This window comes from Typopeltis vanoorti, chromosome 1 (assembly GCF_054136105.1).
Source record: "Typopeltis vanoorti isolate ZY-2024b chromosome 1, IOZ_Tvanoo_1.0, whole genome shotgun sequence".
Classification (NCBI taxonomy): domain Eukaryota; kingdom Metazoa; phylum Arthropoda; class Arachnida; order Uropygi; family Thelyphonidae; genus Typopeltis; species Typopeltis vanoorti.
The window spans coordinates 75,356,491-75,777,354 of record NC_143549.1 but is presented as its reverse complement, the minus strand read 5'-3'; the positions used below and the strand labels follow the sequence as shown (position 1 = coordinate 75,777,354).

Below are 420,864 nucleotides of genomic sequence, written 5' to 3'. Positions count from 1 at the left end.
GAAATACGTGTGCATTAAGTTAAAGATGGCCAAACTTCAAATGAAGATAACCATCACTTTAGACTACCATCATATCGCACCAACGATTTTGGTGGCTCATATTCATGAAGAGGTCACCAGCAATCAGCAAATTACTGTTTGAGAGTTAGCCTGTTAAGCAGGCTAGCTCTCACACAGTAATTGGATCCTGCCTCCGAATTCTGATGCAAGATTTGGAGATGAGAAGGACTGCTGCAAATTTCAGCTCTTTCAACTTGCTAGTTTGTAGCTCAAAAGAACATCACAGTCATGCCTCACTCACCCTATTCACCAGATTTAGCCCACTGTGCCCCAAGCTGAAATCTGTACTTAAAGAATAAAGGTTTCAAGACATAAATGAAATTAAACAGAGTAAACTCAAACCCATTCCTTTAGAACAGCCAGAGATGCTTCCAAAAGTATGAAAAATACTGGGAACACTGTATTATGACAGTAGGAAAATATTAAAATATTTCAGAGATATACAAGCTTGTCCAGAGCAGGATTCTAACATCCATGCCCATGGTGGGATTCAACCAGATACGAGGGTGGTCTGAAAAGTTCTCGGCTTTGGCTATAGATGGCAACACTATTGGCAAGATTTTTTTTTTTTTCCTAAGTTAGTACATCTGTCATAAGTGTCCATGCGAAATTGCAAGTCATTCTATCAAGTAGTTGTTTTATACAGCTGTCTGAATCTAAAGTGTTGTCTGTATCCCTTGAAATGGATAAAATTGAGTATCGTGCAGTTATAAAATTCTTTGTAAAAGAAGGTTTAATGCCAAAAGAAATTCATTCGAAGTTCATAAAAGTTTATGGGCACTCTTCTCCTTCATTTTCCACAATTAAGAAATAGGCTGCCGAGTTTAAACATGGCCATACTAACCTTGAGGATGATCCACGTGAAGGACGTCCAAAAAGTATAACACCACCAGAAATCATTGATTGAGTGCATGATATGGTATTGGATTAGCGGCAAGTCAAAGTGTGTGAAACTGCCGAGACTATAGGCATTTCAAAAGAACATATAGGATATATTATGATTGAAGAATTGCATATGAAAAAGCTTTGCACAAGATGGGTACTGCACTTCCTCACAGCAGATCAAAAACGCACTTGCATGAAAATCTCTAAATAATGCTTGGAGTGTTTTAACAAGAATAAAAACTGACTTTGTGCGTCGATTTATTACTATGGATGAGACTTAGATTCACCATTACACACCAGAATCAAAACAGTGGACAGAAGCTGGTTGTTCAGTGCCAAAGAAGACAAAGTCAGCTCCATCAGCAGGGAAGGTCATAGCATCAGTATTTTGGGATGCTAAAGGCATTTTGTTTATTAATTATCTTGAAAAGGATAAAACAATAACCGGGGAATATTATTCCGATCTTTTAACTAGACTAGATGAAAAAATTCGTTAGAAAAGACCTGGTTTGCAGAAGAAAAAAATCATCTTTCATCAGGACAATGCACCTGCCGACAAAGGTGCTTTGGCAATGGGAAAATTAAGGGATCTGCACTATGAATTGTTAGAGCATCTATCCTATTCCCCAGTTCTAGCTCCCTCTGACTTCTATCTCTTCCCAAAACTAAAACTCTTCCTCACTGGTCAGCGTTTTTCTTCGAATCAAGAGGGATTGCAGCTGTAGAGGGGTATTTTGCAGATCTTACCGAGAACCACTACAGTGACAGGATAATGGCGCTGGAATAAATGTATTAGTCTTAAGGGAGAAAATAATTTTGAAATTATAAATTTGTTTTTTCATTGTAAGGGGCTAAGAACTTTTCAGACCACCCTCCTACAACCTGTTGGTTGGAGAGCAGGTATTCTACCAACTCAGCTATCAGAATTCTATGTTCCAACATAGAATGCCCATGGCAATATATACATAAATCATCTGCAAGAGAGAGACATAAGTGAGATATAGGTCATTAATTAATTGTACTATTAGCAGGATTGAAGATTTTTAATGTTTAAGAAGCAATGTTACAAATATGGAAAGTGTTCTGAAAGCAGGGCAGATTGGAATTCACGTGTATCTTTAACACACCTAGATCTTGGTCTACTTTCAGGTTTTCTTGGCAATGGAGGGGGGGGGACAGTGTTTGAAAAAGAGATCTACTCTTTTCTCCCACAGTTCCTGCACATTCACAATCTTATTTACTTAGGTGATCACTTTTTTTTTATTATACACATTAATTTGCACCATAGCCCAAGGTTATATAAATGATCCAAAAATTTTAGTCAATCTTAATATTTTTTAAAAAAATAGCAATGCACCACTGTATCTCAATGTATAATGCAGCATTTTTCCCCAATAAATTATTTGGTAACGGATGCATGTGTGTTTCAAAAAGTTATGTTCTCATCTACGTAGGCTGTTCAATAAGTAATAAGACTATATTTATACAGAAAACAGATTACCTTTAATCGTCATCATTTACATGGTCTTTTTCGACCTAACTACCGTGAGACGCGATGCATTTGTCCCAACGTTGCATCCACTTCTTAAACACATGTGAGAGTCCGTTTTTTGAGAGTTCTTTCAAAACCGCCTCTGCAGCTTTTACACATGCTTTGTTGCTTTCGAAATGGCGGACTCTTAATGGTTTCTTGAGCTGAGGAAACAGCCAGAAATCACACAGTGCGAGATCAGGACTGTATGGAGGATGTGGCAGGATATCTGTGTTGTTCTTCTGCAAAACGTCCACTACACAACCAGCAATATGTGGCCTTACATTATCGTGGTGCAATAAAAAGCCATTCTTCAGCAATGGACGCTTCCTTTTGACGTGCTTGATGATAATCGCTGCTGTGTTGATCATTGTCTCTGTGATGGATGTTGAAGGTCTTATCTCACGTTCAAGATCTTCCACATTTTGCCTTCCTTCCTTCCTTAAAAGTTTTATGCCAGCGAAAAACACTTGCCCTCGACATTGCTTCATCGTGGAAAGCTTCGCATATCATGTTAAAAGTGTCCGATGCCGATTTTTGCAAACACGCACAAAATTTAATCGCATAACGGTGTTCCAAGGATGCTTCCATTTCTAAGACTGGTCACGCCTCGTAGGTGCGCCGATGAGCAGTTGTGTTTAGTCACGTGACACTCTGGCACATCAGCCCATATACGCCATCTATCAACCTCTTTTGTTAATACATACAGCAACATTTCTTTATTCCACAGAAATTAATATTGTGATGAGTGGTTTCGCCACAGTAAAATTAGTCTTATTACTTATTGAACAGCCCACGTATTTCTTCTAATCAGAGGAAATATGCCAATGAATAAAATAAAAACCATATGAGTAGAGATGACATTTTTATACCAATGTTCTTACAAAATTTGGCAGCTCTTGAAGGACAACGCTAAAAAGACAACAAGTATATAGTTTTCTAAACTTTGTTTATTGCAGCAGCTATTCACAAAACAGTTGCCTAGCTTGTCAACATGTCACAAAATCTGCTAACCACAGTCTTAAAGAACAGTAGTTGTTTTACAAGCTACGTTACATGGCAAGAAAACATTTGCTATGGGCAAGATATGAAGGTCAATTGATCTTATGATGGGCAATTATACATATTTAATTATATATATTTATATATATAGATAGATAGATAGATAGACAGATCTTTAAAAAAAATGTACTCTCAAATCTTGCTGAATTCAATATCAACTACAACAGAAAATGCAATTAAACTTGTAAAGTTAATCTCCAGTCAAATCTTTAGATCTACACAATCATACAAAGCAATCATCTGTGTTCACATTAGGAATTTTTAAATCAAGGTTTGATTTTAATTTTCCTTTGGTTAAACAAAACATTTCTTAGATAAGAAGTTTACCTAAATGCTAACTTTACAATAATTAATATTTGGCTATAATTAGGCAAAAATGCTTAATTTCATGAACAATTATTAACACATCAGACAACATACACCTTGTATAGAAAGAAATCTAATATGCTGCCTAGGAACTTTAGGATTTAGTCAAAATACAATTGAAATGCTGTGTGAGAAAGTAATTCAATTTGTAAAATGTCCAATTGGAATGTATGTAAAATGTAATCTTGGCAACCAGAAAATCTCAAATTTATTTTCTCCAAAAAAGGAATAACAATTTATTTATTATTATTTTATTATTTTTTTTTTTGAAGGTGCAAAATTTCTTGCCTACCTAATCTGAAAAGGAATGGGAAAAAAATATTTATTGCAAAAATGAAAAACTGACTAAACTACTTTTACTATTCCTGGGAAAAATCCATTAGAAAAAAAAAGTTTTTTATAATGGATCAAAGTAAATAAAAGTATTCACTCATTTTATATAATTTGTAAATGATGTTAAGTAAAAAACTATACATTGATTTTGCAGATAAACACTGAAAAGGTCTCCAGTGATTTGTGAAATTTATTTGAAATATCTTTTAAAAAAAGAAGAAAAAAAGACCACTGCAGGTATCCCTCGATTAACGCAGTTAATTAATCCCTTGATGTTACCACGTATATCAAAATCTAATAATCAATGGTAAAAATTACAATTTGTCCATGATCGATTACTGTATTAATAATTCGTTTTATATGGTACTCTTTTAGGAAAGATAAAAATTGAATGCAAAGTAAATGTTTAATAAATACTTGTACCTACATTATTTACTGCAATTTTTTTTTATCAAAAGAAGTTATCAAGAGTCGTTTGAACAGTTTTAGTTTTTCACTCTCCAGATCTTGGCAAACAAGCAATGAAACATAAAGAAAAAACACTGCAAATATAATACATGATGGTACAAATTAAGTTAATATTGAATCCAACATTATTTCATAGCCGAATATAGAAACTACAAGAGTTTCGTGCCGAATATATAGAAACTAAAAGTTTTGGCAGATGCAAGCATAAGCAACCTTATGGGCAACTTGTAGTAAAGGTGGAGTAAGCTCCAGATCACTTTACTTAGTATTTTCCATAATGTAAAGCACATCTCCTAGAGGACATGTATGATAAATAAGCCTTTGGCTCTCTATTTCGTAATACATGATGGTTTATTTATTTTCAGTTACAATCTATAAATTATTGAACAAAGAATTAAAAAAAAAAAAAAAAAATGAAACCATACTATAGTGACATTGGAGGTCACGGTATCTCTCAGATACAATTTACTGTCAAATATCACAAACCTTTCCATAACATGTGTTAAACCAAACTGACAGCAAAAACAGCGCAGAATATCACTCATAACATGAATACACAGCTACTCATCACCTCCACGCTATACACTGAATTGTGTAAGACTATTTATATTAAACATGTTGCATGTGTCAGATCAGCTGTGAGCTCCACAGGAATAAGGCGTGTTAATCAAAACTCTTGCCACATATATCAAGGGATTGCAATTAATTTCGGCACGTTAATCAAATCCGTGTTAAGCAAGGGATACCCTGTACTCCCAGAAAGAACATGACAAGAATTTATTACTCAAACAGCTTTCTAAATAATAAGTGCAACATTAATTTTGCAACAAACTACAGAAAGAAAAAACCTTGACATGCCAATCCTCAAATATTACTATCGAAAGAATATATTAGCATCAGTCCAAATGAAGTTGAAATAACAATTCTAGAGTAAAAATCCAACAATTATCACTCACCCATAAAAATCAAAAACTCTTCTGTACCCAGTAAATATTATAATAAAGTCTAAAGTGCAAAGAAGGAGGAGAGTCCCCATTTAAAAATAATAATAATAAATATAGGCATCTCCCCTCATATCATGCTATGAAATTAGGACAGTCAGCCTCATTTATAAGTGCATTCACTGAAGCAACTTTTACAATTATGGCATATAAATAGATAAAAAATGCTGGATGACAATTTTCATGTAACACAAACTATTTGACTGTTGAACTACTTTTTCCAATGAAAGCAGTTCAAGTGCATTTGTAAATGTGTAACTTACACATGCTATCTTAGAGAAAATAAAAGCAAGAAATTATTAACACTAGTGTTCTTAGCAGCAATAAAGTATGTAAAGATTCAAAACATATTTTTTCATTCAAAGTTAGATGTGTTGAAACAATGTGACATAGGTAAAAAAGAAGAGATGAAATCACGTGCACCTGATTTTTTCCTCACAAGAATAGAGTAGCTCATTCATAATGTGAAGATCTTTCCTCTTTCACATTCTCAAAGTTAAAGGTGTGCGTGCAGGTGGGGGATGCAAGGACAAAAGAAAAACAAAACAAAACAAAACTAAACCTTGATTACATTTCTAGTAATAAAGGCATTGGCCTTAAGTATAAAAGTATTGACATAAACAATCAATTGAATTCTATACAGAACAGCCATTCTGTCGTACTTAAAAGTCCTTTGAAACTTCAACTGAAATGCATTAATAAACATGAAATACACACTTTTCTTAAATGTTATCTGATTAATGAGATTCAGAGAATGAATAAGTTTCTTGAAATAAGAACAATACAATTAATAATAACAATAGCATAAAAAATGCTGCAAACCAGGGAACCTTAAGTCAGTTGAGCACAGAAAAAGCCACACAGTATGCCTCACTGGCTACAAAAAAACAGGTGTTCCTTATCCACACCTGTCTTCTTTGCACCTATTTCTGCCATGGGAAGGGAGAACTTTAGCTGTTCACAATTATATCCAACAGAAACATTATGTAAATTGAGAGAAATTGTATTTTAAGTGCCCCCCATCTCACAAAATCTTCAAATAATTCACTATATTAAGTTTATATATATTTTTTTGAACTAAATACAAAATTTATCCACTCTAAATTTCAATATAACATATATTCATCATAGAATAAGAAATTCTGCAAGTATAAAGATGGAATTTTTAGTTATTTCACAACAAAAGCCAGTCTCTGGACACACCCTTCAATGTTTTTCTCTCTCTGCAGGTGCATTTAATATGTATATGATATCATTTACTTTTTTCTTTAACATTTTCACTAACTGATAAAGTGCTAAAGAGTACTTTAGAACAGCAGAATGAGATATTTGAGATATTGAAAATGTAGAATTTCTAAGATCAAGATTTTAATTCTTCACTGTATTTATAATATCTTAAACTTAGAATATTTTTTATGAAATTATCCAGAGAATTTAAGACTTTAAATTAAGATAATTATAAAATCTCAAATTATACACCATATTTGCAAAAGGCAAGTCAATGACATAGGAGAAAAAATAACATGTACACATGCTAATGGATGGTGTGTGTGTGAGAGAGAGACATTTACTTGCTTTGTTTCCATATCTATATATATATGCATATGTATCCACTCTTGTTAACATTAACAGCAATTTTCTCCCACAGTATCTGTTGAATTAAATTAAATACTCCATTCTGTATATTTAATTTTTTTTAACTGTAATACTCACTGGCAATGTGGGAACTTTTTTGTGAGAGCTATGTGCACTATATTTCTCTCATGATTTTATTTTTACTATCTATTTTAGTCTTAGATTTTTATGGCTGAATGAATGATTTGAGCATAATTTAATTTCATTGAATACAGAATACATCTAGAGTTAAACAAAGATGGCTCAAAGATGCAGTGTCTATTAATATTCCACCAAAATCAAAAATATATCAAAAAAAAAAAAAGGAGAGGAAAGACACATAAGACTGGAAATATATTAATTGTAAAAATAATCTGACAGTGAATATTTGTACACCAGTGCAAGAAAAAATCACTGGATAAAAACAAAAATCTAAATAGGCTTTATTTCATTTAAAAAACAACACTGTAAAGAATAAGTCAGTAGAAGATAGGACAGTAACTGTCAGTAAATGTTCACATGTGCACCAAATAATAATCAAGTTATATATAGATATATATATTTTTGTTTTAAGCTTTATATACAAACACACAAAGCAAACAAGTGTGACAGATAACATTTCTATTATTTCTTATTGATAAACTGTGGGCATGTGTAACAATGATTTATTCACAAATGAAGTTTGAAAAAATAGGAGGTCAGATGTGACCTGGGTGGGTAAAGGCTTGTGAGGTTTGTGGTCACTTACCAATTACCTGTCATGATCCTACACACTGCTTACAACGCAAGGACCTACCCGTATGTAGGACGGGGCCTTAGTGCGTATTAATATAGCTTTCTCTATACAAACTTTAGTCAATTTATTTATTCACACCAAACAATATATTGTGGCAGGAAGAGAGAAATATTTTCTATTTAACGTTTCAGAAGACTGTTTTAAAAATAGATATCTGACTACTACATCAAGTAAGATATTTACACAAGACATTATAATAAAATAAAAATCAAAGCAAAATTGGGAAAGAACAGCTAGATTTGACAGTACATTCAGAAATGACGAAGTTTACAATAAATGAACTTATTGAATGTCTAAAAATATAAAACTGTAGTTCAGCATAAATACAAACAGATAAAGAAATAACAAAAATAAACAATAGTCTTTGATTTATTATAATACTTATAAATACACAAATTTTCTACAACAAAACAATGAGTTCTCTTCTATTCACAGGTAAAAATGACTCAAAAATATTAAAAATTGAATACTAATGAGAAGAGAAAGAATTACTAATGCATCTACGAAAAATACATTTTAAATGACTTTAAAACAGTCACGAGAGAGGAAGAGATAAATACAGGATTACCAAGGCATCAAGTTTAAATTAATGTTGTTCATGCATTAAATAGAAGTTCAAATACAAATCACCTCTAGGATGCACATCATTTACAAACTACATACCCATATATTTATTCAGTTAACCACATAATTTTTCCCCCAACTGAATAAATCTTACCCTTTCACAGTACAGCTATACTACAGTATATACACAAAGTGACTGTAGAGGTCAGGTCAAAAAAGAATTTTTTTTTTAAATATATAACTCCATTGATAACCTCTATTGATAGCAACAAAATTAGAAATAAACCTTTCTGAATGTCATTACCTGTGTATATCAAATGTCATAGCATCCCCAAAATTAAAATAGTAAATAAATGCTAACTGAAAAAAAGTGGTCAATTTTACTTTTTTTTTATAGATTTTTTTTTGTTTTGTTTTACAGAACTTTTCTCTGTGTTTTTATACAAAGAGAATGACAGAACAATGCATTAATAAAATGGAATATATTATACAGTAGCCTCTAGATATTATCCTATATGTAGCACCTTGTTGCATGTGAAATTCCAAGGAACTGTAGAAGACTCGTCATTTATCTTGTTTTAATATGACCAAAGGCCATTTTTTTTTTTTGGCTCTTAAGCCATAAAAAAAGTTCTAGTAAACTAACAGTGAACTCTGTAATAAAATCAGTCTAAGAATAACTTTGGTCTGAAATGTTTCAATCCAGTTTCAACTAAGGATAGAAAAGGTAGAAAAATAGTAAGCAACAAGAATTTAATTAATTTTTTTATGTAAACAATGTATCTTTCATACAAGAAAAAATTAAATAAAAAAGAGAATAAAATATATTTAAAAAAATAATGTCTTAACAAAGGTAAATGAATTTATAACACCTAACCTTAAAAATGACATCTTTTACTAAAACTAGATTTCAACATAAAAATTAAAAGAAAAATTTCACTCCTTCAATTTTTCTTCAGATTACAATAGTTATTTGCATTTTCTGTCAATAATGATATCACAGAGGTTGTACAACATACAATTTTTTAACATGTCTGCAAGATGAACAAACTTGAAAATGGAAATTATCAGTTTTTATTCATTAGTGTTTTTATATAGGTTTCTTAATTTTAAATTAAACTGAATAAAGTGAATGAAAGAATAGATCAAAATAAAATGGTAAAGTTCAAGTTATGATAGAAACCATTGTAAACTGTGAAAATGGTTAGTTATGAAAGAAAATTATTCATTAATTTTACACTTACATTTCAAATTATTGTTTTTTTCAAAATCTCAGTTACAGAAAGGATAAGATATGAATAAGGCACATGGAATCATATAGCACAGTAAAAGAGAGCAGTACATTTAATTATCTTTTATTCTCTTAGTAATTTAGGTATCCTCCAGGGCTAGTGGCCAAAACACACGCATTTTGATGATAAAGTCTAAAATCTAGCCAATACCAAAAGCAAGACCATTCAAGTTCATGGCAAGATGGTTTATCAGACAACATCAAGCTCCCTTAGCTACTAAACCTAAAAAAAGCTAAAGTTCTCCCTTCCCACACCAGAGACAGGCACATAGGAACAGGTATGGATAAGGCAACCTGTTTCTGTAGCTAAATGCTGTACAAGGAGGCAGTGTGGCTAGTACTATGCTCATCTGACTTTAGTCTCTCTGGAAAGCATAAAAGACCTCTATTCAACCAACATGAATAAATACATACTTTCAAATCAATTACTAATCAAAATGGAACTTGATCTGTTGAATCACTTTGCATATGCCCACCAGCCCTGACAGCAATCTAATTATATATTGCATGTGTGTGCATGCACGTGCACACACACACACAAAAAAAAAAAACCTAAAAGCCAAACTAAAAATTGTATAGTGAGATTCATACTGGGAGTCATACAGATTTTTGTATAGCTTGAAACCACAATTGCACATATGAATATGTATACACAAACAAACAAACATAAAAGGGATCTAAGAGAACAGGTGCATATTACCAGTAGAAGGTAAAGAAGATGCTTAAACATAACTAGGCTATAAGTAAAATAGGTTATTAGTTGATTAGACTGTGCATTAAAAAAAAAATCTTTAGGAGTTCAAATAACTCTTTACTGTCAATTAAAAACTAACTTATAAAATGTCACATACCCCTACAAATTCTGAAAATGGAACAGTTAAGAAGAAAATTTCATGCAATATACATTAACGTCAACATGAAATATTATTAATACTACTAATAAGTGCCAATAATACAAATAGATAAAGAGTAAATAACAGATAAAACTATTTTTATTGAAATTTCATGTTTAAATTTCCATAGCTGTTACTGAATATGAGTGGAAGGAAAAAAAATATGTAAGAAAGTGAAATTTAAAATTGAATTTGAACAAGGTCTATAAATAATTTGATGAAAGAACAATGACTATTAGAATGAAAATTAAACTGAACACTGGTAACAGAAAGTATATGAAGGTTGATGAGTTGGTTATCAGTTCACCTTTACTAGGCTCAATTTCAGCTAGTGGCATGCAGTTTATAGTTAACTGTAATTTAACAGTTATATTTTTAGTGCCATAATATAAATATATCTTTGATTAATACTCTCATACTCATGTTTTTTACTCTAATGTGCTATATTAAAAGTCATATGCATAACATTATCATCATATATTCCAATTCCAATTTGTTTAAACCTGTTGGACAGTTTTGGAGTACTGCATCAACAAGATTCAAAATTCAATTAAAGTTAAGGGAATGATAAAACCTTAATTAAAAGGTAATAGCAGGTAGACAGCAAAAGAAATTCCAAAATAGCAAAAAAGAAGTATGAAATTGCAAGTAACTAAAATTTTTTGTGGTAATAAACTACCACAACAATTTATACATAATAACAAATATGCAAACAGATAGACATAAATGAAGAAAACTTAATTTTTGATTTCTTATATTCTCTGAAATAATAGATTATATGGAATATTATATAATAAATAAAAGCAAATAAGAACCATCAGTCATGACTGTTTGTTACATTAAATAAGGTAACTCTTAGTTTTAATATGAATCACTCCAAATAAACTTTTCAACAGAAAAGCAGTATAAAAAAAATAAATAAATAAAAAAAATTCAGTAGTAATCAAAATTCAATAAAAATGATCAAGCAAGAAAAGGATGATTTTGAAAAATTTAAGAAAATTCCTTGGGAAGAAAATAATTCTGAATTTTATCATTCTTGGAACACCTAACTTGTATTGAAAAAAAAAATGTAATTATATGGTTTGCTATTATTATTTTAACAATAGACTTATTTTGAACTCAGCACATTAGATGCTAATGCCTTTTCTCTTTCTTTTGTAAGAACAACATCGATATTTATAAATACAACAACATGACATGAATCCATAATAACAGTTCTAACAGTAATGTATAAACTCTATTTAAGAAAAAAGTTTTCAGAAAGGTTTACTTTCTTTGTTGCAAATAAAACTGTTCATTAGAAAATAAGTAAAAAAACAATAATACTGGAATGTTGAGATGAGTAGATTGACTTCCATTTATCAGAAGACATTTAAATTAATTTACCAATATGACTGTGCCACATAATGATATGCTATGTTTCTCACCTTATCTTTTGTTACATAGTATATACATAATGAAATAATAAAATGCATAATGGAACAAATGTTTTAAATAGTTCTTCCTGCTGTAAAATAATTTCTCTATTTTAAACATTCTTTTAAAATACATTGACCTTCTTTGTCAAGGGTGTACACTAAGCTTTGAAAAATATACATTGCACAAAGAAGAATGCAGATATTCAGTTCAGCAGCAGTACATAATTCCTAAAATATCTTGAAAAACTGTCTTGAAAGCAGTCAGAATTTATATCGTTATTTCGAAAATAATGAAGTTTTTGATCAAAAATAATCACAAAACATTTTGTAAAGAGAGCCACAGTAAAAAAATAAAAATGAATTACTGAAAAAAGAGAGCCAAAAATCTTCACTTCGGCAATGCAAAATTATTCAAATTAAGTCCGCCGAAACTTTTATAGTTTCTATATTTGGCACGAAACTCTCGTAGTTTCTCTATTTGGCTTTGAAATAATGTTGGATTCAATATCCACTTAATTTGAATAAAAATGAATTATCGTGCTCAACCATGATTTATTTAAAAAAATCTTCATCCAGTAAAATTTTAAACATTACATAAAACATTATACAGTAATAAGTTTAAATACTGAAGTTTTTCTATAATTTCTTTATTATTATTATTATTAACAGACCTCCATGATGTTAAGAGACTTATCATGGGATGAGTCTCTTGATATGTTAACAGCAACATAAATAAAGAAATTATAGAAACACTTAAGTAATCTATTGATAATATACTGATTTATCCTATAAGTAGAATGTGCTATTTATTTCACAGGCAAAAATTAAAAACACTGCTATGGATCCTATCTTTGCTTTCAATAAAGGTATTCTTAAGCTGCACTATTAGAACAGACATTATGCCTCTGATTATTTTTTTAGTTGAAGATTATATTATATACTAGGATATTTCACTACTTCCATTTTTTCCTAACAATTAACTTCTGAAATAAGAATTTGGCTGAAGCATTTTTATGGCCCTTTTTCATTTCTTTTAGCATATGATATCTGATATATATACACATATATATATATAGGTGATACTATATATCTATTGAAAAAATAAAAACTTGTCCATACCCATGTTTACTGAATTACTTAAATACATTACTAATATTGTTAATTAAGTTTTATAATTAATTATTGTGTACCATGTTTCTTGCTACAGAATATTAAAAATAACATATCTAAATATCAATGATATTTCTATCATATCCAAAAAAAAAAAAACTGAACAAAATTTACCAGATGATAATATTCTGACTGCTTTAAATTATTTTTTTTTTTTTTAATCATCAAAAAGGAAGATATTTGAGAGTTGACTTATGTCCACTCTGAAAGCACATTTAAAACATGGTGCAATTCACTGTTACAGTTTAGAATGAAAGTCAAAATTTTAAATACTTGCTAAACTTATCTAAATCTCTGACCTCTACTAATTCTAACACAATATAATTGAACATGGAATGACAAATCCTTAAAGGGTTATATGTGTGTGTGTGTGTGTGTGAGAGAGAGAGAGAGAGAGTTCAAATAAGAAAAAAAAAAAAAAAGAGCTTTGAAACTTTACACCACGTTCCTTTTACATAAAAGTAAAATGGAAAAATTCTACAAAGGAAATGAAATAATGATACAAAGAGATTCTCTATATCCTTGAGCAATATGGCAGTGTCTAGAGTCAGAAGCCTATCTAACATCAAACAAGCAATGTTTACTGTACACCGAAAAGCCTTGAAATATACAAACACCACCTGAAGAAGCTCTGAATGGGTCATCTTTGTTACAATAAGAATGATGACTTTTGTGTTTTATTATTATTATTATTTTTTTGACTTCCTCTCTTTCATGTGAAACAATTTGATTCAGATCATCTTCTATGGCAATGGCTTTGCAGATCAAAACCATAGAGAGATAGGCAAACCGGAAATAATCAGTTTGTACCCGACTTCAAGTTCACTTAAAATACAATTACAACACAAGTTCATGGAAAACTACAATGATTTACAATTATAATTTACAATAAAATTAAAGAAACCACTGTTGACATGTGGGTTGTCTTGACAACCGACACATATGCTTGTGTACAAAAACATTTCCATGGGATGCTACTGTGCTTAATAATTTAATCTACCAACACTAATTAGTAACAGTTCAAATGTCATGTATCAAAAATGACAAAAGCAAAATATTTAATTATTACTTTGTCACAATCAAAATTCTAAACTGCCATCATTCCAATAATATATATAAACTATATCTGGGTCTACTTGATTTTACTTCCTGTACACTATATAAAGGCTTGAAGATTTCTTGAAAAATTTGAATACATATAATAATAAGTGTTGCTGTTATTAGACCTAAAAATTATCCAGGAAAACATTAGAGTATTATGAAAAATTTGCAGCAATTTTAATCAGAAATATTGCTTTGTAACCAATGGTGACATTATTATACAAGAGAGAGTAGGAAACGAAGAAGTTACCCAAAAAATGGGCAACTACCAACATACTGCTGGTAGGAAGACTAGGTTAGTTTCCTTCTGGTTGAAGGTAAAGGAGGAAGTATGGGAATGAATAATTTGCTTTCCTATGGTCATTGGTTAATTAATGGTGAGATGATTTTCTACTGGTAGATTAGCTATTACACAAATAATGATAACTGGTAATTAAATATCGCAAAACAAATACCACTGCAAAACAGTTTTTTTCTAAAGTTAACACACTTTTTTTTTTTTTGTTAAACAAGAAATTAAGAAAGCGAAGCAGTCCCACAGAAATATTACCTTACACAGCATTATTTCAAAGAGTGCGTGATGATAGAGGCACAGTTATGCTTTTGGCTCTGGAATGTGCCAGCACGGTGTTTAAAGCACATCTAGTAAAATGGAGATTCCATAACAATAAGTGGTTAGACTTTTTTTTTTTTTAAGTTCCTGTGGCAACAGAGTAGAGATCAACAGTCTAAACCTTGGGTCTTGAAGAGAAACAGTGACTTGAGCAACCAGGAAAAGTCTTTTCTTTTGACAGGCAAGCTCTTGACTAGTGGTCAGCTTTAACGACTCTGACACTCGCAAAGAATTTATCAACATGCATGGCTGCACATTATACAAAGATGAACACAGAGTTTGCCAATACATGCGATAGCAGTTATACACTTTCAAAATCTTTAAGCTGAACTAAATAATTTCACTACTTTGTGCTAAGGTTAAATAACTATGGAACTCCAACTTGTCAGAGTCTATGAAGATGGAGTACCATCTTAATGGAGCATTTGTGAATACCACCCCCCACCCCAACAATTTTCTCCATAACTTTAACCATCCTGAAGAATGTAATAAGTCACATATTTTCCAGATAGATGTTGATTTGTATTTAGGCATATTCTTCAGAAAAAAAAGAACTTCCTGTTAATTGTAGTTTATTAAATCAAAACAAAGTGATTTTTATTCCTTAGAAATTGTATCAAAATCAAGTTCTTGGGAACTGCAAGGTCAAATGCATTCTGACTCCAATCCATGGCAGAGAACTGTAGGTTTCAGGATGATGAACAATAACATTTCTTTGAGATTTCTGCATTACTTACACACTTTACAGCTTTTCTTCAAACAGTTTTTGTCAGTTTCTATACCAGTTATATACATATTAACCTCTTTATCATCATGCCACTGCTTCTTCTTTCATTGCTGATGAAATCTTTACTGCATGTCCATTACTGTTCACATGTCCATTAGTGGCACTCTGACTGCCAAATGAAGTATCTACATCAGCAGATCCACAGGCAGTACTTATACTCTCTAAGGCTTGATAAAGAAACAGGTAATCATCCTATATACACAAAATAAAAAAAAAATAATCAGGAGCTTAATAGCTAAAAATTCACTAAAAGTGATTTATTATTAGTTCTAAAAGTTATTATACATATTTTCATTTATTAATATTAATTTTTTCTCTATTAAATAATATACTTAGAACTTATATCTGAAACTCAATTTTTATTATGGAAATTTTTCTTAACTTATTTTAATATTAAATCACAGATGCCAAGAAATTATATCTTAGTTTAATCCTTTATCGAAGTGTATGCAAAACAAAGTTTATGCAAACAAAGTTGCACAATAAATACATATCTTTACGACTAGGCTACTTGTATATAGTGGCTAATGACTTCACATTAATTGCCTTACTAGTCCATAATATAACTGGTAATTAGTTTATGGAATTAACAACGCATATAAAGTATATTAATTAATGGTAACTTTAATGAATAACTTCTATATTTCGGCAATGTCACATTGCCATCTTCGGGAACATAAAGATATGGTATGTGCACTCAGGAACTAACACAAAGCAAATGAGGAAGAAAGCAAGAAACTAATATGGTTCCTAAAGTCCTAATGGTGCCCTCTTGTGGGCTAATTTGGTAGTCTTGGCAGTTGGGCTGAAGTTCTCATAATGAAAGTCTCCCAAATTTGGGGCAGTTTCATGCACCCAAATTTGTTGAGGTTAGGAACGTTTTTTAGAGCTGCTGAAGATTCTTTGAATAATCTTTCGTATTTGAAAGATTATTCAAAAAATCTTCAGCAGCTCTAAAAAACGTTCCTAACCTCAACAAATTTGGGTGCATGAAACTGCCCCAAATTTGGGAGACTTTCATTATGAGAACTTCAGCCCAACTGCCAAGACTAACAAATTAGCCCGCAAGAGGGCACCATTAGGACTTTAGGAACGATATTAGTTTCTTGCTTTCTTCCTCATTTGCTTTGTGTTAGTTCCTGAGTGCACATACCATATCTTTATGTTCCCGAAGATGGCAATGTGACATTGCCGAAATATAGAAGTTATTCATTAAAGTTACCTTTAATTAATATACTTTATATGCGTTGTTAATTCCGTAAACTAATTACCAGTTATGTCTAACCAACGTATAAGTCTTACTACTAGTCCATAATATAAAGCAAGGGTTGGCAACCAGCAGCCCACATCTGGCTCAAATATGCATTTTTGGTGGCCCATAAAAGGTTGATCATACTTACATGGCATGTAAGTCTGTATGCTGAATTATTTAAATAATATATTTTATAATATGAATAATAAATTAAAAATAATTTTATACCTATACTTCACAATATCCCCATGTAACTTGGCACGAGTCAACCATGTGAGTCATCATGAGTGGGGATAACAAAGGGGACTTCATCTGACGACACAATTGAGATTTTGGCACACTTTCACAGTCGCATTTCCTGGTCTGTCTTTTAACATAATTCAATAACATCAACTATTATTTTCAGAGGATATATATTTGTTAAAAATAATTTCAAAAATGGGTTCAAGAAAATGTAAAATTGCAGATGAAGGAAGAAGGTTTAATGATGAATGGAACAGCAAGTACTTCTTTATTGAAAATGGGAGTAAGCCCCTTTGTCTTGTTTGTCATAAAAGTGCTGCTGTTATGAAAGAATATAATATCAGATGTCATTATGAGAATGAACATGAAAGCCAATACAAGGATTTGAACTGTGAACTTAGAAAAAATCAAATTAATAAATTACAAGATTCTCTAACTGCTCAGCAAAACTTATTTAAGGAGCAAAGTATTCATAATGAATCGATTGTTCATGCTAGTTATGTCATAGCGAAACAGGTCGAAAAAGAAGGAAGGCCTTATACAGATTCAGAATTAAATGATGTTTATTGGCTGTAACTGAACAAATATGCCCAGAAAAGAAGATGTTATTTCAAGATATTAGTTTATCTGCCAGGATTTGTATAAGGAGAGTAGAAGAAATCGATACCAATTTATTTAAGCAGCTAAAATTTAAAGCAAAATCATTTGATTGTTACACTCTGGCAATGGATGAAAGTACTGATGTAACAGACACTATGCAGTTAATGATATTTATTTGGGGAATTGATAGTGACTAATGTTCATGAAGAATTGGCCAGTTTGTGTAGTTTAAAAGGTGCTACAACCAGCAATGATTTGTTCATAAAAGTAAAAGAAACTATTGATTCTTTAGAATTGGACTGTAAAAAATTAAAAGGTGTGACAACCAATGGTAGAAAAAATATGCGTGGCTCTAACAACGGTGTAGTAGGTCAAATTTTTGCGGAATTACAGAATTTAGGTTATGATAATCCAATAGTGTTCCATTGCATCATTCATCAGGAAGCACTTTTGATGTTGCAAAATTTTATCATTAATGAAAGAAGTTATGGACATCATGATATCAACTGTAAATCACACTCAATCCAACGGTCTGAAACATCGTCAATTTCAATAATTCTTCATAGAAATAGAATTGGTGTATAAGGACGTTATCTACTACTCAGCTGTTAGATGGTTAAGTAGAGGTGCTGTGCTAAAAAGATTTTTTAATTTACATGAAGAAATAGATATTTTCATGACAGAACACGAAAATATTGTCCCACAACTATTGGATAAAACAATGGATTATGTCTCTTGCATTTATGATAGATATTACAATGTACCTTAATGAACTTAATATGAACCTGCAGGGCCAAGGTAAATTATTAGCAGAACTGTTTTCTGACTTAAAAGCTTTTGAAGGCAAACTTCAAAGAAAGAAAATCTACATCGTTATATATGTTGCAAATCTGCATCTACAGTTGGATGGCAAACACAAAAGGAAACTTTTGTTGATATTATTGAAGATTTACAAACGGAATTTTCAACAAGATTTGTGGATTTTTATAAAAATAGCATCGAAATGTGACTATGTTTGAACACTTTTAATGTCGACATTGATGACGTACCAAACCAACTACTGATGGAAGTTTTGGAATTACAACCCAATAGAAACATTAAAGAATGCATTTTTGTTAGAAAATATCCAAAAATTTTATTGATGCTTACCAAAAAAATTTGAAGGATTAATCAGTTTCGCAAAGAAAATGATAGTCGCATTTGGAAGCACATACATTTGCAAACAAGCATTTTCTGCCATGAGTTTTAGAAAAAATAAATTTTCTTCTAGACTGACTGATGAACATTTGCATGCTTTGATTCGAATTTGCACTTCAGGTTATAAACTGGATATAGATAATTTGGCTAAGGGAAAACAATTACAAAAGTCACATTAAGCAGGGAGACACACACATATTGTGACTATATTGCTTTGTTTTTACGTGATAATTTTTCATTGAGTTTCATTTTCATGCTTGTTCATATCTGGTACTTTAAATATTTCTGTGTTTTTTTAAGATTGATATAATAAAAATTGATAACTTAACTATATTTTTCACTCACTATTTTCTCTTAATTAAACACATGCAGCCTGATTATTAAAAATAAGAGTTGAATGTGGCCAACGAGTCTGAAAAGGTTGGCGACCCCTGATGTAAAGCATACATCCTTGCAGGTATGTATACAAATTTTACTAAGGTAATTAATGTGAAGTCATTAGCAACTATATACAAGTTGCCTAGCTGTGAAGATACTTAAATGCAAACTTTGTTTTCTTACACTTGGATAAAGGATTAAACAAGAAGATATTTTCTTGACATCTTTAATTTATAATCAAATGAAAAAAATTTGCAAATAAACATCTTTATTTAATATATATATACATATATATTTTTTTCTACATTGTTAGATTCACTCAACATTTATTTTGAGGAGTAGTAAAACAAATGTTTAAGAAAACCATAATTATTTTAATACAAGTTGTAAAATAATATTTTTCAGTTGTTAAGTTATTTTAACAACTGAAAATGGTATTCCAGGTGAGAAAATGCCTCTTCCACAAACTTGATTTGTTTTTGCATTTTAACTATTACACTATTCTATTACTCAGGAAGAAGAGTGCTGCCTTGCAAATTCGATTTCTAAATAATGATTCATCATCATCATCAAATTCGTGACATATTCCCTCCAGGGGTATACAGGATATTATAATAGTACTAATGAGAAAGTTACATCATTACTAATTTCCTATTTACAATTTTCCTCCAAATCAATCTGTTATCTGTCAAGATTCCAACATTATCATTCTTATGTTTCTGTCTTCTAAGGCAGTTTTTAGCATATCCATCCACCTAGATTTTGTCTTCCTCTGTGTCTCTTTCCCTGCCATCCTGGCAAAGAACACTTGTTTTTGTTAACCTTTCTTCTCCCATTCTGTTTAAGCGGTTATACCTCCTGAATGCTAACAATGCCATGTTCTTTCCTAATATCATCACTTTTAATATCATATTGCTACTGACACCATCTGTGTATTCTCCTAATTTTCATAAGAACTCACATATCTGTGGTCTCAGTCTCTGATCAAGTGTTTTATTTCTAAAATAAACTTGATCTATACTTAACCCAGCTTTCAGTTGCATAAGTTAAAACTGGTTTGAACACCAACTTGTACACATCTAACTTAAAGTTTTGACTAATTTCTCTCTTATTCCATATTTAATTTCCATCTTTACTAAAAAAAAAGGTGCCTAAACAGCTGACATTTTTTTACTTGTTCTATGGGTTCTCCATTAATGAAGTTGATGTTTTCAATGCTTCTGAATATTTTCATTGTCTTTGTCTTTTTATTGCTGATTTTCATACCAAATTTATTGCAGTAGTTGTTCAATTTAGTCAAAGAATTTTTGAAACATGTATTGGATTTATTTAGAAGTATAACATCATCTGCATAAAGTGCTGAGATTAACATCTCAACGTTATCAACAATTTTGATATCAGATTTAATAACATTTCCTTCATAACGTGAGCAATATATATATGATGAATAACAGTAGAGATAATGCACAACCTTGTCTCACTCCTGATTTAACATCAAACCATCTTCCTCTACCTCCTTCAATTCTAGCTATTCTAGCTGCTGACTTACAGTTTAAACAGAGACTATGAATTGCTTGATATATTGTCCCATTATTATTATTATTGTTGTTATTATTAACATTTAATGTGTTGATAATAACAATAAACTGATTCAATGTGTCACAACCAGAACGCACTCATTCAATGCATTCTGCTTACCAACCATCCTCCATACAAAGAACCTGCTTCTCACTCCTTATACAGTTTCCAGCAATGGCCTCTTGTTCTACTCCCTTCTCTCATTCTATGAAAAATCTCTTCCATGTCTACCTGATAACAACCCCTGACCAATTTATATGTCTCAATCATATCTGCCTCTTCCTCCTATTCACAAGGCTCTGCAACTTACATTCTCTCAATCTGACCTTGTACTCCACATTCCAAAGACCACTGACTACCTTTGTGAATCTTCTCTGTACCCTTTCCAACATATCCTTGTCACCATGAAAACCTGGCGACCAAATCTGTACACAATAATCCATATGAGGCGTGATCAAGGCCTTATACAATGGAATCATAACCTCTCTACTTCTGCATGTCAGGGTTCTCCGCATCATTGTCATTATTCGATGTGATGTCTTCACAACTTGTACAATGTGGCCCCCTGAATTCAGGTCCTTGTGCACCATCACTCCTAGATCTCTCATCCTCTCTACTTCTGCTAAAGTTTCCCCACCAAGTGTTTACTTGGCATCCCATCGTTGCGAATCAAATCTCAAAACCTTACACTTGGCAATATTGCACTTTACATCATATAACTCTAGCGTTTTGAAGAGCTTTCCACTTTGCACCTTGTCATATGCCTTTTCCAGATAAACAAAACTTAAATATAAATTCTTGTTATATACCAAGATTTTCCAACTATTTGTCTTAAAGTGAAAATCTGATCTTGACAACCTCTATTTGGGCTTGAATCCAGCTTGTTCTCCACCAAGATTCCCTTCCACAATTGTTCTCAACCATTTCTCAAGAATACTTGAATAAATCTTACCAAGAACACTCAGTAGGGAAATGGCTCTGTAATTCTCACATTCAGTTATATTTCTCTTTTTTATAGATTGGTACTATGAGAGCTCTGCTCCACTCATCCAGAATTTAACTCTTTGACAAGGCCATTTGACTCTTCTATTCCAGCTCCCTTTCCACATTTCAGGTTCTTGATGGCTGTTTTCGACTTCAAGTATTGATATGCATGTCTTATTAATATTTTCTATCAGTACTGTCAGACATACAGAAATATTTTGGGAAAATTTGGAGAAAAGAGCAAAGCTAATAATAATGAAAATATCTGTTGAATTTCTGCTCAAGACATGGACTGGTTATTAATAACACAATGTTCCAACATTAAAATGTGCATAAATTCACATGGAGATAAGATGCGAGGAATAAGGAAAGTCTCATTGACTATGTTATTGTTGATAATGATGTTTTCTCACTGGTGCAGGATACCAGAGCGTACAGAGGATTTGAAATTGATCACCATTTAGTCTTGAGAAGGATAAAATTGAATTTAATATTGAAAGGAAGAACACGTACGAAAGTTTTAAAGCGAATAAAAGTTGGCAGCTCTCAGATGTGAACTGTACACTAAAATACACAAAGATTATTGAAGAAAAAATGAAAGAGTTTGAGAACATGAACCAAACCATGGAGATTTAATGGCAAGCGCTGAAAAAAACATCAATCGATTTAGCCACAGAGGCATATAGTGAAATTGTCTGCAAGGATAGAAAAATCAGAACCCAATGGTGAAAAAGAAAGTAAAAGAGGCAGTGAAGGAAAAGGAGAAAGCATATCAAAAGATCCTAGTGAATATCACTGGTGACAATTCTTTGCAACGCATCATGATCTTGATCAACTGCATGGATGAAATTTTGACAACATGCCACCCAGTGCTCTCTCTGTTCAGGTGTCAATGTGTGTGGCACAAACATTGAACAAATCTTCCTCTTGTGCAAATCTCTTTCTAAGATTAATCTGGCCATTTCCTTACAGACAAGAAGCTGTACAGTGAGTACCCAAGTAGTTATTTGCCTGCCACGGGCAACAATTTCCCTAGTTTTCATTACATTTAAATTTGTCTGTGCAGAAACTGGCAGTTCACTGCATGGTTCATCCTATAGAGACTCTCTCCCTGATTTAAACATTGAAAACTAGCAGAACACCTGAACATGGCTTAGACAGGCATCACTGTAAATTTTTTTTTTTGAGGTCTTGGTACAATTCTGTAGCAGCCTTTCCTAATTTACAGTAAACTTTTAACACAGATCTTTGCTCCATGATGCAAATTCTAACACGCTCTTATTTCAACAGTTGCCACATGAAAGCTGCTGTGTCACATGACTTGAAAGTTGCACATCGATTGCAACAAACTCTAGTGGTCCAAACTATAAACAAGTTTGCTACTTTTATTCAAAGGGCTGTCCTGTAAAAAAATCATCTCATTACTTAATGAGTACACTGTGTACATCAAAGGGCTTAAAAATTGGAGCTGACTTCATAGACCTTACTGTGGCTTATGACACATTATGAAGAAAGAAGATAATTTACAAGTTCCTGAAAATTACAAAATGTAACAAGATGACCCACCTACTGAACAAGACTGATAGGATCATCCAAGTTGTGATGGATAATGAGAGTAACAAACCTAGAAGCATAAATAATGGACCCTTTTATCAGGGAGATATGCTTGCCCATTCTATTTAATATGTATATAGCAGACCTCCCTCAAATGTGCTCTAGACAGTTATATATGGTTATATATACACAACAGTAAGTAAGTTTCCTGTCACATATACATGCTATGTTGTGCTCTGATGATGATGCTGATTTGAAATTCAGTGAAATATAAGTTAATAAAACATCTTTTTATAAAATAGTTTGTTTGGTATTGTTAATACCATTAAAAATAAGTCATGTATTCCTGTTGAGCGTTTTCTACCACTGTACTGTCGCTACTTGTTTCATTTTACAACCTTTCAAAGTGATTACTCAAGATATTTAATATATCTTTATCTTCAGTTTTCACATCACCTTTATTATCTCTGATTTCTTTTACAGTACTCTTTCCTCCATTTCTAAGCTTCTCAATAGCATCTGGAATATTTTGCCACCTTCTTGATATTTATTTTCTATGTTCTCACCAATGTCTTTTGTTTGGATAGTTTTATATTTTTCTCTGTTCTTGCCAGGAATATTAAATATGCTTTCTTCTTTTCCTTCACTGCCTCTTTAACTTTCCAAGTCTACCAATCCCATATCATGTCTCTCTAGCTGAATTAATCAATGTTTTCTTCAGTGTTTGCTACTGATTCTCCAAGGCTTAGTTCTTCTTTTTAAACTCTTTCATCTTTTCTTGAATAATATTTGTGTAAATGAGATATAGTTCACCTCTGAGAGCTACTCAACTCTGATTCATTTTAAAACTTTCTTACACAATTTTTTCTTGTCAATAAGATATTCAATCTTATCTTGCTGAAAACCTAACTACAAATAATAGCATATTCATGAGACTTTTCTTATTTCTTGCATCCTTTCCCCAGGTGAATTTGTGCACACTTTTATGTCAGAACATGGTAATAACTATGTTCTGAATGGAAAAGTACTTACCATTACTATTAGCTTTGTGCTTTTTTTCTTCAATTTTTTTTTCAAAAAAACATCAATTGCCTTAGCATCCCATAATACAAAGAACACATCCTTTCAGATATATAATGCTAAGCATTATGGGAATGGCCACCACCAGACTGGTTTCAACTTTTATTGAGGTCTCATCAATGGGAGCCAGACCCAGAAAAGATACCAAGGTTGAAGTAATGCAGAAGTTATATACAGTAGATGCCACTTATGTGATCACTTTGGGACAGTCGCTTTTTGATAACAATAACTGGCTGATAACATTAAGCAAATGATATAAAAAATTGTATCATTTATTTCAATTTATTGTTATGAACATTATTTAATTTATTGTTGTAAACAACTTTTTAATAAGCAACAACATAAAATTTATTTAAGAAACTTATCTAGTGTTGTCTGTTGTGTCTTTGAATATAGTAGTTCATGAATAAATTGCTCATACTCATAATGCCTTTTGAAGTTTGGTGCTCTATGTTGCACACCGTGACAAAGTATTCGTAGAGCTTCTTGCATCTGGGCATTGGAGGGAGGAGTTTCTAATATTTGTTCCTCTATAGTTGTATTAGGTTCACTTCCTTCTATTAGTTTAAAGTTCTCATTGGAAACAGCTTCACATATTTCCAACATGGTCATTGTAGCCACCACTTCAATGTTGTTATCAATATCCAACCAATTTTCAAATTCTTCTTTTGACATACCATCTGGGATATTATCAAAAATATCATTTGTAAGATATTCAAATTCTTTGAAAGGAGTTTCAGAGTTTGTCTTAAAAAAAAAATCCACCTTTTTGGAAGCAGTTTTCAATAGTCTTCTCTGAGACTTGCTTCCATGACATTGCTACTAAATGCAATGCATCAAGAAGGGAAATCTTTTTTGCAATTGCACTTGCATCAGATTGGTCTTTTATATAATCCTTTCTTGTGATAATAAGCTTTAAAATCTTGTATGATGCCTTGGTCACATGGTTGAATTAACGATGTAGTATTCGAAGGCAAGAAAATTACTTTGATGTTCTTTAACGATAAATTGTTTGTGTGTGTGTGCAGTGTAGTTGTCTACTAACAAGACAATTTTTCGCTTTAATTTAAGATCCACACTTAACTAACCAATTTGGATGACTTGGATGACTAATGTTATGGGTGACATAACATTAGTGAATGACATAACAACTTGGATGACTAATGGCATTTTCAATGTCATTAGTCATCCAAGCATTTGCACTAGAACAGTAGTCAACAGGCAAACTTTTGACACCTTTAAAACACCAAGGATTTTTACTTTTTCCAATCACTAGGAGCTCTCATTTCTCACCTTTTATATTTGCACAACAAAGAACTGTCACTTGCTCTTTTGAAGATTTAAATCCTTTAGTACTTTCATTTTTAAACATATAAGTATGCTCAGGTATTGCATGAAAATAGAGTCCTGTTTCGTCTGCATTGTAAATATCCCCGGGAGAATATTCATCAATAATTTTTGGCCACTCAGAGTTAATTCACGCATCAGCTGATAAAAAATCAGCACTTTTTTCTTCACCCTGAATATGCTTGTACACAATATTCTCTCACTTTTTCCACCTGTTAAACCATACATCAGTTGCAGTGAAAATTTCTTTGCCCATTTTTGCAAGTTCTGCTTTTTGATGTATCAAAGGCCCATTATAATCAAAGCATTCTTTTCATGAACATTACTAAACCAAATTTTTAATGCTGATTCAACTTGAGTATCCTTACCAGATCAGGCTCTCTTCCGATCCATGTTCTCATTAGTGAGAGATGAGTTTCAATGTTTGATCTTGCTTTTAAGATCTTACACAAGAGTGGTTGTGAAATTTTTAAATGTACAGCTGCACTATGTTGACTCATTTTGGACAACTTATCATAGCACTCCAACATTCTTTGCTTTTCTTGAAAAGATAAATTCTTACGTTTTTGCTTGCTTCTGTCATAATGCTAAGGGTTGTTTTAACGAGCTTTTAAAGTCAAATTCACTTACTGAAAGAGGAACTTTTGAGAGGAACTGTTATGGGGACCCATAACAGTTCCTTCTATTTGTTTGTAAATTTTGTTCCTCCAAGAAAAATAACCAGAATGGATGGCAAAGGAAAAAAAGATATATCAGAAGGAAGACCATTTTTAAGGGTGTTAAGGCATCATTCAAGGGAATATTGATAAACAGTGAGATAATGGCAAAGCTTACTATTATATCTGTATTATTTAAAGTCAGATTTTCAATCAAGGGTTTAAAATGGGTAGACTTTTTTTATATTGGATCTGGTATGACCAGTGAGAGGGGGGGGGGATGGGAGAGAGTTTGCTAGCTGCTGTTTTGACATTTTGTAATATAGAGCATCAATGGCATCTATTATAGATCTTAAAGAGAAATTGGGTTTGTGGATTGTAGGTAAACCATATATCTTAGGGGTGAGGGATGAGAACCGATGAGTTTGAGTTTTTTTGTGATGTCAGGTGGCCAGGAAGATACTTTTTTAAGTTGGCTTTTTAATTTTATAATCTGGGTTTTGGTTGGATCACAATCTAGTGGGATGTAGGTAAAGTGAGCTCAGAGAATAATATCCATTTTCTGATTATATTCAGTGTTAAAAATGACTGTGTCATTACCCTTATCCGCTCTGGTGATGAAAATGCTTTTATCTTTTCATAACTTTCTGAGAGCAGAAAGTTGGCCAGACAATAGATTACTTTTCTAAAGGCAAAAAATGGTAAAGAACATTAGTGATGTCAAGTTTGATGTTGTAGCTATTTCCGGAGCTAAGTGACAGATGACATTCTACGTTGTACATCAGGTCTAGCACCAGGACTTCTTTCAGCGTGATGGCAAATTTGTTTGATAAGGATGGTAAGGAGAGGTTGAATTTGCAGTTGTGATTTAGAATTGAACAGAATATTATATTTTGATATGCTTATTTCTTATTTTTAGGAATTCTTTTTGTGTATATGCTTCTAAAAAGGTCCGTGAGAATGGCCAAAAGCTCAGGGTTAAGGATCATAGAGAGAGCTCCGCTGTAATGAGCTGATGGCAGCATTGGTAGTGGCGAGGCCAGCATGCACTGCAGCGATCTGTTCTCATAGTTGTGCAAGACTGGCAAGTTTGTATATATGGAAAGCTTTTTTTTTTTTTTTAATGGAATTTGATTTTTAGTTTAATGCAATTAGGTATTACTCTTGTATCCTGGCATCTTTTTAGAAAGGCCAGCCAATTTAATTGCCAAGATAAATAGAGTTTCAATTTATTATGTTGTCTTGATTTACATGCCGGGAGGACAACAAGTTGGAGGTTTAATGGAGTACTGCCAGCACTAAGAAAGGATTAAAAACCTGTATTTATCTTCACATTATAATGAAGAGCCAAAGGTTTCAATTCGGGTGACATGAACATATTTATTCCTTAACTTAAAAATGTATTTATCTTGATTTACAAAGATCCTTTATCAAGGTTTTGCATTGTTTTAATTATTTACACTGATCAAAATTAGATACCTCACAAATCACAATGATTCCAACTATCAACCAGTAAGTATCTCAGGAGTGGTGGTGAAGATTTTGGAAAAATTGGTTGGAACTCACATTCAGAAATGGGTTGACAGAGAATCTCTACTTTGCAACGAACAGCATGGGTTTACTAAAGGAAGATAATATTTTAACAACTTGCTCACATTCTATAATAATATTACCATTAAGTTAGACATGGGGAATGGATATGCCAAGATACTTTTGGATTTTGCTAAGGCTTTTGAAGAATACAGCATGGAAAACAGTTGCATAAATTGGAGAATGTGGGTTTGGATTATAAAATATTAGCATGGATAAGAGGATAGCTGACTGACAGATATCAAAAAGTGGTATATGGAGAATGTGAGTCTGCAAGATTTAAGGCAACCAGTGGTGTACCACAATGAGTCCTTGGTCCACTGTTATTTGTACATTAATGACATTGGGAAGGATCTGCAGGCAACATACAGCTATTTGCTGATGATGGAAAGATAGGTAGGGTCATCAGGAATGCTGCTGATATGCAGTACTTGAAGAATGGTTTGAACAGGCTGGAATTGCAGGCACGAGAAAATGGATGTCAGTAAATGTAAAGTCAAGCACTTTGGCATGATTAGCTATCCAATGTTGTATTATATTGGTGGGATTATGTTAGAAGAACCTGGTCAGGCTAGGGATCTTGGAATGTTAGTAAATTGAAAGTTGAAGTTCAGGGACCATGTAGCAAAGACTGCAAATACAACTTAAAAGATAATTGCAATGCTGAAAGGAAATTTCACATGGTTGCCTCACTTGGACTACTGTGTGCAGGTCTAGTCTCCTGGTTTCCATTGTGATACACTGGAGAGAATGCAAAGGAGAGCATTAAAAATGATATATGGATTGTGGAATACAGATTAAGAAGACAGATCCAGAATTTGTAGACTGACACTAGTAAACAGGAGAAAGAGTGGTGATATGATTGAGACATACAAACTTCTGAATGGATCATACAGGATTTCAGTTGATGGAATTTTTATGGAGGGTGGGGAATGGACAGGAAAGCATCACTGGAAGCTGAGAATGAATGCCACTAAGAAATGGATGAGGGCTAGAATTTTTTCTCATAGAATGATGCATGATTGGAATAGATTGCCAATGGATGTTTTGTGTACAAGCAGTGTGGATGAATGACAATTGGTCCATGACTCCCTGGAGGTCATTATCATCAAATTCCTGCCATGTACCCTCAAGGGAAGTATAGGATATGATAGAGCTACATGAAAAATATACATCATTACTAACTTCCTATCAACAATTTTCCTCCAAATCAGTCTGTTACTTGCCATGACTCCAACATTATCAGATCTTATATTTCTATCATCTAAGGCATTTTGTACCGTATCAATCCACCTATATCCTGGTCTTCCTTTGGGTTGTTTACCTGCCAATATGGCACTTATTTTGCTAATCTTACCTCGCCCATTCTGTTTAAGCGATGATAACACCTGAGATTAGCTTTGCTAACGCATACCTGGCTGCTGCCAATGTCAAGTTCTTTCCTAATATCCTCATTTTTAATATGATATTGCCATTGATGCCATCTGTTCATGCCTCTAATCTTTTTCAGGACTCTCATATCTGCGGTCTCTAGTTTTTGGTCAAGTGTTTTACTTCTGACCTAGCTCTCAGATTTACAGTTAAAACTGGTTTGAACACTGCCATGTATACAGCTAATTTAGTGTTCTGACTAACTTGTCTCTTATTCCATATGAATTTATTCAATTGACTTCCTCCCATAACAGCTTTGTTGATTCTGTTGTCTATTTCCATATTTAATTTACCATCTTCACTAAAAATCATGCCTAAGTAGCTAAAATGTTTTACTTGTTCCACAGGTTCTCCGTTCACAACACAGTTGACATTCTCAACGATTCTGCCTATTTTCATTGTCTTTGGTTTTTTTTATTGCTGACCTTCATACCATATCTATTACAACAGTTATTCAATTTAGTCAGGGAATCTTGCAGACCTGTAGCGGATTTATTTAGAAGTATAACATCATCCGCATAAAGCAAGGAGCTGACATTAACATCTCCAATTTTGATATCAGGTTTAATACCAATTTCCTTCATAATGTGATCCATATAGATAATGAATAACAGAGGAGATAATGTACATCCTTGCCTGAAACCAGATTTAACATGAAACCACCTTTGTGTACTTCAGTTTTAACTATTAACTTACAATTCAAATAAAGACTAAGTATTGCTTAATATAATGCCCCATTGACACCATATAACTGTAGCGTATTGAATGGCTTCTCTCTTGGCACCTCGTCATATGCCTTTTCCAGATCAACAAAACTTAAATACAGATCTTTGTTATATTCCCATGATTTCTCAACTATTTGTCGTAAAGTGAAGATCTGAACTTGACAGCCTCTATTTGGCCTGAATCCAGCTTGTTCTTCACCAAGCTTCTCTTCCACAATCCTTCTCAACCGTTTCTCAAGTATACTGGCATAAATCTTATCAGGAACACTCAGTGGGGAAATACCTTTGTAATTCTCACATTTAGTTTTATCTCCCTTTTTATATATGGGTACTATGAGCGCTTTACTCCAATCATCGGGAATTCTTCCCTCTTTCCAGACCTTCTGAACTATGCAGTGCAGCCACTGTAAGACTTTTATACCAGCATACTTCAGATTTCTGGTCGAATATTATCTACTCCTAAGTAATAATATTTTTGGTTTACTGATCAAGTGTTGATCAATTTATTCACTTAACCAACTAGTTTCGCCACACTTTAACTGTTGGCGTCTTCAGGGCCCTTACATATAGGCTGAAACAATCTCACAATTATGTGTAACTATAAAACTGACAAGAATAACTGAACCAGGAACACTCAGTAGGGAAATACCTCTGTAATTCTCACATTCAGTTTTATCTGCCTTTTTATGTATGGGTACTATGAGAGCTTTACCCCAATCAGAGGGATGAATTCCTGATGAATAACTGACAGTTATTCTTGTCAGTTTTATAGTTACACATAATTGTGAGATTGTTTCAGCCTATATGTAAGTGCCTTGAAGACGCCAACAGTTAAAGTGAGGAGAAACTAGTTGGTTAAGTGAATAAATTGATCAACACTTGATCAGTAAACCAAAAATATTATTACTTATTCTAATGATCAAGAAAATAAACTTTCACTAATTATCTACTCCTCCTGCCTTTCCACATTTCAAGCCTTTCATGGCTTTTTCTACTTCAAGTATGGATATGTATTCCTGACTGTATGCCTGTTGAGTGTTTTTTTACCACTGTGCTATCACTGCTTGTTTCATTTAGCAATTTTTTGAATTACTCCATACTTCAAGGATATCTTTTCTCCAGTTTTCATGTCACTTTTATCATCTCTAACTCCTTTTACAGCACTCTTTCCTCCATTTCTAAGCTTCTTCAACAACCTCCAGAATATTTTGCCACCTTCTTGATATTTATTTTCTATGTTCTTGCCAAAGTCCTCCCATGAGTTTTGTTTAGCTAGTTTTACACAGTATTTAACCTTCTTACATTTGCATCTGTATTCTGTAAGAGTAAAAGCTGACTTATTTGCCAGGACCTTTTGATATGCTTTCTTCTTTTCCTTCACTGCAATTTTAACTTCCTGTGTTCACCATGGAGTTCTAATTTTTCTATCCTTGCAGACAACTTCACCACATGCCTCTCTAGCTGAATCAATCAGGGTTTTCTTCAAGGCCTGCCACTGAATCTTCAAGGTTTGGTTCCTGTTCTCAAACTCTTTTATTTTTTCTTCAATAATCTTTGTGTATTTTAGCCTACAGTTCACATTTGAGAGCAGCTCAACTTTTATTGGCCTTAAAAATTTCTTACATGTCATTCTTTTCAATATGAAATTCAATTTTATCCTGCTCAAGACTAAATAGTGATCACTACTAATTTCAAATCCTCTGTACACTCTGGTGTCCTTCACCAGGAAGAAAACATCACTATCAACAATAACATATCAATGAGACTTTTCTTATTCCTTGCCTCTTCTCTCCATGTGAATTTGTGCACATTTTTATGTTGGAACATGGTGTTAGTAATAACCAGTCCGTGTCCTGAGCAGAAATCCAACAGGTATTTGCCATTATTATTAGCTTTGCTCTTTTCTCCAAATTTTTCCAAAATATTTTTGTATGTCTGATAATCATTTCCTACTCTGCTATTTAGATCCCCAACAAGGACCAACTTTTCATTTTTCATTGTTTCAGTTGCTTTTTCTGAAGCATCAAAAAATTACTCCAATTTTACCTTAGTAGAACCTTCTGTGGGACTATAGGCACAAATAAGTCTCATTGTCCAGTTCCCCATTCTCATATTTTCCCACATCACTCTACTTGACACTGCCTGCCATTCAAGAAGATTAGCCTGGTATTTAGAGTTGAACACTATGGCCACTCCTTTTTTTCCTCGATTGTCATTGCCTGAATATAACATTGTGTATTTATTGCTCAGAAAGATTTCACCAGTTTTTGTCTTTTTTGTTTCAGTCACCCCTATTATGTCGATCTGGTACTTATCCAATTCCTCAACTAGCTCCATTTCTTTGCCATTCAGGCTTCTTATGTTGATAGTACTGATCTTTAACTCTGGTGATACTGAGTTGGGGTTTCGCTGTTGAACAGCAAAAACAACAAGCCCCCCCCATTGTTTTCGCCAGGGAACTAGGGCGAAAACAACAGGGGGAGGGCTTGTTTAACCAGGCAATGCCCCAACCAGCATGAAATTTTATCATGTTGTACCATCCCTGGAGGTCTATCTTAATAATAATAATTGATTTTATTTTTTGATGAGTATGCCTGGGGTAAAGGAAGTGGTGGGGTGGGGTTGATGTTGCTAAGTATATGCTATTTAGCAACATCAACAATAATATATTACATTTTTTTTTAATTTTAGCAAAAAAAAAAGAAAGTAAAAGTTTTAATTTTATTACATATGTAAACATTTCACTAAATGTATAATGCATTATATTTCTTTTCATTAGTAATTTATCTAGCAATGTTTTGTATGAAAGAAATATGTATAGCCTTGTCCTTTCCAATTTTTAACAGTTCTTTAATGTTTTCACACCATTAAAGAACTGTAGCTTTCTTTATAGCAAAGGATGAGTTTAATTTTCACTGCCATGTTGTTTACCATGCCAGATAGTAGTGAGCTTGTGAAGTGTATTCTTCTGAAGAGAAAGTTTGATACAGTGAGACAGAAAAAAAAAAACTGTGGATTAGAATAGAATACATTCTGGAAGGTTTTTTTAAAATTAATGGATGAAATTTGTTTCAAACAACTATACAGAAATGAAGAATATAGTTTTTTCTGAAAAGGAACTAATATCTATTAAAGGAGATATGAAAGAAGAAGCATAATCATACTCAAAAACTGGTGTTCACAATTTTTTTTTCCTTCTGGAAAATAAAAAGTATGAGTTATTTAAGTAGATTTCAATGACCACTTATTAAGTATGGAGTTAACTTTTATTTTTTTTTTCACCATACTGTGATCTTGAAGAAAAGAAATAAAAATTTTTGTGTGATGCTTATTTTTATGATTGATATAAAGTTTGTGAGGTCCTTTCTCATGCAATATTGTAATTACACTGATATTATTTGATTTGATTATAAATATAGATATTAATTTGAACTTATTTCGACTCCCACTCAATCTCTTTATAATCTTTTTAGTTAACTTATTGTCATAACAATATCCTGGACATGAATCTGTCTTATTAACTGGAAAAACTAGTTAGTAAACCATTTAATACACAACATTACAACAAAATTTGGATAGGCAGAAAGGTGGGGGGGATTACAGAATACTTTTCAATACATGATAAGAAGAGAGAGAAAGAGAACAAGGAGTCACCCTGGAGCTGCGCAAAAAATCTAGTCTTTGGCAAAAGTTCTAGCAAAGGATTTCTGCTTATACAGTGGGAAATGAGCATACTGGATTGTCAGAAAAAATGGTTATAAGTGTTTATCAGTGAATGATGAGTTTAATGAGAGGTATAACAGACAATGTACAGAGTCTGTCTGTCAAAAAAATGTATACACACTTCAGCAAAAGAAAACCCCGGCATAAAAATTGTAATACTAACTTTATACAAGTTACCTTTGACTTCTACAATTACATGAGGTGCTCAAAGTGGTTACCATTAGCGTCCAGACACTTATTATGATGACAAACTACTGCTTGGGCAACATTGGTCAAAGTGTCCAGTTGAATTGCTGTTTCAATTTCTTTCCAAAGGGCCACCAGTGATGCTGTTTTTCTACAATACACTACATTCTTTAGAGTCCCCCATAGGTAGAAGTCCAAGGTGTTAAATCAGAAGAATGTGAAGGGGAAGGGGCTCAACTGCACCTCTTCATCCTATCCATTGTTCCTGCAAACTCTCATCGAAGTAAGTTCTCACGTCTCGATGGTGCGCCATCTTGTTGGAAGAGAAATTGATCACTCCCCTAAAGTGCATGAATGGCAGGTAAAATGGATGTGCGTAGCATGTTTAGGTACACTTGACCAGTAAAAAGATAGGACGATTCTTCAAAGAAGAATGGTCCTATTAAACCCCTAGATGACACTCCACACCAGACATTGTGCCCGGTAAATTGACTGCCTTGTCCATATGAACACCTGGATTTTCTTGAGCCCAGTAAACACAATTATTCCGATTCACTGTTCCATTAAGCTTAAATTTTGCTTCTTCATACCAAACCATTTTCCTCACAAACTGCTCATCCACCATGTGCTGAAACCACTCACAATATTGCATTCTTTGATCAGGATTGTCTTCATTCATTGCATGTAATAATCTTGGGATGTAAACTTTCCCTTTAGCTGCTTTAGGAATGCGTCGTATGCTTGCACTGCTAACTCCTGTCACATGTGCACATTGTGTGATAGACTTCTGTGACAAATGTGGAAACTGTTTCAACACCGTAGCTGAGGAAGCAGGACTTGCTGTGCGAGCCTCCCAGATCTTCCCTTGTGCACATCACACATGGTACCATGGGTCTCAAACGTATCACGAATATGTGCAAATGTCAGGCATGTTGGAGGTTGTGTTGCAAACTCATGCCTCCATCGTCATTGAATTTCAACAACATTCTCAAATTTGAAATACCACTTTAAAATGGTCTTGCGTTCCTCGAATGACAATCATGCCTTGGCCATTTTGTTTAACTGTCCTACTGGTCATGTGTTGATGCAAGCATTCATGTGAGTAACAACATCTTTTGAGAGAACATCATACTACACATTGCTACCATCATTCGACCCAACTTCGAAAAAAAGTCCATAGATGACATCTGTTAAAGTGTGTATACTTTTTTTTTTTGGACTCTGTATTAACAGTTGTTAATGTGGGCCTACTACGCTAATCTTCAGACTCCATGTAGATGCCAGATAATAATAACATATATACTTTGTGTATATGTTATTTGTGTAAATGCTAAGAAATATTTTAAAAGCTTAATAGAGTGAAACAAAACTGAGAAAGGATCAAATTATTATTTAATTCTTCCAATATTTTGTCTCAGTCAATGAGACATTTTCAGGAAGTACAATATGAGACATAACACACACACAGAAAAGTAACACAAAACTAAGTGAAATATGTGGACAAAAGACTAGAGTTCTAACTAGGTGGGATGCCCTCTGCATGCACCGGGGATGTAAACTAGGATCTTGAAGTATTAGTGTTTCCTATGTTTTGGGAAGTTTTATGCAACTATATTTATTTAAATTAGGCTGATTTCTGAGAGCCGCTGCAGATTCCAAAAAATCTTTCTCTTCTAAATTACTGTGATGGAGCATGGTGGTCTTTTCCAACTGATTCTATGAGCCATATCTAAAGAATGGTCCACAAAGCCAGACTGACCATAGTCATGAATTCAGATGTATTTCATGTGTTCTTCCATATGAATGTTGACTGATCTTCCTATCTATCCATAGTAAGCCAATTTGCAGGAACAGGGCATTTCGTATACTCTGGCCACAGAGAGAAAGGAGGGAGCTGATCTTTAGTAGAATGTATAAGGTTAGCAAGCTTTTGGTGGAGCTTCAAAGTTGCAGAAATTGCATTTCTTTAAGACTGGCTATTTTTTCTGAAGTATCTCAGATTGGGGATGATGACAGCATTACTAAAATCTTAAGTTTCTAACATGAATATATATATATATATACATACACACACTTACCTGTGTCTTCCAAATGCCAGGCCTACGCATATGGTATAATTTGGCATATACATATACATCTACACAGTTTTCATGTTCTATTTGTTTGTAGAGGGTGGTCAAGCAACAGAAAATAGCTGCTTCTGTTCCTCCAAACCTATAAAAATGCACAGAAATAAAAAAATAATTTAGAAATGAAGAAAATTGTAAGTTATTTAAACATAAAATAAAGCTGTATTAAATTAACAACAGAATGATAACCAAATTTCATACAGAACAGAAAATTTTTGATTAATGGAGTTATATTCCAGGAAAATACTTCAATCGTTCTTACAGTGAAAGTTCTTGGTGAATTACTGGCTGTAACCAACCAGCTAGCACTCTTAAAAGTGTATAATTGTGGGACAAATTGTCAAAATGCCAAAATAAAGCTCAAATCACATAAGAGAAGTAGAAAAGGGTATACCTGAGAAAAGAATTTCTCACCAAAACATCAAGTAGGTAAAAACAAAATTAAAAATAAACACACAATATACATAATTTTTTACAAAATTACAACTAGGGAGAGAGAAAAGTAAATTAATTAATATAATTATTAAAAGAAAGGAGCCTCTATAGATTCATCAATAATAGCAATGCATTGTGGTGGAGGGAAAAAAATTCTTCATCTTCTGGAAATCCTTTCCAGAAGATGAAGAAACAGCCAAAGACTACATTCAACTGAAAATATTGAGGCCTATACAGACAGATATAACCAATACCAGAAGAACAAAATAATTTGTTTCAATAATGAAATACCATGAGTAAGCATATTTAAAATATAAACTTTTAAAAGCTATTTAACGATTAATATTTTCAGTATTTAATTAATAGCCTTAATATTAATTTTATTAAGGCTCTTAATTAAAAAAGAACAAAATAAATAAATAAATAATTAATTGAGTCACTATGTTACTTTGCTAGATTTCAAATCAGCATCTTCAGAGAACAAATTACAACTATGATAATAGAACACTATTATAATGATGTAGAAAAATTCAAATTGTAACTGAAAATAACTACTGTCCTATCAAAGTGCCCTTGGCCAGATAAAGAATAAAATTAATTCCTAGAGGTCATGCTAAATATTTTCTTAGAATGATTGTCTTCCAGATATTAGGTAAATTAATACAGCCATACTTACTGAGGTTAGGAGAGTGTTTTAACAGTTTATGCTTATTGTAAAATCAGTCTTGTCTCTTAAACCCTATAAATGTTTGCGAATATCTACACAGATGATACAGATGTTCGTGAATGAAGTTATGTTCTTCAAGGTCTTAGCCTTCTTCTGTTTGAAGAAAGCTAAGTTGCAAGCATAAGGAACCATATATACTCCAGGGGACATAAGAGAATGAAGCTGATCCTTTGGAGAAAGGATGAAGGTTACTAGCTGGATGCATAAAAAATGGTGTGAAGATTATATTTATGAACAGGGGTGTCAAACTGGCAGCCCGCGTGCATCCCCCATGCCTCAAGGAAAGATTTTAAAAAAAAAAGGATGGTTGCTTTTTATAATAAAACAGGAATACCGTATTTACTCGAATATAACTCGCCCTCACATATGACTCACACCCCTGTACCTTGATTTTACTTTATGAAAAAAGAAATTAAAAAGTTTTGCATATACATCGCACACGAAAATAAGGTTTAACCACTTTCATGTCGGGAAGATAACTCGCTCCCCGCGGTAAACAACACGCCTTCCCCAACTGCCACTATACTGCAGATGCAAGAAAAACAAGTAGTTTTATTGTACACTGAATAAAGTACAGAGACATATGTGGTCTGTGTAATATATTTCTTTGATGCGATTAGAGACAACTGGTATAAAAACGGCACTAACTAATGAATCACATGTCCCCTCCCACATTAACCATGCTGTTTAGACTCAAGTAGAACCATATGTTGCACTGGCAAACACAGTATCTAACTAAAATCTATTGTTTTTAGTTGGATGTGTGTGAGTGCTCCCACTAACTCAAACACAAAGCTGCAATAAAATTCGTAAACATGTTACTAAGTTATATAGAGTGAATTTTGTTATGACAGTTTCAGATATTATGGAATTTGGTTGAAGAAAATTAGCATTTCAGCTCAAAAATGTTGGCTTCACTTTGTGTTGGTAATGCAATCTTTTGTTAATACCGTACCAATCATATCCACATCTTCATAGCTGTTCTATCTCTATTGGCCTATCATTGCTGGCTATTTCACATTCTGCTTTCATTTCTTAGACATTCATGAAGGGTGTTCATTATGTATCTAAAATCTTGTAACTTACTTATAATTTTTATTTGGAATAATGGGAAAGAAGATGACGCTATTTGGATAGATGACTTTGACAATGCACACAAGGAAACCGCTTTCGAGGCCAGAAGTAGCTATAACGAAGAGGAGATTCTAGGTAAGTCATCCCAATTTTCAGTTTTTTCCCTAAAAACTTTAGTTTCTAAAAATTCCCACATATATCTAACACCATGATTTTTTAGATTTAATTTTTGGGGAAAAAAGTGCGAGTTATATTCAAGTAAATACAGTATTGATTTATTCGTTTTCATACACCATTTATAGTTACAATATGGATGCAGTGACCTGCTATAATATAATTGCAGTAATAAAAATTTATATCGCAATTTCAATGTTAGATCCGATCCTAATCAATCGTAAACTATATAGTTACAATATGGATGCAACAATCTGCTATAATATAATTCAATAATAAAATTTATGTCGCATTTTCAATGTTAGATCCCATCCTAATCAATCAAACTATATTTATACTTTCATTGTTAATTTATTGGCTACCAGCTGTTCACGTGATGCACAGCATACACACTAATGTGAATCCAGCTATGACTTTATAATTGCCTGCTACAGTCAATCAGTGATCTTTGAAGCCACTGCACTAAACATGATTCAATGACAACCTAGCAGTGAGAGAATCCCTTTTATTCTTATTTTTAATTTTTATTTGCAATAGTCTACAGTTTAGTGCATTTTTATAAAAATTGTCATCATCATCATCAAATTCCTGCCATGTACCATCAAGGGGTGTACAGGATATGATAGTACTACATGAAAAATTTACATCATTACTAACTTCCTATCTACAATTTTCCTCCAAATCAGTCTGTTACTTGTCAAGACTCCAACATTATCAGACTTTATATCTCTATCATCTAAAGCACTTTGTACAGTATCAATCCACCTATATCTTGGTCTTCATATGGGTCGTTTTTGCCAACCTGGCAGAGAACACTTGGTTTGCTAATCTTTCCTCGCCCATTCTGTTTAAGTGACCATACCACCTTAGATTAGCTCTGCTAATGCATTCCTGAATGCAGACGATATCAAGTTCTTTCCTAATATCCTCGTTTTTAATATGATATTGCCATTGATGCCATCTGTTCACGCCTCTAATCTTTCTAGGGAATCTCATATCTGCAGTCTCTAGTCTTTGGTCAAGTGTTTTACTTCTGATTCAGCTCTCAGATCCATAAGTTAAAATTGGTTTGAACACTGCCTTGTATACAGCTAATTTAGTGTTCCGACTAATTTCTCTCTTATTCCACATGAATTTATTCAATTGACTGCCAGCATACCAGCTTTGTCGATTCTGTTATCTATTTCCATATTTAATTTACCATCTTCACTAAAAATCGTGCATAACTAATTGAAATGTTTTTACTTGTTCCATAGGTTCTCCGTTCACAATGCAGATGACATTTTCAACGAATCTGCCTATTTTCATTGTCTTTGTCTTTTTATTGCTGAGCTTCATACCACATATCTATTACAACAGTTATTTAATTTAGTCAGGGAATCTTGTAAACTTGTAGAAGATTTATTTAGAAGTATAACATCGTCTGCATAAAGCAGAGAACTGACATTAACATCTCCAATTTTGATATCATGTTTAATATCACTTTCCTTCATAATGTGATCCATATAGATAATGAATAACAGAGGGGATAATGTACTTCCTTGTCTCACACCAGATTTAACATTAAACCATCTTCCTGTACTTCCTTCAATTCTAACTGCTGACTTACAACTCAAATAAAGACTAAGTATTGCTTGATATAATATACATTGACACCAAATAACCATAGCGTATTGAATAGATTCTCTCTTGGCATCTTGTCATTTTCCAGATCAACAAAACTTAAATATAGACTTAGAGAAAGATGTTGAAAGAATATAGATTTAGAGAAAGATATCTTTCTCTAAATCCAGAGTAATTTATTAAAAAGGTGGCACACCGTTTGGCAACTCCTATAGGTTGAGATGACCTTGCTAATGCTTCTGCCTGGTATCTCCACTTGGGCTTGTCTCCCCCTGAAGAGACCTCAATAAAGGTCGAAACTAGTCTGGGTAGTGGCCCTTCCCTTAATGCATAACATTATCCATATCTGCAAGGAGATGGGGGTGCTTAAGGGTCAAAGCTGTATAACTGAGAGGAGACCTCCACATAGCCTTTAAAGGAATGCGGGGAACCGACCAGGGCTTCTGACCTAATGTCGAATACTCACCTTCTCGTGGTGCACCCTGTTGGGTATCTACTTTGATACTGAACAAACGAGGATGGGCTGGCAATTTGGGATTTAGCTGACCAAATTGTATTCTTATTGGTTAAACCAAAATAAAAAATGATTGTACAACATGACAAAATTTCATGCTGGCTGCAGCATTGCCCGGTTAAACAAGGCCCCCGTTGTTTTCGCCAGGGAACCAGGGCGAACAGCAAAAAGTCAGTTACTGGAACAAATCTGAAAACAAACCCCAACTCAACATCACCAGAGTTAAAGATTGGTATTATCAACGTAAGAAGTCTGAATGGCAAAGAAATGGAGCTAGCTGAGGAATTAGATAAGTACCAGATCGACATAATAGGGGTGACTGAAACAAAAAAGACAGAAACTGGTGAGTTCTTTCTGAGCAATAAATACAAAATGTTATATTCAGGCAATGACAATCAAGGAAAAGAAGGAGTAGCCATAGTATTCAACACAAAATACGAGGCTAATCTTCTTGAATGGCAGTCAGTCTCAAGTAGAGTAATGTGGGCAAATATGAGAATGGGGAACTGGACAATGAGACTTATTTGTGCCTATGGTCCCACAGAAGGTTCTACTAAGGTAGAAGTGGAGGAATTTTTTGACGCTCTAGAAAAAGCAACTGACACAATAAAAAGGAAAAGTTGGTCCTTGTTGGGGATCTAAATAGCAGAGTAGGAAATGATTGTCAGACATACAAAAATATTTTGGGAAAATTTGGAGAAAAGAGCAAAGCTAATAATAATGGCAAATATCTGTTGGATTTCTGCTCAGGATATGGACTGGTTATTACTAACACCATGTTCCAACATAAAAATGTGCACAAATTCACATGGTGAGAAGAGGCTAGGAATAAGAAAAGTCTCATTGACTATGTTATTGTTGATAGTGATGTTTTCTCCCTAGTGCATGACACCAGAGTGTACAGAGGATTTGAAATTGGAAGTGATCACTATTTAGTCTTGAGCAGGATAAAATTGAATTTCATATTGAAAAGAATAGCATGTAAGAAAGTTTTAAAGTGAATAAAAGTTGAGCAGCTCTCAGATGTTAACTTAGACTAAAATACAGAAAGTTTATTGAAAAGAAAATGAAAGAGTTTGAGAAAAGAAATCAAACCTTGGAGATTCAGTGGCAAACTCTGAAGAAAACATTGATTGATTCTGCCAGAGAGGCATGTGCGAGGTTGTCTGAAAGGATAAAAAAATCAGAACTCCCTGGTGGACACAGGAAGTTAAAGAGGCAGTGAAAGAAAAGAAGAAAGCATATCAAAAGTTCCTGGCAAATAAGTCAGCTTTTACTCTTACAGAATACAGAGACAAATGTAAGAAAGCTAAACACTGTGTAAAACTAACTAAACAAAAGCATTGAGAAGACTTTGGCAAGAACATAGAAAATAAATATCAAGAAGGTGGCAAAATATTCTGGAGGTTGTTGTAGAAGCTTAGAAATGGAGGAAAGAGTGCTGTAAAAGGAGTTTGAGATGATAAAAGTGACATGAAAACTGGAGAAAAAGATATCCTTGAAGTATGGAGTAATTACTTTGAAAAACTGCTAAATGAAACAAGCAGTGATGACAGCACAGTGATAAAAAACACTGACCAGGCATGCAGTCAGGAATACATATCCATACTTCAAGTAGAAAAAGCCATCAAAGGCTTGAAATGTGGAAAGGCAGCAGGAGTAGATGATATTCGACCAGAAATTCTGAAGTATGGTGGTATAAGAGTCTTACAATGGCTGCACTGTATAGTTCAGAAGGCCTGGACAGAGGGACGAATTCCCGATGATTGGAGTAGAGCTCTCATAGTACCCATATATAAAAAGGGAAACAAAACTGAATGTGAGAATTACAGAGGTATTTCCCTACTGAGTGTTCCTGGCAAGATCTACGCAAGTATACTTTAGAAACGGTTGAGAAGAATTATGGAAGAAAATGATTTCATTCTAAAAGCGAAATACCAAGAAGTTGGTGTACCAAAAATATACAGTTATTTAGGTCAAAAATATCTGGAAATTAAAAAAGTTTGTAGCAAATATTCTATGTTATTTTGGAAGCACCTATATGTGTGAACAATTATTCTCATGTATGAAAGGTAACAAAACAGCCCACAGATCAAGATTAACTGACGTCAAGCTTTCTGCCATAATGTAGGTCATATGCTCAAAATCTTTGAGTCCAAATTTTGGCAGGCTGGTTAATAATAAACGTTGTCAAGTGTTGGAAAAAAAATAAAATACTGAAATTAAATTACTATAATTATTAGGTATAGTTTTTGGGAAAATTCCCATGCTACTCCTCTTAAACACTGTTATTATAATTACGGCTATTATAGCCTGTTTTTTGTTTAGGATATATATATATATATATATATATATATTATTAATACATAACCCGGGTTTCCAAATTTATTTTCCCGCATCAAAACACACCCCCATGCTCCCTTTCTCCTTCTGTCCCCCCCCTTTATAAACAACCTTCAGCATGATCATGAAATTTGAAGACATCCTGGAATCAAAACAAGGTATGTACAAAATTTTTCCACCTCTTTTATTCTGCTATAATTGCCTTCTATACTCACCACAATGCCCTAAAATAATACCCCTTTTTTGAGTAATAATAGCCAATGCATTTAAAATAAGGGACACTCCTAAACAAAAACAGTCTATAATAGCCGTAATTATAATAATACTATAATTCTATTATACAAGCATATATATTTTAATCCAAAAATATTATCATTTTTCCCCTAAATATTTTCAGTAACATTTAAAAAATTCCCCAAAATATAGACCCCCCCCCCACCTCCCAAAAAAAAATATATAGAAGTATTTTATTTCAACACAAACACAAAAAATTTCAAACTAACAGGAGGTTCTGCAAATTTTTGTGAAGGTTAATAATGAGAGTTTATACTTTTTTTTTAGAATGTATAAATATATAAATATTTGATTTATTTAAATAAAATTTAATTTCAGTTTAATTTGGATTAAATGCTGTCTATTGTAAATATTAATATAATAAAAATATTCTTTATATTATTATTTTTTTTGAGTTGTCATAATCATTATACTATTATTTTATGTCTTGTAATGACTTAGAATAAATAAAATTTTTGTTATTAATTTTCCATCAATTTATTTAGACTCATTTTTTCACTTCCCTTTGATTCTAATTGGTGCAGGATTATTTTAGTTGAAAATTTTTTGCGGCCCACCTGAGATACAGTTTTATAGCAAATGGCCTACGGTCCAATTGAGTTTGACACTCCTGTTTATTCAGAGGTACCACAGATATACAGGAGATAGGATATAGTTTTATTGTGATCTTGTATGATGTCAAATGATGCATTCTGATTGACTTTTCTGAATTAATTTTGTTTTTTATCTAGCCTCTAAAGGCTGCCTTCACATGACATTAATTCCTTTTCAGTTGCAATCTGAAATATTTCTGCAACAATCTAATTGAGTGCTGTGTGTCTTACCACAATTCTAATGTCTGCTCTGAAGATGCTGGTTTGAAATCTAGCAAAATATTAGTAACTCACTAAATTTATTTATTTATTTTGTTCTTCTAGTGTTGTTTATACTATAAAGCACTATTATGAAAAATCACCAAGACCTCAGCCTACCATTATATATTTTGTAAACAGGATTAATCACCTACCTTTAATTAAGCCAAGTTACTTAGTCATGATAGGCCACTGGCCCACACAAAACATGTAAGGGGAAAATGAAAATAATGAAAGGAAAAGATAATAAACAATGCTCACCTTCATTTATATTAATTGTTTGCATTAATCATTATATTAATTTATGTTAATCATTTGTATGACACTACTTAAAAGACAAACTTTACTCAAGACCTGTATGATGTCCTTTATTAAGGTTTTTGATTAAGGTTTCATTGGTGTGATACTTCACACAGTTGGTTCTTGTTAGGTACAGAGGGAGAGAGAAAGCCTACAATTTCTTCTTAATACCATGGAACCTAATGTTTGAAATTTATATTTGCCTGGTCTCTGAGATTGAAAAAACTCTCAGGACAGAAAAATCATCATCAAATTCCTGACATGTACCCTCAAGGGGTGTACAGGTTATGATAGTACAACATGAAATATTTACGTCATTACTAACTTCCTATCTATAATTTTCCTCTAAATCAATCTGTTACTCGTCAAGACTCCAACATTATCAGATCTTATATTTCTATCATCTAAGGCACTTTGTACCATATCAATCCACCTATATCTTGGTCTTCCTCTCGGTCGTTTTCCTGCCAACCTGGCAGAGAACACTTGTTTTGCTAATCTTTCCTCTCCCATTCTGTTTAAGCGATGATACCACCTGAGATTAGCTTTGCTAACGAATTCCTGGATGATGACGATGTCAAGTTCTTTCCTAATATCCTCGTTTTTAATATGATATTGCCATTGATGCCATCTGTTCACCAGGACTCTCATATCTGCGGTCTCTAGTTTTTGGTTAAGTGTTTTACTTCTGACCCAGCTCTCAGATCCACAGGTTAAAACTGGATTGAACACTGTCTTGTATACAGCTAATTTAGTGTTCCGACTAATTTCTCCCTTATTCCACATGAATTTATTCAATTGACTGCCAGCATACCAGCTTTGTCGATTCTGTTATCTATTTCCATATTTAATATACCATCTTCAGTAAAAATCGTGCCTAAGTAACTGAAATGTTTTACTTGTTCCACATGTTCCATGTTCACAACACAGTTGACATTTTCAACAATTCTACTTATTTTCATTGTCTTTATCTTTTTAATGATGACCTTCATACCATATCTATTACAACAGTTATTCAATTTAGTCAGGGAATCTTGCAAACTTGTAGTGGATTTATTTAGAAGTATAACATCATCCGCATAAAGCAAAGAGCAGACATTAACATCTCCAATTTTAATATCATGTTTAATACCACTTTCCTTCATAATGTGATCGATATAGATAATGAATAACAGAGGGGATAATGAATTCTTGTCTCGCTTTTCTTCCACAAATTTAACATTAACCCATCTTCCTACAATTCTAACTGCTGACTTACAACTTAAATAAAGACTAAGTATTGCGTGATATAATGCCCCATTGACATCATAAAACTGTAGCGTATTGAATAGCTTCTCTCTTGGCACCTTGTCATATGCTTTTTCCAGATCGACAAAACTTAAATACAGATCTTTGTTATATTCCCATGCTTTCTCAAATATTTGTCGTAAAGTGAAGATCTGATCCTGACAGCCTCTATTTGGCCTGAATCCAGCTTGTTCTTTACCAAGCTTTTCTTCCACAATTCATCTCCACCATTTCTCAAGTATACTTGCATAGATCTTGCCAGGAACACTCAGTAGGGAAATACCTCTGTAATTCTCACATTCAGTTTTATTTCCCTTTTTATATATGGGTACTATGAGAGCTCTACTCCAATCATCGGGAATTCGTCCCTCTGTCCAGGCCTTCTGAACTATACAGTGCAGCCATTGTAAGACTTTTATACCACCATACTTCAGATTTCTGGTCGAATATTATCTACTCCCGCTGCCTTTCCACATTTCAAGCCTTTGATGGCTTTTTCTACTTCAAGTATCGATATGTATTCCTGACTGTATGCCTGTCGAGTGTTTTTTACCACTGTGATATCACTGCTTGTTTCATTTAGCAATTTTTTGAATTACTCCATACTTCAAGGATATCTTTTTCTCCAGTTTTCATGTCACCTTTATCATCTCTAACTCCTTTTACAGCACTCTTTCCTCCATTTCTAAGCTTCTTCAACAACCTCCAGAATATCTTACCACCTTCTTGATATTTATTTTCTATGTTCTTGTCAAATTCCTCTCATGACTTTTGTTTAGCTAGTTTTACACACTGTTTCACTTTCTTACATTTGTCTGTATTCTCTAAGAGCACAAGCTGACTTATTTGCCAGTAAATTTCGATATGCTTTCTTCTTTTCCTTCACTGCAATTTTAACTTCCCGTATCCACCATGGAGTTCTAATTCTTCTATCCTTGCAGATAACCTCACCACATGCCTCTATGGCTGAATCAATCAGGGTTTTCTTCAAGGCTTGCCATTGAATCTCTAAGGTTTGGTTCCTGTTCTCAAACTCTTTCATTTTTTCTTCAATAATCTTTGTATATTTTAGTCTACAGTTCATATCTGAGAGCTGCTCAACTTTTATTCACTTTAAAACTTTCTTACATGTTATTCTTTTTAATATGAAATTCAATTTTATCCTGCTCAAAACTAAACAGTGATCACTACTAATTTCAAATCCTCTGTACACTCTGGTGTCCTGCACCAGGGAGAAAACATCACTATCAACAATAACATATCAATGAGACTTTCTTATTCCTTGCCTCTTCTCTCCACGTGAATTTGTGCATATTTTTATGTTGGAACATGGTGTTAGTAATAACCAGTCCATGTCCTGAGCAGAAATCCAACAGATATTTGCCATTATTATTAGCTTTGCTCTTTTCTCCAAATTTTCCCAAAATATTTTTGTATACTTGACAATCATTTCCTACTCTGCTATTTAGATCCCCAACAAGGACCAACTCTTCATTTTTCATTGTGTCAGTTGCTTTTTCTAAAGCATCAAAAAATTCCTCCAGTTTTACCTTAGTAGAACCTTCTCTGGGACCATAGGCACAAATAAGTCTCATTGTCCAGTTCCCCATTCTCATATTTACCCACATCACTGTACTTGACACCACCTACCATTCAAGAAGATTAGCTTCATATTTAGTGTTGAACACTATGGATACTCTTTCCTTTCCTTGATTATCATTGCCTGAATATAACATTTAGTATTTATAAATCTCACCAGTTTTTGTCTTTTTTGTTTGTCTTTTCTCACCAGTTTTTGTCTTTTTTCACCCCTATTATGTCGATCTGGTACTTATCTAATTCTTCAGCTGGCTCCATTTCTTTGCCATTCAGGCTTCTTATGTTGGTAGCATCGATCTTTAACTCTGATGACGTTGAGTTGGGGTGTGCTTTCAGATTTGTTCCAGTAGCTGACTTTTCGCTGTTTGCCCTGGTTCCCTGACGAAAACAATGGGGGCCCTTGTTTAACCGGGCGATGCCTCAGCCGGCATGAAATTTTGTCATGTTGTACCATCATTTTCTATATTAGTTTAAGCCAATAAGAATACAATTTGCTTGGCGAAATCCCAAATTGCCAGCCCGTCCTCGTTCGTTCAGTATCCAGGTATATACCCAACAGGGTGCACCACGAGAAGGTGAGGAGTGGACATTAGGTCAGAAGTCCTGGTCGGTTCTCCACATTCCTTTAAAGGCTATGTGGAGGTCTCCTCTCAGTTATACAGCTTTGACCCTTAACAGAAGACCCTTTGACAGAAAAAGCTTATATGCATAATATAGCTGCCTCTGACAGCATCAAACTTGCAGGAACACAGAAGTAGTTTGTTACAATGAATGTCATTTAGCATATAACATTGTACCTAAGGAGCTTTGGTTGGCACTTTTAATAATTTGCTATGGTGAGTGAGAGTTTGTTATTATGTTAGCTACAGTGAACGTCAACTGTAGAAGACAATCATTTTTGCTCCTGGGCAGAGTTTAGCATCTCTTAATGCTGAAAGTTGTATTCTTAGAAACTCTCGGTTATTTTGAAACTTGTTAAGTTTCAAAAGGCAAACACTTTTTTAGCTACTTGTCTATAAAACAATACCAAATATTTGTTATCCTTTAATAGTATTCGATGTCAAATGAATTCTTCCAAAATTTTCATCTGTAAGTAATTATTTATATATATATTAAAAAAAAATTAAAAAAAATCAGCTAATGCCTTTTATTCCCGTATAGGGAGTAGGTGAGACCATTTTAGTCCTATCTAAATTTTGGAGATGAGTGGACAGTTCAATCTCCACTGGTACCCAAACAGAGATAGCTGGCCCAAGGGTATCACTAATTAAGCGGTGTTCAATGAAGAGAGATGGCTCAACAAGTGCCGCCATCTCATGGTTCCTAACCCAATATATATATTTTTCCTAACATAAGTTTATTCCATTACTCCACAATAATTTTACTAAATATAAGTAATAAAACATTTGCTCAAATAATAGTACCTATCAATAACAACCATTGGGCCATTCTGATATTCCAAATGCCACTCTTGTATTACATGAAGCAGATCAAACACACTACTCAGTGGGGAACATGATTCAGGCCAACCAGGATACTGAATAATTCGACAAGTTACTTCATACTCATCCTGGTTGGCCTGCATCATAAAATCTCTAGTAGCAAAGTTATTTTGATAGGATTCTTCCACCATCTTCAATTTGAAACTGCCATGATCAACTTCTTCTCCCTTTTGGGGCCAAAATGAAGGATATTCCTGTAAAATAAATAAATAAATAAATTATTAAATTACTAAAGATTGATATATATTATAACCGTATATAAAATTATCAACAGACAATATGGGGGAGGGGAGAGAGAAAGTCTGAAATTTGTTTTCTATTTTTTTACATATTTATTTCATATTTCTTGAGTCATCAAATACAGCCAAAGAGATTATAGACTGCCCCAAGATAACTCAAAAAAGGGTGAAAATTCTGCAGTACAATTTCATGCTATTCAGAAGGTTAAAACACTAATGAACTAAGGTCATATTCATCTAAATCAGGCCTGCACAACATACAGCCCACAATGCTATTTATTTTGGCCCGTCTGCCTGACTGAATTATTCAATCATATGGGGTGATATGAAATTGGACGAATTTTTCCTAGCGTTGAATTAAATTTTTACTAAGACTCTGCATGTTTACATTCATGCAATTAATGTCACAATCATGTTTCTTTCAATTCGACAATAAATTGCATTTGGAGTTATTCCCACTATCGTATTTAATAACAAATTATTACAATCGCTTCGAGGTTTTGTTTGCGCTAGTGTCACTGCAGGGAAATTCAAAGTTACATCTCCGTGATAACGACTTGATGTCTACGAATGAGAATGAATCGTATTACACAAAGTTGGTACTGCCAACTTTGTATAATGTCTCTTATAAAGGCATTCAATATGAAATGAAGTTTGTTTGAAAGTCAACTTGCTATGGGGGATATGTCACATTTCTTAACTCGACAGAATATTCCATCATAATATCATTCAATGGTGGGTGGAAAATATAAGAAGCACATATCACTTCTAAGTGAGGAGTTTCAGAAAAGAATGTCATTTAGTAATGAAGACGAAGTCCGCATAAAAGTGACTGAGGATCCATTTTCTGTCGAAGGAAGAAATCTACCTGTCGAACTCCAAATGGAAGTTATTGATCTCCAGTGTTCCGAGATCAAATAAATTTGATCTCAGATTTATCTAAGTATTTTCAGATTTATAAAGTACTTTCCCTGAGATCAAATAAATTTGATCTCAGGGAAAGTACTTTACAAGAATAAAACTCTTGTAAAGTACTTTCCCTATCGGGTCAAGCATAGGGAAAGTACTTTACAAGAGTTTTATTCTATTCTGGATCCGGATAAATTTAAAAGTTTGTTGGATACTGTCTACCAGGTATTTTGTATGTTTGGAAGCACATATACTTGTGAACAAACATTTTTGGCCATGAACTTACAAAATCAAACAGCGTTCGTCTTTAAGGGATATCAATTTAGAGGCCATATTAAGAACGGCCACTTCAAACATGACACCAAACTTTGATAAAATAGTGCAGTGGCGTAGCTAGAGCTGTTACCGCCCGGGGGCGGTCCCTGAGTTTGCCACCCCTCTCAATACACACCAAAATATTACAAAAGTCAAAACGACGTATAGGGAAATAATTAAAACGTGTTTATTTTTGAAGTAAAACTTAAATTTCAACATTCTAAAATGTTATTTTTCTTGCTTTTCTGTTAGCAAAATCGTCAATGACATTGGCAAAGTCTATTTCATATAGGAAATTCTTAATAAATTTTATTTAGAAAAACTCCTCTCACAACCAGCAACACTTACAGCAATTGTGAAGAAAATTTGCAGTAGTATTACAATATTTGGAAATGAGTTCTCGAGACTGTATTTTAGAATTAACTGCAAAAGTTCAAAAAGGTTCAAAGTGCCACCCGCAGAACATCTCTTACCAGAGTTCATAGCCCAACTATGAAATGCAGAAGTGGAGGTGTGATGGTATGGTCCTGGTTTGGCCTTGGACCTCTGTTTGTGGTGCTGTAGTGCCACAAACATTGAGCTCCGAGAGGTATCTGAACATTATGGACAATGCAATACTTCCTACTTTGTGGTGTTTCTGTGGAACTGATCATTGTCTTGTTCAGCAAGACAATGCACTGTATCATAAAACTGCTGTTGAAACTGTGTAGTTTGTGGACATGAATGTCACCATACTTTTCTGGCCTCCACAGAGCACTAATCTCAACCCTATTAAACATCTGTGGGATAAATTAGAGCATAGGGTGAGGTCAAGGGACGTCCGCCCCCACATCCAGGACCTCATGACATGCCTACAAGAAGAATGGTCCAAAATTCCCATTGATTACTATCATACACTTGTGAAAGTATGCTCCATAGGATTGCTGCAGTTTTTGCGTTGAAAGGAGGTCTGACATCTTATTAAGGTGGTGCCATGGCTGTTTGTTCCTCACACTGCAGTGCTGGTTGACTTCTTTCCAAGCATTGCATGTGTGTGTGTGTGTGTGTGTGTGTGTGTGTGTGTGTGTGTATACACACACACACACACACACACACACCAAACATCCTTCAACAGAAATATATTTCAGCAGTTGATCAAGTGGAATAATATCTCCACTTTCAACCTTTGAGTTGTGAATTTCATTCCCACATGGTGTGAGACCACTGCCCTGTCTTGCTTATTGAAGAGACCTGAAGTTACCTAATAAAGTTTCGTGCATGGTCTTGTTTCTGCTAAGACACTCAGACTGGACTACAAATTAAAAATTTGATTTAAGGATAGAAGACCTGGTAGAGAGAGACCAAGCACCCAATACATGAGTGACATCAAAAATGGATAAAGCTACCAAACAGATCACTATCAACAGCCCATGCTACCAACCAATCAATAGGTTGAGGAGAGAGAGAGAAAAGAAGCATAGAGCAGAGTGATAGTACTGAGATCTACTTCGGACAGATATTGAAAGAAAAATAACATGGTGTTTCATAATCTCATCTGGATGCTTTCTAAAATATTACTGTTAAGTTAGATGCTGTCCACTATTATGTACCTGGGTTGATCATTTCTTTTGATCTATTTTTAAAATTCAAGCATGATTTTTGTCATATTCTTAAAAATATCACTCATACTTTGTAATAGAAGGGATACGAAATAGAAGAGCAAAGCTGAAACTGTTTTGCTGTCCAAACATGGGTTCATTTATAAGCATCATATTCAATAGTTACCTAACAGTTTCACAAGTGTGAATTTGTAAAAAAAAGATTTATTTACTGCACTCATCAATGTGATCAATATTCCATGCACATAAAAAAGTTCATACAGATCAGGCCTGCACAACTTCATTGTCTTTGAGGGCCAAACCCAACTTGGACCACCTAACCAAAGGCCAGATCACTTCGGACCTAGAATCTTAGACCAGTCCACTGCAGCTAAATTTAAGTAGATTTGTTACTAGGTCTACAGTAAATACTAATTAATATGCATATTTAATTTTTTTAGAGAGTTACAATTAAAATTATAATCAAAATTATTTACAAACAGATATAGCTGCAAAATTTCTCAATAAAAATCACTTAAACATAAACATAAAGTTTACTAATAATTTCACTGAGAATATCACACTTATTCTCAGTGAAATATCAGTGACACATTGCATTTCTTTGTTGCCACTATTTCAGTGGCGTAGCTAGGGGGGGGGGGGTGAGATTTGTCCATCTGCTCAGTAGAGGATGTAGCATGATTTGTTTCTCCACAACACAGCTTTCCAAGCTACCATGTCCTGGTGTACATGCTATTTGTACTTGATGATGATGACGCTGTATGTAGGTTATGGTTAATGTGGGACTTGCATATTGTGGTCCTACCATGGAAACCCATGTTGAGCCTTAGTTCTGAATGTTTTGTGCAGATTTGTGTTCCAGTCAATACTTGGAACTCTAAATTGGCTGATGAATGGCAGTTTTAACATATTATCCTTCACAGCACCCTATGGTCACATTTGCTGAGTGTGGTGGGTCACCCACTGCAGGTAAACTTGCAACTGACTCCCTACAATTCTATCTCTGTATGTTACCATTGATTGCAGGGATGACCCAATTTGTCAACAATTTGCAAACAGATGGGCCAGCAACATGACATCCTATCACAATGCCTCTTTGAAACACTGTCAGTTTCTTTCTCACAGCCATTTCACCCAGACAGTTGCAATGACTTGGAAGCATCATATTCCTCCAATTTATACCAGCTACAAACACATGACTCGTTACATGGCACGAGTCACCTTTACTCATGATGGGGTATCTATTGACTTCCTTCCAAGCAGTGTGCGTGTGTTATGTGTATATATATATATATATATATATATATATATAGGTATTACTAGAAATGTCATTAAAAAAAAACTTTTAGCAATTCCTTAAAGCTTATATTTATCTTTAGATAAATATTTATCTAAATGTACAGCAGTTTGTCCTAGCTATTTGTACAATGGGTATAGCTGACTTCACTACAAGTTGCTCACTAGTATCATTATATGATGCAGATCACACTTTTGGATGGCTGCTCATTCTAACTCTCACTCTAATATGAAAGGCATTAATATGGAATTGGTCTATCCTTTGCTGCTATAACAGTCTTCAATCTTCTGGGAAGGCTTCCCATTAGAATATGGTTATATTGCTGCAGTAATTTCATTCCATTCTTTAAAAGTGCGTTAGTGAAGTTGGTTGCTGATGTTGAGCAATTCAGCTTGGTTTGCAATAAGTGTTCCAATTCATCCCAAAGGTGTCTAATGGGAGTTGAGATCGGAGCTCTATGCAGTCCAGTCGAGTTCTTTAATACCCATCTCATCAAACCATTCCTGCACAGATCTCATTTGTCAATGGAGGCACTGTCATGTTGATAAAGGAAATGGCCTTTACCAAACTTTTGCCATAAAGTTGGAAATACAGAATTGTCTAGATTGTCATTAGAGGTTACAGTGTTAAGATTTTCCATCACCAGAATTAAGGGGGCCCAACTCAAGCCATGATGCCTCCTTCACCAAACTTCACTGTTGACACAACACATTCAGACAAGTAGAATTCTACTGACATATGCCAAACTCAGACTCATCTGTCAGACTTTCAGATGGTGAAGCATGATTTATCACTCCAGAAAACGTTTTTTCGCTGCCAGATTCCAACAATGGTGAGCTTTACACCACCATTGCATGCTTGGCATTGATGAGTGGCCATGGAAATCCATATTCTTCAGCTTCCACTGATCAGTTTGGTGCTGGCATTGTTTACAAAGACATTTTGGAATTCAGTAGTGAGCGTTTCAAATGAAGAGAGGCAATTTATTTTATTTTAATTTATTATTATTATTTTTTTTTTGCATCACATGCTTCCGCACTTGGGAGTCCTGCTCTGTGTCACGATTGTGCTGTTGTTGGTCCTGGGCATTTTCACTTCACAATAACTGAAAGTCTGAGCTCTTTAGTACAGCCCATGTTACTGTTAATGTGTGCCTGCCTTCTATACATGTATGAGCCATGATTGTGATGTGCACAGCTATAAGTAAGAAATCTAACTACTACTACTACTACAAAGGGGTGTCGTGTCTGGATATTTTTGATCAGATAGTGTATTATACAAGCAGATAGCTGAAGATACATCAACGAACTTTTACTGTTTGCTCTGATGAAGTGAAAACAGATCTGCTTATGGAAATTCTTTTAATGTAGCACTGATATTTCAAAGCGAGTTTTGCAATCATTATAAAGATAAAAATTATGATTATAGCAGGTAAAATAAGGTTTAATCATTAATCAAAATTTAAAAAAACTAACAGTGTGCATAGGATGTTAACATGTGAAATGTAACTGCATGCCACAAAGTTCAAAACCCATAGTCTTTTGGTCCTATAATTAATTTTAAAAAATTAAATTATCAGCAATGAACAATATTCATGGAAGGCACTATTTCTACAAAAAAAAGTAGGAAAATAAGAGATCATCTACATTTATAAAGGTAAACAACTTACATTAACAAGGAAACCTATTGTGAATAATATCTTCAAAACTTAATTTGACTTACTTGATAAGACAATAAAGCAAAATTGTCCATTTTTGTTGATGTTTATATTACTTAAATTATAACTTCAAATACAACAATGCTGAAGATTTCTCATAAAGAAGCAGAGTATCAAAATATTAAAATAGAAAGTGTTAAATTACTACAATTTAATATTCTACAAGAATTCTTAGAGCCAAAATAGTATAAAATTCATCAACTGCATTTCCTAAGTTTCAGATGGCTAGTGAAAGATTTCTGAATTAACAGCTTATTTTCACCATTTAAAAAATTAAACAGAATTTTTTTTGATGATGTGACGGTAGTTCAGTAAAAAACGTTAACAAAAGAACATGCATTGGTCCAAAATGAAATGGGAGAGAATGATACTGTTTATACCTCAGTCCTGCATCTGAGAAATAATAATAAATTTAGTTTAATCCTTTATCCAAGTGAGAGCAAACAAAGTTTGCACCTGAAATTATCTTCAGGACTGAATACAGTGTTGTACTATCTTACCTGGGTAAGTAGTACAATACTGTATTCAGTGTTGTACTACTTACCCGTTTTTTACTATCTTACCTGGGTAAGTAGTACAACACTATATTCAGTCCTGAAGATATTTTCAGGTGCAAACTTTGTTTGCTCTCACTTGGATAAAGGATTAAACTAAATTTATTATAGTCTAACCAAGTGAAAAATAAACTTTCAACATCTGCATCTGAGAAAATTTATCACTTAAAAAATTTTTTTTTAAAAAAAGTTGTTTTCAGAGACTTTTTCTCAACTTATATGTCTCATGCCAAATCTTTAAATCCGAATCAAATTTTGCTTTTTCAGTTTCAACAGCCAACTCCTAAACACAACAAATTGATAGGGACCTCACAAGTAGTCTGCTATAGTGGATCGTTTTTCTATAGTGAGTTTCCGTAGAACAGATGTGCCTACAGGGATTTTGTTGGGACTTTTTTCGTATGCTGTAATGTTGAGTAGGTTTGCTATAGTAAAAAAAAAAAAAAAAAAAACTATATGATAGTTTCTATTGTCAATTGTATTATCACTGGCTTTTATGACTTGAGGTTTAGACTATTCATATTTGGTCTTTATACTTAAATAAACACAAAAAAAAAACTTATTCTGATTATAAGACCATCGGTTTAATACACATATGTACAAGAACGTCGACTAGTTTCACTAGCATACCATCTAGCTTTGCCAAGACTAAAAAGGTGAAAGAAAATAATAAATGCAAAAAAACGAAAGAATACAGTAAACTGTTAACGGTTAGGCAACCAAATTTGACAGCTCGCATGACAATGTATGCATGAAGAGAGATGCTTCAGTCATTATTGTGAATACGCGTTACATTGTTTTTGGCGTACTGTAGTTCCGCTATACTTAATGAATTAATCAGATTTTTCCATGTATCTTTCAATACTGATCCTTGATTTCTGTTCAGGTTTATTACCTGTTCGTAGGACCACTGCTGCTTCTTTGAAAATTCAGCATCTGTAATCGTCCTCTATATATGGCATTGAGCTGTTTTCCCAATCTATTGCATGGTTAGAAGTTGAGAAGTGATGCGCCAAACCTGAGGTATCTGACCTGTTGTGATTTACATCTCCAACATGTTCTTTCTGTCTAATTTCCAGGCTTCTTGAAGTTTGGCCTATGTAGAAAAGTCCACAAGTGCATGGTATTCTATAAACCCCTGCATATTTGAAAAAAGGACGCTGTCTTTAGGCGATCTTAAAAACTTTCTCATGGTTGCAGCCGGTCTAAACACAACTCTGATGTTGTAAGGCTTCAACATTCTAGCAATTTTAGTGGAGACTGAACCAACACAGGGGATGACAACGTATGAAACGTACTGAGTTGCTATCCTTTGTTGTTGGAGATTATTTTTATAAAGCAATTTGTTGATTATTTTTAGAGGATACCATTTTGAGAAAGCGATTTCGATATTTGAGAAAGTTCTGTACATACATCTTGTTCGTCTGTGACTATGTTTTGGGCTCTATTTCATAACATATGGATGATGCTGTATTTTTGTGTACGATGATGATGATGATTGGAAGTAAAATGCAGATATCATCCAGTATCTGTTGGTTTTCTATATATAGTAAGTTTAATATTATCATTCTCTTGTCTTTTGACCAGTATATCTAAAAAAGGAAGTTGTTGATTGTTTTCCAATTCTAAAGTGAATTTGATTTTGTTATGAAACGAGTTGATTTTATTTAGGAACACATGTAAGCTTTTTCTTTCCAAATGATAAAAACATCATCTACGTATCTCCACAAGACTGATGGTTTTAGAACAACGTTGGTTAGAATTTCCTTTTCTAATTTCTCCATGAACAAGTCTGCACATGGTGGTGACAGGGGGACTGCCCATGGATAGACCTTCCAGTTGTTGATAAATGATGTTGTTCACTTTAAAGAAATTGGAATTCAGGAAGTGTTGGAAAAGTTGTGTGATATCCCTAGGAAAGAGCTCTTTTATAATGTCTATGACCTTCTCAACTGGAACGTTTGTGAATAAGGAGACCACATCCAGACTGGCCATTATGTCTGTTTTTGACAGGTTAACATTCTTGAGTTTCTCAACAAAGTGTTGAGAGTTCCTTAAATAAGACTCTCTGATTGTTTGATTTTTCCTTTTAGTAGGTTGGCAAGATGTTTGGCTAGTATATATCTGGGGGAGGATCTGCCATCAACTATGGGACGAAGTGGAACTTCTTCTCTATGCACTTTGGGTGCACCATAAAGGCAAGGTGTTATTGAATGTGAAGATAGTAGTTTTCTTTTTAACTCTTCAGGCCAACTATTCATATTACGAATTAGGAGGTTTGTCTCGTTATGGTTAGTCATGGTTGGATTCCTGTTAAGCATTTTGTACGTGGAATGGTCCGATAGTAAATTGTTGATTTTACAAATATAATCTCTGGAGTTCAAGGTGACTGTGGAGTTCACTTTGTCCGATTTAGTAATTATTATATCTTTGCTCCTTTGTAAATTCCGAATAGCCTTTCTATCATAGCACGTGGTACTTAGTTTGGGTGGTTTTGCTGTGGCAAGGATGATTGTGCTTTGGAATCTAATAACATCAGCTATAGTCTCCGGGAGAGGATAAAGACCTTTTTTCAATACCACATACGAAGTCCATTTTTGGTATGTAGCTAGAAGCAATTGAAAATTTGAAAATTTTCTTTAAAATTTCGGATTCTTGTTTAGAAAGGCAGTAATCTAACATGTTAAAAATCACTTTATCATCTTGAAGATAGTTATTAGAATTGTATTTTTTCTTATAAAGTTCTTCAAATTTTTTATTTCAGTAACTTTGCTAGACTGAAAAGTTTTTTCGTAGCTATTTTGTATCATGTGGTCTATAATGTTCCATGTTGAGTAGTCTAAACCGTTGGAAATATCATCATTGCTTTGGAATCTAATAACATTAGCTATAGTCTCCGGGAGAGGATAAAGACCTTTTTCAATACCACATACGAAGTCCATTTTCGGTATGTAGCTAGAAGCAATTGAAAAGTTGAAAATTTTCTTTAAAATTTCGGATTCTTGTTTAGAAAGGCAGTAATCTAACATGTTAAAAATCACTTTATCATCTTGAAGATAGTTATTAGAATTGTATTTTTTCTTATAAAGTTCTTCAAATTTTTTATTTCAGTAACTTTGCTAGACTGAAAAGTTTTTTCGTAGCTATTTTGTATCATGTGGTCTATAATGTTCCATGTTGAGTAGTCTAAACCGTTGGAAATATCATCATTGCTTTGGAATCTAATAACATTAGCTATAGTCTCCGGGAGAGGATAAAGACCTTTTTCAATACCACATACGAAGTCCATTTTCGGTATGTAGCTAGAAGCAATTGAAAAGTTGAAAATTTTCTTTAAAATTTCGGATTCTTGTTTAGAAAGGCAGTAATCTAACATGTTAAAAATCACTTTATCATCTTGAAGATAGTTATTAGAATTGTATTTTTTCTTATAAAGTTCTTCAAATTTTTTATTTCAGTAACTTTGCTAGACTGAAAAGTTTTTTCGTAGCTATTTTGTATCATGTGGTCTATAATGTTCCATGATGAGTAGTCTAAACCGTTGGAAATATCATCAAAATTATTCCGGCATTTAAGGTCAATAACGAAAACCACCTTCCTGATATTTATTTTCTATGTTCTTGCCAAAGTCTTCTCATGGCTTTTGTTTAGCTAGTTTTACACAGTGTTTAGTTTTCTTACATTTGTCACTGTATTCCCTAAGAGCACAAGCTGACTTATTCACCAGGAACTTTCAATATGCTTTCTTCTTTCCTTCACTGCCTCTTTAACTTCCTGCGTTCATCATGGAGTTCTGATTTTTTCTATCCTTGCAGACAACCTCACCACATGTCTCTCTGGCAGAATCAATCAATGTTTTCTTCAGAGTTTGCCACTGAATCTCCAAGGTTTGATTCCTGTTCTCAAACACTTTAATTTTTTCTTGAATAATGTTTCTGTATTTTAGTCTACAGTTCACATCTGAGAGCTGCTCAACTTTTATTCCCTTTAAAACTTTCTTACACGTTATTCTTTTCAATATGAAATTCAATTTTACCCTGCTCAGGACTAAATGGTGATCACTTTCAATTTCAAATCCTCTGTACACTCTAGTGTCTTGCACCAATGAGGAAACATCACTATCAATAATAACATAGTCAATGAGACTACAGCAATCATTCGATTAATGTGCCCCCGATTGGTACATCATTTTTTTCGATACCCAAATTCGATTAGTGCACCTATATAGATCTTAAAAATAAATGTTACAGATTTTAAAAATTTTTGATCTAAAATTTTTTTATGGCTAACTATTTTAAAAAGTCACTCGCCAGGATAAAATAATTTAGTTACCGATTTGAAACATTTTACAGAGTTATTTTTTAATGGCATACTACATTATTTCCATGTACACTATGTTCCAAATTTACTGCCAAAATTCATGTCGTCTGCTTTACATAGCATTTTGCTGAAAATATCTCGTGCAATTGTAATCTAGTTATTAGAAATGTCATCGAAATAGTTGCGGCAATTAACATCTCACTTATATTCAATTCGTACCTGATGTGTTGGATTCTTTCTCTGAGTAGTGCCAATGAAGTCCTTTGGTAAATTCTTTTGGCTTGTATGGATTGAATATGTCCTTTGATGATAAGGAATTTAGGGATGATAGAGAAATCCCTACAACTTTTTAGGAATGTTAGATCAGACAGGGTCTAAGATCTCCTAAGAACAGTGTTCCATTTTATAAATATCCAGGCATGTATAATATTCCATGCACGTGCGGTCTTTCCTACATTGGACAAACTTCGAGAAGCCTGGAAATAAGATAGAAAGAACATGTTGGCAATGTAAATCACAGCAGAACGATCACCTCCGGTTTAGCACATCACTTTTCAACTTCGAACCACACTATAGACTGGGATAACAGCTCTATGCCCTACGTAGATAATGATTACAGACATCGATTATTCAAAGAAGCAGCAATAGTGCTACGTACAGGCAGCAACCTAAACAGAAATCAAGGGGCCATACTGAACAATACTTGGAAAAATCTAATTAATTCTCTCAGTTCAACAGAACTACAGTATGCGAATAATCATATTACGTGTTTGCATGTAACGCGCGTTCATGATACTTAGTAGAAAGTCACAATTCATACAGACATGTCATGCGAACGTGTTTCCTTAGCTACCTAACAGATACTAACGTTTTTTGTATTCTTAAACCTTTTTTGTATTTACCATTTTTTTGTACTGTGCAAGCCTTGAAAAAGCTAATCAGTTACTAGCGAAACCGGTAGGCAGTATTGTAAGAACATACGTACGAATTAAATATCTATGGTCAGTTTATCAATAAGGCTTATTTTTTTAACATTTCACGACCAAAAATATGTATAATTTAAATAGTCTCATGAAACACAAAGTACAGTGCCTAAAAAGGAAAAATGCAGAAAGGTCAAGCTACTGAACCACCTAACATTCCTAAAAAGGTGTAGGGATTTCTCTATCATCCCTAAATTCTTTATCATCAAAGGACATATTCAATCTATACAAGCCAAAAGAATTTACAAAAGGACTTCATTGGCACCACTCAGAAAAAGAATCCAACACATCAGGTACGAACTGAATATAAGCATTGTTAATTGCTGCAACTATTTTGATGACATTTCTAATGGTCTAGATTACACGACCTGGAATAATTTGGACCACACGATAGAACAGAGCTACGAAAAAACTTTCCAGTTAAACAAAGTCAAACAAATCAGAAAATTTGAAAAACTTTATAAGGAAAAATACCAGACACACAAAGGCCTCCCAGATAACAAAGTGATTTTCAACATGTTGAATCATTGCTTTCTAAACATGAATCAGATATGCTAAAAAAAGGTTTTAACTTTTCATTCTCTCCAAATTGCATTCCTAAAATGGACTTTATGTGTGGAACTGAAAAAAGTCTCTACCCACTACCACAAGCTGTAGCCAACGATATTAGATTTCAAAGCATGATTATCCAAGCAGCAGCAAAACAACCAAAACTTAATACTACTCCTTATGATAGGAAAGTTATTCGGAACTTGAGGAAGAACAAAGAAATAATAATAACTAAAGCAAACAAGGGGGGAATGCCACCGTCATCCTAAACTCAAAATACTATTTCAAGAAGATAAACGACCTTAGTATCAGACAGTTCTACGTACAAAATTCTCAACAAAGTCCTACCATGAAGAACCATAATGAGACAAACTTCCTGATCTGCAATATGAATACTTGGCCTGAAGAACTAAAAAGAAAGCTTAAATCCTCACATTCCAATATGCCTAGACTGTATGGGGGTGCCTAAAGTGCATAAGGAAGAAGTGCCACTTCATCCGATTGTGGATGGCAGGTCCTCCCCCACTTACCCATTGGCTAAGCACCTAGCTTGCTTACTTAAGGAAAAAATCAGACAAACCAAATCCTACATAAAAAAATTCTCAATTTGTTGACAAACTCAAAAACATGAAGATAACACAAACAGACATAATGGTCAGTCGAGACATAGTATCCTTATTTGAGAATGTACCAGTAGAAGAAGTCATGAACATTATCAAAGATCTCTTTCCTGCTGATATTACAAAGATGTTCAAGCACTGCCTACAATCAAATTTCTTCAAAGTTAACAAGATATACCAACAATTAGAAGGCCTAGCCATGGGCAGCCCTCTGTCACCACAATGTGCAGACCTTTTCATGGAGAATTTTGAAAATGAAATCTTCACTAACTTTACTCCTAAAAGACAAGGTAACAATTTCCAACTGTCCATTTACAAAAAACCAACGGACACTGGACGATATCTACATTACTCTTCAAACCATCATAGGTCACATAAACAGAACATCATCCACATATTGAGAAATCGAGTCAGAAACTTCATCTCCGACGATGAAGAAGTTCAGGCAAAAGTGTCCAAAATCGCTATAACACTATCACAAAATGGTTATCCTCGAAACATCATCAACAAATTTCTATACAAAGATAACCAACAAGAAAGAACAGTCTCCCCGCAAATTTCAACAGCAGTCATCCCCATTATGGGTTCAATTTCCACCAAAATTACGAGACTGTTAAAAGCCCATAACATCAGGGTCGTATTTAAACCGACTACTAGCATCAGACAGGTTCTAAGATTTCCTAAGGACAGTGTTCCATTTTATAAATATCAAGGTGTGTATAATATTCCATGCACGTGCGGTCTTTCCTACATTGAACAAACTTCGAGAAGTCTGGAAATAAGACAGAAAGAACATGTTGGCAATGTAAATCACAACAGAACGATCACCTCTGGTTTAGCACATCACTTTTCAACTTCGAACCACACTATATACTGGGATAACAGCGCTATGCCCTAAGTAGATAATGATTACAGACATTGATTATTCAAAGGAGCAGCAGTAGTGCTATGTACAGGCAGCAACCTAAATAGAAATCAAGGGGCCATATTGAACGATACTTAGAAAAATCTAATTAATTCTCTCAGTTCAACAGAACTACAGAACGCAAATAATCATATTATGGGTTTGCATGTAACGCTTGTTCATGATACTTAGTAGAAAGTCACAATTCATACAGACATGTCACACGAACATGTTTCCTTAGCTACCTAACAGTACTAACGTTTTTTGTATTCTTAAACCTTTTTAGCATTTACCATTTTTTTTGTACTGTGCAAGCCTTGAGAAAGCTAGTCAGTTACTAGCGAAACCAGTAGGCAATATTGTACGAACATACATACGAATTAAATATCTATGGTCAGTTTATCAATAAGTCTTATATTTTTTAACATTTCACGACCAAAAATATGTATAATTTAAATGAATCTAAGTTAATTAAATCTCATTCTGAAAAGTTGAGTGATTCTGACCTGCTAAATTTAGATGTACGTCAGGAAGATCCTGAAGAATATGAAGAAAATTTAATCACTAACGAGTCCAAAGAGGTTTCAGAGAAACAATTTGAAAATAGTTTTCGTGCAATCGAAGTTTTTAAGCAGCAATGCTTAGAGACTGATCCTGGTGAAGAGAGAACCAGTAAAATTTGCAGAAGATGCAATAGGGCCATACCGTCAGTTGTATGAAAACCCGCCAAACTATGTTAGCTCAATTCTTTGTTAAGAAGCAGAATAATAAATTTATATTCTGAATATGTTTTATTGTCTTTCAGCTTCATGGTTTTCCTTTAACTAGGTTCTGAGAAATACCCTAATTCTTTTATAAAAAAAAAATAAGGGTCAAAAAAGAAATTTGAGGAACGAATTATACATTTTCCCATAGGTTATTATATTCGATTAGTGCATTTTTGATTAATGCGCCTGTTTTAAAGAACACATTAGGAGCAATAATCGAGGGATTATTGCTCCTAATGTGTATTATTTTTACAGGCAATGAGACTATTTTTTTTATTCCTTGTCTCTTCTCTCCATGTGAATTTATGCCCATTTTTATGTTGGAACATTGTGCTAGTAATAACCAGTCCGTGTCCTGCGAAGAAATCCAACAGGTATTTGCCATTATTATTAGTTTTGCTCTTTTCTCCAAATTTTCCCAAAATATTTTCGTATGTCTGACAATGATTTCCTACTCTGCCATTTAGATCCCCAACAAGGACCTACTTTTCCTTTTTCATTGTGTCAGCTGCTTTCTCTAAAGCCTCAAAAAATTCCTCCACTTCTACTTAGTAGAACCTTCTGTGGGACCATAGGCACAAATAATTCTCATTGCCCAGTTCCCCATTCAGATATTTGCCCGCATCACTCCACTTGATATTGCCTGCCATTCAAGAAGATTAGCCTCGTATTTAATGTTGAATACTATGGCTGCAACTTCTTTTCATTTATTGTCATTACCTGAATATAACATTTTGTATTTATTGCTTAGAAAGATATCATCAGTTTTTGTCTTTTTTGTTTCAGTCACCCCTACTATATCGATCTGATACTTATCGAATTCCTCAGCCAGCTCTATTTGTTTGCCATTCAGGCTTCTTTTATGTTGATAATACTGATCTTGAACTCTGGTGATGTTGAGTTTGGGTGTGTTTCAGGATTTGTTCCAGTAGCTGACTTTTCGCTGTTTGCCTTGTTCCATGGCAAAAACAACGGGGCCCTTGTTTAACTGAGCGACGCCCAAGCAGCATGAATTTCTGTCATGTTGTACCATAATTTTATTTGTGGTTTAAGCCAATAAGAATACAATTTGGTCAGCTAAATCCCAAATTGCCAGCCCATCATCATTCGTTAGATACCTAACGGTGCACCACGAGAATGTGAAGATTAAACATTATTTCAGAAGCCCTGTCAGTTCTCTGCATTCTTTTAAAGGCTATGTAGAGGTCTCCTCTCAGTTATACAGCTTTGACCCTTAAGCACCCTGGGAATATAACAAAGATCTATATTTAAATTTTGTAGATCTGGAAAGGCATATGACAAGGTGCCAAGAGTAAAGCTGTTCAGAATGTTCCAAGTTATACGGTGCAAATGGAATTATTTTATCAAGCAATACACAATCTCCGTTAAGGTGTAAGACAGCAGTTAGAATTCAAGGAGTGACAGAAAGATGGTTTGATGTTGTTAGGTATGCAACAAGGGTGTATATTATCTCCACTGTTATTCTTCATCTATATGGATTACATTATGAAGGAAAGCAGTATTAAACCTGACATCAAAATTGGAGATGCTAATCTCAACTCTTTATGCAGATGATGCCATACTCCTAAATAAATCCAGGACAAATCTGCAGGATTCCCTGCTCAAATTGAATAACTGCTGTAATAAATTTGGTATGAAAATCAACATTAAAAAGACAATGAAAATATGCAGAAACATTGAAAACATGTATCCAGAATGTAGAACCTATAGAATAAGTAAAACATTTCAGCTATTTAGGCACAATATTTAGTGAAGATAGGCAATTAAATTTGGAAATAGACAACAGAATCAGCAAAGCTGATATGGTAGAAAGTCAGTTGAATAAATTTATATGGAATAAGAGAAAGTTTTAGTCAAAACATTAAACCAGCTTAATCCAGGACAGTGTTCAAATCAATTTTAACTTAAGACACCTCACTGAAGAATTAGATAAGTACCAGATCAACATAATAGGGGTGACTAAAACAAAAAAGACAAAAACTGATGAGATCTTTCTGAGCAATGAACATACAATGTTATATTCAGGCAATGACAATCAAGGAAAAGAAGGAGTAGCCATAGTATTCAACACTAAATACGAGCATAATTTTCTTGAATGGCAGGCAGTCTCAAGTAGAGTGGTGTAGGCAAATATCAGAATGGGAAACTTAACAATGAGAATTATTTGTGCTTATGGTCCCACAGAAGGTTTTACTAAGGTAAAAGTGGAGAAATTTTTTGAGGCTTTAGAGAAAGCAACTGAAAAAGGAAGAGTTGGTCCTTGTTGGGGATCTAAATAGCAGAGTAGGAAATGATTATCAGACATACAAAAATATTTTGGGAAAATTTGGAGAAAAGAGCAAAGCTAATAATAATGGCATATACCTGTTGGATTTCTGCTCAGCACATGGACTGGTTATTACTAACACCATGTTCCAACAAAAATGTGCACAAATTCACACGGAGAGAAGAGGCAAGGAATAAAAAAAGTCTCATTGACCATGTTATTGTTGATAGTGATGTTTTCTCCCTGGTGAAGGACACCAGAGTGTACAGAGGATTTGAAATTGGAAGTGATCACTATTTAGTCTTGAGCAGGATAAGATTGGATTTCATACTGAAAAGAATAACATGTAAGAAAGTTTTAAAGCGAATAAAAGTTGAGCAGCTCTCAGATGTGAACTGTAAACTAAAATACAGAAACATTATTCAAGAAAAAATTAAAGCATTTGAGAACAGGACTCGAACCTTGGAGATTCAGTTGCAAGTCCTGAAGAAAACATTGATTGATTCAGTCAGAGAGGCATGTAGTGAGGTTGTCTGCAAGGATAGAAAAAGCAGAACTCCATGATCAACACAGGAAGTTAAAGAGGCAGTGAAGGAAAGAAGAAAGCATATTGACAGTTCCTGGTGAATAAGTCAGCTTGTGCTCTTAGGGAATACAGAGACAAATGTAAGAAAACTAAACACTGTGTAAAACTAGCTAAACAAAAGCATTGAGAAGATTTTAGCAAGAACATAGAAAATAAATATCAAGAAGGTGGCAAAATATTCTGGAGGTTGCTGAAGAAGCTTAGAAATGGAGGAAAGAGTGCTGTAAAAGGAGTTATAGATGATAAAGGTGACATGAAAATGGGAAAAAAAGATATCCTTGAAGTATGGAGTAATTACTTCAAAAAATTGCTAAATGAAACAAGCAGTGATAGCACAGTGAAAAAAAACACTCAACAGGCATACAGTCAGGAATACATATCCATACATATCCATACTTGAAGCAGAAAAAAGCCATCAAAGGTTTGAAATGTCGAAAGGCAGCAGGAGTAGATGATATTTGACCAGAAATGCTGAAGTATGGTGGAATAAAAGTCTTACAGTGGCTGCACTGCAAAGTTCAGAAGGCCTGGACAGAGGGACGAATTCCCGTTGATTGGAGTAGAACTCTCTATGAGCGTTCTATTCAAATCAGCGGGAATTCGTACCCATATATAAAAAGGAAAATAAAACTGAATGTGAGAATTACAGAGGTATTTCCCTACTGAGTGTTCCTGGTAAGATTTATGTAAGTATACTTGAGAAAAGGTTGAGAAGAATTGTGGAAGAAAAGCTTGGTGAAGAACAAGCTAGATTCAGGCCAAATAGAAGCTGTCAGGATCAAATCTTCAGTTTACAACAAATAGTTCAGAAATCATGGGAATATAACAAAGATCTGTATTTAAGTTTTGTCGAACTGGAAAAGGCATATGACAAGGTGTCAAGAGAGAAGTTATTCAACATGCTACAGTTATATGGTGTCAATGGGGCATTATATCACACAATACTTAGTCTTTATTTGAGTTGTAAGTCAGCAGTTAGAATTGAAGGAAGTACAGGAAGATGGTTTAATGTTAAATCTGGTGTCAGACAAGGATGTACATTATCTCCTCTGTTATTCATTATCTATATGATCACATTATGAAGGAAAGTGGTATTAAACCTGATATCAAAATTGGAGATGTTAATGTCAGCTCTATGCTTTATGCAGATGATGTTATACTTCTAAATAAATCAGCTACAAGTCTGCAAGATTCCCTGGCTAAATTGAAATACTGTTGTAATATATATGATATGAAGGTCAACAATAAAAAGACAAAGACAATGAAAATAGGCAGAATCTTTGAAAATGTCAACTGTGTTGTGAATGGAGAACCTGTGGAACAAGTAAAACATTTCAGCTACCTATGCATGATTTTTAGTGAAATGGTAAATTAAATATGGAAATAGACAACAGAATCAACAAAGTTGGTATGGTAGGAAGTCAACTGAATAAATTCATATGGAATAAGAGAGAAATTAGTCAGAACACTAAATTAGCTGTATACAAGACAGTGTTCAAACCAGTTTTAACTTATGGATCTGAGAGCTGGGTCAGAAGTAAAACACTTGACCAAAGACTAGAGACCACAGATATGAGAGTGCTGAGAAAGATTAGAGGCATGAACAGATGGCATCAATGGCAATATCATATTAAAAACGAGTATATTAGGAAAGAACTTGACATTGTCGGCATCCAGGAATGCATTATCAGAGCTTATCTCAGGTGGTATGGTCACGTAAACAAATGGGAGAGGAAAGATTAGCAAAACAAGTCTTCTCTGCCAGGTTGGCAGGAAAACGACCCAGAGGAAGACCAAGATATAGGTGGATTGATACAGTACAAAGTGCCTTAGACGATAGAAATATAAGATCTGATAATCTTGGAGTCTTGACAAGTAACAGACTGATTTGGAGGAAAATTGTTGATAGGAAGTTAGTAATGATGTAAATTTTTCATGTAGTACTATCATATCCTTACACCCCTTGAGGGTACATGGCAGGAATTTGATGATGATGGTGGTGGTGGTATGGCTGTGGAGCCCACTAAATAAATTTATATGGAATAAGAGAGAGAAATTAGTGAAAACACTAAACGCTGTATACAAGACAGCGTTCACACTAATTTTAATTTATTGATCAGGGAGTGGAGTTAAAAATAAAGCACTTAATCAAAGACTAGAGACCACAGATATGAGAATTCTGAGAAAAATTAGAACAGTCAAGATCAATGACAGAGTCATATTAAGAATGCTAAAGTAATGTAATGTAGTGTTGTTGTCATTGTCAAGTCCGTTGAAGAGCTTCTAGATATGACTATGGGTCTGCAGAACTGCTTTGAAAATCAGTTGAACTTTGATGGTCTAGTCATTTTCTATAGGGTTATTGTTAATTTTTTGTAGAGCAGCAGCAATTGCTGGACAAAACTATATATGGGTAGGTGTTAATTCTACTCCTGGAGAGTTCTTGCATATTTCATAAATTCTAGTACTGTATGGCCAAATTTTCATGCCTTTAAAATGTTCCATCCTTAGTCTGGTGATGATTGTGGTTATTTCTCATTATCATCATCATCAAATTCCTGCCATGTACCCTCAAGGGGTGTAGAGGATATGACAGTACTACATGAAAAAATTACATCATTACTAACTTCCTATCTACAATTTTCCTCCAAATCAGTCTGTTACTTGTCAAGACTCCAACATTATCAAATCTTATATTTCTATCGTCTAAGGCACTTTGTACCGTATCAATCCACCTGTATCTTGGTCTTCCTCTGGGTCGTTTTCCTGCCAACCTGGCAGAGAAGACTTGTTTTGCTAATCTTTCCTCTCCCATTCTATTTAAGTGACCATACCACCTGAGATTAGCTCTGCTAACGCATTCCTGGATGCTGACAATGTCAAGTTCTTTCCTAATATCCTCATTTTTAATATGATATTGCCATTGATGCCATCTGTCCATGCCTCTAATCTTTCTCAGGACTCTCATATCTGCGGTCTCTAGTCTTTGGTCAAGTGTTTTACTTCTGACCCAGCTCTCAGATCAATAAGTTAAAATTGGTTTGAACACTGTCTTGTATACAGCTAATTTAGTATTCCAACTAATTTCTTTCTTATATTCAATTGACTTCCCACCATACCAGCTTTGCTGATTCTGTTGTCTATTTCTATATTTAATTTACCATCTTCAGTAAAAATCGTCCCTAAGTAGCTGAAATGTTTTACTTGTTCAACAAGTTCCATTCACAACACAGTTGACATTTTCAACAATTCTGCCTATTTTCGTTGTCTTTGTCTTTTTATTGCTGACCTTCATACCATATCTATTACAACAGCTATTCAATTTAGTCAGAGAATCTTGCAGACTTGTAGCGAATTTATTTAGAAGTATAACATCATCCGCATAAAGCATAGAGCTGACATTAACATCTCCAATTTTGATATCAGGTTTAATACCACATTCCTTCATAATGTGATCCATATAGATAATGAATAACAGAGGGGATAATGTACATCCCTGTCTCACACCAGATTTAACATTAAACCATCTTCCTGTACTTCCTTCAATTCTAACTGCTGACTTACAACTCAAATAAAGACTAAGTATTGCTTGATATAATGCCCCATTGACACCATATAACTGCAGCGTATTGAATAGCTTCACTCTTGGCACTTTATCATATGCCTTTTCCAAATCGACAAAACTTAAATACAGATCTTTGTTATATTCCCATGCTTTCTCGACTATTTGTCGTAAAGTGAAGATCTGATCCTGACAGCCTCTATTTGGCCTGAATCCAGCTTGTTCTTCACCAAGCTTTTCTTCCACAATTCTTCTCAACCGTTTCTCAAGTATACTTGCATAGATCTTGCCAGGAACACTCAGTAGGGAAATACCTCTGTAATTCTCACATTCAGTTTTATTTCCCTTTTTATATATGGGTACTATGAGAGCTCTACTCCAATCATCGGGAATTCGTCCCTCTGTCCAGGCCTTCTGAACTATACAGTGCAGCCATTGTAAGACTCTTATACCACCATACTTCAGAATTTCTGGTCGAATATCATCTACTCCTGCTGCCTTTCCACATTTCAAGCCTTTGATGGCTTTTTCTACTTCAAGTATGGATATGTATTCCTGACTGCATGCCTGGTCAGTGTTTTTTATCACTGTGCTGTCATCACTGCTTGTTTCATTTAGCAGTTTTTCAAAGTAATTACTGCATACTTCAAGGATATCTTTTTCTCCTGTTTTCATGTCACCTTTATCATCTCTAATTCCTTTTACAGTACTCTTTCCTCCATTCCTAAGCTTCTTCAACACCCTCCAGAATATTGCCACCTTCTTGATATTTATTTTCTATATTCTTGCCAAAGTCCTCCCATGACTTTTGTTTAGCTAGTTTTACACACTGTTTAGCTTTCTTACATTTGTCTCTGTATTCTGTAAGAGTAAAAGCTGACTTATTTGCCAGGAACTTTTGATATGCTTTCTTCTTTTCCTTCACTGCCTCTTTAACTTCCTGTGTCCACCAGGGAGTTCTGATTTTTTTATCCTTGCACACAACCACACCACATGCCTCTCTGGCAGAATCAATCAATGTTTTCTTCAGAGTTTGCCACTGAATCTCCAAGGTTTGATTCCTGTTCTCAAACTCTTTCATTTTCTTTTCAATAATCTTTCTGTATTTTAGTCTACAGTTAACATCTGAGAGCTGCTCAACTTTTATTCGCTTTAAAACTTTCTTACATGTTATTCTTTTCAATATGAAATTCAATTTTATCCTGCTCAAGACTAAATAGTGATCACTTCTAATTTCAAATCCTCTGTACAGTCTGGTGTCCTGCACCAGGGAGAAAACATCACTATCAACAATAACATAGTCAATGAGACTTTTCTTATTCCTAGCCTCTTCTCTCCATGTGAATTTGTGCACATTTTTATGTTGGAACATGGTGTTAGTAATAACCAGTCCATGTCCTGAGCAGAAATCCAACAGATATTTGCCATTATTATTAGCTTTGCTCTTTTCTCCAAATTTTCCCAAAATATTTTTGTTATGTCTCACAATCATTTCCTACTCTGCCATTTAGATCCCCAACAAGGACCAACTTTTCCTTTTTCATTGTGTCAGTTGCTTTTTCTAAAGCCTCAATAAATTCCTCCACTTCTACCTTAGTAGAACCTTCTGTGGGACCATAGGCACAAATAAGTCTCATTGTCCAGTTCCTCATTCTCATATTTGCCCACATTACTCTACTTGAGACTGACTGCCATTCAAGAAAATTAGCCTCGTATTTTGTGTTGAATACTATGGCTACTCCTTCTTTTCCTTGATTGTCATTGCCTGAATATAACATTTTGTATTTATTGCTCAGAAAGATCTCACCAGTGTTGGTCTTTTTTGTTTCAGTCACCCCTATCATGTCGATCTGGTACTTATCTAATTCCTCAGCTAGCTCCATTTGTTTGCCATTCAGACTTCTTATGTTGATAGTACCGATCTTTAACTCTGGTGATGTTGAGTTGGGATTTGTTTTCAGATTTGTTCCAGAAGCTGACTTTTTGCTGTTCGCCCTGGTTCCCTGGTGAAAACAACGGGGGCCTTGTTTAACTGGGCTACACCCCAGCCGGCATGAAATTTTGTCATGTTGTACCATCATTTTTTATTTTGGTTTAACCAATAAGAATACAATTTGGTCGGCGAAATCCCAAATTGCCAACCCATCCTCATTTGTTCAGTATCAAAGTAGATACCCAACAGGGTGCACCACGAGAAGGTGAGGATTGGACATTAGGTCAGAAGCCCTGGTTGGTTCTCCGCATTCCTTTAAAGGCTATGTGGAGGTCTCCTCTCAGTTATACAGCTTTGACCCTTAAGCACCCTGGTTATTTCTCTATTTTCATTAATTTCATTCTTCTTCTTGATGGTTTGTTTTACCAATCTCATTTTTGTGACAGAGTTTAGCATCGGTTAGTGATAGTGAGTGTAATTTTTGTGGTAAGAATCTCGCTTCTTTGGTCAGTCTCTGTCTGCTCTCTCATAGCATTCAATATTTACATGGGCTGGTATCCATTGCACCCTGGTTATTTCTCTATTTTCATTAATTTCATTCTTCTTCTTGATGGTTTGTTTTACCAATCTCATTTTTGTGACAGAGTTAGCATCGGTTAGTGATAGTGAGTGTAATTTTTGTGGTAAGAATCTCGCTTCTTTGGCCAGTCTCTGTCTGCTCTCTCATAGCATTCAATATTTACATCGGCTGGTATCCATTGCAGCATATAGTTCTTATTTTTTAAATTTAAAGTTGACTGGATTTAGTTGTTCATGAATTTCCTGTGTAAGTTTTGTAAATTATCAGATTAATTTTGAGGAAAAGTGTTGATAGGAAGTCAATAATAATGTAAGCTGAAACAAGCAGCAACACCATGGTATTATGAACAACATCCCTTGAGAGTTTATATCAAAAACACGATGACAATGAGAATAAATATGACCAGTTCATTATTTTTTTTTCTTTTAAAATTCTAAGAAACCATATAAAATCAAAGAGCATATGAGCATAATTATTTGAGAATAGTATTTAGTTTTACATATCAACTTGTTTCATTCAATGAAAGACAATAATCTCTCTCTTTCTCACACACACAAGGTTACTGTAAATAAACTAATATTCTCTATGTTACCTTTTCTTCTAATGCTGAGAGTACCACAATAGTTTGACAATTGTGGTCCCACACCATTTGCCAAAAATCTGATATAGTTTCTTCTAAAGGATGTTGAGTTATAATGAATTCACGAAGTTTATTATAACCCTAAACAAAAAAAGACAAGAAAAAAAAACTGAAATGTGCAACATTCATTTTTTAAATAAGTATGAAAAATTTCAAAATTCGTTATTATTATTTTTTTTTATTTTTAGTATTCATTATTTATAATACTGGAAAGATTTGCACAGTTGACTTTCACAATACCAGAGATACTATTAAACAAGCTTGCTATAACAAACTGCTGAAGTGTCCCAACCAAAGCACTACAGATACTATAAGGTGAAGGGCATTTATAATAATATAATAAAAAATTATCTCTATAATAAATTATAAAAAAAGTTTGCTCCTCTCCTCTCCCATACAACAGTTTGACATTATAACAGTGCCAAATGGGACAGTCTCTGTGACTTCCATGCCTCATTCCCATAGTTGGACTATTGTTTCTTGCCTTCCAATCCAAATATATGCACCAAACATATCACTTCATTGAAATAATCCTTACTGGCATGAAAACATACATTCCCCACACTACCTGAACTGCCACTCCCTAACTAAACCCTGGTTCTCCAAAAGATGTGCCAAGGCTGTACAAATAAAAAATCAAGCATACCACAACTGGCTTGCATCAAAAACTCCATCCTCCTTTAGTGCTTATACTCAAGCTCGAAATAGCTGCAAGAAACTCTGCAGGATGTTGAGGTATAATAAACTTTGGGCATTCCTCCAATCAATGCTTCCAAAACAGAGTTTGAAAGAGCAAAAAAGCAGGAAACTGTTCTTGAAAAAATTATTCTCTACCCTAACCTTTATAAAAAACCCAAATCATTAGACGAATCAAGATATTGCTATCCAGGATTCACATCCAGTTTTTCCTACTATAAAAGAACTGGCCTCATTTTCCACTCTCAGTAAGTTCACAGTCTATAAATTCAAAATTCACTAAAAGAGATCTAATTCAATTAACTAGATCTCTGATTCATTTTACTCTCTATTACATAGGTGGTCTGTTTCTACTTTTTCTAACTTCAAGGCTGCTATTCAATCAAAGTGGCATACATAATCCCTGTACACAATATCCCCCTTTTCTCCAAATCTATAAAAATACAAATGTCACCTGGCCTGCACACTTCACCCCAAACCCAATGAACCAATTCCACTTCATCTTCTTTCATTCCCCCCCCCCCAGAATAGTCCCCATAGTACTATAACATGCAGCACTTCAAAGAAAACATTAATAAATTCTTTATTTGTTCCCATTCTTCCTAATATACACATGGTGCTGGTGTACTATAATCTTTGTATGTGGGTGTGGAAAGTATTACATATATAAACAAAAAATAAATAAATAAATAAATGTACAAAATAAAAAAAAAATGCATATTCATCACACTGCACGGTTTTCTTATGTTGCTAAAAATGCTTATTAATAAATCATCATGCAATCATATATAATAGAGATATGGATATGATCAGAAGTCATGATTGTTGGCACATTACCAATGCCTAAATTCTACTTTTTTATTGTTTCTCACACTTTGTACACACACACACACACACACACACACATGAAAAAACTTGCACATTTTTATTATTTACATCCCTAATTTAAGAAAAATGGTTAGAACTTTTTTAAAAAAAAATATAGCAAATTATTTAAACTGTAAAGCTATTTGCTTGGAAAGAGCTTCATTACAAATTATCTCTATAATATAACTGAACTAATAACTTTCTTCACAATATGCAGGAAGTAGCTCTGACCAACTGACATCAATTATCAATTCAAAAGCATGCTCATTTGAATATGAATAGCAGACTAACTCACAGAAATATCAAGCACAAATTTTATCACTTTTATTTATAATGATAAATATTAAAATATAAACAGCTGAAATCTATAAAGCATATACACCACATACCTGAAGGAATGTGGCATTGATGTAGTCAGATCCATCAGTTCCAGGTTTAGGAGTGATGTGGACCCGATAGGATTCTATAGGTATAAGGTTTAAGGAGCGATTTTTACCTTTATTACATGGTTTCAGTGCAGATACCACATTGAAGTCTCGTGCCTTGAATGAGGTCAGCAGCTTCAAAGGGAAAAATGATATTACAGCAAGGAATATAATAATTATTAGATTGATATATAATTCTTATTTAACATGCTTAATTATTTATTTTATGAAATTCTTGCAGAGCTCTACTAAACTTACTATTAAAGACAGCTAAATCTTAAAATATTACCTTGAACTGCTTCTCTAGAGGAGTAGCACTCTTTTCCTCACTGCTCTCTAGAGTCTGCAGATTGTGGATATACTGGGCAAACTGATTTATTGTTACCTCTGTTTCCCCACTCTCTATAGCCTCTAGCAGAGCATCATGAATAAAGACATACTGCTCCTAAAACAAAATGCTTTAATTAGCAGAGCTCTTATTTAATTTCAAAATTTTCAAATTATAATACATTAACAAATTTTCAAATTATAACTATTATTTTTCAGGAAATAACAACACATACTAAAATATTAATTATAAAAACTTCAATTAATACTTTCTGAAAAAAAAGAAAACAAATCTGAAAATAAACCCCAACTCAACATCACCAGAGTTAAAGATCGGTACTATCAATGTAAGAAGCCTGAATGGCAAACAAATGGAGCTAGCTGAGGAATTAGATAAGTACCAGATCGACATAATAGGGGTGACTGAAACAAAAAAGACCAAAACTGGTGAGATCTTTCTGAGCAATAAATACAAAATGTTATATTCAGGCAATAACAATCAAGGAAAAGAAGGAGTAGCCATAGTATTCAACACAAAATACGAGGCTAATCTTCTTGAATGGCAGTCAGTCTCAAGTAGAGTAATGTGGGCAAATATGAGAATGGGGAACTGGACAATGAGACTTATTTGTGCCTATGGTCCCACAGAAGGTTCTACTAAGGTAGAAGTGGAGGAATTTTTTGAGGCTTTAGAAAAAGCAACTGACACAATGAAAAAGGAAAAGTTGGTCCTTGTTGGGGATCTAAATAGTACAGTAGGAAATGATTGTGAGACATACAAAAATATTTTGGGAAAATTTGGAGAAAAGAGCAAAGCTAATAATAATGGCAAATATCTGTTGGATTTCTGCTCAGGACATGGACTGGTTATTACTAACACCATGTTCCAACATAAAAATGTGCACAAATTCACATGGAGAGAAGAGGCTAGGAATAAGAAAAGTCTCATTGACTATGTTATTGTTGATAGTGATGTTTTCTCCCTGGTGCAGGACACCAGAGTGTACAGAGGATTTGAAATTGGAAGTGATCACTATTTAGTCTTGAGCAGGATAAAATTGAATTTCATATTGAAGAGAATAACATGTAAGAAAGTTTTAAAGCGAATAAAAGTTGAGCAGCTCTCAGATGTGAACTGTAGACTAAAATACAGAAATATTATTGAAAAGAAAATGAAAGAGTTTGAGAACAGGAATCAAACCTTGGAGATTCAGTGGCAAACTCTGAAGGAAACATTGATTGATTCTGCCAGAGAGGCATGTGGTGAGGTTGTGTGCAAAGATAAAAAAATCAGAACTCCCTGGTGGACACAGGAAGTTAAAGAGGCAGTGAAGGAAAAGAAGAAAGCATATCAAAAGTTCCTGGCAAATAAGTCAGCTTTTACTCTTACAGAATACAGAGACAAATGTAAGAAAGCTAAACAGTGTGTAAAACTAGCTAAACAAAAGTCTTGGGAGGACTTTGGCAAGAATATAGAAAATAAATATCAAGAAGGTGGCAAAATATTCTGGAGGTTGTTGAAGAAGCTTAGGAATGGAGGAAAGAGTGCTGTAAAAGGAATTAGAGATGATAAAGGCAAAATGAAAACAGGAGAAAAAGATATCCTTGAAGTATGGAGTAATTACTTTGAAAAACTGCTAAATGAAACAAGCAGTGATGACAGCACAGTGATAAAAAACACTGACCAGGCGTGCAGTCAGGAATACATATCCATACTTGAAGTAGAAAAAGCCATCAAAGGCTTGAAATGTGGAAAGGCAGCAGGGGTAGATGATATTCGACCAGAAATGCTGAAGTATGGTGGTATAAGAGTCTTACAGTGGCTGCACTGCATAGTTCAGAAAGCCTGGACAGAGGGACGAATTCCCGATGATTGGAGTAGAGCTCTCATAGTACCCATATATAAAAAGGGAAATAAAACTGAATGTGAGAATTACAGAGGTATTTCCCTACTGAGTGTTCCTGGCAAGATCTATGCAAGTATACTTGAGAAACGGTTGAGAAGAATTGTGGAAGAAAAGCTTGGTGAAGAACAAGCTGGATTCAGGCCAAATACAGGCTGTCAGGATCAGATCTTCACTTTACGACAAATAGTCGAGAAAGCATGGGAATATAACAAAGATCTGTATTTAAGTTTTGTCGATTTGGAAAAGGCATATGACAAGGTGCCAAGAGAGAAGCTATTCAATACGCTGCAGTTATATGGTGTCAATGGGGCATTATATCAAGCAATACTTAGTCTTTATTTGAGTTGTGAGTCAGCAGTTAGAATTGAAGGAAGTACAGGAAGATGGTTTAATGTTAAATCTGGTGTGAGACAAGGATGTACATTATCCCCTCTGTTATTCATTATCTATATGGATCACATTATGAAGGAAGGTGGTATTAAACCTGATATCAAAATTGGAGATGTTAATGTCAGCTCTTTGCTTTATGCGGATGATGTTATACTTCTAAATAAATCCGCTACAAGTCTGCAAGATTCTCTGACTAAATTGAATAGCTGTTGTTATAGATATGGTATGAAGGTCAGCAATAAAAAGACAAAGACAATGAAAATAGGCAGAATCATTGAAAATGTCAACTGTGTTGTGAATGGAGAACCTGCGGAACAAGTAAAACATTTCAGCTACTTAGGCACAATTTTTACTGAAGATGGTAAACTAAATATAGAAATAGACAACAGAATCAGCAAAGCTGGTATTGTGGGAAGTCAATTGAATAAATTCATATGGAATAAGAAAGAAATTAGTCGGAACACTAAATTAGCTGTATACAAGACTGTGTTCAAACCAATTTTAACTTATGGATCTGAGAGCTGGGTCAGAAGTAAAACACTTGACCAAAGACTAGAGACCGCAGTATGAGAGTCCTGAGAAAGATTAGAGGCGTGAACAGATGGCATCAATGGCAATATCATATTAAAAATGAGGATATTAGGAAAGAACTTGACATTGTCAGCATCCAGGAATGCGTTAGCAGAGCTAATCTCAGATGGTATGGTCACTTAAATAGAATGGGCGAGGAAAGATTAGCAAAACAAGTGTTCTCTGCCAGGTTGGCAGGAAAACGACCCAGAGGAAGACCAAGATATAGGTGGATTGATACGGTACAAAGTGCCTTAGACGATAGAAATATAAGATCTGATAATGTTGGAGTCTTGACAAGTAACAGACTGATTTGGAGGAAAATTGTAGATAGGAAGTTAGTAATGATGTAATTTTTTCATGTAGTACTGTCATATCCTGTACACCCCTTGAGGGTACATGGCAGGAATTTGATGATGATGATGATGATGATGATTAATACTTTCCTATATTTTTGCAACATTACATTGCCATCATCAGGAATCACAAAAAACAATGTTAGTGCCTGCAATGATATGTGCATATCATTGCAGGCACTAACACACCGGGAAAATGAGGCTGAAGAAAGGCAACCAAGGTTGGGCCTAGAGCCCTAAACAGCACTCCATAGTGGGCTAAATTGGGAAGTCTTTGTCATTGGGCTGAAGATCTGAGGATTAATGCTTTCCAAAGTTGGGGGGGGGGGGGGTCTCATGCACCCAAATTTCTTGAGGTTTGGAAAATCAGGGCTGAGGCAGATTCCAGGATTAGCCTTTCATATTTGTAATAGCGTGACCTTCTTCCAGTGTATCCTGTGGTGGGTGTCCAAAGCATGGTCAGTAAGTCCTGAGTGGCTGTATTGGTTCCACCAATACAGCCACTCAGAAATTCTGATACTGGCTGTCCTGCCTGTTTGGCTGTAGTAGGACAGTTTACAATTGCAAGGGACCTGGAAGATACCTGGTAAGTCTAGGAAATGTGACTGGTATTTGGTGGAGCAGATAAGGGATGCCAATTCTTTATGTGGTCTGTAAGTGGTTGTAAGGTTATATTTCCTTAGAAATTTGTCAATTTTTTGGATGTGTCCTGGGTGGTGCACCTAAAACCTCCCTAAAATTCCATGATACTATCAAAAGGAGAGCAATTCAGCTCAGAGATGAATTCATCTCTTACAGAGTCATGTCAGCCTCTATCTCACATATGCAACATTTTTGCATCATGTCTGTTCTTCCATGGTCACTGCTCTACTGAACTGGTGGTTATCATTCCTCCACTTTCTGTTGGGCCTGTTAAAAGAAGAGCAGAAGTTGCCTGGTATCCCTTTTCAGTGCAACTTTAATACATTGAACTAGTTCTTCTCTTTGATCTCTCCTCTGGAACAGCCTAGCTCATGAAATATTCCCAAATACTTAAGTATGGCAAGGAAGGCAACAGGAAACCACCGTGCTTCATAATCATCTTCCTAATATAGTAGCATATTGCTACCCCACCAATCATAAGGCTGAAGAGAAAATACAAAATCAATGACTGTTGATCTGGATAAACACATTATCCAATTTGCCGACTATTTGCAAAAAGATAGGCCAGCAAAATGGGATCCTATCGCAATGCATCTTTCAAACTCCATCATTTTACTTCTTGCAGCCATTTTATCCACAGTTGCACTGACTTGGAAGCACCATATTGCTCCAATTTATACCAGCTATAAACACGTGACTCATTACATAGCACAATGCACATTGCCCATGAAGGTGTCCATTGACCTCTTTCCAAACAGTGTATAATGGAATGAAAACATAGGAGGTCAGTTTGCATTAATGATGAATTTTATTAAGTAAATGATTTCATTCAAGATTAAATACCAAGCAAGAGTATGAATTAATCATCATCATATTTCTAATATGTACCCTCAGGGAGGATTATTATTATTATTACTATTATATATTATGAAGATAGACCTCCAGGGAGTCAGAGACTCATTCAGAGATGCCATACTATCCTGTTCTTGAATTCATTCACACTGCTTTCATGCAACTTCCATTCTAAGTCCATTCCAATCACACACACCACTCTATGGGAGAACAATCTAGATCTCAGCTCCTCACCCCCCCCCCTTCTTGGCAGCATTCATTCTTAGATTCCAAGGAAATCGTCTTGTCCTTTCCCCGCCCTCCATAAAATGAAAAATTCCATCAACTGAAATCCTCTATGACCCATTCAGAAGTTTATAAATCTTAATCATATCATTTTCTTTCTTCAGTTTGCTAGTGTCTGCAGTCTACAAATTTGGAATCTGTGTTCGTAATCAGTATTCCACAATCCTGATATCATTTTTAACACTATTCTTTGCACTCCCTCCAACGTATCAGAATAACAATGGAAACCAGAAGACTGCGCACAAGTGAGGTTTTATCAAGACCTTGTAAAGAGGCAAAATGGCTTCCTTCTCTTTACATATCCAATGTTTCAGCATTGGAATTATTCTCTGAGTTGTATTTGCAATCTTTGCTATATGGCACTTGAACTTCAACTTCCTGTGTACTAAAATTCCAAGATCTGTAGCTTTATCTGTTTCTCTAGAATAATCCCACCAATATAATATGACACTGATTATCTAATCACACACACACACACACACACACACACACACACACACACACACACACACACACACACACACACACACACTACAGTGCATGACACTTTACATTTACTGACATTGAAATGACAGCCATTTTCACATGTCCACAATTCCAGTCTATTCAAATCATTCTGCAAGTAGTGCATATCAACAGCAATTCTGATTACTCTACCTATCTTTGTATCTTCAGAAAATGGATGTATGTCTCATGTCAAATCTTTCCAAATACCATTAATGTACAGATTGAATAACAACGGTTATCTTAAATCTTGCAGACTCGAAGACTCACATCTCCCATATATCACTCTTTGATATCTCACCAGCAAAATGGGATCCTATCACAATGCCTCTTTCAAACTCCATCATTTTACTTCTTGAAGCCATTTCACCCAGACACAGTTGCACTGACTTGGAAGCATCATATTGCTCCAATTTATACCAGCTATAAACAAGTGACTCGTTACATAGCACAATGCACACTGCCCATGAAGGTGTCCATCGACCTCTTTCCAAACAGTGTATAATGGAATGAAAACATAGCAGGTCAGTTTGCATTAATGATGAATTTTATTAAGTAAATGTTAAGTAAATGATTTCATTCAAGATTAAATACCAAGCAAGAGTATGAATTAATCATCATCATATTCATAATCTAATATGTACCCTCAGGGAGGATTATTATTATTACTATTATAAGTATATTATGAAGACAGACCTCCAGGGAGTCAGTGACTGTGTCTCTCAGTCAGCCATCATCTTAGCCATGCCAATAATGTATAATCCAATTTCATATTCTCCAATTTATGCAACAGTCTTTTATCTTATATTCATTCAAAAGCCTTAGTAAAACCCAAAATTATCATGGTGTATCTGTTTCCCTTATCTAACTCAGTGCTAACATTATTATAGAATGTGAGCAAGTTGTTAAAATATGACCTTCCTTTAGTAAACACATGCTGTTCATTGTGCAGTAGAGATTCTCTGTCAATACATTTCTTATGTGAGCCCCTAAACAACTTTTCTGAAATCTTCACCATCACCACACCAGAAATGCTAATAGGTTGATAGTTGGATACATCATTCTTTACACCATCCTTGTGCAATAAAATTACTATACATTTCCACTCCTGTGGAACCTTTCCTATTATGAGACTCAAATTATATAACCTAGTCATAGGAATAGCCACTTCAGCAGAACACTCTTTTAGCATCAGTGCTGATATTCCATCAATCTCTATTGTATAATTCTTATTCAGTTTATTCAGTTCTAGTAGCCACTTCTCATACACCACAGTGAGCCCAATGTTGTACACCAGGTTGTTAACTTTTATCATTTTCATAACTGAAAATGATAAACAGCAGGACATTGTCCTTATGCACACATTAATCCTTCTACATTATCTTTCACTTTTTGCTGAAATCTCCTGCTTAATTAGATTACATATCCATTTCACTCTATCCTATTTATTCTTCAAACTCTAGAGAGACATTCTAATATTGCATCATTTAAGTATTTTTTAAACACTTCTCTTGCACTGTGAATATCCTTCCCATCCAACAACTGATACCATGGTACAGAAGCCAGTATACTCCTCAGGTGATCATAATTTCCAGCTTTGCAGTTCAGCATATAACCTTTTCTGAATGGAACATTCATACTTAACCACTTCCGAAGTGAGTACTGCATGATCACTGTCACCAATCAGAGGCAGAATAGTTGCATCTTTAAGTAAAATACCCTTTGACATTATAGTCAGATCTAACACTCTTTGACTTAGAGTTCCTTTGGTCACATTCTGCTTGAGGAAGTTGTCTTGCAACAGCTCAATAAATTCACTTTCATCTTCCCATTAGATTTCACAGCTACCCAATCAATGTTTGAATAATTAAGGTCTGTCCATTATGATTACTTGATTCTCACCATTTTTTGTTCGGTAATGGATTTCTTCGTTACTAGCAATCAATTCACTAGGTCTGTAACAACGCCCCACTATGTATTTGATTTTGTTAAAGAACTGTTACTAATATTGAAGTCAAACACAAAATTATTTCCATAACAATACTCATTCCCATCATTAACACAGTTATATAACATCGTCAGTCTCAACTATAATTGGATTCAAATCTAATATCATTAGCAGCACACACACACACACACATCCCCCCCCTCCTCTCCTGTATACCCTTCCTAAAAAAACTGTACCCTTTACGCTCGATACCAGTTAGTATGTGTGCTTCTGGTAGCTAGGTCTCACCAATGACTACAGTATGAGATCTCAACATATTGACCAAGGCAACAAACCCTAACCCTCAATTTCTGATACTTCTAGCATTCATGTAGACATACTAAATACAAGACATACAAGATGTCTGATTACAGACATCTTGTCTGTAATCAAACTGATTACAGACAAGAATGACATACAACCTGCAGATCTCTATTCTTATTTAGTGCCTTACTTATACAGACATGTTTACACATGCTTGATAGGTCTGAACCAGACAAATACAAAATCGTTTCCATCACAATACTCATTCCCATCATTAACACAGCTACATAACATTGTTGCTCTTACACACAAATTCTCACTATTCCTCTCATCATAATTCAGTTTCTCTGACTCTCTATGCTAGGTCTTATACCAATTAATAATATTTTAAGACTCCCAATGCTAAGCACATTCAATTCATTAACTATTACTACCTAATTTTGCTGATGCAAAATTAGGTAGAGTAATAGTTAATCAAGGAGATGTGGAGAGCTTGCAGGAAGATTTAAATAGGCTGTCAGTATGGGCAAAAGTTAATGGTTCTCAGTTTAATGTTGAGAAATGTAAAATTATGCATTTTGGGATAAATAGATTACAAGCTATGTATCATATTGATGACACTGTCCTCTAGGAAATAGATGAAACTAGAGATTTAAGAGTGGTCGTAGACAGAGAGTTAAAGTTTAGAGAACATATTGCTAAGGTTGCTAAATTAGCCCATAAGATTACTTGGATATTGAAGAACACATTAACAAGTAGAGATAAGGAAGTTGTTATTCCTCTTTATAAGGTCTTGATATGCCCACATCTGTCCCCTGGGTTTCTTGGGGATGAGGAAGTGGTGGAGAGGATTCAGAGGTTATGAGAATAGATTGAAGGTATGCAGATTGCAGAAGCTGGTTGATAGGAGAAAAAGAGGTGATATGAAAGAAATATTTAAGTTGCTTAAAGGATTTTATAGGATAGATGCAGGGTGAAATGCTTCAGCACTTGTCTAGAGAGATCAGAGGGTGTGAGGGTTAGTGGGGATATCATAGGGGTGCGAGGACTAGATTTTTTGCTTGGAGAGTTGTGAATGAATGGAATGGGTTGCCAGAGTCAGTTGTAAGTGCTTTGTTTGTTAATGAGTTCAAGGAGAGGTATGATAAATTGTGTGGATAGATTGGATCTCCCACGATGAGTCTTTGGACTCCATGGAGGTGCATGTATAATAATAATAATATATTCAAACTGAAGATAAGGATATCCTAGAAGTCTAGAGTAATTACTTTGAAAGACTGTTAAATGAACCAAGCAGTGACAGAATCATACTAGAAAATTTTCAATAGGAATACAAAGAGGAGTATGTTATAATTATTACAATTGCAATAGATTATAACAGATCTAAATTATATGAAGTAAATGACACATGATACAGAGCAATACGTAGTCTATATTTAAGTTCTATGTCAGCAGATGGATATGGGTTGATGTAAAATCAAGTGTAAGTTAAGGGTGAACACTATCTTTGCTCTTATTTATGATCTATATGGATTTCATTAAAAAAGACAGTGACATTAAACTGATATTAAAATTGAAGATAACAAAATTAGCTCTATGTTTTATGCAGATCATGCTGTACTACTAAACTTATCTTGTGCAAGTCTCCAGGATTCTCTAACTAAATTAGATAACAGCTATAACAAATTAGTCATGAAAATCAGCAATAAAAAGGCCAAAACTATGAAAGTATGAAGGAACATTGAAAATTTCAGCTGCATTTTCAATGGAGAATCTATAGAACAAGTAAAATATTTTAACTATTTAGGCAGTTTTTAGTGAAGATGGTGAATTAAATATAGAAATACAAAAAAAAATAAACAAAATTGGTATAAAAACTGAATAAATTTATATGGAATAAGAGAGAAATTAGCCAAAATTAGCAGTATACAAGAGTGTATTCAAACCAGTTTTAAGTTATGAATCTGAGAATTGGGTCTACTGAGAGAGAGAGAAAGACAAATCTAGTTAAAAGTAAAGTAACTGCAGATGATGGCAAAAAGAACAGCATTAAAACATCTAGAGAGAGAGATCTAGTTAAAAACAAAGGATATACAAAAAGTATATCCTTTTGATGATGACAAAACTTGTCATCAAATAACCATTTAACCAACCACAGAGTTTAATTCAACGATGTCATCAGCACCTAAAACAAGTGAATAATCTTCCAAACAATAAATCATGGACCACTGTATGAACCACAAATCTCAAGCACTTATTGAAACAGAAAGTTGTTAACTAATAGGAGCACAAGAGTTAGTGTAAAAGTCTTCTAAAAATTTCATATTAGAGGAAAGCCATGTGGGACTGATCCAATAACTTGCTGTTATAATCTTTTGTACAGATGGAGAATAAACCATGGAGCAGTATTTACTTGAATTATACTAAAAGTGTGAAAAATGAGAAAAACGAATGTGTTTTATGCATGATTTGTTGACAGCATGTTAATCAAGATCAAATATTAAGAATTTTATCTAAGCATCATGCCATCTCACCTCTGTTTGCACTAAGTAGTTCCTCTGCTGCCTTATATGCTTCAAGAATCCATAGACGTTAATACTTTGTCTATGCTGGATCTGCTTCAACATGGCATCAAGAACAATATATGTCCCTGTTCTGCCTACACCAGCACTGAAATAAAAATATATAATTTTTGTTCTAATGCATACACAGAATCAATAAATATAGCATTTTCATACAAGACAAAATGAATTGAATACATGATTAATGAATAATAAACATAAAAATTTTAAATAGCTGATAGAAATACAGAATATCTTAAATCCATCATTATTTCATAGCCAAATAATTGAGATTTGCCTGGTCTTTGATAAGAACCAACAGTTCAGAACAGCCATCAGCTTAGCAAAACCTTAATTAACAGTATAATAAGAGGCTCCTGGATAAAATTCATATCTTTTAAGAAGTGCAAGCCAAGGCAACTCTGATGCAAGGTTATATTCTATTAAGCTTTCTGGTAAATTTCAAAATGTTTTAAGTTTCACTTCAACTGTTTGGCTATGAAATAACAATGAACATCCTCCATTTTCAGTACTTCACAGTGCCAGTTTGAGGGACGAAGTGAGCTGTATGGGAGCGATGGACTGCATTTGAGTGGTTATGGTGTGAGTCGCTTGGAGAGACTGCTGCTGGAAGGTAGAGAAGTGAATAGAGAGAATGAATCAGATCGAGAGGGGAGTGATGTGGAAGAGCAGGAGAGTAAGACAGGAGAGATTGAAGGAGTGGAAATGAATGTGGAAGTGAGTGGTATGAGTATAGATAATGAGAGAATGGGTGTGCAAGAGGAACAGGGAAACGGGGAGGCTCAGGGTGGACAGGGATACACAGCGTGAGAAAGGTGGATGCTCCAAGAGGAGGTGAGAGAATGTGTAGGCAGGAAAGTAGTGGGATGATCAGGGATCAAAAGGAAACAGATGGAATTGCAAAGGGTTCTAAAATGAAGAAGCAGAAAGGGAAATGGCCCCAGTCCAGCATGGAGAGATCACATCGAGTGAGTGGTATCAGTGGAACTAGCTGTAGATCCAGAAATGAGTTGTTGTGTTTGTATACCAATGCTAGAAGTATAAGAAACAAGGCGGATGAAATGGTTGCACTAATTGCGTCTGTGCACCCAGAGATTGTCGGAATAAGTGAGACATGGTTAGATGAGGATGACATCCTGACAGGAATAGAGATGGAAAGGTATGATGTGTTTCGTGAGGATAGAAGGGGTAAAAAGGGAGTGGGAGTGCTATTGATGATAGAGAAAGAGTTATGTCCATACAAGGTAGAGATGCAAGGGGGAAATGGGGCCAGTGGTTTTGAGGCAGTATGGTGTGAGATAGAGGTGAATAGATTCAAATACTTGGTGGGATGTTGTTATAGACCTGGTAATGTGGATGGTGGTGATAGTGAAATGTATAGTCAAATAAGCCAAGCAAATAAGAAAAGGATGATCATTATGGGTGATTTTAATTATGGCAATATAGATTGGAATGAAGAGATAGCAACTGGAAGTAAAGAAAATGAGTTTCTTGAGTTTTTGAGGGATAACTACCTCAGACAGTATGTAACAGAGGGCACAAGAGGATTAAGGATCTTGGATTTGGTCATCTCATCGGAGGATGTAATTATCAATGAGGTATCAAATCATCCACCAATTGGCGAAAGTGACCATGAGGTGATTACTTGGGTGGTTGCCACCAGTGCAAGGACCCCTGTGAAAAAAGGGTATATTTGGAACTACAAGGGGGGTGATTATGAAGAGCTCAGGAGACAGCTTGCAGGTGTAGCATGGAATGAGGAGTTAGCTGGAAAAGAGATCAATGCAGCTTGGGGGATTTTCAAAAAATATTTAGTGGATGCAATGTCTAAATGTATACCACGGGTGAGAAGGTTAAATAAGTTAGGTGTGAGATGGATGAATAAAGAGATTAAGCATGCAATACAGAGAAAAAGGGCATTGTGGAGGCAGCATAAGAGAAGTGGAAGTAACCAATTTCATGAGTTCTACAAAGACCAGGCAAGGAGAGTGACTTGGTTGGTGAGAGTAGCTAAAGAGAGGTATGAACAGCAGTTAGCTAATGAAGCTAAAAAGAATCCTAGGGAGTTCTTTCGATATGTAGCCAGCAAAAGAAAGAATGATTATGGAAGGATGACATTGATTGGAGGAAATGGTATAAAGACAGCTGTTGCAGAATGTGTGGTGGAGATACTTAATGAGCAGTTCATAAAGATCTTTCAATCTTGTGAATGTGACTTCATGGAGAGATTAAGAGCAGTTGATGATGGGGAGGAGAGACTGACTGTAAGTGAGCAAGAGGTGTTTGGGGAGTTGAGTAAACTAGATGTAAATAAGGCTGTGGGACTTGATAATATATCACCGCGTATTCTGAAGGAATGTGCCAGAGAGTTGACACCTGCCTTGACATATTTTTTTAATACGAGTCTTGCACTTGGTCAAGTCCCTAAAGAGTGGAAGGAGGGCAAGATTGTGCCACTTCATAAAGGAGGTGATCGAACTCAAGCATCAAACTATAGGCCTATCTGTGTGTCAGGTGTTGTGGTTAAGTTGTTGGAGAAGCTTGTGAGAACTAGGATCCAGAGTTGGGTTGACAACAATGGTATAATCTTTGATGGACAGCATGGATTTGCTAAAGGGAGGTCGTGTTTTAGTAATCTACTTACTTATTACAATAAAGTGACTGCTTCCTTGGACAGAGGAGAAGGATACACAGTAATATACTTGGATTTCGCAAAAGCTTTTGATAGAGTGCCTCATGATAAGTTGACAGTCAAACTAGAGCAGATGGGGTTGGATATTAGATTAGTGCATTGGATTGGAGACTGGCTATCTGATAGGTATCAACAAGTTGTGTATGGGGGTGCAATATCCAGGAAAAGGAAAGTCACTAGTGGAGTGCCTCAGGGATCTGTTTTAGGGCCATTACTATTTAACTTGTATATTAATGATATTGGCGAAGATTTGGATGGAGATATTCAGTTGTTTGCAGATGATGCAAAGTTGGGACGAACCATAAAGAGTAGTGAAGATGTTGTGGCCTTGCAAGAAGACTTGAATAAATTGAGTGATTGGGCAAGCAAATGGGGATGTGAGTTCAATGTTGCAAAATGTAAGGTTTTAAAATTTGGAAAACAAAGATGGGATGCAGAATTTATGCTTGGTGAAAATATATTGTTGGAAGTAGAGGAAATAAGAGATCTGGGAGTGATAGTGGATAAGGATCTAAAATTTAGGGGTCACATCGCCAAAATTGTGAAGACAACACAAAGACTTCTGGGAATGATGAGGAGGACACTGACATGTAGAAGTAGGGAGATTCTTGTTCCATTGTATAAGGCTTTGATTAGGCCACACATGGACTATTGTGCCCAGATTTGGTCACCTGGTTTTCAGAAGGATGAAGAGATGTTGGAAAGGGTCCAAAGGCGACTGACTAAGGTAGTTTCTGACCTCTGGAATGTCGAGTATGAGGAAAGATTGAAAAGATGTAATTTGCAGAGACTAGTGGAGAGAAGGAAGAGGGGAGATATGATAGAGACCTACAAGTTGGTAAGGGGTTGCTATAGGATCAATGGTGGAGAAGTTCTACAGCGAATAGTGGGAGATCAGGGGAGAACCAGAGGTCATCCCTGGAAACTGTATAAAGAGGGTGTGAGTAGGGGAGTGAGAGGCAGGTTTTTTTTCGTGCAGAGTTGTGAATGATTGGAATGCCTTGCCTGAGAGTGTGGTGTCTGCAGGGAGTTTGAATGTGTTTAAGACCCGGTATGATGAGATGTGTGTGAGATAAAAGGACCTCCTAGATGAGTCTTTGACTCCATGAGGTCTTGTTTAATAATAATAATAATAATAATAATAATAATAAATCTTTAAAGGTTTTACTCATCACTCATCTTTAAAGGTTTTACTAACTAATTTTGTGACAAACTTTTTCAAATTTAATGCCCTTAAGAAATATTAGACTATTACTAATTTCAAACTATATTCTCTCTTCTGGAGAAATTCTCATTTGTATTATGATTATTTTATACCTGCAATGAACTATGATGGGGCCAGCATTGGGTGGATTAGCTGCGGAAGACTTACGAACAAAGCTCAATACAGGTAAGGCATGATCTGGAACTCCATGATCTGGCCAGTTTGTGTAATGATACTGCTGTACAGTTCTTTCAGCACCTTGTTTCTAATAAAATTTTATAAAATTAAATTTTAGTTACATGTTTTGAAGACATCAATATATATACACAATTCAGCATAATTAATATCTTAAATTTCTCTTAAAAAATGTTTTTTTTCCTAAGTTAAGGTAAACCAGTGCTGCATAATTAATGTTTTTATAGTTAAACTATAATTACATTAAAACACATTTATTCATAAGAACTATGCCATTAAATCCCAGAAAGGAGGTAATTTTAAATCAACAATTTAAGAAACATTTTGAATTTCATCCCATAAACTTTATTTCTTGGTTGCAATTATTGAGTTTAACTAATAAAGTGTATTAATGATAACATTTACCTTTTTTACTTTAACATTACGGATTGCAAATGTGCGTACAGTATAAGTCGCCATGTTAACCTCTTGCACAACTCTGACTTGAATTATTCCATATGTTTCAGCTCCTTCCTTTGGCCAGTACATATCACATTTTCTCTACAGAAGAAATTTTATTTACTTTGATGTTTCCTATTACTGCAGTAAATTTCAAATTTAGCATTATACACATGCTTTAGCAGGCAAAGCAAAAATAAAATTATTAAAAGGATATACACAAATAACTGGATCCTGCCAAACATCAAGCATTTTTCAGTTTTTGATAAATAAAATTTGATGTTTGGCAGGATTATTATTATTATGACAGTTTATTATCATTCCTGATGCCACATGAATTTCCAATTTTGATTTGCCTAATATATGACAAGATTAATTTTAACCAAATGATTTAATATTAATTTTTTTGATAGGAAAAAGAAAAAAATTCCAATCACAAATGTGACCATGAAGATTATAGATTCATATTTTTTTTCTTCACTGTTTAAATTATTATGATGACATACAATTCCTTTAACTGTGTTTTTTAAATAGTTTAGCCTTGCTAATAATATGATAATATACATTTATGGTTACATAAATTCAAGAAATCACATGTGGAGCCAAAACTTTTTGAAATTACTAACCATCCTCAATCTTAGTAAACTATAACTACAATCAAAAACTGTAGAAACTAATTTTACATGGGAGAAGAATGGCATAACTAGTAATCTGGAGGTATACAGTAGAAATAAAATAAAAAACATGAAAACAAATAAGATGCTGCATATAACTGTGTTTGCTCTGTAGTGTCCAAGTAGGTTTTTTTGCAACATTTCTTCTTAGGATGATTCAGTCTCCCATTTTATATGAAGTTTGCATTTATATTTATATATATATTAAAGATACCAAGAAATTTTATACATTGCTTTTAATCCTATTTTCCCAAGTAAGCAAAAAAGCAAGTAAGCTAAGTTTGTGCCGTATTTTCAGGTCTGAGGCAACTTGTGGTAAAGGTTGACTAAGCTCTGATCACTTGCCTTAGTATCTCCCATAATGCAAAGCACATCTCCTTGCAGATATGTATGATGCTATGCATTAAGGGAAGGGTCACTACCCAGACCAGTTTCAACCTTTATTGAGGTCTCTTCAGTGGGAGCCAGACCCTGAGCATTGGGAGATACTAAGGCAAGTGATCAGGGCTTAGTCCACCTTTACCAAGAGTTGCCTCAGACCTAAAAATACTTCAAGTGCAAACTTAGCTTACTTGCTTTTTTGTTGGAAGTTTTTTCCCACTTGGTTAGACTATAATAAATTTAGTTTAATCCTTTATCCAAGTGTAAACAAACAAAGTTTGTGCCTGAAGTATCTTGTTCTTAATGCTTAATTTTAATTCCCTTAGAAATAAGGGAATTCTTCCCTTAATGCTAAGGGAAGCTTACACTTAGCTAAAGGATTTATCTAAGTTTGCACTTTGTTTGCTTACACTTAGATAAAGGATTAAACTAAATTTATTATAGTCTAACCAAATGGGAAAAAACTTCCAACATCTTTCTCTAAATCCAGACTAATTTAATAATAAGGTGAGACACCTTTTGGCAACTCGTAAAGGTAAATATGACTTCTCCATTGCTTCTGCCTTAGTATCACTACCTCTAGGCCTGGCTCCCACTGACGAGACCTCAATAAAGGTTGAAACCGGTTGGAAGCTTGGGTGATGAATGGCAATGCGGTATCCCATGAAGTTTTAACTGAGGCTCAGCTGTTGCTGTCACCAAGGTCCTGGGTGTGTGTGGGAGGGGTAATGAATGGCAATGCTGTAGCCCATGAAGTTAACTGAGGCACAGCTATTGCTGTTACCCCCTCAGATGACATATGAGGAAATGAGCGGCTCTGTTCAGTGGTGGGGTGAGCTTGCCACGGTGTAGAGCCAACCGGTTCTGAGAGTTCTCAGTGGCAGGGTGAGCCTGTTACTGAGGGGAACAAAGCTGAATTTTTGGAGTTTGACCTGTACTTGAACATTCGATAAGGTCGAAACCGGTCTGGGTAATGGCCCTTCCCTTAATGCATAACATTATACATATCTGCAAGGAGATGTGCTTTGCATTATGGGAGATGCTAAGACAAGGAGTGATGAGAGCTTGGTCCACCTTTACCATGAGTTGCCTCAGTCCAGAAGATACTTCAGGCACAACCTTTGTTTGCTTACTTGGGAAAATAGGATTAAAACTAAGTTTATAAAATTTCTTGGTATCTTTAACGTATAGTATACCCAAGATAAAAAACTTTCTACATCTTTCTCTTATCCTGATCTCATCCATTTTTATTTAATACGGTCAAAGGCAACTCGTATAGGTAAATATAAGTTCTTGGTATCCATTTTCTCAGGGTCTGGCTTCCACTGAAGAGACCTCAATAAAGGTCAAAACTAGTGGTCCTTCCCTTAATGCATAGCATCATACATATCCATAAGGAGATGTGCTTTGCATTATGGGAGATACTAAAGCAAATGATCAGAGCTTAGTCCACCTTTACCACGAGTTGCCTCAGACCTGAAAATACTTCAGGCGCAAACTTAGCATACTTGGGAAAATAGGATTAAAACCAAATTTATAAAATTTCTTGATATCTTTAACATATAGTATATGCAAGGTAAAAAACTTTTTACATTTATATATATATATATATATATATATATAATCCATTCTGTATTTATAACGAAACTTCATAATCAAGTTTCTTTACAAATACAAGTGGCTAGAAAAAATTTCCATGCTTGGTCTCTAGAGCAAGGTTTCTGGAGTACTTAATCTGTAGTTCACCATGGTACTAATATACTATAGGTTTGCAACTTTTCATGAGCGGGATTCACATTGAAAAAAAAATATATATATACAATAATAAAAAAAAAAAAAAACCTTGCCTTTCTACCTGTTTGGCCAACGAGGCTGGCATAATATGGTTTACTATACTGTAATTTAAAAGGAAGGATCTTTTTGTAAATTCAAGGAACTAAAAGCCAGCTTGGTTGGCCGAGTGGTTAGCGTATCTTGGTATCTTTAACGTAGCGTATCCGCTCTCCAGCCAAAAGGCTGAAGGTTCGAATCCCACCGTGGGCATGGATGTTTGTGATTGTCCGTGAAAATACTAGTGGTGGTAGGCAGTAGATGATGTTGGTGTAGATCATAATGGTAGTTGCGATTTGTTGTAGTTGGCAGATTGAGCATGGAGACAGATAGGTTGTAGAGCAGATACTCTCCCTCTATGAGTTTTTTTGGACTCCCCGGAGGTGTCACGTAATAATAATGATAATCAAAAATAAACTTACCCAGAACTTTACACATAACCCTGCCTTTTCAGGATTTGGCCGTATAAAAATATATGCACAACAGTTTAAATCAAGATGTTATTTGCAGATTTCTCACAAAAAATTCACATTTTTTTACCACTCAAGATGTTGCCTCTATACACCCAATTCTGCCCAACCTGGAATGCTGTTCTCACATTAGGGTGTTGCAACAAAAACCACTCTAATATTCTTGATATTGCTCAGAAGAGGGTGGTTTGCCTGATGATCCCTCTCTGACTCGCTCCAACCACTGTCTCACAGGTGATTACTTTCCACATGCCTCCTCTGCAGATATTTCCATAGGTGTCTTCAGCAGAACTAACACCCATTATCTTGACATTTCCTGTTAAACTTACAATAACATGAGTAATAGCTGCCTTACATTCTTTGAAGTTTTACACTCCCTTTTACATTCTTTCGAGTGTATAGAATGCTATGTATTATGGGAAAGCTCAGAATGATTTAAACCCTTACTGAGGTCTCATCAGTGGGAGTCAGACCCAGAAGAGATATCAAGGTTGAAGTAATGCAGAAGTCATATATGTCCCATATACAAATAATAAAAAGGAGTAACACCTTATTATTAAGATGCTGAAAGTTTTTTCACTTGGTTATACTATAAATTAAAGACATCAAGTTATTAGCCTCTATATAAGTAGCTCAGTTGAAGTTTCTTCACGTGCAAACTTTGAGGATGAAATCAAGAATATAATTTAATGGCATCTTTAATTTACCTTATTATTAAAGTAGTCTGGATTCAAGTAGCTAGTAGCTATTAAAGCAGCTAGTTGTAGTTGTATATTATAAATGAAATTAAAAATGCCAAGAAATTATATTCTTGTTTAATCCTTTATCCAAGTGTGAACAAAAGTTTGCACATGAAGTTTCTTAACAACTATGCCACTTATATACACAGTGCACAATGGGTTGAGGTATCCATTAAGTAATACACTCAACAGACAAAACATTATAGACACCTACCTAATAGCATGTCAGTCCTCCTCTAGCAAAAATAAAAGTCTGTACTCTGTGAGGCATTGATTCCACCAGATGCTAAAGGGTTGTCAGAAGTAATTCCACCCATGCCTATTGCAGCATTGTCCACAACTGCACCTTGGACATTGGTCCTAGATACATGGATCTGATGTCTCACTCTATGGCATCCCAAAGAGATTCAATCTGATTTAAATCTGCAGACTTCGGGGGGGGGGGAGCCTTATTTGACTTTTGGACCACTGGATGGTCCCAAACTCAAATAAGTGTTCCTCAAACCATGCCTGGGTGGTTGCAGCCTGGTGAGGGTGGCGCACTGTCCTGCTGAAACAGACCATCATGCTGTAGGATGCATAAAACTGTGTGTAGTGATAATCCAGCACATTCTAGTAAACTTGCAGCATTTAAGGATCTCTCTAGGCACAGTAAGTGACCTAATGTGCCACATGAGAAGGCTCACCAAACCATCACAGAGCCACCACCTCCTTGAACAGAGCCGACCTGGCACAACAGGGTTATTTCCTCATGCTGTCGACACCCACCCACCCACCCTTCCGTCAGCACAGTACAACTGATGATGGGATTCATTAGACCACACGACTTAGGTTGACTCTGAAGAGGTCCAGTTTTGATGGTCCCAACACTAGGTGAGGCACAATGCCTGATGATGAGCCATTAACAGTGGTACACGATTAGGGCATCAATTCCCATAGAACATGGTAAGCCATACTGTTCACTCGCTGACACTGCTTGGACCTCTGACATTGAAACTGGAAGTGATTTGTGTTATTGTTGCCCCGCAATTGATCTGTATGAGCTTGGACAGTCTACACTGACCATGGTCCTCAATGGGGGTGTGTGTTGTCAGCCACCACTTGCTTGCTGGGGGCTGGTACATCCATTGATGGTATACTCATGTTAGACCCTTGATATTGTTTGCCTTGAGAACCCTAGCATTCTTACCACTTGGACAATAGAATGATCCCTCTGTCTTGTGCCAACAGTATGTCAACGATCAAAGTTGTTAAGATTGCCACATTTACTCATGTTCATCAATTGTGATACACTGTTAGGAAGCCCCGATGTCTGCCTATTTACCGTCTGCATTTAGTTTGGGTACACATATATATATCCACCATCTTCATAAAAAATAGGTATTATCAAAAGCCTTGTACATCAAGCACTCAATTTGTTCTTCTGAGTCTCTTCTATTAGAAGAATTAAATAAAATAAAACTTACTCTATTACCTAATGGATACAGTGAGACCTTGATACAGAAAATATTTGATAATTATCATCTCTCTTCCAGATTGCAATCTTATGTTAAAAGGATCAGCATACCCTATCTTAAAGGACCATCTAAACAAATAGCAAGAATCATTCACAGATATAAATAATTTGCACACCACCTTCAAGCCAGCCCAGAAATTGCTATCTTTCTTACCACTTATTAAAGATACATTAGCACCCTTATCCTTGCCTGGTGTTTATCAAATACTCTGTTCTTTTAATTTTTCTACTTTGGACAAACTGGCCACACTACTACTACTAGTACTATTAGAATTGAAGAACCTCAAGATTATATAAGATTTTTGGATTCTGAAGGTTCAGGCCTTGCTTCTCATGTCATCAATACTAGATACAGAGTTCATTGGAACCATACCAAGATACTACACATTACAATAAGTTAAAATTTGTCTATTTTTTGAATTGTGTGAAGTCCTACACCACCACCATCCTAATCTTAATCGGACAGACTGTATGCCTATTTTTAAGTTTTGGGAAAAAGTGTTTCCTCTTATTGGACAGCGGTGACTGAGCCTCATCCTACGATGAGTCTCTGACTCCATGGAGGTCAGATGTCAATAATAATTAATAATAATATGCATGCTGTATGACTCATCTTATATTCAGAATTTAAATGTTATTATCAGTTTTTCTGTCTTCTCCCCAAAAGAAGCTCATGATATATTGAGAAAAATATATAGATGTAATAAATTATATTTAGTTTTCCTCTTACATGTGTGAAGCCATTTTATTCAAAAAATATAGTATGTCTAATTAACATATCTCTATTAAATAATTAGTAACACATGAATATGTGTAAATGAAAATTCTGACATCAATTAATTTCATCAGGTAAAATTGCTTTCTCTAGATAGAAAACATTTCTAAATAGAATTCATACAATATGAACAAAAGGGACAAAAATGCAGCATATATTAAAGCTTCAGGTAGTAAGTATCTGAACGTGTTAAAGTCGAGCAAGTGTTTATTTTTCATCAAATAATATGAAAAAGTTTTGAGTTTCAACATCCTAAACCTTTCTCCAAGCTTGTATAATGACGCTTCTAGCTTATTTCTGATGAGTTATAACTTATTAATGCAGATTTCTTAGTTCAGGCTTTTTACAGATGACTATTAGGATATAAAAATATTATACATTTTCCTAAAATAATGTAAGTAGTTTAAAAATACCATCTCCATACATGAATGGATCCCTGGAAAAGAAAACTAAGCTATTCAAGAAGTATTTTATAAGGTCCCAACAGGGCTAAGTGAGCCAGTGTTAATGGAGAAAGCAGAGTTTTGCAAAAAAAGGTTAACTACCTAATAATAATAAAAAAAAAAAAAAAATAAATACAAACTACGAGGATGCCTAATCTGAATGAAATTTGGTTTATGAAAACCAATATTTTTTTACTTGGCTGTAAAAATTACTGGGACTAATATATGAATGAAGATAGAATGCAACTGTTAAGTCTAACTATGGCAAAAAAAAAAAAAAAAAAAAAATGGTAGAAGGGGTGCAGGAAGTGAGACTACAAGAATAAGAGTAGTAATAGTACTAGATGCTGCAAAGTTATTTTTCCATCTCAGTATTTTTTAAATGAATATTGTCTTTTTAGAAGCAGTATGTTAAAATTTACATTCTTTATCAATTTTAGATTTTAAAGTCACAGTGACATGTTTCTTAAATAAACTGTATGAAGAATTTTACAGAGCTGAATTATAATCTCAAAACACCACAGAGGAAACCAACTAATACTGCAAATAACAAACAACATATTTACAGTACATGGAGCATCTGCGTGACTTAGCTGATTGGTAGTATACAAACAAGTTGTTGCACAGTCTGTAAATAAACTATTTCAAAAAGAACAAGTCCTAATTACAATGGAATCAAAACATAATAACGTAATAGTAAACCTGTATGTTATATTGAAAGTGAATAAATATGTATACTACTCAACTAACAAAGCCATTTGTACTTGAAAAATCAATGTATCAAAAATTTCAAGTGATAAGAACATCATACACACATGAAATATCTACTAAATATATTGTATAACAAATACAATATACTGATATTTACCATATTTTCAACCTATATCACTGGAGCCGTACACAAATTACCATGCTAATTTATAATTTAAAAAAATATATAATGCTACAATTATTTACTTAAAATCTTTTAAGTCCCAGATTAAGATAAAATAATTATGTATTTCTTAAGTAATTTCATTATTAAATTTATATTAGACATAAAAAATACAAATTATAAAAAATATAAAGAGAAGTAAAAGTGTGAGAAGAAAAGAAATAAGTGATAAAGAAAAGAGAAGGAAAGTGAAAGACGAAGTACTTACGCTGTCATCCAAATCAGAAGTGCTAGGTTCGTGCTGGCATGCAAGAGAGCAAGATATGTGCTCTATGAGTGAATAATATTTGTACAGAGAAGTTTCTCTTGCCAATCAGAGGATCACAAAATACTTTAAGTCCCATTAATTTAAACAGTGCTGCCAACTGTTTATAATACTGTGTCTGGATTTTATGATTACATAAAAAACTTTAAAGAAAAATTGATGACTTAAATAACATAACTTTTAGTATATTTTTTAAAAGGTAAAATTAATAATATTCTAATTACTGAAGATGATTATTTTCAATGATAAAAAACCTGCATATAGTAATTAGTTATTTTCACTTCTCAGTTTCACTTCTTTAACCTCTCAGAGAAGATGTGGTAATATTACAAAGTAGCTGTAATATAATTATTTAATAACATAAATATTTATTTCAATATAAAACACAAATAGTTTGACATAATGCTCTAAATATCAATGTCTAGTTTACTTTATATTAAAAAGTTAAAATATTGGTAAAAGTTGAGAAATTTAATTTTGCACATGTGCAAAATAAGAATAACAGCAGCAATATTCTTCATTCTTTACAATATGAATTGCAAATGAATCCGAAATAAAAATAAAAGGTACATATTAGATATAAAATTTGGGATGGTTGCCATATACTGTCATTGCTATCAAAATTCTGTAGCTGTTTCACAGAATGATAAACAGACTGAACCTGATAAATTAAAAATAAATGTAAAAATAAATTACAGGTATCGATCAATTCTTTTCCAAAATGATATGGATAAAACCATACAAATGATAAATTATGATAAACAACATCAACAAAACTTTCTCCATCTTGTTGGGGGGGGGGTAAATTGCCTTATTAAGGTCTGTGGCTGAGTTCAAATCCACAGCTTTTAATTTCCAATTAACATCAGAGTTGGCAATATAAGCAATTAAAGAAACAAATTACATTTTGCTCATACTGTATTGAACATACACATATGGAAGCTGAATTATCTAAAACACAGGCTTCTGAAATTTTATATTTGGAACCTAGTATTAAATATTAAAGAGGACTACTACCAAGGTAGAGAAGACATGGAATTTGCATGGAGAGGATGATAGCTATTCAAAAGAAAAATAACATGAAGAGTGAAAAATAACCAACTTTTCAATTATTACTGAAATGTGGATATGTTTATACCAAAATGACTGAACCTGATAAATTAAAAATAAATGTAAAAATAAATTACAGGTATCAATCAATTCTTTTCCAAAATGATATGGATAAAACCATACCAATGATAAATTAATAAATAAATAAAAATAAATTATAAAAAATGGGAACATATGAAGAGATTTATTAAATTATTTTTTTATTTTCTTTTATTTATTTGTTGAGAAACAAGATGGGATCTGCAGGCAGTTTAAAGTGATCACTGATATACCATAGGAAAAGAGTGAATGAGTGAAAGAAAACTGAAGAATAATTGAAAAAAGAGAAAAAAAAAAATAAGAAACAGGATGAGAGGAACTTTATGTTGAAGTTTATTGAGGACTTACACTGAATCTTGTGAAATATCAGTAACAAATTATGTTAAGAGTCTCTAGCCTTTTAATATGCTAACAGATAAGCTTAGGTGTTGACGGTTATTCATGACTTATTTTTTAACGGTATTAACAACACCAAACAATTTTATCAAAGAGATGTTTTATTAACTGCTTATATTTCACTGAATTTCAACTTGGCATCATCAGAGCACAACACACTTGTACACGTAACAGTGAGTGAATGAAACAATACAATTGCAATGGACAAAAGATCTAAAGTCCTATTTTGGCACTCTCTAAGGGGAAAAAAAAAAAAACAGCTATGCGGAAGTTTCTCTTAGGATAACAGTCTCCCAAATTTTTGGCAAATTAATGCAACCATATTTGTTAAGGTTGGGAGAATTCTTCAAAGCCATTGCTGACTCAAAAAATAATCTTTCAGATCTGTAACGACTCCTAAATAGCACATTCGTTTTCTTCCATCTAATCCTGTGTGAAGGAGTGTCCAAAGAGTGGTCTGCCAGTCCTGACTTGCCATAGTAATAGCAGTGAATGTATTTTTCATGTTCTTTCAGGTGGATGTTAACTGATCTTCATGTTTATCCATAATAGGCCAAGTCACAGGGAACTTCGTACACTCCTGGGTGTGCTAAAGCATGAAGTTTATCCTTAGGTGAGCAGATCAGAGTTGGTAGTCTAACATGAGGTTTGAAAGTGGTGCGAAGGCCATGTTTCATCAATACTTTGGCTATCTTTTCTGATGTACCTCTGACATAGAGAATAGAAATGGTCATGTTGTGTTCTTGTGTATTAGGGGAGGGCAGAGTAATGGGACTATGTAGTATTTTATCTATTTTGTAGAGATTATAGCCATTGGCCAAGAACGTATGGCGCAGATATTTGAGTTCTGTGGTCAGAGCTGTATCATTAGAAGAAATGGCTCTGGCTCTGTGTGTAAGTGTTTTTAAAATGCCATACTGTTGGACTGGATGATGATGTGATTGTTTATGTAGGTATCTTCCTGTGTGTGTATGTGTATGTGTGTGTAGGCATTCTGTAAATGGAAAAAGATAGTGATCCATCTGAAAGGCAGGTGACTAATGTGTCAAGAAATGGTAAACAGTTGTTCGATTCTTTTTCTACTGTGAAGTGGATTTTTTTGGGGATGTTGGCTGTTTAGGTAGGTGACAAACACATCATCTACACAGCATAACCACACTAGTGGCTTGTATGTAGCTGGGGTAAGTACTTTGTTTTCAAAGTGTTCCATGTAAAAAATTTTGCTAATGGGGGGATCCATAGCAGTACCATTAATCTGTTTGTAGATTTTTCCTCCCCACGTAAAGTAACCTGCATTCATAGTAAATTTAAATAATTCAAATATATCAGGGGGAAATTTAGACTCGATCAAATCAAGAGTGTCTATAAGTGGTACATTGGTAAATAAAGAGGTGACATCAAAACTAAATTGTCTGAATTTTTTAGGATAAGAATGTTAACTAGTGTTTTGAAATGGACTGAATTTTTTACAAAAGTAGAGGAGTTGCCAGTAAGGAGAGCAAGCGACTTATATGTGGGACTATCTATGCTATCGACTATGGGGGGGGGGTATTAGTTTTGTGGATTTTTGGTAATCCATAAATATGGGGTGGTTTAACATCAATTGGTTTATTGGTTTTATTTTCCTGATGATTTCTTTGGGCCATGATGTCACTTTTTTCAGTAATTTTCGGACTTTTTCTTTTGAGAATTAGTGGGGGCTCAATGTATAATTTGATACGTGGACCCGTCACATATGAGATCTTGCATTTTTCTGTTATAATCTTCTTGATTCATGATAACTTTTACATTTCCTTTATTGGCTTTTGTAATAATAATATTTTTATTCTTATATAACTTTTTTAAGGTTATTTGATTACATGACATATTGCTTTTTGGAGGTTTAGCCTTGTTTAGAATACTTACTATATCTAGTTGCACGTTATTGGCCATTGCCGGCGGAAGATCGTGGATGTCCCGTTCTACTTTCATCATAATTTCTAATTAAGGAATTTGTTTGGGCATGATGGCAAAGTTATGCCCTAGACTAAGAGCGTTCTTAGCGTCTTCAGTGAGTGTTTCAGAAGATAGGTTTATGACCATGTGGTCTCGTTGAAGTTGCGGTCGGGACTTCGTATGTTGGGCTGTTGTAGGAGTTCATATTTCTTCAGGTGTCTGCTTTTTACTTTTGTAAATTCTTTTTTTGCTGCAACTTCGGAGATGTGATGTAGGACAGTCCATATTTAAGGATTTAACACGTTAATTAGTTCTTGTTGTAGACCTGTGATAGAGCTGTTTAACTTACTAAGCTCTATGTGAGAAGCGGCGATTTGTTCTCGGAGAAGCACTTTTAATATGCTATTCAATGAATTGTGGATAACTAAAATTTCCTCCAAACTTGTCAATAACAAAATCCATACTGGTAATAATTAATTAGACAAGAGAACTCTGCATAGCATAGCAGTTTATGGATTTCTCCATTACTGTAGAAAAGAATAATGGAATCTACATTATACATGACAAGAAATGATATTATTTTCCTTCCATATTTTATCCTAGTGTCAACAATTAATAAAAAGTCAACACATAAAGTATCTTCACATACAAAGTCATTCAAGACTACTAATAAAGGTCGAAACTGGCCCTTCCCAAAATGCATAGCATTATACACACTCTAAAGAATGTGTGCTTTGCATTATGGAATACTAAGGCAATTAACATGAAGTTGTTAACCTCTATATACAATGGCCTAGTTGTGAAAAAAATTCACATGCAAATTGCTTACACTTGGATAAAGGTTAAAAATGCCAAGAATATATTTCTTGGCATTTTTAATTTATAGCCAAGTGAAAAAAATTTTCATAATCCTTATACAAATGCTAGTCATGAAACTACTTCATGCACAGTATTGTTTACTTATGCAAGAATAAAATATGTATGAAAATGAGAATATAAATCTTGTTAAATATACTATTTAATCCAGAGAAAAAACTTGCTATAACTTTTGTGGTACAGGGCTAATTTCCATGCTACATAATAAATAGGAATGGAATGAGGGAGGAAGAGAGAGTCTTTTTAGACTATTTTTTAATAACCTTATTTTTTAATAAAATGAACAGATGTCAATCTGAGTATTACTTTTTAGAACAATTGGAGAGATGTTATTAAGATTATTCTAATATCTTTCTAGGGAAATTTTAAAGGTGATACCGAGACTGATGTGTTTAGTATGGATGTCTAGATCATGCAGATTAATGTTAGAATAGAAGTGGATATCAAACTGTCAGCTTGAGATTTTAAGCAATATTATAGCCTTAATTCTGGATGCAAATAATGTAGGAAAATACAGCTGAACAGAAGTTGTAGCATATGATTAGCAATAGACTAAAAAAAAGTATAACTACTATTTAGATATAAGGCAAGGTTTCTACTATGGTCACTTCTTGAAACTGGATTTGGATTCATTTCCAAGTATTATAAGCCTCACTATATACAGTGAAGAAAGAATTTTGATGCATTCTAGTTATAATATGTTTTCATTTTATCTCCAATTATTTTTATATATTTGTTGGGCAAGGAGACAATTTGCCCCTCGATCTTGTGAGACTACATGAAGTCTGGAAAAAATTTGTTCAACATGCAAAATCACTTTTAATGCTGTGACATTTTTAAGAACAGCAGATTTGCAGAATTCTTTTGAGTATAATAAATTTATATACAGGTAGTCCTTGACTTATGATGGGGTTCCATTCCAACATCTCCGTTGTATGTCGATTCTGACGTAAGTCGAGGACTTTTTTTAATTCTTGATTTGTTTGATTTCTGTTATAATATTTTCATAAATTAGGTTTCTATTTAACTTAAAACGGTTAAAAATGTATAAACTTACATAAACATTTATAAATTATTTATTAGCACATACAAATACATAAATACAAAATTAAGAAAGAAAAATTTAAGAAAAAATACATAAACACATATCAAAAATGGTGCACTTACTTTAATTTCAAATTCCTTTAAATATTAGTTAACATAAACATAAACAAAAAACTTATTAACGGTGTCTATAATTAAACAGGTGAATAACTGTCACTCATCTGACTATATGGTTATTTCTTGTGATCGGGAGTAGCTTTTTAAATCAGAAAATTGGTTAATGTTGTCTGTTGGTTTTTTTTCTTTTTTTCTTCATATATTTTGCAATAACATCTGACTGCTTCTCGAATTTGCTTTTCGACTTTGGCGAAGCGATCGGTGTCTTGATCCATATTTTCGAGTAGCTGAAGTCCTTGATCTAGTTTAGAAAATACTTCAGCTAATCCTTTTACAGTAAATTTTTTTGACGATTTCTCTTCATCTTCCTCATTATTCCTACCTTCTACAACTCTTTCGTTTTGGAAAATCAAGTCTTGATCAATCAGTTCATGTTCTTCGTGATCTGCTAATTTTTCTATATTAGTAATATTGATTTCTAAATCCAGTTTTCTTACAATTTCAACGATTTCTTCACCAATTTGTTCTAAAATACTATCCTCGTTGTACTCTTCGATATCTCCTGCGGTAGTAACTTCTTCCAAATTCTTTGCATACATTGTTCCGATACTTCCTTCCATGAAGTTACAATGTTCTGGATACATTGGTTAATATTGTAATTTTTCCAAAAAATCACGTAATGTTATAGCATCGTTGTCCATTGCTGTTATTGCTTGAGAAAATGTCTTGAATGTAGCAATCGAACCTTGATCCATAGGTTGAATCACAGCTGTTGTATCGGGCAGTAGATACATCACATTTATATTTTCATTCAAATCACCAATGTGAAGAGGATGTCCTCGAGCATTGTCAAGCAGCAATAGAATTTTAAAAGGAATGTTTTTTTCAAGACAGAAGGCGCGTACTTCTGGAATAAAACAATTTAAGAACCAGTCTTCGAATAAAACAATTTAAGAATCAGTCTTCGGATAAAGCAATTGTCTTCCATCCTTAGGATTACTCCAGTAGTAAACCAGCAACTTATTCTTGTCAATGTTTTTCAAAGCTCTGGGGTTTTGTGAAATGGTTAACAAGAAATGGTTTTGTTTAAAACCAGCAGCATTTCCTCCAAGAAGAAGCATAATCATATCATTAAATGCCTTAAAACCAGACACCGATATAGCTTCTCTGTGAATGTAAGTTTGTTTTGGCATTTTTTTCCAGAACAGTCCAGTTTCATCTACGTTAAAAATCTGCTCTAGCAAATAGCCTTCATCTTTTATCATCTCTTTCAGATTTTTCTTGAAAATTTCGGCACTTTCAAAATCGGAAATAGCAGCTTCTTCCGTTAATCGATAAAACCAACCTTTACTAGCGTTAAATGTATGCTTGCATTTTAATCTTCTTGTTGTTTCCTTAAATTGTCAAATAGGCTGCATGCTTTTGTTTGAATCGTAAACAAACTGAGAGGAATATTTTTGTTGATTTGATCATCTATCATATCATTAAAAGCTTCTCCATTTCATGAATTGGCTTTTCTCTATTTTTTGTTAAAATTGCACATTTCATATTAACTGTCCCTTTAGCTGCCTCCATTATTCTTGATTTATCTTTTATGATTGTTGAAACAGTTGAATGCTATAGTTTTTCTTCTCGTGCTATTTCATTGACTTTCTTTCCATTGTCATATGCTTTAATGATCTTCATTTTAACATCTAAACAAAGCTTTCCTCGCCTTCTTTTTTATGTTGGAATTTTAATCAGTAGTTTTACTTCTCTTACTGGACATGATAGGGTTACGACGAGATATAAAAATTGCAATGAGAGAAACGAACACTTCGAACGTGCCAAAGGCTGTGATAAGTTAGAAGTGGGTGAATCATAGCAGCAGCTATTGCATATTGGTGATAGGCTTTGCTTGTCGACTAATGGCGATGCTGCAATGTGTATACAAAAACAATGCAATATATGTATGTATATGCTGGTGGCAAAGTTAAATTAGAGAATTTTTAATAATAATAATTTTGGCCATCGTAAGTGCGAATCGTCGTAAGTCGAGGACTACCTGTATATATTTTAATAATAATTCTGCTCTTCCTAAAGAATGTAGAGCTACTGATTTGAACCTCTACCAAGTTTAATTGGTCTCCAAAAATATGTAATATAATTGCTAAATGAAACTCTTAATCAAATGCATTAATCAAAAGAAAATATATAGCCTCTGGGAAAAATGTGTCTTTCAAACAAGGCAACTCAAGGCAGAAGAACATTGCACCCTTCGATTGGAAATGGCCTTGATTTGATTCTTGCTGTAATGAGAGGAATCCTTATATGGGCTTTTTTCAACTGAAGGTGAATTTAGCCGGTGTCATAAGGAGGTAGCAGGATTTTTTATCTCAGAAATGCAGGTTTTTCATCCCCTGCATACAGACAAATCGGCCTTCAGAACACATGCAATTTACAGACAAAAAATACCGTTGCTGGTGATGATGTGCAGTAGATGTCATTGATGATAGTGTTGTAGTAGGAGAATTAAATAGTAGTAATAGTGGAAAAGTGTATTTAGCGAAGTAGAGTAGAGTACCCTCCCACGATGAGTACTTGGACTCCCTTGAGGTATCACATAATAATAATAATAAATCAAGCCAAAGGTTGTATTTTCTCATAAGTTTTAGATCAGTTTGAAAACTTTCAAGTTTCAAAAGTTAAGCTGTTTGTCTACCTGGCTATCAAATAACAATGGACATTTATTATCCTTCTTTTAAGAACTTTGATGCAAAGTGCATCGAAGATCCACAGCAATCAAGATTTCATTTAAGGAAAATACATTTTTTAAACATGAACTAGCATGACAAGTACTGTGCCTTGTGAGAACCAACAGTTCACAAATCTATCAAACCAATGAAATCCTTATTCAAAAATATTATTAAAAGGCAAATATGCAAACACTTGAACACAGTCTGACTTTTTCCAGTAATTGTACATTTGATATTGTAGTTAGATAAGACCTAGGAATTATGGCTGAAGCAACAAAGGCTATGACACCAATATATTATGTCCATTATATTAACTGTGTGCACTCTCTGGACAGTGCTGTTTTTCAAGATAAAGTCTGAGTTTCGTGGAGAAAACATTGTCACTTCTATAGAAGACTAGCTAACTCACCGGGTTGAAAAGCTTTACAAAGGTTACTCATGGGATTTAGATCCAGGTATTTCACCTAAACAATAAATGTGTTATTATTCTGAACTACAAAAGTGTGTAACATTAAGGCAACTTACGTGAAAGGTTATATTTACAAAGGCTCTCTCTCTCTCTGTCAGTTTCAAAAGGTAAGCATTGTTTGCTTACCTGTTAATAACATAATTTAGATTTATTATCCTTTTTCCTCACCTTCAATTATGGAAGTGGGCTTGGGAGGGGTAGAGAATAATATTCCACTGAGAAAGAGAGGGAGAGAGAGAGGTCTGTTTGAATCAACAGTTCTCTCTCACACACACACACATCTACCAGAGTAGATGAAGGACAAGAAATGGTACATTTCCTTTCTCAGTGAATAAATTACTGAAATTAGTTCTAGGAGAGATGAAATAAATACAGAGTAACCACTAAGTAGAAAGTAATTAAATAAATAATTTTCTGTCATTCCAAAATGTTTTTTATTTTGGCCAGCTCCATCTGAGACAAGAAAAACAGCCTAAAAAATTTCTTGCATCCTTGATTTATGACATTAGAGGTTTCCTAAAATCTTCATCGAAAAATTTTTAACCTGGAACAATGCTCTGCTACAAGAAATTCGGTTAAATTGAAATGATCAATACCAAGTCATTGCATATCTCTCAGGAAAGATTTTTTTTTTTTTTAATTCACAACAGTTTTGAACATCATTAATGAAGGGAAGCAAATCACATGTGAAGTCATTAAGCATCTGGATGCAGTATCTGTACTTGAAATCTGCCTCCTAGCATAATAAAATTCAAGAAAGACTGCAAACAGTGTTATTTGCTATTTTTTTTTAAGTTTTGAGCTATAAGTAACCATTTATTTTTAATGCTTCTTTCAAAATAACTTTTTTTTAAAGATTTTAAGCATAATTAGTTTGGGATGAATGTTTGCATAAATTATGAAAGAGAACTCTTTTTATATTTCTGTCTCAATAAATATTACATATGAAAACTATGTAAAAGTAAAAATGATGTTTTGTGAAAACTTTGTATATGATAAAATATATGATAGTTAAAAACTATCACCCTGGTGTATGCAACAATGAACTCACTGCTACTTCTCCACTGGATGAAGAAACTCAGGTGTATGAGGAGGTGGTATTAGAGCTGTTGCACAAACTGAATAAGAAGTCAGCAATATGGACTGATGGATTATCAGCATGGATGCTAAAAGTGTATTCAACTGAACACACTTTTAGTATCCTTTGACCAGGCTATATAATCTGAGCCTCAGAACAGGGAAGATTCTGCAGGAGTGGAAAGAATGTATGATAGTCTCACTGCACAAGGGTGGTGATCAGTTGACCAGGCTATATAATCTGAGCCTCAGAACAGGGAAGATTCTGCAGGAGTGGAAAGAATGTATGATGGTCTCACTGCACAAGGGTGGTCACGTTCATATTCTATAATAATGTTACCACTGAGCTAGACAAGGGGAATGGATACACCATGATACTTTTGGATTTTGCTAAAGCTTTTGACAGAATACAGAATGGAAGACTGTTGCATAAATTGGAGAATATGGGTTTGGATTATAAAATATTAGCATTGATAAGAGGATGGCTGACTGACAGATATCAAAAAGTGGAATATTGGGGATGTGAGTCTGCAAGATTTATAGCAACCAGTGGTATATTACAAGGATCAGCCCTTGGTCCACTGTTAATCAATTTGTACATTAATGACATTGGGAAGGATATGACAGGCGACATACAGCTATTTGCTGATGATGTATGGATGTCAGTTCAATATCAGTAAATGTAAAGTCATGCACTTTGGCATGATTTAATATCCAATATCATATCATATTAGCAGGATTATGCTAGAAGAAACTGATCAGGCTAAGGATCTTGGAATGTTAATAGATAGCAAGTTGAAGTCCAAGGGCCATGTAGCAATGAACATAAACACAACTCAAAAGATAATTGCAATAATGAAATGAACTTTGACATGCAAAGATAAGGATGTCATTTTGCTTCTTTATAAGGTCTTAATAAGACCTTACTTGGACTACTTTGTGCAGGTCTGGTTTTCCACTGTGATTCTGATACAGTGGAAAGTGTTAAAAATGATATCAAGATTGTGGAACACTGATTATGAAAAGAGATTGAGAATTTGCAGACTGCAGGCACTAGTAAACAGGAGAAAGAGAGATGATATGATTGAGACTTACAAACTTCTGAAAGGATCATACAAGATTTCAGTTGATGGAATTTTTCATTTTATGGAGTGTGGGGAAAAGGACAAGAGGACATCCTTGAAAGCTGAGAATGAATGCCACGAAGAAGAAGAATGTCGATAAGATCTACATTTTTCTCCCATAGAGTGATGCATGATTGGAATGGATTGCCATTGGATGTTGTGTGTGAAAGCAGTGCGAATTCAAAAACAAGTATGACAGCTGATGCATTTAGTATATAGCCTCCCTTGATGAGTCCCTGACTGCTTGGAAGTCTCTCTTAATAATAATAATGATGATGATGATGATAAATAAAGTTGTAATTTTGGAACCAACATGCAAGAGTTACTATAAAATATTCAAAATAATAAAACCATTAAAGGTATTGTAATTGTAATGATGCTCCTCATTGCTTTTTAAAAGGTGAACTTTCAATATTTCTACCCAGTTTTTTTATTATAACAGCATAAATATCAAATAATTATTATACAAAACAGCAGTAACAGCAACAACAGAGAAGATGAAGCATTTCTCAAAAATGAAATGTCTTGTTAGATCACCTCTCTGCAATCATGGCTAACAGGAACAAATCTAGCTGCTGCTCCTTCAAAATCAGAATAGTATTTTAATGAATTAATCAAACAGGCAATAACAATATTTCATTACAAACATCCAGTTACATATGTCTTTGCAATAAAAGACCTAATTATTTTATCATACAGATAGCAACAAAAGTGTAACTCATTTTTTGCATACAAGAAAGGTCACAGAAAGCTGTATATTGAAATTCAAGATAACAGTATTTATTGACTGCCAATTCCTGAAAATCCTATTATTTTTCAAGATAGTAATGAGTATACATAAAATTTCATTCATATAATCCAAGGAATGGAACTATATAGATTGATATTTGAAGGAAGAATAATTTCCTAAAGGAAAATATTGAAAATAGTTGCAATTTTCAGACATTATCAGTTAACTCCAGAAAGATAAACAATCATTATTTCTTTCTCTCTCAAAAATATTATTCTGAATGTTACACACAAACACATTAAACTCTTACTAGTTCAATAAATTACAATCCAGGCTCAGGTAATGTTTACTTTTTTTAAGTTTTTTTTTTTTTCACTTCATTTTTTATCCAAATCAACAATTGATAGTTGCCAAACAATGGGTGTCTATAATTTTTCAAGTCAAAAATTTAATTTGTGCTTGCAAAATGGTTTAATCATGAATAATGGCCTCAACTAGAAGTGCAGTGAAAAGGTAACATGTCGCCTGAATTATTTTAAATAAATTACTAAACATGAACATCAAAAATTGTCAAACAAAAATTCCACACACCATAAATCAATCATTTTCTGACAATGAAGTATGAGCTACTGAGAAGAATAAAAAGTCGGTGAGTAGAAGAGTTCTGCAAATATCTCACCTCAAATACAAACATAATTTTTCTATATGAGAATGCCACTAGAAAAATCTAATGATGAAAACTTTACAAACGCTATTTACATCCAACAAGAATAACAGCCAAGCTGAAGTGTAGAGTGGATATACAATAGACTGAAAAAAGATTTGCAAAACATTGAAAGATTCTTCATTTTAGTGCAAGTAATAATTAGCTGGATATGGATTTCATAGGAGACACTACTGGTATCTTTCTTTTTTAATTAGCATATGCATTTGGGCATACTAATCCATACTGCTGTTAAAACTAGATTACGTTTCCTGCTGCAGAGTCCAAACTAATGAGAGTTTACTGTGCAACCACAGTAAACTGTGGGCATACACATACACAAAAGAAATCAAATTTAATGCATATAATTGAACTCTTAGTTTAATTTTTTGGGGGAAAATGGTTGCAAATTAATCACTTTAAAAGAAAGGAAATGAAAAAAAAAAAAAAGTTCCATTTAAAAATATTAATGGGCATTAATATTAAATTTAATGAATTTAACAATTGGTTTTCTTCCCCAAAATTATATTATCTATAATTATTCACTGTTGCATCCTAAAAAAAAAAGATAAATAAATAAATAATAATAATAATTCCACAATATTAATAAATGTCCACATGAAACTAACATAAATCTAATGTTTAAGTTATTGTTAAAGTGTTCTCTTATTTACAGCTGGCAACACTGCTTTTTGGGATGATTTATTACGGTTAAAAAAAATGAAAAGACAAGAAGAAACAGAAAGCAAACAAGCAAATAAAAGCATAGAAGTTTCCAACACAACACAAATTTGCAAAATTTATTTTCAGCAAATCACCATGTTTGTATTTACATGTATATATTCTCAAGTTCTTAAACTTCCTCTCCCATTACAAACAGTTTCTTAGCTCTACTATTTTGTAAATGCTTCTAAATGTTAAGGTGAAAGCTGTAAAGTTTAGGTGAAACAAATGCCAAGCCAATTTTATATGAATGAATGACAAAGATTTACCCAAAGCAAGAAGCACAGAGGTATACAGTATAGAAAAATATGAGATAATGTGCCATGTCAAATGTGTATGTAAGTTGCTAAAAATGTAATATTTGCATTTGATTTTTGCAATATTCGTTGTGTATGTTTTGTATTGAATATAAATATAAAAAATACAATAATATATGTCTATATTACGATTTTTTTATTGAGGGGGGGGGGCATGAAACATTTTAATTTTTCCAAAGGGGACCCTGGACATCCAGAAGTTTGGGAAGCACTGCCTAGAGGACATGTATGATAAATAAGCCTTTGGCTCTCTATTTCAGTAATACATGATGGCTTATTTATTTTCAGTTACAATCTAGAAATTATTGAACAAAGAATAAAAAAAAAATAAAAAAAAAAAATAAACCACACTATACTGACATCGGAGGTCGCGGTATCTCTCAGATACAATTTACTGTCAAATATCACAAACCTTTACATAATGTGTTAAACCAAACTGACAGCAAAAAACAGTGCGAAATATCACTCGTAACATATGAATGCACAGCTACTCATAACCTCCAAGCTATACACTGAATTGTGTAAGAATATTTATATTAAACATTTTGCATGTATCTGTCAGATCAGCTGCGAGTTCGGAGGGTTAAAGGCACGTTAATCAAAACTTTGGCTGCGTATATCAAGGGATTGCAGCAATTAATTTCGCATGTTAATCAAATCCCGCATTAAGCAAAACCGCAGGAAGAGGGATACCTGTATATACAGATATATGAGAGTTAACCAATTGATGACACTATTTGAGAGTAAGTGACAAAATAAGTCAAGTTCCCGAGGCCTCCAGGGATGGAGCATGTGGAAAGTGATCAGTGCTATGCATAGTCTATACAGCACTACATACAAAAGGGTGACTATAAAATTTCCCACAGATTTAGCAAGTGGACACAGAGGCCATGTTTGATCCTAACATGCTAAATCTGTTAAGCTGGCTTCAGAGGTGTCGAGGTAGATTGAATCCTGGATCTGACAGGTGGATCCGAGATCAGGTACTTGTTTGTAGCTTGTACTTCATCCCTGAGTCTTCTCCACCAGTCCCAGGAGATCTGGATGGAGGTAAGGTAGCAAGTGGAGGGGGAGAGATCTCTTAATATAATTATTATTACATGACACCTTCAGGGAGTCCAAAGACTCATCGAGGGGGGCACCTACTCTATAATTCTTGGTCTCCACCACTCAATCCACCAATTACAATGAACCGTAACTACACCGATGCCATCTGCCGCCCACCACCACCACTAGCATTTTCATAGACAATCACAAACATTCATGCCCATGGCAGGATTCGAACCCACAGCCTTTTGGCTGGAGAGTGGATATGCTAACCACTTGGCCAACCAGGCCAGCTAATATGGGAAGGATGATGTTATTTCTGATTTTATTTCTTTCTGTCAAGGCAGCTTCTTCTTCTTCTCTTCTGAAGCATGGAGGAGTGATGTGGGAAAAAACAGACAACTATGGAAGAGGAGTAGACCTTAAGTTGCCAGAGACGGTTCTTGTTGTTATGTTAAGCTATGTGTCCATGAGAGTAGTGTGGTGACTTTGGCTTGAAACTGGTGAGAGCAGTATCTGACAGTGAGAAGACCAGAGTCAGGGCTACCCTTCTAAGGGTTGAAGCATTACAATCCCAAGTTGTGCCTGTGAGCTCTTGTTTATGATGTTGTTCCTGACAGATATCTCTAATTTATTTTTTTTTTCCCAAATGTTGTATCAGTGTGTGAGAATGCAATCAAGCATGACACCAAAGTAGCAAGGATTACTTTCATGGATTAGAGTCCTGTTGCAGAAGTTTATTTTTAGTTTTCTAAGAGTCTTGTGGTTATTTAGGTGGAAAGCAGAAAAAGCAGTTTTGCTGGAATTAGGGGATAATACCTAGGTTGCAAAGCAGTTCTGCAGTGAGCTCAGTGTTTCCTCAAGGCCTTGAAAGGTATTGGCTTGGATGGTGATTGCTATATCATCAGCACAGATAAACTTTCAACTAGTTATAGGAGGGATGACACATGTACAGGTTGAACAGATATGGGGACAAGTTTATCCTAGGGCTGCCACAGATCATTGTGGCAGCTCATAGGATAAACATTCTGTTTTTTTGAGAATTCAGATGAACCTTTATTTTCCTATTGGAGAACATTTATTTTAGTAGTTTTTTGGCAGTTTATTATTTTGGCTGTTTTATACAGTAAGCCTTTCTTTCATATAGTGTCATAAGCTGATGTTAGGTCTATGATAGCAGTACCTGATTCTAAACCCTTTTGGTATTCCACTTCTGTGGACTGTGAGGGTCAGGACCAAGTTGCAGCAGCTTCTGCCAGGTCTAAATCCAGCCTGTTCATTGAGTAAGATAGCTTCTTTTTTGGAGAAATCCTAGAAAGGATAATCCTCTCAAAAAGTTTGTAAGTGGTGCAGTTGTTGTTCGGGTCATCAGTTGACTCATTGGGTTTTGGCAAGGCTATTATTCCTTGATTCATTCCAGAGTTTCAGAAGTTATTCATATTATTATTGAGAGAAGTTAGATAGCCAAGTTTTTGCTCTCAAGCCAAGGTGAGTAAGAAAACTTGGAAGGATGCCATGAATGCCAGGAGCTTTACCTGTTTTAGTTAGTTTAAGGGCAGAATCAATTTCATCTTGAGTTAATGATTTGGAGTTTGCTGTAGATGTAGATGATTAAAAAGTTTTTTTGTAAAGTTAATGGATCTCTTTTTTGGTATCTGTGGGAATTCTGGATTTAACTTTTTGTGCTAAAATTTTTTCAATACGGTTTGGTTTTACTTTTTTATTTAGTTCTGTTTGGAGTGCTGGTGCCTCACAGTCAATAGAGTAGTGACCATACCTTACATCTTTATCTAACGAAGGTGAGGTTGAAAGTTTTTTCAATTGGTTATACTAGAAATTAAAGATGCCAAAGAAATTATATTTTCGGTTTCATCCTTTATCCAAGTGTAAGTAAACAAAGTTTGCATGTGAAGTAACTTAACGACTGGGCTACTTGTATCTCTCTCTCTCTCGAATCTCCTCATGTCTGCAGACTCGTGACCTTCCTGATGATGCTTCGCCATTTCTTTCTCTCCTGTGCCTCTCTTTATTGCTTGTTCTAGTTTAAGTTCAGTGATTCTTGATATTTGGTCAATCCACCTGTTGGAGGGTTTTCCTCTTTTTCTTTTCCCACACGGTCTACCTTGGATGATTACTTTTTCTATGCAGTTGTTTTCCCTTCTACATATGTGTCCAAAATATTGCAGTATTCTCTTTTCGATTATGTTTATCAGTCTTGTGTGGATATTCAGTTCTTCTAAAATACTTTTGTTTGTTCTCTTTTCTGTCCAAGACACTCTTCGCCCCAATTCTTCTTCTGTCATCTTTTGTCATAGTCCAAGAATCAGAAGCATAGAGAAAGATCAGAAAAAATAAGGTTTCTACAAGCTTAATTTTTGTCTTTTTGGAGATGTGCCTGTCTTTCAGATCTTGGTTAAATCAGTCATTGCTTTTTTAGCTAGTGCTATTCTTCTTCTTATCTCTTTTTTTTACATCCATCTTTTTTTGTTATCATCACTCCAAGGCAGTTGAAATGGTCGACAATTTCAATTCCTTCTACATCTATCTCTTCTGCATTGTTAAAATCATTATTTTCATTTTATCTTGATTTATTCTTAAACCGTGGCTTAGGCTTTCCCATTCTAATTGATTCAGGATAAATTTTAATTCCTGTTCGCTTGTTGCTATTATCACTGTGTCATCTGCATATCGTAGGTTAGTGATTGTTCGGTCACCTAATTTAATGCCTCCATTCCACTTTTCTAGAGATCTTTTCATTATAATTTTGCTGTAAAGGTTGAATAGTAATGGTGAGAGTATGCATCCTTGTCTTGATCCTTTTTCAAATTGGAATGCAGAGGACAGTGAGTTTTCAATTCTTACTATGGCTTGATTTCCTTGATATAAGTTCTTTATGAGGGTTATTAGATGGTATGGTATTCCTGATTCTTGCATGATATCATATAATATCCCACCTCATGCAGTCAAAGGCCTTGGAGTAATGTATAAAGCATAGATAAAGGCTCAAGTTGAATTCCCTTGCTTTTTCAATTATTTGTCTGATGTTAGATATATGATCTCTAGTCCCTCGACCTTTTCTGAATCCTGCTTGTTCTTCTGAGATCTGAGATCTATAAAACTTTGTAATCTCTCCTTAGTAATGTGTAGTAAAATCTTGCTGGTATGTGAGATAAGGGCAATGGTGCGGTAGTTTTCACAGTTGTTGTGATTGCCTTTTTTTGTAGACTGGGATAATGGTGGAATTGGTCCAGTCATTCGGCCATCTTCCAGTCTTCCAGATTTTGTTGCATAAATCGTGTATCCAGTTGACTGCATTCTCTCCAAGGTTTTTCAACAATTCAGCTGGTATTGAATCAAGACCTGGGGCTTTGTTTTTCCTTAATTTTTTGATTGCTTGTTCTACTTCACTTATGAGGATTTCCGGCTCTGTTTCCATGTTTTCCGTAGCTCCTTCGTCTTGTTGAATAGCTGGATCCTTGTAAAGCTCGGTGTAATACTCCTTCCATCTTCTGGCTGTCATTAGTGTCATTTAAGATATTGCCATTTTCCTCTGCAATTATATTAAGTTTTGGCTTGAATTTTTTGGTTATATCCTTAACCTTCTCGAATAAATCTGCTGTTTCATTCGAGTTGGAGTGTCTTTCTATTTCTTTACAGATGTTTTGGATATAGCTATTTGTTTTTCCTTAATTTTTTGATTGCTTGTTCTACTTCACTTATGAGGATTTCTGGCTCTGTTTCCATGTTTTCCATAGCTCCTTCGTCTTCTTGTTGAACAGCTGGATCCTTGTAAAGCTCGGTGCAATACTCCTTCCATCTTCTGGCTATGTCATTAGTGTCATTTAAGATCTTGCCATTTTCCTCTGCAATTATATTAAGTTTTGGCTTGAATTTTTTGGTTATATCCTTTGGTTATATCCTTCTCGAATAAATCTGCTGTTTCATTCGAGTTGGAATGTCTTTCTATTTCTTTACAGATGTTTTGGATATAGCTATTTGTATCATTTTGACAAGATTTCTTAATAGCTTTATTCAGGTTCAGGTAATTTGGGTTTTGCCAATTTGTTATTTTAATTTGTTTCCTATTTTCAATTAGTTCTAGGGTTTCCTTTGTAATCCATGGACTGCCATTCTTCTTTTTTATTGGATGTGTTTGGCTGCAGATTTTACAATGGTTTGTTTTAGGTGTGTCCAATATGATTCAATGCTTTGTTCCTGAGGTGTGCTTTTTTTTTTTTGTTTCTCGAGCTCTGATTAATGTCCATTGTAAATTTGTTGTCTATTTGTGAAAAGTCATATCTTTTGTTGCTGTTATTCATATTTGCTTTCAGATGGATCTTTAAATTAGAGGTTAATAATTGATGGTCTGATCCACAATCTGCTCCTGGCAATGTTTTGGTGTTATTGATTAATGTCCTCCATCTTCTGTCAATTAAAATGTAGTCAATTTGATTCTTACATTGATTCCCAGGTGCTACCCATGTGTATAGTCTCCTCTTGTGCTGTTTGTACATTCTGTTAGTGATTACTAATTCCCTTTCAATGCAGAACTCCATTAGTTTTTCTCCTCGTTCGTTTCTAATTCCTAGTCCGTATCTTCCAACGATTCCATATAAGTGATCATCACATGCATTGAATCCCACCTTAGCATTGAAGTCTCCTAGAACTATTCAATTAGTTATTGGACTACTTGTATATAGAGGCTATAATGACTTCACATCAATTGCCTTAGTATCCCATAATGCTATGCATTATTGGAAGGGCCACTACAATAATAAGGTGTGACACCTTTTGACTACTAATATATGGAAATATATGGCTTCTGCATTACTTCAACCTTGGTATCTCTTCTGGGTCTGGCTCTCCTGATGAGACCTAAAAAAGGTTGAAACTAGTCTGGGTAGTGGCCCTTACCATAATGCTGTGCATTATGGTATACTAAAGCAATTGATGTGAAGTCATTAGCCTCTATATACAAATAGACCAGTCATGACTTCACGTGCAAACTTTGTTTGCTTGGATAAAAAGTTTGCACGTGAAGTAACTTCACGACTGGGCTACTTGTATACAGAGGCTATAATGACTTCACATCAATTGATTTAGTATACCATAATGTAAGGCACATGTCCTTACAAACATGAATAATGCTATGCATTATGGGAAGGGCCACTACCCAGATTAGTTTCAACCTTTATTGAGATCTCATCAGTGGGAGCCAGACCCAGAAGAGACACCAAGTTGATAACTTTAACTGTTATCAACTGTAGGTGGAATTATGTTGATGCTGTTTTCAATGAATTCAGTGAATTTTGGCCAAGTTACTTTCCTGAAATTCCATCAGAGCATTGAGAAGCTGTTAATTCTGGGGATTGCAAGTCTTATAGTAATTAGTCAGCACAGACCCTTCCTAATTACTATAGTAATTAGGAAGTGCAAAGCTTGGCCATTCGAGTAGAGGAGACTTATATACATCACAGATTCAGCGGTTGTGCAGATGGATACCAACAAAAAAGTTTTTGAATGTCCCAGAGATGCATTCCAGATTTGCTTTTGTGTAGATGTCAGACTATATCTTTCATCATGTTTATCAGTGAGAAGGATGTAGCCAGGAATGGTAGTGTTTTCTTGTGAGGTGTGGAGAGTTTCCTGTAGAGCAGGGGTGTCAAACTGGTGGCCCACAGGCCGCATGAGGCCCACAAAGCAATTTCCTGCAACCCACAATGCCTCAAGGAAAGATTAAAAAAAGGATGAATGCTTTTTATAATAAAACAAAAATACCATATTTACTCGAATATAACTCGCTCTCGCATATGACTCGCACCCCTGATTTTACTTTACAAAACAAGAAATGAAAAAGTTTCGTATATATACCTTGCACATGAAAAAAAAGTTTAAACACGTTCAAGTCGGGGCTATAGTAACTCCCTCCCCGGGATAAACAATATGCCCCGCCCCCAACTGCCACTGTTTTTTCCAAAAATAAGTAGTTTCATTGTACCACTGAATAAAGTACAGACACATTTGCTGTCTGTGTAATATATTTGTTTGGTGCAATTAGAGACAATGGGATAAAAAGGGTACTAACTAATGAATCACATGTCCTCCTCCCACATTAAACATGCTGTGTAGACTCAAGCAAAACCATACGTTGCATAGGCAAACACAGTATCTAACCGAAAACTACTATTTTTAGTTAGATGTGTGCGAGTGCACCCACTAACTCAAACTCAACGCAGCAATAAATTAATTTCGGTTTAATTTGGTTTAAATGCTATCTATTGTAAATATTAATATAACAAAAATATTCTTTGTTTTTTTTTGCGTTGTCATAATCATTATATTATTATTTTATATGTCTTCTAATGACTTAGAATAAATAAAATTTTTGTTATTAATTTTCCAATTTATTTATACCTATTCTTTCACTTACCTTCGATTCTAATTTGTGCAGGTTTTTTTAGTCAAAATTCTTTTGCGACCCAATTGAGATACAGTTTTATGGCAAATGGCCCATGGCCCAATTGAGTTTGATACTCCTGCTGTAGAGCAACAATGTCTGCTTTGTGCCTGTTAAGGATATTCTTTAGTACCTTTGATTTTGTTCCAGTAAATCCTTCAATGTTCAGTGGGATAGTCAGGCAATCCTGATATTGTTGTTTGGTTGTATTCATTCGTTTTAAGGTGATTGCAAGTGGAAGTTGAGATTTAACAGGACACATATAACTATTTGTTGATGATGCAAAGATAGGCAGAGTAATCAGAAACAACTGACATGCATACTTTCAGAATTATTTAAATAAGCTGGAATTGTGGGTATGTGAAAATGGCTATCAGTTCACTGTTAATAGGTGTAAAGTTATACACCTTGGGTGTAATGAGAAACATAATGGCATATTTGATTGGCAAGATTATACTAGAAGAAACTGACCAGGCTAGGGATCTTGGAGTTTTAGTAGACAGGAAATTGAAGTTCAGGGACCATATAGAAAAAATTACAAATACAACTCAAAGGAGAATTACAATGCTGAAATGAACATGGAAGGATAAGGAAGCCATTTTGTCTTTTATGTGTAGTTCCCACTCACAATATATTCCCACTATGTTTGTATGTGAGGGCCAAGTTTTTTTTTGCCATGTTTATCAATTTTAAACTATTTTTTGTCATTTTTATTTATTTTTACATAGTCTGGAAACTGTACTCTAGAGACCAAGCTTCAAACTTTTTCAAGCCACTTCAGGCCTCCAATACGTGGGGTAGTGATGGTCTCATACCAGGTGATGAAATTCATCTCCCACCTAAAGACAATCATAAACATCCATGCACATAACTATACATAATAAATAACGGAAAAACTCACGTAGAAATATTATTTAATGGTATAATACCATTAAATAATATTTCTACGTGAGTTTTTCCGTTATTTATTATGTATAGTTATGTCTACTCACGGTTTACCTCTTTTAAAACTTATCCATGCACATAGCAAGATTCAAACCCACTACCTGCTGGTTGAAGAGTGTATACTCTAACCACTTGGCTAACCAGGTCAGCCTCTTCACAAGACTTTGATATGACCTCACCTAAACAAATGTGCACATGCAGATTAGTCTCCAAGGTAACAGATGCAGCAGAGAGAATGAAAAAGAGTGTGTTAAAAATGATACTGGGACTGTGGAATGCAGGTTATGAGGAAAGAATGAGAAGTCATGAACGGAAAATACAAAATACACACAAACAAAAGTTATATAATGAATCAAGACATAGCTTCAGAGAATTATCATGATATATCATCATATAAATGAAATTTATTATTATTCTATTAGTTTCCTTGGTATGCATATTCCTGAAGAAGCTACTCACTGTACAATATGATTGAATCTGACATTAAAACTAGCAGGAAAAAAAAAAGTATTATCTTATCTATAACATTTAGGAAATATCAAACGTAGGTGATTTGCTGATTTTTTTCCCCATAAATAAAATTAAATTAGCTGAGTAAAAATAATATCCTATAAACAAAACATACTGCCCAGGGAAACTGACATAGAAAGAATTAATTATCTGAATCCTTCTGAACTAGAGGAAACTTACTGTACAGAACTAGGAGCCTGCAACAAAAGTAAATACCATGCCTTAAACAGCTACAGTTATAACATGCTATGGCAGTAATTATTTTGGGACTTAAAGGATTTTAAGGATGACTAAGCATGAAAATAATCAACCAAATTTCACATAATATGGTGCTTCTCTTTTGGCAGGAGATACATAAATAAAACAAGTCATTATTACTAAAAACAGTTTTTAAAATATGATGGAAACATACAAATATGTTAACTGAACACTTTTCAAAATTAATTATTTATTACAAACACCAATGATAATAAAATCAAGACTACATAGTTCTATAAATAATCACAGTATAAATAAGCTTACTATATGATAGTTAGCATATAGATAAGTATACAGTGATTATATATTAAACTAAAAAGAACATATTGCCTTTAAATTTCAAAAAATAAAATGAAGTTATATCTTAATGTGATAAATAAAGCTTATTAAGACGAAAGTGCAGACTGTTTAAAAAATAACATAATAAAAAATATCTCATATAACAGATATTTTAAACTTTACTGTTCACTTAATTCATCTCAAAAAATTTAGCTTAATTACTATTACATCTCAACTACTTCTTTTAAATCAACAACTAATTAAAAATGTAAACCAACATAAAATGAAAAAAATAAAATAAGTTCATAATACGTTTGGTTTTTCTTCTCTGAGGACTTCAATTCTCAGAGAAGAAAAATTGCATAAAACCTTTCATATTTGAATAATAATTACCAAATAATAAAAAGATAGAAAAAAAATTACATACAACACTGTATATTATATACTGTACATAAACATAAATGTTTAAATGACTAAATAACCCAAAGGAGGAGCATTTAAGGTACCTCAGATGTTGCATCAGAGGAGGAGGAGGACTGTAGATACTAGCTTTAAGAATTCAGTGGAGCAAGCTGCCTTTCTTAATAGCAGTATAGCTTCAATGTTTCTCTTGACAGTATAGTTCCAATTCTATGAAACAATCACTCTCATTCACTTTGGTTACCTTGTTATTCACTATGATAACATCTTGAATATTAAAGGTATTTATTCTGTAGAAAAAGTTGCTGCAGTTCCACCAACCAGAATTTGTAAGATTTCTCGAATTCATCATCAAGAATAATATTAATAATAAATAATTTCAGGCTCAGCAAGCATTTATGGGCATTGCTATCTATGGCCACTACAGATATATCGAAATATTTTAATGCTCAGCTTATGCCAATATTTAATAATTAAAAAAGAGTTAGTCAATTGTTTGCAGGACACAGCTGAAGCTAATGCAGTTATTATCTGCAGTTTTGGCAAAGAAACTATGGTATGAGAGCTATCAGTTAAGTCATTATAGCTGTTAACCATGTTTTCTAGCCAGTCGATAATAACCATCATCTTTTTATATCTGTAGGATTATGCTAAACTTCAATACACTGAATTTTATTATATAATAAAATTAAACAACACTGAATTAGAAAAAAAAAAACACTCACATTTAAGGAGCTTTGAATATAGTATTTGAAAGTTAGCACTAGCTATTATTTCAGAGTAGCCAAGTAATTCATTATTAAAGGATGATAAAAAGAAGAATCCTATCTTGGATTGGGTGGTTCATAATATTGGCTGATAAAAGAAGGGACTGAGCAAGAGAGGGGTTATACATTACCTGGAAAGAAATTTCAAAATGAGATGTTTATAGAGAGAGAGAGAGGAAGAAGAGAATGCAAGATGAAACAAAGAGACAGAGTCTATATATATTAAGAAGTTAGGCTAAAATTGATGAAATTGAATCCATAGCCAACATGCTATGGGTTCAAATTTCAGTGAGATTGGATGCTTTTATGAATGTCTTTAGGTGAGAAATTAATTTCATTGCCCACTATGAGACTATCACTCTGTTTACTGGAGGTTTGAAGAAGCTTGAAAAATTTCCATTCATCTCTAGAGCAGAACTTCCAGATCATATGACCAACATAATACTGATATACTGTAGGTGACCCTTACCTTATTTTCTGAGATTCGGTCTCATATGGAAGTGGTCAAGTTTTTACCTTTCTAGAATCCTGGATTTTTTCCTTAAACAAACAGACCAGAAATCATATGCAATTAACACATGAAATATATATTTGTAAGGCTAGATAAGAGCAGTGTGGAGGGGCTTCCTGTGATGAGTTCTGGAATTGCATGAAGATACCATGTGATAATAACTGTCTTGAATGATTTAAGTTTTAATCTCTACTAGTTTTGTGTGCATCATAATTAGAGATGCACCAAATATTTGGTTTAGTCACTGCTCCAGTGAATTAGCAACCATCATTCCTCCACTTTCTGTTGCACATATTAACACAAGAGCAGCAGCTATACACACAAAACTGTGTCATGTGACATCATTCACCGGCAGAACACTTGTAACCAGTTCACGGAACACAAGTGTCCAGGAAACACTGGTTAAGAACCACTGCTCTAGAATATACCTTCTCCAGAGGGGGGGGGGGGAGTTGGTTGACTGATTATGGGATTATCAGTGCAAGGACAGCAAAAGTTATAGTGCACCACACCAAAGGTGACAGCAATACTTCAGGTAATAACAAAAACAGTAGAAAGAAATAAATCGGTAAATATCATGTTACATACAAAAAGCAAATTTTTTAAAAAAGCTTAAAAAAAAACAGTATCTACATATAAATAGAATTTTTAATCAAATGTGTAAAAGTTAATTCCTTTAAGTGACAATACCATCTGAGATTAGCTCTGTTGACCCATTCCTGGATGCTAACAATGTCTTTCCGAATATCCTCATTTTTAATATGATATTGCCATTGATGCCATCTGTTCATGCCCCTAGTCTTTCTCAGGACTCTCATATCTGTGGTGTCTCTAGTCTTTGGTACAATACCATCTGAGATTAGCTCTGTTAACACATTCCTGGATGCTAACAATGGTTTTTAATACAATATTGCCATTGATGCCATCTGTTCATCCCTAATCTTTCTCAGGACTCTCATATCTGTGGTCTCTAGTCTTTGGTCAAGGTTTTATTTCTAACCCAGCTCTCAGATCCATAAGTTAAAATTGGTTTGAACACTGTCTTGTATACAGCTAATTTAGTATTTTGACTAATTTCTCTCTTATTCCATATAAATTTATTAAGTTGACTTCCTACCAGCTCTGTTGATTATGTTGTCTATTTCCATATTTAATTTACCATCTTCACAAAAAATTGTGCCCAAGTTGAGAGTTTATTTTTCACTTGGTTAGACTATAATAAGTTTAGTTTAATTCTTTATCCAAGTGTGAAATTAATAATGATGTAATTTTTTTTTCATGTAGTACTATCATATCCTGTACACCCCCTTGAGGGTACATAGCAGGAATTTGATGATGATGATGATGATGAAGTGTGAGCAAACAAAGTTTGCACCTGAAAGTATCTTCAGGACTGGGGTAAGGTGGTACAACACTGGGAAACTCGTTGCAAAGGTGGAGAAAGCTCTCATCACTCCTATCTCAGTATCTCCCATAATGCAAAGCACATCTCCTTGCAGATATGTGTAATGCTATGCATTAAGGCAAGGGCCACTACCCATACCGGTTTCGACCTTTATTGAGGTCTCGTCAGCCTTAATGCATAGCATTACACATATCCGCAAAACCTTATACTGAGTAGGCAACAGTTAAGAAAATATCAACAGCAACTCAAACTTGTATGTCTATTCCACCATTGATAATTTCACCACTTTGTGATTGTGAGTGCTTCACTGTGGAGATTATCAGTCACATTACCTGAGGTCTCACTCCTGAAACAAGTTCAAAAATGATCCTATTCAATGAGAACCCACTTGTCAAGAATATTATGGAAAGGATATCACTGAAATATAAACCACCAGACACCCCAGTAGAAAAAATGGATACTTCTGTATACACTGAATGTAAACTAAACTCACAAAATGATCCTGATACATCAGATGACGCATTAAATATTTTTCCCAAGGAAGACATTGCTGGCCACACATGCTTCCCTAAATCAATAGACAAATATAAGCTTGAGAAAAGTAAGCCCTCCACATCTTGAAAATCAGACAAATCTACAAAGACAAAAGAATAGGAACATTTTTACAATGAAACCGTCTTGGGTTTTGCCAGAATATCGATGATATCAAGACTCTACTGCATAAACACAAACCTTTCTGTTTCCGTCTGAAGGAAACATATTTAAAACCCAGTGACCACACCTTAAGTAATTTCACTGTTGTTTGGAAGGATCAGAACTCTTGATGGTCCTGCCCATGTTGGAGTAGTTATACTAGGAGGCAGTCATATGCCTTTCCATCATGTCCAGCTTAATACTGCTCTGAAAGCAGTAGCAGTTTGCCTATCTATGAGATTTTCTTATAAATGGGTTCTGAAATCAGTCTTGATAACCTTATCTTGCCACTGCCTGAAGTCATACTTCTTATGAGAGACTTCACTGAACATAACATTTTGTGAGGTAGCACCAACACAAATAAACAAGGACCTCTCCCTTCTGAATAATAGACTCAGTACCTTCATCCATATGCCTACTTGCTCATATTCTCAATAGATCTTATAATCTGCTCGAATGTCTTTTTCCATTGCTCATATGAGATGTTAAAGAGAACATATATGAAAGCAATCATTTTTCTGTTATTTGCACTGTGTTCTGACAGGAATCATGCTCTCCTACACAAATGCCCCTGTGGAAATGGACCATGCTGACTGGAATGCATTTTCCCATCTTGCAAAATTTAATTCTAAAGCAGGTAGTTAGTAAGGATGATGTTCCTGGTTGGAACCAGGTGACCATCTCTACATATGATATGCATGGAAGTAGGCTGGATGATCTCCCCAACAATTGACACATCTAGCTTTCTTTGCAGAACAAGATTTATTATCATGCTCTTTACTACCACATCAGGCACAGGTGGTACAGCCATACCATGCAGTTGGGGCATACCCATATTTCTGATATTTAAAGCATCTCAGTGGATTAGGAATGTACACTCTAACAGGATAGTTGAGATACCCTGCTTTTACGGATGTTAGAGATTTAGGTGTATCAAAAGTAAGGAGGATGTTCCTGGTTGGAACCAGGTGACCATCTCTACATATCAGGATGCACCTCATGCTCGTCATTCCCTGATCTTTAAGCTCTGAACATATCTCCTCATCTGGAACATCAAGGTGATTTCATTTATTCTGATATCGCTCCTCTTAGAAGAGTTTACAGTTTTATGAGATGTTACTGTAAATGGTATGCCACCCATTGTTGCTTTCAGTAGTTTTTCTGAGTGATGCTGACTTGATGTATCCACAAGGATATCACCAGAATATGGTTTCTTGACTGTTTTGGGAGATCCAACAAGTCCTAAACCATTTTGAATAAAGAAGGATGGCATTTTACTTATTGGCTTTTCACCTGTTGTATGAATAATGAGAAATTTACCAGAGAAACGCTGGTAAATTTATACTGAAGTTGTGTCTGTTGTTTCTTACTTCTGTTATCAAAATATGTATCTATGGTATCAGTACCTGGTTGGAACCTTGTGAGGGATCCTGAAAAATTTGAGGATGAAGAATTCATGGAAGTAATAAATGGGCTCAGAAATAGAATGCATCACAGCAAACCATGAATCATATCCCTGGGCTATGGAGTAGGAGACTTACTGTAACACTCTTGACCCTTACAGGCAAGTCCATTAGCCAACTTATCCTGGCTGAGTCATTCAGGACTGCCTATCTTGCCAAAGCAGAGGTCAAAGTAGTTCAAGTCTACCAGGACTTCCCCCTTTCCAGATATCAACAAGTTGCACTGCACAGCAAACATGGCAGCAGTGCACTGGTCTGGAATGGAAAACTGGAGATAGTAAAAAAAAACTCAGGAGAAGTAGAGCAAATAATATGAGAAGAAGAAAAGAAAAAAAAAAAAAAGGAAGAATAAAAAGGGCCATCACTGGGAAGTCCTCTCCATGATGAACAGGTGTCCCCATGGGGAGGGCTTCAAGAGGTGCAAGGTGCCCCCCCCCCCCCCTCCACACACACACATCAGGATCTTGGGGGAATAAAAGAGTAGGAAAAACATAATATATAATATTCGTATGGAAAACAGGTAGAACAAGAAAAAAAATAATACATCACATTTTCGAAAGTGACTTCTTTTATGCCTCTATCTTCCACTCTGACCAGAATCCAAAAGATTACAAGCAGCTTTGAAGTGCATATATACTGTTAACAACTGAAGCATATAATGTATTGTATATATAAATAATAAATAAATATAAAAAACAAAGACCAAATATATATTTCTTATATATATTCCCATGTAAAGTCATCGATAAAGAATGAATAGTTATCTTACTTTTCTTTGGAAAGGACTGAGATCAACTGACACATTCCTAAGTCCAAAGACATTACATATGAAACATATAATCCACTTTTATTGAGTTTTCTATAACCATAACTTTTCCCTTTTCTAACTTCCCATCATCTTCTCTTATAAAAATTTAATTATTTTCACCTTTCTACTATCAACTAACAATGACCCCCTCCCCCATAATCAAGTCACTTTCATATGAACAGAGAAATCAAAACCACAGATGAGTACCATTCATTCATTTAATTCCAACACCAACCCTTTGTTCTGACAGACTACACCAAAATTAATTATATTTGTTACTATAATAATTAATCTAATCAGCATATATTGATTCAGCAAGGACCTGACATTTTTATGAATATGTTATTGTAGAGTGAAAGTAATAATAAGAATTTAAATTTCACTCTCTATATGCATTCAAATAATAAAATACTCCAGCTTACAAACTGAAAATAAACTTAGCTATGTATCAATTTAAAGTTCTTAAATTTAGTTTAACATGAGAAAGCACATAATCAGATGATTAAAATTTTTATCTGAGTATTAATTTAAGTTTTCTTATTTTTATATTCATCCCACACATGAAGCATAGACTAATGGTATGTAAGTGTGGGAACAAAGTAGTTGAGATGTAATCTAAATCAAAATAAACACAAGTTTCTGTATACATTTCCAAGATACTCACCCGTCCTCGTTCAACAAGATTAGTTATCATGACAATGATGTGTACTCTTTGTTCCCAAATCATGCGCCAATAATCATCAAATGTTGAAGGAAGTGGTCCCTGAGTGCCTATATATGCCCCAGGTTTATTGTATCCCTGTAAGAGGTGGAATATATGTATATATATATATTTTTTTTTAATATTTTTTTTGCAATGCAGACATTTCATTAATATTTAACTTAGAAATGTTTATATGATAAGATAATTATAAAAGTATATTCTAGATCATATTCCAATCTTTTTATTTAAAGATTTTTTTTTATTCCAAGTATTTTTGTCATAAGAACCTTCTGTTGTCATTATTTTTATCACACTATTTGTCAGGCCTTTTCATCACCTTTTTATTGCACATTTATTTTATAAGTAATCTTTTTTTTTCTTTTTTTTTAAATCCAGAGCCATTTTATTGCAGTCAATTTAGTTAGCACTTCTCAGCATTGTATCATCATGATCAATTAGAGTTATCATAATAAATGCCATTATTGAAAAATAGGAGAAAAGATATAACTGAGACATATAAACTGGTGAGAGAGGCTTAACAGATAGATGTAAAGAAGCTATTGCACAAAGTAATGGGAGTACAAGTCATTTCTGTAAGATGCAAATAGTATTGTGAGCAAGGGAGTTATGTAGATTCCTTTCATAAACCATGGTGGATGAATGGAATAAATCACCAGTGCTGTGCTGTACTGCAGATACCAAAAGAATTCAAAGGTTTGGTAAGAACCTCCTGTAGTAAGACAAATATTGATATGGAAGTCATGAAATTATTAATCAAACATTAATATTTCACGACTTAAACACACACATCTGGGGATACTCTCAGCATGAACATGGACAGTCAATTTTAAAGCAATAAAAGAATGAAAGAACAAAACATAGTCAACCATTCAGCTACTGCTGAAGCAATGCATGATGCTATTAAGATGCATGGAACAGCAATTACAAGAAAAAAACAAGCAGATAGCTGATGTAGAGCTTCAAACATATTAACTTTTTACATTATCTTTTAAGCCTCCATAGCTCAGTTAGTATCTAAAATGGCCTTCAGATGGAAAAACCTCGGTTCAAATCTTGTCCAGTTAGATCTAGTCAGAAGGTCAGTTAGTCAGTCTTATAAGGAAGGAGCAGAGTTTCCACCTTCTGGAAACTTGGGTTTTTTTCACTCCACAAACTAGGCAAACCACTAGAAGAAATATGCAATTTCTTTTTTGTGTGTGTAGAATAGCAGACAAGGCTTATGACAGGGAGGAGTAAATAAAAACTAAAAATAAAAATAAACATGAGGACTGAAACTTTTCTTTAACCAGTGTCTTAAATACTATCTCCATGCAATTCTCAAGAGGGATGAGAATAACCTGGTGAATTTTAATGTCAATAAAAAGGTGCCAAGAGAGAAGCTATTCAACATGATACAGTTATATGGTATCAATGGGGCATTATATCAAGCAATACTCAGTCTTTATTTCAGTTGTAAGTCAGCAGTTAGAATTGAAGGAAGTACAGGAAGATGGTTTAATGTTAAATCTGGTGTGAGACGAGGATGTACGTTATCCCCGCTGTTATTCATTATCTATATGGATCACATTATGAAGGAAAGTGGTATTAAACATGATATCAAAATTGGAGATGTTAATGTCAGCTCTTTGCTTTATGCGGACAATGTTATACTTATCAATAAATCCACTACGAATCTGCAAGATTCCTTGACTGAATTGAATAACTGTTGTAATAGACATGGTATAAAGCTCAGCAATAAAAATACAAAGACAAAAAAATAGGCAGAATCGTTGAAAATGTGAACGGAGAACCTGTGGAACAAGTAAAACATTTCATGTACTTAGGCACGATTTTTAGTGAAGATGGTAAATTAAATATGGAAATAGACAACAGAATCAATAAAGATGGTATAGTAGGAAGTCAATTGAATAAATTCATATGGAATAAGAGAGAAATTAGTCGGAACACTAAATATTAGCTGTAGACAAGAGAGTGTTCAAACCAGTTTTAACTTATGGATCTGAGAGCTGGATCAGAAGTAAAACACTTGACCAAAGACTAGAGACCACAGATATGAGAATCCTGAGAAAGATTAGAGGGGTGAATAGATGGCATCAATGCCAATATCATATTAAAAACGAGGATATTAGGAAAGAACTTGACATTGTCAGCATCCAGGAATGCGTTAGCAGAGCTAATCTTAGGTGGTATGGTCATTTAAACAGAATGGGCAAGGAAAGATTGGCAAAACAAGTGTTCTCTGCCAGGTTGGCAGGAAAATGACCCAGAGGAAGACCAAGATATAGGTGGATCGATACGGTACAAAGTGCCTTAGACGACAGAAATATAAGATCTGATAATATCGGAGTCTTGACAACAGACTGATCTGGAGGAAAATTGTAGATAGGAAGTTAGTAATAATGTAAATTTTTCATTTAGTACTATCATATCTTGTACACCCCTTGAGGGTACATGGCAGGAATTTGATGATGATGAAAATGCAATCCTCATTTCCTGGAAGAAAGACTCCTCACTTTCCCTTACTTTTAACAATATATGGCTCATCAACCACATTTAACCTATCCTGATGCAAGCATATCAGATCGAAGCCTATTCCAATCTCCAAAGAGCTTGGTGTTCCTTTTCATTCCAAACAGTACTTCTCTCTTGATCAACTACTGACACTTTAAAAGCTCAAAATCTTCCTGACTTTAGAATACCGTTCCAGCATTGGGGGTGATGACCTAAAATTACCCTCAAAATGCTTGAATGTATTCAGAAGAGAGCAATTCATTTAACTTATGACATTCTCTCTCTCACACACTGACTCCTTCCTGTCACATTTTCACAGATGCTCTGTAGCTGCATTATGTCTTTTATGGGTGCTGCTTCACTGAACTAATAACGACCATCCCTTCACTTTCCTCTAATCATACATGAACACAAGCAGCTTCTAGCCAACACTCATATACAGTTCAGTTCAGCTCTAAACTTATTGAATCATTCTATTCTCATCCTCTTTCTTCATTCCCTCACCTCTGTGGCACTCATGCACAAGTGCCACAAAAACAAAATAAACATGATAACTTTATTAAGCTGTTGATAGTGAAATGAACTTAAACTAGATCACTAGAGCAAAAGAAATATTTACTATAAAAAAAATACAAGGCAAACAATCCAAACTGTAATGGACGAAAACACTCTGTAGGACTGAAATGTTGTCTTTTTCTTTTTTTTTTTTGAGACTTTTGTGGATGGGAAACATGTTGAACAATTAAGTTCTGTATATATATTTCACATGAGACTGTTGGGCAACAAACTCAATAAATTACTTGTTTAGCAGTGTCATGCAGAATATATATGACCCCCCATCACTCCTTCCCTCCCTCCCACCCACACACTGAGTTTCAAAACCTATATCAAATTGATTATGTATGTGAGCAATAACTGTCTTCCAAATTTTTGAGTAAATTAGTGCTGCCATATTTGTTGAAGTTCAGTTCAAGGAGTATTTCACAGTTGACACTGACTCAAAAAATAGTCTTGCAGATTTGCAATGAGTTCTATGTAATACTGCAGTTTTATTCTATTTCATTTCTGTTTAAATAAATGTCCAGTGCATGGCGAACTAGTCCTGACTTATGAGAATGATGGCAGATATGTATTTCATAGGTTCTGCAAGACAGATGTTAACAGTTCTGTCACACTCCTTTTCACATGAGATTAAGGGGAAGAGACTTACAGCATTACATAAAAATCATTAAAAAACTGAGACTATTTTTGGAGTCAGCCAAGTATTCTACAAATTTCAACAAATAATGATTGCATTAATTTACTCAAAATTTGGAAGCAGATCATTTTAAGATGAGCATCAGTCCAAAGACTATAAATAACTTTCATTCCAGCACTAGAGGAAGGTATGACATGGTAATAGTTCTTTGTGTCCATTAAAATCTTAACTCCCCCCCAGTCATCTGATTGCTAGTACCTTGGGTACTGACTGTGACAGGTGTTTATTTTTATTTATTTATTTTATTATTATTATTTTGTGTGTGTGCACTAAGGCTCCCATTTGAAATCTAGCAAAGTACCAATTAACAGCTTACTGGATTATAATATTTATTTTGTTCTTGTAGCTTTGTGAATCAATACTATTTTAAACAATAATAACAAAGTTGATTATTTCCCATAATTTAAACACTTAAAGCCATAATTTCAGGGTTTATATGTATATATCGATCCCATACACCAGAGGTCAAGGGACCTATAGGCACATCAAATGCCATGTGTGGGGGTGCAGATGGGGACTGAAATAGAAGTTTATTGATATGTCTGTTGAAGAGTTGCAGGTGGTAGTTGTTTGGGAATACTTCTTGAGAAAGGCTGTTCCAGAGAACAGAGGTGAATGGGATAAAACAAGATGAATACAATCAGGTTTGGTGTGATGAAGTTGCACAGTAAAGGGGTGCTGTGTAACTACAGTTCTTGTATTAACAAGTACACCAGAAAGTGGAGGAATGATGGTGACCAATTCACTGGAGAAGTCACCATGGAAGTACCTGTAGAATAGACGCAGTGCTGAAACACTGTACCTGTGAGATGGGGGTTGAAGTGACTCTGTAAGAGAGTAAGAGAAAGATCATTTATAAGACTAACTGCATGCATCTGGATGGCATCAAGGATTTTAAGGGAAGTTTAATATGCACCACCAAAACATATGATTAGTATGTACACATTAGTATCTCCCCATGTTTTACATACTTAGTATGTAAAACATGGGGAGATTTGGGATTTGTATATAGTTAAAAGTTGGTTGAAAGTAAAATAGGTTCTTAAACGAAAGTGAATGCTAAGTTTCTTGGATGCTGAGGAGGCTACTGATGTGATGTGATGTGTTTATGCCAGGAAAGATTGGAGGTAAACATTAGTGCGAGCAAAGAGGTCTGGTAATTTATGTATTACCGAGGATAATGCTAGGTGCGCTGGGATCTTTTTTGCACGAGAAAAGGCAAGATTGTGTTGGCATTGAATATGCCAAGGTTGTCCACACCTCTATTGAAGGATAGTATGTAGATCAATGTTTAAGGCACTAGTTGTAGATGATCTTGTAGTCTGGGATGTCAAAGTACTACATGATTTGTCAAATAAGTAAGTTGAGTGGAGAGTACTAACATCTGCAAAGCTGTGGATGGGATTAGTGGTTAATATATTAATTAGTGTTTATCTAATATGGTAATTTATGTATGAGAGAAAGAGAGTAGGTGAGGCACTTGAGGCAGCAGGGAGATATTTACCATGACTCATAAAGAACGACCAGAGAGTAGGCTGGGTACCCAATTACAGAGAGTGGTAGGGAGATCAAAGGATGGCAATTTGTTTAGTAGGCCTTGATGCCACACACACACACACAGTCAAAAGCTATGGAATTGTCAAGGGCAACAGCACAAATATCTTTGAATCTTTCCATGGTACATGTCCAGTGGTGGATGATGCAAGCTACAAGGTCAGCTGTGGATCTTGAATGACAGAATTCATACTGGTGATTGCTGATTAACTTGTGGAACTCTAAGCTGTGGAAGAGTTGCTATTGATGATTTTTTCTTATTTTGGAGAGGAAAAAGGTGATGCCAATTGGTTGGTAGTTTCCTGGTAGACTTCTATCAGCCGTTTTTGGAATAGCATGGATATGAGATTGCCTTACATGTATTGGGATAAGTACCAGTATGTATAATAAATTATAGAGACGATGCAGGATGGGTGTTAGATCTGGAGCACAACGTTTGAGAACAATTGGGGAGATACCATCAAGACCAGAACACATTTTTAGTATCCAAGTTATTTGGTAGTTTTCTGACGACTTTTCTGCCGAGAAACTATAGGAGGCATCGAGTGCTTGGATTTTGGTATGGTAGGAGTATGTAGCTGCAAGATTATGCACCAGTTGATTGGGAAGCCTCGTGGCCTGTAGCACCACTGTTTTAACTGTTGTATCCTCGAAATGGAGGGGTTTCTAGGTCTCTGTTTGTCATGACCTCAAAGGGTATCATTGACATTGTCCCCCCCCCTCTCTTCACTCACTCGCTCGCTCACAAGGACAACACAATACTAAATGAAATACGTGGATGAATCTAAAGTCCTATCTAGGTGGTGTGTCCTCTATGGGCATTTGTAGGTGGCCTAGGATGTAAAGTAAGACCTCTGACAATTATTGTTTCCTAAATTTTGGAGAGTTTCATGCATCTGTGTTTATTTCCGAGTGTCACCGCACATTCTAAAAACAGCCTTTCCTTTTTAAATTTATTATGGTGGTTTTCTTCAAGAAGATCATGTGGGTCGTATCCAATACATCATCTAAACTGATGGTCTGTCTGAAGTAAGCCAGCTTGCAGGAACAGGATACTTTATACACTCCAGGCATTGAGAGAGAAAGAGGAAGGAGCTGATCTTTGGTAGAATGGATAAGAGTAACAAGTTTCCAGTGGGGCTTAAAAGCTGTGTAAAGATTGTACTTTTTTTTAAAGACCTGGCTATTTTTTTCTGACGCACCACAGATGAAGGGGATGGTGATGGCATTTCTGAAATCCTTCTGAAGCGAGCCTGATTATTTTTTTTAAATTCTGTAATCACTGTAGCCATTGGAAAGGAAGGTGTTGTGTATGTGGCTGAGTTTGGTTGAAAGAGAGGTTCCACTGGTGCAAAGATTATAGGCTTTATTGGTTAGAGTTTTAATAATGCCATATTGTTGAGAGGAGTGGTGGAAAAAGTTTGTGAATGTATATGCCTGTGTGAGTGGGTTTTCTATATATACAGTGAAGAAAAGGTTACCATTAGGAAGGCACATTACTAAGATGTCTACAAAGGGTAAACTATTGTTATTTTCCTTTTCCATTGTAAACCAGATTCTTGGATGCAGACCATTGAGGTAACTGAGGAAGGAGTCTAATGTGTCTTGAGCCATGAGGCCAAATAGAAAACATATCTTAGCCAGACACATGGTTTGAGAGGTGCGCTGAGTATATATGACTCGTTTTTCAAAAGTTTCCATGTAAAAATTGGCAGGCGAAGGGACCCATGATTCCCTGTATCTGTTTGTAAATTTTATTTTTCCAAGAAAAATAATCAGAACTGATGGCAAAGGAAAAGAGATCTAAGATATTTGTGTGCTGTAAACTGAAAACTAGTAATGACACAAACTTAATTATATATCATGGTGTCCTGTACTTTTCATGAGATCAGGAATTAGATGATAATGATGTTATTTTCTTGATGAGGTTATTTATTTGAAGAAGATGTTACTAGTTAATTACACAAGTTCTGTGAGTTTTAATTTGTTTTGTCTAACAAATACATTAATTTGAGAGGAAAAAAACACCTCAAGACAAAGACAATGAAAATAGGCAGAAGCATTGAAAATATCAACTGCATTGAGAACCAGTGGAACAAGTAAAACATTTCACCTACTTAGGCACGATTTTTAGTGAAGATGGTAAATTAAATATGGAAATAGACAACAGAATCAATAAAGCTGATATAGTAGGAAGTCAACTGAATAAATTCATATGGAATAAGAGAGAAATTAGTTGAAATACTAAATTAGTTGTATACAAGACAGTGTTCAAACCAGTTTTAACTTATGGATCTGAGAGCTGGGCCAGAAGTAAAACACTTGACCAAAGACTAGAGACCACAGATATGAGAATCCAGAGAAAGATTATAGGCATGAATAGATGGCATTAATGGCAATATCATATTAAAAACGAGGATATTAGGAAAGAACTTGACATTGTCAGCATCCAGGAATGCGTTAGCAGAGCTAATCTTAGGTGGTATGGTCACTTAAACAGAATGGGCGAGGAAAGATTAGCAAAACAAGTGTTCTCTGCCAGGTTGGCAGGAAAAAGACCCAAAGGAAGACCAAGATATAAGTGGATTGATACGGTAAAAAGTGCCTTAGAAGATAGAAATATAAGATCTGATAATGTTGGAGTCTTGACAGATAACAGATTGATTTGGAGGAAAATTGTAGATAAGAAGTTAGTAATGATGTAAATTTTTCATTAGTACTATCATATCCTGTATACCAGGATATGATAGTACTACAGGGATCTTTCCTTGATGGGTACATGGCAGGAATTTGATGATGAAAAAACACCTCAATTATTTAATCATTCAAAAAAGAAAATTATAAAAGCAATCTGAAATTTAAGACAGATAATTTATGTAGTTTGCATAACATAGTACTGTTCACTTACATCAATGTAATTTGCATTAATATAATCATGCAACCGCTTCTGGCCTGGAATAGGCTTTAGAACTACTCTTGTATGATCATCTAAAAAAAAGAGGGGTGGGGGAGAAAATATTAATATACAGAACCTTTTTTTAGTAGACTCTTCCAAGAATGAAATTAAAAGGGTATTTCTTTTCTCTTTGAGAATGGCTTATATTTTAAATTTATGCTTACATAAAATGACTGACAAGTGTAGCCGACATATCATCTAATAAATAATATAAATATGAAGTAAAATATTACTTTATTATTAAGCTGATATTTTACTTCTGTATCAGTCAATATCATAAGAGCTGCAAAACAGAAACATATGTTGAGTTGAAAACATGACAATATAAAGTCTTATATTGTCATGTTTTCAACATTATGTACTTTGTGTATCACATTGTGATGCACAAAATATTACATATATTTATAAAATAGTATATTTTACATATTAGTACATAATACACACAAGAAGTTACTGAAAATTAAGTGTTTTTTTTGGAGTCCCCTACCAGATGAAAAATATCACTGACATAGCATAGTCATATTTTAGCTTAGTGTGTTTTTTTTTTTATTTTTCGATAGCAATCTTTTCAAAAGATTCGATTTAGATATCAGCTAGGAGAGGTCAAATTGAGATGCCTATGGTTAAACGTTCTTTCCATTCACAGTAAACATCTTCAAATTAAAAAAAAAAAAAAAAGGTGTTAGCTAATAAATAATATAAATATGAATTAAAATATTACTTTATTATTAAGATGATATTTTACTTCTGTATCAGTCAGAAGTCTGAAAGAGACAATGTCTGAAATGGTTGATGGTGTCTGGTAGAAACAGTTTTTCTAGTAGCAATATCATTTCTTCTCTGGGCATATTAGTAAAAACAGCTCATTATATTATGTCCAAACTCATTAATATATCTGTAGGATCCAAACCCTATCTTACTGATGAAAACGCTTTTGAGTTTTTAAGAAGTTCTGTCTAATATTTAGCAATTTTAATTAAATAAAAACCAATGACTAAAAATATCATTAAATAGAAATTATAGTGGTGGGTATCTGCTGAATTTCTGCTCAGGATATGGACTAGTCACTGCTGGCACTGGGTTCCAACATAAAGATGTACACATTTAATGTAGAGAGGAGATGCAAGAAGTAGAAGGGGACCCCATTGACTGTATCGTTGCTAATAATGATATCTTCATGGTGGCTCGAGACACAGGAGTGTACAGAAAGTTTGAAACTGGAAGCAATCATCATTTAGTTTCAAGTAGGATAAAAATGAATATCACACTGAAAGAACAGTACATAAAAAAGTTTTTAAAATAATTAAAGTTGAGCAGCTTTACAGGTAAACTGTACTCAACTATATAAACATTATTCAGGAACAAAAGAACAAAAACCTTGGAGTTTCAATGGCAAACTCTGCAAAAAAACATTAATTCAGAGAGGCATATATTTAAGTTTCTGTAAGAATAGGAAAATTAGAACACTATGGTAGAAACAAGAAGTTAAAGACGTAGTCAAGGAAAAAGAAAAAAGTTCCTAACATACTGAAAGTTCCTAGCAAATAAGTTGGCAGATGACCTAAAATACAGAGAAAAATGCAAGAGAATTAAGCTATGTGTAAAAGTAGTTAAACAAAAGTCATGGGAAGACTTCAGTAAGAATATAAAAGATAAATATTACTGAAGGTTTACAATGACTTCAGTAATAACATTTTGTCACTTCAGGAAAGTAACAAATTGTTCAGGAAGCTATTGAAAAGCTTACAAATGGAAGAAAAAACTATTGTAAAAGGAAACAAAGACGATGAGTGACATGAAAACTGAAGGTAAGGAGATCCTACATATCAATACTTGAGGTAAAAATACCGTCAAAAACTTGAAATGTGGAAAGGTAGCTGGAAGTAGATGATATTTGATCAGAAATACTCAAATATGGAGATATAAAAGTTTTACAGTGGGTTACATTGTATAATTCAGAGGGCCTGGTCAGAAAGTCGAATTCTAGATGATTGGAGTAGAACTCTCTCATAGAACCCATCTATAAAAAAAGAATAATAAAGCTGAATGTGAGAATTATAGAGGAATTTCCTTACTGAGTGTTCCTGGAAAGGTAAGATTTATACAAGCATACTTGAGAAGAGACTAAGAAAAAATGTGGAAGGAAAAATAGCTTCAGGCCAAATAGAAGCAGTCAAGATCAGATTTTCACTTTAATACAAATAGTTAAAAAATCATGAGAATATAACAAGGATGTATATTTAAGTTTTGTAGACCTGGAAAAGGCGTATGATAAGTACCCAGAGAAAAGTTTATTCAAACACTACAATTATATGCGATAAATGAGACACTGCACACAGCAATATATATATTCTATATTTAGACTGTAATTCAGCAATTAGAATTGAAGGAAATATAGAAGATGGTTTGATGTAAAATCTAAGACAAGAATGCACATTATCTCCACTCGTATTCATCATCTATACGGATAGCATTATGAAAGAAAGAGGCATTAAAATCTGGGAGTTTAATGTCAGATTTTATATTTTTATTGCTGAAAATCAGCAATAAAAATTTTAGTGAAGATGGCAAATTAAATTTGGAAATAGACATAGACAACAGAATAAGCAAAAGTGATATGGTGAGGAGCCAGATGAATAAATTTGTATGGAATACGAGAGAAATTAACCAAATTAATAAACTAGCAATTTGGCTTAAACCAATTCTTATTGGCTTAAACCAATATACAAAACGATGGTACAACATGACAAAATTTCATACCGGCTGGGGCGTCGCCAGGTTACACAAGGCCCCCGTTGCTTTCGTCAGGGAACCAGGGCGAACAATGAAAAGTCAGCTACTGGAACAAATCTGAAAGCACACTCCAACTCAACATCATCAGAGTTCAAGATCGGTACTATCAACATAAGAAGCCTGAACGGCAAAGAAATGGAGCAAGCTGAGGAATTAGATAAGTATCAGATCGACATAATAGGGGTGACTGAAACAAAAAAGACAAAAATTGGTCTGGTGATATCTTTCTGAGCAATAAATACAAAATGTTATATTCAGGCAATGACAATCAAGGAAAAGAAAGAGTAGCCATACTATTCAACATAAATACGAGGTTAATCTTCTTGAATGGCAGGCAGTCTCAAGTAGAGTGATGTGGGCTAATATCAGAATGGGGAATTGGACAATAAGACTTATTTGTGCCTATGGTCCCACAGGTTCTACTAGGGTAGAAGTGGAGGAATTTTTTGAGGCTTTAGAAAAAGCAACTGACAGAATGAAAAATGAAAAGTTGGGCCTTGTTGGGGATCTAAATAGTAGAGTAGGAAATGATTGTCAGACATACAAAAATATTTTGGGAAAATTTGGAGAAAAGAGCAAAGCTAATAATAATGGCAAATACCTGTTGGATTTCTGTTCAGGACATGGACTGGATATTACTAACACCATGTTCCAACATAAAAATGTGCACAAATTCACTTGGAGATAAGAAGCAAGGAATAAGAAAAGTCTCATTGACTATGTTATTGTTGATAGCGACGTTTTCTCCCTGGTGCAGGACACCAGTACAGAGGATTTAAAATTGGAAGTGATCACTATTTAGTCTTGAGCAGGATAAAATTGAATTTCATATTGAAAAGAATGACATGTAAGAAAGTGAATGACATTTTAAAGTAAATAAAAGTTGAGCAGCTCTCATATGTGAACTGTTTTCTCCCTGGTGCAGGACACCAGTACAGAGGATTTGAAATTGGAAGTGATCACTATTTAGACTTGACCAGGATAAAATTGAATTTCATATCGAAAAGAATGACATGTAAGAAAGTTTTAAAGCGAATAAAAGTTGAGCAGCTCTCAGATGTGAACTGTAGACTAAAATACACAAAGATTATTGGGAAAAAAAATTAAAGAGTTTGAGAACAGGAACCAAACCGTGGAGATTCAGTGGCAAGCCTTGAAGAAAACCCTGATTGATTCGGCTAGAGAGGCATGTGGTGAAGTTGTCTGCAAGGAGAGAAAAATTAGAACTCTATGGTGGACACAGGAAGTTAAAGAGGCAGTGAAGGAAAAGAAGAAAGTATATCAAATCTTCCTGGCAAATAAGTCAGCTTGAGCTCTTAGAGAATACAGAAGCAAATGTAAGAAAGTGAAACACTGTGTAAAACTAGCTAAACAAAAGTCATGAGAGGAATTTGACAAGAACATAGAAAATAAATATCAAGAAGGTGGTAAGATATTCTGGAGGTTGTTGAAGAAGCCTAGAAATGGAGGAAAGAGTGCTGTAAAAGGAGTTAGAGATGATCAAGGTGACATGAAAATGGGAGAAAAACATATGCTTGATGTATGGAGCAATTACTTCGAAAAATTGCTAAATGAAACAAGCAGTGATAGCACAGTGAAAAAAAACACTCAACAGGCAGTCAGTCAGGAATACATATCCATACTTGAAGTAAAAAAAGCCATCAAAGGTTTGAAATGTGGAAAGGCGGCAGGAGTAGATGATATTCGACCAGAAATGCTGAAGTATGGTGGCATAAAAGTCTTACAGTGGCTGCACTGCATAGTTCAGAAAGCCTGGGCCGACGGATGAATTCTCGATGATTGGAATAGAACTCTAATAGTACCCATATATAAATATATATAGGGAAATAAAACCGAATGTGAGAATTACAGAGGTATTTCCCTACTGAGCGTTCCTGGCAAGATCTATGCAAGTATACTTGAGAAACGGTTGAGAAGAATCATAGAGAAAAGCTTGGTGAAGAACAAGCTGGATTCAGGCCAAATACAGGCTGTCAGGATCAGATCTTTACTTTAAGACAAATAGTTGAGAAAGCATGGGAATATAACAAAGATCTGTATTTAAGTTTTGTCGATCTGGAAAAGGCATATGACAAGGTGCCAAGAGAGAAGCTATTCAATATGCTACAGTTATATGGTGTCAATGGGGCATTATATCAAGCAATACTTAGTCTTTATTCGAGTTGTAAGTCAGCAGTTAGAATTGAAGGAAGTACAGGAAGATGGTTTAATGTTAAATCTTGTGTGAGACAAGGATGTACATTATCCCCTCTATTATTCATTATCTATATGGATCACATTATGAAGGAAAGTGGTATTAAGCATGATATCAGAATTGGAGATGTTAATGTCAGCTCTCTGCTTTATGCGGACGATGTTATACTTCCAAATAAATTTGCTACAAGTTTGCAAGATTCCCTGACTAAATTGAATAACTGTTGTAATAGATATGGTATGAAGGTCAGCATTAAAAAGACAAAGACAACGAAAATAGGCAGAATTGTTGAAAATGTCAACTGTGTTGTGAATGGGAACCTGTGGAACAAGTAAAAATTTCAACTACTTAGGCACGATTTTTAGTGAAGATGGTAAATTAAATATGGAAATAGACAACAGAATCAACAAAGTTGGTATGGTAGGAAGTCAATTGAATAAATTCAAAAGGAATAAAAGAGAAATTAGTCGAAATACTAAATTAGCTACACACAAGACAGTGTTCAAACCAGTTTTAACTTATGGATCTGAGAGCTGGGTCAGAAGTAAAACACTTGACCAAAGACTAGAGACTGCAGATATGAGAGTCCTGAGAAAGATTAGGGCATGAACAAATTAGGGCATCAGTGGCAATATCATATTAAAAACGAGGATATTAGGAAAAAACTTGACATTGTCAGAATCCAGGAATGTGTTAGCAGAGCTAATCTCAGGTGGTATGGTCATTTAAACAAAATGGGCAAGGAAAGATTGGCAAAACAAGTGTTCTCTGCCAGGTTGGCAGGAAAACGACTCAGAGGAAGACCAAGATATAGGTGGATCGATATGGTACAAAGTGCCTTAGACGACAGAAATATAAGATCTGATAACATTGGAGTCTTGACAAGTAACAGACTGATCTGGAGGAAAATTGTAGATAGGAAGTTAGTAATGATGTAAATTTTTCATGTAGTACTATCAGGAATTTGATGATGATGATAAACTAGTAATATACGAGACAATCTTCAAACTAGTTTTAAGTTATGGATCTGAGAGCTGAGTTAGAAATAAAGAACTTGATCAAAAATTAGAGACTACAGATACGAGAGTTCTATGGAAAATTAGGGGCCTGAACAGATGGTATCAATGTTAGAAGCATATTAAAAATGAAGATATTAGGAAGGAATGTGAGATTTTTAGCATTCAAGAAGGTGTGAACAAGTCTAATCTAAGGTGGTGGTTAATTAAACAGAAAAGGATAAGAGCAAAACAGGTGTTGGATGCTGAGATGGTAGGAAAAAAAGAATCACAGGAAGACCAAGGTCTAGGTGGAATTGAAAAATCCAGTCAAAAGTACATTAAAAGAATGAAGTATTAGATGTGATGATATTGGAGTGCTGACTGACAAGCAATAGACTAATTTGGAGGAAAATTGTTGATAGGAAATTAATAATAATGTAAATTTAATCATGTAGTGCCATCATAATAATCTGAAAACCCCTTGAGGGTACACATCAGGAAATTGACATGATGAATAATGAAATGATATGAAATAAATCTTTCCATGTATGTTTTTCATTGTTATTCTTTTTTTACTTATGAAAAAATGCCCCAAAATCATTTGCACTATGAAATTATGGAAAAAATATCATTTTTTTTTTGTTTCTTTAAGCAAAATCTTTAATCATCACATTTCTTTAAGGAAAAAAACATTTTTTTTTTGCATAAAGAAACATGATGGCATACTGCACGTGTCAAGTTGAGGTAGCAGAATGCCACATATTCTATAGGTGTTCTGGTGCCTCTATTTGAGAGGAGGCACCTCCATCTAATGCATGTCAGAGGAGTGGTTGGGGTGATAAAAATGTACAGTACAGTCCATTTAATTTTTTTAAATGCTACTTTGAAAAGAAAACTCTGGGTATATTTCAGATGAAATAATATGAGAAATTCTCACTACTTTTTTTACACATCCTTGGTAGAGTGAAACTCGGAAACTTTTATCATATTAAAAAAGAAAATGAAAAATGAAAAGTTTGATATAATGAATTTCTTTAAAAGGGAATATTGTTGCTCTGGGAGGGGGGGGTTTCTGTAAGGAACCTCAGCAATTTTTTTGTTAGAGTGAATGAGTTCACTATTATAATGGCAATGGCTATAGCAAGAGTACAATAAATACTGCATAAATACGGTGAAGTTCTCACTATATCAAACTTGCAGGGACTAGAGAAATAGTTTGCTGTAGTGGAAAGTTTGCTAAAGTATATTTCTTTTAAAACAGCACTGTTGTTATGGGATTTTGGTTGAGTTTTTGATAGTTTGCTATACTGAGAACTGAATATGAATGATGTAGTTTAAAAGTTAAACTCATAAATAACAGATACAATTTTTGAAAATAATAATAATAAAAAAATATAAGATAAAATGTTTGTCAACTACAAATATCTGCCAAATCTTAAAACTGGCTGCTTTTATTTTCTTTAACAAAATCATTTCACAATTTTTTCATAATTTCACAAATTGGATAGTGCACTCAGATATGTGAAATAAACACTACTTTATAAATCCACACTGAGGATTATAAGTAGTGTTTTGATGGGAAAAAAAGTATGCCATGTTTTTTGAGGGCTAAGGATGTAACATGTTTATTATTATTATTATTATTATTATTATTATTATTATTGTTCCGGGAAACTCCAAGGAGTCGACAGACTCATCGAGGGAGGCCCTAACATCATGTCAAGAACAACTATTCAACATTCACACAGTATCTATCATACCTTGCCTTGAACTCATTCACGGTCGTAGCACCCACAACAGACTCTGGAAGCTTATTCCACTCATTCACCACTCTCCAAGTAAAGAACCTAGCTCTAACACCCTTGTCAACCACGCTCCTGCCCAGCTTCCATGCATGGCCCCTAGTCCTTCCACCACCAGTCATATTTTCAAAAATATCTTCTGGATCAATCTTATAAAAACCCTTCAGTAATTTGAATGTCTCAATCATATCACCCCTCCTTCGCCTATCGTCCAATTTCTGCAACCCACAAATCTTCAACCTATTCTCATAAGGTTCATTCCACAGACCTGCTATCATCTTGGTCACTCGTCTCTGGACCCTCTCCACTTCCTCCCCATCACGAAGAAACCCTGGTGCCCATAACTGGGCACAGAAGTCCAGATGGGGTCTTATCAAGGCTCGATACAGAGGAACAACAACTTGTTCTTCTGCATGTTAAAGTATTTTTCAGAAGCCAAGTGATTTGGTGAGCTGTTTTAGTTACTTTTGCAATGTGCCCCCTAAACTTCAACTCCCTATCCACCAACACTCCCAAATCCCTGGCCTCATCAATCTCCTGGAGTATGGTTAAACCAATGCGATATACTGCTGCTATTCTTTTCACCCCAAAGTGCATAACCTTACACTTTGCCACATTAAATTGACATCCATTATTCCTAGCCCAGTCCTCCAAACTATCCAAATCATCCTGTAAAATTTTGACATCCTGTGCACTCACAATTGCTCTACCCAACTTTGCATCATCAGCAAACAAGTGAACACTTCCTCTCAGATCCTTTCCAATATCATTGATGAACAAATTGAAAAGCAGTGGTCCAAGAACAGAGCCCTGTGGCACTCCACTAGTCACAAGACGTCTTTTAGACTCCACTCCTGAATAAACCACTCTTTGATATCTCTCCTTCAACCACCCTCCTATCCATCTCACCAACCCTATATCTATACCCATCTGCTCCAGTTTACTGATTAGGGTTCCATGAGGTATCCTATCAAAGGCCTTGGCAAGGTCCAATAGTATCACTGTAAACCCATTACCCCTATCCAGTTCAGCCGTCACTGTGTTATAAAACGTGAGCAAGTTACTGAGGCATGATCTACCCTTCACAAAACCATGTTGTCCCCCATACAATATCCCATTTTCATCTATCCAATCCTGTATTCTTTTCTTGACTAATTTCTCTAAGACCTTGACAATGATTCCTGATATGCTAATCGGTCGGTAATTTACAACAGCAGTCTTGGAACCACCTTTATGCAGTGGAACTATTTTCCCCTCTTTCCAACCGCTCGGGACTAACCCAGACCCGAGACTCATAATTAAACAAAATGGTCAAGGGTACTGACAATTCTTTAGCTGCTTCTCGTACAATATCAACTCTCGTACAATATCGTACAATACAAACTAATTAATATCAACACTAATGAGGAATTTTGAAAGTCCTTCTGGTGAAAGACCAGATCGTGAGCAGTTCGTGACGAGTATTGTAGGTGATTTGTTTGGTCATCTATACACCTTATCTTTGGATGATGTGTGAGTGAAGTGGACAAAAGTTATGCCCAACAATCATCTTAATCAGGGACCAGAAGCCTCATCTACTAATTGAGCAGGAGGCAAGCTTATTACATTTCATTCTAGCATGCATATAGTTTCACAAATAACTTTCTGTATGCTATAAGAGGAGCTTGCTGCTAAGCTGAATGCTGAAATCTGGAAGATTCTCTTAGGCATTTCCGATGCATCATTAGTTCAATTACTTCAACATTTGGTTCTGTCCTCTGAATACTGGATGTTTTGTTTTTTTTAATCAAAATTTGTTAATAATGAATGAAACTAAATAATGAAACTAGGACAATTCAAAGATGTGGCAAGACACAGACTATTGTTATATACGAAGCAGAAAAGTGAAGTATAACAGACCAAGATGCAAAAGCTTTCCAGGTCTTTGAAAATAAAATCCTCAGAAAGGATTTTATTTTCAATGAATTTTGAATGGAGAAGAAGATAAGAACTATGCAAATTCCATAGATTTCCATTTCTATTCTATCTGATGAAATCAGAGCTTGCAGATTGAGATGGTTTGGACATGTGTAAAGAATGGGTAAGGAGAGAATCGTTAAATAAGCAATCAAGATGAAGCCTGATGGACAGTGATCTAGAGGAAGGCCGAAGCAGGGAGAGGATAACATTCAAAAAGATTTAGCTGAGATGCAAATCCTGGACTGAATTGAGAGCTCAAGACAGAAAGGAATGAAAGAAGTTGGCTGTAGTTACAGCAAAGAATCTTAGAAGTTCAGCAAGCTAAAGAAGACGGCAAGATTATAAGCAAAAGAAATGCATACTTAGGCGTTGTCCATTATCCATTATAAAGCTTAATGGTATACCTAACACGAAGAAGAAAAAATACATTTATTAAAGTCACTAATATTTCCCCTGGGTTTTCTACCCAACATCTTTAGAGCACACTGTGCTTTGAAAATGCTTGTTTAAATTCTCTCCTTACCCCTTCTTTGCACATGTCCAAAAAAAAAAAAAAAAAGTACTGAATCAACTCTGTCGAAGTTCAGTACTGTATTTTTTGTGCCATACCGCATTTTTTCCTCTTGGTTAGTTATGCTGTTAAGAATTATTATGTACAAGCAATAAAATTGGAATTATTCTGTTCACACTGGTATAGATGGTAATCATACATATATAAATATATCACAAAACAGTATCAAGCATAATATACTTACATGCTACAATATTTACATATCTGTTTTTATTTTTGTTTTCTACCATTTGGGAATGCTCTGAAGAGAGATCTAAATCCGTTGCTTGTTGGATAGCCTAGATACAATGAATTACCATAAGTAAAAGAACTATATAATTAAATGACAATTAAGTGATATAGAGATGTCACTTTTTTTTTAAATTAGAAGTTATAAAAAAAAAAATGATTTAAAACTAAGAGTTTCATCAGTTAACAAAAAAAAAAAAAAAAAGAACAAGTACTGACAAGTAAACAACATTCAAAAAAACTTGTGCTATCGCCTTTGATATTTCCAAAACTTTCGATTGTGTATGGCTTTGAGGCCTATTAAACAAATTGTCATCCTCTGGTATCATCCTTTGACATTCTGTAATTGGGTAGCCAGCTTTCTCTCTGGTCATTCCTCATGAGTCATGGTAGATGGCTTCCTTTCTTTGAGCTTAACCACCAATGCTAGAGTGCCTCATTTTTCTCTGTCCTATCATCTATTCTCTTACTCCTGTACATAAATGACAACATTAACCACTAATCCCATCCACAGCTTTGCAGATGATAGCACTTCAACTTCTGCTCATCCTATTCACCTGACAAACCATGCAGTACTCTGACATCCAAGGCTACAAGATCTTCTACAATTAGTGCCTCATTCAGCATCCAAGAAACTTGGAATTTGCTTTTGTTTGAGAACCCTATTTTACTCCCAACCAACTTTTAACTATATACAAATCCCAAATCCCGGCATGTTTAGCATGCTGATCATATGTTTGGGGTGGTGCACCTAAAACTTATTTTAAAATCCTTGATGCCATCCAGAGGCAAGCAATTAGCTCATAGATTGATGCCTTAAAAATTCACTCTTCAGCTTCTATCTCACAGGTGTAGTGTTTCAGCACTGAGTCTATTCTACAAGTACTTCCACAGTCACTGCTCCAGTGAATAAGCAACCATCATTCCTCCACTTTCTGTTGCACATATTAATACAAGAGCAGCAGTTGTCAAGCATCCCTTTACTGTGAAACTACAAACACTCCAAACCTGTTTCTATTCTTTTTTTTTTTTATTCTGTCCATCTCTGTCCTAAGGGACAGAGATGGACAGAATAAAAGCCTTCCTCATAAAGTATTCCCAAACAACTACAACCTTGCAACTCTTAAAAAAAAAAAACTTCTATCTCAGTCCTCATCTGCAACTCACACATGGCACTGATGTGCTTATAGCTCCCTTGATCCCCCCCCCTTTATATGGGATCAATATATATATATATATATAAAGGAGGTCGAAAGTTCAAAGCAAACTAAGAAAGTTAATCTGCAGATAGAAAAATTATACTCTTCTTCTCAACAAGGATTAGGCATGTTCCTGTTTCACTGGTCTTTGTATCTTGCAGCTGGTCTTCCTCTCTCTTTCTTTCTTTCTATCTCTTGCCTTTTTATCTATATTTATCCATTTCTTTTGGTAACAGATATCTTTTCACTCTAAATAAATTCTCTTTTCATTTCTCTCTATATTCCTTGATCTTTTCATTTAAGTTGTAACTATCTAACTCTCTTCTAATATCTTTTTTTTTTTTTCTATGGTCTAATTTTGTGTATCCTTTAATTGCACTTAAAAACCTCATTGCTCTACCTATATTTTACTTTGATCTTTCTTTTTAACAGTCTGTATTTCCAAACCATATAATACTGTGGGAGTGGCCATTATTTCATAAAATTTAAGTTGGGTTTTTTGTCTTTTTTTATTATTATTATTATTTTTATTCCATGTCCTTTTAATTGTTTCACAGATTTCATAAAGATGAAATTTCTTTATTTTTTCATCTATATCTCTGTCTTTTAGATATGTTATTATGCAACTTAAATAATTAAATTGTGTCACCTTTTCTATTATTTTATTGTTTATGACTATTTTTGATCTAACATGATCTCGACCTTTAAATGCCACAGCTTTTGCTTCCTTTTGTGAAATTTTTAAATTTTAATGTTAGCTTATTTTGTTTAGTTCATAAACTGATATTTGACGGTCATCTTCATTGTCTTCAATATAATAGTGTTTCCTGGGAGCAAAAATCCATGATATTAGCCACATCATCCAGATGCAAAAAAGTAAGTCAAAGGAAATGATTGTCTTGGTTGTTACCAATGATTTGAGGGGGTGAGAAGTATTCTATCAGGGAGGATGTAAAGGAGTTGTTAGAAGAGGCAAAACTAAAGAGAAAGAGCATGAAGATTGTAAGTCTCCTACCATGTTATGATAGAGGCAATCTGAGGGAGGCATTGATGACCAATGCCTCCTCAGTCTATAGGTAGATTGTGTAAAAGGAATCATGTAAAATTTGTGGATCTGTGGTCTCTTTTTGATGGAAAGAAGGATTTGTACACAGCGGATGGACTGCATCTGAATGGTTTCGGTGTTAGGTGTCTGGAGAGAGCTTTGTTCACCGAGCATGCTAATGTGCAAATTCAGGGAAACTTAAGTAATTAGGATGGAAGCAAGTGAGTTTGTGTGAAGGTACCCATGAAGCAAGTAAGTGTGAGAATGACCAAGTGAGGAATCTAGTCTCTCAAGCAAAAATAATGAATAGGGTAGTCAATTCAGAAAGTAAAGGTGTGGGAATAAAAGGATGTTGCTGTTTCTGTATACTAATGCCAGAAATATCAGGAACAAGAGGGAGGAGTTTTTGGCATTGGTTAGTGCAACCTTGCCAAAAGTGATAGTCATTAGTGAGACTTAGCTAACAGCAGGTGATGTACGTACAGGGATTGAATGTGAAGGGTTTAGTATTTTCAAGGAAGATAGGATGGGGAGAGAAGGAGGAGTACTGCTGATGGTAGCAGATGAATTGCAACCAAAAAGAATAGAAGACAGGTGGGAGAGTGGCTGTTCATTTGAAGCAATCTGGTGTGAGATTAAGACCAATAAAACAAAATATACAACTGGTTGTTGCTATAGGCCAGGGAGTTCCACAGATGATCTGGAAGACATGCATTACCAAATTAGTACAATGAGTACAGGTCGAGTGATTATTATGGGGGGCTTCAACTATGGAGATATAGACTGGGAGGAAGAAAGATCACATGGCAGAAAGGAAATAGAATTTATACACCTGGTGAGAGATAATTACTTAAGGCAGCATGTGATGGAGGAGATTGGAGGAGGTGGGAGAGTATGTCTGGTCATAGGATCAGAAGAGCTATCCATAACCAAGGTGACAAAATTGCCTCTAATTCGTGAAAGTGACCATGCGGCCTTGACTTGGGAGATTGTAAAACATGAGGAATATTCTATCAAGAAGGGGTATTTGTGAAACTACAAGGGGTGATTATGACATGCTTAGGAAGAAGCTTAAATCTATACCATGGCATAAAACACTGCAGGGTAAGGATGTTAGTAGTGCATAGGATATAGTTAAGGGTCATCCAGAGGAAGCAGTATTAAATTGTACACATAGGGTAAGGAGGATTAATCAGGTAGGCGTTAGATGGATGAGTAATATCATTAAGAAAGAGCTGCAGAAGAAGAAAATGCTGTGGAGGGTATAAAAAAAGAGAAAGGTGACCAGCATGGCATGGAAGGCAAAATCAGATTATAAGAAGAATTTAGCCGAGCAGGCCAAAGAAAATCCTAAAGAGTTCTTTTGCTATGTGACAAGTAAGAGGAAGAATAATTATAGAAGATTAACCTTAATGAGTGATGATGGTCATGAGGAGACAGAAGCGGATAAAATAGTTGAGTTACTGAGTGATCACTTTGCAAGGATATATCATCCTAATGAGGTTACTGTTTTAACCTATGTAACAGACATTAATGTGAGAACAGAGGTAGGTGAATTGGACGTTCTGAGGATATTGCAGAATCTGAATGTAAATACAGCTGTGGGATTAGATGGGATTATCAGTTAGATGGATGAGTAATATCATTAAGCAAGAGCTGCAGAAGAAGAAAATGCTGTGGAGGGTATAAAAAAAGAGAAAGGTGACCAGCATGGCAAGGCAGGCAAAATCAGATTATGAGAAGAATTTAGCCGAGCAGGCCAAAGAAAATCCTAAAGAGTTCTTTTGCTATGTGACAAGTAAGAGGAAGAATAATTATAGAAGATTAACCTTAATGAGTGATGATGGTCATGAGGAGACAGAAGCGGATAAAATAGTTGAGTTACTGAGTGACCACTTTGCAAGGATATATCATCCTAATGAGGTTACTGTTTTAACCTATGTAACAGACACTAATGTGGGAACAGAGGTAGGTGAATTGGAGGTTCTGAGGATATTGCAGAATCTGAATGTAAATATAGCTGTGGGATTAGATGGGATTATCAGCTAAGGTTTTGCGAGAATGTGAAAGGAAACTGCCAATGCCTTTGACTAAGCTGTTTCATTTGAGTCTCAGATCTGATAGAGTTCCAAAGGAGTGGAAAGAGGAAAAAATTATTCCTTTGCATAAGGAAGGTTCTAAGACTACAGTAGCATATTATAGAGCAATGAGTATCTCAGGTGTGGTGGTAGAAGTACTAGAAAAATTGGTAAAAAAGAGAATTCAAGAATGGGTAGATAAAAATATGATACTGTATGAGGGTCAACATGGATTTGTGAGGGATCGGTTATGCCTTAGTAATTTATTAACTTTTTATAATAGAGTAACAGTTGAGGTGGATAAAGGAAATGGCTACATGATGATTTTCCAAAGGCATCTGATGGAATACCACATGGAACACTGTTACACAATTTAGAACAAATGGGGGATGAATGTGACACTTGTTAAGTGGATAAAAGGGTGGCTGCTGGACAGATATCAAAAAAGTGATATATGAAGGAGCAGAATCGATGCAAAAACAGGTGAAAACAATGGTGTGCCACAAGGTTCAGTGCTGGGACCATTGCTGTTTAATTTGTACATAAATGATATAGGAAATAACCTGAAAGGAAATATTCAGTTGTCTGCTGATAATATGAAATTATGTACAGTAATAGTTAATCAAGGCGATGTGGAGAGCTTGCAGGAAGATTTAAATAGGCTGTCAGTATGGGCAAAAATTAATGTGTGTCAGTTTAATGGTGAGAAATGTAAAGTTATGCATTTTGGGATAAATAGATTACAAGCTGTGTATCACATTGATGGCACTGTCTTCCAGGAAATAGATGAAGCTAGAGATTTAGGGGGGGGGGGGATAGACAAAGAGTTAAAGTTTAGAGGACATATTGCTATGGTTGCTAAATTAGCCTATAAGATTACTTGGCTATTGAAGAACACATTAATTCCTCTCTGGATTACTGTGCTCAAGCCTGGTCTCCCTGGGGATGAGGAAGCGGTGGAGAGGATTCAGAGGCAAGCGACCGAGATGGTGAGTGGCCTGTGGAATATTCCCTATGAGCATAGATTGAAAATGTATGAATTGCAGAAGTTTGTTGATAGGAAAAAAAGAGAGGATATAATAGAAACAATTAAGTTGCTTAAAGTAATTTATACGATTGTGAAGATGGTAAATTAAATATGGAAATAGACAACAGAATCAACAAAGCTGGTATGGTAGGAAGTCAATTGAATAAATTCATATGGAATAAGCAAGAAATTAGTCGGGCAGGTATAGAAGAGGATCTTTGGAAGAATATTTTAATTTTGTCAGGGGTTTGAAGGTAGTTTTGATGTTGTATTTATGTAGTGTTCTGTCTATTTTTTCTGAAATGCCTCTAACATAGGATATGGCTATGGCATTTATGTAGTCTTTATTGTTTTCAGTGGTACTTTTGTGGAGGATCTTGTGAACTGTGTTTTTTTATTGTAGTGATTTTTTTCAAATGTATGGTTAATGATTTTGAATTCTTGGTTCAGAGCTTGTTCATTTGAGCAAGTTGTTAATGCTCTGTTTTTGAGGGTGCTTATGACTCCTAGTTTTTGTGTTTGGGTGGTAGTATGAATTTTTGTGTATGTATTGGCTCATGTGTGTGTGTGTGTGTGTGTGTAGGTTTGCGGAATCAACAGCCCTAATTAGCACTTAGCTAAGAAATTAGCAGCCACTCTCAAGGAGTTGGTAGGTCATTCCCCCTCCTACATAAAAAATACACATTTTATAAACAAAATGAAAAACATCTCTCAATGACCAAGATTTATTAGTCAGCTTTGACATAACTGCCCTTTTCACTAATGTCTCTGTCAATGATATTATTCTTCTACAGAACATATTTCTGCCCAACATCATGGCCCTCTTTGCCCATGTACTCATATCTGGTTATCTCATGTCGCAAAACAAGTCTGGCTCAGATATGTCAATGATATTTTTGCCATTTGAAACATTAAATACATTCCTTAGCCACCTGAACAAACAACACAAACGTATCCAATTCACCATTGAAATTGAAAACAACAGCTCTCTTCCTTTTCTAGACATGCTCATCACACATCTTCCCTCAGGCTGTCTCTCCTTCTCTGTCTACCGCAAACCTACATACACACACATACAGGCCAATACATACACAAAAATTCATACCACCATCCGACACCAAAACTAGGGATCATAAGCACCCTCAAACACAGAGCATTAACAATTTGCTCAAATGAACTAGCTCTAAACCAAGAATGCAAAATCATTAACCAAACATTTGTAAAAAAAATGGCTACAATAAAAAAAACAGTTCACAAGATCCTCCACAAAAATACCACTAAAAACAACAACAAAAAAAAAGACTACAAGAATGCCATAGCCATAACCTATGTTAGAGGCATTTCAGAAAAAATAGACAGAAGACTACATAAATACAACATCAAAACTAATTTCAAACTCCTGACAAAATTAAAAAATTGACTCAGTTCCTCCAAAGATCCTCTTCCATAACTGGCCCACCCAGGGGTTTACAAAATCCAATTTACATATAACCTACCCTACATACATAGGAAAAACAGAATGTATGTATGATCCTAACCAGAAAAGATGAACACAAACGACACATTAAATGCCTCCATTATGGTAAAACAAGCATATCGGACCAGGCCTATCACTCCACACAGAACCGACTGGAAATGCACTAAGTCCCTACATTGCACCAAAACCTGGTTCGAGAGAAATTCAAAGAAGCATGTGAAATGCTAAAACACCATCTAAACCTGAACAAAAATGACGAATTAATCATTCCAAGAATGTGGAGGATCCATCTGCAACCCTTATAGCAACCAGAACAAGCCCAGAAGAAAATCTCAATATGAGAGGAATTTTCAAATGTTTAATGTAGTTCTGTTTTTAATTTATTTTTTTTAATATTTTATGTTTTTTTTTTTAATTTAATTTTTTTAATCTATTTATAATTTTTTTCAAATTTAATATTATTAATTTAGTTTTTCCATAAGAGGTCAGGCTAGGTAAAAGATTAATGAACAGTTAGATTTGTTTTACCTTTGTATAGTGCAGTAGCATATAGCTTGGTTCTTATACATATGTATTTTCCTGGTGATGACCTCAATACAGAGGTTGAAACGTCCAATGTTACTTTCCTAATATTAAGTAAAGTAATGATTTTAACACGTGTGTTGTGTCTCCATATATTCCTAACTATGAATGCTGAAAGTATTACAAAGAAAAGAATTGAAAATATGGAATGATGAAATTAAATAATCAAAATAAAAAAAAGAAGCATATCACAAGTGATAAAGTAGTAAAAGTTAGTTGATATACTAGAATACAAAATGCTACAATACAAAATAACAAGTCTACTACTAGAAGGTGACAACAGAATGTAATAATATATAATTGCTCTATAATTTTCAAATATTGGTTTCAATTTCTTTTTTTATAAATTAAGGACAGGAGCTCCACTCCAATCATCTCAGGGTTTGACCTTGTGATCAAGTGCTTTGGATTGTGCAAGAATAGCTACTGAAAAATTTTCATATTAGTATATATCAGAGAGTAGTTCATTCAAGAGTAGAGTCCTAAGGAACGACTGTGACTAGTGGTGTGCTTCAGGGTTCTGTTCTTGGACTGCTGTTTAATTTGTTCATCAACAATATAGGAAAATATCTGAGAGGAACTGTTCTGTTATTTACTGATGATGCAAAGTTGGGTAAAGCAATAGTTAATACAGATGATGTCAAAATTTTGCAGGATGATTTGGATAGATTGGCAGACTGGGCAAAGGAGAATGGATGTCAGTTTAATGTGGCAAAGTGTAAGGTTATGTATTTTGAGCTGAAAAGATTACCAGCTGTATACATTGGTGGAACTGCACTCTAGGAAACTGACAAAGCTAACGACTTGGGAGTGTTAGTGGATGGGGAGCTAAAGTTTAGGGGTTACATAGCAAAAGTAGTTAAAGCAGCTCATCAGATTACTTGGTTACTGAAGAATACTTTGATGAACAGAGACAAGCAGGTTATTGTTCCTCTTTATGCAGCCTTGATAAGATTCTCTTGACTACTGTGTGCAGATCTGGGTGCCAGGGTTTCTTGGTAATGAGGAGGTGGAGAGGATCCGGAGGCAAGTAACCAAGATGGTAGCAGGCCTATGGAATGAACCTTACGAGAACAGGTTGAAGATTTGTGGGTTACAGAAACTGGTTGACAGGCAGAAAAGGGGTGATATGACTAAGACATTCAAATTACTGATGGAGGTTTTTACAAGATTAATTCAGAGGAAATTTTTCAGAACAAGTTTGGTGGTGGGAGAACTAGGGGCCGTCTATGGAAACTGTAAGAGTGTAGTTAGCAAGGGTGTTAGAGCTAGGTTTTTTTTGCTTGGAGAGTGGTGAATGAGTGGAATAGGCTGCCAGAGTCTGTTGTCCTTCTCCTCAAGCAACTCCATTAGTCTAAGGACTCCACTGAGTTGCTCATAATAATAATAATGATAAATGTTAATAAAAAATTTGCCTTGGAAATAAAAAATTTTCAAGCAGACACTATAGAAATTTGCAAATTTTGCTAACTTGTGAAAATAAAAAATAAAAAAAAAAAATTTGGAATCACTTATAATAAAATGATAAGTTAATTCCTCCTCCAGAGAAATGTCAAATATAGACTTTATTATTAAGGGAATATTTTCTTACATAACAAGCATACATTTATAAAATTTCCTATTTTAGATTCTACACATCTTCAGAATATTCATAAACTAAAAGTCAATAATTAATATTATTGATCCAAAAGCTTGAAATTAAAAGTTACCTCATATTCTCTTGAAAAACCTATATCACCATCTGCATGTAAATCAGCTACATGTTTAGCCCAGAGATGCACTGGAATGGCAGCATATTCAGAGTCATCTGTAAATCCCAAATATAAAATTTTAAAACATAATCATACATTCTTCAGACGAAAAAAAAAACTCAATACATGCATCATCATCAGAAATGTAAATCTGCCTATTTAGAGGTCTGTGTGACTTGAAAAAGTTGAGCTGGGTATCATACTAGACAGTGAAACTCACCTGCTGTTGAGTTTTTCAAACCCACCCATGACTGTAATGGAATTTTGAATCTGTGACCTACTGAGAGACATTCAGCAAACCAAGAATCAGAGTGATTGGAAATTTCTTGCCGCCACTGTAGCCTTCTGATGGGGAGGGAGGGGGAGAGAGAGAGAGAGAGAGAAACTTCACCCCACCACAATTTCGTGTTTGCCTATTGACAAATGTGCCACACATCATGGTGGGTGGTTCTTCAACTGTTACCAAATCTGCATTAACGAATATGTTTGTTTTAGGATATATTAGAAAACAACAGTTAAGGAGAATATTATCTTTGAGCCATCCAATTGAGAATGGAAAATATAAGGGAGAGAAAGAACACATATAAATAGAAATACTTTCATTATTGGAAAATGAATTATTAATAACTTACATTTGTAATATTGTATATGTATATTCTGTAAGTTGCTGGATGAAGGGAATAACGTGATCCTATAAATAGTAGACATGGATATTTGAATTTATTATGGACATAATTTAAATCAAAAAAAAAAAAAAAAAATATGAGGAGAGGGAAAGAGATTTGTTTGCATAATATAAATAACTAACCAATAATAAATAGCAGCTGTATGCATAGGTAGCAGTACCGGAACAAGATAATTTTGTGACCCAGGCAGACTCTCTTGCTTTTAAAAATTGTAAAGTTTCTAACAGCGAATTGATATTTTACGGAAGTAAACTATCATTTTTGAATTTGAAATTTGTGAATCACTCTTTTCATTATTTTTGGAAGGAGTGCAGGCTCTAAGGCCCTAGTTTTGGTGCCCCCCCCCATGTTTGGCACCTTGGGCAGGTGCCCAGTCAGCCTGCCCCCTTAATCCAGCACTGCTCAGTAGTTAACTATAAGGAGAGATTAATTGAACAAACTAATAATGTTGATGAGGTGATTCATCTAGGCATGGCAGGAATACATGTATGTTAATGGAAAACAGCAAATCATCTTGTACAATTTTTTGTGCTTATCTTGTTATGTGTATTTATTTCTATTTCGCTTTGTTTTCTAATAATTTTCTTTTATTCACTGATGATAAGTATACACTTTTTATAGTAATATATACATAAATAATTTCAGATCATCATTGAAATTATTCATCCTTTCGTGAACCGTACAGTCATTACAAACTTTTTCTTTTTATCAGCAATTCTTCAACTATCAATAATAGATATCTTGTATATTCTAGCATTTTGTTTGGAAATCAATGGATGCAACACAGCCCTTTTCATATAATACACAGAAGGATTCATTTTTATCCAGGAATAGATGATTTTTTTACCCATGTTTGTTTTTCCAAAACAAACATGGGTAAAAAAACATTTCTACAGAAAATGTTGTATTACTAAATACAGTATACACACACACACGTTTACTGTCCTATATTTAGCAACCATTAGCAAAGTGTAATTAGAAACAACTGGAATAACACTTCATAATGAAAACCACATTCTCCACCCTGTATAGACAACAAGCTATATGCATGCAAAGCCAAACAGTTTTAAGATAGCACCAAACATATTATCTAACTAAATACATTTGTTCTAACATCTTCTTTCAAATTTTCAGTTGCAGAAAATATGCAGTAACCAACTGTTTATAATAGTCACTGGGTGCAGAAAGCAAATGATTTATCTAAAGCAAATTTTCTAAAACAAATAAAGGTGTGCGTACACACACACACACACACACACACACACACACACACACACACACACACACACACACACACAATCCAATGGTAAGTAGCTGTTGGATTTTGGCTCAGGACATGGACTGGTTATTACTAAAATGATGGTCCAACATAAAAATGTGCACAAAGTCACATTGAGAAAAGAAGATGCAAGAAATAAAAAAAAAAAGGGTCACTGGCTATGTTATTGTTGACAGTGATGTTTACCCACTGGTTCAGGAAACAAGAGTGTACAAAGGATTTGAAACTGGAAGTGATCACCACCATTCAGTCTTGAGCAGGATAAAACTGAATTTCATATTGCAAAGAAGAGTATGCGAGAAAGTTTTAACCGATTCACAGAGAAAGTGAATCGGAAAAAACTTTCACAAATCATGGTGAGGTTCTTTACAAAACTCAGAAAGTTAAAGAGGGGTAAAAAGAAAAGAGGAAAGCATATCAAAAGTTCCTGGCAAATAAGTAGCTTGTGCTCTTAGAGAATACAGAGACAGGTGTAAGAAAGCAAAACAGTGTGTAAAATTAGCTAAACAAAAGTAATGGAAAGACACTGGAAAGAACATTGAAAGTAAATATCATGAAGGTGGCAAAATATTTTGGAGACTATTGAAAAACCTTAGAAATGGAGGAAAATGCTGTAAAAGGAATTAGAGATGATTAAAAGTGACATGAAAACTAGGGATAAAGACATCTTTGATGTATGGAGTAATTCCTTCGAAAAATTGCTAAATGAAACAAGCAATGACACAGTGGTAAAAAACATTCAATAGGCATGCAATCAGGAATACATATCCATATTTGAAGTAGAAAAAGCCATCAAAAGTCTGAAATGTGGAAAGGCAGGAGGAGTAGATGATATTTGACCAGAAATGCTCAAGTATGTCTTGCAGTGGCTGCACTGAGTAATTCAGAAGGCCTGGACAGATGGTCAAATTCTGGATGATTGATGTAGAGATCTCAACATAGTACCCATCTATAAAAAATGGAAATAGAACTGAATGTGAGAATTACAGAGATATTTCCCTATTGAGAGTTCCTGGTGAGATATATGCAAGTATAATTGAGAAATATGTATAACTGAGATAAGAATGGAACTACAATAAGGAACCAAGAACAAATCCTAAGCAGGCTAGAAGAATTTTATAAAGAACTCTATAATGATCTGTCAATAGATAAATCAAATATAAATAACTCGTCTCCATTGCATATGGAATTCATCCCACCATTCACTTCAGATGAAATAAAACAAGCATTAAAACAAATGAAAAATGGAAAATGTCCTGGTGAAGATCAAATTCACATAGAATTAATTAAATGGGGAGAAAACAATATAATTCACCATGTCACAAACTTACTAAATCTAAGCCTATAAGAGGAGGATAAGATACCAGAAAATTGGAAAAATGCTACTTTGATACTGTTATTTAAAAAAGGGGACAAAGAAGAAGTAAAGAACTATAGACCAATTAGCATTCTCTCTAATCTGTACAAAATTCTCACAAAAGTAATAATAAACACCTCTCTAGACTCAAATCAACCAGCAGTACAAGCAGGATTCCATAAAGGCTTTAACATGATTGATCATATTCATGCAGTAAAACAAATAATAGAAAAAGCAGAAGAAAACCAATTGCCTCTCTGTTTAGCCTTCATTGATTATGAAAAAGCATTTGATTCCATCAAAACTAATGCAATAATCAAAGCACTCCAGAATCAGTTCGAACGAGTCCATAGTCCATATATTCTCCAAAACGAGTTCCTGGAGAATATATGGACCTCCTCCAGGCAATATACCTCACTGCAACAACAACAACAATCCAACTTCACATGAGCAGCAATAAAATATCAATTGAAAGTGTCTGACAAGGAGACTCTCTATCACCCAAAATCTTTACAGCAGTCCTTCAAGAAATATTTAATAATATAAACTGGACAAACCTTGGTATAAAAATTGTTAAGCCTGAACTTAACACACCTAAGATATGCAGATGATATCATAATTTTTACAAACACTCCAGAAGACCTTAATACAATGATAGAAGACCTATATCATGAAGGCAGAAAAGTCAGTCTAAAGATAAACAGAGAAAAAACTAAAATCATGTTTAATCATTTTGTAACACCAAAAAACATAATAATAGAAAACAATTTCTTGGAAAGAGTTTCTTCATACTTAGGTCATCTCATTGATCTAAACTGTGGACTCCAAAAGGAAATAAATAGGGAAGTTCAACTTGCCTGGAGTGCATTCAGAAAATTGAAAATGCATTTTTCAAAACAATTATGTCCCACTCTGTTTAAAAAGGAAGACATTTAACCAGTGTATACTTCCAGTCATCTCATATGGTTGTGAAACTTGGTCGCTAACAAAAGCACTGGCAAATAAATTAACAACTCAAAGAAAAATGGAGAGGTTGATGCTAGGCATCACATTAAAAGATAAGAAGTGAAACACCTGGATAAGAAGCCAGACTCGCATCACTGACATCATTCTTCATCACAAGCAACTAAAATGGAAATGGGCCAGACATCTATCCAGAAGAGATGAGCAATGGACCACCATACTAACGAACTGGATTCCTAAAGATGGGAAACGAGGCCGAGGATGTCCTAAAAGAAGGTGGAGTGATGAATTGTCAAATTTTGTTGGGGAAAATTAGTCAACCATTGCCAAGAACAGAGAAAGGTGGAAAGAACTGGAGAAGACCTTTGTCCAGCAGTGGACAGAAAATGGCTGAAAAGAAGAAGAAAAATTGAGAAATGGCTAGGCAAAATTGTGGAAGGGAAGCTTGGTGAAGAACAAGCTGATTTCAGGTCAAATAGGGGTTTTCAAATTCAGATTTTTACTTTAAGACAAATAGTTGAGAAAATGTGGGAATATAACAAGGATCTGTATTTGTTTCATAGATCTGGAAAAGCATCAAGAAGAAAGCTATTCAAAATGCTACAGTTATATGATGTCAATGGACACTTGCCACAGGCACTTCATACCCTCATTACTGTACTGGCAGTTAGAACTGAAGGAGCTACAGGAAAATGGTTTGATATTAAATCAGGTGTCAGACAAGGATGTACAATATCTCATCTGTTATTCATCATCTATATGGATCACATTATGAAGTGCTATCGAACTGATGTCAAAATTGAAGATGTTAATCTCAGCCAAGCAGATGATGTGATACTTCTAAATAAATCCAGTACAAGATTCCCTGACTAAACTGAATAACTGTTGTAATCAATCTGAGATAAAAAATCAGCAATAAAAAGACAAAGACAATCAAAATAGAGAGAAACACTGAAAATATCAACAAGAACTTATGTATTTCAGCTGCATACACAGAATTTTCAGTGCAGATAGCAAATTAAATATGGAAATCAACAACAGAATTATGAAAGCTGGTATGGTAGGAAGTCAATTGAATAAATTTATATGGAATAAGAGAGGGAAAAATCAGCCAAAAGCAAATTAGCTGTATATAAGGCAGTGTTCAAACCAATTTTAACTTATCGATCTGAGAGATGGATTAGAAATAAAACTCTTGATCATTAGATTAGAGGAGTGAACAGATGGAATCAATAGCAATATCATATTAAAAATGAGGATATTAGGAAAGAACTTGACAATGTTAGCATTTGGAAATGTGTTAGCAGAGTTAATCTCAGGTTGAACAGCCACATAATGAAGGAGGGAAGAGTAGCAAAACAAGTGTTTTCTTTGTCAGGATTGGCAGGAAAAAGACCCAGACAAATACAAAGACATAGGTGGACTGATACAATAAAAAGTGTCTTAGAAGACAGAAATATAATATTAGATAATATTGGAGTATTGACAGATAACAGATTAATTTGGAGGAAAATTGTAATTTCTTTTCATAATATACTGTACACTCTCTGAAGATATGTCAGGAATTTAATGACAGAATTGAATTGTTGTGTGTGTGTAAACTTGAAATAGGATCAAAAATGAGATTTTTGATATCACTATAAGTAAAAATGCAAATTTTACAAATAAAATTCTACTGAAAAGTTTGCAACTCCCATGCTGTATAAACTTTGAGAAAATATATTTGCCTGATGTGGAAGATACATACATGCATATATACATACAGTCTTCCTCCTGGGTATTTTTCCTCTTCATCATCAAATTCCTGACATTTACCCTCAAGGGTTGTACAGGATATGATAGTACTAAATGAAAAATTTACATCATTGATAACTTCCTACCTACAATTTTCTGCCAAAATCAATCTGTTACCTGTCAAAGCTACAACATTGTCAGATCTTATATTTATATATCTATCATCTAAGGCACTTTTTACCATATCAATCTCCTATATCTGTCGTTTTCCTGCCAACCTGGCAGAGAACACTTGTCTGGCTAATTTTTCCTCGCCCATTCTGTTTAAGTGACCATACCACCTGAGATTAGCTTTGCTAATGCATTCCTGGATGCTGACAATGTCAAGTACTTTCCTAATATCCCCATTTTTAATATGATATTGCCACTGATGCCATTTGTTCATGCCCTAATCTTTCTCAGAACTCTCATATCTACGGTCTCTAGTCTTTGGTCAAGTGTTTACTTCTGACCCAGCTCTCAGATCCATAAGTTAAAATTGGTTTGAACACTGTCTTGTATACAGCAAATATACAAGATTTAGTGTTCAAAATTTAGTGTTTTTGACTAATTTCTTTCTCATTCCATATAAATTTATTCAGTTGACTTTCTACCATACCAGATTTGTTGATTCTGTTGTCTATTTCCATATATAATTTACCGACTAAAAATCATGCCTAAGTAGCTGAAATGTTTTACTTGTTCAATAGGTTCTCCATTCACAATGCAGCTGATATTTTCAATGCTTCTGCATATTTTCATTATCTTTGTCTTGTTATTGCTGACCTTCATACCATATCTATCACAACAGTTATTCAATTTAGTCAGGGAATCTTGCAGACTTGTAGCAGGTTTATTTAGAAGTATAACATCATCTGCATAAAGCAAGGAGCTGACATTAACATCTCCAATTTTGATATCAGGTTTAATACCACTTTCCTTCATAATGTAATCCATATAGATAATGAATAACAGAGGCGATAATGTACATTCTTGTCTGACACCATACTTAACATTAAACTATCTCTCTGTACTTTCTTCAATTCTAACTGCTGACTTACAACTCAAATAAAGACTAAGTATTGCTTGATATAATGATCCACTTACACCATACAATTGTAGCGTTTTGAATAGCTTCTCTCTTGGCACCTTGTCATATGCTTTTTCCAGATCTACAAAACTTAAATACAGATCTTTGTTATATTCCCATGACTTTTCAACTATTTGTCATAAATTGAATATCTGATCCTGACAGCCTCTATTTGGCCTGAATCCAGCTTATTCCTCACCAAGCTTCTCTTCCACAATCCTTCTCAACCGTTTCTCAAGTATACTGGCATAAATCTTACCAGGAACACTCAGTAGAGAAATACCTCTGTAATTCTCACAATCAGTTTTATTTCCCTTTTTATATATGGGTACTATGAGAGCTCTAATCTAATCATCTGGAATTAGTTCTTCTGTCCAGGCCATCTGAACTATGCAGTGTAGCCACTGTAAAACTTTTATACCTCCATACTTGAGCATTTCTGGTCAAATATCATCAACTCCAGCTGCCTTTCCACATTTCAGACTTTTGATGGCTTTTTCTACTTCAAGCATGGATATGTATTCCTGATTGCATGCCTGGTCAGTGTTTTTTTATCACTGTGCTGTCATCACTGCTAGTTTCATTTAGCAATTTTTCAAAGTAATTACTCCATACTTCAAGCATATCTTTTTCTACCATTTTCATATCACCTTTATCATCTCTAATTCCTTTTACAGCACTATTTCCTCCATTTCTGAGCTTCTTCAACAACCTCCAGAATATCTTGCCACCTTCTTGATATTTATTTTCTATGTTCTTACCAAAGTCTTCCCATGACTTTTGTTTAGCTTGTTTTACACAGTGTTTAGCTTTCTTACATTTGTCTCTGTATTCTCTAAGAGCACAAGCTGACTTATTTGCCAGGAACTTTTGATATACTTTCTTCTTTTCCTTCACTGCCTCTTTAATTTCCTGTGTCCACCATGGAGTTCTGATTTTTCTATCCTTGCAGACAACCATACCACATGCCTCTCTGGCAGAATCAATCAATGTTTCCTTCAGAGCTTGCCACTGAATCTTGAAGGTTTGATTCCTGTTCTCAAACTCATTCATTTTTTCTCGAATAATGTTTGCATATTTTAGTCTACAGTTCACATCTGAGAGCTGCTCAACTTTTATTCATTTTAAAACTTTCTTACATGTTCTTCTTTTCAATATGAAATTCAATTTTATCCTGCTTAAGACTAAATGGTGATCACTTCCAATTTCAAATCCTGTGTACACTCTAGTGTCCTGCACCAGAGAGAAAACATCACTATCAACAATAACATAGTCAATGAGACTTTTCTTATTCCTTTCCTCTTATCTCCATGTGAATTTGTGCACATTTTTATGTTGGAACATGGTATTAGTAATAACCAGTCCATGTCCTGAGCAGAAATCCAACACAGGTATTTGCCATTATTATTAGCTTTGCTCTTTTCTCCAAATTTTCCCAAAATATTTTTGTATGTCTGACAATCATTTCCTACTCTGCTATTTAGATCCCCAACAAGGTCCAACTTTTCATTTTTCATTGTGTCAGTTGCTTTTTCTAAAGCCTCAAAAATTTCCTCACTTCTACCTTAGGAGAACCGTCTGGGACCATAGACACAAATAAGTCTCATTGTCCAGTTCCCACTTATGATATTTGCCCACATCACTCTACTTGAGACTGCCTGCTATTCAAGAAGATTAACCTCGTATTTAGTGTTGAATACTATGGCTATTCCTTCTTTTCCTTGATTGTCATTATGTTGGAGGCTTAATGGATTGTATACAGCACTCAGAAAGGATTAAAAACAGAATTTAATTCTTCCTATATTTCATCTCAGTCAATGAGACATCTTCAGGGATTACAAAAAAAACTAATGTAACATAAAAACAAATAACAAACAATACCAAGCCCAACTATGTGGGAGACACTAAAGTCCTATCCAGGTGTAGCGCCCCTCTAAGGGCGGTTGTAAGTGGCCTATAATGTAAAGTGGGACCTCTGCTGATAAGCGTTTACCAAATTTTAGGAAGCTTAATGCAACCATATTTGTTAAGATTTGGTTGATTCCTGAGAGCTGCTGCTGATTCTAATAATAGTCACCACAGCAAATTCTCTTTTGAATTTGCTGTGGTGGAGCATGGTGGTTTTTTTCATGAAATCCTGTGAGTTGTATCCAAGACATGGATAGCCAGGCCTGACTGACCATAGTCGTGCTTGCAGATGTATGGCTTATGTTCCTCCAGGCAGATAGTAGCTGATCTCCCTATCTGTCCAAAGTACGCCAGTTTACAGGAACAGGGTACTTTATAGACTCCAGGCACTGAGAGAGGAGGGAGCTGATCTTTTGTAGAGCAGATGAGGGTAACAAGTTTGCAGTGGGGCTTAAATGCTGTTTGTAGGTTGTATTTTTTTTTAAATCTTGGCTATTTTTTCAGATGCGTCACGGATGTAGGTATGGTGACGGCATTTCTAAACTCTTTTTGAAAAGAAGACCGGGCAATCGGGGAGGAACTGATTATTTTTCTAATGCTGGGATCACTGTAGCCATTGGAGAGGAAAGTGTTGTGTATGTGGTCAAGCTCAGTTGTAAGGACGGTTCCACTGGAACAAAGATTGCGGGCTCTCTTGGTAAGAGTTTTAATAATGCCATATTGTTGAGCAGGGTGGTGGTGGGAGCATTTGTGGATGTATCTACCTATGTGCGTGGGTTTTCTATATACCGTGAAGGAAAGTGTACCATTGGGGAGGCTTGTAACTAAGGTGTCTAGGAAGGATAAGCAATTGTTCTTTTCCTTTTCCATCGTGAACTGGATTCTTGGATGGAGGCTGTTGAGGTGACTGAGGAAGGCTTCTAATGTCTGGGCCATGAGAACAAATAGAGAACACATCATCTACATATCTTAGCCAGATGGAAGGTTTGAGAGGGGCTGAGTTTATGGCTCATTTTTCAAAATCTTCCATATAAAAATAGGCAAGGGGGGGGGGGGTGAGAGTGGGGAACCCATGGTGGTTCCTTCTATCTGCTTATAGAATTTGTTCTTCCAAGAAAAATAACTAGAATAATTCCACTCCAAAAAAGCCCTCCACATTTATAACCACACTAGGCACTACTGAGGGAACAAATCGGCGCTACTCGTGCCACCCTCTCTGTGACTAATGCCGCCATTGGCTCCTTACAATCGGAGCTCTCCGCTGTACTTAACTCTGAACATTAGTCTATTCTCTCTGGCATCTCGGAAGCTTCTGCACAGAAAGAATTTCAAAAAATAAACATATCAAGAAATTTAACAACCTTTGTAAAGCCACGCTGCAACTGCAAATTCAACCGTTCCAGACAGTAGTGAACTTATCGTCCAAAAGGCTCAGCGACGATGCCGTTAGTACCCTAAGCCTCAGCCACAATTTCGTGGTCGTTCCGAAAGAAGTGCCGGTGCTTAATTTGATGTTTAATGTCGAATGCAGGATCTGTCGCTTAGCACTGGAGATAGCAAACAACATCAGACTTGACATTGCTAACATCCTCGCCCAGTCTTCGCCTCCTAAAAGTAATTTATCGTCCTCCCAATGCACTGCTCTTGTGAAATTACAAAAAGAAAAAAGTATCGTTATCATCAGAGCTGATAAGGGTAATGCCACAGTCGTTCTTAATGCCACGGAATACAATCGAAAAATGGGGATTATCCTATGAGATCGCTCTACCTAAACCCCGCTAGAACATGACCCCACAAAAACACAAGTTAAAAACTTACTTAAAAAAGTGTTCCTGGCCCCCGAAAATCACGAAGAAACTCAAACCTTCCTGTTCCCATCCTCCCCGAATATACGGTTTACCAAAAATCCACAAATCCAATTCCCCACTATGACCTACAGTAGATTCCACTAACTCACCTTGCTACAAACTGTCAAAACAGCTGGCCAACTCTCTGACCTCCCTCATTACACTTTCCACATCCTATATAAAAAAAACTCTACCCATTTCAAAACGATCATAGAAAATTTAACACCTTAAATAACACTGACATATTGGTAAGCTTTGACATCTCCTCATTGTTTACCAATATTCCCTTAATTGATACCTTAACACTCTTAAAAATCGTTTTTCCTTCTGACATCTCAGATCTCTTTTCCTTTGCCATCTATTCTGGTTATTTTTCTTGGAAGAACAAAATCTATAAGCAGATAAAAGGAACTGCCATGGGTTCCCCCCCCCTCTCACCCCCCATGCCAATTTTTATATGGAAGATTTTGAAAAACGAGCCATAGACTCAGCCCCTCTCAAACCTTCCATCTGGCTAAGATATGTAGATGATGTGTTCTCTATTTGTCCTCATGGCCCAGACACATTAGAAGCCTTCCTCAGTCACCTCAACAGCCTACATCCAAGAATCCAGTTCACGATGGAAAAGGAAAAGAACAATTGCTTACCCTCCCTACACACCTTAGTCACAAGCCTCCCCAATGGGTACACTTTCCTTCGATATATAAAAAACTCACGCACATAGGTAGATACATCCACCACCCTGCTCAACAATATGGCATTATTAAAACTCTTACCAAGAGAGGCCATAATCTTTGTTCCAGTGGAACCGTCCTTACAACTGAGCTTGACCACATACACAACACTTTCCTCTCCAATGGCTACAGTGATCACAGCATTAGAAAAATAATCAGTTCCTGCCCGATTGCCTGGTCTTCTCTTCAAAAAGAGTTTAGAAATGCCGTCACCATACCCTACATCCGTGGCACATCTGAAAAAATAGCCAAGATTTAAAAAAAATACAACCTAAAAACAGCATTTAAGCCCCACTGCAAACTTGCTACCCTCATCTGCTCTACAAAAGATCAGCTCCCTCCTCTCTCAGTGCCTGGAGTCTATAAAGTACCCTATTGCTGTAAACTGGCATACTTTGGACAGATAGGCAGATAAGCTACTATCCGCCTGGAGGAACATAAGTCATACATCTGCAAGCACGACTATGGTCAGTCAGGCCTGGCTGACCATGTCTTGAATACAACTCACAGGATCTCATGGAAAAAAACCATCATGCTCCACCACAGCAAATTCAAAAGAGAAAGACTATTCTTAGAATCAGCAGCAGCTCTCAGGAATCAACCAAATCTTAACAAATATGGTTGCATTAAGCTTCCTAAGATTTGGGAAACGCTTATCAGCAGAGGTCCCACTTTACATTCCAGGCCACCTACAACTGCCCTAGAGGGCACTACACCTAGATAGGACTTTAGTGTCTCCCACATAGTTGGGCTTAGTATTGTTTGTTATTTGTTTTTATGTTACATTAGTGTTTTTTGTAATCATTGAAGATGTCTCATTGACTGAGACGAAATATAGGAAGAATTAAATTCTGTTTTTAATCCTTTCTGAGTGCTGTATACAATCCATTAAGCCTCCAACATGATGTTCTCACGGCACTTAAGCCTCTACACACAGGCTTGATTGTCATTGCCTGAATATAACATTTTGTATTTATTGCTCAGAAGAGCTCACCAGTTTTGGTCTTTTTTGTTTCAGTCACCCCTATTATGTCGATCTGGTACTTATCCAATTCATCAGCTAGCGCCATTTCTTTGCCATTCGGGCTCCTTATGTTGATAGTACTGATCTTCAATTCTGGTGATATTGAGTTGGGATGTGTTTTAGGATTTGTTCCAGTATCTGCCTTTTCACTGTTCGCCCTGGTTCCCTGGCGAAAACAATGGGGGCCTTATTTAACTGGGCAACGCCCCAGCTGCATGAAATTCTATCATGTTGTACCATCATTTAATATTGTGGTTTAAGCCATAAGAATACAATTTGGTTGGCTAAATCCCAAATTGGCAGCCCATCCTCGTTCGTTCAGTATCCAGGTAGATACCTAACAGGGTGTAGCACAAGAAGGTGAGGATTGGACATTAGGTCAGAAGCCCTGGTCAGTTCTCCACATTCCTTTAAAGGCTATGTGGAGGTCTCCTCTCAGTTATACAGCTTTGACCCTTAAGCATCCCATAAATTAAAAGAGGTATGAATATTGTCTTGTATATATACTGCAAGTTTAGTGTCGTGACTAATTTCTTTCTTATTCTATAAATTTATTCATCTCACCCTTCACCATAATTCTATTAGGTGGATGGCCACATTAATTATTCTATTGTATTGTATGTTTCCACATAATTTTTTTTTTTTTACAACAATGATCATAATTAGCAATCTGATATTAAATTGTGAAAGTGAGACTATTAATATTATGAACTGTTTGGGCTTAGCTCTTTGGAATTATAACCAAAGAAACTAAGACTAGTAGGCTAGTGTATATTATACCTGTTAGTTGTTTTTCTGGCTAGTTTGTCTGCTTTGCAAGATAAAACACCAAAATCTCTAGGAGGAAAAATATTCCCACATCCATATGAGACTGGCTAACTCACTTCAGCTGATATGCCTTCATAAAGGTTTTTATACTAGACAGAATTCAAATCAGTCTTTTCAACCAAAAGAAATTACTATTACCAATTTAGATGAAAGCTTGTTAACATTATGAGGCAAATTCTGCATAAATTATTATTATTATGTAGGCACAAGAGTTAATAATGATAATTTTTATTATTACAAATATCAGACTATCATTAGTGTATAAGCAACTTCACAAGGTCAAAATATTTGCAATATGAAATTATTATTAACTGTTGTGCCTACATATTTTAATAATCATTACTATATCACAAGCGGCATTAAAGACATCTTGAATAATAACAGTCAGGATTATAATTTAATAAAAGGTCGTGGGTTATGAACAGAATACTATTTTAAAATATTATGAGCAAAGTTATATAGGCAAGCACAAATTAGCTTGACAGCTCAAAGTTTATTTAATTATTTTTAAATGTGAATAGCACTCGCACATGATTACAGACCTATAATACAATAGTAATAAGTATTAAGAAGAAATTATATTAAAATCCAACTTGATTGGATAGGCTTTGGAAAACATCATGAAGCACTCAAAGAAACATTCCAATCTGCCTTAAAAGAAAAATATTCAAGTCGTATACCTCCAGTCATGACATATTTAAGTGAAATATGAACTTTAACAAAAAAAAAATTGGTTGAGGATTACCCAGAGGAAAATGGAAAGATCATTACTTGGTATTTCCGTTCTAGAAAGGAGTGTGATACTTGGATCAAAGCTCAGACTAGAGTGAGAAACATTATAACAGTCATTAAGAGTTCAAAATGGCAATGGGCAGATCATACTGCAAGATGTAAAACTCAAAAATGGACACAAAGTTGATATCTAAATGGTATCCCAGAAATAGAAAGAGAGAGCTACAGAAAAACCAAAGAGATGGCTGGAATTCAATGGTACAGAAAAACTCAAGATAAAAATGAACAGAGAGCTTCTGAGGGAGGCTTTCATTCAGCAGTGAACAAATAATGGCTGCTGATGAATACAGTAATACAACAGGTAGGCTCTAAGGATTAGATAATCTGGAAACTGCTCTAGAATCCAAACACAGAACTTTTTTTCCAAGTCATTTCTTGCACTCAGTAAGCAGAGTGTGATCTCACACAGGACAATGGAATTCGTTGAGAGACATTCACAACCCTTCATGGCCACATTGAGATTCAAAAACATATCCTACACACACCCACACACACACATCATTCTCCAATATACATATTGGAGAATGATACATTATCCATTCTGCACTGCTTCAGTTTGAAAACTACAAGTTTGGTTCAAACTAACTTGATAGAATAAATGTGCAGTTTAATATTATAACCATTTATACAATTAAATTAGAGAAAGATGGAAATTTGTAACTCTAAAGTCAATCTGAAGCCATCCATATGTTTATATAATAAACTCACCAAAAGTCTCAGACAGTTGAGGAGAGGCTCTGTTCCCTGGTGGGTCATCAAGATAATAATAAGCAGCTTGGAAATATTTTCTATATGGACAAAGAGAAACTACTGTTATATTACTAAAATAATGTGAACTTTTCCCATTAAATTAATTTATTATATCTTATTAATTAAATATCAAGTGGATTCTCAGAGTATTTTTCTCAGTGACATTTGATTTTTCATTCAAATTATAGTTATTTGAAATATTAGTTATATTCAATTGCCAATTTGATGTTTTTAAGGATATTTGTGACATAAAGACTGAATAATATAAGCACATAAACACAAGAAAGATATTTAATTAACCAAATATTTTGGTCTGGAAATAGCAGACCATCTTCAGTGGCACTACAAGAACAGTTTAAAAAAAAAAAAAAATACAAGGTGGAATACTAACAATAGATCATTTAAAAATAGAACAAGCTGCATGATGTTATATCACTAAGTATTAAAGGGAATATTTTTAAGCAGAGACATGCTTGAAATAAAGATATTAATTAATAATATTAAATAACATAAAATTAATATGAATTAATGAGTTATCCTGATTAGACTTTCCCAGATTTTTGATATAGATATACAGTCATTCTGATTCAGGAATTCTTGTGATAGGTTCCATACATCTCCGGGATTTCAGAACCTATTGCAAGAATTCTGAAGAAATATGAGTTAACAGCTACATATTCACCTATTAACAAATCATCTTCCCATTTTCCTTTTCCTAAAGACAAACGCTCAACTATGTCTCTTCCTGGAGTTTATCAAATTCCCTGCAACTGTGATCTCTCCTATTTTGGACAAACTGGACGTTCTCTTGAAAAAAGAATCCAAGAACATCAATCCTCCATTCATCACAACAAACCTGAAAAATCTGGATTGGCTCAGCACGGGATTGAAACTAACCACAACATCCTTTGGTCAAAAACTCGCCTCTTACATAGATCCCATTATAAATTTGAATGTTTATTCAAAGAGAGCGTAGAGGCCTTACTCCATCGTCCTAACCTGAATCGGAATGACTGTATATCTATATAAAAAATCTGGGAAAGTCTAATCAGGATAACTCATTAATTCATATTAATTTTATGTTATTTAATATTATTAATTAATATCTTTATTTCAATCATGTCTCTGCTTAAAAATATTTCCTTTATTACTTAGTGATATAACATCACGCGGCTTGTTCTATTTTTAAATGATCTATTGTTAGTATTCCACCTTGTATTTTTATTTTATTTATTTTTTTTTTTTAACTGTCCTTGTAGTGCCACTGAAGATGGTCTGCTATTTCCAGACCAAAATATTTGGTTAATTAAATATCTTTCTTGCGTTTAGAGCTTATATTATTCATTCAATTGCCAAGAAATGATAGTAATGAATTAAGGACAAGAGCTGTGATGACAAACAATTAAAGATGCAGGCTGTGTAGAAGGAATGGTTGCAAGTTTATGGATGTGTGGAGAGTTGGATGAAAGAATGGATTTATATAAGGATAGTCTGCGCTTAAATACATTTGACATCAAGAGTCTGGAGAAATTATTTAGTGAATGAGACCTAATAAATAAATGATTACGGGAGGAATTATGAACCAAAATTATTGTGAACTGAGACAATAACCAAACCAAAACCTTCTCTGTTCCTAATAAGTTGATTAATTGGCTTAGGCATGGACTCTACTACCATAGAACACATTTTTCTTATTTCTGCATCTCAAAACCATACTTTTATAATGGATTATATTAAGTTATCCTTTGTATCACAATTTAATTTTCCAAATCTCTTTTTTCACTATGGCCCACAAATTTTCTTTTAGGTTTAATGGTAATTTTGAGTTAAACCTGGCCACTGAAGAAGGGCTGGCTGTAGATTTTGTGGGGCCTTGGGAAAAAGTTATTAGTGGGGTCCAAAAATATTTGCAAAAAATAATTTTTTATTGAAAAATCACAATTTTATTAAACATAATTTATAAACATTAAATACATATAGTTATATACTAAAATATATCCCATATCAATACATTTTTGAAACATCAAAAATTCTACTATCAAATTTTCTTAGAAATTTGAAAGTGCAGGGCCTCGGTCTGAGGCCCGAAAAACCAAGGTCTGAGCTGGCCCTGCACTGAAGCAATTGAATGTCATGATTTTTGAGGAACTCTTTCACTTTATTTTGAAGTGTGGCATGAAGGAAGCTCCTCTTGGAATATGAGTTCTTTATCTTTCTGGATCTCTGGGATTACTCTTTTCTCCAATATTTTTATGTATTGCTCACATTTCATCATACCTTCAACAAGCACAAGTGATTCTGGACCATCATGTGTAAAACAACCCCAGAATATCTTTTTAGCTGGGTGTTTAGGAGCTTGTTGAAAGTGGACAGGAGAAGTCTTCTCAGTTGCTGATATGCAAACATAGGGTACTTACTCTCCTTGGACAAAAAAAAAAAAAAATGGCTCTCATCTGAGAATATGACCTTCTTCCACTTCTCAACAGTCCAATCTTTGTACACTTGCCCACTGGAGCTTCTTTTCTGCATAGTCTTTGTCAACAGTTTTCTTTTTTGGAATGTGGTAGTCCTCCCAGCTTCCAGCAATCTCTGATTGACTGTCATGTTAGAAACATTAATCCCACTAGCTGCCAAGTCCTATTTAAGCCTACAGCAGACAATATTGCATTCATTTTGCTTTTCCTAACTAGTAAACATTCTTGATTAAATGGAGGTTTCCTTTTCGGCCCACATTTTCCTTTAATGTCAGGAGAAATGGTACCTATCCCCCTAAACCTCTTTAAAATCGCATTAACAGTATCCAAACCACCACCCCACTCATTGGCAATTTGCCTTCGAGTCATGGATGTGTGCTGAGAAAGAGTACATATTTTTTGAATCCTTTCTTGGAGATGTACCCATTTTATAGCTGCACAAAATGAATAAAACACTATGAATATCAACTTGTTTACACTATTAAAAACACACAATAGTGTTAAATAAACATCATAGAGACAGTTAAAACACACAAGCACTCAACTAAAATAGTGAACTAAAACCAAAACCAAAAAAAATAAACCCAAACCAAAATTATTGTGAGCAACTGGAACAAAAATCAAACCAAACCAAAAACTTGACAAAAATGTGGCCTTTTTTGGTTTAATTTGTTCGCTACTGTATGTGATTGTCTTTAAGTGATAGATGAATTTCTTTGCACAATGTGAGACCACTTCCCCACTTATTAGAAGTCTGAAGTGACATGAAAAAAGTTCTGGGGTTGTTTTATACATGATAGTCCAGAATCACTTGTGCTTGTTGAAGGTATGATGAAATGTGAGCAATACATAAAAATATTGAAGAAAAGAGTAATCCCAGAGATCCAGAAAGATAAAGAACTCGTATTCCAAGAGGAGCTTCCCTCATGCCACACTTCAAAATAAAGTGAAAGAGTTCCTCAAAAATTATGTCATTCAATTGCTTCAGTGCAGGGCTAGCTCAGACCTTGGTGTTTCGGGCGTCAGACCGAGGCTCTGCACTTTCAAATTTCTAAGAAAATTTGATAATAGAATTGTCTTGATATGGGAAATATTTTAGTATATAACTATATGTATTTAATGTTTGTGAATTATGTTTAATAAAATTATATGATTTTTCAATAAAAAAATTATTTTTTGCAAATATTTTTGGACCCCACTAATAACTTTTTCCCAAGGCTCCACAAAACCTACAGCCATGCTTCAGTGGCTAGGTTATACCTATAATTACCACTAATGCAAAAGAAAATTTGTGGGCCATAGTGAAAAAAGAGATTTGGAAAATTAAATTGTGATACAAAGGATAACTTAATATAATCCATTATAAAAGTATGGTTTTGAGATGCAGAAATAAGAAAAATGTGTTCTATGGTGGTAGAGTCCATGCCTAAGCCAATTAATCAACTTATTAGGAACAGAGGAGCATGTATAAATTATTAGATAAAGTTGAAGTTTAATTTTTGTACTTACGAAGTAGGGTCTGGAAAGTTCTGATAAATACCTAGACAAAAATTATATTAAAGAAACTGATAAAACCACAAGACAGAACATACTGGTAGAAGAGTTATGAAGATAACTTATGTTCTTACATTCTTATATCTGCGTATGTTCTTTCTTGTGGTTATATCAGTTGCTTTAATATCATTTTTGTTCTAAGTGTTTATCAGAACTTTCCAGACCACCCTCATATTTTCTTGCAAAATTAAAATTTTTCTTTAAAATATGAGTGTTCAGATTAATTTGTTCACTGCTGTATATCTGTGACCATGGCAGGTTTGAACTCAGAGCTTGTTGGTTGGAGATCAGATAAGCCAACCAGGCTGGCAATAGATATGCAGACTACAGAGGATGAGTATTAAAAAACCCTGGGCAACTTATTATATTTAGCATGAAAAATTCTTCCCTAATATGATGAATCATATTAGGATATTATACGGGTATAAGAAGATTTTGCTATGGCTATTGAACAGATTTTCTTTGGGTTGGATGTTTAGTTCTTGGCTTTTCGTCATGATATTTTGTAAATGGAAAGAGAAAGGTGGACAGGGAAACAGACTCTTACTTAAAATCTGTTAATGAGGAAGTAGATTTCTTCTCGAAGGTCTTCAGATTTGTCATGGAACTGATCGTGCAGGAGAGATTTTTTTAATACAGTGGGCGGTAAGAGACAGAATAAAGGTACTTTCTGGTATTGCTTCGTTATGGTGATTTCCAAAAGCAAGATTTTGTTTAGGCAATAAAGCATAAGAAGTTCACAGATTATGCAAGTTTTGTATTCCAACATGAATTTTAGAGAACTGTTTATACTGCTGGATCATATTAGGATATTGTCTATACAAAGACCATTATATTTAATAGTTAATATGTAGACAACATATGATTTTTATGTATAATTTTATGTAGGCATATAATGAGTATGTGATGTCAATGGGTTGAAGAGAACTTTAATGTGAGTCATAAAGAAGTTAGAAAGTCTTTATGATCATTTTTTGACCCAGAAATAATTCCAAATTTCATTTCAAAAATCAAAGGCTTGTTTGAATAATTGGTCACTGAAAGTGAAGTGGGCATTTATAGCTCAGTAAGTATTGAAGATGCTCCACAGCTGAAAAGATCTGGGTTCGAATCCTATCTAGGATATGAAAAAAGAAATAAGACAGGCCGCTTCACATTCTTGAAAGCTCTATACTTATCTTTACTTGTAAAGCCTTTTATCAGGGCTTTTCAAATAAAGGACTTGACTGATCTTGTGTAGAGGTGATAGGGTTTTCACTCATAGAAACTCTAGTTTTTCATCCCACAAAAACATAGGCAAACTGGCCAGAACAACACAATTTACAAACACAGCAGATAATGCAGATAGGATTAAGCAGGTTTCTACAAAGTCAAGTTAACTGTGTACGACCAGTGAGCCAAACACAAAAAAGAGGGAAGATGAGAAAGTAAACTGCTTAGAAGAGATAACTAGAGTGAATTGTATGCACTGTGTAAGGGTAATGCTGCATCATAACGTGTTGTACATGATTTGTAATGCGTCTAGAACATGCATGTTTGTATAGCATCAAAGGATAATTATAATTAAATTAATAAACCAGTTAAAATGAAAATGTGTATTATCATAAAAAGAAAAACATAAGAAATGCAAATATTTAATATTAATAGTAATTAATACTAATAATACTAGTAGCTACAAGTTAGTGATACGTTATTAAAACGTTCGCTGCCATGCTACATCGGCATAGTCTGTTCCCGTACGCCGAGCAATTTCACTTCTTCAAGGTCAGTACAGTACTCTCGTTGCCGGCGGTCAGCATCATACGAGTATACTCGTAGTTGGCTTGTGCAGAGCATATACCATCTATGAGAATACACAGTTTGATGCTAGCTCCACAAGCCAAGCATTTTCACTTCTTCAAGGTCAGTATGGTAATCTCGTTGCCGGCGGTAAGTGTCATATGAGTATACTCGTAGCTGGCATGTGTAGCTGGTTTACCAACTGCGAGTATACTCGTAGTTGGCAGTGAACGTGTTAAATTGAAAATGAGAAAACTATTTTCATGTAAATCAACTGGTTTCCATGACAATTTTTGAAAATAGGACTAGGTGGAAAATATGACTGAGGAATGTGAATTGGCAGAGCAATTAATAAACTAATTTATTATTGATTTTATTGTATGATAAAGCACATCATTAAGAGTATAGCATCAATATTAATAACACGATTTATAACAAGCGCACTTAATATAATAATCTCCAATCGTATGGCTTTCAAACTGAGAGATAAGTAGAAAAATGAAAAAATGAGCGTTTTTATTTTTTAATGTTAAATGGAAAAAATTTAATATATTAAAACTTTATATAAATTGTTATATAAAGTTTTATAAATTATAAATTTTATAATTTATAAAATTTATAATTTATATTCTTTTATAAATTATATAAAAGCTGTATTCTCTTTCAAGATTTGCCACATTACAATAATTAAAGATTTTCCAATATCCTCAAAGTAAAGATATAACATCTACTTGCTCAACTTACCTCCAAAGTATAAATGAAATGATGGCAAGCAACAAAGCAAAAGATGCACACATGACTCCAGCAATCATGCCAGCACTGATACTAGAATCTGTATATGGAATTCCATTGAAGCCTGAATTTAAAACAAAAGAATAATCCACGTTTATTAAAAATATATATATCAGTTTTACTAAATTAATACATCATTATAATTTCTACAGATTAGCTTATATACAAGGGTGGTCTGAAAAGTTCTCAGCCTAACAATGAAAAAACAAATTTATAATTTCAAAGTTATTTTTATTTTTCAACATAATCTCCCATAAGACTAACGCGTTTATTCCAGTGATGCTCCAGTGCCATTATCCCATCCCTGTAATGGTTCTCAGTAAGATCTGCAAAATACCCCCTCAATCACCTCTTGATTCGAAGAAAAAACACTGACCAACGAGGAAGAGTTTTAGTTTTGGAAAGAGATAAAGTCAGAGGGAGCCAAATCTGGGGAATAGGGTGGATGTTCCAACAATTCATTGTGCAGATCCCTTAATTTTCCCATTGCCAAAACATCTTTGTGGGCAGGTGCACTATCCTGAATGAAAGATGATTTTTTTTTTCTTCTGCAAACCAGGTCTTTCTCACGAATTTTTTCGTCTAGTCTGCTTAAAAGATCAGAATAATATTGCCTGGTTACTGTTTTACCCTTTTCAAGATAATTAATAAACAAAATGCCTTTAGCATCCCAAAGCACCGATGCCATAACCTTTTCTGCTGATGGAACTGACTGTTTTCTTAGGTGCTGAACAACTGGATTCTGTCCACTGTTTTGACTGCTGTTGGGATTCTGGTCTGTAATGGTGAATCCAAGTCTCATCCATAGTAATAAATAGATGCACAAAATCAGTTTTATTCTTGTTAAAATGCTTCAAACAACTGTTCAGAGATTTTCATGCAATGCGTTTTTGATCTACTGTGAGCAAGCGTGACACACCATCTCACACAAAGTTTTTCATTTGCAATTCTTCATGCAAAATATATCCTACACGTTCTTTTGAAATGCCTGTAGCAATTTCATGCCCTCTGACTCACCGGTCATCCAAATATCATATCGTGCACTTCATCAATGATTTCTGGTGTTGTAACACTTTTTGGACATCCTTCATGTGGATTATCTTCAAGACTGGTATGGCCACATTTAAACTCAGCAGCCCATTTCTTAATTGTCGAAAATAAAGGAGAAGAATGCCCATAAACTTTTGTGAACTTCAAATGAATTTCTTTTGGCATTAAACCTTCTTTTACAAAGAATTTTATAACTGCATGATACTCAATTTTATCCACTTCAAGGGATACAGACAACATTTTTGCTTCGGAGAGCTGTATAAAACAAACTACTTGACAGAATGACTTGCAATTTCACATGGATGCTTATGACAGATGTACTAACTTAGAAGAAAAAAAAATCTTGCTGATAGTGTTGCCATTTATGGTCAAGGCCGAGAACTTTTCAGACCACCCTCATACATTCAAGAAAACAATACAGTTAATCCCTCGTATAATGCAGTACTTATACAATTTCGATATAACGTGGTCTACAAATTGTAGTAACCCTTGTTCAATGCGGTACTTATACAATGCGGTTTCAATATAACACGGTCTACAAATTGTAGAAACCCTTTATCTTTTCATATATTTTTCACCGCGTGACTTAAAAATCAAATTCTATCTTCATTAAATTTGCGTCTGCCTGTATTGCACATGTAGTTATAAGTAGTGAATTTATGTTAGGGGGGAAATACCCTTTAGCATGCATGTACGTCAAATGTTTACAGTAAATGAAGACAATTTCAATTGTCTTCATTTTCTGCCAGGAAAGCACATTAAAAATCATAAGTGTGTTAATCTTAAGTTGAGCACTTTATTTTGTGATTAGTTACATACAACATGTAATGCTTTTTTTGTGTAAAAAATGTATTTTTATAATAATGGCCACTTCGAGGACTTTCGCGATATGGTTGAAAACGAAATTAGTAAATTAATTCATGGGGAAATAGATTTAAATGAGGAGGAACTGGTAGAATTAATAGATGATGTCGAAATAAGGAAAGTTCTGCCAAAGATTCTGATTGTGATGAATCCATTAAAGAATTCAGTTTAAAAAAATTAGCAGAAGGATTGGACTTAGCTAGAAAGTTAGGAAGTTATTTTACAGATAATGATCCCTCAATGGAGCGCTCCAGAAAATTCACAAGATAATTGGATATTTGTTTAGCTCCATATCATGAACTTAATAAAAAAAATTACAGCATAATGGTAAGTAAGGTTTTATTACTGACTTCTTGATAATTAAACCAGCCGAAGTATGCAATGAGAATTATACAAATGATGTCCAAGGGATTTCAAGTGATGACGATGTCTGGCCACTCGTAAATGAAAAACATCTACGAAATGTTAGTTTTGAAGACAAGGATGATGATTAAAATATGCACTTTATTTTATTTTGCCTAAAACATTTATGCATTATGTGCAAAAAAGTTTACGTAAACGATTTCAGAACCTAAACCAATTTTTTCTATGTGATCTGTGTCTCGCACAACGCGATTTATATAACACAGCATTTCCATAGAACCTAACATCTGCGTTATACGAGGGTTACCTGTATTTTCTTGTAAATCACAGAAATCATGTTAAATTGTGCAATAAAAAAGTTTCTTGTTTGCCTACAATTACAGTAGCACACCCCCTCATCTGTGGGTGATACGTTCCAAGACATCCCGTAGATACCTGAAACAGTGGATAGTACTGAATTCTATATATATATACACTATGTTTTTTCTTATACATACATACCTATGATAAAGTTTAATTTATAAATTAGGCACAGTAAGAGATTAACAACAATAACTAATAATAAAATAGAACAATTATAACATACTATAATAAAAGTGATCTGAATGTGAATGGAATCTCAGCAACCTCAGCATATGTTTTTTATTATTATTATTATTTATTTATTATTTTATGAAGTCAAGGACCTTCACCTTTTTCACTTAAAAGGAAGCACTTTACGGCTTCTCTTTGGTATATCCAAATTGCCAGCATCACTACTCTTGCACTTTGGGGCTATTATTACTATATTACTTGAACACAAACACTGCGATACCACCACAAGCAATCTGATAACCGAGAACTACTAAGAATGGCATGCAATTCTTGATAATCCTGATTTCCAAAAGGCTGCAATGTGCATGTAGTCCCCCCCCCCCCTTGCAAGGAGTTTCCCTGGTGTTGGACTACCTCTGGGATCAGCCAAATTGTCTATTACTAAAAGAGTCATATGGCTTCATTTTGGTGATATAAAATTACATAGGTAAAGTGGATATTAGATCCAATATTATTTCAAAACCGAATGTTTGTAGAAACTATGCAAGTTTTGTAAGTTGAGTTGAGAGCTTATGAGAATACAATCATTGGCATCCCCGAGTTGCCTTAGCTACTTAATTCAAGTAGATAGTGTAACTTGGCAATGCTGATGATTGTATTCTTGTAAGCTCTCAAGTCAACTTATGAAACTTGCATAGTTTCTACAAACATTCTGCTTTGAAATAATGTTGGATCTAATATTTACTTTGTTGATGTAACTATAAATTGTTTATTTCTGGAAGTTTTCATTTAATATTTTCATACCGCGGTCGCCGCAGATAACTGAAACATGGGATAGCAAACCCACAGATAAGGGGGGGGGGGACTACATTATTATCCAAAATATTTACATCACTATTTTGGAAAGTATGTCCTCTGGTTGAAAAGACCTTCATTTGAATCTCATCTAGAAGAAACCTAAAAGACAACTTTTTTAACTGAAGTTGAGATACTCAACTTCAATGTTTACCCTTCCTGAAAACTCAGGTTTTTCATCCCAAAAAACAGAACTGGTCATAGAACTCACGTGCATACACAATTAACAGAAACAGTAAACTAAGTAGATAGGATTTACTGGTTTGTCACAATGTTAATAAAGTTTATAAGGTTTTCTTTACTGGATCAGAAAGTATATACTTGAGTTTGAATGTAAAGTATCTTCATGACTAGGCTACTTGTATATAAAGACAGCTGACTTCAAAAATCAAATTGCCTCAGTATTCGAATAATGCATAGTATGCTTTCTTTCAGATGTGCATATTGCAATGCATTAATGGAAAAGTTACTGCTCAGACTGTTTTCAATCTTCATTAGCTGGAACTTGAGCCTGAAGATACTGAGAGCTAAATCAATGACAAAGTATATTACCATAGACAAATAGCAAAATGGTATATTACTATATTATTAAAAGAACCTGGAGTGTTTTTTCTTAATCAGTAAGTGATATTGAGATAGATGTTATCGGGATTATGGAATATAGATTACGAGGATAGATTGAGAATATGGGGACTGTAGACACTGATAGACAGGAGAAAGAGGGGGTGATACGATAGAACATCGTTTCTCAAACTGTGGTACTGCACCACTAATGGTGCATTACATTATTTTTGGTGGTACAATTTTTACACAAAATATTTAAATAAATGTTCAGAAAAATGTATTTATTACCCACCATTTACTATATTTCATTATAATGTAAAAGTTTCATTTACAAATATAAATAAATAATATAAATTTAAAATGTTTTATTCTTTGATTATAAACACTCCATTTGGGATGTATTGATTTTTAATTGGGAAATGCTTTTATGGTGGTACATATATTTTTTTATTCTTATTTACGTGGTACAAAATTTAAAAAGGTTGAGAACCCCTGCGATAGAAGTCTATAAACTTCTGAGAAGATGCTATAGGATTTTTGCTGATAAAATTTTTCATTATATGGATGGTGGGGAGAGGACAAGGGAGTAGCTGTGAAAGTTTGTACAGCTAAGAAAGAACTACTCCCTCTGTCCAAAAAGAAACCAAACTTTTTGAAAATAGAAGAAACTGGTGGTGCCACCTGTTGTATCTTTTTGTTGTTGAAAGTGGCAACCTTCATTAGTGTTGTGTCGACTGTTTATGACATTTGTTTCATTAGAAGCCGAGTTATAGTGCCAAGAGTGACAGTGTGTTTTGACGAATGGTCGGAAAATGAGTTTCAAACAGAGAGGTGCGACTGACTTTTGTGTTAAACTTGGTAAAAGTTTTACCGAAATGCACCAAATGCTTCAAAAAGTATACAGTGATGAATGCTTATCTCGTACTCAAGTTTATGAGTGGTTTAAGTGATTTCAAAGTGGTTGTGAGACACTTGAGGAAGATGAAAAGCCAGGCCGCCAAAAAACTGGACTGAGCGAAGTTAACATCCAAACAGTGCATGATTTCATCAAAGAAAACCCAAAATTGTCCATGAGATTAATTGAAGATGAATTGGAGATTCCAAAATCAACTGTGCACAAATTTTGATCAAGAGTTTGGGCCTTCATAAATTGAATTTGCGATTTGTTCCCCACAAGTTGACCGATGCCCAAAAAATGTATCAAATTGAACACTGCAAGGACCTCATTAAAACCGCTCATAAAGACTCAAACTTCCTTGAAATGATCGTTACTGGTGACGAAACATGGTGTTTTAAGTATGAGCCCGAAACAAAGCACCAGAGTGCTGAGTGGAGACCACCAGAAGAGGGGCATCTGAAAAAAAGCCGCTTTGAGAAGTAAAAAGTAAAGACAATGCTGATTTCTTTTTACAATTCCAAGGGCATTATCCACCAAGAATTTGTTCCGCCTGGCCAAATGGTCAATGGTGAGTTTTCTCCTGAAGTTTTGAAGCAATTGATAGCGAGAATTTGTCACAAATGGCATGAATATCGTGATGCAGGCAGATGGTCACTTTTGCACGATAATGCACCATCTCATCGTTTGAACATTGTGAGACAGTTTTTGAGCAAAAACCAAATTTGTGTGTTGGATCACTCGCCATATTCACCTGATTTAGCACCATGTGACTTCTTTCTCTTCCCCCAACTTCATTTGCCAATGAAAGGAAAACGATACGACACCATTGAAAACATTCAAGTGGCAGTAACCACGATCCTCAACAGTATCCCAAAAAAACTGATATAAAAAACTCATTTAAAGAATTAACTGATTGTGCCAAACGCTGTATCAAAGCTGAGGGTGAGAATATTGATTGAAATAAATTATTTGAATAATTATAATTGGCCTGTCTTTTATTTTCTATCAAAAGTTCAGTTTCTTTTTGGACAGAGGGTGTAGATTTTTTTCGCAGAAAACAATGAGTGAATTAGTTTGCCTGTTGAAATAGTGACTGTATCTAGTGTGAATGAATTTAAGAGAAGGTATGACAGCTGATGTGGGTGATGTATAGCCTCCCTTGATGAGTCCTTGGCTCTGTGGAAGTCTAATAATGATGATTATTTAATTATACTTTAATTGCTAACCAACTTGAAAAACTTACCGTCTCTCATCCAGAATATTTTAATAACATGGTGATACACTATTTTGTTACTTGCATGTGAAAATATGATTCTGCCATTGATTTAGCTCTCATTATCTCCCTTTGTATAGCTCTATGGATTGGACATTTTTGTTTCAGGGATGCACCCTTTCAGCAAAGCTGGTTCCTGCCAACCAGCTTTGCTGAAATGAACTTACTGGGATGAACTTTGTTTTTCAGGTTGATGGGCTTGGTTTACTGTTATGTAAAGCTAGGGCTAAGTATGGTGGCAAGCACTATGAGCAAGTGATCTTTTAGCTTACTTTTTTGGAAGCCTTTGAACAAACTATTCAGGTCAAAACCAGTCTAAGCAGTGACTCATCCCACCATTCATGGAAATATACTCATCTGAAAGGAAGTGTGCTTTGCATTATGGGATGCTGGGATAATCTGATGTGAAGAGAGCCGCTTTTATATACAGGTAGCCTATTTGCGAAGACATTTCACATGCAAACTTTTGCTCGTGTCCAGGTAAAATATAAAAACAAGAATATAATTTCTTCTCATGCATAACCTATTTTTTGACCCAGCAAAAACTTGCTATCCTTCATTCAGAGAAATCTTCTGATAATAAGGTGACTTTATAGAGGAGAGAAATTAGATAAAATTGCTCCTAGAGAAATAAAAGCAGATAGAGGAAGATGAGAAAGGACCACTTCTCTTAAAGTCAGAATCTGACAAGGCTCTTAAAGAACTGAAACAGTCTAAAGCACCAGGAATAAAGCAAATCCTGGGAGCAATTTTACAAGCACTAAGCAAAAAAGAAAAATGTGAACTATATAAAAAATGATCAATCAAAGGCTGTACATAACTGGAGAAATTCCAACAGATTTTGAACAAAGCATTATGTTAGCAAGTCCAAAAAATGTTCGAGCCCAGGCGTGCGAAGCTTGGTGGATGCTAAGCCTATTACACCACAGTCTTAAAATGCTAAGTAGAATTATCTATCACCATATTGAAAGAAAAATAGAAGAACATTTACCTGATGACCAATTTGGCTTCAAAAAAAATAGAGGGACAAGAGAAGCTATACAAATTCTGACTGATCATAGAAAAAGCACTTAGAACAAACATACCTGTACTCATAGCATTTATTGATATAGAAAAATGTGTTTGACAACAGTGACTGGAACATAATGTTCAAAGTACTCAAAAATCTGAAGACAGATTACAATGACAGAAGACTAATTTATCAACAATATATAAAAATCAAACTGCAGCCATACGAAAACAAGAGAAAGAAGCTAAAATAAGAAAGGGCATTAGACAAGGATATGGACTCTTGCTACTACTTTTTAATATTTATATTGAAGAGGCTCTAAAGGAATTAAAAAAAAAATCAGTACTGGAATAAAGATTAATGATATGCTTTATAATAAATAAGATTTGCAGATGACATTGCCTTAATAGCAGAAAATGGAAAAGAACTACAAGAATCTCTTGCACAGATGAAACTCCTAAATGAAAGATGCAAGATGTCAATGAGAAAAAAACAAAGTAATGAAATGCACCAGCGATGAAGAGCAAATCATAAATGTCACACAGAAGAGAAAATATTAATGCAAGTAAAAGAATTATCTACCAAGGAAGCCTAATAATATCAGATGGGAGAAGCAGAAGAGATGTGTAAATAAGAAGAGCACAAGCAAAAAGCATTTAATAAGAAAAGAATACTATTAACATCAAAGAGTATGTCATCGAGAACAAAGAAGCACTTTGTTAAAAGTTTTGTCCGGAGTGGCCCTCTACAGATCAGAGACATGGACTCTAAAAAAGAGACCTCTAGCATTCGAGATGTAGTGTTGGCACCGAATGCTGAAGATTGCATGGGAAGAAAGAGTTACAAATGAAGAAGTATTAAGAAAGGTAAAAGAAAAAATATATATATATATTACATATGTTAGAGAAAAGGAGAAATAACATGATAGGACACCTATTAAGACACTCAGATTAGACTACAAATTTGATCAAGGGAATGATGGAGGGAAGACCTAGTAGAGAGAGAGAGACCAAGAACCCAATACATGAGTGATATCAAAAATGAATGAAGTTAGTTACCAAACAGTCAAACTAACAGCACAAAACAGAAGACCATATCAAGAACCGATGCTACTCATCAACCAATAGGTTGAGGAGAAAAGAAGAGATAGTGATATGTCATTTGATTACTTGGATATGAATATAAATATGATTTATGTCACTGATTCAGCTCAGTATCTACCCAAATGTAGCTCTCCATTTTTTTTTTTTTTTTTTTTAAGTTCTTCTAGAGGGCACATACCCAGAGAGCAGAGCTCATTTTTCTGGCTGCAGTGACATGGCTCCTGCACACATATACTGATGGGGCTTAGCCTGCTATGTGGAGTATAGGTTTGGCATATAGTGGGATTTTGGCTGACACTATGTAGGGCTAAGACTAAGCACTGTTTCAGATCTTTCCTGCATCTTTATGGCACTGGCATCTGGAACAACTGCCGTATGATAGGACAAACAGACAGAGATGCTTCCTGAAGAGTTCCAGGTACATATTTATGAGAAAGTAATTAATATTAGCTCTAGGTTTACTAGAGTTAATGTTAATATATTAGAAACATTAAGAACTTACTTGGACACTTATTTTGTAAGAGCACCTTGCGTGGCTCGGAGAACTGGCCTTTGTATAACTTGGACTTTTCAATGATACTGCGAGTGGCACCCCTAACTTTTACTTCATACATAGTATTAGCAGTAAGATTTGGAATGAACATCTAAAAAGTAAAAATAAAATTAAAAAAAAGGGCCCATAACAGAGTATTTGAGATAGGCTATATATTTCTTAATACATAAAGTGGAAAATAATTATAAAATACACTATAATAATATAGTAATATTATAGTAATCTAATCCAGTGGCCTCCTCTTTAAGAGGGTTGCAGCTGATGAACAGTCTGTTTCCATGCCTCTTTATCTCTTGCTTCTGTAAGATTCTTACCCGTCCAATCTTTGATGTTTGCCTTTCCATTGCAGTCGGGGTCTTCCTCTCCTTCCCTCCACCATCCCCTGCAATACTATTCTGGTAAGCTCTCCAGAAGAACCCCCCCTCATCAAATGTCCTGTAAAAAATATTTTTCTTCTTTGGATACTAGCCATATAGTCTCTTTTCATTACTCACTCTTTCAGACCAGCTGATACAATCCATTTTTCTCAAGCACCACATTGAGTAATATTATAGTAATAGTATAATAATATTTATGCAAACTTAACAATATATTTAACACAAGTTTATCAGATAAGATAACCAAATACCATGCAATTTCTTCAGGGTGATTAAAAAAAACAAAAAATAAAAAATACAGTTGCCCTGCTTTTGACTTGCTCTGGCTCAAGCTTTCCTTGCCCCTTTAATAACATTAATTTTCTGCATTTATCAGTCTCCAAACTTTGAAAACCACTCTGACTTCTTCATTTACCTCTCCATGAAGCTCAATTCTGTAATCAAGCTATCTAAATAGTGAGGTCATCTTCCTAGGTGATCTTAATGTCCACAACTCCAACTATATCACTTTATCCAACACCACCAACCAAACTGGACAAGTTGCAGAAATCTCTGTTATAAACAATGGCCTAGTGTAAATCATGCATCTACCTCTCAGAATTCCTGATAACCCTCTCCACTCCTCTCCCAATATCCTTGATCTCTTTTTAACCAGTTCCTCTTCCACATACACCTCCCCTCTTGGTAACGCAGATCAAAATCTTATGAAAATCTCCTCTCTCACCCAGAAGCCCTTCTTCCTCCAACTAGTCCCAACCTCATATCCATTGGCACTACAAAGTACCAAGTGAGATAAATGTGAGAATTTCTATTCTTCCTTCCACAGTCTGACTTTTGCTTCTGCTCTTCAGACTTTAACACCTGTTCTGAGCGAGTCATAGAAATCATCCTCATTAGCATGAAAGCCTTCATTCCATTTAAAATTCTCAAAATTTAAAAACTCAAAATTCTCTTCTACTTTCCAAGCCATTGTTCAACAGAAAGTGTACCAAAGCAGTTGAAGGAAAAACAGCATACCATATGTGGCTCGCATCGAGATCCCAAGATTCATACTCAGCATATGCTGAAGCATGCAATAAATACAAAATAAGCATCAGCAAATTTAATGGAAGTTGTTTTCCACTTGGTTATGCTAGGAATTATATATTTAGTTTAATCCTTTATCCAAGCATAAGCAAACAAAGTTTGTGCCTGAAGTAATTTCAGGACTGGTGCAACTTGTGGCTCAGGTGCAAACTTTCTTTGCTTACACTTGGATAAAGGATTAAACCAAATATATAATTCCTAGCATAACCAAGTGGAAAACAACTTCCATCGACTAACTCTAATCCAGAGAATTTTAATAATAAGGTGTGACACCTTTTGGCAACTTGTATATGGAAATATGACCTGCATTGCTTCCACCTTGGTTTCACCACCTCTGGGCCTGGCTCCCACTGATGAGACCTCAATAAAGGTTGAAACCAGTCTGGGTAGTGACTGGTTCCCTTAATGCATAGCATTATACATGTCTGCAAGGAGATGTGCTTTGCATTATGGGATACTAAGGCAGATGTGAAGTCATACCACCTTTGCCGTGAGTTGCCCCAGTCCTGAAATTACTTCAGGTGCAAACTTTGTTTGCTTACACTTGGATAAAGGATTAAACCAAGTATATAATTCCAGCAAATTTAAATCTGATTTTATAAAGGCCAACAGCAGAAAACTTGCCTCCTGTCCAAATGGAAGCTGTGCCTTCCAGTCCCTTGATATGCCCATCAGACACAACTTCTGTTTACCTGTGCTTCTACCATCAAGATGCATCATTGTTACAGCACTCATGATAAAGCTAACCTCCTGGCATCACTCTTGTCTTCCAAATCCTACATAGATGACCATGATAAATTGCCTCCTATCATACCAGAATATGAAAACTGTATGCCTCCTATAGTTTTTCAGCAAAAAGACATGAAAAGAACAATAAACGACTTAGATGCTAAGAAGTCTTCTGGTCCTAATGGCACATCTCCAACTGTGCTCAAAAACATTGTACTCCAGAACTTCTATCATCTCAATCTTCTATAATTAGTTGAAACTTATCCCAAAATGTGGAAGCAATCATATATCCAGCCTATTCAAAAGAAGGGGGGGGGGAGAGAAGTCTACCATCAAACCAATTGCTATCACCTCAATCCTCTCCAAAATAATGCAAAAAGTCATGAATAGGAGAGAACAATGTGGTCACCTTCAATGCCATCAAAATTCTGTCTTGTCTTACATGAAGAGAATATTATTCACGTTTCTTATGATAAACCTATAACACTGTCCAGAGAAGAGCAATTTGACTCACAGATGATCCCTCTCTTACAGACTCACTTTAACCTCTATCTCACAGATACAATCTCCTAGTATCTCAAGCTATCTCACAGATAGTGTTTCAGCATTGTGTCTGTCCGTATATGTACTTCCATAGTCACTGCTCCACCAAAGTGGCAGCAATCATTCTTCCACTTTTTGTTGGACCTGTTAAAAGAAGAGCAGCAGCTACCCACCATCAAATTTAAGTGCTACTGAAAAGACAACAAACTTTCATCTCTCTGTTCTTTTATTCCATCTATTTCTGTCCTCTAGAACAGCTTTCCTCATGAATTATTTCCTATACAGTAACAACCTCCAACTCTTCAAGAAATAGTTCATCATAGAGTGCCTTAAATATATTCATCGTCTCTGCACCACTACACTCCCAAGCAATGTATTCTAATCATTCATTTCAATAATTTCATTTCATATTGTTACGTCTCCCCCTTTCTATTGTTATGTCTATTTTATGGTCAAATTATGTCTCTTTCTTCCCTTATCTCACTTCTTTTATATGCTCTAAGCTTTACTCTTAACTTGGGGCTGTATTTTACTATAAGGATATTGTTCGTGGGTTGAAAGCAAAGAGATTCCCACCAGACAATGGCAATTCCTTTGTTTCTGAGCTAATGCTGGTTCTTTCTTTGGACTCAGGGAAAATTTCTATTTTGCTGTGCCACCCTAAGTTCTAGATTTTCAAACAGGGAAGAATCAAAGAACCAGTACCAAGCTCTGAACTGTATCCTTAATTTCTGAATCTTATATAAAACAACATAAGCCTCAAATTTATCCCTATCTCGGTCTACAGTTGTGACCTCCCTTCCAAAATGCCTCCCGCTGTGGTTCGATTTTTATGGGGGGGTGCAGTAGAAAATGATTTCAGGCAAGGCAATTGTTAAATCAAAAGAAAACATTTAATTATGCACTAAACAAATTACAAGTCATGGATAACTCAGACATACATTTACTTCAATATCAATTTCAGATAAATCATAAGCACTCAATCTCTCTAATTCTATCTTAACAAGCTTAGGTATCAGTCCCATATGGCACTTGAACAAAGGTGAAACAAAGGCTAATGACTCAACACTATTAAGGTTTACTCTGTCATGCACTAACTTCAATGTTAATTTCAGATAAAATATACGTACATACTCAATTTCTTCTAATTCTATCTTAACAAGCACAGGTATCAAATCCACATAACACTCAAACAAAAGTAATACATAGAATAATGACACAATTCTACTAAGGATATGCACTTCATGGATGTTCAGGTCATGCTCTAATTTCTACATTCATGTCTTGGAATTTAGTCTGGCTTTCTAAACTAGATTTCTAGGGTCCTTACATGAAATTGCAATATTCTAGACTTAAATGTTCTATTAAAAGATACAATCATTCTTTCTGCACATTTTCACTGAACAAAGAAAAGGTTTCTACGTTATCATCCAGTTGAGAACTGCTGCAAAATCATACACATCTCGATACAGCTTCACCTTCAGATTTGTTCCTGGTTCTGTTCGACCTGCTGTTTCCTTCTTGTCAGATTCGGGCTAAGTGAATCTCGGACACTGAAAATACGTGCTTGCCGTTCACTGGTCGCCAGGTTTAAGCAAAGCTCGGCTGTCTATACTACATACCGAACCTCAGCTCTGCTGGACGAACTTTCTATCAGCAGATTCTCAAGGACTGCTCGGCATTCTTTCCTCACTTGTGGCTCGACGCTTTGCCCAAGAAACTGGGACGTACATTGGGGCACAGAAAGTATGACTCCCACAAGAGCAGACAACTGGCAGAGGATCCGACGAACGAAAGAAAAAGCCCCGGTCCGGCGGTGCATTGCCTTTTTAAATTATGCGCCCCTACACTTCCATACTACGTCATATTCTTTTCGTTCCTTGCTCACTTCAAAGTACAACTCCCTTCACTAGCACCACATTCTCCCCTAGTAATCTCTTTGGTGGTGGTGGTGGGGGGGTTAGTCGCCTGCCTTCCCTTCACGGTCAACGCGTACTCTGGCGCATATGCATTGCCTCTGGCGCATGTGCAATCGATCTTTGATCCGTTAGACCTTCACTCAGTAGTGTACAAACAGTCATGCTATTTTTAGCAAAGCTTAGGCAGTGGATTTAATCACAACAAAATACAGTATAATATTAAGGGATAAATAACAGAATTCTAAAACTACTAATTTGTCTGGCACCTTTACATTTAATTTTACCTGCTTGACATATCAGTATGCGCAAAGTTTTAAAATGCATGCTAATTTCTGAAGAAATTATAATTATAATGCATTAGGTCTTTCTCACATTTTCTCCGGGATTTTCCCATTTGGTCTTTTCTAACCTCAGTGTCTGCGAGTTTTCGACTTCTTTCTTAGGATATTGCATCCCTTGTTGATGTTTCCCTTGAGTAAAACCAAAATGCCAGTTTCTATTGTGATAAGTCGGAGGTGGTGAGCTAGTGCTTCTTTTATTATCAACGTTTAACCTTTCTCTTTCATTAGTCATACTAACACAATTTATTCCCAGTACCCCACGATATATGCTGTTCTGACTTTTACTCAATATATCATCTTCATTTGAGGGTGTTTTATCCCTCAACTCTTTGGGAAGAACCTTCCCCTCTCGCGTGGGTCTCAAGTCGTATCTAGATTGAGCAAACTCTCCATTTTCTTTGACGATCATCCTCTCACTTCCTCTTTGACTGCTCTCTGTGTGTGTGTGTGTGTGTGTGTGTGTGTTCCATCTCCTCGTTAGTATCAGAGTGTTTCCTATATCTGTTGTAGTTGGAATAAGGATTGCCAGAGGAGGAATGTTCTTCCTTCTCTTGGGTGATCCCCCCCTCCTTTTCTTTTTCTTGGGGGGGGGCTTCTGCCTGTCATCATGTCTATGGTGGTTGCCCACAACTAGTGTCCCTTTTTCTTTTCCCCACACATTTTCAAGTGAATCACCCAAGCAAACTAATCTCTCTGATCTACATTTATAAAGTTTCAGTTGGTCAGAGTGCACTACAATAGTATTCCCCTTGCATGTCCTCTCCTTGATTCTGAATGTCACAGGTGTCAACTTTTCCAGGATCTCAAACAGTCCTTCTGCACTCTTTCCAAATTTTCCTCCCTTCTTTTTGTTAGAGGCATATTCTAGGAGGACAAGATTCTTTGGTCTCATGTCTTTATACTTCCTTAACCTGTTGGCGTAATCTCTTGCCCTCTGTGAGCTATTGTAGCTAGATTCTGCCATGTGCCACTCTGTTTTCCATTATTAAGTTGTTTAAGTATTCCTCAATGTCAGGAAATCCCGTATTGACTTGAGAGTTGGTAAATTCGCTTGGAAACAGAGGCTCAAAACCATAAAGCACAACAGCAGGAGCTTCCTTAATGGCAGCATAAAGTGCGGTTCTGCAAGCAAACAGGGTGTGGGATAGGTGGGCATCCCAGTTGCATATCTGCCTATCTGCCAGTTTAGATAAAGTGAGCTTCAACGTTCTGTTTAATCTTTCACACATTCCATTTCCTTGGGGTGATAGGGGGTAGTGAACAACTTCTTTATTTTAAGAAACTTGCACAACTGTAGAGTGACCTCAGCTGTGAAGTTGGAGCCTTGGTCAGAGAGGAGAGTTTGTGGGGTCCCATACCTAGAGATAATGAACTTGAATAGTTTACCTGCCATGGTCTTTGCAGTTTGATCCTTCATAGCTATGGCCTTTGGGAATCTAGAGAACATGTATATTATTACCAGGATATATTTGTTGCCCTTTGTGATAGTGTGAAGGGGCCCAATTATATCCATGGCCACAGCTTGAAAGAGACGTGTGGGGATGGGAAAAGGTTGAAGAGGAGCCTTTCCTATAATGCTAGACTTTCGTTGGCAGAGATGGCACGAGGATACGTAAGATTCAACGTCTTCTCTCATACCCTTCCAAAAATATCGGTCTCTCACTCTCTTCCAAGTTCTGTGGAACCCCTGATGACCCGCCAAGTCTGAATCATGGAAGGTGTGGAGTACCCACGGAATCATGACCTTGGGGGGCCAGAATCTTGTCCTTCCACCTTCCAGTGACATCATGTTGGGACAATAAAAGGCCTTCTTTGTCCAAGTGCAATGTGCTTGAGAATTGATGCCCTTCTGAGGGTCTCTCTCCATTCACAACTTTCTGATATATTTCTCCCCATAAAGGGTCTGCTTTCTGCGCCTCTACAATCAGAGTCTTCTCCCAGACTTGCAGGTGGGGAGGAGTATTCTTGATCCCTTCTAATTCTCCTACCCGTTGTATGGAATTGATTGGCTCCTCCCTTTGACATGTGTTCTCCTCTGGGTCATTACTCAACGATCTAGATAGGTAATCGGCCACTACATTGGCCTTCCCAGGAACATATTCTATTTCTAGGTTAAATTCTTGCATTTCTAGAGTCCAGCAGATTATCCTTTGGTTCTTGTCTTTCATTGATGAGATAAACTACAATGGTTTATGGTCCAACTGTAGGATGATCTGCTGCCCTAGTAACATGTATCTAAACTTTCTTAAGGCATTGACAATAGCTAATGCCTCTTTTTCTATCACCGAATAATTTTTTTCAGAAGGGGATAGTTTCCTGCTGATAAAGGCAATGGGCCTAAAACACTCTCCTTCCTGTTGTTCCAATACTGAGGGGTGAATGTGTCATTGCGGGCATCAGCAGAAATAAAGAATTTCTGTCTGAGCCTAGGGTAAGTGAGGACAGGCGATTTGGTTAAAGCCAGGTTGAGTGACTAGTGTGCCTCCTGCTGTTCCCTTCCCCCACATGAATTTCACCCCCTTCTTTGTTAGGTTCACGATGGGTTGCATTAGTCTCGAGCACTCAGAAATGAATTTCCTACAGAAATTGATCATTCCTAAGTACCTCCGGACTTGTTTAACAGTGGTGGGGGCCCTAGCTTTTAGAATTGCAGTAATATTGTCTTGGGTGCGGACTATTCCTGCCTCACTTACAACATGCCCCAAGTATTCCACCTTCCTTAAAAAAAATTCACATCTGGAACATTTTAGGGAGAGTTGGGCCTCACTCAGTCTGTTTAAGACGGCCAGAAGAATTGCCCTGTGCTCAATTAGATCAGAAGAGTATATTAATAGATCATCTTGGAAGCATATGACTCCCTTCCCCAACATATCTGATAGGATGGAATTCATCAGACTTTGAAAACTCATGGCTGAGTTTCTGGCTCCCTGAGGAAGTCGACACAGTTGATACTTTTACCACCTTGTGGTGAAAGCAAAGTATTTCCTGTCCTCCTTCCTAAGGGGAATCTGGAAATAGTCTGAGTTTAAGTCTATATATATATATTGGCAAGAGACTGTAATTTGCTGGCTGGTTAACCAAGATATATGTTTTCCAACCATAAGGCTGTATATTCAACTTCCACTGTGGTGTCTGAGGGTGATATATGAATTTATATGAATATCAATACTCGGTATGAGACTCTCATCCTGCTTATTGAAGACCTGAGCTTTGAAAAGATCATCCATGTTAGGTCACCTAGGCAGGATTTCCATACTATCTAAGCCTCAGCCTACTCACCATACTAATATGAATAAATAAATAAAATTAGCCATAAATTCAGTGTCATCAGGGGGGTGAATGCCTTGCTCATTTGTAATGGAGTCTAATGACTATGCTTCTTATCACTAGGATTTTTTTTTTTCGTTGAATCTTTTTTTTTGTTGTATTTTTTATTTAGAGGCCAAACATATTACTTTTCAAGCCACTTCAGGTCTCAAAAAAAAAGGCAGTCTCTCACTGCGCAATAAAATTTAAATTCTTCTCTCACCTAAAAACAGTCACAATCTGTGGGCCTAAATGCACACAGCAGGATTCAAACCTACAGCTCATGTTAGAGGCTTAATGGAGTGAAAAAGCACTGAGAAAGGATTAGAAATATTATTTAATGCTTTCAATATTTTGTCTCAGTCACTGAGACATCATCAGGGAGTACAAATGAGACGTAACACACACACACACACACACACACACACACACACACACACACACACACACACACACACACACACAAAGGCAATACAAAACTAAGTGTCAATGAAAGAATAGTCCAAACTAGGTGGGATGCTCTCTGTGGTCACCTGTTGTGGCCTAGGATGTAAACTGGGATGCAGACTTATACAACGTGATTTCAATATAACACGGTCTACAAATTGTAGAAACCCCTTTATCGTTTCATATTTTTTCACCGCGCAACTTAAAAATCAAATTCTATCTTCATTAAATTTGCGTCTGCCTGTATTGTGCATGTAGTTATAAGTAGCGAATTTATGTTAGGGGGAAATACCCTTCAGCACACATGTATGGCAAATGTTTATTTGACTCCACTATTATTCATCCTCTATATGGATCACATTATGAAGAAAAGTGGCAATAAGCCTGATAACAAAACTGAAGATATTAATCTTAACTCTTTACACTATTACACAATGTTATTTTTTAAATAAATACAATACAATTCTGAAGAATTCGTTATTGTAAATTTAATAACTGCTGTAACAAATTTGGCATGAAAATCTGAAATAAAAAGACTATAAAATTAACAGGAACACAACACTGGAAAAACATCAGCTGCATAGAAGAACATAGAGAACACGTAAAACATTTCAACTATTAAGGCACAATTTGTAGTGAAGGTAGCAAATTGAATAATAAACAGGATAACAGCTGGTATGGTAAAATAAAATTATATGGAATAAAGAGAGAAATTAGTCAAAAGACTAAATCAGCTATATACGAGATGGCATTCAAGCCAGTTTAACTTAAGGATCACAGAGCTGGGATTAGAAGCAAAACAGTTCATTAAAATACAGACTTCTAAGAATTTGAGAAAAATTAGGAGAGTAAATAACTGGAATTATTGACAAAATCATATTAAAAAAAGATATCAGAAAGGAATTGACATTGTTAACATTCAACATATGGTCAAATGAAGAAAATGAGGAAAGGAAAAGTTACAAAACAGGTATCTGATGCCAGGATTGTAAGGAAAAGACCAAGAGGAACAAAAGTCTGAGTGGATTGATTCAGGAGTGCTTTAGAAGACTAAAATATAAGACCTGGCAAAATTGGAATTCTGAGATGACAGATTAATCTGGAGAAAAAGTTCAATATCAAGTGAATAATAATATAATCTTTTCATGTAGTGATATCATATTATTCTGTAAACCCCTTAAGGGTACATATAAGGAATTTGATGTTCCTCTTTTACTCCAAGAAGGAAAAGAAATATCAAGTGAATCAAAAACTTCCTTTGATTTTTCGGAGTATATTTCCAAGAAAACAGTTACTGATCATTAAACTCTTATTTTTTGGAAATTATCTAGAGCAGTGGTCACCAAAGTGGTCGACATCGACCCCCCAGGGATCGATATACCATTGTTAGGGGTCGATAGAAAAATATAAGACATCATTGTACGGGTAATATTTAATTCGGTTAACTTGAATTACCTCCATCCTGAATGACAATGCAATTAAGAGTGAATCGTGGGAACTGTGACATGAATAGGACCTGTGAGATGGAGCAAGGTCATGAAAATAGTTACGGAGGCCAATCAAGTAGGCCAAAATGACGTATTTACCAATAAATGGATGTCGGTGGTTACCGCCCGACTGGCATAGGGGAGGGGGGGGAACGAAATTGCAACACGTGCGCGGTTGCTTATTTACTTATACTTACACGTATTCGATCCCAGTCTCATTTTTGTGCATCGATATACAAGTGAGCATTAATGTTCTAAAATTCATCAACATACATATTATAATTCAATCGTTATTCATTCACAAACTAAACTTCTCTATGTTGAAGAGTTGAGCAGGGCTGGTAGTAATACCAGTACTTTATTAATACCAGTATATTAATATCACTAGTAATACCAGTGATATTACTAGTGATAGTAATAGTAATATAATAATATATACTATATTATACATATAATAAACACTGTAACTATAAAATAAATAATCTAAAAACTCACATAAGCATCTTTTTTGTTTTTCCTATTATAATTACGTAATAGTAAAATAGAGGGGATCGATAAAATGTCAAGAAACTCTTGAAGGGGTCGACGCTCAAAAGAAGTTTGGCGACCCCTGATCTAGAGTAAAAAAAAAAAAAAAAGTGGAAATAAGAAATCACAGTTTTGTGCAAAATCTGCATCCCAAAACCAATAACTATTTGATACAGAATTTATGTGATATGGCACATTATAGGATTTAGATGTTTATCTTATAAAGAATAAACTGAGTTTGATAAGTTCAACAACGCACACTCAGTACTTATTCTGCCTGAGCTGGAATAAAGAACAATAAGAAGTTCAACATTATTAATGTATACAAATACAGTAATACTAACTTGTGACAATATTCCTTTCTTTAAATTTACTCCTGAACTTCAAACATCAAAAGTCCAGGTGGAGGGGTGAGGGAAAATTAATATTATGTGGTGTTCAGAATTTCTAATAAAATTTACTGAGTAACAGTTATAATTGAAAAGAAACATACTGCATGGTCTTGGGTCCTTTCACGTGAAGTGGCTATGGCTAATTCTTCAAAATCCCATGACTTCTCAGAACGATAATAAACAAAATAATAATCAATTTTATTGTAGAAGATTTGTGGTCTTTCCCATTGCAGAAACAAGCTATCTAAAGACTGACAAGTCAAATTAACAATGTATGGTGCACTGGGACCTAAGAATTACAGGGTTGGGAGATGGGGGGAAAAAAAAAAAGTATTAGTATATTTATTAACCAATTAAATCATGAAACAACAATGCTATTTCAGAAGATGCTGATCATTATGTAATATCAGGTATTTATTTATTTATTCCTTTCATTTTTATACAATAGAAATACATTACACAACTCGATTTTTACACGAGTTAAATTTACCCCCCCCCCCCCGCCACACACACAAAAAAAAAATCTGGTAATCACAATATTGCTTATGCCTTTACAGTAAAGGTTATTTCTGTTAATTTCATTTACAAGATGCACACACAAATAGATTTCAGTTTGTAATTATTAATGCAAAGTAATATAATAAAATATATAGTATAAGAAAAGAGAAAAAAAAAGTTTCATTTGGCCATTCAACTTTTATGAAATTAAGAAGAGATGATTGAACAGTGACATCTTTTTTCTCTTCATAAAGCTCTTGATAACAGGCTTTATACATTTGCTATGGAATTGTTAATGTTATATAAGTATCACATTCAAGAGCGTTGTGCAAGCACACAGAAAAGGGAACTTAGAGTAAAGACATTTTAAAGCTTGCTGGACCCAAAAATTTACTTTAAAAACTTCTAAATATGCAGCAGAACACATTACTGTATGTGCCTGTACAGAATTTTTTTAAAAGATAACATCAGATAAGTAACAGCATTTTTTCCCCCCTCTATATATGGATTCACTTTTCCACTTCGATTCCTTTTTTTTCCAGTCATGACTGTACTGTAATGGAGTACAATCATGACTGATTAGAGGAACTCAAAAATATGTTGATTCTTCAAAGAAGAAAGGGCCTATAATTATAATTCAAGATTACAGTGTGATAAACCAAAAAAATCCATCCATCTATTCATTGGACATCATCAGGTGTCCAATCTGATGCCAGGTGGTCCTGTACTGCCAATTTTCAAGCTGATTTTTAAAATATCACAAATTTATATGCATTAATATTTAAGAGGATCCTAAGTGTCAGCATCGATATCAAAGTATAGATATGTACTCCTCTTTGCATTCCCCTTGAAAATGCTCTAGTATCATTCTGTCGATGCTTGTTTCATTTTACAGTCTTTCAAAGTAATTACTCTACATATCTAGGATTTCCTTATCTTCAGATACTTACACATTATAAAAAATATAATAAAGAAACAATGTTCATTTAATTATATTAAAAAAAAGACACTTTCCATGAAAGTGATGAAATCAAAGGATTTATATATGTATAGACAGATAGATTTTTTTCATTCTTACCTTGAACATCTGTATCGAATTCTAAAGTTCCACTAGGATCACCCTCATATTTCCAAGTATATGCATTCACCCAGATCTTGTAGTGACTAAAGGGTTCTGAAATAAACATACTCTAATTTCAATTATATATAAAACATATGAATAGAGAGTAAATTTATATTTATTTAACCTGACTGACTTGGATATGCAGGTACTATATGTTATATTCAGCATTCAAGTTTAATTTATATTATATTCAAAATTGGTTACCTAACAAATATGGAGATCTTATTATTTGGCAGATCTCCCTCTCAAATGGAATGTAGCTTGAGCACTCATGTGCATTAACAATCTCTGCATTGTAACTATTTGTTCTCTTTTAGATAATAATTTATTTTAATATTAAACATGGTTTAAAACCCATTATCATCATCATTATCAATTTCCTGATATGTACCCTCAAAGGATGTACAGGATACAATGACAGTACTACATGATTAAGTTAATGTTATAGTTTCCTGTCAACAACTTTCCTCCAAATTAGTTTATCACTTCTCAGCACTCAAATATGTCATATATTTCTGCCTTCTAGGGCACCACTTCTGACTGAATCAATCCACCCAGATCTCTGTCTTACTCTGGCTCTTTTTCATGTCATCAAATACCTGTTTAGCTAACCTTTCCTCTCATTCTGTTCACATGACCATACCATCCTTAGATTAGCTCTGCTCACACATTTCTGAATGCTAACAATACCAAGTTCCTTCCAAATAACCTAGTTTTAGTACGATTTTGCAATTGTTGTCGTCTACTCACTATCTCAATTTTTCTCAGAATTTTCATATCTGTAGTCTCTAGACATTGATCAACTGCTTTGTTACTGTACATAGTTTATATTTAAGTTGTGAGTCACCAATTAGAATTGAAGGAAATACAATACAGAAGGATGGTTTGATGTAAATAATGATGTAAAAATCAAGGGTAAGACAATGATGCACATTATCTCCACTCTTATTCATCATCTATATGGATTCCATTATGAAAGAAAGTGGCATTAGGCCTGATATGAATTGGAGATGTCAAATTTAGCTCTTTGCTTTATGCAGATGATGTTGTACTCCAAAACACCTCAAACGTGACTCTCTAGGATTCACGAACTAAATTGAATAATAACTATAACAAATTTGTCACAAAAATCAGCAATAAAAAGACTAAAACTATGAAAGTAGGTTGGAAAACTTCAGTTGCTTTCTCAATAGAGAACTTATAAAATATAGAACAAGTAAAATATTTCAGTTGTTTAGACACAGTTATTAGTGAAGATGGCAAATTAAATCTGGGAATAGACAACAGAATAAGCAAAGCTGGTATGGTGGGGAGCCAGTTGAATAATTTATATGGAATAAGAGAGAAATTAACCAAAACACGGAACTAGCAATGTACAAGACAGTGTTCAAACCAGTTTTGAGTTATGGATCTGAGAGTTGGTTACAAATATAGCACTTGATCAAAGAATAGAGACCACACATGTGAAAGTTATGAGAAAAATTAGGGGCCTGAAGATACGGCATCAATGACAGAATCATATTAAAAATGAAGACATTCAGAAGGAACTTGACATTGTTGGTGTTCAAGAATCTGTAAGCAGGGCTAATTTAAGATGGTATAGTCACTTAAACAGATGTAATTAGTAAAACAGGTGTTTGATGCCAAGATCATAGGGAAAAAAAGACCCAAAGGAGATGGATTGATTCAGTCAGAAGTGCCTTAGAAGAACAAAATGCTATGACAATATTATATTGTTGACAAGTAATAGAGTAATTTGGAGAAAAATTGTTGATAGGAGATTAATAATAATAATGTAAATTTTCATATTTGTTAAATTAGGGAAACAAAACACACGTGTTAAAAAGATTATTTTACTGATTAATAATAAAATAATAACTTTACATTTCAACCCCTGTATTGAGGTCATCTTCAGAAGGATACATTCAGAAGTATAAGAACAAGCTACATGCTGTTGCACTCTATACAAGTAAATTACATCTATGTTGTTAACTAATCTTTTTTCTTAGCCTACCCTCTAGTGAGAGAAAAAAAATTAAATAAATAAAGTAAAATAAAATAAACAAAAATAAAATAAAACTACAATAAACTCTGCTAAAGTCCTCATGTACTAGGATTCTTCTGGAATTATACAGTTATATTACGATTATCTTCTGGATTTGTACAGGTTGCTATTGAATGTTCAAGGGAAAAAAAAAAAAACACTTCACTAGGTCTTGTATTGAGATTTTTCCAGAAGATAATCCACAAATCCAGAAGATAATAGTAAAATTCGGACTTGTGATGAGTGGTAAAGCTGGTGAAAGTCTTGATCATTACGCAGAATGAATGCTCGCTTATACGTATACTTTTAGAACACATTCATACGCATTTCACTGATGTAACTCTAGTGATGTTATTTATTTCTGAAAAACTTGACACAAACTTGCTTTACAAGATTCTTGAAACTGCAAAAACATTATAATTTGCCTTCAAACACTAATGTTGTACTTATTCTTTCACTTCGGGCACATTTAAAAAAAATGGATACCACACACAGCGGAAACTTTGCTAATCAAGTCTAAGCGTCGTCTGCTTCTGTCACGACTGCAGCGCCTCCTCGCCAAAGTACACAGTTTTAAAGAGAATTCGCAAGTCTTTGTGACAAAAATCTTTACAGCTCCCTTTGGGGGAAGCACATCCGTCACAGGAGTGTCGATGTTGCATCTAAAAAAAAAACTCAGGCGAGTAATTGACTCTAAAATACAAGAAATGAGGTGAGAGCTTTATGGTGCGATGCAGCTCCCACACACACAAAAAAAAAAAACTATATAATTATCATTAACTAAACATCAAGAAAATATATAATCATTATTAAGAAACAAGCCAATAGCATTAATTAATTATATCAGTTTTTAATCTGGAAAGGGCATCAGCGTTACCGTGACGACTACCCTTTCTATATGTAACAGTCAGATTATAACGTTGTAGGGCTAAAGCCCATCAGGACAACTTGGCACCATGAGGGGCACTTTTAGTTAGATAGGTCAGAGGGTTATGATCTGAAATTACCTGTATTTCAGCACCAAATACCCATGTGTCAAACTTTTTCAACGCCTCCAAGACGCAAAAAGCTTCCCTTTCAATGGTTGACCATTTCATTTGACAGGAATTTAGTTTCTTACTGAAGAAAGCAATGGGCAATTCTTTTCCTTGTTCGTTGTTTTGAGCTAAACATGCGCCAATTGCTGTTGCTGATGCATCCGTATACAACTGGAACGGCTTGTCGAGATCTGGAGTATGCAAAGAAGGCATTTTTATAAGCTCTTCCTTGAGTTTCGTAAAAGCTTCATCAGCATCAGTAGTCCAAGGAATGTTGTTTGGGACACTTTTCTTAGTCAGATTTGTCAGTGGTAATACAATTTGGGAGAATCGTGGTATGTAGTCATGGTAGTAGCTAGCCAGTCCAAGTAGACTTCTTACTTCCTTCTTTGTTGCTGGTGTCGCTAAACCTTTTATAACCTCGACCTTCTCTGGGTCTGGAGAATGTTGACCGGATCCAATCAAATGACCTAGGAACTTCACTTGATTTTTCCCGAATTCGCATTTTTCTAGGTTTACTGTTAAACCCACCTCTCTTAATGTTTTGAAGACTTCATCTATATGGGTGAGATGTTCAGACCATGTTTTAAAAAATATAGCCAAATCGTCGATATAAGATCGGCAGTATGCCTTATGAGGAGCTAGTGCTTTATCTAATGATTTCTGGAATGTGCTTCCAGCGTTCTTCATTCCAAACGGTAAGACATTCCATTGATAGTGACCAGAATGCGTCACGAATGCGGTGAAGGGCTTTGCTTCCTTTTCCATAGGGATTTTCCAATATCCCTTGGTGAGGTCAACTACAGTGATAAATCTTGCTTGTCCTACCTCAAATAATAAATCTCTAGCTATTTTCATTGGATAAGCATCTGGAATTGTAAAACTATTCAGCAATCTAAAGTCAATGCATAGTCTGACACTTCCATTTTTCTTAGCCACACAAACCACGGGATGAGCCCATTCACTGACACTTGGCTCAATGAGACCCATATCTAACAGTTCTTTGACTTGTCGATCTACTTCCTTTTGTAGAGTGATTGGCACCCTATAGGGTTTGAGTCTCTTAGGGGAACAGTTCTCTGTAACTTTGATGGAGTGTCCATCAACTTTGGCATGACCAGGTTTGGAACTAAAAACATCTGCATATTTCCGGAGGATGTCAAAAAGTTCTTGTTTTTGTTCTTCCGTCAAGAGAGCTTTCATATCCTCAAGGTGTTTCCTAATATCTTCAACTGATTTATTCATCTTGTCAGCAGGTGCATAGTGGAGTGTTCCGAAATCTTCATCTAGTTCGAAAACTAGACCGACATGATTAATTCTTTGAATATATGGTCGAAGCTTATTTATGTGGAGCTCCCTGATACTTCCATCCTTCATCTCAACCTTCGCAGAATGTGGTCTAGTAAGTTGGACGACTGTAGCAGGTCCTGTCCAAGTATTTAGAAGCTTATGAGAGGATGAAGGTAACAATACTAAAACCTTTTCACCAACCATGAAGGATTTTTCTTTGGAACGAAGATTATATCTGGAGGAGTATTGTTCTTGAGACCCTTTGGCATTCTCGGATGCAATTTCATGAGCTTTTCTTAGATTTTCAAGAAGCTCTTGTAAATAATTTTCAACCGAGCGAGAGGCAGCAGTTGGGATGACTCGTCCACCAGTCCAAATTTCTTTTAACAAAGATAAGGGGCCTGGAGGTAATCTTCCATATACCAACTGGAAAGGTGATAACCCAGTAGTGCTATGTGGTACTTCTCGGTATGTGAATAGAAGATAGGGAAGATGTAAATCCCAGTTTCTTCCATGTTCCTGTATATTCTTATTCATCATCTCTTTTAAAGTTCTGTTCCAACGTTCAACAGCGCCCATACTCTCAGGATGTCCTGGAGTGGAAAAACGTGGAGCTATGCCTAGCAGATCTTCAAAAGCTTGAGTGAGTTTAGATGTGAAATTCGTACCTTGGTCGGTACAGACCATTTTAGGAAATCCAGTCTGAGTAAAAATCCTCATTAGAACGTTACATGTAGTTTTAGCACTTATTTCCTTGACAGGTATGGCTTCGGCCCATTTAGTGCATAAATCAACAGCACATATTATGAATCGATGTCCTCTTCTCGATGGGGGTTCTAACGGTCCGATACAATCCACGCTCCATACCTCAAACGGAGCTTCTGGTCTGACGATAGGTCGTATGGGGATTCTATCTCTATATGTAGCAGTCCTTCTCATTTGACATTCCTTGCAGCTTTCGCAATATTTTTTCACGTCTTGTTTAATGGTAGGCCAAAAGAATGAGTACTTGATTCGCTGACGGGTTTTCTTTTCGCCGAGATGGCCAGCAAGAGGGATTTCATGTGCCATCTTTAAGACATTCTCTCGTTTCACACGCGGTAGCACTACTTGTCTAATATTCTCGCCACAAATATGTTCATTATGAAGCAGAACCCCATTGTCAAACGCATAGGAATTTTTCTGTCTTTTTGCCCATTCAAAACACCTTCGAAGCGTCTCATCATCCTTTTGAAGTTTGCCGAATTTGAATTTTGTTTTTTCTGGTATACACTCATTTTCTTCACCTGGTGGGGACTCTATCGTACTTACTGCCAATGCTGTACTGGTTATTTTCGAAGGCATGTCTTCATCTTCATCATCTTCTGACCGTTTATCGCTTAAATCTTTTGATTTCAGAACCGGTGTCTCCCAATGATGACTACTCTCATGTAGCTCAACGCTTTCGACCAGCATTTCATAGGCAGAGGAGCTCAGTAGCAGATCGGTAACCAGTTTTCTTGAGACAGCACATGTGACTGGAACATTACCATGTAAATTATCATCAATTTTCATTTCAAAAATCCTTAAGGGTGTTATTTCATTTTCTCCGAAAGCAGAAGATATTTCTATCTTACTTTCTCCATCATGCCACTAAATCTTCGTGCACTACCGATATTTGCGCTCCCGTATCTATTATTCCATTTAAAACCCTACTTCCACATTTGATTTTGACCACCTTCAAATCATCTACATTTCGATCAATGTCCACTGATTTGGATACTGGAATGGAAATTTTGGCAGTCAACACACCTGATTTATCGTCATTCCCAGTGGTAGACGTTTGAACTAGGTTACTGTGTGCTGTAGTAGGAGTACCTTTTGATTGACTATTTTTCATACAAAACTTGGCAATATGACCTTCCCTTCTACAAGTAAAACAAGTTGGTTTGTAGTGAGGCTTGTATGAATCATCATTTCGCCACGGCTGGTACCATCTCGGTGGACTTTGAGAGGGAGATAACTTATTTTTGAATGTTCGCTCAGCAGGTGGAGTATAAGGTCTAAACTTTTCAGTAACCTTGTCCTTCGGAATAGCTCCGATGGGCTTCCTTGATGTACTACGAACACTGTCGTATTCGTCCAATCTGTCAGCTAACTTGGTTGGAGAAACGAATTTTGCCCAGTCGTCTAAGAGATGTTCTCTCACTTCATGTGGTACTTTCTTCTTCAGTTGATCCGTAATAATTAGATCTTTTAACCCTTCAAAATCCTTGATATCAAGGCCACCAATCCACTCTTCGAAATAATTAGTTATTTCATAACAGAAATCCCTCCAAGATTTTTCAGCAACCTTTTGGTGCATCACAAACTTTTTTCTGAAACTTTCAGGATTCAGTCTAAATCTCTTTAGTAGAATTGTTTTAATATATTCATAATCTTCGCAATTTTCTTCTGACTCTCTACCAATTAATTGGACAATCTCAAATGGTAACAAAGTCAAGAGACATGATATCCAGTCTTTAACATCTATTTTTGTTCTCTTAGCTTGTCTTTCAAACAGGGATAGGTATATCACAATGTCATCCTCTTGTAATCTAAACTTAGGCATTAGCTTAATTAGTTCAAGACAATATGGTTTATTGTCACTGGATACTGGAGTTGAGGTTGGTTGAACACGTGCTTCAATTTCCAGTTTCTTCAACTCGAACTCCATTTGTTCTCTTTTCTGTTGGGCCCCCAATTCATCTTTCCGGCATTGGGCTTCTAGTTCTTCCTTCCGCCGTTGAGCTTCTAATTCTTCTTTCTTCATCAGTTCTTCCTCGAGTCTGGTACTAATAATCGTCTCTAACATCCCTTTAACAAATTCTTCTTCATAAAATTTACTTCCCGTAATAATCATTTTAAGATCTATCACTTTCATTTCAACAGTTGGCTTCTCTCCCAATTCTTCAGCCAATTTACGTAAATCTTCCTTTCTACCTTTGGTTAAATAAGCCATGGTGCTAAACAATAACTCTCTTTACTGATAAAAAAAAAATCACCCTAAAAAAAAAGAATCAATTGCACTTTTTTTTTTTTTTTTTTTTTTAAAGCCCAAAAAGAGATGTATACATTTGGCGATTATGGGACTCATAATTAAATTCAACATATCATTTGTAAACATAGATAAATCTTACAATATTATCAGATAAAAACTTCAACTACACAATTTACTACACTTTCAAATACACAAATATATATATATATATATATATATATGTGTGTGTGTGGATATATAAAAACAAAACAAAAACAAAAAAATAGTTCCGATTTTACACCGCTACTATATAATAACTGAAATCTCGAAACAGAACTATCAAAACAGTATGCAAAAATTAACTATGATAACACTGTCGTGTTCTTTCTCTGGCGAGAAATCACAAGTTCTGACTGTTCCAAGATGGAACTAACATGCAAAACAGGACAAATCGGTAACTGCAGAACAAAATAAATTTAAAATGAAAAAAAAAAAAAAACTATTCTGAACTATCTGGGATGAAAATATAGCTTGAACACTGGCGTGTTTTTCATTTATCCAAACTGTTGTACTACTGTTCCAGGATGGAACAAAATTTGAATACTGATGTATTCTTTCTCTGGCGAGAAATCAAAACTACTACTGTTCCAGGATGGAACAAACTCCGAACACTATTTTTTTTGTTTTGTATTAAAACAGACTTTCGCCCAAATAATCAAAATAGAACTCTAAAACATGGGAGCATGCATTTACATAACGAATTGCTCTCACCTTGTAGATCCTGTCGACTGCGCCAGTAAAATTCGGACTTGTGATGAGTGGTAAAGCTGGTGAAAGTCTTGATCATTACGCAGAATGAATGCTCGCTTATACGTATACTTTTAGAACACATTCATACGCATTTCACTGATGTAACTCTAGTGATGTTATTTATTTCTGAAAAACTTGACACAAACTTGCTTTACAAGATTCTTGAAACTGCAAAAACATTATAATTTGCCTTCAAACACTAATGTTGTACTTATTCTTTCACTTCGGGCACATTTAAAAAAAATGGATACCACACACAGCGGAAACTTTGCTAATCAAGTCCTAAGCGTCGTCTGCTTCTGTCACGACTGCAGCGCCTCCTCGCCAAAGTACACAGTTTTAAAGAGAATTCGCAAGTCTTTGTGACAAAAATCTTTACAATAATCGTAATATAACTGTATAATTCCAGAAGAATCCTAGTACATGAGGACTTTAGCAGAGTTTATTGTAGTTTTATTTTATTTTATTTATTTAATTTTTTTTTCTCTCACTAGAGGACAGGCTAAGAAAAAAGATTAGTTAACAATGTAGATGTAATTTACTTGTATGGAGTGCAACAGCATGTAGCTTGTTCTTATACTTCTGAATGTATCCTTCTGAAGATGACCCCAATACAGGGGTCGAAACGTAAAGTTATTATTTTATTATTAATCAGTAAAATAATCTTTTTAACACGTGTGTTTTGTTTCCCTAATTTAACAAATATGAATGTTGATCACCGTGTAACCTTAAAAGAAAGAATAATGTAAATTTAATCATGTAGTGCAGTCATAGTAGCTCAAACACCCCTTGGGGTTACATATAATTAAATTAATGATTGATGATAATGAATCAAATGATCTGGATTTTAAAAGTTAAAAAATTAAAGAACAAGGAAACTTACAATATATACAATGCCAGCAGCATGATGGTCACTACACCATCATGTGGGAGTCACCATTTTGTGGGAGTCATCAGATTTTAAACTATTAGTTAAACATGTTATATAAGTTAAACCACTTGATTAAACATGAGCTTGAACAATGTGGTAGGCTTATAGTAAGCTCCTAGTTATATAGTTAACTTATAGAATATAAGAAGGATCTGTACTCAAGTTCTGGAAATCTGGAAAAAAAGCATATGACAAGGTGCCAAGAGAAAAGCTTTTCTGAAAAGTTTCATTTATATCATGTAAATATCATTACACAGAGCTACTGCTCTGTGTTAAGTTGTAGGTCAGTAGTTAGAATTGAAAGGAATACAGGAAGATGGTTTGATGTAAAATGAGATGCAAGACAAAAGTGCACACTATCCTCACTCCTATTCATCATCTATATGGCTCTCATTATGAAAGAAAGTGACACATTAAGCCTAATATCAGGGGAGGGATATCAAACTTAGCTCTTTGCTTTATGTGGAATAGGTACTTCTAAACAAATCCAGTGCAAGTCTTCAGAATTCTTTAGCTAAATTGAATAACAGATTCAGAAAATTTGGTATGATCATCAGCAATAAAAGGATTAAAATTATGAAAATAGGAAGGAACATGGAAGACTTCAATCCTGTTCTTAATGGAGAACCTGTAGAACAAGTAAAATATTTCAGTTAGGCACAGTTTTTTTTTATTGAAGTTAGCAAATTTAAATATGGAAATAGACAAAAGAATAAGAAAGCTTGATATTGTGGTGAGCAATGTTTATTTACATTTCCTGCTATTAACACTTTTTTCCATCAGCCCCCTGGAAAGTGTAAAAAAAGGGGTTTTACTGTATAAGTGTTATTTATTTTATTGTTGTTAATAATGGTTGATAAAATTGAAAGTAAGGGTGCTGTTTCTTCCAGTGAAAAGAAGAAGATGCATGAACCTACTGCATTAGATACTAAGATTAAAATTATTGAATTTAGTGACAATGGGTATCGAACACTGAGAGAGGCTGCAAGCTAAACTTAGCTCATACTATTGTTGTTACAGTTGTTTAAAGCAAAAAATTCTAAGGGAAGTGAAAAGCTACATTTAGTTAATACCACAGTTATCTCTATATGCGGCTATCCTATTACCAAAATGGAACTTTTAATGGTGAAAATGCAGATTGATGAACAAAGTAGTTAGTATGTTTCCTTAAGTCAAGAATAACATTTTGTTTGAGAAAATTGTTCTAAATTTTTCAGTTAGCATATCAGACATAACTAAATGCTTTATTTGTGTCATTTTAGGTGCATATACAGGGTGTTCGGGATAAATTTGACATATTTATAATTAATTATATTTTTCCGTAAGTTACATGTATTAACACACACTTCTCTTCATTTAAAAGTTTGGACCCTTCTTCATTCATATACAAGATGTCAGAAAGGATGGATAGCTGGAACCCACCTGAATCATGGAAGAGAATAACTTGTATCATGATGATTCGTGCCCGCCATCAAAATAAGGATATTACGACTGCTGCCCAATGCTCCCTGAATACAGTAAAAACAATCAGGCATGAACTAGAGACTTGCAATGGTGACTACGAGGATGTAGCAAGAAGAAAGATCCCTAGCAGACGATCTGATTGCGTTCGTACAGCAGAATTCCTCGCAAATCTGCAGGAACAGGTGTTGAAGAACCCTGGCATTGGAATTCGGGCTTTGTTCGTGGAGTTGCTAACTGTAGTCAAGCCCTGGATAACAAGGGTAGCCAATGGTAGGCCGTATGTATGGCAGCAGGATTCGGCCCCTTGCCACACCTCTGGGAAAACTCAAAAATGGTTGTCTGAAAATTTCTACGACTTCACCAGTCCAAATGTTTGGCCTCCAAACTCCCCAGACCTTAACCCCATGGATTATTTTGTATGGGGCGCAGTTGAAAAAGACACCAATCGCACTTCCAGTAATACAAAAGCCCAGTTAATGGATAAAATTAAAACAGTTTTTGCGGCCCTTCCCAGGGAGACTGTAGCATCAGCTTGTTCGAGGTTCCGAAGCAGAATTGAAGCTGTGATCGATGCTAATGGTGGTTATTTTGAGTAAATCTTGTTGATAGTATTGTAATTAACTCTGCCTGTAATGTTTTTTTGTCAATTCATTAAATTTAATAGATACAAAGAAGATTTTCTTTTTCCTTACGAAACTGTCAAATTTATCCCGAACACCCTGTATAACTGCATAAAATCTTTATTAACCCATTATGTGGGAGAAAAAAAAACCTTTATTATTAAGGCCAACAACCAAGAGGCAGACCAAAGATATGTTGGCTTGATTGCCTAACTAAAGACATGCACACAGCAAATGTCAACTGTAGAATTGCTCAAGACTGTGCAAGATTGAGAAAGCAGTGCACATGAGCAGATCCTGCCATAAAACAACATAAACACTAGGAAGAAGAGTTAGCAGCCATATAACAACTGTATCTCCTAACTGGGATTGTATCTGTAGGAAGGGCCATTAGTTTTCTGGTGTGGTGCGAGGAACCCCCTCCTCTGAGCAAAATATGAGTAATATCAATTCATTTATTGCCAGCTTTTCCCCCCCCTCCCCTCAAAAAACTTCTAAAACTTAAATAGCAAGAAAAAAAGAGCAAGATGATCTTGAGAATATTTGAATCCCCCCCCCCCCCATATTCTCAATGCTGTAAAGTTTGAGAAGCATGATTAATCAGAGCAGGAAAAAAAAGCAAGAATAAGTCGCACGACAAGATTTGGAAAAAGGCTTATTTTATGTTTGTTTTTTTAAAATTATTATTCTCTCTTTATTTATGAAAGAAAAGAAGTATTACATAACATAATGACTTAAATTACAATGAATCAGGACCTTCAAACCACAGCCTGAATAAAGATTACAAGATAAACAGGAAAAGCACATCTATAAAAGTTAGAATCAAAATATGTAAAATTAGTGATTTTCTTGGATTTACTGAACATTACATTATATAACCTATTCCCTATGATTTTTACAGTTGCAGAGAGCCTTGATAAAGACTTTTCATCCAAAGATGAGTTAGTTAGTCTAATATGGAAGTGGCAGAGTTTGTCCTCCTAGCAACTATTGAGGTTTTTCATCATGTAAACCAGCCAGCAGTATAAGTGCAATTAACAGACATAATACACTGGCCTCAGGGCCTTAACTGCTTGGCTTTAAATTCAAAATAACACCAAGCTTTACATTACTTAAATAAGCTTTACATTGCATTTTATACTATTAGTATAAAATAACTTCCTTCAGAAAGTATTTATTATACAATGATTTGCACAATACCTCTTATACTTTCCAGTCATCTGCCTTTGATCAATGCTCTGTTCTACTTTTGATCTATGGCTTCATGAGGCAGTTATAACTGAATGTCATTACATTTTTGGCTGTTGTTAAAATAAAACTAACTGAATATACTCTCTCTGTGTGTATTTTTCAACATGATTTGCTTCAATTTATTTATTTCAATTTGTAAAAGATCATCCTAGATCTGTGTAGCCCTGTGGAAATACCACTGGCATCCAGGTGCAAGGCTGTCCACAGAAAGACTGGTCTAAGTTCAATTCCAGTCACAAACTAAAGGAAGTTTTTCTAAGCTTTTTTTCAATCAGTTCCCAAGTTAATCAATCTCTGACATTCACAAGCAGGTTTTTTCATCCCATAAACTTGAGAAAATCGACTGTAGAAACTTACATTACTTAATTACTCTAATTAAATTTAATTACTTAAATACCACTTCAAATAATAATATAGTGTTAGGCAAGACTCCAGAAATCTGCTCAGCACAGGCAAGTTATCAGAGATAAGTGGCGAGTGAACTTTCAGCTCGTTCTAAATTTGATCAAAATGTATTGCCTTATGTTTTTATTTTCGCATAATTATTTTTTAAAATTTATTTTAAGATGTCTCATTCACTATCAAGTTATTTGATCATGGCAGTCTCTAATGAATGAAATAGAGAAGTTTAATTTTCAATCAAAGACAGTATCTTAATTAATTTAATAAGTTAATTCCATTGTAGACTACTTGACCCTGCCAATAGTTAGCTTGCATGAAGATACTCGCAACGATACCTTGCTGATGATTCCCAAATATGAAGTAATTCAATCTGTGACAACAGGTATCACTCCTTATCTCTCACTCTCTGTTATAACTTAAGCCTATTTTGCATTGGCAGATTAATTTTGAAATAAATAGTCAAGTATCCTCAAACATTTCATTTTTCATAAAGTCATCACCAATCTTATAAAAAATATGAGATACTCTTAAAGAAAAAAATTAATTTAACAAGACTGATCTTCATTTGTTTCACTACCAACTGTTATTCTCCTGCCACCCTGTTTCAGTAGTATACAGTTGTAATGTAGTATTACCATAAGCTTATTTTAACAATTCACAACATGAATTGGATTAGTGTAATTATATACTTGAACATATGTGATGAAAAGGCTTTTCGTAGCATCATTTAAAAACCAATTATCTTGCAAACAGGGCCGGCGGAAGCGGGCATGCAGAGCATGTGGTGCATGCAGGCACTGCTACGAAGGGGGCACCGCCACCGGGGTACAGTTCATAAGTTCATTTTTAAGAAACAAAATTTTTATCATAAAAACAAAAAATTCTTAGACTGATCAATATTAAAATAAATAAGGCCAGATACATCGAATAAAAATTAAAAAAATTGTATATTGCCGCCTCTTTGATCAGCCGGCTGTTTACAATTTTGCAGCGAGAGCAGGCTAAACGCTTGCCTGCAGAATGTTGTGTCTACTGCAGTCTATCTAAAGTGAAACGGTGAACGGTTTTTATGCGCAGAAATGAATTTTCATACAAAACATTTGATGCTAGTTAACCAGTCATATGGTACGCATCTCAGTAGGCTACTGACAGTAGCGCAGTGCAGACTATTATTTCATCTCTGTATCGTGTTGTGAAATAATTTCTTGTGGATATAAAATAGAAATGGAATCAAAAATTTAAAAAAAAAAGTTATGCAGTGCACAAAATCGTAAGTGTCATGCTGCGAAAGAAGCAGATATTAAGAAACAAACTGGGGCTCTTAATAAATTTGTTAAATATTAAAATATTCTGATGCAGATTGTAACCAACTCGACACATCAGAAATCAGAGTTGACGAGCCATGCACATCATCCTGTTTGCATGAAAGTACTACTACAACTATTGAACAAGATAACAAGACACATGATTTAAGTGAAAAACAGTTAGGAGAAGATTTAGTTGTAGTTGACCACGAAACTAACACATTGTTACTCTCTGTAAATTTAGAAGATCCAGGTGAATGGGGAAATATTGATGAAAAATTATGAGATGTTTTAATTGAAATGGAGCCTGTTCAAAAGAAAAATATACTATATCCCAGAGATACATATGGTCGTAAATTTCGCGACATGTATTATAATAGAAAAATGGAAAATGGCAAGCTCGAGTCAAGAACATGGCTCATTTATTCCGAAACTTTAAATTCTGTTTTTTGCTTTTGTTGCAAACTTTTCGCACCTACTGAATCAAGTAGTCTTGTAGAAGGTTATAACGATTGGAGAAATGTAAGTACAACTTTGCATAGACATGAGACTAGTTTAACTCACATGAAAATTTCTTAAAATGGAAGGAACTTGATAAAAATTTAATAAACAAAACTACTATTGATTGCCAGAATCAAAGCATGTATGAAAAGAAACATTAGACGGGTATTTTAGAACACTTGATTAAAATTATAAAATTCCTTGGTAGCCAAAATTTAGCTTTTTGCAGATCATCTGATAAATTATATGAAAGGAATAACAGTAATTTTTTAAAATTAGTCAAACTGTTTGCGAAGTTTGATCCCGTTATGGAATATCATGTTGAAAGGGCCCTACGAAACAACAGAGTATACTATTTGAATAAAGACAGTCAAAATGAAATATTGGAAACTTTAAGTAACGCAGTCAGGGATACAATTTTATTGTCAATTCAAAAATCTAAATATTATTCCATAATTTTTGACTGCACACCTGATGCAAGTAAAACAGAACAAATGACCATTATTATTTGCTTTGTTTCCTGTGACAATGGAATTGTCAAGATCAGGGAAAACATTTTACGTTTTGCAGATATATCAGATTCCACAGGACGTGGTCTATATGTAACAATAATGGAACAACTGGAAAAATGGAACATTCCCATTGAAGACATGCAAGGTCAAGGGTATGGCAATGGGGCAAATATGAAAGGGAAAAAATATGGGCTCCAAAATTTGGTTTCGAACAAACATCTTCGAGCTTTTTACGTACCATGTGCTGCTCATACTCTAAATTTAATCATTAACAATGCAGCCAAAGTGAATACAGATACAATTAGTTTCTTTGCAATTATTCAAGAAATATACAATTTCTTTTCATTCTCTTACAAACGTTGGGCAATCCTTTTAAAGTTTGTAAAAAATTTAACATTGAAACAGCCATCAGAAACGCGATGGGAAAGTAAAATTAATGCAACCCTCTACGATATCAGTTACGATGCACGTTTTTGAAATTTTAAATAATGAAAATTTTAATAAAAAAACTCAGCATGGAGCATAAACATTATATACTACAATAAAGGACTACAAATTTATTTGCTCTCTTATAACTTGGCATGATTTACTTAACAGAATAAACCCTGTGAGTAAAATGCTTCAAGACAAAAAGATGAACAATTACACCTGTTAGAATCTATCGAAAACTTAAAAATATTCTTACAAGAGTATCGATCAGATACAAATTCTAAAGAAGTTCTAAAGACGGCAAAAGAACTGAGTGAAGAGGTGGATGGAGAACAAGAATTTAAAACTGGTACAGAAGTTCGACGACGAAAGAAAACACTACAATTTGACTACGAGCATCATGACGAAACGGCACAATTGCCAGAAGATAAATTTAGAGTGAATGTGTTTTATACACTTCTAGACGTTGCAATGTGTTTGTTAATAGAACATTTTGAACAACTAAAAACGTATTATGATAATTTCGATTTCTTGTATAGATTACTACAAATTAATAACGAAGATTTAGGAAAAAATTGTGACAATTTAGAGATTCTCTTGAAGGAGGGCAACAATAAAGACGTAAATGCAATAGAACTATATGACAAGTTATGTGCTTTCTGGGATATTTTTCGTAAGGATAATTTAAATATTCAAAACCCTTTCGATATTCTTAATTTTATTGTGTCCAATAATTTATCTTTCCTTAACTTTTCAATTGCTTTAAGAATACTATTAACCTTACCTGTTAGTGTAGCGAGTGGTGAACATTCCTTTTCCGAGTTGAAATTGATTAAAACCTACTTAAGTATGTCACAAAAAAGCTTGTTAGTTTGGCATAATAGCTATTGAAAATGATATATGTGTGGAATTAGATGTTAAGACCATTATTTCTAATTTTGTGAATATGAAATCAAAAACTCTAAAATTTTAATTTAAAAAATTTCAAGTATATTTATGTAATTTAATTTATTTTCTGTTATTCTGTAAAGATGTTATTTTTTGAATATTTATATTAAATGTTCAAATTATTTCTGAATTATTTTCTCATCTATCTTGAGTTTCTTTTATTTTCCTAAAAGATAGTTCCACTTATAAAAATTGTTAAAAAAATTTTACAAGTTACTAAGAATTTAGTAACTTGTAAAATGCAAGAATTTTTTAAACTTTAGTTCAAATAAATTTTAACTTTAATTAAAATTCATTTTAATTTTGTTAGCGATTTGGGTCGGTGAGAAGGCTATAATCCCTATATCGTTATATTCAACAATTAAAGTGAAGTGGTTTTATCAAAATTTGCTTTAACTTTTGAGAATTTTTTGAATATTTCGGTTTTTAACGATTATCCTGCCTAGTCAACACCCTCGGTTTGTTACATTTAGCGAACCAACGTGTGGCTGTTCTGTTAAAATTTATTTAAGAAATTTCAAATAATTTAAATTTTTATTATCATAAAAGAACCACACACGCCCGGATTGTTACAGGGGCGCTTAGATAGAAATGGCATGTGGGTGGCAAAGACCCTAGTGCTGGTTCTGCTTGCAAAGACGAGGCAGTGATTCAATCAAGTTATTGACATTACATCGTGAAAAGTTAGTCTGGCTCCATTGCTAATGTTGACCATTTTCTGTTCTTTATATTACATTTCGTTACATTTAGCGAACCAACGTGTGGCTGTTCTGTCAAAATTTATTTAAGAAATTTCAAATAATTTAAATTTTTATTATCATAAAAGAACCACACATGCCCAGATTGTTACAGGGGCGCTTAGATAGAAATGGCATGTGGGCGGCAAAGACCCTAGCGCCGGTTCTGCTTGCAAAGATGAGGCAGTGATTTAATCAAGTTATTGACATTACATCGTGAAAAGTTAGTCTGGCTCCATTGCTAATGTTGACCTTTTTCTGTTCTTTTCATAAACTTTATAATTGATATAAATTCACACTTCATTGTGGGCAAATAAAAAGAAATGCAAATTACACTTTTTAATTTTGTGAAAGGCAAAACTGAAGGGGAAACAGTTAAGTAACTAGAAAATATTAAAGATAATGGAGAAAAGAGTTCTGGTGTGTCATCAACTATAAATATTCAGGACATGCTTTCGAGACAAATGTCTCAAGGAATTCAAGTGGCCATGCTGGAAAGACAAAGTTACGTTCTGTAATGTATAAAAAATATCCTGAGACTGCTGACAAAACTACAAGGTTTTTGAGACCTTTTTAAAGTAATCACATAATCACTTTCATGAAATATTAAGTTTTAATAAAAAAAATGAGGACAGAGACTTGGCCAGAAATCATCTGGGGGATATATTTCCAGTTGCTTTCTTAAGAAAGATGGATTTGAAAATGTTTGAACACCCGAAGTGCCTTTTTTAATATAGCCAATTATATAACTAAATTCGAAAAACCATTTACTGACTTCAAACAATTCATTGGCCTAATAATACAACAGTATCAAAATGACATGAAATGCAAAGAATTTGTGTCAGTTACTGTTGATGTCATTAAGCAAAATTAGTTAAAGAAATCAAAGACTCCAGCAGTGAGTTTTCTTCCAGATGATGCTACAGATATTTCAAATGAGAAGCAATCCATCATTACATAACGAAATAAAAATAAGAGGTATCTGTTTACATAACTCCTCTCCAAAACTCAGCTGCAGTGTACTATGAGAAATGAAAGAGTAAAATAAACAATTATGAACAACTGATTAATTGATTAGCAAACAGTGGAACAGAAGTAGCATGAAACAAGCTGGGAAAAAAAATACATTAGTGGCACAATTAAAGAGACATACCAGATCTTAAAAATTATTGCACATAATTTTAATATGGCTGTTTTAAATTCTATTAAAGATGTTCTTTCTGTAACAGAAATTGAAACAGTGGTGTGTTTGTACACACACAGTATATATATTTTTGAAACAGATTAAATGACTAGAAGTCAAAAGATAAAAATAGAAACATTATTTTATTTTTAAATAAACCGCAAAACTAGTTTCGTCTTTTTAGAAGACTTCATCGGGTGCATAACATGAGAAAAATACCAACAAACGTTGTGAGAGAAAATCTATACATTAAAACGTTAACATATTAATATCTGAAGGTGTTCTGTGTATCTCTTCATTGTTGGGCATGTGCACATTTTCAAGAGCTTGTGAATGCCAAAATTGGATAGTAGCGCAATAACAATCTGAGAGATTATAACCAAGGTTAGTGTTGAGATGTGCTGGACTGAAGATTTCTTTAGATTCTATAATTTTTCTTTCCAGTTCATCATAGCATCAAAAGATGTTTTACAATTTGTTCCACACACTGTTCCTTACTCAATATACCCAAAAAACATAACTTAAAATATCCCAGCATTTACCATGTTGGCGCAACTGCAACACGCCTTATTTTGTCCAGATTGAAAAATCCATTGAGTTACATCTAAAAGAGCATATGAGAGCCATCTCATATGGCGTACTAGAGCCAGCACTCTGTTTAATCACGTCCTCAATTCTGACGCTAGCAACGAAAACTTTCTCACTCGCCTAGCCATGTGAAACAAATCAGAAAACATCTTTCAATGCTATTATGAACTGGAAAGAAAAATTGTAGAATCTAAAGAAATCATCCTCAATCCAGCACATTTCAACACAAACCTCAGTTATAATCTCTTGGACTGCTATCCAACTTTGGCATTCACACACCCAACAATGAAGAGATACACAGAACGCCTTCGAATGTTAATAGGTTGGAGTTTTAATGTATAGATTTTCTCTCACAATGTTTGTTGGTATTTCTCTCATGTTATGCACCCAATGAAGTCTTCTAAAAAGACAAAACTAGTAAGTGGTTCATTTAAAAATAAAATTGTGTTTCTATTGTTATCTCTCAGCTTACTTACATATACATACACACATACCTTTTCCTATACATATAAAAAAATTACTATTGGTAAGTAACATATAAAAAATGTTACTTACCAATAGTATGAAATACTATTGGTAAGTAACATTTTTTTGTGACTAGTAGATAAGTGGTAATTCTGGAGCCACAGTGTTAGGGAAGATGGCAGCAGTTGTCTGCCATACTCTCCTTCCTGGATACCAATTAAAATTACTGATAGTCTTGGGCCAACTATTCTGTGATTAGCTAAAGGTTGACACTGGTCTTCAAAAACTTAGTCAGGACTTATTTCCTTTGGGAAATAAAAAAAAAAGTGTTAGTGGATTTATTTTTATTATAAAGATTATCCTTATGTTCACATTTAAAAAAATGGGGTCGGGGAGTAAGAGTACCTCACAGCAAAACAATTACCACTGTCACTTTTGTAGAAAGATAAACAGAATTCCTCTCACCATTTTTGGAGAAATCATGTTATGATTTTCCAAAAAATCTAAGATTGAGTTAAAAACTTTACAAAACTATGTTTAACAATCATTTCCAAATTGATGTTTCACGTAAAATGGTCTGCCAAAAAATATACTTCATTATTACCACATCATTCATCATATTATTACAGCATTCATCATAAGAGGTTTCACTCAACCAATAACATTTATTATACTGAACTTTAAAACCTTAGCACTCTCAGCATTCCCAATTCTGGTAATGTGTTCTACATGCCCACGATTCTCCATGTAAAAAGATATTCCTCATACCCTTCTTCACCACACCATTACATAGCTTCCAGGAGTAGCCTCTTGTTCTTACTCTTTTTATAATCTCCTCTGTATTAATCAGATAAAATCCTCTCACTAATTTAAAAGTCCTATCATATCATCTCTCTGCAATTTACATTCCTTGAACTTTTCTCTATAAGCAAAATTCAAGAGTTGGCTTAGTCACTCATCTCTGGACCTTCTCAATGTTCACTCAATGTTTTCACATCACAATGAAAACTAGGTGACCAAATGTAAAAGTTACATTTGGGAACAACTACCTCCTAATGTCTACATGTAAATGTACTCATCTTATCAGCAATGCAATCTGTAGGCTTTGCAAAACTAGTCATATGTCCATTGAACTCTAATCACTGTCAAATCACATCAATACAGTATTATATCTCTGCACTCCAAAATGCAATACCCTGTACTTATTAATATTAAAACTACAATCTGCACTGATTTGTCCAAACTACAAGTCTATTCAAATCATCCTGAAGGGAATTAACGTGATGGTACCAATGGTATATTTGCTGCTATCCCAAAGCCAGTTATTACTATACTCAATGGACAAAACATTAGAGATACCTATCTAATAGTATGTTGGTCCTACTCTAGTATGAATAACAGCTTATACTCTTCAAGGCATTGACTCCACCAGATGCCAGAGGTAATTCCAGCCATGCCTGTTGCAGCACTGTCCATAACTGCACCTTAGATGTCGGTCCTGGATTTGATGTCTCGCTCTACAGCATCCCAGAAAGATTCAATCAGATTTAAATCTGGGGACCTTGAGGACCACTGAATGTTACCAAACTCAGATGAGTGTTCCTCGAGCTATGCTTGGGTGGTTGTGGCCTGGTGGGGCAGCTCACTATCCTGCTGAAACAGACCATAGACTGCAAGATGTGCAAAGGACACGAAAGTGTGTAGGTGATCAGCTAGCACATTCTGGTAACTTGCAGATTTTACGGACCTCTCCAGACATGCTAAGGGACCTAATGTGTCACATGAGAAGGCTCCCCCAAACCATCACAGAGCTGACCTGGCATGATGAAGCCATGGCCTCATGCTGTTGACGCCACACCTGCAGCCTCCTGTCTGGTATAACTGATAACAGGATTCATCAGAACACTTGACTCTGGTCCACTCTGCAGAGGTCCAGTTTTGATGGTTCCAACACCAGGCGAGGTGCAATGCCCAATGAAAGCTGCCAACAGTGGATTAGGGTGTTGGCTCCTGTAGCCCATGGTATGTAGGGTGTGCCATACCACTCTCTCGTTGATGCTGCTTGAACCTTCAACATTGAAACTGAATGTTGGAAGTTTTTTCCCACTTGGTTAGACTATAATAAATTTAGTTTAATCCTTTATCCAAGTGTAAGCAAAAAGTTTGCACCTGAAATATCTTCAGGACTGAGGCAACTCGTGGTAAAGGTGGACCAAGCTCTCATCACTCCTTCTCTTAGCATCTCCCATAATGCAAAGCACATCTCCTTGCAGACATGTATAATGCTATGCATTAAGGGAAGGGCCACTACCCAGACCGGTTTCAACCTTTATTGAGGTCTCGTCACTGGGAGCCAGACCCAGAGGTGATGATACCAAGGTGGAAGCAATGGAGAAGTCATCTTTACCTATACGAGTTGCCAAAAGGTGGCTCATCTTATTATTAAATTACTCTGGCTTTAGAGCAAAATGTTGGAAGTTTTTTTCCCCACTTGGTTAAACTATGATAAATTTAGTTTAATCCTTATAACCTTTAATTCTTATTATAGTCTAACCAAGTGGAACTGATTCCATTTATCTGCCCATTCATGCAATCTATTCAAGTCTTCTTGTAAGGCATTAACATCAGCCTGACTGTGCATTGCTCTCCCCAGTTTGTATCATCTGCAAACAGCTGGATATCACTACTTAAACCCAACCCAATATCATTAACATACAAATTGAACGACAATGGCCCCGAAACTGACCCCTGCAGCACACCACTCGTGACCTTTTTATTTTGAGATACTGCACCCCATATACAACTTTCTGATACCTATCTGACAGCCAGTCACTGATCCAACACAGAAGTCTGTCATCCAATCCCATCTGTTTCAATTTATTTAAGAATCTAACGATAAGCTTAGGTGTTGATGGTTATTCATGACTTATTTTTCACGGTATTAACAACACCACAAACACTTTTATCAACAAAGATGTTTTATTAATGCTAATATTTCGCTGATTTTCAACTCAGCATCATCAGAGCACAACACCCATGTAAACGCGACAGTGAGTGAGTGAAACAATATAATTGCAAAAGACAAAAGATCTAAAGTCCTATTTTTGGAGCCCTCTAACGAAAAAAAAAAAAAACAGCAGTTATCCAGGAGTTTTTCTTAGGATAACCGTCTCCCAAATTTTTGGCAAATTAATGCAACCATATTTGTTAAAGTTGGGAGAATTCTTCAAAGCCATTGCTGACTCAAAAAATAATCTTTCAGATCTATAACGACTACTAAATAGCACATTCGTTTTCCTCCATCTAATCCTGTGTGAAGGAGTGTCCAAAGCGTGGTCTGCCAGTCCCGACTTGCCATAGTAATAGTAGCGAATGTATCTTTCATGTTCTTCCAGGCGGATGTTCACTGATCTTCCTGTTTGCCCATAATAGGCCAAGTCACAGTCACATGGAACTTCATACACTCCTGGGTGTGCTAAAGGGTGAAGTTCATCCTTTTGGGGAGCAGATCAGAGTTGCCAGCTTGAGGTTTGAAGGTGGTGCGAAGGCCATGTTTCAACAATACTTTGGCTATCTTTTCCGATGTACCTCTGATATAGGGAATAGAAATGGTCATGTTGTATTCTTGTGTATTAGGGGAGGGCAGAGTAATGGGCCTATGTAGTATTTTATCTATTTTGTAGGGATTGTAGCCGTTGGCTAAGAACGTATGGCGCAGGTACTGGAGTTCAGTGGTCAGAGCTGTATCGTTAGAACAAATGGCTCTGGCTCTGTGTGTAAGTGTTTTTAAAATGCCATACTGTTGGAATGGATGATGATGTGATTGTTTATGTAGGTATCTTCCTGTGTGTGTAGGCTTTCTGTAAATAGAAAAAGATAGTGATCCATCTGAAAGGCGGGTGACTAATGTGTCAAGAAATGGTAAACAGTTATTTGATTCTTTTTCTACTGTGAAGTGAATTTTGGGGTGTTGGCTGTTTAGGTAGGTGACAAAAGCATCCAAAGTGTCTTGTCCATGGGGCCAGATGGCAAACACATCATCTACATAGCGCAACCACACTTGTGGCTTGTATGTAGTTGTGGTAAGTACTTTGTTTTCAAAGTGTTCCATGTAAAAATTTGCTAATGGGGGAGAGAGGGGGGAACCCATCGCAGTACCATTAATCTGTTTGTAGAACTCCCCCCCCCCATGTAAAGTAACCTGCATTCATGGTAAATTGAAATAATTCAAAAATATCTGGGGGAAATTTAGACTTGATTAAATCAAGAGTGTCTATAAGTGGTACATTGGTAAATAAGGAGGTGACATCAAAACTAACCATTATGGCTGACTTTTTTAGGATTAGATTTTTAACCAGTGTTTTGAAATGGACTGAATTTTTTACAAAAGTAGAGGAGTTGCCAGTAAGAGGAAGAGTATAACAGAAAAATGCAAGATCTCATATGTGACAGTTCCACATATCAAATTTTACATCGAGACCCTACGATGTCGCAAAAGTAAAAAGTCCGAAAATTACTGAAAAAAGTGACATCATGGCCCAAAGAAATCAACAGGAAAATAAAACCAATTCATGTTAAAACACCCCGTATTTATGGATTACCAAAATTCCACAAAACTAATATTCCCCTACGCCCCATAGTTGATAGCATAGATAGTCCCACATATAAACTGGCCCGGCAATTAGCTAAGTTGCTTGCCCCTCTTACTGGCAACTCCTCTACTTTTGTAAAAAATTCAATCCATTTCAAAACACTGGTTAAAAATCTAATCCTAAAAAAAGTCAGACATAATGGTTAGTTTCGATGTCACCCCCTTATTTACCAATGTACCACTTATAGACACTCTTTGAAGTTTATCAAAGGATAAACTTCACCCTTTAGCACACCCAGGAGTGTATGAAGTTCCATGTGACTGTGACTTGGCCTATTATGGGCAAACAGGAAGATCAGTGAACATCTGCCTGGAAGAACATGAAGATACATTCGCTACTATTACTATGGCAAGTCGGGACTGGCAGACCACGCTTTGGACACTCCTTCACACAGGATTAGATGGAGGAAAACGAATGTGCTATTTAGTAGTCGTTATAGATCTGAAAGATTATTTTTTGAGTCAGCAATGGCGTTGAAGAATTCTCCCAATCTTAACAAATATGGTTGCATTAATTTGCCAAAAATTTGGGAGACAGTTATCCTAAGAAAAACTCCTGGATAACTGCTGTTTTTTTTTTTTTTTTTTTTCGTTAGAGGGCACCAAAAATAGGACTTTAGATCTTTTGTCTTTTGCAATTATATTGTTTCACTCACTCACTGTCGCGTTTACATGGGTGTTGTGCTCTGATGATGCTGAGTTGAAAATCAGCGAAATATTAGCGTTAATAAAACATCTTTGTTGATAAAAGTGTTTGTGGTGTTGTTAATACCGTGAAAAATAAGTCATGAATTTATTTAAGAGCTTGTCATGTGGCAGTCTATCAGAAGCCTTTGCAAAATCCAAATACACCACTGTATATGCATCTCCTCTGTCTAAGGTATTTGTTGCCTTATTATAGTACATAAGTAAGTTAGTGAAACATGTCTGCTCTTAACAAACCCATGCTAATAATCACAGAGAATACTGCTGTTATCAACCCATTTCTGTATCCTATTTCTCACCAATCTCTCCAGAACCTTCACCACAACTCCAGATATACAGACCAGCCTATAATTTAAAGCTACAGCCTTATCACTGCCTTTATGCAGTGGAACAATTTTACCCTCCTTCCACTCCCTTGGAACCTGTGCTGTTCCAAAACTCTTATTAAACAGGCATGCCAATGCTACTGCCAGATCCCTGAAACATTCCCTTAAGATGCGTGGTGATATATGTCATCAAATCCTATCGTCTTATTAACATCAAGGTTATTTATTTCCTCAAATACCTCCTGCTCACTCACAATTAAGCTATCCTCTCCTATGTCTTGACTTAAGTTCCTCATGATTCCACCCTGATCAGGATGAAACACACTTTTAAATTGATCATTGAATACCTCAACAATGTCTTCTGCAGCAGTTACCATACTACCACCACTTTCATCCCTTAACTTCATCTTTCGATGATCAGTCTTCCTTCTACTTGCCACATATCTAAAAAATCTCTCTAGTTTTTAGTTTTCTTAGCCTGATTTGCCAATTTCTACTCATACTCTACTTTTGTTTTCCTTACTAACTGAGTCACTCTCCTGGTTTGTTCTTTATATTCTTCATGTGACTGATTACCATTCTTCACCTTGTACTTCCTCCAAAGACTTTCTTTTTCCAGATTTCATTCTTAAGCTCCACATTCACCCATTTTACACCTACGTTATTCAGCCTTTTGGCCTTTGGGATACATTCATACATTGATGCTGTTATGTATTTCTTTGTAAGTTCCCATGCAGCATTTATTTCCTTACCGTTCAACTCCTCATTCCATGTTATAGCTCCAAGTTGTCTCCTAAGCTTGTCATAACCACCAGTCTTATAATTCCATATATATCCTTTCCTCGCAAAAACCTGCACATGACTAGCCACAACACAGGTGATTACTTCACGATCACTTTCACCAACTGGAGGAAAATGTGAACCCCCCCCCAACAATTACATCCTCTGATGAAATGATCAGATCTAGAACTCTTGATCCTCGAGTGCCTTCCTTTACGTGTTGCCTGAGATAGTTATCTCTCAAGAAATTCACTTTCCTTATTCCCAAATGCTATCTCTTTATTCCAATCTATACTGCCATAATTAAAATCATCCATAATAATTACCCTTTGTTCACTAATTCAAGTTGTTTATACATTTCTTCATCACCTTCCACATTCCTAGGCCTATCCAACTAAATATGTCTTCCTCTCAACTTCCACATTACACCACACTGCCTCATAACCATTGCCACTATTTTGCCCTTTCATGTCTACCTCCCTTATTCCAATGATTTGGGGGCGAATAAACTCAATCACTGAAACCATTTCATCCCCTTTACTTCTGATACTTCTGGCATTTGTAAACAAACACAAGAGTTCATTTTTAGGTCTATAGCCAGTCCTATCCATGCCATATGTTGGTTGTGATTTCCCCACTACACCTACCAAATCATCTTTATCACCGCTTACCACATATACCTGCTCAGTCTCCATTTCTTCACCTACATTACAATATACTCCATCTTCATACACATTCACTACCACTTTCAACATTCACTCTCTCTCTCTCTATGCCATGTCTCCCTGTCCACCCGAGCTCCCCCCATTTCCCTGTTCCTCTTGTATTCACGTTCTCTCTTCCTCTCTCATACTACTACTGTTTCCACTGCCAAGCACTGCTGTCTCTTCAGTACCACTCTCCTGATTTTTCTCTTCATTTCTTCCTTCTGATCTCTGGCATGCATCACACACTATACTTTCATCCAGCAACACTTTCTCCAGCACACTCACTCCAAAGTCATTTAAATGCAACCCATCACACCCATATAATTTCATTCTTTCTCAAACACATGCCATAAATGAGTATGAGTTGGTTTTCTATATACTGAGAACTGTAAACTACCATTTGGTTCTCATTAGTGATGTTCTCATTTTACATAAACCAAATGGATCCTCTCCAGTGTTTCCACATCACAATGAAAACCAGATGACCAAATCTGAGCACAACAGTCAAAGTCCATTTGTTTATATATTATAATCAAATAAAAAAAATTAAAGGATAATTATTGGTTATCTTTTGTGAATAATCAATAATAATATTTATTATTACTGACTTTACACCAGGAGACATAAGTCGATCTGAGAATGAGCTTTTGTCTCCTAGCAAGAATACTGCAAATTATCTAAATTCATGTTTATGCCTGAATGTACACAACTATTATCAAATGTCATCAAGGTCAACTTTATGTCTCAAAAAGTAGTGCTTCATTATAAAATAAAAAAGTTCTTAAATTTCATATAATAAATAAACTTATCGTCATCATCATCATTATAATAAATTTAGTTTAATCCTTTATCCAAGTGTGAGCAAACAAAGTTTGCACCTGAAAATATCTTCAGGACTGGGGTAAGGTAGTACAACACCGCGCAACTCGCAGCAAAGGTGGAGCAAGCTAACATCACTCCTATCTCGGTATCTCCCCTAATGCAAAACACATCTCCATGTGCAGTGGGTAGTGGCCCTTCCCTTAACGGCGAGCTCGAGTCAAGAACATGGCTCATTTATTCCGAAACTTTAAATTCTGTTTTTTGCTTTTGTTGCAAACTTTTCACCTACTGAATCAAGTAGTCTTGTAGAAGGTTATAATGAAAGCGTTCTAAAACACCTGTCTAATGTTTCTTTTCCATTTCATACATGCTTTGACTCTGGAAATCAATAATAGTTTTGTTTATGAAATTTTTATCAAGTTCCTTCAATTTTAAGAAATTTTCATGCGAGTTAAACTAGTCTTATGTCTATGCAAAGTTGTACTTACATTTCTCCAGTCGTTATAACCTTCTACAAGACTACTTGATCAGTAGGTGCGAAAAGTTTGCAACAAAAGCAAAAAACAGAATTTAAAGTTTCGGAATAAATGAGCCATGTTCTTGACTCGAGCTCGCCGTTAAGGGAAGGGCCACTACCCAGACTAGTTTTGTCTTGCTCCACCTTTGCTGCGAGTTGCCCGGTGTTGTACTACCTTACTCCAGTCCTGAGGATATTTTCAGGCGCAAACTTTGTTTGCTCACACTTGGATAAAGGATTAAACTAAATTTATTATAGTCTAACCAAGTGAAAAATAAACTATCATCATCATCATATTGTGATAGTACTACATGAAAAAGTTACACCATTGCTAACTTCTGATCAACAATTTTCCTCCAAATTAATCTGTTATCTGTCAAGACTCCAGCATTATCAGATCTTATATTTCTGTCTTCTAAGGCACTTTTTACTGTATTAATCATATAAAATAATTTATATTTTTTTTTATAAATAAAAAATAATGACATGACAAACATGGTATACTTTTTTATGTAAAATTAATGAACTTATAACAATTGTTACTTATGCTGCATTTGTTATCCCTACAAATAAAGCAGAAACAGTTTCACCTTTTGATTTTTTGGCTTTAATTCCATCTTACAATTTTTTTTATCTTATCATCCTATCATCTAATTATTCCAGACATTTGATCTATCTGGTCTACCTGTAGTAAGATGACATAACTTACCATATTAATCATGGCATACTTGTAGGCATGCATTTCATTTTTATTTTCTGTGTTCATTTTTATATTCTGTATTCAGGTTTAAATTCCAGTAATACATGAAATAAACATGTAGAAAAACTTTAAAATAAAGTTTGTCAATTACTCACTTAAATTATCTAAAACATAATCCATAACAGGTTGTGGATTGAATGCTTTACGCATCTCTGTCATATTCTGAGCTGTGTGCATGAAGTATATTCGATAACCTTGAATAGCTCCATTAGGAAATTCAGGTTCCATCCATCTTAGTCTTACAGAACTATGAGTTACCCGCACAATGGTTAAATTCAAGGGACGACTGGGGGCTAGATAAATGATAAAAATTGGTTAATTGATTGTTCTATGTACAAGAAAGATGTTTGTCAGAATTTAAGTTTAAAAAAATTAGTAAAAATGAAAGCATTTTCAATGTAGTTTTCACTATTTTTTTTTCCCAAAAAACTTGAAGGATTCAACACCATATAATTCCATTTATAGAGGAAAAATTTATAAATTTACAAATGAAAAAAACAACATTTGTATTACATAAAATAATATGCTAGAGAAGTGAACAGTCCAGTCTTGAAAACTTAAATAGTGAGCCACAATAGGAAGGGGGGGGGGGGGGGGAGCAGGAAAGTAAAGTCAAAGCTGTACAGAGTTACTATAAATGATCTTTATTCTTTGACACATATATTACTCATACAAGTATAACATATAAATAGAAACATATATTATAGTGAAACTTACACCATTAAGAAGACTAACTATCGATTGATCTTCTTAATGAATTTTAAACAATCTGCAAGAGCTGATGAGGTTGATGCTATGTTTTGGTTTAATGATCTGAATCTGTGACCATTGATTAAAGATGATGTCCAGAGAATAACGTGACATCATGAAATCTTTGTGTATTCTTCGTGTATTGATGTTATAAACAGTTTACTCCGTAAACTGTTTATAACATCAATAAATACCTAAGTATCAGATGTAAGCTCAGGAAAATATCAGGTAATGAGAATAAATACAAAAGCATCAAAATAAAACTTTTTAATCTTTATTTTTAATTAACCAATGTAATTCATAACTACAGATCAGCATGTGGTTATAAAAAGAAATATACTATGCAAAAAGTAATAATAATAATAAATAAATAAATAAAAAACTCATTATGCTGCATTGGAAAAACTGTTTCTTCTACAGAGAAGTGATGACCAAAGCAAACAAATTATTTCTTTACTATTACAGGATATGAAACATTATCTACTTCATTGTTTTTTCTACTGACAGCAATCCATTTCAAGAGCAAAAGAATTAGGAACATATCAATGTACATCTCACATAAAATACTTCTTTCAAGATATAGGTTAAAAGCCTGCTTTGATATCTAAAGGACTATACTTTCATTCTCTAGAAAGAGAATGAAAGTACAGATCTGCCTAGATCTCTTTTCCCTTTAGGTTTATACTTTATTACTTGCTTTAGCATTCTTCCTTCTTAAATTCGTTTTCTTAAATTTTTTTCTGCAATGCAAGTGTGATCCATTATTTTATTTATCAGTGATACATGAAAGTTCTGAAGAGAAACTAATTTGGAAGCAAGTGTTTGATCAAAAACTAATGGTATAATCTGAAATGTGTTAGATTATAATCCCCCATTCAAGTGCCATCTCCTATCCAGGAGGTTGACTAGCATGATGTTACTCATGGTTAAACTATGGGTGTAACGACATGTGGCAAGGATCCTATCTCTTCCACATATTGTCGTAAGTATTCATGGCTGTAAATCTGTGTGTGTGCATTCACAGGGCTGGTTTGTCTGTTCTGAGGGACGAAAAATCTTCCACCTCCGTATGAGACCGGCTAACTCACCTTTTGTCAAAAGAGACCAGATAATTGTTCCTCACATCGGATGGGAATCGAATCCAGGTCTTTGTCTATACCGATGAAGGCAAAGGGCTTCATCTATACTGAATGAGCTACAGAGGCTCCACGTTATATTATAATATCTGATATTTGAGAGAGGACTTGAAAGTATTGTTAAAGGTAGCGAAAGAAAAGAGTGACAGAGTTAGAATGGTGAGTCTGTTACAGAGAGGAGTTTAGAAGGAGGGCCATAATCACAAATGACATTATGCGCAGGTTATGCGGACGGTGTGGTGTGGAATTTGTGGACGTGTGGAATGAGTTTGATGGGCGAAAGGACTTATACAAGATGGATGGCCTGCATTTGAACGGACTTGGTGTGCGGAGACTGGAAAAAGTGTTGCTGAATGAAGTGAAAATGGATGTGCAGAACCAGGGAAACTAGAACTACCAAGGAGGGGGGAAAGTGGATATCCAGACATCAGTGAGACAGTTGAGTGTAAAAATGTATATAATGTACCTGAGCCAGCACTAAGGACAAAAAATGGAAATGGGACATTTAGAATAACGCATCAAGATAGGGGTGGGACAAAGGGATCACTGCAATTCAATACTAATGCCAGGAGTATTAGGAACAAGAAGGAAGAATTTTTGGCCTTGATTGGCTCTTCCTGGCCACAGGTTATTGGCATTAGTGAAACATGGCTGACGGAAGATGATATAGTTAGTGGGATAGAATGTGTAGGTTATAGTATGTTTAGGAAGGACAGAGAGAATAAAATTGGGGGAGGGGGGTGTTATTGATGATAGCTGATGAACTGCAGCCAAGGAGAATTGAAGTATTGCAGGATAGTGAAAGGAGCTCATTTGAGGCTATTTGGTGTGAGATTGACACTGGCAGAATAAAATATACAGTTGGGTGCTGCTATAGACCAGGTGATGGAATAGATGGTGGAGATGGTATGCATAAACAAATTGATGAAATGAGTGGAAGGAGGGTAATTATTATGGGGGATTTCAACTATGGTAACATTGATTGGAAGGAGGAGAGGACACATGTGAGGAAGGAAATGGGTTTTATTCAATTATTAAGGGATAACTATCTGAAACAGCATGTAATTGAAAATACTAGGGGTGTGAGAGTGCTTGACCTGGTAACTGCATCTCAAAATTTGACTGTAATGAATATGACCATGTTGCCACCTATTGGTGAGAGTGATCATAAGGTCTTGACCTGGGAGGTGGCTAAAGGTGTGCAATTTGTGATTAAGACAGGGTATATGTGGAATTACCGTGCTGGCAAGTATGACAAGCTTAGGAGATTGCTTGGATCAGTGCCATGGCATGTACAACTGCAAGGGCTGGACGTCGATAGAGCATGGGAAGTGGTCAAAGAGCATTTACAGGAGGTTATGGCTGATTGTATACCTAAGGTCCGAATAGTGAAACAAGTAGGGGTTAAATGGATGAATAACACCATTAAGCTTGAGCTGCAAAAAAAGAAACAACTATGGAGGGAATTTAAAGAAAGGGGTGACCTGCAGGCACACGAACGGTATAAAGTGCAGGCCAGAAGGGTAACGAGGGTGGTAAAAACAGCAAAAGCCGATTATGAAAGAAACTAGCTATGCAAGCAAAAGAGAATCCCAAACAGTTCTTTCAATATGCTGCAAGCAAGTAAACTGTACATAGCAAAATGATTTTAAGGAATGACAATGGTAAAGAGTTCACTGAACCAGTCGATATAGTGGAGTTACTGAGCGCGCACTTTGCAAAAGTATATCATCCAGGTGGTGACGTTGAAAAAATGAAGGAACCATTAGTTTATACGGGAATTGTGATGAATGAAGTGGAGGTGAATAGTCTATTACAGAACCTTAATGTGAATACATCTGTGGGATTGGATTGTATACCAGCATGGGTCTTGCATGAAGCGGCTAAGGAATTATCAGTGCCCTTGACCATGTTGTTTAATCTGAGTCTCGGGTCTGGCTTAGTCCCGAAGGCGTGGAAAGAGGGGAAAATAGTTTCACTGCATAAAGGAGGAGCCAAGACTATGGTTGCAAATTACCGACCGATCAGCATATCAGGAGTTGTTGTCAAGGTCCTTGAGAAAGTAGTCAAGGGAAAAATACAGGAATGGATTGATGAAAATGAGATACTGTACAGAGGACAGCATGGCTTTGTGAAGGGTAGATCATGCCTCAGTAACTTGCTCAAGTTTTATAACAAGGTGACGGCTGAACTGGATAAGGGAAATGGGTTTACAGTGATACTGCTGGACCTGGCAAAGGCATTTGACAGGATACCACATGGAATTCAAATCCGTAAACTACAACATATGGGAATGGATATAGGGTTGGTGAGATGGATAGCTGGGTGGTTGATGGAGAGATATCAAAGAGTAGTTTATTCAGGATTAGAGTCCAAAAGACATCTTGTGACTAGTGGTGTGCCACAGGGTTCTGTTCTTGGACCACTGCTGTTTAATCTGTTCATTAACGATATAGGGAAGGGTCTAAGTGGGACAGTTCATTTGTTCGCTGATGATGCAAAGTTGGGTAGGGCGATAGTGAACGCAGAAGATGTCAAAGTCTTGCAAGATGACTTAGATAGATTGGAGTTCTGGACTAAGGAGAATGGATGTCAATTTAATGTGACAAAATGTAAGGTTATGCATTTCGGAGTGAAAAGATTAGCAGCAGTATACCACATTGGTGGAACTGTACTCCAAGAGATTGATGAGGCCAGGGACTTGGGAGTGTTGGTGGATAGGGAGATGAAGTTTAGGGGGCACATTGCGAAAGTAGCTAAATCAGCTCATCAACTCACTTGGTTGTTGAAAAATACCTTGACGAGCAGAGACAAGCAAGTTATTTTACCTCTGTACTGAGCCCTGATAAGACCTCATCTCGACTACTGTGCCCAGATTTGGTCACCTCGGTTCCTTCTTGATGGGGAGGAGGTGGAGAGGATCCAGAGGCGAGTGACTAAGATGATAGCAGGTCTATGGAATGAACCATATGAGAACAGGTTGAAGATTTGTAGGTTGCAGAAACTAGTTGATAGGCGGAAAAGGGGAGATATGATTGAGACATTCAAATTGCTAAAAGGATTCTATACGATTAATTCAGATGATATTTTTGAGATCAGGACTGGTGGTGGGAGAACTAGGGGACACCCATGGAAGCTGGGAAAGAGCGTGGTTAGCAGGGGTGTTAGAGCTGGGTTCTTTACTTTTAGAGTGGTAAATGAGTGGAATAAGCTGCCAGAGTCTGTTGTGGGTGCTATGACAGTGAGCGAGTTCAAGGCAAGGTATGATAGATACTGTGAGAATGTTGAACAGTTGTGTGAACTTGATGTTTAGGGCCTCCCTCGATGAGTCTAAGGACTCCTGGAGTAGCCCGTAGTAATAATAATAATAATAATAATATAAATATTAATATAAGGTATGATGACTACAGTATCAAAGCTGCAATAAATCTAGTAAGACAAGTGTAGGAATTTTTACTTGGTACTAATGCTGCCTTTGCTTTGGAATCTGGGATAGTGATATTATTTTGATAGCTGTGTGATAGAGATACTGTATAAGAAATCAGCTTTACAGGAAAGTGTGCTGTCACAAAAGTATGCACTACTGAAAAATATACTGCAATTCCTTAATTATAAGTGTTGCAGGTAAATGGATGAATTCTCTTATAACCTATGACAATAAAAGATCTGTATGACAAACAGCTAATGCTGGCTAGATGTAGCAAACATTTAGATTTCCCATGTAATGAAATGTTTTTTGCTCCTTGTTCAAGCTGAAACTAGAAATTTCATTTTCTTGAAATGTCTAGTTATTCTAATAGCCTCCATAGTGACTTGGATTTGAATCCTATCTATGACATAAAGAATCTTTATAAGGACTTTCTATCTTAAGGTGAGTTAGTCAGTTTCATATAGTCAATCCTGAAGAACAGACAAAAGCAGCCAGAAGAAAACATACAATGAACAGACATAATACACTAGCATCACCTTGGCTGCATTGACAGTAAATCCAAACATTCCAATCAAACTAGCTATTATATCCACAACTCAACACTAAAATAATATTGGTACATATATATATATATATATATATATATATTACTGAAATATAGAGTCAAAAGGCTTCAATGTGGCATAAGTATTTCATAGCCAAGAAGCCTCTATAGCTCAGTCGGTATAGATGAAGCTCTTTGGTTGGAAAGACCTGGGTTCGATTCCCATCCATGACATGAGGAACTTTTATCTGGTCTCTTTCGACTAAATGTGAGTTAGCCAGACTCATATGAAAGTAGAAGGTTTTTTTTCATACAGTCACGAATACTTGCCTTTAGGGGATGCAGCGAAGGAGTGATGAGCCAGCTGCATTAATTCGTCATAAACCCCCTCAATTAGGGGACTCAACCTGTCCTACGGAACAGATGAGAAAAGGAAGGAAGGAATTTCAATGCCAATTATAGTAAAAAATTACAAAACATTTAAAATTTTACCACAGAGCTTATGAGAATAACCTTCAGCACTGGAGCTGCTTTGGTTTGTACTACATAAAAGACACAAGTTTTACATGAAAACGTAAGTTAGTTTCTGTGGCTTAACAGTTCTGTGGGAAGCTTTCAGTATTGAGACCACATTTTAAGGTAAATAATGAGTTTAATAAAAATAAACAATGATAACCCTACAAGTTTCGTAAGTCGTAAGTTTCATAAGTCATCAGACTCATATCATCATCAGGGATACCAGTAAAAAAGTTATACACAACAAAATACTAGAAATGATTATTTACACATATTAGATGTTATCATTACTTCACAATTGATACATACAAATAAGTAATCAGAATAAAAATGATAAATTCAGTACTGTATGTATGCTGAAACACTGCTAGATGTTGCTGTCACATTCTGTGGCATCATGCAGGGGTCATATTCTGGTTCCATGCTTTCTTGCACTTTCTTGTAAAACAATTATCAACATATGGCATTTTGGTTTGTTGCCAAACTACTTGATGACCTAGTGTAGTTGTGTGAGATGCCAAGCTGATTTATGCTGTCTTCTTTTTTAACATCTTTTACATGTTCAGAAATGCAGAAAAGGATAATCTTTTTTCTTTTATTTCAACAAGGATATCTCCCCTGACCTGTCTGGCCTACATAACAAATGCCACAAAAGCAATGAATCTCATAAATGCTGTTTTTTTCATGGGATGATATGCAGGTTTTGGTGGATATAGGAATCTGGAGATTTTATACATGGGTAAAAAAAGCTACTTTGTCTGTAACATCAAGAATAATTACAGAAAATGTAGCCACTTGAGGGAAGTTTTTGGTATTGAACCACATTATTATGTAATTAGAGTTTAATAAAAAATAAACAATTAAAACAATAAAAAAATTAAAACAATTAAATTAGGCTTTATTGTGTAAAACTTTTATGTACCAGTATATCCTGATGATGTAAGTCTTATGAATTATGAAACTTGTCAGGTTTTAATTTTTTTTTTATTAAACTCTTTAATATACATAATAACATGGTCTTCGCTGGCCTGGTTGGCCAAGTGGTTAGCGTATCTGCTCTCCAGTCAAGAGGCTGCAGGTTGTTTGAATCCCACATAGGCATGGATGGTTTTGATTGTCTTCCAACTTCATACATTCATTCATACAAGTGAATAAACACTCTCCCAAGATGGAGTGGGTCCATGGGAAAAGCAAACCCAACCCTCCCACAATGGGAAAGGCCTTTACCCCAGCAGTGGGGAAAAGTTACAAGCTGAGGAAAAATAAAAGGTGGTCTCAATAGCAAAAACTTCCCTCAGAATGGCTAAACCACAGAAACTTATGTTTGCATGAATGTAGCCACTTTTTCTGTAACATCTTGACATAAGGAAACGTGATTGCATTCTTAAAATCTTGTTTAAGTAAAGGAGCTGTATTAAGAATTTTGTTGATTGTCTTGGGTTCATAACCATTGAGTATGAGATTCTGTCTCAAGAAATGCAGTTCTTCATGCCTTTTAATTGACATTCTGAATAGACTGTATGCTCTATCTTGTAATGTTTTAATTGTGTGTATCTTTTGTAATGGATGGTAGTGTGAAATGGCATTTAAAAATCTTACCGTTGTCGTAAATTTTCTGTATACTGAAAAGGATAATCTTTTTTCTTTTATTTCAAAGAGGATATCAAGGAACAATGATTTTTTATGATCTTTCAGTTCAAGAGTGATTTTATATTGGGATGCAAGCTGTTCAGATAATTTTTGAAATTAATTATCTATTCATTCATTGTTCCTGACCAAATAATAAAAATACTGTTAATGTAACATAACCAAATTTTTGGTTTCTTCTGATAGTTATTGATTGCATGTGTTTCAAAATTTTCCATAAAGAGGTTGGAGAAAGGGGGGGGGGGAGAACCCACGACAAGGTTCCCAATATTTGTCCTGAAATAAGAAAAAAGTGTTTTCCATACAGTGTTTGAATGGTGGTCTTACTGTGTCCAGTTGGGAAAAGGTTTACAAGTAGATACACCATGTCATCCCCTGGGTACACTGATGAAAGTGTACCCAGGGAATGCATGCTGTGTGTGATGATGTCAGGTTCAACAAATATTTTACTAAGTTTGAGGTCAGGGAATATCTCTCATAAGAACAGCTTGTATCGCAACATAAAATTCACTCTTGAACTGGAAGATCACAAAAAAATTACCGTTCCTTGATATCCTTGTAAAAATAAATGAACAAGAAAAAAGAAAATTATCCTAATTAAATTATTAAAATTATCCAAAATCTTAAAAACCTGTGGAAAGGCAGCTGGAATAATGAAATTCAACCAGAAATGTTCAAATATTATTATTATTATTACAGGCAACTCCAAGGAGTCCTTAGACTCATCGAGGGAGGCCCTAACATCATGTCAAGAACAACTATTCAACATTCACAGAGTATCTATCATACCTCGCCTTGAACTCATTCACAGTCATGGCACCCACAACAGACTCTGGCAGCTTATTCCACTCATTCACCACTCTCCAAGTAAAAAACCTAGCTCTAACACCCTTGCTAACCACACTCTATCCCAGCTTCATGTATGGCCCCTAGTCCTCCCACCACCAGTCCTATTCTCAAAAATATCTTCTGAATTAATCTTATAGAAACCCTTCAGTAATTTGAATGTCTCAATCATATCACCCCTTTTCTGCCTATCAACCAATTTCTGCAACCCACAAATCTTCAACCTGTTCTCATAAGGTTTATTCCATAGACCTGCTATCATCTTGGTCACTCGTCTCTGGATCCTCTTTACCTCCTCCCCATCAAGAAGAAACCCTGGCGCCCAAATCTGGGCACAGTAGTACAGATGGGATCTTATCAAGACTTGATACAGTGGAACAATAACCTATTTGTCTCTGCTTGTTAAAGTATTTTTTAGCAACCAAGTGATTTGATGAGCTGATTTAGCCAATTTTGCTATATGCCACCTAAACTTCAACTTCCTATCCACCAACACTCCCAAATTCCTGGCCTCGTCAATCTCCTGGAGTATGGTTCCACCAATGTGATATACTGCTGCTAATCTTTTCACCCCAAAATGCATAACCTTACACTTTGCGACATTAAATTGACATCCATTCTCCTTAGCCCAGTCCTCCAAACTATCCAAATCATCTTGCAAAATTTTGACATCCTGTGCACTCACTATTGCTCTACCCAACTTTGCATCATTAGCAAACCAATGAACGCTTCCTCTCAGATCCTTTCCTATATCGTTAATGAACAAATTGAAAAGTAGTGGTCCAAGAACAGAATCCTGCGGCACACCACTAGTCACAGGCCATCTTTTGGACTCTACTCCTGAATGAACCACTCTCTGATATCTCTCCATCAACCACCCTCCTATCCATCTCACCAACCCTATATCCATCCCCATATGCTGCAGTTTACTGATTAGAATTCAATGTGGTATCCTGTCAAAGGCCTTAGCAAGGTCCAGTAGAATCACTGTAAACTCATTACCCTTATCCAGTTCAGCCGTCACTGTGTTATAAAATGCGAGCAAGTTACTGAGGCATGATCTACCCTTCACAAAACCATGCTGTCCCCCATACAGTATCCCATTTTCATCTATCCAATTCTGTATTTTTCTCTTGACTATTTTCTCCAAGACCTTGACAACGATTCCTGATATGCTGATCGATTGGTAATTTACAACAGCAGTCTTGGAACCTCCTTTATGAAGTGGAACTATTTTCCCCTCTTTCCACCCCCTTGGGACTAACCCAGACCAGAGACGAAATATGGGGGTAGAAAAGTTCCACAGTGGCTGCACAGCATAATTCAGAAGACCTGGTCAGAGAGTCGAATTCCGGATGATCAGATTAGAGCTTGCATAGTACCCATATTTAAAAAGAGAAATAAAACTGAATTTGAGAATTACGAGATATTTCTCTACTTAGTGTTTTTGGTAAGATTTATACAAGAATACTTGAGAAATGGCTAAGAAAAATTGTGGGAGGGAAGCTTGGTGAAGGTCAGGATCAGATTTTCACTTTAAAACAAATAGTTGAGAAATCTTAAGAATATAACAAGGATTTGTTTAAGTTTCATAGATCTGGAAAGGCATATAACATGGTGTGGTGGTGCTGAGAGGAAAGTGGTTCAAAATACTACAGTTATGTGGTGTAAATGGGGCACTGTATCAAGCAATACATTAGTCTCTATTTAAGCTGAAGTCAGCAGTTAGAATTGAAGGAGGTACAGGAAGATGGTTTGATATTAAATCAGGTGTGTGACAAGGATGCACATTATTTCCACTGCTATTCATTATCGATAAAGACCATATTATGAAGGAAAGTGGTATTAAATCTGATATCAAAATTGGTAATGTTAATCTTAACTCTCTAATTTATGCAGATGCTATACTTCTGAATAAATCCAGTACAAGTCTGCAAGATTCTCTGACTAAATTGAATACTGTTGTAATAAATTTGGTATGAAAATCAGCAATAAAAAGACAATGATAATAGGCAGAAACAATGAAAACATCAACTGTATTCTGTATGGTAAACCTACAGAACAAGTAAAACATTTCAGCTAGGCATGGTTTTTAGTGATGATGGCAAATTAAATATGGAAATAGACAACAGAATTAGTAAAGCTGGTATGGTAGGAAGTCAGCTGAATAAATTTATTTGGAATAAGAAATTAGTCAAAACACTAAATTAGCTGTTTACAAGACATTGTTCAAATCAATTTTAACTTATGGATATGAGAACTGGGTAAGAAATAAAACACTTGATCACAGATTGGAGACCACAGATATGAGAGTTCTGAGAAAGATTAGTGGAGTGAACAGATGGCATCAATAGCAGTACCATAACAAAAATGAGGATGTTAGGAAAAAACTTGCCATTGTTAGCATTCAGGAAGTGTTAGCAGAGCTATAACCTCAGATGGAATAGTCACTTAAATACAATGGGAGAGGAAAGAGTAACAAAGCATGGCTCTTTGCCAGATTGGAAGGGAAAAAATACCAAATAAAGAACTTAGGATCTATAAAATAAAGATCTTATGTTTTTGTCTTCTAAGGCACTTTTTACTGTATCTATCCACCTAGATCTTGTTTGTTACTTAGTATTAAGATCTAGGTGAATAGATACAGTAAAAAGTGCCTTAGAAGACAAAACATAGGATCTGATGATGTTGGAGTCTTGACAGATGATGATATCATTAGATTCATAATATCCTTCATTTTTAATATCTCTCATATATTTCCTAATCCAAGCTTTAGGATTAAATTTTTAAAAAAAAAAGCCAAAAGGGGAATTCTGTGTTATATAAGTTATAACACAGAAGCTATATAACATAGAAGTTGCGTTATAAGTTACTTATATGAATCATCAATTTCCTGATAAGTACTTTCAAGGGGTATAAAGGATACTATGACAGTACTATATGATTAAGTTTACATTACTATTAATCTTTACTAATCTGGATTTTTTTCCTGAGATCTTAACATTAAACACCTGCTTTGCTAAACCTTTCCTCTCTCTCAGTCAGTTTACATGCCCATACCACCTTAGATTAGCTCTGATCACACATTCATGAATGCTAACAATGTCAACCTCCTACCTATTATTTTCACTGTTAATATGATTCTGCCAATGATGCAATCTGTTCCCTCCTATAATTTTAGTCAGAACTCTCATATCTGCAGTCTCTGAACAACTGTCTTATTTTTAACCTATGTTGAACATCGTCTTGCATACTGCTAGTTTAGTGTTTTGGCTAATTTCACTCTTATTTCATATAAATTTATCCAGTTGACTTCCCACCATAGCAGCTTTGCTCATTCCATTATCTATTTCCCTATTAAATTCAACACTTCACTAAAAACTGCCTAAATAGCTGAAATATTTTACTTTTTCTACGGGTTCTCCACTGATAATATAGCTGATGTTTTCAATGTTTCTGTCCATTTTCATAGTTTTGATCTTTTTATTGTTGGTTTGCATGCCAAATTTGTTATAGCTATTATATTTTAGTTAGAAAATACTGGAGACTTGCATTGGCTATATTTAGGAGTACATTATCTCATTAATATCTCTAATTCTAATATCAAGTTGAATGTCATACTTTCCTTCATAATGCGATCCATATACATGATAAACAAGGGCGGAAATAGTGTGCACCCCTGGTATTATACCTGATTTTACTTCAAACCATCTTCCTGTATTTCCTTCAATTCTAACAGCTGACTTGCAACTTAAATATGGAATATATACTGCTCTGTATAATGTTAATGTTCAATTTACCCCATATAATTGTAGCATTTTGAACAACTTTTCTCTGGGCACTTTCTCATATGCCTTTTTCTTTCAAATCTATAAAATTTAAATACAGATTCTTGTTATATTACCATGACTTCTCCACTATTTGTCCTAAAGTGAAAATTTTATCCTGATAACTTTCATTTGGTCTAAATCCAGCTTGTTTTTCTCCAGGTCTTCCCTTCTACAATTTTTCTTACCTTTTCCTTAAGTATGCATGCATAAATCTTTACTGGAACACTCAGTAGTGAAATTCCTATATAATTCTTACATTCAGTTTTACTTCCTGTTTTATAGATGAGAACTATGAAAGGTCTACTCCAATCATTTGGGATTCAACCTTCAGATCAGGCCTTCTGAATTATGCTGAATAGCTACTGCAAAACTTTTACAACTTCATATTTGAGCATTTATGGTTGATTTTCATCTATTTATTTATCTTACATCTGACTCACAAGTAAAAGGTCACAAGGCCTCTATAGCAGCTCTGTGCCATGTGTGGACAAGAGGATAAGAAGAAAGGAGGAACCTGTTTACAAGAAAGGCAAAATCTGTTTACTCCAGCTGGCTTTCCAGATTTTCAGGCTTTTTCTAACTCAAGTACTGATATATACTCCTGTTTGCATTCCTCTTAAATATTTTTTACTACTGTTCATCACTGCTTGTTTCATTTAAGTCTTTCAAAAAATTGCTCCAGATATCTGGAATATATTTATCTTTAGTTTTCATGTCACCTTTATCATTTTTGATTCCTTTTACATTACTCTTTCCTGCATTTCTTAGTTGTTGTTTTTTTCAACAGCCTCAAGAACATTTTGCCACCTTCCTGATATTTAATAGTATTACTGCAGTAACTTCCATGGAGTCAGTAGACTCATTGTGGAAGGCCCACTCATCCAGCAACATGTGTATCACACATTGAATCTTGAAATCATTTACAGATCCCTGTAAATGATTTCGAGGGAGATATCCTCTCATTCTTCCCATCTTTCTGTATTAATTTTGTTGAATCCCTTAACCAGCTTGAAGGTCTCTCTATTATATCTTCTCTTTTCCTTCTATCCACAAAACTTTAATCCCTCAACAGCTCTGCATAATCAACACTTCAGAGTCCCGAGATCACTTTAGTCATTCACCTTTGGAGATTCTCTTTATATTCATCTATTCATCTTCTACAGTAATACCCTGCCTTATGACATTTCGCTTTACAGTGATCTGTTCACACGACCTCTCTTCAATTATGACCAGTGCCCATTTATACGACACTACATTCACTCATGCAATACTTTTAGTGACATGAAGCTGCTGTGAATTAACTGATAGGCTGTTTGTTTAAGATGTCGTTCGCTGCATCTCTCTCTCTCTCTGTCTGTGTGTTTTGGTGTTTCGCTGTGAATTATAAACTGTTTATAACTATCATTTTATTTTATTGTTGTTAATAACAGCAGATAAAATTCAAAGCAAGAATGCTGTTCCTTCTGATGAAAAGAAGAGGATGCACCCATTACATTAAATACTAAAGTTAAAATTATTAAATTTAGTGACAATAGTGTATTGAACACTGTGATAGGCGAAGTTCTTAGTGAAGTGAAAAGTGCTAAACTAGTTAATACTATAGTTATCCATAAACTTACAATCTTATTGCCGAAATGGAAAAATTTTAATGGAATAATTGATGACTAAACTGGCTGGCATGTTCCCTTAAGCCAAGCTATTCAGAATAATTTTCATGCTTATGAAAATTATTCTAAATTTTTTGTTTACGTATGCGACATAAATGAATAACTTTATTTACATCATTTATGCACATATATATGACTGCTTTAAAACATTATCAAACCATTACATGCATCTTCCCTTCTCACTTTCCACTCTATGTATAATGATATCTGCCTTAGGGCATTGCAATGAAAACCAAAAGACCAAATTTGCACACAGCAGTTTGAGTGTGTGGTCTGATCAATGGCATGTACAATGGTATAACAACATTATCTGCACTAACTATAAATTCACACGTATGCCACAGTAATTAACTTTTTAATAATATGTAAATATTTTGTCTTAAGTATCATAAGACATCATCAGTACAGTTATTAAATAACAATAGGAATTATATTAAAAAAAAACAGTGCACATGTTTACATTGGAATCCCTCTATGTATACACTAGCATGTTTAGGGATTAACATTATTGGATGTAATTAAATTAAATTAGAATATAAGTGATAAATTTATTTTATTCCAATGTAAGCATGTGCACTAATGTTTTTTTTTTTAATGTAATTCCTAGTGTTGCTTAATAATTGTACTGATGATGTCATATGATACTTAAGATGAAATATTTATATCAATGTACAATGACTTGGGGGGGGGGGACCAAGGGGAACTGGCCCCCCAAAAAAAGGGAAAAAACACTAAAAAATTTTCCAAAAATCCTTTTCCTAATTAAAATTTGTTTTTTTATTTATGCTGTGTCGTGCCTTCTATTTCTATACTACTTATGAATTAGCGGTCACATAAGGTGGGAATACTCTTGGGAATCACAGCAGCTGTGGTCAGGTGGACCGAGTGCTACTTTGTTTGCCAAGCTGGACCAGAGGAGATCATAGGTATCATGTATTGGCAATCACTGCAGATGCTCTGTCATAGGTCGTATGCAATGTGTAGTGTGTATTCTCAAATCGTCTACTCAACTCAGTTCCCCCCCCCAAGATTAAAAATTGAGTGATCCCCCCCTCAAGATTAAATCCTGAGAGCCACTGATATATATATATATATATATATATATATATAATTAAAAGGTTAATTACTGTGGCATATATGTGAATTTATAGTTATGAATATTCCACAGGTTTCTCTATATAAGAAAATTTGTACTAGTTAATGATCCCTTTAAAAAAAACAGCAATACTCTGTGCTGTCTGCAATATTTGCAATGTATACTTGGAACTTCAGGTCCTGATGACCATCATAGCTAAATCTTTTCCTAAAGCAAAATTCCACCATACAGTACTCAGTGGTGTACTCTACATTCCAATGTGCTGCACCTTAATACATAAACATATGAAGTGTGTGTGTGTGTGCGCACATGCATGTATACATATATATTTAACACGAAAACATTTAAGATATATATAGAATTTTAATTTCAGAAGAACTAAGATAATTTCTAAAAAGATTCATCAATCTATGGAGTGGGAGGATTTGGTTTGGTTTATTTGGATTTATGGCCGAATAACTCAGGCCAGTGCTAATATATCTGTTAATTGTGTGTTCTAACAGGCAGTTCTGTCTGTCTGCTGTCTGCTTTGTGGGATGAAAAACTCAAGTTTCCGGGAAGGAAAATCCCTTCCACCTCCATACGAGATGGCTAACTTATCTTCAGTTGAAAAGTCATGATTAAGGTTCTTCACGTCCTAGACAGTATTTGAACACTGGGGGGAGGGGGTGCTCAAGAAGAAAAAGGACCCTGTTGATGTATTTTTTGAACAAGTGTAAGCTGTAATCCTTAGAAAAAATGTGTAGCAAAGACTGATCTATTCCAGATCACAAAAGTCAGTATATAAGAGGAGGCTGAGAAGTTGGTTCAGTTTGTTTTGACAATGGAGTTGAACAATGAATGAATGTCAACAAGCAGCTTCTTGTGCATTTATGGACATGAGGGAATGGTGTTAGCCAATGTGTCAAGGAATGGTGTTAGCCAATCTGGTGAAACAGTACCAATGCAATATGAATAAAAGTAAAGCAAAAATGTTATACAGACAGAACAATTTCTATGAAATACAATTAACAGGTACAATAAAAATAATAATACAATAAAAATCTAATTTAGTCTTAGCTAAAATAAATAAATTCATATTCTAAATAACCATATTTTTCATTTATAACTTAGTAATTTGCTTACTTGTTTCATCAGTCATGACTAGTACAGTTGCAGGAGGACCCTGACCAGCAGGGTTGAATACCTGTACTGACACTAAATACCGTGTGTAAATCTCCAGATTACGAATGGTATATTGCTATAAAAAAAAAGAAAGAAATGTTTTAAAAATCTATAGAAAAAAAGAAAATATCTGAATGTCTTTGAAAGATATCATCATCATCATGATAAAATTCCTGATATATGTACCCTCAATGGGATACAGAATACTATAATAGTACTGCATGATAAATTTACATTACTAACTTCCTATCATAACTCCAAATTAGTCTGTGATCTGTCTCAGGAACCCAATATTGTCCAATCTTATATTTCAATCTTCTAATACAATTCTAACTGTAATCAATCCACCTACATCTTGGTCTTCCTCTAGATCTTTTTCCCTGAAATCCTGGCATCAAACAACTGTTTTTGCTAACCTTTCTTCACTTCTGTTTAAGTGACCATACCACCTTAGATCTGCTCTATTCACACATTCCTGAATGCTAACAATGCAAAGTTCCTTCTTAATATCTTCATTGTTAATATGCTTCTTACTTCTGTCTACATCATTACTGATGCCAATCTGTTCTTTCATGCAATTTTCCCCATGACTCTCCGTCTCTAGTCTGATCAACTATTTCATTTCTAACCCAATTCTCAAACTGAAAAAGTCAAAAGTTGCTTGAATACTTTCTTGTATAGAGCTAGTTTTGTATTTTGACTAATGCTCTCTCTTATTCCACATAAATTTATTTGTTTGAATTCCCCTCCACTATACAGATATGCTAATTTTGTTGCCTATTTCTAGGTTTAATTTGCATCTTCACAAGTGAGTGCCTAAATAGAGGAAATATTTTACTTGTTTCATAGGTTCTTCTTCAGGATACAGGTGATGCTTTCCTGCCTATTTTGAAAAATATATAAATAAAAATATGAATGTATACAAAAGTAACAATTTCAATATAATTTTTCATTCTAAAGAGATAAATATTAGAATCATAGCAAAATCATAATTTTATAATGGCAACTGAGTCTTATCCTTTTAACTTGAGGAATGGGGATTATAGAATTGTGACAACAAGTCCAAAAATGTCAAAAAAGAGGTTTTACTCTTGACAATTACTACCTTCATTATCATCATCGAATTCCTGATATGTATTCTTGGAGGGAGGGGGGATATAGGATAGTACTACATGAAAAATTTACATCATTACTTGACTTCCTATTGACAATTTTCCTACATTATATATATATTTTATCGCACACACACGAGAGGTACAAGAACGTATAGCACATCAGTGCATTGTGTGAGGTGTAGACGAGGGTTGAGAAAGAAGAAACATATTAGCATTCTGCTTAGAACTGTAGGTAGGTAGGTTGAAATTGTTGAGAAACATATCATGAGGAAGGCTGTTCCAGAGGACAGAGGTAAGTGGAATAAACGAGGAAGAGGTGAAGCAGGTTCGATTTGTTCACAGTTGTATTGTAAATGGATGTTGAACAGCAGCTGTTTTTGTTTTAACAGGCCTAACAGTAAGTGGAGGAAAGATGTTTGCCAATTCACTGGAGCAGTGACCATGTTAAGCGACCAGGACCATGTGTTTGTGCCAAGAGTGGTTGAAGGTAAATGTCAGTACAAGAAGAGTTCATCTTGTCTGGTGATGTGTGTATTACTTAGGATGAGGGAAGGTGAGCTGAGATCCCTTTTACAACAGAAAAGGCAGAACTGCATTTTGGTGGCATCAAAGGTGACTAGGTAATCCTTGCCCCACACTGAAGGATAGTATGGAAATCTGTGTTTAAGGCTGGATGCAGATGATCTTGATGAAAGGGATGTCCAAGAACTACATGGTTTGTCAAAAGAGTAGGATAACAAAGCTATAGATAGGATTTGTAATGATTGAGAGTATATCATTTATGTATAAGAGAAAGAGTAAGTGAGAGAACAGAGCCCTGAGGTACTCCTGAACTAGTGGCAAAGCTCAAAGAGAAGGTGACATCCACCATGACATGCAGTGAACAACTAGAAAGAAAGTTGGCTATCCAGTTATAGAGGGTAGCAGGCAGACCAAAGGAAGAAAGTTTGCAAAGCAGTCCTTGATGCCAAACATGATCAAAAGCCTTGGAAATGTCAAAGGCAACAGTACATGTTTCTCCTAACCTTTCCATGGTACATGTCAGTGGTGAGTGATGTAGGCTAAGATATCAGCTGTGGATATGGATTGGTGGAATCCATACTGGTAGTGGTTGCTGATTAACTGGTGAGCTTCTAGGTAGTGAAGAAGTTGACCACTGAGAACTTTCTGTATTATTTTGGAGAGGATTGAGATAATGGCAATTGGTTGGTAATTGAACAGTAGGCTTTTGTTTCCCTTTTTTTGGAATGGGTTGAATATATATTACTTCCCATGTGATGGGATAGGTGCCAGCTGAGTATAGAAGATTGAAAATATGATAGAGAACAGGTGTTAGCTCTGGAGCACAACATTTGAGTACAATAGGAAAGAGATGCCATCAAGACCAGACGACATAGTACTGTTCAGTGTGTTCAATATTCTTCTTATGTCTTTGATGATGAGATGATTTGCTTTTGTCATTTATGCAGGAGTTAGAGTACAAGAGTGATGCTAGATGGTTAGCTTTTTCTTTGGGTGCTATAACAGTGGTGCCATCTGAATGGGAGAGAGGCGGGAGTGCAGGTGAGCAGAAGTTACATTTGATGGCTTGTGCAAGGGACCAGAAGACACAGCTACCATTTGAAAAGACAATTTTCTTCTGGCTTTTATGTTCTTAACCAATTTGAGAAATACACCTAAACCTAGTGAACATCTGCTAGTGGCTTTTATGAAGTTGGATTTGCTGATAGTTGATTTACATTTATTTCATGCTTCTGCATAGGCTGAGTATGAAGCTTGGGTTCTTGATGCAAACCACCTGCAGTAAGCTAAGTTTTTTAATTCAACTGCTTTCATACATCTTCTGTTGAACCAGGGCTTGGAAAGTGGATGGGAATTTTTGGATCAAATGAGAGATGAATGCATTCATGCCACTGAGGGTGATTTCTGTGACTCACTCAGTGCACGTGTCTGGGTCAGGCGAATGGAAGCAATAGTCATGCCATGGAAAAGAGGAGTAACAGTTCTGGAGATCATCCCACTTTGTACCATTATAGTGCCGAGGATACAAGGTTGGGTGTGTGGTCAGAGGAGGGGGGTGTTCTGTGAGACTGGAAACTTGAACCAGATTGTGGTCTGGGCTGTCAAAAGAAGAGGAGGAACTTCTATAGTGTGTCTAGAAGGATAACTAGTTAAAATAAGATTAAGGGTATTGGAAGAGTGGGGGGGATTATCTGAAATTCGGGTAGGTAGCTGCACAATTTGCATTAGATAGTTGCTTATAGCAAAAACTTCAGTATCATGTCCAGCTTGATCTGTAGTGTTAGAGAAGGGTAGCCAACTGAGTTGTGGACATTCAGGTCACCTAGGACAATGACTTGATTGTAGATGGCAGAGTTTCATGGAGAGAAAGTTAAGAGGTCATTGCAGTTTTCAGAGTCTGGAGACCAGTAATGCAGCAAATGAATGTCATTAAGTGAGGCAAGTAAATCTTCAGCCAGAGTAGGTCAAACGTAGTGGATTCTAAATTTGGCATTTTCTGGCAGGCAATGTTAGAACATAGGTGTCACTTTTGTGGTGAAATAAATCATGAAGAATATAATTTGGGCACTAAAAGTGAGCTGTGGTTGATGTAGTTATAATTTGGGTTTTCTGTTAAGAGGAGGTCTGGTTTGGATGTTTGTTAGTGGTGACAAACATCATTTATATTGGAATTTATGCAGTGGATGTGGAAATATTTTTTTTTGATAGGGATCCTGTCTGGAAGTTTGGAATATTGTGTTTGATTTGAATTGTTTAGATGAACTGGCTGTTGAGAGAGATTTATTATGTTTGCAGTGTTGCTGTCATTGTTTGTCTGTTTCGTTTTTCATTTTTGGTTTGTCATTAGATGAGAGGAAAGAGCAAAGGGATGTAGTGGGGGGAGATAGACTCATGAACATGACACCCATATGGAGAGTAACCAATCTCCTTACCATTCCCCAAAATACTAGTACTTGGACAGTCTCACCAGGCATGAGTCTCACCCAACAGAGTATGTGACAGCAGAAGTATGCACCAGTTGACTGAGAAGCCTCCTGACTTGTTACTGCGTTCAGACCTATATACTAACTGGAGGCCAGCCTGCATTACTACCATTTTAACTGCTATACCCTCGAAATTGAGTAGGGCATGGGTCTCTTAGTATGTTAGTCATGCCCTTGAAGATATCACTCACACTGCATGGAGGGTGGGGGCAGAACCTCTGCTCTGCAGGCCAAACATAGCATTTGCCACTTCAAGTCCCCAATAAGCAAGGTGGTGGTGGTGTTTCACTGGGCGATGAAGGTCATCTACCACCTAGCGGTCTAGTTGGCATTTCCTCCAACTAGGAAGAAAATCTATTAATCTAAAAATGTAATAAAATAAATTAATCTATTACCTGTTAGGTACCAACAGTGCCAGATCTTATATTACCATCTGTACTGTATCTATCCACCTGGACTTTGGTCTTCCTCTGGGTCTTTTTCCTGACATCTTAGCATCAAAACTCATTTCTTAATTATGATGTTGCCATTGATGTCATCTGTTCATTCCCCTAATCTTTCTAAAATCTCTCATATTTGTGGTATCGAGTCTAGTCAAGTATTTTATATTTAACCCATCTCTCAGAACCTTAAAATGATTTGAGCACGATTATGTGAATATGGCATTGATTTTTAATTGTTAGTGAAGATAGCAAACTAATTTTTCCATCAAAAACCATCAAAACTCATTTCTTAATTATGATGTTGCCATTGATGTCATCTGTTCATTCCCCTAATCTTTCTAAAATCTCTCATATTTGTGGTATCGAGTCTAGTCAAGTATTTTATATTTAACCCATCTCTCAGAACCTTAAAACGATTTGAGCACGATTATGTGAATATGGCATTGATTTTTAATTGTTAGTGAAGATAGCAAACTAATTTTTCTCTTATTCCATATAAATTTATTCAGTTAACTCCTATACCATGCCAGTTTGCTAATATTGTTATCTATTTCCATATTTAATTTGCCATCTTCTTAAAAATTGTACCTAAAGAGCCAAAATATTTTACGTGTTCTGTAGGTTTCAGGATACAGTTGATATTTTCTATGTTCCTACCCATGTTCATAGTCTTTGTCTTTTAATTGCTGATTTTCATACCAAATTTATTACAGAAGTTATGCAATTTGGTTAAGGAATTCTGCAGACTTGTACCAGATTTATTTAGATAAATCTGGTACATCATCTACATAAAGTAAAGAGCTGAGATTAACATCTCCAATTTCTATACAGGGTTTAATGCCACTTTCCTTCATGTCATCCATATAGATGCTGAACAGTAGTGTAGATAATGTGCACCCTTGTATCAAATATGAATTAACATCAGACAATCTTTCTATATTTCCTTCAATTCTAACTGCTGATTTAGTCCATATTCTCTCAAATATTGACTATCTATGCTCAATATAACATCCATTTATATCACATTTTGAAAAGCTTTTCTCTTCACACCTTCTTCTATGCCCTTTTCAGATCTATAAAAATTAAATTTACAGTCTATGATTTCTCAACTATTTGTCTTAAAGTGAAAATCTAATCTTGTTAACCTTTCTTTTCAAAATTTTAATTAGCCTTTTCTGTAGTATGCTTTCATAAATTGTACTGGGAATGCTCAGTAAGGAAATTCCTCTATAATTCTTGCATTCAGTTTTATTTGCTGCTGCTTCTTCTCTTCAAGGATTAAGCATTTTCCATCTTGTAGCTGGTCTATCTCCGCCCCCTCCTTTGGTCTTTAATATAGCCGATATCTTTCCATCCTTTTATTGCTTTTATATATATATATATATATATATATATATATATATATATATGTGGTGATCAGCTTTTACTCGGTTGTTGTACATTTGAAAAAAATATAGATTTAATCACTATAAAACCGAGATAACATATAAAGATTTCAATGATAAATACTACTAGTTTCGGCATATAGCAGCCTTCTTCAGGTATTTATAAAGGAATACTAATAAACATTGAATTATCTAAACAAACTGGTATAAAAAAATTACAGGTATAAATTGCCTCACATAATCGATACATAAAAACGTTGTATTTTTTCAAGTTGTTCCAACTGGCGTGCCATTGTTTGTTGCAATTGTGCGTGCAGGTTCACGTGAACGCCAATATTGAATAACTGCAGCATGGCTATCTGGGATGTTATAACTTAAATTGTTGTTTAAGTGGACCGGGTTCAGTATGCTTTCCCTTGATTCTACGATTTTCCTTTCAAACTCATCATCACAGCGAAAGATATTTTCTGATCTATTCCAGCAGACAGAGTGGCTTTGTTGGTCATCATTAGGATTATTTGAAAAGAGAACATGACTGGATAACGCAGTTGCATGAGATCTTTTGTAAGAGATGTCTCTCTTACAAAAACTCTTATAAAACTGTCATAATATATATATATATATATATATATATTATGACAGTTCTACTCCAATCATATGGAATTCACCCCTCTAACTAGGCTTATGAATTATGCAGCAGATTGTATAAAACTTTTATAAAGCAACGACTGAAACGAATAACGTATATAAGCAGCATTTTCGTGTCCTGATTAGTGAGGGAAGTTGATGTCATATTAGGATAGGAATGAAGGAATGACTGCAACAAATAAACTATAAACGAAGATTTCTGTGTCCTGATTAGTGAGGAAAGTTGCCAGCAAAGGTTAGTCAATTGGTAGAGCCTCTGCTACTAATGGCTCAGGTAAGAGGTAAGCAAGTTTGAGTGCGGTTAGTAGTTGGAAGGGGTTCGTTCGATGCTGTTGGCACACTCTCCCTCGATGAGCCTTTGAACTCCCTGGAGGTGTCACATAATAATAATAATCTCCATATTTAAGCATTTCTGGTCAAATATCATCTATTCCAGCTGCCTTCCCACATTTTAGGTTTTTGATGGGTTTTTTTATTTATTTTCAAATAATGATATGAATTCCTGATTACATTCTTCTTGAGTATTAACTACCACCATGTTGTCACTGCTTGTTTTATTTAGCAATCTTTGAAAGTAATTACTCCAGATATCTACAATCAGTGGCGGCTGCTTGTGGTTTGAAATCGTTGGGATGCTGCAACTCTTGAAATATACATACACACTGCAAGTACAGTATATACGTGTTTGGATAAAATATCAAAATTATGGTAAATATTTTTAAAAAAATTAAACATGAAAAAATATTGTTTATTATTGATAAAATTATAGTTTAGTATAATTCAAAATTACTTAAAAATAAAATCCATTATCATAACCCCAATAATGTTCTAAAATAAAAACTATAACAAATGTTATGTCTTTAATTGATTGTAATGTCCAAATATTTAAAGACATGGTGAAGTAAACACGATAAGCACTACGAACACCCTGCTACTGGAACGAACTACATACAAACAACAGTGGAACTGCGTGATGGACCGTGCCGCATTATGCTAATAGCTCGCATCTCACTATGACATGCATATGCTTGCACACGTAGAAATATGACACTGTGGTAAACACAGTGCAGCTAGCATCCTTTGCCCTCCTAAGTGCTACAAGATAGTTTTATTATTTTTTATACAAAATAAGAGAATTGTATAGGATTGTTGATGATAAAATTAAATATTACAAGCAAATATAAATAAATATATTTATATAGTGAGAAAAATTGGGGGTGCTGCAGTTTTGCAGTGCCTATGCACGAGCCGCCCCTGTCTACAATATTATTATTATTACAGACCACTCCAGGGAGTCCTTAGACTCATCGAGGGAGGACCTAAACATCATGTCAAGCACTATCCAACATTTGTGCAGTATCTATCATACTTTGAACACATTTAATCATGCCTCCTCCCCCAACAGCCTCTGGCAACTGATTCCACTCATTCACCACTCTGCAAGCAAAAAAACCTAGTTCTAACCCTCCCTTGCTAACTACACTCTTACAAGGATAGCCCCCTAGTTCTCTCACCACCATACCTCTTCTGAAAAATTTCCTCTGAATTAATCTTGTATAAATCCTTCAGTATGTCTCAATCATATCACTCCTTTTCTGCCTATCAACCAATTTCTGTAACCTACAAATCTCCAATCTGTTCTCATAAGGTTCATTCCATAGACCTGTTACCATCTAGGTCACTTGCCTCTGAATCTTCTCCATCTCTTCCTCACTGCTAAGAAACCTTTGTGCCCAGATCTGCATGCAGAAGTCAAGATGAGGTCTTATCAAGGCTCGATAAAGAGAAACAATAACTTGCTTGTCTCTGCTTGTCCAAGTATTCTTCAGTAATCAAGTAATCTGATGAGCTGTTTTAGCCACTTTTGATATGTGCTCCTAAATTTAACTTAATATTCACTAACACTCCCAAATCTCTGGCTTCGTCAATTTCTTGGAATACAGTTCCACCAATGTGGTATACAGCTGGTAATATTTTTGTCCAAAATGCATAACCTTAGTTTGCCACATTAAACTGATATCCATTCCCCTTTGCCCAGACTGCCAGTCTATCCAAATCATCCTGCAAAATTTTAACATCATCTCTATTAATTATTGCTCTACCCAACTTTGCATCATCGGCAAACAACTGAACAATTCCTCTCAGATCCTTTCCTATATTGTTAATGAACAAATTAAACAGACAAAGAACAGAACCTTGTAGCAGACCACTAATCAGAGGCCTTCTGGACTCTACTCCTGAATAGACAACTCTCTGATATCTCTCCATCAACCACCCTCTTATCCGCCTCACCAATCCTATATTATCCTCATGTGCTGCAATTTACTGATTAGAATTCCGTGTGGTAGCTTGTCAAAGCCTATTGCCAAGTCCAGCAGTATCACTGTAAACCTGTTACCTTTATCCAACTCAGCTGTCACTATATTATAAAACGTGAGCAAGTTACTGAGACATCACCTACCCTTCACAAAACCATGTCTCCCTCCTCCCCCCCTTTCCCAATACAGTATCCCATTTCCATCTATCCATTCCCGTATTTTGCTATTGACCAACTTCTCCAATACTTTGACAACTTCCCCTTCTGATATGTCGGTAATTTGCTGCATCAGTCTTGGAGCCTCCTTTATGTAATGGAACTATTTTCTTCTCTTTCCACCTCCCCTCGGGACTAACCTAGAGCTGAGGCTTAGATTAAACAATGTGGTCAAGGGCAATGACAATTCCCTAGCAACTCCATGTAAAACTTGAGCTGGTATAAGCCTTTGCCTCTCTTATTACTGCACCTGGATGATATACTCTTGCATAGTGTTCACTTAGTAATTCTACTATTTTGACTGATTCAGTTACCTCCTTACCATCGGCATTCGTTAAAATCATTCTGCCATAAACATTCTTTCTTTTACTTGCAGCATATTGAAAGAACTCTAGTTTTGAGGGGGAAACTTGTGCCACAGTATTATAAATTATCTACATGTAAATACAAGGAAAGTATTAAATACACTGCCAAACATTTCAGTTTGAAATTAACAAACTATCATCAGTGGCTTAAACAAGTTTTTTTACAAGATAGAATGCAAACAATTGATTTATTCAAAATAGTACGAGCCATGTGATGTTAAATCACTAATAGTTTTATGCTTTCAAGAAATGGTTAATCATAAAAGTGTAAAATAAATTGCATAAATAATTATTTATTTTACACTTTTATGATTAACCTTTTCTTCAGTGAAAGCATGATGCTATTAGCTATTTAACATCACGCAGCTCGTACTATTTTGAATAAATCAATTGTTTGCATTCTACCTTGTAAAAAAACTGTTGTTTAAGCCACTGACAATAGTTTGTTCATTTCAAACTGAAATATTTGGTAGTATATTTAATAAATAATACTTTTCTTGTGTTTATGTGTAGATAATATATATATATATATATATAAAGAATTGTTTGAGATTACCTTTAGCCCGTATTGCTAATTTCCATTGATACTCTGCTTTTGCCTTTCTTACCACACTGCTTACCATTCTGGCTGGTGCTTTGTACTATTCATGTGCCTGCTGGTCACCTTTCTCCTTGAATTCCCTCCACAATTTTTTCTTTTTTGCAGCTCCAGCTTAATGATGATATTCATCCATTTAACTCCCACTTGATTTACTCTCCTGACTTTAGGTATGCAGTCTGCCATAACTTCCCTCAAATACTCCTTTACCACTTCCCATGCACTATCAATATCCAGCCATTGCAGTTTCACAAGCCATGGCATTGATCCAAACAATATCTTAAGCTTGTCATACTTACCAGCCCTGTAATTCTCCATATATACCCTGTTTTAACTAAAAATTCCATACATTTAGCCACCTCCCAGGTCAAGACCATAATCACTGTCTTCAGTTGGCAGCAATATGGTCATATTCATTACAGACAAATTCTCAGATGCAATTACTAGATCAAGCACACTCAAATCCCTAGCATATTCCATCACATGTTGCTTCAGGTAATTATTCCTTAGTAACTACATAAATTTCATTTCCTTCCTTCCTCCTATGTCCTCTCCTTCTTCCAATCTATGTTCCCATAGCCGAAATCCCCATAATAATTACCCGCCCTCCACTCATATCAATGTTATTCAATTCTTCTGGCAGTTCCATTGATGCTTCTTATGTTGTAATAAATTTAGTTTAATCCTTTACCCAAGTGTAGACAAACAAAGTTTGCACCTGAAGTAGTTCAGGACTGAGGCAACTCGTAGTAAAGGTGGACCAAGCTCTCATCACTCCTTGTCTCAGTATCTCCCATAATGCAAAACACATCTCCGTCCACCTTTACTACGAGTTGCCTCAGTCCTGAACTTCAGGTGCAAACTATGTTTGCATACACTTGGATAAAGGATTAAACTAAATTTATTATAGTCTAACCAAGTGGAAAATAAACTTCCAACATCTTTCTCTAAATCCAGAGTAAATTAATAATAAGGTGGTATACCTTTTGGCAACTCGTATAAGTAAATATGACCTCTCCATTGCTTCTGCCTTAGTATCACCACTTCTGGGTGTGCCTCTCACTGACGAGACCTTAATAAAGGTCGAAACCAGTTAGATGGTGGCCCTTCCCTTAATGCATAACTTTATACATGCCCACAAGAAGATGTGCTTTGCATTATGGGAGATACTGAGACAAGGAGTGATGAGAGCTTGGTCCATCTTTGCTAAGAGTTGCCTCAGTCCTGAACTATTTCAGGCGCAATCTTTGTTTGCCTACACTTAGGTAAAGGATTAAACTAAATTTATTATAGTCTAACCAAATGGAAAATAAACTTCCAACTTCTTATGTCGATGGAGCCAATCTTGAACTTTACTGATGTTGAGTTTGGGTTTGTTCCAGCAATTGACTTTTTATGTTTGTCCAAGTTCGCTCAAGAAAACAACATGGGTCTTGTTTAACCAAGTGACATCCCAGTGGGCATGAAATCTGAGCATGTTGTACTATTATTGGATTTTGGTTTAAGCCAATAAGAACACAATTTGGTCAGACAAATCCCAAATTGTGAGCCCATCCTCACTCATTTGGGATCCAGGCAGATATCTACTAATGGGGTGCACCACAAGAAGATGAGGATTGGACATTAGGTCAGAAGGCCTGGTCAGATTTCTGCATTTCTTAAAAGGGTACATGGAGGTTTCCTCAAGTGAACCCTTGATCACACTTGAATTTCTAATACTATATAGGAACACATAAAACTGCATGAGAGCCAAAAACCAAGTATGGTTGGCACAGTGTTCTCTTTAGTAATGATTAAACTGTTCACTGATTAAAGTTCAATTTGACAAGCATTGTTGAATTTTTTTCAAGTCTAGTCTTTCAGATCCAACTGACAGTTTAAAGATTGGAGATAAGCCAGTACTTTTGTTCTAAATAACATACCTAAAAACTAAATAAAAATTGGAGTACAAGTAAAGCAAACAAATATTTGAATAACATAATACTCTGAAATTCAGTAGTTATAGGAAACAAGTGAAACATATTTCACTTCATAAAGAAGTAAACAGAAGTAATTATGGTGACTATTGCTCATGAGAAAAATGAAGATGTGAAATGGCACACATCATCACCACATAGAACTTGACATTAATTCAATCTTTTCAGTTTATTATATTCACTGGAAAGATGAATTTATTTATACATAAAAATTAAAGGCTTGTCATCTTGGCTATATCTGCATGGAGAATGACACTTTAGTCTTGAGACCAATATCTGTTGTTACTTCACCCAGACTCCACTCGGTTCTGTGATATACTATACATCTTCCCATCCCATCAAACTAATACGACTGAATAATCTGTTTTTCTCTGTTTGTGATGCAAAACTTAGGCAATCTTGGACAACCTCATGGCACAGTCTGAAGTCAACAAAATTAATTGAGAAGTAAAATGTCTCAGAAAATTTTCCATTTTCAACAAAGAAGTAAGAATACAGCTATCCTTCACCTTCAGTGGGTAGATATTGGTGAAGATGCTTGTAGTGTAATGACAAGCAGTCTCTCCAACACCTGTAATGATAATTCAAAATGCTGATAGGCATATAACTTTTCTTCTAATCAATAAAAACAAACTGATATTTATATTACTCTGAATGAATGTTTATTATCATTTAATAATCTACTTATCTAATTATCTGCTCAATCTCCATATCTTCTGAATGTGAATTTTACCGATGAAAGGTTGTAAATTTAGAGTATGTTTAGTACTGGGGAGTCAGCTAAGGGTTAGATATATTTTTAAATGGTATACAGCCAAATATCGTACTTTTTCAAGCTAGTTCAAGACTCCAATAAGAAGAGTGGTGGTTTCATACAGATGTTGGTTTTATTGACTTTAAAAGGTCAGGTTAGCTCTCTCTAGGGTTGCAGATCAGAGGCATTTGGTTCTTGGTAACCCACATTTCTGGTTACCAAGTATCTGTTAGTTTTTTGGTATTGATGTAGCTGTTTTGGCTTTTGCAGGGATGAAATATTGTTTTCATTGACTTTAAAAGGTTAGGTTAGGTTAGGTTTCAAGAGCAACAGGGATAGTGTATATTCTTTTTTATTATTATTATTACATGACACCTCCAAAGACTCATCGAGGGAGGGCACCTACTCTACAACTTTCTGTCTCTACCATCTACCTCTATCATCTACCAATCCAACACTACAGCAAATCAGATCATCTACACCAATGCATTCTACTGCCTACTACCACCACTAGTATTTTCACAGACAATCACAAACATCCATGCCCATAGCAGGATTCAAACCCACAGCCTTTTTTTTTTGTTGTTTTGTTTTTGGCTGGAGAGCAGATATGCTAACCATTCAGCCAATCAGGCCAGCTATTCTTGGTAGTAGTGTTTGTGGTCATTTTTTATTATAAATGTTTAGTGCTTTATATTTGTTATTTTTATTTTATGTTTGTAATCTTAATTGTAATTATGTTATTACAATTTATTAATTAAATAAATTATAATAAATTATGTTCAAAATAACAGTTCAAAAATCTTATTTTATGATTTTTTGATTTTTTTTTTGTGACATCTCTGCATATCCCAAGATCCATGTTAATATTACTGTTGTTGCTGTTTTTTCCCTTGTTTTCTTTTAAATAACATCAGTGTTGGGATTCCTCTTGATGGGGATGTTTATAGTATTTGCTCACATGGATGTTTTTAAGTTCTGAATATTTCTGCATTAACTATTATTGCTTCACTTTTTTCTAGTGTTAGGGGTGATATTTATTCATGCATGTGTGACTTGCTTTAGTTATGCTGTTTTTATTATTATGCTGTGGAATTTTTCTTGTAATTTGATTTTTTTTAAAGCTTGATATAGATATAGTTTTTATATCTCATCATTTCTTATCTCTTTAGTATAGTGTCACATGATTAACATATTCCAGTGACATCAATCATGTAGTTTTGTTGATTTCTTGGTTATCACAGTAACTGATATATGAGTATATGTGTACCAGTTAAACTTCTTTCCAGCGAATTTTATAATTACAGAAAAGAAAACTAAAATACAAAATATCTATCTGGTTGAAGAGGCTACTAGTTACAGTCTAATGTAGTACATGATAGTGCTACATTAGATTTAGTCTTCTAAACCTTTGTAATTATGATTGTCATCATAATCATCAATTAAAATGACGATTACAGAGAACTAAAACACAATGTATATCATTTGGTATTCTAAAGTTAAAGGAAAAATAATATATGGAACTGAATCTTTTAATTCAAGCTATTCAAGTATTCATCCTGGATACCTTAATCATCATCTAGCCAGGGAGCCATCAGATTATAACAGATAGTTCTTCTAAGCCCTTATAATTATGAACATCACCACTGAATTCCTGATATGCACCCTCAAAGAGTGTACAGAATTCTATGATAGTACTACATAAAAAGTTTTGATTATAAACTTCCTATCGACAATTTTCCTCCAAATAAGTCTGTTAATTTGTCAAGTTTTGAATACTGTCAGATCTTATATTTCATTTTACTAAGGCACTATTAACTACATCAATCCACCCAAATCTTGATCTTCCTCTGGGTGTTTATCCTATCAGTGGCCTGTTTTGCAAATCTTTCCTCTTCCATTCTGTTTAAGAAGCCATGCCACCTAAGATTAGTTCTGCTCCTACATTTCTATTTGCTAACAATATCAAGTTTCTTCCTATTAATGTACATCTGCCATTGATGCCAACTGTTTCATTCCATTATTTTTCTCATAACTCCCAAATCTAGGTCCCTAGTCTCAACTGTTTCACCCAGCTTTCTGACTCAAATGTCAAAATTGGTTTGAATACTGTCTTGTATACAGGTAGTTTAGCCTTTTGACTAATTTCTCTCTTGTTCTATATAAATTTATTCAGTTTATGCCCCACCATACTAGCTTTGCTTATTCTCTTATCTATTTCCATATTTAAATTGCCAACTTCACTAAAAATTGCAACTGATGTTTTCACTGTCCTGCCTATTTTTGTAGTATAGGTCTTTTTATTGATGATTTTCATACCAAATCTGTTATGGTAGCTATTCAATTTAGTTAAAAGAATCCTGCAAACTTGTACTATACTTACTTAAGAGTAAAATAACATCATCTGCATAAACAACTGAGTTTAATATCGCCAATTTTGATATCAGGTTAATACCATTTTCCTTCATAATCCTTCATAATATGATCCATACAGATGATGAATAACATTTGAGATAATGTACATCCTTGTCTAATGCTTGATTAAGCATCAAGCCATCTTCCTGTACCTCCTTCAATTCTAACTGCTGACTTGCAACTTAAATACAGACTATGCATACCACTTAATACAACATTTGTTTACATTATATGACTGTAACGTTTTGAACATATTTTCTCTTGGCACCTTGTCGTATGCTTTTTTCAGATCCTTGGTATATTCCCCTGATTTCAATTATTTGTCATAATCCTTACAATCCTATTTGGCCTAAATCCAGTTGTTCTCCAAGTCTCTTTTTCTTCTCCAATTTTCTTAGCTTCATCGGAAGTATGCCTGCATAAATCATACTTGGAATACTCAGTAAGGAAATTCCTCTAATTCTTACATTCAGTTTTATTTCTCCTTTTATAGATAAGTACTATGAGAGCTCTGCTCAGAATTCAAGTTCCTGAATGCATTTTGAATTATGCAATGCAGCCACTGTAAATCTTTTATACTTTCATATTTCTGGTTGAGTGTCCTCTTCAGTATGCCACTGAGTCATCTGCAAGATTTGATTATTGTTTACAAATTCTTTCGTTGTTTTTTTTTTTTTTAATCAATCCAACAGCATTGTATTTCACTCTACACTTCACCTGTGAAAATTGCTTCTTGGATTATTTTTAAAAATCTCTTTTACACATGCAGTTATGGTTTATTTTGTTATTGCTAGTTATGATTTTTAATGTAGATAAAAATAAAAATATACATCTGAAAACTTTATATTTTATTATCAGATTTTTAATGTTTAAAACAGTAAAATGTGGCACAAAAGAATGTAATTTTTCAACCATTTTGAACCAATTAATAATCTACGAAAATAAATTCCATAGATCTATTTATGTTTGGCTTTTAAAATATTTTTCTGATTTTCTTTACAAATACCATTTAACGCCTTTCACAGTAATGAAAAACATGATACATATAATGTGATCGAGATTCTATTATTTCTTGCTTTTATGAAACTGTTTTATCTAAAAAATGTACCTGAATTTTGATGAACTAATTTACTGGAATTAGTATTCTTTCAGACTAATCACCGCATGCCTTGGAGAAAGTTTCTGAAATTGTCTACTATCACTAAATTTTCATAATAATAAATAAATCATAACGAAAACTGTGACACGATGAATTTAACAAACATAAGATAATCATCACTCATTGATACCACTGTTGCAAACATAAGTAAACAACGTACACACTTTCACATCCGAGGTCCATTGAAACATAGCTGTTGTCTCTTTAATTGCAATTTATTCCACTAGATGGCACTAATAACCTAACTTGATTTGCCAACTCTGATATGAAAAATTATAATTTGCTGTTATTTAGTTTATAACTGGGCGCGACTGTAAAACTTTTTAAAAAAATAATAATAAATAAACAAAAAGAACAGAATGAGAAAAAGAGTTTTCAAATCTTTAAAGTTATTCAAATAATGATATATATAATATATTTCCAAAATAAAAATAAAAATATTCTACGTCCTTTGTCTTAATACCTCACCAGCATCTCAGAACCCAAACTTTTTCAATTAAATCGAAAGTACTTATCAAAATGAATATTCACTAGGTTCATTAAAATAGACATACTCATAAAAAGAGAAAGATATACATATATATAAAGAGACATGAAATATAAAATACACTTCGACTTTAGAAAGTGCAAGTTAGTTGACACCCTTCAACGAACTCACCCTCAGGGCAGAGTCACGAAGGATGATTTCCCTTTCCTCCTCAGGTTTATCTCGAGGTCGATAGGTGATGCGATAACCCAAGAACTCGCCATGGATGCTACTCATAGGAGGTGCTGCCCACTGGAGACGAATTGAAGTACTACTAGTATTTTGGGCTGATATAATAGTAGGTTTTGCATCTGGTGCTAAAATAAAATATATTATTTGCTGTTAAATACAACTGATGAAAATATTCAGAATATTTTAAAAAAACAAATTTACTAAACTGATATTATTCCAATCCCATATTTTATGAAGCTAATGGAGCAATTGTATTCGCTCGTAAAGACATCCTTTTTTAGGATATTCTCCTTGTAAAAAAATTAAAAGAACATTCCATACTTCAGTATTTTAATATCATTAATATTTACTTGTTGAAGTTGAAACTTAGCACGATATCTCCTTTATATGTATTAGATATGGTTTTTTTTTTTTTGAGAGATATAAATTTCAGTTAATATATGCATTTCGTGCATTTTATGTGTGTTTTTCACAATCCGAAAAAGATATGTAAAAAATCTTTATATCGATACTTTATCGCGCGGAATCCTTATGGTCCTAATTAAAAGGCACCTATTACTACTATTACTATTAATTATTATTATTAATAGTAGGTGCATTATTTACTATTAATTATTATTAGTAGTAGTAGTGGTAGCAGTAATAATAATAATAATAATTTATTATTCTTATTCACCTCATCAACCTAATGGTTGGTGGGATAACAATGCTATATTACTAGGGAATAATTATAGAACAACATGGTTTCCTATTGTATTTCTTGTCCGATAAGTGTGTTCTGTTCTGGAAATACGTGTATTCATGGGATCGGCTTGCCTGTTTCCCGGAGCAAAATCCCTGCCATCTCTGTATGAGGCCTACTAACTCGTCTTCGGTTGAAGAGGACTGATAATAATTATTCGTGTCATAGACAGGCAAACCCAAGTCTTTCAACTAAAGGTCTTCGTTTATACCGATGAACTACGGAGGCTCCATTATTATTACTATATGACTTCCGCACGCACGCACGCACACGCGCACGCACACACACACACACACACCAGTTATATGAGATGAATTATACTCAGATCTGGTATTTGAAATTTTTACAATAATTTGTCGAACCGTTCCATTTTTCAGTTCAACTATATTAGGGACTAAAAAAGGGTCTACATGTCGAAATTATATATCACAATAACTCTCTGACTTAGTGGAATTCGAAGACGTTGTCTGCGCGGTGTTCAGTTTTAGTTCCAACTGGATCACTTTTATTCTAACATTTTCTTAAAGAAGCTTCGAAATGATATTAGTAATTCCGTTCCAGCTGGATGAAATTTAATGAAATTTTGTAATTAAGATATATGTGAAAATTTGTCAGTTTTGATTTTAATCTGACCATCATTGTGAAAAAATTAGGTAGAACGAAATTTGTCGTCTAGACATAAATCACTATGAACACAATAAAGCAGTATGTATCCTTACAGAAAATTTGTTCTAAAATACAACAAAATAATTATTACGTCTCAGTGATTAATTACACATGTTGTTTGTGTAATTAATCACTGAGAAAATTTGTTCTAAAATACAACAAAATAATTATTACGTCTCAGTGATTAATTACACATGTTGTTTGTGTAATTAATCACTGAGAAAATTTGTTCTAAAATACAACAAAATAATTATTACGTCTCAGTGATTAATTACACATGTTGTTTGTATCTTGAGTAACGTTAGATATTATTACCGAACTTTTAAACTAGTTTTAAACAATAGTTATTTTTTCGATGAATTATAAAAGAATTCATCGAAAAATTATCGGTGAATTGTTTTTTCGATCAACTGCATTTACGACGAATTGTCGTGCGATGAACTGTGGTAATTGTTTATTCGATAAATTGCCTTTTTAATGAATTATTCGTTAAATTGTTGTTCGAGGAATTGTTTATTCAAAGAATTCATTTTTCGATGAATTGTCGTTCGATGGATTGCCGTTCGGTAAACTGTCTTTCGATTAACTCTTTTCGGTGAATTTTCACGGAACCAAATTAAATGTGAATTAAGTGATTAAATGAAATACATGGGTATAAATGATGCAATGTAAGTAAACATGCCACCACTACTGTGAACTAGTCAATGTGCACACGCAAGTACATCTATCGAATTTATACCCACTTAATTAATCGGATGGTGGCGGAAATTTCAAGTACAATCTCGTAATTTTATCCGGACTCGAGGAGATGTCGGGTCAACTGTTGCCCGAAAAATTGGTGATGGACTTGCATTTTATTATATAATATTATATTAAGGTGATTGTGTATTCCTATGGAAATGGACTTGCTTCCATAGCGCTATGTTGGTTGAAAAAAGACCATCTAAGTTCGATTCTGATTAATAAAAAGAGGAACTTTTTTTAAGCCTTTTCTCAACCGTTTCCCGATTTAGTCGATCTTTGACATGAGTAAGTAGGATTTATTTTCCTGAAAAGTTGGATTGTTAGTCCTGCATCTCAAGAAATTGACCGTAGAACCCATATTATTTCAGAGCAGTAGCTGTCTGCATAACTCTTCTTCCCAATGTTTTTGATCATTGATAGCTTTGAGCCAGCTATTAGTGACTTTGGAGGTTGACTGTCCATTGATCTTCAAAAAAAAAAAAAAAAAAAAGTTAGAATAAAAAGGTTATCCATTAAAAAGTAACGTGTAAAGTGATAATATTTCTGTTGCATTGCTTTATAAATCAATAAATCTATATTTTAGTTTTTTTTTTTTTTAATTTAAAAATAAATAAATTCTCCAAAGTCTTTTCGACCCCAAAAGGAGTTGGCTAAACTCCTTTATTCCCAAAATACTTTTGGAAATCGGTTTTTAGACGGTCTCCATGCTTAGTGTTTACCAATAACTAGTTCATCGTAGTTGTGTGTAGTAGCAGTGGTTAAATTCAACTGAAGCTCTCCGGAGATCGGCCCCGGAACATTTTTCTGTTTTGTGACTTTTCTCCCTTTACGGTAATTAAGCCTAACGCGAAACAGACAGCAATGGCAGGCTATTAAGATGTGTATATGATTGGTGCGGTATTAACAAAAGATCGCGCGATCGAAAGATAAAAGCATAGCCGACAATTGAGTTGAAATGCTAACTCTCTTCAACCGAATTCTATATGTGAAACTGCGATAACAGCATTCACTATATACAGGTAACCCTCGTATAATGCGGATGTTAAGTTCTTTAGAAATTCCGCATTATATAAATCGCGTTATGCGAGTCTCTGATCACATAGAAAAAGTAGGGTTAGGTCCGGAAATCGTTTTTTTTTTTTAAATTATATAAACAACAATGACATATCCAACAAAAATATTTTTATTTAGTTCAGGTAATTCGTGTAAGTTAAGAAAACATATAAACTATGAAACAAATACATAGTCTAAAAGTATAAAAATTACAAATTGTACTTAAACTTCCTTGCACATAATGCAGAAATGTTTTAGGCAAAATAAAATAGTGCATATTTTAATCTTTCATAGCACGAGGATTTGAGGATTGGTTAATAAACACTGGTTTTGTCATGTAATCAGCTGATGCTTTACTACAAAACAGTAGAGTAATTCTATCTTTGGAAACTTTGAATCCAAGAGCTGGTCTTTGATTTTTCGAAATATAGGTGCACTTTTTTCCAATATAACCCGGATTCATCCGCATTGAACACCTGGTCTGCACTATAAATGTTTATAAACTTTGAGAGTTTTTTGTTTAATAAGATTTCCATCCAAAGGAATTTTCTTTTGAGTGCAATCTTCTATCGAAATCATTAGAGATTTCTCCATTTTTCCATTAGAATATTGCGTACACGAGCAACGCGCTTTGCACTTATCGTTGACCCAGCAATAAACACTTTCTCGGATTTCATGTTTGTTTGATTGTTCGAATTGTTGATTCATTTAAATTCAAAATCCTTGCAACAACTCCTGGTTTTTCTCCATTTTTCAACCGATCCATGATTTTAATTTTTTTCTTCGAGAGAAATGAATTTTCTTTTCAATGTTGGTTTTTCCCTTTCGTTGCAGTTTGTGGTCATTACTATAAGAATATTTTTTTACATAAAAAAAAGGATTACATATTAATTATGTATGTCACTCACTAGAAAATAAAGCGCTCAGCTTGAGATTAACACATGTTTTTTAATGCCCTTTCCTGGCAGAAAACGAAGACAATTGTCAACAATAAACGCTTTATACGCTAAACAATTGACGAACATGAAGGGTAATTCCCCTAATAGAAATGCGTGATACATGCACGATACGAGCAGATGCAAATATAACGAAGATAAAATTTGATTTTCAAGTCGCATGGTGAAAAACATACGAAATAATAAAGGGTTACTACAATTTGTAGAATATATCTTGGTTTTAATACGTTTACGAATTTTAACACGTTCAGTTGAATTTTATTGCTGGCGAGCGAACTCGCACACACATCTAATTAATAACGACAGTTTTTAGTTAGATACTGTGTTTGCTAGTGCAATATGATTTTGCTTGAGTCTATACAGCATAGTTTCTGTATGAGGGGACATGTGATTCATTAATTAGCGTCGTTTTCATCCCAGTTGTCTCTGATTGCACAATTTCTTGAGAAATATATTACACAGAGTGCTTGTACTTTATTCCTTTATTCACTGGCATAATAAAAGTACTTGTTTTTCTTGTCTCTGAGTAAAGTCAATATCAACAGTCGCCTGATTACGAACGCGTGATGAAAGGGATGGGGGGGGGGGGTTGGAGCTTCCCCGGATAGCATCCAAAGGTATATGCAATTGGTTATTTTGTATAGTGCCCCCCAGAACTTATTCGTTTAGAATTTAACCACTGTGTAGTAGTAGTGAGAGAATTTAGTAGTGGGGGAGAAGGTTAGGTGTGTATAGTGGAGTGGAGTTCAGTGCCCTCCCGCGATGAGTCCATGGACTCCTCGGAGGTGTCACATGAGAATAATAATAATCACAGTTTTTCATTCTTTAAGGTGTTCAGGCTGAAAATGATATAACTGTAATCCATGTTCTTTGATACATATTTGTCTAAACCAAGGGTCACAAACTGGCGGCCCGCGAAGGCTTCGTATCCGGCCCCTTGACCTTAATGATTTCTTTTCTAAAAATCAATATTTCTAACATCCTGCGGGCATTAAAACAGAAAAAAAAATTCAAACTTTTAAATGTTTTATGACAGCTTTAAACAAAAGTAAAACTTATTACTACAATTCTTTACCATGTTTCTATCATCAAATGTTGGCAACACTGAATGGACGTTACTTGTCACGCAGCCATTTTAAGCCACGTGATACAATGTCAATGTTACAGGTTACCAATGTAATATAATAGTGTGTTAATAAAAAGTTACCTCGATAACTTATATTTTTTTTGCCCCTAATAATGTCTGAATTTAAAGTTAAAAAAAGAAAAATAGATAAAGAAAGCAGAAATTTTCAAGAAAAATGGGAGAAGGCATATTTCTTTGCGGAAGTAAAAAAATATTCCACCATGTTTGATATGTAGACAAAGTGTCGCCGGGGTGAAAGAAAATAACCTAAAACGCCATTATGAAACAAACCGTAAGAACTGTGATAAATATAAAGAAAAGATGAGTGGTGACAAACTTAAAAGATTTAAAAAATGAACTGAAGTTTCAACAGAGGATATTTTCGAATGTTATCACAAGTGATGCCGCTGTTAAATGTAGTTACGTCATAAGTGAAAAAATTGTTTGGGCTTCGAAACCTCTTTACTCATGGAGAATTTATTAAAACTTGTATTTTAAGTGCAGTCGAAATCATATGTCCTGGAAATAAAGCAAGCATTTCCAAATATAAGACTATCAGGAAATACAGTTGCGGAGCGTGTTGAAGATGTAGCAGAGAACTTCCAAGATATATTGCGTCTTTATATATTAGATTTATATATACACTCCTGGTGTATATATAAAATAATACACTAGGAGTCACTTTGTGCTAAAAAAACTAAAGATGGAACACGTCATGAGTGTAGTAATTAAAACAGTAAACTGGATACGCTCTCACGCCTTGAATCGTCGACAATTCAATACTTTGTTGGATTAATTGGCTTCACAATACAGCAGTTTGCTATATTATATGGAAGTTAGGTGGCGCTTAGTCGTGGCGTCGTTTTTAAAAGATTTTTTGAACTCTTAAAAGAAACTGACATGTTTATTTCATCCAAAGGAAAATTGATTCCTCAGCTCACAGATGAAGATTGGTTCAAAAACTTGGCCTTTTTAGTTGACATAACAAGCTACTTTAACACTCTGAATACTGCTCTGCAAGGACGTGAACAGTTGATATGTCATATATATGATTCAATTAAGTCATTTCTGGAAAAATTCTATCTTTGGCAAACCCAGTTGGCAAAGAATAATTTAGCCCACTTTCCTACACTTAAATCGATTTCTCGAAATAATGATGATGCTGAAAAGTACATTCCTCGAATTGAAGAATTGAAAATTGAATTTGAAACAAAAATATTCTGATTTCAACCAGTTTGAAAATGAATTATTATTATTCAGTTCACCTTTTTTTTAATTAATATTGAAAATGTTGAATTCAAGTAATTGAACTCCAGTGCAATACTAAACTAAAAAATAAATATAACGAATTTGCCATAGCAAATTTTTATAAATACCTCGGCAGTAAATATCCCGAATATAACATTTATTGTGCAAAAATGTTGTCAATCTTTGGAAGCACACCTATGTATGTGAGCAATTATTTTCAAGTATGAAACTTAATAAGTCAAAGTTCCGCTCACGGATAATTTTTAAAATTTAAATGGTAGTGTAACTGTTTACGTAAGTCGTAAAGGCCCGGCAACAAAAGGGCCTTTGTTAGTCTTTCTTTTTTTAGTTTATGTTTTGGTTCACAGAATAATATGGAATACGGCTGGCGTCCGATTTACATTTAATTGAATGGCCCTTTGCTACATTTGAGTTTGAGACCCATGGTCTAAATCTTTCCAAACTATATTAGGAGCACGATAAGAATGTCGGCTATCTTCTTTGTTATTTATACTGGTGCTGGATTAAATAAAATAAAAGACAGAAACGTCACATACCAGAGAAATACCATGTACTGAAAATAAGCAAAACACTGTCTAATGTATGTCAAATTGCTCAGAGACATGTGAACCGTTGCTCAGTCGGTATCGAAGCTGCACTTTGATAATGATCAGGGTTCGAATTCGGTCTAGGATACGGGGATCCTTTATAAAGTCTTTCAATTGAAGATGAATTAGTAGGTCTCATAGAGTTTTCTTCTTCTGGAAATTGGGATTTTTCTTCCCACAAAGCAGGCAAACCGGCTGAGCAAAAATAATTTACAGACATAACATATCGGCCACATAGCCTCAGTCACGTCATTATGACTATAACTCCAAATAGCGAACAGTTACAGATATATAAATATATAAAATAAATAAACTAAACACAGTATGAGAAAAATCAATGAAAGCTAATTTTAAAATGAACGCAAATAAAATGACAGAAAGGAAAGTCAATGTGAAAAAAAAAAAAAATGTACCAGGCACAATTCAAAATGAAAAAATCTTGAAATTATTTCAAATTTGACATATCTCGGTGGATTTCTATTCGTAGATGAAACTTCAACTAGAGATGTTCATAAAAAGGATTAAAAAGTAAGAGGTGCATATGCCAAACTTCGCAGATTATGTAAAATATTCCCACAGATACAAAAATAAATATGTTTAAGACATGATTTAAATCAATTCTCTGAATGTGAAGCAGAATGTAAAACCCAAGATTACGAAAAGAAAAACTATGTCATCCTAATAATTCAGCTTTAGTTGAAAAACGCATAACTTGAATCTAAACTGCTTCAAATAAGTTTCTCTTAAATACAAATTTAAGGATTGAGTGTTTATTTATCTTTCATAAATAAATAAATAAATACATCCTCCAACTCCCGTTATTCCCCAAAGTGGAACAAATGGAGCTCCTTCCAATGAAATCATAAAATTGTTGTCTTTGTCACACTTAATTATATAATTTTTAAGTAAATATAATCCATATTTAGATCTCTCTACTTAAAGAAGTGAACACAAAATACACATTTTATCGAAGAAGATAAGAATCTAATTTTTGTTTCTTCATTTTAAAACCGCAGTGTGACTTTTCTTAAAGTTCATTTAAAATTTTCTGATTGAAATATCTCGTCTCCTTGGGACACTTCTTTGCCGTGCCTTAATGGTGAAATCAGGTTGCATCTCCTGATTTCCGCAGGGCTTATGTTCCGTGTTGTTATCAAATATTAAATAAGATTTAGTTATTTCCTTCAGTTCATATTCTTTCACAGCAATATTTTTGATTAAAACACTACAGTTCTTTGTCTCGTCGCTAAAGATATCTTTTCCCCAAGGAGGTTCCCAGTATCAGTTTCACTGACTACCACCAATAAGGTATGTTATTGTTTTAGAGCACGTCTTGGGACTTAGGTCTAACTGGACGTGTTTCTTTCCGCTTGATTGCCAACGTGCTTTCTAATATTTTACCCCTTCGGCTAGATTTCAACATACTCTGATTAGTGATATCCGTTATTTCATTACGTTATTTTTTTATTTATATTATATTTTATCTTTACTTTCTTTATTTTTCCGTACGGCGCTTTTCACTTAACAGAACGAATAAAAATTCTCAAGAGTTTACAACCATAATCTTAATAAGGAAAACGAATCCCCCTAGTGAAAAAATTAAGATAAGACTTAGAACATTTTTTTATAATAGAATATGCAAGAAATTGAATTCGAAGGCAAATGCAAAACATCAAAAAGGGGTTGTTTCCAAAACTGGAAGCAAAATATGGGCGGCATTTCGGCATAGAAGTTCCCATATTTTCATTAATTTTATCTGACTTCTTTTAACAATATTCCTCTCCTAACAACTCGGGTTTTTCGTTCTCAGAATAGATAAACCGACCCGTAAACACATATCTACCGACATAGGATACTATTGGACAAGGAAAGCAACGGGAAACCATGTTCTATAATAATTCCCTAGTAAAATAGCATTGCTATCCCTCCAACCACTGGAGGAAAATGCATAAAACAGAATAAGAACAACGTTTACACTCTGCAAAGTACTGACAAGCGTGAGAAACAACGGTTACTAAATATCATGCTCCACTAACCTCTCTCTCTCTCTCTCTCATTCGAGTAGAGTAATACCCGGTTAACGCTCAAAATCTTGGTTAATGCTCAACGTTCTTAGAGTTTAGAGCGCTAAATGAAACAACGCTAAACGGAGTCATTATTAATCTTACGTAAATAGTGAAAGGTGAAAACACAAACATAAACAGAACAGTATCAATTTTTTTTCCAACAATATTATTATTATATAAACTTATATCATGTAACCGCGTAGTTAGCCTAATGGCTATGCGCTTCGCAACCATATGCCTGGAGGAGGGTCCTGGGTTCGATTCCCGTCGATGACGTGAGGAGCTCAAGGATCTTCCTCAGCCATAGCCAAGTTAGCCGATCTTGGGCGTGGACAGCAGGGTTCCCCCAACCCCCAGTTTATATGGGATTTTTCACCCTGCAAGCAGGGAAACCGGTCCCTTGAACACACAGGCTACAGTCATAGGATACCTCCAGGAATAAGGAGTAACCAACCTATTCCGTAGAATTTCGGTTCCAAATGCCTGCACGGTAAAAATTGTTGGTCTACGCGTGAGCGTAAATTAGGGTAGGATATCATGTAAAACTAATGTAAAATTTCCGAAGCTGTGAGAGTTTGGGAAATATTACATGCCAAGCGCATCGAATTACTAAGGGAATCAGTACATTCAGCATTATCGCTTGAAGTCAGAAATCTCTCAAAGCACGTCACATTAAAAAAAAGGAAGAATAGAAAAATCAATTCATTTTGAAAACTGACTGTAGAACATTAATTCGATAGTAAAGGCTGAGCATACACAAAGAGTAAAACCAAATAATTAGTCGAAATTAATTTACTAATTTATTAAATATGATTGGTAACTAGTGCAATAAAGAACTTCAGGAACAATACGGTACAATAGACCAACAATCCATAATGCAGTTTGAAACAAGTTACCCTTCCACATTTCCAGATATATTATTTTGACAGAAAAACCACTTAAAGAACTCGCAATATATAACCAGAGCATATAAAAATCATTCAAGCCTGTGTAGCCTGATGGGAGTGCATCTGCAGCGCTAAGCAGCCCAAAGAAAGACCCCTAAGTTCGATTCTAGTAGATTTATTTATTTCAGAAGCCTTCAGTTTATCCGAACAGGAAGAATTACTTGAACCTGTCACTCAATGTCTTGGTTGGTCACTAGCCACTGGATCCTGTTCATCACCTACTCATCGCTAAGGAACCCAAGCAACCAGACCTATGTACAGTAATCCAGATATGATTATATCTGGTTTATTAGGTGATCATATCAAAGCCTTATGATAATGGATAATAATCTCCTTATCTCTGGTTGCGAGTGATTTCTTCAACATCCATGTAATCTGATTACTTGTTTTGGAAACTATTGAAATATGCTTTCTACACTGCAAACTCCCTGTCTTCCATTCCCAAATCTCCAACCTTATCAATTTCCTATAGGTCATGTTTTCTGTCAATATAGTACACGTCTTGTAATCTTGTCATCCCAAAGTATATAACCCAAAGTGGATAATGGTCACTACATTAAACTGGCAACCATTATCCTTTGTCTATACAGTTGGCACATCCACATCACACCCGCTGCAATATCCACTGTACACCACTGATATTTCCAAGCGAAGGGGGCACTCACATCCCGAGACTGCTATAGAAGCACTTTGATGTTTGTTCCCGGAAGCGAAAGCATATTCCACTTGCCATACCTCAATGAACTTAACTTTAATTACAACACTGGATAAACTCTGACTGGCAATGCAATACTGTATTTCTAAATAGGCATTTAGAAAACCTTTCGTTTATGAAAATAATTAAGAAATATTTTGATAATAATTCTCCATTTTTCAAAATTATAACAGGCATTCAAATAATATTATTATTTATTAGTTTCACTTTTATATACAAATGAATTTTCTTAGCATTTGATGAATCTCCTTCTACAATAATAGAGTCAGAAATTAATTCGCAATCTCGCCTCGTGGAATTAATTGCTCAAAGTGTACACTTTATTCGACTATTTGCATGACCATCATGTTTAATTTCCCAGCGTTCGTGACAGTGTTCACGCAAGAAGCTACGCAGACCAAAGGCATGGATTGCAATGCCAATTGTTTCTATAGAAACTTAAATAATCATTTGAACACGAAAAACGTAATACATTTTGAAATACCTTACGGATTGCTGATTTTTCTTTTTGTGTGTGTTTTTAGTGAAGTGATGAAAAATGATCAAAATAAAAGAAATACATTCTCTTCGAATAAAATAATAATGATGATAATAATAAATTAAATTAAAGAAATTAATTAAAAAAGTTATATCAACAATAGCTCTCAGCCAATGCCTCAAGCAATTACAAAAAGAAGGCCTTAAAAAAGCAACAGGCAACAAATCCGATTATAAAAAGTAACAACAAAATAACCGATATATGCGATGGAAAAATAAACCCTTGCATGGCCAATTTCTTCGGGATACTGAGGACAAAATTGACGTGAACAAGATGTGGCAATTGCTACAATATGGATATATTAAAAAAGAAACAGAAGGATTTATTCTAGCAGCTCAAGAACAGGCATTACAAACTAATGCAATGAAAGCAAAAATTTTCAACATCAATAATAACAGCAAATGCAGATTATGCGATGAGAAAGATGAGACTGTAGAACATTTAATCAGTGCCCGCAGCAAAATAGCTCAAACTGACTATAAATACCGCCTTGATCAAGTGGCCAAAATAATTCATTGGCATGTAATGTAAAATATATATATACTGTATATGGCTTTCCTACCTCCGATAACTGGTTAACTGGTGGCAGCATAAAATAGAGACAATATTGGAAAACGAAACAGCAAAAATTCTCTGGGACTTTTGAATAAAAACTGATCGACATTTGGAACAAAATAGACCTGACATCACAATTATCGAACATCGGCAGGTTTGGATTATTGACATCGCAGTACCCAGTGATAACAACGGCAACAACAAAAAACTGGAAAAAAATTACTAAATATCAAGATCTGGTAATCGAAGTTGCCGGCTGTGGTTTAAACACACCAGAGTCGTCCCAATAGTTATCGGTGCAACTTCAAAGAAGCTATCCAACTTATTTACAGTAATTAAACATCAACGAAGTGATCCCATATGATTTACAAAAAAAAAAAAAAAAAAAAAAAAAAAAAAAAAAAAAACAGCATGACTTGGAACAGTCCATATTTTACTATTTTACGACGCTATCTGGCGGATTCTTAGATTCATGGGTAGAATCTGAATTGTTCTGTATCACCAGTCAAATTGTTGTTTAAATTATATCTTGTTTTGACTGTGTATCGATTATGTGAATAATAATAATAATAATAATAATAATAATAATAATAATAATAATAAAATAGTTAGGAGTTTTGCATTTCTCAACTTCAGTATAAAGTTGAAGCCTGAACTTCTTTACCTTCGAGACTTTTCTTTGAGTGATTTGAAAATTGCTCTATAAGAAAATAATGGAAAATTACAACCAAAATGGAAAATTAAAATTACAGACAGAATGTGTCTTTAATTTAAGCTACATTCTATTTATAGTAGCAATTTCCTAAAGCCATAAGATTTCTTCTTCTTCTTCTTCTACTTCTGCCTCCCATAGTCCAGAATAAGATCGAGTAGATATCAGGAAATATTCCTCACAGAAATCTTCCACTCAGTCCTTGATTGACACTTGGCTTTCACCTCTTTAAGTGAAGTATCTGTCTAATTTGTTATAATGTTCGTCCAGTTTATTATCGGTCTGTATCTTTTTCTAATTCCTGGAGATCCTTCTAAGTCCTTCAAGGACTTGTATTGGGAGACCATTAAATCTTCTGACATGACCAATGCAGATGGGTTGTTTCATTCGAATCTTAATTACGATGTTATCTCTTGGACAGGAGAAAGAACCTTCTTTGTCTTATTTCAAAAGCTTGTGACATAATCAGTGTATAGCATCTTTAGGAGTCATTTATAGCACCTCGTTTCAAATGCTAACAATCGTCTTTCACCTTGTACGAGGATCCAAGTTTCAATTCCGTATAGAAGTACTGAATTAACTAGTGTGTCAATAAGGATTAATCTATTTGTAACTGTAAGCTTATTATCTGCCCATAGTGTTTTTCATTTTTGGAGTGCTGTTGTTGCTTTCGCAATTTTTGTTCTATCCTTTCTCGATCTTCCATCTTTAAAAAAGATTTTGCCTAGGTATTTAAACTGATCAACTTCTTCTATGGGTGTATCCTCGAGTAGAACTTTTTTCAGTTTCTGCCACAGTATTTCTTAGGGTTTTTGATTTTGGGATACTTATGGTAAGACGTATGTTTGAAGAGTATGAGCTAATTTTCTGCTGATTTCATGAAGATGTGATTTGTTTTCTGCTAGGAAATCATTAGCATCATCAGAAGAATAAAACTTTACATGTTTTATTCTTCTTCCTCCTATTATCATTCCAATATCACAGTTCTGAAGAGTTCCATTTGCAACGTCTTCGAGAAAGAGCAGTTAAATAACGTTGGTGATAATTTGCATCCCAGTCTCACTCCACGCTCCATTGGAAGGGGCGTGCTATAGTCCCCCCCCTTGATTTCAACCATCATTTCAGAAGATGAGTACAGAGATGTAATCAGTCCTATTATTTTGTTATCTGTTCCATAATACTGTAGAATTTTCCAAAGATCATAATGTAGATAGGTGAATGAAAGTATGGCTCGTTATTTTATTATATTCTATATATTTTCTTCCAGTGATATGGAGTGTGTGCGAGTAAATATATCGTCAGTTGTATTCCTTTCTAAATCCAAAGTAGAGGTCTGAAAAACTGGATTCCGTTTTTCCATTTTTGTTTCAATACGTGTGAGTAAGATGTCTAAAATTGTGCTTGGATGGTTGAGGGCCTCGTTATCCTAAAATTATTGCACTATTTGCAGTTCCTTTTTTAGGAATGGGAATAAGAAATTTCTAATTTGTTTATAGTTCAGAATTACGCTTTTTTGTTAGATTTGTTTATTGAAAAAAAAAAAGAATTTTTGAGAAAGAAGAAATAGGACAGCTATTATTACTGGAGCGTTAAAAAATAGCCAAGCACTTATTGTGGTTGTTCCTCTACACCACTTGGTATAAGGATGGAAAGGAAATAAAATTCCTCCCATTTACTTAACCTTATACCAAGTACTAGTTTAAGTCCAATCAAAATTCCTTTTTAGCTTTCATTCGATGAAGAAATTGGACGAGAATGACGAGCTCAGCCCATCCAAGAAATGATCTAATAACTTCCTTTCGCTGAGTAAGAAAAAAAAAACTTTATAGAATTCTATTTGTTATTACGACAAGTTAAATAAATCTCTCGAGGGAAGTGAAAACATAATGGAATTCTTGTGGTAACAGAACCTTATCGAGATTTCACGACTTATTGGTTCAATGACATGACCAGTCCATTTCAAGAATAGTGCTTTTAGTATTGCAAAGCATTTTAGTCGGAAGAATTCTGAGAATAAAAAAAAAAAAAAATAGATCATCGCTTGTAGGATAAGTGAAGAATCTGTAATTTCCACGAATTAGCGGTGTCTACATGTTTTATTCTTTCTTTTTTTTTCTTTATTTCCTTTTTTTTTTCTGTAATTTACTCGATTTTTAGTTTTGGAGACTTTAGTGTGCTTCTGAAATGAAATGAACAAAAATGGAATAAAAGAACGTTACATTTAAAATTTCCGTACCAGTCTATACTCATTAGAAATAAATTCTTGTATGGTAACAATTAATAATCATATTAACGATGTATTTATTTATTTATTATAGTATTTTCTTGAAAGTTTTGTGGCATCGAACGACGTGAACTTTGTGATACTTATGCCATTTTAGACGCACAAATAAATAAATAAAATTTAAAAATCACAGTATGCTAGATGTGAGCCTAAGCTGATTTAGATGAAGCCATTTGGTTGGAAATATCTGGGAAGTATCTCCCGTCTATGACGCGAGGAATCATTATAAGAGCTTTTCAATCAAAGGCGAGTTATCCAGTCTCATATGGGGGTGGTGGTGGAGGATTTTCGGCCCTCAGAACAGGCAAACCTATCCCTTAACCACACATCTACAGACAATTATGGATTACCCTGTTTAACATTTTGCTGATGCTTCGCATGAAGATGGTAGTGCTTCCATGATAATGCATACAGATATACATCTAGAGTTCCTCTTATCACTAGGCCAGGTAATCATTGGATACGTGAGCAACAACCTCGACTACAAGGCCTGGATATTGTTTCTCATCTGTAGGTTTTTCTTGATGACCGAAGTAATTACTTTGAAAGAATGCTAAATGAAACAAGAAGTGTCAGAATGGCGGTAGAAAATATTCAAGAGGGATAAGGTCAGGAGTACATATCAATACTTGAGATAGCAAAGGATTGCACGAATTACTTCATCATTCTTGAAAATCTTAGTTCACGTTACATCACCAGTATGAGGTCTGTTACATATGTTGATCACCAAAACCAACGCGAATCATCCTATAAAGCTGCATAAAAATATTAGATATTTGCCTTTTTGTAAACTTTCTGATTGGGATATTTATTTTAACAATCGCACTTCAACTTTTAGGGTTGAAATGCGATTGTGAAAAGAAATTAAATCATCATTTTCTTCAGCTCTTGGTTTACTTTCTACTAAACGGAGGAAATTCGAAGACAATAATCAGACCTTTCCTTCTAAAGACTTGGAAAGAATCAGATGTTAGTGAAGTAAGGGAAACAGCTTAGGCACCATATCATACAAAAGATGTAGTCTCTGTACCACTGGAATTGAAGAAACTTCTCAGTTTCCTCAATTCCATTGAATTAACGTCGGTGCAGAATGAGTTGGGACACCTAAAACAGGAATTGGCTGTTAAAAGTGATGGAAGGAAGACCGTAAAGAGAAGTTAAAGGTGATTGATCGACAGAATATTGGAATGCAAAATAGTGGAAGAGAAAGCAGTGTTGTGCGAGATTCAGTTGTCAACGATATAAAATCTGAACAGAATTAAAATGAGTGTTTGAGCAGAGAGACAGACCTAGAGTGACTGAGACTATGAGGAGAATATAAAAATGAATTGACTGTGCTGAATGGAACGAACGATTTGCAAGGAAATGTAGAGTTAGCACGGAATTCGTGTGTTATTAGAGACAATGAAGTGAAAAAGTGTTGGGGGTACAATGGCTAGTACTTTACCAGAATATATTAGAGAGAGATGCTGATTATATGGACTATGAATGACATGATAGAATCGATGTGTAGGAAGAGAGGAAATGATTACACAGGAGGTTCCGAGTGAGGACTCTCAAGAGAGTGTGCAGCGGATGGTGGTGAGATGTGCCATGGAGTTGGACGGATGGTTTAGAAGGGTGTAGTTAGAGGCCCGGTAGCATGACAGAATGAGAAACAGTAGTATACGGGAGGGGGGGGGTGCGTATTAAGATGACTGATAGAAATTGTGATGATAAAGTGAATGAAAGAGAAATGATATTATTGAAGGGAATTTGGAATTTGAATTTTCATCAAGCTGCTGGTTGGTTATCGTACATGTTAACTAATGCCAGAAACATGAGGAATAAACGGTAGGAATCTACAGCATTTATAATATTAGTGCGACTAGTTGAAAAGAGGATATCCTTACAGAAATGAAATGCGATGGATGATGTGTATTCAGGAAGAATACACATTATCAGGCAGAATAAGGGACTACTGACTGCGGATGAATTGAACCCATCTAGAATAAATATTCGTAATGACAGTGATTAAGCAGTTAAACCAAAGATTTCGATGTTGCTAAGAAGATGTTCACGGAATAAAATGAATAGTGAAGTGATTTTGTAGACCACTGTCAAATGAAGAGGAGTCGAAACAGTACAGCCAAAGTAACCTTTGGATACAAGAAGGCTTTCATTATGGGTTATAGACTGAAGCGAGGAGGAGGGAAAATTCTAGAGGAGAGAAAGATAATTTAGTTATTGAGGGGCAATTTACGTCCCGGAAATTCGTATTTAAACAGTATGTCATAGATGGCACACGTTGTGTCAAAAATATTGTATCTAGTAATAAGATCTGACAATCGGCCAGTAGAATTCACACAATTTACATACACATACCAGCCACTGAATTAGTAACTTTTATCTAACGTACAGGCATGCGACTACAAATATCGATCCTTTTCAATTCCCTGCACATAGTTCGGTGAGATATGAGTGGGGAACAGCCTTTATTAAATGCTTCAGTCAATTGCTGCAAACAGGACATTTTGTTTGTCTGCACAAGCCTTCTCAAACAATGGCGATCTCGTTCCTGACAGACTATCTTGGGACCACAGCATTTTGGTCAAGCAAAAGACAAGCAATTTGGGTTATTTTTCTACTGATTAAACACCGTTGATATCTTACCTTTTGAGAAACCAGTCAGCTTTGCTGTTTTCAAAATCGTGGTTCCAGCCAAACGGGCACCCACAATTCGTCCTTTATCGAACTCCGAAAGATCATTTGTTTTTCCCCATTGCGATCAACACTATTGATGATTACTGACCGGCAGCATTCTTAAATAGTTACCTAGAATACGTGGTGATGCACGTGACCAAGTATTTTTGCATATACGCTGCGTACGTGACGTTTACACACGTTTGCAGAAAGGCCTCTAATTCAGTGGCCGATACGTGGCACATATCTAGTCACCTTATCCTTTCCTTAATTATGGCTATGAGGTTGGGAGTTTAGAGGTCACGTTGATAAGGTAATTAAGAACACATCATCTGCTGCTCATGGTATGTGTGTGTTATGGAAACTCTGAATAATCTTAGGGTGTGGTCAGGAATCATATAAGGTCTTGAATCTTTCATGGTGTCTGGTGAGTGACTGGAAGAATATGCAATGTGTGTGTGTGTGTGTGTGTGTGCGCGCGCACATTTTCAGTAAATGTTTTCAAGGAAGGTATGATAGGTACCATGGAATGTCGCTTTCAAGGGCTTTCTCTCTCAAAGAGTCTCTGACTCTATGTTGGTGCCTATGCCTATATAATTTTATTATTGTTATTATTATTATTATTATTACTAATTACAAAAATAACATTGAAAGTTCTGACAAATGTTTAACTTAAATATACAAAATAAAAACTTTTAAAAAATTGTATTTATATATAGTAAAGGATTTTCTGTGATTTTTATTTTTTATTTTTTTTATTTTTTTTGCTAATAGAAGTAAGAGCTTTTCCTCCAACCATTATGCTGAGTGGTTAGTCGAGTGGATAGCGTATCTACTTTCCCACCAACAGGCTGTGGGTTCGAACTCGGAGGTGGGCATGAATATTGGGAATGTTTTTATGTAGAAGTGAATTTCATCGCATAGCGTGAGATCATATCCCATTTATTGGAAGCCTGAAGAAATGTTTAGTCATTTGAGAAGGGACTTTTTGTAATCCAGAAATCTTTAGTCCTGCTAACCATTTGAAAATGAGGTTTGCACCGATAGCGCTATGGATGAAAATCGTTGCCAAGCGAAGAAAACATTGTCAGTTTGAATATAGTCGCGAAAAACTAGGGGGAATTTTTGTAACTCTTTCTTCGGTCACTTCCAGAGCTCTTCGATCACTGGCACTGTTAAGCGGACTTTTTCTCCCGGAAACTAGGGTTTGTCGTCCAGCAGATTCAGGAAACTTGACCGTAGAACCCCCGCTATTTTAGACAATAAATATATTATATTAAGATTTGGTAGCACCAGATGGCATCTGCCGGTGGAGACTGAACTACTCCCTGAGTCTTCCCTAAGTTAGATAGGACTGAAAACGGCTTCGCCTACTCCCTATAGGGAAATAAAAGGCGTTAGCAGCTTTATTTGTTTATTTTGAAACCTTTAGTCTATCCTAAGAGGATGAATTCCTTAAACCTGTCACTCAATGTGTTGGTCACTACCTCAATACCTTTAGTCAATACCTCTCCATCATCTCCTCATCTCTAAAGAACCCAAGCAACCAGAATTATGTGCGTAATCCAGGTATGACCATATCAAAGTCTTATGAAGAGGGATAATAATCTCCTTATATCTGCTTGCCAGTGATTTCTTCAATGTCCATGTAATCTGATGAGTTATTTTGGAAACTTTGAAACATGTCTTATACACTGCAAACTCCTTGTCTTCCATTCCCAAATCCCCAGCCTTATCGGTTTCCTATGATCGTGTTCCTCATGTAGTATAGTATATGTCTTGTAGTATTGTCATCCCAAAGTGGATAATGATTACAACATTAAACTGGCAACCATTATCCTTTGTCTATGCAGTTAGTCTATTTAAACCGTCCTTCAGGATCTTGATATCCTCTTTATGAACCGTTTCTCTACCAAGTGTTCTATTATCAGCAAATAATTGGATGGATATTTCTTCTTAAATCATTTCCTATATAATTTCACCCCTCGCACACACACACAGAGTGTGGATATTCCCTTCTCAATTTATCCTTGCCTATATAATGAAGATTACTAAATAATGAAACGATCTCTCTATCAAAAAAAAAAAAAGATTCACAAACGACTACAGTAAATTATATTCAAGTTAACGAAACTACAGGGTGGCCATAAATTAACTCTCCCTCTTTGGAGGTATCTGTATATATAACTAATATACTGAATGAGACCACATTTTATATTGAGACTTTGGAAGGCATGGGGGGATGAATTCTGCGAAAAAAAGATTTAGTACCAAAAGTCGCCGATAGGGAAAATTTTGGCGCTGGTGGAGACGAAAGCAGTCAAATATTTGCAGTAAACGCAGGTAAAAAGGATTATGTCAATTTTACTGTGTGTACGTGACAGCAGCGCCACCAATTCCACTTAAAAAGGGATTGGCAACGTTCAGGCAGTTATTCGAATGACTGACGAATTGTGCTCAATATGCGTCCTACCTTGTCTCAGCATGCTTTACTTGTTAAGTTGTTTTACCCTTAAACAGTGCAATGCCGTAGCGGCCCTTCGGGAATTTAGAAGGCTTCATAACCTGTGTACAGGTCCTATGTCAGCTGTAGCACTGAGAGCTATGATTGAGAAGTTTGAAGAAACTGGATCACTGGGAGTTAGACCTGGGAGAGGACAGAAAGCAGTACAAGAAGAGACACTAACACAAGAAAGGTCAGCACATTGAAAATCGTGTATGTGGTCCAGGGGACCCTGATTCTGATGAATAAAACATTATTTCCTGTGAGTTCAATCACTACATTAATTTCTGTATCTCTCGCAAGTTGTTGTTTTAGTTTAATTATTATTATTATTATTATTATTATTATTATTATTATCATTGTAACGCGCCACATATCCAGCTGGAATGAGTGATGCGGCTGTCGCTTACACCGTCGAAATGTTATTATTCCATTTTATCTGCCTTTAATGTAATTATCAGCTTGTTTTCGACTGCGCCAGCGTAAAAATTTCCCCTACCGGCGACTTTTGGTACTAAATCTTTTTTTCGCGGAAATCATCTCCCCATGCCTTCAAAAGTTTCAATATTAAATTTGGTCTCATTCCGTTTATTGGCTTTAGCTACTGATGCCTAAAAAGAGGGAAAATTATTTTATGGTAATCCTGTATGTGTGCTTTTTAATGAAAACTTAAGCTGGGAAACTTAAAGACGCAAAATTATAGAAAGACACAAAAATTATAGAAATTAAATGAATACTCCGAACAAATGAGTAATTAAAATATCATTAGTATAGAATACTAAAGTATTTAAATGAGAATCAAAAGCCATATAAGAAGAGTTCGAAAAGTTTCAGGGTAACGCGAAAGCTGCTGACAGATGTAGTCTGTAAGAGCTTTATTCAGAAATAAAAGAGAAAGGAAGTAAGAAAAATAAATCAGCTGCTCTTTAAAAAATTTGCAAATGCGGAACAAACGCATCGACTGACGATGGTGATTCAAAGTCGTCAGCTTCACCTGGAAAACACAATCAGTGAATAATTGCTTCCATTTTCTTTTGACGTAGTATTTTTTTATTATAATGATTTGACCCGTAATAAAATAAAACAGAAATATATTCGTTCTTTCCTTATTTAATGTTTTTATTCCTTAACAGATCAAAAATAGGTGGAAAAACACATAATTTCACATAGAAAAGCGAATTTCGGCAAATGTTTGGTAAACAACCACTGTTTATATATTGTTAACGAGATAATAATTTCCAGTTGAGCTAGTTCGCCATACATCACTACCTTTTGGGACCGTATCTACCCGCTATATCGAAAGAAACTAGTTTACCGACATAGTACCAAAATAATCCGTTCGGATATGCACTTTAATGAATTATTTGATTTATAAATATGCTAAGCCCAAAAGTAGCCCAAAATTGAATATATATTGCAACTCAAATGTAATATTGAGGAAATTTAAAAACGCTCTTCAAAGCCATAATTCTCTAAAAATAAATAAATAAAATCGTCATACACCATATTCATTCCTTAATATATTAAAAATAAGTAGAAAAAAACTAATAATTTAATACAATTCCTCATTGATTCAAAATAGTATAAAAAGGATTCCAATTCCAAGGTTCAGATAGAGCACGATCATAAATTATGGTTCAGACAGAACATAACATATATCATAACTAAATATAATACTTTCGAGTTATAATAATGTACTTACAATTATTGTGGTATACTTTACAATACTCAGAATGTTACATTGAACTTTACTTGATCCAAAGAAAGCGAAGAATATAAATTTACTATATTCTGATTTATGAGCCTCCGTAGCTCAGTCAGTATAGACGAAGCCCTTTGGTCGGAAAGACCTGGGCTCGATTCACGTCCTTGGTGTGAGGAACCTTTATCTAGTCTCTTTCGCCTAAAGGTGAATTAGCCGGTCTCATACGGAGGTAGGATTTTTTTTCGCCCGGAAACTCCGGTTTTTCGTCCCCCAGAACAGGCAAACTGGCCCTCCTGAACACACATGGATTACAGTCATGAATACGTCCTGAGCCCGGATAAAATTAGGGGGAGTTGGGGAAAGCAATAGTGAACTGCCCTATAAAAATCTCACCAAAAACACTTTGTGGGCAATGCCTACAAAGTCACCTAGGGTAGGAAACGACTGAAAGGAAAAAACCACCACATTCTGATTTAAGTGATAGTTGTTTACTCTTCCTACATATCTAATACCATTTTTTTTCGAATCTGTTTATATTGCTCTATTATCAGTTGTCAGAATTTTGAACACCGTTATGGAATTAAGCAATCACTAAATTTTCTAAGGTAGAAAACTCGTAACGCCGAAAGTAGTTTCAATAAATGTTAGATGTACCCGAGTGTTTGTTTCAAACGGCATTACTTGAAATGTGCTGATAAGTACCGTCGTTGTCCTTTTATATTTCCGTACCTTGAGATGAAATGCAAAGTGGATTGGGCTTTGTTCGAGACCGTAGATGTGAAGCATTTCAGATATTTGATGTTTTTTGCCAAGAAGTGAACAGTTCGTGTGGCTGATTATTCTCTTTAATCAACCACATGATAATCAACGCATATCAAACTAGGTCGTTAAAACTTCTGCCTTACTTTAACTAATTTCATTTCTGTCAATTTTCGATTTCTAATTTATTTCTGGCTGCCGATCTGTAGTCATATTAATACAGTGGTATTGTTTCAATGAGTAAAGCTCTTCAGTAAATATTAGCTGTGAACGGCATAAAACGATATATTTCGATTATACTTCAAGTATAATGAAACAAGAAAGGGCTGAGATTATTAAACAAGAGTATAAATACAATCAAAATCCAACATTTCAAAAATTTTGAACTTAAAGCGAATGAGTGAAGAGTCAAAGAAAAATATATTTTCGTTTATATCATTAAACAGAAAAATATTTCAATTGAGAAAACTAACGCTATTGAGTGTAGAATGTTGTCTGCGTCCTTAATTATATTACCACTGTATGTGGCCTAATTTTTAAATATAAATATTTAAACAATAATAATAATAATAATAATAATAATAATAATAATAATAATATATGAAAATTATTTTACAAAGTATATCTCATACACTAAGAAGCCAAATTTTAGAAGAGTAATGAGAACGAAAATACAATGATGATATTAATTCAATTAACATTATTTTATTAAATAAATAAATCATATTCTACTTCAGTGAAATATCTAGTAGCAGGCCACTGTCACAAGACACTGTTGACATTAAAAGAAGCAAACGCTTGTGAGTAGATGAAAATCAAGTAGTAAGAAAAGATAGTTTTCAGAATTGATTTTTAAATTAAAGAACATATGCTCTCTCTCTCTCTCTCTTTCTCTCTCTCTCTGCACAATGAATAGGTACAGAGAAATGATTTTTACAATAAGGTTAGGATTCGTTTACCCCCCCCCCTAAAAAAGCAAAGTAAAAAAGCTCTTGCTCAAAACTTAGATAAGTAGTGATGATCGATTATAAATGGCTAAAGAGGCGTGAAATTAAAATGGTTTTATATTCTTTGATAAAATAGTTTTATTTATTTATTTTTCTTTCAGAATCGCTGATGTATATATAGAAAAAAAAAATAATAATAAAATGGAGAAAATGTTTTGTTTTTTTTCCTAGTGGCAATTTTTTGTCGTCCTTAGCTTTAACCAGTCATGACTGCAATCTCAGAGATGTGAATGAAGCAACAGTTGTATAGATATATAATACAAGTTAAAAATAAATAAGTATTCGGTTAATTTGTTTTACATTAGACCGAAGACCACAATACCTTACGGTAGTGGTTCTTAACTTTTCCGAAGTCACGGAACACTTTTGATTATAAGAAAAATTTGGGGAGCACCAAAAGCATTAGGGTCATAAAACTAACAATAAAAATACGCATGGACTTGTCTTTTATAAAAATGGAACTTAGTTCAATGCGATACTTGAGCGTGTCGGCTTTTGCAGATTTCAGCAATATCAGGTCTAATAGGTGACATAGCTATCCTCATCTCTTTGTCTATATTAGTAAGTCTTTCACGCTTTTTTAGTTTTTATATGGGTTAATATTGAGAAACCAAGCTCACACAAATTTGATGTTGAAAACTGTAATAAAATTTTCAGTGCTTTTGTGGAAAGAGTTGGGTATTTGGCTTGGACAAAAATCCAAATTTCTTCAAGAGTTATTTCAGCGAATTTCATTTTTAGAGTACGATCCGTTGACAAGGCAACTAATTGTTCTTCTTCTTATAACGAAAATTCACAACTCGAAGTATGAGTATTAACTGTGACAAATGGATTTCGTATCCAGTCATAATTGTGTGGTTGAAGGAAGGAAAGTAACTTGAAATCTTTTCTTCCAATATTGTTAATTGTTCTTTTATAATGGAAATAATTCCCTCGACATTTTTATTATGGGGCGAAGGAAACATATCTACTGTATTTTTTTCTGATATGCAGTTTTTCCAAAGAGATACTTTTTCTGAAAAGTTGACAGTTTGTCAGTGGATGTCAAAATATTTTCATTTTTTCCTTGGATCCTTGTATTAACGCTATTTAATAATTAAAAATATCGGCTAAATATGCCATTTTAGCATACCAAATATCATTTTGAAGACAATTTTACAAAAGCATCTGTACTTTCATTTTCAAAAAAAAAGGCCAATAACTCATTCTTAAGTTCTAAAATTCGGAATATCACTTTACCCTTGGATAACCATCCTGTTATTCAGTGTGCAAAAGCAAAGATTCGTACCTGGCTTCCATAGAAATGCAAAGTTTTTTAAAAAAAGGCGTGCTTTTAAAGGTCTCTTGACTTGATGTACAAAATTTACCATATTTACACCTTGGTCTAGTACTGGTTTTAATATTGCCTGTAATGTTTTTGAAACTAGGGATTCCCTGTGCAAAAAAAAACAGTGCATAGATATAATATTTGGGTTTATTTTCTTTGCAAGGGTAACAGATCTTTTAATAGAGCCTACCATTGATGGAGCACCGTCCGTTCAAATTCCTACACACAGCTCCCATGATATTTTAAAATTTCAAAAAACAGTCTTCAGTTGTTAGGATCAGAGCAGTCAATTACACTCAGAACTGTCATGTGACATCTTTCACCGGGGAAACACTAGTAGCCAGTTCGCGGAACACAAGTGTTCCGGGGAACACGGTTAAGGACCACTGCCTTACGGGATAGAAAAGCGACAATTGGAGCATATTCGCTGAAGATAGCTTAACTCATTATATTGGAAGGAAAACCCAAGCTATATACCCTTGACTTGGCTGTTTGCTGAAAGGAAAGAAAATGAACTTGCACCCTGTACAAACCTCGGAGATGGATCGTGCCTAGTGGCATAGAGGAAAAATCGGGGTCAATCCCCTCCCCCCACCCACACTCTCCGAACATTATGTTCGGAGTGTGTGTGTGTGTGTGTGTGTGTGTGTGTGTGTGTGTGTGTGTGTGTGTGTGTGTGTGTGTGTGTGTGTGTGTGTGTGTGTGTGTGCGTGCGTGCGCGCGCGCGATTTTGGAATCTGTCAAGATATGGCGATAACGTATTGCTTCAGATGCAATACGTTACAAGGTTTCGAATAACTATGCCATTTTAAAGATGGACATATCTCCGGAAAGGGAAGGTTGCAGACATCCTTCAACTGCTTAGAAATAAAGAATTAGTGGTTGAAGTGCAAACTCAATGAGACTTGTGGCAACACTTTCATAATGCTAGACTACCGGAAAGACCAGTACATGTTATAATCTTCTAAAAATCAGTAAGGAAATACTCTATAGACCCGACTAGAGGAAGTTTTTTTAGGCTATGTTTTTTTCCCTGCCAGATTTCGAGTTCATTTGATCTTTGATACAGACGAGTAGGATTCCTTTTTCCAGAAATTTATAGTTTTTAATCGTACAACAATGAAAAATTGACCGTAGCAGTAACGTTATTTCAGCAATGTATCAGTTAGGGAATGGAAAGATGGCGGCAGTTGTCTGCCGTACTCTCGTCACCCTTGCATGTGAATTTCATGACTCAATCAACAGACATCAAGTCAACTACCAGTGACCACAAAGGATGAAGAACCCACTATCTATCGATTTCCAACCATTAGGATTAAAAGAGTTCTGCTTATTCCTTTCAAACAATAAATAAAAGCATTAGGTGGTGTTTTAGGACAATTGTTGATTATTCAGAAGATGCCGTTAGAAAAGGCGAAAGTGGACATCCAGAAAATGAAAACTTCACTGTGTTCTCCCACACCATGGAACTTGATTAAATTGGAATTCAATCCAAATTGTTGTGCCGAAAACGTGGCAAAGGTGGTAGAACTTCTCATCACTTGCCTTAGTATCGTATAATGCAAAGCACATCTCCTTGTAGACATGTATAATGCTATGTATTAAGGGACGGGGTCACTAACCAGACCGGTTTCGATCTTTATTGAGGTCTCATCAGTGGGAGCCAGACCCAGAGGTGGCGATACTAAGGTGGAAGTAATGAAGAAGTCATATTTCCATATACCAATTGCCAAAAGGTGTCACACCTTATTATTATACAAGGAGATGTGCTTTGCATTATGGGATACTAAGGCAAGTGATGAGAAGTTATACCACCTTTGCCACGAGTTGCCCCAGTCCTAAAAATACTTCAGGCACAAACTTTGGTTGCTTACAATTAGCAATGGAATACACATAAAACTAGCATAGTGATCTGATAATCATATTTTTTAAGAAAAGCAGGCTTTTAATGATTTTTCTTTCATTCAAGTTCTACACATTTTATCTGCACCTTCTCTATAACCTGGCAAGAATAAATGTCCTTTTTTTTACCTAATATTGAACAGTGGAAAGAATTATGTAAAGTCAATATTTTTAAAGTGCAGCTGACAAAGTCTGCTGTAAGTGATGGTTTTTATATTACTGCAAATGAATTATTTTCCAATAATTTAATCAAGGATTCTGATCCCGCCTCAACTTACAAGGAATGAAATACGAATGCATGACGGTATGGTAGATTAGCTATGAAAATAAGATTCTATAAAAAAAAAATCATTTATTCTCTATGACATCCACTAAATATTACTTAAAAGGAATGTCACATTTAATTACATCATATAATAATATATAGGGGGGAGCAATATATGTTATTGTAATTGGCGACTGTAACTACAAAATCGGTAACATGCTTAAATGGCACGTATTTATCTTTCGAAGAGATTTAATGGCAATCTATTTCAGATTGACAATAATCGTATAAGTTTTATTCCTTCATTGGAATTCCTCGGAATTGAAAACTTTAAAAATAATGATGAATCGTTGCTTTCCAAAATTTTGAATGTTAAGGGGCCGGCTCTACCGACGTTGAAAAACGTGTATTTTCACGGGGGCGATCCTGATGTTAAGTATAATTATGGAAAGAATTAATTGTTTTAACTAAAAATAAGGATAACAAAACTGGCTATTAATAAAAAATTAACTAGTTTCTGTAATAATACTATTGCTTCGTGGCCTTCGTACTGATTTTCACAGATAATATTAATTTTCATCTGCCCAGTTTTATATATGAGCTCTTATCAATTTTTGAATACCTTAACAACCACAGAAGTAACACAAACTGATCTATAGTTTGATGCCTCCATTCTCCCACCACCCTACAGTGGCACTATCCTACCGTCCTTTCACTCCCTGGGGAGTTTTCTAGTTGCAAGACTTTCATTAAATAGTCAAGTCAAGGGAGAGCTGTACGTTCTTTAGCGCATTCCCTTAAGACTCGTGGGGAAATTTTATCCGGTCCCACAGTCTTGCTAACAACCAGAGTACTTATTATTGTAAATGCTTCTTCTTCACTTACTTCTAATCCGTCAACCCTATCCATCCTGTTTGGCATAAAACTTACCTCACCAGAATGAAACACTCTAATAAAAAAAAATCATTAAACAGGTCTACAATATCATTGGCTTTGGTCGTTAGACCTCCTTTTCCATCTAGTAAGACCATTCGTTATACAGTCATTCCTTCTTTTGCTAACCCTAAAATTCCTTAGGGTTGTCTTTTGAATGTAGTGCAAGCTTCTTCTCATATTCAAAATTTCCCTTCTAGTCACCTTTCTTGCTTGAACTTTGTATTTCTCATGCAACTGTTCACCACCTCGCATTCTATACTTTTTCCATAATCTCTTTTTTATCTGCAATTCTTTCTTAATCTTGCTGGTCATCCATTTTATCCCAATTTTTTTATTTTTTTTTCACTTTGCTACTGCTGTTAACAAATAGTCTAACTAGCGTTCATGCACCAGTGACCTCTTTACTTTCTAATTTCTCCGTCCATGGCACTGTTCGAAGTTGGTTTATAAGATTATTAAAATCGCTTGTCATAGTAATTCTTTATAATTTAAGACTTTTGCGTGCCTGTGCACCTCTCAGACCAATACCACACGGTCACTTTCACGAAGAGGAGGCAAATATGACATTTCAGTCACCATCAAATCCTCTGACCTATAATCAAATCCAAAACTCTTGATCCTCGTGTTCCCTCCAACACATGCTAAGACATTTATCCCTCGAGAATTCCAAAAATTGATTTTCCTTGTTACCATAGGCTACTTCCTCTATTCAATCCATCTTTCCATAATTAAAACCACTCATAATACACCCGTTCGTTCCCCTCTACATTCCCTAGCCTATACCAACATCCAACTAAATCTCTGGTCCTTCCAATCACTAATTCACATCATACACCCTCAAAGTCATGCGCATTATATCCCTCCTGCCTTTCTATCCTCAGAGGATACATCTCATCAGTTAGCATAAGCAATCCTCCACTACTCCGACACTCTCTCCTTCCTATCCTGCTGGAAAATAATATATCCTTCTACCTCTATTCCTGTCAAGGCATTCTCTGTTAACCATGTTTCACTAATACCAATGATTTTAGGAGAGGTTGAATGAATCAATACTACTGATTCATTTCCTTTATTCCTCATGCACTTTATTCCTAATTAAATTATCATATATATATATATATATATATCCAATGTACTCAACGTAATTCTTGAATCATCTTTCCCACATGAGGCCTACTTCCTGCCTAACTAGAATCTAACTAGAATCTAAACTAGAATCGACCCAATCGATTTTAGTTTCTCTGTCCAAACATTTCCACTTTCTCAAAGAACAGCAACCTTTCCAAACGTTTGTGTCTCTCTATTCAGATGCAGCCCATCTTCTGCATACAGCGTTCTTCTACCATCATATGAACTTCAAATATCAATATATTCTAGACTTCTTTTCCTACACATTCTTGCAATATCATTCATTATCACCGCTCTTCTACTTAACTGTGCATTGTCAAAGCGAGGAAGTACACTCACTGTCCTACCCCTCACACTTCTGCTGCACAGTCCCTAAAGTTGCTCTCAGATCCTTTGCCACCTGATTAACGCTGCCCCTCAATCATTAGTACCAGCCATTACTATCATCTCTTCCATATTATGTCCTCTCTCTCTCTCTCTCTCTCTCTCTCTCTCTCTCTCTCTCTCCATTTTTCCACCACGAAAGCACTCTTCAAACACGTTTATTCTGCACACCCTGAATCATTGGATCGTCATATATTATACCTGTCGTGGCTTCATTACTGCTCGCACTAGCGTCCTTCACTCGCTCTTTTCCCATACTCTCTCGTATTACTCTCGCACTTTTATTTCTTCTCATTATCACACTTTCCCTTTCTTCCGCACTTTCACAGCATCCTCTCATTACCTTTCCATTGTTCTTTCATTCTCTCGACTTCCTGTCACTTCCTCTCTCTCTCTCTCTCTCTCTCTCTCCTTGCTTTTACATTCCGCTTCCTTTCTGACTTGATCCATTTCTCTTTCCAGGCGTTGCAGTTGAGACATTGTGGGGTGAGAAATACACGGTAGGCCATTTTCACAGGACTGTAGATTCGCAGCAAAAATTTTACATTTAGCCCTATCAGTATTGGATGGATGGATAATTGAAGCAACACTCCGCTTCAGCCTAGTCGGTGGCACTGAGACTAGAATTGACTGGCTATTGAGTGTGGAGGCTGCTTTCTTTTCTTTACAAGCATCGGACTCATGCCAAACTCCTTAACAGCCACTAATTAGTTTAAACAGCTGTTTAAACTTGCTTCAGCATAATGCCTTAAAATTACCCTGTAACGGACATGACACTCAACATAATTGTGCATGTGTATGTATGTTTAAACATTCATACACATGCGACACTGTTTTAATGTGAAACAGCACATTAATTTAGATAAACGTTTTAATTAAAAATAATAAATATTTATTTTAAAAAATCAAATTAAAGTTTAAATAAAAAATTAATTTAAAAAGACAACTCTTTACAATTCTAGAAAAGCTTAGTTTGAATCCCATGAGACTAGAATGAAAAGTCCTTATAAAGGACTTTTCCTCTGAAGATGAATTCGACTGTCTCATACAGAGTGGAAGAGATTTTCCTCCCAAAAAATCGAATTTTTGATCAGCACAACAGGCAAACTGGCTGACGTATAAGTCCAAGGATGGAATACACTGCCACAATTCATAGTCCAGTTGTTTTGTCCGTAATCCCAAGAAAATCGAGCTTTATAAATATTAATAATTAAATATGCAAAGAATTACACAAATTTCTTTTTAAAATGGGATGTTTTTTCCAGGGTGCCAGAAAGTTCAGTGCAGACTTTAATGGCACAATAAATTCTTGTAAACTCCAGGTACATCGAAATTTTGAATCTCTCCCTTACAAACGTCAAGTAATTTTATCTCTCTTCCTGTCCAGATTAAAGACAATCTTTACTGCCTCGTTTCGATTCCAAGTTGCTAGTATGCAATGGTTTTCTGAATTTTGTTGATAAATTTTTATATTTCAGGTGTCACTTAAGTATTTCCCTCTTTTGAATTCAAATAATTGATCTATTTGTTCAATGTATGGTTTAAAATAAGCACATATAAGTCCTCTTCGTATGCTAATTATCTGCAATTACGAAAGATCACATTAATATTGTGATCATATTTATATCGAACTACAAATTTGGCTAATTTCTTACGCCACTCAACATTGCTAAGAATATATGTGAGTTGTATTCAACATACGGGACAACAGCCAGTATTGTAAATGAAATATTTGTGTTCATAGTGAGAATGATCCGTAGAGGAATAGTTGGTTAGATTAGAGCCGAAGCAACTAAGGCCATGAGGCCAACATATCTGTTAACTGCGTGTATTCTCAGACCGGTTTGTCTACTTGGAAAGATAAAAAGTAGCTTCAGGAAGGAAGCCGTTTCACCTCCGTATAAAATCCGTTAACTCAATTTCATTTGAAATGCCTAATAAAAGATTATTCCCTTCTCAGGCAGGATTTGAAGACAGATGTTTCCAACCAAAGAGCAAACGATGCTGGTCACGCCTTTGCAACTACTCTCCGAAGGATTACTGTATAGAAGAAATTGCAATATTCTTTGACCGTAACTATATATGGTTACCTAGTTATACAGGTTATCCGGCTTCTTTCCTCACCTCTGTAAAAACTTTCGTCTTCAATGATCTGAGGGTATTTGATTTCGGGATTTATGGTAGAACTAGTATGTAGACAGATGCAGAGAGCATTTTCTGTTTCTGACGTGAACTATCTTCCAGTTAATGCAGTGGACGTAAGGAACAAGTTCAATTATTCTCTGCTACGTGGCCAAATGATTAAAATATCATCATAATAATTTTGCTTTATGTATAATTTGGATCAAGGTCGACTTTTGAAAAGCTTTCTGTAACACATTCGGATAAATGCCACGTGTGTCCTCTAGTTGGTAAGACTTGGATTTCTTGATTTGCTTTGAGCCCTTTTCATTGCTGAGATGCTGACAATTGAGAGTTGACATTCATAGTTATTATCATTGACCTTAGACAAACTTCGTATAGTCTTCTCCAGGTTGTCTATTGAATTAACGAGTAATGAATTTTCCCCTGGAAGCTAGGGGTTCTCCCATCTCTCACAGCATACACACTGGCCAGAAAATACAGATAGTTAGCACATATCAGATACTCGTCTAATGGTCTTAATTACCTTGGCATAATAACTAACCATTCAAAAGCTTCCACACAAAACAAAAGCATATTTCATAACTAACCTTTACTTCACATCCGTGTTAAGATACAGAGCACCTTTTTTACTTAAAAGCTTAGTCCGTAGGGTTCAGAGTTCTGCTATGATGAGTGACAACTGCCTTATAACTTCAATGATTTATTCAACCAAGATATTGATGAATTCAGAAATTACATCACAGCTTGCTGAGTGCGATTTAAATTTCAGTGATACTGATGTTTTTGATTTTGCAAATAAATGTGTGAAGTTCTTAGTCAAGTATTTCAACAGGCAGTGCAGTTAAGATGAAGAGTTTTACCCTCCGCAGTTAAGGTGAAGTCGATGCCACCTCTAATGTCGCTTCTGCTTAAATTTTGTTTATCTCTTTGGATTTAATACCAATAATTGAATACAGTAGCGCACCCCCAAGATTTAATGTTGGGGGGGGGGGGAGGCAGAGATGAATAGAGGATTTGAGAATACACACTAGGCGCATCTCATGCGACCTAAGACTGAGCATCTGCAATGATCGTTAATTCATAAGTAGTATAGAAATAGAAGACAAATTAAAAAAAAAAAAAAAAAAATTTAAGTAGGAAAAGATTTTTAGAAAATTTTCTAGTGTTTTTTCCTTTCTCTTTGGGGGTACCAGGGCCTCCTATCCCTCCCCCTGGGTGCGCCACTGATTGAATATATTGTTATATGTGATATTATATTTAATATAATTTTAATGGTTTATTGAGTTTGTCTCTATAGTCTCTATACCTGGTACCAATTGTACACACTACAATTGGTACGAGGTTGTTTATTTAAATGAACTTCGGTTCAAATCGATCTAAAACATATATTGTATAAGGGATCTTGCAAATAAAGGCGAGTTAGCTGGTCCCTTAAGATGCAACAGATTTTTCTTAGATAATCTGGTTTTGCCTATTCAAAACATAAAGACCAGCAATTACACATATTGACAGGAGAAGCAGGCTATGGAAGGGGATTAACATTCTGTTATTTAAAAATAGGGGAATAGAGGCTTGTAAGAAGCTAAGTTACATAGAATGCATCTGCAGGATATAGACTGAAAAAAAAAAAAAAGCAAAAATGGCGTTTGCTTTTTTTTTTTTTTTCAGTCAGTTTCAAAGTTAATCTTTCGCGCAAGTAAAAATAATTTTTCTGCGAAAAACTCGAGTTTTTAACACTGAAATTCAAGAAAATTGACCACAGAACTCACACTATTTCAGACAATAATATATGGTGTAAGAATTATGGACCACGAGATAACTATCTACCATAATCTTCTGCTTGAATGCTATGAAATCACTGATAGCCAGCTCTGCAGCTATCCGTAACGGCTAAAGGTGCAGATTAACTTCGCGTGATCTTCAAAACGTAGGCTAAATTGCCTCATCTACTCCTGTTGGGGAATTAAAGGCATTGGCTATTGCAGCATTAGTTGTTACCAAAATACAACAGCATTCCGTTTATGTTGGTAGCCATCCGATTAGATCACTGTGTAAAGTAGTGTATAAAAAATCTGATGTTTGGAATTTATCATTATGTCCAATGTGTTAAAAATAGCTACTGCATTTCTTGTATTTGGCTTGAGTCTTTTCGGGGCTGAAATGTTGATAAATGGGAATTAGACTTTAACAACTTTTCCTGTTCCCTTGGTGACAATGTTTTCAATTTCGAAATGGGACACATAATCTCTTTCATGTCTATCTCTGGGATCTATCTTTGCTGTGAGATTTATCTTTGGTATAAACTGGGGTGCTATTGCAAAATAAAAAACCTTTTTAAAAATTAAAAGGCTATGAACTTCCCTATTGGTGATCTCATAGGCTAATGAGCAGGTTGGTAAGCACTTTTCCTTCTACAACTCTTTTTTTTTTCTTTTCCTTTTTTTTTAAAAAATACGTTTCAGAACATTTAAAAAAAGAGAACAAATGTGTTAAATTTCCAAAGGAAAGACCATGAATATCATAGCAAAAAAGGATTGAACATTCACTTATATACAGACTGAATTACTCTGTTGGCTATTGGTATGTTGAACCCTGAAGAAACACGTATTAAAATGTCAGTTTATCAGCAGCATTTGACTTATTCCTTAGGTCACATAACGCCCATCACTTATTTCAAATCTCTCTGTTGTTCATAAGCGACGAAGCTGTTGGTTATTGACCGTTAATTTTTGGCACAGAAATCTGGCACACATACTGAGCCCCTACCGAATTCCTTCCACTACCACCATCGCCATGCAACCTGGCTGAATCCATGAAATAATGGACACGTTATGAGTCAAAAACAGTTTAGCACTGAACTGTACGAGGTTAGTTTGTTTCCATTACAGATAACAAATTTTGATCTTCAGCTCAGTTATACTTAAACAGTCAGAGAATTCTGCCACTACAGTGGATTAGAACGTTAAAATTTATAACAAGTTTAGAAAATTCAAACTTCTGACTAGGTTAGAAGTTAGAGGTTAGAATTCTGATTTCTAAATTAATCGAAAATATTTGGCCACTCAATACATCGAAAATTTATATCGAGTTTCATATTAATTGTAATTACAGGCATACTTTGTAAACTAAGATGCACGCGTCAGTTTGCATGTTGTGCGGTACTTAAAATAGAATGGATAGAATTTTAATTAAATGCGTCTTTTATGTGTATCGACCGGTTGTAAATTTAAATGAATCGAAACCACCATAATCGTTAACGGGATTTTGCTTAGTTGCCTTAGGACGGAATGGTTGCATCGTCATCATTTCACGAACACACTTGCAGAGTAAACGGGAATATTAATGTTTAAATAAGAAAAATTCTTTTATGTTCAATATTTTTTTTGACTTGCTTGAATCTATAATGAAATAAGTTTAGAGCAGACGTATTCATTAGTTGGTTTTTTTAAAAAAAAGAAAGTTGCAAAAACAGAGTACTCTTAACACTAGATGTCTCTGTGATTATTTATGCAAAATTGCAAACAGCGCCGTTTCGTTTTCGACGTGTAATAATAATAATAAAAAAAAATACTCTACTATTGCTTGTTGTGTTAAACGAAAACAAATCTACAACTAGATTATATTAATCAGTGACGTATAAATGCTAAATAAGATCCAAGAAGAAATTCACGTTAATTAGATATATTTATTCTTGCGTTAGAAAGAATAAATATTGATACATGGATCATTATTATGTATGACCATAAATATATAAACATGGTAAGCAAATATAATATATGAAGTATATTTTTATTATTTGGTTTCTTTATTATATAAAGTTATTCAAATTTCATTTTTACATATTGATGAGTTGTTCCAAAATTAATCTATGATTAGTATGGCTCAGCTTTAATCATTCAATATTTTGTAAAATAAATAAATAAATAAATAAAATGAATTTCTAACTGAGTTTTTACTTTTGTTCTCTTGACCAAAGCATATTATAGTTGCATTCAAATTAAACTGAAATTGAAACCCAAATTAAGATCATCATCATCATTTAAAATTTTGTGAACTATAGCCCATATTAAATTAGTAACCTTATCTTTTGTAGACAGTGGATTTGGAGATTATTTCATCCTGTATAATCCACAAAAATGTTGATATGTTTGTGGATGAGGAACTCTACTACCGGAAATCCCAAGCGAAAAACCTTGATTCAGAAGATAACTATGATGAGTCTTCGGACTCCATGGAGGTGCCCATATAATAATAATAATAATAATAATAATAATAATAATAATAATAATAATAATTGTGGACTGTAATTATATAGACGTATATAATTTAAGTAGCAAAAAAAAAAAAAAAGTTATAGCAGATAGATGGTAAGCCAGGCTTACCTTCTCTTTAGTAAGAAAGAGAAAGGTGTTTTATTGAGTAGAACAAAAAAAATTCTTAGCTTAGGATATCTTATAATTTCCAATGCAGTCTATTAACTTTAACAGCAAGAGTTTCTGCAGGGCGTGAAAGAAAATTAAATAAACGTACTCAAATCTCTTGTTCAGTAACTAATGGATGGTATTTCACCCTCCTGAAGAGGTGAAAATACAATAAAAAAATCCTTCCCCCTTAATGATGGTGATCGAAGCCAATCGCAAGAATTTAGCATCAGAAGGTTCATCCTCGACGAATGTCGAAAATTAAATCAAGACAGGCAACTTCCGAACAGTAAAGACAAGATTAGATCGGTGCTGGAGGAGATAAGCACTATCTGCACTGACATGCGGCACACTCTTAGTCGACAGGAATGCCACATACTGTTAACCGAAACGGCTGTTGTATGAGGTTAACGACAGTAGCGAACCACTGTAAAATAAAGAAACGAATTTTCTTGGATAGTACAGGAAAATTGCACTACAGTACTGAGAAAAATGGAATACATTTATTCAGTTTTAATGAGATATCCTTGACAAGCGAGTATCAAGCTTCGTATGTCAGTTTCTAAATCGGTAGGCAATTATATATATATATATATATAATTCCATGCTCAGTATTATAGATGGAGTAGAGTTCTTCACTCATGTAAGTGACAATCTTATTGGTGAAAATATGGGAGGAAATCAGCAAGATTTCTTTATGAAGATGCTGCTCTGATGATCACTTCGAAAGATGGTACCCAAATGGTCCATTTTAGACTAGTCATTTATATTGCATGATAATAATCCTCTCACGCCTTCTATTTCCAAAGAGAATGCTCCTTCTGTCCAAACTAACATTTTGGTAGGCAACCAGCCTTTACTCTTCACACATGATGATAGTGATCACGAGTCTATCAATGAATCAAGAATTTCAGGGAAGAGATTACAGCGCACAACTACTGCCATCTCTTGCCTTTATACCGTAAGAGGTATATATGGTCTAAAATAGTTACCTTTATAGTTTCCTGGTTAAAACAAACGAGCTTCCTGAAGGAAAAGTTCTATTTGCCTGTGACGAAAATTTTTCGCGCATTATTACTTTACCTTTGCGTGTGTTGCAAAAAAATCCTGTTGGTAGCAATATGCATTTGAATTTATTCGTTTCAAATAGCATATTGAACGAATCTTTTCGATTCACTCTCAAGAACCATTCTTAAAAACAGTTTATTCAAATGACTATTTACTAAATCTGTATGCGATTTACTGTTCAAGGTAAGGTGGGTAATACTGTATAAGAGTGGAAATCTTCAAAAATATGATAAAACAAAAGTAGGGGGGGGGGTTCGTTTTGAATGCCGTAACACTATGATAACCTTGCTGTTATCTAATCAAATGTCGGCAACAAAATTCTAGATAGTATTATGATAAAGTCTTATAATCATAAAGAGTGACATTAACCCTTAAGACTACCATTCTTCTGAATGATAAATGACTTTCTGTTTCGCACAACGCCGCAATAGTCCAAGGTTAAGGAGGTGGGGAGAATGCGAAACACTTCGGGAAAAACTACACAATACGATCTGATAATCAACTTCCGGGAAGTATTTCCACTTCAAAGTTAAATTAGTTTGACTTGGAAAAAAGAAAGAAAAATCAGCTCAATTAGCAGTGGTGTGCATGGCATTGTTTATGTAGGCCATGAAGGATATTAAGGTAACGAGATATTTAAGTGGCCCAAGTCTCATTTTTAAATGACTCAAAAGGTTCACCTAACATATTTTCTTTGAGAAGATTTGAATACTAACGGACTAAATACAGTCACTTGTCTATTGGTAGGACACTTTTATTTTTTATTTTTTTAGACGAGCCTTAGAAACTCAAGGAGCTATACAAGCTCGTCCAGAGAAGGCTTTCACAAACATCCATGCTTCAATTGGGATTTGAACCCGTGTCTTGTTGGCTGGACAACACAACAGAGATTAATTAAATTGAACTGAATATAAATGACGTGCAAAATTAAAATATTGAAGTTGTTATAAGGCCAGCTTATGCACATCCAGAAGCAGGTGCTATAGCTAGATATCTCGGAGCACTTTTTTTCCCCTTTTTTTGTAGTTTTCTTTCCTTCAGATGACGTAGAGTACAATATGGGATTTCAATATATAACGTTAAGAAGGAAAGGGGGTATAATACAAGTTTTTAAAGTGTTGAAACCACCCCCTTTAAATCAAAGAATAAATTATACTCAACCATTTGGAAGAATTTTCGATATTTCTAAAGAAGACCAATATACAGATGATTTGCATCTCCCAATATGAGAACTATTGCACTCCTTACTGGAGGCTTCAAGTGATTTGGAAAAGTTCCATGTTTAATCTCCAGAGAAGAGTTTTCGGTTGTCTAACCTCAGCCTACTCACAGTTCTAACGTACTGTAGATTACAACCATTTGTGAGTGGGATTAGCATCTATATGTGTATACCATGCAAACTGTACTTATACACTAAAAATTTAGAATTATACCTCCTATTTCATGGTCAGGTAGAATTATTTACAGTTCTTACATTTAAAACATCACCTCAAGATTTATTGTACAGAAAGATTTGAAATTTGGAATACTCTTCTTCACCAATTAAGTCCGTAAAAAATATTTATCGAGTGGAAAATTTGGTTCACTGTCTGTTCTTCCAGTTATAAATGTTTGCGGTATTTTTTTTGGGGGGGGGGTTAACATTAAGGTGATGATAAATTTTGAGGATAAATAACAAAAATATAGAAACTTATAACAGCTTTATGCTTATTAAAATGTCATGTTCAAAATTATTGTGGTGGGTCATTAATTTAGAAGTGGATTTATACGGCCTGACACTAGTGGAATATTTCGAAGCTTTTATCAACTGTTAGGTTAAATGGATTTTGAGTAACTTTATGTTTCAAATGGAGTTCTTTACGAGAAGATTTTTAATTAGGAAAAAAAAAATTTTAAAAAGAACTCTAGCAAAGATAGATACAGGTAAAAATTTGCGAAACATTGACATGAATTAAAGCCAATAATGGCGTATTTAACTAGCGACTTAAGTGGTTATTCCAAACTAGACTAGATTTGTTTTTGAAGCCACTGAGAAATATCTTGAAAAACAAAACTAGTATATTACGGATTAGTTAGCAAAAAAATTCTGTGCCCTTTATAAAAAAAACATAGCAAAGAAAGCCTTGCGTTTTCTTAAAACTTGTTTTGGCTGCTTACTTTCACCATTTCAGCTTGCATCTTGTAACAATTGCCTTGGTATTGTACTATAAAAATCTCCCCCTTACCAAGAGAGAGAGAGAGAGAGAGAAAGAAAGTTTTATTTTTAGCCTCTCTCTTAAAGCTTAAAGAAAAGCAAAAGTTTCATAAGAAAAGCAGAAAATCTTTCTTTTGAGAGCTGAAGCTCATAGTGCAATACCTCTGAAATTCGTTGAGAGAATTGGGCATATGAGAAAGTCAGGTAAAAATTTAACACTTTTGTTTCAGAAGTGCAAACTTTCTTTGCCACAAAAATAGAAGATTTTATCGTCATATTATACTAACGCGCTGTGCTTTTACATTTTGCCCACTAGATGGCGCCACGTTTTCAATTTTTTTAAAATTTTTTGTATGGCTACTTGCTGTTGTCCAATACTTTAATGATACTAATTGAATTACTATACTACATCTATACATTATCATTATTTAGATATACGTTTATAATTTAAAGTTTTTATAATTTAATATTAATCATAAATCAGAATTACTTATTCTGTTGGTTAAAAATTAATTTTAAAAAATTCTAGATACATTAATTTTAGTGGTAAATTTAATTATCATTTCCATTTGTACATATTTTATATTTATTATTTTGCTATTTTGACCGGTTGACTACATAACAATATGCGTATATTAATTCAATTCAAATGACAGTGCCGCCTATCCAGTTAAATATTTATCATGCTTAGTCATATGTCTCTGTTTCGAAAGCTCTCACATAAATTCTAAATACTCTGCCATAGAAACCGTGTATGTTAGTATAATGCAATAATATTAAAGGTCTCCAATCCTGCCAGCGTGCGGCTATCACCCGACTATTTTTACCGCAGTTAGGTGTAACCTAATGACTATTTTAATCTACGTAACATCTAGAATATTTTGCAATCGAAAATTCGAGATGTTTCAGGATCAAGAAATTAATTAAAAATCTTAGTGGAGGATTATTGGTTTTAAGTCCTGCACAACGGAATAAAAGATTTCGTCCTGGGATGGAACTTTTTCAATTAAGGGAAGAGGGGAGGGGTTGCTTTTGAAAAATTAAACAAAAAAGAGAAACTTTTTAAACTTAAAAATGTTAATTTTTTTAATGCCTTTGTTTGTTGGATGGCCTATGGTAGAAAATATCCGAGTTTGAATCCAATTTAGGACTCGAACAGCCTTCAGAGAAGGGGAGGGGGCTCTTTCAACTGAAGGTGAGATAACTAGTTTTATAAAAAGGCGTCAGATGTTTTTTTTTTTTTTTTTTTTTTTTAGTATACAAGACCAAAGATTACATGAAATATATGGAATATATTATTTATAGACAGAGCAGTGAATACAGAAGGCGAATAGGCTTAACGGTCCTATAAGAGAATAATTTTCTCTGAAGCCATGTCACTTGACTGTAACTGTCCATCTAGTCTTACCACGTCAAGGGGAAGATGAGAACTGTATCTCCTTTCTCATATTACATGTTAGTCTCTATGGTCTAGCACACACTCAAATAACATTACTTATAGAAATCTAATTAATGATGTGATAGGGCGATCAAGCGAAACTATTTACGTAGTAGGCATGTCTATCAACTGAGAGTATTCGCTGGACAGCTTTTCTGTCGTGAATGAAACTTTCGATATTCTCCGCCTTCTAGATTTTGATGGATATTTTAAATGAAGTGGAAAAAAAAATCTCTACAAAAGTGAATTGAATTTTGGATTCGTGGGAATCCAGATCTTTTTAATCAAAGAACATCGTCTTTACCGACGAAGCTACGAAAGCTCTTGAAATAATAAAATTGACAAATTAAAATTTTGAAAAAAATGTTCATTATGTAATGATACAAAATATCAAAATACATTAGTAATTTATTCCCCCCCCCTCCACATTTTAAGATATGGCGGGGGAACAAACTGCAAAACTGAAACGAATAATTTTGTATCTCGAGTATTAAAAAAAAGGGGGGGGGATCGGGAATCTTTGCCTCAGCATAAATATTAATGTTAATTGTTGTCTGGAGGAGAATTTTCCCATAAATGAAATTCCCCCCACCCTTTCAATTGTCGAAGGTCATTGCTTGAAGAACACTCAAGATAACATGATTGATAAAAGCGAATAAACTAGATCAAGGTAAAAAAAATGAATCACTTTAAGATAAAAAAAACAGTTTAATGACTGGTTTGTGCTATAGTTAACGTGCAATAATTATAAACCGTATAAGGTAATATCTCCACATCTGTGTTATGGCTTAACAAGAAAGCTAATGTTTATTTTCAATGTTACATTATAGTATTTTTATGGATTTTGATTATTTAAATTTAAAATAGTCTCAGAATCAGTTTACGGGCAAGGATGACTCTGCAGATTAGGTTACAATGGGAGCTGAATAACATTCAATCCTCAATCTGACAAACTATAAACTATTGTTTATAGTTCGTGGTGATTACAACGGAAATGACGTCATGCTTCCCTAGAATATTAAAATAAAAATGTGCTTTCGTAAAATGTACCGAGTCATTAAAATACAGAAAAATCATAAAATATAGAAGAATCAAAATATGAGTCATGGAATATACAAGAACAGCTTAATTATTATTATTATTATTATTATTATTATTATTATTATTATTATTATTATTATTATTATTATTATTATTATTATTCATGACATATTGATAACGTTTGCTTATTAGGGCACTTAAGGTCTGGTTATTTTACAAAATGCAAAAAGACAGACTTTCCCCTTACCTTCTCGTAGGGTGACCATATAATACGATTCTCTGCTGGGTTTGCTTGTGCCAATTGCATTTACGGCTACCACCCGAAATGAATATACAGTGTAAGGCTGCAACCCAATCACCTGGTAGCTGGTTCGGTTATCAGATGTCATGATTCCTGTCGCCAAGTCCCATTCTCCTTGTTCGTTGACCCTGTAGGGAAATATATTACAGCAATTAATTAATGGTGACATATTATCCTTTATTTTTTAAAAAACTATTTTTAAACAATATTGATTCCTAGGTACTAAACAATATGCAGACAGGGATATATATATTCTGAAATAAGATTGGTTTACGATTAATTTTTTTTTTCATTGTACACTCAGATATAGTTATTTTGTGTACTTAATTGTACTACCACTACTGTGAATGGTATTAAGTAATCTGGAAAAGGGTCTAAAACAGTTTTAATAATCAACGACTAAAATCGATTTCTTTTCGCTGTCCAGAATTATGAGGCCAGAAACTTTTCCACCAAACTCCACATAAAAACCTTTTCTAAATATGTAGTATTTATTCAATGATTTTAAAAAAAATCATAAAAACCTTCTTCGTCCACTTATTCATATTTGAGGTACCATAACATCCTACTTGCTGGAGCCCTTAATTTTTCCACTATGCCATTGAACCGAGACCTTTAGAATTTTTGCTGGGGTTTTTCAAAAACCTTCATTTGGCCCGCCCTCCCTCACTGTAGGAATTCGTGCTTTGGTAGTTAATCACTGTCTAATATGTACACATTCTGTGTTTAAATACGGCATTGGATTGTGGTATATTTCTACCGTATTTTTCGTCATTAATCCGAAGATTATAACTGGTATTTTCAGTTATCATCCAATCCCTTGGATTTCGAGTTCCATTTGGTTGGTTAATCACAACTTTATTTATTATTATTTTTTCCAACTGTTTTGCGGATGTATACTAGAGACTAAGTACTTTAACTCATCGGCGAGATGGCTAAAAATATTTTGAACCAAATATCGAGATGTCCCCGTTTATATTAATCTGCTATAAAATATTCCACCTCCAAACCAAACCCATAAAGTATATACATGGGTATGGAGCAGATTAACAACCTTTCCCTCCCCTCTGCCAAGCTGTGACTCCCCCTTATACAATAAATTCGATAATATTAAAGAAAAAACACGAAACTAATGATGCGAAAAATTACATGAAAAAAAAATGACCAAGAGCGTTTGAAAAAAGTGCTTTTGGGGGACACATTTGACCAGCAGATCGTGTGTGACTGATCTCTATCGTTTTCCGCATTCTACATGGGAGGAAGCTTTAACATGACTACACTTCCAATGTCTCTTGTTTATCTCGAACTGTGCTCTGTGTAATTAAAACAAAGTCGATATTCTGTTGCTTGCCTCACTCTGTTGTTGAAAATCGATCTTTGTTCTAAGGAAATGTAAAGACTGCAGGAGGTGAGTGGACACGAATGGCCTCCTTTTGTTCTTAGTTTTCCATTCATGTAGATATTCGCAGCGAACACAAGCACTGGCGATTACATTAACGGAAGATCTCTTCAATTATTACTGCAAAAGCGTTGCATGAAGGAGCGCAGATGCTTCCTTTGTTGGATGAGGACTATATTGACCACTTGCTTGCATTCTTCGTCTCTCATAATTGGCGTTGTTATATGTATAATGCGTTAGACTAAGACAGTTTGCGAGACTTGAGAAGTGTCTTTGGATGGTTATTATGGTTATTATTTGTTATGGTTTACGTAATTCACTGTAAGAGCGATGTCATTCAGATATTTAATATACGTTGCTTAAATATCAATAAAATTAAACTGAACAAATAAAATAAAACAAATAAAATAATATATTATATATACTGTAGTGCATGATTTTAATTTTTAATGTCATAAAATAATAATAATAATAATAATAAAGTATTGTTTTACTTCTGTTTATTAATAAAGAAAAACAATTATTAATAGAATTAATAAAATAATTGCTTTAATAATAATAATAATAATAATAATAATAATAATAATAATAATAATAATTTTCAGTTCAATATTTTTTATTAATATAATAATAACCAGAGGATAGAATTGGAAAAAAAACAAAGAAAAACACTACGGACATTAAATGCCATACAATTGGACCACGGTCTGTGTGTGTGTGTGTTGCATATCTTTTCTAGACCTGCTGAACACCGATTAATCTCTTATCCTTCAGTGGGTGTGTCACTGCCATGAATAGTTTCTTAAAAATCGAGGTCGTTCTCCGACAGCCGCAGTAATAAAAGGACGAACAACATGCGGGAAACTATCGTGTAAAACAAGCACCAAAGCTCATGCCATGATTGTTAAAAAGAATTTGTTTCGTGTCACTTTTTTTTTATTATTATTTATCTTCATTGGCGAGTTTATTTTTACTCAGCAAAAATGTCATTATGAAGTTAAAATCTGTGAACAGACGGATTTCTCTGAATTTTTGGATAAATTGTGTTTGAGAATAATCGCTTTATACTGTATTACGAACACTTAAGCGTTAATATTGGTGGAACTAAAAAAAAACTTTTTAAAAATTAACATATTAATACACATATCACCGACGTCAGATGGCGCTTCTATCTGTTATACTAATATTATACGAATGCTAGCGTATAGTGTTTGTTATTACTATTCTATCACAAAGTGGAATTTTTAACGGCTGTAAATGCAAATAGAGTTCTTTTTTTTTTTTTTTTTATCGCATACCGGCACGCGGTAAAGAACAAGGAAGGTAAAGACATGCGTGGCACTGTAGATAACTCTGGATACCAACATGCTCTCTGCCAATGCTATCCGTTTGGCACAATTTGAATGGATTGCGTTCTTGATCGCGTGAAATAGAAAACAAAACGACTACGCTTACATTTCTGGAATATCTTCTTCAGCAATCGCAGCAGGGACTATTTTCGGAATTCAAACAGAAAATAGAATTTAAAATGCTGCATTTTGTGAAATAATATGAGATATTGCCTGTTGGGTACAATAAAATAGAATTTTCAATACAAACACGTTTATGCTTTGTAGTGTTTTCCAGACACCGATATTTTAAATAACCGTGACTGCATCTCCGCTATTTTCAACGTCGTTATATACACGTGTATGTATATATATATATATATATATATATATATATATATATATATATATATATATATATATATATATATATATATATATATATATATTTCAAAATTAGAAATTTTGGATTTGATATAATTTGCCTATTAGAATACTTTGCTGCAAAAATAATTTGATAGAACTTATACCATCATATTTTTGGCATAAAGTTTATTTCAATTTTTTTTTTTTTTTTTTTTTTAAAGTGAAATAAGTTGCATCCACAAGTTTCTTCTGAAACGTAGCGTAACATATTTCAGTCAAATATTTTTTTCTAATTTATAACATTAAGTCTAAATATGTTCAAATTATTTGTGGCGCTGCAATCGCCCGAAGCGTATTTACTGCATTATGGACTTCGAGAAATGTGGGAATCGCTAGTAAAAATTTCTTTTCTGCTTTCTGAGCTTATAAATCAAATTCTCACTAATAAATCGCAATTGTGTCATTCGCAGGCGGATCCGAACCATAAATTAACACGTTCATTAGAACCACGAGAAAATGCTGCTGTCAGAAAAATTCCTGTTGTTCAGAGTCGTTTGGCGTTTAAAAAAAAAAAAAAAAAAAAACGCTGTGAGCGATGAACTTTACAGATTGAAGAAGCAAATAGCAATCGATCATTTTGTTTTCAATGATGGAAATCGAGGTGAATAGGAAAGAATTGTCATTTATTATTTCTTCTTTCTGATCGTTTAGTCATTTTTACTCATCGTTTGCTGCCCAGATTATTTCGCGTTTTTCCTAAAATATCAAATCATAAAAATAATATCACTAATTTATCATTTATTAACTATTATTATTATTATTATTATTATTATTATTTAATTAATTAGTAAATATCGAAATAAGTAATAACTCAACATCAGTTTAGATACTATCATTTTAGAATTTATTTTAAAAATTTATATTATAAAGTAATAAATGTTTCCTATTGATTGTTATTAATAAATATAGACGCTGTCGCTCCCTTGGAAGTTATTTTAGTGTTTCCTGTCATTTCAGGAACTATTTAAAATGTTTCATTATTTAATAATTTCGATTAATTTTTAACTGAAATTTAATCAAATGAATTAAAAATAAAAATAATATTAATAATAAATAACTCGTTTTTTATTATTAATTTTATTATTAATATTATCGGAACTTTTTTAGAATAATTTAGTTCGACAGAATAAATATTTATGTTTTCTAACGAGGCATGAACATTTGTACATGGGTGTACTTCGCAATTATAAACTAATTATTAATCGAGGGATTACTATATATACGGTATGTTTAAGTCGCTTCGCCGTAATGAAAAGCGAAACATATTCTCATTGTTGATCACGTGATGTATTTTATAGGCAACTCGTGGCAAAGATGGGAAAAGCTCGTTATCTAGCACTCGAAGACCAAAGTTTCTGGAAACGATGGCCATTTTTTTTTTTTTTTTTTGACTTTGCTTAGTCATAATATACTGATTTTTATTCTTAATGGATAAAATGATTTATCGCGTATGCCAAGCCGAAATATTCACGTTTTCTTTCTTCAAAATAATTTGTTTTAAACACAGCGACTTGTCGTGTTACATTCTGTAGTTGGAGAGAAAATAGCTCGTGCTCTGTAATTTTTGCAACAAAAGCAGTTTTTGCCCACCTGCGTTTTCCGAAATGATTATTTCAGCCTTCCCTCTTCAGTGGAAAGTTATCTTATCTTCTATTAGGTGATTTTATCCCACACTTTCAAAAACAATGCTCTCTCTCAGTCAGGGTGTGTAGTATTTGTAAAAGACAACGCGATAGAGAGTAGTTAAAATCTCATTAAGGGATCGGGGATTTTCTCATTAAACCTCCATTAGCAGATCTTCTCAATTGTTAGCAGAATTTAATTAAAATTATTTTCGCAAAAATGGGGATCGTCGAAAGGTGGGAGAGATTGAAAGAGCGCTGGAGAGAGATGTTTATTAATGAAACGAAGAGGCGGAAAAATTATCATCCCACTATTATTGTATTACTAGTAGTTTTGTCTCCAACGATCTCTTGAAGCAATTTTGTACTCGCGCGCGCGCGTGTGTGTGTGTGTGTGTGTGTCAAGATAATTGCCCTTCGTTCCTGTTTAACAGCTAATATTATTGAGGGTGTCTCTGCGATTTAAAACAGAAATAAAAATACAAAAAAAAAAGCACGTGACTAGAATGGCGAAGTGTCGTCGTTTGGAATAGATTTAGACTGAATCCTGCGAAGTATTTGGGAACAAATAAACAATATGATACAAAATAAAAGCCAAAATGGTATGTAGGTTAGGTTCGATTTTAGAGAGAATCAATGTAAGTCATATGATACCTAAGATTATATATGTAATGTGAACTTGAAGAAATAATCTTTCTGCGAAATAAAACTTGAAATAAATCCATAAAACTTGAAACAGCAGATACTTAAAATCAATCCTAGTAGGCCGTAGATCCGAGGTTCCCCAAGTTTTATGATTAGCGTCCCCATTAAAATGTTTTATAAATTTTATCCATTTCAAAACAAGTACACGTAAACATTGACATGAAAATTAGCTAAATGTTGATGTAAACTTCCGAAATATAATAATGAATTGTTGCAAAGAATCATCTTCTTGTATGTTATGGGAGAATGTGAATTTTTAAAAATACGTTTGAAGTGTTGGTAAGAACATATATTGCCGTTCTTTTTAAACCCGCTGAGGCTCTATAAGTTTAAATTCTACTTATAGGAATACATTATTTTCCTAGGAAAATTGCAAAATTCTATCATAAAATAAACAGACGTTATAAAATAAGAATTATACAAGTTTATGCACCAACATCAGACCACACAGACGAAGAAATAAATACATTTTATGAAACACAAGACTAACTGGTAAAGAATGATACATTTTTTACAATCTTGATGAGAGATGTCAATGGCAAAGTAAGTGTGAGAGATGCACAGCTAGCGGCAGTTGGAAAATATGGACTGGGCCAGAAGATTGAAAATTGAGAAAGATTGACAGAATTTGCTGAAAGTAGTGAATACTTTCTTCAAAAAAAAAAAAAAAAAAAACGAAGAATTGGAAATGAACATGGCGAAGTCCAAATGGAGAGGTGTTTAATAAAATCAATTATATTTGAACCAACAGAAAATATGTTGTCCAAGACACCGAATTAATAAATCAAAAATCAAAGTAAAAGACCGTCTATCAATTTATTCAATCTGGAAAATAATAAAGAATTATTCCAGAAAGAAATAGAAGAAAAGTTGTATAATATTGATATGAATGAAGACCTGGATGGATAAAAGCTATCAAATAACCGAGACCTTACTAAATAATGCCAAAGAGGTTGGTGCAATCGACCAAAAGGAGGACGAAAGAAATTTGTCCGAAGAAAACTCTAAACCTTCTCAGAAAGAGAAGAGAAATGAAAAGAGATCTAGACATGAGAAGTGAAAGAGAATTCTCGGAGCTATCAATAAGAAAAAGAGTGGCACAAGAAATTGGAAACTTCAGAACAAGGAAAACCAGAATTACAATAGAAAACAGTCTAAAAGGGGTGAGAAGAGAGTTGGGACAAAATAAATGAATAATCCTTCAAGAATGAAAAGTTGTACGAATTAAAGACAAGGAACAGATCATAAGAAGAAGAATAGAATCCTTCCCAAGACAAACCATGAAAATCATGAAATTTGCGAAATATAATCTCGCAAATGGAATATGTTTTAAAAGAAGTTCAATGTGCAATGGGTAACATGAGTAATGGAAAGACATCGGGTAAAGATGAATTACCAATAGAAGTTCTGAAAGCAGGCGGTGAACCAGTCGCGATTATGTTAAGTAAAATTTATACGTCATGCCTAAGACAGAAGAAAATACCAAACAGTTGGAATAATGCTGTCCTTATTATAGTTTTTATAAAGGGAGACAGAGAAGATATTTAAAAAAAAAGTCTTCTTTCAGCGATATACAATTTTTTTACGAAAATCATTAGCAATAGAATACAAAATAAACTAGATTTTGGCCAACCTCCAGAACAAGCAGGATTCAGAAAAAAATTATACAACAATATTGATTTGATCATACACATAAGACAAATTATTGAAATGACAAATGAATACCAAAAACCTTTAAGTCTGGCATTTATCGATTTTGAAAAGGCATTTGATTCGATCTCAACATTAGCTATTTTAGGGGAAAAAAAAAAGACCCTACATTGATATACTTAGTCATTATATATAAAAATTCAACTGCAGTTGTAAAAATCAGAAACGGATCTAAAATTTCCTATAAAAAGGGAGTTAGGGAGATGCCATTTCACCTAAATTACTTAGAGCAGCCCTAGAAGATTTTTTTTTAAAAAAAACCTGGATTAGAAAAATAAAGGAATTATGGTGAATCGGAAAGAACTAAATCACCTACGATTCGCTGATGACATTCTTTTAGGAAACTCTGCAGAAGAACTTCAACAAACGATCAGTGAATTAAATGCAGAAAGGAAAACGAAATGATTAAATATAAATAAAGATAAAACGAAAATAATGTATAATAAATCCATCACCAAAAAAAAAGCCAATTCAAATGGAACACCAGAAAAAAATTGATATAGTAACCTCCTACGTTTACCTAGGGCAAAGTATCACAGTAAATGGTGATCGTAAAGAAGAAATTATACGTAGAATTCAAGTTGCTTGGATAGTCTTAGGAAAATACCGTGAAGCACTCAAAGGAAACATCCCAATCTGCCTTCGACAATTGGTCGTATACTTCCAGTCTTGACATATGGAAGTGAAACGTGGACTTTGACTAAAAACTTGACCAGCAAGTTGAGGATTACCCAGAGGAAAATGGAAAGATCATTACTCTATGTTATCTTCTAGATAGAAAGTGCAATACTTGGATCAGAGCTCAGACTAGGGTGAGAGACATAACAGCCACTAAAAGATCTAAATGGCAATTGGGGTCATATTGCAAGAAGTAACTCAAACATGAACAAAGTTGATATCAGAATGTTATCCTAGAGATGGAAAGAGAGCTACAGGAGGACCAAAGAGACGGCTGGAGGAAGAGATGGCAGGAACTTTTTAAATATTTAAAAGGTTTCTGATCTAAAAATTTCGATTTTTTAAAGAATACCTAACTTTTTTTTCAATTTTATGTCATTCTGTATGTCATATACAAAACGATGTCATAAAATGTATTATTCTAGTTCCCCCTCCCCACCCTTAGCAAAAATGTCGCATCACTTATTGGTGACTATCTAAATAAAAGTGACCCATTTAGGTGTTTTTGAGACTGGTTCCATGCTTTTTTACAAGATATTGTCCATCTCGATGTGCTGTTTAATTCGTTAAGATAATCGACAAGCTGAAACCATCATTTATAATTCGGGTGCTTTTACTTGAGTTATTTCGATTCTTTATAAAAGATACGAAATAATTAAAGTACTTGTAAACATTTTTTCCTTAGAATCTCAGAATCCAATAGAATAAACAGGGGTTACACAGAAACCACAGAAACTTTAAATTCGAAGAGAAAAATTAGGCGATAAAAATTGAGTTGAATGCACTCGGTAGACAGTGGAATTCACAGTTTTGTGGTTTGTTTTTTAGATTAATTTTCTTGGTAACAGGTGGCAGCACGGTAGAGGTTTTCAAGTAAATGTTCACTTTGGAAAAATGGTTCGTGTGTAGTGAATGTGACTGATTTCAAATTTTCCGAGAAGAATTTCAGGGCGATCTGAATTTCATGCCAACATTATGATAAAAATCACGCACACCCTTGAATGAGTGAATATCTGTATGCAGAACATTACCGTGGTATCCTGGGTAAAGCTTTGCAAAAGGAGTTCTCGAAGGTACAAATCAGCTATTCACGCCCTCAAGACAGCAAAAATAACGCCCTAAACAGCGCATGCGTTTGCTTTTCCATCAAGATGAATTTCAGTATAGTTGGATACAAGATCTAACGATAAAGAAATCTCAATATCGTTTTCACCGATGTGTGTGGACGACTTACTGCTTATATAGTAATTTAAAATATATATATAAATAAACAAGCTCAACCAATGTAATATCCCACCCATAATAATACGGAAATCTGTTCTAGAGACCAAAACACACTTTTTTCAAGCCACTTCAGACCTCCAATAACCAATACAATGGTCTTACATAACGCAATGAAATTAGAATTAAATCCACAGCCTGCTGGTTGGAGAGCAAGCAGCCTATCCATTTGCCCAACGAGATTGTCAGTTTTTTGCGTTGTTTTGGGCATACGTGCAAAAAATTGTTAACACAACAATCGACGCAAGTGGATTGAACGCAGATAGGTTTCTTTGATGATGTATGATGTGTGAGTGCTTCGTCTGTATTGAAGATGGATGAATGTCCTGGACTCGATTCAACACTAAGAACATTGCGTCACTGGCACCAAAAAAAAAAAAAAAAAAAGGAAAAAAGAAAAGGAGAAAGAAAATATAAATAAATAAATGCAAAAATTAAAAAAAAAGCAGGAACAAGAAACTAAAAAAAAAAAAAAGAAAAATATATGAAAAAGAAAAAAGGACAGAATAAAGAGAAAAAATATTTTCTATATAATAACTATATTTTCTTTGGTTTCTTGCGAAATTCTACAAGACGTGAGTTCTCAACCAGAAAATATTTTCTGTTTTCTTAGACCCTTCTTTTCTTAGATGCGAATATATTAAACAGATTTCTTTCTTTCCTTGTCATATTTCTAATAAAGACGCGTGATAGTCCCAATCGATCCTTTATCACTCGATACTTTTAAAATCTTAATTGTTGGAAGCCAATGCAGCGTTCACTGAACACGATAAGCTACCACCTTGCACTATCGATAAAGCTGTACCTGAGTCTTATCTGAGTGCGTATTACATAAAAGAATGATGTGAATTGGTTTCAATTTTTTATCCCACTCCCTCCCTCCCTCCCTCCCTCCCCGGAAGGAACGAAAAATAAAGATAACACGTGTAATCAAGTCTGTAATCGTTACGTCACCTAGATAGTAAACGGGGCAATAATTATCCTGACCAGCTTTGAACCTTGAAGCAAGGAGATAATCACCCGTACACAAGACGAAAAGTCTTCTTTGATCAATGCTAATTAAAGCGGGCGCGAGCACATTTTTTATAGACTCAACAATCAATTATGTGCCTAACTAGAATTAAACAACAAACTACATAACCTTGACAGCAAATACATATGTTTTATTAGTTAGAAGTGCAAAGTAATTGCTGCGGGAAAGGGGAATGAAAGAAAATTGAGATCACGAATTACAATCGATTTCGTCAAAGCATTTGTCTACTTAAGGTATGCAACATATAAGGCAGGAGATTAGATCTAGAGAGTAAATCAAAACTTAATTTATTTCCTACTATGTATAGAAAGAAAATAAAATAGTATAGTGCCTGTGTAGCCCTTTGGAAACGCCATTCTAGGCAGTCAAAAGAGGTCGTTCCAGGTTTGATTCTAATTGCTAACTAGAGGAACCCTTTCTAGGTCTTTTTTCAGTCGATTCCCCAAGGTAATAATTCTTTGGCACAAGCAGTATCGTCTAGGATTTTAACCAGAAACGCGAAAACTAGGATTTTAACCCCGCACCTCAAAATTCGACTTTAGAACTCATTATATTACAGGCAATAATACGGGTATTAGGGTACAGTGCCATGAAATGGGAGAAGTTGCTACTGCCGTTCTCTCCTCTCTCTTCCCTGAAAAGTTTTGATTCATTACTAGTTTGGGTTCACTACCAGTGAAGATCTGAAAAATTGAGATGCCTGCCTACCTGTTCTAATTAAATTTAGTCAGAACTAGAGGAGCTCCCCTACTCTCGTTTGGAGAATAAAAAAGGAATAGATTTTTTTAGTATTATTTTTTTCTTTTCATTTTTTTTTGTAAATTTAATATTCATTTAGTATTATTTATTCATTAAATCAATATTTTAATAAATAAATAAACAGTTTAATAAATAAAATTAAATTAATTATTCATTTAATCAATAAAATTAAGCATAATATTTTAGTATCTAAATAGTATTATTTAGTATTAACAGCATTATTTTCAACTCTCGTATTATTCGTAATAATAATATTATCACTATTATTTTTAATGTGTATTATTAATGCCATTAGGAAAAATATTTACGAATTTTGTATGCATTTATTATCTATTTATAACAAAGCTGAATTTTAAAAAAAAGCAGGCAACATGAAATCATATACACTGTCAAAAAATAATCTGTATATAAATAATTGAATATTTTATAATAATTATAATATATAATTAATAATTTTCGAGAGATTCTCTGTTAGTCAATCTCTGACAGGATAAGTATAGAGTTTTTCTCCTGGAAACCAGTTTTTAATCAAGTAAATCGAGAAAATCGACCATAGAACTCACGCCAGACAATAATATACAGTGTTACAGTTTGGGACAGCGAGATGATGGCAGTTGTATGCCATACTCTTCTACCGGATTTTGCCAATTAAAAATCATTGACAGAGTTGAGCCAGCCATCTGGGATTGGTTAAGGATGAAGACTAGTTTCTCATCACTCTTCAAAAGTTAGTTAGGGGCTAAAGAATTTCGCTTACTTCCTATGGGAAATTAAAGATATTCGCAGATATATATTAGTAATAATAATACTCTTACTAATAATAGTTATATTATTATATAATACTAATAATAATAAACGCTGTCCATTCCATCTGATAAAAAGTTTTTCAGCTATTGCTAAGTACGTCTCTTGCTTAACTTAACGTATATATTTTTTTAAGATGGTCAAAAAGGACTGTAAGATACGTGAGAAAAAAATTTCAAGTTCTCGAATGGCTTTCATAGTAAGAAATCCATCATTGTCAGGATTCAAAAGAGCATATTTTGACAGCAAGTCTGTGTGTAGCATTCCGCATTCGTCACTGAGTCCCTTCTTTGTCTTCACCGCGCACTTTCCCTACAGCGCTAACATTCTTTTGTAAATCTCGAAAGATAGGATAGCCTTTTGACCACAGAAATTTGATGACAGGGCTTTATTCATTAATAAGTGAAATGGTAAGAGAAGCCATCGTGTCAAAGTTCTTGAGGTCAAAGTTCCCTCCACTTTTCCGACTGTGGAAATTTCAACTTCAGGATTAAGGATGGATACTGGAATATCCAGGCGACGTTTTATTTTTTATTTTCATTTATTATTATTTTATTTATTATGTTTGAAGATCCGTAGTGAAATATTTAGATTTGGTGTTCCAAAATGTTTGCGAGCAACATCCTATGAATAACTTCCGATTAACATCCAATGTTAACACTCTTTTATTGTGTATGCGTACTAATTATATATAACCAATTTCATAGGTATGTACTGTATGTAATTGCATAAATGAGGATTCTTCAAATTTGTAGGACATTTTTGGTATCACTTGTTTGCAGTTATTGATAGCATACATTTTGGTCACCTTCAGATAGCGTCATACATTGCCATATTATTCCCATACGCAAATTGCCTCCACCTTTTTTTTATTCTCGGTTTCCCCATACGCAAACAATACATGACATATATTACACAAGAAATACAGAAGTATAACCTCATCTTCATCGAAATAAATTCAGTGTATTCACCTTCCGTGACTATTTTAGGATATCTGAATAGCATGCATTTCACATACGGTAAAACCTCTCTCTCTCTCTGCATAATGCAGTATTTTACTTAAAGAGAATAGTTACGTTGAAAGCTATTTGCAGCTTTGTTGAGCGTGTCATTACTATTACCACATAAACTCTCGTGAGCTCTGTCGACTGAAGTCTAAAATGAAATTAAAGAGGACGCGTGGGACTCACAGGAGGATCATATACTGGAACTGGAGTTTCGATTTATCCGTTAGCAACGCTAAAGAACACCTCAACTATTCCTATTGATTTAACTGAGCATCTTTTACGTTTTCCTGGTGAACGCACACAGTTAATTACCGTGGCAACGCGACATATCAACGCCGTTATGCTTTGATACACCATGTATCATAAGTCCGGGAACACAAAGAATTAAAGCGAGTTGAGTGTAACTACGTGATTTCTTGATTAATAAAGATTTGTACAGATAAATAAACGCCTCCCAAGATGGATTCTATCCACATTTCGATGTAGGTTACGTTAATACGAAGTTCAATCGGATACTGTTCTGCAATTACAATATTAAATTGAACTGGTTATAACAGAATTACCTAAAACGATCGATTCGTTTTCAAATAATAAATAAATAAATACGCTTTTGAAATCATTTTTAAAGAATCTATTAGCATATTAAAGCATCTCGAAAGTACCCGGAGATTAAAGCGAATCTGGAGGTTACATGAGAAGTCTTTTCGGGAGAAATTTATTCAGCTTCGATCTTTGATGTTCGGTTTCACAACGAAGTTATCTGTGTTGTTCTACCAAAGTTTAAAATAAATAAATAAATAAATAAAAGGATGTACGTGATTATTTGAAAAGGAATCTCCAAGTACAATCCCTAAGGGAGGTCAATATTGAATTTCATTTCTAGAAAATTGAGGGAAGAATTCAGTGATGGTTTACAATGCTATAAGATGTTGGTAGCATTCGCTTTTATTTCCCTTGATTTATCTTTAATTCGCTTTCAGTATTCAGAATTATAATTAAACTCGTTGGAAAAAGGCATTTTAATGCATTCTCGAGAGATTACGTTTTTAAAAAGAACTCGTTCGCATTATTAACTCGATTTTTTTTTGAAAAATGGACAACAAAAGAAAAAAAAAAATACGGACAGTTTTGACTTTAGAACTCCATCACTATACAAAACAAAAACCGAACATTTTCGTTGTTTTGTACTAATTATTCTTGTTTTGTCGTTATTATTATTATTATTATTATTATTATTATTATTATTATTATTATTATTATTATTATTAATTCCCATACGTATGCATTCGTGAAGTAGCATTATTATTATTACGTTACACCTCCAAAGAATCCAATTTCACTCCACACAACCCACCCTCTCCAATATTTAATCCTCCATCTACACAGAGCAGAACTATTCACTACTCCACTACCTCTCGCCTACCAATAATATTTCTTTCTGCAAATTGCGTGCAGTCTCTTGTCCCATTGATTGTATGCGGGATAAAAGACCCAAGTTTCCGAGAGGACAAAACTCCGAATACCTCCATATGAGACCAGTTGATTCACCTTCAGATAAAAAAATAAACAAATGAACATTATAAAGACTCTTGTCTCTTCGTGAAGAGAATCAGACCCAAATGCATGTGTATACTGGAGTTCACTTTTTCAAAACTTTCCGTTAATTGTAACTTCTTTGCTGTTTTATTTTACAACTAAGAGTTACGTTTTTTTTTGTTTTTTTTTTGTGACATCACTAGGCAAAGATAACATGTTTTTAATTTATTCATTCAGTGCTTCGTGGATAAAGAAAGTGTAACTGTAGGTTATTAATAGCAGCTACTTACAACAGAACGATAAGTTGCAACCACAACCTTGTTGCAACGAGGATTTAAGGTGGAAACACACACACACACACACACACACACACACACACACACACACACACACCGTATTCAGTTGCGTGTACACTATTTATTCCTATGTTTGAGAAACATATGTACAGTAGGTGTCCTCCCACGATGAGTCTTCGGACTCCTTGGAGGTGTCACGAATAATAATAATAATAATATTCATAAACTAGTAAATTGAAAATTTTCCGTACTGTCTGAATTCAAATTAGAAAAAATAAATGAATGAATATTAAATATCTTCTAATATTATTAAATATTAGAAGAAATCTAGCAACGAACCGTACAAAGTTTCAAAGTTCAGAAAAACCACACGCAATTTTGCATTGGTGTGTCTTATAAATATTACATCCCCCACATTTAAATTGGCCTGCGTATTAAAAAAAAAAGAAAAAGAAAAAAGGTTTGCAGTTGTTCAGCAGGCAGTTATTGATATGAGATGCGAATTAAAATATTTCATCGAGCAAGCATTCCTGGAAAATAATCGCGGCTTTATTCTTGATACAAAACTGCTGCTGCTGGATGCCAATGATTAGCAAACCGAAATTTAAAAATAATAATAATCGTTTATTTTATAACCGGAAGTCTATAACCGGATAGCGATTAGAAAAAAAAGTTATATAAAAATCTTTTTAATAACTCGGAACCGACATAATCAGAATGGAAAGAATTTTATTGAAGAATGAAATTAAAGTTTCAAAACGAGTAGAAGAGAAATCTCCTTTAATCCTCGATGGAAAAAATAATCTGGGAATAATTATGGAAAAATAGCGAGTAGCAGTAGCTACCCCCCCCCCCCCCAATCTCCTCTTCTACCGGCGCCTCCCGTTTCAACAAAAGCAACAAACTTCCTATCATACCTGGATTCCTAATCACTGTTCCCATGGTAACTGTTTGGAGACGGAGAAAACTGTCTTTCTCAGATTATAAAGAAACCACCTGAGAAACTAAGGCATTTCCTCCCCCGCCTCCCTCGACTTCCTTTGCCAGACATGTAATCGATGAAAATGAAAAAAAAAAAAAAAAAAAAACTTTAAAAATTCATTCCTTTATAAAAGAATGGATTATTGATGCAGTTCTTAACGTAAATATTACCTCAGCATTATCTTTTGCATTTGCTGGATGATTTATTAGAAAGTAAAATTTATTCTTGTGGCAGAAAACCTAAGAAGCTTATTCCCGGTGTGCGCACCTAATTTATGTTAAGTTCAAAGCATGAATTTGAAATTAAAACAACCCTGGCGAAGACACTAAATTATTCTGAAAAGCAATAAATGCGTTATTATGCAAGGAATCGGCCACTAGAGGGCCTAAACACCGTACGCTCGAAACGTAACAAATGGTACACGTTTATAAGTAGATCATAAAATATATAACATGTCCGCAAGATTAAAGTTGGCAAGCAATGCGATATCTAGTGTAATACACAGTGTAAGTCCTGCACAATAACAGGTAAGCGGCTGTAGTGGTAATAAATAAAATTTATCATTATGATTTGTATGGTTGTACTTGCTGTTTGAAATCTATTATTGACTTGGCTATCAAGTATCGCTTTATTATTCTTCATTATCTCGTATAGCACACGCTACATTTCCAGCAATCTGTATACTAGTGGAAAGAACACACTTGTCGTTTTTCTTACTTAGTACGTTTTGCAGTAACTTACTGTTTATTTTTTTCGTTTCACTTAATTATTTTGAGTTATTTAAGGTGAATTCAATAAAGGATGTTAGGTGTGTTTAATTTTTTTTTTTATTTACATAAATAACCATTTATCTTAGCTGCAGAAAATCACTGTGTTCGATCATTTTTGTATGCTTATGACACCGCATACCATAGCATCTGAGCAAAAGTAATAATAAAAATGTGCATAAAAAAGAAACAAATAAAAGAAAATAAAGAATAATAAAAGGATACCTGTATATCTTAGTGGCAATATATCTGGTATCATAATGTAGCCGCCTCCCCCCCCACAGACACACACCTAAGTCGCCAGCTGGAGAAAAAACGTTTTGTCTTTTTTTTCAGTCGGTCACGTGTTAGTCGATCTTTGATATAGGCAAGCAGAGTTTTTTTAAGTTTATTTTATTCCAGAAAAACTCAGATTCACTGTTTCAGACAAAACACGTATTAGGATTTGGGATCACGAGATGGCGGCAGTTGTCTGCCGTACGCTCCCCCTCCCCCAAGTGTTTCTCTCTAAAATGCCTCTCCAGCGGGCTGAACTATCAATGACACCTTGAGGTCGAGGCGGCTGCATACCGATTTCTACAAGTTAGCGCTAAAAGAATTCTGCTTATTCCCTGTGGGAAACAAAAAGCGTTAGCCGATTCTTTTTTCTTTAATTTATTTTCAGAATAATAAAGAAATGAATGATTGTCAACTAATTTATGAATTGCTGCATTATTTGGGTCTAGTTAAGAAATTTTAATATTTCATAACTGATTTGCAAACAGGAATGTAAATATTTCTGCGATTTTATACTCGTCATCATCACCATGATATCCCAATACAATTAGGATTTCATGACAAATTTCCGATCAACAACTTTCTTCATAATCTTTGAAGCTTACTCGATATCAACGAAAACTTCATTAATTTCAATCGGTTTCATTTCTAATTATGTTTTCAATAAAAATGGCTTAGTTATAACAAAAAAAATTATCAACTAGTCCTGAACCTGATACCGAAATTTTACTGTATCACGATGGTATGCATATGACTAAATATGCATCGATTTGATATTTGGAATTCTTACCAAAACAATATAAATAAATAAAATGAAATAAAATAAAAATTTATATATATATATATATAAAATTGAGAAAATTTGGAGCTATTTCAATTATTGTTTTAGTAGTTGCAGGGACTAACCATGTTCAAAACAATATGTTGTAATAACTCTATCCCGGGATATGTATAGTTTAAAATAATAATAATAATAATAATAATAATAATAATAATAATAATAATAATAATAATAATAATAATAATAATAATAATAATAAATAAGGTTATAGGGTTTAGTGACACAAAGTAACGCAAATTCATTTAACGACGTTTGGTATTTAGAATCACTATTAAAGTTTATCTGGTAATTTGAATTGTGGTTACCATCGAACCAATTGAAGTGGCAAAATTACAAAAAGCAAATTATATTTATTGTATATAAGGCAAAATATCCCACAACCCAAAAGACCTAGAAGAAATGGGTGAAAAAGTATACACAAACAGCAGTAAGATAGGCTTAGAAATGAATCTCGAAAAAACAAAATGAATCAAAAACATCTACACAAGTGACAGTCACCTATGTATTGATAACATCCCTATAGAACAAGTTGACTCATACAAGTACTTAGGACAAACAATAAAAATGAATAACGATTTATCTGAAGAACTAGCAAAAAGAAAGAAAGCTGCATGGCTATCATTCAACAGACTTACTGATCCAAATCTTGACATCTCTCCGAAGGCAAAACTATTTAATAGTGATATTCTACCATCACTCACATATGGGATAACAGATGGACATATAGAATACTCAATTGGCAACCAAGAATAAAGAGAAAACCAGGAAGACCACCTACAAGATGGGAAGATCCACTAGTGAAATCTATGGGTATAACATGGAAGAGAGAGGCTCAAGATCGAGATCGTTGGAGGCATCTTTGTGACCCTGCACTCATGGAGAAATCCTGAGTGAAACACGGGTCCATCTAGGTAATTAAGGTAATAAGGCAAAAAAATAATAATAATAATAATAATGACAATAAAAGACTTTAGATTTAACTGTTGTGATAAACGATGTATAATGTCACTGTAAGAATAGCTATTTCAAAATTCACTCTTTTATAATTACCGCAATTATAATTTTTATTTGTTGTGGTTCATATGCAATTTAGAATTTAGAGTTAAATTTTCGATTGTCGATAGATCATTATTTTAGTGAAAACTGATATGATGTCTGTGATACATTCACGGTATTATTCAAAGAACTCTATTGAGTTTTCTTGGGCTGAGATGTTTGTGATTTCGGCAAGTAAGGCAAAAGCTACGAGGCCAGTGTATTGTCTTTTAATTGCGTGTGTTCTTTCTAGCTGGTGTGCCTGTCTTGAGGAATGAAAAACTATTCCACCACCTCCACGTTTGAGACTAGCTACCTCGTTTTCAGCGGAAAAGTCCTTATAAAGGTTTCTAGCATAATAGACAGGATTCGAACCCAATCTTTTCCAGCTGGGAGGAAAATCTCATGACTTCTTCATGATTGTGTTGGAGGCAGGGGGGGGGGCGCTCGAGTGGTAGTTAGTAAAAATCCGATGCGTCAAAAGTTATAGTGCAACTCATAAAACATCGATCGATTTGGTTTAAGACCTAATATTGTTTTGCCTAATTTTGTCACTTCGCGGGCTGCGATTCAAATCAAAATTGAAATGACTCGACGGATGTGAAATAGCAAATTACATTAATTTCCATCCATCCAATGCGGAATTATTTAGAAGAATTTCCAAGTGAAAAAATTCCGATAGAAACAGGGACGAATTCTCCATGCTTGCTACGCAAGCTCATTAATTGAGAAAGACGTAATATTTATTTGTTAATAAATGCATGCATTTATAAGCATTCCATTTAGGCTTTTATTTTTGTAGACAGAAGACGTCTTAAGCTTGCGCGGCAATAATTGAGCTTTGCGTTGTGTATCGAAGGCCGATGCTTGCTCGTCTAGTCAAAGCTACCTTGATTTGCTCAGTTGTAGGAGCGTCCAGGTCCTCGCAGCGGCACTGTGATTTCATGCGTGCGCATAGCCATTTCACGTCATCTCACTCTGTTGCTTAAACACGGGCCATACGCAGTCAAAGTAGCTCTAGCCAGTGAGCTTCAGCCAGCCTTTACAAGTGTGCATGTTGCTTGGGAAAATTAAGTTACAACCAACTTTTTATGACGATGCTATTGACCAGTTCATAAAGAAGAACCGTAGGGTAGAATTTGTATTCAAGTAGCTAAATTGAAAAAGATAGAATATTATTTGTAAAATAACTGTTGTATTTGTATGATTAAATGTACATAAATTTCTAAATACTGTACATAGTTTTAAATGGTCAGTAATTCATTATTCCGCTAATCAGACTTCAATCACACCTCTCACTCCCTGAATGATAACAAGAGCAAGCGTGAATTTCAAGACTAGCATTCGCCCGTGGATAGAAAACCAAAATTGAAGTGTCGTTGCAAATACCCTTAGTTTAGTCCGCAGTACTAAATCATATTACATGCCTTCTGGGTCAAAGTGGAATTGTCGCAATTTATAATATCGATAAATCAGTCGATTGAAACACAACATCAAAATGGCTTGACAAATCCTTGTAAGGTTTCTAAATACCAAAGTTTAGTATAATCTGTTCAGCAAAAGCAGGAAAAACGTGCTTATGAACATATAAAACGAATCTTTTAAAGCGCTTTGACATTCTACGAAGCTGCACCTAAAAACGTGGATTTTTGTTGGAAAATCTTAAACGCCATCTACCGGCCAAATGGGAACATTTCGTATACTTTTCTGTTAGGTTTATATGAATACAAATTAATACAAAAAAACGATAATTAAAAAGTGGAGAGAGAGGTGAAAAAAGTAATAATAATAATATAAATTCGTGGTTTAATTACATGTCATTTCTCTTTAACATGTTAGGCTCAATGACCTGTCTCGGACAAGTAACTTAGCTCTATAATAAACGTAGTTAACACCTTGAGAGGGCATATCATACATAGGGTGTATCAATTGCGTGTATCCTCTGTCTGGCTTATCTCTCTGTCTTGCGTGATGTAAAACTCGGGTTTCCAGGAAGGGGAGAAGCTGGTCATCTTCATATTAAACCAGTTAACTGGCTTTATTTATAAATAAATAAATAAATATATATATAAAATATGTATTCTGCCTATGCGATGGATCAAAATATTCATTTGTAAATATATTTATGTGATTTTTCTTATGCCATTCGTTTGATCTGTTCATCTGAACGTTATCTGATTCTCATCCCTTGCCGGTTGAATAAAAGGAGCCATTCTCATTAATCCAATTCAAGTTTTATATTTCATGCACTTCTTACATACGATCGACAAAGGCATCACAATAGTGATATGCTTTTGTTTTTAATTTCTTCGAAATACGACACTAGCTGTTGTGTGTAATGAATAAATTCTCACTCCGTTTTGGATGTAATTAAGTAATTTTACTTACAAACTCCACTTTTCATAGCTATTACAGAATGGAGTACAAAAGCGTTCAGAAGAGCTGCGATTCAAATCTTCGCGTGAGCTGCGTGACAAGCACGCAGCTTTTTCTTATGATTTAACACATTTCACGAGGTATCTTCGCACGAAATTTCACCCAGAGGTTTTCCAAGCTTTGAATGTTCCAATCAAAAAACTGCGAAATGAAAAAGAGATCAGACTCATCCTATGCAAATGCAAACAAGGTATTTTGGCAGACCATCCGCCGCCTTCGAGGGAGGAAATCGTGCACAGCAAGGGCAATTAAGGCCTCTGATGGTGCACTTTTAACAACCGAGAAGGATATCCTCCTCAGATGGAGGGAATACTTTGAAAGTCTTCTTAACCCAGGTAGCCCGGCAGCTGTGGACATCCAAGAGGTGCAGATCGGGGCGATGACTAGTCTCACAGCAGAAGAGGTCCATTTAGCAATAAAATCGCTAAAATCGGGCAGGGCTGCTGGTGATGATGAAATTCGGCCCGAAATGCTAAAAGCCTTAAATCGAGACGGTGTTCTCTGGCTGACTCGAGTATGTCAAGGCTACTTGGATATCTGGGCGAGCACCAAAGCAGTGGCAGACAGGCATAATAATACCAGTGTTCAAGAAGGGAGAGCAGAGAGATTGCAGCAACTATCGCGGCATCTCTCTGCTCAGCCTGTCTGGAAAAGTATATGCTAGGTGCTTGGAAAGAAGTTGCAGGGGCATAGTTGAGTCAAAGTTCCAAGAAGAACAATGTGGCTTCCGTCCTGGTAGAAGCACAACTGACCAAACCTTCCGTTTAAGGCAAGTCTTTGAGAAATCTTGGGAATATGCCAAGAATGTCTACACATGTTTTGTGGACTTGGAGAAGGCATATGAACGAGTTCCTCGGGATAAGCTTTGGCAAGTAGTACAGGAGTATACAGTGGATGGCCAACTATTAGCGTCCATCAAGTTACTGTATGAATGCCCTGAGTTTCGTGGCAGGGTAAACAGCACAAAGTCTGAACCTTTCACAATCTCCGTTGGTCTCTGCCAAGGGTGTGTTCTGTGACCCTCCTTTTCGTAATATTAATGGACTGGATTGATAGGCACAGCCGAGGTAGTGAGTGTGTCAAATCTTGGAAGATGTAGCATTGGACGTCTGCTTTTTTTTGCAGATGACCTAGTTCTGTTTAGCTCTGCCACAGATGACCTCCAGCGGACCCTGGATAGATTTGTAGCTGTCTGTGCAAAAGCCGGAATGAAGATCAGTGTGACAAAACGGAAACATTTGTGGTCTCAAAACCATCCCGTGCACTCTACATGAGTGGAGTCCCACTGAGGCAGGTGGAGAAGTTTAAATACTTTGGGTCCATAATCACGATTGATGGAAAGTAGGATGTAGAGCTAGATACTCGAATTGGATCAGTAAGCGTAATATTGCGGGAGCTTGGCCGTTCGGTAGTATTGAAGCGGGAGTTAAGCCAGAAAGCAAAGCTGGCTGTCTTCAATACAGTCTATGTCCCCATCCTCACCTATGATCATGAGAGCTGAGTAATGACCAAAAGAATGCGGACACGAATCCAAGCAGCTGAAATGAGGTTCCTTCAAGGGGTTGCGGGGCTGACAAGATTCGATAGGGTCAGAAGCTCTGCAATTCGGGAACCCTCAAGAAGAACAATGTGGCTTTCGTCCTGGTAGACGCACAACTGACCAAATGTTCATTTAAGGCAAGTCTTTGAGAAATCTTGGGAATATGCCAAGAATGTCTACACATGTTTTGTGGACTCAACCGTTTTGTGGCATTCAGACTCAACGGGCACCTGGTCTGAATGCCACAAGAGAGGCTCCCCCCCTGCAGGCCCCTCTTTGCCAAGCTAGAAGGTGGAAGGACAGGCGGAAGGCCAAGGACTCGCTGGATAGACTACATCCAAAAAACCTCGGGTGGATACATCTGGTAGTCGAATCCACCCGAGTATTTTTGTATATTTATCTGTTAATAGGATGTGTTGTATGACCGGCTTACCAGTTCGGGGCAAACCGACAACAGGATGCACCGAGTTTCAGGGGAGGGGAACACAGACATTACTATATGAGACGATAATTCACCTTCATTTGAGCTAACCCATATAAAGATTCCTTGAATCATGACAAGAATCAAGCTCAGATCTTTTCCGGTCGAAGGATTTGTGTTGCGTTATTATTTCAGTTGCACTAAGATGGCGCTATTAATTTATAAGTTGATAAAGTTTTTTTGTTTTTTTTCGCGATTTCTTGAAGGGCATACGTCTCGATGGCATTTGACGACACCGATGAAAATCACTAATAAACACAAGACTTCAAATAGAAGTCGTAGCGGGCGGTCGTGCTCAGGATATATTCAGACAATATTATAACACTGTTTGTCTGGATGCCAATTCTCATGAAGAAATTGTAGTTCTGCGTGGGTTTCCATTCCTTCTAGGGATATTTTTAGACATTTTAATACGTTCGTACTCCATCGTAGTTTTCATTATGTCCAAAGAAACGTATGATGAACAGACTGGTGCACTCCGAAATGATTAAGTCCATGTTAACATGACCTTCACTCGAAGATATGCGTAAAGATTTTTTTTTTCCCACTAGCATGTTGTTAAGTTGTCACCATAGCATTTAAAGAAAAACATTATACCTCCGACACGCTATATTATTGCCTTGTCAATGCTCCACACATTTCTAGACAGACTGGCCCGTAGACAGAAAAACCTAAGCGTATTAGTAGGAGTGTTACGCGACAGGTCACATGCTTTTTTTGCTTTGCTTGTCTGTCCTGTTTTTTAGGCATCTAATAGGACCGTTTTCGCCGAACAAATGTTGACGAATTTCAGTATTGGTCTGTTTCCATTTCGATGTAGACTAAAAGCTAAATTCCACTAATATTTGTTGGCTTATTTCAATTTCTGTTTAGACTGAATATATTTTAATATCTAAATTATTCGTGATGATGCGAGTCTATCAAAATTTAAGATGATTTAGCGTGTAGTTTGTGATATAATACGGTATCATTTTTTTAATGATTTGTCAGAAAATCCTTTGATCTTAACTGCTAGATTTAGCGGAAACTTTCCATTAAAAAAAATCTTTGCACTAATTTTAAATTCAACACAAAAAAATTTAAAATTGAATTTTAAATTCAATTTTAAATTTTAAAAAATGTATCTGTCGATGTTAATTTAAAATTCCGAAAGAATTTAAGAAACATTATGTCTCTAAATAATAAGTATTATTTTTCTCCAAGAACTGTCGTTTTGATTCCAGCAGTTCTTTCTTTTTTTTTTTTAAATAATTTAATTAAATTCTAAATCCAGCTGCGCTTTATGTGTTGTTTTTACAACCTTGTCATTGTGTCCACGAGATGGCATTGTTTGCAGAAAATGTGGTATTTCTCATACCGCCGTCCTGACAGCCTTCGTTTATTGAATGGAACATAAACCGGACATCGTTGGTGCTTGTAATTAAATCACCGATTCTCAAGAGACAAATGCCAAGCATGCAACTACTGATGTCTTCCTAAATTCAATAGTCTACTTTCATACCGCGTGCTTGTTGCTAGGACTACGATACTTTTATAAATAAAGTCTTCGAGGAAATTTACTGCTGTCAAATTTGCAGAGTCTCGTTTTAAATGAATAAATCGAAAGGAAAAGAAAAATGGAATGCATGTTCTTGACCAAAAAGCGTTGCATGGGCAAGCAGTATATGAGTGTGTGTGTGTGTGTGTGTGTGTGTGTGCGCGCGCGCGTGTGTGTGTGTGTGCGCGCGCGCGTGTGCGCGTGCGTGCTAGTGCATTGTCATGGTAAAGCACCATCTCTTAGACGCTTCAGATCAACTAAGTAACACTCTTTGGTGATAGTTTAGAGTGAAATTCCTCATGTGTATCATCAGGAAAAAGTGATCACGTTCAAAGAAGGTTTGGTATTATTATGATGATTCATCACTCCATACCATGCTTTATAACCGTCTTCTTCTTACCACGAAAATCGGGGCTACGCATTCATTATGTAAAATTTTAGCAACAACCACTAAAGCTATAGATAGTACAAACTCTTGATCGAGCGATTCCCTTGATACACGATGGAAAAGAACGCATAATCCTTTTCGGCACTCTCCCGCTTGTCCCACTTTCTAGATTTATGCTTGTTTCTTTTCACCATCACGTATCTGTCCTTTTAATGAGGTCTGTCACATTTGACCTCAGATATCGTCAGTGTATTTAAGATGCACGAACTGATTAATGAATAATATATCAACCTATGGTATCACCCCCCCCCAATGAAAGTTGATTAAGTTTAAACCACGCCCTATTTCCAAAACAGATGGAAATGCATGCATGCAATGGTATTGCATGCATGCACTTCTTTGTCTTTACCTTGCTGTTGCCACGTCATGTTAAAAAAAATTCGGTGTCCACATAATTTTTGCAACATCTTCGTCATTGGTCCCTTTAGAGGCCTTCGAAGCCTTTATTTAGTTGGATAAAATGGTTAGATTTTATGCCTTTCATATATTTTGTCTGTAAATTATGTCTTCTTCTGGCTGATATTCATATTTTGTGAGATGTAAAAATCAGAGATTCCTCTCGGAAACTTCGTTTTTTTTTTTTTTTCCCATCCTACTACTATCATATGAGACCGGCTAACTCATTTTCAGTAGAGAAACCCGTATAAAAGTTATTGGCGTTGTTATCCTGAATTCAAATCCAAGTCTTTCCAACAAAGGGGAATCTCGATACCGACTTAGTCAAAAGCGCTATAAATTTTGCAACTTAGTGTACACATTCTGCAAAAAGTCCATTCTAAAATATAAAGTGCTGTTTTAGAATAAGATGTTTTAATTAAATTGTTATGGTCTCAAAAACTTTTGGTTGCGAATTACTCTGTAGTCTCTTTCCCCGATATTTATGATTTTCAAACATGAGTACTTGGAGCATTTATGTGTTAAAATCACCCCCACGAGGTCTGAACGTGAATAAGATTGCGAAAGTCAATTATTGAAAACACTTTTAAAAGGATCCTTGTAGAGCAACTCCTTTCAAGTTGAAACACTCCAAATGGATTATTTCAGATTTTCTTTTCTTTCAAGGCCATCATCCTACACGATGAAGCGTTGTAACAGATAATTTTCAGAAATTGTTTTTGGCCATTTTTAATATAAATTAATTGCTTATAATTAAAGATGGTGTTTTGGAAATGAATTATCCAGTTATCGCAGTATTAATTAACTTTTTATCGATCATAATTATTTCGGTTGAAATGCTTCAAGTTCATAATCTCTTTTAAAAACAATCTCTTCAAGGTCTTACGTGTATTCTTCAGAAAACTGCGTTTTTCTTTCTTTCTTTCTCCCCCCCCCCCTTTCAAACATTCTGTTTCATGACTTAGCTATTATAGAGTGTTTCTCAATGAAAAACTTCCGTGTAATGCATAAAACTAAAGTGAATGGTTTCCATTTAATGAAAGTCAATGCAACGGTGGAAACTTTTTCTTTACACGAAATATTTTACGCTATTAAATCAAAAACAATTAAAATCCATGCGTTTTAGACATGTTCATTTATATTTAAAGAGATAAATAGATTAATTCCATATGATTTGTAATTAAAGCATTAACCATTAATTTTAAATACCCGAATAAACTATTTACAAACATAAACGTCATCTTTGTAATCCAAATATTAAATACGATATTTTTGAATATTCCGTTAAAAAAAATTATTTGTTTAATATTCTAGGTGGCGCCATCTGACTTGGAAATCGAAATGCTGATAGCTGGCGAATCGAGGAATTGGTTTTTGATGAAATGAATCAATAAATAAAAGGAAATTAATGCATTTAGTAAGTAGCATTTAGTACAATATAGTTCTTTGTGAGGATATCTAAAAAAAGTGGAGGGTTTAAGGAAATGAGTTGCAGTTATGAATTAAATATGACTTATCATTTAACGGTTAACAATTCTACTTGATTGTAATTACATTCTTTTCGGGCTGTACTCCACGTATATATTTTTTATCTCTTCCTCTATGCGCACGTTCAGCTTTCCAAAGATAAACGCATTCATCTCACGCACGTCAACGAAAGCTCGGTGTGCGAAGTAGACACCTCTTACGTTTTGTCGTCTGGGCAATGTGTCCAGCCATACTATCAACCTTAAATATTTAATCACTTGTCTGGTGGTAATTACACCTGTGTCTCTAGCTTGACAGGAATTGCAACTTGTCATTATTTCAAAACCCTCCATGGCCTCAGGTCTAATTTTTAACTTCAGCTTGAGAGAGAGAGCTATAATCAATACCTGAAATTGCTTCATATCGACACTTTGCACCTTCCCCAATGGGACTTTATGTAGGTCACACAGGAGAGATGTTTTCTCACGAATGATTATTCTAAAAAAAAAAAATAAATAAAATAAAAAAAGTCTAATTTCTTATTTTAGATTCTTCCGGAAATACTTATTAGGCGAAAAACTTCCACTAAGTCTTTCTAATGTTTCAAGAATTTTCGCTTGAATATTCTTAAAGTAAAACGAAAATAATTTATATAAATTATAAACTTGGCAAAACCGTGAATTAAATACTATCGTAAACTTTTCTAAATTATAAAAATAATGTGGATTCCTGTTTCAGCACGTCGATTTATTTCTTTCCACATACTACAACGCAAAATAAAGTAAATGCATTCTGGCATGCATTCTTTTAGAAACCAAAAGTTTCTAAAATAAGGCGTACACAGTTAAAACAATGTAATAAAGATATGCTGACATATCTTTGGCAAGCACGTGTGCTGTTCTTTGCCAACTTGGTTGCAAATGATCACAGCATTAAGATTTGGAAACCCAAAAATGTGCCAACCAATTTGAGTGATGATGTTGTGCTTGAAATCAGTTGTGCACTGGCAAAAAAAAAAATAATAAATAAAAAAATAAAAAAATTACCACAGTACTATTTTTTATTTTTTATTTTTGAAATATTTGTACTCAGTCATCTGTATAACTTCTTAATAATGAAACGAAACCCAACTAACTGTCAAAACCAACAATACTGAACTGCTTCGCTAATGTTCTGTTCTGCTTGCTTGTATGCAGTACTGTACTAACATAACTTCGTTAAGCTAGAGTGGACTACATATTTTGCATTATTAATTAGAATGTACATAATTCAGCACAAGTAATACTAATCTGCATGCATGTTTTAGATTTTTTTTTATGTGTGAATGCATGCATTTTAGCAGTTTCGTTTAAAATTAAATGATGCATGGAAATAGTATTGTTCGCTTTGAACAACTTCTGAATTATCCAAACATTCATCGAGAGAAGGAGCGTACTTGGAGCCTTTCGCAATACAGACCGGCATGTAATTATAGCAGTCTACACTGTTTACCTTTTTCTAAGCCACCTTTCATGGACATTTTGTCACTTTTTCAAGAAACATTAAACATCTATAACTTACTGATAAACTTAATGATTGTCTACTTGATATTAAATCATAAATACTTATAAATGAAAAAAAAAAAAATCGGCCAACGCCTTTTATTCCCTAAAGGGAGTAGGCGAGGCCGTTTTAGCCCTGACTGTTTTTCGCGGATCGATGGCTAGTGAGCTCCACCTTTAGCTGTCACTGATACCTAGCCTAAGACTATCGGTGATCGAAAGGTGATCGTAGGACGAGAGTGCGGCGGACCACTGCTGCCATCTCGTGGCCTCTAGTTCTAACCAGTTAGGAAATATTGAAGTTTTTTTTAATAAAGCTTTTAAAATTACTTTAAAAATCAGGTACTGTACAGCTATCATAACACTCATTTCAGACTACTTTTAATAAAATCTCTACTGAGACGGATGTACTTTATTTATATAATTGCTTTGTTTCAACCCACAGAATATTTCTCTTTCTTGTTTTCATGATTTAATACGAATTTTTCAAAATTTATTTATGTATTAATAAAGATATGATAATACTACTAAATGAAATGTAGTGCCAAACGAAAGTCCGTAGACTTTAATGAACTTCAACTGTTTGGCTCCCCCCACCCAGATACACTTCTCCATTCCATTAACGACTATCAGTCCACAGGCCCATTCTTACTCGTTCTTCAGTCACGTTTTCATATAATGACTACGTAACCTCGTTGAGATCTGCCGAAGAAAGGCCAATACAGATTCATTTCCAGTCTCCAGTCAGATGGAAGTGAATCTGTATTGGCCTTTCTTTGAATACAAAAAAAAAAAAAAAAAAAAGAAGTTTTTGTAGGCTTTTTATTCCATTTGTTGATCTCTAGCGAAAGTAAATGAGGCTTTTCATCCGAAAAGAACTTTGAGTTTTTAATTCCACAACTCAAACCAGAGGATTAAATTCATCTCCCATCTAAAGACAATCACAAACCGATTCTCACTGCGAGATTCGAACCTACAGCCTGTTGGTTGGACAGGGGATACGCCAGCATAAACTCTTCTTATACTTGCATAAAGACATTGATATTGCGGATGAGGCTCTAGTTTTACCACAACAACCGAAATAAGTTTTTATTTATTTAAAAACATTATTTCTTTAACTTATTCAGCATGTTTTTATTAAAAAAATATTTCGTGAAAGAAGAAAGATGTCCTAAATTAATCTTTTGATCTCATTCGGGCTTAAAATCCTTTTGCAGTTCTGTGTTAATTTGACATAAAAGCAAGACTCTTTCGGAATATTAATGCTTTAGCGTAGCTCTAATAATATTCTTTTTCGCTTTCATTTCATTTTTCCTTTTCATCTTTCCAACCACACACAGACATTGCCTAAAGCAGACAGATGTGTAAAGCAAACAGGCAAAAGCAGTCCTCTGTGTCGGATACCCTCCCTCTCTCTCTCTCTCTCTCTCTCTACAAGACTCTTAAGTGTTTATTTTATGTATTTGGCTTCCAGTGACAATCTTGCAAACACGCCAAGATGCGTTAAACTTAATCGGCTTATCTCCAATAGTTTTTCTGTTGTCCTCCATGACATCAAACATTTCCACTTCTGGATTTATATACAGTCATAATTTCTTCTCCCTCCTTCACTCTTTTAACCACGTGCTTGGTGTGCAAACGAAGTTGAAACCCACTCATTCACCTTTGGAGCAGTTCGGCCATCGAGCTGGCGATAAATAATTCACACAAAAATAAATAAATAAAAATTGCATACAAGTGCAGAATGAAGTGGCTTGTTTAGAGATAGTCTCTAAAGTTTGTCTAATTAAAGTCTAATTTTAATATTGAAATCATTTTGGAAACTGTTTATTTGGAGCCAGCCCCTGACTCACACCTCTACTGTAACCGATGAAACTCCTTGCCTTTTTTTTTTATATGCCTACATTTGGCCGTTTATTAATAACAGTCATAAGAAAAAAAATCTAAAATTTTAGAAGCAGAACGAGATCACAACATGTTAGTGATAGAAGCTAATCCAGATTTCGTCTTAATACGTTTTCTTGTCTGAACGTTCGAATCTTCCCTCCACTCTTTGGTAAGTTACACATTTTTTGTCTGTTTCCATTTACTATCATTTAAATAGCTTAAATATATTTGGATTTAAATCCTGTTCGAATCCGAATATATTCGCCTTTAGGGTTCCACACAAGCATATTAAACTCAGTGCTGTTGCATATGATAATTACAATCTCCGAAACACACGCTATGCCATCCTGAACGGTACTTCCTGCGTGAAATCTTGTTTATTATTATTATTATTATTATTATTATTATTATTATTATTTAGTAGGACAGACAGAATACGCAATTCCCTGTTGGTTGAATCCCGAGTGCGTGCGTTTCGGAGATTGTAATTATCATGCAACAGCACACAGTTTAATATGCTCGTGTGGGACCCTAAAGGCGAATATATTCGGATTCAAGCACGTAGCATTCAAATATCGCCTATTTCTTTATGTCATTAATGACATAATGCGGTAGAAGCCAAACATTAAAAAGCCCTTATTAATCTGCTGACATCGTAAACATACACTGACTCCTCTGCCACCTGGTATACGCAAGCATAGCACATTGTTGATATCCAAACGTGATATCGCATCCATTTTGAGCAAACTGTTCTATATAATGTAAAAGATTTTTTTTTCCATAATTTAAAGTTGACACTTTAAAAAAGTGCATCACGACTCTCTCGATATATTGTGGCGAAAATAAACGAAACAAAGTTTTGTTTGTTCGGAAATTTGCCGACTTTCTTTGTTGTAAAGTATTTGCGAGTGCTTTCAATTCTACCATAGATGCTACAGAGTGGATTACATCGGACATGCGGCTATATTTCTCCAGTCGAAAGATAAGCAGCTGATATTAACAGTGGGAACAGTTGACGAGCAGATGATATCCACCAAAATTCCTAACGCATACTTCCAATTCGCATGTCTAGCAGTAAGATCACAGACGTGACTCAAGTGCTCATGCGCTTTACTGTTCTTATATTTCTTTGATTTATAAACACCTCTAGATATTCAATTAGATACTTGCACTCGTCGTATTTTTCATTTATGAGAACCAGAGTTAAAAAAAAAAAAAAAAAAAAAAAAAAAAAAAAAAAAAAAAAAAACCGTAATAAATAAGACACGTCTTTTGCATTTGTGGACTATTAAGGAAAGTAATCACGTGTCATAGTATAATTGGTGCAGGTTTTTTTCAAGGACCACAAATGAAAAGGACATTTTAATGTTATTTTTCTGTCCTCTAATATGTTTTAAGTAATTCTGGCTCGTGCAAGATCATGCGGTATTTTTTATCGGTTGAAAAACAGTGACCGAAAGATGTTCATTAAGAATAACGATTGGAATACTGAAAAACAGCAGCCATTGCACGCGACGGAAATTTAATTTTTCCTAAGATTAAAAAAAGTGAACAAGGAGGGATGTAGCGTTTGTTTGTATAATCATACTAACTTGATTTTTTTTTTAAATAATGGAATGGAAGTACACCGCCTAATCCTAAACTTAGAAAAAAAAAACAGGGAAAAACGATCCGTTCCCTATATATATATATGCAATCGCATTATGCATTTATAAAGTTTCGCAAAATAGTTTTCAACATATAACCCCCCCCACACACACAATAGTTCTGAATAATGTGACATTGAACTATTGTTCGAAAAAAGACTTCAGTTTAACTAATATGACTTCGATAACTTCTGTTTCTATATATATATATAGCCATAGAAAACAGAGAGAGAAAGAACATTACTGAATGATGGGCAGCTAGAGACAGAACGAGTAAAGAAGCTTAAGTGTTGAGTCATGTCCTTAGAAAGGAAATTGCGGTACATCTACGAGCAGCCTTATTTCCGTTGACCGTTAGCATCTCCCCCCCCCCTCAGTATCATTTAATGGGTGGGGGAGGAAATAACTCCCAGCAGGAGAAGTGTGTGTGTGTGGGGGGGGGATGATCCTTGGTTTCATGTCAGAGAGGCCTCATATACTTCGTGCACGATGCCAAAGGCAAAGCAGACGTATTGATCAGGCCTTTCCGAAGGATACCCTAAAGGGGAATACACAAGTAGGTGTACGTACGTACCCTTAGTTAAGAGTCTGCAAAGTCGGTGGCAGCACGTGCTTTCAATGACCGTCGCGTTACGTAGGTATCAGACCACTTCCAACATAACTCACTAAGTACCCACCACCGAACCTTTCTGTTCATTTTGTAGGAGAGAGAGAGGAAACTGACATAACATTTGGACTGGTAAAGCAGAAGGGAAAAAAATAACTCATGAATCTCCTATATTAAGGTCATCAGCCAGTGCGTCAAAATATCCTTATGATCCCAGAGGAAATATAAGAAGTTTGAAAAATGAGTTTTTCGGTCACCGCCATGATGGCAAAATTATGCCATCTCGAACTACCGTACGAAATAAAGTTGCACTATTTTACGTCGGTGGCATCGAGTAGAACGATATCTCCCCGATAGTATTTCCAACATATCTTCGCCCTTAAAGTTCGTTTTCAAACCTCCCACTGATTAAATAGTAAACTAATTAAAAAGCTATTTTTAAATCCGAAATGGCGTTTATAATGGGATCGTAATTTCTGTTTTCGGTAAAAACCTGCAAGTTATTCAAAATTTTAACCACCAAAAGTTTTTTTTTTTTTTTTTTTCAATTGCTGTCACTTTTTTTATATATATTTATTTGTTTATATAACTGTCCTTAAAGAATTTTGATTCTTATTCTTAATCGGGATGGGATTTGCTTAATGACGTTTCCATAAGACAAAATATTTCTATCAGTAACTGAACTGTTTATTTCTTCATGTTTATTATCGTCATGCGTAGTTTATCAGACAGATATTGAAATTCCATTATCATCAGGGATATATCTTGTATGATCGCACTACATAATTAAGTTTGCATTTTTTTGTAATAACGAAATCACATTAACCAAAATTTTGATGAAAATGCGCAGAGTCAAAATAGTGAATGTTTTTTTTTTTTTTTTTTTTTTTTTTTTTTTTGAGCAAACAAAGTTGGTTGTTCAGTAAGTGCATTCTTAAACGTCATCACGTTTTTCTTCAGTATTTTATTGCCTATTTTCTTCTGCCAAGTGTTACTTCCAGTTTTGTATTTAAAATTTCCCGATAATTTTTTTCTAATTTTCTAAGTTAAATAATTTATTGGGCGGCGCACAATTTCTTAGAAAATTTTACCCATGTTGCTCTTATGCGATTTTTCTGTGAACTTTATTTAATAAGCACTTACAACGAATAAATAAACATCTTTTATTTATATCATTTCTTGTGATTGTGGAACGAATTCATTCGGCGCTGTGAGAATTAACGAAATCAACAATTCCGTTGCAATTTTCAGTTACACGTGCATCATTTCTTTGCAGATTATTTCTCGTCTGGCTCAATTGTGCACGCGGTATTATCATGAGCTAAAAGTAAGCGACACAAAACGTGAATTCTATGGGGAACTACGGGATTTTTAAACATCTGAACAGACAAGTGGATAAGCTGCTCTTCCTTGCAAAGTGGATTCAAATATCCCCCACGGGTATTCAAGTGAATATCTGTGTCTTTAAGCAGTAGATGATTTGCACCGTCTAGTATGAGACTACCATCTTACTTGTTGGAGATCTAGAATGGCTCAAAAGAACACCATGTCAGGTCTTCTCGTTATGTACTGTGTGGGAAAATTTTCGTCTTATAGTTCACCTCTTTATTAATATGTGCCATAGGTTTCCGTCACACCTTTCGTGTGAGATTGTCATTTAAAAAAAATAATAAATAAATATAAAAGGACAATGTATAATTACATCCGTAAAGGAGAAAGTCTCGACAAAAGAATAAATATTACAAAAATAGTGCTTTTGGTTTCGAGAAACAAGCTTACTTTTATTATTCTTTGAAAAGCTGATGCTTGATGAGTGCTACTTATTTTGTGGCACTAATCATTATTTTGTGAGAAGAAATCAATAATAATAATTTAAAAAATGCAGGTAACCTTCGTATAACGCGGATGTTGGGTTCCGCAGAAATGCCGCGTTATAAAAATCGCATTATGCGAATCTCTGATCACATAGAAAAATTAAGGTTATGTTCCGAAATCGTTTTTTTTTAATTATATAAACAACAATGGCATATCCAACAAAAAATATATTTTTATTTAATTCAGGTAATTCATGTAAGCTAAGAAAACATAAACTATGAAACAAATGCGTAGTCTAAAAGTATAAAAATTACAAATTGTACTTAAACTTCCTTGCACATAATGCAGAAATGTTTTAGGCAAAATAAAATAGTGCATATTTTAATCTTTCATAGCAAAGATTAAAATGTGCCAAAACATGACAAAATCAGTGTTTATTAACCCATCCTCAAATAAAAGAGAATTTGAGGATTGGTTAATAAACACTGGTTTTGTCATGTAATCATTCGATGCATTACTACAAAACAGTAGAGCAATTCTATCTTTGGAAACTTTGCATCCAGGAGCTGGTCTTTGATTTTTCGAAATATAGGTGCGTTTTTGCACTTTTTTCCAGTATAACCCGGATTCATCCGCATTGAACACCTGGTCTGCACTATAAATGTTTATAAACTTTGAGAGTTTTTTGTTTAATAAGATTTCCATCCAAATGAATTTTCTTTTGAGTGCAATCTTCTATCGAAATCATTAGAGATTTCTCCATTTTTCCATTAGAATATCGCGTACACGAGCAACGCGCTTTGCACTTATCGTTGACCCAGCAACAAACACTTTCTCGGATTTTATGTTCATTTTGTTTGATTGTTCGAATTGTTGATTCATTTAAATTCCAAGTCCCTGCAAAAAAAAAAAAAAAAACTCCTGGTTTTTCTCCATTTTTCAAGCGATCCAAGATTTTGAATATTTTTCTTCGAGAGAAATTAATTTTGTTTTCAATGTTGGTTTTTCCATTTCGTTGCAGTTTGTGGCCATTATTATAAAAATAATTTTTTACACCAAAAAGCAAGCATTGCATATTGTATGTAACTCACCAGAAAATGAAGTGCTCAGCTTGAGATGAACACACTTATGATTTTTAATGCACTTTTCTGGCGGAAAAGAGGACACTTTTCAACAATAAACGTTTTATATGGTAAGCAATTGAGGTACATGCGTGCTAAAGGGTATTTCCCCTAACCTAAATTCGCTACTTATAATTACATGCGGGATACAGGCAGACACGAATTTAACGAAGATAATTTGATTTTTAAGTCGCGCGGTGAAAAACAAATGAAAAGATAAAGGGTTACTATAATTTGTAGACCGTGTTTTTATCGAAACCGCGTTGTATAAGTACCGCGTCGAACAAGGGTTACCTGTATTTTAATTCAGATGGTGTTCTTGGGAATATTTTCCCTGAAAGGTTTTCACCTAAAAAAATTTACACATTAGAGGAAACTGCGTGGTTTTATCTCTAGGCTCATAAATATCTCAGAACAGACAAGTAGGCCAGTGTCCCTTCTCTCCCAACCCAAGGAATTTCTATCCCACCACATAATTAATATTTTAGGATGCTTCTGCAGCCTCCAAATAAACAGAGGAGGTTATGGGACTCGACATCGTGTCCGTTATTTCTATCTCCTTTCTCCTTGTGACGTAAGAATTTAGCATAAAAATCAGAAATGCTCTGTTTCGTTTTTTTTGGCATTGATGCTTCTTTCGAAAGTTATCCATGATAAGAGCGGCGTTTTATTGTGTTCACGACAATTTATTACTCCTCCGACTGCTTTATAACCGGATGCCAAGTAGCAATAAATACCTTCGAATTATCCCACGAACACCATAAATGCAGCAGTTGTGTAAAAACATTTCTGGGATCCATTCGCTGTCCCCCCGTCACGTTTCGATTAGCTGTGACCATTAAATAGCCGAACGTGCCTTTGGCGGGCGCGTGACGTCTTCCGATCCATAAGCTCAGTGGTGTCCGCTTCCTCCAGATAGATGACTTTCACTTGAGGTTATCGGGGATTTTCTTTGACATTCGCTTGATGCACTGGTCAAATTCTACAAAGCACTACTCCACATGGATGGCCTATTGACAATAAAGAACGGGGGGGACGGCGGTATTGTAAGGTGGGGAGGAAACACACAGACGGTACGAGAGCGTTCTCTTCCCTCTAGGAATTCCATTAAGCAGTCAACTGCATGATTCAATGCAGGAAATTCCCCCAAGGAAAGATAGGTTTAATAAAACCCGAAGTTCCACAGACCTGTCGCATGAGGCAGGTAACGAGATATCTGCCGGATAGGACGTCATCTTTTCGCTATGTGAATTCTGAGTTTCTTTGCCCAGAAGCATTCTCCAAATAGGTTAAGACATTGATCATTGGCCCTCCTCGTCGAGCGATAGCAAGAAATCATTACAACAGTTCGTAGCTCGCCGGCATTTAGCGTTTTATTAATTTTTTTTTTTTTTTTTTTTGGCTAGTGTTTTAATTATCCACTTAGGTTTTCCTAAACTTTTTGAGAGAGAGAGAGAGAGATGGAGCTCGCTTGGACGTTGCTACTTTTGTTCGTTCCCAAATTAACACAGCACACACACACAACAAAAGTCCTCGCCTGCCAGATTTATCGTAGGTCGTGAGTACTGGCGAAGAATAAAAAAAGAAGAGCAAGCATTGTTAGTGGCCGAGAGGAAACCCCCCCCCCCTTTTACCGAGGATGATTAACGTCTATAGCTAGGTGGCAGGACAAGTTAATTAACTAATTGTGTAGAGCGGCAGGGCTCACAATCAAAGTCCGGAGGGCTTCTCGCTAAACACGTCCTAATTTTGTTATTCCGGTAAACTGTGCCAATTGGAGGGTTTTATCTTAACCTTTTATTTTTTTTTCCTCCGTCAGGTAGCTCTACAACTGAACCACGAAGCCTCTAATCAATAGCTACAACAAAGGAATGATAATTCTCTTTGTTCGATGTCGCAGAAAGGGAAGATTCCACTAGTCAGCCACTTCAAATAGCGACAAGGGTTGCCTTCGAGTACAAATAAGAAGCAGTCATACTTGTACGGTTTTTCGTTATTGCTAGCATTAAAATAAAGATTTGACTTATAAATATTAGCAAGTGAAAATTAAATGTTTGGTTCCTTTTCTTAAGGTAAATGTAGGCTGTTCATGCAGGCAGTTGCCAATGACAAACTATAAATTTAAAAAAATTAATTAAATGAAGAAATTAAAAATAACAAAAAAATTATATTTTTTTCTGTTTCGTTGTAATATAGAGAAATGTGATTCATTAGTTTGAACTTTGGTTTTCGTATTATTCTTTTTTTCCTCAAGATATAGTTCAACTCTTTAATAATAGAAGATATTTCACGCCAAAATAATAACACAGACGAAAGGTCCGTAACAACAAACACACTCTTAGATCTAAACTGCTGTAGTATGAAGTTTCGCTGTATTCAGCCAGATGAGAGAGTGTAGAGTAAAACTTGACACAGATGAAGTGAAGGGATTTGCGTCTGATACAAACTGAAAAGGGGAATATACTCTGCACCCCATTTTACTCTAATTTATTATTTTGTTTAGCATTCTTCAAAAGAAAAAAAAAAATGTTGACGACTTGGAAAAGTAATAATAATCAATCATGGCGAGTAATAATTTTATTTGTTTCTTACCTTTGACGAATCGTTTTAAATTATAATAAATTGTTGCATTTTTGTAAGAGCAAGTTTTCTGTAGGATAATTAATTTATCATCGTTAGTATTGCGTTCATTGTTTTCTGTCGTATGCCATTTGTACATATTCAGACACGAAGGATGTTAAAAATAGTAAGGAAATGGAAAGATAAAGGTAATTAAAAAGAGCGCTGCGTTGTGTCTTTACTGATACGACCACCAGATGGCATGATATGCACGTCGTATAGGAGATGGCACGAAGATTAAAAATGTAATCATACATAAAGCTTCGCAGCTTCATTTGATTTTTCATCGCCATTTAGAAAAAAAAAAAAAAAAGTAAGGAACAAGCGTCGTGTCAGAGAAAGAGGCTTCGGTGCAATGCCTTTGAGTATAGGGCACAGTCTTAAAGTTGCATTTAGTGGTTTCCACCTTTTGGAGGAGCAACACGCTGTTGTTTTCTGGTTAAAGACATTTCCCACTGATTTCTAATCTTTAATATGATGGAACAAAAGCATCAGCATTTTTGGCGTGTTGTCAAGTAATGCATACCAAAGTCGACTTACGTGTCACGTGTGCATCATATCACTATAAAAGTTCTTCACATAAGAATGCTTTTTATCTTATTTTTGAAATACTTAGTGTGTGTGTGTGTATGTATAAATATACATATGCATTGGCAACTCCGTATAAGACGGTACTTCTACAACACAGGTCGTAGAAGTACTGGTTTCGCTCTAACACGGTTTGAGAATTGTGGCAAACGTCGCATAACACGGTTTTTTGAAACGTGTGTGTGTGTTGGGGGGGGGGGCTGATTGGATGTAATTTATTTAATATTTCTATTCTTTGTGTGTGTGTGTGTGTTCCCGCTGTTTTGAATCGCTACTATTGAACTACTCGGGCTTGTGTTGCTTCATTTAAACTTTTAGCAATGTATACTTTTTTGAATTTTAAAATCAATTTAAAAATTCATTTTAATCCATTCTAAACTGATCGAGCTAAGCGGGGTTTTCAGATTAACTAAAGGGGTTAAATAATCCTGAAATCCTGCTCAAGGAACGAAATGACTCATGAACAAGATAGCGGTCTCACGCGTGGAGATGAAATTCATTCACCATCCAAGGATGTTACTAAACTCCCATGCCCACTATTAGCATGCGAACTATTTTTAATTTCCATCTCAGCATATGAAATATGGATTATGAAATAATCTGTCTTTGCAGTGAAATTACTTGTTTATCGTTTCTCTAAACTGCCCACATATTGCAGTGCTAATAAATTATTTCTTCAGTGCGTTTGATCCTCGAATGTACCCGTCTTCGGGGAATGACGTTATCACTATGGGATGGCTACTTAAAACAGATATTCCTGTCATCATTCTCTCTGAAAAATCGAGAATAACAAGCCTTCGATGCGAGTACAAATTTTCTCACCTTCATATTCCGAACACGCATAATGGAATCATTTAAACATGAGCAAAAATGCTATTAAAAGCGACATTCATAGCGCACGAAGCTTTATCCTCTTTCCAGTAAGCGCGCGTTGCCATGGAAACACACATGAATGGAAAGCTTATATTACACTCGAACAAAAATATCTTTTTTTTTTCAGTCGCTTCGTGCTTGGTTTGCATTCACGCTGAGGACGCTTTTATAACATAACTGAAAAGAAAAAAAAAAAACTTCTTTTTTTTTTTTCTGTTTCTTAAATTTTCATAGCTTTTTAATCAAAAGCTGTGTAAGTTCAGAAATAAGGAAAGGTGGTTTTAGCGATGTTTCTTCTAAAAGAAAATCCTTGCAAAAGCAGTGTGTTGAATACGTAATTACCACTTAAAGCACGGGGAAGATGGAGAGGTGTATCATCGCAGCAAGTCGTGGAAAATTCTCTCCACCACAGATTATCTGCATTTATTATTAGGAAAAATCACGACTTCGTTTTAAAGTTAAGTTTTTTAAATGCCCGATGTACGAAGTTAATATTCAGTTTAATATTTATTCGGTTCATTTATTCAATTTTAAGTGAAATTTCGTATTTTACTCATGCAGTTTTCCACTCAGGCCTAAATTGATTTTCAATAAGTAATGACTTAAAGTTAGTCATTATTGGTAGACTATTTCAAATATTTCGTAATTACTATTATCGTTAATTTGCTTCTTGCTTAACTCAGTCAATATACTATTAGTTTAGTTTTTATTTCGCTCTCTTGAAGACCTGGACTCGTTTTAATGCACACGAAACAGATCAACAAACGGTCTCAAATGTGGAATATTATACTAAACAGAACCGTTCAAAAAAGAATTCGAAGTTCTTTTCAGTCTAATACGATCCAGGAAATTGAGAAAATAGCAGAGAAATATTCAAACTGTATTTCCCAGACTTCTAGGCACACAAAACGGGTGAAATGCCAATAAAGGGTCAACGACCATTCACTTACATAATGCAATAAGATCGTTCATCAAATAGGGCTGTTAGCATCGTACTCGTACATGGTGTCGGAAAGAGATTCCCTTCCAGGGCGTTCACCATTACTTTAAGACTGAAAAAAAAAAAAAAAAAAAAAAAGTGAAAAGAGATTTATGCACACTGCTCTTCATATCCGCTATTCTGTCACGGCTGTCGCATTATCACGTTTTTCCCGCCTAATCGTTGCTTTCAAAGGTCTGCTGTAGTTTCCTTTCTTTACGACAGGTCTTTGTGTGACCATTTGACTGCCGCATAGTCACGATCCGCGTGCAGCCATTAACCTATCTTTCACGGAACGGACCAGGTTTCAGCACAAACAACTATATTAACAATATTCGTGCCTAATTCTTACCCTCACGACTTTTACCTTTGAACGTTGTGGCATGCTTATGTAGTCAATTCACTTCTATTACGAATGGCGTACGTAGTACTAAATACAGGCCCGTTTCTACGTTTTGCGGGGCGCCCCTGAAAGTTAGTAACATTTATGGAAATTTTAAATGGAAGAATATCTTGTTAATTAATTAATTCAATCAAATATGAAAAATATTTATGCACATAAATAAACAAGTATGCTCTTTTGCATCAATTTAAGTAAAGGGAAAAAATTAGTTACAAAATAAATGTGTTTGTATGTACATGATATATTATTTTATTATGTAAGTACACATTATCACGTAAATACGGCAGAACAATGATTTATTTAATAATATAAAAATATGAAAAAATTATCCATTTTTACTATAAAGAATGAAATATATGTACAACAACTTATAAGATTTAAAAGAGATCTTAATATATTACATTTTATTTAACATAATGCACTTATCAATAAAATCATTTATAACGCTATCTAAATTCAAATATTTTGCAATTTCATGCTCTATAGATATTATTGCCAGGGACAACAAACGTTCTTGGGACATAGAAGACGCAAATAGGTTTTTATTCATTTTAATTTGGAAAATGACCTTTCTGCTGATGCGACCGTAACTGGACTGGTCAATAATATTTTAAATGTCGTAGTAATATTTGGATAAATATCAATCATATTATTTGTAATTATGAATTTTAAAATATTAATGGGTGCATCTTCTGAATAAAAATAATCTTTCTAAAAATAATTAATTCATTGTAAAATTCAGATTCATCAATATCTGTATTTAATTTTTGCTACAGCTGTTTGCAGCAAAATTTTAATTCATTTTCTGTCATTTTTCTTATTAATTTCATATCATAAAGAAATCCAAATGATTTTTGATGAATTTCATACAATTCAAATATTTTTTTGACGGATTGTAGAGCAGTATCTAAAATTACAAAAAAGAAATTTATCCTAAAATTATCTTTGTTATCACCTATGTGTGATTCATCAGGCGTTTCATAATCAAAAAATACTTTTCTTCGACGTACTCGACTTTCTTTAAATTTAATTTCTAATTCTAATAGATTTGACAGTTCTTTAGCAATCTCAAAACAGCTATCAAATCCTGATATTCTCTGCTCTTCAAAGTACTGCACTAACTCTTTAATATGCTTAGTTGCTACGTCTATGGGAATTTTTGCATTTTGTAATACTTTACTTACTAAATTAACTTTTGACAAAAGCTCATGCCAAATTACAAGCCTTAGTATAAACTCAAATGAATCTATTTGTTCATATATTGAAACCACTTCTAGTTTGATAGTATTATCCGATGCAGTTTTAAATAATTCTTTTAGTGCATTTAAAAATTGGAATTTGAAAACATACAGCTCTAACTGATTCTATTCTACATTCCCATCTTGTATCACGTAACGGTTTTGGAGTTAATTGTTTAACAAATTTCTTTAATATGTCCCAACGTGAAGTTGGCAGCAAATAATGTATATATTTTTTGTATAACATTAAAAAAATGTATTGCTATAATTGATGATTTTGCGACATCCCCTAAAATCAAATTTAAATTATGACAGGGGCAAGGAGTATAAAATGCCTTTTCGTTTTCATTGAAAATGTAAGCACGGAGTCTCTTATATACTCCTTTCATATTCACTCTGTTATCATACCCTTGCCCTCTACAATCTGACAATTTAAGATTTAATTTATTCAAAAGTGATTTTATATTTTCATAATAGTGTCATTAGTTGTTAAAAACGTCAAAAAGTGTTCACGAATTTCAATATCTGCATCAAATATATGTAAAAATAAAAAAATACAGAAATTTGCTGAATAGTACTTTGCCTGTCGTATCATATTTACAATATTTTTTTGAATTTTGGTTCCCATATCAACAATTAATTCATTTTGCACAATGGGTGATAGATACGAATTTTGTTTCTTACCTATAATTTTTTTCCCCGAACATCGCATTAAATGATCTTTTAAAAGTGGATCAAATCTATGATTCCAAAAAAATTACCATTATGGGCTGTGTACAAAGTATCAAAATTACCTCTAAAAGCTAAATTGTGTTCGGATAAATAAAGAATTGCTGCTACTATTCGTCTTAAAACATTTCTTAACCGTTTTGCAAATTTGTTTCAAATTTTATCACATTTTGATTTGTCTGATCAATTGTATTGTGATTTTTTAAATTCCATTCCATTTGTGTCTATGAATACATGCATTTCATGTGCACTGGATTTCGTTCGTGCGACTTTAATCTTTCACTTACATGTCGCCAGTCAGAAAAGCCATTATTAGATAAAAAAATTATCATCAGAAGAAAATAATTTGCAACAAAAACAAAAATAGAGTTCGAAGAGTTTGAATATACTCAAAAAGACTAGGATTTCTCTTCCGCTCAAGACCTTACTTCACACCCGAACATCTGTTAACACTATACAAGTCACAAATTCGCCCAGCTATTGAATACTGCTCCCGCATATGGGGGATGGGGCTCCTAAAAGCTCTCTTAAAATGCTCGACTCAATACAGAGGAGGGCAATTTAGACTTATCAATGATCCATCCCTTACCAACTCTCTCCCCCCACTTTAACACAGGCGTTTGGTCTCTCCAGTATGTATATTCTACAAATATTTCCATGGGAAATGCTCATCCGAAATAACATCAATAATTCCCCCCGCTCAGTACTAAGCTCATTGGAACACGTGCAGCTGCTGCACAACATCCCTTCACAGTACACCTAGAAACAAATAGAACAAATTTCTTTTCCTCTTCCTTCATCTGTGGAAGAGGAAAAGAACAGTCACCCACCTGCTGCGTTTCCCAACGAATACAATTTAAAGTCATTCAGATCAAATGTAAACAAATTCCTCCTTACCCAACTCACCACCCATACACGGTACTAATGTACTATAGGTTGGCCAATCAACCTCCTGTGTATGGGCCCAAAATAAAAAAATAAAAATAAAATAAAATAAAATAAAATAAAAATAAGCCATCTTCTGTTTTGCTTCTCTCTGTTTGCAATTGTCTTAACATAGTGAGCTGTGGAAAAACACCTCTTGTTGTCATCTTTTGGAAAATCATTTTCAGTCGGAGGAGACGGTGGACCACGTTGTACAATTTGTGTTAGTGTAGCGTTGTTCATAGTTTTGGGCCATGTTGCTGGATCATCAATAGTAAATAGTTCACCTTCCTCTGGTGTCTCAGTTTTAGGATCTTCAATGCTCATTGTTTGACCAAGCGCGTCATGTTCTCCGCTTCCTTTGAGTATTTCAGAGCTCTCATTATTAATTAATGTTGAAGCTGAAGAACTGTTTGTAGTTATTTCAGAACTCCCGTTATCAACTGATATATCTGAACAAATATATGAGTTCAACTTCATGAATTTAAACAGTGAATTTCTTTGGCGTTCCTCATCCGCTTCGTTTTCGCTTTCGTTTTTCATGCCCACTTGGGTATTTTCTTCCATAATAATCTCTCTCACGACTAGTCATACTCTAGAATTAAATACGATTTAATTATAAAATAAGATAATAAATTAAAACAAAATTATTTACCTGATAAATAAAATATATCTAAAATAGTTTATTTAAAATAAAGAGCCAATAGGCTTCATTTCGGCGATGTAAACATTATTTAAATTAAGGGGATATTAAATCCCACATTGTTTTGCCCTAGTTTGTACTACGTACTTGAACTACGTGCCTTAGCTTACGCTAGTAGTCGCCGATACTTTTATAGTTTACTATATTCGGCATGAAACTCTCTGATTCCAATCTTTGAGTTTCTTATTCGGTTTTAAAACAATGTGGGATTTAATATCCCCTTAATTTGAATAATATCTAAAATAGATAATATTAGAAAATAAATAAATCTAATATAGATTGAAAACTGCTATTGAAGAAAAATTCTGATGTCGAATAACCTAAAACCAGTTTACAAAATATATTTTTTAAGATGTTTTGCGAGTAATGTCACATAAAAAAATTGCCATGACAGTACGTGTATATATTTACTTGTTCATAAAATCATAAACTAAAATAAAAAAAAACTCCTTAAAATTATTAAAAACACCAATTTTAAAATGTACTTTTCCCTATTTAACACTATGTTGTACGATATTGTTATACGTATATCTTAGAGTAGTTTCAAACACTACCGCTACGATCTTATTTCGCTTACTATAACAATACAGTAGTTGGTTGTAAAATTATATACATATATTTTTTATATAATAATTACAATATTAATTTATATAATAATTTTTAAAAAAAATTAATTGATTTTCTTTTTTCAATTTTTTGCGCTTCGCAACCCTATGCCTGGGGAAGGAGTGTCCTGGGTTCGATTCCCGTCGCCGACGTGAGGAGCTGAAGGATCTTCCTCAGCCATAGCCAAGTTAGCCGGTCTTGGGCGTGGACAGCAGGGTTTTTCCCGTCAGTTTATCTGGGGTTTTTCATCCCGCAAGCAGGCAAACCGGCCCCATGAACACACAGGGATACAGTCAAGAATGCTTACAAGCATAGGGGTGAATATATATACTTCTGATAAAGACAATTTTTAATAATTAAACAAATTTACCAGTTGATAACAATGAGGTTTTGCTAAAAATTCTGCATTTAAAGAAATATTGTTTCGTTAAAAATATTAACTTGACCTGAACTGTTTTCACCGTTCAGGTCAAGTTCCGGTCTTCGCTAGTTTCGCAATAAAAATATACGTAAATTCCATTTGTGACTATCTCTAGCAGCAAATAATTAAGGAAGCTATCAAGATGCTAATAATTATATTCCACTTATTAGAAAGGTACATTTTTACATTCGAATCGTGCAATAAATATTAAGTTAAATGCTGACAGTTGCCTTTTCTTGATTTTTTTTTATTTCTTCATTTTAGTTTATTCTTCCAAGAATAAATCTGCAAGTGTAATTGCCTCATAAATTACGGCACAGGCGAGAGGAAAGGACTTTAAACGCCTGAAATGAAAGAAGAATTTGTTCGCAGCATTAATCAAACTTGTGTTTTCCCAGTTTACTAGCAGACTTGCTTGCACCTGGCGGTATTTTTACTAACTATTTCTCTCCAACATTAACCCTAATTTCTGTTATAAATCACTTCTTCAAAAGACTAATGGAATCTTATACTTCATGTTGTCTGGCTCAGGTGTTACCGCATTTATGACTTCTTTTTTTTTTCTCTCTCTCCTCTCTCTATACGATCGTTCTTTCTTGAAATGCTTACTGCCTGACTTTAATGACAAAGGAGGTAGTGTAAGTCGACCACAAACTTGTGCCATCTTTACCTGCCTGAGCGAGCACGCGTGGGTGGAGGCACTATGTCCTTAACACACCTGTGTCAAGGACAAACGCGTATCGCGCTTGAGAAATTTTCACGCTTCAATTATCTTGTCTTGGGTGTGAACGAGAAATCGGAGATGTGGGGGGGAAGTGGAACGAGAAACGTCTGTCGTTCAAAGCGTCAACTTACAGCCCAGGTAAAGTGAAGTGTACTTTTACCCCACCAGAGGGCAAATGGTAGATTCTAAACAATGCCAGAAATTGGAGTGTCGATTTCGTTGTTGTTACCATGGATGTCTCCATGATAACTACAACGAAATTGATATTCCGAATTAATGCTATATGATGATGGTAGGTTTTTTTTTTTCAAAATTAAAAGAATGAATAGTTTTGGTGCACTTGTTTTTCGTAAGGAATGAAGGCAAACTTTTAGAATTTTAAAATACTCATTTTTATGGATAGAGGAGTTACACAGTTTCGTATTGTCATAATTGAACCCATTGGCTTGAACACCACATTGTAAGGTCCTAAGACTTTTGCTCGGGAGATTCTCGAGATTCTAAAACTTCTAGTAATGCTGTCGGTTAACTGTATTAATTAGCTCAATTATTATTGTTTATTATACTGCGGGTTTCCAAAATATATGCTTCCTTTTTTAAAGTCTGGAAGCTGCTCTTTGTTTCAATTTTTTTTAAATTATGGATGCAATAAGCCAGTAGACTTCGCTTTTTAAATTTCGTGAAAGAAAGAAAGAGTTCGCGTTTGGTTTCTGAAGATCGAATATGGTTTTATGCCATTTCAAATTTCTAATAAGCAAAATGATTGTATCAAATCAGACAATAAAAATTATCCACTGCCTTTTTTTCTTTGTTACACTTTCAAGTTGGCTGGAATTTTTCGAATGCGTTTACGTCTCTTTCCCTTTTCGTACCATTAAAAGGGGAACAAACAAACACAGCCTGAGAATAATGAAGCGAGATGTGACCTACTCATTCCCATGCCGAAATGAATTCGAATCCCATCTAGGACATTAGACCTTAGATAAGGGCTTTTCATTGATTAGAGGCAACTAAGAAGGCTATGAGGCAAGTATATGTCTGTTAACCACGTGTGTTCTTCTGGTAGGTCTGCCTGTTTTTTGGGGGGATGAAATAACCGACTTTCCAGCAGGGATAATTTTCATACGAGATCGGCTAACTCACCTTGTTTTACGAACGCCCGTGAGATGACCAGGCCGTTTATTTTGGTATCGTGAAAATGAAATATTTTCAAGTATATTATGAAACAAACTACTGTCTTTGATTTTTGTTATCAAATATGCGATGAAAAAAGTCGGTTTCGGATACATTCACGTTTAATGTTAATAACATTTGGTAGGAAAACATTACCCTTTCGTAATGTTTTTCCTATAAAAAAAGGCGAAAAGCTTCTGAAAGACAAAACGAACTAAATGGCGTGAGTGAGTTCAATATACACGAATTTTGTTCAGTGCATGCTGTAGATGCATAGGTGTTTGTTCCAGGTGTTGCCGCTGTGTTATGCGGATGATGCCCCAACTCTCCTACGTGCGAGTTAGAATATAGCTTACATAGATAACAACAATCCGTGCTCGAAGTTCCTTGATAGGTGATGCCAATACTTCATCCTTTTTTGACCCCGCAATAGATTTTCTTTCCCCTTCCTATTGGGAGATTGAGTGAGCCTGACAAAACCATAACACACACACACGAACATTATTTTTACTTGTATTATATTATAAAATGTATTTGTTTCTTTAATTTCAGTTTAGAGTTAGAAATGTGAACGCAGATTGTTAAAAGAAATGGACTATTATTAAGATTAGAATGAAATAAGAGTTCGTCCTTCTTTTCTTCCGATGACGTCGATCCAGCAGCAAGGCTTGCATTGTCTATTAGTAATAATAATTATTTGACAGCATTAATTTTAAGTGGTTATTATTGGATAATTAGCATTTGCCATTCTGCATATTGCGTCATTTGGTGTGATGGTGTTCAATTCAGTCTTCGCGATTCGGTCAAATCTAATTTAGTGGCTCCATTCATAACCATGCATTATTAGATAGCGAACTCATTGGCAAAGATTCACGGCGCGCACTTATCCACGGATTTGTTTTCAATGTGATATTAATACTAGAATTCTTCCAAATATTGCAATATTCGTATTGTCCAAAGACGAGTCCAGTTTAAACAATCCTGGGCGAGCACACACCCCAATTAGTTGTCCATGTTTAAGTCCGCTTTTGCCGATGTTTACGTCCCTCCAATAAAAACCATTCCACTCGCACACTTCCCCCCCATCATCCTGTTCCGTTGTGTGTTAATAATACTGTCAAAGAGACGTCACACAAGTCGCCGCCTTCGGCATCCTCTTTTCCGCAATTCTCCTCAAACAAATTTCCGTATTTGGGGTGTGTGTGTGCGTGCGAGGGAAGGGGGGAACAACGACAGTGATACAGACACACGGAAATTGGAAATGAGAGCGTGGTGCTGGTGCTCCTATTAGATCTATTGGACACACACCAGGGAGGGTCGGAAAGTTGGTGGAGTCGCGCTTCCGGCTGCCTTTTGAGGACGCATTTCCGATGCCATTCGTCATATATTCAGCGGAGACGATGACAGACGCTTTGAAAGATGGTAGGAGACGTGGCTGTGGGCAAATATGTTAAACTGCTCGACTCACAACAGCTGGTTTGTACCGTGATCACAGATATGCCTCGTCCCCTCTCTATCTTGTTTACCCATCTTTCGTCCTACATGCCATTTTCTTTTTTTTTTTCTTCTTCTATCCCTCCCCCAACTCTGCTCCCTTTGTGTTTTATGCGCTCATCTCCTGGTGCTTGCAGTAAGAGGTCATTGACGCAGACCACTAATCAAATGCAAGATCTAAGCGTAATTGGGGGACTAGCTAATACTCTGATAAGCTCTTTACACGATGTCCTCACCATCTGCCAGGGGAAAAGGGGGGGGGGGGGTAGAGCACTGCTAACGAGACTAAATAAGCAACACGTTTCCTTGTTTCCAGAATTCCCTTAACCAGTTCAGACACTCGTGTAGCTATCTCTAAGAAACAGTCCTCGCTCGGCGAATCCTCCTCTGCCACCCACAACTCGAAACATTTATCCTTCTCGCAGCCATCCTGGCATCGATCTGACACGCCTCTTTGCAGGTCACTGGTGGTCGTTGTCATGGTAACGGAGCATCACGGTGTTGCAGATACAGCCTCGGCTTTACGCCCGACATTCTAAAGCGAGTCAACCGTGTGTTACATAGAAATAGAAACCGGGGGAAACTCTTTATTCTCTGCCCCCGTTTTACCATTAACCCACTGCGACCAGGCACGCAGTTTTCCCCTTTAACTCGAGATGGTAATAAATAGTAGGAAGAGATTTAATTTGCGGAGAGGACCTCCTACCTCGTTCTAATTCTGCGCGTGGGATGTCACTAACTATTAAGTCTTGCCCTTTATTTCATCGAAAACTTAGGAGGTGTGAGAAAGATCTCTTACATGCCTTATCGTTATGGCATGTAAGAGACATGTAAATTTCGGATCTCATGGAATTCTCTAACTAACAAAGGAATATCCATGAGATCAGAAAAAAAAATTACAAAATTAAATAAAGGGCAAGACTTAATAATAAGTCTTGCCCTTTATTTAACGCAGGTCGTTTTCTTGGGAAGATTTCCTAGAATGGTATACTGTACATGGTACAGAATGCTATATAATGGAATCACGATGATTTCTAAGCGCTGTTATTTATTTATTTTTATACTCAAGTGCTAGAATTAGCACCGTTCATACAGTGATCAGTTGATTATGGCGGAGGTATTTAATATTAGTAGAGCATTTATTCGCACGTCGGAGTAGAGACAGAATGCCTCAGAATAATAACGAATTTTTTTTTTTTTTTTTTTTTTTTTTTTTTTTTTTTTTTTTTTAAACTTGTATAAAGTACCTAATCCTGCAGTGGCCTACTTTCTGTCCCTAACTTATCCAAGACTAACAGTTTTATAAACTTCGGTCATGTCCACTCCCACCTTTAACGATCACGTGTCTTAAACGCGTAACGTACAAAACTATATTTAATTATCTTTACTAATGGAAGAGGCTCTTTCGTATTTTAAAATAAGTCCCTGTACACGTTTAAATAGAAAATTTGAGAAAGTTTTTAGTGTTTTAAGAAAGAGAAAACATCATCAGAGAAAACTTTGTAAAACATCATAGCCCTCTATTTCTAAACTTAATTTAAATACGATGCCAAATTCTGTAGCCAGGGATCGGTGCGGTGACTTGCAGTTCTTTAATGACCAGGGCTTCGCGAGACTGTCCGTGCAAGACAACTGTGATCTGCTGGCGATCTCCTGCGAACAAAGCACACTGTCTGCATTCATTGAATATGGTGTGTGTGTGTGTGTGTGTGTGTGTGTTATTTTTAAATGTAACCGAGTATAGTTTGGAGTGAAGGTTAGCGCAGCCAAAACGTGTACGTTCTAACATTTCCAACGGACTTTTTAAAAAAGTGAATTAAAAAAAATTAAAAATATATATATATTGAAGGGTGAAAAACGACCACTCCAATCCCTGTTCATTAGCCGGTCCCTTAAAGCAAGACACTGGATTACTTTTGTCTGATAACTAAACTTCAAAGGACGTCTTATTAAAATCAAAACAGTAGCAAGTGTTCATTTCCCATTAGCTCTGTAGACGGAACTCTGGTTCTGAAAAGTAAAGCAATAGCCCTACATAAGTGTTTTGTCTTTAATCTATACGGAACTAAAACACAATTTCATCATCTTTATTCGGCATTCTGTTAGTACAGTATTCACTGCAATTTCTGTATATGTCAGCTTCCTCTGTTTCGACAAGGGTTTTTATTGTCGAAATTCCTGATGCTGAGTTGTTGTTGTTGTTTTTTTTTTACTTCTAGACACTTTGTTATATATCAGTAATCAGTGATATGTTAAAATGAGATGGATGTAGCAGAAAAAGTCTTCTTTTTTTTTTTTTTTTTATTTCCCCCTCTCTTTTGGCGCTTGCCTATGATTTATTAGGAAAAACCTTCGAATTTCTAGGGAACACATCGGCAGAAATGCTGAAACATTTATCACAGTTGGCCCTTATGATGGATACCCTCACTTTGCCGAAGTAACAGATTGATGGTAGATGGGAATAATATGATGGAGTAGCAGAAAGGGGTGAGTGATACATTACTCAGTCGATAGTCTTAGCATTATACAGAAAACCTTGGATGTCGACGAAAAACCCCTGATACTAAACTGAACTTCGACTGCTGTATCGAGTCCTCATTTAACTAGCGTTCACTAGTAATGTGAAAGGAAGGAAAAAAAAAACTTCAAAACTTTGTATCCAGTTAGCTTAATGATGTACAATATATTTTGTTTCACAAATTACTGCACATGCGCTGTGAATTTTCTCGACGTAAGGTAAAAGATTCCAAGTATGAAAACGATCAACAATCTTGAAAAGATGTTTCATAATCGCATTCTTCGGTAGCAGTATCATTCATTATCATGGCAAATAAACCTTGAGAAGTTTTTAGCATACTGTGTATATAGCATATATAAATATAATTTTTATTTTGCTGCTGCAAATGGTCCAAGAGAGAGAGAGAGAGAGAGAGAGAGAGAGAGATCGGTAGGCATTACAAACATTGTATTATTTCTAAATGTTTTATTTCCGTCAATGGTATTGAAATGAAAACTAGACACAGTCAAACAAATTTTCGTAAATTTCTCAATTAACTTTCAATAAAATCATCCTATCAGGCAAGAAGAATGAAGGTCTAGTCGGAAAACCCCCCCACAGACCACTGAATTAGAAACTTTTATTGAATACCGTGTTGGACCTCCTTTAGCCACAATTCCAGTACGTGTGCGGTTTGGCATAGATTCCACAAGACGTTGAGATTTCATCTATGTCTACAACATACCAGGCGTACACCAGACAGTTCGTTAAACTGTCTCAGATATGACGGAAGCGGACATTGTTCCCGGATCTGTTTTTCTAACATGTCATACATTCATTTTTCCTACATTCTCAATGGGGTTCAGATCCAGGCTTTATGGTGGAAGTCTCTGTCATGCTCGCTGAACAATTCTTGCGCAATGGAGATTAACATTGCCATGCACGAAACAACCGTCACCAGCTGGATTAAAAGTTAACATTGCAGGATGGTCTTGATCAGCAACAGTGTTCAGATATTCCTTGGAGGACACTCGACCTTCCAGCAATATCAGAATCTTGAGTTGTGTTTAACAAGGTAAGATGAGTTCATTGGTTCATAGGGCTCCCCCCCCCCCCAAAAAAAACTGTCTTTCTACTATTGGTACAAAACATGGTGTACCATGACTCGTCGGATCACATGACTTTTTTCCAATCTTCCAGTGTCCAGTCACGGTGTTCCAAGAGCCGTGCTTATGCACAGGCGCACAAGGCTCTAGCTGGGGCCCACGAAAAATTATATCCAATTAAGGGTCCCAAACAATGAGGAAAGGCTTGGTGTTCCTGACACCACTGTAGACGAACTTTCTGGTTCTTCACAGAAATCAGCGGTTTCCCTATAGCCCTGCACATAGTGTGGTGAGATATGTGTTGGGAACAGTCTTCATTAAATGCTTCGGTCAACTGTTACAAAGGAAGTTCAGTTTGTCCGACAAGCCTTCTCAGACGACAGTGATCTCGTTCTTGATAAACACTCTTAGGATCACGTCTCTTAGACAAGCAATGTGGGTTATCTTATTTTTCCACCGATTAAACATCCAGGATATCTCACCTTTTGAGAAACCAATCAGCTCTGCTGTTTTCAAAATCGTGTATCTCCAGACAAACAGGCACCCACAATAAGTCCTTTATCGAACTCCGAAAGATTCTTTGTTTTTCCCCATTGAGATGAACATTATTAACAATTACTGACCGGCAGCATTCTTGAATAGCTACTTAGAACATGTGGTGACGCACGTGACCAAATATTTTGCATATACGCTGCGTAAGTGACGATTACGTACATCTGCATAAAGGTTTCGAATTCAGTGGCCGGTAGGTGTAGAGTCGAACTTGCAGTCTTTCTTGTGACGTCCTAGCGCTATCGATGCCCTATTTCCATAGGTTTCAACTCGGGTCTCCCAATAAATATAACAGAATGACACATTATATTTACTATTCCAAGTAAATTAATTTACTAATATACTATAACATTGTTCATTTTATAATTAGTAAAAATAATAATAATAATAATTTTTAAGAAAAATGGAAAAAAAATTTTTAATTTTTCAAATAAAAATAACATAAAATGCTTTTATTTTTAATTAATAAACGCTTTCGAGTTAAATCATGAATTTTCAACGTTTTCAAAATATTTTTCATAAGTTTTTTTCCCTTTTTTTTGTAATTTAAAAAATGTAAACGACTGAAATTCGAAATTTAAAATAACGAATGTAAAAAAATATGAAACTGCCAGTGTGTAAAAAGAAAAAATGGAGTGAGGCGTAAATAATTTGAAATTTAATCCTTCATTGAAGTTATGCGAGTTTAAAGAAAAAAAGATCGACGATTGTTACAAAGGATCTTAAGAAAGCTTGTCGTGTTGCCATGGCAATCAGTCAAAGTGATGCAAATGAAATGAAATATGCGATCTTGTTAAAGAGTATCCTTGCATCATTTGGTACAGAAATTCCAGCTTAGAAGACAATTGATTCGAGTCGCCTTCTTACCACTCAAAGACCTCCTTATTCTAATAGTGATTTCCGAAGACAGATCTCTGCGATGACAGAGGAGACATGACGTACAGCCCACGCACGGAGCATCTTTCATCTGTAAAGTACTCTGGTGGAATATTACGTTAGAGGGCTGACAGCGATACGAATAAATATGGTCTCCGCCTCTGCTTCTCTCCAACATACATGGTCTGTCTATCGGAAAACGAAGGAAGAAGAGAAAAAAAAAAAAAGATCGTATTTCTAGGGACCATGTCCGGATCCCCCTTAAGTGTAGTTGTTATGAGGACGTGTTCGGAGGAATGAACGGAGAAGAGTAACAGCCAATTCGTGCTACGTCATTTCCACTTTGTCTGAAGATGAAACCATAGCGGTCCTAGGCAGCTCGTTAATTCCGAAGCTAAGGTTTGCCTGTCTGCCGGTGCGTGCCATCTTCCAATATCGATTTGGCTCTTGCTCTATTTTGCTGTCTCGGTGAATCTGTAGCAACAGGAAGAGAGAAAGAAGAAGAGAAAATATTCTCTATTCGATTCTTCATTTGTCTCCTCCAGCCACTCTTTTACACGGTGCTGCTGCATTTTTCTTTAACTCCATTTCATTCTTCACTGAGTCTGTTCCTTTATTTTTTCCCTCTCCTTTCTCTTTACTGTTTATTTTTAAAAACAATCTTATTCGATTATTCTTTCGTGATTTAACATTTTTCATGCCTTTTTATATTCTGTTTTTATCATATTCTCCCACTGTTTCTATTTTTATTTTTCTCTTCCTTAATCTGCTAGACCAGAGGTCCTTAAACTTTTATACCTTGCGCCGCCCTCCTTTTAAAATATTTTATAAACTCTCCCCCGCCTTTCCAGAACAAATGCAAACAAAGAGATTTAATATGAAAATTAGCTGCGAGTATACATATTTCTTATAATATATAAAACTAAATATAAACTTTTCAAATATTATAAGAACACATATTGTGGTTTACCTTCTAAAACCGCCGAGGCTCCGTACGAGTTTGAATTTTACAGCATCACAGCTAAACTAACTCAAATAGGAAATGGATTTTAAACTCACACTCCCACTTTCAAAATCCCTTCTTGGAACAATCAGAAGACAGACACTCTAAATCATTTTTAGGACTTTTCAACCGAAGGTGTCTTAACCGATAGAAGAGGAAGTTGAACGGTAATTTCTTCCTAAAATTCTGTGTTATTTTTCCTCCCATAATTAAGTAAACCAGCCAGAGAACACACATTATATTCGCCTTAACTGTCTCAATGTATATTCCAAGTAATCCGACGTTTATATTTTCTCTCACCATTCGTTGTTATTTTTGCCAATGTAAGTTTTGTTTTATTCCATCGTCCCTTTCATTCTTTCATATTTTTTTGGTCATCATTTGCACTTTCTTATCCACAGCATTCCGCCTCCTCTGTTGGTGCAGCCTTATCTTCATGAATGCTTCGTCTTGGTTTGATCTTTTGGCTTACTTTCTGTTTATTTTGTTTTCGCAACCGACGTGACCCTATCAGATCACCATGGAAATGTCGTGTCCATCACGTCTAGCTTCGACGTGTAGATATATTTACCAGCCCATCAAAAACGTCACCCGATATTGATTCTCCGTCCACTTCTATTTGCGAAACGTCTATTTTCTCTGTAACGCTTTCTATTCCTACCGTTTATAACGCTACAGTAAAAATTCGGATGCAAACCTTCCAGTTTTAATTAATGTGTCACTGGATCTTTGACCCCCCCCCCCCAAAAAAAGGAAAGTCTACGCTAGTTTTCATTTAAATAGAATTGTTCAGGTCTTAGCTGGCTTGACGAAATTTTCTTTTGTTTGGTCCAACTGACATAACTGGAAAATACATTCTACGAATAACTTTCTCTTCTCGGTAACTGCATTTGAATCTGAACCCTTCCGAATGGCAAACAAAATTGGTTACTAAGTCACAGAGACCTTCCATTCAAGCACGCTTTAAAATACACGTTTGGGTTTCCTTCCACGTTTCCATTAAGGTAGTCGTGTAGGTGCACTTAAAAACGGAATATTTCATGAAACTTATTTCATCCTCGGTAATATTTTATCGATCCAAGAGATGTTTTAAGCCCCATTATCGATTGGTGTTGCATAAACTAAAAAACGGTCACCAGATACGTCAAAGCATAAACATTTCCGATTTTTTTTTTTTTTTGAACTAACAATAAATCCTGGGTTCAGAGTCTTTCAATGTTTCCTTTTATTTTTAGCGACGTTACACCTTATAAATAATTCAGACAGTTATTAAGCGAAGTCAAAGAAATCCTTAAAACTCTACAGATCAACTTTTAGGTTAGTTTCCTCTAGTAGATTATTATTTTTTTTTTTTTCTGTTGCTAAATGGGGTTCGTTTCCTACACTATTTAAGAAACAGGTCAAGAGAAGATAACTGGGTAAATGAAGGAAGTAGATACAAATGTCATGTTTTTAATAATTAAACTGGTTTTCAAAACTATGACTATTGATAAAGAAATCTATTCCGGATAGAATTTAGTATGAAAAGAAAATAACAAATAAACAACAACAAACACATTCGTGTGTGTAGGGCGTCGTTCTCCAAAGAAAAAACGTAGTTCTTCCTTCTGAGTATTTCTTTCGACTGTTATGAATGACCCTAAGGCAGCGTTGCTACATCAGCGTCGTTCTAAATTGGGGATAAATACAGAGCAGCAAATCCCCTTAGCGGTGGCTTCCGTCCAAGGCTCGCAAAAACCTCTGGATGCCGCGTGCATTGAGTGAGACTTTGTCGTATTGAGACCCAGTGGAAGTAGAGAAAGCAGGAAAAAGGGAAAGAGAAAAGAAAATCAATTTCTTCCTCCGCAGCACAGTAGGCGGGCGGCGGACCTATGATGTGTAATGTGTATCTACGATGCAGCGGACCTTTTTTTTTTTTTTTTTTTTGGCATTTTTAAAAAATTGTCCAACGAGCTCAAACGTAAAGATCTGATGGAAAGAGAGTCTGCAGGGAATTTATTTCAAGAACAGAGAGATTTTGTACGACGTTGTTTATTGTATGCGGTGATGCAGACATCACAGCGATGTTGGAGGCCACGGTAAATATGGGACTCACTGCTAGATTTCGTGGGTTTGCGAACTGACTGTAAATAGGTTTACAGAAGGAGGAACAGCTTTCGAAGGGCATTTTAAATGTGGGTTGTTTGCATAATAATATTTGTTCAGTACAGCAAAAGATTACAAAGAATAGGCCTATCTGTGTTCCTGTCTGATAACAGTAGATGTAAACCAGACTTAGTTCAGAGATAGCAAAGCTCTAGAGGATTCAGACGAATCTTGACAAACGAAAAAATTATCGCATGATCTGTTTTCGATTCTTTCTTCTATGTTGTTATCCATGGACGAATAATCACTGTTGTAGCGAGCTCTATCCATAAACATGCTTGTGCTTTTTTATTCTTTTTTTTTAACTCTTCACTCACTTCTTCGTACATATTCCTATCATCTTAAGGTTTAATAAAAAATCAAAATTTGTGGTTCCTGCTGTAAAGGACTTTTGTTGAGTATTTTGATTCTAATATTTTAAAAGCTTATAATGGAAAATATGTACGAAAGTTATCTTTCTTTTTTTAGCAATCTCATCCACGAAGAATTAAACACATGTAGGATGTTGTTATGATGATTGATTCAAAGTACAATATTTGCAATCTACTCGTGGATTTTGCTATTCCAATAAAATGTAGTTTCGTGCCAAAAGAGGAAATTCATCTGTACTTTAGCGTCCTTATTTTGATTTCAGATGTTTCGTTCAACTTTCAAGGACTGACCTCGTTTAAAGCCAGACCTTATGTCTTATGCAGTAATGGAGAATCAGGCGAGCAAATGGCTCATAATTAAATTATCACACAGACAGAAATTCCCTTTTGAAAAACTCTTTCTTGAGGGGACGGTTAAGGTTCTGAAACATGCGGTTAATATACAAAAGGCGATGGAATGAACTTTTATCGCATTCAGTATTATTTAGTGGAAGGATTGAAAATTTTTCAGATCATCTTACGAGGTAACCTCTTCAAAGAAGACAATCACAACCACACATTTTCTTAAGTCCTTCATGTTTATCTGCGTGTTATTGCAACTTAGTTGTTTATAGACGCAAATACCATCCCTGAAAAGGTTGCAAACCTATCGTATGTTTTAGTACGGTGATGAATTACATTAACCGGAAAAATCTTCCTCTACAAACTACCTGTTTCTTTTTTCAGCCACTTCAGGCCTCCACTAAGCAGGGTGGTGCATGAACGTAAGTAAGTAATTTGGTAAGTAATTAACAGAGCTGCTCTGGTCAAATTTAATTTAGTATAAAATACATGCATTAAAATTCATGATTTGTATTCATTTTTATAAAGCGTGCTATTTTTTCCCTTTGATATTTCGCCGCTCCACAAATTATTATTTAAATGTTTATGAAAAGCGTCGATAGGGTGTATGTTTTCTTAGCATTTCTACTTAATAGACAAAATTGTTTGCTATCATTTAACTAAAAAATATATTCTTCGTCCGTCCTTATCTTTTCACTAAAGTTCCCGAGGCTTTCTTCCTTCTACTGACTACCGCTTGGCCCTTAAATAACTTAGCATTCCAAAACAATTATTATTTATGCGGTATGGGGGGGGGGATGTGAACTGTTTGCTGGGAGAAAATTACCTTCACACACACTTCACTCACTTAGCCAGAGGGAAGTCAGCGAACAATGGACACGCAAGATTGGCATTATGTGTTTGGAAAAGTTGCCAAAGATTAATTATCATCGTGAAGAGGTTCTTCAGAATAGCTGTCATGCTAGCCAATCGTTCTATATATAGAAACATTGCCGTAGTTATTAATGAAGGATGGAATATTTGCACTTATTACCGAGAACTTTGACTTGAGCTGTAATTTTGAGGAATATTGTAGTATTTTCCCCTATCCCAGAATTTTTGATCAACGTTTCTCGTATAGGCAAGTTTTTATTATCCAAATACAGTAATTGGAGAACTGTAAATTAGTGTATTGTGGTGCAGAATGAACGAATGCAAAGGATAAACCTGAATGAAGAGTCAAAAATGCTTTAATGAATGTGAATGATGGCGATTTTCTGATTCAACGAAAGTTAAAGATGTACTACTTTATATTTTCTTGTGGTCCTGAGGCGATTGACGGTCACCGAGCAATTCTGTTGGTTATGTCACGTTGACTGTCATTTTCATTCAATCATTGTTCCAAATAACCCAATTGGTAGAGAAATTGTTATCCTTGATGTCTACTTGTCGTCTCAATGCAGAACATTCTGTACCCTGTGGCCAGTTTATTTTCCATTCTCAACTTCTACATGGCTGGTCATTGCATGAATGTGTTAATATTTCGATTTACTGTCCTTCTACAGTAATCCATAGTCATAATACGAAACCGAGGATAGTGGAATGCGTCCGACTCCGATTAAGTAGCAACTAAACCAGCGATTAAGCCTTTGTTTCATTAGAATGGTCAAGAACATTCCAAGTTAAAAATAAAAAAAAAATCTTCATAATTTAAATATTAAAAATGTATATAATAGATACAATATATTGAAAATTAATATTTTATTTCGGATTTTAAGTTATGTGATGATAACTCAGCCTTTGTCTTTATATAAAGGCTGAATTTATCGAAAAACTTTATAAAATATTTATTTTTAAATTTGGTTATAAACATTCACATAAAAAAAAATATTCTCCAGAGAATGGTTAAAAACCTACCATACATTTAGTACTTGAATAATAATAAGGAAACGGCGCTGTCAATTACAGCCGAAAAATACTTCTGCTACTATTATATTGACTAGTCATAAATAACGATCATAAAAATATACTTCTGGTTATAGACAGTATTCTTTACATTCAGACAAAACATTTAACGTCTTTATAAAATAGAGCGTTTTATAATCTGTAAATAAAGCGGGAATGATTTTTTTTTTTTTTTTGTTAGTTACCATGGCAACATCGGCAATAATAGCTCCATCACTTGAAGTGGGCTCAATATTTTATTTAGACTGTTGTATTAGTTCGTGTATAGTGTTATAAAGTAACAATAAAAGTTTCTCATTCGTTCCTCTTTTACCGTGTTGCAGGAATTAATGCCAAATCACACACTTGTTAAGAAATGTGTTTCATTGGTCCAATGTTTAATGCAGAAAAATGGTATTGACCACAAAGGACTTTTCTTCAGCGGCTAAACATGCATAGGACTTTGCAGTTATTTCTTCTCATACTTCTCTTCCACTTCCCCCCCCCCATCCCCTCCCTGTATGACTCGTTCTACTGTTCCTCTGGATATTAATGGATTTTGGCAAGTGGGGAGGATTTTATTTAGTGAATTTTTCTGACCCCTCCCCCTTTTTTTCGGTCGCTTGCGGCAGCGACGACGAATTTCTGTTCAGCGCCATCGATAAAACTTTTCACAATTTATCATATCTTTTGAAGCAGCCGACTATCTATCAAGTGCTTGACCAAGCTGTCAAGACCTCAGTGGGTGACAGTGTCTCAGGTGAAGAAATAATGGCAAAGAATAACAAAACACTCTTGACACTTACAGGCAGTAACTTCGAGCGAAATCGATATTTTTGGAAATACAAAAAATAGTGTAGGACAATCGTATAGGGGGAAAAAAAGAAAGATTTTTTACTTCTTTTTTTTTTTTTTTTTTTTTTTGCTAATTTGTGACGTAATCTTATAGATTTCGATAAAGATGGCGTTATCGAACTCCGGTGATATTATATTTCTTGGCATAATTGTTAAACGAATAATGATAAACCACGTATAACTCACCTGACATGGATGATGTAGTGTAGAATCGGACTATTGTGATTATTTACACTCGGAGCCCACGAAAGATTCACTGACCGTGAAGTAAAACCCATAATTAGAGGCATCCCTGGAGGATCTGGGATATCTGTAGGAAGAAAGAAGATAAAAGTCAGCTGTCACAGATATCAAAAGATGCACACAAAAAAGTACGTCTTCGTTTAGTAATACGGATGATAGAGATTATCACAATTAGGAAATTAATTATCTCTAATTCCATAATAAGGGTTAACAACAGGAAATTTTAGTTAACACCAATTTATTTGGGTAATTAAATAAGGTGCGCCCGCCCACTCAAGTAGATTTTTTTTTTTCTTGTTCTTTCAACTTGTCTGTTAATGAAAGAAAACACAGTATATGGAAAACTTCCTAAAATAGGGAAAACTGCAATGATTACTTTAACACACATATAAAATGTCTTCTACGATTTCAATATCCGAACTTCTTTTGTGAATAGTTTAAAACTTGTGATTAGTTTTAAAACTCCTTTTCATTTTTTTTTTTTTTTAGTTTCATTTAAATTTGGAAAATTAGAAGAATCGAAATCAGTTCCAATAATGGTTTTATTAATTAACTACATTTTGAAAAGCTGCGATTGAAAAGAAACTTTTCAAATCTTCGTTCAATCGGTTGATAAACTACGGTGCTTATTCATTATGTTGGAATTGATTAATTTTGAATCTGATCTTAACAAGATCAGGTTCAATATTAAGGTGGTCATTCATGTTCTCCCACCTTCTTTGTTTATGTTTTTAGGGCATTTTGACTGTTTCACTTGCTAGACAAGTGAACCCCGGCAATGAAACCACTCACGGCTAATACACGTGATTTCAGAAAGGGGATCAGTCCAGTACCATAATATATAATGGGGACGTCTTGATATATATATATATATATATATATATATATATATATATATATATATATATATATATATATATATATATATATATATATATATCATCATCATCATCATCATGCCTGTCGAGGATTTAGGCCTAGAATGGCCCTGTTCCGGCCTTAGAAGTCATCGTTGAATCTTTTAAGAGGACATCCTGGTTTTCTTTCTCCTAATGGTTTATTATTTCATTTAGGTAGATATTAAAAAGAGTTGCTGAGAGGGGACATCCCTGTCGGACTCCTTGGTTTATCTCTCTCGTATATGGGCTATCATATACGAGAGATTCATAATACAAATAAGATCAAATACAATTTAATCTTATTTGTATTTGATTATTTTCATATACACTTATGATAGCTTTTGGGATATTATTTGGAATTTGTCTTTCTTTTAATGTGTTAAATAAAATTTAACTTTTAACTTTGTCAAATACTTTTTTAAATTCAATAAATGTAAATGTATTTCTAAACTGTATTCTCTTCTTTTCTCTATTATTAATTTTGGGCAAAAGGGTGGATCTATACATGAGTCGTCCTTTTCTAAACCAATTCTGTACTTCTAAAATAAAGTTTTCGGAATATTTCATTAGTTTGCTATTTAGGATTCTGCTGTATATTTTGTAACAGGAATTTAGTATACTGATACCTCTATAGTTTTTAGGGTCATCTCTATTACCTTTTTTAAAGATAGGAATCACAATTGCTTTTTTCCATTCTATTGGGAGGGTTACTAGTTGAATAGATTTTATTTAAAAATAATAAGTGTCTTTCTTTGAACCTTGTTCCAGCATATTTATATAGTTCTGAACCTAACTTATCTTCTCCAGGTGATTTTCCGTTTCTTGTTTCTTTCAGGCTTATTTCTAATTCTTCTTTAGTTATTTCCTTTTCATTTTCATTAAATGTTTGCCAGTTATCTTTTTTGAAATATTTATCTGTCCACAATTCTGTGTAGAAATTTAGAAATTCTTCTAATTTCAATTCGGCGTTTAATTTTATGTTTTCTTTGGTATCTGCAGTTAGGTGTTTCAAAATTTTATATACATCGGGTCTTATTTTATATAAATCATGTTCTAAATTAGAAACAAATTTGCTCCATGATTCTCTATGTCTTTTTCTGACTTCTCTTTTAGCTATGGCTCTTATTCTTTTATATTCTATTTCATCTTCTAATCTTTTACTGCTTAACCATTTATGATAGGCTTCTTTTTTCTTTTTGATTATTTCTTTCATTGTATCATCCCATAACTTCAGTGTTTTTCCTTTTATTGAATTTTTTGGTCTTTCCTAAGCTTTCATTTGCTGTTAAATGAAATACAGTTTTTATATTAAGCCATTCTATTTCTATTTTTTCATTTTGTTTTACTTTATCTAGATATTGATTAAATCTTTGTTCATATAGCCATTGTATATTTGTGTCATTCAGTAGTCTAGTTTTATAAACAAATGTTTTAAATTTTCTTTCTGTTCTTGTTACTTGTAGCCATTTAGGTGGTAGTCTTAATTTTATTTTAACGAGGAAGTGGTCACTACTTATTTCATATCCTCTGTGAACTCTAACATCTAACGAAAACTTTGATGTCTTTTCATTTAAGATAAAATAATCCAATATTGATTTCCATCCTCTTGCTGCCCAAGTATATTTATATATGTCTTTATGTTTATAGAAAGAATTCCTTATTTTTAGGTTATTATAAACTACAAAGTCGATTAATTTTTTTACCATTCCTGTTTAGAGTATTGTCTCCATATATTCCTATATTATTATTAATTTTCGTGTTTCCAATTCTTGCATTTAAGTCTCCTGCTAATATTACATAATCATTTTTATTTATTTTATTATATATGTTTTGTAGCTGATTATAAAAATCAATATTATCCTGTTCTCTTCCCTCTTCTGGGGCATATAAACCAATTATTGTTAAATAGCCTCTGTCTATTTTTATTCTAGCTTCTATTATTCTTTCATTCTATAGTTTATAATGTTTTAACTGTTTTGAAAGGGAGTTATGAATCCAAATCATGACTCCTGCTTGTGCTCTTTGGTCTCTGTCAACTCCACTGTATATCACATTAAAATTTTCGGTTCTCATGGTTCCTTTAAATTTCTTTTTTGTTTCAGTGATTACTGCTATTTTAAAATTTCTTTCATTTAATATTTGGTCTAATTCTATTTCTTTATATGCCATTCCTCTTACATTCCAGTTTGCTATATGTATTACATTTTGTCGTTTCCATTTTCGTTTTACCATTCCACAGTCATTTTCCATAGATTCATTCCGATTACCTTTTCCTGTCGACTTAAAAGTAGAGTAATGTTCTCCATGTCAAGTGACTAGCCTGACGATGGAATAGTTCTGTGGTAGAGCTGCTACCTTAAGGTTTCTGAACTAGCCTTCTTCCAAATTTAAATCCATCCATATATATATATATATATATATATATATATATATATATATATATATATATATATATATATATATATATATATATATATATATATATATAAATCCATCCATCCATATATGTTAAAGATACCAAGCTATTTTTTAAACCTGGTTTTACTCCATTTCCCAAGTAAGCAAACAGTCAAACAAGTCAAGTTTGCACCTGCAAGTGTTGCAAGTCTAGCTGACCTTATATATATATATATATATATATAGGTGTGTGTGGGTGGGTTTAAATATATGAGAGACAAATAAGACAAATTTTATCTTAGATGCAGTGAGCCCTTTGCTACTTCACATTATACCAAATACCAGTTGTTGATTTAGCTTCAGTATTGAAATGTCGTTAAAAGACTCAGAAGGGTGTGTGTGGGGGGGGAACCCCACCTTGTGTTTCGTCTCTCACATCATATTTATGAACAACTTTTCAATCCATCCAGAGTGTATATCAAATATTATAGTATTTACTAACTAGTATGTATGTATTCGTCATGAATCATAATCCTGGTTAATACTCGTAGTTAGTAGAGTGATAGATATTTTATGCGCGAGTGATATTATATATTTATTTATATTTATTTATATATATCATTCTCGCACACGAGAAGTTGCAGAACCTAGCAAATTAATGCGTGTGTAAGAAGGAGTTAAGAAAGAAATCTGTTGATATTTTTGAAGAGCTAGAAGGAGGTCGTAGTCTTTTGGGAATACTTCATGGAGATTCCGGAGAACAGACGCACGTGGAATAAAATATGGATGGGAGTAGCAGGGTGTATATTTGCACTCATATATATCTTATGTACATTTTTACTTAGTTATCAGTAAAGATGAAAGAATAGTGTTTTTATCAATCGTCATGAAATAGTTCGCTGAGCTTCCCCCCCCCCCTTTTTTTAGTTGTTTAAGAGAGATGCTCAAAATGCTTTCACTGACTTTAGAAAGGTCAGATTAGTTTGCTTGCAAGAATCGAGAATTTTGTTTGTTATTCTTCCCACTTAGGAATATGTAATAGCAATAAAAAAAATTGAAATCTCTCATTTACGAACAGGAATTTTCAAATTTTGCCGAAAGGTGAATGTTAGTAGAGAAGTGATTAATCGGTGCTCCAGTTTGTAATTTCTTCAGCTTATACCTTCCATACTCAGTTGCAGACTATAGAACAACGAATGTGTACCATCAAATAAAAAAATAAAAAACCGTCTATCTCGGTGTTTGATTTGGAGAGGTGCCAGAGGGCGCTCTGATAAGATCTTTACACACACAACACACGTAAATTGAGCTAGTGGGCCCAATTAATTACTGGTACAGAAGAACAAATACCTGTCTACGATCCACAGTGATCGCAAGCAGCTGAAGTGTCACGGCTCGTTAGTCAAATGTGTGATCTGTTCTGCAACATTCATTAGATGGGGGGATGTCGCAGGTTCCGAGAGATTCTCTCGTTCGCTACTTTCTCAAAAGACTCCCATCATTTCAATACCCGCGAGTTCACAGCGACGGAGTTGTATGGCTACGACCCAAACGTCCTGAAGCTAACTGTATTTTAATGTCGTCAGGGTTCTCCAGGGGGGAAGGGAGGGCAGGAAGGGAGAAGAAGATGGAGCAGCACAAGTACTATCTGTTAGGGAATCGATCTGGCGGAGAGCGAGAAAGAAGTTTGTGTATAGAAGTGCGTAGCCTTTCATAAGCTGCGAATCTTCTACAAATATTACCCTTCTTTTTTCCTACTAGACTTGCGTTTTTTGGAGCACGCGCGCTTCGAGGAAAAAAGAAGGAGGGTAATTTGTCGCATGAGCAATTTTCGTTAAAACCCGTTCATGAACAGCTATATCGTACTTCTTTTCTTCACCATTGTTCATGTTATGTATATCATCTTCCAGAATTCAAAGAATTTTTCGTTTCCTTTCAAACCACTCCATTTTCCAGTTTCTCATATTCGGTTCGAGATTCATCCCACATACGCGTCACACGCTAAGATCATCTGCAGATGATAAGAACAAAAATTTAAACAGTAAAAGTCATAGGAATTTCGTCAAGCAAAGTTTTGGCCTTTACCACCAGAGGTAGCGAAGTTCGATATTGATATTTAGCGAATAATATCTCATATTTCTGGGATTTCCTATTAATTTTTGTTACTCTGAAATGTGTTGTACAAATTTGTGTCTCTTTTGTGTGTGTGTGTGTGTGTGTGTGTGTGTGTGCGCGCACTTGGGAAGAAAAAAGTTCGAGAAGAACTAAATGATGCTTATATGTTGTTTTCAGAATTTATAATAAAATTTAAAGCAATTAAAATGGAGAATATTATAGATCCAATCATATTTTATAGCCAAATATAAAAGAACCTTAAAAGTTTCGAATTTACTGATTCGATTTTTATTAATGATTAAATTGAGTTTTTTTCAAAACAGGGGAAATACAGCTTCTAGGCAGAATTGTATTTTAAGTAGTGCAAACTAATGCTGAAAGTTAAATTCTCTTGAGATCGCAGCTAAATTTCGAAACGTAAGTTTTTTTTTTATATTTGGCTATAAAATATAGTTGGATCTATAATCTCTATATCTCTATAATGGATATATCTTCTCCATTTTAATGTCTTATTTGTGCCAAATTGAAGCCTTTCGACTCTGTAATTTAGTGTTTAATTTAAAGTGTGTGTGTGTGTTTAAATACTTTTACTAGAACCAGCCCCTTACATTTTTAAACTATTAATTTGTTTTGAATTTAATCTCTTTCAATTCACAATAATAATTTAAATAGAGATTTTTACTTAAAATCATACGTCTGTATGTTTAACTGAAAACCACATCTCGATAGCTAAGAATTCCCGTTACCATTTATTAGAATTAATAAACTTGAATACTACAACTAACGTTCTAGAAGAATTTGGCAGATTGCCAAACTCTTTAACACAGACGTTCGTCGAGATGCCTGAACCATTGCCGGTGGTTGATTGCTCTGTTCAATGCAGACTGACATATCCGAGAACAATAACCAATGTTCCCACATTTCATTCACTCTTAGCTAAATTAAACGCACATTTAATGCTATTCAGAAGCTCGACAAACAGCCGAAACATTTGGATGTTTCCTGTTTTGCTAATTATAGTTGACACACCTACAATCGTTTCACATACTTTTCCAAGACTTCCTTTCTCCAAAATATTCACCGCAGCCTGCGGGAAACCGAATCCTCGCTCCTCCAATTATGACATTTATCTAATTTCGGGGGCCGTATTTAGGGAGGAAATGGTTCTTCTTCCTGTAATTCGCCCTTTTCCTAGAGTTCGAACTTCCCGAAAAAAGGGGGAGGGAGGGAGGGAGGGAACGAACGAATAAAAGAAAAGTAAAAAAAGGAGAAAACTCAGACAACTTTATCAGTTGTTAATTACGGGTTCATTAAGGAGTAATTACGATGCAGACGCTGCTGTCTACGACCGATCACTCTAACGGGGTGTCTTTGGCCTACATTCGCAGTGGTTGAACGGAGAAGTTTTTACGATCTCCCTCCCTCAATCTCATCGATCAGTAGGGGGGGGGGGGTTGATACAGCATTAAAGGAAGGTACAAGAAGCAAGGGAGCGCGCGCTGGAGTGCGGAAGGGGGGGGGGAAGGGCGAGGACATTAGAAGTGCTATAGGAGAGTCGGCATTAAAACCGCCGCCCAAATACTCTTTCAGCTGTCTGCATTATTTCTCGAACCTCGCCGATAAAGACGGCTTTATCGACCTCCTCCTCCTGACTTCCAAATGACTTCGCTATGTTGGAGGGAAACGAAAACGCATTACGTTAATAATAGGTTAACGCATGGTATCTGCTGAATGCTACGTGCGTTAGGGTTAAGTTGTGTAGCGAATGCTGTTTTTACCAACAGTCGTTTTCCTTGTCCTTGGTGGTTAATAAACGATAATCATACTCTCTTTGAACATCCGATTACATGCACTCAACCTTCTGCAGAATAAAAATAGCTACGAATGCTGCTTTCCACCTCCAGAAAATCATATTTTGGGTTACAACGAGGATCATAGAAATTTGGTCGAGCAACGCTACCTTTCGGTAGAATATAAAGTGAGAAGTAATCGAAAACACTTCCCCTATCCCTACCTTCAATTCAAAAGAATATTTTTGTGGCAAAAGTTGGACTCGAGTATACTCCTAGCTGTAGCATGCATCGCGCAAATTAGCTACTAAAAGCAAAACTGATGGTTACTATGGAAACAATACGTGATATCCGTTTATTATCTCAAGCTTTACTTTTAAAAAATCAGTTTTGATTATAAGGAGTTCAGACAGATTTGTTCTATCAAAGTCGTCTGTCTTCTTGTTCTTCCTGTAGGTCTAATGGAGCCGTCACCACCTGATGTGTTGCTCCTATGCCTCTCTGTCTGAAACCTTTACTTCTCCAGATATCTCGCGTGCTAAGTTTCTGAATTCCAAATATGTCTCTTCTGTTTGGTTCTTGACACGTCACCGATCAGTAGAATTTAAAATAAGTAGCAGTTGAAACCTTATCGTCTATCCTATCCCAATTCAAAACAATATTTGTGACGTAAGTTGGACTCGACTACAAGTGTGACGTGTGGCTGTAACAGCAGCAACAGTATGCCCCTTGCCACTGAGTTACTAAAAGTGAAACTTACTGTTGCTCGGCAACAATGCGATATCGAAAGTTAATATTATGCTGCGGCAAGATTCGTAGTTTATGTTTTGATCTGCAATAAATCAGCAGTTGTGCTTCTTTACGAAAAATTGACCCTTTGTAATACTGCAATGAAAGCGGAGTTGAAATGGATGACGAATGTGGTGCGTCATCATCACCTTCACAAGTTGCCAACAACACATTATTTCGTGTCAAAGTGCTGTTTCCTCACTTGGGGTGGTTTTCTAAGTGGCGCCACCTCTAGTTGTTGTCGCGTACCATGATTGACTGTTTCTGCCTCCCGGGACTATGAAGTTCAGTTAATGGCGAAGGAGGGAGGATGGCGATGATAACAGCGTTGTCGCTAGGCCTACCACCTGCTGTCCGGGTGTCGTGTGATGGATACGGCGAGACCTTGTTGCGAACCAAGACAAGCAGAGCACTGCGGAACAGCAGGCAGACTGGCGATCATCTATTATCTGTCATTCGGACTGCTTATTAAGTTATCAACAAGCTGACTTCCACGGTAAGTTCATATGCAGTCGTACGCAATCCGTAGTTGCTTTAATGGGAGAAGGGGGGGGGGGGTAGAAGGATTTCTCCTGACCAGTACACTAATGGGAAGAATCCGAGGAAGAACTCAATACGAGTGGTCTGTTTTCGCTGTTTTTTTTTTCCGAACTTTAAATCAGATACATTTAAACGTGTTTCCTTCCCCCCCCCCCCGATAAAATTTAAGTGACAGATTTGCATCACTGCCACCCTATTCGGCCATTGCACTTTAACTCGCATTGTGTTACTACATGGCACCGAACACATCAACGAGTAAGTCTCAACACCAAAGCAGATATTAATGAGTTCATCTCAAAGTGCAGAACTCAAATTTGCATCTCTTTCGAGAATAAATTATGCGAAAGGGGGGGCCCTTGAAATGCTTTCAATAAATGTTGTGCTAAATCTCCCCCCCCCCTTTCTACAGGTAACCAAACGTGAACTGCACTGCGAAGGAAAGTTACATGATCATGTATGCAGAGTTAGTCAGCATCATTGCCACGGTAAACGAATTATGCGAACTCACAGCTGTGGGAGCTCAACGAAAAGTCACTAAATGACGAGTATTGTAAAAAAAAAACCATTTTTTTTTTACAATCAGTCGTTTTTAAGAAGACCAGGAAAGCTCTATATAATATATTGAAAATACGAGTAACATTATGTTAATTCGATAAGCATTTAAAAAAAAATATTCAGCATGCCAGAAAAAAAAATGTAAAGGTGTGAATAATATTTTTTGTTACGCCTCTGCACCAACTGTTACGAAACACCATAAATGATATGCTGATCGCAGTCATTCACGTGACAGAAGTTGTACTGAATGCGGACAGGAGCTTCCGTAGTTCAACGGACAGCATTTAGTTGAAAAGATTTCGGTTAGAATCCTGTCTGGAAGGTAAAGAACCTTTATGAGATTTTTCAGTTGAAATTGCGTTGAACCACCCTCATACAGATAGAAAAATCCCTCTTGCGAAAATTTGCGTTTTTTTTAATTCCGCAAAACAGGCTAATCGGCCGAAGAATACACGCATTCACCACAGATGACCTACTTGGATTATATAGTTCGTTGCTTTGGTCATACTTAAAAACAACAATTTATACGGACTTCAAGTTGGTACTGCTTGAATTTGTCCTCTTTCATATTCAGTCTAGTTCTTTGATTTTTTAGCGTCATTTCCATAAGATAGTTTTGTCCCTTTCCCAGAATAGAATAGTTCCTGATAAGTTTTTTTTTTAAGAAACAGAGCTTCTGTTCTTCATGTTCTTCATGTAGCTCATAAAATTCTGACATTTGTTGTTGAACTCAAAACCGACACTCAAAAATATTGCAAGTTTTCCGAAACTTTTTTTTTCCATGGCCTGGTTATTTTAATACTTCCTCTTCGTGACTCACTAAAATTTTCATGGCCAATAGTTAAAATAAAACAGATTTGATTTTAATGTTCATAGAGTTTTCATTTATTATTATTATAATAAATAAGCATTTACTCTTGCAAAAATATAACTAAATTAAACTTAAAGCCAAGTAATTTATTAATGAGAAGTGTGATGTTGTTGTTTGTTAACTAGAAACTTCAGGTTTGGAGGAAAAGATGATAACTTTATTCCTAAATCCGGTTCGACTTCCAATCGGCAACTCAGCATTTAGCTTTCGTGACCCAGTGCCGGGTCGTGACCCACCATTTGGGAAATGCTGCACTATTAGATACGACACCGAGAATGGAGTTCAGTTCGATCAAATCCAGACTCGTTCTTGAAGAAATGTAGTTACAGATAAATATTTTCCCCCTCCCATTAATTTGTGGTCATTCCGAAGACGAAAATGTGGCTACATTAATTGTTGGATTTTGGATATATAAGCTACGTGTATTATTTATCCAGAAAAAAAAAATGAAAAAAAAAATAATAATAAAAAGGTTTACAGTTACGATAATTGTTCAAAGCAACGCGAATATAATGCAGATGTCTTCTAGGCTGATAGTGCGGAATTCGTTTGGTATGGGTTCTTGGATATAGATCCTAAAATTAACAATTTAAAAAGTAAATGATGACAGACATTAACTGCACGCTTATTTACGAAAGTGAAAAGTATATGGATGAGGGAGCACTTTGATGTGCTTCAGGATAACCAAACTACAATTAAATTAAGCCTCACATCATGTGGAACAGAAATCGTAGCACACACCTCTTCCGACTCCGTTGTTTTCTGAATGCTACATCATGACAGAAGACTCTCAGAGAATTTATCTCCCGATTAATTTGACGCATCTGAACACACACACACACACGCACCATTGTCACATAAATTATCAGCGGAGTCAAAGACAGTTTACCTAGAAAAAACAAAATCTCTCCCGCACTTATTTCCAAAATAAGTATCATTCTTCTCCATTGATCACGACATCTTTTGCATCCCTTCAAAATGGTTTAGCATCGGCTTTATTGAGATTCGTACTTCCAAAGGACCCAACTCTTCCAAGAATGAAAAGAATGTTGGCAGAATATCTTACTCAATAAAAGACTTGTATTGACGTAGTGGCAGATCTAAATGAAATCTGTCAACTTTGAATTTCCGCTTGAATAGCTTCCGACTAAATATTTTCTCTTGAGTTGTCATTGGACTTCTTTTATTTCAGCGAAGATGAAAATTCACGCGTGTAAAGCATCGATTTAAAATACTCGAGAATTTTCAAATGTCAGAGAAATGTTTGCTAAATTGTAATCAGAGAGACTCTCATCTTTAACGACGTGCAGTTTACTATGACGCGAATAACAATCTATGAGAGTTGCCAAAATAAGAGACGGCCCTCTCCATAAATTACTCCTAATGTAAATAGGATAAAAAATAAACAAAAATGAGACCTCTCCCTAATTAAACTCCCTTCGGTTTTTTTTTTTTTAATGACGCATTTTGCCCCGAATGGCTTACGCTGTTATCATCTATTTTATTTTATTTGCTTTGTATTATAAAAACAGTCAGGAAATAAATATCAGCTATTCCAAAGCCATGCTGCTTCGTTCTGTTTATTTTTGCTGCAGTCTTTGTCTCTAGTATTCGAAAGGAACCAAAGAAAACGCAACACGGGATGCCGTTATAACGTTGTAGCACGAGAAAATGGACATTGGCTTCGAAATCATAAAGTCTTTTGCTATTGCTCTCTGGTTACCTAGCGACAGTCCATTTTTCTTAGCAACGACTTGGCTGTCGTTAGCACGCAAAAGGATGCTTACGTTTCACTCCCAAGGGAAAATCATACTGTCCCAAGGAAATCTATTGACTTTGCTTTTTTTGACATCAAGCAGCAAAAGGAAGTTTAGAACCTGAGACAAAATGGGTGAACTCAGAAAAACAAGTTTACCTAAGACGACATAAGAAAAAAAAAATTTTTTTTTTTTTTACCTCTGAAAGCAATTGATGGAGATCAGATAGTGTGCGCATGTGCAGTACTATCATTTACGCAGCAGTGACGTAAACACCTGAAATATCAAGTAGTTGGATGTTTCCACTTATAATGAGGTATTTCAATATATGCCAATCATTACTACGTCGGAGTCCTAAAAAAAAAAAAAAAAATCGATGCTATTTCAAGATGACTGGTTTTGGGTGCACTGAACCGAGTTTAAATCGATACGTGTAAAAATCATCGCAGATCTTGTCTGACAACCAGTTCTTGCACTTCCCCCCCCCCCCCCGTCTACACTTATAATGACCTCAACTTAATACGGTGTTTTACCGCCACTCATCGCAAAGTACGGAGTTATCGAATTACATGATTTACATTGGCAAAGCACGCTACGAGAAACACACGCACATACATTCATCTCAGATTTTGTCCCTGAATGGCCTTTAATGTTTTTTTTTTTTTTGTTATAATTTCTTTCTGCGTGATGTTTCTATTCTCAAACTTCAGCCTGTTATCGAGTTTTAAGTTACCTTTGCTATTATAACAATATCATTCATGTAGCTTGCACGCAGCACGAGATACGAGTATGATTCACGTGATGGTACGGAATTTCCACCAATGAGAATTCAAGAAAACCAAAATACTTTCGTGTAGCCATTTAACAGCTCAAATACATTTCGCGAAAACAAATACAGATATATTTTCCTCCTCCGCTGTCTCTATCTCTCTCTCTCTCTCTCTCTTCCCTTACTACACGTAGCAAAACAGTAATCCCATACACTCGGAGATACGGCAAAGCTGCTTAGTTAGAAAAAAAGAAAGGAGTAACCGTCTAGTTTGGTAAGGAATGAAAACTTTGAGGTTGTAACCGAATGATGTACGGACAACCCTTGCGATGATGGGGGAAATTAACGTTTTTACCCCTACTAGTTAAATAAAAAGAAGGAAGCTGAAAAACAAAAATTTAATTAAAAACGCTACCGAATTCTTTTACAGCGCCGCGCCAAGGACATTGGTTGTGTAGGCGCTGAATTAATAAAAGTCATAATGTTTTGATAATACGGTCACTACGAGGATTATTTCAATTGTTTCTGCATATCTGGCCAGTGAGGTGATGGAATAATTTCTACGTTCACATTACTCGTAAATCAGACTCTGAGTAAAAGGTTCCTGTGCTCGTTTTCCGCTTCTGGCCTTTCTTATTGCTCGAAATAAGACTTCAAAATGGAAGAGGAATCTGAACTCAGATTGATTATCATATGCACGATTCTGCATGACAATGGGAAGCTGCGTGTTTCACACGAAGGATCTCATCTTATAGACAAGCATGGATGCAAGTGCTGTTCCCACCCTTCCGTACAGTCTTGCAAACTTCTATCTTTTCCCTCAACTGAAAGAGCCATTCCGTGGACAAATGCTCCGCTATCGTTGAGCAGTTTCTGCTGAAGTAAGCAGACTTATGAAGAGTGGGAGAAAAAAAAAGTTTGCTGACCGGAATACAAGACTGCTCCCTGCAAGGGTATTTATATTGAACCAATGCTTGATTTAACAACAGGAACTTTTGAAATAACCCCCCCCCCTCCTACAATACCTGAGAGCAACTGACTGTCAGAGACAGGAAAAGAACCCAGGAAATAGATTTAACGCGTGAGAATTAGCGAATACGCAGTTACAAGTATCTGTTGACTTTTTAGGGAAGATAAAAAAAAAACAACACGAAAATTAAATTAATAAACATACGGAGAAAAAGTTTAAAAGATGCGAAGCAGCGAACCGAAGATAAATGATAAGCGGAGGGAATTCATAGCATCTCTGGACTTTTTCTTGTTCCGTTCTTATGAGAATCAGTCTTCCGAAAAACTTTCTTTGGTGTTTGTTACTACTGATAGCATGTATTTTCTAATGTGGCTAGGACCCAAGGGGTGGGAGAAGAAAGGGGAAAGATTGGGATACCACTCTTGGCGAAATCCCACACAATGTAATCAAACAGCCACGATTCAATGCACTGCTGGAATGCTCCTGTTTTCTTTCCTCTTTCCTCGCACCTGGTTGGCAGACACGGAAGACATATTGCCTCGGCGAGGATGTGGGTATCAGCGGTCTCCAATGAGATGGGATAACGTTAATCTTTTAGCGAGATCGCCGCAGCAAATTGTCAATCGTTTGCACTCCAAGGAAAAATCTGCGGTATCGATTTAGTAATAAGAATATATGACTAAAGATTTATTTCATTATTACTTCGTTTTTGCCCTTTCAAATGGTACAAAAGGAAAAGTGTCCCTTGATAAACACCCTTCTATCGCGATAACCGCTTTACTCAAATGGAAAACAGAACTGTTCATGTGAACAAAGGTGGATATTTTTATCACAAAAAAAAAAAAAAAAAAAAAAAAAAACCTTTTTTGTGGGCGAGTGCATTCATTTGAATGGCATGTTTTTCCCCTTTTTCCCATAACAGTGACTACTGAATTATATGCAGTAGATATGATTTTATTCAAGTTGTCTTTCAATCCATCGGAATAGCTACTGAAATTACCCAGCATTCCACGGGAAACACACCATTCTTTCTCGCAGCATTCGATCGGACTGCATTACCCAACTTGTTTGGTAGGATGAGGTTACATTTCTTGTCTCATCGCCACATCGCTAGCTGCTGTCCCCTGTCTTGTCAGGTAGAGTGATGGATGGTTATGAGACCCAAGAAAAACAGCCTTCTTTCCCTTCTGACTTCAGGTGGGTGTTTCATTAGTGCGAAAACTTTCCCAAGGAATCTTCGAGATAAGCAAAATAAATAGTCTTGTTCCGCTGTCCAAGTGTTAGGGGATGTTCCGTGTTAAAATTTAAGATAAGAGAAAAGTATTCGTAGGGGAGGAAAAGAGGGGGAGGGACACGCACAAATAATAAATGGATGGATAATGCTTATCCTCGTATCTTCGAAAGGGAATTTCATAGTCTCATTTTCGATAATATTTTACCAAGGGGCTAGTCCATAAATTATATAACGTACTTTTCGGGGAGGGGCGTATTCACACCCACCCCCGCTTCCTCCATCCACATCTGTCACAAAATGCTATAAATAATGTGAGCTTACGGCTTATCATCACAGAAAGAGTAAACCTTCTTCTCTTACAAGTCCCGAGTCTGCAGACCATCAAATTTTCTCTAATGTTAAGGGACTTTTTAGTTAAGTACATGCATGACAAATGTTTATTATTATTATTATTATTACTATCATGGAGTAAATGGAAGAAAAAAAAAGCACGTGCTCAGAAATTATGCCGTTTTAGATGTGATGTTCACAGTTACACGAGAATTTTTTTGTTGGCCTTCTTGCTGCAGTTTTTTTCAACATTCCAATTTAGTACGTGCTGAGTGTAAATAGCCACAATAGTGGCTCGAGTATTATTCGTTCATATGTGGTGACGTCATCGAGTCATGGGAACGTCCATTAAAGTGAGTCATGTAGTTCGCAGTTATCGTAGCACAGCCCATCTCCGTTCCTAGTTTGTTTCCTCATAATATAAGTTCTATCCGGAATATTTTAGTGTTGTGTTGGTGTTAGTGCTCGTAAACGGCTATCATGATAATGTTGAAATGTCATCTGTTTCAAGTTTCTTAAACTTCTCTCTCTTTTCATATATTTACTTTGGAAAGAAACAGCGTAAGTTCTAAGCAGAATAAGACAAATGATAGATTGTAAATCGAATGTTAATCGGAACATAAAATATAAATCGGTGATGGTCTGACTTAATATTTTTGTAAAATAAATAAATCGGTCCAGTAATGTCTTTTATTCTCCAAATAGAATCTGCATAACATAACGCCAACAAACTTTTCGAAATCACAGGAGAGCCGATCTCCAATGTCATCAGTAACTGAGCTCATGACTAACGCTGATTTCAAGGTATTGGGGGGAGAGAACATCGCAGACAATTGCCGCCAATCTCGTATTCCTAAAGCTTAATTGGCGTGTTATTGCGAATTAGTTTGAGTTGTGTAGTCGATTTTTTTTTTTTTTTTTTTTTAGTTTTTAATTGAAAACCAGAAGGCAAACCTTACATGCCTGTGCCACAAATGTAGATCGACTAAACGAGAACTAACCCGTGAAATAATTCTCGTTGATACGCGTAAAACTAACAGCGATCTTCAGGTACTCTCTATACACGCAGCTTCAAAAATGGATGGTCATCGAAAGTCACATGAACCGGCAAACATTAATAAAATTGAAAATGGTGTTCCCGTTAGGTACCACTGCCATAAATGAATACACGAGTAATCGTCTCACCCTTGGGCCTGTTCTTTTTCTCATTATTTAGGTAGGGTACTTGAGATAATGACATTATAATCGCAAATAGTTCGTAAAGGGTTGAGAGAAAAAAAAAAAGTCGACATGCCTTTCCACTATTCTTTCAGTCTGCATAATAACCGGGGCTAATTTCCCTTTCGTTCTTGTGGATATTTCTGGCTATGACGCAGAACTGGCGTCACACTAAAAGTCTGTCTGTCTGTTGGTAATAACCCATAACAACGCGATGCTAATAGCAGAGCGCTTTCTTCTCTCTCTCTCTCTCTTTGCTTTACACATCCATCTTTCATATTCTTTCTCTCCGGGATGTATGTTGTCATTTGTACTTTTATTGATTGGTTTTACAAAAACTTCTACAAAGTATCTTTTTTGTTACTTTTTTTTTTTAGCATGCAAATGCGCATCACGTATAATTACTTTTATGCTTTTTAATACAAGTGTTTCAAAGGTATAACGGAAGTTGCGTTGGACTGGCAAATTATTGGATGAAAGAAGGAGAGCTTCATGTGTAGTGGTGGTGGTGCTCAGTATGATTGATTATCGTTTTGAATGAAGTCTTTCTGCGGTTTCCTCGTTCATTTCCGACAGGAGGATTCTCGGATAAGTTAATGCAGTTCTCGAAGACTTACTGATACTTTTGATTTGCAAGAATGATAAGATAGTTTCAGGCTGGAGTATCATTCTGTTCAGAGCAGGCGTATCATATTTAGTATTTCTTTCTTTATAAAAATGGAGAAACTTTTTAAGTGGAATGGTTAAATAAAGTCACGCATTTAGATTTAGGATTTTCATTTTTGTAATGTTTATACTCATTTTTTAATAAAATAATCAAAGGGGAACTTCTTGTTTGATCTCATTTCTTGTAACAGCTTTTTCAACTGAAGATCAGTCGCGGACAGAGAGAAGGCTGGAATTTTCTCTTTCGAAAACGTGTCTCCCATCATAATAATCTCAAGCATAGCCTCATTTTTATTTCATTTTGTTTTCAAGATCTCATATTCCTAGTCTTCTTCTTTCTTTCTTTTTACTTCACAATTTAATATTTGTTTGCATGTATATCTGATTCTTTATTTATTTTATTGACTTTTCTTCTATTGATTTCTTCTAATATATTCTAATATAAATATATTTATTCTAGAATAAAATAAATTTATTCTTAATATAAATGGTACAACATGATAGAAACAAATTTCTGTCATGTTGTACCATTTTGCATCAATGGCAGTATCGCATTAAATACGAAGATATTAGGAAAGGACTTGACATTTTTAGCATCCAGGAATGTGTTTGCAGAGCTAATCCAGAACCAAGATATAGATGGATTGATACGGTACAAAGTGCCTTGAAGACAGAAATATAAGATATGATAATGTTGGAATGTCGACAGGCTAATTGTTGGAGAAAAATTGTTGATCGGAAGTTAGTAAGTAATGGTGTAACTTAATCCCCCCTGAAGGTATGTGTCAGGAATTTGATGATGATATTTTTATTTATATGGTCATACAGTAAGAAGGCACTTTTTACTGTATGTATATTTTGCAGCTCCTTATAAATTTCATATTTTTATTATTTGTGTTTTTATATCCAAATTTCATTTCCATACAAAAACGTAAGTATTGCATATTTTTAAACTTTTTTTTTGTATAAAGGATTGAAAGTTCCCATTATTAAGCCTATTAATTCGTGAAAAAGTCATCGGAAAAGTTTATATTAAATATTCTTTCCACCTTCATATGATATTCATCCAAGATAAAAGTATTTATCTGTTGTGTTGTTGATGATGAATTATCCTTGACATGCAATTATTATTTTCAATTGATATTTTCATTTTCGACATTGCAGTATGTATTACGCATATAGTTATCTCCAAAGAATAATCTGTTTATTTCCTTATTCATGAATTTTCTATACATTGATTACTTAGGATATTCTATTGCTACCGATTCTTCCTTTATATATTGAGTAGTTCCAGCTATATCCTTCTCCAAATGATCAGGGTGTAATATCTTGATTTTAGACACACACACACACACACATATACGTACATTAGCAAACCTTTATACAGATATACGTAAACGTTATTATACTTATGCAGCGTATATGCAAAATACAAGTCATGTGCGTCACCACGTGCTCTTGGCAAGCATTTATGATAAGGGCTTTTCAGCTAAAGGTGAGTTAGCCGGACTCGTATAGACGATGAAGTTTTTTTTTTTTTTCTTTCCATCCCGGAAATTTTAGTTTTTTAACTTACAAACGAGTCTGAATACTTGCAATTAACTCTCTCTCTCTCTCTCTCTCTCTCTCTCAATGCATGTTTTCAACTAATCCTTTGTCTTATTGGCAAAACTAAAGGGAGTTTAGAAAAACAGGCATCCTTATAAATATTGATTCCGACGTAACTCCTAAAAATCACCAGATAATAATAAATAGATTTAATATTAACTATAAACTCTAAGTTTTGCTACTGATTACTGAATTTTACACTAGATAACAAGAAAAATAATGAATATAGTAGATCCTACGCAGGACTATTATTTATTTATTCTTAAAGAGCAAAGAGTCATTCAATGTGTAGGCAAATCTTAGGGCTGTGAACTTTTCTAATTTGTATGTGCAGCACGCTAGTCGATTGGATTAAAAATTGATCCATTTTCAGAGAGGAAAAACCTCCCAGAGAATAAAATAAAAAATGGGTTAATATATGTGCATATTAAATGAGACAAAAGAATTGCAGAAGAAGAGAGTTTTGAAATAAATCTCCCATCACGTCAGGCAGCTGTGCACGGTCATCAAATATAATTCATTTATATTAAGTATTCAAGAAAATACGCAAAGAATATTAGTAAAAATGCGCTGGTGTATAAACAACGAACAGATTCTTGATATGAATATAAATTACCTTTTTACAAGAACGTATTTTTTAAAAAAATCATATTTTCCCATTCTTTGTTGTAGTGTTAGTTCCATTGCGACACACTTGTTAATTGCATTCTCTCGCTGGCCTGGTTATAAGTGACACGTAGTTTTATGTGTGTGTTTGTTCACGGGAATTTTCGATTTGAAAACCGAGTTACCGAAAAAAAAAAAAAAAATGCTGTCACTGGTAATGTCTCCTCTTTGTTAGCCCTTATAAATGTTCTTGTATTACATAATGCGACGGGAATCGAACCCGTGCTTTTTTTTTTTTTTTCAGCTAAAACCCATTCAGACCTTTAACTCACTAAACTCAAAACCGAAGTAACATTTTAATTGTGAATGTGCAGTTAAAGATCTTTTCACCAGCTACAAACCATTTGACCTTTTAATCGCCAATGTTTTGTTCCAAGAATTTTTTTTTTTACATCAGGACAAAAAAAAAATCTTTTTTGCAAGCTTCATAATACGTTTTTACGAGAAGTACCAGCTGAAGAAGAACAAAAGACATTCTCTATTACAAAAAAACAGCGTGTTCCATTTATTAGCTTAGTCTCAAAGGAACTTATCGTTAAGGCCGTGTGCTACAGGAGCTCTCTCGTTAAACAGCTTTATTTTTTTCCATGTACTTTATGCTTTGGGGACATTGAACGAAGTCGCAGAATGCATTCAGACCTTTAATGGAACCAGTTTATTTTTAGCTTCGGAGAATCCACACACTTCGCTTTTTCCCATTTTACCGGGCCTTCAAATTATTAGTTTTTTTTTCCCCCTTCCTTAGGAATTTTCTTCGAAAAATAATACAGAACGCGACTTACTTTCGCTTTCCTGTTTTTTCAAAAAAAAAAAAAAAAAAGAAAAGAAAAAAAAAGGCCAATTTCATATTCTATTTCCCGGATTTTTATGTCTGCAGCTTGCAAGCCATTACGATTTTTATTTTCTAATAAGTAAAATGGTGCTGTTGTGTGCCACGTAATTTCGAAACTGTGGCTCACGACATCGGCAGTCTCTACTAATGCTTCCGCTGCAGGACAGTGGAGCGCGTTAAAGTGTAATGGATTAAAGTAATGGAATATCCGCCTTTACGGCAGCTTTATTTGGCGAATTCGATTATTCCGACACCAGCCTGTGCTGATACGTCTGTGACTCGATGACCGATCCCCTTGGACCGTTGCTTGGAATTACGGCCGAAGCAAGCAACTTAATTATGTCTATTAATGTACTGTGTTCTCGGGCTGGTTTGTCTGTTTTGTAGAGTGAAAAACTCGAGTTTTCGAGAGGAGAAACATTTGTCTTCTGCACACATGAGACCGGGTAACTCACCTTCAGGTGAAAAGCCGTTAAAGGTTCTTCCACATAGTGAGCTAAGGGTTTTTTCTTCTTTTTTTAATTAATTTTATATTTTAATTGTCTTTATTTATTTTTTTACATAATCCGGAAGCTGTTCTAGAGACCACACATGGGATTTTTTGTAAGCCCCTTCAGGCCTTCAATAAGCAGGGTGGCGGTGATGGTTCACACCTGGCGATGAAATTCATCTCCCATTTAAAGACCATCATAAAACCCACAACGAGATTTATTATTATGTGACACCTGCAGGGAGCCCGAAGACTCACCGAGGGCGAGTGTGCCAACAGCATCGAACGATTGAACACCCTCCAACTACTAACCGCGCTCAAAATTGCTTAACTTTTTGCATGAGCCACTAGTAGCAGAGGCTCTACCAATCGACCAACCTTCGCTGGCGATTTGAAACGCATTCGTTGGTTGGAGAGCAGATGCATTAACCATGCTCCCAACAAGGCCAGCAAACTATCGGTCTTTTCAAGTACACAAACCCGTAAAGCGAAAATGAAACTTTGTGTTAAAATGCCAGAACCTAAATAATTTTTTTTCATTTATGCTATCATTTCTGGTAAACTTTTAGAATAATTTTTAGGATTAGTATGCTTGTAGGGCGCACCACTTATCTGTCCTAGACTCGAATCTGCTATGGCATGGATGTTTGTAAATATCTTTAAGTGGTAGACGATTTTCACCACTTGATGTGAAAACATTATTTATTGAAGACTAGAAATGGCTTAAAAAAAAGTAGTACGTTTGGTCTCTTAGCAGAGTTTTCAAAGTATACCCTTAGTCAGCCTAATGGTATTAAATAGGCTTCGAATCTTTCATGGATGGTACTGTCATTAATCAAAAAAAAAATAATAATAATAAATAAAAAAAGAGAGATTACTAAGGTGCATATTTAGGGCAATTAAAATATTAGTTTTATTGAAGAGGTCATTTTACGGTTAAAGTTGGTCAAATAATATAAGAAAGTCCTTACTTCGTTCTTTAGTGGGAGTAGTTCTTATAAAATACTCGTTTTATTGATTCTGTAAAATGAAAGACAAAAAAAAAAAAAAAAGGTAAATGACTAATACATGGTTTCTCAAAAGAATGCCGATGTTGTATTTGCATTTAAAACATCGAAATTATTTTAAGAATAATAATCCCTCAAAGAATTATTAAGAATCCACACAGAGAGACATTTGAAAAATCTCTCATGCAAAAATTTTCGTCCTCATTTCAATTTTATTTTTTTTTCTTTCATCAAAAGTTAAGAATAAGGGTATACGGTGTAATAGTTCACTAACAGCTTGTTACAAATATGCACAGTTGTTGTCTGTGTTCGGTTCGAACGTCATTGAAAAATATATATGTTAAGATGAAAATACCCGGATCTCTTTAGTTCATCAGCCAGGGGAAAAAATTGTTATTTATTAGCATAATAAAAGCACAGCAACATTATTTTGAACTTACTAAGAGGCCTTTTATTCAATATGGAAATGCTCACCGTCCTAATGGAATTGACTGGCATTTAGTTAGAGAATGACTTCCGACACGCGCTGAAATCCTCTGTCATAGGGTGTTCAAGTATTAATAAAGAACTAGAACAGTAAAATATCAAATTAGGAACGACTCACTGATTTTGAAATTTCAAATTCCTCAAAGAACTCTTTGCGTTTGTAAACTCAAGATGAGTGAATTTCTTTCCGTTGCCTAGCAACGAATTTCTCCCATCTAGAAATGTACGCCTAGTTCAAATGAACGGAGCCAGATGAATGGTAATCAGTTAATATAGCGATGACGTCTGTCACCTGGTTAACATGAGCACGTTCGGGGACGGTTGTTTGAAGTTCAAAGAGGACGCATATGATTAAAATGAAAGAGCAGCTGTTAATCGATGCACGAAGTAGTTACCGCCATGCGGTGCAATTAGGAATCAGTAACAACCTTGTATGGTGAGAAGACGGTGGAGAATCAACTTGAAATCTGTGGATTTCGGATGTGGAAGTGAAACAAGGCTTAAATAAAATGTCATTAGCCCCTTGTCCTCTTTCAGATACACATGATTTTAAATTATGTACTTTAAGAAAGTATATTTAAAAAAATTGTTCAGTTCTCGTTGATAAAAGGGAGCAGTTGCGAGCGCTGAATGAGATCATTTGGAAAAAATAGTCATCGTTTTTGAAGACGATAGAAAACTGATATAAATTTGTATGGAATTTATAGTGGAATACATTTGCATGGGATAAGAGAGAAATTAGCCCAAACACTAAACTAGCTGTATACAAAACACTATTCAAGCCGATTTTAATTTATGAATCTTGGAGTCGGAGTAGAAATAAAGCACTTGATCGAAGATTAGACACCACAGATATGAGTTTTGAACAAAATTAGGAGGGGTAAACAGATCTTGATTATTATTATTAATGTCCAAGAATGTGAGCAGAGCTAATCTAAAGTGGTGTTGCCACTAAACAGAGTGGAGCAGGTGTCTCGTGCTAGGATGTAAGGAAAATATCTAGAAGAGGACCAAGAGCGAGATGCCTAAGGAAACCGATACGTGATCATTGGAGTTCCTGACACAAAAGATAAATTTGGAATGAAATTTTTTCCCTAGGAAGCTGACAAAAGAACATATTCGTAATTAAGTTGTTAATAGGAAACTGGTAGTAACGTAAACTTAATTGTGTAGTAGCAGTAATAGTATCATAATATCTTGTACACCTCTGCAGAGTACAGATCAGTGATTTGATGATGAATTCTATGATGTACGAAGGAAGTGGATAATAGAGAGTGAAAAACAATGAAAGAAAAATATATTAAGAATAAGAAATGACAAATGAACCGAACCTGCCTGACAGCTTTAAACTTTTAAATCGTAAAGCTTATCCAAATGCCAATCATATCACTTTAACTTGCCAAATAATATGTGGTATCTATTATGATATGATAGATTTTAGTATTTCAGCATGTTGGAAATGAAGGAAGATTGTCAAGAAACATGCTAAAATGGATAGGAACAGACGCCTGAATATGAAATATGGGTGTTCTGAAAAGTCAAAGAAGTGAATGGCTCAGATGACATCCGAAAACTTGCATTTAGTACTTTATAACTTTCTTAATATTTTTTTAATATTCTAGGGCTCTCTCTCTCTCTCTCTCTCTCTCTCACCACGAAAGACAAAGGATGGAATTATTTCTTTATTTTTTAGAGAACTAGGAAAGGACAATATACTCATGGGGGGGGGAATTGCAACAATGGATGCAATTAGCATTTTTAAGAGGATAAGAGTGGACACCACCCATCCGCCAAATACCTAACAGTCTTCTTGGCAAGGGAATCGCTTCTTCGTGTAAGAAACTTGAATATTCACCACAAAGTTGAAGACATTAGCTGATAAATAAGACTTTCATCAATCCACAATATCACACCAGTTGCATCCTACACTTCCAGAACAGCACGAACAGATAAGCTCTCACTTCCACGCAAATGTTCACATCAGCCGTTAAGCTAAGTTAATTTTTTATATTAATTTATTAGTAACTGAAAATATGGTGCGGTTAATCTCTTTTGTCTGGAGAGAGAGAGAAGGACTGTCATTAGAAAACTCCTCGCTTTATAGAGGGGAAAGAAAAAAAAAAATTAAATTTGCATCTGAGTGTGAGGTTCCCCAGGGAACAAGTTACTTGGAGATCTCACTCCACTAAAAACATGAAAATATTCATAATAGTATTTTGTATTATAGTGTAAAATATTATACTTTTTATCCGTTTACATGAGTACTATTTTTATTATTTTCTTTAGATGTTTTTTTTTCTTCTCTTCCCGATTATTAACCCAGTTGTGGGTTGCCATACTCTCCTGAAAGGTACAAAACAGCATTTCGAATTAATTAATCATTACCGGGAAAAGTAAGCCACTTAAATCACTGTTGCCTTTATTCGATGGTTCATTCGCGTGTTAATTTGTTTTCAGAAAACATTAAAAAAAAAAAAACGAGTTTTTCCTTTATTTTTAAAATTTTTTTTTTCCAATTAAGAGCCTTTCTGAATTGCCGATGGCGGTGCAACTCCCTCTCCCCCCATCTTCATGAATATGGATGAAGCTACGAGGAACACCTTCGCTGGATTTTAGGAATAAGGGTAGTGTCATTACATCTCGCCACTTTTCTCGCAACATCCGCTATTAGCTGATGTAAATAAGACAGTGAGAAAAAAATCTCGGCAAGGATTGCAGCTAACAGGCATTCTTACTTTCGGTTTTTCCTCAGCTAATTATCTTACCACTCGTTTACCCATGGGAAGCGAGATGAATATTAATAAAAAAAATAAATAAATACAGGAGATGAGAGAGAGTTGAGATGAGATTCATTTCCACATTCATGTTTCTCTTTACCATAAATCGACCTTTTAAAAATCTTCCTTTATTACGTTATGCGTGTGTTTATCTTGCTTGCTTGGAAAATTGTTATAATCGTCAATGTGCAATCTATCTGTATTTCTGTCACGTGTACTGCATATATTAAAGTATTCTATGTAAAGTATGAGGTGGTATGCGGTCCACGTAGGCTTTCAAAGAAATTAAGTAAACTCTTTGTGGAATTTCGTCTTCCTGTAATTTTTCCAAAGAAAGTATTCATCCATTCTCAGCACATTGATCGGAATATGAAAAGCCACTTCCTTCTTACAGTTGAAGAAATGTATAATTTGTTTTATATGTGTATATACAGCATATAAAGGACAGAATCCATTCATTTACTTACTTCATACTCGTATATACGATGAGGGAAGTTAGCATTAAAGAAGATATTAGGAAAACTGTGCCAAACTCAGAATACATCAGAACTTTATCTCCTCTGAACGAATGCAAGTATTCTAAGATGAAGGCATTTTGGGTTTTTGCCAAAGTTACCTAAAATTCTCATTTTTCTTTTAAAAATTTCTGTATATGTTTCCTTTAGACAAATATGTATATATATTGAGTTAGCATTAATTATGAAACTATGTGTACGATCTTTAATTGCATTCTTGAAAACGAATTCGTCACATTTTTCATTCCTGTTGTAATAAAATAGAAAGAGAGAAATTCCATTTCTGTTTCAATAATTGCGTCGAAATTATATATTTGCTATAGAATAGGAAAGCAAATTTTATACGAATTGTTACTACTGAAAAATATTTTATAAAATTTCAAAACTGTCATAACGAAGATTGGAAGTACACCTGTTATTTATTAGTATAGTTTTCTATAAATAAGAGAGAATAGAAGAACGCTTCTAAGGACTCGGATAAAAGAAAAAGTCCTTTTTAGGACTTCCAGGGTAACAAATAGCAATGCTGAACCGAGGAAGTAAACTGAGGTTCGGCTGTTGCTGTTATCCTGGGTGTGAGTTTTTGAGTTCGCTCCCTTAGGGTTTTTGCCTTAAGGGAGCACCTTGAGTCTCCGGGGAAGGTGTTCTCCGGCAGGGCCCGCTGAGGGGTTCTTGTCGGTGAATTATTTTCCTCGGAATTTGAGTGGTTCTGCTCAGGAGTCGGGGAGCCCATCGGGGTGCTAGGATGGGGCGGCCGACACTGAGTGGAGCCAACGCTGAGCGGTTCTGCTTAAACGGGGAGCCCGTCGGGGTGCTTGGACGGGGCGGCCGTCAATGAGTGGAACCAACGCTGAGACATGGACGGTCTTTCGCCCACTATGGAGTGGCCTAGAGATCGTCCGATTTTTTGAGATTTTACCCTTTACTTACTAATCAGGACTTCCAGGGTAACAAATAGCAATGCTGAACCGAGGAAGTAAACTGAGGTTCGGCTGTTGCTGTTATCCTGGTGTGAGTTTTTGAGTTTGCTCCCTTAGGGTTTTTGCCTTAAGGGAGCACCTTGAGTTTCCGGGGAAGGTGTTCTCCGGCAGGGCCCGCTGAGGGGTTCTTGTCGGTGAATTATTTTCCTCGGAATTTGAGCGGTTCTGCTCAGGAGTCGGGGAGCCCATCGGGGTGCTAGGATGGGACGGCCGACACTGAGTGGAACCAACGCTGAGCGGTTCTGCTTAAACGGGGAGCCCGTCGGGGTGCTTGGACGGGGCGGCCGTCAATGAGTGGAACCAACGCTGAGACATGGACGGTCTTTCGCCCACTATGGAGTGGCCTAGAGATCGTCCGATTTTTTTGAGATTTTGCCCTTTACTTACTAATCAGGGTAACAAATAGCAATGCTGAACCGAGGAAGTAAACTGAGGTTCGGCTGTTGCTGTTATCCTGGGTGTGAGTTTTTGAGTTCGCTCCCTTAGGGTTTTTGCCTTAAGGGAGCACCTTGAGTCTCCGGGGAAGGTGTTCTCCGGCAGGGCCCGCTGAGGGGTTCTTGTCGGTGAATTATTTTCCTCGGAATTTGAGCGGTTCTGCTCAGGAGTCGGGGAGCCCGTCGGGGTGCTAGGATGGGGCGGCCGACACTGAGTGGAACCAACGCTGAGCGGTTCTGCTTAAACGGGGAGCCCGTCGGGGTGCTTGGACGGGGCGGCCGTCAATGAGTGGAACCAACGCTGAGACATGGACGGTCTTTCGCCCACTATGGAGTGGCCTAGAGATCGTCCGATTTTTTGAGATTTTACCCTTTACTTACTAATCAGGACTTCCAGGGTAACAAATAGCAATGCTGAACCGAGGAAGTAAACTGAGGTTCGGCTGTTGCTGTTATCCTGGTGTGAGTTTTTTGAGTTTGCTCCCTTAGGGTTTTTGCCTTAAGGGAGCACCTTGAGTCTCCGGGGAAGGTGTTCTCCGGCACGGCCCGCTGAGGGGTTCTTGTCGGTGAATTATTTTCCTCGGAATTTGAGCGGTTCTGCTCAGGAGTCGGGGAGCCCATCGGGGTGCTAGGATGGGGCGGCCGACACTGAGTGGAGCCAACGCTGAGCGGTTCTGCTTAAACGGGGAGCCCGTCGGGGTGCTTGGACAGGGCGGCCGTCAATGAGTGGAACCAACGCTGAGACATGGACGGTCTTTCGCCCACTATGGAGTGGCCTAGAGATCGTCCGATTTTTTGAGATTTTACCCTTTACTTACTAATCAGGGTAACAATTAGCAATGCTGAACCGAGGAAGTAAACTGAGGTTCGGCTGTTGCTGTTATCCTGGGTGTGAGTTTTTGAGTTCGCTCCCTTAGGGTTTTTGCCTTAAGGGAGCACTTTGAGTCTCCGGGGAAGGTGTTCTCCGGCACGGCCCGCTGAGGGGTGCTTGTCGGTGAATTATTTTCCTCGGAATTTGAGCGGTTCTGCTCAGGAGTCGGGGAGCCCATCGGGGTGCTAGGATGGGGCGGCCGACACTGAGTGGAACCAACGCTGAGCGGTTCTGCTTAAACGGGGAGCCCGTCGGGGTGCTTGGACGGGGCGGCCGTCAATGAGTGGAACCAACGCTGAGACATGGACGGTCTTTCGCCCACTATGGAGTGGCCTAGAGATCGTCCGATTTTTTGAGATTTTACCCTTTACTTACTAATCAGGATTTCCAGGGTAACAATTAGCAATGCTGAACCGAGGAAGTAAACTGAGGTTCGGCTGTTGCTGTTATCCTGGGTGTGAGTTTTTGAGTTCGCTCCCTTGGGGTTTTTGCCTTAAGGGAGCACCTTGAGTCTCCGGGGAAGGTGTTCTCCGGCAGGGCCCGCTGAGGGGTTCTTGTCGGTGAATTATTTTCCTCGGAATTTGAGCGGTTCTGCTCAGGAGTCGGGGAGCCCATCGGGGTGCTAGGATGGGGCGGCCGACACTGAGTGGAACCAACGCTGAGCGGTTCTGCTTAAACGGGGTGCTTGGACGGGGCGGCCGTCAATGAGAGGAACCAACGCTGAGACATGGACGGTCTTTCGCCCACTATGGAGTGGCCTAGAGATCGTCCGATTTTTTGAGATTTTACCCTTTACTTACTAATCAGGGTAACAATTAGCAATGCTGAACCAAGGAAGTTAACTGAGGTTCGGCTGTTGCTGTTATCCTGGGTGATGAGTTTTTGAGTTCGCTCCCTTAGGGTTTTTGCCTTAAGGGAGCACTTTGAGTCTCCGGGGAAGGTGTTCTCCGGCACGGCCCGCTGAGGGGTTCTTGCCGGTGAATTATTTTCCTCGGAATTTGAGCGGTTCTGCTCAGTGGCCGGGGAGCCCGTCACTGAGTGGAACCAACGCTGAGATATGGACGGTCTTTCACCCACTAAGGAGTGGCCTAGAGATCGTCCGATTTTTTGAGATTTTACCCTTTACTTACTAATCAGGGTAACAATTAGCAATGCTGAACCGAGGAAGTAAACTGAGGTTCGGCTGTTGCTGTTATCCTGGGTGTGAGTTTTTGAGTTCGCTCCCTTAGGGTTTTTGCCTTAAGGGAGCACCTTGAGTCTCCGGGGAAGGTGTTCTCCGGCACGGCCCGCTGAGGGGTTCTTGTCGGTGAATTATTTTCCTCGGAATTTGAGCGGTTCTGCTCAGTAGTCGGGGAGCCCGTCGGGGTGCTAGGACGGGGCGGCCGACACTGAGTGGAACCAACGCTGAGCAGTTCTGCTTAAACGGGGAGCCCGTCGGGGTGCTAGGATGGGGCGGCCATCAATGAGTGGAACCAACGCTGAGACCTGGACGGTCTTTCGCCCACTATGGAGTGGCCTAGAGATCGTCCGATTTTTTGAGAAATTTACCCTTTACTTACTAATCAGGATTTCCAGGGTAACGAATGACAATGCTGGTAGACAATGAAGTTTTAACTGAGGCTCGGCTATTGCCGTTACCCAGCCATGACCAGAGCTTTTTAGCTCAATAACACTCCATCCACACAGATTTTCTTCATTCAGATGACGGGATAAAGAGTCAAGGATTCTGTCCATCGCCCAGTTCTTTTAAGAACTTTTTAGGACTCCCAGGGTAACGAATGGCAATACTGTAGCCAATGAAGTTTCATCTGAGGCTCAGCAGTTGCTGTTACCCCTGGGACGCAGTGATTCCAGAGTTTGAGTTCGCTCTCTTAAGGTTTTTGCCTTAAGGGAGCAATTTGAGTCTCCGGGGGAAAGTGTTTTCCGGTGAGGGGGCTTTGTCGGTGAATGCTTTTCTTCGGAATATGAGCGGTTCTGCTCGGTGGTGGGGGGAAGGTCAGCACTGAATGGAACCAACGCTGAGTTAGACGGTCTTTCGGTCACTAGGGATCGTCTTAAATTTTTAGAGTTGGCTTTACTTAAACATCGCCAATGAAGTTTTAACTGAGGCTCGGCTATTGCCGTTACCCAGCCATGACTAGAGTTTTTAGCTCAATAACACTCCATCCACACAGATTTTCTTCATTCAGATAACGGGATAAAGAGTCAAGGACTCAGTCCATCGCCCAGTTCTTTTAAGAACTTATTAGTAATGAGGTAGGTATCGACTGTGAGATGCGGTGATTAATTAATATCCTTGGAGGGTAATGGATGGCAATGCTGTAGCCAATAAAGTTCTAACTGAGGCTCGACTATTGCTGTTACCCTCTTGCCATGATCAGAGCTTTAATAGCTCAATAACATCTTATCCCTACACTGCCCTCTACAGATAACGGGGAAGATGAAAAGCATTCTTGCTTCGCCCCTTTAAGCCAGTCCTTATAAGGATAAAAGACTATTAGTCATGAGAGTGGAAAGTATCGCTTGTGCATCGTTTTTGTTTAATTTTTTGGTTTCTATAGCAATTAATAGAGGGAAAAAAAAGACTATTTTATTTCAGAAAAGAGAACAAACATATTACGTGGGAGATTGAACATTTATTATTTTTTTTTAATTTATAAATGTATTTTGTCTGTTTCATGCGATTACAGTTAGTTTTTATAAAACTATCGTAACAAACGATCGAACCTATCTACAGCCAATCAAAGTGCTAATGAGATTTTAACTGCGTTTTTGTCGAAATCATAATTGCTTCCACTCATTCGGTTGCATTTCAAGAAGAAAACGCTTTTTCTCCATTTCACTAGCAACAGTGAAATCATCCTTCTAACTGTTGTTATTAAAAAGCTCAAGTGGTTTGAAGTGCTCGCCACACAAATGTTCGCACATTACGCATGAGTGAAATGATTTGCGTGGATTGAAAGAATAACTTAGTCATCTCTTCTTTTCTTAATTATTTCAGGACCATTAAATCAAAGGAAGAAACATGCCACCAAAAAGAGGGGCACTGATTCCATCAGGATCTTTGTGTATGTGTGCGTGCGCGCTTTAACTACACTTCCATGAATGAACACTTTGACTATATCGTGACAGCACGGTTGCCACTTACGAGTTTGGTTGATCCAGATGAAAAGTTTCTTGGAACAGTTATGATCGATGAAATAAAAAGACACACACACACAAAGGGAGAAGATTAAGGGGAAAAACTCCTTAGCAATCAGTATTTGAAAAGAGGTCATCACAAGGTTTAACCTTGTTGTACGATGTACAGCAAATACCACGAACATTAAGCCTACATGACTCGGTTAAAACGAATGTCCTTAATGGATGATGCCATTTATCAATTTCACTTAATGTCTCCCAGTGAGAAACTAACGCCACCTACCGACATAGAATATAAAGATTCTGTTTGAAATGTCTGCAATTGAAAGTATTGATATATATACGCTAACTGGTTGTGTTAACACACGACACCGAACAAAAATGTCATTTTGTAAAATAACTTAAGACTAAGAATGTTATTTTAATCTTTATTTTAGAGCAAAATGAAGTCTTTAATGAAAATACGAAGCGTATAATTTCAATATAAAAGCAGCAAAAGAATTGAATTGAACTTTTAATCCCAAATAAATTACAATTTTATGTTGAAATAACGAGTAGAAGAAATATTAATTATAACATAAGTAAAAAAAAAAAAAAGAAAAAAAAAGAAAGAAAGAAAGAAAATGCAGTACGGAGAAAAAATGTAAACCTTTTCATTTCAGTTTATATTTTGCTTGACTGTGAATAAAGAAATACAAACTGTTTTGTTAACGATTGTTTATATGATGTTAATGAGTATATAGATGTGGCAATTCTCCTGTACGAAAGGCAGTACAGTATTTATGATACGTATTAAGATTCTGAAGCAACGATTGCATTCCAGATCAATGCTTGGTATCTATTACTTCCAACTTCATCTGCTGAAAAACTTGCCGATTTTCTGACTAATAAGCGAGGTATTTTTAGAGGGCGTATCCTACTACTTCTCCCCCACCCCCCGTCGAATTTTGTTTGTGTTTCGCTCTTCTGTTAGTTGGCATTGTCACTATTGTCTTAAAACGAGGATGCGAAGGTTGCCAAGTTAATGATACAACAAGCGCTTCTCTTGGGATGTTGCCAGAATGTGGGTCACGTGACGGAGGAGTAAGTAGCGGTGACCTTGCAGGAACGACTGAGGGGTGAACGACCGTCTTTGGACTTAGTGGAAATCGATAGAGAAACAGTTTGAAGGCAACGTTTCGTTGCCGGTGGTGACGGCATTCTATGCAAGGTAACTCTCCCTTTCGCTTCCTCCGGCCTTTCTTATCCCCCCCCTCCCCTCCTTGTTTCCTACCTCCAACTCTTTTTTTTAACTCACCCTACTTTCCCCTAGTGACCTATCTATTCAGCAAGCCCCACTTCGCGCGTTATACTTTTCTTGCAATCTGTTCATTGCTTCAGTTCAAAGAGTTTAACTTTGAGTTCGAAATCGATTGCAAGCGCTGGGGTGGGTGCGGAAGGGAAGTCAAGCGAAGGAACAAAAGGGATGGAAAATGTCTCTTTTGGCCACCTGATCTCCAAGTTTTGGGTGTGAAATCTCTTCTATGAGCCTCTAAGGAATGAATACCGTAAAGTACGTACATACAGCGTGGCTCATAGTCAATACTCTTAGGAGAATGATTGCTTTAATGTTATGGTTATTGTATAGTAGAGATTATTATCTCCTCATTAAATATCTAATTTACTTTAGACTTTTATGGTATTTTTTCCTCGGGAATCTTTATGAATTTTTTTTCCCCCCAACTATTGTTTAAATTTGCCGTTTTTTGTTGTTGGTTTTGAAATGAATTTTTAAATCGTTTAAGCTTGGAATTGATGTTGGACCATTAAATCCCTTTTTTATTTATTTATTTCCTGTTTGCAGCAAACGAAAATACTGGATTTATGCAGTAGTAGCGGAGGGCAGCTGGTACTTGCTAAGTCAATTGTTTTGCCATCCATGATTGCAGTGGCGGCTCGTACATAAGTACTACAGCACCCCAAGGAAAAAATTGTAAAAATAAATTTTGTTTGTGTTTATAAATAATAGCAATGCTTACAACATTATATAAATGCAGTACAACATGTTAAAGGTTACAGCCTATGTTTCGACATTGATTGAATAGTAAATAATTGGAATTGTTCGATTAACGCTTTAGATTACGAAACAAATTCGCTGCGATCTAACGCAGTGCCGGAATTATCACTTCGGCCAATTGTAGCTAGACTCGCCGATATTCGTTTGCGCTTGTGATTGCACGTTACAAGCGATTCCAAGTCCGCGCGGTTAGCCTTGACTGGGGAAAGAGTGTCCCAGGTTCGATTCCCGTCGAAGACGGGAGGAATTTGAGGATCTTTCTCAGCCATAGCCAAGTTAACCGGTCTTGGACGCGGGCAGTAGGGTTTTTCCCGCCAGTTTATCTGGCGTTTTTCATCCCGTAAGCAGGCAAACCGGCCCCGTGAACATACACGGATCTACAGCCATAAATATTTAACTCCCCCATGAGGGGGTTCAACTCGCCCCAATAGGGACGGGGGAGAAAAAGGGAGGAAACTCCATACGAATAAATAAATAGTGATTCCGACACTGCTCGTTTGAGCAGTATCGTATGCTTGCGCGCTTATTTCTGTGAGATGCGAAAGTTTTATTATTGGTGCGTGTTCGTGGTGAGGGTGAACTATTTTTTGCAATCTTATTTTATTCTGTTAAAATAACATATAATTATTTATTTATTATAGATACAAGGCTGAATTATGACGAGTGTCACTGTTCAAAATATGAAAAGAATTATATTTTTTCAATTATCGTTACACGAAACAAATACACTTCCATCTAACGCAGTGTCAGAATTATCGCGTTCGGCCAGTTGCAGCTAGACTCGCCGATATTCGTTTGCGCTTGCACGTTACAAGTGTGGTTCCGACACTGCTCGTTTGGGGCAGTGTCCCTTACAGATAAATTGTATGCATGCACGCGTTATTTCTGTGAGATACGAAACTTTTATTATCGGTGTTTGTTCGTGGTGAGAGTGAAATATTTTTAATAAAACAATTTTTTAACATTTAAAATTATTTATTAATAAATTGCTTACTGATTAGGAAAAAATGAATTATTTTATTTTATTTAAAATTTTCACCGGCCGCCACTGCATGATTGTAATTCGAGTTTTGCAGTAGGGGCTACGACACCTACTGCAAACCTTGGTTTATTCCACTGCGCAGTATTATGCGCGCCCTAATAATTACCTGTCGACGGTTTTCATAGCGTGTTCGTTTACGGTTCACGAAATAGTAGGCTCGGATCTTAATTATGGCCGAAGCCACCGATGTGACGGATTTGGACTAGGCGAGTACTTTCACAAGTACTTAAAAGTACGACACGTTTAGTCTTCACGAAAACTAAGATCTTCTTGCAAAATGAATAATGAAATATAAGAGAACGAATCTCGTTGTATATCTTAAGTGACACTGAAGGTAATCGGATGCGACCATCAATAAAACTAATTCTGTTCATGGTTCGAAATCATTATGAAATGATTTTAAAACTTTTTATAATTTCTTCAGGTTACGGAGGAATTAATAGTCTGACTATTAATTAACTCAAAGCCTCCATTGCTATTGGATGTTGTCACTCGTAATTTGATTTTCGTTTAGTGTAAAGCGTGATGTGTCGTGACTCACTGTCTTTGCGAATTGTAATTAAAATAGCTCCACGATATTTATATTAAATTGTTTATTATCGCCGCATTACCGTATTTAAAATGGCGAGCTGAAATAGCGATAAAAATGTTGAAAATTTGAATCAAAATTTAAAATTTTTCACAACTGGAAAAATAATACTGTTTACAAAGAATCGGCAACGAAAGTTTCAATTTTAAACGAAGGTTCGTCATTTTTTTTCTTCTTCTAAGTAGTGCGTTGAAGTCTTCTTTCCTTGGTGGGCAAAAATTAATAAGCCGTTACATCCACGAATGAATAAATCTTAATAAGACATCGCATCCACGATACTATCGTACTATAGATTTAGCCAACTTTTGGTTGATGACATAAGTCATTAGATTTAAAAACAAATTTCCTTTTACTTAATCAGATATACTGCTTATATTATGTTTTCAGTTTCTTTGATAAAGGAGGGGGGAAATGCCTTGATTCTTGGCAGGAATTTTCTAATATCGAAAACCAGATTTATATTTCAAGCAAATTGTAAGGATGTTAATTTTGTCACTACCAAAAAATAACTGTTTTTATGAGGTACGTTTATGGAAATATTCAATACCATTTCAGTGCATTTGGCGAGGGAGGGGGGGGGGGGGAATGGAGTTCCAAGTTTGGACAACATATGAGACTCAAACTACTCGAAGAGGATTCACTGATCGACTTAAATTTAGGATCGAATTGTTGAAATGTTATTTGCCAAGATTTGTAAGGCACGGTATGTAGTCCAATCTCCATTTGAGCTTGAATCCTCTTCCGAGAACTTCTAAACCTGCTGACAGAACCGTATTCGTAACATAGAAGATGGTTTAAAAGGAATAACTTAAATTAATGATTCGTCAATGAAGGCGCCCTTTCATCTTCCACTGGATGGAAATTAGCAACCAACCATTAGACGTAAAATCTTCCGAGTTAATAATTACATCTCGAGATGTAATTATTAGCTCGCTAAGCTTATAAAGCTTCTAAGCTGCTCACAATCCTAATGTTTATCCGCCATAAATAAACACATTGTAAATAGTGGAGGGAATGTCACCTGCAGGGATCATAATATACTGCGAAAAGCGTAGGGATGACGAATAAAGCAAGTCGTCTGCAGTTCCCATCCCACCACTTTTGACCGATGGATGGTGCACTCGTTCCCCACACAATCGGCTGTGGGTGTGAATCCCACAACCAGTTCGGCGATGTTTGTGAATGTCTTTAGGTTGTAGGCGAATGTGAGAGTATAAGATTTGAAGTTGCAGGATTTCTGTATAACTTCATCCTTTATCTGTCCTCTACTAATATTAATGTGCTATGGCTTACGTGGGTAGGAGTTCACAAGTTCATTTGCGTGACTTTTTTTCCTGTGAACTGTTAATATGTTAACAGCACCTCGACCAGCTGATTTCAAGGGCAAATGGACACGATAATAAAAAATAGACCTATTTTAATAAATAAATAAAAAAAAACGGAGTTGTCTTCGATATCACAACTTGGTTTCAAAAATATCTCGTATGCATAATAATAAGTCGGGATGGATGCAATTTGTCTATTTAGTTACACATGCTAAATGCGTTTTTCATGGGGTGTCTTTATATTGTGCTCTTCAACAAATCACAGTGGAACGCATTTTTCATGTAAGCAGCTCAATTTTTAATCTGTTTGCTTGTAGGATTCAACGACATTGGTTGTAGTGTGTGCCCCCCCCCCAGGAGCATTAGTTAAAAAACGTTGGGCGAATTCAACAAAGAATTGAGCAAACAGTCCTTTGTTTTGTTGGTGCAGTTTCCCCCATGGTTCCTCTTATTTGCTATTCACGCAATTTGTGAATCAATGAGGGAGGAAGTCTCGCATCTGACTCAGAAGAGAGGGATGTACTGCGTATGTGTTCATCTGTGGGCTCTCCTAACGCTGATGTGCAGCTTTTTAAGGCTCACAAGAGATACGGGAAAGAGAACTCTCTCTCTTTGGGTAGCAATCATAGGTACTGTACCTCCCCTCCCCGAAAGAACATCACTCCCCCGCTACAATCACTTCGAAGGAAATGGAGAAAGATAAAAGATCTTTTACTACACAACACAGATGGTGAAAACGGAATGATAACTTAATAATGCATCGACATTAAAATTGTTCATGCTCCTCCTCCTCCTCTCCCTGGCATAACTTTTAGCGTGTTTTCAATATTAAAGCTGTAGCGGTTGTTCACAGTATATGCCAATGTTGTCTGCTGTTTGTTTTATAAAGACAATAAGACCTCCATAACAAGCGAGATAATCCGTCGCAAGCCGACACAGTCGGTCGATACAATCGTAAAACAGTCGGACTGAACACCTGCAATGAGACATGGGGATGCATTTGCACGTTATTTTCTTTCTCTCTCAGCAAGACATGAAAGATTTTTTTATTATTATTAAATGTGTAATAGTTTGTTTGTTATCATATATTTATCAATGGAGTTATCGTTCGCTGGTTAAAAGCAGAAGCAACTATTTCTCCCATTGTAAGTGCTTAATAATATAATGATGTCATTTCTGATAATGTTTTCTCCTGATCGGAACTGGCTGCTTTTTTTTTTTTTTTCCCATCAGATTCTTTTAAGCTTTTTTTTTCTTGTGGTTACTGTCATAAAATCTTCATCTTCCAGAATGGTCGCTATTCACTATTTCTTACACTGATCGAATACATTGGCTAACTCTATCATAGGAAAATTATATAAAAATCGAGATATTCTTGTGAATGACATATGCATCTCTTGAACTGCCTATTTAGAGAAAGAATGATCGCACAAAGTTGCGTGTGGACGAGTGCACAAGAATTGGAAGCCGTTTTTAAGTAGAAACAAACTAACCAACTAGGCCAGCGCTGCTTTTTATTTCTGTCCGCAAGAAAAGTTACCCAATAAATATAAATGTCAACGAAAAGAAACATTAATCAATAGGGCATCCCAAAAAACGGAAAGATCACAGCAAAAACAAACAAACAAAAAAACCTTTTTTTTTATCTTTAGTTTCGAGTGCATGCTAAGATGAGCTTCTCTGCAATGTGTTGTAATAGACAACAACGAAGCATTCCATACGCACTGCGTAAGACTTCATTGAACTCGCCAATCAATGAAGCATAAGCACCACTGGAAGACAGTTACGTGAATTACTAGTAGCCTATCGTGGTCGCTTCCTTAATAAAATAAAATTTAATTAATTTTGACTGTCGAAATTTTGACCTCAATTCAGTGAGTTCACGTGTGGTTGAGCTGATCTAATTCTAATGAGATTTCAATTTGAGGTCGAAGTCACATTAAAATTTGGTCCTTATAAGGACTGGCTTAAAGGAACGAAGCAAGAATGCTTTTCATCTTCCCCATTATTTGTATCTGTAGAGGACAGTGTAGGAATAAGGTATTATTGAGCTATTAAAGCTCTGATCATGGCAGGAGGGGTAACAGCAATAGCCGAGCCTCAGTTAAAACTTCATTGGCTACAGCATTGCCATCCATTACCCCCAAGGATATTAGCGATGTGTAAGTAAAGCCAACTCTAAAAATTCGGACGATCCCTAGGCTACTCAATCGTGGGCGAAAGACCGTCCATCTCAGCGGTGGCTCCACTCAGTGATGACCTTCCATCCACACACCACCACCGAGCAGAACCGCTCATATTCCGAAGGAAATCATTCACCGACAAAGCCCCTCAGCGGGCCGTGCCGGAGAACACTTTCTCCGGAGGCCCAAATTGCTCCCTTAAGGCAAAAACCTTAAGAGAGCGAACTCAAAACTCTCGAATCTCTGCGCCCCAGGGGATAACAGCAACAGCCGAACCTCAGTTAAACTTCATTGGCTACAGCATTGCCATCCATTACCCTCCAAGGAATTGAATCAATCACCACTCCTCACATTAAACCTTAGTCCTTATAAGGACTGGCTTAAAGGGGCGAAGCAAGAATGCTTTTCATCTTCCCCGTTATCTGTAGAGGACAGTGTAGGGATAAGGTGTTAATGAGCTATTAATTAAAGCTCTGATCATGGCAGGAGGGTAACAGCAATAACCGAACCTCAGTTAGAGCTTCATTGGCTACAGTATTGCCATATGTAAAGGTAAAGCCGTCTCTAAAAATTCGGATTCGGACGATCCCTAGGCCACTCAATCGTGGGCGAAGGACCGTCCATCTCAGCGTTGGCCTTCCACCCACACGCCACCACTGAGCAGAACCGCTCAAATTTCGAAGAAAATCATTCACCGACAAAGCCCCTCAGCGGGCCGTGGCGGAGAACACTTTCCCCGGAGACTCAAATTGCTCCCTTAAGGCAAAAACCTTAAGAGAGCGTACTCAAAAACTCTCGAATCTCAGCGCCCCTTGGGGGGTAACAGCAACAGCCGAACCTCAGTTAAACTTCATTAGCTACAGCATTGCCATATTTAAAGGTAAAGCCGTCTCTAAAAATTCGGACGATCCCTAGGCCACTCAACCGTGGGCGAAAGACCGTCCATCTCAGCGTTGGCTCCACTCAGTGATGGCCTTCCACCCACACGCCACCACCGAGCAGAACCGCTCAAATTCCGAGGAAAATAATTCACCGACAAAGCCCCTCAGCGGGCCGTGGCGGAGAACACTTTCCCCGGAGACTCAAATTGCTCCCTTAAAGCAAAAACCTTAAGAGAGCGAACTCAAAAACTCTCGAATCTCATCACCCAAGGGGATAACAGCAACAGCCGAACCTCAGTTAAACTTCATTAGCTACAGCATTGCCATATTTAAAGGTAAAGCCGTCTCTAAAAATTCGGACGATCCCTAGGCCACTCAATCGTGGGCGAAAGACCGTCCATCTCAGCGTTGGCTCCACTCAATGATGGCCTTCCACCCACACGCCACCACCGAGCCGAACCGCTCAAATTCCGAGGAAAATAATTCACCGACAAAGCCCCTCAGCCGGCCGTGCCGGAGAACACTCTCCCGGAGACTCAAATTGCTCCCTTAAGGCAAAAGCCCTAAGAGAGCGAACTCAAAAACTCTCGAATCTCATCACCCAAGGGGGTAACAGCAACAGCCGAACCTCAGTTAAACTTCATTGGTACAGCATTGCCATCCATTACCCTCCCAGGGTATTGTATTTTCTGTCCTCATATTAAACTTGAACTTGAACTTAATTGGTTGATGGACTGAGTCCTTGACTCTTTATCCCTTCATCTGGATTTTAGATTGTGGGTGATGAGATTATTGTGGGTAATTTACCCGCTCATTGTGAGCATTGAGGCTGTATCAGCTTTCTCTTGCGATGGAGGATTTCGGTTTTTTATGTTTGAAACGATCTGAGGGCTTGTAGTCCGCTGCCTGTCGAACTAACTGATTTGGGTGATTATCCGTGATTGTGAAGAATTTCTCTGCAATGTTTGTCATGTAGGTCTTAATATCTGGAAGATTGGCTTCTTGATGTAACTGGATGTTTCTGATGAACCATGGGGCATTAAATGCCATTCTTAGGCATTTATTCTGTATTATCTGAAGTCTGTTGATGTTGCTTTTAGTCGTGTGACCCCAGGTTGGAGAGGCATAAGTTAGTTGCGGTCTGATTACCGATTTGAAAAGTAAGATTTTGTTGCTTATGCTTAGGAAGCTGTTCCTGTTCAAAAGTGGATATAGCTGTGCTATGGTCTGGCTTGCCTTAGTGGTAACACTATCCATATGTGACTTGAAGTTTAGACGTCTATCAAGATGAATTCCCAGATATTTGGTAGAATTGCGCCAAGGGATGATTTTACCAAACATTTGTATGCTTGTATTCGGTTCTGCCTTACGTCTGGTGAAAAGTACTGCAGAGCTTTTGTTTGGATTAATTGCGATACGCCACTTGGTGTACCAATCCTCCAATTCATCTCATATTAAACAATTGACAATTGACATTTATGTCTTTAAGGGTGAAGCAAGATGCTTTTCATATTCCCCGCTATCTGTCGTGGTTACAGTGAGGGTAAAATTTACGAGCAGTTTGCTCGCCCTGAATGGGCATGGAGATTATGCATCGTTATAGGAGGCTAATATAGTTTTTGGTCTTCTATATTTGAATATGTCCGTTGGCTCATATGCTGCAGCTTGTTGAATCAAATCATTGGGGTGTGTGGACGTCTTTAGAAAAAACTTGGAAGCTAAGGATTGTAGATAAGAGAGAATATATGGAATATTTGTGTCTCTATGGAGCTGGCTGTTTCTAACATACCACGGGGCGTTCAGAATCATTCTCAAGCACTTGTTCTGCACACGCTGAATCTTGATAATGTTAGCGTTAGAGGTGTGGCTCCAGGCTGGAGAGGCATAGGTGATTATGGGACGAATCGTCATCTGGTAAAGTTGCAATTTGATTCTGTTGCTGAGCTTGCTATTTCTATTAATTAGCGGGTAAATCTGAGCTATGGCTTTAGATGCTTTTGCACATGCAGACTTGATATGTTGGTTGAAAGATAGCTTTTTGTCGAGAATTACACCCAGGTAATTTGTTTCTGTCTGCCAGGGAATTTTAGTATTGAATAGTAACACATCTCCTGCAGGAGACATTGGCCTTTTTGAGAAAAGAACCGCTGAGCTTTTCAGGGGTCATATTAAACCATATAGCTTAAATCACTAAGTATGAAATATATACAGGAAAAAAAAAGGGTGTGCATGGCGTTGAATTATGATAATTGTTTATTATGTTATTAAACGAAACTAATATATAAATTATGCTTAACCATTTGTAAATAATAAAAAAAAAGACTTTTATTTCTTATACATTTGAAGCAACGAAGTCATGGTTCTTTGTCAAATTCAACCAAACATTTTTATGTGGAATCGTTCCTTTTAGGTTGCTGCTAAGAATTCTAGATGCTGTAGGCGGAGAAGCGTGTTTCTGCATTGTGCTTATGTAAAAGGCCCAACTCGAGAATGCACACGAAGTTTGCCTCAGGCAACAGAACTTGTGAATAAGTTACAAACGTGTCACGTTTTATTGATATCAAACTGTCACTATGAAGTTCTCGAACAAAACATTGAGCAAGAAAAGCTTTTCTAGACGGATGCGATACGCTGCATCATAGCGCGGGGGGGGGGGGAATGTCACCGTTTGTTTGCGTGACTTTTCCGTTTAGTAACAAGACAAAAGAAGTGCTTAACGCAACACCACTCTTTGTATTGTAGAGAGAAGACAATCAAAGAGCGTTGTCGTAATGTTGGTTAATTGGTTGCAGATGGCGCTACTGTTGTGTGAAATTAGCATTAAAGCCTCGCAACTCGTTTATTTATAGGCATTGATTTTGTACTTTCATTTCATAAGCAATATTAGATCCGTATAATATGAAATGTTTTTAAGCAATTCAGTAATTGGACTACTTTATGCTAAATGTGATTATTTTCTGTTCGTACAATTGTGCAATTTATTTCATAACAATATAGCAGTTAAGCGTATTATTAGTCTAACTAATGTTCAATATTAGAATGCTAAAACCCAGAGGGATAAAAAAAGAAAAATAACACTCGCTTACCCACACCATTAAAAGAAATACATATCGAATTTCCTTGAGGATAACGAAGGCGTGGAAAGCTATCTATATACGTGATATTCTGCATTAATGTTAACCGAAGAATTAAACGAGATAAACAAGTAAAAAGATATTTAGCGATAACCTAGGGTTATTATATAGTAATTGCCAAATTATCGTAATTTTTCTTCGAGTAAATTAGTTGGAAATGAGACCCGTCATTGCTAAACATACAACGTAGCTGTCTGCATTCCTCAATCATCGTAACACAAGAGTTAAGTGTATTGAATTTTCTTATTAATATACTTAATTACTAAATATACTATCATCGCGATGTTGTCGGTATTACGTAGATCTGATCTCGTTAGACTAATGATAAAATATTTATCATTAGTCTTTAAAAACTAAACACAGTCGGTATTAGCAGCTCAGAGTTCAGAATAGACGCAACCATTTTGACCTGAGAGCTAAAATTTTTTTCCCTGTCCTATATTGTTTATACTATATCCGGCAAGTTGTTTATGCTATAAAAAACTTGCCGGCATCAGTTTTTTCTTTGTGTGTGTGTTTGTTTTGTGTCGTCTTTGTATCCAACGAAATAAAACAAATCTTTAAAAAAATTATCATTATATAATTTAAAAAAAAAAAAAAAAAACCAAGTGTACCACTTGATTCTAGTTATTTTCTATACTGCAATAGTTGTGGATTTCTTTCTTTTATTTGCCTTAGCAGTATATTTTGACCTTGACCTAAAAACGATCGAAACAGCTGATAACTTTCTCAAAAAGAAAATAAATATACGTTTCAGATTACATGGGAAACAAAGTTAAAGAATTATAAGTCAATGAACAGTCATTTATTCAGTACAAATAAGGAAACATTCATGTGCGCTTGTATTAAATAAATCGGATAAATAAACAAATAATAATAGACAAATAATAAACTGCAAATAAACAAAAAAAATAATAAAAAATCTGCAATACGGATTTTCATAAATTGCTAGATGGTAGTAAACCTGAGTCAGCAATCCACGTGACAGTTTGTTTATTGCATTCTCAGTTCATTGTTGTGATTTTCTAAAAGCTCAAATTTTAAAAAAATTTTATGACAGCTTTTATAAAACCCGTCATAAACATCCAGATTTAATCTGAAATGTTTTGCGCGTATCAGCTAGTATTACAAATATTTTTCTATTATTATTTATAACTATTTTTAACACTATCAGGAAAATAACTGACGTCCTGCACTTCTTCTCATAATTCATTCGACTTCCTTTTCTGTTAGATTTGGTCCGGGGAGGGGTTGCTCTAATAAAATCCTTTTTACCACACTGAGAGAGGGGAGGGGTGAGGAGGATAAAGGGGAAAAAAATACAATGGCTGTCTAGCATTAGCGCCCCCTGCTGTGCATTTAATTTTCTCGTTGAAGTTAGCGTGTTCTATGTCAATAATGAGATCACGCCTGCTCAATGTTCCTCAGCGTGGTCCCGGCTCGTGATGCAAGGCATAACACACAAAACAATAAAATAAAACTAGCGGAACTGTTCTACTGTTGCGTGAAGGTTAAGAGCGTGTATTTGCTGAGTTAATCCTGAAAAAGATTAAGGTTTGCAACTTAATATCTTTGTAGATTTTGTGTGTGTGCTTTTTAGCATTTTTTACAACTGTTAACTGTTAGGCTGGTGTGAGTAGATTCGTACGAATATAAATCCACCTAAATACGGACAAATTATAGATTTCTTTCCCTGATAATATATTGTACTTCATGTTATAGGCATAACACACAATATATTGTAACTTCATGTTAAAGAAAAATCATTTGATTGAAAAGATATTTATTTCTATATATGATAAGAAGGCATATAGAAATTTGATAAATTTCTATATTTATTGATATTGATAGTCCTTATAAAGACTGGCTTAAAGGGGCGAAACAAGAATGCTTTTCATCTTTCCCATTATCTGTAGAGATAAGGTGTTATTGTTTTATTAAAGCTCTGATCATGGCAAGAGGGTAACAGCAATAGCCGAGCCTCAGTTAAACTTCATTGGTACAGCATTGCCATCCATTACCCTCCAAGGGTATATTAATCACCGCCGGCGCCATATTTATTGATAAATTTTATTATACAAAATATATATGAATATATTATATAAATAACTTAATGGTTTATAGAAAAATTATTAATTTTTATTAATGGTACAGCATATTATTAATGGTACAGCATTGCCATCCATTACCCTCCAAGGGTATATTAATCACCGCCGGCGCCATATTTATTGATAAATTTTATTATACAAAATATATATGAATATTATATAAATAACTTAATGGTTTATAGAAAAATTATTAATTACATAGAAATTTTAAAATGATAAAGTTTTAGATTATTAATAAAATATTAGCCATATAAATACATTTTTATTATAATCTTAATTTTGTAATGGATTAAGTATATATATTATTTTGATAACATCCAAAAAATTTTCGCATTGTTTCAATACTTGGGTTATATTAATCTGTTATATATTGTACTTGAATTATATACCAGGATTTTTCACTCACTGATCAACTATATCGTATTATTAAAACAGAGATTAGAATTGATTTTGTGCTTCTAAGCACGACAACCTATTCAACATTCAATTCACTGCTATCTTGGAAGAATGAAACCGCTTAATACAGTATACGTGTATGTAGGTTGTACTTATATCTACAAGGGAGATTATTCCAAAGAATAGCAGAGAAACAGATTATATTTGTGGTTTCAAACACATCTACGTCTTTTTATTAGTGGAATAAATGTGGGGTTGTTCTCTGGAGGGCAACATTATTATTGAAACTGCTCTCTTCTATCCAGAATAGGAATATTTATTACCATGACAGATACGAGTTCTGCAATTGATCGAATTTAAAATTTTTTGGAGTTAATAGTTATTATTAATAGTTTGATCTCGTAACTCAAGTAAATAACTCGCACTATTTCTCTCAATTTATAGTTTTAGAGATCATGAGATGGCGATATTTGTCTGCCATACTCCCCCACACCCACCCTCCGTTGCTGCCTGGGAAATCATTGATGGCTAAGGATGGAGTTTGGCCACCTACGATTTCGAAGCGGTAGAGTCAAAACAGCTTCGCCTACTTTTGGAGAACAAAAAGGTGTGGATAAAAAGAAAAGTGTTTTCTTATATACCTTTTACCACAAATAAATTAGCCTTGTAGTCTTAATAAACACCAATTTTGTACATAAATACAAAAAATAATCAAATATACATATAAATAACATAAATGTCGCGTCTCCGTAGTTCAGTCTGTATAGATGAAACTCTTTGGTTGAAAAGACTTTGGTTTGAATCCGGTCCAGGACATGAAGAACCATTATTAGGACTTTTCGATGGAAGGTGAGTTTAGCCGGTCACATACGGAGGTGGCAGGGAAACAGGACACAATTCACAGCCATAGCAGACGATGCAGATAGAATTACCTTCTCTTCATAAGAAGTCAAATTAGGTATTTGTAGCATATACCGAATTTGAGCGCCACCTATCGTTCAAACTGAGAACTATCCAACATTTTCCGGTGTAGGGAAAGAAAAATTAATACGAAACCATATACTTTAAATGATGACCACACAGTAAATATAAATGTAAATAAAATACAAATGAAAAAAAAAAAAAAACTTTCTCATTTCTGCTCGAACGAATTGCTCTGTGTCATATATGTAAACTTCATTTTGTAGCATTTCTTTCCCAATTTGCAAGAATGCCGATTAAGCCACACACACGAAATTAAGAGATGTAAGACAATGATAAGAATCCACCATCGAGGCGACTACAAGGAGTAATGAAGTGTTACGGAGCCGTCTGTCCGTTATAGTTGGTGACCGCCCATAATTTGTTCTCGGTTCGGGGCGTGGCACGGCTACTTACAACCATCAATGAGATGCTATCGGGATCATGTAGCGTGCATGTACGACTCACAAAGGACGACAAGCAATAAGAGATAAGATACGGTGGATAGGTACGGCATACGTTAGTGCAATCTTACGTCAAATTAAACTGGTGCGCCAAAACAGATATCGTCTAGTGTACACACGACATTTGGCGTTTTATGCTCTGGTTTGCCGATAGCAGGAAGGAATCGTGAATAAATTTGCAGCACATCGTAAAGCTACACGAAGCCTTCAACGGGGCTTAAAAGTACCTTCGGATACTAATCTGCAGATTGCATTGGTCGTGTGACATTAACACTAGCGAATTGGTCAGAAGTAGCTAAGACCTCGTTAGTTCTGATATGAATAAATCTAAGGCCGAGATAGCTTTCCTTTTAATAGTCTTTGTATCCCGATTGTTTAAGCAAGTCTGTTTCCATTCAACCTAAATATATATTTCACGTCTATTTCCGTTATATGTATATTTACATGTCGTTCTATTTTTAATAATGTCATTGTTGTGTTATTAATTTAGTTATTTCCATTGTTTCAAGAAATATTGTTTTAATTTAAATAAAAAATTCAAATATACACCAAATTTCATCAAAATCGCTCGATGGAAATTTGTAACAGGGCTGCGTTTATCTAGTCTGTGGTCAGAACATAAGCAGGATACGTCGATCTCGCTTTAATTTTGCTTTCCTGTTTATTTTTCGTTTACGCATTATGTCAGGAAGACCTCGTGGAAATGATCCCCCCCACACATATTTGGTTATATTGTTGGAAACAACGTAGCAAACTTAGATAAGTTATTCGAATACATCCTATTCGATAAATTTTGAGTTATGGGCCTGTGTAATGAATAAACTCGCTATATAAATACGCTCTTTTTTTATTGTTTTATTTCATTACTTCTTAAGCTACAGAATAATTTTTCACACTCGCCAACGGTAGAACACTATCCAGTGTTAATAACATTGAAATTAATTTGCATAATTATTGATTTAATTGTGACATCCTCGCGAGGCCATAATCAAATCCTGATGTTCATAATACGTCAAAATTTTATATTATATGATTATTGGCAGCTATTGAAATCGACAATTGTGACGTCACTGTTGAAATTGACAATAGCGATATAACAGTTGTTTCACTAGCAATTTCTGTGATGGATAGCTTTTTGTTTTTGATCTCAAAACGAGACAAATTGTACTCTTTCGTTTCCCCCCCCCCCTAATTTGTTCACACGTTTCATGAAAGTTGGCACGTTAACCACACTGCAGTAGTACCACAGCCAGTTGTCTGCTTTTTCGCACTATGATTACGATGCCCCTGAACTACTTCGGTCCATCTGCCCCTTACCTACCCAATTACACTAAATCCAATTCCAGGTAATAGTGGGGAGTCCACAGTCGGTAACCACCCTGTGATAATCCCGCATCGTTTTCTCTCTGTTGCCTGGCGGTGTGGGCGTGTCTTAGCGTGAAGTGATACGCACGTGCAACATCATTAGGAATCGTCAGCGTTCGTCTCATTACGACTTGCTTGTTAAAACACATCAAGAAAATCGACATGATTATCTGCGGTCGCATCCCTACAGCGATCGGAGAAGTTAAAAGTCGGCCATTGTCCCACTTGCTAAATCATGCCCGAGCTTCACGATTCCTATCCCCCCCATCCCACCCCGCACCACTATCACCGGCATTACGGACCTTGCGTGACGTAAGAGAGGCGAAGTGCTTTTTTTTTTTTTTTTTTGCTAGAGAAGCGAGTTTGAATTTCCTTCCCCCCCCATCTAGTTTCCTCATTAGGGATGTTTGGAGGGGGGGGGGGATCTCGACCCTAATTTGTAGCCTGAAGCAGGAAGGATGAGCAGAGATAAGCTGTTGTTATTTAATTGGTTCGTATAAAGAAGGGGATGTTTAATTTTTTTTTTATTTTTTATTTCTTTTACTTCCACGAGTTACCAAATTAGATTCATGTGGAGGGTTTAATGTCTCAGGTCATCGGGTATAGGGTTCGAGGAGTACGAAATTCAAATCTTCTCTCCCCCTACCCCACAGTCTTTTAATGGGGGGAAAATGCACTTCTGAGTATTAGTTTGGACCTCTCTTGGGGATGAAGAATCATTTTTCATTGGGGGGTTATCGTAATGCTGTTCCTTGACATGGCAACCTTTTTAGCGATTGTCCATGGAGTCAGAAGGTCTCCTCACGAAATTATCTCGGCTCTAAAATGACTGTGGAACGCTTTTCTTCTTGGATAGGAGAATGTGGCATTTGAAACTGACGCTAGTGTACTAATGCTACTATAGGCTTACAACCCTTCGTGAGTGGGAGTTACAAAGAGAGAATATATATATATATATATATATATATATATATGGAAAAAAAAATTAATACGTCTCGCCTCTCCCTCAAAAATGTTTCACATTCCGATGTTTCATTGCTCTTATATTCGCTTCAGAATCCATCGAACTCGTTACCAAAAACTCATAAATCAGATTCGGTAGAGTTTCCAGAGGAGTTTATTGAAAATGTTTCTTAAACAGTTCTGCAGTAATAAAGAAGAGAAACTTTCATACTATAAATAAAATATGCTCATTTCTTACATATATTTGCTAATCTGAGATCCGTGCATATTTAGAAAAAAATAAAAGAAATGTAAAATATTCGATCAAATTAAAATTTTTCTCCCTTGTCCATAGATGTCGCTTGTGCGACTCCTACTTCGTGTAGTTTATTGCTGCTCTCTGTGATGATGGCCAATCTAACCCGATATATGACAAAAATAAAAAAGCGAAAAACCTTATATACACTAACAGAAATTAAAATAAAGTATTTTACTATTTATTGCACTGCTTGAAGATCTCAAAAATGTTCTTGTTTTTCAAACTTACTACTTGAAATGATAAAAACTAGGATAAGAATGACTTGGCCAACAGCAGGACGAGGAGTTTTTATTATTATTATTTTTTATAATGTACATTGTCCTGTGGGTGGATATTAATCCTTTAAATTGCAACGGGAAAAGTGCCAAGAGATGCGTGCTCTGTTGTGATTGGCTATTCAGAACAATAAAATGTTATAAAACTATATTAATGGAATTTCAGTATGCTTTAAAAAAAATGGAAATATTCTTACGTATTAACTCTTTTCGTTAATTTTTTATGCGTACAATATTATGAATTATTTTCTTACTAGATTATTGTTGTATAACGCACTACAAATACTACATTATTCTTATACTCTCGGTATAAAACTATGTTTGGGAAGGGAAGTATATTGTTCTTTTGGCTGTTTGCATGACGAAAAAAAAAAAAAAAAAAACCCAAGTTTCCAGTAGCTGGTTAGCTCACCAACAAAGAAGGTCGTCCATAATGTTGGCGAAACGTCATTAATGAAATCAGTTTGCCAATCATGTGACAGTTTTATGTGGAGGCTATTGATATCTTCCTTTTATTATTATTATTCTACTTATATAATAAACAAGAGAAAAATAACGTGCAATCCAATTAAATTTGTACTTAAGTGAGATGTCGGCAACGAAGAGAGGATTTCTTTTTCGCTTTTTTTGTCACAAATTAGCAGAGGTGAACCCTTAACAAGATCTTTTCTTGTTGTCATCCTGTCACTACAAGCGCCAACAAGAGTGGCCACTCGAGTGTCGTAACGAGAAAGCGAAGTAAAAACAAGTAATGTGACAAATGGCATATAGTTGCCTTAGTGGGCACCAGCTGACTTGACATCCGGGAACGTGATAATGGACTCGAATAACTACAGAAGCGGTAAGAACGTTGAAACAACGATCGGCGCTGTTTTTGTCTCTTCTCCGAGGTCATTCATCTATCACACATCGTCTAAATTGCTACATTCTTTTTGTTTCCCCCCCCCCTTCCCTCGCTTCTTAGATTGATTTATTGAAGTATTTTCGTTGGCGAATGTATCCGCGGAAATGTCATCCCATCCTAATAACTTTGTCAAAGAAAAATAATCTGCAATATCCAATGTTTCGTCAGTTGCATTATAACCCTCATCAGTAAAATAAATAATAAATTTATAAATACGAGAGTTACGTGCCATAAGTTAATATAATATCTTCTTGGAAACTTTTGCTTTCTTATGCAGTATTTTATATATATATATATATATATATATATATATTTTTTTTTTTTTTTTTTTTTTTAACTCAGTCAAAGGACGCGAAAGACCTTTATAAGGTTTCTACGGCTGTAGGTGAGTTAACCGGTTACTGGAAACTCGGGTTTTTCGTCCTACAAAACAGACAAACCATCCAGAAGAACAAACACACGAGCTTAATAACTTTAGCTGCTTGTCCGTTATCCCAAAACAACAACAACCGAATTTTTTTAAAATCCTAGCTGTATTTTATCATATTACTCAAATCGCATGCAGTTTATGAAGAATTTGACTTTTATTTTATCAGCAATACCTACGTCTACATCTTTCAGGTTTTTCCATCTCCCACCATGAAAGGCTTAAAACCTATAGTTAGTACTGGAACAGGCTAATGATTTTTAAATTAATTATTTTTTGTATTTTTATTTATTTTTTACATAATCCGAAAACCCTATTCTGGAGATCAAACGTGGAACTTTTTTTCAAGCCACTTCAGTTCTCCAGAACATCTGCACACAAACGAATATTTCCCTTCTAACTTTGGACCCCCACAATCGTCATAATAGCAACATCAGAACAGAACTTTATGCCATCCCTCTTCTTCTTCTTCTGAAAATTGGAAAACCTCTGTATTACCCCCCCCCCCCAAAAAAAAGTTCTAAACGTATAGAAAACCAAGAAACCATAGTTTAGAGACCAACAGTGGAAGTTCGGGCCTTGATTAAACGGATGGTAGCTTATGCAGGGCGTAAGACTACCATCACTGTTTGAAGAGTGGGTGCACTGACCACTCGGCCAACAACCGATGTTGTTTTTTCTTTCCAAACGCTGTACTAATTGTTCTCTTTATCACCACAGCACACTTTTTAATATTAAACCTGTAGTACATCGCCAGTGTCGTGTATGGGTTATGGGCAAAACACGGAATGGGATAGAGATTCTGCAAAGTATGACAGCACAGTAATAACGTTGGTCACGTGTTTCTAAAACTATCATCCCCCCCCCCACATCATTCTTTTTTGTTTTTCTTTAAAAATATATCAAAACGTCTTTATATTCATAAACCAACCAGATACTACTACCGATGTTAACCACAATAAAAATAAAAAGTTTTCATTTTCGTTAATTGTTTTTTGGGAGTTTCAAAACAGAGCGTTCACGTCTTTTGGATAAGCGAAAGTCATCCATTTCTTCTCCGTATGTTTCAGCTTGTGGCAGTCCCAAGCTCTTTTAATTCTGCTTCAATCTGGTGCTTCGCATTCGATTTAAAAAAAAAAAAGGAATGTTCTTCTGCCGACGTTATATTCCATTAATTCGTGGCTTGTTCTCTTTATTGTATTCGCGGCATACCATTAGCTCCTTCTTCCTTTCTGCACATCCTGGCATTCATCATCGCTGTCAGCACGCTATTATCTCAAGCCCTACACACACACACACACACACACGACGAGCCTACGATGTAAGGTAGCTGTCTCGGCGTGGCTTCGTTGTACGTCTGTTCTGTCTGATGGAAGATTTCTAATCAAGTCCTTGCACTGTTCTTCCTGGAGAGACGTTTTACATTTTTCTTATTGCTGGACGAGAATGGTGGCTTACGATATGAAAATTATCTCCGAGGCATTATTCACAGTTGTCATTTGTGTATACTTTACAGTAGAGAAAGGCAAGTTACGATCATAAATAACCAGAAATATTTATTAACAAAATTCATACTCATCCTCTGCATATCTAATAGACTCATTTCTCAAGTTTTTCTTTACCAAGGGTTCTAAGGAAGGAAAGTTTTCTTTACCCCCAATTAAAGCCGATATAGGAAAAAATCGTCCACCTACAGGGAAGCCATTACGATATCGTTTTTGGATACGAAAAATCATGTTTGTATTAATTTCTTTAAGTAAAGAAACATATTTTCTATGTAAATTTCATGTCGTTTTTTTTTTTTGTAATTTATTTTAATTATTTCAATAATTAGAAATTAATAAAACTTTGAACGTCTTTTTTCCCAAAAAGGAATGTAAGAGGAACTATTAACTTGAAGTAATAACGTTCGGAAATCGGAGGGTAGCCTGTCTTCAGTCCTTAGTCGTCACCAATAGCTGAGCGCAGAGCTATCACTAATTTCAAAGGCATTAGTAAGAAAGTTCGAATAGAACAATTACGATCTCGTGATCCTAAACTCTGAAAAGCGTCGGTTCTACAGAAGTTTTTTTCTGAGATGCGGAGGTTAAAACACAAGTTCCCAGGAGATAAAAGTCCTATTTGCCTATACCAAGGTTCAGCTATCTCGGGAGAACGGGCTTAAAAAAAACTAGTGCACTGTCATAATCTAATTTAACTTTACTGCTAACTTAAAATTTAGAACTTTCTGCCGAATGACTAGAAACGAAGTTCCTTTTTTTATTATTACTTGACACCTCCAGGGAGTCCAAAGACTCATCGACGGAGGGCACCTTTTCTACAACTCCGTCTCCACCACTCAATCCACCAACTACAACCAACCACAACTACAATTATCATCTATACTAACGCCATCTATCGCCCATCATCACTACTAGTATTTTCACAGACAATCATAAACATCCATGCCCGCGGCGGGATTCGAACCCCGCAGCCTTTTGGCTGGAGAGCGGATACGCTAACCACTCGGCCAACCAGGCCGGCAGTAGATGTAAAACGATTGCAGAGAGAGATGTCCTGATTCAAAAATCGAGTCACCATCTCACTCCATTTAAAACTGAGCTTGAAAATTAATTTTTTTCACAGATAAACAACAGATCCCCTCCACCCCCCCCCCAAAAAAAATTTCTTACCAAGTAATAACTTAAAATTTCCTGTTATAAAAGAAAGAATAAAGCATCAATGTTCATTACTAATCTACTCATCACCACTCTTGAGACATTAAAAACTATTTCGGATTTGCGATAAGTTCTGTGTTAAAATCTCTTAAATTTTTGTAAAATAAACAAAATTAAAAAAAAAAGATAAAAAATAAATAATTTTTTCCCTAAAAATTTCTATTTCCGAAGCTGTCCTTAATCCACTTTTGTGCAGGCGAGCCCCCCCCCCCCCGACAAAATCAAGACTGATGGCGTGCGGCAACCCGTCACTTCAGTAATTCAATCAACCGCCATCTTAAAAGAACGAATATTTGTGAATCCGGGTTATTTCCACTACAAAACATAATACGTAATGTTGCTCTTCAAGCTATCGTCAGTACTCATTGAGATTTCGAGGTCTAAAAAAAGAGAACTTTTTTTTCCTAATTTATTTCTGCACGAAGAAACTTGATTTTTTTCTTGACAACCGTGAGATGTCAATTGTCTATTTTGTTAACGGTTCAGCGTCATTTACTTGTCATCAGAAATGTAAACAAATGACACCGAGCATGATATCCAGGAAATCCGGCATCCTCCTCCAAGTTTCAACCACATTTATTGAGCAGCGTAAAAAATAGGATAGTTCCAAAAGTTGTCGAATGAGGGAGCTGTAATTTTTGCGACTGTTAATTCCAAAAATTACAACTCCTCATTCGACAACAATGAAAGTTGCACTCATGAAATCGACAGCGTTTGAAAGCAACAATTGAAACCATTTGTTTTTTTTTCCTTTTAATCCATTTACGTTAGCTTTGCAAAAGCGTTTAACTGTTTCGTGTTAATTTTCTCAGAGAATCAAATCACTTCAAATTAATTAAGAGTTGTTTCATTAATTCCGTACTAGAGTTTCCCATTTCAACATCCTCTTCGATCGGAGGTGTAAAATTGAAATGCTTACCTTGATAACTGCTTTGATTTTAATTCCCTGTGGTCCATCTGCGAGTGAAGCCGCAATTAATACGATTTTATTCCAACTTTTCCGAAGCAGTCACGCTTGACGATTACCTCAGTTCACAGTTCGTTGGCTGTATGTCCATTTATTGTTGTTTATTAATTTTTAATATTATTTTAATGACTCTGAAACAGATTTTTTTCCGTAATATTATTACTAATTGAACGATTTGTCACACAAAATTTAAACACAGTAAGTATTTCGAGCCGTACAAATAACGTCATTAAAAAAACTATTTCTTTTGCAATGTTTACGACCCTAAAAGAGCATTTAGAGGTGCTTTTTAAACATTTATTGGATTTATCTGACTGTCCGTATGCAGGATTTTATTGGAATTCTTGCAGAAACATGTCTCGAGCCATTTTCCGTTTTTGCTGCGACTGGGTGATTTCGCAGCATCAAGAGTTTCGATTGTATGTCGCTATAACTCACCTCTGTTCGGATTTACCCCACGCATGGTACAACTTTTCTTGGGTAGGATTCACATAAAATAATAATAATAATATATGCGAAATACATCTCTAGGTTCAGTTGTGATAATAAATCAGGACATTTCCTAAAATGTAGCGTGTACACATACGCAAATCCAATACGCCACAGATTGCAAAAAAATTACACTGAAAAAATAAATAAATAAAATAAACGATCCCCGCTATGTAAAGCGTGGGACATGTTGTAAGAAATGGTGTTCTTGTAGATGAAATGCGATTACGAAACACACCCTTTTATTTATGATTGTAGTCAACCATTTACTTCATATTGAATCAAAGGATAATACATTACATATTCACTATTATGTTACAGCGAAGGAGCAAAACAGTGTTTGCCTTTGAATTTTTAAAATTTCGAAAGTGGCTTAATGGTCAGTGTTGCTCTACTTAAAAGACGATGGACTCTATCTAGGAGCCCGTGTGTTCGATTTTTATTACTGCTTTGGATTACTTTTTTTTTTTCTTTTCGGAAAGTGGACTTTTTAAATCTCGCAACTTAGGAAAAATCGACCGTAGAATTCACACCGTATGACAATACGAACGAGGATTGATAATACGAGATGTTGATATTTGTCTTCCTTTCCCTTTCAATGTCTTGTGATCGGAAATAGCTTTGAACTCAATTACAGTCGGAGATTGACTGCCCACCGATTTCCAAAAACATTTTAAGTCTATTAAACATTTTTCCGAAATCCGTGAATTAATGAGGAGTTTACCTACTCCTTTTAATTAATAAAATGCGTTAGTTGCTTTATTTATTATTTTAAAAATATTTTATTAAACTGTTTATTTAAACTGATTGACAGTACTTTTCTTTCTCAGTAAGGCCTTTAATGATGATATTCACGTAAATGAATGCCACAACCTAAACTCAAAATGTTTTTGAGTATTGTGGTCAGATCTAACGCCCCACCTTGCCCTTCCAATCCATCTTTACAACTTCGACCTCATATTCCATTTAAATCTGTTTTCATTTCTCAATGTCTATGCTAAAACTATCGTTCTGATGTGTTTTATGCGCGAGTTGTTTATCGACAGCATTACAAACGAACGGACTTGACCC

General features: G+C 35.2%; 1 protein-coding gene across 1 annotated transcript; it reads right to left on the bottom strand.

Annotated features, from left to right (window-relative positions):
• Window positions 1–15,980: 15,980 nt before the first annotated feature.
• Window positions 15,981–365,598, bottom strand: LOC150110101 (putative receptor-type tyrosine-protein phosphatase mosPTP-1). The gene is made up of 23 exons (XM_090413286.1): window positions 365,487–365,598; window positions 304,696–304,877; window positions 262,524–262,708; window positions 245,431–245,545; window positions 228,939–229,136; window positions 200,017–200,112; window positions 198,542–198,729; window positions 187,235–187,376; window positions 178,172–178,283; window positions 171,579–171,658; window positions 156,548–156,645; window positions 147,387–147,480; window positions 136,817–136,896; window positions 128,526–128,660; window positions 90,843–90,977; window positions 90,356–90,507; window positions 86,299–86,434; window positions 75,970–76,125; window positions 75,645–75,815; window positions 73,645–73,773; window positions 49,255–49,526; window positions 36,559–36,694; window positions 15,981–16,148 (listed from the first exon to the last, which is right to left on the bottom strand). The coding sequence occupies exons 1-23, from the start codon at window positions 365,588–365,590 to the stop codon at window positions 15,981–15,983; spliced, it is 3,264 nt and encodes a 1,087-aa protein (XP_090269412.1). The 5' UTR covers window positions 365,591–365,598.
• Window positions 365,599–420,864: the final 55,266 nt, after the last annotated feature.

Excerpts from the sequence above, each read along its gene's own strand:
- LOC150110101 (XM_090413286.1), bottom strand. The coding sequence starts at position 365,590 with ATGCCTCTAATTATGGGTTTTACTTCACGGTCAGTGAATCTTTCGTGG. Across the intron at positions 245,546-262,523 it reads TTCGTGACTCTGCCCTGAGG|CAATATACCATTCGTAATCT; the intron begins GTGAGTTCGTTG and ends TTTTTTTTATAG. Across the intron at positions 198,730-200,016 it reads ATTCGATACAGATGTTCAAG|GTCCCAGTGCACCATACATT; the intron begins GTAAGAATGAAA and ends TGTAATTCTTAG.